General features: G+C 46.3%; 1 protein-coding gene and 1 long non-coding RNA gene across 2 annotated transcripts in view; both read right to left on the reverse strand.

The window, feature by feature from the left end:
- Positions 1-75410: 75410 nt before the first annotated feature.
- LOC105856233 (uncharacterized) lies at positions 75411-78666 on the reverse strand. Its single transcript, XR_012912835.1, has 3 exons — positions 78531-78666; positions 77694-77852; positions 75411-76539 (listed from the first exon to the last, which is right to left on the reverse strand). It is a non-coding gene; the product is annotated as an uncharacterized LOC105856233 (long non-coding RNA).
- A 496743-nt stretch (positions 78667-575409) lies between these two features.
- Positions 575410-576716, reverse strand: part of TSHZ1 (teashirt zinc finger homeobox 1) — a 76175-nt gene continuing 74868 nt past the window's right edge. Inside the window, exon 2 of the mRNA XM_012762281.3 lies at positions 575410-576716. This exon is cut by the window's right edge and continues 3256 nt beyond it. The gene's annotated coding sequence lies outside the window, so the exon portion shown is untranslated.

Here is a 576716-nt window from a genome sequence, read left to right on the forward strand (position 1 = left end):
CGCCTGCATGTGATGTCAGCTGCGGGCCAGCCTGGCTGTCAACGACAGGGGAGAGGGAAACAGCCAGGGGAAAAAACGAGGCATTTTATGATTGCGACCAGCCCGGCTGAAACTGTGCGTCAGGTGTCAAAACCTCTACGGCCTGGCAGATCTCCGTGGACGTCCCTCAGCCACCCCTGACACATCTAAAGGCTCGTGGGATGCCAGCCCGCACCTGTGGCTCTCCCAGCTGACACGCCACCGGAGAGCGGGAACGGGCCTTTCTGAGGCCGAGGCTGCGGCAACACCAGGAAACGGGCTCAACTGCGGACAGCCGGGTCCACCCAGAGTTACTGCTAAAGTCGGGCGCGATTAGGACATGCAGACTCGCACCAACCGACAGGCGAGCAACTGTCCCCGGCTCCCAGCCATTCTCTTGTTCACCTCATTTTTCGGACTCCAGGGAAGACTCTCTAAAGGCGCCTGGGTGGCGTGTCCTGTTCCGCAGGGCGGGAGGTGGCAGGGAGGGACAGGAAGGCATGAGGCACAAAGAGAAGGGCCCACAGTGAAAACAAAACCTGGAGCGAGGGCAGAGGTGCCAGTCTGGAAGGTGACAGTTACCACGACCAGTGAGCTCTGCTTGATTCTCATCATTGTAAAATAGAACAGCCGACAGTTTTTGTGACTGTAGGAGAACCGATGGCTGTCTATGTCCATGTACTTCCTGTTCTTCTAAGTAAAAAATTTTTAAATAAATATGATGCACTTAAAAGAACCAACGTATTTTGGGCTCGTGTTTATGGACGGTAAAGGTTTAAAGACACAGTATTTTTATTGATAAAATAGAGAAAAGTAACTGGAGGGGAAGTTTCCACTCTTTAAATAATTCAGAGCACAAGGGGGAAGAACAGAGAGCCCAGGGCTCCGGGCCCAGAGCAGCAGGGGGCCCAGGCCCCTCCTGGTGGAAGGTGCAATGAGAACATGTAGACGCTGTCCCCACAAGAGATTCCAAACTGCAGGGCCACGAGGGCGGGGGCCACGGCTGTGCTGGCCACTTGGCACCGTGTGGGGAGTGGCAGGAACTCACTTTCCGGCGGTTCCCTGCGGCACCTGCTTCTGCTGCCTGACCATGGTCACCACAGTCGCTTGACAGGAGAAAACACAGCCACTGCCCCTAAGTCCTCCCTACGTGCTTCGGGGAGAGACACACTGAGAGGATGTTCTCTCCTCTCCGAAGCGTACCGCTTTTGGACTTTCATCAGTTATGCTCATTTTTGCCCTTGTGCGGTAGCAAAATTCTGTGGTCCCTTGTTATATTTAAGATAAAAACTTTGTGTGATATATATGTATATACATACCTGCACCTATAATATATGTATGTGCATGCCTATGTCATAATATACATTTATCTAATTCTGAATTAAATTTATTTTGAGCATTTTTAACATTCTAGATTTGTTTTTAAAATACCAATTTGAAAAAAAAGGATGCAATTTAGTAGTCATTGTTTTTTTAAATTATTTTATTTTTTATTTCCCAGGACCTTTGATTTGTAAGATTTTTTATATATACTAAAGTAGATAATGAATTTGTCAAAAGTCTTTCAACATTTTTGCATTTGCTATTGACATTCTATTTTTGTTTACGATGGGGTTTTTTTTGGGGGGAGGGAAGCTAATTAAAAACTTTGCAACCAAATGTTTACACTATTTTATTATTTCCTCCTTTGCTTTTATGATAAAAAGCTCTTTTCTACTCAGAAATATTCGAGCTGTTTTAAATTGTTATATCTTTCTTTTCTGGGTTTACAATGAACTGTAGTCCTTTGGTTTACTATGGTGTATGGTTTGGGAGACGTACAAACTACTTTTATTCTGCTATATAATTAACGAATTATCCCTTCAAAGACGAGAAGTGAGAGCCTTATTTAATGCTACAGGATATGGAGATTACATTCTGTCCCGTCTGACCAGCCTTAGGTCTATTCATTGACTTTTGGCAAAGTTAGCTGTAGGCCTCCCCCATACGCTTGTTTTTCAAACTACTCTATATATTTTTACCAATTTATTATTCTCCAGGTAATTTAGAATTTTGATTGCCATCGCTTTAATTTGAGGAGAAATGGTATCTTATTTTAAACATTCATTCCGTAGAGAAATACGAACTGTGTGTTTTATTTATTCAAGATTTTATTATGTATTTCAGGGTTTTTTAAAACCTTGAAAAATTTTTTTCTAAATTGCGTTTTATTTCTTAGTAGCATATGTTTTGGTTGAAATTGTGGCAGGGATTGTTTTTTCACTTGTATCTTCTGCTAATATATTTGTGGCACAAGGGATTTATTTTTTTATACATTTATTTTATAATTTGTCACCTTACTGAACCCCTTCATTACCCATAAATTCTTTCCCCCCTTTTTATATTTTGTTGATATCCTAGAATCTATTTATTGAATAAATATCTATTAAGTAACTATTTCAATAAATGGATATTTATATTCTCATAATAATCTTATTTGATCAAATCCACTAGTTGTATCTCATTTCTTTTTATTGTGTTAAACCATCAATAAAGTTTCTGTAACACTGTTAAATAAACAGACGTCTAGTCCAGGGACTTATTTTAGATGGACTATCTCCGGTTTTTCCCAGTAGAGTATATAGACCATTTATTTGGTGTAGTTATATTCCTAATATTAAGGAAATATCTTTTCAGTCCTGTTTTAAAAAGAGGATTCTGGGAGAAAAGATGCCTTTCATCGTGACATTATATGATCTTCTGCTCTATTTATGTCTTTGCTTATATGCATGTTGTTCGCCTTCCTTAACTAGAACGTAGGCTCCTTGAATGCAGGGGATCAGTTTGACTCACTCCCGAATCCCCTGTGCCTTGTGAACGACTAAGAAATTAGAAATTCCATCCGCTCCAACGTGCTGGGGAACCTTTACAGAAAGCATGAGAACTTCCTGTTCTCGAAGTAGAAAAAAATCTGTCGTTAGAGACAGCTTCCAAAGTATTTCTTTAATAATCATTTCAATTTTACTATTTGAAGCTTTTCTCTAGATTTGTAAGTCAACTTTGGTAATTTTCTTCTGGAGAACAATTCATTTTATATAAAAAAACTTCATCATTGTTAATGTAAAAATTTCTTAAAAATTATTCTTAATGATTCAAAATATTTATAGTAAGGACTCCTTTCTTAATGCTAATTTCTTATAGTTATGGGTTTAATCTCTTAGTATCTTGATTCTATCTATTAAAACTCAGTCTATGCATTTGGTTATTTTGAGAAATTAATTCTTGAAGGTACTTAAGAAAGTACAAATATTTTTGTCCTAGTTTCTTATTTTCACCTTTTCTTAAAAAAAGGTTTAAAAATTCGTATGCTATCCCCATAAGTTTCCCTTTGATTGTATCTTTGACCAACTGGCATAAACTTTTCATTATCATTAGTTTTAAATGCCACGTGATTATTTGATTTCTTCTTAACCTGGGTTATTTAATTATTTCCTAACCAGATTGTTGAGTTTTATTAAAGCTTTGTTATTTATTTCTAAAATGATTGCCTCATGACCAGAGAATGTTGTATAACCTTGAACATGTGTAAGTCTCTTGAAACCTATTTCAAAAGTGACCTACAGGACTTCTGCTTCCTGTAGAAAGACGTTGTAGAAGTTCTTTTGCCTATTCCTCTCATGAAATACAACGATAAACATTAGATATTATGCACATGAAACAGACAGGAGAAAACTCTGAAAGTTGGAGTAAAGAGGGCAGACGAGTGGGGGTCTCAGTGTCTGAGGCATGACACGTGGGTGCGTTACCCAGGGTTTGTTTTTGCCTCATAGGACCTCATAGGTCCTTGACCCAGAGCTGAGGAAGCCAGCCACCTAGGCACACCCTCGGGCGCATGCAACAGTGAGTCCCAGCCACAGCCTACGCTCTTGATTCAAAGGACCAGGAAAGGGGCAGCCCAGGAAAGCAGGAAACGTTTAGACAGTGTCCGCAAGTCAAGTACCATCCAGAAAAGCTCACTGAACCCCCACTCACACCAGCAAAGCCTGCGTGAGCGCCCAGAGTCCACCCTTGCCCGGGCGTGCTGAGGGGCCTCAACCCCGACTCCCCCAGTATGTTGCCAGAGAAGGCTGGGGAGGGGCCAGGACGCCTGTTTCAGCCCAGATGACAGTTTCTCCCCACCCCCAGCAGACCTCACGGAAGCTCGGGCTTTGCCTCCTCTACTCCCGGGTGGAACAGCCCCAGAGGAGGCTGGGTGGAGAGTCAGGAAGTTCACCAACTCCCAGCGGGAGTGACACCACCCCATTAGGAGTGACAAAACACTCCTTCCCTTCCCAACCAGGGTGGTGTCAGCCCCTGTCAGAGCAATGACAATAAAAGCCAGCTAAAACAGAAGCTTTAAATAAGATCTGGAGTCACATAATACCCCAAGTGCCCAAAGTCTAATAAGAAAAAAAAAACAAAAATCACTCATCGTACCAAGAACCAGGAAAATCCCAATTTGGATGAGAAAAGACAGTCAACAGACACTAACATTCAGGTGACAGAGATATTAAAATTATCTGACAAGAATGTTGCAGCACCCATCACAGAAATTCTTCAATGAGTAATTATTATACAAACACGCTTGTTACAGATGTAAAAATAGATAGTACCATCAAATAAATATAACGTCTTAACAAAAAAAAACACAAAACTGAAGATATAAACAAGAACCACATTGAAATTTTAAAAGGGGAAAATACATTAATTGAAATAAAAGCACAAGGGACTCACTCAATGGCAGGACAGATGAGACAGAGGGAAGAACCAGTGGCTGTGGCAGAGCAATTAGAATTGCCCAATCTGAACAAAAATGAGAAAATAAATTTAAAGGGAAAAAGCAAACAGACCCTAAAGGACCCGTGGGACTAAACAAAAGATCTAACCTCTGTGCGTTAGCATCCGAGAAGGAGAGAAGAGGAAAGGGCTGAAAAGCTGTTCAAAGAAATAGTGGCTAAAAACTTCCCATTTGGTGAAATACATGAACCTACAGATTCAAGAAGCTAAAAAAAACAAACAAACAAACAAAAAAACCCAACCATGTAAACCCAAACAAATCTAAACCAAGACACAAAATAGTCAAAGTTCTGAAAAAAACTAATGACAAAGGAAAGGTCTTGAAATAAAGAAAAGGGAAACTACACCTTATCTTTAGGGGAAAAACAACTCCACTGAGCATGGCTTTCTTGGAAAAAACACGTAGATCAGATGGAGGTGGCACATCTATGCAGTGTTGTAAGGAAAGAACTGTCAACCTAAGACTCCTGTGTTACATAAAAATTTTCACAGAGGACAGAGAAATCAAGAAAACCTCAGAACGAACACATAAAACTAAGAATTTGTTGCCAGCAGACCTACCCTAATATGGCTAAAGGAACATCTCTAAACAGAAAATAAATGATAAAAGAAAGAACAGTTAAACATCTAGAATTTAAAAATCACAACAGAAAGAGCTAAAAATGTGAGTTAAAATACAGTATATTTTGGTTTTCCTCTTGAATTTTCCAGCTTAACGTGTGACAGTTGACGCAAAAAAAATATAACACTGTCTAATGTGATTGTCCAGGTACATAGAGAAAATATTTAATTAACTTCTAAAAATATGTCTAAGTAACCCACAGGAAAGCAGAAACAAGAAAACTGAGTGACTTAAAACAGACAGAATAGACTATAAATAAAAAATAAAATGGCAGACTTAAGCCCTACTGTATTATTATATTAAATATACATGACATAAATTCAAAGGAAAAAAAGATATTGACAGAATGAATAAAAAAAGCATGACCAAACTATATTTTGTGTGCAAGGATCTTACTTCAAATGTAACGGTATGGGTAGGTTGAAAGTAAAAGGATAAAGAAAAGAATACCATGTGAACATGAAAGAGCTAGGAGTGGCTATATGAATGTCTAATAGAGTATATCTCAGAGCAAAGTAAATTACCAGAGCAGGAAGGAGGACATTATGTAATGAGAAGGGGGATCTGTTCTTATCTCAGCCCGTGGTGGCCCGTCGTTCCCTGACTCACAGGCGCATCCCTCCCATCGCTGCCTGCGTGGTCACGAGGCGTCTGTCTCCTCTTGCGCAGTTCCACCCCCCTCTGCTCCTGGTGCAGGGCACTCGCCACCGCACCTGGATTACCCAGGATGCGCCAACCCCATCTCAAGATCCTGGACTTACATCTGCAAAGCCCCCTTTTGCTGCACAAGGACACATGCGCGGGCTCCAGGAGTCAGGGCACAGGTGCAAGGCTGTGTGGCGGAGGAGGGCGTCATGGAGCCCGGCCGGCACACGGCCTTTCCCTCCGGCACTGACCGGGCCGCACTTTGGCCGCTGCATTTCCTGTGCCGGCAGAGCGCTTGACACGCTGGAGGTATTTTATATATACTCCTGGGGCTCTGTAGCGTGATTTAAAAAGTGTTATTTTCTTTTACTCTTTTCTTTAAAATATCTCAAACTAAGGCAACTGGTAACTAGCACAAGCAAAAATCTTAAGAATATTTCAGTCTCTTACTAATCCTGCTCCTTTTGCTGAACTTCGCTGTGGTTCTCGGTTCTTTCTTTCTCAGTTCTTTCCTGAGGCCTCGGCACGTCTTGAAAGCCCCAGGCAAGCTGTCACGTGTGGAAGACAGGAGTCTGTAGTTTTTAATTTACGTATTTATGTATTTATTTACTACTACAGAATGCCAAAGAGCATGGAGTTTATACTTTTAGCACCACGGAGAGTTGCCTCGCTTGAGAGTGAGTGGGCTGGAAAGCCGTGGCCCTCCCTGCCTCGCGCTACCCCGGGCAGGGAGCTGGCGCTCTGAGCCCGCCTGGCCACCTGTCCTCACTCCCGCAGGGCTGCCCGCTGGGGCTCAGCACGCCCCTGCCAGGAGCCGGAGACGCGGGGAGCGAGGAGGGCCCCCTCTCACTTCAGTCCTCGTGTGCGGGTCTGCTCTTTGCTGGTGACCCGGAGCTAGAACGAACTGCATGGAGCAAGGGCAGCGAGCGGGTCCAGCAATGTCTGAGCTGGGCTGCACTGCAAGGTGGTGTGGCGCTGCACGCCAGCGTGAGGCCGCCGCGACCCCGGAGCCGTTGATCCCGTCTCTTTTCCAACACTGGTTGCAGGGAACAGAAACAGCAGATTAGCGGTCACGGGTGTTCATTCCACACACTCACGTGCCTGGGGGAGACGACCGGACCTGTGGCGTGTTGAGGCTGCAGACCTGTGTCTTTAAACAGCCCCACAGAGCATCGGCTTTGAGAACAGCGAGGAAATGCGTCCACGTGCCGTCGGAGAATGCCTTCTCGCCATAGACCATGCAGCTGTCCCAGCTGAGTCTTCAAATCCAAATTAAAGGTGATTTGAGCGCACTTTTAGTTCTCCTCTACTGTATTTTGAATTACAAGGAGCGCTTTGCTTGGCTTATTTTGGTCTTGGAAAGATATTTAAGTCTTACGCCGTCTTTATGAATTGTGAACCAAATATTTAGCGCGGCCTCTTGTCTGACAAGCGTGGCCCGTATCAGAATAACAGAGCTGACACGCCTGCAAGGCCAAGGCTTGCCCGCACGGAGTTCTCTGATGATGACTGCTGAGCACTAAAGGATGTGGAAATAAATATTTCTAGCCTTGGGCCTCGTCTGTGCTGCATCCGTTTCAACGCCACGTGGTGGAGCGGAGAAACCTCAGCTCTTGCAGCACTAGAGTTGTGGCCCAGCCAAATTCTTTAAGAGCAACGCTTCCATAATTTAAAAGAAAGGTAATGCGTTTGCCATTCCACCTCCAGAAAGTTCGCTTTGCAGCCGCCATCACAATCACCACCCTATTGCGAGCGGCGGCATGAATATTACAGCAACGGCCACTTAGGGCCATCTATCTGTGCCACTCTCTCTGCTCAGCGATTGTCATGTATTATCTTATTAAACGGTAATAATAACCCCGTTGACACCTGCAGAGACTCAGAGAGACTAAGCAATTTATGCTCTGCAACACAGCCAGGAAGAGGGGAGCTAGAGTCTGAACCTAAAAACGCCAGATTCCAAAGTCTGGAGATGCACCTGGCCGGGCTGTGAGATCAGGTGTCATGACAGACATTTCCTTTCATGAAATACCTCAAAACAAACTCGTACTATTTATTTGAATAAATACGGGACAGACATCCAAGAGACTTCTTGTGATTGTTTACATTTGAAAAGAGGTGAAAAGGTGAGGGTGGTTTTACCTTCCAGTGTGAGGTTAAGACCTACCCTCTAACCCCTTTCGAAATACGACATCCGCCTAGGTGCACTTGTTTTATTAAAAACTATCACGTTTTCATCATTTTAAAGACGAGCTACATTACATCTGCTTAGCTATCTTTAGTGACCCCTGAACAGCTCTGTTGAGGTGCTAAGTGCGGGGCAAGGTCTGCATTCCTCGGCCACCCCAGCCCCCCGGAGGGAGAGGGGGGCAGGGCGGTTCCACCTCCAGTGCAGGGAAAACGGCTCTTCGGCTCTTGGGAAGGGGGAGTGATTCACGTCACATCACTGCTCAAGGAACCCTGACATGTTTATTCCAATGCCTGTGCTCTCCCCACTCGAATGAGAAAATACTATCTTCAGTTGTAAGAATTGAAAAAAGAGTAGATCATTCTTGACAGGATGCACTTATCTCTGCTGTTTGAAGGACTTTTGTCTACACCATTCCTCTGAGTTTTGAATTTGTTTTAATCCTGCTTTATGATTAAACTTAAAATGTCAGCTAAATAATAAATAATAAAATTATGAACCATCAACTTCGTGTTTTTCTAGAATTAGGAAGCTTTTCAAATCAGGGTAATATTTCCTTTGTTAGAAATCGTAGATAAATTGAACTCGGTGTTAACCAAATCCTGCAGCTCTTCAACCATAGATGGTGTCTTTTATTCTCTTTTGATTCTCAGCGTTTTAAGTGGTTCCAGGATTATCACATATATTCAAATATTTGGTGAATTTGGGGATAATGCTGTCTGGAATGAGACAGCTGGTTATGATATACAATTAATATGAAATGATATTTTAGCATGTTAATACCCAGGAGAAATTTAGGTAACTATTATCATTATATTAACAACACTGTTTGGTTTACAGATTCTTTGTTGTATTAAAAATGTGGACAGAAAAATTGAAGTCATTCTGTTTCGTAAATGGCAAGAGAAATAAAAACAGCGGTGAGCTTATTTAGTTTGAAAATTGTATTGATCCCTATCTGCTCTTGTAATACATTAGTCTGGGCACTCAGCTAACTTGCTCTTTGTCCAATTACAGAGAAAAGAAAGAGAAAGTGTACATTCAGCCTTTCAATATCGAAGTTCTGGTATAAGTTTCAAGCCTACTACTTTACATTTACCATAGAAATTGCATTCCCATGGACAATTTGAAAGCATTTTACAAAAATTAATTACTTCGAAATGCATTGCATTTAAGAATCTATTGCCTTCTCTGACTACTTTAAAGTTCTTTTAAGACATTTTCATTTATTTTCATAGTTATCTCATTTGAAACGATGCAATCTCATATTGCACAGTTGTGAAGCAGAAAACCTGTTAGAAAAATCTCTCTTCATTCAACACTAACTATATAAATTTCTTAATTTTTACCACGAAGACACATATCTTCCAATTGTTTAATTCAAATATTGAAGAAAAATCTCATTCGCTACTATGAAAAAGAACATAAAAAAGATAATATATCTGTGTTTACTCCCTTCTCTTTTGGATTTGCAAGAATCGCTTTTCTCATGCCTCTGAGGTGAGATATTTACTCATGTAGTTTCTCTAGTTCTTTATATTTCTTCGTCTGTTGTTTTATTAGTGTGCATTCAATGAAAAATGGCAAATTTCGCATGGCAGTGAACCGCGAATCCCTGGGGGGCCCGGTGGCACCCACACGGCGTAGAGCCCCGTGGTGGCAGGTTCAGAGGGCGTCAGCAGAGGCCAACCGTGGCTCTACCCCCTGAGGATGTGAGGACCTGCCCGGACAGAGAGGACATCAGCATGCACAGGACACATCTCCCCATCGAGTTTCACGCCACGTGTGAAGAAATGCGTGCTCAGTGGCTGCAAGAGCAGCCGTGTTAGAGCCACGGGCTTGGGAGCATGCGGGAGCCATGGGTTGGAAGGACATCGGCTCCACGCTGGCACTCTCGCCGTTCCGGGTAAACCGTGAACATGACTCCTGTTTTCTACTCGCCACAGACCTTCCGAGAACCAGTGCCGTGATCCTCTATGGCCTTGAGTATTCGAATATAAATGAATTTAAGAGGAAATGTATATAAAAAAAAGCAGCACCTGTAAAAATATGTTTTTTTGATTAGTAATTAAAGCCAGGCTTCTGTAGAAGTTGCCACATTTGATCGATTTGTTTGTTCTGGTGGTGGTTCTCCTTTGCTGCTTTTTGAAGTCTCTTCTGGACTTAGAGATCAGATGTGAGGAGGGTGGAAAGGCATAGTAAATGCCTTCAAGACTCCAGGATCTTGGAATCATTGCTTCCAGGTTTATTAAGAATCTCTTTTTCTTTTCCCATAGAATGATGAATGGACATTTGCCCATGTTAAGAGAGAGAGAGAGAGAGAGAGGAAGGAAGGAAAGAAAAGGAAAAGCAAAGCAAAGCAGGAAGAAAGGAAGAAAAGAAAGAAAAGAAAAAGAAGCTTCCTCCAGCAGTGTTTGTAATAAGGCAGTTGCCGCAGATCTTATGTCTGAAGGACTTGAATGGCATTGCCCGGCGGCCTGCTGAAGAGGAAGCAGTCTTGGATTTCTACTTTTTCCCCAGCGGTTACACTTAAAAGTATGACCTGAGCCAAATGTGTAGATCTGGAATTCACTAAATTACTGCCTCTGACTTCCTTATTTCTCAGTCAGTAATAATTTGGTTATAATTGAGCTTCATAATTGAGCAGCATACAAATATATATTCTGAACAGGCTTCCAACTACCAAAATATGCTTTCACCTGAAAAGCATGTCTAATTATACACACATATTTACTCTAACTTACTTGATTAAGAAAATAAAATAAATAAATCAAACAAGCCTTGCTTGCTTCTAGCGGGAAACACATTTCAAACTCCAGGGAGAGAGGAGAAAAGAACCCAATTGTGATTAATAATACCCATTACTGAGTCACTTCTCTGACCGGCACACATTGCAGAAGGTCTTATTATTCCCCTTCTGTAAGAAATAAGAGAAAAATAAGGGAGTGAAATATGGAAAAAGCAAATAGTTTGGTACATGTCTAAAGTTGGCTAAAACTTTATTATTTAGGTAACTTTCAGGGCTCTCCTCTGGGCTTACAGTACATACCTGGGAGCAGACATACAGTAACTGAATTGTTTCAACTTATCCAAATAGCATTGAAATGGACTTAATTGTTGCACTAGAGGAAAAACCATGTGTCTCCAGAGACTATTAGTGTCATTTAAAAGGCTAAATGTATCATAAAACCTGTCTTTAACAGAATAAAATTGTACAGACCAACACAATTTTCGCTAATGTTTTCCACATTTCTTGAAAAGAAAAAAAAAGAAAGAAAGGAAGAAAGAAAGATGGAGAAAGAAAGAAAGAAAAGAGAAAATACTAGCTATGAAGCGAAAGTCTATTGGACCATTGAATTTTAGGAATATTTTAATGCCGTAGACCACCATATACATTTTTAAAAATTAAAAAAAAAAGACTTTGTAGCAAAATACTTCCAAGGTAGATTTGAATGAAAAATATTCCAACTCTAGAAGATAAATCTAGGCTATTAGGTTTCTTCCTTAGTATGGATTTTTAAATAAAAGTGAAACCTAACTTACACAAGGAAGAAGATTCAAATCTCTTCCATTTGGTGCCTTGAAAGTGGAAGTGAACTTTGTAGCTGGTTTTATTGACTCTTTATTTTCATTTGAGTTTTTGTTCCAGGGAAAAACTTCCCTCTGGTATTTTTCTTACTGTTACATGTGTTGTTCCTGCTCAATGTGTGCTCAGCTTGCTTTTGAGTAAAGTAAATAAAGGCAGAGTTCTTCCAAAACAGAAAAAGGTGGAGAGAAAGGTTTAAGCATTGCTTTTATTCCATCAAAGAGACAAAAGGATATTTCTTTCCTCTAAAGAGGTTCAGAGTATAATGGGGAAAAGTCAAGAACAGAGACAAATGGTGGATCAAACCTCAACAGAAAGAACAAATCTTTCTATTTGTCTGTCGCATCTTTTCACTGGGGTTGTATATCAGCTATCAAGGAAGCGATTCCAAATAACTTCTCCGGACATAATTGTTATAAGTTTAGTTGCTATGGTAACGCATGATGTAATCATCTGTCACCATCACAATCAGCATATTATTTCCTCCCTTCTCTCCGTTATTCCTCTGTGATCCAGAAGGAGAAACAAAACAGAACAAAACTTCGTCTATATTGTTTCATTCCTTTGGAAAGCCTCTGAATCGGGCTGTCATTAGCCATGTGCTGGGGCTTTTCCTGTAACTGAAAAGTTTTAGATTTTCCTGCAACTGCCGCCATCACCACCCGTTCCTCATTAGACGGCGGTGGGTGGAAACAATTGCAGTTTCCTCATTGTTCCCCATGAAACGGACGTGCAGCACACACGTTTGCAGGAGGCAGGGACAACGGGGCAGATGGCTGTGACCGAGGGGTGCCCGCGCTGGCAGAGACAGGCTGTCTGGGGGCACAGCTTGCCGTCTCGCAGGGTAGCCCAGGTCCCTCAAAAATGCAAAAGGCCTTGGCGGTGCTGCCCGTCCTCGGTGCCTGGCCCCCCAAAGCTGCAATTCTAGAAACATCATAAAATCACATCCTGTCAGCAGTGTCAGGAGACACGATAACACATGTTATGGGGTTGACGTGTTTTGAAGAGAGATGCATATTATTCTTTCTGCAAGTGACTAGAGCAGGCGTCCTCAAACTACGGCCCGCGGGCCACATGAGGGTGTTTTCGCCCGTTTGTTTTTTTACTTCAAAATAAGACATGTGCAGTGTGCATAGGAATTTGCTCATAGCTTTTTTTTCAAACTATAGTCTGGCTCGCCAACGGTCTGAGGGACAGTGAACTGGCCCCTGTTTAAAAAGTTTGAGGACCCCTGGGACTAGACCTATGGTACAGGAGTGGACTTCACAATGTGACTTTTCCATGCCCCACCCCGTAACCGTGGCAACCTCACGGTGTGGACACAAAGCCCAGAGTGCGGTTCACGCAGGCAGCCAGGGATGGGGGTTCTCAGGGCACTGGCTTTGGCAGTCGCCTGGACAGAAGACAACACACCTAGACAGCCAGAGGCAGAGAGAGCCGGTTGAGGCTGGAATAATCGGCCTTGATTCCTCATGCAATTCACTCTGCGTCTGCACTCAGCTGTCCCAAACCTAAGACATCTCTGATTCCAAACTGCGCTGTCCTGTCTCTCACCCACCTGGCATTCCCGCCACACGTGTCTGAACAGATCCTGGAGGTCCGGCGCCTCTCAGCTTGACCCCCCCTCTTCCTGAAGCCTATAGTTTCCTTGTTTTTCTTCCAGGCCCTTTTAAAATCCTAATTTATCTTCCCACATGCATCCCAGAAGCCACCTTTGCCATTATGCAATTTTGACCCTTTGCCAGGATTAATATTTCTGTCTTCTGAGCACCGTCTTTGCTTGTACCGCTAAATATTTCTCATCTCGTTTATTATTGAAGAATTATTGGGTCAAGGAGGAAATTCAGAGGGAAATCAAGAGTTTCTTTGAACAAAATGATAACGGAGACACATGTTGCCAATACCTGTGGGATACAGCAAAAGCATATCTGAAAGGGAAACTAATAGCAATAAACACTCACATCCAAAAAACAGAAAGATTAGACACTGACAACCTAATGAATAGACTCAAGGAATTGGAGAAAGAAGAGCAAACCAATTCCTCTTTAATATTTTAGCATGGAAAAATTTTCTCTCTTTTGCGTGTGCGTGTGCTTTCTGGCCCTCCCTCTCTCTTTCCCTCTCTAGACTATGAGCCTCTTGAGGGTGGAAACCGTGCTTTACTCATCTTCCCAGCTCCTAGAGGCTCTCACACAGTGTTTGGGACCTCCTGCTAGAAGCTTTTCATCTATGAAAAATGGACTCCAATTCAAACTCCAGCCCTGTAATGTGTAGGCATATTTACAAGTTACTTATGCTAAAATAAACAGATAGTATGTGATATTACATTCTTTTAATCTTATCTACTCCCATATCCTGTATACCAACCCCTGAACCAGTTCCTCAATTTCATTTCCTATTATCTAGGGAACAGATGTTTTTCAAATTGTAGGATTTAAATATATACTGGCCCTGAATTAAGTCACTTTCTTAGGAAAAGCCCCAGATTCCGCTATTCCCCACACTCTTGTATATTTTCCTTGATATATATCATAGAAAGGATTTCTGAAAGCTTCTGAAAAACACATAATAAATTTGGTGCTTCTCCTTTCTTATGGTTTTGTGTTATATTTAGAAATATGATAGTTCTGTTTCACTTTTATATTCCCATAAGCATGGCATGCAAGTAGTGAGTAAATATTTATTGAATGCAAGACAAAAGAAACAAAGGAAGAAAGAAAGAGGAAAGGAAAGAAGAAAAAAGGTAGGAGGGAGGGAGGGAGGGAGGGGGGAAGAAATAATGCATTATTTCTGTTTCTTTTTTTTTTTTATTGCTAATCAGGTAGAGAGCTCACCCTCTTGGTTTTAAGACCCAGTGGATGGCTTTGTGTTCCAAGTTTCAGTGAAACTATAAGGGTGGTGATGAAGTTACTAAAATGAAAACTCAGAGGATTCACATTTTAAAATGAAACGATTATGATTATGCCCACACACTCCTGTGGGCAGACGTAATAAGTTTCCTTTTCAACTCATTGATTCTCAGGCATTTCAGTGCCAGTTATGCACAAAAGTACATCTGCAATTCGCAGATACCCGTCCTGTGTTTCTTTAGTCATTCTCATTGTGATACTTTCTTCGCAAATGGTGTATGGTGGTGCCCTTCTTTCTAATTGCTTTAAATTAAAAAGCAATTAGATGCCTACTAATTTCAGATGAGATTCTCTGGGTCAGGACTGAGATGGCTGCAGAGTCATTAGGAGGTGAGCACCACACAGCGCCTCCCAGTGTCAGCCGGCCGCGCAGAGCGGGAGGTTCAGGGCGTGATCCTGCAGGTGGCACCTGATGGCGGATGGCGAGCTGATGCAGGGAAAGCGCGTTCATGCCGGACAGCTCCAGATGATGCCATCGCTCTTCTGACCGTGTTGCAGTGAACCAAGGCCTGGCTGGTCTCTGGCAGACACGTCTTCATCACTGTGCTTCCCTGGCGCCCAAGGCCTGGCAAGTAACGAGCTCGGCGTCTGATGAGTTAGCACAATTTTGCTTTCTTTCCTAAAACACTTTAGAGTTCACAAGAGGCTGTCTTAAGTTACTGAGTTCAAGCTTCAAAAATCCTCACTTTGAGGTGTTTACTCTTCTACCCATTTTATAGATGAGGAAGGGACAGAGACGTGATGACTTGCCCAAATTCTTTTGGTCGATCCCAGAGCTAGGACTGCAAAGCAGACTCCGGCATTGTTTTATTCAATACATCTCATAATGCAACACAAATGGAATTATGCCTCAGTAAGGAGAGGTGGTGCATTTTCAAGACCCAATCTCCTCGTTAGTATTCATGATTCTACAATAATTCTGTCCCTGACCCCGGAGCCATGGCTGAAGAAAGACACTGTGGATATTTTTCAGGCAGTGATTGGAGCTGCGTTTTCTCTCTCATCTCCCTGAGATCGTAAGGAATGCGGGGACCATTTCAGCAGCAGCCGGGTTTGTGAGCGTGTGAGTATCTAGCTACTGTGCATCCATTTCAATCACTGGCTTTCTCCCTGAAGAATGTAATTTGCCTGCATCCGTCATCTCTCCAAATTTCTCTTAGTTGGACTGAAACGTGTTACTTTCATTTCCTTCCTACTCGTTTATATGCAAGAGTGTAATTTAGCGAGTTGATGTCATAAGCAGTTGTTTCATTCAAATGGATTTTCAGAGGAAATACCCACAACAAACTGGCATATTGGCATAGATGAGTCACCCGAACCACTTCCTCATTCCAGAAAAATCGTGCAAGCTTGTCAAGGCAAATTTTCCCTCTCATCGCAAAACATGCAGGGAAACAGCCCATGTTGGTTGTTTTTTAACTAGTTGTCTATGAACTGGTGCATTATTCCTGAACCCATTAAAGAACAATTAGATGAAAAATATATATTTTTCAATTTCTCTTACAAAAAAGTGAATGTAAATAGTCAAACAGTCTGCTGATGTTTGAGATCTCCAGCTGCATTAGAATCTTAAGTTTCAATGTTAAAATTATTTAATAATTCTCTTTCAACCTCAGCCAACCTTTCTCATGGCTTTTTAAAAATAAAGCTTATGGGGCCGGGCACGGTGGCTCACGCCTGTGATCCTAGCACTCTGGGAGGCCGAGGCGGGCGGATTGCTCGAGGTCAGGAGTTCAAAACCAGCCTGAGCAAGAGCCAGACCCCGTCTCTACTATAAATAGAAAGAAATTAATTGGCCAACTAATATATATAGAAAAAATTAGCTGGGCATGGTGGCTCATGCCTTAGTCCCAGCTACTGGGGAGGCTGAGGCAGGAGGATTGCTTGAGCCCAGGAGTTTGAGGTTGCTGTGAGCTAGGCTGACGCCACGGCACTCACTCTAGCCTGGGCAACAAAGTGAGACTCTGTCTCTAAATAAATAAATAAATAAAATAAAGCTTATGGTCTCAGTTTGCAAAAGTGCATTTTGAGAAAAAATTATAAGTACACAAAAATCTGAAGATATTAGTAAAAACTTCCATAATTTGAACCATTTGAAAGATTCTGATATTTCCTGTAGTCTTTTCTACGTTTCATTTTATGACTTAATTGAGATTTTCTTCTCAGCTTCACAGTGATGTTTTATCACACGCACATTCCGTTGTTCAATGGCCGAAGAGGTGTGACTAATGCCTGTTGATGGACATTTAGGTGGCTTTTGAATTTTTGTTATGATAAATATAACTGCGGAAATATACCCATCATTTGTATGTTATATAAATATGTTTATAAAATATAAATATTTATACAATTATATTGATATATTTACAAAATGATTTCCCACAAGAAGGCAACATTAAAATTTTATTTATGACATTTATGGATATAAAGAAGTTTTCTGTTATCAAATTTAATAATGTTTTTCTTTATGGTTTCCTTCCATTACTTTTAGGTATAGATATTTATTACCTAATATATAACATTTTTAGCGTATGCTTTGGCTATCCTTCTAAAAGTGAAATCACTGATGCAGAGGACAGGAACACAGTTTCAAAGGTTATAGCAATATATTGTTATTTTGAATGGTTTCACCAGTTCCTACTCCCACCCACGGAATACAAGGTTTCAACTCTCACTGCTCCCACATTAAGTATTATAAATTTAAGTTAGTCATTATTCTATTCTAATTCTAAAATTAACACATCTTCATCACAGAAAGTTTGGAAAATACCCATGAGTATGAAGAAAAAATAGAAATCATCGTCATCACTCGGCCCAAGGATGAATACTGCTAACAGTTTGCTTTATCAGCGTCCTGTCTCCTTCTCCTGGATCTTCCTTTACACACAGATTGTTATTCTGCTTTTATTCACACATCACACTGTGAGCGTTTCCGCAGGTCATCAAACAGCACACACCCGCACCGTCTGTGATGGCCCCTGCGTCATCCAACATGCAGTTAGTGACTCTCCTACTTGGTGCATGGAGGGAGCTTCCGATTTTTCATACTTTTAAAAAAGGATGTTGGATATTGGGATGAATATGCGCAAGAACACACACCTACCAGCACCTCCCGATTTCCTGAGCAGTATTTCTAGTATCGAAATATTGGTATCGAAGGGTATGAATTATATAACTTTATTTCTGTGGTCAAATTACTTATGTGGTTAGAAAGAGTATATCATTCATTTTGCTTTTCAATTTTTAAGTTTTGTTTTGTAGAACACTTAAGCATTTTGGTATAGTCATTAAATGCTTATATGTCAACTTTTGTGAATGATATTTTCAGTCATTGAATAACCTGTGGATTATCTTTCTTTTTTTTTTTTTTTTTTTTTTTTTTTTGAGACAGAGTCTCGCTTTGTTGCCTAGGCTAGAGTGAGTGCCGTGGCGTCAGCCTAGCTCACAGCAACCTCAAACTCCTGGGCTCAAGCGATCCTCCTGCCTCAGCCTCCCAAGTAGCTGGGACTACAGGCATGAGCCACCATGCCCGGCTAATTTTTTGTATATATATTAGTTGGCCAATTAGTTTCTTTCTATTTATAGTAGAGACGGGGGTCTCGCTCTTGCTCAGGCTGGTTTCGAACTCCCGACCTCGAGCAATCCACCCGCCTCGGCCTCCCAGAGAGCTAGGATTACAGGCGTGAGCCACCGTGCCCGGCCTGGATTATCTTTCTTAAACATGACCTTTCAACTCTTTAATTCTTTGTAGATCACTGTCCATCAGTTTGTTAAAAACATTTTCCCACCTGCTATTTTCCCAAAAAGGCAACGTTAAAATTTTATTTATGGAATTTATGAACAAGAAATTTTATATTTTGCATTTTCTAACCAAGGATCATGTAAATATTTTTGTATCTACCGTATTTTCTTCTCTTTTTATGACTTAGTATTCTTTTTTCACTTAATTTTACCTACTTAGAGCATATTGTGGCATATATTGGGAGAGGAAGGATTTCTGTCCTTCCCCCCCAACTTGTAAATCATCTCTCTAACATTCCTTCCTTTCCTCATTGTTTTGCATTTTCACTTTTGTCAAATACAAATTTCTCTCCCATCCCTGGTGCTGATTCTGGGCCCTTCTCTTCTCTTTCACTGATCTGGCTGGTACCACACTCGTTATTTATTTTTTCTAATACTTTCTACTTTCCAGGAATAGTCTACCCACCCAAATGTCCCTGGGGATCTCGTACCACGTGGGAAGGTTTGAACAATTCCACACCTTGGTGTGTTTCTCCACGTGCACCCCAGCTCTTCCTACAGCCTTCCTACAGTCTTTGTCCTTCTGCAGCCTGCACCGGCTTCCAAACTGCCCGGTCCATGGACACGCTGCAGATGCGTCTTAATAGTTAAAAGTAGTTAAACAGATCCACCGACTGGGAGCATTGCACCAACTGCTAGTCTCTACATGTGGGACCAACTGCCGTTCCGGGGAACCACGGATGTGCTTCCGTCACCTCTTCCCAGGCAGGTGGGCAGGTGCCAATTTCTGTCCCCTTGAGGTTGGCCTGGGCTGCTCATGAGCAGAGGACTTGGTCACCTGGGAGGGGTCTCTGCCCCTCTGCCACAGTGTGCAGCAATGTTCTCAACAGGTGCCGCTTGGTCATCTGGTCCTAGCATGGGGGGAGCCCCAGCTGACCCTCAAAAGACACACGATGGGAGGGACACACAAAAACCTCAGCCATTCTAGCTCTCAAGACGGCGTAGCGCCCTCCAAGGCATATGCTAATTGTCACTTTCCTGAATAGGTTTTTGAAAATGATTATTCAATATTTATGAGCCCCTTTATATTTTTTTAAATTATTTTAAGATCGTTTTAAATGTATTTTATGTAAATTGTTTGTATTATTTCAAATTAAATGAGCATTAATTTTTTTTTTCTTTTGACCGCCAGGCACTAGCTTATCCAAAGCCTAAACAACTGTGTAATGGATTCGAGAATCGCTTAAAACAACGCAGGTGCTGCCAGGTTATGGCGAGCTGACGGGGGCTCGCATTTTCCCGTGGGAGATACGCTCCGAACAGGTGATTGAGATTGCGGCGTAAACGATTCCATGGTGTTCTGAAGCACTTTATAAAGTGAATTTCCTAAATTCAATTTATGTGTGGATTACATCATCTATGGAAATACGGTCTATACTTTTGCAATTGCTGTTGCATTGCTAACGTGGGTATCTATACTTCTGAGGCGTAAGTCTCAAGTCTGCATCGCAAAGCAACTAAGATGTGCTAAGTTGATTTTCCTTGTGACGTTTGGTTCCTGATTCCTAAGGATATGATGTATATTTCTTATGCAGTGTTTTTCTTATCTACTGTCGTTGAATAAAGTCCCATGTTGGCATCGGTTTTGGTGATGTGCCTGTGTTATTTCTAGCCACCTAAACCACTTTCAGGTCCTCTGCCTTTTACGATCAAACCAGTTGCTTACCTAGTCTGATTCACTAAAAGGAATGTACCGTCTTATGAGACATAAAATTTGAAAAGTTTTTTCCCTGATTTCTTTCCCTCTTGGCTTTGAAAGACACTATTTAATCTCTAAAGTATTGTTTCCCTTCTATAATTTGTCTATGTTTCAGCCTCAATAATACAATACGTCAAGGAGAACTTGTATGTCCTTTTTTTTTTTATCATTTTATCACTTTATTTTAGCATTTCATCTCTCGTCCTGCCAGCTGGCCCACAGCCTGCCTCTTCCCCGGTCTCGTCTCGTGTGTCTTCTGTGTCATGTCTTTTCGGTCTCCTCCCACCCCCTACGTGGTCTTGCACCTAAACCATAAGGCCGGAAGGCCTTATGGTAATTATATAACAGTGTTTCTTCTAATATCTCTAGGAACACTTTATTATTTTATACGAGGCATATCGGACGCTGTGGATTGGAATGGACTTCAGGCAACTGCTTACTTTCAATATGGGTCTGCATTGGGTTATGTCTGAAGGACAAAACCAAGCGCCTTCCGTTTTCTGATGTAGTAAACGTAACTGAAGTCGAGACTGTTTGCTTGTCTACGAAGGTGACCTTACGAGTCACAGGAGAATCTGTGGGTTTCCTTTTTTTTCCCTGGCAGCAAAATGGAGCAGGTGCGGGCACGCAAGGGTGCGTCGGAAGCGGAACTAAGCGCTTTGTTTGAAAAGCCTGAAGTCAGAGACTGAGAGTCACACGTGAGACGACGTTGATCCTCGGATCTGACGACTGCGGTTTGATGTTAAACAAAAACTACAGGAGCCACAGCACGCAGGAGGCAGCGCAGTGGGCAGGGCGGCCACGAGGGGGCGCTGGCCTGCCCCTGCCTGAGCCGCGGCCCCTCGCTCACAGCCCTGCCCTGACCCTTCCTCAAACCCGGCCTGGGAAGATTCGGTGAGACAGTGCCCGCTCAGCACCTGGCACACGGCGAGTTCCCAAAACATCCCTTTCCTTTCTCCCAAACTCCACAGGGCACACACGAGGGAGTAAACGCTGCAGTCTGATTTCCCTACGGTTTTTAAATGTTTGAAATAGCTGAAATTTACTTCGATGGACAGTGCCTAAATCTTACAGTTTCTGATTATAAAGTTCCCTCTTTAACTGATAGGAACATGCACACAAGCACGCAATCTTCTTGAATTCGCTCTTAACATTTCTTAACATTCAATACAGCAAGGAGTGTTCGAGGCGTGCTTTTAGTGATTTTTTTTTTTTTTTGCATTGTATTAGCTTATGTTCTTGAAGATATCAGTACTGGGTTAGGGCTTAGAGATAGAAGCTCTGGGCACATAGAGAGGTGGTGCAGTCAAAGCCTTGTGGGGGCAATTTCTGTGCATTTTACAAAATGCTACTCAAAGATAAAAACTAGGTTCCCTCCAAAGTCACTAATGGAAGGTCCAACTAATATACAGTCTTTTAGGAAATATTCCAAGAAAATTTTTAAGTTTCATTTTTTTATGCAAATGTAAGATTTAATTTTTAGGCAGGAATATATAAATATTTTTTCCCCACTCTGGTTGCTAAGGGGCTCACAGATGAATACAATGTATAATTAAGTGAGATTTTTTTTTTTTTAGAAATGTACTTTGTAAAATATAAACTGATACACAAATGCTACTACAAGTAATATTTGCTGCAATAATGAACACCACTCTGCCGGTGGTAAGTTTCTCTCTCTCTTCCTATGTTTGCACGCTTTAAATTGTGAGTATTCTTTTCATATGTTTAAAGAGTGCGAGCTCTGACAAATTTTTGAAGTAGAGTATGATTTATCAGCAAATGATATATAAAACAACTTTAGAATATTCAGGAGGTAATAAAAGCAACAGTTAACATATAGTAAGTCTCTAACAAAAAGGGTTTTTTTTTTGTTTTTTTTTTTACTTAGAATTTGACCAATCCAAATGAAATTTTATGGTTTAGAATTGAATTGTCCCTAGGGCCTTCCGGGCTTGAAAAAGCCATTACCACATGCGCTTCCTTCTTCTTTCCAGAGGTCTGCACTAGCTATTCTTTCCCTAAATAAGACGGCAAGTTACTATTGTAGCCATTGCGCAATGGCATCAAAATATCCAGTTACACATTTCCCCTTATGATTTAAATGATGTTACAATGAAAGATTCCTTCCGGAATATTCACTCGGCTCCTAAATCAAAAATTATCATCTTTGCTAGCTTTAATTTTAAGTGAAACATTAATACTACTACTACTTAGTATTTGCATAGCACCTTATACTTTTAAAGTACTGAAGATTATCAATTAGATAATCTCCCCAGCAGCCCTGGGAGGTAGGTCAGCCTTATCCTTTATTTTCACAGACCCCGAGGTTAAGTGGCCTGCCCGGGGACCTAGACATCCAAATTACACTTGAACTTGGAGTTTGATTTCCAGTGGTTGGTGCAGATCAGAGAACTCAGCCACTCAATATTAATAGATTAAAATATAGTAGACACGAGCAAATCAAAATGGATTTTTAACTGCTCAAAGATAAAAGAGTAAACGTTTAAAGGTGGCTCTCTGCTTTAGCCTGTCTGTGAGCTTTTATAAGGAAATCATAGCTCCTTTTGTACAATTATAGTAATTTAAAAACAATTAGATCACAATAGCCAAGATATGGAAAAAAAAATAAATAAAAATAAAAACAATTAGAAAATTAAACAGGATTTCTGGTAAAAAGGTTGATTTGAGGAAGACAGTGGCCTCTTTCCCCTTTGGTAGTGGAGATAACTGAAAATTAGACTCAGTTTCCCAGGAATGTTTCCAGTTGTTTTCAGGGGGACTTTTGACAACCCAGTTCTACCAAGCAGTAAGTCCAAGCAGGGGTGCGGTGGTCAGTCCCCGTGTCTGGGGAGTTGTCATTGATTATTGGCATCCTCGCAGCCCCATGCCCTCCCTGGACACACGTGTTGGGCATGAAAGTTGGTCTCGCGGAGCTGGGCGGCGACCTTGGTCACACAGCTGCGTGCACGGGAGGCGGACTTCTGTGCCTGGCAGAGCCCCGCGGGCTCCCCGTCTCCTGTTGGTCCCTTACCTCGTGCCAGTAGAACCCACGACCCCATTTCTCATTTTCCATCTTTTCAGAAGGTGTCGGTGCAAGTCGTTTCTCAGTCGGCAGCTCTCGGGTATCTGCTCGAGGTCTCCTGGGAGGCTGACGGGTCCCATTCCCCAGCCTAGCGCCGTTCTGCCTGCCAGGTTTGGACAGTGGGAATCGTAAGTTTATCTGTATCTCCTACGAGGCCTGCTCCTCAGATTTCGTGCATGAGAATCTGGCTAAGCGAGAGGAGGAATAACGTTTGTCCTGGCCCGGTCACAGGGTTTGGTACGTGCTCTTGCTACTAACGACTACTGTTGCTCTGTAAAACAGGTTTTCTCCTTGCAAAAACAATGAATGAGAAAGAAAAAAAATGCATCCTTGGCCAGGTGTGGTTGCTCACGCCTGTAATCCTAGCACTCTGGGAGGCCGAGGTGGGAGGATCACTCAAGGTAAGGAGTTCGAGACCAGCCTGAGCAAGAGCGAGCCCCTGTCTTTACTAAAAATAGAAAGAAATTAATTGACCAACAAATATTATATACAGAAAAAATTAGCCAGGCATGGTGGCACATGCCTGTAGTCCCAGCTACTCGGGAGGCTGAGGCAGGAGGATCTGACGCCACGGCACTCTAGCCTGTGCAACAGAGTGAGACTCTGTCTCAAAAAAAAAAAAAAAAAAAAAAAGCATCCTCAAAGTTTTTATCGTGTCCCTAAAGTGATGCATCTGGGAAGCTAACAGGAGAGTGAAGAAATAGAAAATGTCTGAGGTCCGCAGTGTTAGGGTGGGTGAGAAAAGCAAGCGTCCTTTGGGAGGAAGCAGGTCCCTGGACCACATGTGGAGGCTCCACTGGCATGGCTGCACCAGTGCCAGGCGGTCCCGGGCCACACCCTGAGAGTGACCGTCCCCTGAGGGGGAGCGGGCAGCCTCTGCCGCTCGCCCTAGTGCTCGAGAAGGAGCACGCCTCCCAACGGCTGTTACTGGCGTAGATTTACAGTCTCCCTCTGCCTTCCTTTCCGGGCAGGTCATGCTGTTGTGCAGGTCCTGGAGCTCCTTCATGCCACGTGGGCTGCGCTTCTCACTGCAGCCTGAGTGAGACCCCACGCCTTGGAGTGTTCATGGACGATGGCTTAGATGTCTCCACGAGGCAGCAAGCGTTCTATGTGGTTTATGCATATTTCTGCAGCGCCTGCTCTATCCCAGATACTGTTCTAGGGGTTAACACAATATCAAAGAACAAATCAGCCAACAATTTTTGCTTTTAGATAAAGGGTCTTTTGCCAGGCTGGAGTTCAGTGGTGTCATCATAGCTCACTGCAGCCTTGAACACCAGGGCTCAGGTGATCTTCCTGCCTCAGCCTCCAGAGTAGCTGTGACCACAGGAGCGTGACAGCAAGCTCAGCTAATTTAATTTTTTTTTTTTTTTTTTTTTGCAGAGTTAGGTGTCTCACTATGTTTCCCAGGCTGGTCGTGAACTCCTAGCATCAAGTGATCCTCCCTCCTAGGCCTTCCAAGGTGCTGGGATTGCAGGTGTGAACCACCACACCCCGTCCAAGCCACATTTGTGGATCTCAAAGCCTAGTTTTAAGTGTAGTATTTCTATTTTCACATCTAGACAGCACTCGGTGGTGATTTCATTCTATTACATTTGGGAGATGAATCAAAAGGACCCTTTCTGATTCAGCATCTGGAGAGAGTGTTTTGATTTTTAATCTCTGTTACTGTGATTTCATAGAAAAGTTAGAGTAGTAATACAAATACAAACTGAAAGTCTCTTCCTCCGCCTTTTACTATTATGACCTCAGTTCCCCTTTGAAAAATGTTGAACTTTTTCTTTTTAAACAATAAGGTGGTAGCAAAGTCAATAAATAAACAGAGAACGAAACTTTCAGGGATGATGAGCCAGGAAGGTGAAAGTTCTAGGAAAGGAAACCTTTCTGCATGTCCAACTCTCTCTGCTGGGCCAAGGGCAGAGTGGGGTAAGGGGTGGGGACCAGGCAGTCAAGTGGAGAAATTATGAGTCTCATTAATAAACAAAATGCAAAAATTTTCAAATTTGGGAATGTGGGCCCTTCCACCAAAAACTTTTGAGAATCTACGGATATATCAATCAAGTATAAATGATGTGCTACACATTGCAAAGGAAAAGAAACATCTCAGGACCGCTCTCCAACTCCTTGTGCAACAGGGGAGGTGGAGTCTGGAGGCTGAGGAGGGAAGAGCTGCTACTAGCCTGGTGCAATAATAATGTAATGTAGCAAGAGCAATCCTTTATTATTTTTGAAAACTTTGGTTTAAGGTTTAAAATACAGCAATTCAAATTAGTAAGAAAAACCTTCACAAAGATACTTCATTCCAAATTGGAAGAATGCATCATGAACTATGCTTAATTAAGTTATAGCATTTGTCTTTCAATTTTCTCCTATATTGTTTTCAAACTTTTATGCAAAGATGTTGTTGAACTCTGGCTATTAAATTTCCATCTTTGTTAATATCAGTCAGTTGTACCAGCAAAGTAACAGGAAGATGTGTTTTCTTTTTGTTTATTCTTAACCATTTATGGTGGGTAAACATTTGTAAGCAGATCAGAGAATTCTCCTTCTGAGTTTGTAAAGTAGGCTGCTGTAATGTTTTTTCAAGTATAATTTATCTATGTCATTTTTAACCACAAATCACACATCAAGGAAACAACATCATCTGTTTCTTTCAATATATTGACAAACATCTGTTTCTTTCAAAAAGCAGCACTTTCCATCATTCTGTTCATATAAAACTCTATCAGTTATGCATTTCTCTGCAAGTGTCAGAAAAGTTGAGTAACAGTGGTTAAGGCATGAACGTATTGAACAAACCATATAATAAGAGAGTCTCACCGGATACAGTAGCAGCTCTGTGATGCCTTCAAGGACCTACGTTCTTTCTTTCCTTTCTGCTGTCCTCAGCATGCTTATCCCCCCTCAGGCCGACACCTCACGGTTGCAAAATGACTGCTGTTGCTCCAGTCATCCTGCACTCCATCACATGAGCATCCCGGACAAATAGGAATAAGGTGAGGGGGATAAAGAGTTTCCCCTCTCTACTACTTGCCCTTTATTGTGGAAGTTAATCTTTCCCTTTTTAATAGGCTGAGAAAAGTTCACGCGGGAAGTGAGGAGGCAGCTCACCCCGGCTGCTTCTTCGTGCTTAATATGCCTGCCTGTTTACATCCTCGCAAGCCTCACGTTCTTTTTCTTGAAACTTGCCGGCCGCTTGCCCGTTTTGTGAAGGTTAGCTGGCACATTTGAGATAATGTCATGTGGATTCCAGCTGACAAGATGTGCAGCCTCCGCCTGTCGAGGTCCCGGCGTGCCCTGAGGACAGCTTGTGCTCTACCTTGCCGCAGGTCCGGAGCCCGCGGGTGTCACTCCGAGCGCCGAGCGCTGGGGCGGCTGACCTCCCTCCTCACCTGTGGAAAGGGACGCCGGCTGCTCTTCCGGGGACGGCTTTCTCGCAGCCCCCGGGAGCAGACATCCCACTTTGGGGCCCCTTAGGCTAAACAGGTACTTTCATGGTTCCCGAGGGAAAACTTTAGGATACCTCCTTCCCGTGGGCCTCGAGTGGGTTAGCTGCCGGAGCCCCGGGGCCCAGGTTCCGGAACACCGGCCTTACTGTCGATCTGCTGGCTAATGGCATCGGCTCGTTCCTCCCCCAAACCACAAACACAGAAACTGACCCGTTTCCTCTCTCCAAAGCTGTGTGAGAGCTGCCGGGAGAAGCGGGTCCTGCAGAATGTAAAACAATGTTGTCATCCAAACGCACAGACTTCAGGCGCGTCTGAAGGGAAGACGCGCACAACAGGGCTCCTTACCCCGGCTCGAGTGAACCAAGGCAGCGAGATAGAAGATTGAGGCTTTTAGCTCAACTTTCTTTTGGGTTGAAGTCACTTGCATTTATTTATTATTTTATTTTATTTTTTTTTTTTCTGTATGGTAGCTTTTATGTCTTTTTAAATTTTTTTTTAATTTTAGCGTGTTATGGGGGTACAAGTGTTGAGGTTACGTACTGGGTGTATACAAACACAACGAGTGAGATGTGCAGCATTTGGGGGATGGTCACGCTTGAGGCTCTGACTGGGGGGAGGGGGGGTGGGCAATATAAGCCACTTGCATTTAAATGCTAACTGATGTTTTTCCCTTCTCGGGTGCTAGGCCAGCACTGGAGTAGAACTTCAGGAGTTAGCATGCCACACTGGGCTGGGGGTGGAGGTGAGGTGGTTCCGGGATCCTTTCTCAACCTCAAAGGACTTCCACTTTGACCTTCCAGCGTAGCTAGAAGAAGACGTCAGGCCTCCAGGTGAAAGTTAAATTTCTCGTTCCTGGAGGTTAACGACAGTTGGTTTGCTTTGTCGTTCAGCTTTTGAGGAGATTGTGTTCCTTCTCCATGTGAGCACTGTGGGCAGCCTCTTTTTTTTTTTTTTTTTTTTTTTTTTAAGCATTAGACTTAACAAGACTTAAATCTTAGAAAATATGTCAATGCATTTCGGCGCCCGGGCACACAATTAATCTTCATCCATCTCTGGTAATATAAACACACCTGTGGGATGTTTTCCATTGAATACATGGAAAGGGAACTCATAATAAATCTCAGACTGATAGCTTTATCATGACTGGCAGTGCTGCTGGAGGCTCCTTCTTTATGAGTATAATTTGGGAGTGTGTAAAACCGGGAGATTGATTTTGGCAGAACCTTTCCTTTTCTTTAGTGTTTATTCCAAGCTCTGTGACTCTCCCCTCCTTTTTTTTTTTTTTTTTTAATAAAAAATGCCCACAAAATTTGGTTCCTATATTTAATTTATATAACCGAATGTACACAGGCACACACTCACACACATTATTATTTAATGCCTAGGAGACACTACATGCCACATGGGAACGGTGAGTGTGATTTACTTCTGCACCTCCCAGACAGGACTGTCCTCGCTGGAGCTCGCTCCTTAGCAGAGACAAGAGAAGGGCTTGATCTCTTAACTAGAAGGGATGCTCCTAAGAAATCTGTTAAGTGATAGATTTACTGTCACCATTAGAGTTAAATTGGGCTCATCGTTAGTAGAGTGTTGATCAAATATCTCATATCAAATGCTTGTATTCCGTGGAAGAGTATAAACTGTTCTAGAATGTTCTGGAACCTTATGCATCAGAGGTCTAGGGTGTAGGTGGGAAGCCACATGGAGAAGAAGGCTAAGCGGAAGAAGGCCGGCCCCCCACTTTCACTTTTCGATGAGAACGCCTTTGCTTTTATCTGTTTTATACTTTGGGGCTCTGTGCGTGATAGAGTAAATAAAACTTACAGAGACCTGAGAAAATCACTCCACTTTTTCAAAGATCACACTTTATTTTCAGAATTAATTAAGGGTTGCTAAATTCAATGATCATGTCTTCCTGTCTAAGCAGCTCTCTCCTTTCCATTTTAAATTTGGTGATATTTCCCCAATATTAGAGAAATAAAAAGTTTTACTTAAGAGGACTTGGAAAGAGAGAAATTTGAATGATAAAGATTAACTGTTTAAAAACTTTTCAGTTTAATACAATTTTATGTCTTTCAACAAACTTCTAATGTCGTCTGCTTACGTGACCATAGTACACTAATTGAAACAGGGATAGTAAACATGAATAGAATGTTCTTAACTGATCTATATGCCCAGTTCAAACTTTGCTAGATTTCTCACTAATTTCTCTTTCCTGGTCTAAGATCCAATCTGCTTTTCCACTTTGTGTTTACCTGTAGTGTCACCTTGGTTTCCTCCACCCCGTGATGCTTCGTCAATCTCTGCTTTTCATAAAGAACAGTTTTAATGATCAGAGTTTTTTGGCTAATCAGCTGCATGGAAATTCTCTTTGTTACATGCGCTTGTGTGCTGAGTGGTTAAGACTGAGTGTAACCAAATGGTTTGAAAATGGGATTTAGTATTTGTGAGAATTATTCAACAAACACTCTGAAATATGTCAGAGCCACAGACAATGAAAATTTATTACTTACATATATGGGCCAGTTGGTAAATCCTAGATTTTGACAGCTTACAGTCTATATAGGTTGGCTGAATTTCGGGCCAGAGTCTAGTATTCCTCAGGCTTAACATAAATCCACAGAAGGATGTAGCTCTAACCCCGTGAATTTAACTGGATTTGGCCTTGTGTCCAACGGACTTACAAAGGAAACAATGAATCAATCACTTTTGTTTTATTTTAGGGTATGTATTTGTTAGTTTGAGGGAATTGGGGGCTGGTTCTTTGTCTATGTGCAAATAATTTCTAATTGTATTTTTTTGTATCCAAGTAATACTGTCTATATAACAAGTTGAAAATTTTCTTCTAACAGAGTATGAGCTCATTTTTTTTTTAATGTGTAAGTATCAGGAGCACCTGAAAAGAATTGCATTCCAGTTATGGTGGATGTAGGGCTCTTTATATACCTATTAGATCAATTGTCTTCAAAAACATATGCAAATATGTGATGTTTCAGCTTCTAAAAAAGGTATGGTACAATTTCTCACAATTTTTGTGGGTTTTTCCACTTTAATTTCTCCTTGCAGTGTTCTCAAGGTTTTCTTTATAGACTTCATGGCTTCTTTTTTTAGAATACAAACTTAGGACTCTTTATCTTCCTGGTGAATTATTCCTTTTATTATTGTGATGGCTATTTTTCATACTTCAACTTGGCTGGGCCATTGTGCCCAGATGTTTGGTCAGCATTCCATTTATATGAAGACATTCTCAGATGAAATGAACATTAAATCCGTGGACTCTGAGTAAAGCATATTCCTCTCCGTAATGTAGGTGGGTGGGCCTCACCCAATCAGTTGAAGTCCCCAGCAGAACAAAGACTAACCTTCCCTGAGCAAGGAGCAGTTCCGCCTCTGGACTCTGTGATGGGTAATTTTATGCGTCGACCTGCCTGGGCAGCAGGGCACCGATATATTTGGCCAAACATTACTCTGGGAGTTTCTGCCAGGGTGTTTTTGGATGACAGTCACATTTCAGTCAGTAGACTGAGTAAAGTAGATTGCCTGGCATGGCATGGGTGGGCCTCTTCCAAGCAGGTGAAGGCTGTACTAGAACACAAGGCTGAAGTTTCCCTGAATCAGAGAAAACCTTTATGCCTTATGGTCTTAGAACCAGGACTTGAACCATTCCTAATTCCATAGCAGTTCTCAGCCATCAGTCTCGAACTAGGACAGAATCTCAACAGATTTTGGTTTTGCCAACCTTTATAATCATGTGAGCCAATTCCTTACAATAAATCCCTTCATATGCTACACACACACACACACACACACACACACACACACACACACACATCCTATTTATTGGTACTGTCTCTTTGTAGAACCCTGACCAATACAGACTCGAGGTGCAATTCTTCCCTGGGTCTCCAACCTGAAGACTTTGGACTTACCAGCCCCCCACAATCATATAAGCCTATTCCTTAAAACAAATCTCTTTGTATATTTGCATATATGCTGTTGGTTCTCTTTCTCTAGAAAATATTGATTAATATAATCATTATGTTGTACCCTATACATTCCTAATAGTAATTTCTGCCCTCAAGTCATTTTTTCCTAATATCAATGATGCTGCACCAGCTGTGCCTTCGATACTTGTCCCCATCCATTTAATCGATCCTTCTGTGTCATATTTAGTAGTTCTCTTCCAGCTGGATTTTGTCAATTATCCAGTCTGAAAAAAATCCGAGTCTTCTCATATGTGAATTTAATCTGCTTACATTTATTGTTAAACTGGTATATATTTAAACTTCTATCATCATATTTTATTCTTCCTAACAGGTTCTTTCTTGGCTTCCCTGTTCCTCCTTTCCTGTTTACTATAGGATTCATTTTTATTTTTCTCCATGCTGCTTTGGAGGTTGTATTAACAAGAACAGCTAATTTTCAGTGAGAGCTCAATTGTACGCTAAGACTTTATAATTCACATACCTTCGCAGCCATATTTAGTGATGTGAAGTGGTGATACAGAGGTTGTGTAATTAGTAAATTTATTAACCAGAGTCCATACTCTTAACAACCTCATTATATTAATACTAATTCTCAAGTTAAATACTATATTTCTAATTCTTTAGTGATTAGCATCATATTTTTACAAGAATTCTTGACTTAATGAAGCCCCAATTTAATCAAAATCTATGTGTTCTTTCTAAACAGTATAAGAATATTAAAAAGCTTTCTGCCAGGTGCAGAGGCTCACACTGGTAGTCCCAGCTACTTGGGAGGCTGAGGTGGGAAAACAGCTTGAGGCCAGGAGTTGAGATTAGCCTGGGCAGCATAGTGAGACCTCATCTCTAAAAATATTTTTTAAATTAGCCTGAGTGATAGCCTGTACCTGTAGTCCTAGCTACTTGGGAAGGTGGGACAGGAGGGTAGCATGAGCCCAGGAGTTAGAGGCTGCAGTGAGCTATGATTGAACTACTGTATTCCAGTCTTGGCAACAAACTGAGATCCTGTATCCCCCCAAAAATTTTTTTATTGAACTTCTCTTTTGAGTTGATTTTGTGGTATGTGTATGTGTAAGATAGGGATTCAGTTTAATTCTTTGGCATGTGTGTGACCAATTTTCCCAATATAATTTATTGAAGAGATTATTTGTTTCCCATCATGTGTTCTTGGTACTTTTACTAGCATTTTTGCCAAAGATCAGTTGACTGTATATGTGTGGGTTTATTTCTGGGCTTTCTCTCTCTCTTCTGTTCCCTGGTCTATGAGTATATTTTTATGTGATTACTATACTGTTTTGATTACTATAGCCTTGTAATGTAGTTTAACATCAGGAATTGTAATTCCTCCAGCTTTGGTTCTCAGTTTCTTTTATGGTTCCATATGAAGGGTCTAAGAATGTTCCTTGTGTACTCGAGAAAAATGTGTATTGTGCTACTGTTGAATAAAATGTTCTGTACATGTATTAGGTCCATCTGGTCTAAAGTGTGGTTCATGTCCATTGTTTCTATATTGATTTCTGTCTGGATAATCTATCCATTAAAAATGGGATATTTAAGTCTTCTACTATTATTGTATTGCTGTATATGTCTCCTTTCAATTCTATTAATCTTTGGTTTATAAAGTTTAGGTGCTCCAAATACATAACAGACTTAAATGCAAGATTTGAAAATGTAAAACTCCTAGAATATAGAGCACTCATAAATATAGAGACTAAGCTCCATGATATCGGTATCAGTAATTTTTTTTGATATGATATCAGAAGCACAGACAACAAAACAAAAATTAAGCTTTATGATGTTTTTGTAGTTCCTTTGTTGCTTTCTTCCTCTTTTTCTGTTTTCCTTTGTTAATAAATGATTTTCATTGTGCTATGCTTTGAGTCTTTTCTCTTTATGTATTTATTTTTGTGTGTATCTACTATAGGTTTTTGCTTTGTGGTTACCATAAGCCTTGTATAAAACATCTTACAGCTATAAAAGTGCATTTTAAGCTTATATTTAAGCTTAGCTTCAATTACATACATAGTTCTACAATGTTTTCTTGCCCTCCACTACATTTTATGTTGTTGATGTCACAATTTACACATTTTATATTGTATGTGTAGTAACAAAACGTTGTAGTTATAAGTGTTTTTAATTCTTTTGTCTTTTAAGTTCCAGCTAGAGTTAAAAGTAAATTACATGCCATCATTGCAGAATTATTCTGAATTTTACTGTATTTACCTTTACCAGTGAGTTTTATGCTTTCACATATTTTATGTTAGCATCCTTTTACTTCAGCATGAAGAACTCCTTTTAGCATTTCTTGCAAGGCCAGTCTAGTGGTAATGAACTGCCTTAGCTTTTGTTTGTCTGTGGAAGTCCTTTTCTGTTCTTCATTGCTGAGGAACAGCTTAGTTGGATTAAGTATTCTTGGTTGGCAGTAATTTTTTTAAGTACTTTAAATACAGGGGGCTTCAAAAAGTTTGTGGGAAAAATGGAATTAAAAGATAAAAATAAAAAATATAAACTTTATTTCCCAACATAGTTTCCGTCAAGTTCAAGACACTTTTGTAAACAACGATACCAACCATTTATTTAGTCAATCCCTACAGGATGGAGGTCCTGGAAATTCAACCATGTCAATGCAGCCTTTTTTTACATTATTAACTGAGGGAAAATGGGTGCCTTTAAAGATTTTTAAAGGTTCAGGGAAACTGAGTCATAAGGAGCCAAATCAAGATTATAAGTTAGATGTCTAATGATTTCCCATTGAAACTCTCAGAAAATTGCCCTTATTGGTTGAAAAGATGGGCAGGAACATTGTTGTGATGGAGAAGGACTCTTTCGCGAAGCTGTCCTGTGTGTTTTTCTGCTAAAACTTTGGCTGACTTTCTCAAACCATTCTCATAATAAGCAGATGTTATCATTCTCTGGCCTGCCAGAAAGTCAACAAGCAAAATACCTAGAGCATCCCAAAACACTGTTGCCATGCCCTTTGCTCTTGGCCAGTCCACTTTTGCTTTGGCTGGACACGTTCCCCTCTCGGTAGCCACTGCTGTGATTGTGCCTTGTCTTCAGGACCATATTGGCCTTGTTCCATCTCCTGTTACAATTCTTCAAATAAATGCTTCAAGATCTTCATTCCACTTGTTTAAGTTTTCCGTTGAAAGGTCTGGTCTTGTCTGCCTCTGATCTTACCTAATAGTTTTGGCATCCACTGAGTAGAAATCTTGCTCAACTTTCCGGTCTCAGAATTGCGTGAGCTGAACGGATTGAGATGTCTGTGGGGTTGGTGATTGTTTCTGCTGTTAATTGTCAGTCCTCTTCAACTAGTGCACCAAGAAGATAATGTTTTCCTCACAAATTGTGCAAATCATCTGCCGCCGCAGACTTCATCTTCAACATTGCCTCATTCCTTCTTAAAATGAGTGATCCACTTGTAAACTGATGATTTCTTTGGCGCCTTGTCCCGCAAACTTTTCACAGAGCATCAGTGATTTCACCATTGTTCCACCCAAGCTTCACCACAAATTCGATGTCTGGAAATGCATCAAAGGGTGGGATGCAGGAAGATGCTGATCTGGGCTTAAAAAATAGGTGTCATTGGGAGATGTGGCAATGGCCCAGTGGCCGTGCCAGATTATCCCTGGATTCCAATAACCGAGGCTTGTGTGGGCACCCAGTAAAAGCTACTGAATACACAGTGCATGGGGGTGGGCCCCAGCGTGCTCAAAGAACAGATGTTAAAAATGATGTCTTTAAAATGGGATAAGGACTTGGGGGCAAGGAATTGGTAAAGATGAGATTGATTTAATTAGAGGTGACCTCTTGGCAATGAAAGCAAGACATCAGAAATAAATATCAAAGCAGTGGTCAGCGGTCTCGCCCAGGCCAGTGTTCCCCGCGCACAGGGTGGGAGCACGGAGTGCAGGGGCTGCTCCGGGGCAGGTGTGTGGGGCCGTGAGCCAGAGACCAGAGAAAGAGTGCCAGGAGGCAGACCTGAGAGCTGCTGGTGTCACTTCCCTTCTGCTGCATAGCCACCGGGGAGAAGCACGGCAGTACACTTGACCAGACATTTAAAAACGTATCAACTTATTACTAAGAATAAGTAATACTAATAAGCCCATAGATAGCTCTCTGTCTCCAAAGCGCTTCATGCACAAGCATTTTAGCTAATCAGTTAAAATGGCCTCTTCCTGACACGGGTCTCGTCTCTGTGCACGGGGCTCTCCGGCAGGCTGCGGGGTCCGGCCGCGGGCCTCACTCCGGAGTTGGTGCTACCTGGGCCGTCGGGGCAGGCGCGGCCACCTGGCCCCAGGTGTCTTGCTGACCAAGTCCCGTCATGTCCCCTTCCCACGACAAATGTCAGAAAAGCGGCCCGTGTGTTTCTCTCCGCTCTTTTCCTTCATCGCTTCGATGTCTCCTTATGGCTGTGGGGCAGAGAAAGCCGGACTCATGTCCCGCCGGGGCTCCGTTTGTTCTTTCTGCATCACTGTTTCTGATATAAGCAAATAAACCAGCGGCACGGCCCCGACTATTTCTTTGCTAGTCCTTTTATTTGCCGTTGCAGGATTGGCTTCTGCAGGCTACAGTCTCAGTCCAGGCCTTCCCGTGCACGGGGCGAAGGCCAGACGCTGCCCCAGCGCCGTCCCGAGAGGAGCCGCGTTTGCAGGGGCAGCAAAAGGCCTTCGGCTGAGCCTGCTCCGGGACATGGACTGTGAACTGACCCGTGGTGGCCGCAGGCTCGGGGTGAAGGGGGACTCGGGCACGTGCGTGGTGCCCTCGCTGTGTAGATGCAGGGGCACAAACCGCTGCCGCCAGCCCTGCGCCTGTCCCCCCCCCACCCCCCGCGGGCTGCCCGCGCCCATGCACAGCAGGTGCCCAGGAGCACCTGGATTGACTTCCCTACTTGACAACATTCGCATCTATTTTTGCAGTGGCCACGGAGCAGAGTGTTGAAATGGAGACCTAGTAAAGCCTCTCACCGCCCTGCTCCATCCCTCCACAGCTCTGGGAGCCGCTTTCCGCCTTGTCACAGCGGAGCGGGTGCGGTGGCCTCCTGCCCTGGCCCCCAGAGGCCTTCCAGTCCTGGTGGGCGTTGCAGGGCACCTGCCTGGGGCTGCCGGGGAGGATGGGAAGCCCATGCTGCTTAAGGCTGATCACACGCTGAGTGTCCCGGTGACGAAGCTGCGTCCCCACTCTGTCCTCATCGATCTCCCATCAGTCATTAGTAAGTGGCCGTGTTAGACATGGCCCTTGGGCATTTTTCCAATGCACAGCCACTTAGCATTAAAATTGCAGCATCTCTTTGGCGTATCTGCAAGCCTTTACCCAGCCCATTTAAAAGCCTACCTGGGATCGTGGCAGACTGTCCAGGTGGCCGCGGCTTCGGCCTCTCCCTCTGCAAGGTGACAGGGACGATGGAGCCACTTAGCACCAGACTTCTGTCGTAGGTAAGTCTCTCGGAAATGTACTGAATGAAGAGGTTTTGTTGTTGTTGTTTGTTTTTTTTTTTTTTTTTTTGACTATTTAAGAGCAAGTGTCTTTTATTCTTATTCTCCCATCAATATTGCTCTAGTGTAACATAAAAAATCTTATCTTCTAGTTACGATTTAAATTTCAGGAGAAAGTTACCTGGAGAATTAAATATATGTAATCCCCAAACTGTAGAATTAAATGTTTTAGAAATTTGAAATGTGCGAATTAGCGATTTTCCTCCAAGTCCCAGTACTTTCCCCCACGAGGGATGGAGGGTGTCCCCCGAGAGCCCCCTGCCCACCAGAAACAGGCCGGGGGGAAGAGCTGCGGTAAGAGTCTCTCCTAGCTCCCCTAGACATCCCGTGGTCTTTTTTTTTTTTAACTATCTTTTTTGATTTGTGTCTCATAAATACATCAGTTACTGAGACATTGATCATGTCTCTGGAAGAAAATTCACATCTCATAATGGAAACCATCTAGCATAAAACCAAAGGTCAAAATCATTGTGACTGATTGTTTCAGAATAAAGAGCAAGTCCCTAAAAAAGAAATGGAAGTTGACAGGAAGGATAAGGAAACACAAGGTGTCCTGGGGCTTGTTTGCTCATCTCCTGCACTGACGTGGACCTGCAGCCATTCCACACCCCACGGTGGGAGCTATGCTCGCTCATCACTCGTCCCTGGGGTAGCCACCCTCGAACTGAAGAATCTGCAACACATTCCATTTCTTTTCAGTGTTAAGTACTTTATTTTCTTTCTTTCTTTCCCTTCCTTCCTTCCTTCCTTCCTTCCTTCCTTCCTTCCTTCCTTCCTTCCTTCCTTCCTTCCTTCCTTCCTTCCTTCCTTCCTTCCTTCCTCCCTCTTTCTATTTCAAAATATAAATGGGGGTACAAGTGTTTTTGTTGCATGGATACCCCCGAGAATGTTCTAGTCGGGGCTTTTAGTGTGCCCATCTCCCCCATCACCCGCATAGTGCTCATTGTGTCTGGTGGGTGGGTGAGAGGGTTATCCCTTGCCCTCTACCAGCCTCCCCACTTCTTGGTTTCCAATGTTCTTGACGTCTTTTTGTGCCCGTGTATACCCATCATTTAGCTCCCAATTATTAGTGAGACCGTGTGGTGTTTGTTTTTCCATACCTGAGATACTTCACTTAGGATGATGGTCTCCGGTTCCATCCAAGTTGCTGCAAAAGACAATATTTCATCCTTTTTTTATGTCTGAATAGCACTCCATGGTATATATACATTACATTTTCTTTATCCACTTGTGAATTGGTGGGCACCTAGGTTGATTTCACATCGTCACAACTGTGAATTAATTGTGCTGTGATAAGCATTTGGGTGCAGGTGTCTTCTTTATAAAATGATTCCTTTTCCTTTGGGCAGATATCCAGTAGTGGGATTGCTAGATCAAATGGTAAATCTATGTTTATTTCTTTGAGGAGTCTCCATACTATTTTTCAGAGAGGTTGTATTAATTTGCAGTCTACCAACAGTGTGTAGGTGCTCTTTTCTCTCTGCATCCACGCCAGCATCTATTGCAAGAGGAAGAAATAAAAGGCATCCAAATCAGGAGAAAAGAGATAAAATTATCCCTGTTTGCTGGCAATATGATCTTGTATTCAGAAAACCCTAAAGACTCCACCAAAAGATTCCTGGAGTTGATAATAAATAAATTCAGCAAAGTCTCAGGTTACAAAATGAGTGTACACAAACCAGTAGCCTTTCTATACATCAACAGCAGTCAAGATGTGAGTCAAATCAAGGACTTAATACAATTCACAATAGCTGCAAAGAAAATAAAATACCTTGGAATACACTTAACCAAGGAGATGAAAGGTCTCTACAAGGAGAATTACAAAGCACTGATAAAAGGAATTATAGATGACACAAATTGAAAAACATCCCATGCTCTTAGGTTGGCAGAATCAACATTGTTAAATGTCCATATGGCCCCAAGTGATCTACAGATTCAATGCAATCCCCATCAAAATAGCAACATCATATTTCACAGATCTAGAAAAAGTAATTCTAAGTTTCTTTTGGAACCAAAAAAGAGCCTGTATAGCCAAAGCAATCTTAAGAAAAAACAAATCTGAAGGTATCCTGTTACCTGACTTTGAATAATACTACAAGGCTATAGTAACCAAAACGGCATGGCACTGGTCTAAATGTAGAGACAGACCAATGGAACAGAAAAGAGAACCCAGAAATAAAACCATTTACATACAACCAACTGATCTTCGACAAAGCAAACAAGAAATTACACTGGGGAAAGGAAGCCCTATTCAATAAACGGTGCTAGGAAAACTACAGCCACATGCAGAAGAATGAAACAGGACCCCTACCTCTCACCATATACAGAAATTAATTCAAGATGGATAAAAGACTTAAATGTAAGTCATGAGACCATAAAAATTTTAGACGAAAACATCAGAAAAACTCTTTTAGACTTGGCCTAGGCAAAGAATTTATGACTAAGAACCAAAGGGAAATATAGCGATAATGAAAATACATAAATGGGACTTAATTAAATTAAAATTAAAAATCTTCTGCACAGCAAAGGAAATAATCAACAGGGTACATAGACGACTTTGTAAAGTGGATGTTTTTGCCCAGCTGTAATGAGAATGGTGTTCCATAAGAGACATGTTACATTCTATATGGATAAGTTTTCACTTTCATTTTAACATTAATAAACTATGCTAGTTTAGTTTAGGGACTTTTGGATTTAAAATCCTGTGGTTTTTTTTTGGGTAATCCCCTGGCAATCACGTCTATGAAATATTTACAAAGTCTATATCTCGGTGCAGTCAAAACGTGCTGGCATATCACCCTAGACAAAGAGACGGCTGCTAGGTGGGAGCATTAATACAGAGATTTCAGAGGTGGTGCAATTATTAATGACAATGACTCAGGTGTCCGGCCTGGGACTTTTCATCAGAGCAAGTGGGACAAAAGAGTAATTGCTGATGAGGAAGTAAAAGAACAGATAAACTCAAATGCTAGAAGGACCATCCATCCATGTAGATGTTGGAGCCACTCAGAATGGTGAGAGGAGTAGGGGTGTAGACGACGGTCCCCAAATCATCAAAGGACAAAAATATATGGCCAATAAATGTAAATGGCCAAGAAATAATTATAAATGTAAATGGTCATTTTAGTAATCAATAACATGCAAGTCATTAAAAATTGATAATACAGGCCTGGTGTGGTGGCTCACACCTCTAATCCTAGCACTCTGGGAGGCCAAGGCAGGAGGATCACTCAAGGTCAGGAGTTCGAAACCAGCCTGAGCAAGACCCTAGCTATACCAAAAATAGAAAGAAATTAATTGGCCAACTAAAAATATATACAAAAAGTTACCCGGGCATGGTGGTGCATGCCTGTAGTCCCAGCTACTTGGGAGGCTGAGGCAGGAGGATCGCTTGAGCCCAGGAGTTTGAGGTTGCTGTGAGCTAGGCTGACACCACGGCACTCTAGCCTGGGCAACAGAGTGAGACTCTGTCTCAAAAAAAAAAAATTGATAATACAGAATGTTGGTGATTGCTGTGGTTTGAATGTGAGCTCCCAAAATCATGTGTTGGAAACTTACTTCCCAGTGCAACAGGGTTGGGAGATGTCTCCTCACAAGACCTGTTTAGGGCAGGAGGGCTCCACCTTCATGGGAAGATTAATGCAGATTATAAAAGGGCCTGGGGGTGTGAGTTCAATCTCTCCCATGAGAGCCCTCTTGCCCTTCTGCCTTCTGCCTTCTGCACAGCAAGAAAACGCTCACAAGGTGTGGCCCCTTGGCCTTGGATTTCCCAGCCCCCAGAGCCATGAGCCAAATACATTTCCTCTCTTTATGAATCACCCAGGCTCGGGGTCTCTGTTACAGCCACAGGAAATGGTCTAAGACAGTCGCAGTGTGAGAAAATCTGCATCCCCAAGACCTTCTAGTGAGATTTGCAATTTGATGCTATCTTTACTGGAACACAATTTGGAAAAATATTAAAAAATTGGATTTGGGGTATGGTTTGATGCAACTATTCCACCTGTGTGAATAGTACTATTAAAAAATTCATATATTAATATAAAATTATATAACTGAGTATTTACAATGCATTGTTAAGTGAGAGGGACTATTTATTTCTTTTTCCTCATTTTATCCTTTATTTTCACTGTCTTATATTGTAGTCTCTGAGAATTTGAAAAACCATCTGGTTTATGTGATAAAACCAATGATTTCTATTGTATTACTTGAGAAATTTTGGAGGCAGGGATCCCCAAATTATGGTTAGTGGGCCAAATGCTGCTACATGTTTTCTGTTGCTTTCTTTATGCTATAAAAGTGATAGAATCAAGTAGTTGAGACAGAGACCAATGGCTTCCAAAGCTAAATATATTTATTATCTGATGATCTACAGAAAAAAATTTGCAAACACCTGGTCTAGAGGACTATTTTAAAGCAGTATTAGAGAATTTTAAGGAGAGAATTTTCTTATCTTTCCCAAACTGGATTATAGACTGTTATTTTAATAATTTTTATGAGAATGTCCAGTCATCTAATCCACTCTAAATGAAATCACCAAAACGCCTTTATTATACAATTATCTTAATTGTTTTATTTACCTGCTTAACAATTTTCAATGGAAATATTACCTTTACTAAAATCATATGAAACCTGGAATTCAAGGTGTACCCCATCTGATGGTTGGTTCACTTTCCAGCTGTAACCTCCACCACTCCTCCTACCATTCCAGCCAACCTCTTCCACACACAGTTGTCTTAAGACAACCTTCTTGCCTTGCTTAGGTTTGGTCCTTGCAGTTCGTTTAATATTAATATATACCTGCAAATTTGCAGACATTCTTCTTTTCAGAAAGTGGAGCCTCATTGCCCTCTGGACTCAGCAAATCACTTCTAGTAAATAGATCGTGGTGTGAATGATGCTATGGGGCTTTCCAGGGTGTGCCATACAAGGATGATTTCTGCCTGGCTATGTCCCGCTCTGGGGAAGCCAGCCGCCGTGGCCGGAGGACACTCAACAGCACCGAGCAGGAGCTGGACCTGCTGTCAACTGCCAGCACCACCTTTCAAGTGAGCGGCTTAGACGCTGGTTCCTCGCCCCATGCTAGGCAAACAGTCCTGGCTGAAGTCTTGACTGCGCCTCATGGAAGAACCCGGGCCAGAGCCACTGCGTCCCCAAACTCCTGACTTACTGAAATTGTGAAAAATAATTTTAGACCACTGAGTTTGGGGGCTGCGTACGATGCATCAGTTGATAAATCTACCGCAAAACCGCCACCTTCATCTGTGCTACCACTTTCCATCCCGGCTGGCCTTGCTTGGAGTTGAACAGCTTTGGAAAAGCTTGCTCAAGTGAGGACAACAATCTTGTCTGCGGGGTGGACGGAAGAGCTGCACACACGAATTCAAGGACAGTCACAGAGCCTGGGGCATGGAGAGGCTGGGTGACCGTGGGCCAGCACGGATGACAGCATTGCACTGTCACCGGCTGCGGGGCTCCCCCTGCTCTGCAGACGTCTCCTGGCTGTCTCGTGGTGCCTCTCCCCGGCACTGGTGTTTCGCTGGTGGCACACCAGAGTCTCCCTCCTGCCGAGCTGCAGACGTCTAGAGGTCAGGAGCTCTGCGCCATGCATCCCCGTCCCCGGCAGGACCTACTCATATTAGCACACACCACGAGCACTTAAGTCAACAAATGATTACGATTTATGTTGACGATAAGATCTCTGAGGACAGACGGGATATCCTGACCAGCAGGACGCCGGTGGCCGCCCGCTCCGCCTGTCCTGGGCACGCCCAGCTGTTCAGGGCTCCTGAACGTGACTGATGCTCCTTGTGGGTCATGGAGGTTTTCCCCATGACTTAGAGATGCGTGTGATAAGATACACATTGCAGAATTATTTTTGTTCTTTACTGGTTTTTTTTTTTTAGTTTCTGAACAAAAGGATCAGGGTGTCTTCGTTATTTTGCAGAACTGCTCAGGAGTCACCTGAGGAATCGTTTCTGCTTTGGGGTGTGGGTCCGTGTGCATACCTGCATTGCGTCCACATTGCAGTGCAGACTTTCCAGTGTGCTGATCTTGGGAAGGCAAAATCAGCATTCAGGTGGTAACTATTTAGACGTAAAATTGATCGATTTGTCCTAAGCTGCATGAAGATGAACGGGGGTCAACTCACTTTGCCTATTAAGATTTTGAAGCTATCTAGTTGGATTACTTTTCACAGTAAAAGATTGTCTTCCATTGGGGTTTAGGAAAAATTAAAAAACAAGAACAACAACAACAAAAAAAAAAAAAAAAAAGAGGAGGCTGGGTACAGTGGCTCACGCCTGTAATCCTAGCACTCTGGGAGGCCAAGGAGGGCGGATCACTCAAGGTCAGGAGTTCGAAACCAGCCTGAGCAAGAGCAAGACCCTCGTCTCTACTAAAAATAGAAAGAAATTAATTGGCCAACTAAAAATATATAGAAAAAATTATCCAGGCATGGTGGCACATGCCTGTAGACCCAGCTACTTGGGAGGCTGAGGCAGGAGGATGACTTGAGCCCAGGAGTTTGAGGTTGCTGTGAGCTAGGCTGACGCCACCATACTCCAGCCAGGGCAACAGAGTGAGACTCTGTCTCAAATAAATAAATAAATAAATAAATAAGAAGACTAAGTGCTAATGGTAAACCTTAAGAAACACCAACTTAACGCAATTGGGATTAGCCAGCCTTCAGCAAACTGCCCATGTGAATAGCCTGCATACTGCGTGGTTTTAGCAGAGTGGTGTTCCCACTGGTGAAAGAAAAACATGCTTGCTAAACCTGTAGGAGGTGACTCAACAAGACATGCCATGTCAGACAACCTTGTCACACCACAGGGTTTGGGGGGACCCAGGTGACATTTTTTAATGAGAAGCAGGGTGGTCCACTATAGAGAGATTAATTACAATGCCTTAGTAAATCTGCGCAAAGATGTTCTAATAGAGACATTCAGTCTGCCTAGTCACCCACAAGGAGTTCGTAAAGAGGCTTATTCATGAATGCATACGATCTGACAAGGAAAAGGAGAACATTTTAATCTTTCTTCCCCCAGGTAACCCCTGGCCCAAGGCCTAAGTGTGTGGAGATGCTGATCTAGGGAGATGCTGCCCAGGCTAACTCTGGTTACTGAGAAAGGACATGGTCGCCCAAGCCACGTAGACACTTGGCAGGTGCTGGCAGAGCCTGTGGATAACGCCTTGGGGGGATTAATCAGGGTTCGCTGAGACGTGTTCAGTCCCGGGACCGGTGGCAGGACGGGTCAGAGGGCCGGTCCCCGTCTGCAGCGACACACCAGGAATCATAAGTGGGCGTTACAAACGTTGCGTTGTGCCTTGCATTGAAAGGTGGACACACACCCTACTATTTTATTTTGCTTTTCGATTTCAAGTTGTGCATTAAATATGACAAATAAAATATCAATCTCTGCTCCTTCCTCAGGACGGAGGAGCAAAACGTGCCCCGTTGGAAGTGCGGGCCGTGCCCAGTGACCTCCGCCCAAACGCGGCAGGGAGCAGGGGCGGTTCTGCGGTGCAGGAACCTGACCTTCCCCACCTGAGACAGGGGGCAAGGCCAACCGCGTCCTCGGTGAGTCATGGGGAACGTGTCACCCCTGATGTCATGTGGTCAGACGGCACTTTGTGGTCTTCTCAGAAACCCGTACCCCTCGACCAACCGTCAGGAAAATGTCGGGCAAACCCGAGCCGAGGGGCCGTGCTGTGACGTGCCCGCGAGTCGTCCTCGAGACTGCCGAGCTTGTCACAGACGACGGAGGTGGGAGAGCCGCCACAGCCCCGAGGAGCCCCGGGAGACGCGGCAATCCATGTCGCGTGGCGTCCTGCGCGGGGTCCTGGAACAGAAGGTGACGCTGGCCAAGCTAAAGACCTCTGAGAAACTACGGGGCTGTGTGATGAGGGTGTGTCAACACGGGGTCACCAATGGTGACAAATGCCCCACAGTGCGAGTCCCTAACAATAGGGGAAACCGGTGTGGGGACTCTGTGCCTGTCCTCACTGTCTACCTGCAAATCTAAAGCTATTATAAAATGAAAGCTTTATTTTAAGAAAATCAACCTCGGTGCACGTCTCTACTGAAATAGATGGATTCAAATTCTTCATCAAGTCTGAAGCCGCTGGGCGTGGCCTCCCTCCCACCCCGACGCCCGCCGGGCCCCGCGGCAGGGTCCCTGCAGAGCCCCGGCTCTGGACGGCCAGGCAGGTGTGTCAGCACGGGCTCCTCTCTTCTTGGCGGTCTGTGATTGGGGTGTATGTGGACGAGGGTGCTCCTCATTTCTGATTTTCTAACAAATTGACAATTGAAGGAAAAGAAGATAAAACACAAAACCGAAGGCCTCTGCAGGGGTCTCCGTTATCTGTGGTATTTTGGTGTTCCCTGAAGACCTCACGTCATTTTTGGGTGTACGTTTTCCTTCTCTCGATGCTGACATAAGTAGGCAGCGACCCAGACATACAATATAATATGGAAATCTTTCTTTCAAATTGTGGTCAGTGTGCATAGGAAACACAACTAGGGTCCCAAGACGTCTTTCAAGTTATCTGGCCTTTTAGAATTCAGCATTTTACTTTCATTTCTTTTAAAAGTAAGATTACCTCTGGGCGGGGCCCTGCTCCAGCCTCCCGTAAACACCTGGGACCCTCCGTGGCCTTGAGCAAGCCACTGAACCTCTGTGGACCCGGGTCTCACAGACAGCCCCACCAGGAAATCTTATCCCCCTCACCTCGAGTTTCCAGAACGTTGTGAAAATTAACGAAATGACGCCTGTGAAAATCAGAAGTCCTCGGAGACTCATACAATGAGAAGGTGACTTATTCTCCACCATTACGGAGGGAGTTCACACCACAATTCATGCAAACCGAATGCGTAAATATTTGTGTATCCATGCACCCTTGCCTTTATGAGAGTTCATAAAACTCAAAGAGCATTCATTGATTTTTGTCTTATTGTAAAGAAAAAAAAATAAGCAATAAAATGCACTGAGAACATAAAAACGCTCCCCTGACTGATAAAAACATGCTAAACGGGTTCCGGCCGGGCCGCTTCGCGGGAGGTGTGCGTGCTGGCAGTTCCCCGTCTGAGCTGCGGGATCGGCTCGTCTCGGGGAGTTTCCGCGGGAACGTGCGACTGCCCTCGCACAGACTCAGCCTGCGTTCCCGCCTCTGCCGGACTCCCTCCGTCTTCGACTGCTGATGGCCAATTAGCGCAGGTGACTTGGTGCAAGTCGCCAAACCCGCATGAGCTTCAGTTCCCTCCTCTGTGAAGCGGGCCGCTGCAGCCGGAGGTGCAAGCAGGGCGCGGGGTCGCCTTAGCAGCAAGCCTCTTGCCCTGGCTTCTCGTGGGCACTCAGAGATGGTTTGCTCTCTTTTCTCTTTGGTGGTGATTTTAAAATTTCTAGGTTTGTTGTCTGGTATGTTTCACATACATCGTTATATACGATGAGTCTATAAATTAAACTTTGTGTTAATCAATGATGTACAAAAAGGACATTAGATGTGGCTTTAAGAGTAATTTTCTACCTCTGGGAAGAGTGGGAGGGCCCCTCCCATGTGTAGCCCTAGGTACACAGTCAGCATCTCTCAGGGTTCTTCTCGTTCCTGGAATCCTACAGCTGGCAAAACAAAGGAAAAGCAAACGAACAAGCACTCACAAAGCGATAGTAACCGCCACGCCAAGGTGAGACTAGGATGTGACCCACGCAGGTGAGAAGAGAGCTCAGATTTCCTGTCTCACGGCCTTTGCTCTAACATGGTCTTTCATAGAGAGGGCAACGCCAAGGCACGGTAGTACTCTAGAGCTGGATATTTTCCTGATCGAAAGATACAATTTTGTAAACTCTATCATGGAAAAAGTTAGCTTACTTTTAAAAGATTCCCTTGACTAATTGAAATAATTCACACACATATATATATAATTAGTGTCTTTTCAATATGTGTGTATTTTAAAGTTTATTTCATTTTCAAAAATGAGAAAGGCTATTCTTTCTTTTTTATAGTCCTTCCCGAGTCAATATATATACAAAAATAAAAACTTGCCTGCTCAATGAGCTCAAACTTATCTTAAAAGCATGTGTACACTTGGGCTTGCTGTGAATATATCACTGTTGATCCATTTTACAGTGATTTATTTATATTTCCTCCAAGAGACTCAAATATCAAATGTCCAACAAATTACACTGAGATGAAACTAGATATTTCTAATGTATTTTAAATAGTCATTAAATTACCTTCATTGGCTTATCTTTGAAATTTGCTGATCCTGCTTCTGAATGCTAATCACAGTTCTGGCTTTTTATTTATAATGTTTAATCTTATATCTGCACATGAATTATTGCCATGCAGCCCAGTGTAACTTATTCCGAGCTTCGCTGTGGTTTTGTAGCCATGGGAGAAGGAACTGACTTCACAGGTGGCTGGTGCAGCCCCAGCCTCAGAGCACGGGGAAAGTGTATTTGGCAGAGCTGCAGATGCAGCGGGCACTGACCGCGTGGAGTAAGAAGCGCTCTTCCTTCTTGGAAAATAACCGCCCTGAAAATGGGTCAGTGTGGACAGACATGAGCAGATGTGCTTACCGAGCAAACAAGTTAAATTCTAGAGGTGAAGTATAAAATCCCTACCTCACATCCCGTTAGTCTGAAACATACAGAGCCTCCAGACACATCCACACCACCTGTTACAACGAAGAGCTTACGTAGACAGAGTTAAGAATGACAGTGAATAAATGTGAATGCGTTCTGCAGAGCAACCTGCTGACTTCATTCTGCAGAGGTGAAGAGACGGCCTCCTTAGCTTGGTGTAGTCGCTACGCTCATGTGTCTTTTCTGAACAGCCCACCTTGCAGGTGTCTACAAGGAGGCGACTTTTCCTCTCTCTGTTATAAAGATGTGTTTTCTTTAAACAGAAGTGTAGAATCAAGCTTATAGAAATTACAACAGATGGCGCAATAAGAATATTTTATCCTCCCTGTGGGACAATGACTTTTGGACTTTTCAGGCATGGTCTAAGATCACTCTACCTTCTAAAGGCACACGGAAGATCTCAATCGTGCAAGATGCTTATACAGGGGACTCTAGGAATATTACTTTTTATTTTGTTGCAGGCCCCCAAAATTACTTTTATTGATTTGAGGATATACTAGTTTTTATCTAGATCTATATATTATTTATATTTTGGGTGGCATAACCACCAAGAGGGAGAAAGTTTGTAAGCCCTAATTTGTTTATCTCCTTAAACTAAGCTAACATTTTAAAACAGCATCTTCTATTTGTCTTTGTGTGTGTATGTGTATATATATATATTTTTTTTTTTCCTCCCAACCATCTGAAATGGATAGTTTAAAATCATTCAGCTATAATTATAACCCATCCCCACCTACCCCACATGAATACCACCAACAAATTAGTGAGGGGAGAAATACAATAATCGCATATAGTGAGCACTTCATTTTCAAAAGTTTCTATTCCATTTCGACTCACTAAAGTCATGACTAATTTAAAATACCTCACAATCTTTCATGACAAAAATATGGGAATTTCAGTTGGCAATTTTGTTCAAATAACTCATTATAACCTTAAAATCGTGGCTGCCAGCAAAAAAAGAAAGGAAAAAAGTCCCCATTGCCACCTTCACCAAAATAGTTGACGAATGGCTCCTACGAATCATTTTGCTGAAGTTCAGCATTTTAGGGCCCTCACAGCCATTTATTATGGGTGATAGTTTTCATTTTTATATAAGTCAAATTTTCTTCATTTTAAAAAGAAAAACTAAATTCAAGTATCTAAGGCAGCCTGGGACACAAAATAATTAACAACAGTGACCTTTGGAGGTGGCTTTAGGATCTCGATGTCTTTCTTTCGGCATCAGAGCTATATCGCAATGCATTCCAAAAGAGGACGATTCCTCTCGCTGTGTTAAAATGGCCATGGCTAAAATTTTGACGACAACTGAAGCCAAGAGCTTTTATACCACTCTTCCTTGATATTATGTTGGTAAATCATGGTAGATCCTAATATAGCAATTATTTATTCTGAATACCATAGAGGTTCCTGGTTTGCTGGAATTTTTAAATTTACATTTATTTCCTTCTTCTAAAGGCATCCGTCCCTCTAGTAGCCATTTGAGCCGAGGAGAACGGGGGTCTTCTTCACACGCTATCCGTCGCATACGGCGCTGTCTCGTCCTGGTGAGCACCGCGAGAGCCCCCACACCCCTTTATTGGAAGGCATCTCCTCACGCAGTAAATTATATGCCCGCTCTGCAATTTCTCCTTTCTGCTTTCCTCCTGGCCACATCTAGTAACTTTTTGTTCATATCAGTGTACACTTGGTGAGTTCTGCGTTTATAAGAAATCCCCGGATACACAGACAAGAGACCGGGTCCGTGCCGCTCTCTCCTTCTTACCGCGGCTCTGGTCTGGGTCAGAACGAGTAAAAGGCAGGATCAGAATCTTTGTTCCCACTTTGTTGCACGCAGTAAAATTTATTCATTTTGCCATCAGTGTCTAAGATATCCCTCCCCGTTAGTCACATATGCACATGCACAAACACATTCTTATCCGTAAGCAGGCTAAAGTCCACAAGCAATCAGAAAATCAGAAGATTTCTACCTAAGTTAATTAAGTGTCACAGGGTGTTTATTTAGTGTATTGCAGCCCGTTCTCATTAGGGTCTATTTTGGCTGGTGACGTGAAGTTTGCTGAACCTGGCTACATGATAAACTGGGATTCTTTCTACTCCCTTGTCCTCAATGCGATTTGTTTTTCTTTTAAAAGCTCTTTTATAATGTTTCCTTAATGTGGATGGCAAATAAATAGGCATTTAGGTTCAAATGTAAGTGTCAACATGGAATCCAATGATTTGCTGAATGTTGGTTAAAAAAATTAAGCAGTCTATAAACTTCTGACAAAAGGGATGTATAAACTAGCTGCACCAGAACGCCCGGCACACGGTAGAAACTCAACACGAGATTTCGGAATGAAGAAATGCGCACGGCACGGGATCTCCGGCGAGCAGACTGACTCCCATGACAAGCATGCCAAACCTGCAAACGATGAAGTGGACATGATTCTATCTCTAGGCGTCAATTGGAAAAGCCACAGACGGACTCCCGTTTTGCAAATTCCTTCCACGCCTACGTCACTTTCTTGACTTTTCTCAGAAATCTTAGCCTTCTAAAAGAGCATCTGAGTTTTTATTTTGCATCTGTGTTATCCACTTAGCAGCAACACAGCCCAGAACGACTTCCCGGAAGATGGACTCTCGGGCAAACCTCCTGGCGAAGCCCCTCGCCGTAACGGCCCCGTCTGCCTAGCGCGGGAGGTCGCGGCAGAGTTGGTTCGGAATGCGCTGGTAACTATTCCACCCGAAAAGGTGACTTGAGTGAACCGCCAGTACTGAAGAAACACATGGATACTTTTCCTTAAGGAGAGCCGCGGCGGTCTCGCAGAAGGGCTGGGTCGTGCGACTCCCCAGCCCTTTCCCTTGCTGCCTGGCGCGGTGACGCCGTGTGCGGTTCTCAGGAGGGCGGCTCACTCGCGCTGGTCGCACTGCGCCCGGCTGCAGGGAAGGGAACGTCTCTTTCACACGTATCACTCTCCCCACGCTTGACGCGGCGCCGTGCGTCCAGCCTGTGCTCGGCAATGCGCGTGGACTGCACGCGGGGTGACTCACCCAGGCGCGGGCGGCGCGGTCGGGAGAGTGAGCGTGTTTCCCCCGCAGACTCTCGTCCCTGGGGGCCGGGCTCTCTCGCTCCTCGGTTCACGCCTGGGCGCTCGTCTCTTCACAAAGCGCTGTTTTCTCGGCTCCCTCTGAAAGAGCAGGACAAATGTCAAGACGCGGCTGTCTCTGGTCATCACTCAGAGCGCTTGGCACCGTCTTCACAGAAGCTTTCCTGGTGTTCAAGTTTTCTTCCAGAATGTGAGCATCTGTCTCCTGGTCTAAATTTAACTCTTCAGCCATCATTCTCACAGTTAATCATGTATTTGAATCAGCCAAATCTCTGACCTTTTCAACATTTTCTTTGGTCCCTACATGATAGGATGACTGTACATCACCCCGGACATCTCCTACCTGCTCTCAAATCTCCCGTGGCAGCCAGGGTCTCTTGCTCTCGCTCTCGCTTCTTTAACCAGGCCCAAGTTTTCACTTGTGGGTTTGTTTATCCTCCTGAAAATTATATTCTTTGTCTCAGATAATGGCCATGAACTCATGCACCACCTAGAACCCGTACACTGCTCTTCTCCCCACCCACTCGCACAGAGCTGACTTTCCTTTGTTTAAGGAACTGATGCTTCGAGGGAAAAGTTTTCACAACACGTTCCAAAGTCACGTCTCTACAATCTAAACCATGTAGCCATGATAGTGTCACGTCGTAAGTGTGTGCACATAAAAGGAAAGCTTTGTTTTCTTTCTATCTTTCAACAACAAGAAGAAATAGCCTTTCCTGATGGCCTCATCATAAATGTTCTATCCTGTGCTACCTTTCCTGCTTCAGTTTTTCCCTCTCCATAATAAGAACCCACGGCGTTTTCTGCATTGTCGTGGCACCTGAACATTTTTGGAGATTAATCTGGCAAAAATAAGTTAAAGGTTCTATTTGATGAAACATTGCCTCCGAAGCATCTCAAACTTTTCACCCCCAGACGGTGAATCCCGTCTTTATCAGGGAGGTGAAATGATTGCCGAATTAAATACTAGACTGGAAGGAAGTTGACATATTAGTAGATTACTCCTGGAGAATGCAAAATGCAGGGTTTTTTTTTAAAAACCACATTACTCTACGGATAAGTAACAAATTGTGAAATGGTTAGAAGGCAATATTGTGCGCAGTAAGCTACATATTGTTCAGTGATTCACAGAACAGTCGAGTGGCAGGCATCCCTGTGGACCAGCGAGTCCGGTTCTCTCACCTAATGGGGGACAGACATACTGTGTGGTTAAGCCATTTGCCTGAGGTGTAGACAGCCAGGTAGGAGAGCATGCAGACTGAGCTAAAGCCTGCACAGTCCCCTGCATGGATATTTTTGAACTAAGGTTTATCACAGCTATGTCCTGATTGTGTACAGACTCTATCTTTTAGGAGTTTCCAACTTAGTATCATTATATCTAATAATGATAATAAAAAGCCCATACATATTCGTTCCTTGTTAAACTGATACTTCGCGAGCACCTGCTGTATTCAATACTCTACTAGATATTTGGCATTTAAAGAAAAATATGACCCGATATTTATTTTCCTTCATGGAACTTAAACTCTAGGTGGAGAGACTGGCATGTGACAGATGACTAGAATCCATTTCAGTGTGTGGCCGCGATGTGGTAGGCGCATGGGACTAAGGTAGCAGAGGTGTGGGTTTAGAGCATGCAGTCAGGTGATGGTGGGAAACACTCATCAAGCCAGGTGATCCGTGACTTAGTCGACCAAAAGTGGTGCCAGGTGTCTGTGTGTGTTTGTCTTCATGTGGCTATGTCAATTTGTGAATAGACCAAGTATGTTAGTTTATAAATGGGCAAGACACAAAGGCAAGTAGTAGCACTTTGAGAGGATCTCTAAGTAGATTTATCCGTGTATTTGAGTATGACGTGTTGGACAGGTATTGAAAAATGTCAGTCCCGTGAGGCAAATACAGCTTCTTTTTTAAAGTTGCATTGAAGCATTTGTATTTGCTTCTGCATCACAGAGGATAAAAGGAGAATAAAAATAAAAAAGCAAAAGAGCAAGAAAGTAAATATAAGTCTGATTAGATGGATTAGGAAAAACTCAATGAAGAAGATAACAGTTGGGAGACAGGTTAGACATCCCTGGTGGGAAAACAGAGTGAAGATTCGGAGAGGAAGGTGTGGCGTGGGACAGAGAACGATCAACACCCACGTTCAGTTACCCAAACCTCAGAGACACGAGGCTGCGTGGAAAAGCAAGAGTCCTCAACACGGGAAGACAGTCATTAATGAACTGACCACTTATAAATTAGTTGTCCTTGTTTATCTGAAGGTTTATTCATTCTGTCGAATCAATGGTGATTCATTCGATGACTGACAGAGATGCAGATAATATTGTGTCAGGGAAACACAACTGAATTGTAAAGAGAAATTGCAAAAATTGTAAAATATATAGAGCTCCTAGAAATCAATAAAAGTGATATTGGAGAATGTCTTAAATCTTACTCAGGGACAGTGACAAAGAGGAGCTGGCAGCTGCCAGCTAATTGTCAGTTTAACCTGAGAAACCCCACAGGGGTGAAGATCCCAGAGGCTCTTCTGCAGAGAATATGCAGAAATCATGCAATTAACTAGGACAGATTCCCGGAAAATTTACGAAGACCCAACATGTTTGTTTGCAGATGTGACCATGCTTATGATAATATTGCAAAAGCAAACATGAAGAGAAGGACACCGTAGCATCCTGTCGTAAAAATCAGTGTGAAAATTTTTACAAAAGAAAAAAAAATTTACCAAAAGTTTCTATTCTAAGAATTTTTTATTTTCTATTTTTTAAAATTGGCAGATAAAATTGTATGTATTCATCACATACAAGACAATGTTTTGAAGTATGTATACATGGTGGAATAGTTAAATCTAGCTACTTAGCAAATGCATTACCTCACACAGTTATCCTTTTTGTGGTAAGACACTTAATAGCAACTCTTTTTTGCATTCTTCAAGAATACTATGCCAAGTGAAATAAGCCAGGCATAGAAAGATAAGTGGAAATTATTTTTTACGTTTTAACCATAACTGAATTTTGTTACACATAAGACAAAACACATTTATTTCATATTTTGTTTTATTTTCCAAGTTCCAATTAACCCTCCTTTTCAAAAAGCTATGCAATAGGCAATGTTGGTTTCTGTTTGAGAGGGTTGGTCTTGGGTGGACGGTGGCACCTGTTGCACAAGAGCCGCAGGTTCTCGGGGACATCGGGGAGGCCCCTCCAGTGCCAGTGACGTAGCCTCTCTCTGCATTCAAACCCGCGAATGCTGCACACCTGTCACTCGTGCAGGAAAGTCTGAACCCCGCAGTTATCACTGGGGCCCTCCTGGATCTGAGCCCAGCCAGCTCTCAGCCAACCTTTCCCCTCCTGCAGTATCTCGAAGCCAAAGTTCAGCTCCTGACCCCGTAAGGTCACCTGTGCCCTTCCGCACACTCATCATCTATTCATCTACTCGGCAAAGTTATTGAGCACATGATGAGCAGGTGTGCACTGAGGGACTGCCTGTCCCAGGCGCCGAGCTGGGCACTGGGGTAGAGCTGTGGAAAAGCAAGCCGTCGTCCCTGCCCTCCTGGGAATGCCGCGCCAGGGCCCGAGCCCGAAGCCCAGCAAACAGCAAACGCACTGGCGACGCTCACAGGTGTGAGAGCGACCACACCAGGTTCTGGGGCTCTCCAGGAGAGAGAGAGCCCATCCGCGTGAAGGGCGGGAACCCGTTCAGGTGAGGGGGACACCTGGCCTGTGGGCGGCTCTGCAGGAGCCCCAGGTGGAAGGCGCCCAAGACGGAGGGGGGGAGAGACGGGGGCAGCGGGACCCTGCTGGTCTCTGCCCTTCCGTCCAGCTCTTCCTGCAGGTGAACCTCCTTCCTCTCCGGGGTCCTACTGTACTTCCATCTAAACCGCCACATCCCAGGTGAGGACACGGCGTTCCAAGGCGTGCTCCGGAAAACCCCGGCTCCCTGGGATACGGAGCATGCTGCTCTAGGAAACATTTAGCAACGGCCGGTCCCTGCGTCGTGCGAGGGGGTCATTCGGGGGCGATGCGCTTCAAGCCACGGAAGCCTCTGCCGCCTGCTGAAGTGGCCGCGGGTACACTTCCCTGGCTCAGTCTCCAGGTCGGGCTCTGCCAGCTGTTCCTGCACCCCGGCTCCTCCCCCCGCCTTCTCTCCCAGTTGGCATCTCCCGCCCCCCTGCCCCCTGCCACCAAGTCTGAGCGCTGTCCTGGCCCCGCGTTTCCTGTAACCGGCGAGGCGACTGCACCCCAACTCCCTGCTCACGCACAAAAGGAGGCTCTGCCATTTTTAACCTCCCTAACCTCTCTCATGTCTAACCCTTCTTGTAAACGCATCAGCACCTCCCCCGTGGTTTACTGCAACAGGGCCCTACGAGTTTCTCTGCCCCCAGACGTCTCCCTCTGAAAGCCCCCTCCTCAAAGCCACCAGGGGGATGGGGTGCCATGCCGGCCGTACACCTGCACTGCAGAGTCCCCTGACACGACCGCCCGCCGTCCACAGCAGTGGCTATCTTGGGGAACATTTTGCCTCCCAGGGGACATTTGGCAATGCCTGTAGACGTTTTTTGGTTGTCACTACTGGGGAGAGCTGTTGCTACTGGCATCTAGTGAGAAGATTCCAGGGATGCTGCCAAAGCTCCTGCACTGCACAGGAGGGCCCCCAAAACAGAGGATTATCTGTCCCCAAATGTCCATAGTGCCTTGGTTGAGAAACCCTGGGTCACAGGCCCAAGTCCCACCTCCTTGAGTAGTGGGAGAGATGCTCCAGGACGCCACCCTGCCCCCCCCGAGGGGCTGCTGCCCTGTCTCCACGCCACCCTCAGGATATCAGCCTCCAAGCCCTTCCTCTGGGCACCGTCCTGTCCGGTATTCCCTCCCCGGCGTTCCCGTTCGTTCCTTCTCTGCTGTGGCCTGGCGTACTTAGCCTCCGAGAGTAGCTCACCTGTCGTCTCCTCCGGGAAGCCCACCTGGCCTCCCAGGCTGGATGAGGTGGCCTTTCCCGTGCTCACCTGGGCACCTGCACAGAGCTGTCCTCACACTCACCACGTCGAGAGCACCTTTTCCCGTGTTTTCTCCCGACCTCCCCAACTGCACGGCCAACCACGCATGCTCAAGGGCCACGTTTTTGCAGCCATGATTCCACCCCGATGTCTGTGCTCTTGCCTGCTGCGGTGTTGAAATTAAAACCATTATTAATCTGATCCAAACTGAGAAGCCGTTTACAATTTAGAGGACACCCCGGCACCCAGGGGTGGTCGGCGGAGTGCCTCCCCCAGAGGTCAACGGGGTCAAGCCCTGAGGCCTCTGGCCAGGGCCACGTGCCAAAGACAAAGTCTACTCGAACGCCCAGGCTCTGGGCAAATGCTCATCGTGATCAGTTGAGGGGCTGAGAAGGACAATATGCTCAACTCATCCTGGCTGGACTCCCTGCTAGATGCGTGACTTTGGGCCTCAGTTTCCCCATCTGTCAAATGTGGCTAACAATCGGTCCAAGCGTCTGCTGTAGTAAGTTTTAATTAAGATAACATGCGTGAATACGCGAGCAATGTCAGGCACACGAAGACGGGAACATGCTAGCTTACGACTGGTGTTATTTTCCGTGTCACTATCAGACAGAGTGACTGTGACTCAATGATTCAGGCTTTCCCACACGTAAACACTAATTCTATGCCTCCTTTCGCTATTTTTGCGCGAGAAGGGAACGATCCTTTCTTCACCACATAAATAATGTGTGCTGAGGGCTGGGGAAAGCGCCTGCAGCACCCAGCGGACGCCACCGCGGGCAGCCGTGCGCGAGGTCCCGGTGAGGGCGTCTCTGCTGCCCGGCGGGCGGGCGGGCGGAGCGGAGCGGACGACCCGCGCCCGTCAGAGCAGCATGGATTTCAGAGCAGGCTCCTTTCGGGGAGAAAACCGGTGTTGTGACTCGGGGCTCCCCGTAAATGGCTTTTGAATAACACAGACATCATTCTCGATTCTGGCGCTTTGAAACTTTGAGCGTTTGCCCCAAAATACCGCACCCTTCCTTCCTCCTAAAACGAAGGTTAGGGATTGGACTTGAACCCACGCGTGGCTCCAGCTCGTGGCCGGGGATGTTAATCGATCTCGGGGACTCCCGAGGGACTCGAGCTGCTTTCCCAGGTGCTTGCGGACTGGCGGTCACTGCTCTCCCCACGTTCTGCCTCTTCTTGCCATGTCTCCAGGCTCCTCCCCAGTGGCGCCGCCTGCTCGCCACAGACGGCGTCCTCCCCTTCCAGCTTGTTGTTCTTCAGACAGTGGGTGGAGGGAAGCGTTAAAGTTCGTTAGAACTACGTGCAGAACAAGAGCGAATAAGCCCCGAGTGAGTGCCTGCACGGTGACCGGGACAGCGTACGGAACCGACGTGTGGCTCTCGGTATGTCTATTTCAGTCCCTGGGACCATCTTTGTCCACGTATTAATTCAACAACTATCCACTGCATGCATCACATACTGAATAAGCGCATCCCATGGTAAAGCGCTGCTAGCTGCGGCTTCTGGAGGAGCCCCGAGGGCACGAGACCGCCGCCTTCCACTGCTGAGTTCTGGGCAGGAGGCTCCTCCGGGCGCCGGGGTTACACCGGAGTCCTGGCTACACCGAAGTTCGCGGGTGGTCCCAGACGCACTTGAGGAGCAAAGAGAATTCCCTTCAAAGGACCTTAAAAAGACGGTAAGAGAATTTTATTTATGCAAAGAGAGGGACGCATGCCGATATGGACCCAAGTCACGAGTCCCCGTGCCCCTCCAGGCTGTGACAACGGTGTGCACAGGAGCGGAGCTCGGTCCCAGCTTTGGCTGCAGCAGGTGACGTCTCCCCGGGTGAATGTTCACTCAACCCGTGAGGAGAGAGTATCGAGAAGGGTGTCCGGGAACACCTTCCTGTGCATTTCCTGGACTCCGTCGGGGTAGTCTGCAATGCATTAGCAACCCCACCCACACGACGGACACCCGCGGGTGAGAAATGGAGTCGAAGGCCAGCCCCGCAGTGTGGAAGTAGGTGGAAACAAGAGGCATTCTCTCCCTTTGCAAGGTTGAGCCAGCCGGGTCTGCGGCATCTTTCAGGGCGGGGGTCGCCGTGGCGGAGCAGCCCTGTCTGGCGCCTTCGCTAACAGTGGGGTGCACGGTGAGAATGGGGCGCGTGGGCTCTGCAGGCGCACGGACCCGGAGTCGACTCAAGGCAGACCGTTTCTCAGTTCTGTGTGACTTGGAGCAGATTCTTGGCCTCTCTGAGTAGAAACACACACGAAACGCAAGTGCTCAAATCCGTCTTTTAGTTTTATTGACAGATTAAACAGAGGGCAGAGGCAAAGTGCCTGACAGGAGTACATGTTCAATAAATATTAGTAATCGGGATTATAAAATCCTATCGGGTTGACTAAAAAGAAAAACAAAGTGGTCGGTTAAGATTTAGTGCCCAGGAGGCCAGGGAGGAGAGAGCTATGCGGTCTACTTAACGATGGGCTGTTTTAATTTCTCTCTCTCTTCCCGGAACAGCGATGGAAAGAAACATTCATGGGATGTGACATCTATATGTTTGCTCAGTTTGTGCAAAGCAATTAACGTTTTGATCGGGTTAAAACAATCTTAATTAGGCCCGCGAGCTCGTAGGGGATATGCTCGTCCTCAACAGGGCTGTTGAGAAGGCGAAGGCTCGGCGCTGTCTCCGTGGCCAGCTTCCCGGGGCATGCCGGCACTCGAGCCACGCCGGCCGGCCCCTGCGACTTGTCTTTGCTTCCTGGGGTGCAGAGGGGTGGGCGACACACTCAGGATTCAGGGGTAGCGTTTTCCCCGGTTATGTCTTCATGTAAGGAGATGCCTCTGCATCTTACCTTCATGCTCGTGGGGTGCTTTATGGACGGGTTCTCTGCTTTGTGCACAGGAGTGTGGTTAAAAACAACAAAACAAGCTTTTAATTTAGAACTAAAAATTGTTTCTATGTGTGAACATGCAAGTTTGCAGACGAACTCATTTTTCTTCACTTTTTATTTATTTATATTTTTTGTCTGTTTGCTTTGCAACGGGTTCAAGGAATTTGTGCCCAATGAACCACTAACTTTTATACATGTACGCCTCAGAGTGCAGCAGTGTAGGGGATAGGCCTGGTGACTCTGACAAGTGACTTAGTTTCCCAGATATTTTGGTGCTTTATCAATCAGACAGGAAGAATAGCACTTGCCCACCGACCTCATGGAACAGTCGGTGAGAAAGACTTGCTATTGGGAAAGGTACTGAAGAGTTTTGCAAGTTTTAAACCCACTTCAGTTTGGGGTGATCTGTTTGTATTTAACACAGTCTGCAGTAATGTCTCTTTAATAAGTTCTATAGTAACATCCACTTATTTATTATCCCTTGTTTGATAAAAATTGGCCCTGAAACTTAGTAAAATATTAAATCTCAAGTAACACAAAGAGAATAACTTAAAAATTTGTGGGTTGTCCATTTGCTTAACTCTGCAATTAATGAAAGTGAGTGTGAGCGGTAGTTTACCTAAATCAGCGTTCATTGACTTGAGGTCTTAGCACATGAAAGATACTATAAGCATAAAGAAAGCTGACCTTCCTGATGTGAAATGTGAGGCGTTTGAAGGTCAAATGCTGCACTATTTTATTAGCATCCTGAATGGCCTATAGGACCATCTCAAAGATACCTATGAAGCAGACCTCACGCAAACCATCTAAGCCCATGTACTTCAATATCCCTAGATAACAGGAGGCTCAACTGGCTTTCTAAACGCAATCGTATCAGGTCTTTGCAAAACACCCCAAAGTCAGGCTCCACAATGCGCTTGCTTTTGGTGTGCTAGCAGGCATGCAGCCCAGGAGGCAATTACACATACACGCAGCAAATTCATAGTATTTTTAATTTCATATTTTATTGTGATATTATCATCCAAATCCTAAATAATATTCAGCATTTGTGAGGAACGATTTCTTTCTCCGATCCTTTCACAAACATACCTGATGAATACTCGTCGCACCTCTGCGGAAGGGGTGTGTGGGTGGTGTCAGAGCTGAATACAGAGGCCGGCTGATTCTCGTTATTTTGACTTGGCTGAACCGGAGGATTTGGCCCATAAGCATGTTCGAGTTTCTTCCCAAGTCTTCAGTGGCTACAAAAAGAAAAGGTGCACAGATTCCAAGGCACTTTCCTGGCTTTCCAGAGGGCGCACGGGTATTTCCTACCTGTCGCTCCCCCTGCCGCCTCTGGAAGGAACCCTGGAGCTCCTGTCCCGTGGGGTTCCCCAGGCGGTGCAGAGCCACCCCAGGTGGGGGCGAGACCCGGCCGGGAGGTGGGCTTCCCACAGGGGCAGCAGGCGGGCAGGGCTCAGGCCGCCCGGCCAGCGAGGCCGCAGGCTGTTTCAGGGTGAGCCGGGCAGCGTGGGAGGTGACGGGGATGAGGTGAAAGTCCTCGTAATCTGCCCAGGAACTGTGGGGACTTTCCCACAGGGAAGGACATCCCTCGAGACAGTGACTTCCCCAGCCGCACCCCGTTATGAGCCGCAGCGGCAGGAGGGCCCTTCCTCCCGAGGAAATGGCAGTAAGCCCGGACGCGCTGTGTTGGCGGCAGGCCCGCCGCTGCAAGAGCCCTGGGTGACATGGGCGGTGGGCAGCAGTCTGCAATCGCATTCCACCCAGCCTTCTGTCCCGGCTGCTACGCAAACCGTTTCCTCTGTTCAGACAGCCGGGAAACTAAGTCAACAGCATCTGATAACAAGTGAGCCAGTCAGTTTTTTTTTCTTCTTTTGTTGTTGTTTTACTATCAGAAAATAAATTGACGACAATGGTTTCAGACGCCTTTCTCAAGTCTTGGAGTACTGGCTCCCTGGGAAACTGTGCTAAGAGGAAACCCAGACGTGTCCAGGCAAGGTGCCGGGAACCAGGAAGGTTCACAGAGGCACCTTCCAGGTACTTCTCCTTACCTCCATGTTGCAGGTTTTAGACTGCCTCCCTGGGGAAGGGCTTTCTGTGATTTCATGATGCCCCAGTTCATCTAGATCCTTCTAAATCATCTTTAATACAGCCTCAGCCCTGGGGCCTATGCTTATAATTAAACAGATGTTCCTGAAGGAGCCCTTGTTTCCCTGCAAAACTCCAGCCCCGAGACCCAGGCACCTGGGGGCAGTACCGGGGATGCTCAGAGCGCCCAGCTCAGGGTGCAGGGCCGAGTGGAGTCCGGTGCCAGACAGAGCTGGGGTTCCGGGCCTAGTTGCATGTGCCAGGCCAGCTGGGGTGCAGTTGGCTCAGAGTTGGGGGTGCGCTCCAGGGCTCCTGCTGTCCAAGGTGGCTGCCCCCACCCTGAGTGTCCACGGGAGGGCTCCGGTGGGGTACCTGCGCTCACAGCCTTGCCGGCTTCGGACAAGCCCGCTGCGCTGCGTTCACAAACGCGTTTCTTCCCAGGCTCCTGGATCCCTGAGGACGCGGCCCCAGAGGTAACCAGGGAAACCAGTTGCCATAGTAACCTGGTGGCTGGAGCCCAGAACTCTGTGTGTCCCTCCTTCCCTGGGATCCCCTCTTTCCTGTCGCCTTGGTCCCCTCTGCTCCCGAGGAAATCAAGAGGGCAGTCCCCACGGGCGGGCAGGGGTGCGAGGGAGATGCCATGCTCCCAGCTGCCTGGCTGCGGCCGCAGGTGACTGCGCCGCCCTCCGCACTCCCGCCGTGACGCGCAGGGTGGTGGGGTGGCCGGGCTGCCGCTTGCCCGGGTGTGCGGCCAAACTGGCCAGATTTTTTAAATCTCCCACAGCCCGCCCTCCCGTCTGTTGTGGTCTCTAATTTTCTATGTGGGGGGGATGGCAGGGATGATGAGCTCCAGGTAGTAAATACAGAATCTGGATGTCTCTAAACAGAAATTTGGCGAAGCCCCATGGCCTGACCGGCCCTTCCTGGCCTGCCCTGCCAGCCTGGTGGGTAGGATACGGTCCAGAGTTCCTGGGCGGCCCCTCCCGAGCCCGGCGCCCAGGGGCGGTCCAGGCCCCCACTGGGCCCTAGGGGCGCTTTGCTCGCTCTTATCCCTCAGGCAGCAGGAGGATTTTTTTGTGGGATAAAATGCAGGACTCCAAAGAGCCACACCCCAAGAGAGCAGTCGCTGTGGCCTATTGCACGTATAAACAAACGTCTGTTGGTAAGGTTTTCTTCATCCTTCCCTAAGCTCCACGTGGCCAATGCAGGAGTGTTAAATGCGGGAGGCTCCCACCTCTGTGCTACTCAGGAGAGGAGAAATGGACCCCAAATAACCATCGCTCGATCGCCCAGATTCTTCTCTTGTAGGAGACATTTTCCGACCAGTTTCTGGAAACCCTAAACAACTGTAGGCCTGGCCCCTGCCTGTGATGTCTGGACCCTTTGCCTGCAAGTTACTCATCACACTCATGAAAGCAGGCTCTTTCCCCAGTAGAAGCTATTTATGCAAAATTGTTCCTAATCCTGTATTTGCTAAACAAACAAAAAAAAATTGGGCAGTAAAAAAAGTCATGGAGTTCCCTATTTCCTGAACCTGAAAGAAATGAAAACAAAAACAAAAACAAAAACAAAAAGCATCTGATATTGATTTTCCTGAACAATAAGTGACTAAGAAATAATTTAGCACTTTATTTCATTAACTGATACAGGAAATACAAAAGAAATGTAGAATGATCTCCAATGCAGAGGACTTTCCTAGTTTTTTAAGACAAATCCTATGACTCTGAGACAAAGAAAACATGAAAGTGTACGTAAAATGTTCATCTGTGTTTCCACTAGCGAGGAGGAGGGGCCATGCATGTATATCAGCTAAATGGGGATTTGGGATGAAAATAACTCCTCAGGTCATTTCCAATTCTCTGACAGTAGATTGTATGTATGGCTTCGGACATTTCACAAACCATTTGGACAAACGACATCAGGTGCCACAGATAATAAGCCTATTTTCCCCCCATAAATGTTGGTCCTAGAAAAGTGATAGTTTTATCTACAGCAATATTTGGGGAGGGGGGCGCACAGGTGATTAAAGAGAAGCAAAAGCCCAGTCCTAAGGCCATGCGGGTTCCTGGAGAAACTCTGCCGTGTTCCCAGTTCTGAAGCCGTGGGCTGGGGTGGCCTTGGCCGGGCTCTCGTGCAGAATGACAGGCCTGATGGTGGAGCCTGGGCTTGGCTGCCAGAGAAACCCGGATTCACAGCCTGGATCCCTCAGGCACCAGGCGGTTTATACAGCTTCCCTGCTTCCCTGTCTATCCTTTCACCCTTTTATTCGTTCAGTGGTTTGTTCATCCTCTCCGAGGTGCTAGGCTTATGGCAGTGAGCCCAACACATGGACATCCCTGGTCTCAGGGAGTTTACAATCTGCCGTGGGGAGAAAACCCACAGGGAAGCCAAACGTCCACCGCCTCAGGGGTAGTAAGTGCTGTTAGGGAGAAGAAAAACAAGCAGGTTAAGGAGAGAAGGTGGGGGCGGGGGCAAGAGGGGTATTTTTTTTTCACAAAAGGCTTCTGTGCTAAGTGACCTGCATGGAGCAAGGCCCATCTGATCATCATCCCTATGGAATGATGATCGCCATGGTAACTTACAGGGCGGAGGAGCAGAGACACAGAGGAAAGCTATTCTGTGGCTCTGGAGGGACACCAAGGATGCTGGCCACCAGCAGGAGCCGGGAGAGCGGCGTGGACGGATTCACCCTGGGAGCCCACAGGAGGAAAGCGCGCGGCGACTCCCGCACCCCAGAACTGGGAGAGGGCGCGCTCCCGCTGGTGCCGGCGCCCAGCCGGGCTGCCTCGCTGCAGCCGTCCCGGGAAGCGGACGCGGCTCCTGCTCCGCAGACGCAAAGCCTGTGGCTGGTGACGGATAAACAACCACTAGAACTTCAAGATCATGTGCGCTGACAGATACATGTCCGCCCGACCCTGTTTGTGAATTGAGAACTACCTGCTCCATAAACCAAGAGACACAGGAGCCAGAGACACAGAGCTTGTCTTGTAATTTTTTATTTTTTGTTAAGCAATTAGGACTGATGCGTAAGTCAGAGTTCTCTGCAGAAACAGAACCAATAGCGCGCGCGCGCGCACACACACACACACACACACACACACACACACACACACACCTGGATCTATAAAGTGGAGTTGGCTCATGCTGTCACTGAGGCTGAGAAATTCCCCGACCTTGCAGATGGCAAGCTGGAGACCCGGGAGAACAGATGGCGTCAACCAGTCTGAGCCTAGGACCGCCGTCCCAGCCTGGAAGTCTGTCACTCTGCCTCTGGTTCCACGCAGGCCTCCATGGGCTTGGGGGGCGCCACCCTGGGCAGGGCAGTCTGCTTCGCCCAGTCTACAGCCCCAAGGGCGGATCTCTTCCAGAAACACCCCCCACAGAATAACGCCTGACCAAGCATCTGGGTACTGTGACATGTCAAATTCACCATCATCACGCCTGCCTGTGGATAGCCGGTGTCGTTATTTCTCAATGTTCAAGTCTCCCATTTCTCTGTGAGTCAAGACTCTCAAGTTTAGGAGAATTACCTCGCCTGCCTGTATTTTAGAGAAAGGCATTCACTCTTCAACCGGCTGCATCATCTCTGACGCGACCGTGTGCCCCTGGGAGTAGCCTCGAGTTTTCTCTTGGTGTGCAAGCATGATGCTGGTTCTGCGAGACCACGGGTCCCCAAGGCGTGTAGATCATTTGACTTGTTCGGATTTAAATTTTATTTAAATTTTGACTCCAGCCATTATTTCTTGACCAACTTAAGGGTTATGGTCTCTGCCTTTGACCTTAACATCACGACCTGTGACCCAGTCTCCTTAGTGTGAAATTACATCATGTAGGAGATCCCCTTTTGTCCATTATCCGGGGCGTCTTGGTGGCGAAGCTCTCCAGGAGTCACGATACTGTAAATCAGGAAGGGCCGGGGGAGGCGAGGGCAGAGAATAATAGTTCTGAGGCCACTGCGGCAATTTCTTCTGTTCTTAATGCCATGGAAAGAGCACGGTGAAGAATGGGCGTGAGGTGTTTCTTCCTGGCACCTTGTCAAAGGAAAATTATTTTATGCAAATGGAAATATTCTGTTCCGAGAAATAATAGATCTATAGTGATTTCATCCTTGTGTTTAACTGGGACAAGGTTTACCTTTAAAAGATGGGCTGGTCTTACCAGGACCACCTGTTGAGTGAAGAAGGGATACCGAGAAGATATTAATTGTATGACATTAAGCTAATAGCAAGCAACCCACGTACCACACTTGAGGGAGGTCATCGATAAAAATTTGTTAAAGAATAATTGAGTGGGCTAAATTACTTAAATAGGTACTGAAAATGATAAAATAAAGTCAGTGCCGACGGATTTAAAAACATGGCACGATGAAAAGCTGAAATAGTGACCTTTGGCGACCAGCTTGGCTTTCTACCCAAACTGAAAGCTTTTCTACCCAGGAATTATTTTGCTTTTGATCATATGTGAGACTGTTTTAATGGGCTTCTCCCACCGGGTTCTGAAAGAGGTACCAAGAACCAAAGAATAGGAGAAGGAAAATGCAAAAACAATTTTTTTTTGTGCCTTTTTTGTCTTTAGTTTCCCCCAATTTCATGCATAGGTGAAATTATACAAAGTACGTGGCTTTCTGGCAAGATTGGTTTGCTGTCTGCTGGGGCAGTGGGTTCCCAGCCTCCGATTGTCAGCCAGGCCCTGAGCGCTGTTGATGGAATGGCGTCCCCAGTGAGCGGGAGCAAGTGACCCCGTCACACCCTGCAAGTACAGCCTGCCTTGCTTTGACGCACCCCATGGAAAAGGCCTCAGGAGTTCACTGTCACGTAGCAAACGCTTGTTGGGTGATTCTTGTGTGTGAGGCCATACTGTGATAAAGTCACAGGACTTAAGACACAGTCTTTGCGTTTGCTGCTAGCTTGAAGCTCCGCAGGCAAGAGGGACAACAGGTAGGTCCACGATATGGGGAATGCCATCCAGAGGGTGCCACGGAAGCGCTCGGAAAAAGCGAAGGTGTGATGCTTAGATTCTGAAAGGTTTCCACGGAGAAAATTGTCCCAGCTGACTGCAGTGTCTCCTCTTAACAGCTCAGTGTTAATGTCATTCATTCTTGGATACCTGGAACAACGGCCTCAGAAGGCACCTCAAGTATCTTTTAGTCTAAACCCCCAGGAAGCTTGCGGCTGGAGACGCTGCATGGACGGCCACGGCCACACGGCGGGTTTCCGAATGCACTTCTACGCAGACACGCTGCGCTAGCCACTGCTTTTGCTAGTGAATCAGAAAACCAGCAGCATTTAGCTGAATTTGGGATAATGATAACACCACTGTTTTTTTCTGAGTGAAAAACAAAAACTTGAATGAGACTAAGAAATCGCTTAAAAAACCAACCATAATTAATAAAACCATTCCAGATTATACTCTCTTTTCAAACCAGAATTTGAAACTATATGAGGGAGGCCTCCAGACTTTTAAAAATGATATTTATTGTTTGAATACATAGGTCTCAATTAAAATGAAGCAGAGTACCCCAAATTTAATTGCTAATAATTATGCATGATTCAGGGAGACTTAGAAGTGGTAGAATTTCAAAGTAGACAGTCTCATATCGTTTTCTCGGGATGGTTAGGTATCTAACACCCTCCGACACTCCCCAAAAGGCCACGAAAAGTACTGCTCTGATGATAATGGCCCCAAGAGAGGTGTTCTCTAGCCCTATACCAAAAATTATTTTCTTCAATGTCAATGATAATTATATCTTCTTCCAAAAAATTTAACGTAAATATTTTTATTTTAGAAGAATAAAAAATATATAAGTTCAATAAAAAGGAATTAAGTTAAAAATAATCTTTTGTGTTAATAACAAACAGGCAGTGCTCACTAGGTGCCTGTTACTTTGTTAGTTGATTAACCCTCTCTGCTCACTTAATCCTTAGTGTAGTTCTGTGAGTTAGTACGATTCTTATCCTCCTACTTTAGTACTTTAGTACGATTCTTATCCTCCTACAGGGCAAGAAATTGAGGCATAAGTAGGTGCATAACTCCCTGGGGGTCAGGCCCAGTCCACACATAGCAGAGGTGGGACTGACATTCAGGCAGTCCCTATGTTTAACCCCACTGTGCACCGCTAGACAGAACAAACCATTTGTTTTTTCCATTTATGTTAACAAAAGGGAAGGATATTGTACATACAATTTTATTGTGTGCTTTTTTTCGCTGTACACTGTGCAACGTGCATCCTTATTTACTAACAGTCACTCTCACAGGTGTCATTTCAATGGTTGTATCATGTTCCATTTTTAATCGTTGTGCAGATGAGCGCCTCACCCACCCTGGCTGTGGAGCATGAACACAGCAGGGCAGTGCTGTATTTCCTGGGATCCTAATCTTAGCCCCTCCCCACAGCTCGTGCTGTTAGATGGCAATAACATGCCAGGGTGGAATTAGGGAGTGAAGAGTTATATGCCTCAAATTTGGGTGCATGAGCCAAACTGTGCACGTTCCAGCCCTTGGTTAGTCCCGGTGACCTGATTGCTAAATCCACTGGCTTCCTTTGAGGCATCACCCGACAAGGCCCGAAGCCTTGACAGGTAATCTCCCCCTAAACATGCTTCCCCCCTTACGAACTGTGCTGCAACTTTCTGGGCCCCTGTTGTCACTCAGGCTACCACGTTTTGAGTCATCTTTGCCTTATTTCGGTTTTTGCATCTGCCAACTTTTATTGATTCTACTCCAAAATATCTCTGAAACCATCCTCTCTGCTTCCGTCGCCACTGCACTCGTCAGCCACCGCCAGGAGTATCTCCAGAGACGCCCGACCGGTCTCCAGGTCTCCTCCCTCCTGCCGTTCGCTTTCCCTAACACCGGTGGCAAGGACAGCCCTGGATATTTAGTCTCCCCCGACATGCCCTGACCCACCTGGTCTCCAAAGCCAAGGTCAGAAGCTGCCCGGCCCATCAGCTGTTTCCCGTCCCCGAGACTGGCCCGTGCTCCTTCCCACGGGGCTGCCTTCCCTCTCGCTTTTTAGTAAAGCCCCGCCTGTGCTGCTCTCCCTCACTGAATTCTGTGGGCGCAACGTCCAGGACCGCGGCTTGTGTCCGTCTTCCTGTTCCCTACGCCCTGCCGCTCCACCAGGTGCAGTGACTCAACACGCTTTTTGTTTCTTCTTAATTCCAGCAGCTACAGGAGAATTTTGGTCACGTAATTTTTGTAACAGAGCAAGACATTGATGTCTCGGCACACATACGGTGAGAGGAATAAAGGGCCGCGTCCCTAGTGTGTTATCGTGCGGCCCGAGGGTCAGGTGGTGCCGCCTGGGTACTGCCGCGCTCTGGCGAACGCCCAGCACTTCGTAACAGAGAATGGTCATGAACTTGATTCAATTTTGAGATTTTTTTTACATTATAAAAGTGCTAGCACACTCAAGTTTAAACCAGAATTGTGTTAACAATCACAAGGAGTGTGTGTTCACACTGCAGAGTTAGGTCTTCAAAGTGCTGGGCATTTTAATTTGTTGTTGTCATGGCCTCAGACGGGCCTCAGCATTGGGATCTGTAGTCACCACTGCAAGGGCCCTTCCTGAGTGTCTTCTGTTTCCAGCCTCAATCCTTGGTCCCTGGCTAAGCCACGTTCACTGTAGCACTCACCTCCTTCCTCTTCAATCCCGTCGGTGACTGCGACAGCCAGGTCGGGAGACAGTCTTCCCTCCTCCCCTCTGCCGTACCCTGGCACCTTACTCTTAACAGAACAATGACCCTGACCCCAGCAGTGTAGAGTGGGTCAAGTTGTCTACGGGGACTGGCCCGGCCTTTTTTAATCCTTACGGCTTATAATGAAACTTTATCATTTAAACATGCAAAGCCCTGCACGTTTATGTGTGTGTGTGTGTGTGTGTCTATATGCATAAAAGCTACGAGAGGAACTGTCAGAGGAAGTCTCATTCCAAGATCATGGAAGGAGACAGTGTGCCCAGAGCTCCAACAGAGATCCAGTGGGTTACTTGGATTATCTCCAGGGCAGGAACGTTGCCTGGTACATCCTGGAGTCCCAAGAGCCTTAGGATAGCACCTGGCACCTGGGGAAATAAGAGAAGTTTCCACAAGAGCCTGCAGCTCGTGTGCCAGGACTTCCGGGAGACGCCCGGACAGCAGGACGAACGCTGACTGCCACGGTTCCGGTGGGTCCTTGTCTCCGTGGCGACATTTGGCAGCTGCCAAGGCGGGCTCCAGAGCAGCGGTTCTCCCACTCCCACTCCCGCGGCCTCACTTGCACCCTGTGTTTTGCCCTGGACTCTGCTCTGACGCCCTGGCCTAGACGCCCTGCTGTCTGGTCGCTGAAGGCAGACTCTGCCCACAGTCCCCAGCGTGAGTCCCGCCTCCCCCACCTGTGCCCTCAGTGTGCTGCGCTGGCCCGCTCTCCCCCATGGCTGCTGAGCTCCTGCTCCGGACCTGAGGGTGCCCCGCCCCACCCCGAGGCCTCCTGTCCCCTCCCGGCCTGTCCTGCCACCCAGACCCTGACTCTGGTTAGCTGCCACGGGAAACCCCTTGTGAAATATATATAAGTCTTGTTCTGGCCTCTGGCGTGGGCTGCCGGGAACATCTCTTTCCTCCGTGGAACTCCATGGAGGAGACAGCAAGCCCTCACTGCTTCTCCCACTAGCCGGCAGGGGCAGGGAAGGGTAGGCAGGGCCTACGTCCAGGACCGACCCCAGAGAGAACCGGAGAAGCGGAGAGGAGGCCCGGCGAGTGAGTCGGCGAGCTCTCTGTGGACTCCCTCTGCTAGCTTGTTTTATTCATTGTTTTCTATTTCTTTCTCCTGTGTGTTAGGTTATAGCACATTCGTAGATATTCAAAAATGCCTGATGGATTGCAAAATAAACTATCACAGCTGACAAAGCTGAACGAATATCACTTTCAGATACATAGCAGCCCAATTTATACATCAGAGCCTGCTATTATTAAGTCAAACAATGGGGGGAAGAGGTATTTCAAATATGTTAGATCCATCAAAAATAGTAGTAGAAGACTCTGTACCCACGAGGTGCTTGAAATGTTGTTGGGGAGGGAATACACGTTTACAATTAGTGAACCAGGTAGTAACAGCACCTGGTATGGGGATGTGTCCGGGACGATTCTGACAAAATGCCACACGGCAGGTCACTCTTGCCCGGAGCGCGGGTAGCTGAGCCACAGGGCGGGTCTACGGAGTGTGCGCGTGGGGAGGCGCGGCGCTGACCTATCACTGTCTTCCTCGTTTCCCTCCATCACCCAGCGTGACACAGATGGGCTGGGAAAGCCAGGCCTTTGGCCTCCAAATCTGTGACAAACCAAGAACCCAGCATTTAGATGCAGCCTAGGGCACCACCGACCCGAAGAGGCAAAAGTAGACTTTGGGATTGTTTACTTTCAGCCTGGGTGTGAGATTCGGAAGGGAAAAGTTAGAAAAGGAAATGCACACTGGGAATTAACACAGATTGAACGTCTTCCGAGGGGAAAACATGAATCAGTTGTTTCAAAGTCTAGAATTACCGTGCTTTCCCAAAAGTATGACCTACTCATTAAATAAGCCCTAGCAGGATTTCTAAATGTGGGAAGGTCGTCCAGTGGCGATGCCCAAAAGACGGTGTTGGGTGTGGGGACGTCTCCAGCAGAGCTCCCGTCACACCTGAGCAGGTAGCACCACTGCAACATGCTGCCCATGCAAGCCATTCTTTTTGTGTTTACCGTGTTTCCCCGAAAACAAGACAGGGTCTTATGTTTATGTTTCCTCAAGAAGACACCCTAGGGCTTATTTTCAGGGGATGTGTTATTTTCCCCTCAAAGCCTCAGCTTGCAGCACGCACAGGGTGGCCGGGACCCGACAGGGGGAGCCGACCTTGTTGGTGGGGCTGCCCGCAGCCTTCCAGTCACCTCTGGGGTAGTCGCTGTCACGATGGGGCAGGTGAGAAGGGCTGCTCGTCTTCTTTCCCGCTCCGCGACGAGAGGCATGGGTTGTGCAGACGCGCTGTGTAGCCACGCCCGTCACTAGGGCTTATTTTTGGGGTGGGGCTTCTATTGCGCACATGCTTAGAAATCCTGCTAGGGATTTATTTTATGGGTAGGTCTTATTTTCGGCGAAACATAGTAATTCTAGACTTTGAAACAACTGATTCATGTTTTCCCCTTGGAAGACTTTCAATTCATGTTAATTCCCAGTGTCGATTTTCTTTTCTAACTTTTCCCTTCCGAATCTCACACCCAGGCTGTAAGTAAACAATCCCAAAGTCTACTTTCCGTCTTCTGCCGCGGGTGCCCTAGGCTGTTTGCACCTGATGAGCAGTTGGCCAAGGTGTTCCACTACGTTGTATGCGAAGTCGGTTTCTCACCGATAGAGTAGATGTACTGCAACTTCTGGTTGTCGGCGGCTCCTTAGCTTTAAAGTACACACACATGGATACACAAAGGACCACACGCACACGGAGAACTCCCTGCTTCTGCAGACGGTGCCTCTGACGTGGGGGTGGGCTGTGGGGCAGAGGACACAAGCTTCCCTGCCCCTCGGCATTGCCGCCCACTGCAGGTGACACGTGTCTTTGTGGGACATGAAAGACGGGGCTCCAGCCCCGAAGAGTCCGCACCTCCGTCCGACATAAAGGAAATGGCAGCCAACAGTAGCAACCCCACCTGTGCAGATGTGACTGCTACCGAGGGCGGAAAGGCTGCCCTGCTGCGGGGACGTTGGGAGAGATTACAGGACGGGGACCCGTGTGGTGCGTGACAACCTGGGCTGCCGCTCGGAGCCGTGCAGAGGCGGTGCAGAGAGAGGCAAGTCAGCGGGGTGATGAGCTCAAGGGGCAGGCAGACAAGAGAACACAACAGTGTTGGCCGTAGCTTGGCGTGGCAACCAAACAAATTGCCCAGCAGCACATACCTCCTAAGACATTCAACCTTCAAAATGTTATTTCACATTTCCCCAAAAGACTTTGCCAACATGTCTGGCTGCTGGGACCACGGCCCATTTGTTCCAGTTTCACTGTCCTGCCAAGACATGGCCCATGGCCTAGTTTCATTGTCCCGCTAAAACATTATATGACATTGTAAAAGAAACTAGCATCCTGCGTCTGTGGTGCTCTCCTCTTTGTTACCGGGGTCCCCCAAATTTGCATTTAGCCTTTGACCAAACAAAATAAACACCCTGAGCTCCTGGGAGGGCTCACTGCTGAAGATCCCATGTCAGTTAGAGCAGATGATACGCTGCTTGATAAATATCACACAACATTCTGCACCTGTGCAACGGTGCAGTGATCGTTCTTGAGCTTCTGGAGTTACGAGCTAAGGAACGCTGAATGGTCAGCGACCAGGGACTAAGGCAGACAGGCAGCCTGGGCAAAACCCCATCCCAACATGTGACTCCTGTTCAAGTGCCCAGGACGGGAGTCCTGGACGTTGTGTGGGGTTGTGAGGCTTCCCTAGGGCCCTGCCCCACCCCAGACACAGACAGAACTGCTCCCTGCACTTGGAGAGTCTCATAGGATGGTGCCACTTCAATGACACCAAATGCACTGGCCACACTCAGTCAGGAAAGTGTATGAAGCGTTGACAGGATCTATTACATCTTCTTTTAGTAATGAATGCAGCAGAAATTCATTGTAGACAACATGGAAGTTATGGGGGAAAGGCCAGTCGGCATTTAAGTGTAACACACTTCCATACAGGCTTCCGCATTTTTCTGAACTGACATACCATGAGCATTGAAACTCTTTCGCCACTTGATTTTTAACGTGTGCCTTTCATTTATTAAAAGAAAGGGGAATCGACAAACACATAGTTTGTGATTGGAAATAACAGCAGCCCTAACCCGTGGTCTTCAAAGCCCTCTCCCTCTCGGTGCTGGTGACGAGCGGTTTCATGGAGGGGTCTGCGGAAGCCCAGGGCAGGAGGTCTCAGCATTGCCCCCTGCCGGAGGCCGGTCCTGGGTCCCTGGGCATCTGTGCCTTCAGGTCTGGTGGCTGTGGGACTCCCAGGTCCCAGGCAAGAGCTCTGAGGTGCACCTTGACCTTCGGGACAAGAAGGAGCTGGAAGGGAAGGGCAGACGCCCCTGGACTCCCCTCCTCCTCTTCTGCTCCTGCCTCCGCCCTGCGGACAGCCCGAGCCGCTGGGCTGGGGCTACACTGGGAAGCGAGGCCTGGGGGCGGTGGGGGGCAGAAACCTTGGCCTTGGTCTAGCTTCTTGCAGGACTGCGGGAACGGGCTCACGGCGGGGCCGGAGGTCTGTGCAGCCACTTGTGGGAATCTTTCATGAACTTCCTCCGCTTTTTCTTAACAGTTTATTACTGCCTGTCCCTTCTGGGAGTGATGCGTTTTTATTTCTATTGTGTTCTGCGGCTATGGAATTTTTCTCTATTTGAGTTAAAAGCACTTTTGTTGTTGTTGTTTCACTCCTCTACAGTTTGGCTCTGTTTCTGGATATCTTTGGTTTGTGCTGAGCTCCATGTTTGGCAAAGTCCCTAAGGACACAACAGGGCTCCATTTTCTTCACATCTTCACTATTTGGAGGACCCGTGAGCCCTTGTTTACACCTGGTGCTTTAGTTGAGTTTGCTGGTTCCTCTGCGGGAGAATGGCCAACAACCAACAGCGCTCCACTGTCTCGTGGCTCTGAGGTTTTATTCCAGTTCAGTGCTCCTTAGCCGTTCCTTAAACTCATTGAAATGTATTTTTCTGGAGTGTATTTTCCTTTTCTTTACTAATATCTCTCTTTTAAATTCCGAGTCCAATTTCCTCACGACGCCCTCTGACACGATTTGCATACAGGCAACGCAGCCTTCTTCGAAAATCAAATGGACAGAAGATGACGTCCAAAGAATTCTCCACCTTGTGTAATAAGAAACGGTTCCTGAAACCACTCCAAGAACTTGTTTGGCGAACTGTCATTTTCTATTTTGTATTTTGTTTCTGTTAGACTCTAGCCCAGGGGCCACCAAACTTTTTTCTATAAAGGGCAAGATAGTCAATGTTTTAGTCTTTGTGGGCTGCATGGTTTCTGGCACAATGATTCACTTCTGCCATCTTGGTATGAAACAGCCGCAGACAGCATGTAAGTGAACAGGGTGTCTGTGTTCCAATAAAACTTTATTTATACAAACAGGCAGGCGGCCAGATTTGGCCCATAGAACTAGCTTGCTGACCCCTGTTCAAACCAATAGATGTTTATGTGAAGAACCAAAGGAAGCATTTGACTTTTTCCTGGCCTTATTGAGGTTCACAGAATCATAAAACATGAGAAACAATCAAACTCTATTATTGTATGAGTGACCTACCTGAGCATGAGCGAGGCTCAGTGAGGTCCCCGTGGCAGCGTTACGGCAGGACTCCCGTGCAGGTTCCGTCCCTCCCGGCTCGATGCGCTCAGTCACGTGTCCCTGTCTGTGATGATTCTTAGGAGTGGCTAAGAACCATCTGACTTATCATAGCTTCCATTACAACTCCTCCCCTTCCTCTTATCCTTTCTCATTTTTATCTTATCCAATAACGTCTTTCCCTTTTCCGAGTTTTGAAGGAAGTGATAATTTTCTTTGCTTTATAACATTAATAATAACTATTTATGAATTACAATATCTATTATGTTTGCTTTGGGCTTATGGGCCACCTAACCTGTACAACTTGTCTCTAATTCTCAGAATGATTCTACAAAATAGGTGGCATTAGTTTTTTTTTGGTTTTTGTTTTTCCCTAATAGGAATATCGACAGAGAACTACATTTCTACCCTCAAATCACACGGTTTTTTGCATAGCAACTTCTGCATGCTCTTTTCCATGCCCGTTGTTAGAAAATTCTTAACCAAATAGCCTAGTTTTTCAGTCCCATCCGTGACACCATCATAGCTCACTTTTCAGATTAAGTTAGCGCTGAGATCCTGAGCTCAGGGCCTTGGTTCTTGCTCCTTATTTTTCAGGTCTATAAAATCGAGCCGTGGCATGCAGCCCATATACAAGTACTGAAATGATGCTGTTGCCGTGGATATTTATGGAAAATAGATATTAGATGACAAAAGGACACCTAGGCAGCTGCTGTGTGGCGGGCGTTCATGGAGCAGCTGCAAACAGGGTGGAGTGGAAGAAACCCTCCGGGGACCGCTGAGGAACAACTTCCCGGAGCACGTGGCGTGATCGGGCACTGCTGGGACCAGCCGGCACAGAGCAATCAGGACTGGGTGGTGCTTTTAGTGCTGGAGAAGCCAGCAGACATGAATCTAAGAGATAGAAATGTCAGAAGTTACAAGCAGTACAAATAGTGGCGAGAGTTGCAGGCCAAGGAAAAGTCTTCGCCTGAATCAAAATTCCCAGCAACAGACATGCATGCACGGACTAAACTGAACAAGTTAAGCTAACAGAACAGTAACAGCAACAGGAAAATACCTTCAGGTGCATCATCACTGACCAGGAAGGACAATAGCATTACCAACACACTGGAACTATTAAGTGTCATTAGACTCGATCCTTGTCCCCCAAAGACTTACCTTCTAGCTGAGCAGGCAGGGCATGCGTCCAAGCTCCTTAGACCTCTGTGTGCATAGTTCCAAAACGACGCCTCTGCCCTGTGCCTTGGCCTAAGTGTCCATATCTAGTCTCAAGAAAGGGGTTTTCGTATTTGTTGTTTGGGTTTATTTTGTGCGGGAATTGAAGTTTGGGGATCGCTGTGGGTCTTTGCATTCTTTTGTGAGTTAGACCCCTTTCCTCTACTCCAAAGGAAGCGCGTTCTTGGCTTTTTTGAGACTGTCTTTCAGGGGAAACCTCACGCCTCCCTGGTGGAAGTCACGGCAGGTCAGGAAACAGTGCGAGCAAAGAGGAGCGGGAGCGGCGGGTGGGTTTCGGGGAAGCTGAGTCACTGTGCAGCCCGGAACGCAGGGGGTGGCTGATAGCTGCAACGTGGAGGAACGAAAACCAACATATCAGACAAGCAGCGTGCATGCCCGGCCCGAGGCGTGGGCCTGCTCGTGGGGAGGCGTTGACTTGGCGCCTCGGCCCGGCCGGCTGTCCCCGGCGTGGGCTGCCGCTCAAACCAGTTATCGCCTCAGCACATGTGTTGTTAAAATCTCTTTTAGGCTTGGTAAAAACCTCTGCTTCAGTAAACAGTGACATCACTAATTGCTGCATATGACATTATTGGATTGTTTTGACTTCCTGGGGGTGAGGGTAAAGGAAAAAAAAGTTAATTACAATTATTTTTGTCTCTAACTAAGGGGAAGCCGTGTTAACATCTGCGTGCTGCTGGCCAGCAGGTTGGCAATAATCTCCAAGTATTAACCAGAGTAGAATAGAATGACCCAACGTGTGGGTGTCACTGCTTTACCTGAATTTACCCAGCAGCTAACAAAATAGGTCTCTTTCACTAAAGACCAATTTTCACATTAAAAAAAAAATCTTTATTATGGGCCTAGTGCAGTTAAATTGCCGCCACAGTAGGGAATCTATACTTAGAGTGGTGGGATTAAGCGCTGAGAAAATGCCTCAGGTGATGTTCCAGCTGAGCCGAAATCCGGACCCCTGATCCTTCCCTTTCAAGAGAATTCCACCAGGTGGCAGGAAATGTCTCGGAGTGCCAGCGAGCACGCTGTCTCTCTGGGCCGCAGAGAAGTGGGGAGGAAGGAGGATCGCTGAGGATCACAGCACACCTCCCCGGCTCTTTCCAAACCCCCACGTGCGTCCTCAGCCCCCGGTAGCTCTTTCACAGTCCAAACATGCACAGGTAACAATACGCACTTTCCGTACACACATGGAACTTTTTATCCTGTGAATAAATGGATAGGACCAGTCGGGAAAAATAAACGACGGAGGTGGGAAGACGGCAAAGGCCAGGAAGGGCGTTTCGCAAAGTGGCCAATCCACGGCACCTTGAGTTGTCCTTTTTGTAGAGAGACCTTAACGCGAAATGTTCCTGTGAGTTTAAAGGCAGGATGGCTCATATCTGCTGTCGATGCTCCGACAAGTCGAGAGACTCCACGGTGATTCTAAAGGTTTGTAAATTTCAACAAAAGCCCAAAGGGTCGATACTCAAAAACCAGGTTGAGACTTTATAGTGGAATGAAATACACTGAGATGATTTTGCTTGTTCTAATTCTGCTGCCACCCCTTAAACACCAGTCTACTATTGTATTGGCCCAGCATTGGGTGTAAGTATATACTAGAAGGGGGCGTGAGCTCAATAATTGGGCATAAGTTGCTACAGCCAGCAGTCCCGGCGGATTCCCAGCTGGGGGACGGTGGGAGAGTGGTTGGCACAGGGACAGCAGAGACGGCCCCGGGAGGACCCTGGGTATGGTTTTTGAAAAGAAAAAACAAACTTCACAGGTGTTTTTAATGTGTCTTCCAATTAAGAGACGAGGACTTAAGGGTCTAATTTCCTTTTCTCATAAACATGGGTGGGTCCCCAAGAGCTCCATTCTAACAGGCCCTTGCCAAGAACCAAGGAAACAAGCACCCCTGTGTCGATCTTGGGGGAAGCCCAGTGTCTCTCCTAAGGTGCACCTCTTCTGTCCCGAAGAAGGAAGGCGGGTGAACCATAGTAATGACGCTTCACTCTCGGCTGCTCCTGAAGAAATGGAGAAGTGAGGTCTGTGTGCATATACATGTAATATAAAAATTGTTTTCAAACTAGACTTTGAAAAATGCAAATTCTCATATTTCAAGTAGCAAGGAAACAAGAGCAAAGTTCCAAATGCAGAGGAATTAATACTTTGTTCATTTCAACTGCAATGTGGGGTATAGGGAGGGCAGTTAAAAGAATGAGGTCTTAAATTTATTCAGTGTGAAGCCAACAATGTTTGTGATTAAAAATATAACATAATTAGCTTTATGTGTTAGAAGTTTAAATCTGGCAGCTGTCTATAAAATGGATTAGGATGGGAGACACCGAACTGATACCCTCTATCGAGTTCTTGCCCGGACCAGGTTTTGTGACAGGCACCAACTTAACGCTCAGTAGTTTACTTTACTCTTATCACAACCTTGTGAAGTATCATCATTCCCATTTTTAATAGCAACAACAGCAAAAATTCGAGGCTCAGAGCATTTAAGTTGTCTGTCCTATTTTACAATGTAAAGGGGTGGAACAGGAAGTAGAACCCAGTTCTGTCTGACTCCAGGGTCTGTAAGCGTGATGATCGTGTTGAGTCGTCTAGAAATGCGTGCAAGGGGACAGCAGGCACTCGGGAAAGAGGTGAGGAGCTAGAAAACCATTTCTAGAGAGAATATATTTTCCTGGTAAAATGTATTAGAGCTACTTTCTATTATAAATTAAATGGGAGAAATTATGTCTGGAGCAAAAACCAAAGGAACTCCAGATTTACATAGGAACCAACATAACAGTTAATTAGTCTAGCACGCGTCCTGGTATTGGAGAAAGCTACCACACATGTATACTCAAGGACGGTCCATTTCCGGTCCAACAGTTCGGTCTGGTACGTTACCGCCTGTTTTTCTTGAACTCCTGGTTATACAGTTTATGTCTGGAGAAAGTTCCACTACAATAGACTGCCAATTTTATTTAATCCACACTCTAAGAATGCTTGACAAAGGTACTGAAGAAGAAAACCTATCCAATTTACACTTACCTAATACCTCATTTTGAAATTAATGGATACTCAAGTCGTTAATTAGCGAGACACTACATTGTAGCAGAAAGAGACTGAGTGCCGGCAGAGGGTACCAGCCGTGGTCCCTCAGCTGTAGGGAGGGTGATCATACCTACTTCACCGGGCATCTCATAGGGACAAACGTAGAACATCTAGTGGAGACGTGCACGGCATTTGTCATTACTCGGTCGGTGTTAGTTTTCTTCTACCTTCAATTTTTCTCAAGTTGAGCGCACATTTCACATCTGCTCTCCGTGTGTCCTTTTAGTATCTGGAGGTAAAAGCATGACAGATGTGCGACCCCTTTGTTACCTACACCCATCTGCCATTGATTCACTCCTTCCACCGAACACACATGGGCCCGGCATCGGGGATGCGGAGAGAAAAGGCAAGTCCAGGGGCAGAGACGACCTCACGTGTTTGCCATCGTGGCAGGAGAGCAGTGAACTGTGGGGCACACGGGGTGCCTGGCACAGCGCACAGGCACCTGGAAGACTCTCTGTGAAAGAGGATGTCGGATTTGGGTTTCAAAGAACCCGTAGGAATTCTTCGGAAGAAGAGAGGAAAGAGGCAGATATGATGTTCCGAACAGAGAAATGTTAATCTCTAAAAAAGAACGCACTTCCTCGGACAGGAGGGGGTGGGTGACGCCCCAGCACGCCTCTTTTCCCCGTGTTCCCCTGGGAATAGCCGTGGGCCCATCCAGGAACGCTCGCCCGTCTGCGAAGGGTCCGGAAACCAGACTCGGTTGGCCGGTCAGACCGACCGCTGCAGAAGGTAAGCGCCTTCCATTCCACTTCTTTTAACCAGGGCAACAAAACCTGTTTGGACAGACGAGGGCTACAGAATTCTCCTCTTGAACTTCGCTGTGTTCCTTTGGATTCTTCCACTACTGCCCTGACTCCCACTGGGCAGGAGGGGCCTGTAGCAAAATGGACAAAATACCTACCGGGATGGCAATTGGGGTCATGTGACCAGCTCCGGCTTCACCATCCAGCACGCTTGGCTGCGTGTCACCTAGCGCACCTAAGAGAACCTTAGAGCAGGGACGAGAGTCCTTGCGCCCCCTTTAATGTCTCTGAGCGTTAAGTGGAGTGCCGGGGCGTTTGGAACCCTAAGAAAGGGTGTGATGTCACTGGGCATCTCACAGTAAATGTAATCGCCGTGGGACACTGGGGTGGGGTAAGAGAGAGGCTCTGGCATTGAAAGCTCTAGAGTTAAACTAATGCCCTTTTTGTTTCCCTTCCTGATATCACCAGACCATCCCGTAGTTCTTTTATGAGTTACAGATAGTCTGTTTCTTTATGTCACTATTTTTTGTTTAAGTATTTTTGTATTTCAGCATCCACAAATAAATTCCAGGGGCCTTTCCTTGGGTCGCTGGTAAAGTCACTGCCACCGTGTATCTGATATCCCCAAGACAGTAGGCAAAGCCGTGTTCAGGAGCAGTGCTGTACGGCAGCCCTATTTTTATTCTCTACTATGGAGTGAGTTTTTCTGGAGTAGAATTTGTGTCTTAATAATTTTCATAAGCCCTAAAATAGTCCCGTGCACATAGTAGACATTTATAAAATTCTTAAGGTTCTAAAAATGGGATATTCTAAAATTGTGTAGCCTGGCTAGAAAAATCCACGACTGCCTCTATTGCCAATTCCACTCTATCAAGGAAGAATTGGGCAGACTTCTGTCAGTATTTTTATAGGGTTGGTCTATGCAGTCAAAGCTGAGCAGATGATTGAATAAATTATCTGGTAAGTTTGGATCCAGCTAAAGAACATTCAAGTAAACAGAAGGTCCATGTAACTTGTCTTGGGATAGTTGGATTCTTATCACTTTTAGATTAGAAACATGACGTCTTCTTTCTCGAACACGCACACTTGGACACACACGCACACGCAGCTAGAAAGTGTACAGTTGATTAGCTTTCCTTTCCTGTGTCTATTGTCTTCTTGGACCTAATAATTCCCAGGGTAATTCTTCCAGTATACTTTTTAAAAGAGTCCTAAATAGTATTGAAAGTACAACACGCAGACCGAAAAGCATATTTAACACAGCAACTATCAGCTCATGTTGGATGTCTTAAGACTGTGTCTGCCAGGAAACAGGAGGTTGAAGGCTGTTTGTTTACGAAGGATAAGGCACTGTAGCCCCATTGTGGTCTTGAAGGCTGGAAAATGCACCGATGTTTCTAGACGTCTTCAAATGGTTCATTAGGGAGACAATTTTGCCTGGAGTGAGAACAGGAATGGATTGGCCCCTTTGAAAAAGTAGTCTAGACACTGGCACATTCATTTCTAATGACGCTAATGAATCAGCTTATGCAGTTGGTTTATATCAGTAGTAATGTCAGACTGTGTGTGCCGAATACTTGTGATTCCTTTTGCCTGTCTAGTGTCTGAACCCTGTGTCATACGTTTTGATGTTGTGCAAAGACTATCTCCTCTTTAGGAGCAGAAAATTCTAGATGTTGACTTTCCAGCCTCCCTTGCACCTGGGGCTCAGGTGTGTAGCCTAGTCGCCACCGGAGAGACCCGCCCACGCCCGACTCTGACTCCAGCCCTAGCGATGGCAGAGAGGCAGCAGGAGAGGGGTGCAGGGTTGAGCCACCCGCGCAGACCCTGCCGGGCTGCTGGCCGAAGCTCGCAGGTGCAGCGCCTCCAACTGCGACGTCAGAGATGGGTTCTCCTTCACCCCGCCAGGCAGCTCGCTTGGGGAAGCGCTTCTTCAAAGGCAGACTTGAGCCTCCTCTGGTCTTCCCCGATGTTTCCCTGAGTCGCCTAATATCCTTTCAATAAATTTCCTTCTGCTTGTGCCGATCTTCTGCCTGCATCCAAGAATCCCAGCTGACCCCCTGCGCTAGACACTGAAGAAACCGGAGATTAGGAAGGCTGGCCTGGTCCTCACGCTCTGGTAGGTGCAATGGGACAAGTTCACGGACACCTTGGTGGTGAATCTGACTATTCTGTCGGCGAAGCTCACTCATTCCCGGAGAGAAAGTCGCTTGCAGTGGGCCCCTGATGAGGAAGGAAATTCTCCAATTCATCTTTTGGGGGCTTTGCAAGTTTGGCTCATTGCCCAGAAAAGAGACACCCTGCACAAGCCGCACTCTACGAGAGTGAGTGGCCAAGAAGAAAGGTGGAAGGGGGTCTTGCCTTTAGTCCAAACGTATTTGCAGCAGATCAAAGCCTGTGGCTGCCTCCGCACGGGCGTGCGTGGGGTCTACGCAGATGGTGCTCCCGGTGGGATTACGCCTCCCGGGGGACTCGAGAACCATATGGAGGAGAAAGTCCCCTGGCTGGGAGATCTGCTCCAGTATTTCCCGCTGCAAGTAGCGCTCGAGATCAAGCCTGGATTCTCAGAAGTCAGGGGATGGGTAACACTACGGTGCATTTGCCAGAGTTTTGGAGCCACTTATTCTTAGCTTCATGATTACGAAGGGCATGTGGTCGGAGCACACCCTGAGCCACGCCACTAAGGATTGTTCAGGATGTTTCCAAGGGCGCAGGTGTGCAGCTGTGGGGAGACCAGGACTGCCCGCAGCCCCCGCCCCGCCCGGGCTTCTGAGCGCGGCTTCCTCCTGCATCCGGACGTTACACTTCAGGGTGGGGAACACAGTGTCTTGTCTCGCCAGCACCGGGTCTGGCAGGGGCTGACGCCCACAGAAGGCCCCCCAATGCATGCCACCCGTTGTCTTTATAAACCAATGAGGACGAGACCAGAGAACGGAAGTGGGGGCTGAGGGAGAGCCCCCCCCCCTACACCCTGGGGCTGACAGTTTTGAAGCTTTTCCCATCAGTGGCCCAGCCCTCGGGACACAGGCCCAGGACCCATCACGGGAGCCTCTGAACACCCCTCAGACGTGCCTGTGTGTGTCGTAGGAGGGGAGCACTGGGATCCGCCAGGGCGCCTGCTCGGAGGTGCCGTGCCGGGTCTGCGCAGATGTGTGAGCTGGGAATCGGCACGCGGGGACAGGCAGCTGCGCAGGAGTGTGGCAGTGCCGGGCCCCGCCCAGGCGGAGCCACCACGAAAGCTGACGGACGTGCCTTCGTGTGGACGAATGACTTCCCAAGCCTTCCAAGCCGAAGAGGGGACACCTGCCGGCAGGACGCCTGGTGCTCCTTCCTCCCTGCTGCGTGCCCGTCCGGAGGGGAAACGGGCAGCAGAGGTCGGGAGGAGGAGCACGGCCTGCCCCAGGGGTGCACGGAGCGCCGCTTCTCTCCTCATCTGGACCCCCGGGTTCTGGCTGCCAGCCCTCCTGTTTCCACGTGTGTGGAGTTCTTTGGGGTACATCTCTCTGGGGTTGACAAGCCCAGGAACTGTGAGAAGGGAGAGCCCACCGAAGGCACGGCCGGCCCCCGTGAGGAGGAGAAAGGGCCGCCCCTCCCCGAGCCCCGCGTGCACCATTTCTGCCCTCGGCCTAAGAAGCCTGTTTCGCAGATTGCAAGCGCAAACGCAGAAAAATCCAAGTGTGTTTGTGTTCGAGAGAGAAGAGAGTGACAGGAATCACCCAGGTGCACCCTCTTTGCACTTTAGGGAGCCTCGTGAAATGGAAGAAAACGTGCTGGCCCGGGGGGTGAGCCGGGTGTGGGAGGCTCGGGTCTCTCGCTGCTCCCACGCGGCGGGAGCCGTTCTTCTCCCTGCCCACGCGAGGAGGCGCTTGCGGACGGCGCAGCCTGGGCCTTCTGCACCAGGGCTCGCAAGGGTTTAGAGCCCTGGCTTCCGACCGCCAGGCAGAGGGTCCCAGAACACTGGGGGAGCATCTGGGGCCAGCACGTGCTGGCGGCGGGAAGAGGGACGCAGGCGAGAGAGAGAGCGAAGGTAGGATGGAGAGGGTTTGGGGAAGTGCGGGCCTCTGGGTCCTACTCTGTCCAGCAAAGCAGATATTTCTCTCCGCGGCATTTGACATTTGGAATTTCTAGAACGTTGGCAGCAACGGAAGCATTGGGTATTGCCTCGATTCTCCCACAAAACCAGATTTAGGGCTAGAAAAGAGAAGTACGTGTTTACGGCATAAACGTGTTTTAAACACATCGTGGCAGGTATTAGACAAGGTCAGCAATATTAGCGGGCCGTCTTCATGCGGGCTGGACCCAGTCCAGAATCGCAGCTTTAAATGCCAGTTGCAAATATTCTTGCTGAGTCCAGACCAGACAGAGGTGATAGATTCTCACCCAGTTAGAAAGCAATTACCCCCACAGCTTTGGGCCAAAAGATTGGATATTTGAGACTCTGAAATGATCACCCTGCAAAGGATCATAATGTGGGTAATTAAAAATAGATTATTGGATCAAGATTTTCATCACTTTTGAAGACCTCACTTTTCCTTGTCGTATGTAGTTTTCGTGTTTTGTGGGGTTTTTTCCCCTTATTTTTTCCTTTCTCTGAGGGATCATAATTGAACGCATTTTGAAACTATAAATTGTAATTTTGCTGTCAGAGGTAGAACTTTAATCTCAGATGTTTATTAGAAAATTTCTCTGCACTGACTGTGAATTCAGCTAATAAGAATCAAGTGAATGGACTTGTAACAAAATCATGAAATACCTTCCTATGGCTTGGTGACTGCTCTCTGTCAGGGGTTGCTGCAGTCGGCTTTGTTCACAACAAACATCATATTTTAATGTATAGGAATTTAATGATAATTACAATAAACACCAATGCATTAATGCTCATATTGGCTATTCTCCAGAAAAGAGAGATGGTCTAAAATACAGTAGTTTTTATATATATGTAATTGGGACAAAATAAGTGGGAAGTTGAGTCATTTCTCAATGAATTTGATCGATGTAAATAATTTATCTGGATACTTATACTGCTACACCCTACCTGCTCCTTACAATATAGGCCATGTTTTCCTTAAATGGATTTCCTCCCAGCTCTCCAGATCACAGGGGACCCACAGGCCCAGGCTTGGGGAGCAGGCACAGCCCACGCCCCACCTGGCCCAAATCCACCCCAACTTGCTGCGGGTACTTGGATGCCCTCAATCTCTCTGGGCTTCAGTTTCCCTGTTCTGAAAAATTCAGAGATTGGACCAGACAGATTTTACAATTCTTCTGATCTAATTTGCTTCCATTCATTGTTTCCATAAAGAGGAATTTCCTAACATAAAGAATTTCTATTCTTTGCTCTTAAAGGGAAGGTGATATATCTTCAGTCCATGTTGGCTAGAAAATAAACTTTCTTAAAAAGCAAAATGTACACTTACCGTATGTTCCGGCAATCTCCTCCTGGGTATTTACTTAAGAAAAAAGAAAAATTTATGTTCTCACAAAATAATTGCACTCAAACATTTATAGCTGCTTTATTCATAATTGTGCCAAATTAGAAACAACCACAATGCCTTTCAGCCGGCACATGGATGAACAAACCATGCTACAACCACGCAAAGGAATACTACGCAGCCATAAAAAGGAAGACATCACAGCACACACCATGACATGGGTGACTCACACGTGAATTATACGCTAAGTGAGAAAAGACAGACTCAAATGCCCACGTGCTATACGACTGTACTTATACAACATTCTGGAGAAGGCAAAATCATAGGAATAGAAAACAGATCAGTGGTTGCCGGGGCCAGTATAGGAAGAGATCTGACCCCCAGGGGGGAGAGCAGAAATGTTCTATAATGTCTTGATAGTGTTAGTGGTTATCTGACTATAAATTTGTTAAGACTCATGGATTTACACATTTAAAAGAGTGAATTTTACTGTATAAATTATATTTCAATTAAAAAAGAACAGCATCAGTTCTGTTACTGAACTGCCCTTTTTCTTAACCACTTCGGTACCAGCGTTGACTATAGCCGACAGCCACAGAGGAACGCGCACAGCAACTGTAGCCGACAGCGAGATATGACTTTTCTAATTTTTCATTTATCAAAAGAAAATTGTGAACACTAAAAAATAACATAATGAAAACATATATGTATGTGTTAGCTATTCTGATTTACGTTACAAGTAAAGCTGCCTGTGAAGTAAAACAAGCTTTCAGTGCTTTAAAGCGTTCCTCGTCACACAAGAGCAAAACGGATTCGCCGTCAACGCAGCGCACACGCCGCCGTGCGGACTACGAGTGGCAACTGTGGGCCAGGCTTCGCGGCCGGTGAGCGCCACACCGAAGTGGTTAAAGAACCAAACTCTAAAATACATTTTTAAAGATTGTTTTAAGACTAAGAGGAATGTGTAAGCAGTTGGATTTTTTTTTCCTTCCTATTTTGCCCAAAAGGTTGAAAATGGGAGTCCAAGATCCCAGCCAGGGGATCGAAATGTCCCGGAGAGATATCAGTCCCACCCGGTGTAAGTGCTGTCCTCAGATCTGCCTCTGCCTCGAGGTTCCCGAAGGTTCCCCTCTGTTCCCAGGAAGCAGCTCTCATTTGCATTGACTTCCAGCAACTTCCTCCAGGCAAGTCCCCGGAGGCTGTCGCCCGCAGCCATCTGCCTGGGGCGCAGGTATGGCTCAGGGCAGCTCCCTCTCCGGTGTTTCCTGCTTCGAGACATAAGGACCCACAGAACCCGACTTCCGAGGCACGTGTCTTTCAAGCCAGACGTTGTGCAGCTGGAGGGCTTCTGGTGTTCTAAACCCGGGGGTGGTAGGTACCTGTGCTAAAAGAATCTTTTACACACATAAGGAATCCCCATTGGATGCTCTATGCTTTATTCCGGGACATGAGCTCTACTGAAAACATCGGTAAATTCCTACGCTTCTACAAGGTAGGTCTTAGATTAGAGATTATCTAGTTATTAAACCACAGTAAAGCAACATTTTACAATCTATCAAATTGGTGAAAAATATTTTACAGCTGGTAAGTGCGTGGTGTGAGGAAGGTCCTTACAAGCTGTTACCAAATGCACGTAATAACTACACGCACGCACGAGCAGTAGTCATTAGATTTAGAGTTAATCCAAAAACTAGGTGCAGAACGTGCTGCACTGTGCTTTCTAGCAGTAGGGACGCGTTTGTACCTAATCTCTTGTCCTCTGTGTGGATGCATATAGTCACGTGTTGACGACGAGGATGCATTCCGAAAAATGCGTAGTTAGCGGATTTCCACGTTGTGTGACATCCTGGAGTGCAGGTACACAAACCTCCACGGTGTAGTCCCCTGCACACCTGTGCGGCGTGGTGCAGAGCCTATTGGTCCTCGGCTGCGGACCTGCACAGCATGTCACCATGCTACATGCTGTAGGCGACTGCAACACGGTGGTAAGTAATTCGTGTCTCCAGGCATACCTGAGCATAGAAAAGGTACAAGAAAAATAAGCCATGAAAGTTCAAAAAAAAAGTAATAATAAACCCGTCTAGGGCTCTTACATGAATGGAGCTTGCGGGGTGGGACGTTGCTCTGGGTGAGTCCGCGAGCCAGTGGCGGGTGGCCGTGAAGGGCTAGGGCGTTCCTGTACACCACTGCAGGCTTTATAAACACTGGACACTCAGGCTATGCTAAATTGATAAAAACATTTTTTTTCTTCAATAATAAATTAAACTTAGATTACTATAACTTTTTTGCTTTATGAGCTTTCTAAATTTCTTAACTTTTTGACTCCTTTCTGGTAACCAGCTTACAACACTAATAATATATTGTACAGCTGTGCAAAATGACTTTTCCTTATATCCTTATCCCATAAGATGTTTTTTCTTTTAAAATTGTTATTTTTACTTTTTAAACTTTTTTGTTAAAAATTAAGACAGGAACACACACATTAACCTAGGCCTGCACAGGGTCAGGATCACCAATCAGGATCACCAATATTACTGCCTTCACCTCCACGTCTTGTCCCACCGGAAGGTCTGCAGGGGCAATGACATGCGTGGAGCTCTCATCTGCGATGGCAGTGCCTTCTCTGAAACCCCCCCTCCTGAAGGACCTTCCTGAGGCTATTTTATAGAATTTTTTTTAATAATTAGAAGGAGGACACTCTAAAATAATCATAAAAAGTATAATACAGTAAACACGTAAACTGGCAATATAGTTGTGTATTGTCATTATCGAGTGCAGACAGACCTTGCTTTATTGTGCTTCGCGGATACTGAGTTACTCGCATGTTGAAAGTCTGTGGCAACCTGCATCTCATGAGTCCTTTGCCATCATTTTTCCAATAACATGTGCCCGTTTCGTATTTCTGTCACCTTCCGTAAATCTTGCAATATTTCAAACGTTTTCACTATTGCCATACCTGTTATGTGATCTGTGATCAGTGGTCTCCAATGTCACTATTGTCATCGTGTTGGGGTGCCGTGAGCCACGCCCATCAAAGACAGAAAACTTAATCAATGCGTGTGTGTGCTCTGACTGCTCCTCTGGCCGGCCGTTCCCCATCTCTCTCCCTCTCCTTGGGCCTCCCTGTTCCCCGAGACACACAATATTGAAATTAGGCCAATGAATAACCCTACAATGGCTGCTAAGTGTGTTCAGGTAACAGGAAGAGCCGCATGTCTCTCACTCTAAATAAAAAACTAGAAATGATTAATGTAGGTAGTAAGTTAGAAAGGGAGGCCTGTCAAAAGCCAGGAGACTAAAAGCTAAGCCTCTTGCACCCATTAGCCAAGTTGTAAGCACAGAGGAAAAGTTCCTGAAGGAAATAAAAGGTGCTGCTCCAGTGAACACATGCATGATAATAAAGAGAAACAGCCTCGTCGCTGGTGTGGAGAAAGTCTGAGAGGTCTGGATAGAAGATCAAACCGGCCACAACATTCCCTTCACCCAAAGCCTGTTCCAGGGCAAAGCCCTGTCTCTCTTCAATGCTGTGACGGCTGAGAGAGGTGAGGAAGCTGCAGAGAAACTGTCTGAAGCTGGCAGAGGTTGGTTTCTGAGGTTGGAAGAAAAAAGCTGTCTCCATAGCATAAAAGCACAAGGTGCAGCAGCAAGTGCTGAAGTGGCAGCTGCACAAGTTTTATGGACAAGATCTAGCTGACATTGCTGGTGAAGGTGAGTTCACCAAACAGCAGAGTTTCCGTGCAGACAGAACAGTATTCTACTGGGAGAAGATGCCATCTAGGACTGTCATAGCTAGAGAGGAGAAGTCAATGCCCGGCTACAAAGCTCCAAAGGACAGGTTGACTCTCTTGTTAGGGGTTGATGCAGCTGTGAGTTTACATTGCAGCCAGTGTTCATCGACCTTTCTGAAAATCCTAGGGCCTTTCAGAATTATGCTAAATCGACTCTTTCTGTGCTCTGAAAATGGAACATCAAAGCCTGAAGCATGGTTAACTGAATATTTTAAGCCCACTGTTGAGACCTACTGCTCAGAAAAAAAAAGATTCCTTTCAGTATATTTCTGTTCCTTGACAATGTACCTGGTCCCCAAGCACTCCAATGGAGATGTACAAGGAGATTAATGTTGTTTTCATGCCCACTAACACAACATCCATTCTGCAGTCCACAGATCAAGGAGTCATTTTGACTTTCAGGTCTTATTATTTAAGAAGTACATGTCAAAAGACCATACCTGCCATAGATAGTGATTCCTTTGATGGATGTGGGTAAAGAAAATTGGAAACCTTCTGGAAGGGATTCACCCTTCTAGATGCCATTAAAGACACCTGTGATTCTTGGGAGGAGGTCAAAAAATGACTTTAACAGGAGTTTGGAAGGCATTTGATTCCAGCCCTAATGAATGACTTTGAGAGGTTCAAGGCTTCAGTGGTGGAAGTAACTGTAGACGTAGAGGAAATAGCAAGAAAATTAGAATTTGAAATGGACCCTAATTATGTGACTGAATTGCTGCAATCTCAGGATAAAACTTTAACAGATGAGGAGTTGCTTCTTATGGACGAGCAAAGAAAGTGGTTTCCTGAGATGGAATCTACTCCTGGGGAGGATGCTGTGAACATTGTTTAAATGACAACAAAGGATTTAGAATATTACATAAACTTAGTTGGTAAAGCAGAGGCAGGGTTTGAGAAGATTGACTCCAGCTTGGAAAGAAGTTCTACTGTGGGTAAGATGCTATCAACAGCATCATATGCTGCAGAGAAATCTTTCATGAAAGCAAGAGCCAATTGACGTGGCAACTTCACTATTGTGTTATGTTAATAAATTACCACTGTAAGGCTGGTGGTGGGCCCCCCTCCCTTCTTTAGACCAAAAAGAAAAGGCTCACGTGACCAGACCCTCCAAAACAACTGCCAGGCACCGCTAGCCCTTCTAAGGCACCAGTACCCCCATTTCTAAGTAACAGACAAGGCCACAGTGGAAAATCCCCAGCTCTTCCCGCCAAAAGTCCCTAGCCCACCTCAGACAGCATAAAAGCCCTCACCCCTTTCAAATGGGTGTGGCTTCTCTGGCCCTCACTTAGGACCTGTGAACCTCTCCCGGGAGCACTCAATAAAGCCCTGTTGCTTGCCCCTTTCCACTCTGCTTGTCTTTCTTTCTCTGGTGCCAACCATCCAAAACCCTTACAACCACCACCCTGGTCAGTCAGCACCAGCAACAGTGGCAAAACCCTCCACCTGCAAAAAGATTATAATTCGCTGAAGGCTCAGATGACTGTTAGTATTTTTTGAGCAATAAAGTATGTTTCTCTTAAGGTATGCATATTGTTTTGTCAGACACAGTGCTGTTGCATACTTAATAGACTCCAACATAATGGAGACATAACTTTTATAGGCACTGGGAAGCCAAAGAGCTTTTGTGACTGTTTTTATTGCAATATCCACTTTGTTGTGGTGGCTGGAACTGAACCCACAGTATCTCCAGGTTACTCCTGCACTGTGTGCTGTTCGTAATCGTAGGTGCTGTGCTTTAGATGGCTGGCAGTGCAGTTTGTTTGTTTGCCCCAGCATCACCGCAAACAAACACGTGCATACTTTATTTTCAACTCACTGCCTCAGAAGGATGATGCAATCTGCTGTCATACAAGACTCAAACCCAGGCCACTGCCTTAGGTTCACTGAATCACAGGGCTGAAATACTTAAAGATCTGAGAGTCCAAATATTCGCTTCCAGCAAATTGCACAGCGGGTTGCCTAGCTTGGCTAGCCTATGCCTGGACATCTCTAGCAAGAACAGATTGGTAACTTCCAGGGACAAATCACCCCATCTTTCCATAGGTTGGCCTAATACACATTTTGTCCTGAGTGTTCAAAGCACTGATTTCAACACAACTGAGTTAATCTGATGCAAGTTGTTTAATTCAGTGGCAAGATAAAGCATCTACGTGTATTTAACTATCCAATAATTTAAATGAATTTCAAGTGGATTAAAATATAAATCCAAAAATATTCAGATTTTTAGTAATCCATACTAACTTTCTAAAATTGTTTTTAGACAATTTTTTCCGAGATTGTCTACCAATAAAGGGCTAACAAACTAGAAAAGCCCAGAGTAAATCTGGCAGTGCCATAGTGGAAAAAAAAGAGAGCAAGGGGCACACAGAGAAGGGAGTCCAGGGCTTTTCTCCTGTGGCACACCTGCGGCACCCCTGTGGCACCCCTGTGGCACCCCTGTGGCACACCTGTGACACCCATGCCCCATTGACCCAACCTGGCACGGGAGAGCACCCATTTACCACCTAGATACAGACAGGGCTGTCGCCTAAACCAAGCACAGACAAACCACAGCCCTCGGCCACATCCAGCCCCCGCCTGCTTTGGGATGGCTTGCAAGCCCAGAATGGTTTCACAGATAAGCATTTGATATCGATTTGTTGACAGGGAACACTAATGTGGATCCCAATGACATGACTCTTCTGCTGCAAAAGAACAACATTTTTTTTTCATTAGCTGTAGACCTAAAACATTGTACTCAAATATTCTTATCATATTTTGAATTTCATCAAACATTTGTGGAAATCTGTTTTTCTTCATTTGGTATGTAAATGCTAAGATAATGTCTTCCATTTTGCTGTTTGGACTCAAAGGCCTGAAAATATCTACTTCATGCCCCTTCACAGAACGAAGTTTGCGGACCCTGTTCCAAGCAGCCTCTGGTCACTCACCAACGTAAGGAGCAGTGGACCAGACACAGAGGAGATTAGTTAGAAGAAAATGAAACAGAACAAAACGGCCGATGCCTTAATCGCTTTTAACAAAAGCATAAGCGAACGCATTGCTGTGATTGGAATTCATCCAGGGTGTTAAGATCAACTCAAAATGCCATGAGCTCTTTCATGTCCCTGAGAGCCCCGTTCTTTACTTTTATATCCTTTCCAAAAGACAGAGCTCCTCCACGCCAGGTTATTGGCTCGATATGACAAGAGTAAATCTCCGGTGACACTTCCAGCAGCACATAAGAAGATAGTTCTCAGAAATGACCGATAATCGACCCTGGGTGACCTGCCTAAGCATGTGAGGTCTACCAGGCTCTAACATTAAGTACAGAATTATTTCCCAGTAGACACTTTGCATGTAATGCCTTTCAACCACTCAGAAAATGAACAAAATAGAGTCGAGTGGGAGAATAGACTCCTTTTTATGTCCCAGTGATAAATGAAATGGAGTTTTGACCAATGGATGGAAAAATTGCCTCTTATTTCTAAAATCAATGATGAAATAATTAGATTTAGCAAATGGGATCTTTAAAAAAGAAATGGAAAAAAAAAAGGCCCTTTTAAGATCATTGGGGCTATTCCCTATAGTTAATTTAGGAGAATTCCCTGATCTGAATTTTCTAGGGTTTGGTTTGGTTTAATAACAGACGTCAACCCTGTTGTATCAGCATTGCTGCAAAACAAACCACCACAAAACAGCAGCAACAGTGATTCGTCCATTTCTCATGTGTCCTTGGGCTGACCGCATGGTTCTTTATATTTATTTATTTATTTATTTTTGAGACACAGTCTCCCCCTGTTGCCCTGGCTAGAGTGAGTTCCGTGGCCTCAACCTAGCTCACAACAGCTTCCAACTCCTGGGCTCAAGCAGTCCTCCTGCCTCAGCCTCCCGAGTAGCTGGGACCACAGGCCTGGCTAATTTTTTCTATTTTTGGTAGAGGCAGGGTCTACCTCTTGTGCAGGCTGCTCTCGAACTCCTGAGCTCAAACGATCCATCCGCCTCGGCCTACCAGGATGCTAGGATTACAGGTGTGAGCCACCGGGCCCGGCCGATCGACCACAGGGTTCTTGTGACCAGCGTCAGCTGGGGCAGCAGAGCATGGGTGCTCACCTGTCTAGGGCCTCGGGGATGGGGAGCAGGGCTGAGCTGACACGCTGTGGCATCACGCCTTCCATGAGGCGTGGGAGGGGCTTTGCAAGGGCAGAAGCTGCAGGACCTCTCAGAGGCTGATGTCACCCGGTGTCACTTCTGCTACCTTCTCTTGGTCAAAGCTGGTCATGGAGCCAGCCCAGACTCAAGCAGTGGATAAGTAGACCCCACATTATAGTAAGGGGAGTCTCCGATAACTGTGGCCATTTATAATCTATCACACGGTTATTTAGCTGTTACCACCGTGAACCCTGGGATACTCGTTAGGACCCTATGAAGAAGTCTGACAGCCCCTTGAAGGTCGTGCATGATGCTAATACAAGCAACTAAAATGAAAATGTCAGAAATAAAACAGAAGACATTATCTTCTCTTTAACAAAATTATGGAACAGGTACATTTATCATCTATATGCAGTTCTCTCAATTTTCTCAATTTGGCATGGAAAGAGTTTTATACTGCAAGGCCAGAGACTTCCCTTCCCTGATCTGCCCTTTGCTAGCTGTGTGATAAGGGGTCAATCAATTAAGCCCTCCTGCCTCTGTTTACTCCTTTACTCCTCCGCCAGGACGACTGCCTACTCCACACAGTTTCGGGAGGATAAAGTAAGGTAACGTGTGCATAGTGTCCAGCGTGGTGCTTGACACATAACAGGTCCACGATTAATATTAACGACAGTTATTCTGTTACAGCCACTGATTAGTCGGTAAAACTTGGTAAGTCAGAAAGTCGAGGCTCTTAGACGAAATGATCTCAGTCTGCCTGACTCTTCAATCCACTCTCACGACGCCGCTGCTGAGAAGCTGGATAGGCTAGGCCACGGAGGGCAACAGGCAGCCGCAAGAAAAAATCTGAAAAAAAAAAGTTCATATTTTACTCATTAAATATCCACTGGGAGCACCGCAACTTTCCAAGGCAGTCGTGGTCCGTGTAGTGACTCAGGGACCCAGGCTGCTTAGGCATCCTAGCCCCGCTTGGTCACCAGGCCAGGGACAGACAAAGCAGAAAAGCACCAGGTTTTACAAGTAGCCCACCATTTCAGCTCACATGTCATTGCCAGGAACTAATCTCATGGCTCACCTAATGGCAGGATGTTACTATGACTGCAGGATGAAACTATGACTCGGAGAGTCTCCAAGGGAGGAAGCAGTAAGCTGGATGCAGTGAGCACCTGGCACGGTCTCCTTGGCAATAGTCGTTCGGCCTGTGCTCCGCAGTTCTCCAAATTGGCCCATTTCACTGTCTGTAGTTCTGACACTGTGACTCGGGCTTTGAGACCCTGCGCAGGGCGGTCAGTGGAGCCCACCTGGACGCCAACTGCAGGACTGGGAGCTAGCCGATGGCTGTCATTTAAAACTGCTAAATTTGAGGCATTTGTTATATAGCCACAGGAAGGGAATAGAACACATCACCTGGCACGCCCCTGGCGTCGGGTCATGAGGACTACGTTCCCTTTATGGCATCTCACACAAGCTCATCCGGTGGTTGGAGCATAAAGGAGGTGACATTACGGAAAAGCCACCGTGGGCAGCAAGGTGACCTGAGCGAGCCACGCCTCACATCGCTGACTGACCGCGTCCTCTTTCCCTCCACCTTCTTACATTCCGGGATGGCTCTCCTATGGGGCAAGATTGGCGTGGTCCAGTATGCCGTCGGAGGAAAACGCCAGGCATGGATGGATGTGCCGCACGGGGCGGGCCAGGCTGCCGCTCAGGACTGCGAACAGCGTGGTGGCGGGAAGAGCAAACCCAGCCATCAAAACGAGCGCGAACGTGAAGCCTCTTGAAGTGAAACTTAGGCTCTCGAGGTCCCTCTGCGGTTGGGTTTTGCGGCTGCATCAACCGAGCGGCTCCAGCACTGAGCCGCTACAGCTATAGTCCTCCTTAAATAGCAACCTGGAGGCGTCGGAGTCCGCAGCAATGAAGGTGCGGGCTGCCACACGTCTATTCATGCGGCTGGGATATGCATGCAGTGAGTCACTTACAGACGGCCAGTGCATTTGCGAACAAAGGAAGTTCTAATTAAATCTTCACTTTATGCCGTGCTGCAGTTGACGGCCAGTGGAAGCTCCTATTTTTAATCGCGTCTATTTTTACAGGTGTTTGTTGCTTTTACTTGCATTTAACTGAACCCGGGGACTTGACGGCTTGCAACTCAATAAAATAGATGTGGAAACGTGATTTACACCTATTTCTCTCTCTCCCTCCTTAAGTTCTAGGACACTTGAAAATGTGCTTATAAAAATGATCATTTGGCTTGGTATTTTGGTCTGTTCCTACTAAAAAAGTGAATTAATCTTAATAATTGCAAAGAAATCATATATGGAGCAGTCCTCAGCAGGGTAATTACTCAAGTACAGTGGTTTTCATTAAAAAGTTAACATTTATCTTATTACAGTAATTACCTTATTGCAGTAAATTGGTGATATTTTCCTATTCCTTCAATGAGACTGTACCGTAAGATAAGTTCATTGCAGTAAGATGCCTTTGAACTTATATTGGAGGAATCAGATGAATTAATTTTTAAACTTCATTCTTAAAAGGCAAAAACTCACTTTATTTCTTTTTTCTGTATGTAACAACATTAAGTTATAAAATTGTCATTGGATATCATCCATCCATCTTCTAAATGACTGTCCTCTGAGATACGGCCATGCTAGTTGTCTTTGTTCTCAGGTAAAATATTTCCTGTTCTTTGCTTCCTAGTTTAGAAAAGAAAACATCACCTTAAATAAAAATTTTATGCTCATTTGCAAAGGCTCATTGAATTTTAGGGGTATCTCAGAAATTGTCTAATTCAGTATCACTTACTTTCCTGACAAGGTATCTAAAACACGAAGATGTTGCTGCACTTATGCAAGATGACATGGTGAGATAGTGATCGAGCTGAGATTGAAACCATGTCTCCTGGCTCTGTGTGTTCTTTCAGATATATTTCATTGTGTGTGTGTGCATGCGTGTGCGTGTGCGTGCGTGTGCGTGTGTGTGTGTGTGTGTGTGTTTAATGCCTGCATGTTTGCGGCCAAAATGACCACGTGGGGCTTGGAAGGCCTTTGATTTCCGGTCTCAAATAGCTCCTAAGAAACCACAATGCATTTTAACTGGGTCTCCTTGTCTCATACACTATGTGACAAATTTGTTCAAAGGGAGCTGTTTGCTCGATTATTCCAGCTCTTCTGTGTCCGCGATCCTGCGGCCGCAGTAAATTGCTTTAGGTTGCCTGTGACTGTGTTTTGCCACCGAAGGCCTTCATGCGTGTGCCCGCTTCTGTGCGAGTGGTTTAGCTGCAGCCTTTCCGACTTCATCACCGGTGGTCCAGCCCTGTCATTTAACAACAAGCACATGTCCCGGCTGGTGCAGACAAAGACGTTCGCGGAGGTGTTGGTGAAGGCCGGACGCTGTTACCAAATTCCAAAGCACACATGCACGCATGGAAAGCTGAGTGAATACAGCAGAATGCCTTTTAGCAGCTCCATCATAGCATCAGCTCTGGAACTTGCGTCCAGTGATTCATCTTCCGGGAAGGGATAGATCTCGGCTCCTTCGTAAAGCTAGTCGAGCAGGATGAGGCTCGTGCTTTCGCTTGGGTGGGTGAGCTCTGTGCGTATAGCACATGTGCACAGGCAAGTGGGCCATCTGGTCTACCTGCTCACAGCTTCCCGTGGGGATGGAGAAAGCCCTCTTGTGGGCACTTGTTCTCCTCAGGCCCCTTGACTGCTTTGAGAGGATCCTAATTCTCCCCCCAGCGTGGTGGACTAGCACGCCACGTGGCCCTGCCTCACTGAGCCACACAGAGTCATCGCACATCAGGTACTGCCGTGAAGCACAACCTCACACTCGCTGCTGCTGTACGCTTACTCAAAGCCGGGTCTGTGGACCAAAGCCCGAGAGACATGCCGCCCAGACTTTTTGGTACTTTAAAATCTACTTCTGGATGAGCCAAACCAGCAGGGACCTGCATGCCCGGACCTCATTTCCTTCCTGCCCCTGTAGAATTGCGTTAACTGAATTGCACCCTGATGTTTTGCCTTCAGACAGCACTAAGAGATGTTGTAAGAAAGAGCCCCAGGAAGCCACTGTTGGGTGGAACGTTATCGAGGCTCATGTTACACAGCGCCCTCCTTATGCGAACTCAGAAAAAACAATGCTCGTTAGTCGTCGTGGTGGAGATGATTATGCTTCCCACAAGCAAATACGTTTCAATTTTATAGACACAATGCGTCATGTAAATGGCGACCTTCCTGTCTTTGGATCAGCTGTGCAGGCTCACGGTCATGCTTGACATCAGCCCAGAGAGCCGCTGTCCCGGGGCGGGCAGCTGTGCGCCACGCTCACCCTGCTCTGAACTCCACTCCTGACTTTTCCTGCCCTGCAGTTTCCTCACTCACTCTGCTCTGTCACTGCTTTGCGTTGTTTTATATCCTTATAAGTTGGCTTAAATTCCTTCTGAAATAAGGCAAACAACAGAACAAATAAATATACTACAGATAAATTCCCACCAATGTGTTAAATATGTGGGACATGGAAGTTGGGCAGAAGATTACTTAATAAGTCATCTAGACATCTAGAAAAATAGAAGTTGAAATGTGGCCCATTGTCATCCCCAATGACGGCTCATACCTGGATGAGTGTGGCCAACGGTGACACGCGGTGACATGATGCACCACGTTCAATGTTACGGATATCTGCCAGCCTGGGCAGCCCTGAGACTGGATCACACCCTGCATGCCTTCTTTGTGTTTTCGGTGAAACGAACATCTACTAACTCTTCGGGCTCCGAAAACATTTTAGCGTAAGAGGGTCGTGGAGGTCGCCTAGAAGTGGCCAACACTCTGCCTTTCAGCTCAGGGTGAGGGCAGGGTGGGAGGAACCAGGCCCCTTGCCCTTGAGCCAAAGCAGAACTCAAGCCCCGGCCTTCAAGGAGCACCTGGGCAAACGCCGGAACCCAAGTGCCGTCGCCTCCTTCCCACGCGATTGCGTCCAGAACTCGGTGGACGTGGCAGCATTCGGCTGTCCCCAGCCCGGGCACCCTGGTGCCTGAAGCCAGAGCCACCGCCTCATCCCACGCAGGTGAGAGGAGAGGACAGAGGGGGACCGAGGGTTTTGTGGAGCCACAGCGGCAGGAGCCACGGCAGTGATCTTCATCATCGCTGTGTATTTCCGCTGCTATTATTTCGCACGTCAGGTGTCACCTGTCTTGTAAGCACTGCACAAAAAGCACGACTGAGGCACAGGCTCTGCCCAGCTCATTCGCAGTCTAAACTTGAGAGCTACAATCCAAACCGGGTGAGGGATGGAAATGCACCTATATTTGCAAACTGATAATGCTATTTTGCAGGCGAGGTGCGGGCGATGCTCTTTTATATTTTCAATAAAGCTGGGAGGGAAGTCGGAGGCTGTTTTCAGGCCAAGACTGACTTCCATGAGAAGCAGCATTCAAACAGAAATGCGCGACTTGCAGGGAGTGGGGGGCACGGAGGGCAGGGTGCCTTGCGGGAAGCCGGGAAGCCACCTGTGAGAGAAGATGATTCAGACTGTGGCCCTGCTTTCCGCCCCTGCGCTGGCCCATTCCTCCCTTTCCTGTCCCAGCTGAGACACTGCAGTGCGCCTCCGTACCCCAGACAGGGCCGCACCGCGGAAGGAGAAGGCAAGCAGAACCAAGCGCAAGCCCAAGGCTAACCTGCCTTTGCGGGCCTCCGTGCCCCACCGAGTCGGCCAGGGGCCGTGAACCCCGCGGGCAGGTGCACGGACTCGCTGCCTTACTCACAGCTAGAAAAAAGTTGTTGCTGTTTTGTCTCCCCGATGGGGAGGTCCCAAGCTCCAGGAAGGCCGCAGAGCGGACCAGGGGCTGCAGGGCGAGCCGTGGGAGGGTCGGTGGCCGGAGCAGACGCCGCTGAAGGGTTTTCAGCGGAGCGGCCCCCCTGCCCCGCTGCCAGGGAGGGCTGAGGAGCTCGGCGCCCCGAAGGTCCTTCACACGGAGCCTGATTATTAAAGAACAACTCAACACTGCCGTGATGATCAACTTGCTTTCACCTTTGGCATTCGGCCCTCGGAGCAGTTAAGAAGCTAAAATAAAGGTAGAATGAAGTATTCGAAGGTGTTGAGATGCCGCTGATTCACCCGTTTCCTGCCTGTCAGCTCAGCAGACGACTGAACCTCGACCTTACAGCGACCCCCAAAGGCTGGATGCCCCCCTTCCCCCCCGGGGGGCTGGGAGACGCTGGGAGACGCTGGGGCCCCGCAGGGAGGAACACACCGTCCCCCGAGTTCCTCACTCAGTAAACACGGGAAGAGCGAGCCGTGTCAGTCGTAAACTCGCTCACACTCAAGACACACTAATTGTTATGAGCTTCGGAGCGGGAAATGCAGTAAAACGGCCCTGTTTTTAAAGATTGAGGTAGGGCAAGTGACTCTTTGAAAAGCATTTCCAAATAAAACCCGTGACTAAAGCTCAGTGCCGTCAGACACGTCATCGTCTTACTTCTGGTAAGTATGGGGGGAATTTTCCAGGCTGGTAGAAGTTTAACACCACTCTAAAAGATTGATGGATTACTCTCTCACTTGCATTCCTTCCCAAGCAAGGAAAGAACTATTTTAAAAAAAAAAACCACCTGACCTAGAATCTGTTTCTATTAAATGCCAATGCTCCCATGTTACCACCGAGATCTTAATAGACATGACGGGACATTATATCTTGTCACGCAGGCCGCGGAAAACTGTTTTTCTTATTTCTTTTGTGTTAGGAAAGAAACATCTCCGCCGAAAAGCAGCCCTCTCTCTACAGCATCCATTACAAACAGTCCCTCAGACCTTTCAAGATCTTTCTATCTCTTCTGTTTCTTTAACCACTTTGTTCTTTCTGATACGATCTATTTGACTCTCAACATTTCAGTTTACAAAGAAACATGAATCATCAGGGGGACGGAAGAATCAAAATAACTTTTTTCCATTCCTCGCATGCCTCTCGAGATTGCGGGGGGCGGGGGGACCAGCCCTGGGATGCGGCTGGAACATGGGAAAGAAGTTAAGAGGGATGATTTATTTCTCAAGAACTGGGTGATTTATTTGAGCATTTTCTCTTTTCAAATCTGTTTTTTTCATCTACTAAATAACATTGTCTTCAAAACCATTGTGCAAGTGAAAAATACAGCACATTATTATCCTAATATACCTCATCAGTAAAGTAGAAATATATTCCACAACTGGGGAATTTCTGCAATTGGGTAGAATTAACGCTGACTCTCCGAAAACGCGTGATGTTTGCAGATAGTCAAGGCCGTCTTTGGGAAGTGGTGTTCGAAACTTGAATTTCATGTTCTTCCTTCTCTTTCTATGGCATTTTCACCGATGTCTTTATGCCTGCGTCTCTTCTTTTCTTATAAAGATACCACTCATATTGGATGAGGGCACACTCCAACCTAGTAATTTAATAAAACCTCACTGTTTCTTGATTATGTCTGCAAAGAACCTATTCCCAAATAAAGTCGTGTTTGCAGGTGCCAGGTGGGCGTGAACCTGGGGGGCGCTATTCACCCCATGCAGCCGTGTCCAGCTCGTCTTTCCGTCTCTGCCTCCCTGCGGGCACCAACTCCGTCGCTCCCCGGAATTCCCCAGCCCTGTCCTCCCGGGTCTGTGCTGCCCTGACATCAGCCTGTGACACCTGCGGTCCCCAGAAGTCCTTGCACTCAGGGACCTAAGAGTGGCCGGTCCCAGGGGAAGACTGAGGACCTGTGCTAAGACGTCTGTGTGTTCGGAGGGACTGTCCCACATGCACGTGTGCTACCGTGTTTCCCCGAAAATAAGACCGACCCATAAAATAAGCCCTAGCAGGATGTCTAAGCATGTGTGCAATAGAAGCCCTGCCCCAAAAATAAGCCCTAGTGACGGGCGTGGCTGCGCAGCGCGTCTGCACAACCCGTGCGTGTCATCGTGGAGCGGGAAAGAAGACGAGCAGCCCTTCTCACCTGCCCCATGAGAGCTCTAGTGCTCGACAGGAGAGATTGGGGCCGATGGTTCTAAGGGAAATAGAGTCTCAAGAAATTCAGGATGGGATCCGGGGTTTGGGGAGTTATGATGATCTTCCAGAAGAAGACGACTTAACTACGTTTAAATAAATGTAGATTGTTGTACCGTACTTAAAGAAAACAATAGCACATCCCCTGAAAATAAGCCCTAGAGTGTCTTCTTGAGGAAAAATAAATATAAGACCCTGTCTTATTTTCGAGGAAACACGGTACTGGGCCACACTGCTCTCTCGGGTGGGGCTCTCCGAGCCAGGTCTGGGGGGCGGGGAGGGACTTGCGTTGTGACGTAGGAGCTGTCTAAGCCCCTGTAAACCCATGGTGGGTGGATCTTTCCAAATACAAAGGTGTTTTTGTTCTGGAAGGCTATCCAGAACCAAGAGTACGTCTGGTGAAAGGATGAGACAAATTAGGAAGGTGGGGGACAAGGAGAGGAAATTGCTTCCTTTAGGGGAGGATGACACAACCTACTGCAAAATTCTGTTGGCATTTTGCCAAATACCTTGGAATTTAAATTTGCTAAAATATCAGATAATAAGAAACGGGAAAACATTTTGCCAATTATAACCAACTCGGGTTTCCCGGTGGCCACAGCCTGGACGGGTAGTCAGGCATCTCTGTGAGCTGCAGGGACCTCACTCCTCCTCCTCCAGCCGCCCACGACCGGCCGGAAGCCGTCTTCTGGAGTGAGTGGTGCTCCTGGGGCTGGTCTCCCCGGGCCGGGGAGGACAGTCACGGCACCGGCCAGCGCCGTTGCAGCTGCGGTGGCACAGCCGCCGCCACCCTGTGAAGTGCGCACGCATGTCGCGCACCTTTTTCCGATGGGAAGTGGAGGCCGGGGAAGGATAAAGGACTTGCTCAGGGTGCCCCGGTCAGACGCAGAGCCGGACCACGGCACCCGTGTCAGCCGTGTCCCTGCTCACGGCCCCCGCTCCACGCGGCTCCTGGGCTGGAGCTGGGAGCACTTTCTCTCTCCCTGATGGCAGCACTCACGCGCAGAGCCAATCCAGGGGCACAGCGCGCAGACGCGAAGGAGCTCGGAAGAAACCCGATGCAAATCCCAGGAGGGGTGAGCCACGTCTCGCGGCCCATCGAGGCTGGACGGGCAGCCAGGGGTTCCGCCGCCAGGGCAGCACCTCGCCCCACAGCACCAGGGAGGATGACGACGCCCCCGTCCTCTGACAGTGTCTTTGTGTCGGTCCACCCAAGAAGTCTGGGTCCACGGCATTCAAAATAATTTCGTGCCCCAAAACAGGGCAACTTTCAAAACGCCCAGGCATTAACAAACTAAGGGAAAACAGGTTATGGCAAATTTCACCTCTATAGGTTCTAATAATAACTTCGACAGTTTTAGTAATTTATGCTTCCAAAATTAGATTTTTTTTTTTTTGCCTTCTTGGTGAACTGTCATCGTATGACATATTCAGGGAATTAAGATTCATTAAATATGATGTTTAATAGAAGGTTATCATATAGATCATCAATAGATAATGGATGTGAACAAATTAAAATACAATAAATTAAAATCGATGTATTTGATAACACGGAAGTCATCCCAGGATCCTGCAGTAGCTCAAAGATGACAGGGTTACGGCGCAGTGTTTTGAAGCAGTGGCCAGATCTCTCCCCCAGCGTCTCCTCTCTCACGCCGGCGTCTCCACCTGCGAGGCTGTTTCCCGCGTGTGGACTGAGTCGGGGGTGTGGGTGGAGCGCGTCGCCAGTGCTTGAGCTTTCGGGGCAAGGAGTGACAAAGCATGCAGCGTGCACAACAGGCTTGGAGCTCCATGTCCGTGAGAGCAAAACCGGTGGCGTTTGTCCAACGCTGTTGCAGGGGTCGACTGTTAATGCTCACAGTGACCTTCGGGTGTAAATATTATCATTTTCCCAACTAAGTGACAGAGGCAAAGGGGCTTAAGTGCCCTGCCCAAGGCCGCTGGGCTGCGATGCCACCTGGCAGCGTGACCCTCCTCACTGCCAGCTCCACCGGGGCCCCCAGCAGCCCTCTGAACTTCTCACCTTGACCGTCACACAACACGTTGGGTCTGTCCCTCCCCGCCTCCCTCCTCCCTCTCTTCCTCCTCCCTACTCCCTCCATCCTCCCTCCTTCATCTCTCTCTCCCTCCTCACACTCTCCCTCCTCCCTCCCTCTCTCCCTCCTCCCTCCCTCCCTCCCTCCCTCATCTCTCTCTCCCTCCTCCCACTCTCCCTCCTCCCTCCCTCTCTTCCTCCTCCCTCCCTCCATCATCTCTCTCCCTCCTCCCACTCTCCCTCCTCCCTCCTTCTCTCCATCCTCCCTCCCTCTCTCCCTCCTCCCTCCCACTCTCCCTCCTCCCAATCTCCCTCCTCCCTCTCTCCCTCCCTCCCCCCTCTCTCCCTTCTCCCTCCCTCTCTCCCTCCTCCTTCTCTCCTTTGTCCCTCCCTCTCTCCCTCCTCCCTCCCTCTATCCCTTCTACCTCCTCCCTCTCTCTCTCCCTCTCTCTCTCCTCCCTCCTTCTCTCCCTTCTTCCTCCCTCCCTTCTTCTTTGCTCTCTCCCTTCTCCCTCCTTCTCCCCCTCCTCCCTTTCTCCTTCCTCCTTCTCTCACTTCTCCCTCCCTGTCCCCCTCATCCCTCTCTCCCTTCTCCCTCCCTCTTTCTCTCCTCCCTCTCTCCCTCCTCTCCCTCTTCCTCCCTCCAAACTTACTTATCCAACTGTCCATTTGGCATCTCTATTTGGAGTCTGCCGAGACACCTCAAATACAGCATTTCCCAGTGGTGTGCATGACTGCTGCCCACCTTGCTCACATACACACATACAGTAAACACGAGTGCACACATGAGCCACACCCTCCAAACACCTGCCTGCCTCAGTCTCCCTTACCTTGGGGAGTGGCCCATGGTCCACACACACTCACGTTGGACACTCAGTGTTGTCCTCGGTTTCTCCTTCTCTTCAGAGCCCACATCTAACCCCTCGCGGGGCCCTAGGGTTTCTCTCTCCCTTCCTGCATTGCTGCAGCGCCACCTCTCTTGTCCACTCTTGGGCCCTGTAAGCTTCTCTCAAGCAACAGCCAGACGTACCTTTAAAACACGGACGAGAACATGGCGATTTGCTACTGAAGTCCTATGGCGACTTCCAAACTTGGGACACGACTCACAGGCTTGGGACACGACTGGGGCTCTTCCCAGCACCCAGCCTCGCGTCTGTGCCCTCAGGGTCTTCTCCACCAGCTCGTGCCTCTCGTGCTTTCTTTAGGTTCTCCACGTGAGGGAAACCCGTCCCGATGGCATTGAGAAAGCGTCCTTCCTTCTGAGCTAAACTCCACTTCTTCGTTCTACTTTTTCATAGCATGATTACTATTTGAGATTGTTTACGTATGGGTCGGTTACTTGCTTGTGGTTGGACTCCTTGATCCCAGAGGGCTCATCCTCATTCTCTGATGAATCCTGCAGTGTAGTTAGATGCGGAGCTGGTGCTTAATAAACATCTGGCGAATGGACGTTGAGTTGACGCATGAGGGAAACACTCACCTTCCCTTCGTGGATCTCACACGTTAACAGGAAGATGTTACAAAGGCTGAAATGGCCCTGCTTGTGTCATTTGAGGGGATGTGGCCAGGTGAAGCCTGCTGGCCTACTTGTGATGGTGATGTGGGAGAGCAGATCGGGGTCTAGAGTGAGAGGTGCTTTTTAGAAAGGGACAGACGTTAGGGGGTCAGATCTGTTTTCTGGCATTGGGGAAATGTCTAGCCTACAGCCAAACGGGGGTGCAAGAGAGCCAATCCATAGCCAACAGGGGCCCGGCCAGGGCCACAGAGGCAGAGGCCAGGCCAAGCAAGGAGCCAGCTTGGCCTGGCAGGGAGGGCTCCAGCTGGGAGCAGGCATGGTTGCTAGGCAACCATCTCAGGTGTTCGGGTTCTGCAGTTCTGCTATTGCACCTGAAGCCTGGTACCCACCTAGGCGGGCTAAAAACAGAGGTTGAGATCCAGAATTTCAACCTAGAAATGTGGTTCTCTAACTTACTTGGTTATGGATTGGTTAATAATTTTGTCAGTAATTATAATTAGAGGATCCAATGGCTCCCTTTAAATTTATGCATTATTTGCCTCATGGGGGCACACTTTTCACCTGTATCTGATTTCACCATTTCAAACCCACTGACCTGAAAGATTTACCACAGCTTCAAAAGGAGCAGCATGATTCGTTTTGCCTTAAGGATCTATGCAAAAATATTTTTTTTTCCTGCAAAATCAATTTTCAATTTCTTCTTTACAAAACAATTTTGAGTGATTGAGAATTTGGTGATGTATTCTTCCCGGAGAGTCAAACAGTGCAGTTTTGAAGCTTAACAATAAGAAGCTCTTAAAAACGACCACCATATTTCAACTGTGGAATGTCTAATAATCCTGGACTGAAGATGTTTTTCATAATATTTTTATCTTTATCTTGAATGACAGTGATAGCATGTCCAAAGAAAGTGCGAAAGTGGCAGGATGTCAGGGGGAAGTCTTTTTTTGTCAGTGGAAGTGTCTCATGTGCTTGCATTAGACTGTTATGATGTCAATGCAAATGTGAATGCCATTACAATGTCAATGTGAGATTTCTCCCCTTGCTTTTGTCAGTTTCAATTAGATGCTTGATGTTACCATAATGCAGTCTCTTCCCCTCCCCCACATTTAATGTACTTAAATTCTGAAAGTTACCACTTTTAAGAACCGTGCTCTATTTCCTAATGGCACTGCACAATGAACCCGTATTAAAAAGTAATACATTTTCCATATAGAAAGGAATATAAAGTAAGTTCCATAAAAGTACAACACACTTAGATTTTAAAGTATATAACATTAAATATATTAAAAGCACATTGTGTCATACTATATATATTAAAAACCATGAAAAAAGCCGGCTTTGCAATTTATTTTAAGTACATGAGAACTGCATTTAATAAAATGTTTAAAATATAATTTATTACTCTAACAATTTATTAATAATGATAACTAAATGCAATTGAAGAGGTTATTCATGAAAAAATGGTTTGTCAAAAGAAAAGACTTTTCCATTCTAAAGATAAGGGCAATAGTCAGGAAGGCATGCATTTTGCCCTCTTGGTCATTTAACAATTCTGAAAGAAGTAGGCGCATTAAAAACCTTTCCCATAACTGTTATTCTCTAAAACACGGACATGGGTAGACTCTCATGCTGTGCACAAGCTGATCGTTTATCGTATTGGGTTCCCCTTTGCCTACAAAGAGTGGCGCAGATAATGTCACGCAACTGTACTGTGAGCAGTTCCTCCTGATTTAAATGATAGTCAGTTTGTGTTGAAGCCAAGGTATAAATATTTTACATATTGCATAACATAAACATCATTACGCTTCCCCCTCTGGGAGAGTTGGTACGTGCAGAGTATTTGTCAGCGCCTGCAGCTCAAAGCCATGGTAAGATGTCAGGTCTGGAATCTGTCACTTTGAGCTTTGCGTCTCGTGTATTTATTTCACTCAGGCTGGTCTATATACGGTCCCATAAAAAGTGCCTGCCTCACCCCGAAGATGATTTGTGCCAGACAAACGACAGGTCTTCACTCCAAAGGCAGACAGATGCCATACCCGTTAGAAGGGACTGAGAGAGAAGTAAAGTATATATTGACGAACAGGTAATGTCTCTACACTCTTCCTAGAAACTTATGTTTAAAGCTGAAAGAGAGCTCATGATAGGTGTTCCCGCCAATACATTTTAACCCACTAGAGCATTCTAGAGGAGAAAAAAGGTTATCGTGTTAACTACAGATTAAGCTCTTTTCTGTTTACTGCCTTTGTCTGCCGAGCGGGGCTCTCTGTAGCAGCCTGACCATCTCTCCCCGAACGCGTTTTCCAGCATTCAGTGGTCAGACTTGAATCATGGCTCACACCTTAGCAGATGTGCAATGACACATAGACATGAAATTTTAGTAATTTTACATTGTTATTCTCCCACACAACTCTCAGAGATTCCAGGTGTTGAGGGTAGAGTGGGAAGGCTTGGAAGACAGTATAAGGATTGATAAATGAATTAAAATACTTAGGGTTGCCTGATTAGCAATCTGTTTTCTTAAGATTGAAAAAGGTTCTGTCTTCCAAGTATTACAGACAACGCAGCACTTACTAGCAGTTTAGAGGAATCAGGTTTTCTTCCCCCCATATTTTTTAAGAAAGGGCAAGCAACTGCCTGGTCCTCACAACTGATCATTAAATATTTTAAAACTGTTAATTCCGGGGCCTAAAACTTCAAAAGGTGAAGGTTTGCTTCCATAGGTATTTATAAGAGCATCTTGGTCATCTCTACTCCTCTGTTCTTCGTGGTAGAAAAAGGTGCCCCGTCAAGAACTTTGCATCTTAATAATGGACGTGCACTGCTTATCTGGTTAGTTTTAGGGTCAGAGACATAGCTTAGTATAAAAAGAAAATACAAGAAGTAAAACAGAGCTAAGTTTTCATCTATCGGGCTTTGTTCTTCAGATGTCTATCAACCAATGAATAGATAAGTGAAATGTGCTATAGCCATACAGTGGAATATTATTTGGCAATGAAAAGGAATGAAGTACTGATAGTTGCTAGAAGATGGATGAACTCTGAAAACACTGAAAAAGAAGCCAGTCACAAAACCCACATATTGTATGATTCCATTTCTATGAAATGTCCAGAATAGGCAAATCTATAGAAAGAGAAAGTAGATAGTGACTCCCTAGGGCTGGGGGCAGGGGTGGGGTGGGTTGGGGCTGGGAGTGCCATGCTTAGGGGCACAGTGTGATGAACATGTTCTAAAATTGTGGTGGTGGTGCACGTGTATGTGAATACACTAAAAATCCACTGACTTGCACATTTTAAATGAATTGTGTGGTCTGTGGATCATATCTTAACAATTTTTTTTTTTTTAGAGAAACAAACTGAGTTCAGGCAATACACCTATAGCAGTTAGGACCAGTGCAACTCAAACTGGCTTATGTAAGGAGTTTGTGGGTCAAGTCAACTGAAAGCCTAACGGATAGGGCTAGATCCAGGTGTTCCTGGATTCAGAGTCCAAATGGTACCAAGATCCTTTCATTCTTGGGCAGCTTTGCCCTCCCAGAGTGGCTGCACTTGGTCCCTGGAAGGTCTACACTCCATGCGGCAGCTCCACAACTTAACCTCCTTTCAGCTTCAGACCTACCAAGGAAAAGCCAGAACCACTTTTCAGAGAGTCCTGGAGAATGTCACAGGAGTGAGAGTTTGGAAGGAATGGATGGTAGAAGGAAGGAAGGTGGAAGTATGGTGGTAGGTGCTTGGGAAAAATAAAAGATAGATCGCAGATGGATGGATGGATGGATTGATGGAGGCGTATCACAACAAATCTTTGTAAGAAATTTCCAACTAATCAGCTGTTTATTCTCATGCCAACAAAACAGAATTTTAATTATTGTATATTTTTAATATGTGTTCACATCCTATAGAGTAACTTTCCTCTTATTACACCCGTTTTCCAAACTGTTTTTGCTTATCCTTCCACAGTGTAAAAGAGATGCCCACTATTATAAACTCTTTAAATAAGAACTAGTCTGGAAAACAGAATAATCGAGGGCAAAAGAAATTTCTGCAAACCATAGAAAATTCTCATCTTTCTATAGGATGCCTTTATGAGAACACAAACTCAATAAAGCGAGATAGCACTTCTAAGATAAAACAACAAAATCCAATGAAAAAGGAATATTACAAAACTAAAGAAATAAAGTGAGGAACAGAAATGATCTCGCTGCAGAACTAATAAATAGAAGCCCATATCCACAGTTTTCATGCTCTGGGGTTTTAAAATATCACAAAAAGTATCAATTATTTGAAAGGTAAAAAGGAGAAAAATGTAACACCATTTGTTTTTATGCCTATTGGAAAAAGATACTTTGATGACACTTTTCATACCTCCCATTTTGTCTATTCACAAAATTTGTTTCTTCTTGAGTCAAAGCTGGTGAGCAGAAAGCAGTGATTTCTTCAAGACTTTCCAATTTATTTGTCCAGAAGTTTATGTAACATTTTCTTAGATTAATTTTCCTTTGCTTCTATAATTATATCACCTTTTTCGTTTGTAATGTTTACTATGTATCCTTCTCTGCTGTTTTCTTTCATTTTCTCACCTCAATCTCTCTCCTCTCTTTTCACCGTATACATTTGCTAGGTATTTGCCGCGTTTAATTTCTTGGATGTATCAATGCCACTCTTCTCATTGTAAACGTTTATTAGTCATTATCTCCCTGGATCCCCACCACAGCCCTCTCCAGCAGGTAGGACGATTGACAATTGGCATTTTACAGATAAGAAAACTGAGATAACACAGAGACGCGAAGTCGCGGAGCAGGGAGTGGATGCAGGCGCGCGCCCCTCACGTCGGTTTCTGGCGCCCACGTGGCGTTGCCGGTGTCATGTCGCTTCTATTACTTATACATGTGCAATTGCTATGATCTTCACTTGCTTTGTGGAAGGTTGAGTGAATCAAGTTAAAATTTCCTGCGACATTTGGATTTCTGCTATTTGAAAACATCTCGTCCTAAAGCCCTAACGTTGAGTCCAACACAACAAGGGCTAAGGAGTCTCGCCACTCCGAGCCTTCGTGAGGCCGCGCTGGGCAGCCTGCAGCTCCTCCCAAAGTGCAGGGAGGGCCCCAGGCAGGGCGGATGGCAGAGGCCGGGGGCTCCAACGGGACACCCTCATTCTCCCCAGCGAGGATTCCCAGGAAGTCGTGAACCCATCTAACCTGAATGCTTTCCTCTAGCGGCTGGCTTCTAAGAGCGTGTGTTCCAAAAGAGTGAAAGTGGAAGTGTCCAGGTCTCTGAAGGAGCTACAGTCAGCATGGCATCGCTGCATTCTCCGGTCAGAGCAGCTCGCCCGGCGGTCCGGATGCGGAGGCGGGGGATGGACACCGCCTCTCGCTATCGCAGCCGCGAGCGCACAGGGAGGCCTCCAAACAGCTTGGCCAGAAGGCTCAGGCTGACCTCTGCCAGAGGCTGTCGGAAGAAGTGTCCTCCTGTCTTTGTTGTCTAGGGCGTCGTTGTTTTCTGAAGCAAAGCCTACACAGACTTTTTAAAAAAAGATTTAACTCTGGATATAATACACCCTGAGAGATGTATGGATATTATCTGGAATTGACAGTGATGTGATCGAAAAGGGAGAGAAGTTGGAATGAAACTGGCAATGATTTGATAATTTTTAAATTGGGAGATGTGTACATCGGGCTCATTATGCTACTTTTTTTTTTTTCTATTTTTGCCTTTGACAACTTTCCATAGAAAATATAACATAAAAATCACTTTGGTTCTAAATGATTTGGAATCGGTGAAGGTTGCTCATGCACCCTGAGCACCTAGGGTTCCCTTTCTGTGAGGACTGTCCCCGGAGGGCAGAGGGCAGAGGGCAGATGGGGGTTAAAATGCTCTGGATTTATTTAAAGATAAGAAATCCGAGATAACTTTTCGGGTTACAGAAGCATTAAGTTGCAGAGCCAGGCAAGCTGAGTCTCACGTCTGTTCCTGGCAACGCGGCGTCTAGTCCTCCTTGCCAGCGCTATGTGGGCTCTGTTACTCACATGTTTACAATCCCTTCCGTCCTCCTTGCTTTGCGGAATGCTCCCACTGAACCATTTCAGTAGAGCTTTTACTAAGGCGCACCTGTTGTCTCAATCTCGTTCTTTTTTATTTGATTTTTGGTTTGATTGGTTTTTGATTGTTTAATACTTTAAGAGTATTAGAGTATTAATCATTATCACACAAATAGTATATTTCTGAGGGAAAAGGAAGAGGAAGAGGAAGAAGAGGAGGAGGAGGAGGAAGATTCCTGTGTGCTAAAAGGAAAAACCCACATGGAGTGCAATGAGGTTGGTTTATTCTGTTTTGGATGTTCAACGTATGCACTCTCAGCCCCAACGCCGCATTTAGTGAGAGCACACTTTAGAGACCGATGAAATGGCTCAGCGCTCTGTACCAGCCACGTGGAGGAAATGTCTCTGCCAGAGACACATACGGAGATCTCTGGAAGTGCTGTTCTATGAAACGACAATTTAACCTAAGTAAGACACCTCGGTGAGTGGAGGTTCCTCTTCAGCGGCAGAGTTGGGCAACCTAAAGAGGGAAGGTCTAGACCGGGCGTGGTGGCTAACACCTATCATCCCAGCACTCTGAGAGGCCAAGGCAGGTGCATCGCTCAAGGTCAGGAGTTCGGAACCAGCCTGAGCAAGAGCGAGACCCTGGTCTCTACTATAAATAGAAAGAAATTAATTGACCACCTAAAAATACAATATAAAAAATTAGCCGGGCATGGTGGCGCATGCCTGTAGTCCCAGCTACTCAGGAGGCTGAGGCAGGAGGATTGCTTGAGCCCAAGAGTTTGAGGTTGCTGTGAGCTAGGCTGACGCCACGGCACTCTAGCCTGGGCGACAGAGTGAGACTCTGTCTCAAAAAAAAGAAAAAGAGGGAAGGTATAGATCGAGGCTGGTGTGGGCAGAAGCGGTGCTCAGACAGAAGGAAGATATAAGACACATTGGCTTCTTTTGCTGTGACCCCCCTACCCCGGGAGGGGGGCGTCCTGCTTCCTGGAAGAGTCACGTCCTGAGTGATAAGTAATGTGCTCCCACACCGTTCTGCTTAATGTATACACCACTCTTGGCACCACAAAACTCTCAGCAACCTCTGTGTTGTTAGGATTCATTTGATTTTAAGTGATAGTAACTTAATATACTAGTTATGGAACCGCTGGCTGTCATAAAAAGTGGCCGAAATTATAATGTGTTAGAGCTTAAGGACAGTGTAGGGCAGTCGAATGGTGGCTGGGCCGTCCCGCTGGCTGACCCCGCTCTCCCTGGGAGCGGCTGCCTTCCCCTGGTCAGAAGGGGAGGAGACACGTGGGGCAGGATGACGGCTGGAAGAGCCAGGCCTGCGAGTCTTACACCTCACCTGAGTCCACACCCAGGGCCAGCCACACCCAGGCCACCCTGGACCACAGAGAGACCCGTGGATGAGGCTAGTCAGGTTCCCTGAAGATGGAGAAGAGACAGAGTCCAAAATGCAGCTTAAGCTGAAGAAAACAGATGTCATGTATTGACTTATGGACCCTCAAAGTGCCCAGGGAACTGGCCTCAGGGGCCCAAGGATGGTGCCAACACCCGTTCCCTCCTGCGTGCCTGTTTCCCCTCCCGTGTTTCCTCTTCCTTCCCTTCTCCCTCTCCCCTGCAGACCCCTACCTCCTCCCCTCCCTGCCCTCCCTCCTTCTCTCGCTCTTCCCCCTTCCCTTCCCCTCTCTCCCTCCAGCAGCCTCTTCTTCTGTAATTTGAACAGTTTTTCCTCCAGTGGTCCCCGGCTGGCCCGGAGGAGAGCAAGGGCGCCAGTGGGCTCGTTCCCCTGCAGACTTCGGCAAGCGCGGAGCAACTGAGCACTCGGCTGTCCCGCTCACCTGGGGCAGGGTCCCCAAAGCCCAACACGCACGCTCTGTCCATCCCAGGATGGTGATTATGTTTGCGAAGAAGGCCCTATGACGAGACAGACCCACGTCCCTCCTCATTCTCCCACTGTGGCAGGTGCTTTGATTGGCAGCCTCATCATGCCCCACGAGGAGAAGGTGGGGACATCTTCAAGGAAGGGGTTCTCTTATGAGAAGATGGGGGAAGAAGGGCTCTTGCAGGCAGAACAACAGGCAACCACCGCAACAAAGAAAAACAATTGTCAACGGAATTTTACAGGCAGCCAAAAGACTACGCACGGACGAGATGCAGTTGGCTAAACCACTGACCTGAGCCTCAGTTTGAATGAAAGAACCTGAAAACAACAGGCAGACTCCGTGGTGACACAGCTGGTGGAACGGCCTCCGTCACAACCCGGGGTAACGGGGACTTCCGTCACCAGTCTGGCCGGGACTGCGGCACCTGTCCGCGTGCGGTCACCCTCACCTGGTCCACGCTCTGCTCCGAGTGACGGGAGAGGCCCCTGTCTGTCTGAAATTGCTCCCAGTTCATGATTGTGAACTGTAACGTCTTCAACAATTTGCACGGTGATCATTTCTGTTCCCACTTGCTTCTGTGTAGATCTCCAGATCTGGATAAAATCTGGAAGCGGATGTTGCTGCAATACTGAAAATACGTCAGTTAGCACTCAGTGAACGTCTAGCCGGGCCTTCCTTCTGTCTGGCCTTGAAAAGGAGTCACCAAACTCTCTGGACCTTGAACTAGAATACATTCCTCATTATGAAGAAATAATTGGTTACTTCCTGATTGTTTTGTAATTATCCACAGGGGTAACAAAAAGAAAACCTATTTGGGGGCCACTTAAATATGGGTTGCTCATGCTCAAAAGATTTAAGAACGTCTGCATTTTGGATGAACGGACAGGAAAATGTGCTCACCTCGCTGTGGACGTTCCGTTTAACTCCAATACTTTGGGGAAGGGTCTGTTACAGTGGGCCGGATCCTAATTTGGAAGTCAGGAAGTGGGAAATCTCATCCCAGGTTTCCTGTGATCAGCACCGTAAAACATTTCCCCCAAGCACTGGGGAGGTCTAACAACGCTTTCGCTGCAGCCTCTCGTCGATCTGCACAGACTGGTTTCACCTTAGACTTTGAAAAATAACTTCATCAGCCCCCTTCGTAATAAAAGAAGAAAGTTATATAGTCAGTTGCGTTCATCCTCCTACGTAAGATGACTCCTTACATGGAGCACTCAGCAGATGAAAATGAGATTCACAATTTTATAGAGAATATTCTCCGAATTCATATTTTATTTCAAATTTATGATTTGAAAAAATCAGAATTCCTTACTTTTTGAATCCTTTATTTTATTTTATTTTATTGTTTTGAGACAGCGTCTTACTTTGTTGCCCAGGCTAGAGTGAGTGCCGTGGCGTCAGCCTAGCTCACAGCAACCTCAATCTCCTGGGCTCAAGCAATCCCCCTGCCTCAGCCTCCCGAGTAGCTGGGTATACAGGCATGCGCCACCATGCCCGGCTAATTTTTTCTATATATTTTTAGTTGGCCAATTTCTTTCTATTTTTAGTAGAGACGGGGGTCTTGGTCTTGCTCAGGTTGGTTTCGAACTGCTGACCTTGAGTCATCCATCCGCGTCAGCCTCCCAAAGTGCTAGGATTACGGGCGTGAGCCACCTTGCCCGGCCATGAATCCTTTATTTTTAAACTATGTTTTCTTTTTATGCTTTAAAAAGATGTTCCAATATGCCTTATCCATAAAGTTTATATGCCATCGTCAATTTTCAAAGTGATATTCAGATGCCCTATGTCCGTGACAGCAAGAGTTTGTCAGATGGGTCCCTGGTCTACCTGGGCCCCCTGCAAGGTGGTTGGTTCATGGAATGAGTTCGGAAGAGCACATGGCCTGGGGTGGGGGAAAAAGTACATCTCCATTCTGCAGTAGCCTCTCACTAAAAACGAGTATTTTTCTTCCAGCGATGAGCGCAGGCCGCAGCCGCGTAGCAGCGCTGTGACGCTGTCAGTGATAGAAATCACAGGCATTTTCATTCCATTTTGCTGGTGCTGCAGATAACTTGCAATATCAGTTGAGCTCATCACTACTTTGAACTTTTGGTATGGGCATTTGAACTGTACCTGGTTGCACTGATTTAAGACACTAATAAAGAAAAACATGTATTACGATCCCACAAATCCTTTTTGATCCTGTGATACCTGAATGCCGATGTAGCTGGTTTCCTTGATGCCCCTGTGCCGCCCATCGCATGCATGTGTGCACGCCGGCAGGAGGAGACGTCCCCCGGGGCCGACCCACAGGACCTCACGAGCCGCGCAGGCTGGCCTTCGTCTTCTCCCCGCGCCTTCCTCCTGCCTCTTGGTTTCTTCCTGTCCCTCCCGTGCAGGGGCTCACTGCCCTCACACTGTCCCCCACGGGGCTCTGCCTCTCCCAGTGTGCCTCCTGTTTTTATTTAACTTTTCCTCCAAGTCTTTTTCAAGGCCTTACTTCCTCCGAGCTGATGATTCTAGATGTTCGGAGGAAAGAAGCCCATGAAATGGTTGCTAAATCGTAAATGAGAACCTCTACTTTGCTACCAGGATGTTTGCATTTAAGTAAAACCCTCTCCGATAGGTGGACCCACGCTGTGAGCACGCTGGAGGAAGGGGGTTGCCATAAGCCGTCCCACTGCGCCTCACCTGTGGCCGTGGGGGTGACCCATGTGGCCATGTGTCCTCACTGCTGTCCTGTGAGCGCTGGGCACCCCACAGGGCGTGGTGCCTGGAGACAGCTGGCAGGCACACCCCAGGCACTGAGTGTCCCCACAGGTTGGACCAGTGGCAGGGCCAGAAGAACTTGCCTTTCCCAGGAGGGAGCTCAGATGCTCATGCACAGAAGGGAAGGTTTATTTATAAGAAAATCTCAAAATACTTATTACAAATACTTATGTTAGTTTTCCATTGCTGCTGTCAAAGTTCACGACAAGCTCAGCTACTTCAAGCAAGTCCTGCTGTCTCGCTGTGCTGGGGGTCAGGCACTGTCCAGCCTGGGCCCTTTCCGGTGGCAGTTGGGGAGGGTCCATGTCCCAGGTCACTCAGGTTGCTGCTCCCAGCTGTGGAGCTGAGACAGCCCTGTCCTTGTGGCTGTCCTCCCCCCTTGGGGCCTATCCTCCCCCCTTGAGGCCTGTCCTCCCCCCTTGAGGCCTGTCCTCCATCCTTGAGGCCTGTCCTCCATCCTTGAGGCCTGTCCTCCATCCTTGAGGCCTGTCCTCCATCCTTGAGGCCTGTCCTCCCCCCTTGAGGCCTGTCCTCCTCCCTTGAGGCCTGTCCTCCTCCCTTGAGGCCTGTCCTCCATCCTTGAGGCCTATCCTCCCCCCTTGAGGCCTATCCTCCTCCCTTGAGGCCTGTCCTCCTCCCTTGAGGCCTGTCCTCCCCCCTTGAGGCCTGTCCTCCCCCCTTGAGGCCTGTCCTCCATCCTTGAGGCCTGTCCTCCCCCCTTGAGGCCTGTCCTCCATCCTTGAGGCCTGTCCTCCCCCCTTGAGGCCTGTCCTCCCCCCTTGAGGCCTGTCCTCCCCCCTTGAGGCCTGTCCTCCTCCCTTGAGGCCTGTCCTCCATCCTTGAGGCCTGTCCTCCCCCCTTGAGGCCTGTCCTCCATCCTTGAGGCCTGTCCTCCATCCTTGAGGCCTGTCCTCCCCCCTTGAGGCCTGTCCTCCCCCCTTGAGGCCTATCCTCCCCCCTTGAGGCCTGTCCTCCCCCCTTGAGGCCTGTCCTCCCCCCTTGAGGCCTGTCCTCCCCCCTTGAGGCCTGTCCTCCCCCCTTGAGGCCTATCCTCCCCCCTTGAGGCCTGTCCTCCCCCCTTGAGGCCTATCCTCCCCCCTTGAGGCCTGTCCTCCATCCTTGAGGCCTGTCCTCCCCCCTTGAGGCCTGTCCTCCCCCCTTGAGACCTATCCTCCCCCCTTGAGGCCTGTCCTCCATCCTTGAGGCCTGTCCTCCATCCTTGAGGCCTGTCCTCCCCCCTTGAGGCCTGTCCTCCCCCCTTGAGGCCTATCCTCCCCCCTTGAGGCCTGTCCTCCATCCTTGAGGCCTGTCCTCCCCCCTTGAGGCCTGTCCTCCCCCCTTGAGACCTATCCTCCCCCCTTGAGGCCTGTCCTCCCCCCTTGAGGCCTGTCCTCCCCCCTTGAGGCCTGTCCTCCCCCCTTGAGACCTATCCTCCCCCCTTGAGGCCTGTCCTCCATCCTTGAGGCCTGTCCTCCCCCCTTGAGGCCTGTCCTCCCCACTTGAGGCCTGTCCTCCCCCCTTGAGGCCTGTCCTCCATCCTTGAGGCCTGTCCTCCCCCCTTGAGGCCTGTCCTCCCCCCTTGAGGCCTGTCCTCCCCCCTTGAGGCCTGTCCTCCCCACTTGAGGCCTGTCCTCCCCCCTTGAGGCCTGTCCTCCCCACTTGAGGCCTGTCCTCCCCCCTTGAGGCCTGTCCTCCCCCCTTGAGGCCTGTCCTCCCCCCTGGAGGACTGTCCTCCCCCCTTGAGGCCTGTCCTCCCCCCTTGAGGCCTGTCCTCCCCCCTTGAGGCCTGTCCTCCATCCTTGAGGCCTGTCCTCCTCCCTTGAGGCCTGTCCTCCCCCCTGGAGGACTGTCCTCCCCCCTTGAGGCCTGTCCTCCATCCTTGAGGCCTGTCCTCCTCCCTTGAGGCCTGTCCTCCCCCTGGAGGCCTGTCCTCCCCCCTTGAGGCCTGTCCTCCTCCCTTGAGGCCTGTCCTCCCCACTTGAGGCCTGTCCTCCCCCCTGGAGGCCTGTCCTCCCCCCTGGAGGCCTGTCCTCCCCCCTTGAGGCCTGTCCTCCTCCCTTGAGGCCTGTCCTCCCCCCTGGAGGCCTGTCCTCCCCCCTGGAGGCCTGTCCTCCCCCTGGAGGCCTGTCCTCCCCACTTGAGGCCTGTCCTCCCCCATGGAGGCCTGTCCTCCCCCCTGGAGGCCTCCCCCATTTATCTCCTGGCCTCTCCTTCCAGCTAGCACCAACCTGGCAATTCCCTCTCAACCTTCCAATCTGACTTTTCCTTCTGTCCTGTCTCCTCTGCCTCCAGCCAGAGAAAGTTCTTTGCTTTTAAGGTCCATGTGATTAGATTGAGCTATATGGAATAATCTGACATAATCTCCCTATTTTAAGGTCCAGGACCTAAGTCACATCCACAGAGTCCCTTTTGCCATGTAAGGTGACATATATCCACTGGTTCTAGGCATTAGGGTGTGGATGTGTTTTTTTTTGGGGGGGTGTCATTGTGCCTACTCCAGGGTGCTTGAAGCAATACTATTAATGTCTCCCAGCTACATCTACATTTCTTATTTTAGGGAAGAATTTTCATACTAATGAATAGGCTGGATAAACTCTTGTGTAGCTAAATTAGCTTGCTCATGGAAATCCTAGGAAGAGATGAACAAAGAGATGAATTGTTGGTAACACCAGTGGCTAGATGTGTTGGGAGGATGAGATAAACTTCTTTGCTCCCTAGCGACCTTATTATGCCTACAAATGTTCTCAGCACATTCAGGTTGTTTCCTTCTAACTTTCTCCTGCATCTAAACGGACAGGAGATACGGGACTTTGCTCCCGACGGTGATGCACCAGTGTTCTGGGGTCTCCCCAGGAGTCCCACTACCACTTGTCTAGGAAGGTCACGACCAGCACCCCTGACTTTTTCTGCTTACTCTGTTCCCTTCAGCCTGGCCACTCAGCAGCCGGCGACGCACGTGGGCAGACATGGCTGGACCTTGGCATTGGGTGGCCAGGAGGTCAGCTTCCTGGGGATCATTCCAGCGTTCCCTGTGTCCCCCCGCCGTGTAGTGGGAATGTTACCCAGCAAATCCATGACAGGCCATTTCAGGTTGGTTGCCGGGGACTAGACTTTCTGACGGCCATGCCAGTTGGTTGTTCGTGCTAACGCTGTGCATAGTAGGGTGTTTCCCTCAGTCTTGCTTCTTGCTCAGATGATGGCTTTGGGTGCTCTCTAGAGGAGCGTAAGAAGGTTATCTCCAGAAGCCGGGACTCTGAATGTATCAGTACGTTCTTCTGAGATGTGTGTTCAGAAGTTGGCAATTAAGGTTTCTGAGACTATCATAAATAGCAGGTGTCAGGACACACCTGCAAAGAATGTTTGATAGGTTCCTAAATATACATATTTATACCAGCACCAGCCAAGGAAGAATGTGGGGACTGATAGTCTTCTAAATGCCAAGTGTTTTACTCAATCTGCATTTGAAAATGTTCTTATAGCAGTGGACTAAAATATTCTTTTCCAAGGGAAAAATTTTCTACTGGAAAATAAAATAAAAATTGTTAGGCACTATTTAAACATCAGAGAACATGGCTGAAATTTACCCATTGCGTCTAGTAAGTGTGTCATGATGACTTTTGGTTGTTTTGATAGAATTAACTGGCCGTAAGCCAGCACCATAAAAAGAAACAAACAGAAAACTTTGAAATCTTGTGAAGTTAATTTGTTCTACCAATTAAGTAAAAATAGTTGAACCAGCTAAATATATATATATGAGTACATGTTCTCTTCTAGAATTTTCTATTTGTGGATCCAGAACATATCAATTTTATATTAATTGTGGACTGCCTTTTGGACAAGCAACCTGACAACAAATATCTATTGGTTTCTCACTTTGGAAAGTTAGAAATAAATTTAAAAAATAACATTATTTCAAGGGAGAGACACACCAGTTAAAGACTTTGCAGATATTCAAAATGGAATTAAGAATTAAAAGAAGTTTTTCCAGAGCGTAAGAAGGGAATGGAAAATTAGAGACCTAGATATTGAATGAGCTGAACTTCCCAAGTGGTCTTTTACCCTGACCTTCACACCAAACTCCTCTCAAAAGAATGATCCAGCAAATATGGAAATTGCAGCCACACAGGAGGAAAACTCTCTCAACCACATAGGAAAAAAAAACCATATAAAAGAATAGTGCAAACTTAAATGAAAATAAATGCAAGGTAAACTCCATACCGTTGAAAGAAAAATATATTCTCATACCAAGCTTATTTGTCATAATAACACTTGCAGTGTAGTTGGAGGTCTTGCGAATTTACATTGTCACTCCCTGTTTCTAGAGTTTGTAGCTTGGCCATGAACTTGCTGTGCACCAAAACGTGGCAAATACATTTGACAGCAGGTGCGTGTGCGTGTGTGCGTGTGCGTGTGTGTGTGCGGAGCTGTGGGCGATTCAAAGAAGCGGGAGAGGGTGGTGTTCACAGTTGGAGCTGAACGAGCCGACTAACACAATAGGAAGCTGCCCTCCCCGCGGCGGCATCCCCAAGGCTCGGTCCCAGGAGCGGCGCTGCCCTGCACGGCGGCACCCGCGCTCAGGGCGGCCGGCTGTGCATGCAGGTGCGCAGGGCTCGCGGGGCCTGGCTGGCCGGCTGCCCGGCGAACCTTCCCTGGCCTGTGATCTCTGTGCCCGTGCTGCCCTGCTCGCCGTCGTTTCAGCATTTGCACTCTCGCCGTCCCCCCTCTTCTGCCAAGGTCCACCTTCCCAGACGCCGTGGCCGGCCGTGGGGATCTGAGCAGTGTGGGGGGAGGAGCAGCCTCCTGACGACGTCCACACCCACCCCAGCACCTGCGAACACGCGTCCTTCACCACAAAGGCTGCTTTGCAGATGCAGCCGACACGACACGGATATTACTGGAAAGACAGTCACGGAAAGCTCATCCTGGGTGACCCGGGGGCCCCGAAGAATTGCAGGTGCCCTTAAAAGCAGGGAGCTTCTTCTGGCGGGAAGAGGAGGCTGGGAAGAAGCAGGAGTCAGCGGGATGTGAGGCGGGAGAACTCCGTGCGCCGCTGCCGGCTCTGAGAAGTCGGGACTTGCGTGCAGACTGAGGACCGCAGCTCACGAAAGGAGCACGGCCTCTAGGAGGGGCCACCTGTGACGGCAGGGAAGGGGGGCTCCGCCCTACGCAGCAACGTGGGGTCTGAGTCTGAGCAGACGCCCGAGTGAATCGGGAGCAGGAGCCGCCCCAGAAGAGCTTGGAGTGAGCAGCCCAGGCCCGGAGACCCCGAGACGTCAGCCCAGAGAGACCTGCGCCCACATTCTGAGCTAGAGAACTGTGGGATGATGAATGGGCGTTGTTCTAGCAGCTGTATTCATGGCAATTTGTAGAAAACGAATACACTAACATTTCAAAGCTGATGGAAGACTGTTTCCACCAATTTGGGGGCGGCCGGTTTGCTGCACCCTGGTGTCAGGTTCCAGAGTGTGCGTGAAATTAATGCATTGACTTTGTGGGTCACCTGTCCTCTTCTAGCTCCTCGTCCTTCTTTAACCCAGATGTGGGATGCAGGCACTTCTTACTCATTTCTGCCCAGACTCATAAACAAACGGGCAATTGCAGAGAGCAGCTGAAGGGTGGGGAGATGAAGGTGGATGTTGCCTCCAAGCGCCAAGAGGCTCTCCAGAGATCCCTGCCGTCGGGGATCAAAAGCTTTGCCCAGGATCCTCCGACAGGGAGCTAGGGCTAGTCTGTGTGACCGGCAGAGTCCAGCAGACGTAACGGTCTGTGACTCCAAAGCCTGGGTCAAAGGTTTCCGCCTGGCTCCAGCCCTCTGATCGCTTGTGCTGCCGTGGCCGGGCACGCTCAGCTTTCTAGGGAGGGCGGTGAGATGAGCCAACGGCCAAGGGCACGCTGTCCTGGAAGTGCTTTTCCAGCCCCAGTCAGACTTCCGCATGAGTCTGCCATCCCCAGTTAGCTTGACCGCAAGCTCCTGAGAGCCTGGCCAGGACCACCCCACTCGGCCACTTCCGGATCCCGCCCTGCGGAAACTGTGCCAGGTAATGGCCGTGTGCTGTTCTAAGCTGCTGTGTTTGGGGTAATTTGTTACATGACAATAGATGACTAATGCAGTTTAATAGCTTGGAAATCTAAATAGCAATAATAATAATAATAATAATAACCTTGGCATTTGATGTTAGGTAGCCACGTTCCTAAAAGCGTCTCGACCCTCTTGTGAGCTTGCGACCGTGCCTCGTGCCCCTCCCTCCCCTGGCTCTGCCTCCCCGGCCACAGCAGCCCATCCTTCTGGGGCAGAGCAAGCCCACTGCAGCTTCCACCTTCGGACCGCTCTGGGGCTACCTTTGCAGACCCCAAACCCTTGCAGGGGCTCAGCCAGCAGCTAGGGGTTTCCTAAAACGGAAACGGCTCTCCCCAGAAGGCAGCAGTTTTCCCCGACGATGGTCCTACTGTGCGTGCAGCGCAGTCAGAGGCCGCAGTTCCACACCTGCTGCCCCTCCCTGCGCCCCCACCCCCGGCTTGCAGACCGGGAGGGCACCACCCGCGCTCTTTTAGCTTTGCTCTCGCTCAAACTAAACCCCTTTTCTTTAACCTTTTCTCATGGGGCGTATTTTCAAACCCTTTGAAAAGTGCGATTAATTCTCTCAGAGCCTCGCCGATCTTTTTATTGGCGAAATCAGATAGGAGAAAACAAGATTAGGCGTTGTCCTCCCGAAAGCTGCGTGCTAGAACGGACGGTCGCGGGAAGACGCCCCACAGTGATGCCCAAGGTCGGCACCCATGCTACTCACGAGCTTCCGCTGGCTTAGAAAGACTCTCGCTGTTTGCAGAGCCCCATCGACCCTCAAAGGACAGGCGCGTACTGCTGCTGACCACCGCGCTGACCTGAGGGAGAAGATGGGACGTCCCAGCAGTGACGCGTCCTGAGCCGACACTCGCAGTGGCCGCCGTTCACGTGGGTTTATTTCCGCCGCTGTTGGCTTTGGGGCGTGTGTGTTTCTCAGGCTACCCCCTGAGGTGGCATCTGCCCTTAAAACACGTTTTATCAAGGCCCATCATTGAAATTTGCACTGTCTCACACTGTTTCCTACACCTGCTTGAGTTTTAATCCACCGCAAGAAGCATATTCTTTCCGTTCCAGGTGCTATTCAAATCTCCCACCATTCCTTCTCCGTGCACAAACGAGTGATGATTAGAGTTCAGACTCGCAGAACGTTTTCCCGCTGCCTCCTGTTGCCTATGAAAGTGGAGTTTCCTTTTTTGGCCTTTGCACTCTTTCTTTGGTTTTTTTTTTTTTTTACAAATGCACGCTACTTCGAGCCTGTTTTCTTAATGATCTCGCCTCATGTCCACTTCCTGTGGCCTTCTGATTTGCATTTCAGCTCTCTGGACGGCTCTTACCTAATTAAGAACCGTCTAATGGAGCTCGGCGACTTCTACCGTTCAGCAGTCCCAGGGTGGCCAGGTCGTCCACAGGGCCTCGGAGGTGCCAATTATTGTCTGAAAAGGAGCTTTATTAAGTCCTGAAAGTAGCATCTCAGAAATCGAGAAAGCTTCGGCTCGCGTGCTGAACTAGGCTGCGAGGAAAAGCGCCGTGGCTCACCCTCGGACGGACGGCTCGGGCTCCCCGGCCGCTGGGCTGGCCGTCGGGGTTGGGCGCCCCTGCTGCCCTCGGCCGGGAGGAAGACCAGGCGGGACAGGAGAACCACTTGTTGTCACCGTCTCGTAACAGCCCACGGCGGGTCCGTGCGGAGGTGCCACGTCAGGAATAATGAGCCCCTCGGTGCCCAGGAACAAAGTGACAGTGGCTAATGGGGCGGAACAGTGCGTGTGATGAAGCAATGACATTTTTTTGAAGTCAGCAGTCTGAGCTGGAGATCAATAAGTGTTTTCCAGGGTTAATTCACTGGTCACCATTACTGACACGCCATTAGAGCTGGAGATGAGCTCCGGGTCCGGGAGTGGAGCTTAATCCAGATGAGTGTTCCGGACGGACGTCAGGTGTTTATTCTAATAATCCAGAACACCACTTTGGGGGCGCCAGTCCTGACCCGCCCCCGTCAGGGAGCTACACCCTTCAACCCGTCAGCTTCGCCCGGCCTGCGGGCGTCGGAATGAAGCCCCTGCCGGCCTGGATCCGAGACGTCGCCCTCCCTGATTGCGTCTGGAGAGGGAGGCGTCCTCCGCCTGCCCTGATGCGTGTCTCAGGGTCGAGTGACCCTGCTGCAGTTCGCGTGGGGAGACGGTGAGCAAGAGACCCATTTCTGCCCGTAACGCATGTTGTATTTATTATACTGCAGGCTGTGCTGCGGATACCGCAGGTAAAATTCAGAATACCTGGGCTTTCGTCTTGCCTTTTGCATAGACTCACAGTTTGCATCAAGGTGAGTCCTTTCACCCATCCGTGCCTCAGTTTACCTGCCTGTCAAATAGGAACAATAATAATCACTTCGTAGTCACTGTCAGAGCCCATGCAATAATAATATTTATTGAACCCTCATTACTCTCCAGGCCCCGAGATAAATACTTCACTTCCAGGAGGGAGGCGCACAATCAGACAACAATGGGAATACACTCGGTGATTTGGATCTTCCGTTTCCTGCGTGATTCCTTTGCAAGTCCTATATTCTTTGAGTATTTCCTCATAATGCTTATGGTCTTTGAGTCTATTTGTAGCACCTTGAGATAAAAACATCTTTAAGTGCCTTGATTACCAACAATGCTTAAGCAGTCTCAATTATCCTACGTAGGTGACAATCCAACGTTGCAAGAATGCACACAGCTTAAAAGTGTTGAAATTCAGGTCTAAGACTTGCCCCGTGAGACTGCATCCTGTGAACTAACAGGAATGGGACCAGGTTATTTTTGTAAAAGGAAACGTGGGGCTGCCACCTGATTTAAAGGATAGGGGAAACTATCTGAAATTATAAATGGGATTTCTACACTGCTTGAGAGTGAGATATGGAGGTAAAGGTACCAAGAACCGAGGTTAACAACAGATAGATAACCTTGTTTTTTTAGACTAGTTATTCATTAGTTACATCTTGTGAAAATTCAACAGTGGTCTGAATTTTAAGGCCTAAGCGAAGTGGGAGAGGAGAAAAACTCGATCTAAACTAAAGAGAATATGCACAAAACCTCCCACAACTTCAAGAAAGTGCTTACGAATCAACAACAGAGGGGATTTAAAGTGAGATCCATCAATACTCATAACACACTGTCCTAAAAGGTGAATTTAACCTAAAGAGCCTTTTTTTTTTTTAAGTATCAAGACTTTCACTCAAAACTTAAGCTAAAAAAAAATAACAAACAAAAAACCAAGCGGAGCATGCAGGCTTTTAAGATTTAACCACTCTGCGCATAAGGTCGTTTGAAGGAGATAAGGCCGGGGATGAGAATCGCTGATTTGAGGGCTCTGGTATTCCCCGATGCGGGCCTGAGCACCCCGCAGCAATTCTTCTGGGACTGACAATTCTGTAGGTTCTAAGCTCGGACTTGTCTCATTCAGAAGCTCTTCCCCAAAAGTCAACAGTTCAATCGTTTCCATCTCGTTAGAGCTGGAATTCATCAGAGACAAGGGAAGGCCTCTAAGCTTGAACGGGAGCCTTCGGAAGCACCGATCTACAGATGAAATAAGGAAGAACACCCCAACCAGCAGGACGCAGAGCCAGACACCCTTGACAGGCAAAGACAGATTGCGCAAACGCAAGCCAGATTTCAAATAATAATTACGAATCGATGGTGTAGTAGACTGTGGGTTAGACATAAACCGTAACTGAACACTTTAGAAATTTATTTTAGGATGATTAGAAAAATAACAAAATTTTAAAAAATACATAGACAGCAGTATTTTTTTTTTAGTGACACCAAGTGAAAATAGTTTTATGACTTAGGTTTCTATAAAAGAAGGTGTTTAGAATATAAGAAGAGTGGCCAGGGTGCAGGTCGAAGGGATTATTGATTATAGCATTTCAATAGAAACGGAAGAAGGCGTCACACAGAGTCGAGTGTTTGGAGCTATTGGCTACGCTCCTTGCAGAGGGGAATGTCTCCGCGATGATTTGGCCTTTCCGGGCATAAAGGGCAGGGCAGGGTAGACCATCTGGTTTCCTCCTGACCTTTAATGTTTCTGTGTAACTCTGCATTAACAAGGCAACAGCCAGTCTAAGGAGATAATGCCATCTGGTGCCAGGGAGATATGAAGCAGGATAATCTATTAGATGGATAATAAAGGAAAGGCTGTTGGAATTACACCCAACTGCCTGGGAACTATAAAAAACCACATGCGGCAACTGGGTTTGACACTGAACTAATCGTGCCTGGGAAAAACACATCCATGCAATTTGCTAAAACTCTGTTTCTCTAAAAGCAAAACAATCAAAATTTTCCACTGGATCATTTTTATAACAATGAAAAATAAAAATAAGTTCTCGGAGGCTTTCGGGCAGCGCAGTCAGTCACTGCATTACGGCTGTACAGTGAAATATGTTAAGCAATCTGAACGCAATTAAGGAATGAGCTTAGCTTCCATGAAACTATACTGAGTTAACTCGGAATATGCAAATTTCACCAAAAGAAATCCCAGCAGGGCTTTTCCACTTAGGCTAAAACTTGAGATCATTACAGAGAGGGCTTAAAAATCCTCAAGAAGTGTTTTGGGGCAAGGAAGGGAGACAGAGCTAGCTAGGAAGGAGGCGTTGTTTCCATCCGCAGCAAGCTGTCATGTCTCGAAGGCGTTCTGTAAACAAGGATGAAGTATTTAGGAAAACAGATTCACTGGAGCCTTCCCAAGGATTTGGGAGTTTATCTAAGCTGGTAAACAAACAAAGTCCCTGGTTCTGAGGCTGATAAGAAGGCCCTGCACAGACTTGGTATTCTCTCCCCTCACACCCTTGGCCTCCTGCCATTCCTGCCTGAGAAAGAACTGGCTGGGGCAGGTTTTCCAGATCCTTCCAAACGTGCCTAAATTACTGCACTCCCCAAATCACAGTCCTCAGGGGTCTCGCCTTATTTTCCCAGAGTTGGTACCAGGCCACCGGTGCTGACGAGACGAGGAGGTGCCCGGGCAGCCATCGTGCTGCCTGGCAGATGCAGAGGGCACGGCTCGGGCTGCCCGGCGCCCGGAGACCTGTCTCAAGGAAGAGCCCAGCAGCCCAGGGACGCTTGCCCCAGAGGCGCCTGGATTCCGCTTGGAAATAATCTCATCATCTCTCGTTACCACCTGTTAATCGGCGGTTTATCCTGATCCCACGTGTTGAGTCGGGGGTTGGAGGGGTGGAGGGATGGGGCTGAGATCCAGGCCCAGGCCCCCTGAGCAAGGCACAGAGCCCGTCCCCAGCACGGTCATAAATGCCACTCACTCTTTCTGCCGAAAAATGCGTATTGGCATCTGGTGTGCTCTGATGACTGCTCTAAATGCTCCGCTTGTGTCAGTGAAACAGGAACAAGAGTGCGGCGATCTCCGTCTGCCCAAGAGCTGCCCTCCTAGCAATGGGAAACAGCACAGTAGCGACTATATCATATATGTTACGGGTTGAATGCGTCCCCTGGAAGGACATATGCTGACACCCTAACCCCCAGCACCTCCTTATTTGGAGATGGGCTCCCTACAGGGGTGACGCAGTTAGAATGCAATCCTGAGTGCAGACCCTAACGCCAAACGCCTGCCGTCCTGGCAGAAAATGAGTTGGGCGCAGACACAGACAGGCACAGAGGGACACTGCGATGGCCCAGGAAGAATGCCACCTGCAAGCCCAGGACGCCAAGGACTGCCTGTGACCACCAGAAGATGGGGTGCGGAAGGCCTCCCACCCGCTCCTCCCACGTGGCCTCAGATGGAAGCAATTCTGCCCACACCTGGATTTCAGACGTGTCACCTGCAGACATAAACCTCCGTTTATGTCATAAACCTCCGTCTAAGCCATTCGGTTTTTGGTACCAATTTGTCCCGGCAGTCCTAGAAAACTCGAGTGATGTGGTGGGTATGATGAGTTGAATGGTGTCCCCCAAATTCAACCGCTGCGGTCCTACTTTCCCAGTGCCTCTGAGTAAGACCCGATTTGGAAATAGGGTCGTTTCAGACAGAAGGACTTAAGCAAAGGTGAGGCCATGTTGGAGGAGGGTGGGCCGTAATCTAGCACCACGGTGTCCTCGTGAAAGGGGGACATTTGGACGCACACGGGAGGAGTGTGCTGCGTGAAGGTGAAGGCAGGGAGCAGCGTGATGCGGCTACTCGCCAAGGATCGCCGAAAGTTGCAGCCACCGCCGGACGCCGGGAGAGCCCGGGACAAGCGCAGCCTCGCGGCCTCAGGAGGAACCAACGACGGCGACATCTCGATCTCGGATTTCCAGCCTCTACATCTGTGGGATGTCCACTTCTGCCTGTGTTTCTTTGTCACGGCAGAAAATGAGCACAGCGTATTGGAAGGCGATGAACGAAAGCGGAAAAGAAGCACTGGAAACGCTCGGGGGGTTGGAGAGGCTGCAGGCGTCGGGGAGGACGTCACTGGAGTCAGGAAAGATCACGGGCATCCCTGGAAAGACGGGGTTGAGCAAGGGCGTGGAGGCGGGCAGGAGCCCAGGTGGGCGGATGTTTGGGGGAGGCTGTCCCTGGAGAGGGTGTGGCAGGTGCGCAGGGCGGGGCGTGAGTCCAGTGCCATTGAGGTCCTGCAGGGAGGGCCGTTGGGGGCGGGAGGATGGAGGGAGGCAGGAGATGCTGCTAAGAGCTCAGGGCGGAGCCCGCCCCGCACTGCTTTCCACCCTGAGCACATGGGGTGCCGATGCAGGGTTTTGAGCAGAAAAGCACGAAACGGTCTTGGTTATGTGTTAAAAGCATGATTGCATGCTGAGTTGAGAACAGATGATAGGGGAGCAAGGAGAGAAATAAGAAAACTAGATAGTGGGCTATTTCAGACTTGGGCAATTCCCTTGGAGGAGGGAACAAGAGGAAGACTTCGGGACCAGCTGGGAACGTTTGGTCCGAAGGGTTTCCTGGAAGGTGGGGTGGGGCGCGTGTGTCTGAGGGAAAGGGAAAAGCCAAGGGGGCTCCTGTGTTTCCGGCCTGAGCCCCTGGAGAGGCGGAGCTGCCACCCCCTGAGACGAGGAGGACTGCAGGGGAGCAGGCTTCGTGGGGGAAGGTCGGGAGCTCCGTGTGGGGCACGTGGAGTTTGAGAAGTCTACTCAACACCCCAGCGCAGATGCTGACTAAGCAACTGCACAGATGGGTTTGGGGTTTGAGAGCGAGGCTCTGGGTTGGAGCCGTCCTCACTGGCACTGCATGCACAGTCATAAGGCAGGGGACGAGGATGGAGAAGAGAAGTCCCTTCCGTCATTTCTCAAGTTCAAAGTCAAAAGCACCTGCCCTGCGGTGTGTGAGGGAAAGGGCATAGTTCTACTGGCTCGTCTTTTTTTCACAGTGGTGTTTTTCGCAACTACCACGAGAAGACCACGTCCAATCGCTCTTCTCTGCACCTCACACGGGGATTATCACTTAGCAAGGCTGCCAGAATTTGGGCTTCACTCCTTATTCTGGGAAGTTTTCCACTGGGGGGGAGTCATGCAAGCCTTTTCTCAGTGGGCAGAAGTCCACATCCCTCTCTACGGCACCACGTTTGTTTTCTAGACCAGACAGAATTCGGATGGGGTCCCCAAGAAGGAGCCCAGCTGCCAGGTGATGCTTCCGGTCTCCAGGGGCAGCCTGAGAAGGCAGATGAGCTGCCGGGCAGTCTCCAGTCGGATGGGCCCAGCCCAGGCTCCACAGGCGAGGTGGCCGCAGTATCCCAGACCAGCAAGGGCACTTGGCAGCTGGCACTCCTCCCCTTGAGGCAGGGCCGTGGTCTTGCGGTGCAGTCTGGCTGGAGGGGCTCTGGGGACAGCCTACCGGATGGATGCATAGCAATATGTTTCGTGGTCTCCCAAGGGTTGCTGGAATCCTACAGAACCTGTAAGAAAGCACTTTGCATATTTTGTATTTATGGGGAGCCTTTTCTCCCAACAAGCTACGCAGTGCAGGTCTCATTTCATTAATCCTCACAGCAGGGGTGTAGACGCTTGGTAGGAATTGTCAATTTTACCTAGTGTTGAGACAGAGCTGCAGAGAGGTTAAATGACTTGCCTAGGGCTATCTGATGAGACAAGACCAGAGTTAAGATGAGAGCCCTCAAATCGAGACTTCTGGTCCACCATCTTACACCTTCCTTCAGAAATAGCATAATAAAAAGTGCACTAAATTTGAGAGTTTAATTTTCCTTGTGACATTGAGCATGTCACTTAACCTCTCTCTGCCCCAATGTCTGAATCCATAAAATGGGGATAATAATACTTGTCATCTAGCTTGTCACAGAAATATTATGAATATTAATCTCTCAGTGATTAAACCCTTTGGAAATAGCTGCCATATAAATTCAAGGTTTAGGTTAAGATCACAGACAACTACTTATATATCATTCAATGAAATAGAGAAATGCATTCGTTTTATTTTAATGGAGGTAAGACAAATGGAGAAACTAGAGCAAGGTTTTTGAATGTATGCATTTATTTATTGTTATTTATTACCATGGTGCTGATTTTCCAATGATCGTATGTAGGTATTGTGCAGTTGGTTAATTTTTTAATTTCTAATCCTTTTCCAAAACCACCTCCCAAACCCTTGGTTTTCTGTAAATGGTTGGACCTTATTTATTTTTTGGATAAATGCTAGCTTTACTTGTTTTCTGAAATCACATCTGTAATAAAGAGAAACAAAGGAAGGACATGGGAACGGTTTTGCAATTTAGTCCCTCTGTCCGCATTTCTGTTCAAAGTCCAATACCCTGTGTAACTACTAAAATGGTGGCGAAATTTGGATTTATTTCCCACTCTGCAGGTCTGGTCTAGCTCCCCACATTATTTTGAGTAGAGTACTCAAGAGTTAATGGAGTCCATGGTGGAGTGTTTGCTTCTTCTGTTTGAAATCAAACATCTGATCTTTATCTGCGGTGACAGGTTTAATGCCTTTCTTCTCTGACAAATTTTCAGTTGAAGAGGAATGCAAACACTGGTATCGGTACAGTTATGTAAAGGCCCAATCCAAGCCTGCCCGTATTGGCAGCTCCACCCCTAATGAACAGCAGAGCCCAAAGCAGCGCCACTCGCCAGAAGGAAAAAAGAAAGAAAGAAAGAAAAACCCCGAACTCTATATACCTTTTCCAGCACCTCCATGGCTGTGCTTGGATCTGACAGAAGAGATGTAATGAAATTTTTAGCTTGGAAGTGCCAGCGTTAACGTCACCCGTCCCGGAGACGGTGGGTTTAGCAGTCACCCAGCGAGCACATAAACTCAGACTTGTGGGGGGAGGGGGAGAAAGGGCATTTATTGAAACCTTAAAATGTGTACCCCCATAATATGCCGGGGAAAAAAGAGCAGGAGAGAGACTGAGATCAAAGAACCCCCGTGAATAGAGAGGGTTTTCCTGGCCCATGGCGTGGTTCTCCATTTGGAAATGCTAAATTCTGTGTTCTCTGTGGGAACCTAGTACTCTGAAAGCAAATTTGGCTTCCATGTATCCATAGGCCTATCACTAGTGAACTTGAACTTGACTGACTTGGGAGTGCCCTAACCTTCCCCAGGGTGCAGCGTGTGGGCATCCGGAGACCTCGAGAGGCCCCTGGGGAGGTGAGGAAGGGGATGTTGCCACAGAGCTAGAACATGCCTAAGGTAGACCCTGAGCAGAAAAATGTTATATTTCAGGTGTGGAGAGTTTATCACAATATATGGGAATTTTTAAGTCCATTCTCTTTCAGGTGCATTGAAATTCACGTGATACAGAAGGAAATTTTTTTAAAAAAAACCAGACGGTAGAAATTTCTGATGTGACTTGCATATAAAGTTCAGGAGAGAAAGTTTACACGCTAGCCCGGTGCCCTGATGCAGTCTGAGCCAGCGTGCCCATCAGCGCGATGTAAAATTTAAACTAACATTTGGAAAATGACTTTTTGCGATGGTCTAAAATATACTCTGGGCTTTGATGTGCATTTTCTAGGTTGTGTGGCTTTTCCTTTCTAGTTCTCCCGTCTCCCGTCAGTCACTTACATCTTAGATTTTATTTAATGAATCCACAAGTATTTGTCAAATGCTCAGTTTGTGCCGAGTGATCGCTTTGGCTCTGTCAGGAAGACAGGTGAGAAGTGGCCCCCGCCCTGGGAGCAGAGTCTCCAACCGAGTCACAGCGTTTGCCCAGAGGGCTCCTGAGCGGGGACCCTCGGGTTGGGGGCGGAAGCCGCAGACCTGACAGGCGTAAAATTTCACTTCCGGCCGGTGGGCTTCCTTTTCCCTCTATACCTGTGACTTAGGTGACTTACACCTTCTTACCGAGTCTTGGTTGACATAATAAGTAAATTGTGAAGTTATTTTCCTTTGCTTTTTTTTTTTTTAATAATGGCAAGCTGACTCTTCCTCTAGTCCAATCACACCTCACATCAGGGTAGTTGTAAGTCAACCCTCTGACGTTATTCACCGTCACGGAAAACTAGATCGGCGCCGTGCAGCTTGGTCTACCCTCCTGTGACACCCTCTCAAACCTCGGCTCCTCTCGCTGTGTCCTCAGGGCTCAGAGTCGCCTCAGCAGCTCCAGTGTGTACAACCTCTGCGGAGAAGTCCAGTCTGTTGTCCTCGAGGGCTGACGCTCCGGCATCTTTCCGTAGAGCGACCCTGAGTGTGCTCAGCCGCCACCGGCAGCGCTGGGAGGGAAGCTCCCCAGCTATATACTCCCGTTGCTTAAGACGTGATCAGGGACCAGGGGGCTCCCTGGGTTTGGATGGGTCCTCGCTGCACCTCCTGCAGGTATAGTGGCAGGGGAGGAAGAGTCACCCTCCTGAGGACTTCCCATGGGGTTTCCTGGAGCGACCCAATCTCCAGCATGGTGCCTTTCTTTGGGGTGAGAATTGCAAGAACTGGCCCACTTCTTGCTGCTTGTCCACTTGATTCTATGCTTGCAACGTATGCATTTGTTAACAGGGTGTTGATCTTCTAATGATTGTGAGCAGCTAGGAGATGGCTGGATTTTGGAACGTCCAATCTTCTCCCAAAGCTGTCTAGTGTGTCCGCGAACCTGCACGGCCTGCCTTGCCGAAAATATCCTCCAGCTTCCTGCTCCAGGCAGCCTGGCTGCCCCTGGACAGGTCTTGCTACTCGAGGGCGCTATTCTTCCCATCTCTCGTGACCCTCAAATACTGGAGACGGGCAGATGTCTTCTTTGCTCCCTCTTTTACCTTAAGGCCATTTCTCCTGCTTCAAACTCCTCCCTATTGGAGACATCTGTCACCCCCTACCACATGTCTGTGGCCACCCTCCAAACTCCCAGCAACTCCCCTCACTCGCTGGTGGTCTTAGGACTTGGAGCGCTCGCTTTCACCTCACTGTGACAGCTGTCTTAATCAGTGGCAACTTGAGCATGCGTGTCCCCAGAGGTAACTCACCACTGTCACCTTGCGTACCCTGCCCCTTAGCCAAACCACCTTTTCATCCTATTCGTCAGCCACCCGCTCACATGGTCCTATTTTAAGCTGGGTAATTTCTGATAACTTCACTACCTTAGACATCTCGCCTCCAGGGGTCCTATCCTCTGGCCCCTCCTCTCACCTATTCTCCAGCACTGCCCTGACCTCCCCCGAGGCCCCACCCACCCGCGGGCCAGAGTGGCTCTTCTGTCGGCCATTGCTCTCTGTGCTGTCAACGCCGAAGTTCTTCACCTGCCTCATATCATGTGCACCTTGAATCCATCCTTAATCCCTCTGCCCCATTCTTCCTTTGAAACCTAAATCAAAACTCTAAATGCACGGTACCCAACGAAATATTACTGGAGACAGCCATCATTAAGCCACGCAATTGGACTCGTGTTCGACTTACAGCAAATCTCAAATGAGCACTCGGAACCACCGGATGGTCCTAAGATGCTTTCTCGGGGAGTCTGCCTTCTCTTCTCTGCAATGACTGCTTGATGACCTACCCCTTCCTCCAATATACCTTCCACTCCCTGGTCCTCTCTGCCCTTGACGTGGCCTCTCAGAGAGACAGTAGGCTCCTCAGAGAAACGCCTCCTCTTCCCTCCACAAGCCCAAACCCACGCAGGTGCCCACGCTCTGCCCTTTCCCTGCTAAGGGGAAGACGAGCTGTGCCCCCACCTCCCACCTGCGTTCCGGTCGCCACCCATCCTGCCCCCAGACCCTCCCTCCTGCAGCTATTCCTCCTTGCTTCCCGTCACCAGTCTCCCCTACTTTGCAAGATCAATCCTGCTCATGTATCCATCTTAACAAAGGAGAACCTTCCTCTCGACACCATGTTCCTTTCGGCACCATTTCTGTGCCCCGTCCCTGCAGTGTGCCCCGTGGTGTCGCCGACACTCACTGGCTCCCATCCCACAGCTCTCCTCTCTCCTCCTCCTGCACCGTCAGGGCTTCGTCCTCAGTGTTCCAGCGACACAGCTCCGCCCAGTGCGGCATCTTGCTAAGAGCGCGCTGGGCTCGTCTCACGCTTCCGCCGGTTGACCTGCTGCAGCACTTTGCAGGTTGAGCGCCCTGAGGCCCTCCCTTCCCTGGACCTCCTCGAAGGGCACCTAGCTCACTTTCGTGTCCCTGGAGCCTAAGACAGCACTCATGGTCCACAGAGAGCACAGTCTCGGTGCAGCCACCCCAGAGCTGCCTCCCCTCTGTGATGGTCTTAGGAGCTGCCACCTCCCTGCAAAGCGGGGGCATTGGGAAGCTGAAATAAAACGCATCTTTGCAACCTTTCCCAGATTGCCCAGGTATATCAGCAGTGGCAGCAGAGACTAAATCAACTCATCTAATGCTCACTTAAAAATATTCTGCTTCCATCCTTCCACCATACGTGGTGTTTAGGTATGCAGCCATAGATCCAACATTAATGTTGTGATCCAAAAGTACTGGGTTGGGAATGGCAGTTTGTGGTACAATGTCTCCCTCCAGCATTAACTAGTTTTGTGGCATTAGGTAAATTACCAAGTTCTTCTAATGTCAGGTTAGCTATCTACCAGTCAGGAAAGAGCCTGCAAGCACGTATAGATGTGCGTTGCTTCAGAGAAATGCAGCACGAGGCAATTTCGTTGTCGTGTGAACGTCCTAGTGTGCATTTACCCAAACCTGCGTGGCACAGCCTACTTGCACCTAGGCTACAGGTGTGGCCTATTGCACCTGGGCTACCAGTCCGTGCAGGGCGGCTGCCCTGGATACTGTAGGCGATTGTAACACAGCGGGAAGGGTTTGGGTATCTAAATGTATCTAAACGTAGAAAAGGTACAGTGAAAATACGGTGTTATCGTCCTATGGGGCCACCGTCTCATACGCAGTCCATCTTGGACCAAAATACCATTGTGCGGCACGTGGCTGTGTTCTTCTGATAGTGAGAGCACGGCTATTCTTGTATGAGCCATGAATAGTAACATAGACATGCCATTAGCTATTGTCACCTTCGTTAAGCTCTATGTCACGACGGAGATTAGTGCTGGAGTGGTAACATACTTCCTCTTTCTATACGACTTTCTATACTATATAGTGGTGTCCCCTTGACCACTATAGTCTATATTCTCTTCCTCTTTCTATATTCTATTAAATTTACAATGTTTGCGATTTTACCGTGTTTAACTAAACATGTGGTTTGCTTTCCACGGTGCACCGATCTGCTGGCATGTTGTTTTCCGGGGCACCTCAGGCCCTTCCCCCGACTGGCAGGATGGCATGTGCATTAGGGCTCATGTGGCCAAACACTCCCAAATATTTCTGAGAAGAGTGGAGGGGACTAATCCATCGAAGATGCTACCTCTGGCCAAATCCTCGATACTTTGCCATTCTTGCGACTTTAATAACTGCCTCCCTTTGGATTTCCCCCTTGTCTAAGGAAAGAAACATTTTTTTAAGGTAGATATTTTCATTGTGGTAAAATATACATAATACAACATGTGTCATTTCAACCAGTCTTAGGTGCACAATTCAGCGGGTTATAAGCTAGGACATGCGACCACCGTCTCCAGGACTTGTTCGTCCTCCGACACTCCGTGCCTGTTGAGCGACAGCACCTTGCCCTCCCCCCAGGCCCTCCTCCCCCTCCCCCACCCGTCTCGGTGAGTTTCACTGCGCTGACCCCGCACCGAGGTGGGCACATGCCGGATCTGTCTTTCCGTGTCTAGATTGTTTCATTTAGCATCATGTCCTCGAGGTACATCCCTGTCGTGAAAAGGGTTTTGTCAATAGGACGAATAAGAGCAAAAGAAGAAGAAAAAAGTCAAGAGTCGGTGATAATTTAAACCTACTTTTACAAATGTTCATCTTCAAGTAACGTACCCAACGCAAACGCCAGCCCGCGAGACCGCCGAGCGGGAACGCCACTTATTCCCACGACGTCCAGGTGCAGCCCTTCCTCCGGCGAGACGGGCCCCGCACCACGGCGCCGGCTCATTTTCCTTCTAATGTTCTAAGTGAGTTCCTGGTGGCTTCTCACAGCCCTTCCGCTCTTGGCACTTTAAATGTTTTCTACATCAAGCATCTTATTAGAATTTTTGATACGTGTATATGTTTACTCTGTTCTTACAAGCGCTTGGACCCAGGCACAGAAAAGATAAAAAAGAATGTCAAGGGAAGTCCTGGGTTCACAGGGCTCCATGTGGTCTACACCCCAGTTACATTGTTGCCCCTCAAACTAGGGCCACCTAGCAGGAAACTGTACGTCACAGGCAGAAATGGAAATGGTCACACCTGCGGCACCTGTTTCAATCACACTGTCTGTCTGTCTCTCTCCTTCCCATCTCACTGCCTCACGCCTTCTGCTCTGTCCTCCCGGCTGACTTTTCAGCTGTGCCTGCTACGAATTCTTCTGAATGGCAGCATTTCTTCGCACTGTTCCTCCAGAGACTCAATGCATGCTATGTGCTTCCGTCGCCCCGTAAGTAATAAATGTCTTCTTTATTCTCGGGGCTGCTGGTCCAGCTTCTCTGCACTCTACCTACCCCCTGCTTTCCAAAAATTAGAGCATTATGGACAACCAACGGGTTTCCTGTTCCTCCCACAGCATCGGGGAGTGGGCAGCCGCCAAGCCCGGGAACCCCTTCCTTTTCTGGGCAGGGTGAGGCCGACTCAGCCAGAGTTGGGAAGAGTAGGGCGTGCCTGTGTGCTCAGGGGGTTGACATGGGCGGGTGGGGGGGTCCCCGAGAAGGGAGGACTGGCCTAGCAGGACTTACCTTTGATGCCAACTCCAACAAGTCGGGGTATTGCTCCAAAGCCCGCTCCAGTGCAATATTCCTGTGTTCACACTCTTTCTTCAAAAAGAGAGTCCTCCCCCACCTGCAGGTGACTCCTCAGAACCGGACACAGGGACTGCAGAGAGGGGGTTGACGGTCATCTAAAACTTTGCTGTCCACCCGGAGACAGGATCACTGGCTGGCCGGCCACAGGAGTGCCGGACCACATGGATTCCAAACAATTACTTTCCTCAGCTGTTAGATTCTCAAACGTGATCTATAGAGTGATGCTGACAGTAGATTTTCTGCCAGCAATAAAGGTGGCCTGATTCACAGAATAATTACTGTATGCAAATGAACGTGATTTTCCTCTGCCCTTTTATGGATGGCTCTGCTCTGCCATTCATCAGAGCCACAAATTTCACTTGGGAGGAGACGGATTTAAAGAGACAGGCGCCCCTGGAGCTTTGCGGTGAACTTACTAAATCCAGGCTAAGTGTCTTCATAAATAGATGTGCATATGCTGGAGGGGGCTGCCAGACTCTGACCTTTTTCTCTAGGTATTGTTGCTTGGAAAGCTGTCGAGGAAGCGTCTGCCTTCGTGCCCTCCCAGGTCTTCCAGGGGATTAGCGCCCTGCGAGCTCCGCAGACCCCGTGGCAGACCCCGTGGCTTCTCCCTGGCGTTCAGAGGGCCCCTCCGACGTGAGGAAAGGGAAGAGCAGAAAGTGTTCCTTACATCCAGCCGGGTTCCGACGAATGAGAGCAGAGGCAATTTGAAACAAGAAGTGCTTTTTTGCTTGACGCTGAAATGCAATGAAAGGGCACACACAGTGACAGCTGCAAGCGAAAACAAGCTCTTGGAAACCTTGGGTTTCGCACCTTTGGTCTTGGCTTCTCTGGGGCCTAAAGGCATCCCGCCGAGTTGGTTTCCTTTCTTTGCACGGAACTTTGGTGCATGCGTGTGCACGAGGAGGGGGCTCGCTCCGTCCTACCCGGCTGAGGTGAGCCTGGGCCGCCTAGGGAGTGATCGGAGCAGGCCGTCAGCCCCTGATGTCGGGGCCGGAACACGAGGGCGCATCCCCAGGGGATCCGCAGTACACGGTGTGCCACTGCTCAGTACCAGTTTCCCCAGTTGCTCCCAGCACGGGGGGCGTGCACCCTCTTCCTGTGAATGTGGAGGACAGGGGAGCACGGGGGTGACGAACGGGGCAGCCCCATCTGTCGGGGGCTGTCTCGTCACTCACATCGTGACGGCGTATGGATGTCGGTGCCTCCGGCACACACTTGCAGCCTCTGTCGCTCACAGGAGGAAGGGAGACACGTCGAGGTTTGCAGGTGCACACGCAGCACACGCCGCCGCAGGCCAGCTCGGCCTGCCCCGAAACAGACGCCGATTAATATCGAAATTTTCTGAGCGTACGGAGCAGGTGAGCGGGATCCGCACGTCCTCCTGGAGAGGTTGTGAGGTCCCCCCGGCGGCTCTCGTGAGGAGCCGGAGCGTTTCGCAGACAAATCAAGCCCAACCTTATTTTAAGACAAAACTTCACATCAATCCCAGACTATTTCCTTTTCACAGGAAAATCAAATTTTCTTCTTTTCACAAATTGTAAGAATAAATAACACCTTTGATTAGTAATTTATTTTATCTCTTAACCTCTTTCTTTAACACCTAGTGTGATATAACCTGGAAGACAGTGTTCAAAAGGAGATTTGATACTTGAATAAAATAACGTATGATTCTATTTTAACTTTGTTTGCCGCAGTGATTATATTTACTGGGAATTGTTTTAGTGAGTGGATGGGAGAATATCCAACATTCTGTTTGAGAAATACTGTCAAGAAAAACGAGTTTAGTTGAAAAATTCTAAAGAATAAGTTTATATGTTGGTTGTTCCTAGGTTTGCAATGAAAACAGTTGTACTTACTTTTTACTTGGTAATAAGAGTCAAGGAAAGTAAAATCGCCTGCACTTGAATTGCCAGAGCGAAAAGCAAATTGATAGTCTCAACTTTGGTCTAAAAAAAAAAAACAAAAACCAAAAAAAAAAAAAACCTGAGAACACAGACAGCAGGGCTAAAGAACACAAGAAATTAACAAGTGTAAGGGGTGAAAGAAGAGCTGATTTAGAGGCAAAGTGCCCTAAGCAGCCCTGATTCTCAACAAGCCCATTTATTTTATGTGGCACCAGTGTCTGTCACCCTCTGCTGTGGGCTGACTGTGTCCTTTGCAAAAATGATATGTTGAAATCCTGACCCCCAGTGCCTTGGAGTGGGGCATTGTTTGGAGACAGAGTCGGTCAAGTTTAAAGGTCGTGAGGGTGGGCCCTGACCCAGGGTGACCCTGTCCTGTGGAAAGGGGACTGGTGTGCACACGGGAGTGTGCCACGGGAGCAGGGAGGCAGACATCGGGGTGATGCACCCTCAAGCCAAAGAGCGACAGTGCCGCCAGCGGCCCCCAGGAGCTGGGGGAGAGTTTCTCGCTCCCTGCTCGGGGGGGGGGGGGAGCCCGCCCAGCCGACGCCGGGGTCTGAGACCTGCGCCCCCCGGAACCGCGAGACATAAATGCTGTGGGGGCCCCCGCTTTGGCATCCCTGGCAACCTAACACACTCTCATTTCTCTCACCCATCCGTGGGGTTGAAAACAAGAATCCCGGGGGTGGGGCAACCAGGGGCATGGCATCCTCCCGACTGTCCCCAGCAGGCAGGTGCCAGGAGGACGAGAGCCTGCGTCTCTGTCACCGAGAACCTCGCCCGCCCCGCCCAGCAGCCCCGCCCCGTGGTTTCAATGCACACGGCCCATCGATCGTGTTCCCTGGAGTCTCCAGGTGGCAGGAGGCCGGTCCAGGGTGTTGGTCGGTCGGTTGGTTGGTGTGTGAGCCATTTGGAGCATGGCAGAGTGACGGCATTTGACCCTAGAGCTAGAGATGTAAGAGCCCAGGGATGGCGGCTGCCGCGGCTCCCTTCGCGTGAAGAAGCCGGTCTGCAGCGTGAAGGAGTGGCGCTGGCGTGCAGAGCAAGCAGGCCTGGGGGAAGAGGGGAGGGACTGGTGGCACCTGAAGCTGTGGTCTGCGTCCCCCCAGCTCTGCACACACCTGTGCTCACCTGTGCCCGCCCACCCGCCTTCCCCACGCTAGCTCTACTTATATTTCTGTTCTTGCTATAATAGTAAAAAAACTATGCATTAACATAGCACCAGAAAATAAACTTGGCTTATTATTCCTAAATATGAAAAATGTATTGGGGGTTCCTTGAGCAAGTACCTAAGTTGACATCACAGATTTAAAAAGGATTCAGCAACTGTATAGTAACACCTTGTGAATGTAACATTACGCTCCATGGGTGTTTTTATTAGACTGAACTAGGTAGTGCTGGGATTCAAGGTTACTGTCATACAGGTCATGAAGGTATTCGTGATTCTAATGATATAATTTTATTTACTTTTACAAGTTATTTATTTACATCCCATCCTGTGTCATCGTAACAAGTTGTGCTGGCGTGGAACCAGAAGGAATATTGAGTTACAACTTTAAATATTGCCCATCTTAAGCCAGGAACTCACCGAACCGAGACAGACAGTATCTGGGCATTTGTCAGTTCCGATGAGAGACTTATCAATCCACCTCTAGACTCTTCCAGCAGTGTGTGGTCTTTCTCACCACGAGCCTGTACCTGCCCCGATTTGAACTTCCACTGCTGTGCCACTCGTCTTTTAGGCCCACCCATCCACCACGTGCTCATTCACGTGCTCAGTGTTCACGCATCTTACACCGGGTGCCTGCGTGGGTGCTCTGGGGCGGGGCTGTGAGTGCTTAGGTCCCAGGGACACCGCGCCTGCCCCGGGAGCTTTCAGCCTCCACGCAGGTCGAGCGACTCCCTCACTCGGCAGCGGTCCCAGGCTCCCAGCCTGGCAGAAGCAGGTCCAAATGCCTCACTATGGCGTTCAAGGCCCTCCACCAGCTTGTGAGGGCCCGAGACGCCAGCCCAGTTTCCTTTCATTCTACTCTTCAGAGAAATCACGGAGACTACTCCACCAGAACGGGCATTTACCCTGATTCTCCTGACTCTTGAGATTTCCCTTCCGTTTCCCCACCTGTAATGCGTTTCTCAAAGACACTCGCCTTTTCAAACCTCCCCCAAACCCAACCTCCCCATCTCTGTGAAATCTCCCTTAACTGCTTCAGCCTCGTAGTATTCTCTTCCCACTTGAAATTCTATAACAATTTTTTTTTTTTTTTTTTAGAATTTTCTCCTTAACTAGGTTGTGAAATAAGACCACACACTTCAGGGTAGGGAGCTGGATTACATGGGCCAGTAAATATTTGCCGATGAATCGATTGATGCGGTATGTACGGTGTCCTTCTGTGTTTGGAACAACGTTTGATGAGCATAGGGTTTGGTTTTTTTAACAGGAACACTCAAATCTTGCTGGTGTGTTTTGACTTCTTTCACCTCCTCCACCGTCCTGTGAGGGGAACACTAGCCTGGTCTGCACCGATTCTTCAGAGCCTGGGCTAACCAAAGGGCTCCTTAGCTGGAGCCAGAGTCCATCGGAGTCAAAAATTGAGAATCAAGCCAGCACCCAAGGAGATGATCTGAAGTATTCAAATCAATTGCCGAAAATTGGGCAGATACCGGGATCTAGGGCAAAAGACCTTAAGACAGCCACGAATGGCCAAGGAAAACACACAGCTGCCAGCGCCTCCCGCGTGAGTCAGCCCCGGAGCCCGGAACCTCGCTCACAATGCGCGATTAGACGTGGACTCACGGATGGAATTCGCAGGGGAAGAACGACTGTGTAGTTGTGTGTCACCCTCGGAAAGTCAACCGAGTGGCTTAACGATTTACTTGTACTCTCTGGTTCGTTAATTCATCGATAGAGTCGTCCAATATGCACTCCATGCCGGTCACAGTGCTGGGTCCGGAGAGCCTAGGACGGTGGTGATCTGGAGCACACGTGGCTTGTGCTCTTGCCCAAGAGACGGGGTTGAACCCACAACTGCAGCCATCAGGAAGGACTGCAGGGTGCATCTTCCATTTTCCCAAGGCCAATAAAAGGCAGCGGCATCTATGCTGCTGTTAAAGCCAAAAATGTGAGGCTTGCCCTTGAGACCTCTGTGACAGGTGGTCACTATGCTTATCGGCACCTGGTTCCCTCTGTCATTGTCCATAGAGAACAAGGTGCTTGCCCAGCCCTTTGATATCAGGCGTGGCCGAGTGCCCCATTCTTGCCGATGGACCTGAGCAGAGGTGATGGCATCGCTGCAGCCAGGGCCCGATTCCTCATGCTCTCTATGGAGCAACCAGCCACGTTCCGAGTGGCGCAGTCTCCACTGGCCCGGATCTTCGAGGGAGGACAACGTGAACTCCTGCCCCTGGCTGACTTTCCATGAACATGGAGCCAGAAGGGGAAACTGACTTAAGTTGTTTCAAGCCACTAAGAGTTTGGAGTTTTCTGTCACATGGTGTAGCATGCTTGTGCTGAGTGACACGCCCCCCCTCCCCCCAGCAATTCCTGGTGGCTCCACCTCAACACGTGTCCTGGCTCCAGCTGTTTCTCATCATCTCAGCCCCCGGCATGAACCCGCTTCTGTCTGAACTATTGCGATCGACCCCTCACTGGTCTTTTTGCTTTGACTTTTGGCCACTTATGCACATGGATGCCAGACTGATCCTTGCAAAACTCAAACCAAATCAAATCATGTCAGTCTCTATTCTAAGACCGTCCAATGGCTTCCTATCAAACCTGGGAAAAAACTTCAACTCTTGCTCGTGCGTGGTGTGCAAGACCCCACGGTCTCCCTCCTACCTGCCGTCCCAACTCATCCCATGCGCCTTGCCCGTAAGTATCGCACTTCAAAAACACGGGCCTTTCTTTCCTTTCCCAGACTCCCCGACACCCCCTCATCAGGATGTTCCTCACTCACCCTGCGGCTGCGGCTTCTGACGTGTCACCTCCTCGGAGAGACTCTTCCTCACTGGAAAACCAGAGGAGCTTTTATCACAGCACATCGTGTCACCTTTCTGCATAGTTTTCACTGCCACCGGCTGGTGCTCTCCTGACTTATGTGCAGTTTGTTTGCAGTTCATCCCCATGAAAACCTCAGCTCTTTCAAAACGGGGCTTTGCTCTGCTTGTTTCTGACTGCACTTCCCCAGAGCTCCTGAGAAAGTGCTGGGTCAGACTCTGTGGGCGCCGTGGTGGCTGAGCACCTGGGCGCGTGGCGGGTGAGCGAGCGTGCGCGGCAGCCACAGCGGGGACGCGCGGACACGGAAGGGGCCTTCCAGGAAGGGCGCCTGCAGGGCCGCAGGGACCTCCGGGCAGCCCCTGTGGGCACCGATCCCACAACCCATCCGTGGAGGCCTTTCATCCTGCCCCAGAGAACTGTCCACAGAAATCAAAGGCGCGGCGAGTAGGTGAAGTCTTTGCGCCTCCAGAGGGCAGGCGGGCCGCCCCGGCCACGCTCCGCGCCTGAGCGTGACCTTTGCAGATAGCATGATGTAAAGGTGTGGTTAGATTCCACTCTGCTCTGAACGCAGTGGCGCGCGAACAGCACCGGATGCGCCACAGCGAGTCTCCATCGCCCGCCTCCGCCGTGTCCGTGGCTCCGAGGTCAGAACGCCGTAGGCTTGACAGCCGTTTCAGCGTTTGCTTTTTCTTTCGTTTGAACATGCAAGTAAATAGTACCCAGCAGACACGGTGAGATGAAACCAGTGGCTCACCTGTCTTTCTGCTGTGGAGATAATATTTAGATTTGTCTAAACGGGGAGAGCACGATCTTCTGGGCCCTTCCTTTATTTATTTATTTAGAGACAGAGTCTCCCTCTGTTGCCCAGGCTAGAGTGCCGTGGCGTCAGCCTAGCTCACAGCAACCTCAAGCTCCTGGGCTCAAGCAATCCTCCTGCCTCAGCCTCCCGAGTAGCTGGGACTACAGGCATGCACCAGCATGCCCGGCTAATTTTTTTCTATATATTTTTAGTTGGCCAATTTCTTTCTTTCTTTCTTTCTTTCTTTCTTTCTTTCTTTCTTTCTTTCTTTCTTTCTTTCTTTCTTTCTCTCTCTCTCTCTCTTTCTTTCTTTCTTTCCTTTTTTTTCTTTTTTTTGAGACAGAGTCTCGCTTTGTTGCCCAGGCTAGAGTGAGTGCCGTGGCATCAGCCTGGCTCACAGCAACCTCAAACTCCTGGGCTCAAGCGATCCTCCTGCCTCAGCTTCTGGAGTAGCTGGGACTACAGGCAGCCACCATGCCAGGATAATTTTTTCTATATATATTAGTTGGCCAATTAATTTCTTTCTATTTTTAGTAGAGACGGGGTCTGGCTCTTGCTCAGGCTGGTTTCGAACTCCTGACGGTCGTGACATTCACGGCTTAAACGAAGCTCCCTCGCTCTTCAGTTTATTGCATTGGTCACTGCTACTTGGACTGAAACCAGGGACAGATGTATTGAACCCCAAGACTGTTGGCATTAGGGCCCCAGCTAGGTAAACTGAGGCTCAGAAAGGCTCCTCCCCTGAGTGTCGGGAAGCAGGCCGTTGGAGCCAGAGTCTCGGGCTCCAGGACCCAGTCATGGGCAGCTTTCTGGCCAGGCGGTAAGGATTTTTGTTTTGTTCTGTTTTGGGTTTTTTTATTTATTTATTTTTTAATAGCGATTTAAGCTGGAGTGGCTGCTGCTCATGGCTAAGATTTCTGGCAAACGGCCAGCTGTTTTCTTCACAAAGAGGAGCTGGCAAAAGCCGGAAGCCTGCCGGCTTTGCTGCGGCTGCGCCTGTCGCGAACTCCCCCTGCCTGGTCTTTTGTCCCCAGCCATCCTCACGTGCTCACGACACTCTCAGGCTCCTGCCTCTGGCCGGTGAGCACTTCCTCCCGATGACACGAACCAGGCTACGAGAATTCCAGAAAGTAGCAGGACCGGATCCAGGGTAGCTTGGTAGAGCCGTGTGGAATTTCAGTCCTGGAAAAAGAGCCACACGAGAGGCGTGCCCCGCCAGCCTCGAGGACCGGCACGCCCCGAGCTCGGCCGTGACCTCCCCACCCCCGCGCACAGCTGCCTTCCCGGTCACAGATGTGCCGCTTCCAGTCGGAGACTCCCACCGTGCCTTGACACGGTCAAAGGGTTGCAGATAGACAGACACAGACGTGCCGCTGGGGGACAGCTAGAGGAAATGGACTGTCCTTTCAGTCAAAGCCTCCTGCAGTTCCTCCGCATACAGCCTCAGGACACAGGACAGGTAGAGATGGCATTTCTCATAGATGGCCAAAAATAAGGTCCATGCTGAGTGTGAATTTGCCTTCGGAAAAGAAAAGGAAAAGCAGAGCAGCCATCTAATAATACTGAATCTGTATTCGGGGTCTCTCAACCTGGGGTTCCCCACAAGTGCTGCCTGGGGAACGGGAGGGGCCGCGTGGGCAGGAGCAGCCGTGGTGATTCCTGGGGCTGGGGGACAAGGGGCACGTTCGCTAAGAGGAACCCCCACCCCCGCCTGACGCCCACTTTGAGAAACATCACATAACACATGGGGTCCTTTGTGACACAGTCATTTCTATTTTTTGGGGGGGGGGAAATGTGGTGACACATGAGGTTTCCAGTCTAGAGATTTTCTTCTTTTTCTATTCAATATGTTACAAACAAAATGTGTATGTTGAACAAAGGAATTAAGTTAATGTTTGTATAGAAACGTGTTACACTCACCCAGGCATGTTTCAGGCACAATACAAAAGAGACACATTTAGTAAAGGACATTTATTAAAATGACTCCTAAAACTTCCACTGTCTTAAAAACTTTTAGGTTGATTTCAGCTATAGAGTTCTCTAACTGCTCGCTTCGCTTTGGCTGATGCACTCTAAACTTTTAGTCTATTTTTGCCCCTTAGCTTTCTAACACACACACACACACACACACACACACACACACACACACACACACGCAGAGTAACCTCATTTTTAGCTCTTTTTTTTTTGGAGTGGTTGCCCCCAAAGAAATGGTCTCTGCTAGAGCTGGTGCCTGTCACGGCCACCCCTCACATGCCTGGTAATTAAATCCTGACTGATTTATTGACTGACAGCTAACAAATCCCAACCCGGTTTTTATGATATACATACTTCTCTGGGCTGAATTTACTTAAAAACAACCAGCCAAAAAGGGGAGGAAAGACGGGTAGAAGTGTGGGGGTGGGGAGGAAAAGGGCAAGTGATGTGAAAATAAATACGGAAACCAGTATTAACTGGCAGAGGGAGACATTTTGCAAGAGAACGAGGAAGGGGGGAAGGAAGGGAAGGAAGGGAGGGAGGGAGGAAGGAAGGAAGGAAGGAAGGAAGGAAGGAAGGAAGGAAGGAAGGGAGGGAGGGAGGGAGGGAGGGAGGGAGGGAGGGAGGGAGGGAGGGAGGGAGGGAGGGAGGGAGGGAATGGGAGAAAGGAAAGGAAGAGAAAGGAAAGGAAAGGAAAGGAAAGGAAAGGAAAGGAAAGGAAAGGAAAGGAAAGGAAGGAAGGAAGGAAGGAAGGAAGGAAGGAAGGAAGGAAGGAAGGAAGGAAGGAAGGAAGGAAGAAAGGAAGAAAGGAAGAAAGAAAGAAAGAAAGAAAGAAAGAAAGAAAGAAAGAAAGAAAGAAAGAAAGAAAGAAAGAAAGAAAGAAAGAAAGAAAGAAAGAAAGAAAGAAAGAAAAGGGAGGGAGGGAAAGAGAGAAAGGGAAAGAAAGAAATTCAGAGCAACATCTTCAAGCCGGAGTCGGGGCTGAGGGAGTTCTGCGAACGTCCTTCCCTCGGCTTCCAGCCTCACTGGAACCTCCTCCCGCCCAAAAGCGCTCTGAAGGGAAACGCAGACGTGCTCGCAGCTAACACCACGGTCAAGTTCCAATTTCACCTAAGGGAAAGCAGCTTTATTAAAAGTCATGGCTGGAATTGCATGGCAGGTGCCAAGCGGGCCCGCCCTGACAGATGTGCGGCCACCGCCTCCTGGCCAGGGCGTCCCCACGCTCTCCCCGCCATTGTCTCCCTTCCGGCCAGACCCTGGCCTGTGCTGCCCCGAGCCGCCCCGCCTGGCTGATACGTGGCACCCTCGCAATGAGACTTATTAAAAGACAGTCCATTATCTTTATTTAGAGCGTTTCCAAAACAAGCAGAGCGCGCACGGAGATAATTTAAGAATCGGGTGGCGGGTCATCCCCGGCCGGCGGGGCTCACGCTGCAATGCACGAGACCGTAGCCGGCCCGTCCCCCGGCCGGCACGCGCAGGCCTCCCGGTCCACAGTGGGCGTGACTGGAGTGACACTTAACCCTTGACGAATAGCCCTGCCAGTCCAAAGCACTATTTCGCTGTAAACCACGGGCGCTTTCAACATGAGGGATTAACTCTGCTTCCTTTTTTCCCTAAATCTTTCTTCCTTTACTTCTTCTTTTTTTTTTTTTTTCTTATTTCCTCGCATCCCTCCACCGTTTCGTTACAGGTGGGCTTTCCCGTCGCAGCGGCAGATATAAAATACTCCTGATGGGCTGTATTTATGGGGCCTTTTCGTCCTCCTGTTGGATCCGAACACAAAGAAAAATGGTCTCTCTCCACCGAGCGTGGCTGCAACAGCAGGCGAAGCCGCGGCGGCCTCCTCTCCAGCCCCGTCAGGTGGAAAATCATCGCAGATGAAACGGCTCCGGGATGGAGATGGCGAGAGGAGCTTTCCAACCCGAAGGAGGCCGGTGCAGACGGGACACTGAGGCGTGATGGATCTGCCACCAGGACGTGCGGACCTAGCTGGCTTGGCTTTCCCCACTGGGGAAGGGCCAGCTTTGGAGAGCGGACTCGCACTGCCGGTGTCAGACTGGAACTCTGCTTGTCGTCGGGTGAGCCCTGCGGCGCCGTGCCTCCTCGCTGCTTTGCCGCGTGCAGTTAGGTCCAAGCGAAATTTCGGCACCGATGGACGTCGGTTCTGCAACCTCGCCCCAGTGCCCGGTGGACACTGGTTAACCTTCTCCCTCCAAAGGCGCAGCTTGGCAAGCGCACCCAGGCAGCAGCTCGCACTCCGGAAAGGCAGCAGGCGGTCCCGGGACGGCGGGAGGCGTCTCAGGCCAGCTTCGAGGCGCCCTGCAGGCAGCGCGGGGACCTGGCAGCGCGTTCGGGGAAAGGCTCGCAGGGCCTGCCATTCCTCTGTTCCTGGCTCGCTCCACGGCTATTAGTCTCTTGCTCTCATGTGCATCCTAGCAAGCCACACAGCAGAAAAGTCATCATAACAAAATAAAAAATAATGAATTAAAAAAAATCTTCAGCTTACTGCCATAATCTTGCCACGGCAGATGGGCTCCCAGGAAGGACTGTCTCCTGAGGTCAGGCCTGGATACCGGGAGACTGATGGTGGCTGGGCCACACCCCTCCGTGCCTGGATGCAGGTGAGGGGTGCGGGCACCCAACCAAGATGCGACTTGGTAAAAATTATGTGCATTTGCTATTTGTTGCCTTTGAGTGTCTGCTACGGCGCTGCGCTAAGTGCTGGGAACCCGAGACCACAAATACGTGGTCTCCAGCTTCAGAGAGGCCACAGGTATTTTTAAACAAATGATAGGATGTTCTACACTGTTTTTCTTGATAATTATGCATATTTACATACCACCTCTGCAGAACCTATTAACTAATCACGCAATATTTATCCTGTTGTGGAGTGTTACTTTTTATCCTGTATAGATAGCCAGGATGGATGTATTCGGTGCTCTTGGGTTTGGCAATTGTGACGGGATCCCATTATCTCTTCTTTCTTACCTCTTCATTCATCAAGATTTGCTGACAGTTCACAAGAAGTGCAGCCATACCAAAGACCCAATCTGTTTCCTTTTTCCGGATTTGGCATGTATTTTCTTTTCATTATCATTTAGTGACGGAGATCACCAGAGGGGAAGCAACTTGCAGGACTGACCCTCGTCTTTGCAAAGACCGCACCAGCCCACCTTTGCTTTGGGAGGCTGTCTACCCCAAACCAGCGAGCATCACTCTTCCTTGCTCTTCAACCATTTGTAAATATTGAAATCATTTTGGGGTCACTTCCATTTTTTCAGTCACTTATCAGATCTTTCCTTCCCTTTTTCAACAAATATTAATTAAACCCCCGGAGCCTGGTGATGAACAAACACAGACATTTATGCACTTGTGGATCTTAAAATCCTAGGAATCCAGGGCTATTCTTGCACTTGACCATGGCCAAAACCTTCAAAACAGTGCTTTATAAACTAGATTGTATAGATTCCCATTATTACTTATTCACCGTTGCCCCATGAGCCATTAGTAAAGGAGGTTCTGTATTTCATTTTCATGAAAGAAAAAGGTGTTTGCTTATATAATTTGCTATGATTATTTCATTTCCTTGCTCAGAAGCCTTTGTTGCCTAGTAGATAAACCCTAAGTCCTTTCCTTGGCATACGCCTTAACCTAATTATCCAGCCTCTCTCTTCTCCATTGTTGGTGATCCTTTCTGGGTCTGTAAAAATTGTATGTATCTTTTATGACCAGTCTTTACTGCCCTGCCCACCCCCACTCCCGTATATTAATCCCTTGAATCTATTTCTGGCTTAGTGCTTCTCATGTACTACACATCGTTTCTCCCTCACCCCGTCCTACTCCTGACTGGAAGCTCCCATGAGCAGGATTCCTGTCTTCTTCCATATCTTTGCACACATAAAGTATCTCCTGGAACATATCCATGAGGTTCCATGGGTGTTTCCCAAGTACAGGGAAACCTCACCACCACATTGGTTTTCCAGGTGCGATCCCCATAGCTTTGGGATGACCTCATACTGAATCTCTACCTGCTGAACCCTAGAAATTCTTCAGCCGTCATTCTCTGCATGGAAAATCCAGTTCCCACGTGAAGACTATTCCTTTAGTTGGATTCAAGCATTTTCTTTTAAGAACGCTCATACCTTTATTGTGGCATTACCTTCTACTTTGTAATAAAGCCCCTACAACCTATTATCACTACTAGATTTAAAATATCTAGAAGGCAGGTGGTATATACCTTGTATCTGTCATGTAACGTAGCACAAAAGCACACTGGGTATCACGTAGTAGGTGCACAATAAATGCTAATAGAAGGGTTAAATAAAAAAAGGGTTTAGTTTTATCTAAGATCAATTTTAGTACATCCCATTATAGCAAGTAGGTCCCTATATTTCTCATTCGAGGCACTCCCTTTCTTCTCTCAAGGGTGAAGAGACCGACTGATACAGTGAACGTTTGCTTGGACTCAACACATCCTTTGAAGTACATTTCTTGGACTCCCCATTAACTATCTTTAATTACTCACAATATCCTGGGTTCCGTCACATTTGACCACCAGCAATATTAGAGTTAGGAATATTTTGCAAGTGTTCCATAAAATATACAGTTAAAAAAAGAGTGCAGAGGAAAGGCCCACGGAAGAATGGAAGCAGCCAGAACCAGTCAGCACAGCGTGTCGGATTCTGTGGTCAGACTGCAGAGGAGTTGTCAAGCAAGGATGTTTTAAAATCTTACAGGCCACTCTGACATGTAGGAAGTGTGTGCGGATTTATGCCTGGTTGGAGTCACTCAAGCCAATGGTACTATTTGTTAGACAGGCGCTTGGGAGTCGCTAAACCTCGGGACTGGAAGGGAGTGATTAACAATGTTTCCGAACTTTTTCAGGAAGTTATTTTACTCACATTTCAAGAACCAGGGGGCATTCCAGAATCAAAGTTCCCCTTTTCTTGCTTCTGTTAGAGTTATGTTTTGACTGTATTTTAAAATCACCTAAAAATGATTCCAACTGCTAAACATGTCTCATCTCAGACCACTCGTAGAGCCCCACTGGGACAGAATTGCTGAGGGGTTAGGAGCTTGGAACCAGACACACACTTCCATCTCCATCTAACTGTTTTTCCCACTTTCTTTTCTTCTTCTTTGAACTAACAGTTTAGAGGAACGAATCTTCTTATTGTCTTAAAACTGAGACTCTCGACCAGTGGATTTGTCTGGAGCAGGTCTGGAGCAAGACGAGGTAACTGGGTAAAATTCTCTAAAGAGGGAAAGAGGGAGAATGAAAGAAGACAGAAAGTTTTCCTCTACCAGGAGAGACCTGTGTTCACAAACTGGCCATTCCTAAAAGTATGCCATTGTTTACAGTGTGTCGTCTGCCAGCTAAGCGTCGAGGTGAAAGGATGGACGAGGGAGGGGAGGGGTGTGTTCTTAGTGGACAAAACTTAGACCAGTAGAAGAGTAAAGCTGAGTGAAAATGAGATAAGTGGATTTGGTGGTCTTGGGGGCGAGTCTGCCTGGCTTCCTCTGGGCACATCATACCTCTCGCCAGGCCAATCAGCTTGCACTGCGTTGTGAGGAAGCCGGGCCCGATCGTGCAAGTGCAGAGTGTGCATGCACAGGAACTCCTGTGTGGTCCAGGCACCGAGCGTAGCCATTATTCCATGATAACTCATTAGCGCCTGTCGTGCAGAAGTGGTGAAACACCAGGTCTTGCTGCTGAGTCAAGAAAAGTTCCTCCGTTTGCAAAAGTTTCATGATTTCTTGTCAAATTTAATCATCCCACCACTTTAGCACACTTTATTCCTACAGACCCCGGTGACTAGCCCAAACTCAACGAAACGGAGCTTTGTCGCTCCAAACCTTAGTCCCCATGTTTCTGGACCTGTTTGTGAATAAGTGTCTACTGGCATTGCACAGTCAATTTGTAATGTTCCTAACGTTATATTTGCAAACCAATTTGGAAAATAAAATCTATCTCATTCAAAGAAGTTACTTTGAAAGCAGACAGTTTAATTCAGTCCCCCTAAAAGGCCATGATCCTGTGGTTGGTGGTTGGTATGACTTGGCCCTGCCCTATTTGGAATACTCGTCTGTTTCCTTCACTCATCAAAATCCTCCAGCCCCTGGGCTGTGCTCTTGCAAATGGGCATTGACGATGCCCATCTGAGATTTTGGTGTGTAAAGAAAAGTCAGAGGTGAAGCCCATGCAATGGTTTCTTATTTTTCTGCACCAGTATGCTCAGAGTCGGGGAGAAACAAAAACCCCTAGAAATAATTACACTGCTGTCTTCTTTGTGGGAGAGAAAACTAAACTGATATATCGTGTTGTCATTAGGAAAATATTTCCCTTATTTACTATGGAGTTAGGCTAAAAGATCTCAGCAAATCATTGGCCCATGTGTGGTGTGTGTGTGTGTGTGTGTGGACGTGCACATGTGTGTGTATGTGTGTGCACGTGTGGCTGTGCGTACACATGCATGTGGTCTGTGTGCATCTATGCTTGTGGGCTTCTGCACGCATGTTTGAACGAAAGGTTTTCTTCAGAAGACCTGGGGGAAGGAGGAGGAAACGTATTCTCACTTCACTCTGGCACAGAGGCCTCAGAGGAGACCAGGCTCAAGTGACGAGGGACAGTTTACCTGATTCAGATGATGCCGTCTCCCACAACCGCCAGCTCTTCGCCCCCACTTGAAGACAACGCGTTTGCATAAAGGGCCCAGGAGTCCTGTGTTGGGGAAGTGGTTAGAAGGGTTGCAGAGATTTTCACTTCTTTGCAAAAAGTTTCCTTTAGCCTCTGAGGGGAACCACAGGCAGTCTGGCATGGTTTTTCTCATACATTACATTCCCTTAGTTACCTCCAAAACCTGTGTTAGAGGCCATGAGATCCACGACATAAAGAAGTCAGGCCTGGGCAGCCAAAGCGTGGACGAGTGAGACAGCGCTGCACGCAAGTCCCTGCACAGCTCTGGGTGAGTGTGTCCCTGGCGTCTCGCACGGCCTCCATTCTCGTCCATGGCAGCCCACCCCCACCGAGGGCTTCCAGAGGCCACCAGCGGCCCGGGCAGCCGCGATGCTCAGCCCAGCTGCGGGGCCGGCAGGAGCACGCACTGAAGCTCTCCCACGGAGGAGAAAGCTCGGGGGCTGGCGTGAGACGGTACAGTGAGGCATAAAATTGGGCGATAGGGTGACAGCACTCACCAGGCGCCACGTTCCCATCCACCCCTGGGGCCGGGCTGCGCGCTCCCGAAGAACCAGCACTGCGGCGGTTTGTGCGTCACAGTACGGGAAGGCCCGGCCCACGGTGGAAACTCCACTCGGGATCGTTTTCCGAACTGCTAAACTTTGTTGAAATAAGATAATTTAAGTTTAAGCATATTTCCAAGTAGCTAAAAGTCTGGAAAAGAAGACAATGGTTTCCGGGATAAATTGCCATGGACAGTACCGGCTACGATGCCATAGACGTTGTGCTTTCTGTCCTGTTCTCTCTCTTTTCCCCCAGCAGCCCTTAAGAAAAGATTTCTGTTTAGTGATACACACATGCACACACACACGTGCACATGTGCACACGCACGCACAGGCACACACATCCATTATATTTTAGGGGTCTAATTCAGGCCATCTGCTCTTTCATAAAAAGTGATAGCTTTTAGATTCCTTTAATGTTTCTACTTATAAAGGATCATAGGTCTGTATAATAATTAGTCTTTCCCAACTAATTGGTGACAACTTGAATCCCCTTTTATCTGAGCATCAAATGTTTTCAATATTAACTAAGCTCCACAGCCGCTCAGTGTGAGCCGTGCCACTGTCAGAGATAGGAGCGGGTCAGCTGGTCAGCTGCGGCGGAGCCAGCCGGGGCCGGGGCGGGGCCGCGGGGCCTGTCACTGGCGGCCTCCCACGCGCAGGTCCTGGGCGGTCTGGACCCAACGCTACGGGAAGGGGCTGTTTCTCATCTCCGGAATCCTGTTGTGTATAAAAACTGGCTTGACTCTAAAAACAACGTGACTACTCGATTTGATTTTTGAAAGTCACGTCAGTCAAACAGCTCATCTGACATTTCACGAATGCAATCAGTCAAGAGAGGAGAAAGAAGATCACCTCGTATGTGGAGAAATCACTTCTGCAAAGCCACGGTTTTTGAGAGGATGCATACCATGTGCTTAATTTAAATGTTAAATGAACTAAGCATCATTTGGGGGGACTTTATCAATACTATGTCTATGTTTGTAGGAGTGGATATTTTGGTAATAGAATGTACTCATTTGTTTATTATACATGTTCATACATTGTATTATAATGCATATACTTACATTATATAAAATTTAAATAATATAACCATTAAAGTTACATTTGATGATTGTGTAAATTCTATATAATTATTATTTTAATTAATACACTCTATACAATCAATGAAGTTAATCAATGCAAGCATTATATGACAATTATAATATATAATTAATATAATCGTGTAGTTAACATATATAATTTATATATATTATATTTAAATGGAGTCATTATTTACAATAGCAATATCTTTTAAAGTACGTATCCGTACATACTACTTTTTAGTTTCCAAACCCTAGTGGTCCCGACATCAGCCGTGAATGGATTCAAGGAAGCCGGTTGGTTAACACGGACCGGAGCGCTCAGGACTCCTGGGGGTGCGCGCTGAGCGGCGAGCTGGCACCGAACGTGGCGGGGAGTCAACCCCCTCGGCAATTTCACTCTTTCAAGAGAGTTTTCCCTTCCCAGAGGGCCACGTGAGTGGCAGCCGTGGGTGACCACTCCGAGCGGGGTCTCCACAAGCAGCAGCAGCTACTTAAAATGACACCATCCCGGGAGCAGTGCCACCGTCTCTCCGGTGGCCCTCACCTGGCTGCGGGATGCGGGATATGCGATGCGGGATGCGACGGCCGCGCCCTCGGAAAGAGGGGGCCTGCTCTGCGCCCCCCGCCCCGGGGAATCAGCTCTGCTTGCTGGTCGTGGTGGGGTTGGGGGCAAATACACCTGCTGAAATGGGAACTCGTGGCGGGACAACAACCCACCGAGCCATGGTCGCCGGGTATCAGGCGCGCGGCCCTAAGGAAGCCAGAAGAATAGATGAGGAAGAATGGGAGCGTGCAGCCCCTGTGCGGCCAGACGGAGCCAGGCCGACGCAGGGCGTCAGGCAGATGTGGGCGACAAGGGGCGGACACTGCAGGAGAAGGGGCGAGCGAGAATGGGTTGGACGCGGCCTGCCGTCCTGCAGCCTCGCTGGGCGTGCGTGGGGAAGGGCCGCAGCTGGCCTCTGGGGGTGTCCCTGCAGCCGCTTCCGTGCGGGGACCCAGCGCACCGCCCCACGCAGGCGCCTCAGCGTGCGCCCCAACGTCTCACCTTGCCCCCGCTGACCTCGGTGCGGCCCCAGATGCATTGCTTATCCAAGAGACATCTCACACCCAGGGAAGGCAATTCTCTGGGAGTAAGAAGGGGGCCGTGCGACATTATCACTTGTGAGCGAGAAAACAAGTTCCGAACCAGCAAAGGTAGGGGGAGAGGAGGCCGCAGCCCCGGGGGCCCCACCCGTCCCCAGCGTTTCCACGGCCACGTCCTCAAAGAGGCCGGTCGTTTCCTTGGAAAGGAACTCACTGGAAATCACCAGCCACGCCTCGTTCTGCTTTTACAGTGTGAAAGATCATCACCTACGTCTTGGATAGCACCCCCATTTTCCGGCAGCGAGGATGAGCCCTAGGTTAGGTTTCCATTGCAGACTCACACGCCCCGTCCTGACCTCACCTGGGCTGTGGGGCTGCGCGCCCGTAGCGCTAGTCCTGGTCCCTGCGTCTTGGCACGGACGGGACAGCGCACGGGCAGTCAGCGCCCGCCACTCGGGAGTGTGCCATGCAAGTCAGCGGATTGCCCCCTTTTCCCGGAGGCTGAATCCTGGCGGTTTGGCCGCAAAGATCCACCGCAGAGAGCGGCCCAGGGACCCTCGTTCCTCGGGGAGCGTCTGTCAGAGCACGCGCCGCAGGGGGCTGGGCCTGCCCGTGAGTGGATGTTCTTGGAATATTGGGTCTACACTGTCAGGACCCTGGAGTTTCACGGTTCATGCCTGTTTCTGTTTTGGGGTGTGTTTTATTCTACTCTCTGAACAGAGTGCACCACACAAGGGAAGAAATTACAAGAAAAAATTTGGCAATATAAAAAATACGTTTTAAAAGCATGCAAACGTAAAGTTAAAAACATTAACTGCTGAGCATATTGGCCAACACGTCAGAGGTGTGAACACAGAGAAGCCTCTGAGGTGCGTGAGCAGCACGCCACCGCTCGGCAGGGCCAGAGCGTGGGCGGACCGCACGGAAAGAGGCGTCTGACCGCACCTGAGACTGGCCGCTGTTGCCAGCGCCGCGGCCCTGCGCATTTTGAAAAAGTAAGCCTTTGTGTCCATTACATGTTAAGAATCGGATGATTCCCATGACACAGGCCAGACGTCAACCATCCTAGGAATGTGGGACGGTCCCACGTGTGCGGTCACTTGGCCAGACACGCACAAGGGGCTCACGATGTTCCCACGCTCTGAGATTTTTGCTTTGATTTCTTGTTTGTTTGTTTAAAGTGTCTCATGTTCTAATTCATATTTTTAAAAGTTGCATGCAAACTGAAAAAGAGTATAATGTCCTTAAGATATACCAACAAATAGTCTTCTGCTGTCGCTCCCAGCCCATTTCTGTCACTTTTCGATACTGTATATTTTCACTCCTTTACGGTTCCCTCTGCTGTGGGCCACCACACTCCTACATCAGACGGGCGCTCTGCATCGATTTTAGGCTTTTTGTTTTTTTTTTTTAATCACAGTGGGTGGTTTTAGCCTTTAAAAACACTTTCTTCTTCTAGCCCCACACTCCAAAATATAATTTTATCACAATTTTATGGTTAAATGTATTGACAGCCCATTCATTCTTATGACCATGAACGTAGTGCTCATTGCCGAGACGGGTGCTGTTTTTTGACTTCCCATCCTCTACAACGTTTAGTTTCTCCCTGGAGTGAATGATGCCATCTTCTTTCTCATTTTCTTGGTTTGGCATAAATCTCTAAGTGTCCCCAACATTGCTCGCCCCCACCATCCACCCTCCTGCTCCAGCCTTTGCCCCTCCCTCCCCCCCCACCTTGTGACCCCCACCTCCGCTTGCTTGGTGGTACATCTTGCACAGCTGCTTCTCGGGACTTGAGTTTGCAGTTACTCTGCTCGTCCCTCTTCCGTGTCGGTCCTGGTGTTGTCTTCTCGCTTGGTTTCTTCTGAGGACTTTTGTCCATAGCTTCCCGGAAGAGAGTGCACTTTTGGAAGGTCTGTTATGTCTGAAAGTATTGGCAGGGGGTAGACGTCCAAACCCAGAAACGCGACGCCACCTGGGTTCTTAGGATGTGACCTGTCGACGAGACAGAGATGCGTCTGCCTCTCTTCTTTCAAAGCACGTGGGGACTTTTCTTCACGTTCGGTGCTTTATTCCCCGTTGAATTGTGCTGGGTGCACCTCGAGCCTCTTCAATCCGCGTGATCTCGGCCTTCGCCATCAGAATTTTAAAAATTCCATGTACTTTTTAAAAGGTCCTCATGTACTTCTCCTTGACCTAACAGGGTCTTTTACATATTAGGTGGATATTAGCCCTTGTGGAATAATGCTCTATTTTTTTTTTTTTATCATTCCTCCCAGATTGTCCATTTCTTTGTGCTTTTGTTCTACTTTCAGGGAGATTACCTTGATTTATCTTTCAACCTTTCAACCTAATTTTTTATTTCAGTTATTAAATCTTTTTATTTGTAAGAGCTCATGTTCGCTGATTATTCTCTTTTTTAAAGCATCATGCCTATATTTTCATCAATGCAATATCTCTCCTTTGCTCTCTGTGACTATTAATTAAATCTTCTCTAGATTGTCTTCCTCCGATGACTTGCCAGCATTTTGCCTTTTACATCCTTTATCCTGCTTTTTTGTAGGATAGAGGCTTTCTTCAAACGTGCAGCTCATTCCTTAACACTGTGAAATATTTTATTAATCTTAGTTTAAATAAAACCAAAGTAGGGCAGTAAATAGTCCTAGCAGGGTTGTTAAGAGCACAGTGCCTAGAGCAAGACTGTCTGGCTTTAAATTCCACTTACCAGCCTTGGGACCACAGGCATGAGCCTCTGCTGCGTCCCAGTCTCGGGAATAAGGCTAAGGACAGCACCCACAGGGCCGTTGAGCAGCTGATCAGCGAGTCTGTCCAATGCCTGGGACAATTGCCCACACATAGAAGGCCTTCACTAAATCTCAGCTAATATCGCTATTACCCAGTTTGAGTGTCTAGTTCGGATACGCACACATGAAGTGCCACATTGCCAAGCTACAGAATTCAGGAGAATGATGGCAAAAGACCCAGAAACTGTCATATGAAGAATGGATTTAAAAAAAAAAACACATGAATATTTAGCTTGAAAAGGGGAAAATGGATTGGTGAAGAAGGATGATATTAAATTTTGAATAATAAAAATATATCTGCCAATATAGTTCTTCTTTGGCTGTAAACTTTGATGTTTTTATTAAGATCTGTAAGACAGAACTCTTAGCTGTGCAGAAGCAAAAACGATCAGGTGAATAATACAAAGAGAGAAAAATTTAGGAAAGCAAGATTGGCAGCCTGAAGTAGATAAAGTGGATTGTTGATGCCGCGTGCCGGGCACGTGGCACTGCATTCTTCCACAAAGACCACACTCGGCCAGTGTGAGTTTCCAGTTGCAGCTGTAACAAATGAGCCACAAACTTACCGGTTCGCACAGCTCCCATCTCCTCACTTGCGGTTCTGTAGGTCAGAAGTCTCACTAGACTAGAATCAAGGTGCCAGCAGGGCTTTGTGAGTCCTGTGTGCTCTAGGAGAGAACGTTTTCTGGCCGCTTCTGATGTCCAGAGGCCACGTATATCCCTCGGTTCACGGCCCCGTCCTCCCCCTGCAAAGCCAACAGAGCAGCGTCTTTGAGTCTCTCTGCCTGGCCCTGGCTCTCCGGGCTTTCTGTGCAGGGGAGCGTGCTAGGAACCAGAAGGGAGGACTCCCGCCTGCCCCGCGCCGAGCCAGCACGACTGGGAGAGACTTCTGGGATGCTGTAGTAAGTCCACGAGTCCGTGGGTCTCTAAAGGGTCAGGCCCACTGGGCATCCAGGACCAAAACTAGGGGGGGTGGGGGGAAGGAGGATAACAAGAATGAGGAAGAGGAGAAATGCTTCCTCTTAGAGCAGAACGGGCTTTCCTGGCAAGGCTAACAACACACTGCAGACAGCCCCAGATGCCCACCAAAAAGAGGTTAGTGGTAGGAAGAGGGAATTGAGGGCATGGACACCAGGAATTGACCACGGTGTCCCTCGGGAGAAGCGAAAGCAGCCTCTGAAACGTCAGTTCTGGAGTGAGGCCTGGCGTGGATGCTAGAGGCACTCCTTTTATCACGCTATGATCACTGAAAGTGACAAGTGTGCGCTCACACCTGCATTTCCCCACGAACCGCAAGAAGGCCACGAAGACCACGCAAACCTCACGCACTTCACTTTCAGGGAAACGAGGGAAGGACCATGGTCTATAGTTTCCAACACAAGTGAAGAGCCCTCTGAGAGCCGCTGAGCTTGGGCAGAAGAAAGGGGGGAGGAGACGGGTGCAGCGTGGGCAGCAGGCCGGAGCAGGCGGGGCTCGGAAATGCCAGCCGAAGACCATTTCTGGAAGGTGAGGCACTCACCTTGAGGCTACAAAGGAAGATCTCTATGTCTTGTTTGTGACAAAGAGTGTCAGACGCAGGCGGGCAAGGCCGATAGCAGACTCCCCGTTGGACCCAGAGGAGCAGAGAAGGCGAGTCACTCCGGGGACCACAGGGATGGGCTGTTTGTGGGCAGGGTGTGGATCTGCGCTGGGAATCCTGCGTGGCAGCCTTGCGGGGAGCCACTCTGAGCCCGCCCTCTTCCTCTCCGCACATCGTAATCGCCCACAAATACCTGCTTGAGGAAGATCTGATTTCTGTTCGTGATAAGTAATAAAAGTTCGCATAGTGCTGATACAAAACCACTGTAAGAGGAAAAATTGTGGGAAGGGGCAGTGAATAATATTAGATAAATGTCACTAACCAGAAAATAAATATTACAAACCAAAAAAAGATTATCTTTCACATGAGATGAAAATTATATAGAACTGCTTTTCCATGTTTTTAGAAACTCATAACTGTAATTGTCTCTAGAAATGAAGACTGGACAGAAGAAATGGAATAGCCTCTGGGCAGAGGTGTTAGACATAAGTGGGAATAAACGGTGTTAGAAAAAAGTCTTAGAAATAAAGATTGCCTATGTACATAATTTCACTAAGTGCTACGGGTTTAGTACTCACTAATTCAGTGTTCATGGTGACTTTATAGAGCTTAACTGCAAGCAGCGAGCATGCACTGTGTGTGCACGTGTGTGTTTGCCGTGTATCTGAGCCCTATTTTGCCTTCAAGCCACTGTCACCAATATGATAGACGGCCTTGTTTAAGAAGAGAGCCTCAGTGGTTCTCCCAGAGGGTTATCAAGGGCATTTTGAGCAGATAGTAGGACTTTTTGCACTGTCATGCCTTTACAGAGTTTGAATTGAGGTTTGTTTGAGGTTAATTTAAATATATTAATCCCAACCCTCTGTTCACTAATGCTTGTTTATGAGATTTGTATAAACCCTGGAGAGATTTACTCATGACTTAATTTAGTTTGCAACATGTTAATTTCATTCATGTTGTATTTTATCACCATAGCACCTACATGCCATGCAGATAAGAATTTCCAAAATAACCAGTGGCTGACACTATATGCAATGAAATCATTGGTTCACAGAAAGGAAAGATGGGGACCAGAGGCCAAAGGGAATTCTAGGAGGCCTTCCCATGAAAAAGGAGCAGTTCCACAGGTAATTCATGCTTTGTGGCTCTCAAAGTAGGTATCGCTTTAGGAGAATAATACTCGTGCTTTATTTGCCAAAGCATCACAAAGGTGGCTGTAAAAATGGTCAGACAGCTCAGAGGGTCTCTGTTTGCAGGTGGCATTTCTGGAAGTCTCTATCCATCTCCTTTCTTCTGGTTGGGGAAACTCAACTCCATCCTTGGTTTGGTTAAAAAAAAAAAAAAAAAGAGTTTCCTCTTTTTTCATACCCTCTGCCCCCAACCCTTATTTTTATCCTTCCCGATGTATTTATTTTTTGTGTTAGTTCACTCATTAGGTAAACACTTACTCTGAACACCACTAGGGTCAGGTACTGTCCTGAGGACACGGTCATGAATAAGAGAGAAAATCTTTTATTCACATGGACTCTCCACTCTAAAGGGAGAGGACATACAATAAACAGGATTAAATAAATACACAAATATCACATATAAATAGATTTTATAGAGAAAATTAAAAGTGGGTGTTGTGCTAGAGAATGACTGGGAAGCTACTGTAGACTGAGTGACCAGGACAGACCTCTCTGAGAAGGTAGCATTTCCTTTTTATGTTGTATTTTTATTTTATTCAATTGCTTTTTAGCTTTCATTTTTATTTCTTCTTTGAGGCAGGCATTATTTTAAAATGTATTATTAAGTTTAACAATATTTGGGGACTTTCCAGAAATATTTCTGTTATTGATTTCTAATTTCATTTGGTCAGGAACATACTTTGTATAACTTGAATTCTTAAAGATTTATGGAGATTTTAAAAAATGATTTTATGGTCCAAAATGTCTTCTAATTTGATGAAAATTCTGTGTGCAATTAAAAAAATCTGTATTCTGTTATTTGTGGGTGGAGTTTACTATAAATATTAATGAACCAGGTTGGTTGATAGTGTTATTCAAGTTTTTTATATTCTTTCTGATTTTCAGTCTCTTTGTTCTATCCGTTATTGAGAAAAGGATATTGAAATCTCTGGGTATAATTGTGGATTGTGTATTTCTGTTTATATTTCTATTGTTTTATATATTTTGAAACTTTGTTATTAGGCACATAAATACTTATGATAGTTTTGTGTCCTGGATAAATCGAGTCCCTTATTACTAAAAAATAGCCTTCCTTGTGCTGGGTAATAAATATTCTTTGCTCTGATATATACTTTTCTGATAATAAAAAGTCTTCATTTATTTTAAAATTTTTGTTATCATGCTGTATTTTTCTCCATTCTTTTACTTTTAACATATTTGCATCTTTATATTTTAAGTGCATTTCTTGTAAGCAGCATGTAGTTGGATCTTGCTCTTTCATTCAATCTGATCATCTTTGCCTTTTGAATAGATTATTTAGGCCATTTATGTTTAGTTTTTTTATTGAAATTGTTAGCTGTAAGTCAATCATCTTGGAAATTTTTTCGATTTTTTCTGGTTGTTCTTTGTTTCCTTTTTACTATTTTTTTCTTCCTTCTTTTAGATTGAGTATATTTTATGATTCCATTTTAGCTCCTATGTTTTTTGTTTGTCACTCTTTGTTTATCACCATTTACCTTTAAGTGATATATCATTTAATGTATATTATAAGAACATTACATTATCATTTCCAGTGCTCTTCATTCCTTCATGTAGATCTATATTTTTATCTGGTATCATTTTCTTTCTGGATAACCATCTTTCTGGATAACCTTCTTCCACTAACATTTTTTGTACTGTGGATCTTATGGTGATGATCAACTGTTGTACTGATGTTCTACTGCTCTAGACAGCTTTTGTAAGTTTGAAAAAGTCTTTAATTAACCTTATTTTTTGAAAGATATTTTCACTATGGGCTAGAGAAATCTGGGTTCATAGTTTTGTTTTGCTTTTGAGTACTTTAAAGATGGTACAACACTCTTCTCCCTTGCATCATTTATGACCAGAATTCTGTGTTCCTTATCTTTGTTTCTCTATAATTAACAGGTCCATTCCCTCTTGCTGCTGGTAAAATTTTCTATAAAGAACTGGTTTGGGGTAATTTTATTATGATGCAACTTGGTGTAGCTTTCTTTATATTTCTTGTTCTTGGGTTCTTGGAGCTTCTTTCACTGTGGATTTATACTTTTTATCAAAATTGAAAAATTTTCAACCACTAAAGTTGTTCCATAGTTTAAAGTTTCACTTTTTTAAAAAATGTTTTTTCTGTTTATTTTTAATAATTTCTCATTATATCTGAAAGTTTACTTATTTTTTTCCAAAATAGCCAAGCTGCCATTAGTCTCATGTAGACTATTTTTATTTCAGCCATTGCGGTTTTCACTTCTCAAAATGAGGTGAGTCTTTTTTTTATATTATTCATGTCTCTAACTTTTTCAACATATAGAATACAGCTATAAAACTAATGTCTTTGTATATTATTTTTAACACATATAGGTGTAATTATTCTGGGTAAATTTCAATTAAATTTATTTTTTAACTCTTATTATAATTTGTATTTTTCTCCTTATTTCTTTGTATGCCTGCTCATCTTTGATTGTATATCAGTCAGAAAGTGTGAATTTTACCTTGTTGCATGCTGTGTAGTTTTCTATTCCTGAAAATATTTTAAGCTTTTTTCCTGAGATGCGGGTAAGTTACATGGAAATGGTTTCTTTCTTTCAGTTCTTAGTTTTAATATTTGTTAGGTGGAACCAGAGCAATGTTTATGATAGGGCTAATTATTCCCAATTCCTGGGCCAAGACCATTGTGAGTAGCCTCACAATTTAAGACGTTTTCCAGGCTGACTTGGGGGAAAGGCACTATACTCATCCCTGTGTGAGTGATTATATTGCTCTCTTCTTGTATAAATTATATTTTATTGTTCACCCACTTCAAGTGTAGGATTCAGTGATTTTTAGTAAATTCACCAAGTTGTGAAAGCATCACCATAAATCAGTTTTAAATCACTTTCACTATTCCAATAGGATTCTTCATGTCCATGCACTGCCAGTCCTTGTTTCCTGTCTCATTCAACTACTGATATACTTTTTATAGATTGCTGCTAAGATATTCATGTATGAATCTTTGTGTCGATGTATGCTTTCATGTCTCTTGATAAATACCTAGGAGTGGAATTGGTGAGTAATACCACAAATTTATATTTAACTTTTGAAGAAACTGCCAAACAGTTTTCCACCATGACTACAATTCTCACTAGCAAATGTTTGAGGAATTTGTTTCTTCACACCCTTTCCAAAATTTTTTACTTATGTCTTTGTTATCATAGCTATTCTGGTGGGTGTGAAATGGCATTGCATTGTGGTTTTAATTTGCATTTCCCTAAGACAATGTTGCTCATATTTTCATGTACTTATTGTTTATTCATGTATCTTCTTTGGTGAAATGTCTACAGGAATCTTTTGCCCGTTGTCTTTTGATTGAGTTGTTTGTCTTCAGATTATTGACGAGTAAAATGTTTCCTTTATACAGTCTGGATACCAGTCTCGTGTAAGATATATGTTTTGCAAATATTTTTTCCCAGGTCTATTCCTCATCTTCATTTTCTTAATGGTGTCATTTGAAGGAGAAAATTTTTGAATTTTCAATGAGATTTAATTTATCCACCCTGCTAATACTTTTTGATGGTGTCTCTCCCAAGCCCAATTAGTCTCTTTACATGCATGCACTTTGACAAATGCCCAAGGGAGACCCTACGCAGATCTCTCGGGTTCTTTGCACAGCTCTCTTCTCTGGAAATTTGTTTTGCGAATCTGATCGCCTTATTCTCCCCTGATTTCAGCTTGTCTCCTCCAGCGAGGGTATCTGAGGCTCCTCCTGGGCTCCTGCCTCTGTCCCCCAGCCGGGAAACTCTCTCTAGGCAGTAAGCCGGGTCTGTCCCAGAGCCCCATTTATTTGTCTCTTGTGTTCTCTCAAGAATCCGTTCTTTATCGCCTGATGCCATTTCTTTAAAACTGTTTTGTATATATTCTCTGTACTTTAATTCAATTTAATTTTTCATTGTTTCAGGTGAGAAGACAAATCCAGTCTCTGGGAGTCCGTTGTGGCCAGAAGTGGAAGTTGTGTCACAGAGGGGACACTCAGGCTGGGATCTGAGTGGCGGAAGCTGTCAAGGCTGCAGGTAGCGCAGGGAAACGCTGAGATCCAGAGGCAACAAGGAACCCTCCTGGCTTCAGGAAGACCAACCCCGCCAGAGAAAAGTCCTTGGGGAACGGGTGTGCTATGTTTTAGAAACAGACCAAAAGGCCAGCGTGGCTGAATCACAGGTCCGGGTGGAGGATGAGGCAGGAGGAACACGCAGCGCAAGACCACAGACAGTTTGCAACCCGAGCCAAGGCCCCTGGTTTTACCTGAAGTGCCATCAGATGCCACTGGACTCCCGATCCCTCCCAGACTTGATCTCTGCCTCCTGCTTTGGTTTCTGTGGACAACGGGGCTCCCTGGTGACCCTTTGACCTTGCATTCTTCCATGTTGCTCAGCTTTCTTCACTGTCCCTGCTCTGTGTATCTCTCCTGTTGCCTCAGTGACAAAAGGCCATCTCTCTCTCAAGCCGTCAAGACTGCTAAGAAGGCCATGCCATAACCTGAACGTCCCATTATGGCCCACATGCTCAGACGGGCACATGCACAACGATGGCAAGAGGACGCATTTAAGACAAGCAGCAGAGTAAGTGCAGAGATAGTCGAGGAAGTCCCTTTCTCACAACCCTCCTCCAAGGAAGCGCTTCCAAGGAGAAGAGAACCGTGAAACGCCACCAGGCCTCAAGAGCCGCAGCCTGGCCCTTTCTGCACCCTCTCACGGGGTTTCTGCAGCTCCACTAGACTTGCCGGGACATTTGGAAATTCGGATGGAACTGAAATAATTTACAGCTATAGGAATTATTATTGTTGTTATTCTAGCACATTCTCTTTATTACCTCTCCGGGGAAGAAAGCTGTGAGATGCTTGGTATCTGGAGCAGAAAGGAATTTACCCTGGCGAGGTATTTTCTGTGCATTTGTTTTCTCTGGTGTGCAGCGACTCTGACGGCTTCGTCTTCGGCTCCTGATGTCTAACAAGGTCTCCACGCTGTAACGGTAACACGCCCAGTTGGAAAATTTTACTCCTATCGATTTTGCTTCCTTAGGCATATTTTACTAATAAAAATGTCAATACACAAAACACATCTTTTTTCCACCTTTTCTTTTCATTCCAAGCTTGCATCTCATGGTAGTTTACGGCTGTTTCTGCCAAAGATTTGCAACGTGCCGACTTTCACCTCCTGCTTACAGTTTTAATATCCAAAGACACCCATTAGTGTGGGTTCGGCTAATTAATGTGTGGTTCATTGTAAATCAAAGACAGTTAGGATTTCATATTTTCTATACCATGTGTTTTAACGGTGCACAGTTGCCCATCAGGTTAGATAGCGTGGTGTACATACACGTGACAGAACTCAAACAGGCTAGCGTGCGGTCTCTAGCTACTGACGATAGTTTACCCTTTCCTAGAAATACTTCCTACCGCTTAGTGCGCTCGTCCTGCCTCTTGCAGGCTGGATTCCTCACCCGCGGTCCCATGGAGGCACAAGGAGAGAGGTGATTTAAGGGGCATGTGAAGCATTAATATATAGGGTAGGCGGAAGGGAGGGAGGGAAGCTGAAAGGAAGGAAGAGAGGAAGAGAGGAATGAAAGAAGGAAGAAAGGAAAAGAGGAAGGAAGGAAGGGACAAAGGGAGGGAAGGAGGGAAAAAGGGAGGAGGGAAAGAAACAAAAAAAACCAACCAAACAAAAAAACAGTAACAGCGATAAGTCATTTAAACCCTATATAACCTAGTGACTTCAAGACAGTGCGAGAGGAGCCGTAATTCTCCGTTGCTCCGGTCGGCAGAATGCCCTCTTCAGCACCTCGTGGAAAACAGGCTTCCCTAGATCCAATTTACCTGGGGCTTGTCGCTTTCTATCCGTGAGAGTAACTAAGTTTATAAAGATCCCGCGGCCTCCTGGGCCTCCTAATCATGATAACTCGTATCATCACCCTCCCTGCTCCTCCTGGCCCCCGCAGAAGCCCGTTTCTCTCGTGCCCCCCAGGAAAGAGTGACTTTTACGAGGCAATCCGTCGTCATCCTGTCAATTTCCCAGTGGTGGGCGGAGGCCGAGGTGCAGAGCACGCTCCGGGGTCGCTCTGAAGGGTTTCGTCCTGCAGAAGGCGGCTCCCGCGTTCACCTGCAACATGGATCGCACAGCCCGCGGCGGCCTCTGTTCTCAGCTCCGTCCGGGAGCCCCCGCCAGCCACCTGCGCAGTCCCCACGCACCCACTCACTTCCGACTCCTCTCCGGGAATTGTCTTTCTAGACTCGCTTGGGCTTGAAACATTGACTGAGTTGACAATCACGACATCAAAAGGTCAAAACGGTAGATGGGTCTGTGGGTCACTTTGATCGTGGCGCGCCTGCTGGACACTCACTTAAGGTGGAGAGAAACACAGCCTTCGACGTATTTCAAAGTTTCCTCTGATATTTCTAAAAAAAATTCTTGCTTTTCGTGCTTTGTCGACAATACGCACCATAGAGCTTCACTGTTTGTGATATACTTTTTCCCTTCTAATAAAGGTAACATAAAGAAAGACAAGCAGACTTCTTTTGGCCCCATAAAAACTCATGTTCCTGAATTAAGCTTAATTTCCTAGGTGTCAATTTGGGGATTACAGAAGTATTTTAGAATCTCAGAATTGGGGGAGTCCTTAGAGCTCCATCTGGCTTGACCACCCGTATTTCCTCGAGCAGCTCTGGTGTTGATGAACCCACGCCTTTCCTGTTCCATCTCTGTATCGATCTCTTTATTAGAGACTTTCTCGCACACTGAACGGACATAAACCCCCCTATATTCTCCCTATCCTACGCCTGGAATCCGACAATCCCTGTCACTTGGTCCCGGTGTGGTGTCAGCCCTCGTCTACACCCACTTTCCTCCCGCCCTATGCTCCAGGAAGACTTCTTCCCATCAACCTCCTCCAGGGGCGCCCGGGATTCACCTGCTCAGATTTTACTGCAAAGACGTTTCCACCTGCAGCTGCCCAGGGGTGACCTCCCACCACCCAAGATCGCCCGTGTCGCCTTACCTGGCCAAATGTTGCCTTTGCGGACAGGAGGGAGTTGAGGATGTGGAGGTGGGAGATTTCCCTCGACTCTCCTGGTGGATGCCATCTAGTCACAGGGTCATTGTAACGGGAGGCAGGGGGGTCAGAGTCAGAGACAGAGACGGGAGTGAGAGGATGTGGCAGTGGAAGAAGAGGGGGAAGGAGATGTAAAGAGAGAGAGAGAAAGGGAGAGAGAGAGAGAGAGAGAGAGAGAGAGAGATGGAGGTGCTGAGCCACTGGCCTTGAAGACAAAGGACCGACAGGTCCAGGGACACAGGCAGCTTCCAGAAGCAGGAAGGGCCAGGCCGTGTGTCCCCACCAGGCCCTCTGGAGGGACACAGCCCCCCCGACAGCTGTACTCAGGGCTTCCAAACTCTAGAACTATAAGACATTAAATTCATAAGTTGTTTTTTTTTTTTTTTTCAGCCATGAAGTGTATAGTAATTCGTTACAGCAGCAGTAACAAACGGATACATGCCTAAGATGTTTTCTCCTCTCCGTTCAGCCCGGAGGGTCCCTCGGATGGTCCCAGGCCCAGTGTGTGTTGCTTCAGCCTGAGCTGATGGTCTCTGGCTGCCACATGGATAACAGTATCACCTCGATCCATTCTGTTAACGCGACACCTGCACTCTCTTCCTCCCTGTCTTACACTGTGCTGAGCACTCCTGTACGTGACTGGCTTGCTCAACTTTGGTATCGTCTTTACAGCCCGATCGCAGCCCCTTTGAATAAGGAAACTGTGAATTAGTGTTTGTTTCGCAGGTTCCCCTGGCACCAAAGGCAAGTAAATGTAGGGTGTCCATTTCTCTTCTTTCTCCTCCGTTGTCGGAACACGCAGAGTGCATTTCTGCATGCCAGGAGCAGCGACTGTACACCTGAGCCTTTCTCCCCAAGACATCGTAGCCAGTGTGGTCTCTATGACTTGCTGTGTGGTGCAGCCATGACTTCTCTGCCTCCATGTGCCCCAGCAGCCGTCGTCATCGGGATCTTAGCAAGCACTCTTGCACTCGCAGCTCTAACTCTGTTTTTCTTCTTCTCTCTATTTCGGTGACTCCAAGGTCAGTGAATTCTACATTTTCCAAGAAATTTCTTAGCTCTTTATTTTTGAAATAAGAATCTATGATATACGTATGACAAAAACATCTGTCTTCTTTTTAACCAGAGCTGGGTCAAAGCCACAGAAAACTGAAAACATGATCACATCTCGCAGTGCCCTAAAACGAAAAGCACGCTAAAGACAAAGCACGTTTGAACTCTTCACTTCATTTCTATCTGGGTGCCCGTGGGTGCGCTAGGAGTTGGTCGAGCGGTTTTCCCGAGGAAGGCATCGCAGCCAGTGCTATCTGCAGAGGGAGTGCAGCGCCAGAGCCACGGTCAGTTTAAAATAATTCAATTAAGTGCAAGTCACCCTATAAATAAGCATATTGAAATGTTCAATGGAACATTAGAGAGATGATTAATGGAGTGTTTCCATATCAAAATTAACCCAGTTTTTAAATATGTGCATTACCACAGTATGGACATGGTCGTGGTTCATGATGTTCATTTTTATGTTACAAACACATATTAAATATGTATTGTGTTACACAAACTTTCGTGCCCATGCCTGACTTCGCAGTACTGTGATTTATACAGGGCAGGGCACAAGCTCAGGTGCCCTCTTCGTGTTCTGCCGCTGGTTTAAAACTACGTGTCACAATCTCTACCTGGAATATGTTCATTTACCGGGACATAAATTTTCTTTGCTGTTATGGGTTTCACAGGCCCTAGGACCCACGTAGGATTTTCTGCAAGCAAAGTATAGCAACATTTCCTTCTAAGAGATTGTTGGGGCTTTTTTTTTTTTTTTTTTTTTTTTTTTGCCTTAACATTTTTAAGGAAACACACGTAGCCGGTCCTTATGTTTCTGATGGGTGCACACTGCTGTCCTCCGGCAGCCCCGACGTCTCTTTCTCCCTGCGCCCCGGCCAGCACAGGCGCCTCCCAGGCTCCTCGCCAGCCCCCAGTAAGGACGGCGAGTGCCGTGGAGCAGCTGCAAGAGGCTTCACAAACGCTGGTTGACGAGAAGTGACAGCCCTGTAGATCTCTCACTGGCACTGACAGCTGACAGATGGATACCACTCACACACAGAGGAAAAGCCCCCAGGACGACGCGCGGCGTCACTCCCCGCTCGCGGGCCACAGTTGATGGAGTGCCGCGCGGAATAATAAACCCTGTCGGTCGCCCCCCTCGCACCGTGCCCGGCTCTCTTTTTCTCTCTGAAACAGGAACGAACACACACACTGAAGCTCTGTGTGGTAGATTATTTGCCTTCTGTTTCTGTTGTGAGGAAGAAAGGAGGGCGGGGAGACAGGAAGCGGGAGACAGCCGGCGTCCGCGCTACCGGGGTGCAGAGGGCGCGGCCCGCCGAGCCCGCAAAACCTGCCCGGGCTTTGCCCGCAGGATTCCTGCATCGCACCAACCTGGCGGTCGTTGTCCCTTTCGTTGTCTTTATTCCTTTCTGCAAATCCGCCCATCTTTAAGAGCACGGCTGTCTGGCCGGTTGGAAGAGAGTGACATGGACAACTGGACAGGCGGTGTGGATGGGCAGTGGAGGGGTGGGGGGAGAGAGAGGGTTGAGCAGACGGAGACGACCACGGCCCACGGTCACTGGGGACGGACATGGAGATGGCAGGGGAGAAGCAGGGAAGGAGGAGAGCTAAGGCACCCGGAGCTGCAGGCGTGGGGGAAACCCTATGCTTTTCCGCACGGTCTTGAGGTGGGTGACGCCCTCACCTTTGACTGTGGCCCTCCTGTCACCTATGCTGCTCAGTGACACACACCTGGGAGTCTGGCTGTGCTGCAGAGCCCTTTCCCCCGGGGGAAGGCAGCCCCTGCCCACTGCCAGCACCGGGCGGGAAAGGACGCACTCTCCACCAGGGAGGCGTCTGCAAACTGACAGCCTCAAGATAAGAAAAAGGGAGAGCCGCGTCCGTGCGGGGTGGCGGGTGCACCCACCGTCCGCAGATGGGCCCCTAGCATGGAGCAGTGGACAGGGCTGATTTGCATTTAGATTCTCTGGGAAGTTAAATTGAAACATTCCAGGGCTCCCAGTCATCCGGCCCCACGGACAGCAGCGTCATGAATAACCCAGGGCCCTCTCGAGGCTGAAACATCAAGGCCAGGATCCTTCTCCCTACGAGGGGAGGCGCCCTAGGGCACGTGGCCCCTGCCATCCCCTCCCCTGACCCCTGAGCACCCTGTGCAAACTCTCCGCATCTGGGGCTTCTGAGACCGGTCGGCGGAGGCGCTGGAGCCCGCGTCCTCCCAGGCTTCCATGGTTGCCGTGGAAACTGCAGGTTGGGCTCCCACAGGGTTGCCGGTCTCATCTTGGTCCCTGGGGTGAGGACAGAGGGGGTGGCACTTGTGTTCGCTTGTGGGCTCGCTTCTCTGCTCTTGCTGGATAGGGAGGGGAGAGGAGTTGGCGCCTCGAGGCACTGCTGGGCCTCAGCCCGTGGCGGGCACGGAGCAGGCCAGGGCGGCTCGGCAACCCCGTGGAGGGAGAAGATGCCATCCCTCTATACGGCCCAGAGGAAAAGGCGTTCTCCAGAAATGATCTCCCTTCACACAAGGTGAGCCCAGCCTCCCTGCAGGAGTAAGCCGGCGGGGCCGCACACCAGGAGGGGCGGCAGGAATGGGGGAAAAGAATCCTAACCCCGATGCTTAAATAATGCCGTCCTGCTCGCAGAGAGAAGGCTCATCAGACTGCAGGAACGGTCAGGGTGGCTGAGTTTGCAAAGATGAACAAAGGTACAGCCTTTGCAACCTTGAGACTCAGTTCAAAGTGTCCTGTTGGTGTCCAACTGCAGTAACAAGTCTCTGAAGTAATAAGTCTCATTTCACACACTGTACACTGGTAATGCTGTACGTTTTTATAACGCAGAACTGTTTTCCTTTTTACATTAGGGGGTCTGGAGTCACCCCGCAAACCGACGTAGGGTATGATTTCAATATCCGTGCCTGCTGTCAGCTCAGGGCTCCTCACACCCCGCCTGCCCCTCCACACGGCTTCTTGGTTAAGGGCCTGCAAACGCTCTACAAAATCTCAGCTAATGAAGTCTCGCGTCACCCGCAAGTCAAACGGCAGAGATTACTTATGCTCCGAATTATGATCTTCAAAGCAGCAAACACAATGTTAACTTATTCAAAGCACCTAATTTGTCTCTTGCAACTTCATAAAAAATTCCTGGAATGGAAATTTCCCAAGTGGATCTTGGCAAGAGGAAGTTTCCAGCAGGAGTAAGCAAAAAAAAAAAAAAAAGGATCACTTGCACTTCATGATTTCTTTTCCTTTTAATTAAATAAAAGCAACAGGGTGTGCAAAACTGGATTTTTGCCATATTAATCAACCTGAGGAGAGAATGATGGAGTCACAACAATCTAAAATTATGAAGGGTGTATCGTTTAGAAATTAGGACTGTTTCCCCGTATATAATGTTTTCTTTAGACAATAATTCTTTTGAGGCAATGCATGTAATCTGCTCGGCATATAGAATACAGGCTCTAGCTTTGGATGGGTGGGAGCTTGGCCCCAGTCTGGTCCCCTCTGTCAACGCCATCCACTCGGGTGGTATCAACGCTTGTTTGGAGTTTCCTAAATCCAGTGCAGCGGAAGAGTCAACGTCCAACATCGGAGCAGGGGGCACCTGGGGGCTCGCACTGCACCCCGGGGCCTGTCGAGAGGGCCATGGGCGCTCAAGGATTGGACTTTGCACACTGCTGCCAACCTTGCCCTTGGAGGCGGTCACTACTGTTGGCACAGGGACAGGGACAAACCCAGGGTCACAGGGACAAACCCAGGGTCACACCATAGGTTCTGGAGCAGAGTCTGTTTCCAAGCAGCCTGCCCTTCATTTCTAGCCTGGTTAATAAACCCACTTCGGTTCGGCACTCAACAGCCACGAAACCTCGCCCACAGCCGGCACTCACAGTCCGCACGGTAGTTGGTGCTGTGCGTGGACGGCGCGTCCGTCTTGCTGTTGTGTGATGAGGAAAGCTTGAAAGCACTGAAAGCTTGTCTGACTCTACAGGCTGCTTTACTTGTCATGTAAATCAGAATAGTTTATATATATATATGTATATATATATATATTTTCATGATGTTATTTTTAAATGTTCACAATTTTATTTTGATAAATGAAAAATTAGAAAAGTCCTATCATGCTGTCGGCTGAAGTCGCTGTGCGCGTTCCTCTGTGGCTATTAACTATAGCCGACGATGGTACCAAAGTGGTTAATGTGTTTGAAGCAAAATATATTTTCAAACATTTTTGTTTTATTTTTAATTTCTCAGTCTTTCCTCGCTCCCGTGATCACAGGACTACGCGGAGGTGAACCCGGGCTGGCGGCGGAAGGCTGCAGAGGGAGAGTCCCAGGAGGCATGGCGGGCGGGAGGCCGAGCCCGGCCGGGGGAAAAAGGAAACGGGGCAAAACCCCAAGTTTTCCCGTCAGTGAGGACAGAGGACCGAGAAGGAGGGGACAGGCGGAACCTGGGCCGGACGTGCGGTCCCTTCGCTGCCCTCCAGCTGAGGACGAATCAAGGCCACCCACCTCTCCGGCCCTCAGATGGGGACAGTCCCACCCCCGCCTGTCCCTGGTCCTGGGGCAGCAAAGCAGGGTTCCCGCAGGGCGGCCTGGCGGCGCTCGGGTGGGACCAGCTGGAAACGTCTGCCCAGGAGCCAACCAAGCTTGGGAGGAAAACTAGCTCCTCTGGGGATACTTAATTACCAGAATCATCACATGCCTCGCAGGGAGCCCCGGCGCCTTGCCACGCTCCGCGCCAGCTCCGCCGCCTGGGGAGGGCAGAGCCGGTGGGACTTGCCCGGCCCTCAGCGACTTCCCTCCCAACTCACCTTTGATCCCACGAGGACGATAGGCAAAGGGAAGAATCTCGGAACCGTGAACTGCCTACGTGCCCGTCTTGCGGCTGAGAGCAGTGGAGTTGGGAGATGAGGAACCTGATGTCCCGCTCACCGGGGCTCGCCCTGACTTGCCTGCATGGCAGAGCTTGGCGGCCGCCCTGCCTCTGTCTCGGGCAGCCAAGGCCGTTTCCCGGGACCGAGATGACTTTACACCCACGTCACTTCTCGTCCGAGCCTCTTCCAGGGCAGGCCGCGCAGTCAGCCATCGGGTGGGAGGGGACGCGCCTTCCAGGGCACACGCAGGACAGCGCCCACCTGCTCCCGCCCGCAGCCCTGGGTGACACTGGGGGATGACACTGGGCACAGGCGGCCAGAAGAGGCAAGACCCCGAAACAGACGGGACAGCGAGCTGCCTGCCGCCCGGCCCCTGGAGCCACAGCCGACCTTCCCGCCTCCCCGGGGCCCACCCTCACCCCGGGAGTGTGGCGATCCGAGCCACGGGCCTCCCGAGTCCCCACGCTCCCAGGCCGGGCTTCCAGGTGTCTTCCCTTGCTGCTGCGGTTTTAGGCTTTCGATTTTAGCAAGTTAAGAACGAGGTGTGATAGGACGGAGGCATGACATAGGGACATGTCCATGTACGTGGGCACGTGTGATTCACCGCCATGCGGTGCTTTGCATTTCAGACCCTGAGGAATGGAGGACTGAAATACGGTGGGTGCTTCTTTTGCATAGGTTTGCCGTCTCTTGGTTGTGGATTCTTGCATGCGACACATCCTCCTCCAGCAGAAAAGGATTCGAGAAGGAAAGCAGCGCAGGGGTCTCCCGAGTTCTCTGTGCTGACGTCTTCCTCGCGGGTTGCTGTGGACGGCACTTCACCGGCACGCGGGAGACAGCGGGAGACAGCTGTCATTTCTACCCCCCCCCCAACTATTTCTTTAACTCTCCACCGACACGCTGGGCAGCATGAAGACTCTACCAAAGATATGTCAGGAAATTTTCAGGGAATAATTCTGTGCCCTGCATTCCCCGTAAATGAAACTTAGTATCATTCATTCCAGAAGAGAGGTAATCTTGCCATTATTACCCCTCACCTTTGCGGTGAGAATTGAGTGAACTAAAATTAGGTTACATGTGGGCAAGTTCTTTGGAAATGGTAAAGCACTGTGTAAATGTTATTATTACAAATGATATACAAGTAAAATTTTGGAAAAGGATGTTTTTGAAAGGAAGAAACCAATACTTGTCTATTAGTACCCTATAGGTCAAAAGACTGTAGATAATCGCGGATTAATTGTAAACATAAAGAAAGAGACTTAAAACAATATATCAAAGCTATTGCCTCGGGGCAAACCCCGGTGCCGGGAAGCTGAAAGGTTTTCTTTTATCAGAGATGCTTCCCCGGCACCTGAAATTGTTCCTTTCATGTCTGATAGAGGAGAAGGAAGCGCCGCACTCCCTGGAGAGGGCCGACGGTTGCCATGGTCTCCTAACATATTGGCAGCCAGTGTGGCATCCGCCACACCTGTCACTCACGCGGCGCTACCTGCAGATGCGGGGGTGCGCTTGGGTTCCCCGCTGCCCGCCAGCCCCGCACCTGGTGCTCAGCACCCACGGCTCCTCCCCCAGGGCAAGGGAAGGCCGGGGAGGCCACTGGAGGTGAGGCCCGCTGGTGTCAGTGCAGGGCTGGGCTGGGGCAGAGGTCGGGGGGTAGTACCCAGGTGTCCCCAGGGCACGTCAGAGAGCCGGCCTGGGCTGGGGGAGACCGAGATGCTGCCACCCCCCCTCCCCGGGCTCCCGCCTCAGCCAAAGCAACCTGTGTTCTATGGAGTGTATCCCAGCAGGGGAGAAAGAGGAGCGGAGGGCGAGAGAAAGGAAGCCGAGAGCTGTGGGGGACAGATTGTCCTTTACCAGGGGGCTGGTGGATTCAGGCATCCTTCTCTCCCTCTTTCTCTTCTTTCTTCACCGAGATCTTGGAAAGTCTGGTGTCAGCATGCCAGGCTTATAGATGAGAAAGCTAGTCATTTGTCCAGGACGCACAATTAGTCAATAATAGACCTGGTTTAGGAAACCAAGTGTTCTCACCCAAACCCGCAGTCCATTTTCACTGTATCAGATTAATACAGGTCTGGCCTCCCAGCAGACAAAAATAAATAAATAAAAAAGAATTGAAAAGCATCAAAGATTTGCCGTTCACGGCTGGTCGTGGCGAATGGTGATAACTGAAGACTAGATGTTTACCATTTCCTTCCGTCACCCCAGGCAACAGGTCTTTCCTGAGTCCGGAGGAAGAGGCCCCGTTTTGCAAACGCGAGAATCTCAAGCTACCAACTGCGCATTGCTATGAATATTATTTTATCACCGTTGGAGTCTTTCAGCCTGCTTAGGTCACAAAGGCATTATTGGTGCTTTCTCTCCTCCCCCAGGCCACTCCTGCAGAGATCGGGATCCCGGGGCCAAGGGCCGGGGCGGTGAGTGGGGCGCGGCTGGAAGTGCGGACCCAGGGCCACGCCAGGGGCGCCATGGGGGTTTCCTTCCCACTGCCGGGCAGCTGTGGCTGGTGGGTGAACCGGGAGGAGATGGAAGTGGAAGCATCCTGCCAGCGACAGGGGCAGCCTCGGCCAGCCCTGCCTGCCCTCTCGCCTCACATTTGCTCTTCCCACACACCGGACACTCTGCTCGTACCTGCTGGAACTGCGGTGGGTGTAGATTTGAGTACACTGCAAGTAGAAGTGGATCTGCACCCTGCGATCCGAGGGGTTACGCACAAGAATAGAAACACTGAGACAAGAGTCGCCGGTGCCCTAGGCAATCCGGTCCTGTCGTCAGACGTCGAGGCGATTGTCCTTCTGGTAGGATGCTGGGGGTGCGGGCAGCGGTGTGCACTGTGCAGACAACCTGCTCTGGAGGTGCAGATGCTGAGGAGGTTGGAGGGAAGGAGATTACCAGTGGCTGTAAGGTGCGAACTGGGGCCACTGTAGATTTGAGGGCCCCAGTGATAGACAAACACAAAAGATTTGAAGAAGCAAATCATCGAGTTTAAATCCCTGGGCTGATCTCAGGATAATATTCTGGTAAAAGAGGGAAATAGTAGAATGTGTGCAAATCTCTTCATCTTAAATTTGTACATGCATCACTTTACTGGACTGTTTGTCCATTTTTATAAGCTGATTTATGGTAACTGTAATGTGATTCATCATGTCATCTTGTAAATAAATGCGACACTTCATTAAACAAGGTAATCAAATTTAAGCAGTTCCACTTTGGTGTTAACAACTGAGACCTTCGTGTTTCCCTCACTCATCCACCCACTGTAATGAATGCAGATTCTGGGAATAAAGCACCCGGGTGTTTCCTAAGGGGTAGGGGAGGGTGCTCTTGCAAGCAGCCAATAATGACATTAATAACAACAAGCAATTTGCTGTAATGAAGCATTTTAATATCTGGGATTTTTTTTCAAGGGGAGGAGGGGATGTCACTCAGGTTCATTAGACTTGGAATGTTGGAACATCTTGCTGTATCCGTTACCGGGCTAACAGAACACTTTCAAAGAGTGCATTTCAGGAGGAAATTTTCATGCTATTTTCGTATTTGCCATCTGGAATGACATTGCAAGCCGGCAAACACAAGAATAATGTGAGATATTTCCATCGCAGGGAGTTTGTTATGGATTCATCTGGGAGTGTGTGTCTCTGAACATCAGTCAGACAACTGTAATTATTCCAACTTTGACCTTCTTACCAGTTCAGACAACTGCAGTGCTGTTCGTGTTTGTTTCCCTGCGGAGGAGGGCGATGCCTCATGGGTGATCTGCCCTAAAGAGGAGCGTGCACCTCGCAGACTGCAGTGGGGGCAGGGCAGGGGACAGGAAAAGTGCAGGAAAGGACCTCTCAGTAACCGCAGCAGCCTGAGGCCAGGTCTCCCCACGCCCCAAGTCCATGGAAGTCGCCTGAGATCTGCATCTGGGAGCTGCCAGCACACTCCCTGTGGAGGGAGCTGTCCTCTGTTGATGAGCACCTTGTTCTCAATTGACAAATTTCTAGTAGAGTCTCGGAAAAAATTATTCTAAATATATGGAGTGAAACATTCCACAGGTCATCTGCCACAGAAGAGTACCCTCTCCATTCCGCTCACATTTCTGAACCATGAAAATGTTAGCTTTGCAGCAATTTAAATAGTCAGTGATTAGGAATTGGAAAGGGGTTTCCAGGAAATGAAGAGATCTCAATATAATATCCCCTTGAACGGTTCACTGGGAAATTTTTTAAAGGGTAGCACATTTTGAAACTTTTGAGAGTTGATTTTGAAGACAAAAATATAATAATTTAGAAACATTGTCTTCAACATATTAAACATCTGAACAGAAAAAAATGGAGTTCAAATATTCAATTCTAACTTGATGACATTGTGAAATTTCCAGATATATGAAACTTAAAAATGATTTTAAGTGTAGTTATTTTAAAAATATGTGCTCCTCCCTTGTTACAAAGGGTATAGAACACAGGTTCGCTGTTGAGGTCATGCACATTATAAAATACAGTGATGCCATAGGGACTGTGGAAGTGTGTACAGCTACCTGCCCCTACACCAAATGGCACCAGGCAGCCGGTATTTCTTATTTATTGGGTCTGTTTGTAGAGAAATTTCCCCCATCACTTTTACCAGGGTCAAGGTACTTTCTCACATTCTCTCTGACTTAGCTTTTCCTGTTCCAAATACACTGTGATCAGGAAACAAGATAAGGAATACTTAGAGGACAGACTCTTATCATTTTATCCCTCTTTGCATCCCTGACAATTAGCCTAGTGTCTGGGTTGTGAAAGAAAAATCAAAATCAAACTATTTTCTGAATGATGATTGAAAAATAAATAAGGAATTTAATTAGAAGTTAGGTGTTCACATCAGCCTGCTGGTCAGGGTACGTGTAAAACAACGCTCAATAGATCCCTCAAATAGGTTTTCCATGCTTTTAGCTCTTTCTTCTTCTCCCTCAGGGATACCTATAATTCATATGTTAGTTTGCTTTGCATAGTTCCATCTCTCTCTCTGTGATTGATCAGACTTTTTAATTCTCTTCTCTGCCTCTTTGAGCAACTGGGTAAGCTCAAGAGCCTTGTTGTTGAGCTCTGAGATTCTTCTCCTTGGTTTAGTCTATTTTTGAGGCTTTCTGCTGTGTTTTGAAATTGCCTAAATGGCTCTTTAATTTCTTTAAGTTCTATTATTAAAGACATATTCAATAAATGATGCTGGGAAAAATGGATAGCCACATGCAGAAGAATGAAACAGGATCCCTATCTCTCACCACTCACAAAAATTAATTCAAGATAGATAAAAGACTTAAATGTAAAGCATGAAAACATAATAATTCTAAAAGAAAATATAGAAAAACTCTTCTAGACATCAGGTGAGGCAAAGAACTTATGACAAAGACCCCAATGGCAATTACAGCAACAACAAAAATAAATAAATGGGACTTGATTAAATTAAATTATTTCACTTTAGTTTTTTAGTTCACATTTTAAAAAGTTAATGTTTGCATTTCTTAACATTAAGATTTTATTTAAATGACCTATTATTTCATGAGTCTTTTCAACATATTGAATGGTTTGAAATGTCTTTATTCTTATCTCACCCTTGATAAGTAGTTTAATGACTATAGAATCCTGGGTTGGAAGTAAATTTCCAGAAACTTTGAAGATATTTGCTCCCAAGTTGCTATTGAAATGTCCAGTGCTATTCTCATCCCTGGCTCTCTGTATGAATCATGCTTTTTCCTCTTTTGCAATTGTGTAAGATGTTTTCTTTGTCTCCACTTTTTTGAATTTCATAATATTCATGACTATTTTCATTCATTGTGCAAGATACTCGTGGGCTCATTCAATCTGGAAACTCATGACCTTTAATTCAGAGAATTTTTGAAAAATTATTTCTTGGTTTATTTCCTTCCAAATCTTTCTATATTTTTTCCACTGGAAAATTTATTCTAGAAATGAAGAAGATTCATTAGGATGATGGAGCTCCTGCAATTGACTTCTAATTTTCCTATATTCTCTTTATTAATTTTCTCTGTGTATCTGTATGTGTGCATGTGTGCATTTGTTGTGTTCTTCTGAGATTTCAACAATGTTATATTTCAATCCACTCACTCACTAACTGCTTAACTACAGCTACCATATTTTTCAGTTTCAATAGGGCTTTTCTGACATTAGAATATCCTGTTTTTAGTGCAGCCTGCTCTTTCATGAATAGAATAGCTCCTTTTATCTCTTTGAGCCTATCAGTGAATTAAAAAAAAAATTCTAATCTTAATTTCTTTGTCCACCAAGATTCTTTAAATCTTTTGTTCACTTTGCTCTTTGTCTTTCATTTTGAATGCTTCCTTCACATTCTATTAATCCTTGGCTCTTATTTCAGAGTGGAGCCTTATGAGCCTTAGGAAGGGAAAGGTGGGTCTCTGATTTGCATGACCCATCCCATTTCAGTCCAGGGATTTTTTTCAGCTGTATCTTTAATGGTTCTCCTCTTCTATTTGTTTTGTTTTGTTTTCCTTGTCTTCAGAAAACTATAGTTTCAGGCTGGGCTATGACATCTAAGATGTTTCCTCCTCTCTTTTTCTCTTTTCCCTTCTTTTAATCTTCCTAAATATCTTTTCAAATTTATTTTTCATACAACAATTGAATTTTCTGACTAGTATTAATTGTGATGTTTACTTTGTACTGTATAAATTTCATCCTAGAATTGTGCTTTTTAATTGAAAAGATGCCAAGGAGTTTTCTAAAATTTAACTTTTTTCCTAGTAGAAAGGTATTTTAGCATCTGCCCTTTCTCTTTATATTCAGAATATTCCTTTTCTCTTTTCCTGCACATATATTTTTAATTCATCACAAAATTAAAGAATGCTCTATGCAGACCAGCCCTAAGGCTCACTTTTGACCATGTGAGCATGGCCCTGTTCTCAGCCTGCTCAGCGGGTCAATGAGTCCACCTGAGATTCCTATAATTGTGTGCCCATCAACTGTGTTCTTTAATCCAGTTTCATTGACAGAGAGCTAGCAAAAAGTTTTCTAAGATTCTGGCTAAATTGCTTGGCAGTGCTTGTTCTTATGGTATTTTGAGAGAGAAAGACAGAGAGAGAGAGAGAGAGAGAGAGAGTGTGTGTGTGTGTGTGTGTGTGTGTGTGTGTGTGTGTGTGTAGTTTCTTTTGCCATAGGCATTTAGTGGGACTATAGGGGCAGCTGTGTCAGGAAATTTTAACTGATGTCATTTTAAATGAAAACATAAATAGGTCTTTCCCTGTCTGTATGCAAATCCACTTTTCAAATCTCTAAAAATCCATTGCTTTGTAAACTAATCCACACTGCAGCATTTCCCCATTTCTTAAGAAAACTACTTGCAGGTTTTATTTTCCCATCCATTAAGCAAGTCTACATGCAACTTCTGCACTTGGCTTTGTGTTCATTAAGCCCACGACTGGCTCTGTTCCACGTCTCCTGATGATGAGAAATGTGGTCGTAGGCCGAATGAACGTACATGCTGCTATCAAGCATTGCTGTTGGTGGCATTAATATTGCTATTATTTATTATTTACATATTTAACGACCTTACTGATATTATGCACTGTTAGTGCTACTAATTATAACACAATGAACATAATTTATAAACACAGTTTATGGTGATATGTGCAATCAACCACTAGTGACAATACCTGCAGCAGCTGCAGACGGTTCCCCTGTTAGCATAGACGAGTCTATGAGAAAAGGCTATCGGCTCACAGAAAGCCTTTAAAATAAATGTTCTAATGAATTAGAAACAGATTGTGGCTAACATGTGCAATGGATTCTTCAAAATAAATCCAAATGATCATTTTATGGGAATGGCATGCATCCACGCCCTTGAAACTTCACAAAGTGTTCACAAAGATTCTCCCATAACAACATCACAGTGAGATTTACTCTGCAGTGTGTCCACCCAAGAAGTGTGAGGATTCCAGGGTAATGTTATGGCCAAAAAAAACCCCAAGAAGTGCCAGAGGGATGGTGGGTGCAGGGAGGGCCCTTCTGGTCCCTGGTCGCCAAGAAGACTGGTGCTATGTCATGAAATGCTTTTCTTGTATCCAGAGATAAAAAGAAGTGTAGGGTGGATGCAGATCAGAAAATAGATGTAACTGCACAGATCGTATTTCAGGTCATGTATTCAAAGGAGCCAAAAAATACTGGATAAAATAAGCCATGACCTGTTCTCAACCCCTGAGTAGTGGTCACCAGGTATTTGGTGATGCCACAGGCTTGGGCAAGAGAGAAGAACAATTTTATGAATTTCTTCCCCATAGAAGCTCACTGAGATTTGAAATACATCCGTAATTCATGTCAACATGTGTTATTTTTCACATTTTTAATTAAGGACAGAAATGAAATTATTTCACCCACAGTGGATGTCATCTGGAACCATGTTCAATTCAGTCACTTCTTTGACTAGCTGGACCTAATTTAAAGGTAAGCCTTTATCTTTCTCTCACCCATGGCACCTGGGCATCAAGAAGGTGGCTGACAGTATTGGTCCTCACTTCCATTTTTTCGTTCAGTTATTTCCAGGGATCTTTGCTCCAATCCATCACTGGGAGTGCACGCATGGTAGAAGTATTTAACAGGCCTGCATCAGTCTCGATGGGCCTCACCGTCAGGGGCCTGGTTTTCTGTTTTTCAACTGCATCTTTTCTCTCCACGGGCTTTCTGCACACACCTCTTCACCCTTACCCATTTGAGACCTGGACAACAGTAGCTTCTTTTAAAGTTCAAATGTGTATGCTTTGTGTCAACGAGACTTTTGTTCCAGATGGAGGAAAAAAATTCTTAGGTGGAAGAGTGTGAAATATTCCTAAGCACCTAAACACCGGTGAAGGCAGCTGGTATACCTATTAAATTTTATTCCAAGTGCCTTTTGAACCCTTCAGAGGCATATTCATCACACGCCTTTGGGTTACACCCCCAAGCCCCTAACATTCTCTGATACAAACAGGAGAAATAGGATCCCCTCGATACAGACATTCCTACCTGACCCCCTCGCTGGAAAACTTCTGAAGTTGAGGTACATCTTGCAGTCAATACCTATAGTTGATGTAGCTGTGTTTGACTTTGCTCTTCACGTTAATGCTTCTCTTATATCCATAGATAAACCTATATCTGGCCAATACATCATAGAATAAAGCAAATAGAATAATTTACCTACCAGACTTCACTGAAGCTCTTAATATGTAAGAAGGAAAGAGTATTTCGCTTTAATTACTGAAGATTATTCATGAACTAGTCTAAGAAATCTGAACAGATCTTTTAAAGGCAACTTCCAGCTAGAACTTGCTAACGACAATGTGCCTTTCTACAAATATGTGGGCAAATCAGAACGTTCATTTTCTTTGTATTAGTGAGCACTGTTTTCCATTTCTATGGAAAAGTTGCTTAAGGAGAAGCAACAAAAACATTCCTAAGAATATGGTTGAACTGTATAACACTGCTAATATTGGATGATATTTTTACCTACAAAAAAGGCAATTTTATGTGATTCAGTCTAATATCAAATCATTAAATGGTACTTTCTGGACATAATAAATTTTGTCCCGGATACCTAAGCAAATAGCAGTGTGGTGAGTGACCAGCTAAGTGCCTTAAATAGCAGACCCTTTTTGCAGTTGTAGCTTTATGAGTCTCTCAGAGAGGCTATTTGGTTTTCTAAAACACCAATCCCCCGCGCCCTCCCCACGGAAGGGAGTGAGGTCCCTGGCAGCACAAGCCAGGTAAGAGCCAACAAGACGCAGACGGTCCCCGACGCCCTGCTAGGCAGCCGTTGTCCCTGGCACCATTTGTAAGCAGTGACCCCAAAGACATCTGGAAGTTACAACATGGATCAGGATGTACTTTACACATCTTTACTTTAGGTCACTTCCTTTAGCTAAAAGCAGAAATATTAGATGTCTGGTACAGGATCAGGAAATGGAACGAAGCAGATGTGTGCAAGATAGATTGCTTTTTATGTACCCTAGAGAATCGCATTGACAAAGTATTAAAACTAAATTATCTTTAAAATGAGTATGATTAATAACAGCCCACGGAGTGAGCCAGGATTTCTATGGTCTAAAAGAATTACAAAGGGTTTGTTTGCCTTGTGGTCTCTGGATACCCACATGGTGAAATTACCGCCTTCGGGGAACTATCTACAATAGAATTTGGGAGAATCGTAGGTGAATGTGGCTTTTCAGGACCAGTTCCAGCTCTTTCAACCCATATTAGAAGGTGATGGGCCAGCAGAGGTTGCAGATATCATGCAACAGTGTTTCTTGTCCTTCAATGCTAGGAGGGGTGGCGCTGGGTCACGACAACGTTTTTCCCAGACCAAGAGACACGGGTTTCAGGATGGACACATGTGATGCCAATGCATATAGTCCACTTGTTACTAACAGCTCCACCTTTGACATGCTTCCTTTTCTTTACCACACCAATGGCTTCTTAAAACATGAAATTCCACCTAAGTAATGAGTATGTAGCTTTATTCATCTTTTCTCCAAACATCCAGAGTGATTACAAAGAAGAAAATAATTCTTATTGATTTAAACGGCAACAATGTGCAGTAAAATGTGTCTTTATAGATGGAAAGTGAAAAATTTCTTCTGTTTACATAATGCCAAATATGTAAATAATTGAACGTTGCAATTTTTTTTGGTATCATATAGACATAGCCATTATCTGTAACATATTTGTAACTGTGAAAACGACGTTGTTATCCTAAGCACAGTATCTTCATGGTTATTTATTATTTAGATTTATATATATATGTGTATATATATATATATATATATATATAAAACCTCTATTTTTATAGTGTATGTCTCATGTATAAATTTACAATTCATAATCAACTGAATTTTTCATGTTAAACGAATACTTACTAGAAAAATGTATTTTTGATGATGGTGTTAATTATGATAATAACTATGGCAATAATACCCTACATTTGTACAGCACTTTATGCACGTATCTTACTAATTTGCTAATTGAAAAGTTTATAATTTTAAAGCACTTTTTATATTTATTCTTTTTTCCCCTTAGACACAATATAGATAGGACAAATATTATTTGCATTTAATGATTAGTAAATTTAAGGCCTCAAATCAAATACTTGATAGAACTGGTACATAAACACAGATCCTCCGATTTCAAGACAAATGTATGTTTTTGTAACTCCCAGAAGGAAAAAGAGACCAGTTCAGTGTTTTTGGAGGCAAAGTCATCATCTATGTTTCTTGGCTCATGGAATACTGAAGAGGTTAGCAGAGTTGCATGTTCCATTTTGCGCTGGTCTAAGTTGGTGGGGCTGGAGGTTTATTATGGGGTGCATTCGCTGGCTGGCCCCAGTCATGGCAGGGCCCCCTTTTGCCTCTGGGCATTTCATACCCTGAGTGGCCAGAAGCGGAAGGAAAATTTTTATTTTACGGAAGATGTACTGTTGGCTATTTAAAACCCACAAGACTAGACTTTTGATTCACTCAGGAACAGTTTGCTTGGGCTATGAATTAACAAAGGGAAATTGCTCAAACAGGTGACATACACTTGGATAGGAAGTCACAGCAGGACCGGATGGAAGGAGCAGGGCAAGAACCGGCTGCGCAGACATTGGTCGGGGTTGTCAATGCCGGTCTGCACTGTGCTCGAAAGACAAATTCTGGTCTTTTTCATCAACGTGGTCCAGACCACTGTCAGCCTGTGCTCCCTTCCCCACGGACCAAAGCCACCTGAGAGCTTACGAGAAAAATCACGGAAAACAAAAATCCCTGGCCCACCATACTCTGCCAAGGATTCCAGTCCTGGAATCGCACCCGTGTGCTGACATTTGAAACACAATTAAGAAACACACTAAGAAACACAATTTCTAAGAAACACAATTTCTAACTCCCTCTGATTTAAACTGTTTGAACTGTTTGAACAAAACACACCCATGTGCTGACATTTGTAATCTGCAAAGATTTTTGTGTCTAGGCAAGGGGCGATGGTCAAACATTTTCACCAATATTTGATTAAACGAATTCCTTGAGGCTCGTCGAAATGGAGTATGGTTCATATGTGAAACTGGAGAAAAGAAAGAGATAATAAACTTTGAGTAGGAAGACAGGAAGAAGAGGAGAGGTAAACCCCAGAGTAAAAGGAAATGAGTCAAAGATTTTTTTAAAAAACATGCTTGGAAAGAGACAACTCAGGAGAAAAGACACAAAACCAAGGAGTGTCAGGGTTGAGACACAGGGTTGCGGTCTGGATCCAGCCCCACCCAGTGCAGGGACCTCAGTGACTTCCGGGGAAGCACTCGGGTCTCCCCGCTGCACGTGCAGCCTGGCAGAGCCGGCGGTGGAAGGCTGTCCCTGTCCCTAGACGACTCTAACTGGCCAGGAGCGAGACCTGGCGCTGAGCGGAAAACTGCCACCCTCAGACTCCGTGTTCGCGGCTCCTGGGCCTGAAGCAACACCAAGCAACGACTTGGCTTTCCCTGTGGACAAGACCCAGCCGTCTGGACGGATACGTGGTGCTCCCACCCTCTGAGGGAATTCTCCCGTCAGCTCCTTCCGCCCGTCCCTGCGGGAAGTGGTTCCAACTCTTCACCCTCCCAGCCGCGGCCACCCAGGGTGCAGAGATGGACGCCCTGCCCGGGCCGGGCCAGGCCGCCCCCTCCAGACGTGGGTCCCGCCTGCGCGTGAGACTGCCAAAATGGTTTTTGTTCCTGTAGTCATCAGTGTCACTCTGTGAATGTGTCCTAAAGCCGCTCCTGCTTCTCACTGCACGCGTGACAAACTAGGACAAATGAATTGTCATGAAACTGGGACAGACTTTTAGAGGGTTTTTCTTTATAGCTTAGGGATCTAATAGTCACGCCCATTCCCTCAGCGCAGGTGGAGGAGATGGCGGGCGCTTCTCTGTCTCCAAACAGAGGCCTCGAACCGCAGTTCCAACCTTTCTTTCCCCCCAAAAGTCCCCACTCCCTGCCAATCCCTCCCTGTCTCTTCAAGGGAGGCCCTTCCTTGTCTCCACTGGCTAATAATCCTCAAAGCAGGTCACGGTTCTGGGAAGTACCCTGAGAAGCTTGGACTGGGGACCACCTCTGCAACTGGACTGCCTGTCACCCGACTCAGCCTCACCCGGACCCCAAAGCCAGTCTTCTTGCAAACTGGGGCCTTCGGACCCACTACCTCGGGCGGCGCAGGCACCGTCTGCAAACCAGCCGGGCGAAGACAGAGTGGCCACTGATGTTATGTCACTGAACACGGGGAGCCCAGACCTCTGTTTGCTGTCATCCGAATTATTCGATCCACTTATTCCAGCAGGCATCGATCACTGACTAAGCGCCCACCAGGTGCCAAGCATCAGGCGTGCTCCCCCGAAGCCAAGGTGCGCGGCCCCAAGCCCCGACGTCGAGCGCGCTAACTCCACCCCCGAAACACAGCCCGGAGATCGGCGTCCTTCCCTCTGAGCGTTACAGAGGGAATTTCATCAAAATTAATTTTCAAAGGTAAAATTTATTAAAACGTGCCTGTTTAAAGCTGGAGCTTGAATCAAATGATTTCTCTGAAGTGAAATAATTCCAGTACCCTAATTTTTCCCGGCATAATTTTAAAGATTAACGCTCTTCCCCCTCGCCACCCCCAAGGAGAACTGATCGTTTACAAAGATTTATGTCTATCATATTCGGGAGTAGCTCTGAGTCGGGGTGGATATTTTTTACATAAGTGTAATTATATGTAAGTGCTATAATTTAATTACCGTGATTCCATTCCTATTGATTTCAGATACTCGTCTCGGGCCCACAGATATGCTCGCGTGAGGCTGACAGATAGGATCGTCTGTTCGAATGCCTGAGGACTCCGTAAGAGGACGGGAAGGGGCACTTGTTAAAGAACATCAAGGGTTTTGTTCCAGGAGACGTTAAGGTAACTCTTTTAAATTAAGTGCCAGACTTTTGGGTAAAGAAGGCAGAACGAGGCATGGTCACAGAATGTACTCAGCCAACACCTAAGAAAAAGGAGGGCGAAGAGGAGAAATGCTGATATACAAATAAAATATAAGGATGCAAATTAGTGCATAAAATTTAAAACCAGGTCAAATTTGCCAGTAGCAGCCATTCACATAAATAAGACAGTAGTAGATAAGAAATTGAAGATTATGGTCCATCAGGATGAACATTTTAATTCTATCCCTGCCTCCAAAAAAGCAGTGCTCAGAATATGAATTGATTAAATCTCTAGAGTTCTTGTGATATCACATAGTTTGGCGAAGGTAGCCCTGGACAAAAGCAAGAAGAGAAAATCCTTCAAAAGTCGCAGTGTACAACTGCGGGGCATTCCCTCAACCCGGAAGGGCCGGTATAACCGCCGTCTTCCAAGGCGAGTGTGCTCAAGAGCATTGCTCTGGGCGTAGAAGGCACTCCAGGCTGTGCAGATTCGGCTTCTGTACGAGATATTAAGTGGTATTAATTGTTGGGCTGATTATCTGTCTCTCAGTACAAGGATTTAAGTTCCAACCTGCAGGGATCCTGTCTGGTCTCTTCATTGCTATGTTCCCAAGGCCAATATAAAATAAAATAAAGAATATGTTAATGATGATAATTAGTTAATTAATTATTGAAATAAAAGAAAAACATGTTAAAACCTATGAGAAAAACACAGTTGGGGAAATAAGAACATTTTTAAGAAAACAACAAAAACCTTTATGTGCTTCCTATTACAAAAGAATTTAATAAAAATAATTCTTCTTGAATAAAAAAGAATCTCAAAAAATAAGTTGATAAAAGGCAAGACATGAAGAAAGGAAACAAAGTATATCAAATGGTCAATTTAACTGTCTCCAAAACTGAATAGTAAACATGATACAGTATACTTTTATATTAACCATCCACTGAGGACAGAAACATTGTATCCACAGTCAACAGATGTTGAGACTTTCAGCTAAGTGATAGCAATAAATTCTTGGTGCATGTTTTGGAAGGTGTTTTCAAACACTGTTAAAATTTAATTAAACTAGTAAAAATTTCCCTTAAAAATTATGGTTTTATTGTTAGACTACTGTTGGGTTTTTAATATTCATCTTTATTAATTTTATTCTGACTTCACACATGAGGCATTTTGGATCAGAGACAGATTTCTGATTAAATGCTTCACAGTAAACAGCGAGTGTATCTACCCCTCTTTGGCCTCTCGTATAGACTCTAAAGTGATGAGAACCCATGGAATTCTTCCTGCACAAACAGCTGGACACCCACAGGAGCAAGTGACGGTCAGTATTATGCACTGACTTGGCGAGGCTGTAATGTTACTCGGTTACACCCTAACCTAGGTGTTGCTTGGAGGGCATTTGGTAGAGGTGATAATATCTGTAATCAGTTAACTTTAAGTGCAGGACATGCTCCTCTATAACCTGTGTGAGCCCCATCCCATCATTTGAGAGGCCTTAAGAGCCGAACTCAGGTTACCCTGAGAAAGACGGCATTCTGCCCGTGGACTGTGGCACTGTCTCTGCCTGAGAGGTGCCAGCCTGCTGGCTGCTCTAGAGATTCGGGGCTGGCGCAGCCAGCGCCCACAATTGTGCAAGCCAATTCCTGTGCACACACACACTCGCTTTATATATATACATATATAAAAAATATTTTATATAAAAATATTTTTAGGAAAAATTAAATGCATTGTTTCATGAACAATAGAAGGTAGAATTTCACCATATAATTTTATTTCACGATTGTAAAACTCACAAAGGGGATTGTGATCTGCTTGCACTTTTGTATGCACCCACGCGCGCGCACACACACACACTCTCGCACTGGTTCTGTATCTCTTGTAGAATCCTGAAACAAACACAGATTTTGCACATGAAAAGATGCTAAACTTCATGAGTTGTTAGGAAAATTGAAATGAACACAAGATGCATTACATATGTATGAACACGGCTAAAATAGAAACTAGAGACCACGACAAGTGCCGGCCAGGCTGCGTGGCAGCTGGCGTGCTCCCTCGTTGCTGCAGCGAGGTCAGGTGGCCCGGCCACGCTGGGAGACAGCAGGCAGTGATTCCCACGGGGTTAAAACCCATTTACCATGTGACCTTCCAACTCCACTGTCAAGAATCCCAGAGAAAAGAAAACTGACCTTAACACAAAAACCTGTACACAAACAACTGAGGCAGAGTTATCCATATTTGCCTGAACCAAAAATCTGAATATTTCTCAATAGGTGAATGGAGTAAAAAACATCCCGACTATACCCCTGCGATGGAGCACTCCCCAGCAGTAAGGAGGAGCAAGCTGTTGACGCACACGGTAGCTGGGATGGCTCTCAAATGCATTGTGCTAAGTGAGACAAGCCGTCTTGAAAGGTTACCCACTGCGTGATTCCGTTTGTATGGCACTCAGGTAAAGGCAAGAGTGTGAGAAGAGAGAACAAATCAGTGATTGCTGGGAAGTAGGGGCCAGGAGGAAGGTCTCTCTCTCTGCACAGAAATAGTGAGAGAGAATTTGGAGAAGGTGGTATTTGAACTGTTGCTTATCCTGGTTTTAATTGTGATTGCTAGAATCACCCATGTGCTAAAACCTATAGGACTGTACACCAATAACATATTCTTCAATATGTTGCAAGATATCAGAACATGCAGTAGCTAAAACAATCACTTCTAAGTCTAGCTGGCCATACAATAATGTCTTTTATAACTCTTCTTTAATCCCTACCTATTAAATCTTAATATTTTATACAAAAATATTTCTCTATTTCTAAATTGAATAATTTTAAGTGACAAATAAAAATAGTGTATTTTATGGTGTACATGTTTTGATATACGTATACACTGTAGAATGGCTAAATCCCGCTATTTAACATATACATTGCCTCACATAGTATGCATTTTTTATTGTGAGAACAATTAAAATCTACTCTCTTAGCAATTTTCAAATATACAGTATATTATTATTGTTGCGTTAACTGTCATCACCATGATGTACAATATGTCTTGTGATCTACTCCTCCTCCAAAACTGTTTCTTTAGAACTACCCACATGTGTACCCATCTCTTGGATTACCATTCCTCCTGCTTCCTTCCTGGGATCCTTCCTTCTCTTCTTCTAACATTTCTTCATAAATGTTACTTCATCGTGAGTCTGTCAGTGGCAGATTCTCTGCTTTTTTCCATTATATCTTTTTTTCTTAAAATTTAGTTTGGGGTTCCTAATTTTAGTTGGGACAGTTATTTTTATCTCAGGAATTTGAAGACAGTGTTCTAATATTTTCTGACCTCTTTAGTTGTTATTGAAAAAGCTGCTTCCATTTTATTCTTGATCATTTGTAAGTGAGCTCTCTTTTCTGTGGCTGATTTTAGAATTGTTTTTGTCTTTGAGGATTTTCAGTTTTAGTAGTGTATGTTCAGCATAGTTACATGCATATGTGTACACACACACACACACACACACACACACACACACAGCACCGTTTGGTTTACATCATGCTTTTTGTGTGAGTGGATTCCTTTCTTTACCACTTCCGGAAAATACTCATCAATTTTCTTTTCAATAATTCCTCTTCTCCATTCTCTATTCCTTCCCCTGGATTCCGATTCGACCTTATTCCATCTTGCATTTCTCTTAACGCTGTCATATTTCCAATTTACTCTGCATGCTGCATTCTGGAAAACTCTTCGCGTCCAACTTCCAGTTCAGTAATTCTCCACTTCATTCCTGTCTGTTCTCAGTTTTAAACCCTCGACTAGTTTTTAATCTCATTAGTTACATTCTTCATTTCTAAAAAAATCTACTTAGTCCTTTTTCAAGAATTCTAGACCATCGCATATTGTCTCTGATTCCTTTTTTATTTTTTAATTCCTTTATTTCCTGAGTCATTTATATGTTTCTATTTCCCGTTGATTTCTCCACTATCTGAAGTCTTTAGGGGTCTAAATCTGTTAGTTTTTGTTTCTACTAACTCTCACCAATAGTCAGAACTTGCATTTATATTTTATTTGCACATAACTTGTGGCAATCCTGAGGCTTAAATTGGAGTTGCTTTCCTCTGGAAATTTGTATTTGCTTCTCCTGGGAATCAGTAAGCACTACTAACCGAGGATCATGGTAGACCCCCACAAGGTACTGAATTAAGAATGATGTGAGAGTCTAGGTTTACTCCACCCCACCCACCTCTTTGCTGTGGTGACAAAGATAGTTTCCTAGCAACTGATACAGGCGTCTGTCTCTAGGGCAACACTTGATTTCATATTTATCTAATTCTCACTTCTCTGGTTTCTATCACTTTTGGATTTTTGTTTGTTTGTTTGTTTTTCTTTGGAGGTGTCCCTTACTTTCCACTGAGCTCATCTAACCATTAAAAAACCAAGTTTGCTGTAATTTCTTCAGAATCTAGCTATATTGTAACAGAAAGTGATTTCAGATTATTTATTCATGAATAATTACTTCATTATTCATGAAGTCATCAGATTATGTCAGATTATTCATTCAACTCTAAGTGGAAGTACATGTATCATTTTATAAAACAATATAGACATTTATTTTAAAACAAAATATGGTGAACCATTACAAACAAGTAATAAATTTGCTTAATAATTCTACATGACTTTTCCAAAAGAAAAAAATTATATTACTTTTATTCCAATAAATGTATTGTGATGGGTTACATGCATATGTTAGCTTATGTAGATATTAGAAATAGGATGGGAATCCCAAAATGTCATCACTTAAAATAATTTTTCATCATCAACATCATGGTCACATTCTCAATCATCATTATTACTTTCAAAGATTTACTGAGAATCTTTGAAATGAATTTATGCAGAAGTAGATTGCATGATTGTCAGGTTTTAGAAGATTATAATCCACATGGTAAGTAAATACACACAAAAACAGAGAAGGAGGTGGTGGGGAGAGCTTTGAATTGAGAGTCAAGAGACCTGGCTGTCGTTTCAAATACATCGGTAACTGACCACGTGATATAATAAAGTCACTCCACCTCTTTGTGCCTCTGGTTCCCGCATTTGTAAAATAAAGATGTTGATATAAATCATGTTAAGAGGTCTTCCAGCTGTGGCATAGATTTGCCTTTAGTAACACCTTATGTTTACATGGTGCTTTATGGTCTACCATGCACATTTATTCATTTGTGAAATATGTGAGTGTGTATTGTGTTATCAAGTACTTACGATTTGTCATTCCCTTCCCTTGGAGAACAATACGAATGTAAATAGGCAAGTCCTTGGCTTTGAGATGCTAACTACCAGGCAGGGGAGGCAGGTATGTCACCAACTGCAGCAAGGTACAAGCACGCCAGCTGATGGGGTCGAGCAGGGTGCTGTCTGGAAGCGCAGAGAGGAGGGAGGCCCCGGGGAGCCAGGAAAGCTGTTTTGAGGGGATGACCTGTCAGTTGGGTGCAGATGGATCACACACGTCATCTCATTTAGTACAACTCCATGCCTCCCTTCAGAAACAAGAAAACTGGGGCTCAGAAAAGTTAAATGAGATGCCCATGGGCACGCAGACCCTGCGCTGAAGCTAGAAGACCCATGTGCGTGTCTTTTGACTTTGGGACCTCTGATTTTCCTGATTTTTCACAACCGCTAATCTTCTGTCATTCTGTGATTTCATGAATACAACCCACCTAGGCCGAGATAGCATGGCAGTGAAGACTTCACGGGGCCACGAGGGCTCAGGGAAGAAAAGCCAAATGCTTCAAAGGACTTGCCTTGAAGGGCAGGTAAGGCCCAGGTGTGAGGCAGGTCGGATGGCACATAAAGATGTGGAAAGGTGGGTAGAGAATGAGCAACACAACAGGGCCAGGTGAAAGAACAAGCACTTTCAATGTCTTGTTACCGAACGGGGAGGGCCCCGTGGAATCCCATGGAGCAATCCACTTAGAGACACACTTAATACGAATATTCTGGCCAGAATCTCTACAGTGAAAGGTTGGTTAAATAGCCACTTCCAAATTGCTGTTTAGCAGTATAGGTGCGTTCACAGTCTAATGAATTTATTTCCCTTCCTTCCTTCCTTCCTTCCTTCCTTCCTTCCTTCCTTCCTTCCTTCCTTCCTTCCTTCCTTCCTTCCCTCTTTCTTTCCTTTCCTTTCCTTTCCTTTCCTTTCCTTTCCTTTCCTTTCCTTTCCTTTCCTCTTTCCTTTCCTTTCCTTTCCTTTCTTTCCTGAGACAGAGTCTCACTCTGTTGCCCTGGGTAGAGTGCCGTGGTGTCATCATAGCTCACAGCAACCTCCAACTCTTGAGCTCAAGCCATCCTCCCACCTCAGCCTGCCAGAGTGCTGGGATTGCAGGCAGGAGCCACTGCAAGTGCCTGGCCCTGCCTGGATTTTCTATTGCAACAGGCAGAAGCTTTGTAAAGCAAAGGTGTTTTCCTTCTCCCAGCCATGGGCACCATCCCACTGCCGTATTTTCATGTGACTCTTCAAAGCGGGCTTCAGATGCTAGAAATCATTGTTTTATTATTTTTTTAATTGCATCCAGCCCTTCTGAGTATAGCGATGCAGTAAAGCTGAAATACAGAGGGTGCCGTGGATGGGCTTCTGTCACCAATGTGGCGGAAATGGCTGGAAAGAGCAGGTGCGACTGGATCAGGTGCATTTGCATTTTGAGGAGATGAAGTGCAACAAAAGCCAGAAGTGGACACTCATAACGGAACCTGAGGGAATCCCAGAAATGTGGTCCTTTCCTTCTATTAAGAAATCACTTTAGTTCTTGGTTGTTTTTGGAAGATAGGTGTTTTTATTTTTTTTTTTCCTTCTCTCCCTCGATTTGATTTGCTTGTATCTGCTGCGGTGGTTTACCACGTGAAGGATGGATATTTCAAGAAATGACCCACATCGGTATTATATTTATTGCCTCATAATGTGGGTATTGAAGTTCTGATGTTCACACTCTAAAAAGCTCACTGGGAAGACTCTGCCTGTCCTAGAAATACGAGTGGACCAAATGCTCTCCGCAGGAACCTGGCAGGACGAGGCTGCAAGAAACGGGAGGCAACAGATGTCTTCTTATTTTATGAAATTCCTTCTTTATCTCTCCTCGCTCTTAAGTAGTGCTCGGAATGCTTTTATAAAGTGACGGGTTAGTTAAAGTCTTTTTTTAGCCTGGGAGTGCCACTATTTTGGAGGCATTGTGCAGTGTGGCTGGTGTCAGCCGGGGGCCATGATGTTGCCTCCTGAGATGTGGGGACCCTTCAAGCTATTACTCTGATTAGCTGCTCATGGCACCTGCCCGTTACCGTACCCGCCCCTGCAACTCTAAAACCAGTGTGTATTTCCTGTGATGAGGACAGTGTGAGGGTGTGTGCGTGTGGAAACTGCAGTCGCCCATAATGCCATGGAGACCAAGCGAGGACCTGTTGTGACAGTGCTTCGTTAACTAAACGCTGGTTTAGAAAACGCTGTGGGACTGACAGAGTTCAAGGTCGGCTGCTAGAAATGGTGGGCACAGGTAACTCTTCAAGCTGGTTAAGAGTGAGGTTTAAAAATGACGGTAATTTCAAGGCAATTCTGCCTCTCTAAAAAAATGAGGGTAAATGGCAGCTCACATTGTATAGCTTTCAGCAGTAATTATGGTAGTCACTTTTATTTTTTATTTTTTAGTTCTATACCATGCTGAAGGAGAGGAAAAGATAATGGGAACCACAATGAAGTGCCTTTCTCAGCATCGTGACCCAAATAGGAGCCCGAGGCCCCCATGGAAGCGCAGTCCTGAGAAAGTTCAGTGCAGCTATTTTATCTCGTGTTGTTTATTTTCATTACCTTCCCAGAGCAATGTTTAACCTTGGCCTCCTTTTTCCTTCTGTTTTAAAAGAAGTGTTTCTGTCTCCCCAAGAAGAGCGAGGGCTGAAAGTTTCTAGTAGAGAGACAGTTTAAAGATCTCTTGGCTTCAAGCACCAGCTGTATGTGCATTGAATTATGAATTTCAGAATTAACCATCTCCAGAACTGGCTGGTTGACTAAGTAGCCTCTGGACCCTCTGAGCACTCCCTGGAGTCCAAATGCTTCCAGAAATAGGTAGTTGTGTCAGTATCTGGGGCAGGTGCATGCCATTCTTCTGCCATTTTGACAGTCTTGTTTATTTCATATCAGCCAGACACCTGATCTTGACCCTAAGTCGTCCTTGCGATTTGGAAGTCAAAAAAGCTATTTACCTTACAAAGAAGTAAGAAGTTACTGGTTTAAACTGTAACAGCCACCAACAAATTATTTTTAAAGCTATGCAACACATCATGGTTATTCAGATCCTCATTCTAAATAGCTATCAGATTTTCCCCTTAGGAACCATAAAAAAGCAACCTCTGCGTTTGAAGTTTTCTTATATCTCAATTATGGCAATATTCTCATTTCCTTTCCTTTGTAAGGACCTAATGACTAAAAACTGTAAGGAGAAAGCATATGTTTAAAAACAAAGGAAAATAACATTTAAAACTGTGTTTCCTTGTGAAAATACATGAACTTTTTTTTTTCTCTTTGATCCATGGAAAAAGTATTTTAGCAACAATTTCAGCAATGTCCTTGCCTTTCAATCCAGAAAAATAACCCTATAATAAGGATGTTACTTCACAAGATATAAATGCCCAGTATTTCAGTTGCTTTTCCTAAATTACCCTTCTTTTTATTTTTACTAAATGTACTTGGTAAAAATAATTTCAATAATGCATTAGTAATTAAATTAAAAACTAAACATCTCTTCTTGTTTATTTCCTATTCACACTCAAAACATATTATCTTTAGTTATTCTGATGATTAATACCATAATTTAAATTAGATATTGTTATGGACAGAATAAGCATTTGTTTCCCCTCAAAATTCATCTGTTAAAACTCTGCGTCTTAATGTGATGGCATTTGGAGCTGGGGCTATAATCGGTAATGCGAGTAATGAGGTTTAGATGAGGTCAGTTTGGAGTCTTGTGATGGGATCGGGGTCTTTAGACAAAGACAGACTAGAGTGCACCCTGTTATTGCTTTTTGTTCTTCAGTTGATTTAGTATGAATGAAATATCTCACCACCTATTTCTCAGTACACCCACAATAGAAAGCATTTACTGACTTCCTATTACATAAGATGTGGAACTAGCAGTTCTAAATTTCCCCAATCCATTAACCTCCAAAGTTGATTGGCTACCGCATTAAATTTTAATTTAATTATTACAATATTCACATTCCCTCATCTGTCCATGGTTTCTTTTTTTAAAAAATTGACAAAAATGACAAACCTTACACAGTTAGGACTATATAGTTTTATTTATTTCAAAACCAAGTGGTTTGGACTAGTGGAGAAAAATGTGAAGCTATTTTACTACATCTGTGCCTCTTCAAAGATAATGTTTAAAACATCAAAGTCAAATTGATTTCTTACATGTCATCAATTGTTTAAAGGCATGCCATAGATACATCAGTGCTATTCTACAACATGCACATATGTTAATCTATGCTGCTGTTATTGAACTTATTTTACAGATTGAAAAAAAAAAAAAAAGAGGCACAAAAAGAGTAGTAACTTACCAAGATCCCACAATAAGGGGTTAGAGTTGCAATTTGTGCAGAAGCACCTGGCTTCCGAGTCTGTGATTTTAGCATTTACGCAAATGTTGGGGCCACTATTTTCTCCTATGGACTTTCGTAGAGTTTCAAATCGCTTTACATTTTCTCTTGCTAACAGAAGAACTACATGCATTCCCCACTGCCTCGTGAGATTTTCCAGATACCAAATCAGACTATTTAGATTTGTGGAATTTGTTTACACTTTAAAAACATTCCTAACAAAGCCTGGAGACTCCCTTTTCTACTAATATTAGTTTGGACTGAAAGATGACACAAGTATCCAAGGAAGAATATAATTAAGCTCGAAATCACTGAAACACTGAGGCACAGCAGCCCTAGAACGCATTCAGACGAAGGGTTTCTTAAGGCTCCCAAACGCAAGCTGTAAGAGGAAAGCCCGATAGGTGTCTACACATGGAAATGGGCCACTCTCTTCAATGAAGGCCACCTCGCTGATGTCTTTTTCATGCGTCCCTGGAGACCCACACCTGCCGTGCCCCATCCGGCTTAGTGCCCCTGGGCTGTACCCACAAGCTTCATGGGCTTGTTGTGGGCTGTGCCCACAAGCTTCCCAGCCCTCCACCGGCCCACTTGGTTCAGTCCACGGGAAACGGGGGCAGGTGCAGCGCCCAGGTGTCCGCGGGACCCAAGGCAGGACAAGCTGCAGTGAGGGCGTGACACCTCCACCCCTCTCCCTCTCTGACTCAGCACAGCTTGGCTGTCTGTCGAAGGATGGCACAAAAACTGGGCATCGATTGCACTGACACTTCTCCACGCTAAAATCCAAGGATGTCTTCAAGATTATAGCTTCTGAATGTTGCAAGGAGTTTGATTTATCTAAGCACTGTATGTATAAAGCCATAAATTCATTCTCCCAGGAGATATCCAAGTGGATAAGGTCTCCTTCCCATGACCATGCAGCTGGAAACAAATAAAGGTGCCTGTGCCTGCAAGTGCCGCCCGGTGCTGCGGTGGGGAGGGGAGGGACGGTGACAGGCACCGAAACGGAACACGGGAATACGCCGCAGAGTCCTGACTGTGGCTCGTTAGGGATTCCTCTGGTTTGTTACATTCAGCTGTTTTAAGCCAGAAATTATATTTATTATTTATCTCTTCCATTAAAATCTGTGAATGAGCTGATGTTTTGCTAAATGGTGTAGCTCAGTTAATTATTTTAAAATCAGGTGTATTTGGGTTATAATTGACAAAGTTAAATCCTCCCTTGTAGTGCAGTTGTTTTTTTTTAAATGCAAACAACCACGTACCCACCACTACAATTAGATTGCAATATAGGACACTCCTTCACTCCTAAACATTTCCTTGTGCCGCTTTGTAGTGAACCCCTCCCTCACCCCGGCGCAACTCCTGACACATGCTGGTCTGTCCGTAGTCTACCTTTTCCAGAATGTCATGTAGTTGTCCCATCACAGGTAGCCTTTTGCGTGTGGCTTCTTTCACTGAGCAAAAGGCATCTAAGCCTCGTCCGTGTCTTTGTGCCCTTGGGTTCGCCGCTGACGCGTACTGTCCTACTCGGGCGCTGTCCCGCTGGCGGTCCACTCGCCAGCTGAACCGCTCCCATCAGGCTGGTACGGATGACCCTGCTGCACACGTCTATGCGCAGGTATCCGTGTGAACGTGCATTTTCTTTTCTCTGGATAACACCTGGAAGTGGGATTACTGGGTCAAAACAGAAGTGTGGGCTGAACTTTGTGAGAAACGTCAACCGTTTTGCGGGGAGTCTGGACCAACGGCGTTGGCGATGAACAGGAGTCTCAGCTATTCGCGCCCGCCCGGCACTTGGCATCTGCAGCGAGTACGAAGGGGTGTCTCACTGTGGATTCACTGTGCTGTCCCTAGATGCTCATGCGGTTGAACATCATTTCATGAATTTATTTTTCATGTATATATCTTCTTTGATAAAGAGTCCATTTGTATTTTTTATATTTTATTCTTATGGTTTTCCTTATTAAAATTTGACAATTCTTTATATATTCTAGACATAAGCTCTTTATCATACATGCATTTTATAAATATGTTGGTATGTGCCTACAGTTTTCACTTTGCTAGCAGTATCTTCTGCGGAGCAGAAATTTTCAATTCTTTTATATCAAATGTATTAATATTTTTGTGAGTCATGCTTTTTATGGCATATCTAAAAAAGTTTCACCTAAATCAAGCTGGAAAAGATTTTTGCCTACTTTCGTCTAGAAGTTTTCTAGTTTTAGGTTTGGCAGTTATTCTGTGATTTAATTTTAGTTAAATTTGGTTTTGGTGTGAGGAATAGGCCAAGGTTCTTTTTTTGTATGGAGATGTTTAATTGCCATAGCATTATTTATTGAAAAGACTAATTCTTTTTCCATTAAGTTGCTTTGCACTTTCTTCAAAAGTCATTTTATCCTGTATATGTAGACCTATTTCTGCGTTCTATTGTGTTTCATCGATCCATATGTTTATCATTTCCCTAATATCATACTGTCTTTATCACCGTAGCTTTTTATTAAGCCTTAAATTTAGGTAGTTGATCCCTCAAAAGTTGTTTTCTTTTCCAAAATGTTTTTGGTTATTCTAGTTCCTTTGCTTTCCTATGTAAATTTTAAAATCATTTCCAAAAATAATCCTGCTAGTGTTTTCTCTGGGATTGCTTTGAATTCATACATGAATGTAGTGAGAATTAGACACGTTAACAATATCGGCTCTCTCAGTTCATGGACACAATATCTTTCTCCATATCTTTATCTTTGGTGTCTCTCATTAGGTCTTAGCATGCAGGCCCTGCTGATATTTGGTAGATTTATAACTAAGTTATTAGTGTTTTTAGGAGCTGTTACAAAAGGTACTATTTCTTAAATTTTAATTTAATTATAATTTCTAGTTGTTCATTGCTAGGATATAGAAATATAATTTAATTTTGTTTATTGACTTCATAGCTTGTGATCTTGCTAAATTCACTTATGCACTGTAATAGCTTTTTCTAGACTCCCAGCTTTTCTAAGTAGATTATCAGCTATGAATGTAGAAAGTTTTGTTTCTGCCATGCCAATCTATATGCTTTTTATTTATTTTTCTTACCTCATTGCATTGCGTCAGACAGTCCATGTGAGGTTGAAGAGGAGTGGTGAGAGTTAACCTTGCTTTGCCCAGTCTTTGGGGGAAAAGATTTCATCTCTCTCTTTTAAATATTATAGTAGCTGTTGGCTTTTTGTAGATGCCCTTTATCAGGTTGAATAAATTGCCTTTCTTGATAACTGATCGAGTTCATCAAGAATGGATGTTGCAATTTGTCTATGACTGTATTGTTTTTCTTCTCTAGCCTGTTGATATGGTGAATTACATTGATCTTTGAATGTTGAGTCAACTTTACATATCCAGGATAAACCCCAGTTGATCACGATGCATTGTCTTTTCTACTTATTGTTAGATTCCATGTGCTGATTATTGCTCTTGAGGATTTTTCTATTTATGTTTGTGAGGGATACTGGACTCCAGCTTCTTGTGTCTTCCTCTACCTTTGGTGTCAGGCTAATGTTGGTCCCATAAAATGAATTAAGAAGTATCTTCTTTGATTCTAATTTCTGGGAGAGTTTTTGAATTGGAATCATTTGTTCCTGAAGTGATTGGTAGAATTCAGTCATGGAAACATCTGGGTCTGAAGTTTTCCTTATGGGAAGATTCCTGATTATGAATTTAACTCTAGCTATAGGGCTATTCTGTTAATCCATGGCTCCTTGAGTGACCTTTGACAGTTTGTTTCTCTGAAGGAATTCGTCCATTGCACTAAGTTGCTGAATTCATGGGTGTAGAGTTGTTCTTCTCTGTAGTAAAATCCTACTTCTCATTCCTGATATTGGTAATTTGTGTCTTTTCTCCTTTGTTCGTGGTCTGTCTGATGAGAAATTTATAAATATTATAGATTTTTCTCAAAAAAACAACTTTTGGTGATTTTTCTTTATTATTTGTTTTCAATTTCATTTATTTCTGCTCTTCTCCTTTGTGTCCTTCCTTCTCTTCAATTTAGGTGAACTGACTGGCTTCAAAATTTTCTTCTTCATGTTTAATTGTCTGAATTATGAGCATGATGTATGTAGGTGCGGTAGTGTTACTTTTACTTTTTTATTTTCTATTTTTTTACTTATGTATGTATTTATTTATTTATTGTAATTATCCTACTTAGGAATCTCTGGGTTGCTTGGATTTGTCGTTTGATATGTTTTATAAATATTGGAAAATTCTACTCCTAAACCCAAAAGAGTGTGAAGGTCCCCTGATGACTGCAGCCCATGGGGGTTCTCATTCTCACACAATTTTCTCTCAACTTTTGGCAGTTGTTCAAAATTGCTAGCCAACTAAATATTCCTGCGAATTCGTGGCACCCAGCAGCGTCTTTCTGGTCCAGGTAAGCCAACCTGCAGTGCTGTCTATCTGAGGGTGCACTGGTCTCTCCAGATTTGGAAATGATAATCTGCCTTGCAACTCAGTTCTCTAACGGGTCCAAAAAAAGTTGTGAATTTTCAGTTTGCTCAGGTTTTGCTTGCTGTGAAGATGGGAGTGCTGGCTGCCAAGTTTCTTGTATCTTGGAGCCTAAACTAGAAGTCTAATTATAATTTTGGATTTTCTATTGCTTCTTTCAGTTCTCTCAGTTTCTGTTTTTTGCATTTTGAAGCCCTGTTGTTAGATGCATACATGTTCAGGATTGTTATGTCTTTGGGGTAAATTGATCCATTTATCATGCTGTATTGTCCCTCAGTATCCCCAGAAATTTCCCTTCTCTTGTGTTTACTTTGTCTGATATTAATATAGCCACACTTTCATTAGTGTTAATGTGGAAAATATTTTCATATCTTTTTATTTTAACCTGTGTATGTGCTTATATTAATACTTAAGCAACCTTGAAAATGTCTTGCAGATTCTTTGTAGGCAGCATGTAGTTGACAATTTTTGACCCAATCTGAGAATATTTGTCTTTAATTAGTATGTTTAGTATATCTGTATTTCATATAATTGTTAATATGTTTGCATCTACCAACTTTCTCATGTTTTCTACTTGTTCCACCAGTTCTTATATTTCTTTCCCATCTGCTTTTGGCTCAAGATATGTGAGGTTTAAATTTTATCTCCATTATCAACTCATTATTTATACCTCTTAAAAATGCTTTTTCTGGTTGTCCTAGATTTTATAATATATACCTTCAATGTTTTATAATATATCTTCAAATAATAGTAGACTACTCCACATTCACTATAAAAATCTTAAAACGCACTATTTCTAATTTCTTTCTCCAGTCTTATGTGGTATTGTCACACATTCTGCTTTTACATAACACAATACATAGCTACTATCCTTGCTCTAGATGGTTATCATTTATACATTAACAACCAGAAAAATCAACTTTATTTTAATCATATTCTGAATTCTTTTCCAAGATGTTAACAGCTATCCTATTTTTTCTCCCTGAAGATCTGCTGGTATTAAATTCCTTTATCTTATGTATTCCTTTTGGAGTCTTTATTTTGACTTCGTTTTTGATGGATAGTTTGGCTGGGTATGGAATTCCAGGTTAACTGTTTCTTTTCTTTCCTTAGATGGCACACAATTGACTTCTGGCTGGCACGGTCCCCATCCCTCCTTGACCATCAGCGGGTCCTGTGTGCTGACTGAGGGGCAGAGCTCTCTCACTGAGCCCGACCTCCTTCCTCCCGCAGCCAGTCCCAGCCCTGTGCCTCCTGTGGCTCTTTTTGAGAGAGTTTCCTGCCTTCTTTTGAGACTGCTACTGGTACTGATATAGGACCATGGGCCCAGGATGCCTTCCTGCTTCTCCTCTAGAGTAGATTTCTTTTTACTTTCATTCTTCCTGTAGCCATAGTGAGTCTTTATCTGTATCGGCAGACAATAGAGTTTTCCATTATTTCCTATTTAGGAGATTTTTGCCTACCTCAAAGTCATGAAAATATTCTCCTGTTTTCTTCTAGAAGTTGTATTTTTATACTTAAAAGTCAATAAATTACCTTGAGTAACATTTTTGGTGGCTTGCTAACCTTTATTTTAACTAACTTTCTTGAGGAACAGGCAGAATGGTAGGATTACTACAGGTGTCTCCTAAATTGTATAAAACATTGTTTTCAAGAAAAGACATTTGCTACAAGATTAATCATTTATGTTATGACAGAAAAGGTAAGGTTACTGTTTTAGACAATATGAAAATTGTATTGCTTCACTCAATCACTAGCACTTTTTAAGAGTACAAACTTAATTTCTAATTCAATGCACATACAATTACTTTTATAATAGGAACCCAATCTTTAAATTTTCACTTTTTAAAATTATTATAAACTATTGAGGAAAGTAACATGACTAAATTTCTGAATCAATTTAAAAACTAATTGTAAACATCTGGAAGATTTGAAAATACGCTATTTGATGCCAAATATCTAAGTGGCTAAATTCTTGACTTTCCTAGTAGAAATTTAGTGTAGGTCTCTTGGTTGACTATAAAGTAAATGTAATGCAATGGTGCACAGCGGCTAGTAGAAAAAACAAAACCCTATAATTTAGATTGCACACATGGGATAAAGTACAAGGATCAGAGGAAGGAAATTCAGCACGCACCCTTACGCTGGCCTGACCACATCTGGAACGTCGTGCTCGACTCTGGAGCTGTCATTTTAGGGGCAGTGTTACCAGGCACAGGTGAGCGGCTGTGAGGTCGGGGAGCGAACGGAGAGGCCGCATAGGTGGGAGCAGAGCTTGGGGGAGAAGCCTAAGAGGAGGCGGCATAGACGCCTCGCAAGGCCGCCTGGAGCAGAGCTCATGCTGAGTCTCCAGTCGCAGAGCTGTCCCCTTTGGTGCAGGGGGCTGACCAGAGGTTGCCCAGGCAGAGGATGGGGGAGTCCTGCGTGGTGTTTCCCTCCTTTTCCCACAGCAGATGCACAGACTGAAAGAAAATACCCGAAATTCTTTGCTCAGAGGAGAGTCAGAAAGGACGTGAGACACTGCGCAGGGAAAGGAAGGTGGAAAGGGGAACCGCCGCTGCGCATCCAGGCGGGGAGGTGGGGAGTCCCGGGCAGGCGGGCTGCAGGGGGCAAGGCTGATCGCCCCCCCCCATGTGAGGGCCTCGGGGCAGGTGTTGGCCGTGCCACTCGCCACCCACTTGTCTGTCCCTCTCGGGGGGAGGTGGGTGCCGAGAGAGGACTCCCGCTGCCCTGAGCCAGGAGCAGACGAGACCTGCAGGGACAGCAGCTCTGGGTGGGAGGCACTGCAGATGGCCAGACACTGCCTGCAGCTCTTTGGAGGCACACGCTAAAATTCTGGAAACAGGAATAGAAATTGGCCCCGCATTAAACCTGGGTACTCGTTCTTCTCCCTGCGCTCTCGGAAACCTAGGCAGGGCGAGGTGCTGCTGCCCACAAGCCACCCCCGGTGTGGGCGGTGGCATTGCCGGGCAGGGGCTCCGAGTGCCCAGTGTCTCCCCTCCTTTGGCGAACTGCGCTTTGGGCTCTGCCAGACTAAGCAACTCGGGAGTTGCGGATGGAAACATTCCCGAGAGCCGATCTGAATTCCACCCCATCGCAGCAAGCTCCAAGAGGAACAATTTGTTCACCTGAAAAAAAATACCCAAGTGATGTGCTTGGCAATTAATTTTTGAGGATAAAAGTGGGGTGTGTGTTTGTGCATAATGGTTTTACGTAGCCCCTGCATACTTCCAAGGAAAGAAACAGGACAACCGTAGGGTTTTTATTTCCCCCTTTTCCTTCATGAATCAAGTCCCTTCTACGAAACAAATCGTTACACCAACAAGGAGTGACAGTCTGACAGCCTAGTCGGTTATTAACGGGGATGACAGCAAATCAGAAATCATGGCAGTGCATCTATATGAACAGCAATTTGTGCTTAGTTGAATAACCAGGAATCTCAGAAAATCCTGGAGAAGGAGAAAGAACAAAATCAAACAGATACATTTCTATCCATCCCACAATACCCTCAAGTAATTGACAAGCGGAAGGACAGCAGCGTTGCAGCTCTCCTAGTTCTTACTTTCATTTCACTTCTTGACACACCCAGGGGTTTAAAAATCAGACCAATAAAAAGGAAGCTTAAAAATCTCTTTATTCACTTCTTACAAGACTAGCACATGGTATGCTGCCCATCTAATTATTTTTTGCTGTATTTCCAGGGAATTTCTGACTCAAGTGTTATCCAGGGGATGTAATAAACTTCAGAGCAAAGAGATGTACAACTTTTAAAAGTTGAAATGTGGCGCCTAAGCTTAGAAATTCTGTTTTGTACACCTCAAGGGCTTGTTAGGGTTTTCCTTTGCTCTTTTTAAAAATTATTTTCAAAAAATAATGTTCATGTTTCCAGTAGATGGTTGTTACTGTAGATACTTTCTCAAAGCTACCAGAGTTGTTTTTATTTTTATTTTCCTTTTGTTCTCCTGCAGTTGCAATTGTCGACATTCCAGTGATGAGGGAATCACGTAGCCACAGTAACCATGTAATGTCCCTGTTCCAGGCTCCTAGGACTTGGAGCAGAACCGGGGGGACCCGTAGGGCAAGTGCCCACGGAGGGTGCGCGGGGACTGCTTGGGTGGACTCCAGAGCTGGGCTGCTCACACAGCTGGTGAGACTTCTGTTTTCTGCCAATGTTTAATATTTCACAAACACAACAAAACTGCATCTTGAGAGGGAGGCGAGCAGTCAGATCAGCTCAAACGCAGGCTTTCCAGAAGCCTGGTCTCTCCAGCACCCAAAGGTGAACAAGATCTGTGTTACAAGTGAAGTTCTTCTAAAGTGGAAAAAGCCTCCCATTCAACTTCCGACCCCACAGAGTGCTGCGGAGAAGATGTTTCCCCTGCTCAGAAGTTTAGGCCCATCTCCCGCTTACGGTCGTACTCCCAGGTGGATGCCTTACCAAGGCAAAAGGAGGAAAAGCGTGGAGACTCTCCCTGTCCTTCCCAGTCTCCCTGTTCTCCTGTTCACTGTAGCTAACCATGGGTTCCCAGTTAGGACAGAGAAAATTGTCCAGAAAAAAAAAAAAAAGCTCGATAACCTTTAATAATGTTGCTGGGATGCAAACATCTTGCCAAAAGGGAAGTTGAGGATTCAATGAAAATAACCTGTCAGGTGAAGCCCTAGCATCTCACACGCCACAAGGGGTTAAAAAAAAAGCCTCAGGTATCCGTGGGGTCAGTGGATGGTGCTATTTACCCCCGGGACAGCAGACGCCGTGACTTTCCACTTGGGGTACGGCGCAGTCGGCCACTGCTCTGGCGTGGGTGACGAGTGGCCCGTCCTCCCGGGGTGACCGAGCGGCCGCCGGCATTCATCGGGCGCGTGGCGGTCGCTCTTCTCCGCTGATTCACGGGAGAAGAGGCGGGAGACCTCAAAACGTCCTGAAACTTACTTTTATTGACTTTGAAAGAGGAAAAAGGGTGTGGAGCGTACGTAGCTAGATTAGATGCAACGACAGGAGCTCGCGGTTTTCTGGGTCGCTGCGGACGGCAACTGACCGGCAGGCTGGAGGAGAGCGGCGGCGTGCAGACCTCGCACGGCCCGGAGGGAGCGCGGCGACACCGGCGGGGACGCTAACCTGTGGCCAGGCGGGGGGAGGACGCCGGATGCGCGTTGCGGGTAATATACTGGCATGGCATGGAATGAAGGAAAATAACTGAAGCGATTTTAAGGTGAAAATAACAATGAAGATAGGAAGAATTTGAAAAAGGATGACATAAAGTGTAAATTAAATTTTAGCGCAGGGTAGTAGATGATACATTGTAACTCTCACATAAGCCTTATGCCGAAGAGCCCATAATTGGAGGAAGACTATTAAAAAGAAATTGTTTCAGGCCAGGAGTGGTGGCTCATGCCTATAATCCCACCACTTTGGGAGGCCAAGGCAGGAGGCTAGCTTGAGGCCAGGAGTTCAAGATCAGCCTGGGCAACATAGCAAACATTTAAAACTTTAAACATTAGCTGGGTGTCGTGGCACAACCTGTAGTCCCAGCTACTCGGGAGGCTGAGGCAGGAGGACGGCTTGAGCCCAGGAGTTCAAGGCTGCAGTGAGCTATGATCACACCACTGCTCTCCAGTCTGGGCTACAGAGCAATATCTTTTCTTTATTTAAAGAGAAAGAAAGAAGGAAAGAAAGAGAGAAAGAAAGAAAGAAAGAAAGAAAGAAAGAAAGAAAGAAAGAAAGAAAGAAAGAAAGAAAGAAAGAAAGAAAGAAAGAGGGAGGGAGGGAGGGAGGGAGGGAGGGAGGGAGGGAGGGAGGGAAGGAAGGAAGGAAGGAAGGAAGGAAGGAAGGAAGGAAGGAAGGAAGGAAGGAAAGAAGGAAGGAAGGAAGGAAGGAAAGAGGAAGGGAGGGAGAGAAAAGAAATTATTCCAGTAGAAGGGGAGAAGTGCTTGCCCCGCATCAGTGCAGGAACTCATGGATTTCAGATGTGGGGGGCTGATGGCATCCCTAGGTAAGGCTGCTCTGAGACGAAGCTTGTAGCTTCATGGCAGATTCTAGTCCTTCTCCTCCGATTGTGTGACTAGGCAACATACTGAATCTCTGTGCGGGCATCCCAATACCCGACGTACGCAATCTGCAGGAATGTTGTACGAAGGGAGTGATTCCTACGGACGAATCTAACCTGGTACCTGGTAGACACCCAAGTTGGCAAGAGCAAGAATTGGGCTGGGAAGGGCTGCAACCCTCCCTCCTGGAACCACAAAGAGCCTCTGTGCCCACGGTAATTTTTGGAGGTGTTTCTGACCCCAGGCAGCCAAGGCTGTGCCGGACGACTGTGGATTCGGCCTCACGGTTGTGGTCTCGTTGTGCTGCAAGAGGGCGGGCAAAGCAGCTCCCACTCACGGACGGGCGATTCAGGGCGGGAGCTCGGGTCCGCAGAGGTCTGCTCCACTGCGGCTGGCGGGGACCAGCCCGATTCAGGCCTCTCTGAGGAAAGGGGAGCGCAGAGCCTGTGCAGGGAGCAAGACCACAGGAAAACGCGGCTGCTGAGAGAGCAAAGAGCAGGTGCCGAGCGGAAGCCACACATGAGGCGGGAGCCAGGAGGCACGTGGGCGGGAGGGGCGACTGCGCTACCTGAGGGCAAGTGCAGCGCCCAGGGCCACCGATGCTCTCGGGCCACCAGATCTGCTGTCAGTGGCAATGCCCCCTCATTACGGGGCTGCCGACGGGGTTTGAGTTCTTCCTCGACGCTCTGCGTAGCCTCCCCGGCATGGCCAGAGCAGCTCTAGGTGGGCGCCTGCACCTCACTTTCTGGAAGAACTTAAAACACGCAGACCTGCCGTCGTCACTGTGACCTGTAAAGAGAGCAGAGACGTCTGCATCCTGACTTGAAGAATCTCTCCTTAGTAAAGAAAAGTGTTCAGTTTAACAGATAATTACAATGGGGATATGAAAAGGATAAATATCATGAGAAGTGCATAGATACATTGTGATAGACATTAAGAGGAGAGAGACACTTTGTAAGGAAGATTCAGAAAGACTCGATGGGGCAAAAAAAAAAAAGCATTTTGTCTGGACCACAAAAAGATGAGTCAGGTTTGGATAAAGTGAGAAGGACAGGCCGGGAGCGGTGGCTCACACCTGTAATCCTAGCACGCTGGGAGGCCGAGGCGGGCGGATCGCTCGAGATCAAGAGTTGGAAACCAGCCTGAGCAAGAGCGAGGCCCTGTCTCTACTAAAAATAGAAAGAAATTAGCTGGACAACTAAAAGTATATATATATATATACATATATATATGCTATATATATATTAGCCGGGCATGGTGGCGCATGCCTGTAATCCCAGCTACTCGGGAGGCTGAGGCAGGAGGATTGCTTGAGCCCAGGAGTTGGAGGTTGCTGTGAGCTAGGCTGACGACACAGCACTCACTCTAGCCCGGGCAACAAAGCGAGACTCTGTCTCAAAAAAAAAAAAGAAAAAAAAGAAGGCCAGGAAGGGAATAGAAAGAGCAAAGCTAGGGGTGAGCGTGGAGGCAGCTGGGTGTCAGGGCGGAAGCCCAAGCCAGTGAGCACGCAGGAGGGGAGAGGAGGTTTGGGGGGGCAGGGACGGCCAGACTGCGGGGGTAGGAGGCATCTCTGATGCAAGGAGGTGGAGCCGAGGTGGGGGACACATGTGAGGGGTCTCTGCTTTTCTTCCGCCACTGCTTACTTCTGTGCTCTGTGGAGTCTTCCTCCTCCTTCCCCCACGGGCAGTCCCCACTATAGGCAGGCGCCTCCCCTCCCCCAGCCTCCCCAGCGGCGCAGGAGACCCCGGGGGTGACCGCAGGCCACCCCCCCTCATGACATGCTCAGGAAAAAAAAAAACAAAGCCTGAAAGTTAAATCCCTTTTTTCTTTTATGTCACAGTTGAAAAATTAAAATTTCAAAATGAATTGCTCTACCTCCCGGGCAGTGGGCGTCGCCCCAGTCACCCACCTGTGAGTCCCAGGGTGGCTCGTCCCTTAAACGTTTGCTCCAGACACAGTCAGGAGAGCAGAGACGAGGCCTCAGTTCACACTCAGGGGAAACCGTGACTGTCCCCGGACAGGCTGTGGGCACCTGGGTGGAAGGTACGGGGCAGTCACAGAGCCGGATGGGCTCCTTGTGGCCCCGGCTGCCACCTGCTGTGTCCACCGTCTGGTGGGAAGTTACTTTGAATTTGAAATGCCGCAGCAAAGCAGCTCCCCTCTGCTCCTAGAATCCAATGCGGGGACGTCCCAAGGCAGGAGACCCGTACATTTCCTGGCAGTGCGATCACAAACTGGATGGGGACAGGTCGGGTCTGTGGAATCGCCACCCTGCTCCCAGGCTTACGATCTGGGCCACCTGCTTCTCTGGCCTCATTGTCTGACGCTTTCCCACTCTAAACGGGGAAGTCCTCTGTTTTCTATGATGCAAAGCTGTCGAAAATGACCAGAGGGAATTTGGAGGGTGCAAGAGTTTGTCCTTAGCAAGCTGAGGGGTAAAATAGCAATAGCTGTGGTCAGGCGGGGAAATGGCTGGGAAGAAGGTCTTTGGATCCGAGGTGCAAATGTGACTATTCCTGTGGGTCACTGTGGCGGAGTAGGAACTAGCATGGCTAGATTTGGAGTTTAAGAAACCACGAAGCAGAGTTATTGCGAAGGTCCTTGCTGTGACTAAGGAAGGTGGAATCAGCCAGGCACTAAACTCATGGGGGAAGGTCTGGGAGTGTTCTCAGGGCAGCAGATGCCACCAACCCCTGAAGATCCCTGAAGACAAAGGGAGGGTCACACCGAGAGAAATGGACCTCAGAGAGAAATGGGGTCTAGAAGTTTCTCTGTGGGACTCAATTTTTGTCCTCATTACACATGAAGAGAAGTAATAAAGATGACCTCCTTTGGCGACAGAAATAAGATTTTAAGGAAGAAGCAGTGAATCAGTTTAATTATAGCAAGAATGTCAAGGAATTTTCAGAGAAGTTCAGGGAAAAAAAAAGTGTTCCCGAAAGAATGAGGACCATGCGTCCTGGTCAAGAGGGCTGTCTGAAGGCCAAGGGTTACACACTCGTGGTTCCCAAAACTACAGGGATAGAGAAGAGGGTAGTGGCTGCCGGGGTCAGGCGTGGGGGCGGGGGGGCCGCCTGGGGCAGTGAAAGGACAACATGGGGTCCTTGTCCTGAAACTGCTGTGAGTCAGACTGTGTGTTGGTCACACAAACCACACATGGGCTGGAACTGCGCGGAACTAAGTGCGCACACACGTACACAGGCACACAGCAAAACTGGTGAAATCCGAGCCAGGCTGATGGGTTGCACAAACGGCAATTTCCCGGTTGTGATGCTACAGTTTGGTAAGATGTTATCACTGGGTGAAACCAGGGGAAGCATATACAGGATCTCTCTGTATTGTTTGTTAAAATTGCATGTGATTCTACAAATAATTCAAAATAAAAAGTTTCAAAAATTGACTTTTAAAAACACGATTGAATGAAGAAACTGAAAACCGGTTGGCAGTGGAGAAGCTTGAGTGGCGGCTGGGACAGGGCTCGTGAGGGCCTGTGAGGAGGGTGTCACCGGTCACAAAGGGACACAGGGCACAGGTCGGGGACGAGGTTTGCTGTGGGAGTGGAAGCGACTGCACCTGTCCAGAGCCTGGACACAAAGTCACTCTGCTGCCGAGGAAACGCGTCTCACTTGCTGTGCTAACAGTCTACCGCTCTGGAGGAGGAGAAAGAGAAAGCCCGGAAGGATAATGAGGGAAGCTTCTTCTAAGGATTTAATTCAGCCAAAAAATAAATAATTGTTGTGATACCAAAGTGATTGGAACCTCACGAGGACATGATTGTCCAATTTGCAAACTAAAACTAGCGAAGGAAGTGAAGGGAAAAGCACTTCCATATTTATGTCCTAAACTTTAGAAGGATCTGTATCAAAAATCTCCAATGGAACATTTCCCAAGCTCTAAGAAGAGAAATACGTAGAGTTCTAAAGACTTCCAGAATAAACAATTACAAATTATCTAATAAAAAACAGAATAAACAAGGGAGAGCAATTTATATTTATGATAAAAGTAACAATTGCAAATAATAACCAAAACCCACTGAGCGTTGCGTAGGGCACTTTGGTGACTTGTATGCCTCGCTCCCTTCCTCCTCTTTTGTGCTTTGAATAAACTTAGTCTTGTCAACCAAAAATTAAAGCACTGAACCTGGAAATGGCTTTCCTGTCGGCGATCCCGACGGAACCTGGAAATCCCGTATCGCGTGCTAATGGGTCCCTACGTGTCTCCCTCCCGGACGGGAAGTGGCACCTTCTCCAACAAGACGGCCCTGCTGACAGCGGTCACGCGGTGAGGACTGCCTCTCGGCTTGTTTGTAGGAGAATTTATGGTTTCTGTGTTATTAAAAAAAAAAAAAAAAAAAAAAAAAAAGCTATCTTTCTCCTGGCATCATCAAAAATCTTATTTGTAAATATTACTCTGGGCTTTCTGGAAACCAGTAGAATATCCGTTTTCCGTCTTTTCGTTGTCAGTCCCGGGGCTGATTTGCATCTCGAGACGCCAGACTGCGCTGTCGGGGCCCCAGGCGGTGTTCCGTCAGCCGCTCCAGTTGAAGGGAATCTTGTGCCTCTCAGGCATCTTGTGAAACACAACAAACACCTCCTGGTTTCCAGGAAATCGTTTCTTTCTTTCTTTCTTTTTTTTTTTCCCTTTCTTTTTGTCAACATAAATTCTAAACAAAACAGACTGAAATTGAAACAACAGAGGCCCATCTGTCACAGGGAGAAGTCAGTCTGCTTGTCACTGCAGCGACTCCCACCCTGTCGGCCAATCAGAGGAGAGGTGGAGATAATCTCCAGCAATGTCTCCAAACAGTGGCTCCGAGGACCCATCTTTTTAAGATGCTGAAATGTTGCTACGGGCAAAAAGGAAAAAAAATAAAAAATAAAAAGAGGCGACTGGACCTTCAGGTGATAGGAAATTCTCAAAGTTAGGTGGGCATCTTGGTTCTAGGACATCTCCAGCCCCTGGTTGTCACACGCTTGGGAGAGCCTGCAGGGAGGGAGACGCCACGCAGCTCTGGGAGGTCCCCTTCATTCCCTGCAGCCCGGGCTCGTGGAAGAGCAGCTTGGCCAACGCGGTTCTAAATCACTCATGAGCCGTGGCCAGGGCTGGGGGATTATAAAACTGGAAATGAGATGACTCGAAAGGAAGAGCAATATTCGACGTCACTACCTCTTGAAAAGTAGTGTTCGTGGCAAGATTCTCCCCAGAGGTACTCACAAACGCAGTGTTCCTTAGGCAGATAACGGGGTCAGGACAGGAGATTTGGAATGTATTAGGGAGGTGCTTCAGTGGGCTCTAGGTTTTTCTAGTATAATTTAACCAAACTTACTGCAAGCTCCCCAGCCGTCTTTGTCCCGAGTCGTGCACTGCTTGCTCTCAGCCTCTAGGACAGCCACTGCCAACAAAATACTGCATGATTAGCGCTCTGAGCCAGTTTTCACCCTGCAACTGCCTTTGCTGGGTTCCCACGAGACCTCAGCAGGTGCCATCCTGTTCGGCTGGCCGCACAAGCAGGCGATGCACGTCAGAAGGAGAAACTGGCCATGTCTGTGTAAACGCCCCTTTCTCTTATTTCCTCGTCCACCTTCAGTCGCCTGTTTAATGAAACCTGACTTTTGGTCATTTCAGTGTCTATCAGACTTCTCCAAAGAGTGAATTCATAAAAAAGTCAATTTATAATTGATATCAGTCAACTCTTTTGCACATTATCAACCAACCCTAGCAATCAAAGAAAGGAGACCAAAAAAGCAAAGTAAAAGGCAGGTGTCTCCCACAGATTTTATTATCAATGTCCTTCTTCAGAATTGTAGATGACTCTAGAGTGACAGGGGCGGTGGGATTGGTCCCAGGGTGTTTGGAAAACCACAGGAAGTTGCATTTTCTTGGAGGACACTAGTGATTGTCACTGCAGTTGACTGAGTCTGGATAAAGTCTGCTTGCCAGTCATCCTAGAATTTTGGATATTTAAGACGGTATTTTACTGCATATATCCTGTCTTGAAGGACTAATCACAATTTGGGGTTTTGATGTAGAGTAATATATATCACAGTCCTCTTATCAAATGAATATCACAGAATGAAAAGGTGGGATCTAAGGCTAGGAGGGAAAAATTGTTGATTTATAGCAAATGAAGAAAATGGAATTTGATATAGAACTAATTGTTGAAAAATGTCAGGTTACCATAAAGAGTTAAGAATAAGAACAACAACAACAAAAATCCCATGCACCTTGGTGATCTGAACGCCCCAGGCTCTCAAGCACACGGCTGTAGACACTGTGGTCTCCGGCACATGGGAAGTCAGTAGGAAAAGCGGCCTAAGGTTCCACCCTCCAGATTTGCCCTGGGTCTCAGGGAAGGCCTGGGGGGGGGGGCTAAAGCACAGACCAAAAAGGGCTTTTGAGCGTTCTGTGCTGCCCTGTGACTGACGTTCTGCATGGCCAGGACAGAGGGCGTGATTGTCAACTGTGACAAGGAACACAACCCAGGCAGGGCAGGGCAGGTTCGCCCTGAAACGTAAGGTGGAACCCGTGCAAACGTAACCTTACATTCCAGGACATCACGCGGGTGACGGAGTGGCAAACTGGAAGATACGGAGGGTGATGAAAATAAGGTAAACAGAATGACAGCACACGGGAAGGAGAGCACAATCGGACCTCGCAGTCATGAACGGGAGATGATGCACCCAGTGTGGCATTATTTGTAAGAAAAAACAGAATGCGTAAGAGTCATGAGTACTGATGATGAAATATGGCTATGGAAACAAATCCAACAACATTAAAGTGATCTTGAAACAATGTATATCCATATATTAAAAAAAACATGTATTACAGGAAGGTGGATCTAAACAGTAAAGCTGTATCAGCATGAATGGGCAGATTGGTGGGAGGATGATGAGGATGGGCGCAGGAAGGCTGAGCAGGATTATTGAAGTCAGTCTTGAAGGCAAAATCTAGTAAACAAGAGAGTGAGAGAAAACAATGTAGCCTTCATTTAAAAAGTGTGGAAGGCTGCTACAATAGTCCACAAGCAGTAATGTCATGTCATGAAATTATTTTCTTTTATAACAAGGAAAATTAAAATTATCCGAGCATTGAAAAGCTATATTTTAATTTTCTGTAACGTCTTAGTGACTATGGTATGTGCTATCTCCACATTGATTAAGTGACCATTTATAAATACTCCACGACCCTGTTATCTCCACGTGGCCAGATAATTTGCCCACGTTCTCAAGAGCTTGAGAACTATGTGTGTTGGTGCCTTTCTCTGTCCTGAGCCTGTAACATGGTACTTTTCGCATAGTCATTGATTGCTATATATTTGCTAAAGAGATGGGTGGATGGATGGATGGATGGATGGATGGGTGGGTGGATGGATGGGCGGATGGATGGATGGATGGATGGATCGATGGATGGATGGGTGGGTGGATGGATGGGTAGATGGATGGATGGATGGATGGGTGGATGGATGGATGGATGGATGGATGGATGGATGGGTAGATGGATGGATGGATGGATGGATGGATGGATGGATGGATGGATGGGTGGATGGATGGGTGGGTGGATGGGTGGATGGGTGGATGGATGGGTGGATGGATGGATGGATGGATGGGTGGATGGGTGGATGGATGGATGGATGGATGGATGGATGGTTGGATGGGTGGATGGATAGTTGGATGGATGGATGGGTGGATGGATGGATGGATGGGTGGATGGATGGATGGATGGGTAACTATTGCTAGTAGAAGGGAGAGGTTGAAGTCTGGATCAGGCCTGCCTTATTCAGTCTCAGATAGATCAACAAGAGGGAGACATAAAAGATAGACACAAACATATGGACATATTGTAAAGAGGGAATTTAATAAATATAGAGAATATAGAAAAGTATTCAAAAATGACCCGAAAGAGTGGACTTTGGAGACTAGGAAGATGGCATTAACTCTGCCTTCTTACTTGATTTCAGTAATCAAATGGAAAGTTGCTGATAATAAAGACAGAGTCCTGCTTTGTTGAATGCAAGATGACGAGGCGATATTCCCCAGGGCTCATTCTCTTCTATTTGGTTTTTGTTTTTAGCTTTTACTTGCTTCCAGAGACAAAAATTTATTGGTAATGGCAGCAAAACTTTCATTTTATAGATACGTTTTAAACAAATAACAACACTGATTTTCATTCCTATTAAAAATCAAGAGGCAATCTTCAAGTTTGTTTAACAAGAAACAAATGCAATTCTGTTTCGTTTTCAGTAAGTGAAAGCCAATGCAATGTTATTTGCTGATTGCAGAAGGGGAAATGTCTCCTCTTTAGTTTGCCTTTAAAATTCCAGGAAGGCATCCTTACGCTGGAATAGATAATACTTGGTAACCATTTTAGTGTGCATTCTACCAAATGGACCAACCGCAGAAGACTTAAGTGGGGACAAGAACAGGATAACTTGCATCACCCATTTCTTCCCGCTTATGAAACTCAGCCATTCCTATTTGAATCTGCAACACTGATCAGTTCACCCTAACTTTATCCTGAGCGTCCCAACATAGTGGGGTGTCTGTCTCATCTACTGGGAAAATAGAGGTAAGACTTACATGGCAGAAAAAAAAAGAAAATCAGTCACATTTTACAACTTGCATTTGGGATGCGTACAAGCTTGTTGTATCACAACGGATAACAGCCAGAGCATAAAATAGCAATGCTATTTAAATAATAAGATTGATCACGTGTGTGATTCCTTCCTTCCTTCATTCATTCAAAAAAAAAAATACTTACCAAACAGTCACAATGGGCCAAAAACTGTCTATAGTCACTGAACATATAGCAGTGAACAAATCCTCTACCCTTTTGGAGTGTGTAGTTTGATGAGGGAGCAAAATATATACTGTAATCACAGGTAAGTGCCAGGAAAAAAAAATAATAATAAAGCCACTAAGGGTTATGGAGGTAGAATTCTATCTGGTGATCAGGAAAAGTCTCTCTGAGGCCATGATATTTGCTCACAGATCTAAATTAAGCTAAGAGAGTGAGCCGCGGGGAACTCTGTGAGCAGCAGGACCGGGGCCCTGAGGTGGAGCAAGCGTGCCAGGTTCACGGGAGACAGACAGTGCCGCCAGTGTGAGCAAGAGCGAGGCTGCAAGCGTGAGGCTGGCCAGGTAGCCCAGGGTTTGGCCACTTAACCCAACTTTAAAATATTTAAATTTTTTCTTCTGATCAATAGACATCCAGATTGGGGAAACATATAAAAGCACCTGAGTGGTGAAGGACTCTGGTTTCACTTTAGGAAGGACGACTGTGGCTGCTTGTGTCGGATAACTAGACCATAGGAAGGGAGAGGAGTGGGGCACAGAGACACGTGTGAGCCGTGGCCGGGGGGCAACGGAGCCGCGCCATGGAACGAGCGAGCGTGTATTCCAGAAGGCAGACCGACAGGACTCGCCGGCAGATTGCATAGAGCACAGGAGAGAGAAGAATCAAGTCTGACACACAAGATACGGCTTGAGCAACAGGGTGAATGTCCTACAATATGTCTGGAAGAAGGCTGCAGGGGAAGGAACATGTCAGGAGAGAGAATGAGCATTTGCACTTGGTTTGGATGCCGGTTAGACAACCATGTGGGTGTTTGGTGTGGGCGCTTGGATAGAATATTGAAGGAGAAACAGCGACTGAGTTGTCTTTAGATGCTGGAGTTTGCAGAGAGTCCTCTGTGTTTGTTTATCTTCTGCCTAGCCAATAGCCAGATGTCCAATGTGTATCAGTGTAGGCAAATTGCAAACTCAGCCTGTGATTGTATGTGGCCAAAACATGCATGTGAAAAGAGAAGAGCTGTTTCAACCACTTAGAGGTTTTATCTATAGCATGTAGAGGATTTACTCTTTTCATTCCTTCATGTGTAGTATCTCAAAGATTCGGCATAATGTGGTGAAAATAACAAGGGATAGCATAAAATAATTTTTTCTTTCAACCAAAAGACTTGAGAATTAGAGAAAAAAAAATTACTATAAAGAACCTAAATGGTGAAGGGCTGGGATGTGTGGTCCAGGGGAGACAGACAAGTCAATGCATACATGTTCGGTTGACTCGTGGGGTACATAGAAGAAAGTGTGTGAGTCACCATGAGATCACAGACAACATGCCGCACGTGACCTGCCCTGGCCCTGAGCAGCTACGAAGAACACGGGGAGCTTATTTGTTATACCTCCACTAATGCGTGTAGCCTCTCTGTTGAAAGTGAGTTGTTTCCTTCCTAAGTACCATACAGTCGCTGGCATTCCCCACATAAGTTAATCATCCAGAAGTTTAGTTTCCATTGCCAGGCTCATAAAGAGAGTTAAACGCAATGAATGAATGGTCTACAATGGCTTATATGTTGCCTACAATGTGCTACCCTGATGCTGAAGATTTCACTGTATCAAGGAAATGTAAAATTCAAAAGTTGAGATTTGATCTCAAACTGTAAATTTGCTGTATCCTCTGTGTTCTACTAAGGGCTTTTGGATTTGAGTTGTATTGTTGCACAAAGTGGAAAAACATCTATAGTCAGCTAACTGTGCAGTAGAGCAGGAGGTTTCTGACGGGCTGGCTTAGTGGTTAGTGGCGCGCTCCCGGGCTCACTGGTTAGTTGTGTACTCCCGGGAGCCACACAGCTCTGGGGGCTCTGAAGACAGAAGCGAGGAACCAGCAGATCTGTGTGTGTTGTGCTGCGGCTCTAATGTACAGACTGACTTCACTGGAGTAAGCCCTTCATGAGAAAAAAGGTAGAGGTTTGACCCCTAGAAGCGCTAATTTGATACAGAAATATTCATCAGCAAACAGAATATTTTTAACTATAAGCTTTATCAGTTAATGTTACTAATCATCTGAAACTTTGACTTTGGGACAGAAAAGCTAACTTAAATTCTCAGGAGGTTTGAGTAAGCCGAAATACTGTGAAGTCGTTTTCTTGGGAAATCCACCAAAGTTAAATATTGGGTGTCCACTCACCACCACAAATGGCTTTAAGTCATGACCAGCGTTTTGTCCAGGGCAGCAGGAAACCTATTGTCAGCCTCCATAATAACATTTGAACACCAACTGTGGTTGGACTTGCTATGGGGAAGTTTGCATGACCTAGTGAAACCAAGAGCTTTATAATCGAAGGTGTAGACATGATGGTGAAGATGGAGCAGAGGTGTGGTCATAAAGTTATGCAACAGGTTGTTATGGCCCAAGTGTCTGCGGCTGTATTTGGAGTTAGGACCTCCATGCATTAAAGAAGGAACTAAGATTAAACAAGGTCACTGGGCTAGAGTTCTTATAAGAAGAGACGCCAGAGAGCTCTCACCCCCACACACAGCCCGAGGCAAGAACACAGGAGGACACTGTGAGGAGGCTTGGTTTGAAAGCCCTCACCAGGAACCGGCTCTCCTGGACCTTGACCTGGGGCTTTCAGCCTCCAGAATGGAGAGAAGGACCTTTCTATTGTTGGAGCTCCCCAGTCGGCTGGCATTCTATTACGTCGATTTTTGTTACGGCGATGGGAACAGACTCATACACAGTCTGATTGTGTAGGGTAAAGCAGTATTAGAGGTGAAAGCATCAAGTCGTAATTGGAAGCTGAAGTCAGTAGCAGCACATATGATTAAAATTTAAGTGTAATGGAATGTTACATGAGACCTTCTTTGTTATCTTGAAATTGCAGCTGAGGTACAAGGCTACAACAAACGTGCCCATTATCCTCGAATTCTAGAAAGCCATCGACAAGCCCCACTCACATCCGCACAGAATTTAAGAAGAGGAAGAACGAGCCCTGCTCTCACCAACCCCCGCCTCCCCATCTGTCGTGGAGGACCCAGGAAGAGAGTTTATAAGTGGCTACGGGGGCCGCAGCATCTTCAGGGAGAGGTGTCCCCTCCCTTTCAGTGGAGGAGGGAGGTGTTTTCCCTCATGACCCGAAGCTCCTAGGGAGGTCAAAAGAGTTATTCATTGAACTTGAACTTGAGGATGCCTGAAAGGGGAGGAGACAGGGTTCAGTCACCAGACAGGCACTTGTTGAGCACCAGAGCAAGCAGGTCTGATTGGCACTGTCACTGAGAACGAGTAACGGTGGGAATTCCAAGCACGCATATTCAAGCAGACATGGAGGAAGACTTAGGTCTTTGTGAGCGAGCTCCTGACCTCATCCCAGCACCTCACCGTGGGTTTGCCTGGCGTTTACACTGTGACTATGCTGCAGGTGTGCATTTTGGGAGGAAGGCCACAGCTCGCACTCTGGTGGCCTGGCCAGGACATGGGGCTCTTCAGATGACCTGTCTCCTGTTCATGGAGTTGGGTAGTCTTTTACTTTTAAGGAATGGGCTCATTTCTTTTAAATTGAGAATTTATGAGCATTAGTTGTTATAATATTACCTTGCTATTGTATTATTTTTTTTTGGAAGAATTGGCTCTTTGTTCCGTTGAGGTTCTCTAACTGTGTTTTAGTTTTACATTTCATTGAATTCTGCTTTGATCTTTATTATTTCTCTCGTTCTCCCCTGGTCAAATATCTACAGGATATCTGAAAGATGTATGTGTGTATGTACATGCATTTGCGCACGATCCATAACTGTGCTAAGAAACACGCTTGAGACTCTGACTCGAGGGGGGAGGGGAGACATGGGCAATATATGTAACCTTAACACTTGTACCCCCATAATACGTTAAAATAAAAAAAAGAAACTAAGATGTGAAGTCCTCTGAGCATCAGAAGCCCTAAGAGAGAGAGAGCAGTTAGATTTTCCATTGATGAAAGAATATACAATCAAAAATAGCACATGGCCCATCTGTAAGGTAGAAGAGAGCCCCAGGGTGTTCTATGCTTGGGAAGGAGGAGGAGACCAGGGCAGCTACTAAGAGGACTATTTGTCAGGAAACAGGCATTCAGTGTGTCCTATTCTCGTGCCACCCCCTTCCCAGACAGAAGCTGTGCATCCTGGTTCTGACCCGTTGGGGAGGGTGGTGCCCAGGCACAGGCCAGCCCAGATCCAAAAGCTATCTGTGCTGGCAGCTTGTTTGCTCGTCTTCCTCCTCTCCCAGCCCCACACCGGGTAGGACGCAGTAGAAGCTGACTCTGTGATATGCCTTTTTAAAATGCAGCCAGTAAAAACAGTTAAAGAAAACTGAAAAATAAATTAACAACATCAAAAGCAGAGAGAAAACACTTCTCCAGATCACCAGATCCTTGGGAAAAACAAAAACAAAAACATAAAATAGAGATACCAAATTCAACAGTATTAAAGATAAATTTAAGGGAAAAACCTACAATGCTATAAAACATAGAAATTAATGGCAAAAGAATTGCCTCTAACATGTAGTTGCCCAGAAATTGAAGTACCCATTTCGGAGTGATTTTTGGGTTACAGAAATTACAGAAGAGATTTCAAATTAGAAATGAATAACAAGGCAAAAAAAAATTTTTTTATTAAACTTTACCATCTAATTATCAAATTAATCTGGGAAAGTTAAACCCAGGAATATTCAAAACCATTTTAAAAAGAACAACAAAGAAACCGAGAACACAAAGGATATTTTTAAGATGTCATAGTGGTATTTATAGGTATATGCAAATAGATACCCATCAGTGTGGTAATTTTTAAACAGGTCCGGCTAGAAAGAGACTCACCAAGCTGGGGAAGATAATAGGAATAAGTGTGTAAACCACAAGGGGGTTTCAAAGCAGAAGCAGAGAAGCATAAAAAAGCATGACAACCAGAAACTACAAAATGAAATGGTAGAAATACATTCATCATAACAATAAATGTAACTGGTCTAAACTTTCCAATTAAGACAAATATTGTGTGTGAGTATGTTTGTATTTACTAAATATAGACATAAAATATAAGGACACTGAGAAACAGACAGTAAAAGATACAAAAATATCTTAACAAAAATTGAGAGTAGCTTTATTAGAATAGTGGGAAGAAAAAACTCTTCTGGGTAAAATACATCATTAAAGAGAATGACAGTTGCTACTTAATGAAAACTCAATTCAACCAGAAGACGCAAAAAAGTCTAACTGTATGTAAATCTAATGAGAAGCACTGACTCACACAAGGAAAAATTTTCAGATTTTAAAGAAGGTATGTTCAAATCCACAATTACAACAGAAACATTTATTACAACTTTTTCAATTATTGATAACAAAAATCGGCATATATATAGAAGAGTAGGAAAACATAATTAACAAATATGGTATATTGAATATACATACAATCCTTCACTCAACATTTAAAGAATATATAGCCTTCTCAAACATATAAATTGAATCTTTACTAGTCCATAAAGCAAGCTTAACACATTTTATAGAATGAATAGTATAGACCAAGTTCTTTGATTATCAGCAATTAAATTCTAAATTAACATAAAAAATATGTAATTTTTTTTACAAACCTACATCTAGAATCCATTTACAAAAAGATCAAGAATAATCATAGTGATAATTATAAAATATTTATAAACAAAAGATAACAAAAATACTACATGGCAAAAGCTGTGAGAGTCTGCTTAGGGAAATTTATAATTTTAAAATCTTATATTTTAAAAGAGGTGCTACCATATTGATCCAATAAATTCAAAAAGATATTAGAACACTAACAGGATAAATCCAATGAAAGTAATGGATTAAATAATACAAAGCAAAAATCAGTAAAAAAAAAAAAAAAAGAAAGAAAGAAAGAAAAAAGAAAATACACATAATGGAATATATCAACATAGCCAGAACTTGACTTCACTAAAAAACTATAAAATACACAAAATGATCACGAATCTGGCTTAACTTAGACGAAACTACTTGTACCAGTCTCCACGCAGCCTCAGACTGAAGGTGCCCAGGGTTATGCTTGGAGCTGTCCACTCAGGAGAGTGAGGATGAAGACAACTATGAATTACTTTTGTTTTATGTCTGTGAAAGATTGTTGTGCTCTTTATGCAGAAGTTTAATGTCAGTGCATGAAGCCCCTTCTGTTGAGACACTTAGAACCCACATTTTACATTGCAGAATTGGTACAGTACACATGCTCAAAGTATGTTTGGAATGAACAAGTTGCCAAGGAAGAAATCTCCTACTCCTCTCTACCATCTTCAAATTCTTGATCTTCGAACTCAGCGCCACGGCATGGCGTCACCACAGCCCTGCTCAACTGTCCTGAGCCCTTCCCGCCTCTTCCTCCTGTGTCCCCGTCCCCCGGATTCCTGTGTCTTTTGTGCCTTTGCTTTCCTCCCAGCCCCACCATCCTGTTTCTGTCCCGTCCTTTCTCTATTGCCAGATGTCATCGGTGTGAGCAGAGGTCAAGCTTCCCCTTGCACGCAAGCGGCTAGTGGGGACACTGCAGACGGCCCCACAGAATTCGATTGTGGTTTGGTCTGCACAATTCCAAAACCACCAATCAATTCAAGGGAAACTCTTCTTTAATCAGCGCCGTGGGGGGAAGAAGCACTCAAAAAAATATGTCATTTAGGGCAACTCGGCAGGGACCTGGCTGGCTCACTCACTTCCTTCCCGGTGGGCTGCGCTGGGGGTCGGAGGAGGCTGCCTGGTCTGTGTTGACTGAGTGATCAGGACACAGGGGGCCCTACCCTTGGTCACCTGAATGAGCCAACCTGCAATCCACCCTTCCCGCTCTGTGACCTTCGCACTGGGACAAAGGAATCTGTGGATGCCCAAATCCCATCCCCGTGAAATGTGGCCACCGGCATCCATTGATGTGTGTGCTGACGCCCGGAGTCTGCGTGTGAGGGCTGAGCACACGTGTGCAGCTGAGACCGAAGGCCCAGGTGGAAGTGTGGGAGGGGCACAGAGACATCCGGAACGGCCCACACGCTTCAAAGACAGCCACGCAATTTAGGCATCAGGGAAGGCACAAAAAGATGCACAGTGCACCTGCAGGACAGAAATGGAGAGGAGGCAGGTGGCGCCCGCCCGCCCGTGGGAAGCCACGGTGTGATCCCTGGAGCGGGACTGGGCTGAAGGAAACCCACACCTTCCAGGTTCTAGGCTAGAGTGGATCAAAGAGAGGTCGACACATTGGAAAAAACTAAAATAACAAAGTAGAGGATGCCACGTTGTTCTCCAAGCTCCCCCAAGATGGACTCAGTGACGGTTGCTTCTGCCGGACCTCACGTCTCCTCCCTGCCTGTCACTCGTGGGCGGCAAAGAGCCCTGAGATGCTGGGAGCCGGGTGTGGGACGTTCCCGTCACTGCTGCTCCTTAAGAATTCACGATAGGGTGCTGACTAACACTGCGGTGCTCAGAGGGTGGTGGTGTTCACCAGGGATTCGGGGGTTGGGGGGTAGTCCCAAACCTGAGGGATGCGGCGAGCATCGTGGAGGGGAAAGGGCATACCTCTAACCGTTGCTAGGGAGAGGCAAGGATATAAAATGTAACCAAAATGTTAAAAAAAAATCCACAAACAATTATGGGGAGTCGGGCAGGGGGGAGGAGGGGACGGGTATATACACACACAGTGAGTGAGATGCGCACTGTCTGGGGATGGACACGCTTGAAGCTCTGACTCGAGGGGGGAGGGGAGGCCAGGGCAATGTACGTAGTACCCCCATATTATGCTGCCATAAAAAATTAAATAAGTAGATAAATACATAAAAAGAACTCGAGATAGGGAAAACGCCGAGCCGACGACAGCGGACACACTCCCGCCGTCGGGGCGCAGCGGCTTACAGAAGCGGGAGCCGGCCACTTGCCTGTGAGCCTCGCGCACGGGCGCCCTCTCCTCCCCACTCTGGGCCTTTGCTTTTTACGCCTGAAGTTTTGTCTTTACTGACAGTGGCTTTGCATGAGGTGAATCCAGCATCACAGAGGACTAGCCGGCCTGAGGAACCGGGGCCCACAGATGCCGAACGGCTGCCTCCGTGTTTCCGGAAGACGCCAGCCTCGGGGCGGATGGGACCCGGGGCGGTCACGTGTCAGTGTCACTGGTCCTCACCCTGCCTCGGCAGCAGCCCGGGCCGGCCTCAGAGCCCTCCTGGGGCCGGGGCCAGAGCACCTGCCGATCGCACCCTGAGGAGTCCATCCTCTCGCTCCTCGGCTACCCGGCCCCGCGTGGCGGCACAGCCTGTGCTCTCTTACCGCCACGTCCCTGTCCAGGCCTGGCCAAGGCCGATGCCATGATCAGGCAGCGTCGCTGAGGGCAGGACCCCCAGTGGGCGCGTGAAGGAGGCCGACACCCAGAGGTCGAGGCTGTCTCTCTCCCAGCTGTCCCCGTGCTGCTGCCTCTGTCCCCATGGGAGAGCCTGGCTCAGCTGGTTGACAACTCCGTTTGCTCATCCCCGTTTGCTCATCCCCGTTGTCCAAAGACTCAGGCGTTAGTCCCGGGTAGCTGGGCGGGACAGGCACCCTGAGGGAAGGCACCCATGTGTCCAGGGCTCGCCCCTCGCCTCCTCCCTGCCCTGCACAACCCGCCCTCCACCTGCCTCTCAGCCCCAGTGCCCTGGGGAGCCCTCCCTCTGCCCCGAGCAGGCCTCCCTCCCCGGGGGCCGCTTGCTGCATCCCGTGACTCCCCCCGGCAGGCTCCCCCACCCCTCGGCATTCCAGAACCCCAGATGCACCTAAACCCTAACGCTGACCTCTCTCGGGCTTGATCCCAACCCCCTGCAGCGTTATCTCCAAAGCGTTTTCACGTAGCCATGGCGGACTCCAGGCGTGACCCCAGGAGTCTGACTCCTGGTCCCCGACTCTGCTCTCTGTGCCCTTTCCCTCCCGGCACGGGGAGACGGTTGCGAGACGGAATTGCTTGCTTTCTGCATCCGTGGTGATACGCTTTCCCTTTCTTCCAGGCATATTTAACTTATTTCTTTATCTTCCGGATTACAAAAGTTATACAGGACCCGTGTCACTATGAAAGCAATGAAATGACACAGCAGGTCGTTAGCAGTCCCGTGCACCGCTGGCTTTGTGTCTCCAGACCCTCAGCCCCGCCGAGACCAGCACCAAGATCCCGGCGCTGGACCCTGTCCAGACGTGCTCACGAGGGCGCGATCGTTTGCAAAGGTGGAGCAATTGCACGCGGATGTTCCCACTTAACGTCGCACCCCTGCGCAGTATCCCACAGTGTGTCCAAGTCCAACCCCGTACACCTAACCGCCCCCCTTTTATACACGGGAACCCAGTACATTCGGCCGTTCCCCTTTTGGTTCTTATCTTTTCACCACCACAAGCAATGTTGCAGTCAATACTCTTGAGATTATATCCTTATACACTGCTGCTGTTTGTTTCTTCCATAGGACAGATCCCTAAAATGGAGTTGTTGAGTTCAACGGTATTTATATTTGTAATTTTAAGAAATATTTCCAAGTTCATTTCGGACGAGTCTGTGGCGCTCCCTGCTCACACCAGCGATCTTCGAGAATATACCTCCTTCCACGCTTCTCAGCATCAGACATTATCCTTGTCCTGGAAGTTTGTGTCAGTCCGGTTTCACGGCTGCTTTAATTCCCACTTCCCTGACTCCCAGTAAAATTCGACAACTTTCTAAACGTTCATTAGCCCTTCTAATTCCCTGCTCACCCTAACCCTCTGCTCAGATTATTTGTGTTGCTTTAATCAATGTTAGGGGATTTCTGTGTGTGGGGAATGTCTTGTGATTCTCCTTTGATTTCTGTTTATCATTGTTTTGCCACACAAAAATGTTTACTCTTTGTGCAAGTTGAAAATGCCTCGTCTCTTCTTTCCCACACACATTAAGTATTTAATTTACACGCTTTTTCTAACCAACCTAGTTTTGCCAAAGGCCTGCTGATATTTTAAAGGCCATAAAGTTGTCACTCTCTTCTAGAGGCGTCCATATATTCAGACTGCCGAGGAATCGTCCCTCTATTTTAGTTGGGCTTGCTTTTCTTTTTCTCATTTAACAATCTTTATGTATCAAATCTGGCAAGTCTATTAGGTCTGGTATTGGGGGGCGGAAATTCATCTAGAAAGTGAAAATAGACCAGAAAATATCGAGTGTAAATTTCGCACTTTCCTATTGAGTTAAATAATTTTAAGCTCGGGTGTGTTTTGCCTAGTACCTTCCCCTCACTTATGGAATGAAGAGTTGTAGCGCCTGTGAAGCCCCGTCTCTCCCAAACTTGGCAGAAATATATTCTGTTTCTCCTCCCACTGCATAACTCAGAAATATTGGCCCATGAAATAGGAGTAGCAGAAAGAAATTGTGATTGACATACTTAGCAGAAGAATGACAATATGCCGAGGCAGGAAATGAGATGGTGTGATGTATAGTACGAGGAAAATGTTAGATTCTGTTGAGAGTAATGTATATTCAATACAGATAGAGTTAAATAATTTAAATGTGATTTTGGTAGGAATCGTAACAGGAAATTTATAGTGATTGCTAATTATAGAAATAGGATTATTATATTTTCTTCTCCAGTTACTCAGGGATCACATTGAAAGGTAATAGAGATGATAGATAGATAGATAGATAGATAGATAGATAGATAGATAGATAGATAGATAAAATAGAATGATAAAGAAAAGGGAAATATAAAAATAAAACTCTGAAATTCTTGCTATATCCATGATGTAGCAATTTATAAAAAAAAAAAAAACAAACTTTCCTATAGAAACTTGTTAAGATAAAAATGGAGATAATGCAATTTCGTCAAAGAGCCAAGATGCTGAGTTGGGAGTAGGAATTGTGTTTCTCTCTGTTACGACGATTTGCCCAAACTGAGTGAGGAATTGGGGAGACTGAGAACTCCTGGCGGAGGGTCCCCTTCTCTGTCACTTCAAGTGCGGTCCACGCTGGGTCCTCCTCTCCATCTTTATGTTAGCAGCTTATCTCCTAATAGTTTGTTTCTTTAGACATGGATTTTCCTATACTAAAAAATGGAAACTCAACTCCACCTAAGGAATAAATATAAAATGGAAGACTTTGTGACCTGCAATAAATGACACACTATGTCGTCACATGCAAATTAGTGGATACAGTTTGCTGCAACAGCACTGCAGACATTATTAGGTTTACCTTCACGAGGCAGGCAAGAGCCGAATTCCCAGCTTTCTGCCCCAGTGGATCTTTTCCTTCCCATTCTTCTTATGATTATTTATGTTTATTTGTATTGTTTTGCTTAATTACATGCTGTGTTTCATATATCCTGTGTTATTTTTGAAAAATGGCATTTAACGAAGTGAAAGTAAACAGGTAACTGTCACAGGGAGATGACAGTCTGTTAATTTATGTACAGTGTAACCAACCAGATGTTCTAGAAAATGCTCCAGTCAGAAATAAAGCACCCTATAAGACAGTACTGTTTTTAATAAAGAGGTGATGACTGCAGGTGGTGATCATTTCCCACCCCCCACCCCAGGAAGACTCTAGAGCTCACCCTAGATCGAAGAGCCCAGAATCCCTGGCTGACTGGCTGACGCAGCCTGCTGCTAAGAACATGGGGAATGGGCCCAGCCGGCCGGCTCTGCTGCAGCCGTCAGCCAGGTGGCGGATCAGAGAAAGACGTGGTGTTCTACATGTAGCTGCCGCCTATTAAATGCAGCTTTCAGACTCCAAAATCTTACTATTATTATTACCAGAAACTAATATTTATCTAATGCTTACAAGAAAGGATGTCTCATAAGTAAACCGCAAAGTCTAGGGAAGAGGACAGACCTTACCTGTTATTATTGACTTCTTTATCAGCGGTACATCACGTGAAACGCATCATTATGATCTTGTTGAGTTGATGGTCATACAATGTGCCATCCTTGTCAGTCTTCTTCTGGTGAGCTTCCACTCAGGTTCTCCCGGATTAGTTTATGACAAAATCCAGAAACCAACAGATGGGCCTCCGATCTGCGGTTCCAGGTGTGGGACTCAGGTGTGCCAGTCGCCACCACCTCTAAGATGCTTTTGCTCATCTACTGACAGCTATAATAGGTTTCTTTGGGGAAAAAAAGACACTCCTGTAGCAAAAACAACACAAAAAGGAAACTTTCATCTTTAGAAAGATAGCAGTTGTAGAACAGGAGTGGTTGATGTTTTCCCTGTCCCTTCCACTCAGGATGTCTAGACGTCCACTCACAAAGGTTGGCCAGCGCCAGCATTTTACGAGTAAATCGATGCTCCGTGATTAGGTGTAGAGCTCTTCGATGGTTAGCTACATGTTTCCTCGTGGTATTCCAGTCCCCTGCAGTCAAGGTCGTTTGCAGAGGTGCTCAGAAGATGGTCCGTACCTCCTAACAGCAAATGCAACCCTATGCGTAATCTTGAACTTATCTTGACGTCCTTTTCTCTTTCATAAATGTTTCTTTCAAAGCCAAAGATGCCACCCTCCTTATGTGGAGTTTTCTGGACTCCCGTGATTGAGCAATGCCTTCGCCCCGTAGGAGTGTGCTGGGCCTTCCAGCTGGGCCCCGGACTGCGTAACGGGAAGACAGGTGCAGGGACCCGTGTGCAAATGAACACACCAACAGACTGTCTTGTCAGGATCTATCATGCCACGATTATTACCACAAGTCCCACTTTGCTGCCAGGAATTTTTACATCCATGACAGCTACAAGAAGATGAGTGCTTTCCCTCGCTTCCTCCTCGTTTTCTTTTTTCCTACAGGTGCGTGGTTTACCCAGGCCCAGCAGAGTAAAGAGACTGAGCCGCGAGATGCGATGAGGTCCTCAGAAAGCAACGCCGCTCAGTGATGGTGTTTCAGAAGAAAGTTCAGGAAGGAATGTGGTGTGAGTAAAGCACAACGCTGCTTCCTTCTCGCTGGCCGGCGCCGCTGATCTGCTGCGCCGAGCCCTCCTGGATGGAATGGTACCCTGCACCTCACAGGCACGCGGACAATTCTTCTCAGTCCCATGTCCACACCTGGGGTCACTGCCTCGGGTGCAGCCTGTGTAGACCAGCAATCAGGTTTGTTCCAGGCGCTGACCACAGAGAGCAGGAAAGACGCAGCACTCTGCATGCTTCCTCCTGCTCGTCTGCACAGACGTTCTCCTTCCCGCGAGCTCCGCATGTGACCTTATCACCGGCGTCTCAGAAGTTTGATAGCCCAGGGACAGGTGGGATAAAAGCAAAGTAAGCTTCAAACACTAAGCTTACTCACGAATATTTCGTCACATCTGCAAACTTTATTTCAGCTACGCTCCTGTGGAGATTGGCACATCATTCCTTATTTTACCTTGACGTGGTTCTAGGTTCTTCGAGACCAAAGACCCCTGGCTTTACTGCTGCCCTTTCCAGAAGTTTCCCTGACTACAGATGTGAGCTCGTTGTTAACACTGATCCTTGCGTAAGCACCTGTTGCTCTGTTTTACGCTTGTCTATGAGAGAACATTCTGGTTCCCCCAGCTGGTTTTCTGACATGACCGACGGCGAGAAACACGCTTCATGTCATGAACCAGTGCACGTTTATACATGAAATCAAACAAAATTGAAGTTTGCGTGTGCTTTTTATACTTTGGTATTTTCTATTATCTTCTGCTATCTTCCTAAATAGCTTCTAGTATTATGTTTTATTTAAAAAAAAAAAAAAAAAAGCTTGGTCTCAGCCCGCACAACTGGGTTCCCGATCCCCGCGGCGGCAGGAGGCAGGGCCTTCCTCGCAGGGAGGCGGGAGGCTGAGGCATCGCCCGGGGCTGCGCGTTCCCGCAGGTCAGCCCCACGCACGCGGCCCCCCGGGGCTCACCGCGTCGTGTTTTCCGCGTCCCAGCAAAGGCGAGGACTGAGCCAACTAGAGACTGCGGCAAAACGGCCATTGCTCTCAACTGGGAGGACAGTGGGCAGCACTGGAAATAGTCTAGACGGCGGCGAAGACGAAGAAGATGCTTGGGCGCGCACCTCTCACTGGGCGGGGACTACGTCTGCTCTGGGGTACGCGAGGTCTCGGTGGCATTTCTGCACTGTGGCCTGAGCAGGGCGGGTGCAGTCGGGTGAAGGCCACAGAGTGGGACAGTGCAGGTTTGAGTCCCGACACCACCCGCTTCCCGGTGTGCGCCGTCAGCAGGTTTCTCAGCCTCCGAGAGCCCAGGCTGCTCCCTGTCGCGTCTTCTGGAAGTGTCGGGAGGGTTAAGCAGACCCGTGAGCGTGAGGGACTTGCTGCGAAGTCTTGCCCATCGCAGCGACTAAACAGACGCTGGCTATCGTCTTCCTGTATGGAGGGCGTTTCAGTTTCCTGTCGCTGCCGTGACAAGTCGCCACCACCTGTGGCTTAAAACAACACGAGAGTGTCACCCCATGGCTCTGGGAGTCTGAAGTGGTTTTCAAGGCTAAAGGCAGGGCGCGGGCAGGACTGCTTCCTCCCAGGGGCTTCTGGGGAGCGTCTGTCTTGCCGGTTCCAGCTCCCAGGGACTCTGACGTTCCTGGACTCGTGGCCACGCCATGCCAGTCTCCGCCTCCGTGATCACGTCTGCTTCTCTGACTCTCACTCTCCTGCCCCCGCGTAGAAGAATGCCACGACCCCGAGCCACCTGGGCCCTCCAGAGCCATCTTCCCACCTCAAGACCCTTAGCTCGATCACACCTGCAAAGTCCCTCTGCCAGGTAAGGCGACCTGCCACAGGTTCCGAGGTTTAGGGTGTGGACGCCTGTCTAGCCATCCGCTGCTGTGTCTGCCACCAAGGGCAGCTGTTCTCTGAAATTTCCCCGGGTTCCAGGCTCGCTGTGGGAACGCGTGTGAAATGCAAGCCCCGGCGCACGGCCGCCTTCGACACTAGCTGCTGGAAGCGAAGGACCCCATCTTGACGGCCTGTCGCCAGGGCTGCACACAAAGACATTGCCCAGTAAAGGCGGGATGAATGAATTACCTGGGAACATTGCAAAAGGCATCTCACAGCCACCGAACCTGCCCCTAAGCGAGCTCCCTGGGGGTGACAGGACAGGGCAGGTGCGGCAGTGCCGTTGTCAGCGTGGACCGAGGGCCGGGAGTGATTTGGGAGGGTCCGGGCAGGACCTGTGCATTGCCACACCTGCTCAGAGGAGCACCTGGGCCTCGTTCCGTCCTTAGATTCAAACGTAAGTCCCTCTAAAGGAGACACTTGCAGCCCTCACGACCTGAAGGAGGTGGGGAGGAGCAGAGTGGCCAAGTGTTTGTCCAGTGAGGGAGAAGACAGAGACTCACTGTCAGCTCTACTGACACGGAGCAGGACAGCTGAGTGGCGGCACACACCCAGACAAACTCGGCCCTGGCCGCAACAGGCCCTCGATGCAGCCCTGCTCACAGGCCGAGAGCAGGCAGAGGGAGATGTTGGATGACGTCGTAGCTGAGCCGCGGAAGAGGCCTTTCCAGCCACTGGATTCAGGGTTTCCATCTTCCCCACGCAAGGAGATCCTGCAACGTTTTGGGAGCTCCCCAAGAAGGAGGTGCCTCAGGAAATAAGTGGGGGGAGTCCGGGACCGAGAGAGGCTTTGGGGAGGAGTTCGGAGGGAGGCCGAAACCTTGTGTACGTGCTGCAGGGAGGAGGAGCATGGCACAGCAGCGGGCAGGCGAAGCGCCCTGTCACCGAGTCCCCAGAGGGGAGGTCCGCTCGGCAGCGGGCAGGCGAAGCCCCTGTCCCCGTGTCCCCAGAGGGATGTCCACACGGCTGCGGGGTTTGCTGCCAGGGTAGCAGACTGAGCACAGGGAGTACGTGCCCCGTGCAGCCCAGCACCCAGGTCACTGCTGGGAAGCGAGACCCGCAGGAGTGGAAACTGAGTCCCACGGGCCCAGGGATGGCTTGCAGTGGGTACTGGCCACGTGGCCCTCTGCGGGATCCACGGCACACCAGGACCCGGGGGTGTTACTGCCCCCTCCGCAGGTCAGGGTGTCGGCTTCCCCGCGGTCTCGTGGCCGGCAGGTCGCAGCCGCGCACAGCACAGGAGGACGGCAGGGCGGGGAGGCAGGCAGAGCCCTGGCAGCCGGCCCCTCTCCCACTTTGAAAGAGAAACTCGCCCCAGCAGGAGGGAAGAACGTAGGGGGGTGTCACGTGATGAGGCCGGTGCTTCCTGGAAACACAGAGAGGGCAGGTTGGAAACACAGCCCTGAAATTCCCACTGAGTGCCCGGATCATTTGATGGCTTGCAATAGCTTAATTCCTTTAAGCATTTTACTGTGTATGTTTTCAATATTTGGGAATTTAACTTATGGTTCACTTCTTGATATTATCATAACCATCACTGTTTACCACTTAAAATTATTTTTTATTTTTTTGCCTTTTGGATGTTTACCTAGGTTAAAAGAATTCCCCCAAAATTCGCAATTATTTAGCAATATTTTATGGTGGAAAAAAATCCAAATAGCACCATGCTTATTGAAAATGTAGTCATGCAAAATTATATTTGATGTTGTGTTCCTTCTATCAGAGAAAAACTCCAGTTGGTACCTGAGTTTCTTTTGTTCTGTTTAATGAGATATCTTCTTTACCTATTCACATTTTTAGGTATCCGAAATTTCTATGGACTTCCAGACCAGATTCCAAAATAGTTTTGTTATTACTCTGGAAAGACAACCTTAGGGTAGATTACGATCTACCTCTAAAATACTTTATTCCCAAATGTTTGTGAGCACTAAGTATTCTTAGTTTATTAAGTAAAAGGTCAAGTTGAAAATTAGCATTAAAACAGTATGCTGAATGCCTATCAAAATGTGTCAGTTTCACTTATTATGCAAATACATAGAAAACAGAGTCCATGTGAGAACATCTTTGGTCTACGTCAGAACATCATGTCAGCAGGTAAATTAAAGTTTTGTAGAGCACACATAGACATTCATACATGTTTTAAAACTATCAACAATTTTAATTCACAAGCGTAACAATACCTTGGCAAGAATAACGCTTTCTAGAGTTCTACCCTTGCTTTACTTTTTGCTTGATCATGAGTCATTTTGCACACATCCATGACAGGTAATCTTCCCCTCGTCCTTCCTTTGCTTATGCCTGCTGGTAACTTCTGTCTGGAAATAGAAGGTTTGTCTATTACTCAGGAATGATATTGTATCTGAGTCTGATTTGTTTCTTCTTAGATTGTACTACAGACCCTAGGATTGTACTCTTCATACAGTTTTATTGTCGCTTTAATTCTTCCCTCCCTGAATTCGAAAGACAATGGTTTCAACATTCTAACAATTTTCACCATCACCTTATCCCGTCAAAGCATGAACATGAGGATCAGTGATACAAAGGCTTAGACTGGCACAGAGCTTCCCAACTCACCATCTCCAAGAACCGGGCAATTCAGTTACGTTCATTTCCAAAAATAATAACCTTTAAGAGATAACATTTAATATTTTTTTCCTTTATCTTTCTTACCTTAACTTTAACCCTACCCCTACCCCTAACCCTAACTCTAATCCACGTTTCCTTTTGAACTGGGGTGGACATTGTGGGGAGGGGGTGGCAGGAGAAAAGAAACCAAACTTAGGCACCTGAGCCTTGTGCAGCATGAGAGAGAAACTTGGGAATTCATACCCTCTCCTCCGACTTGCGTTTGTTCACATTTAAGGCACAGATTCCCTTTGTAGCTACAAATCAAATTTAAAGACACCATTGTAGGATCTATTTGTCTAATTTATTATGCAGCCCTCAGAAAAACCAATACAATTCTTGAGCCTCCTCTTGGGATTGCGTGCAGGCTAAAGCTCACGTCAGTCAACGCTGTGACTTCCAAACAAGCACAAACCTCCCCTTACTGTTCAGCATACCTTTTTCCTTTCTTCTTCTCCTGTTTAGAATGGGATCTTTTAAGATGACATAAATCTACTTTATAGTGGCGTTTCTTTTGATACTTAATCAACCACCTTCCTGAGGACCCATTGCTTTTGAATTTAACTTTTAGACTTTCCTTTTAGACAAATACTATTATTTACTAAGTGATTGGGAATGCAAATCATGAGAAGGCTCAATACTGTTAGCTCTAGTCCTTTATGAATCAGCACCCCATAAACCACTGTCAATATTTGTATTAAGCACGTATTGACTGAGGTTTTACCATGGCCTGAACACACAGAGGGGATGGCTGTCCAGGGGCTGGAGGCTCTCTCCGAAGGCCCTGCTCGAATAGGCCCTGCCTGTCAGCTCGGGGAGGAATGGGGGCTCTCCCTAAACCCAGCACGAAGACGCCCAAAGGAATATCGAACTATAGTGTGCCTAAGTCACTTCTCGGAGCTAGAGTTTTTACATCATTGGAGGGAGACAAAGTGTCCTAGGAGATACCTGCTAAGAGGTCTGTCGGTGACAGCCAGACATTGGTCCCCTGGTCTGCTCTTGGCAGCTGGTGGAACACGTGCGTGTTCAAATGCTTTTAAGTTATTATCCGGATTTGGTAACGAAAGCCTCACCTTAAGTATTGAATTGCATGTTCGGAAAGCGGAGTTGGAGTTGGAGGAGGCAGGCCGACTTTGGGATGGTCTTTGTCATCTCCCAAACAAGTGACTTATGAGACCAGAGACTCAGCTTGTAAAAACACCCACTGAAAACGGGATCGGCAGGGGCAGAAGGTGCTGCACGTCTCAGGTTGTGAAGCTTTCTTAGCCGAGCATGTGACAGCTGGATGAATGGACACATAAAAGATGTTGCGAGTATCAGTGCTTTCCTTTTTTATTTTAATCTCTCCATTTTCCCAGCAATAGACAATTTTTTTTTCACACAAAATTTTTCAGAAGATTAACATCAGTGCAATAATCCTGTTTTCTGCTGCTTGAGTTCAACTGTACTTAGACCCGCGGATACGTCTGTTGGAAGCCATCTATTCCGACCGTTACATTCTCTTTGTCTAGACGGGTCTGACATACAACTCACATGTTTCTAAATGGAGCTAAAAGTTTTTAAGGCAGATTTGTTATATAAGTAAATGCCAACAATTGATATTCACTTTGGATTTTCTTAAATCTAGCAATCTTTTTCAGCATAAGCACTGACTCTGGGTTCTTTTGGTCTTGATAATCTCACACCTTTGTGCAAGGCACGAGAAACGGCCTTAACATGGGCAAACATGTCTATTGCTAAAGGCGACCGCAACAAAGCCAAATAGTCACGTCCTCCTTCTAAAGGCCCCTTGCAAAGATCCAGCGCCTGTACGGTAAGCAGGAATTCTCATGTGAAGCCAGCCTTGTGTTCTCAGGGACCTGCTGGGACCAGAGGTGTCAAGCTCTGTTCTTGAGGTTTTTTACCCTTGTACAAGAGCCAAAATCGTCGTGTGGCTTTATTTTCAACTACAAAATGACAAGATGGGATGAATTGTCTCCAGATCCCCTTTGGAATCCTACCTCCTATGATTCTCAGGAAAATTATTAGATGTGGGTGAAATATTTCATCCAATATCCTTCATTCCATCGGCCGCCTCCATATGCATGTGTTCGGAGGAACTGGTGAAGAAAAAAATGTTTTATGAAATGAATCTCCAGGTAATGCTGTTTCATAAAGACGGCAGTGAGTGTAGACAAAGTCTCTCTTGCCCTGTTGCTCTGAGTATGTGTGACGTTCTTACGGGCAGCGGGCCTGGCGTTCCCATTGTCCTAAGACACCGAGGCCCAGAAGCATTGGCTTCCTGCTAGTTCCCTCGCTGTTCAACTCAACCCCACGCCCCCTTCCGCACACTGTCTCCCCCGCCCGACCACGCTGCTTTCTTCACCAGCTTTTGTCTCCCCGAAGCTCTCCTTATTCCACGTGCCACTTCTCTGCCGGGCCCCTCTTTGCTCTGTGCCCCCTCGCTCCCCCAGGGTCCCTGCTGTAGCGAAAGCATTTGAAGAGGGGTCATCATGTGTCCTGGGAGCTGTTGCCCAGGACTTCTGTGGTTGGAACTGCCCCTGACAAGGCCCAGAGTCTTGTTTGGCTGTCACCCGTGGGTTCCTAAATACAAAGCCAGGCTTTAGCACAGTAGGGTCCGTTTCCAATAACATCTATCCCATGGCCTTTTAAACATCATTTGCGTTCCGGAACCAGAGAAGAAGCTTCATCACTGACAAAAACAAAATGCTCTTCTTCTCACTATTCGTGTCATTTCTTAGGGATTTCAGCCATAGAGCTGTCTTCTGCACATACAGCGTGTTCTTTGATGTGCCGATCAGTCCAGGATCTACGTAGCTGGACGTGGGTCATGGTAGTTTTGTGTCCACTGTATTCACAACGGCTGACATGGTGTTTGCTTCAACAGCTGACAACGAGCATTTGGTCGCCGTGTGTGGACCGAGGTTTGCACTGTGCAATAGTAGCTGTGCAGACCAACAGCAGCTTGGGACGAGAAATTGAACAGACACACAACGACACGTTTCTGCCAAATATCTCCCATTTAGGTATGAAAAATAATTTGCATGTTTTGCTATTCTTCCAAGTTATGCATTTCTGATCTCCTGATTTTTTATGCTACTTATAATGAAATAGTGTGACAAAAAAAAAAGAAAAAAAAATGAGTGAAACGAACAAATAAAATTAGAACCCACCTCCCCCTTCTCTTTTCTTCAATAATCTTAAAACTTTGGGAAAATCATAGGCAAATAAAAACAAGCTGGGCCACCTCCTAGGAGAAAGAGGGGAACAAAAGCAAAAAACCTTTACTGGAGATAAAACGAGTGGAACAGGAACTCGCAGGGGACCCAGGCAGCTCCACAGTCAGCGTTTGTCCTTGTCATGACACAGCCTCCGAGCTCTTTTCCTTACACTCTTCACAAACATGAGCGGCAGTTTTCTGAGATGCCCATCTTGTTCCAGCGCAAGTGTTAGAGAACCAGAAATGGTAAAAAAAAAAAAAAAAAAAAAAAAAAATAATCATATTAATGAGTGAATGACAAAAGTGGGGCAAGGGGTTCATCCCTGAGCGAGTATCTGAGTTCAACGTCGTCTGTTATTTCGTCAATGTTGTTTTGTTGTTGTTTTTGGTTTTCTTTATAACTTGCCTTTTCACATTTAACAAGTGTTGTCTTTGTATCATGTCTGTAGTCAGGTAAATCACAAAATCGTGAAGTCTTGGATGCAGAGGAGGCCTCCCTGCCTTGCAGGAAAGACCGTTACGATCCCAAAAAGGAGAGGTGAGCTTCCCGGGTCCTGTCTCGGTGGGTGGGGACCGCACTAGGGTGAAGTTCACCTCGCAGCTCCTCAGCCTCCAAGGGGTCTTTTTTTTTTTTTTTTTTTTTTTTTTGAGGCAGAGTCTCACTTTGTTGCCCAGGCTAGAGTGAGTGCTGTGGCGTCAGCCTCGCTCACAGCAACCTCAAACTCCTGGGCTTAAGCCATCCTTCTGCCTCAGCCTCCCGAGTAGCTGGGACTACAGGCATACGCCACCATGCTCGGCTAATTTTTTTCTCTATATATTTTTAGTTGGCCAATTAATTTCTTTCTGTTTTTAGTAGAGACAGGGTCTCGCTCTTGCTCAGGCTGGTTTCGAACTCCTGACCTTGAGTGATCCGCCCTCCTCGGCCTCCCAGAGTGGCAGGATTCCAGGCATGAGCCATCGTGCCCGGCCAAAGGGGTCTTTTAGTCTTTGCTGAAACCTGACATTTCTGTGGCCAGGTGTGTCGGTGGACAGGCCCTTCCCTGTTGTAACACTCGGCTTCTTTGGCGCACCGGGACACCTGGCTTTTGCGACTGGTGTTCTCCTTGCTGCGCCGCGTGCCGTGGGAGCCCAGGTAAAAAGCCCCCACCAGGCAGGGGTTAACAGCCTGGCCGGCAGCCGGAGCAGATGCTCGTTCTGTGTGCGTGGGTTTTATTGAGTTCCCCCCTCCACGCTGGCAAAGGATATGTGGACAATATGGATTCGTTAGATATACAACCGCCGAAATTATTGGAATTATGTATTTTCAAATAATTTATGTAATTGCTGTAATTAATTTTTGGTTTATGTTATGTTTGAAATAAAAAGTAATAAAATAAAATTAAAAAGGCCCCCTTACATACAAAGGACTAAGTGCTTGCAATATTTTAGTTTCTTTTTAATTGCTCCATTTTTTATTTTGACTAGTAAAAGTAAAGAGCACCCAACTGCAAGGGAAAAACCCACCTGATTCCATTTAAACATAGGATTAATCCCTGTGAGCTGACACCCAGATTGAAGTTTGTATTTCAAGTTTTAGTGCAACCGTGCTGTTTGCTGTTCACCTCACCGGAGCTGAAGTCAGCGGCATATAGAATCCCGGGGCTGGGAGGCCGGTTCTCCTTTCACTAGAAAGGTCCACTGTAGGTTAGCTGTATTCTTAGAGAGCCTGTTCCAAATGACTTTTGCATGGAAGACTGTCAAAAGTATTGTTTGATTTCTTGCTTTAGTCCCTAAAAATATCCCAATGCATTTTTTTCCTGCATGTGTGAAAATTCAAATTGATTCTTGGAACGTTCAGTATTTAGTCCAGTGACAATTTTCTTCTTCTTCTTCTTCTTCTTCTTCTTCTTCTTCTTCTTCTTCTTCTTCTTCTTCTTCTTCTTCTTCTTCTTCTTCTTCTTCTTCTTCTTCCTCTTCCTCTTCCTCTTCCTCTTCCTCTTCCTCTTCCTCTTCCTCTTCCTCTTCTTCTTCTTCTTCTTCTTCTTCTTCTTTTTTAAAGTGGAGAAAGTACTGGGAAGTAGTGAACTTGCTTTCATTCGGGAAGCCCAAGGATGGACCAGGTGTCCAAGTGTCACATGCAAAAGAGAAACACATGGTCAGGAAGGAAGGCGAAGTGAGCACACGACCATTCAACGCTAAAAGTTTCACAGAGAGGTTTTAAAGAAAAAAAGAATTTCTTAATGAAAATGCATTTTGCAAATAGAATCAGCCAACGTAATCTGTCATTTCGTATGGTGAGTCCTTTTGCAGTATTCACAGAAGACCGCCAAGGTCCCCTAACATGGATCTCCAAAAACCGGAAAGCTCACTCCAACATCGGCAAATCTTGGTTTGGAGAAAATATTATCGTACTGAGCACAGACTTGTTTATTCGAAGACCTGCCTGTGCCTCTCGCATGTGGCACTGGACCATTTCTTAACATTGGCAGACGGCTGCCATGTGTCCTCTGGTCTCCTCCTAATTCTGGAATCTCTGTCACTCTCGGCCCTCCCAGCCAGAGTCCTGGGGTGTTGGGAAATGGAGAGGAGCTTTGAGGGGGTCTTGGTGATTAGCATTTACCGGGCGGGGGTCGTGGATACTGAACTCCCAGCAAAGAGGACGAGCCCCAGATGATCAAATATGGTCCAACCCCAAAGGCAAGCCAGGCTCCATGTCCCCGAGTGACGTGAATCCTCACCTTTGGGGCATCTTGTCAGACGACACCAGAACGCCAGTTTTGGGGGGCAGTGGCCACTCTGGCTCACCAGGCCACAAGATACAAACTGACAGATCTGGGGAGATAAATTTGGTCCTGTGGATTGAAAGTGTTTCTGTAGCTTGACCACACATGCTGTTGGCAAAGCTGCGGGGAAACAGCTTTGTGACCTGCCAGACTGACCTCTAGCAACCTGGAACCCTACACTGACGGCCGGCCCCGTCCAATACAGAACGGCATTTAAGGACAAGGTGATTCATTGCGTCATTATTTATAAAGGCAAAAGACTGACTCAATCCAAATGAGCGACAATAAGAAAGTAAGAGTTGCATAAATTATGATCCAGCTACGTAATGGTGTATCCAACAGCCATAAAAAATGGGAAATTCTTGAAAAAAGCCACGATACAGAATTTTGTTTCTGTTTATACATGCTGCTTTTGTGTAGGAAAGAACTAGAAATAAGAATATATATGTATCATATTATTTCAAAAAGAAAGAAAAGAAGGATGAAGTAGAGAGTAATTGAAATGATTGCTCACGGAGTGAGCAGAGATAGGTAGAGAGAGTCGGGCTCCAGGGGCACATTCTTCGAGTGTATCTTTTTATGTATTGATTTACAAACCATGCAAATATTTTAAACATTCAAAAAATTAAATCAAGGAGGTTAAAAAAAGTTGCTTCTACTTTTTGGCCTCATGTTTCTACTTCTAATAATTGAGCCTATGAAAATGCCAAAATATAAAAAAAAGTGTGCACAACAGAGCTGTTTGTAGTATTATTTTAATGAAAGCACTAAGCTGGAAATAAATATGGAATAGGACACAAGGGGTTAAATAACAAAGGGCCAGGTCACACATGAAGTATCGATTAACCGTCAGACTCATGTTTGTAAAGAGTGCTTAGCGGCATGGTAAAGTGTCTACATGTGGGGCCGTGGCAGACCGACGGGCTTGAGGACCTCAGCTGGTCACCGTCGCAGGCCACTGGGCCAGGAGTCCACCCGACGGGAACGGCCACTGGCCTTTCCCTCCTCCCACCACCACAGGCATCTGGACCCTGGGACTGGGCCTGCCCCTCTGCGCAGCCCTGCGGGGACCTGCCCTGCTCCGGGTGGCGTGCCTGCTGCTGCTGCAAGCCCACCGGGAGCGGAGGCATCCTCGTGTCTTGAGGGGCCCTCAATGTTCCAGCTGAGAAATGAGAGCTGATGCACTCAAGCCCCAGGGAGTCACAGCTCCCTGGGTGGTGTTTGTGCTTCCTTCTGCTATGTCCCGGATCCTGAAGGTGGCTCCCTGTTGTCCGTGGTTGCCAGCGCTTGCTCTCTTCACGTGCTCTGTGGGAGCAGGCGTTGGTCCCCACTCCGTGCCAGGCGCCGTGCTGGACACTTGGATGCAGAGGTGACTCCACACTGTCCTGCACGCAGCAACCACGCCGGCCATAAGCAAACAAGGAAACACGCCGCTACAACTAACTCTAGAACAGACGACGGTAAAGATACGTGTAAGAGAGTGTTACAGAGGGAAATCACAGTCCCAGGAAAGGCAGGGCGGCAGGACACGGCTCCTAGAAGGTGACATCCTCCCCACGTGAATCAAGAGCACCAGCTGGCCAGGTGCAGAGGAGAGGCTGAGCCCCCAGACATGCCCGTCGTACGTGGGACACCGTGCATTTCAAATGGCTGGAGTCTGAGTTGTGGAGCAGCGCGGGGCAGCCTGAGCCTGCCGAGGCCCGCAGGCACCCCCTGGAGAAACAGCCAGCGGGGAGCGCAGCCCTTCTCTCCAGCCAGAGACAGTCTCTGGAGCTGATGGGGTCCGGTCAGCGACAGCGCTTGAACAGCCAGGGAAATGCGAGCTTCTGCCAGGGCGGGATTTCCAGCGGGGGGGGGGGGGGGCACCTCGCAGCAGGTGGCGCAGAGGCAGGGTCTCGGGTGACGGACCAGCCGGGAATTACCCGGGTACCCATCGTTCTGTAGTGGCCATCTGGACGTCCACACAAACTAGCCGGGGCGGAGACCGCAAAAGGACACAGAGATTGTGGCGAGCAAGGCCGCGCAGCTGGGGCGCACTGGCTTCTCATTGTCTGCGCACGTGCCGGTTCGAAGTGCCCACCGTAAAATCACAAACAGCCCCAGGACCCCAAACCCCAGGGGCGAGGGAGACGGAAGCCAGAGGGAGCGTTGGCAGGTGCGCAGCGGAAAGAGGGTGCGATGTGTTGAGCTGTGCCCCCCAAATGCGTGGACGTCCTAAGCCCCAGCACCTCGGAACGTGACCTTGTCTGGAGACAGGGCTGTCGCCGGCGTGATGATTGAAGGTGAGGCCACACTGGACAGGACGCAAGGGCATTCCCAGAACCCTTATAAGCGGACGACCGTGTCTCAGGGGGACGGGATCCTGTTGACACTTTGACTCCAGACTTCCGGCATCCAGAACAGCGAGGGAACCAATTCCCGTTGTTTTAACCCGCCTAGTTCGTGGTGTTTCGCACCGGCGGCGCCAGAAGGTGATGCAGATGGTGACCGCCATTGTGAACGGCAAGGCCACCACCCGGGAGCGTAGCGCTGGCTACCCGGGAGAGCGGGGCTGAGAGAGGAGTCACCAGGTGAGGCCCGTCCAGGTACAGAAAGCGGCCCGACGGCGTGGCCGGCCCCCAGAGACAGCACGAGGACCGGCAGCAGCTTCGCCAGGCGGAGTGAGGCCGCTTGGGAAAAATGGGGGCTGATGGATTTTTTTTTAAACCCATCTGAAAGGCTAATTAGAAAGTCAATAGTTATCAATCAGGGTGTGTGAGTGGATCGGAAACCTAGCTTCCCACTCCTCCCCGGGAACATAGCTGAATTTATCTGTGATGCAACGGGCCCATTTGACATTTATTTCCCTTCCTTTTAAAATGTAGCATGTATCTGCTCCACACAGCGTCAGGCTTGGCGTTGTTTAGCTCCTGTGTACGCTCCTGTCAAATATGTGAGAGAGAGAAAGAGAAAGAGTCCTTGGCTCAGACTGTAACCAATTTGTGTAACGAAATTTCTTATCTGCCAATGTTTGCCAAAAGAACGTTATAAGCTTGAATCATTTCGTGCAATTTATAAACATATTTAAATAAGAAAAATGTTTTACTTGTGCTCTGCCTTGTGAATGTATTTGTGTCTGAATTTAGAAGGCAGGAAATAACCCGCATTTGGGAATGGTACTCACAAAGCAGGTATAAGCACCCCTCTTTCCAAGATTAACTAAAGAAAATTTTTTTTATTTTTTTATATGCAAGTTTTGATTTTGCGTTACATGCCAAAATACAATAGAAGTAATCTACTAAAATTTTTTAAAGACGAATAGTCACTAGAAATTTTAATCTCTCATATCCATGAAACCCTCGGCCTTCTGAAAGAATTCCAAAGGCTTGGGCCTTGCCACCAATCCCAATTCCACCTGCTAGCCACATCAGCAAGCCTGAGTTTTGTTCGCTGTCTGGTAATCCTTGAAATTCGTGAAAAACTAGTTTCCTCCACCAAATATTCCAATGCCTAATCCTAGCTAGTAAGATTTAAATATATCCTTTCTTTTTAAACTTTCATTATCCAAAACAATCAGGTTCGTAATAGTCTATACATTTGTGTATCCTTTGATCAAATGTTATAGAAATTTTAACAAGTGACTAATGCAAAGTAAAATTGTATCTTATCTTTTCTGTGATTTCCCTCACTCTGATTATCAATCTTATTATGATTACTTTGTGCCATTTAATTGGGCGTGTAGCAGGGGCTCTATTCTGAAAATATATTTGTTGTTGGCTGCTGTTCCATTATCTCACATATATATTCTTCCTGTATTTGAATTACATTTTGTGGGGCTCTTCCCAGAACTAGATAGATTGCTTAGGGTAAGACCAAGAAAGATAGAGTTTTGTGCTGCGGACCTTTGAAATCCAGGAAAGTAACGATGTGTTTCATTCTCAGATATGTTAAAATACAATGACCTAGACTTCTGCAGTACTATCCATGAATTCCACTGTGCGGAACAAAAGTAACTGCAGAGATTACTTTTATATGCTTCTTAAGGGGTTGGGCTTATGGAAAACATAATGTCAACCTGGCAAGTTCAATATTTTTACATCTCTTTCTCATTTTATCCTGGAGTTGTGTGCAGTTAATGACAGTATTGTATATGATCACTTTTCAGTTTTCAAGGTGCGTTAGCAAACGGTAAGTCATTGTTTTCTTGAAACACGTCTGACTCATGAGTTGGGAAGGGCAGTCCCTGTTCTTATTTTCCAGACAACGCTCAGGGTCAAGGCATCCCTGAAACGCAGGTGCCCAGTCAAAGCCCAAGCCTAGAGCCCTGTTCCCACACCTGGGGGAACAGTCAGATCATGTCAGGTGCTTTTCAAAAATAAATACCAACGTCTGGATCACCACTGGCTAATTCAATCAGAACCTCTGGGGATGGGCTCAGGCACATTTTTTAAAGTTCCCCTGGTCGGTCAATATGCATTCAGGGTCGAGAACACTGTTCTGGCAGATGGAAATTCTCTGATTATCTGAAAAAAAAAAAAGTTCTTCTGTTCTTAAAACCCCAGAGGGTTGTCATAAGGATTGAATGAGTTAATACGGGTAAAGTGCTCACAACAGTGTCTGGGACATTCTCCATGCTCCAGGAAGGACATCAACTGTCACCACGACCAGGCCACCATCGCCACCGTGGTCCCCATCATGGCAGTGAAAGATATTCTTAGACACTTCCACTCAAACTATTCTCAATGGTAAGATAGCCAAAATGTGGCTCATGAAACTCCTGTTTGCAGCTATCTTTTATCAATGCAAAAGAAAGCCATGCAGAACGAGGGGAGATATAGACAAGGGAGAGACCAAATAATTAAACCCCAGCTTCTCAGTGGCTCTTTTATTTCTCACTTTGGTCAGATAGTAACCTGTGGCCATGCAAAACAGGACAATAGCTGGATTCTATAAATGGGATTCAAATCAAATCAAATGATTAATAAAAACATTATTTTACCTTGGAAAAGCAAATGAGCTGCGTTTGAGGACCATTCTATGTTTCAGTCATGGGAAATGATTTCACTACATACATACACTTTCTGCGGAGGGCAAAACATCTGATTTGATGAAAATTTTCCCAATCAATTAACACAGCATAATTAGGTAGATTTCATTGACAGATTTGTCACAATAAGGCAAAACCTTCTTATGTACCCAAAGTAATAAAATCTGGGAAGTTAAACAAATGGGTAGCTCTATTTTTGGCAAGTATTCTATGCTTTTTATACTTTATTAAATAAATTGGATGATTATTTCTTAATAACAGAAATCTCATTATATAGCCTCCTGGAAAATTAGCATGGTAGTGAAGAATAAGAAATCTCTTTTCTGCGGAGAGTAAACTGTTGGCGTAATCAGATTTCCTTCCGTATCAGAACCATATGCCTGGGAAATCTGCCGGAGCCGCAGATACCGTTGCTGTGAGTTTAGCAAGAGCGTGGCTGCCGACAGGACGTATTTATCAGCAAAAGATAAAATGTCCAACGGATTATATTGTTTGTCTTAACTTCTCTAATGGAAAACCACTATAAAATCCTAGATCAGCCATGTAGATCTGAGTGGTGAAGGAAAGTTCTGGAAGGCCCGAAATGCCTTCTTCAGTGAGCTCCATCACGCTCCGTTTGTCCCTGAGCGGATCTGAAATCTCTGCCATTCACTACCGCTGCGGGTTACAGTCACCAAAGCCAGAAGAGAAGGTACTAACATGAAAATTAAAGCAAGCAAAACTGCAGCAACCAACATTTCGGTGCAGAAAGGTCATTTTTAACAACAAAAATAGGGAAAATATAAGCCCGGAAACAGTCCTTTAGAGTGATTAAATGCATTCTTGTGAATTCCCATTGCAGTTGGCTTTAGTTTTCTCTTTCTGTGTTGGTTTGGTGAAGGCTTTACCATCGTCACTAAGATTTGGGCCATTCTCGAAGACCATAAAAGTGGGGGTATCGTCCCCCGGAGGCCTGTCATTCAGCTTGTCCTTGCTACTGGGAAGGGGACCCCGCTGGGGATTCCTTCAGGCTGTCCCCACCGGCACGCGGGCATCAACCCACACAGGAGTGGCCGCATCGCCGTGCGAGAAAACGGAGCCTCTCACCTCGAGGGGTCACATGTCGAGCAGCGTGATTTGTACTCAGAAAGACATCGCCGGTGAGTGTTGGTGACATATTTCAGCATGCTGGCCCTGACAGACGACAGGCCACTGGGAGCCCGGGGGCTCAGCAGCCCAGCACGCACCTGCCGAGCTCTGGGAGGGTGGCCTGGGTGAAGGTGGGCATGGAGTACGGTGTCTCCACCGTCCGTCCCCGGGGCTTCCGGAAGAGCCGTCTCTCCCGTGGCTGTTTCATCTTTGGAATGAGACAGGTGGGGCCACAGCCCTTGCTTGACCCCCTGGAGGTTTGCTGGAAACCACTGACAGGAGGCAGGTAGAGTAACAGCAGAGAAGGCACACACACACTCATCTCACATGTTACCCAGGAGTCTTCAGGGCAAAGACCCAACCCCCAGCGGGGTGTGGAAGCCGGTACACCACCTGGAAGTCGTGGGAGGAACACAGGCTCAGAGCAGGTCAAACACAGGTTTGGGCATGGAAGGAGAGAGGAAGAGGCGGGCTAGGAAAGGTGGTCTTGTTACGCACATGAAACCTCACAGGGAGCAGCCCTCTGGGGAAAACAAATGGTAATTTTATTTATTATTTATTATTTATTTATTTATTTCAGACCTTGAAAGGTGTCAGACTCTCAGCGAATCCTTCCTATATTCAGACAAGGAAAGACCAGGCTATACCAATGCAGATTCTCTACAGAGGCAAATCTCCACCATCAAAAGTCAGCTCTACAGGGTTACTTCTGTCTGCTAGTCCTGTGGCAGCCATCAAAAAATATGTAAAAAAAATATATATATATATATATGGAGGTAAAATATTTTTATTTCTTTCAACATCAAAACAATAATGGGCTTGGTGGTGGGACTTCTGGAGTGGGGGGGTGAGGAGCCCATCAGACCCTTTCCTAGCAAAACAAGGATTTAACTGGTAAAAACTATAAAAATCAGTAATGTAAAGTCTCTGGAAATTGTTCTAAGGATGTAAAGCAATTAGAGAAATATTTATTTTAAAGAATCTACTAAATACCAGTTAAGAATGGTGGGAGTATGTGACATTTACAACATAATCCACTCCCTTCCCCCTCCCCCAGGTGGGTGTTACAGAAGCTCTGTGTGGGTGCTCTGCTCCAGGTGGGTGCAGCCAGGAAGATGGGGTCTCCCTGCATGCCCAGCTCCCAGACTAGGGCTATGGCTACACCATGGGAGGGCAAACCACCAGAGATTTTCATCCCCACTTGCCCTGTGTTGCAGACAGGCATAGCCAAAAGGACTAGATCTCCTCTCCCTCACCTGTCCTCTGCTTGTAGGGAGAAAGCTCTACCCTAGATGCAGCAAGCCCAGAATGCTGGCCCTCACTTACTCTACCCCACTTGCTCAAAGTGCAGAAGTCCATCAATAGGCATGAGCAGAGAAACCAGGATCACATCTCCAGGACCCACCCTTAGACCAGGGGTTGTTATTACAGGAGAAGCAGGTTGTTGTCCCTGCCCCCAGCTCCTGAGTGGTGGCTCAGAGATATAGCTGGGGGAAAGAGAGGATGTGAGGACAAATAGTTCCACAGCTCTGCCTGATGCAACTGATTTTATTTGGGACAGAATCTGGAGAAACCTATATAAGTAGAGAAGTATACCATGTTCATGGATTAGAACAAACAATGATGCAAGATGTCCATTCACTTGAAATTCATCTACAAATACAGTACAATTTCAATATTATTCCAAGAAGGCCTTTGAACAAAATGGGCATATATATATAAAACATAAAATTATATATTTTATATATATAATTATATAATTATATATTATATATTATATATTATTAATATTATATTATTATTATATATATTATATATAATATATAATTTATATATATGTATTTACAAATGTATATACACATTTAAATGCAAAAGATCTGGAATAATCAAAATGATGTTGTATAAAGGGCATAAAGTTTGAATATTTACATTAACTGATTTCAAGACTTACTATAATGATAGAGTGAAAAGACATGTGGTGTTGATATAATGAAGGAAAAATAGATCAATGAAACAAAAGAGAGTCCAAAAATAGCCTCATATAGATAGAGTCATTTATTTTTGAGCATGGTAATCAGTCATTTCAATGTGGAAAAGAAAGTCATTTTAACAAATGATACTGGAACAACTGAATATCTATATGAAAAACAGTGAACCCTGATGTCTAGATCCTCTACACAGAAATAATTCTAGATGAATTATTTACAGAAATATAAAAGCTTGAATCAGAAAGTGTCTAAAAGAAAATGTAAGAGACTATCTTTGCAATATTGGAATGTACAAATTTTTTTAGAAATAACATGAAAAACAATAATAAAGAAAAAATGATACATTGGACTTCACTCAAATTAAACATTTGTATTTCTAGGAAAGCACTATTAAAAAAATAAATTGGTAAGCCACAGGTAGGAAAAAATATTGCAGTACATATAGCTGACAAATTACTTGCATCCAAAATATACAAAGAACTCCTACAATTCAATAACAAAATGACAAACGACCCAATAAAACTCAAAGACTTGAACAGACACTTAACAATAGAAAGTATATAAATAGCTAATGCATAAAACATTGCATCATCAGAAATAAAAATACCACAGTGAAATGCCATATTACACTCACCAGCATGGTTATAATAAGAAAGATAAGTAACACCAAGTGCTGATCAGGCTGTGGAACACTACCTTACACAATGCTAGAGAAAGTTTCATTGGTACAATAACTTTGCTTAGCACTTTCATACAAAAGTAAACATAGATCTATACTCTGTTAGTAATTTGATTCCTAAATATTTACCCAAAATAAATGAAAATATATGTCCACAAAAAAGACATGTACAAGAATATCATGGTATTCTTATTCAAAATAACCCCAAACTGGCAGCAACCAAAGAGCTTAACACCTGAAGAAGAATAAATGCACTTTGTTTTGTGAATATAGTGGAATAGCACTCACTAACAAAAAGGAACATACTACTTTTAAGTTTATTTACTTTTAAATTTGTTTTTAACTGACAAGTGAAAACTATATATATTTATGGTATACAATGTAATGTTCTGATGTATACACACATAGGCATACACACATTGTGGAATGGCTAAATATAACTATTCAAAATACATTTCCTATTATACGTATCATTTTTCTATGGTGAGAACATTTAAAATCTACTCTGTTGGCAATTTTCAAATGTATAATATATTGTGACTAACTATAGTCATCATGATGTACATAGGTCTCCTGAATTTATTTATTCCTCTTGTCTAATCAAAATTTTGTGTCCTTTGATCAATATGTCCCCAATGACCCCTCCCCAGCCTCTAGGAACCACCATTTTACTCCGTTTCTATGAGTTCAACATTTTTACCCTCCACATTTATGTATTATTGTGAAATATTTGTCTTTCTGTACCTGGCTTATTTCACTTAACATAATGTAATTCAGGTTTACCCACATCATTTCAAATGACAGGATTTTCTTCTGTTAAGGATGAATAATATTCGATTGTGCACATTTTCTTTACTCATTTATCTGTTGATGGGCACTTTGGTTGATTTTATATGTTCACTATTGTGAATAATGCTGCAATAAACATGGGAGTACAGATATGTAGGATTTCTGGATCAGAGTAGTTCTATTAGTTCTATAGTAGTTCTATTTTTTAATTTTTTAGGAACCTCCATACTATTTTCTATAATGGCTATACTAATTTACATTCTCACCCTGAGTGTACAAGTGTTCCCTTTTCTCTATGTCTTTGCCAATATTTATCTTTTTCCTTTTTGATAATAGCTGTTACAATAGGTGTGAAGAGATACCTCATTGTGGTTTTAATGTGTAGTTCCCTGATGATTAGTGACATTGAACATTTTTTCATATATCTGTTGGCTATTCGTATGTCTTCTTTTGTGAAATGTCTATTCAGGTCCTTTGCTCCTTTGTTAATTGGGTTGTTTTCTTACTATTGAGTTGTTTGAGCTTCATATTTATTTTGGATATTAGCCCCTTGTCAGATGTATGGTTTCAAATATATTCTCCCATTTCGTAGGCTGTCTCTTCACTCCATTGACCATTTCCCTTTGCTGTGCAGAAGTTTTTCAGTTTAATATAATCCCATTTGTTTATTTTTGCTTTTGTTGCCTGTGCTTCTGTGGTCTGACAGAAATATTTTCTTCCAGTAGTTTTAGAGTTTCAGTTATTGTGTTTAAGTATTTAATCCATTTTGAGCTGATTTTTGTATATGGCATGAAATGAGAGTGTAATTTCATTCTTCTGCATGTGGATATACAGTTTTCCTCAGCACCATTTATTGGGTGAGACTGTCCCTTACCCATTGTGTGGAATACACTATTGATGTCTGCAACAACGTGGCTGAACCTCAAAAATGTTACCCTGAGGGAAAGAAATTGTACTAACGAATACATGCTGCTTGTTTTCACATACAAGAAGAACAGGATGCTTACCTAATCTATGGTGACCTACCTGGAAAGGAACACAAAGGAATTTTCTGGAGTGATGAAGATATTATATACCCTGCTTTGGTACTTATACAAGCACATACAATTGTCAAAATCCAATGAGCTAAACACATGAGACCGGAACCTCTTGTTGTATATAAATTATATCTTAACATTTAAAAAATGTTTAAAAAGGGAAAGGGTATACATTGAAATCACCTCACATCTGTCTGGAAAGAGAATTTTCCTTGCTTCTGCCAGGCGTGAGTCCTGTGCCTTTGTATGTCACCCGAACCAAGGTATGGTCCTACCGTGAGCTTTCGTCATGGCAACGGCTCCTCCCTCCCAGCCTCACAGCAGCTGTGTGCATTGAAGAGCCGCGGATGAGGCTCGGGGTCTTACGTAACCACAGTCATTGACATGTTCACTTGGCAAATATTTATTGAAGGTTTATTATGTGCCAATCTGTATGGCTGACCTGGAGGAGCCAGTGATGGACAAGGCAGACAAATGCCTCTGCCCCCACGAAGTTGCACTAAAAGTGATTTCAGTGATGAGCTGGACCAGTTTCCTGATTTCATCGACAGATAGGAAAGGCACAGATGGATTGGATTTTCATTAGATTTGGAGGTTTCAATTAAATTGTTGAATATATATACCTCAGGTCTTGTTCTAAAGAGGCTTTCCATAAAGCCTTCGCATATAAATGCCTACATAGTTCTAACGTATCTTTAAAAATTACTATTGGTAACATGTGCATTTTAACATAAAATAATACCAAACAATAACTTCAAAAATCTTACTTAGAATAGACTTTAAGAGAATACATTTTTAAAACCTTTTCATTTATTTCTCCATTATGCCCATTTCTTCCTGAAAGTATGTTTTTAAAAAAAGGAACAAAAGGGATGTATGATTTCCTTGCCTAGATTGATTAATTAGAAGCTTTGAATTTCTTGCACAAAGTTTCTCTCACCGTATCTTTTCTTTGCCTTTATAAATGATTGTAACTAAAATTAGGGTGCTTTATGCATCAGAAGTACTACTATTTTTTCCCTTCTTTTGTCTTGGTGTGAATAGTAATGATGACCTTGCAAAAACAAGCACTGAGGCAAAGCAAGGAGAGTTTGAGTCTGAGAAGTACTTGTCACATAAAAGTCAGACTTCCTATACTACGTGCATTTGCATTCCCTTGAGTCCTATAGGTCAAATTTGAAATTCCAGATGAAACAAGATTGAGGAAATTGTCCAACTCCTTTGGAAATCTGTCTTTACCACCTGATTCTAGATTGCATTCTATAATTGGGCACTTAAAACACAATTTTTTGTCCATTTTTTAAATAAAATCTCCAAAACATAGACAGACTTTTACAAAAGAAAACAATGAAAGTGATAGTCTCTATCTCAGACTATCCTATTATAATGCATTAACTAAATAACTAAACGCCAACAGTCAACTCAGGTAATATGAAGGCACAGAATCTGAAATGGTCTCAGATGAAAGGGACTGAATTGTTGAAGAAAATAGAAAGTGTTGTTGCAAATACTGATGCCATAATGTGATAAGATGTGACCGTAAGGGTAGAGGTTTTGTGTATCATTGCATGCCCAACACCTAGCAAAGTGTTTGGCTCATAATAGAAGCTCAATAAATGCTGGTTAAGGATATGTCAGACAGATTAAAATTTTCCATAGAAACATCACTTCGGAAGAGAACTAAGAAGCATCAGGTCAACTTGTCGATCATGGGAACATCCTCGTCTAACCTGCTTTCCCTTCTATATGACATTTTTCACAGAATAGCAATGCTTCCCCTCCGTCACATTTTCTTTTAGGGTATGTGCCCCTTGCAACTGATTCTGGTTTGACATCCTTTTAAAATAGTGGACAATTCTGCTTGCACTACCAAGAATGATCTCTGCATCTCTTAAACAGGACTTTACATAATATGATGCAGTAGGTGCCTAAGCTATGCAGAGGACAATGAGATCATTAGTTATCAGGGGCTGGAGAATTTTATTCTATTAATACCATATAAAAACGGAGTTGGTTTTTTTCTCCCGTTTCTCAAAACACGCTATTCCAGAGCACGGTCACCGAGAAGAAGGTGGGTGGTTCTCCTCTGAAACCCTTCCCCCCTTTTCAGCGGTACTACCGCGTTAGTCTGGTGGTACGTGGCTGCTGGGCTACACCACATTTCTGCACTTCCCTTGAAGTTACGGATGGATGGCAGTTATGACCACGTCCTCACCCATGGAATGCGAACACAGGGGTACAAACCATTTCCGTATCGGAATCTGCCTCTCCTCTTCCCGCTTCCCACTGGCTCCAATCTAGTTGTAACGACTGAGCTCCAAAAATGACGATGGCATTGGCGATGACAGGGCAGCAGACAGGAAGGAGCGGGGCTCCCTGGATGACCTCGGAGGGCAGAGTCGCCCAGCTACCCTCAGCTTCACCCCCTGGGAATGTGGTGTGTGGGAGAAATAAACGTCCATACTCCTTAAGTGGCTACACGTGAGGCCAGCGGGGGTCTATTTGTTTGGCTCCTGTTTTCACTGACTAATGAAGACATCTAAACATTTCAGTTGTTTTCTCCCATGCACTGCTACCAAGGACAGCGCTGATTTTTACCAGATTTGTAAAATCAATTATTTTGATGTCTATATAATGAGCACACATCCAGGCCTACTACCGCCTACACCTCAAATTCAGAGGATACAAAAGATCTTTAAAGTGAAGTAAAAGGTCGATGCAATATCACTGGCCCCTTGCGGTAGATACTACTTTGCATGTCAACCCTGAGCAAGGGTGTACATATATATATATACATATATATATACACATATATATACACACACGCAGCATTTGGTCTTCAAGAAACACGAGTGGTAACTGGGTATGGGTTACGTATTCTGGATCTACACTTAAACAGAGCTAATAGAGTACATATTAATGCTATTCTGCAAAACAGTTTCAGTAAAGCAGTGTGGGGAAAAATACCATGTTGGATTGAGGATGAGTGTGACCCAAGTAGGAACAGGCAGTAAGTGTGGACGGGGACTATTTTTATCCAAGGAGTTTAACAGTGCTCTTTCTAGTGAGAGCAGCACAGCTGTCTGATCCACCCCTTTGAAATGTTCCGAAAGCTGCTGGATAAGCCAAGGCCATCGGATCAGGCCCACCATTCATTAAGACAAAGAGAAACAACGTCTAAGTCCTTACACAATTTTGGAGAAAAAAAATGGCCATGAAACTCAAACGTGTTCCTTTTCAGATGTTTAATTTTAAAATTCTGTTTAATTTTTCTGGACGAATTTATCATCTAATTCTTTAGAATATTTCTATACTATAAACACAGACACAGATCACTAAACAATATACATGTTAAAATATTAAATTATATAGTATATAATAGATAGGTACTTGTTAATATACAACTTAACCTGTTATATGCATATAATAAAATATATTAACATATATAATTTAAAAATCGACTTTAGATCAGTTTGACACATTTAGGTTAAAATCGGTGCGTATAGAATGAGACAGCGGCGCCCTTGTCCACTGAAGACACACGATTACTTCAGTGTCGTGATGGACGTTTGGTCGCCACCGGGACACGTGCCAGGGAAGAAGCAGTCTCTACCCTTCTGGAGCTTCCCTGTTAGCACTTTTCAGAATTGCAGGTTCTACTTACACCCCAAAGTTTTCATTTACATTTCACAGAAGGAGATTCGCCCTCGAAATTTATTTTAGATAATCACAAATTCGCATGGCTTGCAGTTTTCTTGATAAAGATCAAAAAGGAGCAAGTGAAGGATGTTGGGAAACTCAGAGTGAAAGTAGAGCAAATTACTTAGAATGGCACAGAAATAATTATCGACAGAACTTCTATGTCATTAGTTCACGAAAACATGAAGGTTGTCATAGCTTTGAAGAAACCCTTGGTATGTTATCCGTGCCTCTGGAGTATGTATTGGGAAATGTAAGAGTCTGTAACACATTAATATATTAGGAAACATCTTTTAAATTACAAAACTGAAGCTGATATTTTCTGAGCAAGACACGTGTGCCCTTTTATCATCAGATTCTCCCCTTAGATTACGAGGACCCCAAATAATTGCAGATTTCACAAATGACAAATGGGTCCAGACTAAAAAATTAAAAAATGAATACTAAAGAGGCTTTAAGATAAAAGCTAAATCCAAATAATAAATAATGCATTGGTTCTGTACATTTATTTATATTTTCTAAGTTTAGTAATACCATGTTTCCCCAAAAATAAGACAGGGTCTTATATTTATTTTATAGAAGACACCCTAGGGCTTATTTTAAGGGGATGTGTCATTTTCTCCTCAAAGCCTCAGCTTTCAGCAGGCGCAGGATGGCCGGAACCCGACAGGGGGAGCCGACCTTGTTGGTGGGGCTGCCCGCACCTTCCCGGTCACCTCTGGGATAGTCGCTGTCACGATGGGGCAGGTGAGAAGGGCTGCTCGTCTCCTTTCCCGCTCCGAGACGACATGCCTGGGTTGTGCAGACGCGCTGCGTAGCCACGCCTGTCACTAGGGCTTATTTTCGGGGCAGGGCTTCTATTGCACACATGCTTAGACATCCTGCTAGGCCTTATTTTATGGGTAGGTCTTATTTTCCAGGAAACACGGTACATGCAAGAATGTATCAGCATGCACAAGGAAAATGGGGTTGCTGTCACACTGCACCCACAGCGTTTGTGCTTCAAGTGTGACACTGTCCCCTGGTGTGGACTCCAAGAGGTAGGCTGTACCTGACTGGGGCTTACCCGCAGATGACAACACTCAGTAAGTCGCACCCATGTATCAGGGCCTCACCTGCTAAACACGGGTGAGCAGGAGGACATGCGTGTCATCTTCTAGTTGCAAAAAGCCAGCAAAAGTCACGGTTGGCTGAGCCAACCACTTGCCCCTGCACCTCTCTGTGCTCAGAGCCACCGACATACTAATACCTCCAGTGTTACAAGCCTAGTATTTAAATCTTATCCCGCCAAACAGCTCACATAGTCAGAACAGAAATTCACACTGTAAGAGTTGCTTCAGTGACTTGTCTGTAATTTTTTTTGACACAAATTGGTTTTTATTTAAGGTAAATTTACAAATTCACAGCAACCAATCCTCCTGCATTAAATCTAGCTGATCAATTTTAATGAAATGCCCTAAGTCATAATAATATGTTGGGGAAAAAAAAACCTCTTTCATATTACAATAACAAGGAAGTATTTATTTGCCCCAGGTTCTAGCCTCCACCTGCTCCTAAATAAAGAAAATGTGGTGCAATCATTGTGACATTTTAAATTTTGCTGATTTCTTTAAAGCCTTGGTTTGTGTGTCACAGTTACACCAGGTCACACCAGGCTTCCCTGTGGGACGTGCTGGACTCGGACCACAGAGCCTCCCAGGTGTCTGACAAAGGAGGGAGAAAAAGACCATGGGAACGAAGGTTGCTACAGCCAGGAGCGTGCAACCTGCAAGCTTATAATTCCTTATTTCTTAAAACTAATAAAAATAATTTCAGAATTTTCCCTTGACCCTGTTTTGCCCATGAGCTACCCATCCACTTTCACCTCCCCTGCCCGCTCCTTGGAAGAGCAGTGTGGACGCGCTGCTTTCACGCCCCAACCGCCCTCCCCCTCCAAGTCTGACCCCCAACAGTCCCGTTTTCCTTCCAATTCCCTGTGGAAGGCTATCGGTGGTCTTCCAGTCACCATTTCAAGTGCTGCCATGTTGCCTTTGATTATCTTCATCCCTCTGACAAATCTGGCCCTGCGACCCACCCTCGACCCCACCTGCGCGGGACGCCCTTACCACTCTCTCCCGCTCAGAGACACCGTGTCACGCAAGCCCATGTCCTCTCTGATGTCCGCTCCCACCGACGCACATGCTCACCCCACAAACGTGGACAAAGGTCCCTGCTGTCCCGCAGAGGGGCACAGGTCTGCTGATGAAGAAGAGCCCTGAACGCCCGGGTTACAGGGAGTCCGTGTGTGGCGCAGAGGACACCGAGGCCTGCGACCCCCAGCGGCGGGCTCAGGCCCTCGTGGGACGAGAGACAAAGAGACGAGCCAGGCGACCAGGGAAACACTCCGACAGGAGATGACCACCAAGGCCCGCCCTAAGCGCTTTCCTCGTGATGTTTAGAGGCGAAGAGGAGCAGATGGAGGGAGAGCCGCCCGGGGGTGGGCTCAGAGAAACTGTTGCTTAACTGGACGCCGGCCGGACACATGGGGCCAGGAGAGCAAGAGGCACCCCCCGGGTCCTGTGTCCTTTCTCGGTCCACTGTCACAGGGTCAGGAACACAGGGGAGCGGGTTCCCGTAGGATCACGGGCCTGGCAGGGGAAGGAAACGGCACTGTGCGAGGCTTGTGGGGCCTCCCTCCCGCCCGGCGCGGCACCTGGCAGGTGACAGCCCTGCCCTGCACCTGTGCTGCAGTCCTGCTCCGAATGGCTGTGGTCACAGAGAAACCAGGGGAAAGAATCCAAGGCAAAAACACGGAGCCTTCCAAAGAGGAGAAAGAGGCCTTTTCTTGGAGGAAACGAGTAGAGGCCAAGACTGGAAACGCCGCTGGGACCAGCTCCCGCCGTGGGTGGCTGAGGCCTTTCCGCGCCAGCGCGCGCTCTGGTCTCCCTTGGTGGCTTCCGTTACACAGCGCTGCGTGCCCCGGCGTCTCCAGTCCGCCACCCTAGCCCTCTTCCCTGGCTCCAACATGTCCCTGGGTAAGATTGGTGACTCTCGCTTGGACGGCCCTAAGGATACAGTTATTATTTTGAATCTTGACAAGATGGGATCAGTCTTTTACGTGGCTGGTAGCATCTGAAAAGCACGTAGGAGTCATTTCAGATCAGGGTGAGCCTAACTGTGCGATCTGGACTCGCGACATATTCTTAATGACTCTCCAAACTGTTGCAATCAGGCAACTAGTTTGCTAACGGTTTTTCCTCTGTTCCCAGTAGCTTCAACACGCCAGACTCACATAAACATTCATCTCCAGACCTTAATAAAAGTTTCAATTGTTATTAAAAGGAAAACTACTGGACCTCGGTAAGGAGGACCACGATCTGCATTTTAATTTTATTTCCGTGTAATCAGTGGCACTGTTGGTTGTGTTCAGTGGTCGCCGAACTCCAGCTTGGGGGTAACAGGTTGTGGGGGCGGCGTGCTTTGGCCTGGGGTTCAGAGGGAGCCCCGTGAGATTTACTTACATCTCGTGTTTACCCTCTGGGTAATGCGCCCTGCTGCTCTGGATTTTAAAACAACAGAGATTGATCTTGAACTCATTTCCATAAATACCCTGGGCACACGGAAGCACTAAATTGCCCGGCCGTTCCTGGGCGAGACGCGCAGCTCAGCCCAAGCAGCCGCCTGCGCTCGCTGCGAAACTTCCCATGAATACTTAAGCCTCAACCAAGGGCAGTTTCGACTTTGGTCAACAGATTTGCGCTGAAATAAACTTCGAGGCTTGACACGAGCTTAATTAAAAAGTGATAAATCTCCCCTGCCGCATCTATCAGCTATTTAAAAAAGAGAAACTTGAGGCTCTCGCTATTAAGTCACAGTAGTTGACGCCTGTACAGTTTCCATGGTCTGTGTTCTGTGTGGGGAACACGGAGCCCATGTAGTTTTCCTGTAAAAAAAAATGTTAAGTTTTTTTTTTAATGTATTCTTTTTCATCGTTCATATTGTTCTTCAATTCCAGGGGAGGTCTTGCTGATGAGTTCATGTTGAGTTTACAAGGTTTTATTAATCGTTGTGCATTCTCTTCCCCACAGTAAATAAACCGATATGACTTGGCGAGCCTACGTTTTAAAATTCTGGGTATGTGATGGTTGTGCCTGCCTCAATGCAAAGATTAGCATGCTGAGAGCCTGTGGTGACTACGGCCGGACGCCGCTAGCCACCTGAAGCGCGTCTTCGCGGGCAGGGAGGAGCTCCCGCAAGGCCCCCCTTGGTTAAACCAGCGCAAATGCAGGGAGGCCAGCCCCCGCCTCCGGGAAGGCTGCAGAACAGAGACTGCGTTCAGCCTGTGGCTTTATGAAACAGTTCATGTCTCCTTCTTTGTGATTTTGGTTTTCATAAGGGTGGAAAGGCTGGCGTGGTGGGAAGAATAGTGCTTACATCCTGAGAGACACTGGCCCTGGCCCTGCTCTTGCACGGGTTGGGTTGGCATGAAATGCCACAGGTAGCCAGAGGTGAGATCTCGCCATTGCTTCTCCACCCACCGCACCTCACCCTCCTGTGGTTCCTCCTTTGAAGGGTGGGTTCCATTCAGCATCTCCTCTTGGGGTCCCCTGTTGGATGTGTCCTCCACAACACAGAGAAAGCCTCCTGTCTTCACCCTGCGGCTCCTAAGTCACCCACATGCAGCCCTTGCATACCACGCTTTCTTGAAGTTTCAAGACAAATTTTCAAAGGAAGGAAGGGGAAAAAGCCTTTATCACACTCAACTGCTTGCTCTTGCGATGGAGACCCATGATATCAAGATCTAATCCTGAAGCTCAAAAATATATATAAACCTATATATTTATATATATAAACCTATATAACCTCAAAGCCTAGAGGCCGAATCTGAGTTCTACTGGATCTTTAGGTGACCCAACTCCATAAAAATAAGACTGTCTCATGCACTAGCTTTAATGAGAGAAAGATCACAATAGATGGAATTACCTTTCGTAAAAGGTAATTATAAAGGGAAATATTGCATATGTTTCAAAATAGTATCCTATTACAAGTAAATTTACACTTAAGAAAGTGAAATGTTGATGAATATAATTTGGATTCAGGCACCATGAATTGCCAAGTAAAACACAAATCGATTTGTAAAAAAATCAAGCATTTTCTCAGTCATTGCCTTCTCCCTTTGCTTTAGCTGAAATCCGTGTGTTTTATAAGTTCAGAAAAGTTCAATTATTCTTATTTCACTTGACATTCCAGGGAAGGAAGGAAAATAAGGATCCTGCAATGCCAGCTCCCACTGTCTCTGAGCACTTCTCTTCCTGGTGCGTTTATAGATACGTAGTTATATTTATCATATATCTGAATGCAAAAACCAAGATACATAGTTTAAGCATTTTTTTCCTCATTTGTCAATTTGCTTATATGGAAAGTCATGAAAGTTTAGTTGTGTTTAATTTTAATTACATTTATTAATAATTAACTTATCAATAAATAAAATAAAATTCTGTGATGTGTGGTTGTTTTCCCTATAGTAGCATGTCATCGTGTTTTAAAATACAGTTCATCCCTATTAACACTCTTTCTTTCTTGCCAGATCACCATCAAAATAATCGTCATGATGTTACTATGCTACAACGTACTTTTTTAATCCCTCTTGTGTATCAACTGAATTTAAAAAAATGAAAAAAGAAGATAAAACCTTATGTAAGACAGTAAGTGATTAAGCTTTTTTAAGATACCATACTTTAGGATTTCTTTAGAAAGAAAACACTATTGGGCGTTGCTATCTTCCTGTGTGATGGGGGGGCTGAGGGGAGGGCAGTTTCAGCGTTCCCAGGCACACCGATGAAACGTGAAACATGGTCTTTCACAGTCAAAGAACAAGACCCCAGAATGCTATAAAGGTATCAGGGCACCCCAATGTTGTGACACACAAAGAAAACAGTTAAGCTGTTGTGCAGATACGTGACCAGGGGGAGAACCCTGAAAAGGGAAGTTTGGTAGAGCTGGATGAATGATTTCCCTCCTCCTCCTTCTCTTTGATACAGTGGCAATCTTTAACCTCAATTTTGGCAGACAGAATTTTGGCAATGGCAGTGTGAAGAGGCTGGCGAGGCATCCTCCACATAAGCAACTGTGAGCACCTAAACCACTATTTCAGGGCTCTGGAGACTGGCCATATTTAAGGAACAAATTGAAAAGTGTTTAATCATGATAAACTGTTAAGACTGGTAAAAACAAAAAATTAGAAATATCTGCTCTTTGCCTGTGACTGCTTCCATCCTTCCACCCGCACTCAGTTGAAGACGCGTTTGCTCCGCTGGAACAGGGCTGGCTGGAAGAACTAGCAACAGCCCTGCACACGGGCCGAGGGGAGGGCGGGGGCAGGCCACTCGGAGTGGAGGCTGAAAACTCAAGGTGGGACTATCAGCAAACATAGCAAGCCGGGCGGGAAATGAACAGGAAACCCCACCGCTTTGCTAGCCCAGGGTTGCAGTTCCAGTTGGGGCAAAGAGCAGACCAACATACATTTAATGGGAAAATCCTAGACATGAGAGGGCCCCAGAGGGACAGAGCTACCGTGCAGGAGTGGGGAACCTGTGGCATTCAAGGCCACATGTGGCCCTCCAGATCCCCAAGTGTGGCCCTCAACCTAATCCGAACTTCACAGAAAACAAGTCTGTTTATTAAAAGGATCTGTTCTGTAAAATTTGGATTCGGTCCAAAGGCTGCACTCAAGGATCCAGAAAGCCACATGTGGTCCCAAGGCTGCGGGTCCCCCACCCCTGCGTGGAGGAAGACATGAGAGTGCTGAGAGGAAAGCAAAAGTGAAGGCACTTGGAGAAGTTGGAGAAGTGGCTAAACTCATGACGTGTGCTCCAGCTCGACAGAGATCAACCAGCAAGAGTGGAAATCACACAGATACAAGGTGCTTGAGTACAACCTCTGTCCCAATCACTGGCTGGCCACCACACTATACAGACACATGGGTGATCCCACAGAAGCCAGGCTGGAAAATGATGACTAAAATAAGTAAAAACTCAAAAGAAACATCGGTGATTACACACCACAAGGGGGGAGAGACTCCATAGTTTGAGACCATATAAATGACTGAAAAAGAAGAAAAATCTGTACGAGCTGCTAAAAGACAAAGATAAAATTCTTGAAAACAGCAGGAAAAAGAAGAAAAAAAAACTTGTTACCTACAGGAGAGCAATAATACAATGAGCAGATAATATATTATCATAAACAGTGAAAGTCAGGAGCCTATGGAATGATATATTCAAAATATAGAAAGAAAGAAAATGTGTGAAATCAGGATTCTATATCCTCCCCTCCCCTCAAAATCAATGAAGATAAAATAGAGGCATTCCCACATAAACAAAAACTGGGAGAATTTATCTCTAGCAGGCTTACCCTTCCAAAAATATTTAAAGAGTCATTCAGGCTGAAAGAGAATGACAGAAAATAACAGCTCAAATCCATAGAAACATGAGGACCACCAGAAATGGTACAGATGCAGGTAAATATAAAAGACAGTATTAATATATTTTTCTCTTTTTAATTTTTTTTAAACATAGATTGTATAAAGCAATACCATAGTATTTCACAGTTGGGATTATAACCTATATAGGTATAATATATATGAAAATAATAACACAAAGGAAGGGGAGGAAATGGAGCTATCTTGGAGGAAAATTGTTCTTTTATCAAAATTAAGTTAGGTAAACTTAAGTCAACTGTGATAAGTTAAGATGTATAATAAAATTTCTAGAGCAATCAGTAATGGAACAACTGAAAAACAACAAAGATATAAATAGTTTAATAATCAACAGAGGAATTAAGTTGCCAGTAAAAAACAATATTTGTTTAACACCAAAAACTGTAGTGTAGAAGGTACAAAGGAACGAAAGGATAGCCACAGAAAACAGCAAAATGATTGATGTGTATTTAAGCATATCAATGATTACACTAAATATAACTGGGATAAGCAACTCATTAAAAAGGCAGAGATTCTCTAACAATAAATTAAAAAGAATATTTCCAACTCTATGCTATTTAAACCCAATTTTTACTTCTTTTTAGAATAAATATGAAAAGAAAATGGAGTGCATTCATAAAAGCTATGGACATGAAGACTTTGTGCTGGAAGGGTAGAAAGCTACTGTAAATCTTTAAAGAACTTCTAACCTAACATCTGCACACGTGAAAGGGAAAGTTACTACCTTGATGAAGACTCACATGATCATATAATTCTTTATGATTGCCACTTTTCAGTCATTCCTACTTCTTTCTTTTGTCTTGAAAGTCAGAGTTCAAGTTCTCAAAACTGTTCAATATGATCAATTTATCTAAAAATGAGTCAGAAACAAACTACCAAGTGTACTTCTTGACATGATTTTTTAATATACTTAACAATATTACCTTTAATCCAGAAATAAAAGGAATATATTATTTTGCCATTTTCATTATGTTTATAAATATGAGCTAAAAACAGCAGAATGAACTTCTGATTATATTAAGTATATACATACAAATCAGCTCAGGTTTAGATGTTGCTCACATGCATACATAAAAAAGAAAACTATGAGCATTTACTACAACTATTTCAATTAATTTCTTCTTTACATTTCCCCAAATTAAGATATAGACTAAACAAATTTGGCAGCTGTTATTACTAATGATTTTAGTATTTCCAAATGTTTTCTTCTATTTAATGTTGAACATGTCCAATTTATTAGTTCTTTTCATAATAATTTTCTTTATGACTCAAAAGAATGACATACAAAGTTTATGATTTGGAGCTCATTTTATACATGAGGAAACTATTATAAGATAAAAAATAATGTGAATGACTGGACAACTTCCATATATGTAAGTACTGACAAGGTTGAAGCAGAATTAAAGGCTGCTCATCTATCCCTTTGAAGTACAACCTCCTAAATATGACAAAATCTGTAATACACAGTCTTCAGTGATCATTGGAGGAATTGGGCAGAACTGAATCAAAAGAATATCCTTATAGAACTTGACTGCTTCAGCTAGTGACTTTTTTATTATAATCTGGAATGACTCATAAGATAATGAAATCCATTGACTTTCTTGACCATTGTTTTTTAATGGGGTGGAATAAAATAGGATGAGATAGGATAGGAGAGGAGAGGAGAGGAGAGGAGAGGAGAGGAGAGGAGAGGAGAGGAGAGGAGAGGAGAGGAGAGGAGAGGAGAGGATGAGGATAGGATAGGGTAGGATAGAACAGAACAGATCAGAGCACATCCTATATGTTAAGATTAAGCATTTCTTCATGAAAGTCTTGTGTGTGTGTCTTTGTGTGTGTGTTTTGTGTGACATTGAACAATACCTTTCTTACTATGAGTTTCAGTAAAAAATGTTTGAAAAATGCCGGTCTACAGTACCATTGCTTCTGGCATTTCACATGTTCCAAATCATCATTAAACACTTTTGATCCCTTTAAGAAATCTAACATGCTGTCAGAAATAAGAGAAGAAAAAAGTCCAGCCACTTCACATATATAATTATATATGTGTATATATATTATAAAATGATTCAGTGGAGTTGTTTTAAGACAGCACAACTACACTGATAAAATATAAAACTAAGTATAGTATAAGATAGACAGTCTTGTTGAAAATTAACACATTATTTGTATTTCTACATTTTTATACTTATCTTGGATAACCAAATAGTTTGATGGATTGGTTTATTTTAATTACACTAATTGCATTTGCCACACCTACGTGACTCAGAATAGAAGTTCCAGAACCCAGGTGGCCAGCAGAAGTGTTTCCACCTGGGCCCGTCTAACCATCACTTCCCACGTATCTGCTGCTGATCAGCTTCTCAGAAGACGCGTGAAGAAAGGCAGCCCTGCCCTCTTTGTTACACACGTGCTCTCCTCTGTGTGCACGCGCGCGTCCGTGTGCCTGTGTGGGTGTGCACAAGCATCTCCGTGAGATATTTTTTAAGGGAGAAAAAATGACAGCCATGCCAAGAGAGGGGTCTCCACCACAGTGGATAAATCAATCTATCAAAAAAAAGAAAAAAAAAAAAAACAATTCTGCCATGAAACTTAATCACTAAAGGTCATGTCGGGGAGTGAGGAACAGATTAAATTAGCATAGTATTAGATATGGAAAATGATTTCTGTCAAAATCATCTTTACCACAATTATAATATGTTAATTACGTATTTCATTAAGGAAGTTGATTATGGTTCACGGATGAAATCACGCCTGCACCGGCACCTGGGAGGAAGCAGCGGAGCCTGAAGTCTTCCTCGCGCTCCTTCCTCTCTCCCGCCCTCCCCGGGCTCTGCCTCCCCTGGCTCTCACCCCCCGCACCCCTCCCCCTCCCCCTCCCTCTCCTCCAGGCTGCCCACGGCTTCGTGCCACCGCCATGGCGATTCTCCAAGCTGGTCACGTGCTGGGCCCTGGCTGTGCCCTTACAGAGACGCCAGTTCTCGGGCAGGTCCCGTGAGCACAGCGCCGTGGAAGGGAGTGAAGTCACCGGCCAGAGCCGGCTGCAAGGCTCCTCGGTTTTGCTCCTAGCACTCCCGTTGGAATATTTGCAGACTATGTGCAGATGAGGATCCGTTTTCGCCCTGTGCCCCTGTCCCCTCCGTCACTGCCCACGGCCTCCGCCTCCTGCCCGCAGCCCAGGCCCGCAGCGGCCGGGGGCCCGCCTGTCCTGCGGGAATCCCGGCTGCGCTGGCTCACGCAGCTGCCTGTGGCGGCCGGTGGGGCTTGTGCGGGCCCTGGCGGGAGGCACGGGCGGCCTCTGACGCTGCCCTGCAGCCGCGTGGACGGCACGCGGCAAGGCTGTCCTGGGGAGAGCCACGGTGAAGGCGGCGAGGAGGACGGGGTCCAAGGCACTAACGTGCTCCGTGACACCTGCCAGCATTCCCTCGGAATCACGCACTCACTCTTTTCATGACGGCCCAGCACTGAGGCGTGGGGAAGCGTGCAAGGGTCTAGAATTCCGGAGTTCCATCACGCTGTGACTCGAGGCACCCTCCCCCACGTATGTTGCACACCCAGGGAGCAGAGATCGAGGGTCCGTTTCAGTGCCCTGCTCAGTGACGTCTTTCTGCACTTGCAGGCACCAAGTGTACTTAATGGGGTGTCAGGGACAAAGCAGAACGATCGCTGCGTGTCACACTCAAAGGCGGGTTTCTGCACAGAGTCCTGGGACAGCCACCGTCAGCCCAGACCAGTAAACGTTGCAGAAGACCCGGGGAGGCGGCCACAGGTAGGGGACTGTATTCCCATAAGAGAAAGGTCCCCGCGAGCCCCCCAGGAATGGAAGCAGCTCCGTCAAACACAATTCCCTCGTCCTAGTAGTTCCCTGCGAGTGAGGACGCACGGATGCCCGTGTGCCCTTGTGCGCCTGGATTTTGCCACACGGAATAATCGCTGTTGGAATTAAGCATAATTGTCAAGAAAGACTTGGTCCTCACAAGAAAGACCGTCTCATACAACTGTCCTTTTGCTTTCCAACAGTAATTACTTTAGTAATTAATCTCTGTCATTTAACTGTATTACATTTTGAAAAGAGAAAATGGAAGAAAGACCAGTTTCAAACTAATTTACATCACAGTTTAAAATCCCAGAATAGGGTGAATCAAATGTCACATTTAGCCCTTTCACGTTTTCTAAAGCAGTCTCATTCTAACACCCAGTCCGATGGGATGAGAAGCAAGATGCTGCAGTCACCTCTTCCTGAAAGCCCAGGCTTCAAAGGCAATATTGCTTCAGAGTCTTCATGGAAATCCTCCTGGCTCGTTCCAAGGTGCTCAGAAATACAATTAATAAGCCCATCGAGGAGAGCAATAGGGAATCGCCGCTGTCGAAAGACCATTTATGCTGCGGGTAATGTCAATTGCCCATAATGCAGCACAAGCATTTGTTAATGACATCATCATACCGTAAGTGAATAAATCTGTTCCAGCAATCTCCTTTAATTCCTTTTCACCTCATTTCATCGTTTCAAATTAACTTGTTTGACCTTGTTTATTGTACACCTCATTATACTTAATTTTCAAAGAAGTGCTTTTAATATGCTGAAATTTTCCTCAATTTCTTATTAGTTTTTTTAATATTAGTAAGAGCCTATATATTACCTTCCTTTTTAATAGCAACCCTTATTAAAAAAATGTTTCTCAGACGACACAAAAGTGTACAATATATTTTTAATCTGATTTATTTCACTCATAATCAAGGTATGCCACTAGCTTGTTTAAACAGAAATTTTCAGGCTTAATAATCCATAATAAACTTTAAGTAAAATCTCCTTTATTAAGTAGAATACAGAAAATGCAAATGTCTATTCCTCTCAACCCAGAGAGCCTAACATCACATATGTGATAGGATTAGAGTAACTGTCCGGGCATTTTCTGTCGGCTAGTCGGGGAGTACTTTTGTTTTGCTGCGGTGAATAAATGGTTATGCATCTACTGGTCTAGTGTGCGATTTGTCTAATAAGCAGATGGCCATGGGACATCTTTTTCTTTTCCACAGAGGTACAATTCAGATGTACATTGCAATCCCAGTATTCAACATTCAACTAACTTGTCTCTTCACCTAAGACAAAACATTATTATTTCAATTGCTATGTAAAGACACAGAGAGAGAGAAAGAAAATAACTAAAATGTGGGGAGTAGGAGGGGTCGGGTGAGAGACTCCCAGTAGGCGCAGGGAGCAGGGGGAGGGGACTGGGAGGGAGGGGCGCTGGGGAGCGGTTAGGGGGGAAGTGTGGGCAGGCAAGAGGGTGAGTTGGTGGCTTCTCCCCATCCGGCAACTGCACGTGGCCTATCCAGAAGGATGTCCCTGTCACCGGACACCCCAGATCTATTTGAACCATCTCACTGTGACCACAGATACATGACCTCAGCAGATAGGGGTGTGTGTGTGTGTGTGTGTGTGTGTGTGTGTGTGTGTGTGTGGTTTGTTTGCCCTGCTGACCGAATTTGATTTATCTTGTGAAAAGAAAGCTCTATGAATGCCTTCAATGTCGACTTCACCCACCCCTCTTTCTGCTTCTGGTTATGCATTTTTAGGCATGGTGAAAAGGAAATGAGGGTTCAGGAAAACAGTTGCTGTGCTTCTGTCTTTAACTCACGGCGTGAACTCACAGCTCTGAAAACCTGGTTTTTCAGGGTTCGTTGGAAAGTCGTCATTGTTTCCTGGCGGAAAACAGAGCAGGCATTTGTATGGCCCTGCCACCTGCCCATCAGGGAAGGCGTATGGCCCCCGTACAGAAACACGTGGGAGGTTGAAGGGGAAGAAGCTCGTGGCCGCCGCGACTTGCTCGGTTGCTCGGAGGCTGTGTCCCAGGCACAGTAAATAAGGAGGCTGGGAGGCTTCAGTTAACAGAAGCGAGAGGGACTCCAGAGCCAGGTTCTCGCCCTCCCCGCTGGCCTCCGGAGCCAGCTTGTTATCCTGCGGGCTGGACAATACACCAGCAGGTCTGTCCCTCCCCCTCTGCTCCCCAAATCAAAGATCAAAGGCTGCATTTGTAAAGCAAATAGTTGGAGAGTTACAGCCGGGTTTGATGAAAACCCACTCCAGGCCTCTTGGGAGATATTACCTTGCTCATTATTCCACTGATTGGCCTTATTTCATCCAAGGATTACTGCACATTCTCCTGACGGCTGATGAGAGACTTCATGAATATACAAAATAATCCGGCGGCACTGGGCCAGCACTGATTATCATCGTGCCACTCCGAGGAGCCGCTTCAAATGAGCTGCTGGAGACGGCGGAACCCTTCCTCCCCGTTCTCCATCTGATTTTACCACAAGGATCCTTATTGCGCTATTTTTCACGTGTCTGTAAGAGAAGGAGAAAGAGAGAGATATTGCATCTAGTTAAAAATGATCAGGGAATTCTGGGTACCAGATGTTTTTTGCTTAATATTGCAAAATGCCTTTTATTAGATTACACTGAGCACTTACTAACTACAGTTAAACTGCTTTGCAGAGAAACCCAATGGGGACAGTGCCCTAAATAGCTTTCCTGGGTTTTTTTACCCACCTTCTTCCTTTTTCTTTTTTTGTGCACATCTCCAGTTGGTTCGTGCTTATTCACGGGCTGTGTGTGTGTGTGTGTGTGTGTGTGTGTGTGTGTGTCAGGCGCTGGATGTGTCAGTGGAGAGGGAGGGACAGTGGGTGTGACATTAGCGAGGGCTATCACACACCGGCCTGAAATAATTTAGTAGCACACTGAAATCCGGTCTCTTTGGCCAAAGAGCTTGGCCAAGGTGTTAATGAAACAGTAATGACGGGGAGCAAAGGTGTTTATTTTCGGACTCAGTCAGGCAGAAACAGCTTTGACACAAAGTGCCTCTGATGGCTCCAATCTCCTCTGACGGGTCCAGACTCGGATGGAAGCTCCCTGTCGGTCCAGAACCTTCCTCCCCTCCAAGTCCCTGGGATCCTGCAGGGAGACCCCACCCTCCCCAGGAAGCGGCGTCTCTGGGAGCCTGGTTTTAAACAGAACCAGGGGACCCTTACATTTCATTCCTAAAAAAACATGTTCAGTCTCATTATGCTAAACAAGAAGGTGGGGCTCAGATTGGCTCTCACTCCCCTCTAAGCCAATCAGAACCCTTGATTTACAGCACTGCTCATCTAATATCTGATAAATGGGGGCCTGCGGTTGTCATTTATAGCTGGACACACTTGTTTTTACTGACAGTGAACTGCTGAACTTCCCTGGGCAATAAATGTCTTATCCTGCATGGTGTAATATGTCACATGAAATACATGGCCGCAGTGAGTGACTCTCGGTCTCTTCCTGCCATGTTGGCTGCAGAACTGCGCGTGCAGATGTGTTTTCTGAGCACAGGGGGAGAAACCTGCGCCACCATCTTTGGCAGCGGCAAGCGTCTCACGCTGCTTCCACCGGGAGGGAGCTACCTCTTGGGGGAGACACCAGGTGTCAACGACAGGTGAGTAACATTCAGTTCTAGGTGAGTATGCAGTTGGCACAAACTTCTTTCAGAAGGTTGATTTATTCTGTGCACGTGGTCCTATCTCTTCCCATGCATTCAACCCTGGAGATACAGCTATTCAGGTGATGTACGTGAAAGCCTTTTGAGATGCAGAAGGCACCCTACACAGGTAGGGTGGCATTGCTCTGATTTTATCTGCATCATCGTCATTATGGGGGACAGCTACCCACTCTCTTCTCATACTGAGAGCAAATCCTGTGCGAGTTTCCAGGGGCATTTGTCTGCTCTTATGACTGTGAGGGGTCCACCAAAATTCTAGAGTCCCAGGCACTGTCTGGTCCAGTCAGAGAACACGCTTGTTCTGTTCTTTCCAGCAGACACGTCTCCACGTTGGTGCTGTCGCGCGGCCGGCTCTGCGGCACGCTGACGGCCGGAGCTGAGCCGCGCCTTCAACCCGGCCGCTCCCCGGAACCTCCCGGCGCCGTAATTGAATGAATCTACATTTCATGACTGAAGTGATAAGGATGAAACATTTTAAAATAACCACAAGGTAGATACACCAAAAAAGCCTGATGAAACATTAAATGAATGTAGTGTAACACATTATCTTTGCTTCTGCACATCCAAAAAGCGCAATGAACTAAAACATTGCATTAGGCCAGGAATAAAGCTAAAAATTAAATTGCCTCAGAAGGATGTAGGGTAGTGGTTTATGCACTAAGAATGCAGTAAATTTGGTCGTTTAATCTCATTCTCCCTACCTCTGATGTGCTCACTTAAAAAGAACACGGTGCTCGTGGGGAAAAGGCTCGAGGAGGGGACACGGCCACCCTCTGCCCTTGTCTCTTTACCTGATGCAGGAAAGCAAGGGCTGAGTCACAGTCATGATGATTTTCTTTTTTTTTGCTGTAAAATTGCTTTGATTTTCCAACATTTAAGTGCAGCGAATGTCAGCAAACATAAAATATGAGCAACCTTGTAAAAGATAGAAAACAGACCAATAAAGAAGACATATTCAAAAATATAATACTGCCCCTTCAAATCAATAAATAAAGACAAGCATTTCATACACTAATGCATTTATCTATGACCATTATAAATTAGTTGCTTGCCAGAAAATACACTTCTTAGCACAAGTGCCATTATTTAAACTTGTCTATTTAATGCACACTTAGTATATTTCCTCGTCCAGGGCTCCTCTGCATAATTAGACAACATCCATTCTTAAAAACCAAAGTAGATGCCAAAAGTGCAATACATAAAGCATGACGTTTTACAAATTTACATCTTCGAAACGTATGTGTGGTTTCAGATAGAAGAAATTACAAAAAGATGGCCGTGTTACGACGGCCTGGGTTTCAGGGCGAGCACCCGCAGGGCGAGCAGGCAGAGACGTGAGCCTCCACGCAGCCGTCCTCGTTCAGCGCCAGTGGGCGAGCGTCCCCTAGGGAGATTCTAGGGGCGGGACAGCCGCAGGGCCGGCCTTCCCCCGCGTGCAGAGTTGTGCCTGGCCATCCTGGCTTGGGCCGCCGGGTCCTTCCCTAGTGGGTGCAGCACCGGTGTGGACTCAAGCAGCATCCAGGCCACCCCTGCCTAGCCCCGCTCCCGCCCGCCGGTCACTCAGGTCCATACTCCGCTTATTTGCAGGGTCTAATAATATATGCTTCTCATAAAGTCCAAGGACTGATTGCTAAATCTACACATGCCAATGCCTCTTTCCTTAAGTTTCCTGATTTTCCTCTACCAACATTTCCATGTGCCTGCTCCACCTCCAGTGCCCACTTTTGCACTTCCCCGCCCCCACCCCGTCCCCTCCCCCACCCTGTCATCAGCAGCGTCTTGTCTAACGACGTGACTCAAGCGATGTTTGACGCACCACAAGCTCGTGGCCCCGGACCGGGCAGTTGTGGACAGTGGGCTGAGGGGCACGTTAGCACATGGTGACTGACGCAGCTCAGACAGCGGGCAGGGTGCCCACATATCAACGCCGGGGTCTTCAAAGCATTCGTGGAAATGCGTATTATGAAAAAACTACACACGAATTTCAAAAAATTTTGGCATCAGAATCAACTCACACTAACTTGTGAGCTAACATTGCCTGAATAGGATCTGGTTTGAGGCACTCAGGATGATAAAACATTAGTTTTGAGAAGAGCCCCTATCAGAGAAACACAAATTCTGCCAAAACTGAAGCAAGAACAGACATCCAATTTATGGTGAAGCGTGGGTGGAAGAATGGTGAAACCACTGATGCCTTGCAAAATATTTATGGGGACCATGCCCCAAAGAAATCAGCAGTTCACAGAGGGATGACTCGTTTTAGGATGCAATGAGACAATGTTGAAGATGAAGCCCTCGGCGGCAGACCTTCCACGTGGATTCTCAGGAAAAGTTTCTCTTGCCCACGCCTTCTTTGAACAGGTATGAGGATTAACGGCAGAACAAATGCCAAGACCACAGACATCTCAAGGGGTTCAGCTGACACAATTCTGAATGGAAAATTAAAGTAGGGCAAATTTTCACTCGAAAGGCACCAAACCTGTTGTGCACAGATCTGCTGCAGGTGGGACCAGAGCTTTCAATGGAATATTTAAACAAGGGGGGATCAAGATTCCAAAGCATTTCTTCAAAGAATTGTGACAGGAGATGAAAGGTGGCTTTGCCAGCACGATCCTGAGGACCGCACAGTCAAGGCAGTGGCCACCAGGAGGTGGACTGCCCTGTCAGAGGGACTGCAGACCAGTCCAAAGCAAAGGTCACGGCACCAGGCTCTTTGGATGATCAAAGCATTTTGCTTGTTGACTTTCTGGAGGGCCAAAGAATTATAACATCTGCCGATGATGAGAAATTTAGGCAGAAGTGGTAGCAGAAAGTGCCCAGCAAGACTTCACCAGAGTCCTCCTCCCCCCATTCCTCTCATCAAACAGGGGCGATTTTCAGAGAGTTTTGATGGGAGATCATCAGGCATCCACCTTACAGTCCTGATTTGGTTCCTCCTGCCTTATTTTTGTTCCCTAATCTTGAAAATCTGTAAAGGGTCTCGTTCTTCTTCAATTAGTAATGCAAAAAGACCACATTGGCCTAGTTGAGTCTCCATGACCCTCAGTTCTTTAGGGATGAACCAAATGTCAGTGCTCCTCATTTACAGACGTGTCTGCACTTTGGCGGAGTTTATGTTGAATAATAAGGTTCATATTTTTTTATTTTTGCCTCTTCGTTTCATTTTTCCATGAACTTTGTGAAGTCCCCTTGTAGAAGCCATGACCGTTGGCAATGCCTAAGACAATCTTTGCAGAGACACTCTTTGTCTGACATGTGATGCACTTCAGTATCAAGGACTCTTTTTCCCAAGGGGGTCCTTTCACCTAACTGGGGACAGTAAAGGAAGGAGGCCCTGCCTGAGAGCTCATAGACACTCATGAGTAGAATAAATATACATTTTGGGCTGTGCAACGCCATGACGCAAAGGTTAATGGATTTGATCACTTTTGTTTTTCAGATATTTCTACAATAGGAGAAATGAATAATGATCCAAGAACTCCCTGTGTCTTCCTTCCCACAGGTGGTATCAGAAGCTCGTGGAGCTAAAGAAGAAAGGAGACATTCCTGAAGCCATATCGTTGAGTCTGCGATGGCGGCAACTTCTCAAGTAAAACAAGTCTGAAAAGGAGAGCGTCCTGATGCACAGTCCGCCGAGCGTCTGGCACGTAGGAAAAGTTGCCACCTCTTGTCCAGCCTCGCCTCCCATCACCTTCCTGGCTAAGGCAGAATCAAATATTGTCCACGTTCATAGCTTTGTCTTTCAAGACTGAGAGGGGAATGTGGTCTTTTGCTTAAGCAAAGTCAATCATTGTGATCTCCTAGTGGCCGTGATTAATTTAGACCCGGGCATATGGTATGGTCCTAGCCATTACAAGTCTGCTGGGGTGGGGGCATATTTGGGGAGATTTGTCTTGCCCCTTAAAAAGAGGCATATTAGAGACCCTCTAGTTGTCCATCTCTGGATGCTTCCGTCTGCACATATTGCCTTGATCTGTGTGTGAGCACCATCCTGGGACCAAGTCTACAACCTTAGGGTGTCAGAGAAGAAAGATGGAAGAACTGGGCCTTCAGTGATGTCCTGAAACCACCCTACAAGGAACTTCTTGTTATGCAAGATAATAAGTATCATTATTGCTTAGAATACTTTGTTGCATCTTTCACTATTTGTAGCCAAAAGCATCCTAAGTGATGCAGGCTTAGAGATGCGACAATGCCCCCATTGGTGGGGTGAGTAAAGAAGACAGGGTGGGGAACGATTTCGAGTTAGAGAGAACAAGGCCATAGAGGCTCCTGAAGCACACAGAGTCGCAGACAGGACAAGGACAGCGAATAGAGTGTGGGGAGACGGCGACGTCTCCAAGCAGTGCCCCGAGCGCATCTCCCTGGTCCGCTGGACAAGAACTCCCTGGAAGTTGCCCCAGAGGTCCTGCAACAAGGAGCACTCAGGGTCCCTGACCTGACCTTGAGGACAGACACGAGCGACTGTGTCACACCAAAAACAAATTACGAATTTTCAATTTGCAAAAGTATTAGTGCAAGTAATTTCCAGATAATGAAAGGAGCTCATCAGAATAAACTGGTAGATTAGAGGTAGAAAAATAGCTCTTTATTTGTAATTGGTTTGGGCAAACTTTGTGAAGGAAGGAAATTTCCCAAAGCTCCCTGGGAAAACAGGCGCTGCTTTCCCTGCGTCCCATCTCTCCACCCGCCGTGGCCTATAACCCCGCGCCGGGCAGGCAGGCGTCTTGTGGTCAGCCTCATGCAGCCCCCAACAGAAAGGCGTGTGCTAGAGGCCACTCTTCCTACGTACCCTGCTTCTCGTTCTGTTTAACTATGATGACCTGAGCAAAGTCCCACAGATTGCTGTTTTTGGTTGTTTCCTCGCCCTGTTCTGACAACAGCTTGCTACTCTAGGACGGGGTGAGCAGTGACTGGTGACTAAAGAATGAGCGTCGGACGCTGCTGCCGCGGCTCTGTGCACCACTCGGGGGTCTATTTCTTGACGTTAAATCTTAAAACGCGCGGTATTTATTGAGAAAGCTACCAGGGCTGCCCAAGAGGCACAGAGAGCGAGAATCCCTCAGGGACAGAGGCGGAGGGTCTGCCTGCAGCCATCCCGGGAGGCGCCGGTGCCGGCGTCGGGAGGGAAGGGGTTCCCGGTGAGGCCCCCGCGGGGGGACGGTGGGCAGCCCAAAATGTGCTGTCCGCCCCAACACGCTGGAACGTAACAGGAGAATCTGGACTTGAGATCCACAGTCACTGGAAGAGAAGAGCTGTCTTACCAATCACTCTGCGCGTGGCCAAACACTCTATCTGTGAAAAGTTCCATCGCTGGCTCATTTGCCCACTCAGAGCCAGGGGACTGGTGCCTTCTCTCCCTTAATGTTATGTAGGAGAACCTAATTCCAGAGTGGCCGAGGTTTCTAGGCATTGGCCAGTGAAATCAACTAAAGGGCATCCTCACTCTCTGCCCTCTTCGCCTGAATGCACTGAGCCCCCGGGAGGTGTGTCTAGGACAGGATGAAACCCCTTATCCGCTTGAGAAATCCAGGACACAACTGCAGTCACAGTGTATATTTCAGTGTTTTGAGCCAATCTTTTTTTTTTTTAAGCATTCAATAATTGATCATTTTATTGTCACTGTTAGAATTTTTTGGTAGTTTTAAAGCAATTATGACAATCATTTGGTAATATTGCTATATTCAGCACCCCATAATGACTTTTTTGTAAGCAATTGTTTCCAATCTCAAAAATGCTCATTTTTACATTATAAAGAAAATATTTTTTATAAAATCAGTTTTACTTAAAGTATTTAATATAGTCATGAAGTACTTAGTTTTTTTTTACTGTTTGCTGTTTCTAGTTCTTTTGTTTTTATTAACAAAAGATAACAGATAAATAACAAAAGTTATTTATTTTATTTTATCATTTTAAGATTGGCTCGATGTTGAGCCAATCTTAAAATCCTATTACTTCCATACATTACACGGCTTTCCATTGACAAAATCCAACATTGCCTCCTAAGACGGTGTTATAGAGCATGATGTATTACTGTCCAGGAATGAGAAAATGTGCCTTCTTACCTCACCTTTGACCCTTTACCATCACCTTTGACCCTTACCATTGCTGTGACCCTCAACAAGTCATTGAACCTCTCAATGTTGCATAAATTCACAACCTCAAATCTGCTAGGCATAGAAGTTACAATTTTTTTTCCTCCTTAAAATCAAGTTGAGTTAACAGGAGAGGACGGCCATGGCAAGAATCCTGCGGCTGGGCTTCTTTCCCCGCCACTGAAGGGCTGTGCGGAAGTCCCCACTGGTGTCGGCCCCGGGTTGCCCAGGAGAAGCGCGGTGCCCCGCTGACACCTGCCTTTGGATCACTATACGCTGTTGCTTCTGGGCACAAAAGGGACACAGGACTTCTTGAGAAGTTTGAGGAACTCAGTGTCCAGAGCCCGGGCACTGCCACGCTTAGTCCTTGCCACCTTCCTGGCGTAATACTGGGGACCAGGAGAGAGGCAAGACACCCTACGGCCACGCCAGGCCGAGCCTCCTCCCGGTGGGGGGAGCACCTGCTCTCCAGCCCCTGCGAGGGGTCATTGCTCTCCTGGCTCTTCAAAGGCAGGAGGCACACGACACGCCGCCGCTGACAATGGCGTCTTCCGTCACCCGCGCCCCGCTCCCGCTAGGAAGAAAACGCAGCCAGGGCAGGGGTTTCCATCTCTGCATAGAAGAGTATCTAACACACAACGGTAGTCAATAAACAGCCATTGAGAAAAGGAATGAACGGAAAGGACTGGCAACGTTGGGGACCAGTGCCTGAAGGGATTCTGGAATGTTTAGGAGGAGGAAGAGGATTGACTCTCCTCCATGTGACCCTGCACTCTGTTCAGACTTCTAAAAAAACGTGTGTGTGTGTGTGTGTGTGTGTGTGTGTGAGTGTATGAATTTGTTAGACTTATTTGATTGCATACCTGTCTCCCTCTAGCAGTGTTTGACACTCACTGACAGTTTGTTACGTGCACAGGGAGTGCAGGGGTATTGGATAGACTTCACAAACTGCCGGGCATTTGGGGGAGCATCTTCATTTAATTGCTCAGCAAATTTGTGGCAGGTATTGTTATCACCGTATTGCAGCAGGAACAGCGGCCCAGGGAAGTGAAACTATTGCTCAGGACACCGGGGACAGGCAGGGGTGGGGACAGAAGTGACATTAATCAGGGTTTCTTCTACTGCTCTACAACCTGTTTCAAAACAAGTGGGAACGGTCACTATTTATTGCTCCTGGCCTAAATGATCCTGTCAAACTTTCCAACTCAGCACGGGGCAAGAAAAGCATGTGAGATACTTAAATAATGAAAAAAATTCAAATTTTCCCCCAATCTTGTTCTGACAACAACTATTAATAAATAAGTAAGCAGGACATGCTCAATGGAATTTAAAACACATTTCTCAAATTTCAACACCAAATCCAAGAGAGTACAGATTATGTATGAACATGAATATTTGTAGCATCTTTTAACTCTCCCATATTTCCAAGTATGATTTTCATTGTTTGTTATATATTAAACTTTTGAATACCCAAGTGGTTTGTAAAAGCTTTTATTAAAAATCCCCAACTTTTAGATGGGTAGCCAAATTGAATGTGAGCCCTGGAATGGCTGTGCTGTAAGATGAGTTATTTTCTTACACAACCTCATTGAATATACGGGGAGTTCTATTTTGTAGAAGGCAATTTTAGCGAAATGCTCAGGAACCAGCATTCTTTAATTATCTTGACATTGTCCTGCCGAAAGGGAGATGATTAGGAAAGCAGGAAGAAGAGAAAGGAGGGAAATGGTTGGAAGGAAGATTGAGTAAGAAAAGAGACGGCTTCTAATTCTTTTTGGAAATAGTCTATGTATGAATAATGAATGAATGAATGACCATGAAAAAGGAAGAGGAACAGAAAAGTGCAACAGGACACGGAGGTGGGAAGGAAACTCGAGGCAAACAGGGGAGGCTACCAGAAAGGAGTTTGCATTTAGCAGTTTCCAGTCGCCAAGCTTGAGAAAACACAAGTGCAATGCACACTCTTGTCATTTCTCCTGCATGGCTGGGGTCGTTTTCTAAAACAACAAACCAAGGAAGAAAAGGAGAGAGGAAGAGAGATTGGGTAGGAAAGAAAGGAAGGACATTAAAGAGAAAATTAGGAAAGGGATAAAGAATGAAGGGAGGCAGGGCTGGGAGGAAGCGAGGAGCTGATCTGGAGGCTGCTACGGCCTCCCGTGCTGCTCACCCCTACGGAAGTATGAGGCATTTTTCATCACAGAAGTGAGTGTTTCAGGAAACCAGTCTACCAGTTCCAATATACTGGCTATTGGGCTGAAATCAGAGAAGCCTTCTGATCACAGAGCCTTTGGTGTGGTGAGAAAAGTATTTTGAGGCTTGAACCTCCATCTTTCTGGACTCCGAGAGCTGAGATGTCTAGACGACCTCCCCCTGATTCTCCTCAGAACTGAATCCTCCTCCCCCTTCAGGTGTCTTAGAGCTTCCTTCACCCCTTGTCTACGCAGCCAGGTGAACCCCCACCTGGTGGAACCTCCCACCCCCTTTCCTGAGGCTTCAGTTGATCATGCCATTTTTCCTGCCCAAGGACTACGATTTCTAAGTATTTTGAGCATGAGTTGTTTCTTTTCCTCTTTCTTTGTGTAGTAGTGTATTTATCTTGTTAGACTGTAAGATTTATGAGACAGAACCTGTTTGTCTCTTTTATTGTCGTTTCCCAAGTGCCCAGTATAAAGCCTGGCACATATTAGCCATTAGGCCATTAGATAATTCATATGAATTCATAGAACAATTCATAGATTGTTCTATGAATTTTGACATTTATCAGGGAGTATTGGTAAGAAGAAAAATTACACATCTAAAATAAATCTTTCCTCTTTTTTGTGTTATTATGATTATTGTTATAGCATCACACATAATAGGAAGAAGAATGGGCCGGAACTTAGCTTTATATTCCTATATCCATCTCAGAAGGCACTTAATATATGCTAGAGAAAAGAAGGGAGAAGAGAAGGAAAGAAAGGACAAAGGAAGCATGAGAGAGGAAGAGAAAAAGGGGAAAAAAGTTTAAGGTAATTGGAAACCATCAAAAATCAAATCAAATTTACAAAATACATATACTCTACAAGATATGCCAGAAGAAAATGGAATAGTATTTTAAAAGTGCTGGTAGAAAAGTCTGCCAACTTGAAATCCCAGACCCATCTAAAATATTACGTATAATTAAGCACAAAACGTTTTCACGCATGCAAAGACTAAGGCATCCTACCCCTCCCAGAACCAATGAAAGAACTACTAAAGGAAGAACTTCAGACAGTATGAAATCGAATTCAAGTGATGAGGAGATATGCACACAGCAAAGGTCCACAGATAAGCAACATGTTGGCAAATCTAAACAAATATTGACAGTAGAAAATGATACATAATCTAGAAGGGTAAAAACAAGATGGAACTCAAAATACTGAAAACAAAAACATGAAAGACAAAAATGGTGGTGGTGAAGGGTTAAAGCTTTCTAAGTTTCCTCATCTTGTTCAGGAGGAGGATACACAAGTAATTAACTTTAAATTCTGATAACTCAATTTCATTTCTGCTGTTTTATATGGCTTAAAATAAATCTGGGGAAAATATGACAAAATTTTAGCATTTGTTAATGCTGATGATATTGCATTGTGGCTGTTTATTGTATCGTCTCTGTATTTTTCTCGTTCTGAATTTTGTATAATTAAAACAAGATCCTTTGCACATTAACTGAAAGGAAAATTAAGTCTTTTAGACAATTATTTCACACCTTCCTCCCTCCGAAAACTTTCAACACCTCCTCGCGCATGCATTCTCTCTCTCTCAGCCAGTGACCTTGTTTCGGCTCTGCCGAGAGAACTGCAGTGTCAGGGGGCCCTAGACAGACCCCCTCGGTGCCCCCTCGCCGCCGGGCACCTGCCGTGCCGCTTGGCAGGCGCAGGCTCCGTGGCCCCGCGCGGATCCGCGCTCTGCCTCTGCACGGGCCGTGTGCTCCCCCGTCTGCTCAGGCCCAGACCCCCATTCTGTGCATCGTTTCCCGAGAACATGACAAGGTGCCATCATTTCTCCCATTAAAAACAAAAGCAAAAATGACTTCCTCTTGTCCACACCTCCCCACCTGCTACTGCTCCACTTCTCTTCTGCCTTTCGCAGCAAAACTCCCTGAAATAATTGTCCGCACTTCCCTCCCCCGACAGCCCTCCCCCAGTCTCTCCAGCACGCGCAGTGGGCCCTCTCTCCCGCCCAGCCATGCCCTGCCCAGCTTCAGGTGACTCCACCTGGTGAAACCCAGCGCTCAGCCCGGTCCTGTCCAGCTTGCCCTCCCGCCCGGGCGAGCTCAGCCCTCCCCTCCCCCGCTCTTCTCTGTCTGCTCGCACAGCCCTGACCGTCTCCGGGCTCGTGGCGCTCAGCACCGCCTTTCGGGGCCGCGCCCAGCGCATCTGCAGCCCAGGCCTCTCTCCGGAGCCCACGGCTCTCGGGCAGCTGCCTTCCTGACACCCATCCACGCTTGGGGGTTGCAGGAGTGTCCTGGGGCTGCCGTAACAAGTGTTCACAGCCTGAGCAGCTTAAAACAACAGAAATTTATTCTCTCATGAAAGAATCTGAAATCAAGGTCCTCCCTCTGAAGGCCTAGGGAAGGACCCTTCCATGCATCCCTCCTGGCTCTGAGTTGCGGGCAGCCCTTGGTGTTCCTTGGCTTGTAGACGAGTCACTGCAACCTCTGCCCCAGCCACCACGGGGCCCTTCCTCCTCCTCCTCCACCTCCTCCTCCTCCTCCTCATCTTCAATTCCTTCCCTTCTTCTTAGAAGGACTCCAGCGATACCGGATGACGGCCCACCCTAACTGAGGGTGGCCTCATCTCAACTTAATCACATCTGCAAAGACGCGGTTTCCAAACAAGGGCACAGCCAGGGCTACTAACTGTTGGCACTTAAACATATCTTCCTGGGGGCACTGCTCGGGCTACAACATAAGTCTACTAGACATTTCCAATTCTGCACGTCCAAACTGAAATTCTGATCTTCCAAATTCAAGCATCTTCCCCCAGAAACCCCTCTTCCCGTTCAATTCCAAGCCTCCTCCCAGTTACCCAGGCCAAAAATGTTACAGTCGGTCTTCGACTCCTTTCTTTTCTCACATCCCACATCCTCTGTCTCTCTCCATATATATTTTAACAGAATTTCTATAACGGATTTCTATAATAGATTATATGGATAATTTACATATTAGGAATAGATGTATTTTATATTATGTATTAATAGTACATGTATTACATGCATGGATTGCATGCACATTACGTATCCCATATGTGTGTGTATGTGTTTATAGGCACACGGACATATCTTGTGTGTTGGACCCCTTTCTCGTCACCACCGTTTCTACTCCCTTGGTTTAAGACTCTATAATTATCACCCAACATTTCATGTGTCCAGTGCTGTGCACTGTGCTGCACGTAGCCAGTCTCCTGATGGTGAGTCCCCCAGATTCTCACCATTATGAAGAGCTCTGGGGTGACCTCCCTCCTGCAAGCGCTTCCGTGCCCTCAGGCAGCCGCTCCCCGAGGCAGGGTCCTGGAAGCGGTGCAGAGCACATGGTGAGGTTTGCTCCACATCGATCCACGTTCTGTCCGATACATTATATGCACTGGTGCCTTTTAAATGCGTAGCAATTTACAGCTAGGAAGAACCTCCTTGGCCTTGCCTTTTGAGGAAAGTAAGCGATTTGCTCCTTAGACGAACTATGGTGCTAGTGTTTATTGTGCACCGCGAGGCACCAGGCAGCGTGGCAGACACAGGTTCCTGCTCTCGCGGAGCTTAAATTTCGGTTGGGAAGACAGACGGCACGTGGTGCCCATCATGAACAGACGCACTGTGCAGCACATTGGAAGGAGACGGTCACCGTGGAAAAGGGGCAGCCGGGCGAGGGAGCCAGAAAGGCAGGGCGCGCAGGTGCCACTCACGGTCAGACCAGGGAGACGATCCCCTGGCTTGGGGAGGGGTCCAGCTCTGCGGCTCTCCCCGGGGGCAGGGCGCTGCAGGCCGAGGGGACTCCAGGCCAGTCCCTGAGGTAGGAGCATCCCTGACACGAGCAAGGGAGAGCCGGGGAGCAGCATGGCGCGGAGCGCAGGGAAGGCAGAGCCGGCCTCCGGGGTCAGCTCCCAGAGCCTTGGTGACCCAGACAAAGGACTTCGGCTCTTCCTCCAGTGACCCTGGAGCCACGGGAGGGGCGGGGCCCAGGGGTCCCGAGATCTGGTCTGGGGTCTACAGCTGTGCAGAGAATCCACTGGCAGCAGGAGGCACCTGCCACCACGGTTCCTACTGACTCCCTACAGGAATGCCAGTGACCCCTGCACCGCTGAGTGTGAGAGACAGTGCTCAGTTCGGCTTTTCTTCTGTCTGAAGCCACCCTCCCTCCAACTCCCGGGGTCGCCCCCCACCCCCGGCTCTCCTCACTGGGTGTGGTCTTCTCCATCTGGCCATGTCTCGGTCCTTGCAGGACATCGCCTCCTGCTCGGCAGTCACACGAGCCGGAGGCTTGGACAGCTGCTAATGATGTTCAGATATCTCACTCGGCGCCAACCGTTCTGTGGAGCTCTGGTCCCCAAACCCACCGCCACAGGGCCCTCCCGTGGATGCCTCAGTGGCAGCTCAGCACACCCTGAGCGCCCCCCGGGCTGCTTCCCCCACCGCTGGTCCTCAGCGTGCTCTGCTCAGACGCAACGCACCTGCCAGTTGTCCGAGTTAGCACACTCAGGACCCCTAACCCTCTCCTCCGATACGCCACCGAGTCTGTCCTTCTTATCTCCCAAATATCCTGACTCTGCCCCTGCTTCTCCTCTCCACCCTCAGCTTCCAAGTCCCGCAACCGTCACCCGCACTGGGGTCTGTCTGCGCCGTGTCCTGCCTCTGTTCTTCCTCCATGCTCGGAGTATCCCGACGGCTTCCAAGTGCTCTCACGGATCCAGATCCCGTGAGGCCCTGGCTTGTGCCGCCTCACTCCCGTTCCCCAGCTTCATTTCCCACCCTCTGCCCTGGCTCTGTCTGCGGCAGCCCCGCCGGCTTCCTCCGTGCTCCGGGAGAGCCCGCGTGCATGAGCGCCTGGTGCAGGTCTCCCCTCCCGAGGGCTGGCGCGTCCCCGTCCACCCCGGCGGCTTCCCTCCATCCTCGGACCCCACGCCCAGGCCAGGCGCTGTTGTTTCACGTTGCCCTGGAACTTCTCCTGTTCCTCATAGCTCTTAATTTACTTTTTAATGTAGCCACATGTGAGTCATTATCTGAGCAGCGGATGGCTCCTGCAGGAGACCGCCACTCCACGGCGGCTGGGACGACGCACCCCCGTGTACCCAGTGCCTCACGGCGCCTATTGATCGCGATAGGTGATCGATGAACATGGGTTCGTTGAGTAAGCAAATTTCTACTTGTAGATACAGAGATGCATAGAGACTTCTTAGATGATACCCACCAAAATGTTAGGAGCGACTGATTAGATTTAGGGTGCTTTTAATCTTATTTTATATTCTATATTGCATTGTTTGAAACGTTTACGGTAAACAGGCTATCGTTTTTATGGCAACGATAAGATGATATTCATGAAATAATAAATCAATTAAATGGCACTTATTCAGGTGGAATAAGGAGAAGTGGATGGAGGAGTCAGGGAGTGGGGCGAGGGGAGAAGAGTATGTACTTCAAATCTAACCCACAAAACGGAACAGAAATTCACTGTTCTCCGTCAGTTCAGCTCTGCACCACTGACCCCATTTTAGAGCTGGACCAAGGAAGAAAGAGAACGGAAGGTGGAAGGAAGTCGCCGAATGACGTGCACCCGGCACCGAGACAGTGCGTGGGTTTGTTCTTGTCTTCACACCCGGTTGTCATTACTGGAAAACTCCCACCAGACTTCTCAATTCCTTCCGTAGCTGTGGACGTGGCTGAAAAACCTAGGAAGGCTTCCACCCCCAGACCTCCTGAGTGTCCTAGTTCCTCAAGCCCACCCTGTCACGCACACACACATGCACACACGCACACACGTGTGCGCTGCCGGAGCTCCAGCCTTCTGCCCGTCAGATGCCCGGGAGAGCTGGGCTGCGACTCTTCCTGTGTGGGCTGGTCCCAGATGTCAGCGCCGCAGGTGTGCGCCCACCTGGGGCTACTGCCAGGGCGCAGGCATCTGTCCTAGCCCTGGCTACGGAGGCCCGCAGAGACGTCTGTGGGGGCTCCTGGAGACATTTTTGTGGTTCTGTGGTTAGAGAGAGATGCCCAGGACACAGCGCCTACTCGTCCCCATTTGCCCAAAGCCGCAAGGGGAGGACGCCTGAGCCATGGCCGCCATTCTGTGCCCACAGCTGACAGACCTAAGCACCAAGCTACCTGGGGAGGATGGCCGAGCAGGTGAGGGGGGAGGAGCCTGTTACTTGACCGCTTTGCTGAGCCGCTGAGCTCCCCCACGCTGCTCATTTACAGATTTTTTTCTCATCCCTATTTTTTAAGTCACTTTGAGTTTTGAGGCCTGTTACCTAAAGTTATGGTTTCCTTTGGGGGACCCTGATGCCCCCAATTGGTCACGCTTGATACCTGTGTGGACACACCCCCTCGTACACAGCCAGGGGCCTGCCCTGCGGGACCAGGGCTTTGCGTCTGACGTTCACGCCAGCCGCCTTGATGCTGAGCAGACAGCCCGCAGCATGGCAGCGGCTCGATGCGTGATTAATGAGCGTGTACAAAGCATGTGTGTGCTGCTGGAGAGGAACGTGCACGGGTAGTGGTGCTGTCCTTGTGCACCAGACAGCCCCTCTAGGGGGAATTCAGGCACAACATTCCTCAGGTGTGCCATCAAAACCCCTGATTTATATCCATTTCACCCATGCCTCCTTCTCTAGTTGCTTAGAGTTGAGAAAACTTCCTGTTTGGCTAAACTACCACATCTGAACATAGACAAAGTGAGAAAAGACCTTCCTTCCCCTAGTCCTGAGCTGAGCAACCGTGATGCAGACATAACGTCTAACTCTGCGCCTTCAAACCTCTGCTCCGAGTCCCACCATCAACGCACGTAGTTAAGGTGGTAAATTCACGGGTTGTGGATTGCGGGTTGTAGGAATTCTTTCTCCCCATAAAATACAGCGTGCAAGGGTTATAAACACACAATACAGATTATCAGACTATAAAAAGGCATAACAATGCAGTATGATTCATTGCTGGCATGGGCACAATATTTTGCTGGAAGATTAAAGACTGTGCGACTTAAATAACTTTTATTGTAATGCTTTCCGCAGATCTCCTAACAGGGAAAACAAACGGATTCTGCCCGGCGATGAGACTGGTGAGTGGTACCCAATAAAACTCCCCGGAAGATTATTCATCTCTCCCGTCTAGCGGAGCTGGTTCCACTTTGGCGAGTGTTTCGCAGCCAGACCAGGCAGTTCCCGGGTTCAGCGATAATATACCCGTCTCCCAGGACGTGCTATCGTGTGGCTAAATATAGCACGTGTCCTCAAAATAACGCGGCTGATGATGAGTAATGGTTTTGCTGGTTCCTCCTCCCAGTCTCTTGCACAGGCTGCCTTGGACTCGGTCCAGGAATTAATTTGTGGTAATCTAGTCCCAAAATAAATAACTTTTGTCTCTCTACACTGCCGGAACAATATGCGGCCCGGACAACAGGCGCTTTGTGCATGGCCGAGGAGCGAGCGGGCTGCAATTCAAATGCGGCGATGGGGGCCGAAGTCATCAATCTGTCTGTCCCGGGCCTCTCAGGCGGGCTGCGCGGGAGCTGGGGCTTGCAGCACTGTCCCCATGGGAGAGGTGAAGCGGTGACGAGTGGAGAGCTCTGCCGTCCTTCCTCCTGGGGCTCCGGCGCAGAGCCCTTGGCAGTGCGCTCCATCAGGGCGGAGGTGCCCGGTCCACGCGGCGCTGCCCGGTCTGCCCAGCCCCCCGGATTGGCTTAGCCACCGAGCAGGCCGGCACCGAGGTCCTGAGATTCCTTGGCAGCCTCCTGCTCTTTGTTCTGCAGACTGTGAAAACAGTGTAAATAGCAGCATCTGCAACTGCTCCTGCTGCTCTGACCGCCAGCCAAATTCTTCTCCCCCTCCCTCCTCTCCCTGTCGAGCCATCCACATGCTGCACACAGGCGCGGACCGCAGAGGGGGCACCGAGAGGAAGCCCGGGCCAGGCCGGGCCGCATCCTGGGGTTTATGCTATTTACAGGGTGACGTGTACGAATGCATTTTTGCCTCCCCCAACAACAACAACAAAATACCCATGCCTCATTCCTTAATAGGTCCGGTCACCGTAGCTGAAGTGGATGCTTTGGAATTTCTTAAAAGAGAATTATTCTTATCCGCCGGCCCTCCGACCGCCCTGAGATTAGCCCCGGCAACGAGCAACTCAAGGGATTCTGCTCCTGAAGGCAGCGGAGGGATGTCGTGTTTTGTCCATCTCTGTAGCCAGATTCAAAGCGCTCGATTTTTCTTGGGTATTATCATTTCCCTTTCTCTTTCATTGATCAGTGAAAAGGCCCATATTTTCGCCATGTCAAAAATACCTACCCTTTTTTCCTCTCTGAGTGGCAGATGTTGCTGGACTGAGAGAGATCCCAAAGTCTTCAAGGGCTTGATCAAAATTCGTGTTGTCTTGAGTTTAGAAATGAGTGGTCAGGATTGGTACTATTGTTTATATGTTTATAACGTCCACATTATCATCCTGAATCTTGCTCCAAGACAACCTTGGCATAAAAATGTAGAATTCCCAACTATATTTATCCTTTTAAAAAAAATTGTGTATCTTTCTAACATATGTCAACCTCAAGGACATAAAACGCTTGTCTCCGAGGAGCAGACTGTAATTGTGTTTAAAAAATACACACCAATAACTCTCGGGTGCATTAGAAAATTCTGCACACCGTGAGGTATGTGTGCACAAAATGGCCATCCTGTTCTGCAGTCCTCAAAGGTTAAAACTGGCATAGATCTGAAATGCTCTAGGACGAAAGCAATCAGGGCTATATTTCCACGCTAATACTAAATGATAGTCTTCACAATTTCAGGAAAGTAAATACGGGCTGTTTTGTAAAGTTCCCTTTCTTTTTTTTTTTTTTTTTTGTTTTAATCTACATAATTTACTACAGTTTTGTCATTCCGAGCAAATATGGGTTTGCATTTTTATGCCCTGGACTCCGTAAGGGTGGAAAATTAGAAATGGTCCAGGAAGTAATTTTTTCATTAGCTACCTAGCAGACAGGAAAACGCCGGAAACAATAAAGTAAGGGGAAATCATGATAGAAATACGGCCTGTGCAGAGAGCCTCAGCCTCCACGGTCAGGCCTCAAAGGCAGGAGCGCGGGTCCCTGGCCCTCCCGGGAGCTTCGCTTGCCCCTGCGTGAGAAACCCCACGGCCAGCCGTCCACGTACCCACAGGTCATGGCCGTGTCACCAGGTCCACCAGCTACAACGTGGCCTCTGACGTGGGGCCCCTCGTGCCACACCAGGAGGAGATCATTCTGCTCTCTTGCTCGGACCCTGAGAATTGCTTTGGGTATTTCCACCTTCCTTATGTGTCACTCCTGCCACGCACGTTGTCCACTTGACATCCCTCGGGGAGGCAAGGTCTACGAAGGGAACTTTTTCATCCCCCAGAGCTTCGCATCTGCACGGAGCACCCTGCACCCTGCACTCAGCCGCCAGTGGCGGGACATCGGCGCTGAGGCGCGCCTGCGTCGGCCGGCGGAGCCCACGGCCTGCTGCGTGTTGCACCCTCCTCGACAGTCAGACGTCCACCGGGCACTAAGAACCGAGCTTTGTGATTGCAGACAGGCTGGTCCCAAATGAAATCATTCCAGGACGGGTACTGCTACTGAGCCTGAAACGTGGCCCGATCCTGGTTTTATCCACTCTAACGCAGAAAGAAAGAGGAAGAGGAGGGGAACTTCGCAGATCAGTCTGTGTGGGAATGTGAAGACGGCTTGCGTGGTTCTCTGCAGGGAGGCACTGGCCTTGTCACCACAGTAGTGACGACCCCATGGCCATCTGGGCACTTGCAGCATGTTCTTCAGCAAATCAGATCAACATGGGCCAGGCCCATTAACTGTCACCCAATCAGGCCCGAACACGGGAAAGTCTGTCAGTCTAACCCCGCCGTGGATAGGCCAGGCTCTGCCCGCAGAAGTGACTCAAACCCGGAACCCAAGAGCGGGGGCGGGGCAGCTTTGGGTGTGTTTGGGAGCAGTGGAGTAATCAGGCCATGCATGGACACTGGTCTCTGTGTGTGTGGACAAGGACATTGCATGCTTTTCATAAGAGTTAGAAATTAAGGGGACAAAGGTTTTGGAGAATTCTCACTCAGACTTCAGACTTCTTCTCAAAGGTGCTTCTTCCTTGAAGCCCTTCCCGACTCTGCTCACACCCTGGCAGCTCTCTCTAGACCTGGACTCTCAAAGCATCTCGTCCCTGCCTCACCTGTACACATGCTACTCACGTGGGCATTTGGAGCCCGAGTTATTGGAGAAATCCTGCCCAGCCTCCTTTTCCTCGGCCCCAGGAGGCTCCTCCTGGGCTGCCCAGAAGGTCTCTGCTGTGACTCTTGGCTGAGAATGGGGTGTGGCCTTCCAGGGCCACCGCCCTGACCCTCCAGCACAAAGGCCGTGTCCAACAGGGTGGGAGTGGTAGGGACTGAGCTGAGTGTGAAACATGCATGAAAGAGACAAGCATATTAAGCATAAAACGACAAATAAGAATTGCAAACTTAACAGCATACATGTAATTAATGATGCTTTTTAAGGATCATATTCCATGCCTAAATATACAATATTTTAATAAAAACAATTTGTCAATTTGGATTTCCACCGCTCCAAAATGCCTCCATTATGGGAATTTTGGCAGCATGCTAGTCTAATTTCCACCACCAAAAGATAAAAGACCCATGGAAAGGTAATGAAAAAAAAGCTAAATGGCTAGAAAGAGCATGGAAAACCGTGACCAATGAGTTGTAAATCAGTCATACCACTTGTTAGTCATGGAAACACAGAACTATGTGACTTCTATAAAATACTCACTTCCTTCACTTAAAAAATATTTTCCAGCACAAGTAACGATATTGTGATTTTTTATTAGGGAAAAATGTCAATGCTCCACTAAAACTCCAAGTCTTGTAAAAAAAAAAAAATAAAATAAAATCTGTTTCAAATTCCATGGGTTTGTGGAAATTATTAAATTTTTCTATTACTGTCAAACAATCAGAGAATTCATTTGATTTAATTTTATTTCCATCCCAGTGTCCTTTCTGGAACCTTCCTTCCACCCTCATTTTAGGCCCTTCCCTCTCTTTGTGGGTCACGTGTCCTATCGGAGGTGGAATCTCTCCCTTCCGTCTCTGACGTCTCACAGCTCCTCAGAGCTCTGGGCACCGGGACGCCCAACCCCTGCCTGCTTGCCTTTCACAAGAATACGAGGCTCAGAACGCCGCGCTTCGCGGTGTGTCCGCCCCTAGTGCAGGGCACAAGGCGGGTGTTACGGGACGGCCACTGAGCGCCCTGCGGTAGCCCGGCTGATGCTCAAGACGTTCTCACACACCCCACAAGAACCCGACACCCCGGCTTTCCCAGCTGCCTTCACCTGCTACTTCCTCATGTGAACACTCCCGCCCCCCACCGCCGCGCACCCCCCAAAGTCCTGCATTGTCTTCAAAGCTGCTTCAGACCCTGTGTCCTGCCCAAGAGATGTCTTCATCCTCACTGTGTTATTCTGCCCTAACAAAGCACCAGGCTCCAGGCAGCCTCAACGACAGACGTGTTGTCTCACGGTGCTGCAGGCGGGAAGTCTGAGATCCAGGCGTGGGCAGGGCTGGTTCCCCCTGCGTCCGCAAGGCAGGGATCTGCCCGGCCCTCTCCCCAGCTTGCAGGGTGGCCGCCTTCCCCCTGCGTCTCGTCCAACCGTCTCCCCTCTGCACGTGTTTGGGTCCAAATCTCCTCTTTCCGTGAGCACACCGGTCATGTCGGATGAGGATCCGTTCTGATGATCCCATTTTAACTTAATGACCTCTTTAAAGGCCTCGTCTCCAAATACAGCCGCACTCCGAGCCACCAGAGACCAGGACTTCAACATGCAAGCGTGGAGGAGGGGCACAGTTCAACCCACAGCACCCCACCCCCGCCCCAAAGTGTGGTTTCTTTCATCTCATCTCGGGAACCCCACGGTTCCGAGTCTGTCTGGATGTAACTCTGTCGGTTGGAGGGGACTTAATTACCCTTTAAAGACCCTCTGTCGCTTCCCTCTGGGAAGCCACGCTTGGGTTTATAGCACTCCATCCTCCATTGTCTTCCAAGTTTTCACTTCTCCTCTGGTTTCAGATTGGATGGCAAGTTCCCCTACCAGGCATAGGACCTGCTTGTCCATTGCAAGCTCCGGGCCTTTCGGTGCATGCATCGCTGTTTCCCTGAGAGCAAGGCTGGGGTGCCTGGTGTCCAGGTGCTCCCGGGAACACAGACCCAGACGCCTGCAATAAAAAAAGTCTGGGGGTGCTGAGACCCTTTTGTGGAGAGATCTGAAATGCAACCGTTTAAACCTTCTTTTTTAAATTTTTTTTTTTCTTACTGAGAAGGATCATACAGAATCAACTCACTAAAAAAGAATTGTCATAAAATCTCACACCATTGACTTGTAAATGGAATCGAATCTGTAGCGTCTACATAATGGTACTATCAGAAAGGGAAGAACTACCGCATTCATATAACAGATGAGATATGAAACGACTGCCGTGGCAGATGAACACCCCAGAGGTATTTTGCTTTATTCTACTCACTGCGTTTATATCTCCAGTTTCTCTAATTTTAGTTATTTTTTTCCTCAGGTCTCAAGACAAGAGCAGAAAGTCTTTTTTTTTTTTCCTTCCTAACAAATCACCTCACACAGAAGTCAATAATATAAATACATAACGTTTCTGGGGTCAGTGCTGGGGCTTTATTAAAACTGATTTTTCAAAGTGTGTCTCCGTCGTTCCTGCGGCTCCGGGGAGACCCGGCGACGGGGCCTCCGTGCGCCCCGCGCCCGTGCGTGGCAGGCTCCCCAGCCGGGACCGGGACGGGTGGGAGCCCAGAGAGGCCACCGGCTCCCTGGCGCGTGCCCAGGGTTGTTCTGGGGCAGCAAATCGGAGGGGCCTTCTGCCCCAGCTCCTTCCAGGAGGGTCCCCCCAACTCCAGAGCTCTTGCTTCCCGGGTGACTGTGAATCCTTAGACACCCTCCCTGGGGTCTCGCACCCCCCCCCTGCAGCGGGAACTCTTGCCCCACGGTGAAAAGTCACCCAGGACGTGCCCACGACGCTGTGCACTCAGCTGCCACAGGCCTGTTCAGACCGGAGACGGTGCGGGGTCGTGCCAGACCCTCGCCCCAGACGCAGGCGGAAGTCGCCCTGGAGCTGGTTTCCCCAGAAACGCACCACCGCAAGGCCTGGGGGACGACGGGTGCCGCGGGCCTGGGTCAAAAGCAGCCAATGTCCCTGCACACACCCCTGCCCCTGCTCGGAAGTCGCCAGCGTCATTGGTCCACAGGCGGGTCCCGGTTACAGCGCGCGCTCTGCACGTAGGGACAGGACCCGCCTGGGAAGGGGCCTCCGGCTGGGGCGCGCAGCCTGCACCGCGGGGGACCGGCCCTCCTGCTCATGGGCGTCTATTCTCCCAGGGCCCGGTGACCCCAGCGTTCCTGCCACCACCGCCGCCCGCAGCGAGAGGAAAGGCAAACGCGGTGGTGGAAAGACACAGGATGCCGCGGACGCGCGGGGCGCACGGGGACCTCCGCCCACGGAAACAGCAAAGACCCAGGCGGAAAATGCAGAAAGGGAGGCGCGTTAAGAGCAGCAAAGAAGGCTCAGCGGCAATGTAAAGGAATAAATAAATACACACAGAGAAAAGACAAAATGCCCCCACGTGTAGCGAGGCGCACACAATGTGCTGGGGGCCCTCCTTGGCCTTCTCAGTCGTGCCCACGCTGGGCACCCTCTCTGTACTTGACGGGGTGTAGGATATTCTGTTTTCTTTTGTAATTTTCCAAGAAGGTTGCAGGAAAAAAAAGAAAAGGCCTGTGTACCTAAAATGAGCTTGTACAATGGGCATTTCTCTCTTTACTTCCAATAACCCTTTTGTCCTAGCATAAAAGCAACATGTGTTCTGTGGGCAAAATTAGAAAAACACAGAAAAATAATAAAGAAGATAAATATTTTCCACAATTTTTCCTCCCAGAAGTAATTACAGCTGCATTCTAGAATATTTATTTCTATGCTTATTATAGTTGATCCAAAAGAAAATCAGAGATACCTATGAATGCAATTTTATTTTGTGAAGTTGGGATCTCACTGTAGGTACTACTGTATGCTGTGTTTTTATGTAATGTTATGTTGTGAGAATTTTAATATGGCACAAGGAGTCTTTGAAAGCATGATTTTTTAACAGGTACTATATACATATATATATATATATGTATATATATATATAAATTTTTATACCGTAATTTTCCCATTTCTCTATTCTGGGATATTCGGATGGTCTGTAGTTTTCTCTCATAAATCGTGCTTCAGTGACCACCCAGTACATAAATCTCGGAACATGTTTCTGGTCATTTCTGCAGGATGCATTCCTAGGCGTGAGATTACTGAGTCAAAGGCTGTAAACCTTCCTGAGGCAAAGTCTCCATGTGGCCTGTTTACCCTCCCTCCAGCTCCCTGATCCCTCACCAACATCCATTACTGGCCTTAAAAACTACGAACAGATATGCCTTTTTGATAGGTGAAAAATACTATATTTTAATTTGATACAAAAGGGGCTAAGTGCTTTTATTATATATTTGTATTCAATTTGGATTTCTTTTGCAAGTTGTGTGTTGCTACCTTTAAAAACAGGGTGTTAATATTTTTTCTTGCAGATTTGGAAGTGTTCTTTGTGTTAATAAGGTTGATAGAGAGATTTTATTGTCATCTAGGCTGCATTTTTTTCTAGTTTCTAAGTTGTCTTATAATTTTGTATGTGACACTTTAATATTATATATTTTATATATGTTATAGTATATATTTTATATATTTATAGTAATATTTCAAATATTGATGATAGAAATTCTTACAGAGTTAAATCTGTTACTCAAATTACTTTTTATTTATTCTATTTCATTCATTCTTTGGAAGTCCTTCACCATCTCCAAGTAATTTTATAGATAATCAACAAAATATTTTTTATTCCAGAGTCATTTTTAATATTTAATCCATTAATCTATTGAAAACTTATTTCAGTGTATATAGCAATGTGAGACTCTAACTTCTGTTTTCTCCAAATAGAGAATTTATTAAATAGTAGCACAATTGATTGAGCAACTCATTATTTCCACATTGTTTATAATACTTCCTTGACCACATTCAAAAATCTTAGCACCTCGGGGTCTTTTTCTGAGCAATATAGTCTATGCTACAAGTATGTTTGTGCATTTTTGTACTATTAACAAACTTTGGTAATTATCTTAGCTTTACAATGTAATTTATAACATATGCTATATATTAATATACACACCATAATACAACTATAATACAATAGCTTTATAGTATTTGATAGGTCATTTCCCATCACAATTCTTTTTTACATTTTGAAAATCACTTTCACAAAATAGTGAAGACATTTTGGAATGGTTTGTCAGTTTCTTCCAGCATTAAAAATAAACGTATCACGTGATCCAGCAATTCCACTCCTAAGAATCTGCCCGAGAGAAATGAAAGTGTATATAGACACAGACTTGTATGCAAATCTTTACAGCAACATGATTCATAACAGCCACAGAAGGGAAACAACCCAAATGCCCATGCAACTAGAATAAATAAACAAATGCAGGATAGTCAAATAATGGAAAATGATTCACCAGTATAAAGGGAGGAAGTTCTGGCACACGCTGCAACACGGATGAACCTGGAAGACATTGCGCTAAGTAAAAAAAGCCAGATATGGAAGGTCACATGTAGTATGATTACGATAATATGAAATATAGTATAGAATAGGGAACTCCACAGAGATAGAAAGTGGATTTGCGGCTTCTAGGGGCTGGGCTGGTATCACGTGGTGGCTGAAAACGTGCATGACATTTCCTTTTGCTGTGATGAAAATATTCTAAAGCTAGATTGTGGTGATTGTTGTACAGTTTTGTGAATTTACTAAAAATCATTGTGTTGTACACTAAGAACAAGAGAATTTTATGGCATGTAAATTATACCTCAGTAAAACTGTGAAAAATCATTTTTGCTGTTCATTCTTTCAGATCATTTTAGGATCATTTATTGAGTTTTCCAAACACTATGATCACTATTCCACTAAAATTTGAGGAAAAAAGGCTCTATTTAGACTGATAATTTGGTATTAAGAAACATAATTTTCATTTCTTAAACTCTCTTTGCAGTTCTAATTAGAGTCATGTTCTTCATTTTTTTCCCCTAACTCTTTTCTTAAGGTGAGACCTACTCATTTTCTTTTGATTAAAATCATAACTTTTTGCCATAAATATTTCAAGTTTATTATTACAGTACATAGAAAAACATTGTTATATTTATTTGACCTTTTATCACTTTGCTTAATTTAAAATGCTTTTAGATTTATTTGGTATTGCAAGTATATAATTGTAGGGACTTCAAAAATTATTAAATCCAAAAAAAAAAATTATTAAATCTAAATCTAGGAATAATTTTTCCTTTCTGCACACTGGCTAGAATCTCCAGCACCAGCTAGAAGAATAACATTGGTGCCAAATAAAATTGTCTTGTTCCTGATTTTTTTTAATTTCAGCATATTACAGAAGTGCAAATGTTTGCGTTCCATATATTGCCTTTGCCCCACCCAAGTCAGAGCTTCAAGTGTGTCCATCCCCAAGACAGTGCACACAACACCCATTAGTTGTGAATATACCCATCCCCTCTCCCTTGCTCCCATCTGCCCGACACCCGATGAGTGTTACTACTATATGTGCACTTAAGTGTTGATCAGTTAGTACTAATTTGATGATGAGTTCATGTGGTGCTTGTTTTTTCATTCTTGTGATACTTCACTTAGTAGAATGGGTTCCAGCTCTATCCAGGATAATACAAGAGGTGCTAGATCCCATTGTTTTTTGTGGCTGAGCAGTGCTCCATGGTATACATATACCACATTTTATTAATCTACTTATGTATTGATGGGCACCTGGGTTGTTTCCACATCTTAGCAACTGTGAATTGTGCTGCTGTAAACATTCTAGTGCAGATGTCTCTTTTATAGAATGTCCTTTTTTCCTTTGAGTAGGTACCCAGTAATGAGATTGCTGGATCAAATGGTAGATCTACTTGTAGTTCTTTGAGGTATCTCCATATTGCTTTCCACAGAAGTTGCACTAGTTTGCAGCCCCACCAGCAGTGTGTGAGTGTTCCCATCTTTCCACATCCACACCAGTGTTTATTGTTTTGGGACTTTTTGACAAAAGCCATTCTCACTGGAGTTAAGTGATATCTCATTGTGGTTTTGATTTGCATTTCCCTGGTGATTAGAGATGTTGAGCACTTTTTCATGTTTGTTGGCTATTAGTCTGTCTTGTTTTGAAAAGTTTCTGTTCATGTTGTTTGCCCACTTTTTAATGGGGTGGTTTGATTTTTTCTTGCTTATCTTCCTTAGTTCTATAGATTCTAGTTATCAGCCCTCCATCAGATGTGTAGCATGCAAATATTTTCTCCCATTCTGTAAATTGTCTGTTTGCTCTCATCATAGTTTCCTTGGCTGTGCAGAAGCTTTTTAGTTTGATCAGGTCCCATTTATTTATTTTTGTTGTTGTTGTGATTGTCTTTGGGTTCTTCTTCATAAATTCTTTGCCTTGACCAATGTCTATATGAGTTTTTCCTACATTTTCTTCTATAAGTGTTATAGTTTTATGCCTTAGGTTTAACTCTGTTATCCACCATTAGTTGATTTTTGTCATCAGTGGGAGGTGTGGCTCCTGTTTCAGTCTTCTATATGTAGCTACCCAATTTTCCCAGCATCATTTATTGAATAAGAATTCTTTTCCCCAGTGTATGTTTTTGTCTGCTTTGTCAAAGATTGGATGGCTACAGGAGGATGGTTTTATAGATAAGTTCTCAGTTCTGTTCCACTGGTCTATGTCTCTGTTCTTATGCCAGTACAATGCTGTTTGGGTTACTATAGGCTTGTAGTATAGCTTGATGGCTGGTAAATTGATGCCTCCCAATTTGTTCTTTTTGCCTAAAATTGCTTCTGCTATACGGGGTCTTAATAGGAGTTTTTCAAGTGTTTCACCAAGTATAATGTTGACTTTGGGTTTGGTTTTGTTTTCTATTTCGAAATCACTATAGTTTCACAGAAAGTTCCAAAAATAGTAGATAGAGGTCTTGTGCATCCTTTGCCCCAATTTGCCCTATTGGTGGCATCTTATGCAGCTATTGTGCAACATGAAAGCCAGGAAAGTGGCACAGGTACAGTGTGCGTATGTGTGTGTGTAACACTATGTCATTTACCATATGAGTAGATTTGTGTAACCACCACAGAAATCAATATACAGAACTGTTCCCTCACCACAAAGAACTTCCTTGGTCTCCACCTTTATTGTGAAACCATGAGCCCCCAATATCCCTAAGCCCTGACATCCACTGATCTGTTCTTCACCTCTGGAACCTTGTCATTTCAAGATTGTTATGTAAATCATATAAAATGGGGCCTTTCAAGATTGGCTTGTTTTACTCAACATAATGCCTTTGAGATCCATCCATGTTGTTGTACATACCAATGATTTGATTTTTCTTATTGCTGTAGTATTCATAGATTTATTATAGTTTGTTATGTCATTCACCTATAGGAAATTTTAGCTATTTTTTTAGTGCAGATAAAGCCACTATGAACTACCATTGCAGAGTTTTGTGTAGATGTAAATTTTCATTTCTCTGGATAAATGCTCAGAAGGATGATTGCTGGGGCATATAATAAGTATATGTTTAGTTTTTTGAGAGACTGCCAAACTGTTTTCCAGAACGGCTGTGCCATTTTATATTACCACAGCAATCAATGGAAAATGCCAGCATTTGAGACTGTTTTTCTGTTTTACTTTAGCTGTTCTAGTAAGTGTGTAGTGATTGCTCATTGTGGCCTGAATTTGGATTTCTCTAGCAGTAGTGATGTCGAAAATACTTTCATGTGCTTATTCGCCATACATACACTCTCTTCAGTATAGTCCATATAATATCCCTTGCTCAGTCTCTAATTGGGTTATTTGATTTCTACCATTGCATTCTGGAGAGTTCTTTATGTATTGTAGATGCAAGTCCTTTTCCAGATACGTGACTTCTGAACACTTCTCCCCATCTTTAGCCTGCCTTCTGGTCCTCTTGACAGGGTCTTTGCAGAGAAACTGTTTTGATGGTGATGATGTCCAATTTCTGGATTGTTTTTTCCTTTTGCGAATTGTGCTTTTGGTGCTGTGTTTAAGGACTCCTTACCAAGTTCTAATCTGGAAGATTTTGAATTATGTTTTTCTAAAAGTTTTATAGTTTTACATTTTACACTGGAATCTATTCTCCATCTGTAGCTAATTTTTGTGTATAGAAGGTGTGAGGTTTAAGCTGAGGTTTATTCTTTGTCTATTAAAATCCAGTTGTTCCAGCAACATTTGTTGCAAATGCTTCCTCCCTTGGATTGCTCTTATACCTTTGTCAAAAATCAATCGGTCATGTGTGGGGGCATTTGTCTTTCTCTTTCATTTCATTGATCTATGTGTCCATCCCTCCACCAGAACTACGTAGTTTAGGTGACTGTAACTGTATAGCAAGCATTGAATTTGGGTAGAGTGACTCTTTCTCATGTATTCTTATTCAACATTGTTTTTGCTCTTCTAGTTACTTTGCTTTTCCATATAAATTTTATAATAATCTTGTCTTTACCTACAAAAAAAATCTTGCTGGAATTTTGATGTGATTTTATTAAGCCTATCGATTAATTTGGGGAGAATTGACATCTTTACTATGTCAAGTATTCTAATCCATGAACACTTGGATTTATTCAAGGGTTGGATATCATTTATCTCTCCCTGTTTATTTAGGCCTTCTTTGATTCCTTTTATTAATGTTTTATCGTTTTTAGCATAGAAGGTATGCTCATTTTTTTAGATTTATGGCTAAATATCTTATTCTTATTAAAAAACTATGAAAGGAATAATATCTTTAATTTTCCTTTCCAAGTATGTATTGCTAGTATACAGAAATCTAAGTGATCTTTGTCTGCTGATCTTATATCCTGGAACTTTGCTTAACTCACTCTTTATGATTTCAATTATTTTAAATTTGCTAGATATTTTTTGTGGCCCAGGATATAATATATCTTGGTATATGTTTTGTAGGCACTTGAAAAGAATATGTATTCTGCTGGTTTGGGGTAGATTATTCTGTGACTATATAGATATTCTGCAAATATAAATTAGTTAATGGTATTATTGAGTTCTTAGATATGCTTGCTGTTTTTCTGTTTGGTTGTTATACTTAGACTGTCTCTATAAATTACACTACTTTGTCTACCTTATATAAGTAAAATCATACAGTATTTGTCTTTTTGTGACTGGCTGATGTCACTTAGTATAATGTCCTCAAGATTCATCCATGTTGTAGCAGGTGTCAGAATTTCCTTCCTTCTGAGGGCTGGATAATATTCCCGTAACTTGACTAGTTATGAGGTTTTGTCTTCTCTGTTTCTTTGTGGGAACTTTAGTAGCATAATGGAAGATGCTGAGTTGGATCTAACCAGGCACTATTTTAACCCAGAAGTCATGGTGATACTTCATTATGCTTCTATGAACTAAGGGTTTTAAAAAAGATAGTCCTCTTACCAAAAGCAATTTCACCAAGCACTAGAATAAATAAAGGAACTGGTGAACTCCATTTTTGATAGAAGGATCATTGATACTATATATAAATCAGATTAGTCACTCTGTTTTGCTAGAAGATAACTTACAGAAAACAGTTTGAAATTCTATTAATATATCACTTACATGGCAGACTAAAATAAACCCATTGATTACCATCTACTGAGTTTTTACATAATTAAAAGATTCTTCAAATAAACATTATTGTCATTATCATTCACTCCTAGATGTAATTATTGGCCTATAGAGTTAAAAATTTGAACAGCTAAACAACTGTGGGGCGTAAAAGAATGAAAGTCTCAAGAGAAGCTCTCCTTTATTACATGTATACATATTAATTACGAGTTGCTAAATAAGCACTTTCTCTCTTGAGCATATTGAACATGAAGACAATAAGAGACAGACCAGGGGGAGAGGAAGAAGCGAGACAAGGAAAGAATAGGAGGGAGGGAAAGAGAGAGCGTCTCCCACAATTCGACCCAGCAATATCGAGTTTCCCACCAAAAGTGAAGTCACCCTCCACTGAGAGAATTCCATCCCGGGAAGTGTGCGCGTAAGGACCGATGGGTGAAGGATGAAGTTTCAGTTTCCAAGCAATGAATGCCCCGGGACTTAGAAGTTTAAGCCACCTCATTAATGTTATGTTAACTTTATTTTTGGCCTAGGAGTGAAATTTTCTTTTTCATTTGTTTCTGATGTTCACTTAATAGAGACTGAAAATGAGAAATTTTCCTGAGGTGAGAAGGACATGTGAGACAGTGTAGACAAAAGGCTATTCCTGCTCAAAAGACCATCCAAGACACAAAGACAGACGCCGGAGGCCATCGCTCAAAATGGAGGAGAGATTTTAAAAGCCCTGATTATCACAGGAACATGCATTTGAAGACCTTCCACGAATATAATTCAATCTGAAAGGCTTTTCCAAGGTTAATGAATATCAGTGAAAGTTATAAATTAGATGTTTTTAAAATGTAAACTTGACCATTTTTAATCAAGCTAAAAGAGCTATTTCAATTTCTTATGAAAATGCATGCTAAGATGATCTTAAGTCCAGGGTAATTTGAACATCTAAATTTGCACAAGACTCTCTCTCCTTCTGCAGTAGTATTTAACATGACCACCCTCCATCAATCCTCCACTAATTCTTCATTCATAATCTCTGCACTCTTATAATGTGACCATACTCACAGAGAGGAGACCTCAGTTCATGCCAAAACTGCCAACCTTAACGCAGTGTTTGGGTTAGGAAATGCGTTGGTCATAGAGCACAGAAAGTAGGTGAAACCAGAAATCTAAATTTTCCTTAAAGTAGAATCATACAGTATTTGTCCTTTTGTGACTGGCTGATGTCACTTAGCATAATGTCCTCAAGATTCATCCATGTTGTAGCAGGTGTCAGAGTTAATTCACCTCAATAAGATGAGTTGGCTTTCTAAAATTCTTACTGACACACCATTTGAGTTCATTTGGGGATAGTTATTTTATTTTGGTTGGATCCCCTACCCAACTCCTTGTTCCAAGCCATGTTCTGAGTAAAGAGAGCCTCAGAGGTAAGGGACATACATATCTTTGTAAGTCAGAAACAAGGGCTTCTCATGAGACCCCAGTCTTGTTGATAGTCCTTGCTTTTTGTAAATTGGATGGTTTCATATAACCTGAAAATAATGATGGAAATCATATTTCAATGCATTTGAAGAACATCTCTGCTCCTAACCTTGTGGAAATTAGTCTCGACAATAGTTGGCCAAGTGCTAGCCTCTTATCTACCACATGGTGCCGTGGTGAGGATGAAATGAGAAAATTCATGAAAACGCCTAGCGGAGACTCTCAGCTGGCATAGAGCAAGTGCTTATGAAATCTTCCTAGTTTGTTTGCTGTTTTATCATTTTTGCCAGGAAAAGGTTTCAGGTCAGTTGAAAAAAATGCTACTGTATGCATGGAAGAGTAGTGTGTATACACATACATACACACACACACACACACACACACATATATATACACACACACACACATACATATATATCATATATGATATGTTAAAACTATGATAAAACTAGCTGCTAAAATATCTGCTATAGATAATACAGCCATGACCGAGGTCAACTTGATCACTATGCATTGACTCTCGGCTACATCGCAGGCATGATGTTAAAGCTATAGTGAGGCGATGGCTGTGCCATTCCATCATGTCACTGCAAAGGCAATGGAGTCCACTAAGGGGGGTGTTTGTCACCCAAAGTTTCCATAACATAAAATCTGCTTCTAAGATGAACCATTCAATGATCACTGCCAATTTTCCTTCTCTCCAGCAAATGTTAAGAAAGTTTAAAAATTAATGGTTAAAACATTTTATTTGCAAAAAAAAACAGTATTCCATTTACAGAAATGCAAAACAACTTTTGAAATCAATGTTTCCCACTCCCTTTTTTTTTCAGCATGCAAACCTATAACACTAAAACATCCTAACTGATTTTATTTCTACAGTTTGTTTAAGTGATTTGATCCCAAGCTGGGACCTCATCTGCCCAACATTTAACTCATGGAAAACTCTACCAGCCTGGTTTTGAACTCACAGAAACAGTAGCTTGTGATGGAAATGCTGGCAGACCCTTAAGTATAGCAATGTGCATGGCACCGATGATAATAAATATGAGGAGCGATTCCCAAACCGAAGACTGGCAAATAGTTACACAGCTGCTACAGGAATAGCAAGATAGAATTTGAAAAAAAAAAAAAAAGGAGAAAAGAAATTAAATGAAATGGATATTAGCTGGAAACATCTGTGTTCACCACAGAGCAAAATGCATATTCAGCAGCCAGTTTATTGGCTCTTTAGAGGATGTGAATGGTGCATTGTAAATAATGACCCGCTGTAATAAATTCCCAGTAAAAAAGAGAGGGGCTCTGTGGGTTCCTCCCACAATTCACATTTCTGGGTTCCTGCTGTGAGTGATGATCCACAGCAGCCACAAATTCCTGTTTTCAAAATGCTATTGTATACTCCAGGGCTTTCATTAAGTTTTACACTAGCTGGGGAAATTTAAAACTTGAGAGAGAGAGAGAGAGAGAGAGAGAGAGAGAGAGAGAAAGAAAGAAAGAAGGAGGAGGAGGAGAAGGAGGAGGAGGAGGAGGAGACGGAGGAGGAGGAGGAGGAGGAGGAGGAGGAGGGCGTCACCCTCCGTGCCGAGCACGGGGTCTCCGGGCGTCCATGGATACGATGGGCAGTTGCGCCTTAAAACCAGCCCTCTGCCTCCCATCCTTCTTCCTCCTGGAAATCCGTAAAGAAAGGAGGGAGGAGGACCAGTGACCTCCTTATGTGACAGGAAAGAAAAAAGACAAGCCGGCGGTCTTTGCAGCTGACTTCTGCAAAGCAGGCGGGAGCAGCGTGGAGGCCGGCCCGCGGCGAGCGCTTCCACCCGCAGCCGGCACCTGCCGCAGCTTTCCGCAGCGAACTGCGCTGCCCGCTTCCTCCAGAGTCCTAGAGCTCGGGTAGCCCACACAGATTCAGCATCGCGCTAATTATAGGCTCGGAATGTATCTGTTGGGTATATGTACCTCGACAAAGGCATCGTGTTTGGTCTTATGGTGATACGTAACTTAACGGGGAAACCGTCCAGTCTGGATGGAAATGGTTGCCTCTCAACCTGCGTATCGTGCGAGGAAATGAACGTCCTTGACCAGGCCGGTGGCTTTCTGTGACTCGATGTGATGTGCACGGGGCTGTTGCTGGCCTGTGGACACCGTGCTGGACGGACTAATCCTCACGCCAGGCCTTGCACCTCCAAGACGTGGTTTTACATTCCGTCTGCGTCTTCCCAGCCCCGTGACTGTTTCACAGCTGCAAAGTGCAGTGGCGAGAGGAGATGGTGGCAGAGTCTCAGAGTTCCCAGAGCTCGCAGTGCTCAGGAAGCACGTCGTCTGGTGGCCACCCGTGTGGCAGGCCGCGAGGGGAGCCGGATGGTCCCACCGGCGACTGTGGGGCCACGCCCGGGGTGGAGCCACCACTGCCTGTGTCCCACCAATGCCCGCTAAAAGCAGGAGGCACCCGACAGTCCCAGACCTGTGTCCTCCCGTGGAACAGTCAACAGAACCATGTGAAAAGGACTAGTCTCAATCAGACAAGTGTTTAGTTTTTTTTTTTTCTCTTCAGCTAAATCATGATAACATCCATTTAACTCATCTTCGCAACTGTTCAATTTAAGTATTATGGTTTTTAGATATCATCAAGAAAAACACAATTGTGCCTTAGCATCTGTTGAGAAAATACAAATAAATATGATGCTAATAAATGGCAACTGACCACTCGGTAGCCATTTGAATAGTCATGCAGTTTAGGAATACATCCTTGTGTAATCTGACATACAAATTGGTCATCTGGATGCGTGTTTATCACCAGCTCCAAATCACACCAACACACCCTTTGTGCATTTCCTTCCTGGAGTCTTGGTTAGATCTCTACTCACTGATATCGGCAGATAGCAAATGTATTCAAGACATTCTCTAACATGAAAAAAACAAAACAACAAAAAAAAACCCCAGTTAATCCAAATTCTTTCCATGTTTTGTCTTCTCTGTCTTTCCAAATAAACTAATCCCTTTCAAACAAGTGCATGGCTAGAACCACTGAAAATTTCCTTTTCAAAAATATTCTGTTGAAGAACCCCTTCTGCAGAGATCCTAGGGTAATTTCCAGTAATTTTATTCTTTTCAAGGATGTCTAGGACATTGCAAGGCAGCATTCAAAGCAAAGAAACAAAGAAGCAGGCATGCTCTGTGTGACACCACGCCATGCCCTACCTTCAGTGGTTTGCAGGGCAGGGGGCTGTCAGGGGCCCCCAGTGCAGCCCGAGTGCCCCGCCCTTTCTGGGCACAGCCAGGTGAGGCCTGCAGCAGGCCTGGGGGCCTCGCTCACCGCCCCGATGACCTCCCCCCCCCCCCCGTGAGCAATGGCTGGAGTAGGGGCCAGGTGAACTCGCCAGGGGTAAGCAGGCAGGTATCCACGGCAAAACTGGGACACGTGTCTTCAAAAACAGAAACATCCCTGTGAGAACGAATTAAAGAATGGAGGAAAAGGCTTCTCATTCTGGAAGAAGAATGGCAGATTCTCAATATCAGTTATTGAAGGACTCACGCAACCCATTCGTTCAAGCCTTTACTGGGCACCTGGCAAATGCACGCCGTGCACCAGGTCTGAGGGAAGGTGACAGGTGGCTGACTAGTGACCACTGCCTTCCAGGAGCACAGCATCTAGGGAAGCCCCTGCGAGCCGGCATTCACTGTAACATGAAGGAACGGCTGAGGATAAAAGATAAAGGATGGGAAGGGGATATTATGTAACTTTTTAAAATGATAAAAGAACTGGATTCAATAAATGTGGAGTGCCCTCTAAATCCAAGGACACTGGAACACACACCTATTTTTTGCAGCTGAAAGAATGGTTGGAGAGATAGAAAGGAGCATTACTTCATATAGGCAGGTAAATTTCGGAGGTAAACTTTGGAGAACAGCACCCCCCAAAAGTGATAAAAGCTGCAAACAACTTCAAGAGTGGTTTAGATTAATTTAGAATAACAGATCCACATTCATTCTCTAAGGAAGTCAAAGACATAATAAGGTTTAATCACGCCCTTTAGTTGAACATGCACAGATAGCATTCCCATGGTTGGATAAACCATGGGTGGTATCCCACAATGTCTTATTCTTGGTTTCTGGAAAGACAGCCGGAAATGCTCAGAAAACAGCTCTAGCCTGTGGATAACAGCTCTCGGGTCCTCGCAGCATGGCCCTGCTGCGTTGGGAGCTACCAGAGCAGACCTGAAAGCAAGTGGGCATCAAATTGGAGGCAAGATGTCCAGTTTTGAATGTTAAAAAAAAAACAACCATATGTTAAATGTTGAACTGGGTCCATGCATATATTGTATACTGCACATACAACACGCATATGTATGTTCATTTAGTTCATCCCAGAAGAAAAATAAGAGCGGAAGTTCATCTTCCAAGTGGATTCATCAGCAAGTCTTAACAAACCAAAATAGAAAATAAGGCCTTTGCAATGAGCCTAGTTGAGTCCTGGCTTTAGTATTGGTGTCTTTTGCTAAGACCACACACATCTACCTGTAAACCATCATTTGTGGTTTACAGGCAAACATTTCAGTGTTCCAGGATGAGTCATAATTATTTTTGCTGATTTCTGACCTGATTGTGGATATAGCAAAAAATACATATTACCCATTCTATTGCTAAAAGTAAAAAGAAAACATGTCACAAACCATTGCAGAATAAGTTCAATTTTACAAAAAGTTTCCAAACTCATTAAAATATGATAGAATCCGCATTTGTTATCAGTGATTTCCTCTGGGTGGTAGAGTTAAAAGTGACACCTGTTTTTACTTTTTCTTAGCTCTCTCTCTCTCTCTTTCTTCTTCTTCTTCTTTTGCTTTTCTTTGTTCTACATGTTTTTTGTTCTACAAAGTTGAAGCTGTAATCTATGTTGAAAGCAATTTTCAAAAAAGGTAAAGTCGTAACTATCATATAGATATAAAATGAACACATATTAAATATTTTACATTTGGCTGGGCGCGGTGGCTCATGCCTGTAGTCCTAGCACTCTGGGAGGCCAAGGCAGGTGGATTGCTTGAGGTCAGGAGTTCGAAAACAGCCTGAGCAAGAGCGAGACCCCGTCTCTACTATAAATAGAAAGAAATTAATTGGCCAACTAATATATATAGAAAAAATTAGCCGGGCATGGTGGCACATGCCTGTAGTCCCAGCTACTTGGGAGGCTGAGGCAGGAGGATTGCTTGAGCCCAGGAGTTTGAGGTTGCTGTGAGCTAGGCTGACGCCACGGCACTCTAGCCTGGGCAACAAAGCGAGACTCTGTCTCAAAAATAAATAAATAAATATTTTACATTTAACTCAATAAGAGAATCAAGATGTCATAGCTAGTTCAAAAGAGATGTCCAAAAAGCACACATTTTTATGATATAATTAAATGCGGAAATAAATGTGGAAAACAACTGCGATTTCCACTGGGAGAAGAGAGAACTCAACTGAATCTACAGACAGAATTGCATGTCTATAGACAAGAATTATTTTATGTTACTATCAGCTACCTACAACTTGCAAAATTATAAAATAATTCCCACAGAATCAAAACACAGTAACTCAGAGAGTTTCGTTTTAGAGGCCTCCGAACATCTCTAGCATCTAGACGATCCGTAGGTTTGCACCAAAACACAAATTTTCCCCTATGCTATTCTAGTTCCCCTCCTTCTCTCTCTCTCCAGAGCTTCAAACCTCCCTGGCCCAAAGCAGGCCCACGTAATAAATATTTACTCAAATTTCAACGAGTCAATGTCTATCCTTTATAATTGAAATAGTCTTATTTGACACGTTCTCCTTTCAGGGAAGTCCTGTTTCTTTTCAGCTGATAAAGTCAGCGGAGTCCTAAATGCCCCTCCCTCCTCCCCGGGCAGTCACAGCACGGCTGTGCAGGTTGTAGGTGGAACAACCATGGGAGGTATCGTATACATTAGGAGCCATGTAAGTATCCCTAACGTTGCTCAGAACACAACGCCCTGGAGGCAGGAAGGAGAGTGCGGGGAACAGAAGGAGCAGACAAGCGCAGAACCAGCCCCGCTCGGGAAACGCGTCCCTCCCGCCCGCTCTGGGCAGGCGGCCGGCTGCTCACCCTCTGCTTCAGCTGCGCACGCGGACCAGACAGGCGCCCAGGTGGAGCTGGGCGGAGAGAAGTTCCCGGCATCAGTAGAAACCTTTTTAGGAAACATTTTTAGGATAGAAAGTTTTGTTTGAGGGGAAAAGACAAAAACAGACGCTTGCATTTTAAAGATCGGTGTCTGCAAACGCCGGAGTGATGGCCTCTACGACTCACTTTCTTTCCTCGTGGGGACAAGCCATTGGTAGGCAGTGATGTCAAAATGTGAGCACCGGTTTGAGCATCCTGCTCTCTGTAGCATGGCCGACTTCCACTACAATGCCTTTAATTAGGATTATGTCTCATGCCCTAGAAACCCCGCATTCCCTATAAACCGCCAACCTCATTCCCCTCCTCCGGGCACCTTTGGGCCCTGTTATTTCCCCTTGGGCTGGGAGGTTCGGGAGCTGCGGGAGCTGTACCCTCTAGCAACTTCCATTACCCTGTCCGTAAACCCTGGCTCTGCTGTGACTCCCCCAGGGCACACGGCAGCTTCCAGGGAGAAACTCCTGGGTGTGCAGATCCACAGTCCTCTAATCAACCAGAGCCTTGGGGCTCAGCACCCAACACCTCCGTCCCCTGCGTCTAGTCCCTGCGCTGTCCTGCGGACGCGTTATTCGTTGACCTTTCTTCACAGAAGCTAGTGGTTGTCTCTTTTTAACCTATGTGCCCACTGTGATATGGTTTGGACTTTTGGCCCCTCCAAATCTCACGGTGGAATCTGCTGCCCAGGGTTGGGTCACGGGGCCAGATCTCTCATGCACAGCTTGGGAACCCCCCACCCCCACCGCCCGCCGTGAGGAGAGAGCTCGCTGCCAGTTCATGCCGGAGCCGGTTGCGTAAAAGAGCCTGGCACCTCCCCTGCCCTCTCCCTCTTGCTCCCGCTCTCACCTGCTCCCCGTCCACCTTCCACCTTGACAGGAAGCTCCCTGAAGCCCTCACCTGAAGCAGGTGCTGATGCCACGCTCCTTGTGCAGTCCGAGAACCACCAGCCAAGCAAACCTCTTTGCTCTATAAATTGCCCAGCCTCGTGTATTTGCCTCATAGCAATGCAAAATGAACTACCACACACTGTAAAGTTAGTATGTCATTAAAATTATTCCTCAAAAAGGGCTTACAGAGGAAACCATGAAGGGAGAAACGCTAGCAGGAGGGATCTCAAAATCATGACAGGTAGATTGTCAAAAGCACCAGCATCTACCCAGAGCAGCTCCGGCTGTGCATATTTGCATACGTGCACCAGGGGAGCCTGTGGACATCACGTGTGTATGCCGTGACGCATGGGAGGACAGTGAGCTAATTACTAACGGAATTGCTTTGGTGTCTTAATGTCCCTCTCTTAAGTATGCCAAGTAGCACTTTACTCTTTAGCTGTCTACGTAAGCCCTGATCAGTGAATATTATATTTATTGTTCGTCGAACCCTCCAATTTTTCATTTTTACAGAACTCTAAACTCAATACTATAATATAAAAATGAGAATCCATAAATTCCAAAAAGACTACAATTTTAATAAAAATAAATGAGTTGTTTAATGCTAAAAAGAAATGTGGTACAATTTACACTAAATGCTATTTTGATAGCCAAAGTAATATGAGTAGAAGATTATGTAAATAGCTTGCAGAAATTTTCAGTGGAAAAAAAAAAAAACTAAAGTGTTTACAATTGTTTTTAAGTTTTTGGAAAGCAAGAGAAGTTATCATATGTAACAATAAAAATAATGTTTTGAGCAATACAGTCAATGCATCTGAGAAGACAGAAACATAAAGAGAGTCATGGATAAATTTAAGTGTATGTTTATGGGGAGAAAAAGTGCTCTTCTTGGGTTCTTTTCAAATAACAGTACAAAAGGTTAAGTGTATATTTTTGGATATACATTTAAAAATAATATTTGCCAAATACTTTAGGGAGATCTTGCAAAAAAAAAAAAGTACGTAGCTTATGTAAGACTTTAGCTTACTGGTTGAAAATTACACTTAGAACAATTTATCAAACAAATTTCCAGGAACATTAAAACACATGCAAGAAAGAAATTAATATCATGCATCTCACCATCAGTTAAGAGCTGCATAGATCAAAGATTCGTTTCGGTGCCATGAAGGTCTGCCTTTGCCTTTCAAACAAGACAAGAGTATGAACCACACGGTAAGATACAAGCAAAACCAGCTGATTTCTAAGGATTCCGTAAGATTATAAATGAAACTTACTATAGTGTGAGAGATCCCCAAACTGGTTGCACAGAGATTTACAGAAGTAAAAGTAAACATGGAAGAGATGGGGTGCTTCTCTTTTTTATTCTTTTCCAAAGACAATATTGTTCTTTAATTCTTCCTAGAGCATAAAAAGCCCATATTTTTTAATGAACAGCAAATTCTAAGTTATATTAATTGCAGTAATTAATACATTTTACTGCTTTCTGCCATGTAATTCTAGAATATGCAATTGAACATTGTTTAGGACATTAAAAAATTTTTAGTGACTAAAAGTGGCATTTACTCTCATTCCACACAATTCCGAATATACATACTTCAAGATGGTCCTGTACGTTCCCCGAAACAAGTGAGAAGATGACACATCAAGATACGCAGGCATGTATTTTATCAGAAAATATTCCAAACCTAAAAGAAAAACAAAAACTACCTGGGGAAAAGGAATACCACTGAGATTTGCATGAAGCACACTGGCTTCTAAACTCACATAGAGCTTAGGGCTTGTGTTTGCTTCTAAATCGGCCTTTTCCCCTCACCCTGCTTTCTGCCATTTGTGGTTAAACATCCTGCTTCTCAATTCAACTACAGTTAACAAATCCTGGGATTGTGATGTAGAAATGAGCCAGGTCATCACGTGCCTTGATGTTACATTTGCAGGTATCCAATGCCTCAACAAAAAGGACTGTGGCCACCTTCACAAATGAGTAAATTGCTTTAACTGACACGAGTGTGTTGCTTCATTCAGTAACACGCTCAAGGGACATGACCACGTGACTGAACACACTGGATAATTCCATCTAAGTGCTAGAAGCATTCTTGGGCATATAAATGTAGACTGGAAAGAAAAAGGAAAAATATATTTACAAAACTGACACTGGGGTGGCAGAGGGCAGGCAAAAAAGACTTCTGAAGTTGATATTGTTGCAAAAAAGAGTAAAATCTGCTATTAGTGATGCAGAAATATTTTGTCCATGAGACACTCTAAATTTTTAGAAATGTATATTTCTCTATAGCTGCAATGGTGACAAACCTCTTGTAAAAGGGTGGTCTCTATTCGTAAGTTCGTGTTTTAGCACAATATGCTGTTGGTCTTATTCAGCAATAGAAAAATATTCTTCTTTGATACAGGTATTGAGGCATATGATAAAAAATAGATGTCTTTCCTGCATTCAGAAAGTTTATCTCGTACAAGGAAAGCTAAGCTAGCAAATAAAATAATTTTTAAAATATTTTATAACATTATAAAGTCAAATCCAATAAAAAAATCACCAAAAAAACATTGAAAAGCATTTTAAAGAAAATGAATCTCATTATGCATCAAATTGGTGGTATTGCCATACAGAAAGGCACCCTTGCAGGTGGCTTCCCACTTGTGGCCATGATAGAGTAACAGACACTGGATTTTCCCTCCCATCTGAAACTTCTGAAAAACTGGGCACAATATAGAAAACAATGGTTCTTAAGGTACTGTACATCATGAGGTAGCAAAGGGCACTGAGAGATGGAAAAAGTGGCCCTCTGGTTGCCCAGCAGCTGCCTTGGGAGGGCTCCAGGCTACAGTGTGTGCAAGGAGGGGGTGCAAGGGTAGAGCCCAGCAGTGCCCCTGACCTGAGGCAATGGGCAGGAGGTGCAAGGAGACTGCATTAGTTTCCTAATGTTGTGGTAACAAATTAACATAAATTCACTGCCTTAAAACAAAACAAATTTAGTATCTGCAATTCTTGGAAGTCAGAAGTCTAAAATGAAACAACAAGGCTGTCTTCCTTCTGGTGGCTCTTGGGAAGCATCTGTTTTTTCCTGTTTTTTCAGATTCTAGAGGCTGCCTGCATTCCTTGTCTCTTGGCCCCTTCCTCCATCTTGTAAGCCAGCAGCCTAGTATCTTCTAATCCCTCCTTCGCTGTCTCAGACCCTCCAGCCTCATGAGACTATATTGGATCCACCTGGAAAATCCAGGATAATCTTCCCTCCTGAAGATCCTTAATTTCTTCAGACCATGGTCGAAACAGGCAAGCAAAAAAATATATCCTTAACTTAATCACATCTACAAAGGCCAGTTTTGCCATTTAAGGTAACGTATTCACAGGCTCTGGGGCTTAGGATGCAGACATCTTTGCACAGAAGGGGAGAGTGTGGCCTTTAGTGACCCTACCACAAAGTCCATGGCAGATAGACTTTGCAGGGATAGGAGCAGAGAGAACAGCGCTGCAGAATGCGAACCCTCCAGATCTAGAGAGGGCCCCTCGAGTCCCCAGCAGAGGCTCTCCCTTAAGCAGTCATCCAAGTGTGGATCAATGCACGGACATATGAAAACTGTCCAGACTGAGGGGTGGGAGTCCGTAGAATGAGAGGGAATAATAACGGGCTCACACGGGGTGGAGAGTGGTCCCCAAGCCCATCAGGTTGAATAGGAATCTCACAATTCATGGACATCAGGGACATTATTCAGAAGGGTTTTAGCTCAGTAGTAGGCAAAACTAGCCCTGGAATAAACACCACTCTAGTACTCCTGATCAAAACTTAAAAGAAAAATCCAAAAAAGATCAAAGTATTTCTCAGTAGCTAACCCAGAACAAAGCTCAAGAATGTATTTAGGAATAAATAAACACCCAGCAGCCCAAAATGGAAACATTGCGAGGAAAAGCATCCAATCAAAATTACCAGCTGTGAAAACAATAAGAAAAATACAACCTATATTAAAAGAAAAGTAATCAATCAAAACTGATCCAGAAATGATTCAGATGTTAGAGTCAGTAGATAAGGATATTTAAAATAATTATCATAATTTTATTTCATGTGTTCAATATGTTTTAGGAAAAAATACACATCTGAAGTTGAAATATGGAAGACATAAAAAAGAACTAAAGTAAACTTTTAGAAATAAAAACATATTATCTGAGGCAATAAATACACTGTATGGGATTAATAGCATGTTAAACATGAAGAAGAAATGATAAACATACTTGGAGACAGAAATAAAACCTATCCAAAATAAAACACACAGAGAAAAAAATGATTAAAACAAGAAAGTTGCTATTAGGCATGGGACAACCTGGAGTGGCCTAAGATATGTGGTATTTCTGTTCCCAAAAAAGGTGGTGAGAAGTAAAGGAAAGCATTTGAAAAAATAATGGATGAACATTTTCCAAATTAGATGCTAATTACAAACTCATAGATCCAAGAAGGTGAACAAGCCCAAGCACAAGAAACATGAAAACAACCACATCAAGGCACATCATAATCAAGTTGTTTAAAACCAGGATAAAGTTTTAAAATTAGGCGGAAAAAAAAATGTCACATTACATTACATAAATAAGAACAAAAATAAAGAGGACAGTAGATTTCTTACTGGGAACAATGAAAGCTAGAAGACAATGGAGTTGCATCTCCAAAATACTGAAAGTTAAACAAGTGTCAACCTGGAATTTGTTACTTAGTGAAAATATATTTAGAAAACATTTTTAGTAATTATATTCTTAGTAGTAGTTTTTGTACTGTTATTCTGAAGCTATTATTTGGGTGTAGACAAATAAAGCAAGTAAGTAATTATATTGGTAAAACTAAGAACCATAATTGTCAACACAGGATAAAAAGATAGAGAGGCCGGCCATGAGGTTGAGCCTTTTGAGCCTGACTTCTTTCGCTTAGCATAATGTTTTCAAGGTTTCATGCTGTAGGAGCCATTCACATGAAATATCCAGAGGCAGCAAATTCAGAGACGAAGGGGATTTTGGTTCTCAGGAGTCTGGAGAGGCAGGAATGGCAAATGACTGCTTCATGGGTGCAGGGCTTCATTTTGGAGAGATGAAAATGTCTGGAACTCCATAGCAGAGATTGTTGCAAAACATTGTGAATGTAGCAGATGTCACTAATAGGAATATTTTGTATGTATATTTTACCACAAGAAAGTTGTAGACAATAGGAAACAGTGAATGTTACAATTCATTTACAAGTGTTTAAAAACTCTGGAGAAGGGAAGTAGGTAGAAAAATGGATGAAATGAGATGTGTCACAAATTGATAATTATTGAAGATGGGTGATAGACACACATGGAGTTTCTTTGCACGATTCTTTTTATTTTGTGTAAGTTTGAATATGTTTATAATTTTAAAAAATAAAATATACAAAAACTTTAAAAATTGATCAATGAATCAATAAATTTCATTGATTCTTGTTGATGGAATAATTAATCAAGGATAGGTCCTTGGAAAAAGATTTCTATTGGCTATAACTTTAATATACTTTTATGTGTGGTTTGACATGCTATTTTTTCCAATGATGTGATATTATTTGACAATGCATCAAAATTAAGTTTAGAAGTACAAGATGGTTGGCATAGTTGCCAAGTGAATATTAGTTTTAGAAATGTTGGTATAAGCACAGATACCGTAAAATTATCCAGGGCTATCTTAGTGTCTCATATGACAAATACACAATAACTATTGCTTACTGAATTAAGGAATGCTCCAATATTTCTGCTTAGTAATATAACTTACAGAATTGTGAATAGTTGAATGTTATTAGTTTTGGCAAATGCGTATTTCCTCATGAGGGAGGAGATAGCAATTGCTTTAAGTGCTTTAAATTAATTAATTGATTTTTTAAAAAACAAAAGCTGTGCTTTTAAAAACAACTGACAGACTAGTCAAGTAAAATAAATTGTTAAACTAATTTCTCGTAGATATCAGAACAATTTGAATGTGTAGAATTAACCAGTTGCCTAGCATCATGTAGATAAAACCTGAGATTTTTATTCATAACTCTAGATATCATCAGTGTTGATTAATTCATCTAATCTTAGGGTGAAAACACATTGTCCATCTTAAAGCAACTTCTCTCCTCATTTAAATATAGATTTCTGTGTTTAGATCAGCAAATCATTCAAAGATTGAGGCTTTTTGCTGTAGTTGCAACTCTGCCCATTACCCCCCAACACACCTCCAGCCAGCTGTTTTGATGAACAACAAAATTTTGTTCCTGATAAACCACATGAGGGTTCAAACCTTGCTAGGTGAGCGAGGAACAGCTGGCTGTGTTCAACACTGGGTACAAGATTGCTCTGTAGCCTCGGCCCCCTCCTACTCCCTAGTTCTACTCACTTGCTACTGTCTCCACAGTAACATCCTAGTAGTTTCTGAAACAGTTTATCTACGTCGGTCTCTTTATTTCGTGAAGCCAAAAATGTTCTCCCTCCCTCTTTTTTTCCCACTGTTTGCACAGCCTACAGGATTATTTGCAGTTCCTTTTTATACTGGGGATCCAAACCACTTGTTTATCTCAAGAAAACAGAAAACTAACTCTTACAAACTGTTGACCAGCCAACGCACATAAGATGTATAACTTGCATTATTGTAATGATATAAAACATTTGGAGGTTAGAAAAGGAAAGCCTTGTGTTCTACCCACACAGTTCTGCGTGGGATAGGACTTGTTGGGAAAAGGGCCACAGCTGTGTACATACCTGAGACATGTGCACAGGATGGGACCTCCCCACTCCCCCGGAACTGCCTAGAATGCACCCTCCCTGATCTTGCGGGCCAAGGCAGAGGTCCACACCGGTACAGACATCACTAGCCATTCATCAAACACCAGCATGCGAAGGGATCGCAGCTGATAAAATCACCAGGCGGCTCATGCTTTGGCACTAAACGGTAGACACACCGCAAAGACTTTACAAGAAGGTTCTTTTCCCTTACACCAAATAAAATGCAGTTAACTCCTTACAGATTAGGAAAAGGAAAATGAAACTAATAAAAGAAAATCCTGTTTGCTGCGATCATATTAGGTAAAAAAAAATAGTGACTATGTTTCCTTTTAGTCTCTATCCAGTAGGGTTGTTTTCATATACACACATATATGAAAACATTGTTGAGTATTAGTAGAGTCCTTTAACATGATTTTGTTATACTAAAACTAAAATCTTTTTTTTTTTCTGTATTTCATTGTGGTGCAATTTCCTGTCTCTTACTTAGAAGATATATAGTTAGAATTTCCTGTAATACTGAATTAGCTCCAGTCAAAATGAACTATTTTACACTGCCATTATTACTCATTTACCAAAAATACTTTGTTCTGGGTTTAATATTTTCTTAATACTTTTAACTTTTCAAAGCACTTTCTCATCAAATGTCTCTTTGAGCCTCACAATGAGCCTCGGAGTTAGGCTAACCAAATATCTTACTAGGATTTTTTTTTTAAGTGGCAGAAGCAAATGTTATTTGTTTATGATGACTATGTTTGCCTTGACACTTTAAAAAAATATTTCATCAAACAATCACATTAAAAAAATCACATGAAAAACTTTTAATATCCTACCTTGACAATAGAAATGTCCACGCAAAGCTATGGCTCCATGAGTTTTATTATGATACGATTATTATAGCAACACAAATTTCTAAAAACCTTGATCCAACTGTAATTTCAAGACAGTTCCATTGCATTAAGAAACAAAACAGCCAACATAACATTGCATTAATTTGGGGGGTTTTGACAGAAAGCCATAAGACAGAGGAATGTGCCAAATCAAGTCAACCTACAATTTGTCTTCTCTTACAGTAGGTCGTATTATTGAAGCTCATGATTCTAAATATAGTGACCAGTAGGCGACGCAGAACGGAGCCTGGAGAATTTGGGCACAAATGGCTAGAATTAATCAGCATGCCATCCGAGAGCCTCACGTCCTGACTCTCTTGCTAGATCCGGTTCTGCACAATGACATGTGGCCCTTTCACGCTACCCTACTATTGACGCCAAGGGGAGTGGTGCTGGCAGGCATTCTGTCCTCTACTTTGGTATTTTTTCCCCAACCCTGTATATTTACGGGGTTTTTAAATACTACCTTTTCCTGTTTACCATATGTCAGATTCTACATGAACTGATAAAAACATGCAAAGGCCTTATCACTCTAATCTCCTAAAATAGACTCGCCTCCCTCCTACCTCCTACACTTCATCAAGCCCCTAACTACTAATTACTAAAATCTAAAATGCTCATCTGACCGAGTTGCATTATGTATCCATTTTTAAAGACCTCAATTCAATTACCCAATGGATGTGGGCACCCAGGAAAAAAAAACCACACACACACACACAACTCCCCTGTCCGTATTTTTCTATTATGCAGCTACTCAGCTCTGGGACAGTTCAGCATGAAGATTTTTGCCCCCTGGAATATAACGTGCTTTCTTCAAAGCAAGCTAGCACCCTCCTTGCGGCTGGAGCGCCGCTGCCTGTGTTGACACTGCGGCGGGCCGCCTTCATCAGAGCCTGCTGTGATGCTCCTAACTCCTCACTCCAGGGAGCGCTTCCCGCTTGATGCTGGTAGCAGATTAAAGCTGTTCTAATTTTCCATCCAAGCCAAATAGATGCATAAGCAAGCTGTTAGATTGTCTCAGGATCAGCACAGCACAGCCTCCTGCCTTTTCAGAGCTGCACTGCAGTTAGCACAGCCGTGAACATTTGCAAGGGAAATCATACAGGGCGGGGGAGGAGGGGGAAAGTGGCAGACAGAGGCTGGAGAATTCCACACCCAAAGCCAAGCCCAGATCCCTGCTGAAGTGGCGGTGAAAAGTCAAATCGGGCACTTTACCAGAATGCAGTGAAAAATGCATGCAATAAACAGCAAAAATACTGTTTGCTGAGGAAGAGAGAACCGTGGAGGATCCTCTCCCTGCATGTATAGTAAAAAATGATTTGTCATGCTCTCTTCTGCACAAATGGACAAAAGAGAAAAGGGGAGTTGTAAGGCAGCTTGGTGGCCACTAGCTAAAAGTGACAGAATGCCTTCGCTCTGTGATCTAGCCGCAGGTCACCACGGATGCCCATGTGGGATTCGAGGCTGGGAGTCCAATTCGGACTTGTCTCCCGATCCCTTACCCAGAGAAAGCGCACGATAGAATTGCCAGGGAAGAGAACGGTCTTCCGTGCGGATGACATACAGTGTCTACTGTATGATGTAAATTTGGGTGTGACACATCACCAGACTTGGAGAAGAAAGTAAGGACCAGCGTGGAACAAAGCAGAAAGCCAAAGGGAGCTTCAATCACCAGACACGTAAGGAACATGCCTGCAACTCGTGGTGCCGAACAAATGGCGTGAAGATGAGGGAGAAATAATTGCATATCTTACTGGAACTAGTTTTTATCGTCATTGTGTTAAAAATTTATAATATAAAAAAAAATTCAAAAAAAAAAATTTATAATAAAAGCCCAGGTGCATGAAGCATTCTGCTGAATGTGGTGTAGGGTGAGATGCACAGACACCTTGTATTCCTTTTACTAGTCTCTATAGGGAGAGATGAAAATAGAATACACAAAAACACGATTCTTGACCAAAAAGGCTATCACAGCATCGATGATGGGGCTTCCGGTGACAAGACCTCCCCCGAGCACAGGCAGCACGAGCTGCCAACAAAGTGGGAGGCCAGGTCTTCGAGAGGAGATCCTACCTACAAAGGCTTTGCACTAAAATAAACAAATGTGAAATGATTCTATCAGTGAAAGAAATAAACACATAATAATATTGGTGGGTAGAATTGCTCCCCTCCAAAAAACGAGATGAAACTCTAACCCGGGCACCTATGAGTGTAGTTCTATGTGGACACAGGGTCTTTGCAAATGCAATCATGGTAAGAGGAGTTCGCACCGGGTCCGGGCAGGCCCTGTGAGACAAAGACGCACAGACAGAGGGAAGGCAGCCACGTGGTGACAGAGACAGAGATTGGCGTGGCGCGGCCACAAGCCAAGGAATGCCAAGGATTGCCGGGAGCCAGCAGGCGCAGGGAAGAGGCCAGCGTTCTTTCTCCTCCAGAGTTACAGGAGTGACCGCAGCCCTGCTGACTCCTTGATTCCAGACGTGCAGCCTCCACAGCGGTGAGAGAGTAAGCTTCTGTTGTTTTCAGCCACCCGGGCTTTGGTCTGTGGTCATGGCAGCCCTAGGAAACAAATTCACTTAGTAAAGTCAGAGCTGCCCTAATTTGATGTTCAGTTCTGCAAATTTAACTCCATGTGTACAAAGAATTTCAACTGCCGTGAGTATCTGGTCTTACAATTTACAGTGTATTCCAGTGCAGTAATGGTATGAGAACATAGTTTTCATGTCATGTTAGCCTTTTACTCTTCTTCTTAAAAGTACCCTTTGCCACCATGCACCCACACCAGAATGGCCAGTGCCACCCAATGTGCCATCGCCAAGCCCATCCTTGCATGGGGTTTGTCCCGGCTTTGCCACCAGCTATCTCCTGGGAGCTACGTGTTTGTTCTCCTCCTTCTCCAACCTGATAGCTTCATTCTTAGAAGTTCTTTTTTCATTTTTGGTGTCACATCTAGCTATCAATGCTAGTAAGGATTTAGTGACATTAAAATCTCTCAAAATTCTGGAAAGATGTAAGTTGGTCTTTTTCTGCAAAGCAGTAAGATAAAGCAGGAGCCTTTAAACATGTTTGCAATCTTGGAGTCCAATAGCCTTACTTCTGAGAATCTACATGAAAGAATCAAATGTTCCTGCAAGGACGTTCACTGCAGAGCTAGATACTCACCTTGTGCATCATTGCACAATATCGCCTCACACTAAGGCAAGACCCAGCGCCTCGCAAAGGCCTGTTACTTAGCGGCCGTCTGGAGGCTTCGCTCATTGGCTCGTGAGCACGCCAATCCATTGCTCATGGTATCTGCATTTGTTCCTCTTCTCTTGCTCCTTCCTCCAGGTCTTTTCCAGGAATCCAGGTGGTCTCTGCACCACTCCCTCGGACACAGAGCTTCCTGTAGGAATCGCTGCCACTTTGGCCAGGTGTTCCAGGTGTTCCAGGTGTTTCCAGGTGTTCCAGGTGTTCTGCTCCAGCTGGGTGTGGCTGTTGGGTGAAGTGACCTGGTCTGCTACACAGTGCTGTGGACACACAATTACTTCTACTTGGAATAACCCAGGCAGTGCCTGGCTCCTGCTCAGGGCGGTCCCCGTTGCACCCAAAGGGGCTTCCTTTCACAGCCCTCCCTCCTGCCACCCTCAGAGCTCCTCCCGTCTGTCACCTGCACCCTATGATCTCTCTCCTCAGTTCTGAGCCCAGGATTTTTAGGGCAGACAGACGACAGCATCGTGTCTTCCAGAACTTTCTGCTTTTGCCCTTGAAAAAGCCCTGGGATAAGAAATTAAACAAGTGTCTCGGCAGGAATAGGAAACAACCAAATACTGGGGAAAAGAAATACAAATAAAAACCTTGGCAAACAATCCTGCCACCTTTTTGCAATTATTAAAAAAAAAGAAGAAAGTTGTGTTTCCTATGAAGAGGAAATAAACTGGGAGTCAGGAATTCAGAGTCAGAGGGCTGGAGAGGAGCGTGGTTGTCTATCCAGCGCCGCTGAAAGTCGCGGCTCACCCCGACCACGAGCTGGCAAGCCCGCGACTGTGTTCCAGTGGAAGTCTATTCTCCTGACGCAGTGTGGCAGCCGCACGCGCCTTTAGGATTAAACTGGCCAGCAATTTATATTTTTTTTAACAGAAGGTGCTGTTTTCTTGGAGCGAATAACAGGAAGATTACTTTGATGATGTTGTATCTCGAGTTCCCATAGCATTTTCTGTTTGTGCGGGGGTGGGTGGGGGTGGGGGTGGGGGACACTTTCCAACGTCCTCGCGCTTGGGCGCTGCGCATCGCCGCACGCGAGCCTCTGGCGCTCACCCGCGTAAAGAACCTGGGGGCTGCAGCCTGCGGCCAGTGTGTTCCTTTACCCCGAGGTCACGGCACTGCACGCGGTCTCACAGACCAAAGACTCGTTTGGGGATTCTCGCGGGCGACAGGAACACCCCACATTGCCAAATCGGGGGTTCGCGAGTCTCTCCAGACGCATGGAGCCGAAAGGAAAGTCAGGAAAAAGAGCTTACCTGTGACTTCTCATCTCTCAGCCCGTACAGAAAGATTGTGTGCAGAAAGGAAAAATATATTTAAAGAAAACTTAGATTGATCAGGAATGAAAAAGGAAAGCGTTGTTTTGAAAATGCTTTAAAATACGCTGAGAACCCATTGGCGTGTCTGCAGGCCCTCTGCTTCCGGGCACCGGGATTGTTGAGAGACACACGCTCGCACTGTCCCTTCCTCAGGAGGCTGGGCACTTCCCCCATCAATCGCACACTGTTGGAGGGATGCTCCCTCCCCGTCCAGCCTTAAGCCAGACGCCATGGCCGAGAGTTCCTCAGCTGTCCTTATTAGTCCCCGAAACCCGGCCTTGGGAGCACTGAGTGGCTGTGGGGCCGCGCAGGCTCCTCCAGCCGGGGAGATTCTATCACCGCTGACCATTGTCTTCTGCTAAAACACAGCAGAAGCTTTTGGCTTGGGTGCAAATTTATTAGGACTGCTCTGAAAAACAACAGCAACAAAAGTTTCAGATTAGTTAAGCCTGTGCTGAATTAAGTCATAATAAAAGAACCATCTCTTATGGATTTAAACTGTGGTTTGGCCAACATTGTAGACACACACACACACACACACACACGAGAGACACAGAGAGAGAGAGAATAAAAAGCCTTTCTTCTAAAAGGAAAGTCATTTTAGAATGTGGTAAGCCTCAGTAATGAGGACAATAAGCTCATTTGTTGCTTTTTTTAATTAAATTTTTATTATACTTCTTATTATATTTTTTTTTATTCTTTTCACCTCAAAGATCAAGATCATTGAGTATCATTTGTTGCTTTCGAAAATAAATTTTAGTGATATTTAAATTTGAAAAAAAATCTTTAGCAATTCACAGTAGTTCCTCTGAATTTTAAGTAAGTCTCCGTGGTACACACGGACCCTCAAGTCACTGGATGAGGGCAGTTCTATGCCCGGAAGTGTAAACCACTGGGGAAATGTTTTCCACGCAAACTGTAAAACTGTATCGATAAATGATTTTAAAAGAGAGTGATCAAATCAACTAAGTGAAGCGCCCGCGGGAGCCCGGGGCACTGACTGGGGGGGCTGGGCGCGGGGTGGGGGTGCGCTGTGGGAGGAAAAGGGAAGACGCGCACTGCCTCACCCGCGGGCGGGGTGGCCTGGACTCTGCGGAAACAATCCCATCACCTCGACAGCGTAACGCTGCAACTTATTTTTCTTTTTAAAAGTTTCTGTTTTCAATTGACAAATGCTAACTGCATCCATTTATGGATACAATGTGATGTTGTGATAAATGTACACATTGTACATTGAGCTAATTGACATGCCCATCGCCTCAACTGCTTTTCCTTGTTTCATTGGTGAGAATATTTAAAATCTACTCTTTCAGCAGTTCGGAAATACATAGCAAATGATCGTTAGCGGCGGTCCCCATGCTGTGCTTAGTGCTTGTTCCTCCTGTCGAAGTGGAACCTTGTCCCTTTGACCAACATCTCAGGATGTCTTTCTCACCCCCGTGAAATGCCCTCCACGGGTTGCACGGTGGGGCGCCTGGGCTGACAGAGTAGCCACCCCCTTGAACATGGAAGAAGGGACGAGCTCCGGAGGGTTCTACACCGCCACTGAATGCTCCCATCCGGAAGTGACACACAGCATTCTGCTCACGATTCGTCACCTAGAACTTACAGCTGACGCCTACCGGATTCACAGAAGATGGGAAGCATTTCATGGCGGTGCTGATGAATATTCATTCAATGCATGTTTCTCACTCTCTGTCTGCTCTTCGGTGTGCCCAGCTCTGGCTGTGCTGACGCCTAGGAGCGCCATCTTCCCTCCCAGCACACTTCAGATCAGGGCCCTATTTGCTGTCAGAGCTGCTTTCTGAAACCATCACTTTTCAGAAGGTCAGCTCCTCTTCCATCACACAGATGTATCCTATAGCCGACGTCCGTCAAGAATACACCTTTCAGACACATTTGGGATGGGGATGGGAAATGATAGGTCCCCTGTTTCAGATGGGAGGGTTTGTCATCTTTATCAAAGAGAGAGTCTTGTCTGCTACTTCAATTATGTTCGTTCCTTATACATTATCTTATCAGAGGCATTGTATGAGAGCTCAAAACCATGAATTTCTGACTGATGTGAATGATTCATCTTATTGTAATTTTCTGTGAATATTATGATAGCCAAGTGGAAAGAGAAATTCATTTGTATGCTGTGAGATCTTTGAAAATCAAACTTTACTTTAAAAATAAATTTTTATTGCCATAAGGCATTTCTTTTGTGTCATTCCTCACCTTGATGAGGAAGTGATGGACCCTTTGTAATGAGTAGTATCTGAGTCATGCTGGAAGATGTCAAAACAAAATGAAGATTTCAAAAAAGACTAGCTTCCCATCATTTTGAAAAAGAAAAAAAAAGACAAATCACATCTCAATTTTAGTAAGCAAATATTTCATTTCCTGTAAGTTATACATAAATCTATAATCATTTGAAGTTTGTTAGAGGGATTGAAGAATCTTCCTGGCGCTCTAAGGGGTGTCTACTATATCTGTGCCTTGTGCTGTACATAGTGATTGAAAACTCAAGAGTTATAAGAAGCCATCTCAGCCCTCCAGGGTCTTCCATTCTGGTTAAGAAGGAAAGACAAACAATGTCATAGGTCGGTTTTACCAGAAGCAGAACTTGAGACAAGGCGTCATGTGCAATGATTTATTTATTAAGAAAGTACTCCCAGCAGAAACTCAGGAAAGAGAGAAGGAAGCAGGACGGGGGACAGGGAATGGCCAAGCAAAGATGTAATTTTGGGCAAAACCCTGCAGCGAGTAGCTTCAGGATAATTCTGAAGTGTAAGTTTAGCTAAGAGTCGGGGAGCTGGGTTTGTGCTGTTGCACTTCTCAGTCATTGGCTAAGGTCTATTTCAAGGGGACAGAAACTCCCAGGTACTTCCAGCTCTGTGTGTGTGACAAAGTGGCTCTGGTAGCCCAGGGGCCATCCTGCAAAGCAGCATTGCAGGTAGTGGTCATTAAAGGTGACAGCTCCCGGGTGCTGGGGCTGGGATTCTAGGGCATCCTGGAGAGGCACTGCCAGTTTTACCTGCAGTTGCCCCCTCACGTCACTCATATCCACTCACACTCACCTTACACGATCATGACATCTTCAAGAGGGCTGTCAGCCGCCATTTCTGGAGGGAATTTCCAAGCAGAAGGTCAGTGGGATGACCCACACAGCTCCCCCTGCCGCATTTGGGCCAGGGCTGTAACTTCCATTCTTCATCTCCGTGCTCTGGGATCTTCTTTTGCTCCCATGAGAATTGTCACTGTGCCTATCCCATGATTTCGTGAGTCTGACAACAGCCAGCTCGTGGTGAACAACTCTGTTTGTGTGGTCATGTAACGCCCACGGTCAGACGCCCCATTTCCATCTGCCAGGACCCAGGACCATGCCAAAAGACGCTCTTTACTTGGTCCTCTGCTGATCCAGAGCTCTGGGGTTGTGTCCTGCAACCCTTATGCTGGGACCAGCCAGAGACCACACATGCCACTTAGATCTACCGGATACCTCTAGTGGCATGGGAGGTGATGTGTCACACAGCCCAAGTGGCAGTGGCAGCCCAAGTGGTGTGCTGCAGCTTGGATGGGCCTGCTACAGAGCTTCTCTTGCTCTGGGCCCACTCAAAATCATCATTCTTGCAAGCCATTTAATAAACGGTCCCATAAAATATTTCCAGGTATAGTACATGCTTGTCTTCAAAACCCTCAGAAGCCTACAAGGCTGGCGGCTTTATTAACAGCAGAAGGTCCAAGGTGCCATAACATGTTTTTTACCTTGCAGTGAATGGCCTGGCCCACCCCAGGTCGCTGGACCCCTAAAACATCAGCAACTTTGTAGAATTTATCTCCTTCCCTCTGAAGCATATCTGGAGCCCCAGCCGCTTTCTGCTCGTGATGCCCTGTAAATGTATCCTCGGTGTAATAGACCAACAGGGTCTTTTGGAATGGCCAGATGGTCCAGCCCCTTCCGACTCTGCTGTGGCAGACGAGGAGAGCTGACCCGGCCCCGAGCAAGGCCACGCGGGCCGCTGCAGGTGTGGTGCAAACCGATTCCCGTCTTCCTTCTCGATGGTGCTGAAAAGATCCTGCCCACGGACCCCACAGCCACCCCACACGCCAGAGCCCATGAGGACGCCACACCTACTGCTGTCTCCGAGGCAGGACTTGCCACGTGGGTATGTTCGTGCCAGTCCGCTTTTATTCCACGGAACCCATTTTTCATACTGGCCAGATTGACAAACTCAGCGTAGATGTAAAGGAAAATCCCACACTGCATCTTTTAAGTCTTTGAGAGTGGCAATAATCTGACATTCTACCCATGCTGAGGTCTCTTTTCTCGTTTACTGTCTTGGCTGGGGCCAAGGAGAGTTGAGGGGCTTCCATTCAACCTTTCTGATCCTCATACCTCTTATTCTTCAGACCGAGGAACCAGTGAGGGGCGGCCGCGTGCTGGAGGCGTCCGCCCTTGCTAAGCACCGGGGAGCCGGGAGTTTGTGGACCCGTTCTTGTGACAGGATGAGTCAAGTTTCCACGTAGCACCCGAACTCTCCAGGAGGTGGGCTGTGATGGCACTCTGGGTCTCCTAAGGTCCCATACCCTGTCTCCCAGGGACCGTGCGATCCCACCATCCCACCAGAGCTGCCAAGGCTCTGTGCATTTTCTTCCCTTGAGACCAGAGATCGCAGCCCGCGGGCTAAAGCAAGGCCTGGCTCTGTCTGCCGGCGACCCCGTCTGGAAGCGGCACCTGCCTCTCAGCCATTTCTCAGCCAGCGCGACCCGCCTCTGGGCGGCGTCCACCCCGGGAAGCTGGGGGCCACCACACCCCCGACGCAGGATGGAGTGCTAGGATCGAGCGGTTTGGATAATTGGAGACGTGAGCTGCGATGGCCACTTGAGCGAAAGCCCTCCCCGTCCTTCCCTCCACCTACAAACGCGGGGGAGGGCCGGTGTCCACATCACTAGCTGCCCGCAAAACCCTGCCGGGAATAATTAAGGCCTGATCCAGGCAGAGAGCTGTTCTTTCACCAGTAAGAAAAAAAAGAAAGGAAGGAAAAAGGAAAAGCCCTTACTGGAACTAAGAAAGATCTTTTTTTCCCCTGTTTTATTTTTAACCTGATGTGTTGCATAGTTCTGAATGTCACCAGATTGTGATTAGTGTCACTTTTCCTCATGTTCCATATGTGATCTGACACAGCACCTGACTGATGAAACGCGCTGAACAATATGTCAACATAAAGAAGCTCGCTGGGTCACAAATATGCTCCGAGAACATTAAATTGCAAGGCAATGTATACCGAACGTGTTTTCCATAGGAATAAAATCGAGTTGCATAGTTAACATATTACATTTAGGTATACTACCTTGGAGACCAAAAGAACCAAAATACATTGCTGAATGACCTATAAAATGCACATTATCAACACGTATTGATGGCGCAGACAGCCGGGCGCATACAAACCGGCACCGAGAAGTGCAGAGGGAAGACGCCTCCTCCGAACGGCAGACAATGGTGGAAACGGGCCAAGCCATGTCAGTAAAGAGCACCGGACACAGATCACCCCATTATTTGGCCTGAACATTAAGTAATATTATTTTCCAACACTCTTGGCCTCGTCCCACCCACACCTCAGACAGGGAGCTAGAGCAGACTTGGCTCCTGGGCAGAGACCTCTGGGCTCTAGTCTGGGCCCCCCCTGACCTGGCCTCAGCCCCAGTCGGCCGCCCCCTGGGCTGTCCCCTCTCAGTGCAGGGGGACGGCTATCTGCTGACGAGGACCGGGAGGTGGGCCCGGCAGAGAGGCTGCAACCTGTCCTGGCCACCCTCGATGGGGTCTGCGTGCTGACAATGAGACCCCTCCCGTCGGCCCCTTCCTGTGCCTTCTCGGAATCGCAGCCTGGAGTTTCACCTGGCTTCGACCCCCACTCTACAGAGGACAAAGGCTGTGCTGGCGCTAACGGGTTCAGCGCACCTTCTCTCCACCCCGCGTGCCCTGGGCTGGCACCCACGCTCCGCTCCTGCCCTCTCCACTGCAGACCTCGCACATGCCCCGGTCCTAGTCCCATCCGCCCGCCCCGCTGCACCTCGCAAGTCTCCCAGGGCTGAGGGTCGAACGGGGCTCTCTCCCCTTCCTGCGTTTCTCCCTCTGCACCACCACCACCGCCCCCCCCCCCCCCCCCCGCCACTTGCTGACACAGCTGTTTGCAAATGGCTGCTGAAGCCCCAGCGCTCACACCCACGGCCCGGCCCACTGTGGTTCACTGCCGTCCAGTGACCCCGGACTCACCTCCTCCCGTGGCCTCCGCGGCGACCACACATCTCCTCCGGCTCCTCACTGCCCGTTTCTCACCTTCTTCTCTGCACGCCGCCGCCTCCCGCCTGGTGAATAGGTATTTCGCAGCAACCAGCCCTTAGCCTCTTCCCTCTCTGATCCTCGTCTACTTCCTTCCGTGGCGTCAGATTGCCCCTTAACATGCACCGAACGCTGATACCGCGAGTCTAGAACTCCTGCCAACGTCTGCCCCACACTTCTGACCCGCTACTGAACCCTCCTGTCCCAGCCTTCCTTTCACCCAGACCTCTGAATCCGCACACCTGCCCGTCCACTAAGGAGCAGCACACCCTCCCCCGAACCTCCCTGAAGCCCCACCGAGAAGGAGGCTTCCCCCTGCTCAGTTTGCGTGGCACTTCATCAGATTCCTCTCAGCCTTTGCCAAGTCTCCATTCATTCATCCATCCATTCATTCATTCAACCACCTCTCAGGCAAGGCCCTGCCCCAGAGCTACCGAACACTGCAAGTGACCACTGCGCTGGACTCCAGGAGCGCAAGGTCTGGCTGAAGACAACATCCACGCAAACAGGTAAGTGCAATGGAGACTGCTGGTGTGATGACTAGGCTGAGTGACAAACGCTATGGAATTATGCATGGGAGTGGCCCGACCTAACGTAGGAGGGCTCAAGGAGAATACCACAAAAAGCAACTTGTAAGATGAGAACCCAAAACCTCGTTGGAATTATCCAGGAGGTAACTATGTGTATCGAGGTCTAGGTAGGACAGAAAGACAGGGAGAGAGAGAGAGAGAGAGAGAGAGAGAGAGAGAGACAGAGACAGAGACAGAGACAGAGACAGAGACTGATGGCAGGTGTTCACGTGGGGGGACCCCGAAGAGTGAAGACTCCACAGGCAAGCTCAGAGGTCACCTCACCTGGGGAAGGCCACGATGGAACATCTCCCTTAGAAAGGTCACCCTGGATAAGCAGCTGGAAGTGGTCGAGACGGGAGGCAGGAAGCCTGGTTAGACTCTGAGAGTCGCCCAGATGCATGATGGTAGTAGCGTCTCCCCGATCTAAGAACGCGGTGATGGAAGTGAAAAGAAGCAGAGAGATTAAGAAGGCAAACACAGCCTGGCTTAGTGTCCACTAGATTACGAGGGCTGAGATAAAGGTCACAGCCAGGGGGGACACCCACGGTCCTGCCTGGAAAGGATCTTTGATGGCACTGACCGGGACAGTCCAGCAAGGAGAGAGATGGTGACAGACACTTCCCAGCGTTTTAGCAGTTTGTGCAGATGCACCTGCCCTGTGAGTCAGCAGCGTGAGGGTAGGGCTCTCCCCTCGCAGTCCGGGAGCCCCTCGGCTCCCACGGTGGCCCTCACAGCACAGAACACATCAGGTGGCCACACTCCCAGCAAAGGCAAACGCTACAGGACGATCTTCCTTAGTTCTCCCACTTCGATGGCTTTTTCAACTTTTGCATCGTAAAAATCACAGAGCGATTTATTGGGAATAACTGAACCCCCTTGGTAGAATTAGAACCACCTATATTTTTATACTCAAGACTTTGTTATATCTAAACTGAGAACCCTCCAGTGGGATTCTAATACCACCCTCCCCGTGAAGCCAGATGTCCGAGACCGTGGTGACTTTTCTCATTCTGATCAGAATCAGCGAACCGTCCCACATAGCCCATACCGTTAGTGCGCCACCAGTCCCGCCAGTCCCATCGTGGGCTGGGATTGCGCTTCCTCCTTCTTGTCCTGTGCAGACTCCTGCCGGCCTTTGCACCTGCAGACGTCCCAGGTTCCCTGCAAGGACCACGTTGGCCGAGCTACTCTCCCACCCTCCAGTGGCTTGGTCTGGCAGCTCTTCCCCTCAGTACCCAGCTCTGCCTTCTACGCCCTGATTTCCTTCCATTCCCTCCCAGAATCCGTGGATGGCGGCATTGGGAGTAACATTTCAAACCCCTTTCAAAGGAAAGAATAAACCCTGCTTATGCTCTGATTTGGACAAAATCATGACAATTCTTACGTGACACCCTTGGACAATGTCCTGGCACTAAGAATTAAAGATACTACTGTTTAATATTAACTAATGGCCAATAAGATATAGGATACATTTGCAGGTATTAGAAATAGAATGAATATGTGTCAAACGAATGAATGAACAAATCTAAGCTATTCCATGTGGCTCTAAGCAAAGCTAAACTGCTTCTAAACTCATCCAAAATTTTATATATATATATATATAGAGAGAGAGAGAGAGAGAGAGAGAGTAGGATTTTGGAAAAGTCTTAAGGATAATCAGATGGTTCAATTTGAGTCAGATCAAATTAGGGGAAAAATTAACTATTATGAAATAATTGTCATGTGGCAGATACTTCACATCTGTTATTCTGTTGACTCATAATAGCAACCCCAGGAATGAGTATCCCCAGGTTACAAGCGCCGAAGGATTGACTCACAAGCCGGTGGGTGGGAGTCGGGCTCTGCGTGTCCCTGGTCTGAGTCCGTGCTCGTGAGCTCTCCTCTCCAGCGTGTTGCCAGAGCCCCTGGTGAATGACAATCCCTTAAAGACAGGCTTCTGGAAACCAGTCTTTTCCAGGTAGAACCATCAATCTGTATTTTTCCAAAATGAAAAAAAAAAAAAACCACACACACACAGTTATTTGCTCAGGAGAGCCATTACACACTTTTCTGAGGCTGCTTCTAATTTGAGCTTAGCCCACCACTCCTCCCGTGTGCTCCCCTGTCTCCAGCAAGCTTTGAGATGCTTCCTCCTGGGAGGAGACTCGGAGCGGCGACTCACACAGTGACCACGTCGTCCATCCTAAGTGCCTCTCACTCCACAGCCAGCCTTGTGCGGGATGGAATTGCCGGGCAGTTACTGTGCGACTACTGGGACATCGTGTTGGCTGTTTGCAGTGAGTCCATCAATAGCTTATGTCACCAATATAGCTACCCTTTGTCCCTATAATTAAGATACTATTGACTTCTATACACTTGTTTAAACAAAAGAAAATTTTAACAACTATATCTTACAATGGGCTTTTATTTGACTGGAGAGTCCCAAAATTGGTAACATCAGATACCTGCAGTTTTTATAAATGATCTTCCATCCCCAGAAGGAGATGCTAGAATTTGTGTCAAATCATCATAATGGATACTTTGTTGTTCCAACCAGCACGAAAACAGATGTATTTACAGTTCCGGCAGCTGCAGACCCACTCTTAGAGAGCCAGATTCACACTTCCGGTTGTATCTGTCCTTCCTCCGTGAAATCTCAGCGCCCGCTCCTGAAACAGAAGTGAGAAAATAAGAGAAGGAAAACTGGATCCAAATGGCCAAGAAACTGGATAATACATTTTTAATCTGGGCATAAAATTATAAACCATGGAGAGAACTGGTCTGGCAATTCAGGAGCATGAAGAAGTCCGGTTTTCTGGTGTAAAACCCCTTCATGTCATGTTGGAGATCATGGCAATTAATGATTCGATACCCTCTTGCACTCACCGAGGAAAGACACCACTCCCAGCTAAGTTGCGTGAGACATACTGTGCGTGTGACTGGGGACATAGACAACAAAGTGTCACCCCCATAGCCCTGTGGAACTGCCTTTTTTAATGCAATGGCACACACACTTATCTCACGCATTTTAACAGGGTGGAAAATATTTTCTACTTTGTAAGTGTCCCTTTACATTACAGTAATTGAATTTCTAGCTTGGGCATATGATTGTCTAGGATACATATCATGCTACCAGCCCACCTTTTGACCAGGTGGAACGGGAACAGAATTAAAGCATGCAACTTTCCAGCTGTTCCCTTTTCCAGCCACCAGGATGCAACGTGGTGGTAAGAAATGTTCCGGGCCACTCTTGGGGCAGTGGAGCAGCCAGACAGAGGCTGCCCCTGATAATTTGACTCTTAAAGCTTCCACAAGAAACGTTACGTGAGAGCAATACGTTTCTGTTTCGTGTGCCACTGTGTTCTTTTGCCTGTCTGCCCCGTACAACTCACCTGCTAACCAGTAAAAACACATACCGGGAGTAGAATTCTGAATTAAAAACGGCAATGGAATGAGAAAGGCAGCTGCCGTTTCACGTTCTCCCTGTATGCGATAACACTTCCGGGCATCCCAAGAAAAACAGGGTAAACACTCTACAGAAGCAATTTTCCAGCCTTTGAGAATCCGCTTCCGTGAGCATGCTTTGCCTGGCTAAGGCAAAGAGTAGCTAAACGTTTGGAAGTCTGCAAACATCTGCGCCCTGGCCCCCAGTCGCTGACTAATGTAGATCCATCTCCATTTCTTCGTGCTGATAAACTCTTCTGTTGTGTTGGTGAGCTGGTGCACTGGGCCCCCTCCAGTTATCCAGGAGCTTCGCTAAGTACAAAGACTGAAAATATTTTCCACCGCGTTAAAATGCTCGAGAGATGGGATGTGTCACTTCATTAAAAACGCTCACTTGGCCATTAATGTTCCCGACAATGTTTTCCGAACCGAAATTCTGGGTGCATGGTCTATGCCGATTTTACGGAGATGGAGGCAGAGGTCTCCGTGACCTTCGGTGAGACCAGCACAATTCTCGGACCGTGTCTTTGCGAGTGACGCTGCCGTGGGTGGGACGTCGTGGTCCAGGAGCTCGCCTCTGTTCGAAGGCTCGACCGCACCCAGGTGGGCCGGCTCTTAGAACGTGACCTTCACAAGCCCGCGGAAGTGGTGCAGTCTCGGAAAACGGAGCCGCCACGTGGCCCCCACGGTTCAGACGCTCTGAAACTCCTGCTGAAATAACCTAGCGTTAGCCGGCGGGACTTTGTAAAGGGGGCGACAACGACAACAAAGATAGCACTTCAGGAAGTGAGGGCCAAAGAGCTTCCCAGCTGGCCAGGGCCTGCTTAAGTCCATCACTCGACATCTTTTCTGCCTGACTTTTCAGTGGAGAGGCAGAGTCCACACGAGCGGGGAATAAAATGAGACAACCAAATTTATTTTTACTTATGGACTTGAGCCAGAGTCTAAATGACTCTGGCAATGGGACTTACTTCCCCTGGGAGCCTATTCTCCAGTCTAATAGATCTCGCTGCGAGGAAATTTCTCTTATAATTCAGCATAAATTGTCCCTTGTTGAATTCCATCCCATTATTCCTAGTTAGATGTCCTTGGACTACCTTAAGCCACGAATCCCCTCTCATAGGTCTGCCCACGGCCCGGCAGGAGCGGTAGATGAAGAGGAGAAGAGGAAATAGGAAGGATGATTAGGAAGAATGGAGTCGGAGCTACGAGTCCTGCCCCGGCTTGCGTCTAATTAATGAACATTCAGCCACAAACTGTTACATATGGACACAGACAGCAAATTTATTAACAATGGGATTGGGCAATCTCAGGAAAATGTTTAATTTTCTGCTAACCTCGACACCTACCTCTCTGTGATTCCCCTGTAAGTGAGAGGGTCAGAATCATAAAGACTAAAGACGCAGGAAAGAGAAAGAAAAAGTTAAAGATTAAAGACACTCGCCGCGAGCTTTAGAGTCAGAGGTTTGGTTCTGTTTGTGGTTATTGATTTCTTCTCTTTATCCTACCGAGTAGCCGGTCTTGTTGAAAATGGACACCAGTCATTGAGGTTTTCTAAACATCTGGGCACTACATTTATAATCTCACCAAATGCTCACAACATAGCGCCTGTGACGTAGTTTACCTGGAACCCATGAGCAGGAGTTTCCTCTCTGCCCCGCCCTTCACTCACACACACACACACACACACACACACACACACACGCACACTCACATATGCACACATGTGTGCACATGTTCACGGTAGAAGTGGCCACATTACAACAAGGCGGGACACCAGCTACCGTTGATCAGTGTGAGAACCTGACCCAGCCTGGGCCAGCCAGTCCCTCTCGGAAATGCGCGTGGCTTGGCCCTGCGAGGGTCAGTCCAGTCTCTCTTTGGACGCATGGACTGAAATGCCCAAAGCCGGGGGCAGCTGGCCGTCCTGTCTTCCGCAAGGTGGACCAGAGGAGAGCAGAAGTCCCTCCGTAAGGACGGGGTGCCAGAGGATGTGGGAAAGGCACAGGGCTGCAGGCAGAGCTGCGGCCTCAGCGAGGCCCCGGGCCCTGGCGCCACGAGCTCCTAAGGCTCCGCGGCATCCTATGTGTGGGTTTCACGGGCAAGGGCGGAATCCTTGTGATGAATCCCACGTCACCTGCGGTAGTGTTCTCACAACACGAAGACACCAGTCCCGTTTGCAGTGTGCTCGGCCAGCCGATAGGGGAGCAGAGGTCTGAACTCCAGTCTCGCTGGCTCAGAGCTGAGCCGCTCACTGTCCTGGCACACGCGCAGCCTCCTCGACGCACCGCGCACGTCCAGACGCGCCACGGGGGGGTCGTCGGGGGAGGGAGGTGCCGGCCGCATCAAACTCTTCGAACAGGTTGAAAACTCTCCTGTGGTGTGGATGTGACACAGCTGACCCCGGGCAGCTCCCGGACCGCTCTGCCCCCAAACTCCACTGGTGAAATGAGCAGTGCCAGTCCCCCTCGGCCGGCGCTGAGGCTTTGAGTCACCAGTGGCGGGATTCGCATCGGTGCTCCCAGGGAGGCTCTCGGACTGCTCGTGTGCAAACCGTTCCTGTTCTTGGCTGTGCTGAGACAGGATTTGTGCTTCATCACACAGCACACACCCAGTGAGCAGCCACGCCAAGCAGCACCCACACCACACAAGGAACTCCAAAATAGGATCCCCACAGCTACGGTGACAAAAGCGGAAATGCACAGCAATGATTGTGCCATGTCTGCCGTTGCAGAAAAGGACAGAGGAGAAGGACACCATCAGGTCATCTCTACCCAATGGTCTTATTTCCACCCCCAAAAATCCACCCCCCAGTCCCTTTGCAAGATTCTTCGCAAGCTGCATTTACAATCTACACAGCGCTTAAGAAAACAGACTTCTCTGTAGTCTCACTTTATAACCAGATGAGACGTTTAGAAAAGACGTTTTATCCAAAGCTGTCTTGAAAGGGAACCAGCTCCTTCCCACTGGCAAGTAAATTTTCTGGCTTTAAGCCAATTTGCCGTGCTGTTTTGTACGCATCACGTCTCAGTTCCCCCCTTCCTGCCTCGAGATAGGCCCTATGGTATTCCTTCAGGGCCCGAGTCTATTAAACAGCCAAAACTAAATATGCAAATGATCTCCCGACTACACGCATGAAGCCTGCAAACATTATTCTTAGGAAAGTGCTGATTATGGGAAATTATGAATTAACATGTCAGGCACTGAGGTTTGAAATCTTATAACTGTGTTTACTGTGTAAGAGCCCCCAAATGACTTGAAAAATAGAAGGTGAAAAAACAGCAAAAATCAGTGATTTAATGATTGCTAAGGTTGCCAACACCAAATTTCTGCCTTACCGACTCTGCCAACTCTACCAGTCTTTGCACACACGTGCACACGCGTGCACACACCTGCACACACGTGTGCATGCAGGCAGAGAATAGCAAGAGAATAGACACAAGAAACAGAAACAATTAAAGTGCTAGCTGTTTCTCCCTCTGATCTAGGCTTCCTGGCTGATCTCACCACAAACTTGCTGTTAAGATTTCTTTTTTAGTCTTTCCGCAAGAATCATTGGGGCTCCTACATGAGCCAGGCACGAGGAGGCACTTAGGGATGTGACAGCAGGGAAGACAGATGTGGCCATCCCCTCCCAGACCACGGCAGCTCTGCACGTGGCCCCGGCCAGCGGCAGCCACCGCACCCACAAGCTTGTTAGAAATGCATGCTCTGTTTGTGTTCCTTGCCCGCTTTTTGAAAGGGCTGTTTCATTTTTTTCTTGATGATTTTCCTGAGTTCTAGGTCTATACACACATAATGAGTGCAGTGTGCACCGTCTGGGGGATGTGCACGCTTGAAGCTCGGACTCAGGTGGGGCAAGGGCAATATATGTAACCTAAACGACATTTGTACCCCCATAATATGCGGGGGGGGAGGGGCTGGGGCAGGTGTCGGCGGGAGATCATCGGCCGAGTAAGTGTATCAGCTGAACTCGGGGCAGAGTTTGTTTACAGAGCAGGGGACGTGCCCAGACAGGAGTCCACTGATCCAAGGGTGGGGACGCAGAAGAGGGACAGCAGCTTCCAGTCTCTGTCAAAGGATCACTGAGTGAATGAATGAACGCTTGCGGAGTACTTGCCGTGCGTATTTCACACCCAGGACATCAGTCCAGGCGAGTCTGGACTTTGCCCTGGGGCGAGAGGGACAGTGGTGTGTCCGAGCCAGGCTAGCTCAGCAGCAGCGCGCTGTAAGAACTGAAGGCCAAGCAAGAGTCTGGAGCCAGAAGCCCCCAGAGGCTCCCGGTAACTGTCATGGTAACAGTCACAGGAATAACGACTAGTGAGGACCTCCTTCCGAGCACCCACAGGGGGTGTATGCGTGGGATAGATTATCTCTCTTAATCCACCCAGCCGCACTCTGACACAGACGAGCAAACTGAGTCTGGAGACTAAGAGACTCACCTGTTCTGGAGTCGGGAACCGCTAGAGCTCGAATTGACTTGACAGAGGAGCCACACGCCCGGACCCTGGGCACAGCCACCGCTGGTCAGGTGGCCCTGCCCGGGCTGCGGCAGTCCCTCCCTCTGTCACTCCTCGGGCTTCCCGGCAGCCTGTCCTCGCCCTCATCGTCACCGGAACATCATTGCTTGTGTTTCCCTGTTGGGTGTCTTCTCTTCCTCCTTAATCTCCCCCTTTAATTTCCCCCATTTTGTCAAACCGTCAGGTAGTCCAGGCCCACCTTCTGTTGAAACTGAAAGTCAATTAAGAAAAGTGACAATCAAAAAAAAAAAAAATTGTAGGGATTATATTATATACCCTCCAGATAAGTGCATGAGTTTTCCCAGTATCTGAGAACCATTCTAGAAGGAAAACACAAACCAGTCTTTTATTTACCAATTGACCTTACATGGGGAGGTCGATCTTAGGAGAAGAGTGCTTTCTTGTATTAGATTACCGGCTGCAGGGAGTATTTATATTTGCAGCACAGAGTGTGTTCCCTCTGCAGGGGGTTGAAGGGACAGTCCCATGAGCTCAGCCCCTCTGTTCTCCCTACACTAAATGTCATGGGGTTCACCCAGACTCCTCATGGGGCTGCCCCCCACACCAGATATTGACAGCAGAGAGTAGAAGATCCCGAATATTTAATGAGCGTAGTTAACCAATGCCCTGTCCACACGCAAAGTCGTGCAGAGTTCGCTGGAGCAGGGAAAACTGTGCGGATGGCCGGATCCCCGCCCAGCCCCCAAACCCCCACCCTAGTGAATCCAAGTCAGCATTAGAAAGCACCCGCCTGTGGGAGACCCCGCTGGACCACGTCCATACAGACTCGCTGCCACCACCCCGTTCTCCCACCAAATACGTCGATAAACCACTAGGATCTGAAACCACAGAGACGGGAGAGAAAATCACGGTCGAGAACAAACTCACTGCTGTGCTATTCTGATTATTTACTTCTGCTGTTGATTTTAGTCGTTTCTGAGGTGTGCTAATTGGAGAAACTGCCACAAAAATGGGGGGTCCGGGGCGATGTGTGTTTCATCAGGATGGGTGTTATTCTGAGCTTTCAGAAAATCTACGTCTGTCACGCCGGTGAGAGTCTAGAAAAGCTGAGCATATAAAGAAAGCCTTTTGTGTGTGTGTGTGTGTGTGTGTGTGTGTGTGTGTGTGTGTGTGTGATTCCTAACACCTGTGTGCGTAATTCCAAATCAAACATATTCACATTATTAACTTTTTAAAGTTTATTAGTCTCAGTGCTAATGAACTCATTCATCCCTGGCAAATGCACATGGCCTCCTAATGAACGTGGGCAGCCAGATCGGCGGTGCCGTGAGCGTGGCCAACGGTAGGTGCCAAACTCCACTTGGCTGTAACGACTGGAGAGACAAGATCACTTCCAAAGACACTTGGACGCGGCGTCCTGTAATGGGGATATCACCAGGGTGGATGTCTGCAAGCCAGCATTCCACGCCCGGCTCTACCGCTCAGCAGCGGAGTGACCTTGAGCAAGTCTCCTAACATTTCTAGGACTCCGTTCCGCCTCTTCTGCAAGAAGAGGAGGCCGGTCCAGCCCGTTCCTAATGTTCTTTCCGGATCCACAGCTCAATACCCTCCCCCGCCGCCCCCTGCCAAGCACACCCGGTCTCCAACTTTCAAAGGCGTGATCAGGTGCCTGCCTGTGTTCTCTGCCATGCACAAAACCTTATATTCAGACACACGCCTAGTTAGACAACGGCGCGTTCTCTACGGTTCAGATTAAAACTTGGCTCCTTACGAGATATCGTGCCACAGGTTATGGGTTTTAATTTCTGACCTGTTCGAGCATTGCACAAGTTCAGAGTTGTAATGAGTTTCCTAACCTGCGTTGGTGTGTGTCAGCCTGCATGACAGTGTGTTGGGTGTGCTACCGGAGATTTAAAATGGAACGCAAAAAAGAAAAAGAAAAGAAAAAAAAAAAGACAGAAAAACATGTAAGCAAGCCTCCTTTTCTCTCAATTATCAGTTTTGAAAAGTAGCCTGAGCAAGGATACGCCTCTGTTTGGAGGTTCCTGAACTCCCAGCGTTCATCCTCCGGGGTAAAACTCCTGTCTTCATGCAGAGATGGGCTTTTCCCTACTCTACCTAAGATCTTTAAAATCGTGCACAACAGCCAGGAAGGCGGGATGCCTCTCCCCCAGTGCTGCATGAAAGAGCCTGCTTTATCACCGAGCAAAAGCAAAAATAATAATTGTGAAAAGCTTTTGCTTCTGGACCGCATAAATTATCTCCAATTTTCCTCATTATTTTCTTCTTCGGGGTATAAAGAGATTGCCTGTGGCAAAATATGTATCAGTACAAAACAAATAGAAAACAGTTTAAACCACTGAAGTATTTACCTTTTTTTATTTAAAAAAAAAAGACATTTTAATCCTATTAACGGTAAATTATATTACCTATTGTGAAAGCAGACATGAAAGAAATATTTGAAGCATGCAGTTAATTATGATACCAAGTGACACATAATATTTATGCTCCTCTTGTATAGCCCGAGCAATCTTCCTTTCACTGACTGGGAGGCACACACTGATTGAAGTCTTGAAACCAACACTGGGACGAAAACCACGGGCGCATCTGCTGCCAGTGCTCTGCTCCGCGGACAATTAATACGACAAGGAGTAGCCACTGTTTATTCTTTCTTAGTCCTAATTTCTCACGGGGAGAAAAATCCTCTACCCCAATCCTTTTATTTTAATTCCCCATTTCAGCGTATTTATTAAACGCCCACGTGGGCACAGCAGAGCAGGGGGTCTGCAAACGGATCTCAGTATGGAGCAGCTGTGTCTCCGCCAGGGTGGTGGGCTCTTTGCAAGCCCAACGGCAGGGACACTCCGTGAAAGCAGCCGCCCTCCTCAAGCGTTGTGACTAAACCCATCCAAACAGGTGTTGAGACATGACTTCGCACTTCTACACCATTAGAAGAAAGTATACAGTATGGATGAAAATCAGTAGGTCGTATTCCTGTTTGGTGACCACATAGTGACACGGCTGCTGGGTGGTGGCAGAGAAGCAGGTGACGTGGTTCCCTGATGCCTGGAGTTGCCATCGATGTGGGACAGTCCCAGGGTGGAGCTGCTGGGCGGTCACTCCGGCAGGCCAGGGTGCGATGGCCACTCACCCAGGGAGGCCGCCCCTGGACAGGGTCCCAAGCAGCAAAACTCAGCCCCTTCTTTCACACGAAGGCTCTAGCTGAAGTCATCACAGCTGTCTCTACAGAGTCGCTTAACAACAGTAGTGGACGTTCACCCGACTCGTGTCCGAGTTCCGCTGTGCGGACCGCGTTCCCTGGCAGCGTTTTCCTGGTTAAGTCACCTATCCCATTTTTTCCTCTATGAGTCATCTCACTTCGGTGCCATCATCACGTGCAGCCCCACATGGACTGAGTAGGAATCCCGCTGCTGTGGAAATACAAAGTGGTCCCTGAGACACCCCCACTGTTAGGTGGCATCAAATATGATCCTGAGAATAAGAGTTTTGGGCCGGGCGTGGTGGCTCACACCTGTAATCCTAGCACTCTGGAAGGATGAGGCGGGCGGATTGCTCGAGGTCGGGAGTTCGAAACCAGCCTGAGCGAGACCCCATCTCTGCTAAAAATAGAAAGAAATTAATTGACCAACTAGAAATATATATACAAAAAATTAGTCGGGCATGGTGGTGCATGCCTGTAGTCCCAGCTACAGCACGGGAGTTTGAGGTTGCTGTGAGCTAGGCTGATGCCACAGCACTCTAGCCTGGGCAACAAAGTGAGACTCTGTCTCAAAAAAAGAGAGAAAAGAATAAGAGTTTTTATATTTACCTGTATTTTTCCTGTAGATATCCATTGTATTAAGACTGATTTTGTAAGTCACAACACAAATAATATTGCAAATATTTGTGATTTGAAATAGCAAGAGCCAGTGGTCTTATTGAACACCTACTGTGTAGTAAGTGCTTTATAGATGTTCTCCTTTATCCTCACACAATAAATTTGCAAAGCCAGCCCTAATACTCCCTTTGGCCAAGGCAGAAACTGAGGCAAAGTCACTTGCTGAAAACCAAGAGCCAATAAGTAAAAGAAGCTTAATTCAAATGCAAGAAGTGTTGAGTCCTTACCACCATCTATTTCTCATTTATATTTAAATAGTTTGGTACTATGAAAATATTGCACAAATATTAACAACTGAGTAAAAGCATTTAAATTTGATTTCAATATCCATTATGAGTTAAAGAAATTATTCTACCAGACCTCATTTAGCTACAAAATATTCAGAACATTTAATCCAATTTTCAAATTATAGTCAGATACATTTTTTTTTACTGAGGCATAATTTACATTTTCTGAAATGCACAGATCTTACTTAAGTATATAGTCTGATAGGTTTTGACAAATGCACATCTAAGTAACCCATGGATCTACCAAGAAATGAGACATTTCCATCACACCAGAACATTCTTTTATTCCCATTCCTGGTCAGTCCCTGCCTACCCACACAGGCAGGGACTGACCAGTCGCTGTGCCGACTTCTAGCAGAACATCTTGCCTACTCTCAGCTTCCTGTTGGAATTATACAGTATTGTGTTCGTTTCTATTGCTGCCATAACAAATTACCACAAAATGAGCCAGCTTGACTTGCCTACATTTGTAGGTGTGTATTTGGTTCTGTACAATTTTATCACATGCATAGGTTTCCACCGCACAGTCAAGACGCTGAGCATTCTGTTCTGACAAGGAGCCCTCCTGTTTCTCCCCCACTCAACCTAGAAACAACTAACCTGTTATCTATTTCCGAAGTTTTGTCATTTGAAAATGTTCTATAGGTGAATTGGCTTTCTTTATGCAGTGTAATTAGCTGGAAATCTACCCAATTTCTTGGGTATATCAATAGTTTATTCCTTTTACTGAGTAGTAGTATTCCATGGTATGTACGTGCCACAGTTTATTTAACTATATACCTGTTGAAGGATGTCTGGGCTGTTTCCAGTTTGGGACTAGTTAAGAAACAAAAAGGATTATTAACATCCATGTACATGTTTTTCCGTGAATATGTTTTTATTTCTCTGGGATAACTGCCCAACAGAGCCATTGCTGAGTCATGTAGTAACTGCATACTTAACTTTATTTTTAAAAAAACCTGCAAAACTCTTTTAGAGAGTGGCTGAACCATTTTGTTATATATTCCCACCATCAATGTATGAGCGAATCCTACCAGCAGTCGATACTGCCATTATTATTTTGTGTTAGCCTTTCCAATAGGCGTGTAGTAATAGCTCATTGTAATAATAGCTCATTGTAGTAATAGCTACAATAGCTACATAAACCTGCACTTACCTGATGGCTAGTAATGTTGAACACCTTTTCAAATGTGTATTTTCCATTTCTGTCCTCTTCAGTGAAATGTCTGTTCATGTCTTTTGTCCATTTTCTAATTGGTTTATTTACTTTTTTACTGTTGAGTCCTGAGTGTTCTTTATATATTGTAGGTACTAGTCCTTTGTTAGGTATATTATTCGCAAATAATTTCTACCAATCTACTGTTTGTTTTTTTAATCTTCTTCACATGAGCTTTTGAAGAGCAAAAGTTTTTAATTTTGATGAGGTCCAATTTTTCTTTCATGAATCAGGATTTAGTGCCAAGTCTAAGAACTCCATCTATTCTTACTTTCCAAAGATTTTCTCCAGTGTTTGTTCTAAAAGCTAGATAATTTTATGTATTCCATTTCACTCCATAATTTTGTGTCAATTTTGCAAAAGGTGTGGGACTGACTCTCTCTCCTCCTCCCCACCCATTTCCAATTGTTCCAGCACCATTTGTCAAAAATTCCATCCTTCCTCCATTAAATTCCCTTTTCATCTTTTTTCAAAAATAAGCATGTGTGAGAAGTTCCAATTCTGGGTTTTCTATTCTATCCCATGGATCTACATGTCTATGCTTCCACCAATGGCAGGCTGTCTAGATTATGTAGCTATATAGCAAGACTTGATATTACATAGAGTTGTTCCTCCTACTTTATTCTTTTTTGTCAATATTATTTTATCTATTATTGGATCTGTGTCTTTACACATAAATTTTAAAGCAAATTTATCTTATTTACAAAAAATTCCTTGCTGAGATTTTGATAGGAGTCGTAGTAAAGCTTTAGATCACTATGGGAGGAATTGACGTCATTATTATGTTGAGCCCCCTAACCCATCAACATGGTTTGTTTCTCCATTTGTTTAGATCTTCTTTTCTTTCATCAGCAGTTTTCAACTTAGAGCATGTAGATTCTGTACATATTTTGTTAAAAGGATACTCTAGCATTTCATTTTCTTTGGGGGAAATTATATTAATAAATGGTATTGTGTTGTTAATTTAGGTTTCTGCTTGTTTATTGCTGGTATATAGAAACATGAGTTGAACTTATACCCTGCAAACTTGCTGAGCTCACTTATTCACTATAGAAGCTTTAAGGGTGTGTGTATGTGTAAATTCTTTGAGATTTTCTACATAGACAATGATGCGATCTGTAAGTAGAGACATTTTAATCTTTTCCTTATCAATCTGTGTGCCTTTTATTTATTTTCCCTTGTGTTTTTACAGTAGGTAGAATTGCGAGTATTATGTTGAATGAGAGTGGTGAGAACAAACATTCTTGCTTTTTTTTCTGATCTGAGGGAGAAAGCATTGGGTCACTGTTAACTATGATGCTACCTGTAGGTTTTTAATAGATGTTTGTGTCAAATTGAGGTAATCTCATTCTATTCCTAACTTGCTGAGAGTATTTTTAAACTCATGAAGCTGTTAGATTTTTTTGTCAAATTAATAGTTTTTCTGCATCAATTGACATGAGCATATTATATTTTTTCTTTATTTTCACAATAGAGTGCAATACTTTGATTGATTTTCAAATGCTGAACATGCCTTGAATAACACTCTGCATTCATTCTGCCAATCTCTATATTTTGATTAGTATGTTAGGTCTGTATATGTTAAGATAATTATTGGTATGCTTAAGTTGAAGTCTGCCATTTTTTAATTTGTCTTCTGTTTGTTTTCTCTAGTTCTTGTTCCTCTGTTTCTCTTTTCCTGACTTTCTATGAGTTACTTAAATACTTTTTAGAAACTTAATTTGATGTATTTACCATATTTTAAAATGTATCTCTTTGTATAGTTTGTACCATGGTAGCTCTGCATATTAAAACATTGAGAGGTCCCATATGTGACTTAGCATAGGCTAGTGGTGTCAACATCTTATCACTTTAAGTGTGGAAATCTTACCTTCATACAAATCCCTTTCACCTTCCATTTAAAACATCATTGTCTTTAGTATCAGATGGTGTTAAAATATCTGTTTCAATCATGAAATATGACTGTAAAACTTTTGAAGAAAAGCATAGTCTATTGTATGTATCCATGTTTCTGTTCTTTCATTGTTCCTTCCTCATTTTACATGGTCCAAGGTCCTTTCTTTCATTATTTTTTTAAATTTTTTGAAGAACTTCTTTTGAGTCAATCTTTAAGTGTATACATGCTGTCAAAAAATAATAAATAACAAATTCTTTTAGTTTTACTTTATTTTATTTGTCCTCTGAGAATATTCCACACTTCTTTCAGCAGTTGAAAAATTTTATTTCACTTCTTTCTGGCATCCATGATTTTAGGTGAGTATTGGCAGAGTGCTCAGAGGATTTTTTGATCAGTATTGGGAAAAACAGACTATATGCTGTTTTATGCCTAAAAAAGCAAAAGAGGCAGGGATTAGACTGTTTCCAAGAGCCTTTACTACATGAGAACAGAGTTTAAGAATGTTTATAGAGTTGCAAAAATATCCAGCACCAAATACAGTAAAATTCACAATATACTGTATCTAATTAAAAAAAATGGTGAACCATGCAAAACAGAAGGATAATATGACCAATATTAAAATGAAATTTCACTCAATGAAAACTGACTCAGAAACAACACAAATGAATGAAAGGTAAACAAGGACATTAAAACAGTTAGTAAAACTACATTCCATATGTTTAAGAAGCTAGAAATAGGTTGAGCAGATTAAGTAGAGACATTGAGAATATAATAAAAGCCCAAAGAAACCTTGTAAAGATAAGTACCACAGCATCTAAGATTAAAAATTCCTGGGTTGGGATTAACATAAGATTATACATTTCAGAAGAAAAGAATAGTAAACTTCAAGGGATAGTAATATAAACAATCTAAAATGAAACACATAAAGGCAATAGAATTTTTACAAAATGAAAAGAGAATTGGGAAGCTCTGGTCAACTTCAATGTACAGAGGGGAAAAAGGTGAGTGACAGCAGACTTCTTGTCAAAAACAATGCAAGCCAGAAGACGGTGGAGGAGCATCTTTAAGTACAGAAAGTAAAGGAAAAATAAAGGAGGGGGGAAAGGAATGTAAAGAAAGAAACTGTCAACCCAGAGTCTGTACTAGTTAAAGTGGCTTTCAAAAATGTTGGTAAAACAAATACTCTCTCAGACATATCTAAGCTGAAAGAATTCATCAGCAGCTCAACTACACTACAAGTAATGTTAAAGTAAGTCCTTCAGGGAGAAGGAAAATGATCCCAGATGGCAATATCGATATATACTAAGGTTGCTCAACTATAGAACTACTTATATTTTGCTGAGATAATTCTTTGTTGTTGGGAGGGATTTCTGTGCACCGTGGGATGTTTTGTAAAATCACTGGCCTTCACCAATTTGATATCAGTAACATTCACCCCTCTCTAATTGTGATCACCAAAGTCTCCACACAAATTGCTTCCGGTGAGAACCACTAGTCAACACAAAAAATGAAAATCACTGGAAATGGTAACTATATGGATAAATATGAAAGGCATTTTTCTTATTAAGTCTCTTTAGAAGATAATTGACTATATATAACATACCAAATAATGTATTAGGGATTTATAACAGGTAGAAATAAAATATATGGCAACTTTAACACAGGTTAGGAGGGAAGAAGTAAAATTATATTTTATAAGTTTTTTATACTATGTATGAAGTTATAAAATATCAATTGAAGGTAGACTGTTATAAGTTAAAATTGGATATCCTACAGCAACCATTAAAACATAACAAAGATTTATAACTAACACACCAACAAAAGCAATAAAATGAAATAATAAAAACGCTAAAATAGTCCAAAAGAAGGCAGAAAAAGACAAAAAGGAAACAAAAAATGGATGGCACAATAGAAAATAAGTCACAAAATGGTAGATGGAAACTCAACTATATTAATAATTATATTAAAATATTAATTATGTAAATGCTCTAATTAAATACAGATTGTCATATTGGATTCTTTTAAAAACCACAACCAGCTATATTCTACCAACAAGAAATCCAGTTTAAATAAAAAGATACAAATTAGGTAAAAGTGTAAAAAATAGAGAACAATAAACAATAAAAATAATTATTTTTTAAAAGATGAGTGGCTATGTTAATATCAGACAACATCCATTTCAGAACAAAGATTTTTCAGGAATACTTATTTTATAATAATAAAGGAAGCAATTTTTCAAAAAGATATAAGAATCCTAAATGTTTATACATCTAATAACAGAATTTCAAATACATGAAGCAAACACCGATAGAATTGCAAGAAGAGACAGACAAATCCACAATTATAACTAGAGATTTCAATACCCTCTCTCATTAACTGATAGAACAAGTAGACAAAAAAATCAGTAAGTATATAATAGACTTGGCCAACTCTATGAACTAAATTGACTTACTTGGCATTAGCAAGAGTAAAACACACCATCTTTCTTAGTGCACACAAATGTTTACTAAGAAAGATCAAATTCTGATGCATAAAACAAAGTAGGAATAAAAAAGAACTTCTTTGAACTGATAAAGCACATCTATGTAAAGAGTACAGCTAACTTTAGACCAATGACAAAAGACTGAATGTTTCCCCTTTAAGATCAGCGAGAAGGCGAGGATGTTCACTCACTGCTTCTACTCAACATCGCAATGGACGTTCTAGCCATAAAGCAAGAGAAAGAAATAGAAGGCATCCAGATTGGAAAGGGAGAATTAAGACGGACTTTATCTGCAGATGACATGATAGTATATATAGAAAATCCTATAGAATCTTTTAAAAGTTAAATTTTAAAAACTAGTAGAACTAAGAAGTTGGTTTAGCTAGATTGCAGGATAAAAAATAAATATACAAAAATCAATCGTATTTCTATATACTAGCAACACATATTGGGAATTAAAATCTAAGAAATAACACCGTTTACAATAACACCAGAATGTGAAATACCCTGTAGTTAGGGATGAATCCGACAAAAGATGAGCAAGTCGGGAACACTGAATTCTGTATGACACTGTTTAGAAAAACTAAAGAAGAATCAATGGAAGAAGAGAGACACCATTCCACTGAAAATGCCAGCAATGTTTTGTAGGAATTGACAAGTGTTTTCCAAATTTCAAAGTTGGAAACCTTACACTACCTGATTTCAAGACTTATTGTAAAGCTATAGTAATCAAAACAGTGTGGTATTGGCATAAAGATTGACGAACAGGTCAACAGAACAAAATGGAGTTCATGAATAGATACATGCATCTATAGTGAACCGATTTCTGACCAAGTAACAAGAGAATTCAGTGGAAAAAAGATGTTCTTGTTGACAAATGGTGCTGGAAAATTGAAAAGCCACATAGAAAAAGGAAGAACTTTTTATATACCTTAGAGTAGATACAAAACTTAAACTCAAAATAGACCACAGATCTAGACATGAAACCTAAAATTATAAAATTCCCAAAAGAAAACCTAGGGAAATATCCTCAACCCCTTGGGCTAGTTTTCTTAATTATAATGCCAAAAGCACAACTCATAAAAGAAAAAAAATTAGTAAACTGGACTAGAATTAAGAACTTTTGGTCTTTGAAATACATTATTTAGGGAATTAAAAGACAAACCCCAGACAAGGGTAAAATAATTTTAAATTACATTAGCTGATAAAGTGTTCATATTTTTATTAATTATATATCAGAATATACTAAAAACATAAAACCTCAAAATTCAATAATAAGAAAACAAACTTTTCAGTTTAATATGATGACAAAAGATTCAAACAGACCCTTTGCCAGAAATATACACAGACAGAAAATATGCACCTGAAGAGATGTTTATCACTATTGGTCATTAGGAAAATGCAATTAATTACCACAACAACATACTGAAACACATGCTTATTAGGATGCCTAAATCTGATCCCACTAAGTGTTACCAAGGATGTGGAGCAACTCAAAGGTCTAAGACACGCCTGCTGGGAATCCAAAAGGTTGCAACATCTTTAGAAATCAGTTCATCACATTCTTAAAAGTTAAACATTCATTTCCCCTGTGACTCAATAATCCCACTCCTAGGTTTTTGCCCAAGAAAAATGAAAACGTACATCCTATATGTAGACATTCACAGCAGCTTTATTCCTAGTTGCCAAAAACTGGAAACAATTGAGATATCCATCAGCAGGTGGGTGGAGAAGAATTCCTGGTAAGACAAATACTACTCGGTAACAAAAAGGAACAAATCAACATACACAGCTCTATAGCTGAGCCTCAAAGGCCTTATGGGAAGTGGAGAAGGCCAGACACAAAAGGCTACGTGTTTTGTGATTTTACTTGTACACATTCTGGGAAAGGTAAAACTAGAGGGACGAAAATCAGACCAGTGGATGCCAGGATTTTGGGGTGGGGGAAGAAGGCTTTGGAATTCTGCACATTCATCAAAAGCCATCAAAGTGTACACCTAAGAAAGTAGTTACTGTGTCACATATCAATAAACTTGACTTTTTTAATGAAAAGAAAAACCGGAAGATTGAGTCTTTCTATCCACCCCCATCCTGCGTTCGGCACACAGAGGTTGCTCCATAAATGTTTACGACATGAACGCTGAGTGAGTGATGGGTAACAAATATATCCTAACCTCCCTCTCTCACCGTCTCCATCCGTGAAACCCGAGATCATGATGCTCATGCTCGCGAACCTGGATCGAGAACTAAAGATGCTGCGGGGCTGTGCAAGGCCACGGGGACATCAAGGTGTCGCCGCCAAGCTTACACGTGTCTGCTCTACTCACTCACTTTCTCTTCTTTTGTTGTCACCCTTTCCCCACATATCCATCTTCCCATTTTCCTTCCATGCTTTCTTTATTTTTCTCTGTCTATTCACTCATTTTGTTCTCTTGCATCCCCCCCACATTCTTTCCTTGCTTTTTGGCCATCTCTCCCGTGTTTATCCTTCATGACTTGCCCCATATCACGCACTTCCCTTCCTAAGCACTCACCCTGGGCTGGCAGGGGTTCTTCTGGGAACCAGGATGGATCAGCAGACAAAGAAACCAAAACCTGCCTCGGCAGAGCTTATGTTCTTTAAATAATTATTGGGATCCAGAACATTAGGAATGTATTTTATTCAGGGTTTGCACTTTTTTGGCCAAAGCACAGAATAGGGACACCAAAGAAGATAATTAACAAAACCCTTAAATGCATCCTTAAAATGCCAAAATTGTTGCAAGAACATATCTTTGATGTTCACTTTGTTCGCTGAGTGCAGTGGTTCTCAGACCCACCACAGGGGAAAAACTCTCCATAGCTAGCATAGCATGGCAGGCGGGGGCCAACTTCCAGAGCCAGCTCCGAAGGCGAGCACAGGCTTTGGAGCCAGAAACCTGGGATTTGACTCTCAACCTGGAGGAGCTACTCGAGATTCCTTGGCCTTGGTTTCCTCATCCATAAAAATTACTGCACCAACACTGCCTGCCTCATGGGCTTCCGGGAGGAGCAAGTGGATGACAGGTGCACAGTGGGTGACCAAGGCCAGGGCCAGCTGTCCCCAAGGCCCTCCATGTGCAAGGTTGTCCTGATGTCACAGGGCAGAGAATTCCTCCAGAACATGGGTTTGAAGAATCATTCAAAACTGTGATTGCAATGACAGGTCACAGAGCAAGTATGTATTTGTAAAACAGTAATATAAGAGTGTGAATGTATACACAGACACACACGCACACACACAAATACATGCACACACATATAGCATATGAAGGGCTGTCCAGAAAGTATCCAGCCACATAATATGGAAAGAATATGACAAATGGCTGGATACTTTCTGGACAGCTCTCATACATGGTACATATAATGGTGTATGTGCATATACCGTGTATATCACAATAATATAAAGTTATCAAATTAACCATGATGCTAAGCTCAAGCTAGAGAATTTTTTAAAAGATACTAATGCAATATTCAAAACCTGATCGTAATTCCTGATATCCAGTTAATGAGAGAACAGCTAGACACAGGATTGCCTCAACCCCCACGGTTCAGAGTGTGTGTGGCCCTAAGGACTCTCCCCACACGCTGGAGGGGCCTTTCGCCACCTCCCCCAGCCTCCTCCAAGAGCAGGCTGCTTCCCTGGGTTGGGAAGATGTGTAATCCGCCTCCGTATTGCTCAGAATGTGAGTTACTTGAACTCTCTTTCCTCCTTACCAATAATCTTGTTTATTATTTGTGTTTCTCAGCTTGGCAGGAACAGTCTGTTTCTTTTCTATCTCCTGCTTGTATTGTTTTGTCACATTTGGGTTCAGCAATAAGATTCCTGTGTTTGGATCTCCCAGTACTGCACAGGAGTGTCCAAATCCCAGAACATTTTCCACACACGCACGCACACACACACACACACACACACTCATCCACACACACATTAATTTCAATCATTACCTTCCTGAGAGCAGAGACCATGTTCTTCTGCCTGGGCCATATGCAATACCTGCATTTTTGAATGATGAATACAATTCCATAGACCTATTTCTTAGCCGAAGCCTAAAATCAAGGCACAATTATCCCAAAGTGTATCATACCATGCACTACAGGCTGAACATGTGAACCCGTTTGTTCCACTATCTATTCTAAATAGCCCTGATCCACCAACTGGATGGCAAAAGATGTTTTTAAACTTGATTGACATCATTTGTTCTTTTATGGATATTCAAGTTATAGAATGCAACGCACCTAGAAAAGCGTAGATGATCACAAATTGCTACCAAACGGTACGGAGTGAAATGACTCGTTATCGAAATGCCAGTGGGTTTTCCCGTCAAAAGAAGGACACCATCACTTCAGCACCATTCTGTTCCCTTTATGCACAAGAAACCATTGCTCTGTCCGACCTGAGCAACGTGTGCATAGGGAACGTGGACTGGAGTTCTGTTCACAGCCCGTCACTGACTTTGTGAATGGCTTCCTCACTCCTTAGTGCACGCCCTGCAGCCGGCAGTCGTGGAGGCTGACACCGGGTGTAGCTCGGTGTTTGTGCGACATGGAAACTAATGGATGTGTCCCTGGGAGAGTAGAAGCTGGCCGAGGCAGGCGGCTCCCGATTTCCATATGGAAATCCACTCTTTAATGTAGGTGTCCTTAATGGCTGCTTAATTAGCAAACTCAGGCGGTCACATTGGAGGCAGGTCCCTGAGTGAGAGCCCCATCCTGGCAGTGGGGCTGCATCTGGCGCACGCTATTGTCTGCACCGCACCCCGCCTGCTCCACAGCTTTGAGTTGCTGGGCTCGGCCAGGGTTTCCGTGTGTGTGTGTGTGTGTGTGTGTGTGTGTGCGCGCGCCCGCGCGCGCGTGCGCATACTCACCATGCCTGTCGTTACTGAGTCTATTACTTTCTCTGCTTTGTTTGGTTTCCCGAGACACCCCCGGGCATCCAAGCCCAAGCCTTCCCCAGTTCTTCTGCAGGCTGTCCTTCCCACGGTTCATCTATCATTTCTGCCGGCTTCCACGCCGGCTCTGCCACAGCCCGGTGCGTGGGCAAGGTGTTGGGTAGGAGGCACAGCTGCTCTGCTCTCCGCAGGGACTCGCGCCTCTCCTGCTCTCGGTTGTCACCGGCTTAAAAGGCCAGAGCACTGGCATGTCAGGGTCAGCTCATATCTGCTTGCTGTCGTCATGGCCTCCAGCCAGATACAAATCCTTGTGTGTTTCCAGGGAGGTTCCAAGGATTTCCAGGATTTGGCTCTTCCAAGACCTTACAAAATTCTTTCACCTTCCCCTTATGTCGTAGAATTGAAAAGAGAGAGAGAGAGAGAGAGAGAGAGAGAGAGAGAAGACTCCAATTCAACAATAAAGAGAATGTAACTCACACCCAGAACTTTAAATGCTCCAGATCTGGCATCATTTACTAATTAATTATGAGACTGCAAGGCAAACATTCGCTCTGCCGGAGTTATGGCAATGTTGACGGCTACCTTCCTCCCAGCCTGGTAGACCAGTCACCATGCAATTAACACATATTCCTGCCTAATGGGCTTGCCTTGCTAAAGGCACATTAGGGCCATTTTTGAAATAGGACACTGACACCCCCAGACCTGACTTGATGTTTGATCTCTGTTCCATCTGAAAGAATATTCTCCCATACGGCCCAGCCTCCTAGAAGTTCAGTGTTAGGTTTTCCTGGGCCTGGCTTGGGTGTTGACAATCTGACATGTTTCAAGAGGACTTAAAAACGTTTTTGCCCGAAATACATGGAGGAAGCGTGTTCCGTGTCTTTCCTCCACTTCCAGTCACATCTGTTGCTTCATTCATTCCCTTAATTTGATCACGTTGCTGTTGCCCTTTTCTTGGGTACGCTGGCGAATGCTGAGTGACAACGTCGGCATGCTGGCCGCAGTGTCCAAATTTCCCAGCCCTTAGGAGGATCGTCCTGGGCAGACTCACTGTTCCTCCACCCCCACCCCCGGCCTGGGGCGTATGGACCTTGCATTTCAACGGCTCATTCAAGCAGATGGAATTCCCAGGTTCAGACGGGAAGTGCCTACTGCAGAGTCGCCAGGGGCAAGACAGACAGATGGACCTGAGCCACAGCCTTTTCCTCTTTGTGCCCAGGAGGAAGGACAAACTACTGGATGTGATAGGAATTCTTAAAGTGTCGGTCTCGAGATGGTGATGGAGTGTCGCAAGCATTCAGAGCCTTATCTCTCGGGGATGGCAGGTGGCTGTAGCAAGCCTGTGTTGTTTGCAGAGGTCTCCCCGCTACTTTGTACCTGTGACGTCTGTGCTCTCATTTGTCCCCATCCTACAGCTAAGGAAACTGAGGCACAGGAGGTTCACCATCCCAGGAGTCTGGTGCAAAAGTCCGAGTTTTTCACGGCCTCGCCAGCAGAGCAAACACCCAGCAGGGCTTGTGCCAGATACAGACAAGTCGTGCTCCCTTCCAAAGCTTGAAAATCTGACAAAGTTCTGTTACAGTGTTTCTCTAACCATCTTGAGGAAGCTGTAAGTTGAAAACTGGTGGCAAACTCACTGTGGACTGAGCTATGGCTTGCTTTGGGGATAGCTGGGCGATGGTAACATTTTCATGTTTTATGATTATTTTTTTTAACCCATTTATATGGGCTGGGTGACCAGAGGGTCAACCCAATGTCTTTGAAGATGCAATTTATTGATAGTTTTGATCAAATTTGGAATGAATGCTAAATTAATAGTAAATTCAGAGCTGAAAAAATTAATATTGAGGTCTATCAGGAAGCTTTCAATAATTAAAGATTATAAATAGCTTCTATCTAAATTTGTGCCCACAGTAACACCTGCTATATTGAAGCCAATACAGTTAACCTTTCTCATGGGTCATTGCGAGCAACAGTCAATAAAAATGTATTCTGCAGAACGCTTAATACAATGTCATCCTTTTGCACAGCATCTCCAAATTTTTAAGCTGTTAATGATGTTCCAGAAATTAACCTCCTATCAGTTCAAACTAGCACTTTTGTCTCAGAAAAGACATAAAGAATGTGTTGCTTACAAGCAGTTTAAAAAAATCAAAACCACTGCAAGCTCAGGAAGTATCTCTATAGGGAGTCCTTTCGAACGGTAACGTAAGTCCCCATGCAAATCCACTCCGTAAGCCACGGCACAGATGCCAAAAAAACCAGGCCCAATAAATGTGGAGTATGTAGACATAAAACAGCAATGATGCCACGCTGGAGGATTTATAAGTTCCTCCCGCTCTCTCTGAGAATATGGACAATTCAAAAGCCTTTAAACAATTCTATCTTCTTACAGGGTCATGGGACATCACAAAAGCAAATATTTTTTATATGTGTTGGGAATGAGTAAAAATAAAAAAAAAAATGTATCTCTTTCAAAAGAGCAGCCACAGTCTGTGTTATCTGTAGCAAGCTGGTATTCAAGGACTGAGTTTTCAAGAGGAAAGTAGATACCGGGGTTGCCATCTGGCGGGTTCCCCAGCGCCGTCACCCCGGGACCCCGTGGGAGCATTGGTCACACTACGTTGCTCCGCACGTTGGGGTGTCGTCTCTGGACCTTGCCATTGAGCTCAGACTTGAGCTCAGAGATCCGGCACTTGGTGAGCCGTGGGGCCCCCACCTCTCCAGGCTGTGTGTGCAAAGTTCTGAGTCATCCACCTATGGCATCCTTCCCCTGCACCCACATCCCCCCCTCTCTCCCACCCCACCCCCAGTAAGCACTGCTTCCCTGGACTGCGCCCAGCAATGTGGCCGTCCCTGGCACCTCTGTCCAGGGGGGTCCCACCCGGCAGGCACACTGACCGCCCTCAGACGCCTCCTTCTGCGGGGGCATTTCTTGCGGTCTTGTCCCAGGGGAGGGGCTGAGAGAAATGCTGGCCCCTCCCAACCATCTACTGAAACTGACGCATCTGATGCCTGGCATCCGCCAGGCTGCCGTTCAAGCCAGAGGGGATTTGGACAAAGACAAGGCAAGCATTGTAAAACTGACTTTGTGATCTAGTTTACTGAGCTTGACTTGAACTCCTAGGTACAGTTAGAGCGAAAAACCTTGTTTCCTGCAAAAACAACCTCACATCGATGGGAAAATGCACTATGTAAGGAACAAGTGAATATTTTCCCTTGATTTGTGCCTGAAACATAAGAGCAGGGGGGGCAAAATCCCAGCTGTCTACTGCATTGTGCGAACATATACATGCATTTAAATTACTTATATCATTACTTACAGATGTAATTGTGAAATATGTTCTTTTTGCATTCAAAATTAGGGAATGAACAGATGGTGAACGCTCAGTTTAAAGCAATATGTCCATTAAAATAACCCGTACTGTTGGTGTTTAGTGTGACAATAGCAATGAGTTCATTATAGCAGGGTTCTGCGGCAAGCGCTCACGCGGGGAGGAACGGGGCTCAGGAAACACTCGCTCACCCAGGTGAGGCACATTCCGGGGCGGGGCCATGTCTCTGCCACCCCCCTCCCACCCCCCCACCCCCGGCCACCAGAGGCAGGTTTCCAGAGTCGAACTGCTGTTGCTTTGCTTAGTATTTTGCTTCCAAATAGGAAAGTCAATAAACAGCTGACATTTACCAATGCTTCGCTTCTGGGTTATTTCTTTCCTGCTCTCCAGATGTGCTGAAATGTGTGGCTCCAGATGCATCACCTCCAACGGGATGGCGCCGCTCCGGCAGGAGGGGCGTTCCCGCCTCGTGAGCCCGGGTCAGGCGAGCGGGCTGCAGGATGGCTATTTTCTCTTCTCGGGCCTCAGCAAGGACCAGCAGGATGCAGGGCATCCACGGGTCGTCCAGGGGAGTCGCCTAACTCAGCTGCCACCAAATCGAGCCCAGTCATCTGGGGTTGCTGCCCCTCCCACGCCACTCATAGCGGGAATATTCGTTCAAGGAAAGGAAGGCAAACGCCAGGGTCCCCATCAGGGTTTCCACTTTGCAACCGTGCCCATAGCTGGTATTCTCCAGAAAACCACTCAAAAATAAGACAGAAAAATATCAAGTTTTCTCTGGGAGCCCCACAGGAGGAAAGAGAGTGGGAGAGTCTTCCGGTGCCGTCTGGGATAAATCCTTGGGCGGCTGGTTCAACTGCTCCACCCACAGCGGACGGGGAGGGAAGGCAGCCGAGGCACCTCCTTCCCATGGCAGGTGGGACCGAGAAAGTTTCCCGAGTGTGGACGGGCCGCATAAGCCCCTCTCGGGCAGCACTCGGGGGACGGGGAGGGATAGCCCACTCCCGGAGGTGGGGCCCGGGTGTTGCTTTCTGGAAAGCTCCATCGGCAAGTCCATCACATGGGCAGGGGGAGAGGCCAGTTTGAGTCCAGCAAAGGCTCACACCTTGATGGAGATGGCAACCTCCCTGCTCACCGCACGGGGGCTCCTCCCCAGCCGGTCTGCCTGCCTGCCCACCTGCTCACCTGCCCACCTGCCCCCCTGCCTACCAACCCACCTGCCCCCCTGCCTACCAGCCCACCTGCCCCCCTGCCTACCAACCCACCTGCCCCCCTGACCACCTGCCCCCCTGCCTACCAGCCCACCTGCCCACCTGCCCCCCTGCCTACCAGCCCACCTGCCCACCTATCCACCTGCCCACCTGCCCACCTGCCCCCCTGCCTACCAGCCCACCTGCCTACCTGCCCACCTGCCCCACTGCCTACCAGCCCACCTGCCCCCCTGCCTACCAACCCACCTGCCCCCCTGACCACCTGCCCCCCTGCCTACCAGCCCACCTGCCCACCTGCCCCCCTGCCTACCAGCCCACCTGCCCACCTATCCACCTGCCTACCTGCCCACCTGCCCACCTGCCCCCCTGCCTACCAGCCCACCTGCCTACCTGCCCACCTGCCCCACTGCCTACCAGCCCACCTGCCCACCTGCCCCACTGCCTACCAGCCCACCTGGCCACCAGCCCACCTGCCCGCCTGCCTACCAGCCCACCTGCCCCCTGCCCCCCTGCCTACCAGCCCACCTGCCCACCTGCCCCACTGCCTACCAGCCCACCTGCCCACCAGCCCACCTGCCCGCCTGCCTACCAGCCCACCTGCCCACCTGCCCCCCTGCCTACCAGCCCACCTGCCCACCTGCCCCCCTGCCTACCAGCCCACCTGCCCACCTGCCCCCCTGCCTACCAGCCCACCTGCCCACCTGCCCCCCTGCCTACCAGCCCACCTGCCCACCTGCCCCACTGCCTACCAGCCCACCTGCCCACCAGCCCACCTGCCCGCCTGCCTACCAGCCCACCTGCCCACATATCCACCTGCCTACCAGCCCACCTGCCCACCGCCTATGAACTTGCCATGCAGCTCCATATCCTCGTTTCTGCCAATTCTCTCTAGAGCTTCCCCCTCTGTCACCCTAGCGAGCCACTGCTCTTCCTTCAAGGCTGTGTCCTCTTCGTACCTTTCTAGACGTTACCACCGCCACAGTGACTGTACTGTTAGTCATCGTTCCCCACCTGCGTGGCAGTAAAGCCGTATCCACGTTCACTGTGCCCAGCAAGCGCTGTGGCTCTTGCACAAAGTAAACAGCATCGCCTGGGCAGTGCCCGCGCTCTCGTGCACCCGTGTGTCCCCGAGAGTCCCAGGCGCAGGCACCGGCGGCCGTGGGGCCGATGCGGCAGGGCCCAGGCCCCCTGCTCGCCAGAGCCTCTCTCGTGCTGGCCGTGCACTGAGCCCCCCGACAGGACCCCGAGTCCCTGGAGGGTGGCACCGACCTTCCTCATCCTCAGCGGCCGGGGCCTCCCCGGCTCGGGGCCTGACACATAGTAGGTGCCCGGGAAGCGTTTGGTGAATCAAATAAAAAGCAAGGCGGGCACAGATGGCCCGGTGTGAGGGGCCGGAGGCAAAGGGGAAATAAAGAAGCCGGTAACACCTGCCAGGACAAATCAGTGACGGGAGCTCAGCGGGGGCCGGGGGACGGAAGCAAGAGACGGCGTCAGAAGGACGGGAGGAAACAGGAGCTGTGCCCCGGAAAAGGACCACGAGGGAGCAGGGAGGCTGCGGCTGAACCGGGGACACGGCGGTGCGAAAACAGAGTCCGTCCAGGGGAACCCGCCCGGCTCAGAACGCAGTGGCTTTGCCTGAGTCCACAGAGGAGCAGAGCTAGGGACAGGAGTCGCTAGAAAGGCAAAAGCAAGACCCTCGGTGGCTGATCAGTGTGTCCTGAAATGCACTGTCGAAGCCCGTCCCTCAGAAACGCAGAATGCAGCTGTGTTCGGAGGCGGGGGCTCTAAAGAGGCCACGAAGGTAACACGGGGTCATTAGGGTGGTCCCTGTCCCAGTGTTCCGGCGTCCTTGTGAGAGGAGGAGATTGGACGCAAAAACACAGAGGGATGAGTAGCAAGGACACAGGGAGAGGACGGCCACCCGCTAGCTGAGGACAGAGGCCTGGGAGAGGTCAGCCCCACTGACACCTACGCCTTCGACCTGCGGCCTCCGAGCCACCAGACAGCACACGGCCGCGTTTGGGCGGCGGTCCGGGCAGCCCTGTTGCGGCAGCCCCGCGGCGGGCAGCGTGCTGGGAGCGCAGGGGAAGCCGGCGGCCGCTGACCTGGCCGCTTGCCGGCAGAGAGCGCGGGTGCCCGTCGATGGGAGGGGAGAGGCGGGCAGACGGGGGAGGAACCCCAAGCCCGCAGGGGCTGAGGAGGGTCGGACGCTCTCCCCGGAGTGGCCCGTCCACGCAGAGGCCAGCCTGCCGCTCCCGGTCGTCACTGACAACACGCAGGAGCCCCCTCCAAGGGGCCGCCCTCCAGCTCCCAGCCTGTGCAGCAGGGACACGAATGAAGACACGAAGCCACAGACGGGGACAGCAGATAGACGGGGACCCAGGCAGAGGGGAAGGACCGTCCGACCACCTGGGTGCCGGGGAGGCACGGCGTCTGCCTGACTGTATTTTGAGGGACAGGCGGGAGTCCCGGAAGGGGTGAGACGGGAATCCCAGGCGGAGGGAGCAGAGCGGGGGTTTCCAGAGAGGGAGCGAGCCGGCGCCCCTAGACCATGCGGAGGACCTGGTGCCGCCTGGCCGTGGAGGGAGGGGTCACCCAGCAGGCTCCATGCCGCATGCCAGGCGGGGTTGACCAGCACAAGGACGCTGCCCTCGCCGGCTCGCGTCCCCGCAGGGTGCCCGCTGTCCCTGCTGTGGGCAGACTCGGGGCCCGCCCTGCCGCAGACCTGCCCCGTCACGCACCAATCTGCACTGCCCCCGTCCCGTGCGACGGGCACATGTGTTTTTCTCCACGCCGACACCCTTCTCCGCACTGCTGGGCGAGCTTCTATTCACCTGTCTGAGGCCAGGTCTGGCTCAGACGTCGCTGAAACCCTCCGCGGCGCAAGTTCTTCCACTCTGCGCCCCCGCTGGAAAGCCTTTGCCGAGGTGGTCTGTGCTCGCCTGCGTGCGCGGCCAGCCCTCCCCGCCCTCCTGCTCCGTCGGGGACCCTGTTCCAACAGGTGCTCATAGAGGAACCTCGGAAGTGCTCAGAGGAACAAGAATGCAGCGGGCACGTGATGAGCTCAGGACAAAGGGGGTTCCTGTAGGCGGCAGGTGGGTGGCATCTCTGCATAAACTGGGGCTAGATGAAGCATGGTCTGGAGACCACGCGGCCAGGCATGGTGTCTCCCTCCTGTCCCCAGAGCTGCAGGAGGAAGGATGCAGCGGGCGCGGCTGTGGGGAGGTGGGCCCTGCGAGAGGAGAGGGACAGGATGGACGGGTTTTCTGCGCGAGGAGGGAAGGTTGAGAGACACACGTGGGAGAGGGCGCCTTTTCCATCCACGCCACGGGAAGAGCCGCATGCCACTTTTCAGGAGCCAGAAACATTGGCCGTGGCATTTGGAAGATGAGCACGTTCCAGCTAAAAGAGGAAGAAATAAAATCGAGGAACACGGTAAGAGGAATGTCGGAAAGCGGGAAACCTCTCTGCAGCTCAGGCGTCAGCATTACTGGGATTTTTCACAAAGGGAGGAAAGAAACTGCCTAGAACGGGGAAATACAAAGGCCTCGGCATGAGGAGGCCCGTGTGGGGTATTTTATGCAAAATTCACACATAGCAGCCTGCGAGCAAAAAGGAATCACAATGGCATGCACATTGTCTAGATAATTTTATGGAAAATCTCAAAAAAAAAAATAAGATAGTGGATATGAAAACACCATGTAAGCAGCATTGAAATGTAAAACTTACATGCCTAGATCATGCCTAAATCTGCACACGCAGCCTCTTCCTGGTATGCGCTCCCCCTGTGCCGCAAGCTCCGCAGGATGAGAAGGGATTTCTTGGTGCCAGCGCTGCAGCGCCCGGCACTGCACCAGGCATCCGTTAGCAACAGGGACTGAACTGAGGCACCAACTCGATGCCTTCCACGTCCAAACATCGTTTCGCAGGGTTGACCTGGAAGGAGCATGGGATCATCTTCACAAATCAGGTGCATTTGGACAGATGAAAAGGACTGAAATGAGCCGATGATGGTCAAGCTGCAAACAGTAGAGAAGATTCCTTGGTGAGGAGAAGGCAGCTTCCTGGGGAGGAAGGAAAGGTGGCTGCGGAAGGTGGTAGCAGAAGAATATTCCCGTCTCGGTGCGGCCACTTACCTGTGACCTGGGGTGCGCCTCTTAAGCTCTGTTGTCAAATAGCGATACTTTACATAAACACGTGTCATTCTTGCTGGCTGTAAAAGTAACACGGGCTTATTGTTCTAACAAAAGGACAGAAAATTGTAAACAATAAAGTAAAAATGTAACCTGTAACTTCATCTACCACATATACATAATTACTCTGAACATTTTGGTGCATTTCCTTCCAGTTCTTGCATGCACTGATTTTTGGGTTCTTTTATGAAATTGGGTTAATACCACACATAGAGTTTTTATTCTACCTTTGAAACTTAGCATTTTATTTTGAGCATCACCCAACATTACCAAAACATTATTTGTAAACACACCCTTCGCGTTGTGTAATAACAGTCCATCTAACAGCTATGTTCATAAATCAGTTGGCAAATATTTAATAAACACCTGCTAGGTGCCAGGTGCCCAGCTTGGCCCTAGGGCTGCAGCGGGGACCATGGGAGGAAGCAGAGGGCTAGAGACAGAAGAAAATGTGGGGCTATAAATACAGGTCCATGTGTACTCAGCTGTGTAGACATTCCTGTGTTGTCAGCCACGCAGTGTATCTGGAATTTCTGACGCTATAGCTGGTGCCTCTGGGCCCCAGAGCAGAAGCACAACCTGAATCCGTGGAGGCCTGCCCCCTGTTGCAGAGGTGGGGTGAGGGGCACAGGCAGAGGTCTTCCCTGCGGCATTTCTGGGAACCTGGGGTGAGCTTGGCGGGGACCTCTCCTCACGGTCGACCCTGTGGGAGGAAGGCCGTGGTCAGCACAGAAAGCTATTTCCAGAGGGCCTCCAGAAGACACAGCACGCGGGCGCATCCCGGGGGACGCTGGGGACCCAGCGTGGCCTCCTAGACGGAAGCCACCGTGCCCCTCGGGGTCAAAGCCAGCCGCCCGCGTGAGAACCGGTGTGCCCGGCATGGACAGCAGCGTCCGTCCTCGGCCGCGGTGGCGTCAGGGCGGCCAGGCCCCTCGAGCGGCTTGCAGCACAGGAGAGAGCCACGGCATTGTGGTCTCCATGGTAACTGCAATTGTGGCTCTTATTTGGATCTGGGCAGGTTTTCTGAATCTCCAAGAAATTATTGCTGGCGGAAGGTGCTCTTCGCAGGGCTGGGGGTCGCGCGTGGGCAGATGGGGCAGAGTTGCCCCTGTCTGGGTGGCTGCAGAGACAGAGCTGGGACGGTGGGATACCTTAGGGTCTGGATTCCTGGATCCGCAGGTATGAACCGTTTCAGGCTGTGGGACACACTGCACTGCCAACCTGGTTTCCAGGAGCGTGGCACCAATTTACACCCCACCATCCAAGTGTGAACGTGCCCACCTCCCACCCCCACGGCCCTGAAAATCTTGAGGACTTTCGGTGCTTTATCTTTGAGCAGCCAGGCAGGGTCACCTGAGCCACCGGAGACAGAGGCCACCGTGCCCCTTGGGGTCGGAGCCCGCAGCTCGGATGGGAGGCCTGAGCTCAGCCGGACAGTGGCACCCTCGCCGTGGCCCGTGGCCAGGGCACTATTCTAGTGTTTCGTCTTTGCCTGTTTGGTGCTGTTTAAATGGCGTGTTGTTTCAATTTCCATTTTTGTATACTAGAAGGATGGATTTTTCGCATATTGGTCAATTTCCATTTTCTTCCTCAGTAAAATATCTTTCTATGTTTGGTTTTTTTAAAAAAAAAAAATTGGAATGGTAGTGTTTTTCAAGTGGCTTGCTATCTATAGATTCAGGACAGTAACTTTTCAGTTTCACGTTCCTTGCAGGGCCTTTACTCATTTGTCCTTTGCCGTTCAGTCTGGTTCATTTTCGACACACAAAACAACCTTGGTGCAGCCAAGTTTATCAGTCACTCTCTCTGTGTCCTTTCATTGTGCGACAGGAAGGCCTTTCGTATCCTGGAACCACCTAAATGGCACATTTCTTCTTATACTTTCATGCTTTCCTTTCTTACTTTCATCCTTCCATTGGTCAGGAGTTTGCTGGAGCAGGGCTCATGGGAGGAGAGGATGCGTCCTTTGTTTCCCCGCGTCGCTGATTTTCCGACAGGACGTGGTGGACGGCGCCCTTTCCTCTTCCCTTACGACGCACCCTTCGTCGTATTTTAGATCTTCCTTTAACCTGTTTCATGTAATCGCCCCTAGATCTTTGAAAGTAGATTTTATAATTTCCCCTTGACAGTTGGGGAAATTTAAAGTAAGAAAAATAGGAAAACACGCCACAGTTGCTGATAAGCTTTAGCGGACCACACGGGGCAGGACTTTGACGATTATGTGATATTTAAACTGAAATGCTCAGATTATTCCTCCGAAAGTGGTTAAGAATCAGTGAAAAATGCTTCGTCCAAGAGAAATGGAGAAAGAAGAGGGAGAAAATTCGAGAGACGTGGTGTTTCAGATTTGCTTCTGCCCGGGGCTCGCGTGGTCCGCGTCAGGCTCCAGAGCGCTGGCAGCCCACACTTCGACTTCAAAACCACCCCACGAACCGCACCAGGACCACCCACTGTCTCCAGCATCACCCTGGTCCCTCCTCTTCTTTTCCTTTTTTTTTCCCCTCTTTGAGACAGGGTCTCACTCTGTTGCTCAGGCTGGAGTTCAGTGGTGTCATCACAGCTCACTGCAGCCTCAAACTCCTGAGCTCAAGAGATCCTCCTGCCTCAGCCTCCCAAGTAGGTGGGACTACAGGCATGTGCCACCACCATGTCCAGCTAATTTTTTTACTTTTCATATAGGCGGGGTCTCACTACATTGCCCAAGGCTGGTTCTTTTCTATTTGAATATGGGTTTGAAGTCTCCATGGGGCCAGAATTATGAATTAATTAGTATGAATCCAAACAGCTTCTGTTGGCCCCCAACACAGCGTGGATTGATTGTTTATCGACTATGGAAGATAGTTGAGATCACAGTGATCTCAAGAGCAGCTGCTAACACCACAGCTGGTAAAATTGTGAGCTCCTGTTGTCACCTGAGGTTTAAATTGAGGTGTCTAGCTTAGGGACAGTACTCTGGGCACCCTGAATATTATACAAACTGGTACCTGAACAGTTTCTACAGTTTCACAATTTGAATAATTTTTATTTTTCAAAGAAAAACACAGTTTTCATCTAGGTGAAAGAAAATATAGCTAATGTTGGAATAGTGTCAAAAACTGAATTTCCACACAGCTAAATTAGGTGATTCTGCATTATCAGCCTGTTTATCAAAGGAAACAAGAGTTAAATCTTTATCAGAAACGTAGGCACTCACACAAGAAGTTAATGGCTCAACGTGGAATTTATTTTATCAGTATTCCTTTCAAGATGTCTAGTGCTACATGGCTATAATAGTATGAATAGAAAAGCACACCTATGTAGATTTTCTTCTACAGGAATGTTTTGTTCTCCAAATTGTAAAAGAAATCCTTTTCCTTCAGAATTTGCATGTTCGCATGTCCTTATCCAGGTTGTGCTATCATTCATTCATTCTGCAAACGCCAGCAGGGGCAGCTCCGGCTCATTGTTCTGCCGAATGCACTTGTCACATGAGCCTAAAGGGTTTTTTTTTTTTTTCCTTTAAGGGGGAGCTATTTTATTCCCAAGTAACCAAATACACTTTAAGTCTAACAGAAATAACTGGTGCATTTTCTCTCAAACCTTAAAATGCTTTCAATTAAAAAACATTTCCAGAGAGAGAGGGAAATTGCCAATGCTGAGATTTATGCGGTAATTGTATTCATTTTGAAATGTGATAGATATCAGGTATTGTGGCAGATTGTGAGATAATATTCATCGCTCTTGTAAAACATATATTCCCATGAGGTGCACGGGAAGTATTCGATGTTTTGGCCAGAATAAACCCTCCTCTATTTCCAGGAGACTTCCGATCAGGGCTTTGAAGCAGACCTTGAAAATAAGTGTATGCATCCTGGCCCTGCCTTTGGGAAGCACTAACGTGAATCTGGGGGCACCGAGTCACAGCCTCCCGTCCCATGACAGGGGCCAATACACATATCCACACCATTGGGCCACTAGGTGGAATGTCGGACAATTCAGAGCTAGATGTTCAATTCCATCCCTCAAAACAAAGAATTTTCAGAAGTGCCCTTGCTCGGCCTGCCGAAATATCTAAATCTGATTTCCGATACGGGGCTTGTCGTGCCACCAAAAAAATTCATTACTTTTTTTTTTAAGAACATAGAAAAATCTCAGAGTTTATTACCAAGTGGCAATAATTTTGGCGTGAACAGTGATTTTTTTAAGTGAGCACACAGGGAAATCAGACTGTTCCCACATTTCCAGGGAGAATTCCAGATGCGCTTTGTGGCCGGGCACGTCGCAGAATGAACGCCCTCAGTGTCCGGCTCACCTGGGTCCCGCAAGGATCAGAGGTGCGAGCCGGGATCGGAGCGGCCCCCTGCCCTGTCCGAGGGAGGGAACAGCCTGCCTCCTGCCGCCCTCTTGCTTCCACCCACAGCCTGCAGAACGTCCTTTGTCTGGGGCTGTCAAAGCCAGATCTGAACCCACACCCACGGCGGGGTAATTCTGAGAAAGTGAAGCACCTTCGGCGTGTTACGGCCCCGAGGTGGGCCGGGTGTGCCCCATGCGCGAATGGGCAGGAAGGTCTGTGGTCAGTGGTACCACCCCAGTAGCGCTTCTCCTCATTCTAGTGGGAAAGAGCAAGGCAGGCAGGTGCGGGGCTCAGAACACACGTCCTGACTGCCCACGCTGCAAGCCGGTGTGGCCCTCTGCTTGCAGAGCTTGGGCCAATTCAGGAAGTATGTCTAGAACAGTGCACGAAGGTCGTGACTTTTGCTCAACCTGCCAACAGAGAGCATACACTTAAACAGGGAGACACAGCCTTGGTCCTAGGGTGGGGCCGGAAGGTCTCCGTCTTCAAAAATGGATTGAGATCAAGTGTTGCTACCCTATTATGACTATAATGATGGGCATGTCGCCTACGTTTCCTGATAAAGAATTTATCCTCTGCTGGGAAAACATATACTTAAATCTTCTTTTCTGGGTCATCTGGTCTTATTTCTTTTCACACGCCCTTTAAAACATATTTTTTCATCATCCTGAGCAATTTTGCAATGAGAACTCTGATACTCAACCCATCAGGTGTAAGGATCTTGCAGCATGCTGCTGACTAACTTCCAAACGACGGTTAAATCAACGTGCACGGCACAGAACAGTGTGTGAGCGCAGCCACGTCCTTGCTAAATGACAACCAATTCACCAAGCGAAAACTTTTGCATTTAATTTGAAGCCAAATGTGTTATTGTGTTTTTATTTGCCATTGGTCCTTCTTCCTTTCTTAAATCAGTCTGCCTACTTTTCACTTACAGTGGTTGTCTCTTCCTTGGTTGCTCGTTTAAAAAAAAAAAAAAAAAAACTCTTATGTATTAATAGTGCTAATTCCTTCCTAGCTTATGGGTTAGGAAGACCTTGCCCAGTTTGTCATTTGCTTTCCCATTTTTTCACTTACGGGAGTGATTGTTACCTGGCCCAGACGTGCTCGCTCCCTCCCCTCCCACGTGCAGTGGGTTCTGCTTCTTAATGTCTTTCAGACCAAACCTCCCCCGCCCCCTGCACTACCTTAATTCAGACCTGTTTTTATCTTGTACCAGACCTTCTATCAGACTTTTCACCAGATTGGTTTAGCAGTTAAGAGTTCAAGGTTTATAGTGAATAGACTTCCTTTGCACCTCAGCTACACTGTCTACAGAACAGAAATGATCCGAGCACTTTACTTTGCATGTGTGTTTGGGGACTAAATAAGTTGAAGTAGGTAAAGCTCTCGGTGCCTATGGCTCTGGGCGTGTCATAGGTGTTGGAAGGATGTCAGCGATTACAATTATTTATCACACTGTTCCTGGCTTCCCGCACCATGAGGCTGATGGCCATGATGCCACTGTGATTCTCCTTCTGAAATGCAAATCAGATTATGGTGTGTCTCTCTGAACATGTCAGTGGTATCTCTTACTAAGGATAAAAGTCTACACACTTTGATATAAGACCAGACTGCCCATGATGTACCCCTGCCACACCTCTAGCCCACGTCTCAGCCTTGCTGGGTGCAATAGTCAGCTATCGACTCAGGAGTGCCGCATAACAACCATCCCCTGTCTGTGGGGCAGCAGCTTCAGTCTGGTCAGTTTCCAGTGGGCTAGGACAGCTTGGCTAGTACCTGTCTCTAAGCTAATTCGCTCCACTTGTGTTGGTTCTGGGGCCCAGGCTGATCAGCTCCAAAGCCAAGCCAAACTGCATGGGCACATTCAAGGGCTTTACTTATCTGGCATCTGCTAATATTCTACTGGCCAAGGCAGGTCACGCGGCCAAACTCCCCATCCATGAATCAGGGAAGCACGCCCTGCCCACAGGGCGAGGAAGGCGGGGAGCTCACCAAATGAGAATCCGGACTATCACACGGAATTACGTGCATCCTCACGCATGTGTTCAACTTCACACTCCTGTGTGTTTGCCACGCCATGCTTTCTCCAAACCGCCTCACCTCCCGCTTGACAAAGGGACACCTCCTTATAAGGCTCAGCTTAGCTGTCACCCCCACACCCCCAGGCCTTTCTACCTGCCCAGAGAGAACTGGGCTCAGTCTCCTCCGGGCACTCACTGGGAGCCACGCCAGCGGGGTTTGCTGCCCGTCCGTCTGCTCCTCCTCTGTGCCCGGCACTGGGCGCTGAGAAATTGTTGCTGCTGTTGAATGATTGAATATCGAGAGCTGCTCTAACAAGCCTCTATGTAGTTAAGCCAGTGCAATGTTCACTCTTCCCAAATAATTCCTTTTTTTAAAACAATCTGAAAATAAAGAACCCCATTAGGAATTCCAAGCCAGATATTCTTTGGACAGAGAAGTCTGAGCACAGCCGGACTGCTTACACAGAAGGAGCCTGGGACTGACTCTTCCAGGCCTCAGTTTACACAAGAAGAGGTTTTGTAATTCACTAGTTCAAACCTGGTACAGAAGGTGAATCTTACTGGTGCTCATGGGGCCTCCAGCTCCTAATGACCCTTGCACCCCGGCAGGGCCCGGGTGACGGCCACTCTTCTCTGCTTGCTCTGGGGGCCGTGCAGCCACTGCACTCTGCGAATCCACAGCTGCAGCTCAGAGCCGCTCCCCGAGCACGGGGCTGCCCGGCCTCCCCCCGCACAGCACTCGGAATCCCGGAGAGCCCTGGCCAGTCCACGCGCACGCTGTCCCGCAGAAACGCGCCCTGGCATGGACTCAAAGCAGGGGGCCTTCTCAGTAGAAATATTTTTGAGGCCAAAATAAATAAAAAAGAAAAAGTGGAAAAGAGTCCAACAGGCAATTATTTGTAATAGGAAAAGCTATTGATTTCCCTTTTTTGATACATAGTCTAAATTATCCCGCAAGAAAAGTAGTAATGCATCTTTAAACAGATTTATTGGTTCTAGGAGGGAAAAAATGTATTATTTAACTTCGATGCTATTGGATTTTTCTTGTATGTGAGATGCAGAGGCAGGACAGATGAACAGATGAACAGGACGGGGCGGGAACTCCTTCACAGGTCACTGTTGTTTGGGATCCCAAGGTAAGATGCCCTGGCCTTTCTTGCAAAGAAATAAGTTAGTAAATAAAAGATTATTTTTCTAAGCTAAATACATTCCATCACACATTGACAATGAGTACAGTTTTCACAAGATTTATAGGTCCTAAGTCCCCGGGGGTGGCATGAGCAAACCACATTGGTCCCCCAGTGTTACTGGGAGGCTCAGGTTCTTTTTGGTAAAGGACTTTTGCCCTCGGCAGAATCCCATGAATTCTCCGCCCTGCGGCTACAGTGCCCTTCTCCGAGCCGGATTCCACACGGGTCTCCGGCTCCTTGGCTCCCGAGAGCAGCGTGCACAGTCGCCTGGCACGCAGGCGCCCCCCCCCCCCCCCAGCCCGCGTGACCCTGCCCTGAGCGGGGACTCCTGGGCAGAGCCACACGCCGCCCTCCCCAACTCCTGCTCGAGAGAGACCTCGGCTCTCTGGGTACCACACACCGGGGATCCCCAGAGACCTGGGACCTGGTCCCCAAACTCTCCGTCTGCCTGTCCCGTGACCTTGCACATCACCTCATCCAGGTGGCACCATCTGTCAGTCAGAGGCAATCCCGGGTGACCTTGCTGGACTGTCACAAAGAAAAACTACTTGGAATGATCGGAAAGCATCTATCAACTACAAAGTGCTCTGAAAGCCATGGACACAAATTTCAAATCGCCGCTGTCAGCTGAGCCCTGTGTTGGTTACATCGATTCTTTGCCGTTCGGCAGTTTGGGAGGTTTCGGCGTGGGTTGTCAGTAACCAGGCTCTCTCAGTTGCCCAGGGATGGAGGACTGTGTTCTGCAGGAGTCAGTGACCCCTGGGCTCCGCCCCAGTGGCAGCACAGGCGGCGCGGGCCTGCCTCCCCTCTCCCCGCCAGGGCCCCGCTGTGCCCTCCCATGCAGCCTCGGAGTCCCGTGCCCGAGCTGGCCGCCGGCTGCGGATGCAGGCTGGGAAGGGCACGCTAGCGCCGTGCGCCCGTTCCGTGTGGCAGTTCTCTCGGCCCTCGGGATGGACTTCGGTGTTCTGGCTCCTGACACTGAAAATGGCAGGCCAAGTCTGAGCTTGCTCTGGCCGAGCTTGGCAACCATGAGGGAGGAGCCCACAGAGCCATCTCACTGTGTCTAGGTGCTGCGCTCGGTTTCAGCAACTTTGGACTAGAAAATCTCCAACCTGGGAAAGCAAGAAGATGAGAGCAAGAGTTGTCCTGGTCGCCCGACAGCACAAGGGGCGTAATGGCATTTTCATCCGTTGTCGGGTACTGTTACCTAGGACACTCTCACCCCAGCACCCTTTCCCACAGGTGCGTGGACACACCCAGACTTTGTCCCTTTCATCAATGGAGCTCAACAGCCGCCTACCTGGGGACCAGCGCCAGGTCACGTTCCAGGTGCCCATGCGTGCGTTTGCGGAGACTGGCTACTTGGTCGGGGACCTTACTCACCAGGTGACAAGAGGGAACCTTCTCTACAGGGACCACAGTGGAAAATCAAGTCGATGGAAGCCCGGGCAGAGTTAAGAAGAGCTGGCTGCATGCAAGAGGGCTACCTGCACGGATAGCCGCACACCTCTGCTTGGTCCGAACAAGGGATGCTTGCCTTCAGAGCGGCCACCGGGCTCGTGATGAAACCTCCCGCGAAGAATAGAGCACAGGAAGATCCAGACTCTCGCCGTGTGACAAACGATGTCATGAATGAGGACCCTCCTTTAAAACTGCAGCTAATTCAGGTGGCAGGATGAAGTGCGCCATGTCATAATTAATCCCTCATGGATTGCAAGCAATGTAATGTCAAAATAATCAACAGGAGCTTTTTTTCACCCTTTTGTGAGTACATAATAAATACTGTCATTTAGCTGCAGCAAACATCGGATTTCTTTCCTGGTCTTTGAATAACACTATTCTCGAGGTAAATACCAGACCTCCCTCTCCATCTCCCCCTCCCCAAGCCCTACCAACCACACAACTCTGTGCTCATGAGGAAAATAAATCACGGATGTCAAAAGAAAAGTAGCGTGCGAATTTCTAGTTGGAATCTTACCCCATGATTCTTCTAAGCTGGAGTCCAAACACCAGGCAGGAGCGGGCGGAAGAGGGCAGAAGGAAGAAACCCCAACAAAAAGCGTGTGGCCACAGTGTCCTTTATTTTTTCCTCATGCATCACCGGCAGTGACATGACAGTTACTACGTTGCAAAGCTAAGTCCTCGCTATTAAATGGCCAACGAATTCTTCAGGTGAAGCCCGGTTCCTTTCTTGGACACACGACGTCGGAAGACGAACGTCTGCCTCGGTGGCACTGCCATGGGCCCAGGGTCTGTGGCTTCCTCAGGCCCCGCCCCCTCCCCAGAGGTCTAGACCACAGCGTTGGCTGCACCCGCCGCTCCCAGGGACCAGCGTTCCTTTCACTCCAGATAGAAGCTGTCCTGTGAAGTTCATACAGCGATCAGAAGGAGAGCCCGGGAGCGAGCTCAGCGTGGATAATTAATCTCCAGTTGCTTTCGTTGAGAGACGACTGAGCTAAAACCTAGGCTTTGAGGTGACGCTGCACAACAGGTAGAAAGACCAAAGCATTACTATTCTGCTGCAACCGATCTTGTGTGGAAATGATTTTTAAATATTAAAGTGGGAGACAAGATCCCAAGAAGAGCTCTTTCTTGGTGATTAGTTTTTAATGATCACACACCCAAGTTTCCTATGAAATCACATTACGCTTTGCCCTTTGGTACTTATCCAGCCCTGGTTACAATGAAACAGGGGTCCCTCCTTTAGAAAGATAGTCATGCATGCGTTGTGGATATGCGAGAAGCTTACAGCTACATCGGTTTCACAGTTACCACAGTTTTCTTTACCCTCTTATTGTTTTTTATCTAACTTAAATAGAGCATCTACTTTGCCAGATGCATTAGATGGAGGATCCTGCAATGTGGGGGTAAATAAAACACACAGTTCAAGCCCGCTCACAAACTGTGCAAACACACGGGTGCACACACACACACACACACACACACACACTCGAGTCAGTAATTACAATAACAGGAAATGACCCTCTGAATGTCAGTCCCCGAGAGATGGAGACTGCTCCTCATGTCCCTTCGAATTCAGGTCCCGGTGTAGTACTTTGCACAGCGTGGGTGCTCAGGCCTGTCCTGGGAGGATAACATTCGCCCGAAGGGAAGCGGTGTTAGGCGCAGGTCAGGGAGGTCGTGAGCCGCCCGCGTAGCACACGAGGGGTGCTGGGTGTTTAGGAAGGTGCACAGTAGTCTCTTTTGCCGGGATCCTACCACGGGTCTGAGGGCAAAGGCACATGAACTCAGAGCGGCAGCACATTCGCTCTTACCCACCATCGATGGCTCTTTTGCATAATCTACAGCCAGGTACCCCAATACGCCTCGAGCGACGGCACACAGGCACAGGACGCTCTGCGGTGGGGGCTCCAGAACAGCAGACAGGACCCCAGGGACCTGGGGACGCCCCCCCCCCCCGCGAGACTCTGGCAGCCCACAGGCAGAGGGGAAATAAAGACAAACCCTGCAGGCCGACGACTTTCCGAGGCTGGCTCTGCTCGCCGTGTGTCTTTATTACCAGGAAGAATACCTCTGTCCACACAAGTCTCTGGTTCCCTATAAAGTGGCTTCAGCTGTTCAGGGGCGAAAACACAGCGCAGAAAAGCTTTGCAGAAGCAGCATTTAAAACCACCAAATCAATCTCCCCTGTTGTAGACTTTTCTTTTAAAATAAACTTATCTCTGAAAACTGCCTCTTGAAGCTTTAGCTTTAACAGTAGAGTTTCACTGTTTTATGAGCTAGTGGTAAAATCCTAAAGCCAGCTGCTCCTCCAGGAGACACTAGCACACCGTTTACAGAAGGACTGCCGGGAAAATAATATGTGGCAATGAAGTCACTATAAATTCACAGGCACTCACATGCACACACAATCCATCGTATGTGTAACCCCCCCCAAAAAAAAAAACTTCTTTGCACCGTGTTCTCTTTGAGAGTGTATATAACAGCAAAAACACAACCCTCCCTGCCTCCCTGCTCACTGTTCTCGGCAAATCCACTCCAGGCAGAAGTCATCAAAAAGCCAAGGTGGCAGGTCCCGAATGTTTCACTCTGGCACTCCCGGGCCGTTTGCAAGTGCACGGTAGACACGAGAGTATCTCACCAGCTCAATTGCTTAACGACGTAACAGGACAGCATCCGTGAAACCGATTAGCATAAATCAGCACAATACCCACTTTGCAGCATTAGCATCGAAAACTTTCATCTTGAAATAGTAGGAGCAAAAAGACAATACTCGACGAATTGTAATGATTTTGCTGGAAAGCTACCAGGTGACAGCAGAAGGTGTACGTCAGGCTGGGACCAGGCACCAACATGCATCCGTCAAAATAATGATCGTGAGCAGCTTTATGCTCCTTCTACGAGCTCCACACAGATACACGCGTGGCGTCCTAAAAATGGCTCACAAAAACGGAGCTAGAAGCATCTTCACAATCCAAAACAGTCTGATGAGTGCCTAATGCAACGTATGAGTTTCCTGATTTACCAAAGGTTGCTCTAAAAGGCGCAAATATAATCCCTGAAGTTAAATTCGAACCACGGATAATGACACGTTGAAGGGTCATCATCTAAAATAAAGAAGGAAGCAGAATTGCCTCACCGAGTGGCATTTCCAACAGTTGATAGACGAGTCCCACTTTTCAGGGTGATAAAAAAAAGGTCATGTGCTCTTCCAACAGCAGTAAACACATGTTCTTCCTTTCCCTCTCTTTGCTCAAACCTTCTTGCATCTTAAAAAATTCACCCAAATATTCCCTTTGAAATGATTCTTTGTTTTCGTCAATTGAGAAAGCCAAAGGGCTTGAAAAAATTTGCCAGAGAAGTTTCCTTTATCAGGCCAGAAAATGGGACTGAACTTTGGAGCAGAGTCATCGGAACATTCTTGAGATTGTTGGAGACCGAGCTACCTACTCTTTTTTGTTCATCTAAATTGACACATTGTAATTGTACATATTTATGTGGTACAATTTGGTGTTTCTATACATATGTATGTTGTACAATGATCCAATCAGGTGGTTAGTGTATCCATCACCTCATGCATGTATCATTTCTTTGCCATGAGAACATTCAAACACTTCTCTTCTAGCTATTTTGTAATATACAAAACCCAACTGTTAACCATCATCACTCTACTGTGCAATAAAACACCAGAACTTACTCTCTCTGCCTAGTTGTAGTTTTATACCTATTGATTAGTCTTTCCCATCTTCCCCTCCAGTCTCTGGTAACCACTATTCTACTGTATGTTTCTGTGATGTCAGCTTTTTTTTTTTTTAATTCCTCGTATGAGTGAGATCATGCAGTATTTATCTTCCTGTATACGGTTTATTTCACTTAACATGATATAAAATGGAAAAGACCTAAGTCGACATTTCTCAAGAGAAGACATACAAATAGCCAACAGGCATATGAAAAATTCTCGACATCACTAATTATCAGGAAAATGCAAATCAAAACCACAATAAGATATCACCTCACTCCAGTTAGGAAGCCTGCCCTCATAGAGACAAAAGAAAACAGGTGTTGGAGAAAAGATAACCCTTACACGCTGCCGGTGGGGAGGTAAACTAGCACAGCCATTATGGAAACAGTGTGGAGTTTCCTCCAAAAACTAAAAATAGAACTACCGTGTGATCCAGCAATCCCACTGCTGGGTATATATCCAAAGAAAATGAAACCTGTATGTTGAAGAGGTGTCTACATGCTCACGTTTATTGCAACGCTATTCAAAATAGCCAAGATGTGGATGGAATCCACCTAAATGCCCAACAGTGGATAAATGGATAAGGAAAATGTGGAGCACAAGGAGATACCAGTCAGTGTTAAAAAAAAGTAAATCTTGTCATTTACAACAGCATGGGGGAACCAGAGGACACGAATCTACACCCTTAATATAGCTACAGAATGCCAGGATTTAGCTCTTGAAAACAAACCTTATTGGAAGGTGGGGTACAGTGTGGCTTTTGGGGTTCAGGAGACAGCCACAGGTTCCCATGCAGTTCCTTTGCTGACCCACACGTGCTGGGAACGTGGGCACAGATGGTAAAGGCAAGGGCTCACTGGCAGAGCCATGGTTAGGATGCTTTTACCCCCTGTCTCCCCAGCACCCCCACTTCTCTCTGCCGCTAGAGTGCTGGAAAGGGAAAGTCGGTGTTGGCACGTCTCCTTTGCGCACCTCTGCAATAATAAAAGGACTGCTGTATGTTGAGTTCTTTTGCATCCAGGGCATAGTATTTTCTCTCTGTATACATATATATACACCCACATATATATAACACGTATTTAAAATAACCCTTAACATAGATATCAATATGTTATAGATGAGAAACAAAACTGTGGCTTACAGAATTGGAGGAGCTATGCCCTGTGCCCAGAGCGCAGATGCTAGCATTCAGACCCAAGGACAAGAACAACCAACACAATCAGACCACAATTAAACATCGTTTACCTTTTTCCCACTGCTCTTACATTCTTAGCTTCTTAGAGAGCCACCTTTTGAGCAACAGAAAAAATAAATCTGCGCCCAGTGACTTATTCTTCCTTCACTTTGCAGGAAATTACTAACCAATTATTTTGGTACTGCATTGATTAAATTTAGCAAATAGAAAGAAAAATACACAAATAGTTTACATATTTTAATTGGATTTCCATTTTTTATTTGATTTAGGCTTAAGTCTAAACTATCTCAGAGAATAAAAACCTGGCCATTCTAAAAGACAATTGGCCATGAAAAACAAAAAAATCTTAGTTCGGTTTCGTGCTCTTGCATACATGATGGGGTAGGGAGAGGACTGCTGCGAACGTTCAGTCATCTTGTCTAACTTCAGTGGACCCTTGCAGCTTTGGACTTCTGATCCTTGGATTCGGTGCATCCTCTTTCAAGTCATCCATCAGTAAGAGTTCTGGGTGGTCTTGCAATGCAGTAGATATCTTTTCTCTGTACTTAAGTAATCTTTAAATTGCCTAACATAAACTCTCCAGCAACAAGGTGTTTACATTTCCTGCTCTGAACTGTTCATCTTCCTGGCTAGGTCTCTGCTCTCCCAGCAGATCTAGCCAGATCACCTCTGTGAGTCACACAGGTGGCTGCAGCACACATACGGAGACTGGGATTTATCATCAAGGCTTAAAATAATCCAGTGGATGGGACAGGTTCTGACTTGAGGTTGGCATGCAGACATACGGGCATGATTTTCTTTTACCAATTATGGGTAGAAGCAGATCAATTATAATCCAAGGGTGAGAGATAAAATCAATTGTTATAGGTGATTAGGGTAATCATTTCAATCATCCAAAAAGTTCGTTGTGCCCATGTTAGGATTTGGAGAAGTTGGTGATGACAGGATTGATAATTTATGGGTTATTGGCTATTATGCAAGGATAATGAAAATAAATGCATTGATTTGAGACTATGTATGCCAGCTTTGTGCATATAAATAGACTTTAAAAATCTTATTGTGTTTTATGGCTTCACATAAATAACAAAACCACCTCATGGCTTGGAAACAGAGCATGTGCATCTTAAACACTCCAAAACGATGGCTCAGTTTCTCCACTAAACGCTCCCCGTGAATGAATGTCCATCTCTGTGTGAATGTATCCTGTTTGGAAGACACAGAAGGAAGTGGAAACATGATCCTCAAATGTTGGCACGCCCATGAATAGCCCTGGAATCCTGCTAAAAGGCGTGTTCTGGTTCTGTAGAGCTGGCACGGGCCTGACAGTCTCTGCAGCTAACCAGCTCCTGGGTGATGTGGATGTGGCTGGTTCAAGGACCACGGCAGCAGAGCAGTGGCCTCCTCAATGTTCCCAAAGGTCTCATCTGTAACGAAGTCCTGATATAATGACTCGGAAGAAAAGAGTTACTGTAACTATCAGAAAGAATATAATATCCAGAGACATCTGCAGAATATATGTATTAAATATGAAATGTCCGATTTTTCAAATCAGAAGTGTAGTTTATTATATCTGAAATAAGAAGCAGCACAATGAATCAAAGCGTGCGCCTACACCATTGACACATTTCTGCCCTCCTAACGGTAGCTTGTTGATGCCAGCAGGCAAGAAGCCTGGAGAGGGAGTGGCAATGAAATCGCAAAAGGCGTTTTCCACAGTTTCTTGAGAAGGGAATATTTTTCCTTGAAAGAAGTGGTCCAAAGGCTGGAAGAAGTGGGAGCCATTCGGTGCAAGGTCTGGTGAGTACGGTGGATGACAGAGAGTGTCATCCACCTTGGTAGTTTGAGCAGCGTTGTTTGTGCGGCATATGGTCCAGTGTTGCCTTGCGAGAGGATTGGGCTGTCTCTGTTGACGATCTTGGCTGCATAATCGCAAGCATCCTGGTCATTGGATCCAGCTGGTTGCAGTAGACATCGCTGTAATAGACTGACCAGGTCCCGTGAAGCTGGAGTGGATAAGCAGTGGATAAGCAGTGGATAAGCAGCTCTGGACCACCAGACAGACACCATTAGCTTTTTTTTTTTGATAGCTTTGGACTATGTTTTGGCCCTTCATCTTTATCCGACCATTGTGCCAGATGCTTGCAATTGTCAAAAAGAATCCATTTTTCATCACACATAACAATATGGTGTAAAAATTGTTCACCCTTATGTCGTGATAGCAAAGAGAGGAAAACTTAAAGATGATTTATCTTTTGACCTCATTTAATTCATGAGGAACCCATCTGTCCAGCTTCTTTACCTCGCCCATTTGTTTCAGATGGTCCAATGCTATTGGAATAGTAACGTCAAACCCTGCTGCTAATTCACGTGTAGGCCGACAGGGATTTGCTTCCACTACAGCTTTAAGCATTATCCACCTTGGTCTCCCGTCACCCACGTGGCTCATTTTCAGTATTAAAATCACCGGAATAGAACTTCTCAAAGCATCTGCACGCTGTGCATTCCTTAGCCACATCCTTCCCAAACACTTTGTTGACGTCTTGAGCTGTCTGTGCAGCATTGGTTCCACAATGGGACCCATATCCAAAAATAACACGAAATTTTGATTTATCCACGATTTCACAAAAATTGCTCTAAAAACAAATTTGAAAGATAACCACAAGCCAAATCATGCATCTGAAAGACTGAGGATACACCTTCCCAATAAACATAAAACATGAAGTGTCGAAGTGAAACTTCAGAGATAGCAACTGCCAAAGTTAATACTTAAGGGAATCGGACATTTCATACTTAATAATCTAATATTTTTTTTTTTTTAAAAAGCATGGCTTAGATAAAGCATTTTACACAGCTTTTGCAATTGCACAGTTTGGTGATGTTTGTTTAATTCTGGGACTTCCATGGTGTGACGTTTCTTATTCATCCCTTCTCCTCCCTAAGAATTAACACTGTATTAGTGTTAATTAAGAAAGAAGCTTGTGAGCAAAGCCATTTTTACCCTCCTAGCAAAACTGACATACAGTGTATGTCAATGAAAACCAAGGAGAATCTTTTACATGTCATTCAGAAAGGTTTTCATCCTGCTTCCTCCTCCATCTTCTTCTCCTCTCCTCCTCCTACTCCATCTCCTCCTTCCACTCCTCCTCTGGAAGGAAGTATTTTGGATTTAAAACCTCCTGACAGCATGGTACCTCTCTAGCGGTACCATGTGAGAATGGCCAGCTATGATTCGCAGGTGGCCGGGCTGCGTTGCGCGCTTGGGCAGCTCTGCAGCTCCCAGCCCGGGACGTTGAGTGCAAGGGCAGCCCCACTGGAGCCCTGGACCCTCCTGTGAAGATGGCCAGCAACACCATCAACTCATGCAGCTCCCAACAGACACATCTGAAACCTGCACACTGGCCAGAACTGTAATCCATCCATTAGAAGTCACGTGTGAAAATAAAGACATGTGACATTTATGAAATGTTATGCAAGCATCTTCTCATTTAATTTTAACTCTTTATTCCACTTTGTTTCAAAATGACTTGCACTGAGTTTTTCATAAAGAAATGTAAATGTTGGCATTTTTTTTTCTATTCTCTTGACTAGAAAGCGACTTAGCACTAAGGCTACATTTTTAGGAATCAGTTACCCAGAGGCAGGCAAATAATTGGGTTAAACATATGTTCACTAGTCTTATTAATTCAAACCTTCAGAAAAATATTTTATGAAATTCTGCAACAGCAAAGGCTCAACTGTGACACTGCACGCCTTTTTTCCTGAACGGCTACAACCGTATGTAGAAAGGCATTTCCAAAGGAAGAGCCTGCCCCCCAAAATGGCAGATTTATATTCTATTTTAAAGTAGTAACAGATCCATAAATCTTAAACTTCCAAATCACATTAGTTCAACTTAGCAATACCACATTTTACCCACAAAACACACACTCACAAATGAATTTTAAATAAAATATAATTTAATATTGAACTTATGTGAATGGATATTGATGCAAAATGTGGTTAAGTGTTTGAAAGATCTGGAAAAGTAAATGAGATCACGTTGTACTCTCCCAATCTGAGTTTAACAACATTTATTTACAGTCCTAAATTTTTTCCTAGCTCATGGGGAAGGCTTCATTTCTTTAATATTCTCAAGTATATTTATTTCATAAAGCTTTTATTTCCAGAAGTCTTCTCTTTTCATCTTAAAATGCATGAGTGCCAGGAAGTTCCAATTTTATCTCCGTATTGACTTTTATGTTGATGAATGTGCTTTTCTTCCTTTTTTCCTTTATTTGTATAGAAGTCACATGATATTGTTTTCTTTTATTTTTGATTGAAATGTTAGATTTGATTTTCCAGGAATAAAGTAGCTTACACTAACCAAAGTAAGGAGAAATCTCTGAATCTGGAGCGCAGCCGGACAGACCACCAGGCTAGGCAGGCGGGCTCTGAATCAGCGGCACCAGCATGAATCAGTCACGCCACTCGAGTCCACATTTGCAATGGTCTTCATGTTTTGAGAGAATCTACAACTATTCAAGCTTTCCTTATGGATTAGGTGGGGAAAGGAGACATGAGTGAAGTATTTATGGATTATTAGTTTCTTTTTATAACCTATTAATTTAGACAACTTGTAACATAAACAATCCTAGCTGCGTTATCTAAACTTGGCAAATTGCTTAGTGCATTCGGACACTGAGGTGGGGGGACTGATGGCTTTCACAGTTCCTTTAACCCCAAGACGCCCTGGTTTGATTAGAAAGATGCTCTCAGTGGGTACCAAAGGGCCCACTAACAGTCTGAATGAGTCAAATGCAATGTCCAAAATGGCGCCCATTCCCAGGGAGCCCTTTATGCTTGGAGAAACCAGAAAATTACAGGACTTTTTAATCTTTTTTTATTAAAGTCATATCACAAAACTAACCCTATAGTCACTTTCCTTCTTATTAAAAATTAGGCATGTGTTCATTTTTCTAAGTTTTGATTCTCAAAAACGATCTCGTTATCCTTGGCCCAAGCACCATGTAGTCAAGGCTGCTGTGCACCGAAGCGCACCCCTGAATCAGTTATGGGCTCTTTCTCCGTGGAGATGGAGAAACCCCAGCCCAGCATGCGAGAATATGACCCAGATGCTTTTTGGAAATAGCTTCTAAATCTATTTCTCTAACCCAGGTTGTATTTGCTATTTGGTATCTATTATATAGAGAATGTTCTTAGCAGTATAGAACAAAGGCTTCATGCAATGGTGTGTGACCATTTTCTAGGGTTTCCTAACCAATTGAGTCTACACTGTGCTGTTTTCGTTCTATCGCTGATATGGAAAAAAAAGAAATGTGTGGTTTTTAATTATATACATGTGATATTCAGCAGGTACAGGAAGTGATATTTTAAGCTCCCTCAGCTTTGTTTCAAGGTTTGAGTGTACTAATTCCTATGCAAATCACCCTGTGGCAGAGTTCACTGTCACACTGACGCTGGAAAGGGAAACTTCCATGTATTAGTTGAAAGAGAGGAGAAATTCTGGGAGAATGTATGCGGATCAGGGGACCAAACCAAGACAAGTCCTTCCAGCACCTCCAGGCTTTCAATGTTAACTTGAGTGAGACGGACTCTCTTCGTGTGGGTGGCTGTGACTAATGTCAGATAAGCAAGTCACAGCATGGGCTGGATTCTCAGACTCCTGGAATAGGGCTGATGGGGACCCATGTCACTCGGAGGCTAAGCCACCCAGGGGCTGCTTCCCACCGGCAGGTCATCCCATGGAGCAGAGTTGGATTGTTTTTATTTCTACCACATTTTTGGGAAGCAAAACAGATACTTTTATGGAGAGACTTAGGTAAGTATTTTATTAGGAAAAATCATATATCCACACACAATCAGAGCTACCATGTTTCCCCGAAAATAAGACCTACCCATAAAATAAGCCTTAGCAGGATTTCTAAGCATTTGTGCAATAGAAGCCCTGCCCCGAAAATAAGCCCTAGTGACGGGCGTGGCTGCGCAGCGCATCTGCACAACCCGTGCATTTCGTCGTGGAGTAGGAAAGAAGACGAGCAGCCCTTCTCATCTGCCCCATGGGAGCTCTACTGCTCGACATGAGAGATTGGGGCCAACAGTTCTAAAGGAAATAGAGTTGCAAGAAATTCAGGATGGAATTCAGGGTTTGGAGAGTGATGATGATGTTCCAGAAGAAGACGACTTCACTATATTTGAATAAATGCAGATTGTTGTATCGAACTTACAAAAAAATAACACATCCCCTGAAAATAAGCCCTAGGGTGTCTTCTTGAGGAAACATAAATACAAGACCCTGTCTTATTTTTGGGGAAACATAGTATGGTGCATGGAGGGCCTGAGGGTGCCCTGAGGTTTAGAGAAGTTGCTTGTTCATCTCTTTACTGATCTGAACCCACACTCGAGGACTCAGTCCAGAATCCATGATGAATCAAATTCTTGAGCCTTGGGATTCCATCCAGGGTTAGAGTTTGAGCAGAGACTTTAGAAGTGTCGGAGCAGACACACATTGAAATGGCACAGCAGGTGGGAGGTGGGAGGTGGGAGGGGCGGCCAGGAAGGAAGAGCAGGAGGGGGAGGCGCAGCCCTTCCACGCCAGCCTTCTGCTCCGGGAAACCTTTTCTCCAGGTTCCCTCCTGCAGCCGTGGTCACAAGGAACTGACGTCTTCTGGTAGACCACTGTGCTGCGTCTCAGACTGCAGATCATCTGGAAAATTACAGCTTTCCCGGTGCTTGGCACCGCTTCTTGAACGTGACTCCTCAGCTATCTAATCAATTAATTCCTCGTTAGTGCTTGTTCCGTGTGTACTCGCCATCGAGTTGGGATTACCTGACGTAACTGACCAACGCTTGCGTGCACGTGTAGGAGTGACACTCACCGGGTGCTGGGCAGGAGCGGGGGCTGGGGTGGGGGAGGGGATGGGTCTACTCACACCTAACAGGTGCGGTGCGCACCGTCTGGGGGATGGACATGCTGGAAGCTCTGAGTTGGGTGGGGCAAAGACAACATTTGTAACCTAAACATTTGTTCCCCTATAATATGCTGAAATAATAAAAAAAAAAAGAATCACCCTTAGTGGCATCAACATTTTCTTAAAACATTTTAAGTTTCCAGGAAACTATTTACCAGAAATTTTTACTGCATCACCAAAGCTAAGAAGATTGACACTCCCTGGGCTTCTCCAATGACTGAAAATATCTGGAGACCAACTTGTGATCAGTTCTGTCTTTCTTCTCTTCAGAGATCCTCCAGGACAATATAAAGGGCTCACTTGTGTGAGCCACGGTCCTTTTAATGTGTCGTTGCACAAATGAAGCTGCTATAAACTCAGCCATTAGGCACTGGAGGAGTGTCCCATGATTTAGTGCAACGGGGGTGTACATGATACTGTTCTAAAAAACAGTAATTATGCTCATAAAAATAAAATGATTCACTTTCTTGTGAAAGTTCATGTGGCCTCTCTTTATTTGGCTGCAACAGCTGAAAAAAATGCCTTTTTTTAATTTCATTTTTTCCAAATATAATCTGTGACTTTTACACATTGCCAGAATAAGAAGTGGCTTTTCATAAGCAAAAATAAAAAAAATCTTTTTTAAGTCCTTGGTGTTTCCAGGAAACAGCTTGCAAACAGGGATGTCATTGATATCTGAGACATCTATTTCCGACTTCTTAATTTTACTCTGAAAAATATATTGGAGAAACCACATTTTCCATTTTTAGAGAGTTGCTGGCATTTGGTAACATTTCCTCCAACCAGAGGGTAATTTTTCTGTGTGTTTTTCCAGCACCTTCTTTCCCTGCCTCCGGATCCAATGCCTGCAGGGTCAATACCTGGAAAAGTCAGCGAGAAAGGCAATGCCACAGGGCAATCGGCTGAGAAGAGAGCCCTGCGTTTGAGCAAGACAAAAGGCTCTGCCTGCCCACCAGGGACCTGCTTCAACTTGATGTGGAGAGACCTACAAGTGCTGGTCATGAGGTCACCTCAAGGTCCCGGTATGTAAGAAGAAAATGGTTCTAGAAGAAAGAATAAGGTCACAATTCCTCCACTGTCATTGATTGATCTTAAGGGTTCAGATCTAGAGAGAGAGAAAGAGATGAGAGATTTTAAAAACATTAATATTTACCATTCACATAGTATATTCACACCTTTGGTAGAATATTTTATAAAAAATGCCTAAATATTAATCTAATAAGAATCCACCTATTCAAATAAATTCTACCATAGAAAGACTAGAGGGGGAAAAATCTGTGCAAGTCTAATAAAGTCTAATAAATTAATCAAATGTAACATTGATACAATAGAACAGAACACCGTGAAAATACCTGTTTACTTGCTTACCAGCCCATTGGCTAAGCATTTATATTTTAAAAATCATTATTACACTTTAATACAAAATAATAAAATATATTGAAGAAGAAAACTCTAAATGTTATGTATATAAAAAATAATAAGCTAGAAATATATGGCCCTTAAACATTAACTTTTGATTTCAAAATAATTAAGATTAAATTGTTTTTTAAAAATCAATGTACTAAAGTTTTCTACTGATTTTCCGTGATAACTCCCCAGTATCATGCAGAATTTACTAATTAGTTGTGGAGCAATAAGTCTGTGTATTTTCTTCTAAGAATATGAAGCTGCTCAATTTAAACTGTGAACCATGACATGAGTACAATGTAACAATATCATAAATATGACATAACAATATTATAAACCTGAAGTTACAGTATTATAAATACAATATAATAATATTATAAACGCCATGACAATGTCTACTGCTCAGATGGGATCTCCTTTCCCTTTCAATAGAAGCTGGAGACTTTGGGTGTTGTTTTACTCAGAAGTGACAGTCTTGTAACTTAGGAAAGTATGAATTCTCAGCAGTTCTTCCATGCTAGCTCCAGGTGTGAATGAGCCCTCATTTACATCCAAGCAGGGAGCAAAGAGCAGGTGGAGCCTACACCGGAAGGCTGAGTTGCACGGTTTGTGCTCAGTGTTCATTTTAATGCTTCCTGGGATTTGCAACATACATGAAATACATACACATATCCAAGGTCAGAAATTTTAATTTATTTTCTAAATATTTTCAAGATAATCCAAATCCTAATAGAATTTCTCATTATAATGGACACATTGTTTATTATGGTTTAGTCTCAGAGGAATTGAAATAGGTCACTTGCCACAAACAAACTGTAGATTGGCATCAAATGCCAGATGAGACCCATGGAATTATTTTTTGCTGCATCTAGTCTGGTACCTTCTACAACTTTGAGCATGCCGAACTCGATGACCCAGATGAACTAGGGCACTCTGGCTGCTGAAGCCTTGGCTTGAGCTTAGAGGGGGTGTATTGTGAGTAGATAAGGTTCTGGAATGTTCTTATTCAAGAGCCCTTTTTCTGGAATGTCTTTCCCTAAGGAGCTGAGAGTGAGCATCTTTTCTGGCCTTTGGAACACAGCCCTCCAGCTCTCTGTTACTCAGGCCTGCCTGGCTGAATTAAGCATGGGCGAGCTCAGAAGAGTTAACTGTTCATTTTGGAGGGAATTTCTCCCACTGTCATTTATCAACTCCTTGCTTTGTCCAGGTGACGCCTGTGCATTCACATGGCATCAGCACATTCTCATGGATCTGAAAAAGAAGTCAGTTTGCAGGGATAAATAGATAACTCTTTACTCTGAACCCAGGGAGCCGATGTGCTTGTATCTCTGTGTGCCCAGGTGAAGGGAAAATGCATGTACCTCTGGTGGAAGTGTGACAGTCACACAATGCCACCCTGAACTTTCCCACCATGATTTGCTACCTGTCCCCCAAATCCTAGAAACCTGGGCTCTGGCCAGAAGTAAATGAGCAGAACAAATGAAAGAAAGAAAGAATGTCTTTGCAGTATTTATGGTCCATGATCTAAGTAGAAGCAGGAAATACCAGAAATGTCCAAGAGAGGGGCTGTTTCCAGGAGATTTTGCAGTCTAATTTTGCATAACCACATTTGCTTCTCCAAGAGACTTAGACAGTTTGAATTAAGCATTTGAACTTCCGGGTGCTCATTTGAACTGAAGCCAAACTCTGAACTTTTCAGGTTTCCCTGTCATTAATCAAAATTTCGAAGATCAATGGCATGTAATGAATCAAGCATAATAGCCACCATCAGTTGGGGTAGTGAGGTGCCGCGCCAGGGGAGCACCGGAACGCTGCATTGGGTAAAAATCGGGCTGGCTTTGAACACCGAGTGAGTGGACACTGTGATCTGGTACAAGGAGGGCTGACACAGTGCCGGAGAGGCGCCCTGATGTGGAGGTGGGAGGAGAGGTGAGTCATCCCTGCCACATCTGGGCACAGTGAATGCAGATCTGGAGTCACCTGGAAGAGGTGGCATTGGAAGGCCCGAAATTCTGCGTGTTGCCCTGACATCTGAGCCCCACAGGGCCCCAGGAGCAAAACCGCGAGCTCCGTCACTCTGGCCAGATGTGCACCCCCCCACCCACGGTGGGAAAGCCTCCCCAGGCAGCCAGCCAGCCCACCAGCGCCGCCCCGGCCAGTCCTCAACCAACACTTCCTGCCGGAGCACAGCATGACTCACACAGCCAGTCACATCTTCCCATGGAGCCACCTCACCCTTGGTTATCTAGAGCCTGCCCCCCACGGCCCCTGCCGGTTCTGTGGGAGTGTCTGCCGTGACTGCAGTCCCCACTCGGCCCTGCATGGTGCACGATGCCCTCTTCTGGGGCTGTGAGTATGCTTAATTAATAAGCTTCTGCCTGATTTCCCCTCCATGAGGTCTTGGGTGTCATATATTCAGTCTGGTACTGTGTAGGTTGGGAGACCCTCCCCTCCCCAGTGGGGTGAATAAGAGGCAATCAGACAAGGTGGGGGTATCCATAGAGGATAATTTTGAAATTTGAGGGCATTTGTAGAAAGGCTTCAGAAATAAGAGCTAGAGGAAATTCTTTACTAGGGAGTATTTAAAAGGAGTCAAATCCGTTCCTGTGTGAGGTGTGTGTATGTCAGTGTGTGTCCTGCACATGCAAGGGAAACCGTGTCAGGGAATAGACTCTGAGCCTGGCATGTGTCTACCGTGTACCTGCATCCCACAAAGTTGTTCCCTGGAACACCAGATCCACCAGGTTATTAATAGATGCGTTGAAAAAAATATGGTCTCTGGCCAAGGAGGTTTGCGAAATAGTGGCTTTAACAAACACAGACAGGTTTATTACTAATGTGCATTTTAAACCATCAGATTTATTTGTAGGACTAATATTCCAGAACAACAAATGCCCATCCATATAATGACCATTGTGCTTAAAAAAATAAGTAATCAACATATTCTTGATTCTGTCCCTGTTTCCCTATTTTCCCCCATAAATAAATACTAATTTATTTAGTAAATAAAGAAAAAATGGTACAGAAAAAAAAAAAGAAAGTGAAAAACTAAGTCATCAGAATGTGACTTGAACAAATTATTGTTCATTACATTTGCTGCCGCACACCACCATTAGCTACAAGGAATTCCAAAAATAATGAATTCTTCTTCCTCTCTCTTGTCATATTTTTCCCATTAATACCCATGTGAACACCTTGAGACTCATGTTCAGCTCTGAAAAATTAAAAAAAAAAAACCTGAGCAAGAACTTAAATAGTAGTGTCTAATGAAAGCACAATTGCATTTCATCTAGAGGCAGACACAAAATACATGCTAATTAATATTTTAATATTTGATTTGGAAATATCAGTCTATTGTTATTCAGAATATATGATTCATCATATTGCTTTTGAATACAGAATGCACATTTTAAATGTTCATGACTCTAAAGGTTTCCAGGATAATATTGTGGAGCATTTCCCCACCAAAATAATATTGAAGTCATAGATCGATTAGAGAGAGAAAGGAAGAAAGAGCATGTGGATAATGACAAACAATGTAGCAATGAATTATAGCTACTTAAGGTGTGGAAGGTAAGTTTGATGTGCTAGACCACAATGAGATCTACTAATTGTCAAGACAAAGACTGTCAAACACCATTTATTTTAAAGAAAGCTAAGAATCATGTTATACAAGAATGCTTACATTTACTTTTACATGAACTTGTGCGTCTTTTTAATGATTAAATTCCAAATTGACTGCTTCGCCTGTTTGTATCCTTACTACTACTGATTAGCAGAGAAAATAATGTCTACACCAGCACTACACAATTTATAGCAGCATTATTATGGCAAATATAATTCAGTCATTCAGAAGTTATTAAGCAAATAGTATTAAACATGCATTGTACTGGATACCAGGGACAAATGCATGATTAGGACGAGGTCCTTGTCCTCAGAGAATTTACAGTCTATTCATAAAAGAAAGATCCATTGAGTTTTAAGCACATCCCATTTGAGTTTTAAGCACATCCCATGTTGATTCGAAAGAAAATTTCTTCCTTAAAAAGTTTAAGCAGCATTTACTACTGAAATTATTTTGGCCCATTGTTCAAGTGTTTTGTTTTAATCAATTGGTTTATGCAAAACCGTTTCCAACAGACCCAAGAAACAAAATGTCAAATGCAAGAGGCTACAATGCTATGTTCTTAGGCTCTTTGGGTTGTTCCCTGGGTCACAGTCACAATAATGAAGTCACCAGCAATTAAAACACTCTTTTCTCATAGCCCAAGTTGGGATTTCATAAACAATATGTTACTAGAAAGAAATGACTGCATTTCTAAACCCAGATATTTTGCAAATCAATAGGAAATGCATGATTTTATTCAAAAAATTTTCTTCAGACAGCAGGCTAATCACAAAAGAGAAAAGTTAGATGTCTCGCACCTTCAAGGAAAATAAGTTCCAGTTGGATTTTACAATACTCATGCAAAAATGGAAACATAAATATAGTAACAGATTATGGGGTAAATAATTGTGAAAGTTTGGGGTGAGGACAAAGCTTCTTTAAACGTGACATCAAAGCCAGAAGCCATAAAGGCAGAGATTGGTAGGCTGGGCATCCCTTCTAAAGGCAGGGAGTACGATTGGCACAAGACTTCTCACACAGAAAGTGAAAGTTTCCACTGCTAGCTAACAAATTGCCACAAATTGAATGCCTTAAAAACAATACAAATTCATTATCTCACAGTGTCCGTGGGTCATAAATACAACACATTGCATTTGGGTCCTCTGCCCAGAATCTCCGCGGATGGAAACGCAGGTGGTGATGGCTGCGTCCTCATCTCAAAGCTGCACTAGGGAAAGATCCACCTCCAACTTCCCTCTGATGGTTCCCTGAACTTATTTCCCTGTGGTGTGTGACTGCGGTCCCCAGGGTCTTACTCACTGTCGTCCCGGAACCGCTCACCCCCTAGGAGGCTCTCTTGGGTCCTTGCCACGTGGCCCTCTCTGTAGGAAACTCTGAAGTGGCTATTTGCTTCTTCAAGGCCAGCAGGAGAAACCCCACCACTCAGAATCTCTCTTTTCAGAGAAGCTCCAAACCCTCCTTCAAAGGATTTGCCTGACTATAGCAAGCCAATCCAGAAATAAGTCCACTGATTAGGAACCTCAAATACATCTGCAAAAGCCCTTCACTTTGCCATGAAACATAAACTACTGATGGGAGTCACACCCCATGACAGGGGCAAGTTCCACCCACACTCGGGGAGAGGACCACATGGGTGTGTGCACCCCAGGAGGAGGTATTGGGGGCACCTCAGCATTCCCCCCGCCAGCTGGAGGAACATCAATGAGGACTTCTAAATAGATGAACGGCAAGGCAATCCATCAAAAGAAATTAAAACATGAGTTTCAAACTCACTCAGAAAAACATTTTGTAGCAATCAAAATTTTATTTTGGTTCATATTATGCCATCATTTTTAAACGGGCACAGTGTATGAAAAGACAATTGATAAATGATTTAAAACGTTTAAAATGAGGTCCGTTTCATGAATAAAGCAATAAATCCATATAATAACCAGATACTATTGGTGGAACAGTCCGGTGAAAACACTTCCTGGGAGGACAGGCGCTGTGGCCGGGCAGGGTGCAGCGTCTCCCTCACGCACTGGAAGGAAATGAATTGACATAACCTTTCTGGAGAGCATTTTAGCAATATGAATCAAACCCCTTTACAAGGCCCATCCCTTTGGCCCAGCAATCCCATTTTTAGTAATTGATCCTGAGGGGGAGAAATGAACAAGAATGCGAAGATGGATGTGCCCATCCAGGTCAACACAGCAGAGTGAGCGCGCAGATTTTTGTCCCTCTCACGCAGTCTCCCATCATATCAGGATGTCATGGCAAGACAGAGGACAGAAGGTGTCTCTGCAAAGCCAGACATTCTGATGCATTTACTGGAGACTGCATCCAACCTACACACAGACATTTTGCCACGAAACTAACAACACAAAAGCGGGGTGCGCACCAAGGAAGCGGCAGCCCGTATGACACCGGGGGAAAGTGTCTAGAAAGGACAGGAGCTCTCTGGCCGGGCTCACCCCAAACACAGAAGCCGCTGCGGAGAGAGCCCAGGAGATCATCAGGGAACACGGAGCGCTCAGACACCCCTGTCGCCAGTCCCTGTGAGTGTCCTAACATTCGTGTATATCGGTCCCCTCGTGCCCCACGAGAGCACAAGCTCCACGACGACGCCCGCTGTTAAAATATCAGCAGGGAAACCCAACCGTGACACACACGGACCACCCAGCCCCTCAAGGTCCATCACCGTGCGAGGGGCAGGTCCTGCAGGGGTGTCAGTGGTCCTGAGCAGAGCAACGCCATGCTGGCTCCTGCTTGCACGCGGACCCCCGAGAGCACAGCGGCACCGCCAGCCCCTGTCGGCGCTCTGCCTCTGTGGCTGTCTCCCAGTGACTTCCCTCTCCCCGTGAAAGGCTCCGATCCCTAATTCTCTGGATTTCAACCCACAGATAATCCGGCATCCTCATGACCACGTGCCGGAGCCTCTGCCCATCTGCAGTGCAGCAGTGCCGGGAAGCGGGACCCGGACAGACCTGCATCTTCTACTTGACGCCGTCAATAGCAGCAGGACTCTGCTCAAGCCATCACCGTACTTATCTTCCATTTATTCATTAGTAAAATCTGGTCAGTATGCTTTTAAAAAAGAAACAAAAAAGATTGTAAGAATTACATGACACACCACAGGGAAAGGAATGTCTGGCTCACATAGTAAATTTTTTAAATCTAGTATCCCTTATTGTTCTTGCTGTGATTGTTGTTATTAGTATTTTAACCTGGTTTTGCACATTGACTAATTGTAAACCAAATGCTCCTTAACATGATCTAACTTGGCCTCTTTATCTATTCTGTATATATGCCATGTCAGAAGAGAGGGAGTTTAGGATCTCAGGTCTGGAAAGCTGTCCAGGCTAGTGGGCACTTTTGCTATTCTTTTTAGCTGCTTAGGGGTTTTTATCACTGCAGAGCATGAAGCCTGCAAATGTCCAGCAATGTGTTCATGGGACCACTGTTCAATAATGGCAGGAACAGAAATAAATACTGGTATCATGATTTCTACATTGCTATTCAACATAAATGTTGTCAACAACCCTTACTCAAACTCTGTCACAGCGTCCTTATTGGTGTCAATTTCTGATAGTTTAGTCCACCATTGAATAGCTAACAAGGGTTTAAATATCCCCAGACAAAAAAAAAAAAAAAAAAAAAAAAACCTCACCAAAAAATGCGAGTTCATTCAAATGGCTAAAATATATTGTCATTAATTCTGATAGGAATAATTTCCAGTGGGCTGAATCCAGGGAAATGGTTGATTAAGTAGGAGAGATAACAGGAAAAAATGTGTCTTAAGTTGATGTATTATGAGAAAGGACATTGAAGAGAAATATAGGATGAATAGGTTTATTGCTGTAAGGACAGACCTTTCATCTTAATTCTTTGTGCAAGCTCTCCCTGTCCAAGGTTATGGGAGAGATGGACTCCCTGCAGGAGTGGAATCTACTTCCAGCTTCGTCAGAATCCTGAGGGGAGACGACATAGTAATTGCTAGCATCTATTGGGCTCCCCAATGTGTCACCACACTCCTAAGCACTTTACATACAGAATCACTTTTTTTTTTCAACTATCATCTTTTTGTTTAATTCCTTTAAATAGACTTTATTTATTATAGTAGTTTTAGGTCCGCTGCAAAATTGAACAGACTGTACAGAGATTTCCCACATACCCCTCCCCCTGCATATACACAGTCATCCCTACTGTCGACACCCCCTACTAGAAAGACAAACTTATTACCATCAGTGAGCCTATGTAGACATGTCATTGCCATCCAAACTCCAGAGTTTACCCCAGGGTTCGCTACTGGCGTTTCAGATTTTATGAGTTAGGACAAATATTTAACATGTATTCACCATTGTGGTGTTACACCGAGTAGTTCCAATAACCTAACATCCTCCCTCCTCTACAACCTCTGGTAACCAATGATCCCTTTACTGTTCCCATAGTTTTGCCTTTTCTAGAACGTCATATAGTTGGAATAAGATAATATGCAGCCTTTCCAGATTGGCTCTTTTCACTTAGCAATATGCATGGAAGGTTCCTTCATGTCTTTTCATGGGCTTGATAGCTCACTTCTTTTTCATGCTGAATAATAGTCCAGTGTCTGGATGTACCAATACATTCACCTGCTGAAGGACATCTTGGTTGCTTCCAAGTTTTGGAAATTATGAAAAAATTGCCATAAACATTTGTGTACAGGTTTTTGTGTAGAGACATGTTTTTAACTCCTTTGGGTAAACACCAAGGAGGGTAATTGCTAGGTCATATGCCAAGAGCATGTTTAGCTTTGTAAGAAACTGTCAGACCTCAAATATTTACCATTGCTTTGTGTCGAGACACTTAAAATTCCCTTTTTTAGCTATTTTGAAATATGAAATGCATTATTACTAACTATAGTCAGAATGTTGTGACACAATCAGACCTTCTTGTTGTTGACTTGAAACTTTGTCCTCTTTGTCCAACATCTCCCCTCCCTCCCCAGCCTCTGATAACTACCATGCTAATCTTTATGAGTTTGACTTTTTTAGATTCCCCATATAAGCGACATCATATAGTACTTGTCTCTCTGTGCCTGGCTTATTTCACTTAACACAGTGTTTTCCAGGTCCACCCATGTTGATGCAAATGGTAGGGTTTTGTTAGCTGAATGGTATTTTTTTTTTAGCTGAATGGTATTCCATTGTGTGCATGTACCCCGTTTTCTTTATACTTTTATCCACTGATGGGCACTTCAGTTGTTTTCCATATTTTAGCTCATGTGAATGATGCTTCAGTTAACATGGGAGTTCAAACATCTCTTTGACATACTTGTTTCAATTCCTTTGTATATATACCCAGTAGTGGGAGTGCTGGATCATATGGTAGTTCTATTTTTGATTTTTTGAGTGATCTCCATACTGTTTTCCAAAATGGCTCTATTCATTTAGATTCCCACCAACAGTGCGCAAGAGCTCCATTTTCACCACATCCTCACCAACTTGCTATCTTTCTTTTTTTATTTTGATACTAGTCAGTCCAACAGGTGTGAAGATATATCTCATTGTATTTTTAATCTGAATTTCTCTAATAATTATAGATGTTGAGCATTTTTTATATACCTGTTGGCCTATATGTCTTTTTTTGAATAATGTCTATTCAGGTCCTTTGCCCATTTTTTAATAGGATTATTTGTTTTCTTGTCACTGGGTAGTTTGAGTTCCTTGTATACGTGGATATTAGTCCCTTCCACAATGTATGATTTGCAAATATTTCCTCCCAATCTATGGTTTGTCTCTTCACTTTGTTGTTTTCTTTGCTGTTCAGGAGATGTTTAGTTTGATGCAATCCCATTTGTCTATTTTTACTTACATTTGCTGTGTATAATATCCAAGAAACCATTACCCAGATCAATGTCATGGAAATTTCCCCTGTGCTTTCTTCTAGTAGTTTTATAGAGTCAGGTCTTATGTTTAAGTCTTTAATCCATTTTCAGTTGATTATTATATAAGGGTCCCTTCTCATTCTTTGCATTTATTTTAGGAGTCTTTTTTGGTGGAGTCTTTGGGATTTTCTAGATATAAGATCATATTGTCAGTGAACAGGCATAGTTTGACCTCTTCTTTCCAAATTTGGATGCTCTTTATTTTTTTATCTTCCCTGATTGCTCTGGCTAGGACTTCCAGTTCTTCCAAGACTTCCAACATATTTTTGTGTTGAGCAGAAGTAGTGCCCTTATCTTATTCCAGTTCTTAGGAGGAATGTTTTCAACTTTTCTCCATCCAGTATAATCTTGTATGTGGGTTTGTCATATATGGCTTTTATAATTCTGAAGTATGTTTCTTCTATGCCTAGTTTGTTGTGGGTTTTTATCATGAAAGGGGGCTGGATTTTGTAGGATACTTTTTCTGCATCTATTGAGATGATAATATGGTCTTTGTTTTTGCTTGTGTTTATGTGGTGAATCATGTTTATTGATTCACATTTGTTAAGCCATCCTTGAATCCCTGGGATGAAATGCACTTGATCATGGTAAATTATCTTTTTGATGTGCTGTTGAATTCAGTTTGCTAGTATTTTGTCAAGGATTTTTGCATCTATGTTCATAAGGGATATTGGTCTGTAGATTTCTTTTTTGTTGTTGTTGTGTCCTTTCCTGGTTTTGGTGTCAAAGTGATATTGGTTTCATAGAATGAGTTAGGAAGAATTCTCTCCTTCTCGATGTGATGAAATAATTTCTGTAGGATATGTACCAGTTCTCCTTTGTAGTTCTGGTCAAATTTGGCTGTGAATACATCTGGTCTGGGGATATTTTTTTTGGGGGGGGGCAGATTTTTTTTTACTACTTCAATCTTGCTGCTCATTATTGGTTTGTTCAGGACTTCTATTTCTTTCTGATTCCAGCTAAAGAGGTTGTGTGTTTCTAGGAATTTATCCATACATTTTCTTGTTTGTATGTGTAGAGATTTTAATAATATCCAAAGATGATATTTTGTATTTCTGTTGTATCAGTTGTAATTTCTCCTTTTTAATTTCTGATTGAGTCCTTTCTCCTATATTTCTGGTTAATCTGGCTAGTGGCCTATCGATGTTTATCTTTTCAAAAAACCAACTTTTTGTTTTATTGATCCTTTGTATTTTTTTGAATTTTTCCATTTCATTTAGTTCTGCTCTGACCTTTGTTATTTCTTTTCTTCTGCTGGCATTGGGTTTGGTTTGCTCTTATTTTTCAAGTTCCTTGAGGTGTGACATTAGGTTGTTAATTTGTGATCTTTCTGTCTTTTGATGGAGGCATTTAAGGCTACAAACTTTCCCCTTAGGACTGCTTTTGTGGTATCCCATGATTTTGAAAGCTTATATCTCCTTTGCCAGTCAATTCAAGAACTCATTTGATTTCCATTTCAATTTTGTCATTGACCCAAGGATTGTTTGGCCACAGGTTGTTTAATTTCCATGACTTTGTGTAGATTTGAGTGCTTCTCTTGGAATTGATTTCTAGTTTTATTCCATAGTGGTATTAGATGGTACTGGTATAATTTCAATTTTTTGAATTTGCTAAGACATATTTTGTGGCCTAAGATATGGTCAGTCTTGAAAAATGTCCCAACTACAAATAAGAAAAATGTATATTCCATAGTTTTGGGGTAGAATGTTCTGTAAATATGTATTAGGTCCATTTGTTCTAGAGTCCCATTTAAGTCCAGTCTTTATTGATTTACTACTTCAATGATCTGTCCAATTCTATTAGTGGAGTGTTGAAGTCTCCAGCAATTATGATGCTATTGTTTATTTCCTTGCTTAGTTCTAGTAGAATTTGCCTTATGAATCTGGGAGCTCCTGTGTTAGGTGCATATATATTTAGAATTTTTATATATTCTTGTTGAATCTCTCCCATTTTTGTCTTTTTTTTTTAACTATTGTTGATTTAAAGTCTATTTTATCTGATATGAGAATGGCTATACCTACTTGCTTTTGTTTCCATTTGCTTGGAATATTTTTTCCATTCTTTTACCTTGCTGGAGTATGTGTGAATCCTTGTAAGTTAGATATGTTTCTTGGAGACATATCTAACTTATAGTTAGATATGTCTAACTATAAGTTAACATATAGTTGGGGCGTGTTTTTTCATCCATTCAGCCAGTTTGTGACTTTTAAATGGGGCATTCAGCTCATTCACATTCAGTGTTAGTATTGATATGTAGGATATTGCTCGTTCATGATGTTGAATGATACCTTATTGTTTGGTTTTCCCTCTTGTTCTATTGTTTTATCAGATCTGTGAGCTTTGACTGTCAGCATTTTTACACTGGTAGGTATCTGTTGTGCTGTTACATGTACAATGCAGTTCTGAGTATTTCCTGTAGGGCAGATCTAGTAGTGACAAACTCCTGGTGTTTGCTTGTCTGGAAAAGTGTTTATTTCTCCATAATTTGTGAAACTTAGCTTTGCAGGATAAAAAATTCTTGACTGGCAGTTGTTCTGTTTAAGAAGACTAAAAATGGAGCCCCTTCTGGCCTATAAGGTTTCTGCTGAGAAGTCCACTGTTATCCTGATGAATTTTCCTTTGTAGGTCAGTCATTGCTCTTGTCATGGAGCGTGTAGAATTTTCTCCTTCATATTAACTTTGACCAGATTGATGACTATGTGTCTTAGAGATGTCCTATTTGCTATGAATCTTCCTGGTGTTTGATGACCATCTTGTATGTGGATGTCTGAGTCTCTGGTTATATCAGGGATGTTTTCCTCAATAATTCTCTTGAATAAGTTTTCCAAATATTTTGCTTTTTCTTCTTCTCCCTCCAGGATATCTATAATTTGTAAATTGGTTTACTTCACAGAGTTCCATACTTCTCCAAGTGATTATTCATTCTTCTTTATCATTTTTTTACATTTTTACCTGACTGGGTTATTTTGAAAGCCTTGTCTTCAAGATCTGAAATTCTTTCTTTCGCTTGGTTTAGCCTGTTGTTGAAACTTTTTGCTGTATTTTTAAATTCCATAAATAGCTATTTCATTTCTTTAAGCTCTCTTATATATTCTCTTATGTTGTCTATCTCTTTAGTGGGTTTTTCATTTTTTTCATTTATGTCCCAAAACAATTTTTTGGCTTCTTTGTATTGGTTTTCAACTTTCTTTTCAATCCCATTCATCTTATTTGTCATCCATATTCTGAATTCCATCTCTGACATTTCAACAATTTCCTTTAGGTTGGCATCTATTGCTGGAGATCTATTGTGATCCTTTGGGGGAGTTGAAACAGCTTGTTTTTTCCTGCTGCCAGAGTTCTTATTCTGGTGCCTTCTCATCTGAAATCTCTTCTCTCAGCTCAAGAGAAATAAACTTGCAGTGTACCTGTTCTCCTCTGGTGGGAGCTCTCCTACTTAGTGGATGGCGCAATGAAGTCCTATTTTGAAGGATTGACCAGGCCAGAGGTGAGTGCGTGCACCGTGAGTGTTTAACACTACTGCTCTAACGCTAGCAACAGGGATTGCCAGCCCCAGTCAGCTGGAGTTGGAGTGACAACTTCCAAGCTCGTCACAGGTCAGACCAGAGGCCAGAAGTTCCAGAATCACTTTCTATTCTCACAATCATCCATGAAGGAAGCATTATCATCCTCATAAGATAAATGAGGAAATTGAGGCTCAGAAGGTCAAATTATTTCACAAGGTTACACAAGGTGGTAAGAGATATTCTAACCCTGATGTCTGTCATGTACCAGACAGCTTCCCGCAGCATAAGTGTCGTGGGTAGAGCTAGCAGGAGAGGGAGGTGGGAGATCTGCATAAGGCTCTGAGAGGTATACCAGAGCCCGAAAGAAAACACACCAATAAAGGGGACACATTTTTTGTACGAACTGGCAAGCTGACTCTAAAATTCCTATAGAAATGCAAAGGACCATGAAGCGCTAAACCAATGCTGAAAAAGAACAAAGTTGGAGGACTCACACTTTCTAATTTCAAAACCTATTGCAAAGCTACGATAATCAAGACGTTGTGGTATTGGCACAAAGATAGACATATAGATCAGTGAAATAGAATTGAAAATCCAGAAATAAAAACCTTACACTTACAGTCAATTAATTTTCCACAAAGTTGCCAACAGGGGGGATAAACAGTCTCTTGAACAAATGGTGCTAAGACAACCGACTATCAACATGTGAAAGGATTAATTTGGACACCTACCTCATAACATATACAGAATAAACTCAAAATGGATCATAGACCTAACTGTAAAAAATAAACCAATAAAACTCTAGTAAGAAGACATAGGATCAAATCTCTGTGACCTGTTGGAACTTTGGATTAGGCAGTAATTACTTAAATATGACACCAATCATGCAAACAATAAAAGACAAAATTGATGAATTGAACTTCATCAAGATTAAAAACATTTATGAGTCAAACAACACCATCAAGTAATTGAAAAATGAGCCTATAGTATTGGAGAAAATATTTCTGAATCATATATCCAAGAAAGGACTTGTATCCAAAGTATATAAAAATGAACTCTTACAACACAATAATGATTAAAAGAATAACCCACTTATAAAATGGGCAAATGATTTGAACAGACATTTCTCCAAAGAAGATACGGAAATGGCAAAAAAGCACACAAAAATATTCGATGTCATTACTCATGGGGGAAATGCAAATCGAGGCCATAATAAGATACCACTACATATCCATTAGAATGGCCATAATCAAAAAGACAGCCAATAACAAATGTAAGTAACGAGGTGGAGAAATTGGAACCCACCTTGCTGATGGGAATGTAAAATTGTGCAGACACTTTGGAAAACATGTTGGCAGTTCCTCAAAATGTTAAATATAGAGATGCCATATGCCTCAGAAGTTTCACTCCTAGGTAACTACCCAAGGAAAATGAGAACATATGTCCATACAAAGACTCATGCAGGAATATCTATAGCAGCTATTATTCATGATAATCAAAAAGTAGAAATGACCTAAATGTCCTTCAACTGGTGAAAGGATAATGAAAGATGGTATGCCCATACAGTGGAATACTCTTTGACAACACACAAAATGATAAACTGTTTATACACGCTAAAATCAGGACAAACCTCCAACATTATGCTATGAAAAAAGCCAGTCACAGAAGATCAAGCATCGTGATTCCATTTATATGAAATGTCCATGGAGACAAAAGTAGAGTAGTGGCTTTCTGAGGCTGAGGTTGAAGATTGGGAGGTGGGGACAGGAGCGACTCCTAATGGGTGTGGAGTTCCTTTTGGAGGTGATGAGAAATATTCCAAAATTAGATCGTGATGTTTGTTACACAATTCTCTAAATAAACTAAAAGCATTGAACTGTACACTTCAAATGGAAGAATTTTATGGTATGTAAATTATGTCTCAATAAAGCTGTTTGGAAAAAAGTGTGCAGATACAAAAAGGAGGTTGCTAAAAATGGTCCTTCTTCCCATAGAGGAGGCATTTTTTTTTTCTCAAGAATACTACATTATATGCTTCCCCAGATGCAGGGTTGGGTTTCTCTAAATTGGGGGTTCTTACAATCAAGCATATTTCTCTACAGCCTCTGCCACTTTCTGTAGATTCCATATAATACTCCCAAATAATAAAGAGCATTTGTATCTGTATTATTTGAAGAAGATGGGTAGAACTTCCTCATAACTCATTTAAAAATACGAAATTTTAAATGTTTCTACAGACACCCCAATGACACAATAGGATTTCAATAGTTAACTCATTTGCTCTGTCCCTTCAGGACAGTAACTTTAGTTATAGAAATGTCCTCTGCTGCGTTTTTGCCCCACAAATGTGCCTTCAACATGGCTTGCTAAATGTATGTTAAATAAATCTTTTTCGCTATGTTGAAAGTTTAAGCGATTTAATAAAAATAGAATCCAACATTTTACAACTTGAACAAGCTTTCAAGCGCCGCGTTGCTAAACTCCATTCTTCCCCTGACAGAGTCATCTGACAGTTCAGCGTGAGACGGGCTCGCCTCCGACATCACTCCGGAGGAACCGCGTGGGAGGTGCGCCCGGCCCTGTAACCCGGCAAGGCCAGGAAAGCTTAATTAATTTTCAGAAAACAAACCGACTTGCACGGTCTAATTAGCCCACGTTTCTTAAAACAAACCCAAAACAAAGCTAGGTGATACGGCTTTATGCAAACAAACAAGAAAACCCAATCGCCCCCCACGTTTAGACGCCACCGTTATTACAGTTGTTCGACCTTTTTTAACTCTCCATTGCTTGGAATAATAATAACCTGTTAGAACTTTGAAACGAAAATCTTTCCACTTGACAAACGCTGATGTTTTTCAGTATTTCAAAAGCCAGTGTCAAACAGGCTTCCTTTTGATTTTCGTCTGGGTCTGTGCGTGAGCATACTGCAGGGAGAGCAGGAGGGTAGGCCCCGGATTACCCCTCCTCCGCGAGTCCCCGGCCTCAATCAGTAGAGGGAGCTCTCCTATTATTTAAGTGACCACAAACAGGGCACAGAGCATTTGTATTGACTCTCCTGGGGACAATGGTGAGAATCTTGCAAAATGGATGTGATAGGCTGGGGGACAGGAAGACAATGATCCGCTCAGGGTTGGAGATGTCCCTCACTCGGCATCGAGAACGTACTTCCTACGACAGCCTTGCGAATGCACGAGGGTGCAGAAGTTGCAGGCCTGTAGAAATTATGCCACCCCAAGGAGGAGGCAGGGACCTATCAATGACAGTAAAATAAAACTTACTCTGGTCTGAACGTTAATGGCCGCCGGGGGCTTCATCGGCTCCTTGGTGTGACGGAATGTTTGGAAAGGTTAGGAAAAAAGACAAAATTCACACTGATAGATTTTTAGACCCTGATAAAGGTGGCTTTCAGCTATGAATTATAATGCAGGAGGCATGAAAGGAAAAGAGTTTCAAAAAATACCAGACGCTTGAAAACATTTTGAGATTTTTGTAGTTAGGTTACATAAAATGTCATGGTAAGGAGATGAATGGTGTCTTTGGCAAGCTCTTCACGGAATTCACTAAAATAACACTCTCACAATTAGACAGAGGTTTGCATGATTCTTAATTGGGGCTTTTGCACTGAAGTAACAATGTCCTTACATATGTACACAGCACATATCACAATACGGTAAAGGGAAGGCCCCACCATCCGGGGGCCGTTACCAAGAGGCAGAGACAGCAGGAACTGCGTATCTCTGTGAACGCATCACCCAGCCTTGTGTTGCAAAGTGTGGCAGAAACCCTTGACAACCCCAAGTTTGTTCCTGCTCTTTCTTAATAATAAAGCCACCAACTCTTTCTAGCTGTGCACATGGCTTCTCAGAGGAAAAACTACAATTCCCAGGCTTCCTTGCAGCTAGTGGAAGCTGGTGTGCAAGAGGGACTGGAACAGGCTCTCACCTTCCCCCTGCCCCTTCCCGCTGGTGGCAAGGTAGACCTGACACTGAGTTGACCCAGGCCACGTGGAGAGGACAGCAGACCAAGAAACCAAAGCCACAAAGTAGAAGGAGCCTGAGCCACTCACAACTTTGCGTAGTGGAACCACCAGACCAGCGCAGGTCTTGCTGGGAGAAAGGGGTGTGTCTGTAAGCTGGTGATGCCACTGTCACTTTGTGTTTCACCTGCATCCTGTATTAACGATATTATAAAATACCTAAAATAATGCCTAAACCCCTATTGCTTCCCACTGTGGAATTATCTAAAAGTTTAGAAAGTGAATCCAGCATTGGATTGTTCTAGTATCAAAAACTTTTAATGAGACTTATTGACTAGGGACTCGGCGTTTACATTAGGGGGAGGGAAGGAGAGCGAGAGAGAGGGAGAGAGAGAATATTCCACCCATGAGCAGGAGGTAGCAAGGGAAGAAGGAGGAATAAGAAGAGGAAGAAGAGAAAGAAAAAAAAAAAAAAAGATCTGTCTCAATTCTTGGCCGGGATATTCCCAGCTCCATCTGTGGCATGGCATAGTTAGCAGTGCCTATTTCCACGCTCAAAAGTGCCCCGATTTGAACACTAAATTTTATGGTCACTCTCTCCCTTGGTGTCTTTGCAATAAGCCCAATTTCCCTCAGATAGCTTGAGCTTGACTTTTTTCCTTGACACCCAAAAGTGCCTGGCCCACTGTGGGATGTGACCGAGCTGGGAAGAGAGGCCAGGGCCTTGGCTGACATGAGGAATGGCAGTAGAGGCACCAAAACTAAAAAAATACAAAATGCAAATAGTCTTAGAAAAAGTCCACTGCAAGTGAAATAATAAAAACGTATTTGGCTTTATCAAACCAAAATTAGGAGAGAAATTGTGGTGGAAATGACTTCTGTGAGCTGGAAGAAGAGAAAAAATCATAGAGCAGGAAGCAGCTCACAGAAGTTGGATGAGTCCAGCCCAGGGAGGGGGACGCAAGTGGACGTTTGGGGGACACGAATCAGTCGGAGCGATCTTTCGCATAAATGCTTTGCTGCTACATTGTCCGTTCCTTAACATAACCGCTAAAAATGACCATGTGACAGATACGCGGGAAGCCACATCATTCCTGCCCATGACCCTGCAGCAATGTACCCAAATCGCTCAACCTAACATATTAATGGGATGGTGGAGCCACACTGGAAGAACATGAAGTGGGTAAGAGGTGGTCTTCCTTCTGGAGCCATTTATCAATGGGGTTTTTTGTTTTCTTAAAGAAAAGAGGTAAATCCTGGGCTACTGGTACATCTCTTTATTTCTTATAAGTTCACAAAATGGCATGTTCCCATGAAAATTATTTGCCCTATGGCTTCATGATTAGCCTGTGCCATCAGACCCCCAAATACATTCAGGTTAACCAACACAGGCCTTTCTTCTCTCCAAACAAGATGAACAAACAGTGCACACAGCCACTCCCAATGTGTGCTTGTGGTTAAGGAGGGGCCAGGAGGGGAAAAGGGTGAGAAGTGAGAAGGTGTTCCACAAACATAATGTACTCATGCACAAGTTGTGTCAAAAGAGACACATTTTAAGAGACACAATAAATCACTTACTAAAGATCCTTCACCCTCAGGCATCCAGATAGTTTTAAGCCACTACTTTAGGTAGCTATGATTTCCCCTAAAACTCAGGAAAATCAATGTGTTTATATAGCTGGGTGGTATCTTCACAAATTTGATGGATAATATCAAATTTATAAATTGTAAAGGAATAATTCACAGAAAACAAAATTCATTCGTGTGCTAGGTGGCCAGGGTTTGTTTCCTCTCTTTTTGTTTGTTTTTGTCTTTTGGTTTTTTTGGTAATTACGTTTTGCTTGTTTAACCTATATTCGGAAATGCCAGGAGGCTAGACAAGATAGGGGCAGAGACTAGGGAAAGGGAAGATGTCTATTCCAAATTATTTGTCCAAGCTAGGAACGGTTCCAAGGGAACATAACAAAGTGATTTTCTAATAAGAAACATTTTCCTCTACACAGACTGGGCTCCAAAGATGAGATCAACTCACCGGGCCATGGTTGTGAATACACAACCATAGTCTTCATCATGATTTAAAGCAGTAACCAGAAAGGGCAGTGTATTTGCTGGCCAAGACAGAAATGATTCGTTATCATGTAGCTCATGATGTCAGGAAAACATAAACTGATAATAGTTGGAAGCCTATAGAACAGAGGCTACAATATTAAGGCAAGTCAAAATGTTAAGGAATGTTAATTTTTGCAATTGGTAAAGGACTCCAAGTGTTAAGGACCTCAATTCCAGGAAGAAATGTGCATTCAAGGAGAACTTGGATAGTGGCATGTCACTCCCCAGCCCAATGTTCCTACGTGTCAAGTCTTCCAAAAGCCACCCACTCTGTTCTATAAACAGACGAATGCCGGCAGAAGAAAGCTTCACTCACTTTGAAGATCTGAAAGGCATACAAAATGTAGGGAAACAAATCGTGACCAATAAAAGCTGAACAGGATCTGGAAGGCTGTTACAAAGCTGGCTGACTTTCATGACTGGAGAGTAGTATCAGGAAGGTGACTAAGCAAGTTTCTTAAAATAAAAAGCTGAGTCATCGGATCAAAACCCTATTGGCTCATTTTGAGGCATTATAAATATTTGGAAAATAAGACTGAAGCCTTATCATCATGATAAAGTAGGCTTAGGACGAGATCACAGAGTTGGTTACCAATTTAATCAGTTCTTCTCACCAGTTTTTCTTTATGTTTTTTTTTTTTAAGTGATCAATAAAGACAGTAGGGAATTATCCGGGAGTGATAAACACAGAGGTATGTGGCAGGAGAATAAGAGGGCACCTAATTTTTTTGCCTTGGACATGTACAGTAGGACATCATCATAGGTATCAATTTCTTATAACATGTTCACATGGTTATATTTATTTCAAAGGCATTAGGACTCCATCCCGGGATTTAACAGCAGAGGGATGCGTGTTAGGGAATGGCACGCTGAGCTGCGGGCAACCGCTTCCTGGTCTGACAGCCGAGCCAGTCCTGAACGGAGGGATCGTTTCGGTGTTGAGCGCAGTGTTTGCCTGACACAAAAGTTCTCCCCAAATCTGTGGGACTACTGTTGTTGTCACTGCTGCTGTTGTTATTGTGGTGGTCCTTACACATCTTTTAAAAGGGTTCTGTCTGTTCTAGGGTAAGGAGAAGCTTCTATATTGATCATGTCATTCATCAAACATAATGTAAATGATTATCATTGATACTTAAATATAAGTAAATCTCATCTGATTCACTCATTTTCTTGACTTGCCCTATGACTAAACACATTTATCAACAATTCTCAGGAAAACATGTGGTGAGTTTTTGTAACTTCTTGATAGGGCCACCTTCTTGTTTGGTTCCACTCTTTCCTGATGCAATCCTAGGTCCTCCAATGGGATTTCCGATCGGATCAGCCGCCCAGGCCAGCATTTCCTAACACTAAGGAAGCACTTTGGGCAAATTATTTTTTGTTGTAAAGATAGACATAATGCTGTTTGAATGTTTGTGATTGAAGGTGTTTTGTCGTTTGCATTAGTAAAATACAACTAAAGGACCAACCTCAGAATTTGCCCCTCAGAGCGAGATGCGGCGAGCTTATCTTTGGTCCTCTGAGGAAGAAGAAGGGGCTGACTCCTCCCACCGAGCAGGTGTCGTTCTTCTCCTACGACCTCGCTATATTTTCTTTCTTTTATTTTTTCCTTCAAATTTCTCACAAGACCTTTTCTCATTAAAGACTAAGCCAGGAAAAAGTCTTAACAGTTAATTTTTACACTTAGGCAAATTCATCTTAATTGCTTATAGGGTTTTAAAAGTTTAATCTTTTAAGTGTAATAAAATTGAACAGACTTGTTTCAGGATTTCTCAAAAGTGAAATTTTGAAAGAAGATGGAAAATATGGAAAATGTCCTGTCTTTAGTTTATTTTCTTTCTCTTTTTTCTTCTTTGTTTTTAGAAAACTATGAGAGATAAATAAAGTTTCAAAATTCTATACTGCCAGAAGCATCTATAAAACTGAAAAGGAAGAAAAATATGTACCCTGAATATTAAATTCTACATGCGTGTTGAATACATTTGTCTGTTAGGCAGCTAGGACTCTCGGTCTTCTAGAGAATTCTAGAACTGTCAGAAATGGTTACAATGAAAAACTTTTTTTTTTTTCTGGGAAGCAGAAATATGCTAATGCCAAATCAATTGCATTCTTTTCAATTCCATTCACGCAGGGAAGGAAATCCCTATCTGAAATTCAGACGCACTTTTATCACATCTCATTCTTAATTATCTAGACAAATATGGCAAGTTCTAGTTCACTTTTGCTGAAGATCTCTAACTTTAGACTAACTTTCAAAAGCAGCTAACCTTAACAAGGACGTGGCAGCTGTTGGACAACTCACAGGCGCATTCCACTGTAATTAGAGCCAAGGAACACTGGAGAGCCATATCCAATTGAATCTGAAAGGGCATGTTAGTCGGCCAGAACATCCTCACTCAAAATAGAATATAGCAACAACAAAAAGGGTTCCATAAATTCGAAGATTTTTATTTTTTTAAGACGTGCCTACCTAAACAATTACCTTCACTAGAGAGAAAAATTGCCCATTAACTTTGAATGACATCTTCTAATGATTTGACCAGGGTTTCATGTAGACTGAACAGTCTCTACTGTTTGAAACCACCAGGCATCTCAGCTCCCCTTTAGGGGAAGATGCGAAAGCAGCTCATACAAGACCACGTCCAGCTCGGCCACTGCAGTTCCAAGAGACCCTGCGGGAAGGGGCCGGGTCCAACATGTCTGTAAGTGGAGACCCAGGGTCAGAGAGAGAGCTTTGGGCAAGGTCGGTCCTCCCATGTGAGTGTTCTGAGAGCCTGCCACGAGGAGAGACACCGTGCAGATGGAAGAAACACCGGCCAGCACACAGGGTGCAGAGTCAGAATTTGGGGAGATGGGGACAGGTTAAATTGTGTGTGAAATTTGGGGGCAGCATGATGCAAAGCAGTCAGAGGGACCTCGAGGAGAGGCATGCCGTCTTCCTCGTGGTGCAGGCCAAAGGGGCACTGGGGGCCGGGTGGCATGGAGCGTCATGGTGGGTGTTGCCCCCTCATGCCACCAGCATGGGGCCTGGCACCTCGAAATCACACCCACCAACATAATTGTGTTTTCCACCTTCGCAGTTTACATAGAGCTCCCATACATGATTCCACAGCCCGTGTTTGGGTTGTTTTATTGAGAGGTGGATCGTGTCACCATTTTAAAATATGTTTCCTGGTTCGACTGTGCGCTACACAGACACGAGTGCTTTGCTGCCCCGGCACGCGACCCAGCCAGCTGGGAAGGACGGCCAGAGCTTGGGGCGCCCCTGGTCCCAGCACCCCAGAGTCTGACAGTGGGGCTTTTGCTCCTGCAGTGGGACGCAGGCCTGGTCACTCAGCCTCTGTGGACCCACTGTCCTCAACAGTAAAGTAAGGACATTGAATTGTGTCCCTTTGGCTTCTGACAAGGTGACAGTCACCCGTTATCCCTGGGGGGTTAATGTGGGGAACCCCAGGGAGGCAGGGGCTCTCCATCATCCTCGCTTGAGTCACTGGCTCACCACATGTTCACAAGGTCCCCGACTCTGCACCCCAGGGGCGCTCTCCGCCAAAAGGAGGGCGGTTGCTGACAGACACGGCTCTCGTCCTGTGAAGTGTTTGGGACAGAGACAGAGAGAGGAAAACTCACAAATGAATGCAGAAAGGGCTAAACCAGGCACCAGGCGCCTGCAAAGACCTCCCCTTAGGATGCTCAACTGTCTCGTGTCTGTGGCCAGCCGGATAATTCCGGACGCCGGACCCCGCAGCGGCTGCTTGGCCCCCGCTCCCCAGTCTCCTCTCTCCTTGGCCGCGGGCTGCCGCCTGCCCGGGGCGCTGGGCGGCCCGTCCCCACGTAAACGCCCCACCTCACGCTTTACCACGCGGAAGACACTCAGAGGCAAATGGGAGTTTTACGGATATAACGTTAATAAAAATTGATTTTTGAAAATGAAGCTGCTTCTTTACCCCACCTGCAGGGTAGACAGATAAGCCACTTGCGTGATAAGTGCCTGCTTTTCCCACTCGTAATTGGCCAAGTATTCCTTTATTCAGCTCTTGTTTCTCTGCAGCTAAAATAATAGTAAATAGGTCAATCAGCAGGTTGCAGATGGGACTTGGGAACTTGCGCTCAAGTTGCGGGGTCGCCCTCCTGCCTCCACGCTCCGAGGAGGGCAGCCCCAAACCGCCGGGCGGGATGGATGGCGCTGGTCCTCGTGACCTACCGCACTCACATGATTTAAGCCACGGTTTGGGATGTTGTTGATGATTTATTGTACGAAAAATGTAAATGATCTGGATGGCAGATGTTTTATATTTTCTGACCATTCATTTTCAGTGGGAATGTAATTAAAATTTATGAAGTGTATCTGCTGAATTGCATTGGCAACTGACGGTCTCCTCCGAGGCTGTCTATCTGCAGATGATGAGTAATTGTGGACAAAGACACGCAGTGACAAGGGCAGGATGGGATGTTGCTGCCGGAGGGAAGCGACCTGCCCCAGGGACGGAATTCCTCTGCCTTAAACGGCAACCCCGGGCCCCACCCAGCCCTGCCGCTGAGAAAGGCGGGACAGCGTCTGCCCTTCCTCTTGCAGAGTTTAAACCCGCGCAGGCCCCTGAGGCCTCTCATTTTGCCTGAGGACTTTCTATTGAAAAGCGTGTCACAGGTCCATGCAGAGATGCAGGGACGGGACGTGACCCTCCAGAGACACCCACAGAGCTAACTTTGGCAAGTCCCGGACCTCTTCAGGGGAGCTGTAATCGCTTGTCTTTGCAGGTGACCTTTCCAGGTGTCAAAGTGGCCATGAGAGGATGGAGTTGAAAGAGCGCCTAGCGTCCTGTGTATGTGCCTCCACTGTACACAGCGTGGTGACACGATCATCGGTTTACGTGTCCATCTCTTTACTGAAGGCCAGCTTGAAGCCAAGCACGTGTCCTCCATTCCCTGCGGCCCCCACCCTGCGGGCAGCCGTGCCCACCTCGTGCGCCGTTCTTGCACTGGGCTGGTCCGCGTTGAGGAAGCTACATCTGAGAGGGAGAGAGAAACGCCAAAAAGCCAGACAATCCTGCATGGCGGTAGCATTAGCGTGGATCTTCAGTAGCTTATAGACTCTTGTCAGGCCTTTTCTTTCATTAGGACGTCAAACTTCTATTACCAGTAGCATCGCCGTCATGCCAAGTCCTGTATCAGTCCCGTGAACTCCCACGCTCTCAACCCGAGCAGGCCACAGGGTCACAGGACCAAGCTAAGGAAGTGACCAAGATGCGTGAGCCCCTCCATCGCGCGGGTGTGGACACTGCGTGCCGACACGGAGACTATTCGTTTTGCTCCTGCTGCTTTTGCACTCGCGTTTTCACTTTAAATTCCGCGGGTGGATTTGTGTGTGGCTCCACGGGAGTGTGACCTTCTGGTGCTCACACTAGTACTAGTTCCGGCTGACGCCGGGGCTCAGATGAAGATTGACGAGCGTTGTGGCCCGCAGAAGAGTCTGCAGCGGGCGGGTTCTTTCACCACCCCACCTTGCGCCGACGCCCCGTTGCTCTGTCTCCCGCCCGTGCATGTCTCCAGCTCCCCGCGCGCTGTCCGATCGAACGCGCCACGCCTTTTGCCGCGTGTCTGCGCGTCATACGGTGATTAGGAGGGCCTCTTTGGTAGCTAGTGCGTTTCACTGAAACAAAAGGACGGTAAAAATACTGAGATAGTTTGTTTTTATTTCATCAGACCCAGATGACCATTGCGTGGCTGAGACGGCTGGGCACCGGGCGGTCCACAGAAAGCATTCGCTCCCAGGTCATGGGAAGACAGAGTGCCTGGACCAAAAGGCATCTCAACATTGTTTAGTGCAAGCCTTTTATTTTACAAAAGGAGGAAAGAATGGTTCAGAGAGCTGAGGAGCGGCAGATCTGGGACTACGATTCGAAACACTGCTCGTCTTTTGGTGCACAGTGTGATGTTGTTTGGAGACGCCAGCTATTTCCTTTCCTGCATTCTCCCGGCTCTTCAGCACTGCAGTGAAGCAGCAACTGGGCCTTGTGCACACTCGGCTCTCACTAGTTGCAGCTGTGAGCATGGGAACCTGAACACAGCATTTACCGAGCCGCGCGCCACGCCCTGTGTGTTGGCAGCAACTGCACCCATTCTACAGATAGGCAAGCTGACCATTGCTATTTCTATCCTTAATTTCTTCATCTTCTCTGGCCCTACAATTCCCTTCAATAAAACTAACTATCCTGACAATCTACAATCAGTACCAACATTTGGTACGAGGCTGTTCATTGCAATGTATTAAATATCAGAAGTAGAAAGACGGTTAAAAAATTATGGTAGAACCATGTGATAGAACATCTGCTGAACATAATAAAGTCATGTTTTCAAACTTTGACAGTAAAATTCTACTTCTGGCTATTATTTCAAAAATAATCAGGAGTACCCATAAATATTTAACTAAAAGTTATTATGAAATCACAGAAGATTAACAACAACATAGAGATATCTGATAGGGGTTCATTTGGTCAATAAGCCACGGTACATCTATGTAGTGGAACACTATATAACTAATAAAAATTATCACATAGAATATTATTCACAATATTTATATAATATACTATTTATTATAAAATTAAATAATTATGTTATGAAGCAATATATAGAGAGAGGAATTACACTATTTTCATTCAAATGGTGCATAAACAGAAATAAAGAAACTAAAAAGGTAGCAGTAGCCCATCTCTAAATGAGGGGATTATTACTGATTTTTATTAGGTAATTAGACATGAAATGTCCAATTTCAAATCAAAAGTGTAGTTTATTATATCTCAAATAAGAAGCAATACAGTTAAATTATGTTCCTCATTGAAAATCAAGCAAGTGAGAGGAGGGAGGAGGGAGGAGAGGATGGGCAATGGGTACCTAATGGGTACAAGGCACACTACCTGGGGGATGGGAACACTTTGACTTGAATGGTACAAAAGCAATTTATGTAACCAAATCGCTTGTACCCACATAGTATTTCAAAATTTAACAACAGTATGTGCCTAAACTATTGACACAGTTTTGCCATCATAACGGTGGCTTGTTTACACCAGCAGAGAAGAAGCCTGAAGAGCAACTGGTGATGAAATCGCTATAGGTGTTTCTCACAGCTTGTTGAGAATTGAATATTTTTTCCTTGCAAGAAGTGGCCCAAAGCCTGGAAGAAGTGGTAGTCAGTTGGTGCAAGGTCTGGTGAATACGGTGAATAACAGAGAGTTTCCAAGTCCAGCCTCTGTAGTTTGAGCAACGTTGTTTGTGCAACATGATCGAGCGTTGTCTTGCAAGAGGATTGGCCTGTCTCTAGCGACCAATCTCGGCTGCTTCATCGCAGGCATCCTCATCATTTCGTCCAACTGGTTGCAGTAGACATCTGCTGTCCTCGACTGACCAGGTCTCATGAAGCTATAATGGATAACACAGCGCTGGACCACCAAACAGACACCATTAGCTTTTTTGATGAATATTCAGTTTTGTACTGTGTTTTGGTACTTTGTCTTCACCCAACCATTGTGCCTAACACTTGCAATTGTCAAAAAGCATCCATTTTTCATCACATATGACAACACGGTGTACAAATGGTTCGCCTTTATGTCATGATGGCAAAGAAAGGCAAACTTTGGAACGATTTTTCTTCTGATGCTTATTTAATTCATGCGGAGCCCATCTATCCAGCTTCTTTACTTTGCCAATTTGTTTCAAATGGTCCAATATTGTTGGAATAGTAACGTCAAACCTTGATGCTAACCCATGCTTAAGTTGAGATGGATTCGCTTCCACTACTGCTTTCAGCTCATCATTATCCACCTTGGTCTCAGGTTGCCCACGTGGCTCCTTTTCAAGACTGAAATTACCAGAACAGAACTTCTCAAACCATCTAGGTACTACACGTTCATGACCCACATTCGTTCCAGACACTTCATTAATATTTCAGGCTGTCTGCCCTGCATTGGTTCTACAACGGAACTCGTATTGGAAAGTAACATGAATTTTTGACTTATCCATGGTTTCACAAAAATTGCTCTAAAAATTTTTGAAATTTAATCACAAGCCAAATCATGCATTTCAAAGAATGAGGGTGTTTCTTCACAATGAAAATAAAATAAGAAGTTTCAAAGTGAAATGGCAGAGATATCAACTCTCAAACTTAGTACGTAAGGAAATTGAACATTTCATACTTAATTATTCTCTTAGCTTTGTTTTCTGTATTTTTATTTTTCTTATAAACGACATATATACCTATGTACTAGAGAAAAATAAAAGTAATAAAATCTCCTTTTTTGAAAATTAGAAGAAATTGGAATACAACTCTGTTTAAAGTATTATCCAAATTTTGCTCTTCAACATTTGGACTATTAATGCACATGCTTCCAAATATTTCAACAATATGTACATATGTGTGTGTGTATATATATGATTATTCTTATGGTTTGGGATTTGGGGTGATTTTTATTGTATTCTTTACACCTCTATATTTTCTAAATTTTCTACTGAAAACATGTACTTAATAATCAGCAAAAACAATAAATAACAATTGTAGGATACATATGGATAGAATTTGAGCTTTTTTATTTTAGTTGAAAGACTAAAATAGAAAGTAGAATATTGAGTGAAAATTTGGAAAAAATTGAATGCTTCTCTTTCTTTTCTTTCAACTTTATTTTTAAGCTGCTTCCCTTCTGCCATAATGTTTACCAAACCCAGCGCTAAGATTTTCATTGACAACCACAGGCATGCTGGAGCTCACTTTCCTGTAGAACTGTCATAATAAAAAGACATTAACATTTTAGTATTTGGGCAAAATGTTTGACACTCAAACATTTGTATTTTTCCTTCAGTTTTCAAAACAACTTTAAATCTCTCTTTTCAAAACAGTGTTAAATGATGTCACTCATTAGCTAGCAGGTGGCTGGCAGTGGAGAATCGTATTAAATGCGCTCGCTTCCAATGCCGCGGGCAGCGCAGACCAGGTGAGAGCGTGATGTCCCTGCTCAGCTCAGGACCCACTAAGCCGGCAGCAAGCAAGTTGGGCAGCAGCCGGCGCGGGCTTCCAAGCCCCGATGAGGAGTGTGGTGGATGACGTCCAACCTCACTTTCTGGGTGGGGATAGATCTGGGGGGATCAGGCCGCTGGCAACAAGGGAATCCGTGCAGGGGACAAGCGCCATGCGTCCCACAGACGAGACCACTCTCAGTCCGGCCGTCACTTTTAGGGCGGCTGAAAAGGAGATGAAGTGTCAGGGAAATAACGGGGAAGGGGGGGCTGAGCAGAGTGAGAGGAGAGAAAAGGAATGTGGCGCCAGGAACCAGCTTCACTCACGCTGGTTATGAGTAGCAGCTCGACAACCAAAGCAGCAGCCGAGGTGGCAACGGTGACAAAGGGCCACAGAAAGAGCGGGATAGTCTTGAGTCCTTCCTGAACCGGCCAAGCAAGGCTGGATGTGGCTAGAGGCTGGGGGAGGCTCCGAGTTTGGAAACCGGCCCTCCAGCTGGAGAAAAGGTCTGTGCCTCTGTAGGCGCACGGCCCCTGAGTCCGAACGGCTGGCGCGGGATGGGCGCCCCTTCTCCTCGAAGGTGCCATTTGCACAGGAGCTCTCGGAACGCCAGCGTGGCTCTGGGGACTCATGCAAGACACTTAGTGCCTAACTGGGCCTTGTTGGTACTGAGAACCAGGTTTCCAGCTGGCTGCTCCTTTCCTTCCTGCCGCCGCCCCCAAGCTGACCCGTGGGACGTCGTAGGTGGGATGACCAAAGCCAGCCGTTGAGCTGGCCCAGCAACTGGACTGATATTTTTTTGATCCCGTGCTGGTCGGGTGTGGACAGCCAGATATCATGGTGCGAAATTCGAGAGATAACGAACAACGTCATGCCACGAAAGCTCGCTGGGAAGCGGGGCGATGAGAGTGCCCATTTCATAAGACTGTCGCGCAGATCAAGCGCAAGGATATGGATGCCACTTGGAGAACCATGGCCGGCACCTTGCAGACGCTCACAGGTAAGTGAAGTGTTGTCAGCACACGTGCTGCACTTTCACTTAGCGTTTTACAGATTTCAAAACATTTTCATGGAGCATTTCCCAAGCATTTGCTGTTCCCTGTAGCCGAGAGAGGCCACGAGCGCTGTGATTACAGTTATGCCCGTTTTCCAGATGTGGATCTGGTGGCAGTTTGTCGTTTTGCCCCAAGGAGAGTGTTGGGTCGTAATGAACCTGGATTCCAAGGCCCAGGGACTCTACTGTCCAGTGCTCTGTTGAGGACCAGAGGCTGCCTTTCCATATCACCTGCTCCTATGCTATGATTGCGTTGTGTGTAGTGAGGGGTTTCCCCCCCATTTTAAAACCTAATGATTTATAAACGCAATGAATGATGCCATCAGAGCCTTCCCAGGTAGGGTTCTTTCATTCAATAGTGATATCCCAGGCAAGAGCAAGGAGAAAACCCATGAGTGCCTTGCCCTGAAATGATCTCTCAACCATGAAAGTCATCCGTCTGCAAACCCTTTTGCAAGTGCCCACCTGTCCTCTCCGACGCGTCTTCCTTCCTGATTGTGGCCCCAACCCAACCCAGGACTCAAGAGTCTTTCTGGAAACCCAGCGGATGCAGACATGATACTGTTGACAGAGAGAGTGAGGGTGCCCTCTGTGGAACGTTTGCTGTGTTTTAGGCAGTGGGATAAGATCCGTAATGGTTTTTCTTAATTTAGTCCTCACAGTAACCTATTGACAGGGGAGAGTCAACAAGCTGACACAGGCAGCATTCAGACTAAAGTGTGTCTGGCTATAGACCCAAGGCGTCAGCCCCCGGTCGGGGCACAAGAGCCTGCACAGCCCTCTGCTTCCCTCCCCTGGGGGCTGCACTGGACAGGTTGCCTTTCACCTGCTGGGTTGCATCTCGTGCCTCGCTCTCTCACCCATCATCGCGACGGATTTCCCACTGGGAACCTAGGCTCTCTTTCTGGTCGAGAGTTAATGAGTTGAAATGAGACAGAGATGCAGGAAGTTCGGTAGCAGAAAGGGAGACGTCGGCAGGGGTCTCCGGGAAGACCGCGCACCTTTCTCCTCAGGGCCCAAGTGTTGCCACCAGACCCCGTGACCTCTCACTTCTCCAAATGTCCGCTCAGCACACACCACTTGACACATATGTGCTGGTCACTGCCAGGGAGACGGAGACGGTGACCCCCACAGAGCCCGGTGTCAAACGGGAAGCAGGATGTTCAGTCAGGAACCGCAGTCACGAGTGGAGAGAAGTAACATTGCAATGTACAAGACACACACGTGTCTGGGAGCCTCTGGCCTTAAGCATCCTTGCGCGTTCTCTCTTGTCTTTTGAACTGCCTGCTTGGTGAGTGTTGTTCTCGGTGGACCCACCGTCCCTCGGGCTCTCTTTGCACGCCCCACGCCCAGTGCAAAGGTCCGCCTTGTGTGCAGGTGCTCACAGCACCTGTGAGCTGAACAGCCTCGAGTGTCACAGAGCTGCTGCTGCGACACAAGCCACCCGAGGCTCAGAGGCTCACCTCTGACAATTTTCAGCTGTAGTTTCTCATGAGAGTCAGCCGTGCCGTCCGGGTGACCCAGGCTTGGCTCACTCGGGCATCTCCCGTCAGCCGAGGGCTCTGCTGGGGACAGCTGGCGGAGCCTGGCTGGGCTGGGGCGGCCGCTCTGTGCCCCCGTGGCAGCCCCCGTGGCAGGCCATCCTGCTCTCAGGCGTGGCAGGCATCCACGAGGGAAAGTGGAAACGCGGACCCCATTTGTATCTGGCCGGCCACTGTCCCGTTTGGCAGAGCAAGTTCCTCCACCGAGCCCGGCCGCGGGAAGGCCCAGGCAGAGGGCAGGAGGGTACAGAGGGCTCTTAGGCGCCGGCTCTGCTGGCCCCTGCCACTGGGCGGGCGGCGTTCCTTTCCAGCCAGCCCAGATCCCATCTCGCGCCGAGACAAGCCGACTGCTCTCCACGCGGCGTGGATCCAGGCCGGGGCCCACCCGGCAGAGTTCCTCCAGGCACCGCGCAGACAGAAGGTGGGCCTTGGAAGGGGGTCCCAGGTGAGGGTGACGAGACGGCCGGAAAGCGGGAAGCACAGATCCCGTCGGAACTTCATCTTCTCCGGAGAACGTCAGATTTCGAGTGGAGAGGGGAAGAAAGGGGGAGCCCCCGTGCAACACTCTAAAGTCAGCGATTGTTCTTTCCCGACTAATTAAGCTGAACCGAGTGGTGGGCCTGTCAGCTGGGAGCCTGCGCCGGAGAAGAAAGCCGCGCTCTCCAGGTGGGTTTCCCGGCTCCGCGGCTCCCGCCACGTGTACGCTTGGCATCCGTGACAGCGCCGTCAAAAATAATAGCTGGAAACTCACTGTCTGTCACGATGAAATAATTATGTGTGGGGCTCTCCTCGCGCTCAAGATGGATTGTATGTTTCATTGAGGAAAATGTATGTGGCTTTTAAAAAGAACGTAATGCATTGAGGGCGCTGCTCGGATTAATAGCCAAATAAAGAATTTTTTTAAAAAAAGTTCTCTACGTGTGTGCGTGTGTGTGTGTGTGCACGCGCGTGTGTGTGTGCACGCGCATGTGTGCGCCCGGGAGCCTGTCACTCACAAAGAGACGGGAGATGTCAGTCCTAAGCTGGTTAATTACAAAACGCATTAATGTTTTATTATAGCCTTATCAGTAATTAATCACCCACTTTGATGTAAAGTTCAGGCCCAGAAAAGTATCATGAAATCGTCCTTCATGTACGAATGAGGTTTCTTAGGGGTGAACAAAGACCACGACAAAGATAGAAGTGTGTCCCCCTTGGAAACAGGAGAGGGATTGGCCTTGTGTGTGTGTGTGTGTTACCCTCAGGGCGCTTGAGGCCAAAACCAAAGAGAGGGAGAGAGAGAGTGAGGGAGAAGCAGAGAAGGAAGAGAGAGAGACCAAAACAGAGACAGAGACAGAGAGAATTTCCCACGGGGGTCGGGAGCTTTCCCCAGTGGTGTTCTTCAGGTGCAGAGTTTGAATAAAAATGCAAAACAGGATGCTCCCATTCAGTAAATATTATCATTTTTATTCACTCATTAATTAAGTTCTTAATTGCTGCTGTCAAAAGACTCTTGAGTTTGTGACTGGGGCTTCCGCGCTGTTTTGATAGCAGCTGGAGGAGAGGAAGGCGCTGCTCACGTGGCTTCCCGGGAAGGAGGGAGCGGGCGGGGGTCAGGTGAGGCCACAACATGTATGCTTTTGGGGGGGGACAAGCGCTTCTGGGGGCCTTGGGCAGCCGCACGAGTCCTGCAGGACTATGTCATGCCTGCGATGCATGCCCAACGCCGGCATATTACCATTTCGCTCATTACTCCGTGAAAATCATTTCTATGCAAAATATTTCCCTTCTTTTAATCTAACTTCCCAAGAGGGACAGGGATGGAAATGGACTCCAGTGCCGTCAGTGCGCACGATCCTGCAGCCCTCTGCACCTGCTTTGGAAGAAGTCTGGGCTGTTGGCGAGCACAGCGTGCCCACTGTCCCCCATCGTCCATTCCCAGCACCGCCAGGGCCTCCCCCCAGCACGATTCTCTGGTGTCCCGCACACGGGCGATCACACGTCCCGCAGAGCCTAAGTCAGACTGCCGCTCAGCAAACACATGCCAGAAATAGCCTACAAAGTGTCTTGGTGCTGACATTTGATTAATATTCCCTGGCCTTTCCATGTTCAAATATGCTTTATTTGAAATATGTGAATAACCTTTGAGCACACCCTTCCTAATTTGTCACCCGGTGCACACCCAGAGATAACAGACAGGCGCATCCAGCAGCCACAGCACCTCCTGCCCGGGAGGAGGTGGCTGCCACCCTTTCTACGGCAAGTGCACTGCGCTGCCCACCAGGGATCCCGCCCCACCTACTGAAGCAGGAGAAACAGCGAAGGACAGCGACAGCAAAGGCACGCTGGCATCACCCCCATGGCACGAGCAATGGTGGCCCTGCGAGGTAAACCTGGGTGTGTGTCCCTTCCAGCTTCTCAGGCAGCGGGGGCGCTGCCTCAGTCAACTCCGCTCCTCCGTCTGAGCCGGGCTGAGTGCTTCTTTGGCCTTTCACAGCGTAGCTACTCCACCGTCCAGTGCAGCCAAGCGCACGTGTTTGTGCCCATGTGGGTTGTTTATGCATTGTCTGTGTGTGTGTGTGTATCTTGCGTGCCGTACGGCATGTGTGTATTGTTGCATATGTGTGCACATGTAGACTGTGCCTGTGCACTGATGTGTGTGCATGCTTGTGTGTGTACATGTGTATGTTTGTGCACTGTGCATCGTGTGCATTGCACGCATGCATGCATCATTGCATAAGTGTGCATGTGTACATCGTGCATGTGCATTGATGTGTGTACATGCATGAGTGTGTGCGTGTGTCCATCCCTCCCATATGTCCTCAACTGCATGCTTCCTGGGCACCAGGCAGCAGCTCATCTGAGATGAGCCGCCATGTGGAGAGCCCCACATGAGGCTGGACACCCAGGCCCTGCCATGAGCATGGTGACAGGCTGGGAGGACAGGCCAGTCAGCTGATGAGTTAGGTGAGTCTTTACTCGCCTATTACAATGCAAATAGGTATCTGGAGTGCTGGTGTCAAATCCTCATGGCTTTCGTGGTGGAATAATAAAACCCTCATTTTCAGAAAGCTGGGCTGCTGTGGGCTCTGCCTGCAGCCCTGGGCGATTACTCACTCTCCTCTGCCAGGAGGAGTATCTCAGGAAGAAAAGAAAAGAAAAAAAGAAATGAAGGAAGGAAAGAAGGAAAGGATGGAGGGAGGGAGTGAAGGAAGACCAGTTGGTTAAGAAGTATCTCAGTTCACAGCAGCATTCTAACCCCCTTCAATTTTCTGAGAAATTCATTTGCATTTCAGACAGGTGACTCGCTTCTGTTTTCTACTGCCTCCATGAAGGCAGGTGGGGAATAGTTGTTATAGTTTTCCAACAGTTACCTTAAAATCTAATCATTTTATTTGACTGTCAAATCCAACTCTGTGAAATAGATTTAAGTGATGTGTTGACTTGCACCTGGGAGTACTGATTAGATAGGACCCTAACCATGGGGACTATCAAATCCCTATAAAGTGACTGTTAGGGTCTGAACGTGTCCTCCAAAGCTCATATATGTGGCGTCCTAACCCTGAATGGGATGGCATTAGGCGGTTGGTGCTTTGGAGAGTGACTAAGTCATGAAAGTGGAGGCTTCTTTTTTTTTTTTTTTTTTTTTTTTTTTTTTTTTTTTTTTTTTGAGACAGAGTCTCGCTTTGTTGTCCAGGCTAGAGTGAGTGCCGTGGCGTCAGCCTAGCTCACAGCAACCTCAAACTCCTGGGCTCGAGTGATCCTTCTGCCTCAGCCTCCCGGGTAGCTGGGACTACAGGCATGCGCCACCATGCCCGGCTAATTTTATATATATATATCAGTTGGCCAATTAATTTCTTTCTGTTTATAGTAGAGACGGGGTCTCGCTCTTGCTCAGGCTGGTTTTGAACTCCTGACCTTGAGCAATCCGCCCGCCTCGGCCTCCCAAGAGCTAGGATTACAGGCGTGAGCCACAGCGCCCGGCCAGTGGAGGCTTCTTGACTGGGACTAGTGTCCTTAGAGGAAGACACCAGAGAGCTCCCTCACCCCTTCGGCTACGTGAGGACACAGTGAGAAGGCGCCTTCTATGAACTAGAAAGCAAGCCCTCCCCAGGCATTGAATCTGCAGGTGCCTTGATCTTGGACTTTGCAGCCTCCAGGACTGTCAGCAATAAATTTCTCTTGCTTGAAAGCCTCCTAGTTTATGGTGGTTTTTTGTTGTTGTTGTTTTTTTGGTTTTTTTTGTTGTTGTTGTTGTTTTTTAACAGCAGTCTGAATGGACTAAGACAATGACCATTATGAAACTCAAGCCCTTAAACTGGTAGACAGGAATGTCAAAGTTCACATAGATCAGGAAACCCAAGAGTTCAAATAACAAAACGCTTGGAGCAGAGGCAGGGAGGGAGGGAAAGGCAGACCACTAGAGCAACCACTCTCACATGGAAATGCAGCAAACACGGTAGATGAGAAGGAGTCTGCATGGCTATACTACCAATCACATAAAGGATTTAAATAACTCCAAGCTCCTGAAAATAGTGCATGAACACAAATGCTGGTCTAAAACAGGAATATTACAAGCCTATAACAAGCACACTGCTAATATATAAAATCTTTTCCAGGAAAAGGAAAAAGAACACCAGGGGGAAATATGGTTTTGCACTGTACTATTCCTGCCATGCTGCAAACACTCATGTAGATAGCCTCTTCTTGAGTATAAAAGATGAGACAAATCCATGCAATGCAGATAATGATCTAGGTTCTCAAAAATCTAAAACCCAAGCTTTCCGCATCAACAGTCATATTTTCTTAAACAATCAAGAACTGTTTGACTTGCAGCTTACATTAGCTTTCTATTGCCACTGGAGCAAATTACCACAAACCTAAGAGGCTGGAAACAACACACGTTTACCATCCTCCCATTCTGTGGGAGAGGAACCTGGCGAAGGTCTCACTGGGCTAAGGGCAAGGTGTAGGCAGGTAAGGAAGGTGCTTTCCTTTCTGGGTGCTGGAGAGGAAAATCCATTACCTCCCTTTTCCAGCTCCCAGAGGCCACCCACAATGCTTGGCTCAAAGCCCCTTTCTATGTTCAAGTCTGTCTTCTGACTTAAGTACCCTCTCAGTTTCTTTAAGTACCCTCTTCTGCTTTTAAGAATTCCCATGATTATATTGGGCCCCCCTGGATAACCTCCCTATTTTTTTCATATTTCTTATTGAGGATTGGCTTACACGGATATGCACAGATTTGCAAGGATTTTTAACATGCAGTTCACCTGTTTTAACATGTTTTAACATGCATACACCTGTGAAATGCACACTTCTATCCAGATACACAAATATCCCTCATGCTCCTTCCCAGGAAATTCGTATACTAGAATCACGTACAGTTATGGTTTCTGTCACTTTAGATGAGTTTTGCTTGTTGTAGAACCTCAGATAAAAGGAGTCATATTGTATGTGCCGTTTTGCGTCTAGATGTTTTCCTTTAGTGTAATGGTTTTGAGATCCATCTTCCTGCGTAGTATATCAGGAGTTCGTGTCTTTATTCCATTTTTATGGGTATAAGAAATTCGATGACCCTTTCTCCTCTTTCTGGATACCTGGGGCTTGATGCTATTTCTGACTATTGTGAATAAAGCTAACGCGGCTGCCGTGAACATTCTTGGATAGGCATTTTGTGGACATATATTTTTATTTCTCTTGGATAAATACCTATAAGTGGAATTACTGGGTCACAAGTACAAAGATAAAAGTATGGTTAATTTGCTAAGGAACTGTAAGCAGTTTTCTGAAGCACAAGTGCGGTTTTACACACCTACAAGTAATATACGAGAGTTCCAGTTGCTCCAGGTTTCCACCAACATTTGGCATGGTCAGTCTTTGACTTTAGCCTATATGATGATTTCTTTACCTTTTAATAAGTTCTTCTACATCTAAAAACAACAAGTAAAATCCTAAAGTAGTATCTTGTTTAGGTTTTCATCTTAAAGCACAAATAGTTTTAGCTTAAGAAAGACTTAGATCTGAAAAGACCGAAAATTCAATCTATTCTAGGAAAATTGTGTAATTGAAATAAATTTATATATTTAAAAATGTTATATGGATAGCTACCAATGACGCAAAACAAATGATTACTTTTTTTCAAAACAGCAATAACCTAATTAGTGATGTTTATAATTGTGTTTCCATGTATTTGAGCTAGTATATAACACATGAATAGAAAAATACGAAGCCATGTTTCAAGTCCTGAGAAAAACAAATACCAAATATACCATGACTTTTATTCATGCTAAAGACTAATTCCATCCCCAATGTATAATACCTACATTCACAATGGTTATAACAGAGCAAATAGAGTATAAGATAACTTAAAATATTATCATAACCTGATACCTTGAGAATGCTGAAATATGCTCACATTAATGGAAACTAAACTAAGAAACGGCTCTAGAACCCCACGCTGTTGGTGATTTAAGGCAGCCTGTCTGCAATTAATAGATATCAACGTGTCTATCAATAATGCTCCACAGGTAGCTTTGACCTGATGGCTGTATTGTTATCCAGAACTCTCACTCCCCAGAAGCTGTAAGCAACTGGACACAGCCCGCCCAGGGCACCCCGGCACCTGCTAGGGAGGGCAGCCCCTAGGGCTCTACCCCAGAAACTGAGCCCAGCAGCTCAGTGGCTCCCCGGAAACACTCCTGGCAGTGCCCTGTGCCCACAGGACTCTGAGGGCAGCCGGCGGGCGCCCACACAGATGGCCCTGCAGACTCCTTCACCCGGGGACCCACGGCCACAGGGCAGCAGCATCTCCCCGCTAAACTCTTCCTTCTCTCTCTGCAACTGAGGAGGAGCTTCAACTACCTGCCTCTAGTGTTTTACAGCCATGGAAAGTGACACAAAACAAAGTGTTCAAGTAGTTCCTTTAATGGAGTTTACAGAACCCTACAGTGGCGCCAAAGAAGCACCTTGGGGGTGAGGGGTGAGATGGAATCTCTGATAACTTCCATCTGTTACTTCCTGGTTTTACACATGGCTGGGTTGGGGCCGTGGCAGCCTCGGCAGCACTGGGCTTTCTGCTTGCTGGGGACGGGGGGATGCAGGAGCAGAGAGGGGAGGGCAGGGGAGGAAGGGGAGGGGAGGGGAGGGCAGGAGTAGAGAGAGCAGGAGAGGGGAGGGAGGGCAGGAGTAGAGAGAGCAGGAGAGGGGAGGGAGGGCAGGAGTAGAGAGAGCAGGAGAGGGGAGGGAGGGCAGGAGTAGAGAGAGCAGGAGAGGGGAGGGAGGTCTGCTGCAAGGCTGGCCGAGCCCATTCTTCACCCTGGAGGGGCAGGAGAGAGGCAGGCTGTACTCTAGGAATATGTCCGCCTTGTGTTGAGTTATTAAGTATGAAATGTCCGATTTCCTTAAGTATTAACACTAAGTTTCACAGTTGATATTGTGGACATTTCACTCGGCTACTTCTTGTTTTGTGTCTCTGTCGAAGGTACAAGCTCAGTCTTTCAAATGCATCGTTTGGCTTGTGATTATCTTTCACATTTTTGGTAGAGCAATTTTTGTGCAACTACGGGTAAGTCAGACATGTGTGTTACTTTCAAATATGAGTTCCATCGTGGGACCAATGCAGCGCAGACAACTCGAAATACCAACACAGTGTTTGGGAAGGATGCGGCTAAGAAACGCACAGTACGTGGATGGTTTGAGAAGCTCCATTCTGGTGATTTTCATCTTGAAAATGAGCCACATGGGCGACCCCAGAGCAAGGTGGATAATGATGAGCTGGAAGCTGTGGTGGAAGCGAGTCCATCCCAACCCGCGTGTGAATTAGCAGCAGGGTTTGACGTTACTATTCCACAATAGTGGAGCATTTTAAACAAATCGACAAGGTGAAGAAGTTGGATAGATGAAAGAAGTTGGTAGATTTAATTCCACATGAATTAAATGAGCATTAGAAGAGAAATTGTCGTGAAGCTCACTTCTCCTTGCTGTCACGACATAAAGGTGAACCATCTCACCAGGATACTGTCACGTGTGATGAAAAATGGATTCCTTTTGACAATCACAGGCATTTGGCCCAAGGGTGGGATAAAGATAAAGTGCTGAAACACAGCCCAAAACCAAATATTCACTAAAAAATGCTAACGGTGTCTGTCTGGTGGCCCAGCGCTGGTATTGTCCACTACAGCTTCATGAGGCCTGGTCAGCCCCTTACAGCGGATGTCTACCGCAACCGGTGGACCAAACGACGAGGATGCTTAGGATTAAGCAACCGAGATTCGTCAGCAGAGACAGGCCAATCCTCTTGTATGATAACGCTCCACCACAGGTGGCACAAACGATGCTGCTCAAACTACACCCGCTGAACTTGGACACTCTCTGTCATCCGCCGTACTCACCAGACCTGGCACCAACTGACTGCCACTTCTTCCAGGTCTTGGGCCACTTCTTGCAAGGAAAAATATCCGCTTTCTCAACAAGCTGTGCAAAACGCCTGTAGCGATTTCATCACCGCTGGCTCTCCGGGCTTCCTTGCTGCCGGCACAAACAAGCTACCCTTAACACGGGAAAGCCGTGTCCATAGTTTGGGCGCATACTTCCATTAATTACTTGTGCTGCTTCTTGTTTGACACATTAAATAAACTACCCTTTTGATTCGAAATCGGACATTTCCTATTTAATGGCCTCATCTCGCCAATATTCCTGTGGAAGAAAGTCAAGTCGTGCAGCCTCTTGGAGCATGCTCCTCCCAGCGGGGGCGCCTGGGCCCCAGGCTGGCTCCCCGGCGCGCTGAGCACCGCCCTGTGCTGCGCTCTGCTCTTCCGCGGAGAGACAGGGGGTGCGGGTGGGGCGGGCCTTCCCCCGGACGCGCAGCCGCAGGTGGCCCGCGTCCCCGCCCGGTGTCCGCGCTGGGGCGCACGGTGGAGGCACCGGGGCCAGCCTGGGAGTGGCTGCCCGGCGGAGGCAGGTCCGCGCTCTGGGGTCCGGGTTGAGCGCGAGGTCAGGGGTGAGGCGGAGGTCACCGGGCGGCCTGGCGGCGCGGGCGGGCGGTCGGTGCGCGCCGCGGAGGCCGGTGATGGATGGCGCGGCCGGGCGCCGCCCAGCTGGGCAGCGCAGATGTGGGCAGCGCCGTGGCCGCATTCCTCGGGCGCCCCCAGGGGCCTGGGAACACCGGCCCTGGCTTATTTATTGATTGGCCGAGGCGGAGGAAACATGACTCTGTAACGCGTCGCCGGCCGGGAAAGGCTGGTTTGCCTTTGTGGGGGCGTCACAGGCCGCGTCCCGCCCCCACCGCGCGGTGTTGCTAAGTGAACGGCAATGACCGAGCTAGAAATTTCACAGGGAGAGGCTAATGTCAGGCTGACTCTAAAAGTCCTTTTATGTGCAACTTCTGTCTGATCACTTGAGGGGAGAAAAAAAAAAAAGACCTGTGACTAAGAAGGTTCGAGTCGTCCAGGGCGCAGGGTGGAGGGCCGGGATCGCCTCTGCTCCGCATGACTTCTGAAAGGAGGACTTGAAACTTTTTCCACTGGCTTGTCACACGTGTTTTAGGCTCTTGAAATGAAAAGACTGACTGTAGGGTTTTCCTTCCCTCACCTCTGCCCACTCCCCACCCCGCGCCCTAGATCAAAGTGAGCAGGCAGGTAACTCACAAGGGACTCAGGCCAGAGAGTGCTTTTTGGTTGTTGTTTGGGTTGTTTCTTGTTTTTTGTTTGTTTGTTTTTTGTTTTCCCTAGGATGGAAATGTGACTCTGGATAAGGCCCACCAAGGTGGGTTTGGTTTTACGCAGTGCTGATGGTGCCTGTTATTTTAGGGCAAGCCTCCCTGTTTCCAAGTCTGCAGTGTCCTCAGACACAACCTCATAATGCAGTCAGCTTTGCAGATCGATACTCAGTGCACGGAAATGGAGACAAGTAAAGCAATACTGCCTAACAGCCACCCAGGAGGGGGAAACATCAGCTAGCAGACACTCTGTCCAATGCATTAGTCTCCGAGCCTGAAGTTAGTAATGAGGGCATCCAGCGCTCAGCCTCCCCTGGTCCCCGGCAGGCAGCTGTTTGGAGTCCCCCTCCCTCTCCTCGCCCTCCACCAGGGGACAGCTGCACATGCCCTTCTTCCAGAGGAGTCCTGGAGTATGAAAAAGGGAACTGAAAAGTATGGGACATGAAATCACAAAGGATGAAGTTTTCCCCTGGCAAAGACACAAGCAAGGCGCTTGCTTTGCACAGCTTCCACGATGTGCCTTACAGGGGGGAGAATGCGTAGTGTATTTTTAAACTCCAAAGTCCTTGGGAGTTTTTCCAAAAGTTTGAATGCTTTTCAAGTAACCCTACTTCTAAATGATTATTCTGTGGGGTATTTTTTAAAACAAGGCAATTTAAACACTTAAATAGTTGCAACATCTGATTTTTAAATGCTAAAAATATACTCTGCAAAAGGAAAGAGTTTAATGTTTATTGAAAGTTTAGATATGAAAGTAATTTGGGGATTGAGGTCGGAGAACTGTAGGATCATTTACACCTCTCTTTTTCTGATTCTCTGCTTCTGTCATGTTCTCCATGCTGAAAACATACTTTCTTGAGTTCTTATACCCACCAAGGAAATTGAGTTTCAATTCATTTGTTCATTCAACAAGCTTCTTTGAACAAGTGTTACGTGCTAAAAAGTTGAGATATAGTATAAAGGTTAATAAGTACAAGAAATTAATGGAAAGCAAAACAAAAGGTCTTTGGAAGGACTAATAAAATAGACAATAACTAAACAGAGACACAAGACTGAAATATTGCATTATCAACAACAAATGGGAAAGGAGGGCAATAAACAGACATGAAAATTTTATAATCATAAAATAATACATGGATAACATCATGCCAATCGTTTGAACATACATAGCAAATGAAATAGGTTATTTTTAGGGAAACATTACTAAAATTATCTTCAAAAAGGACAAGGGGTAAAAAAACTCTATCATACCAATAATTTTAAAAGAAATTTTAAAAGCTTATCAAATATCTATCACAAAGAGTGTTTAGGCCCAGATTATTTATCAACTTTTAAGAAACACATAAATCCTTGCCATTTAAACTATCTTATAGTATAGAAAAATATGGAGAACTTTCCAAAGAAGTGTATGAAGCTAACATACATTTTTAGTTTTCCTAAACAAAGCCAGATTTATCTGTGAAAGCAAAGCCAGACAAATATAGGAAAACTAAAAACTATAATTTCACCTCACTAATTAATATAACAAAAAAATTTTAAGTATTAATATATTGAATCTGACAAAGTAAAAAAGGGTAACACTATGAAGAAGTGGGTTTATTCCACACTATAGTTTACATCTAGGAAATCTGCTGATGTGATTTATTATATTAATTGTTAAAAAGAGAAATTTCACATAAGCATTCCATCAGATGCAAAAAAAAAAAAAAAACTAAATAGAATTTAACAGCTGTTCCTGTTTTTTAATAATATGTAGTAAATTAGGAGAGTAAGAAATTTCCTGAACTGTCTGGGGAACATCTTCCAAAACACACAGCAAATATTTTATGTGAAATAGTGAAATGCAGAGGCAGCCCAGTGAGGTCAAGAATAGGGTAGGAATGACTAAATTCACCTGTTTTGTTTTTTCTTCCCCCAATATCACTTTGGAATTCCAAATCAGTTAAATAAGATAACAAATGTGCAGAATACAATTATTGGAAAGGGATATATAAAATTATCATTAATTGAAATGATTTTTACTATATATGAAAAATAGAATCCAGTTGAGATGTTTCAGTAAAATAGTATTAGGTTGTTGCAAAAGTACTTGGGGTTTTGGACTACGAATTTTAAATCCTTATAACTAGGCTCAAACACATCTTTATTAATCAAAATAGGAACCATTACAAGCATCACATTTTTGGCAACAAGAAATAAGTTTGTTTATTCTTGTAGTGCAAAACTCTGTCCTTCAGGATGCAACAGACTCTCGGAAAGCATTTTCTGCATCCTGCTGGTTGTGGAAGTGTTTTCCCTGCAAAGAGTTGTCCAGATGCTTGAAGAAGTAGTAGTCAGTTGGCAGGAAGTCAGGTGAATACGGCAATGAGGCGAAACTTCAAAGCACAATTTGTTCAACTTTTGAAGGGTTGGTTGAGCAACGTGCGGTGGGGCGTTGTCGTAGAAAAGAATTGGGCCCTTTCTGTTGACCAATTCCAGCTCCCAGCATTGCAGTTTTTGATGCATCTCATGGATTTGCTGAGCAGACTTCTCAGATATAATGGTATCTCTGGGACTCAGAAAGCTGTGGTGGATCAGACCGGTGTCAGCAGACCACCAAACAGTGACCATGACCTCTTATTGGTGAGAGTTTGGCTTTGGGAAGTGCTTTGGAGCTTCTTCTCGGTCCAACCATTCGCTGAGCTAGTCGTCACTGATTGTCATATAAAATCCACTCTTTGTCACACATCACAGCCTGATTGAGAAATAGTTTGCTGTTGTATACAATAAGGAAAAAATGACACTTCAAAATGACTTTTTTTAAAAATTTTTGGTCAGCTCATGAGGCACCCACTTACCGAGCTTTTTCACCTTTCCAATTTGCTTCCAATGCTGAATGACCATAGAATGGTAAACATTCAGTTCCTGGGCAACTTCTCATGTAGTTGTAAGAGGATCAGCTTGGACGACTGCTCTCAATCGGTCCTTGTCAGCTTCCGATGGCCAGCCACTGTGCTCCTCATCTTCAAGGCTCTCGCCTTTGCAAAACTTCTTGAACCACCACTGCGCTATGTAGTTCCTTAGCAGCTCCTTGCCACATGCGTTGTTGATGTTATGAGCTGTCCCTGCTGCTTTACGATCCGTTTTGAACGCAAATAAGAAAATTGCTCAAATTTGCTTTTTGTCTAACATCATTTTCATAGTCTAAAATAAGTTTAAAATAAATAGCAATATGTCATTAGCAAAAAAAAGAAACATAAAATGAGAAATGCACATTAAAATGATGTATAACATAACCACATTTATTTAAGAATGTATTCCAATATCAAAATGGCAAATTTCAACAGTGCTAAAACTGCGATTACTTTTGCACCAACCTTAATATATTACCAGGTGTCCCTTTTATGCCAGGACAACAAATCAGAGAATGAAGCAGAAGTGAAAGTCCTACTTAGAAAGTCAATGGGGGCATCCAACTGGGAAAGGATAGACTTTTCAACAAATGCTGCTGGGACATACGTTGTATATCCACATGGAAAAGATTGATTTACACAGACCCTTGCCTTACACCAAACACAAAAATAAATTCAAAATGGATCCTTACCCTAAATGTAAGAGATAAAGCTATAAAACATTTTAAAGAAACACAGAAGTAAATGTGACCTTAGGTTAGGTAAAGATTTCTTAGAAAAATAACAAAAGTACAAGTGATAGAAGAAAAAGTTGGTACATTAAACTTAATCCAAATTAAAACCTTATCACTTCCAAATATCCCGTTAGTAAGTAAAAAGGCAAGCCACAGACTGGAAGGAAATATTTGAAAATTATATACCCTATAAAAAGACTTATATCCATAATTATATAAGAAACTTTTACAACTTAATACTAAGAACGTAAGTGGCCCAATGAAAAATTGGTAAAAGATTCAAATAGAAATTTCCCCAAAGGAGATATACAAAATGGCCAATAAACACATGAAGTAAGGTAAACATAAATGGTTAGGTAATTTAGGTAAACGTAGGTAAACATAAATTAAAACTACATTGAGGTACCACTTCATGCCCACTAGGATTGCTATAATTGAAAAGTCATACAGTATCAAGTTTTGATGGAGAATACGGGGAGATTCACATTTTTATACATTGCTGGTGGGAATGTAAAATGGTGCAGCCACTTTGGAAAACAGTTTAGCATTTTCTGGAAAAATTAAACATAAATTTGTCTTATAACCCGGCAATTCTATTTCTAAGTATCTAATCAAGGAAAATAAAATCATACGTTCACATAAATACTTGTATATTAATGTTCATAGGAGAATTATTTATAATGAAAAGTAGAAGTAATCCAGAAATGGAAGTGGGTGAATGCATAAACAAAATATTGTATATCCATACAATAAACACTATTTGCTAATAAAAAGAAACAGAGTACTAATACATGCCACAAATTGGATGAACCTCAAAAACGTTAGTGAAAGAACCCAGGCACAAAAGATCACATATTATATGATTGCATTTATACAAAAAGTCTAGAAAGGGCAAATCTATGAAGACAGTAAGTAAATTAGTGGTTGTTTGAGGCTGGAGTAGAAATGAAGATTAACTGTAAAAGGACATAAAAATGTATTGGAATGAAGAAAATGTTCTAAAACTGGATCATAGTAGTGGTTGCACCATTTGGTAAACATACTAAAAATTATTGAATTGTATACTTAAAACAAGTGAAATTTACGCTATGTAAATTATACCTCAATAAAGTTGTTAAATAAAATGGCAGTGAGACTCTACTTTCAACAGAAATTGAGTATGCATGTCTTGTGGAAGACCAACAGTCCCAATGGGAGCAAACAGGAAACCTGGATTAATTTTCTTTTTTTAATGCTTGTAGGACTTGCCAATGCTACTAGGACTTGAATGTCCAAACCCCTAAGGTGAAGAGGAACTAAGTGAAAGAAGTGAACACTTTCAATGCATTTGACAATTCTTGATGTCTGGCAAGAGGCTGAGAATCCAAGCAGAAGGCTGCAGCTAAGATTCAGAAAATGTGGTCTTCTCACAATACTAAAGAGAGAAAAAATAGATGTTGGAACTTCTAAGACAAGTGGAACTTAAGAGTTAAAGGTATTGAGAGAATGAAGGCACACAGAAAAATGTCTAACATCTGGAGGATTTTTCCTCAAGGCATTTGCTGAACTCTTTCTTTTAAATGTATTAATTTTTAATTTTGAAAAAACTCACAAAAAATTGCAAAACTAGTGTAGATGATTCATACCTTGCATTCAGCTTCTCCTAGCAGTGTCTCTGGCTTCTACCCACTAGATGTTTGCAACACCCTTGGCCCAGGCATGAAAGTCTGAATGTCTACAGACATTGCCAAATGTCATCTGGAAGGAAAAATTACCATTGGTTGAGAACCACTGCTCTAACATTAACAGTTATATAAGCATAGGCCAATTGTTAAAACCAGGAAATTAGCATTGGTTATGATTTGATCAACTAAAATACTGACCTATAAAAATTTCTCCTAATGTCTTTTTTCTGTTCCTGGATAGAATCCAGAAACCCACATTATATTCCATCGTGTGGCCCCTTGCACAGCTTCACTCTGTGATGATTCCTCAGTCTCCCCTTGTCTTTCATGGCCTTGGTTTATTTGATGAGACCTAGTTAGTTAATTTGAGGGATGCCTCTTAATTCTGTTTGTCTGATGTTTGCTCATGATTAGATTACAGTTATGCATTTTTGGCAAGAATATGACAGAAGTGATATGTTCTTTTCAGTACATGATACCAGGGGATATATGGTGTCAATACTTCTTATTACCAGTAGTGTTAATTTGATCACTTGATTGAGGTGTTGTCTACTGCATTTCTCTGCCATAAAATTATGACTTATCCCTTTGTACTTGATAAATATCTTGGGAAAGAGCCTCTGAGTATATGCAAATATTCTGTTTCTCTTCCAATTTTTGCCCAAGTGTTCCGTATCCATCAATGAATCTTCCCGGAATTGATTATTACTGTGAGGTTTGCCAGAGGGTAACTTTGTATTTCCCTCATTTCTTCAACATTAATTCATTTTAAGTCTTCTAGAAGGAAGAGTTGTCACTTCTCTCCCATTTATTAATTTATTCATTTTTATATCAGGATAAACTCATTAATATTTATTTTATTTTAATCTAATACATTAATTTTATTAATATTTTGTTGCTCAAATTATTCCAGTGTTAGTCATTGAGGGCTTTTTCAGATTAGTCCTGTTCCTTTTTGACACGTTCTCACCATTTTTCAAGCTCTTCCTTATTTTCTAGGTCTATAAGATATTCCAGGCTGATGTGGTATTGTCCCTGTTCCACCTCTGGAATCAATCACTTTTCCAAGAAGCCATGGTACCTTTTGGTGGAGATGTAATTTAGAAAACAAGATCTGTATGCTCAATGCTACTGAGTTGCAATTTCCCCTAGGCCCTTTCAGCAGACGGAGATAGGAAGTATATGTACATATACTAACACATGTATACATACACATCTACATTTATTTTTATATCTATCTACCTGTATAAATATTTTAAACTACAAATTCTTATAGATTACTCCAATTATGATTTAAAAACTATAATTTTATTTTAGTCTTCCCCATTTTCTTATTTGTAACTTTTTTTCTCACTGTGAGAAACCTGGTTCCCATCATCTACAAAAATCTATACTTATTTGTTCCAACCTAGTGTGCACATAGAGTAATTACAGAATTTTAAACCAATACCTTTGTGAAAAACAGATTTACTAACTATGATATTTTTGTTAATCTCTTTTTATCTTCAGCCTTACATTATAAAGTAAAAATACCATTTCCAAAATTGCTTATGTTAGTTCTTTTCTTCCCCATCACTTTCAGTGTGTTTTACTTACTCGTTTGTAGTATAGTTGCGTTCATTTCTCACTCTTTGTATTCCACTTGGGGTTTCCCCCAGATCCTGATGAATTTTGTTTGTTTGTTTACTTATTTATTGGCACAGCGTATAAAACATTACCATGATTCTAAGAGTCAAAACTATGCAAAAAGGTATATTTAGAGAGAAGCAACTTCCTCCGCATCTCTATTCATTTGCTGAATCCTTAAGCTGCACAAGGCAAGGATCCGAGAAGCTAAGCAGAAAGCTGCTGAATAGCAAAGGAGGATTTGGTGTGGTTTCAAGATTCAGAAAAGATAACAATGGAAATGCAGAGCCTGCTAAGCAGGAAGGCCCTGAGTAAAAGTCTCAAGCTTTCCACTGCTACCCCCAGAGGGATTTCAGCCTCCAGTTAGTTCACTTCCTAACTGGATTAGGATGAACTTCCTCAACTCTCTACTCACTGAAAGACCTGGTGAACTCTCTCTGCAAGGAGATGGTGCTATTCACAACCCCAACAATTTTTATATACAATGTCTAGCATTCAATAGAAATCTAGTAGACATACTAAGAAACAGGACCAAGAGAAAAAATAGACCCATTACAAAAATTTTTTTAAATTTTGTATTAATTTCCTCAATAGAAGCAGATTTATTGTTAAACTAATGATACAAGTTTCACTTGCACAGACTCTTTCCAAAGCTCTGGGAGGATCCCCAAATATGTGTTCATAGGGCCACATTTGCAAAATTTGAAACAACCACCAAAAAAAGGTTTAAGTACATCCAGCTAAGATTCTTTTCTTTCCATTCCTACTTTCTCTCTGACTTGTCCATTCAAGCTACGATAACAAAATACCATAGATTGGATGAATTACAAACAATAGACATTTATTTCTTACAGTTCTGGAGACTGGGAAGCCCAAGGTCAAAGCTCCATCAGATTTGGTATCTGGTGAGGACCTGCTTCTTCATAGACAGCCAATTTTTTACCATACATGGAAGAAAGGATGAAGGATCTCTCTGGTGTCTCTTTCACAAGGGCACCTGTGATGATTAACTTTAAGTGTCAACTTTACTGGATTAAGGGATACCCAGATAGCTGGTAAAGCATTATTTATGAGTATATCTGTGGAGGCAAATTCTCTCTCTCTCTCTTCTGGAGCTGAAATGCCCTTCTTTTCCCGCCCTTGACCATCAGCACCCCAGGTTCTCCAGCCTTTGGACTCTGGGACCTGCACCAGCGTCCACTCCCTCCCCAAACTGGTTTTCAAACCACTGGCTTTGGACTGAGAGTTTCACTCTCTGCTCCCCTGGTTTTCAGGGTTTTGGACTTGGACTGAGCCATGCTATAGGTTTCCTTGGTTCTACAGCTTGCAGACAGCCTATCATGGAACTTCTCAGACTTCATAATTGCATGAGCCAATTCCCCTAATAAATCACCTCTCAAATGTCGGTATAGACATATATCTTGTTGTTTCTGTTTCTCTGAGGAACTCTAATACAAGCACTAATCCTCCACCCTCATGATCTAATCACCTCCCAAAAGCTCCACTTCATAAAACATCACCCTGAGGGGTTAGGATTCCAACAAATGAATTAGGGTTGGGGTGGCAGAACATAAACATTAAGTCCTTTTAACTCTCTGGCACATTCTCCTCCTATAGGATGGCAAGCTTATCAGGTGATGGAGTGGCCACAGACATTTTAGGGAACTGACCAAAGGGAATTTGAATAGACGATATGTTTAGTTAAGATCGATGTGGTATATGTACGTAATCCACAGTCACTTCCAAGTGTAGTTCAGTTATTGCTAACCAGCTAACTATTCCAATGTCAAAATGGCTTCTAAGAATACACTTACTTCCCATTGCTGATACGGGTCCAACAACCACAATTTTGACATTTGGATAGTAGAGAAAGGTGCATTTACTGTGAAATTGATGAAGCTTAAGTTTTGAGGCCCTCATTGTCAGGAGACCCTTTCTAGGCCCCTCCCCTAATTTTGTGGCTACAAATGTATATTCTTTGCTTAAAAATGAGACTCAAAATTATATAGTCTTCAAGCTCCATGCATTTCCTAAATTTGTAATATTTTGTGATTTCTATTCTTATTCTAAATAAAAATTCACTTTGGTGCTTAATTAAGCTTTCATAATTTTGTGTTCCTTTTCTTCAAGTTGTCCTCAAAGCTGTTATTAAGCTGAAATATAAGGTTGAAGAATTTTTAATGATGTTGTATTACATAGACTTTCCAGAAAATATTTCCTTAAGGAAACATCTTAAAATAGGGTTCTAAAGTTTTTAGTTCTTTTGTGAGAAACCTTATTCTCTTTTCTGCTTTATTCAGTCCTTGGAATGGTGAATGAGAAAAAGCTGGGAATAACTTTTATAATGTAGGTGTAATTTCTTTCTGGTCCATAAGTCACCATATAACTTTAAGATATCACTCTACTTTAAAACTTTCCTTATCATATTCAATTTCATTATAGAAATAATGCATAGCTATGGCCAAAATACCATATAGTACAGATGGGTATAAAATGCTGACTTGTCCATTGTAGAGATTACCAAATTACTCTATAAGGGAACACGAGGAAGTTAGTGTATTCACCTTCCAGCCACCTCTTTTCTCCCCTCCACTTCCAGTTCCTGGAATAACTTTTCCGAACATGGTAAATTTTCAGACTTTTACATGAGGAACGTTGTTTATTATTCACATACAAAATTACTACTTTTACTTGTATGGATTTTCAAGTTCAAATTTTCCTCCCTCAGAATGTTGACAATATTGTCTTCACCACTTAGTATCCAGCTATGCTAAATGGAGTTTCATGTCAATATGATTTTTTTAAGAAACTTATTTCAATTCATTATTTTTCACTCTTTGCCTTTGGAAGCTTTCTCAAAGTAAAACAACTAAAACAAATGATTAACCTCAGTAACTAAACTACGTAACACGTGAGTGATCTGGCAATTCTTTTTATGTTCTAGTTAGCCAGAACACGTAAACCAAAAAGCATGTTAAAAAAATTTTTAGCAAGTTTATTACTTTGTCTATCAAAGTATAGTAGAAATCCTATTATCAGATACAGTCAGGTTAACAGAGAAAGTTGGGTAAAGAGAAAAATCATCATGTAATTTACACTCTTTAAAATTTTATCCAAACCTTACAAACTTGCATTCTATCACCAATGAGGACCAAAGCTTTTTTTTTTTTTTGAGGCTGGATCTATTAGTGATTTTTTTTGCATAAACCACAGCCCTAGTTCATCCTCTGTGTTTTCTTCTATACATTGCTTTAAAGTGGAAAGAGAATGAAAGAACTTGTGAATCTATTTAAGTATAGAATCCTAGACTTTTAAGGCTTTTTCCTCCAAACATTAATAGATTTCTTGTCCATACTTCAATCATTAAGCAATTTATCAACTTGACTCAATTGAGTTATTTCAAAGAATTCAACTAACTTTTCATGAAGACAATAACTTTATTTGATTTATATGATATTTTATTCAATAGCCTAATTATAATAACAAGAAAAATGTCATAAACTGATTTAAATATACTTGGGCAATTCATAGCTTCTTCTCCACAAACTACAACAATCTGTTTTTTTGACATGGATTTTTGAAGTGGGAACATTTTCCTAATTTTTCAAAATCACTTCTCAGGCTTTGTATAACACAGCCAGGCATTCAAATCTTTAAGAGTGCTAGTTCACAAATGGTTAACAACGGATTGATTTCATACAGCTCTCGTTTGTGCCGAAGCAGATATTATATTGCTGATGCAAATACCAAACTCTGTATAATGTGCCAGTAATTAAACTGCTGCACTTGAACACTGCCCATAAATATATTTAATATCAAGTTGTGATCACTGTTTACAAATTCAAGCTTTCTGAAGGTTTTACATATGGTGATAGGAACATTAAAGATACAATGACATTGTTTATAAAATTGTCCTTTATTTTCTATTCTCTACATATTCTATCTTGGGTATTCATGATTGATTTTTATTAAACTTATTATTATTGGAATAACCATCCAGGTTGCAGCCCTGTGTTCCATATCAGCAGAACATGTTCATTTATTCTACCACTTCACTCACTCATTAACTCATAATCCAAGCAGGTCCCATGTATTTTCCGTGTGTCTAGCAATGCTCTTAGGGTTATCGCCAAAATAATTCAAAGACTAGAGGACTTCTCCATGCATTCTCTTCGTCCCTCTCTCTGTCCTTGTGTACCTCAGCATCTTTCGGGGAGGAAACTTATTTGAAAAAGGCAACTGGGTTTATATTGGGGTCACATGAAAGAAGGAACCTTCCAGTTGCCTCCTAATAAGAAGAAAGTCCAGAAGTCACAAGGAAAGGACAGGGTTACCACAGGAGGGCAGGGAGGCTGCTCTGAAAAGGAGAAAGACACCTGGAAATCTGAGGCCAGAACATTCCAGAGAGAGACAATGGGAAGCACAAACCCACCAATAGGAACTGGCTTGGCAAGCTTGGAAGCCAGAAGAAGGCCAGGGTGGCTGAGGATTGGGGAAAGAGCCGGTCCGGCAGCGTGGGGAGTGGGGGTTATAGACCAAGATGGCACCCGGGAAAGCCACAAGCAAACACTGGGTACACACCCTTTAACAAACACCTATACTTTGCAATATTTCAACATTGCCACTAAAATTGTGGACATTTACAAAGATAAAGAAACCAAGGTGGCTCACGCCTGTAATCCTAGCTCTTGGGAGGCCGAGGCGGGCGGATTGCTCAAGGTCAGGAGTTCAAAACCAGCCTGAGCAAGAGCGAGACCCCGTCTCTACTATAAATAGAAAGAAATTAATTGGCCAACTAATATATATATACAAAAAAAAAAAAAAATTAGCCGGGCATGGTGGCGCATGCCTGTAGTCCCAGCTACCTGGGAGGCTGAGGCAGTAGGATCACTCGAGCCCAGGAGTTTGAGGTTGCTGTGAGCTAGGCTGACGCCACGGCACTCACTCTAGCCTGGACAACAAAGCGAGACTCTGTCTCAAAAAAAAAAAAAAAAAAAAAAAAAAAAAAAAAAAAAAAAAAAGAAACCAAGGTATCTTCCTTTCATAATACATAGACTATCTATAAAATTATGAGACATTTTTACCAAAAGACATTTTTGTCAATAGGGAATACCCATAGACATATCTAGCCCTTTGTCCCTTCTTCCACCTCTTTTTTTTTTTCCTATGGCATTTGGGAAGATTTGTTATTTTTCATAATATATGGTTAGGTTTGAAATATTTTTCTTTAATTTCCATATTCCAAAAATTCACAATACTATTTATGTGGTCATATCACTGCGAATATGACTCCATGTCACATAAATAGTCGTGTAACTTTTTATGTTGTCTCCGGCTTATGTCGGGGAGTTTTCAGAAACCCTATATTATGGTCTTGTTCTAGGCTTGCTTCTTTTCTGGGGCTGGGGCTGTAATATATGGATTGAAGCCTGCTACTTTGATGCTCCTGTCAGCCCGGAACTTGCCTTCCAGTTTGTATCAAACCATGGTATACGATAAATCAGCCCATGTGTCTGCACAGCTATATATTCTTTCTGTGGCTTTAAATATTTTTATAATCACGGGTACAATATAGGACTCAGGGGACTCTTTAAAGCCAGCGTTTCGAAACAGCTGAATAGAGATTCAGAAAACCTGTGTGCTCTCGGGCTGAATTGCAGGAAAACTTCTCTGAACCTTTGATGTGCGCAGGGGTTTGGTTTTTCTGGGAAGCACATTTAATTCTACAATTATTAATTTCTACAGTAAGGGCCATTCCTGCAACTCACTGGCTCGTAGCACATGGCACGTAGCATGACTTGCCTTCTCCCCACACCTCTGACATCACAAGCGGGCGCAGGCGACCAGAAACCACCCCTTGACATTAGATGAGCTCACACCTCGGTCAGCCCAAGCAGTCGCACGACGACACTTCTCCCTAATAAACCCTGTCCTGAAATTGGAGATGGGAAGAGAAGATCCACTCCGAAACCAGCTCCCTTGATTCCAGTGGAAGGGCTAGTCCCCGTCAATTATGACTGATACCTAATTAAAGCAAACTAACCTTGGGAGAGTAGGAACCCGTTAGAAACAGGCCCCACAGGTGATGTGCTCGTCTCTGGGTCTTCAAGTGGCCAAGTGACAGAGGAAGGCTGGCACTGGGAGGCCAGGCCCAGGAGCAAGCTGGTGGAACGATTTTGGTGGTGGGCTAGTCCAACATTGCAGGTGACATCTTTAATAAGTTATTTGTTATCCATCAGTGTTGAACTAGGACCGCCGTCCTCTCTGGCCTCCTGTCCCCGTCACCCTGCACCTCGAGCACTTAGACACGCGCCAACTCTCCGCCTGGGCTGGGAAGAGTCCCGTATGAAACTCCCTCAACCAATGCCTGCCCAGTGTTATGTGAAAACAAGTATTTTGTGATATTTGGCATTCTGGGGGAGCGGGACGTTGCAATGCCGCAGTTTTCCCAGTGGGAAATCACTCTGTTGAAGTGCATAAAATAACAAGTGAATAGCGAAGTCACATATAGCAAATGTAATTGCACTGATATTTAAATCCAGCATGTGCATCGGTAGACCTTTATGATTTACGAAGCTTTTCCTGTGTGGTTTTCAAGGAAGATCATTTTTCCATTTGCGGTATAATAATACGGTTCTACTTCCAACAACTTCCCCTGGGGTTGTTCTTGGTCACTTTGTCACAGGGTGAGGCTGTGTCTGCAGGGGCCACCCTGTCAGCAGGGCATTGGTTACCAAATTGCAAAAGCAGATAGCCTGGCGCAAGGGAGCGCGGGGACGCTCCAGGCAAATGCGGTGCTGTAGACAAAAGCCTCAATTCTGGAGGCCTCTGCAACTTCTCAGAGCCTTTCAACGACATGTAAGTCATCTACAGTGCTCCTTGCTTTCAGAATGCTGTTTCCGAAGGTGCACATGAGCCTCTAGGTGCTGTCACGTGTCTCAAAGGGGCTTTGACAAATGTGCTGTGTGCTGGGGCGGCCCCAGGCTGAGCCTGAGAGATGCGCCCATCGGCTCCCGGCGGAGGGGAGAAAACCTTCTTCCCGTTTCAGTTCTGTCTCTGCAGCCACTGCAACCTCCCTCCTACCCTCGCCCGCTTGCACTTTTCCCAGGAAGCCACATCCATGCACAATTCTAACTGGCTGTCACTGCACTGCCCACCACAGTGGTGTTCCCAGCTGACCTCCGCCGGCAGCTGCAGCGTCTCCGGCTGCCTCTCCCCAAACGGCCACGCCGAGAGGAAGGTCTCCGGGGCTGACGGAAATGGCTGGCCACTCCCGGTGTTCTGTAGCTCCAGGAGCGTAGGTTCTGCTTTGTTTTATTTTGGTTTTTTTTTTTCTATCAGCAATTAAAACTACAAATTTATTTAATATACAGAACAGAGTTTATGAATAAACACACACACACATACACACACACACACCCCACTGCATGACTGCTTCTAAATGCTGGACCCGTCCTCAAGCGCTGTCACCTACCCTTCACACACTGAAACCCCCCCATCCTCCACCCTCCCTGCCACTCCCCCAGGCTGTCCTGTCCCACGCCAGCCTTTTGTTCCGATGGCAAATCAGACGTCCCAGAGCTTCTCCCAGCCAGACCTGGTATGGAGTAGACCAATTTTCTATGTGGCCAGCCTCTTTAGTTGGACTTTTGGCAGATTAAAAACAAAAGATATGGCCAATAATACTCGTAAAATACTGTGCTTGTTTGATGTTCTCCCTTAGGTTCACGGCAGACACACAACTGCCCGGCCATATATCACTCAGAAATGTTTTACTGATCTTCTGGAAATATGTCATCATTTAGGAGTATTATATATCTTTCTAAAATCACTCAAGATTTATGGTGGTGGCTTGAATTTCTTTAGAGCTAGCTGCTTTACACTTCTGAACACCAAAGGATGAGGAAAGATTGTATTTTAAGGAATTTGGAGCAATGGTTATGAAGAAGCCAGAGACCAGAACACGTCCTGAGATTAGACATGAAATGAATGAAAACAGAGGGTCTCCGGAGCTGATAGGAGCTTCCAAGATTCCAGAGGTCCCCACCCTACAGCCTCCTGCCCTGGACCAAATGCTCCCCCTGTGTAATGAACCCCAGAATTTTAGTTCTCACCCAATCAGCTTTCTCTCTCATTGGTTCATCCTACCCTGGGATTCCTTCCCTAAAGGATCACTGGGGAATGGTGATTTCAAACTAACTCTCTTGCCAAGGATGTTTTTGAATTACTAAAGAGGCACAGAACTGCAGAGGGATTTGCCTTTTAGATGGATAGATCTTCAGGATAAAGGGAAGGAATGTTTTGGTGATGACTCAAATGCCCTCCCATCTCTCTCTAAGGCTTTCACCTGCCCATAAGTCTCCTCTATTTAGAAATGAAAAGGTGTGTGTCTTTCTTGACTCCAACGTTTTTAGAGGGCATCCTTGGGACAGGAGAGGTCTTGAAAAGTCGTCTCCAGGTGGCCACAAATAGGATGGAGTCCTCCCAGCCAAAGGCAGTGACCCCGTCTGCCGCAGCTAGCACCACGACCACTGCTAAGGAGCAGGCATCACAGCCACCACGGGCATGACCAGCACCCAGTCTCCAACTCTCTCCTCCCTCCAGCTCGCGTGGCTCTAAGCCATCTCCTTCCTGCGCTCCCATCCTTAACTAAAATTTACGTGCCTGCCGATGACTCCCAAATTTACATCTTCAACCTGAACCCCTGCCCTGAACTCCAGACTTAAAAATCCAGTTATCACCTTGATGTGGCGGTAACTGGATGGCTATTGAACACATGGCTGTTGAACACGCATCTCAGACCCCACATCCCCGCTGGACTCCCAACCTTCCCTCCTCGCAGCCTGCCCAGCGAGTGGCAGCTCCGTCCCAGTCCCTGAGGCCACCCTCCTCGTGGTCTCTCACCCTGGGCTCCTCTCTCGCTCTCAGCGTGCGCTGGCTCAGTCGCACAGCGGCTCTTGCTTGCTCTTCTTTCCAAAACCCCCAGAGCCCAGCCACTTCTCGTGGCTCCCGTCACTCCCACCCTGGCCCAAGCCAGCGACACGGTGGCCCAGACCCCCACAGTGCCCTCCGGCGCCCTCCCGGCGCTCTCCATGCCTCCTCCGCGAACCTCCTTCTTTCACCATCCAAAGTCAGATCATGCGGTTCCTCTGCTCGGAAACCTCCAGTGACTTCCCACCTCCTGCAGAGGAAAAGCCGGGTGCCTTCTGTGACCTCCAGAGCCTGGAAGGTCGCCTCTCTGCTCACTCGCTCCCTCCACGATCTCATGTCCCCTGCTCCCCAGATGGCCTCCTCCTCCCTGTCCTCAGTCACTTTGGGCAGCTTTGGCTTGGGAACCTCGGCTCCAGCACATGGACCCTTTCTATTTGCCTTCACATTTTAACTTAAATGTCACTGTCCCCGACCACTCCAAAATCTACATACTTCCTTGCCAATGCTTTGCGTACTCCTTTCTTGCCTCGTTTTGTCCCTTGAGTACTTACTGCTGTCTAACATGTTCCTTACTTAACTTTTTAGTTTACTGTTTGTCTGTCTCATTAAATGTAAGTTCCACAAAGACGAAAATATGTTGCTGTTTTCTCCTATGCTGAACCCCTAGTGCCTAGAGGCACACCGTAAAGTGTGTGCTGGGTGCAGGCATCCTGTCTCGTGCCATCGATGGTCTGACCGAGGGCAGAGGGGCATCTCTCGAGGGATGGGAGAGGCTCATGTGCTCGCAAGAATCACCAGTGAAGGCGGCCGGAATACCTGTTAGTACTCACCATTGGTGCTTCTTGTGGCAGCTACCAGAGGTGCCTGTTGCTTAGTAGCAGAGAGACTCCACGCACTTCAAATAAACCGAGGCCCTTAGCCAGAGGCCGTGGGCAGCAGTGGGGTCACCCGCCAGGTGCATGAAGAAGAAGGAAGACGGAAGGTGGGCAAGCCAGGGAGAAAGAACTCCGCACTCACAATATGACCATCTGGATCTGGCCTCTTCATCTCTAGCATGTCAATATTTTTATTTTGGAAGGTTTAGAGCAAATCATGCTTTGTTTTGAGGTGCTTCACATTCATCAATTCACAAAGTTTTAGAATATTCCAGTTAATGGGATGGAAGACTAAGAGAGGACCTGGAAGACAAAGGGATGCAGTCCCCTCGCACCTGTAACTGTTGTTCAACCTTTGTCTTTCTTTTCCTTAACCTTTGAAAGAGCACAAGTCACTTACTTTGTAGACACCCCTCAACTGAGGGTTGTTGGGGTTTCCTCATTGTTAGATTCTGGCCATACATTTTTGGCAGGAATATCACAAAAATGTTTTGTCCCCTTTGCATCATATGAGGGGTCACATGACGTCACTGTCCCAGCGTCAGTCATGGTAGCTTTGGCCACTTGTTTAAAATGAAATCCAACAGGTTTCTGAACTGTAAAGCTCTGCTCTTCCATTTGAGATTCGTGAGTAATTTGTGGGGAGATGTTTTGAGACTGAATAAATGCTGGCTACCTCATTTAACTTTCACCCACCAGTTTTAGCATCTATTCTTGATTTTCTAATGCCATCACTACTTTCATCCACTTGGCAAATACTTTTCCTTCATTATTGCACTTTTCCATTCTAGGATTTTCATTTATTTTTATAGCTTCTATTTCTTTGCTGAGATTCCTGGTCTGCTCACTGATTATAATCATATTTTCCTTTAAGTCCTTGAACATAGTTGTGTTATTCTGAAGTCCTTCACTTCTAAACCCAACATCTGAATCATATCAGTGTCAGTTTCTTTTGACACTCAGTCAAATTTTCTGGTTTCTGTTTATGTGCAGGAATTTTTTATTAGACCGCACATTGTATGTGCTCATTCTCGAGACCCTGGATTCCATTATATTCTTCTAAACCACGTTGATTTTTGCTCTAACAATCTGTCAACTTGACTGAATTCAAACTCTGTCTTCCTTGAAGTGAGCAAGAGTAGATGCTACTGAGTCTCCCGTCTTGCAGCTGTTGCTTTTTTCTGAGAAACACAGGATCCCCCCAAGCATGTGCAGTTCGCTGGTTAGCCAAGATTAGGAAGAAATTAATGCACTTATTTCGGGGGTACCCCTTATGTACCCTTGATTTCTGGAATTCTCCCTTCACTTTCCAGCTGCTGCCAACCCCAAACTATGCCTGGGGACTTCTCAGGCTACTAAGGGTGAAAACTTCTCCTTGGGTTCTACTCATGCTGCCTGGTGCAGAGCTTGGGGGACCGGAAAGCAAAAAGAAGAATAAATGCAAAGAGTACCCAGTTGATTCCTCTAATTCAAGGGTTGCCTCTCCTCCCATGTCTGCCTGCCTTTCATCATTCTCCAGTGCCTTCAAAGAACTGGTTTTTATATTTTGCCCAGACTTTATCACTGTTACCTGTGGGAGGGTTATTCTGGTGCAAGCTTCTCCACCATTATCAAAATCAGAGCTTCTCTGATCACCTTTTTAAATCTAGACATCCTCGTGGTTTCTTGGAGTTTCAGGCTTCCTTTCAGGTCTTCACACAACACCGTAAGCTTTCCACCCACCTTACTAGTCTTTCTATGATACAGAATCTAGCCTCGACTCTCCTACTGTTCTTACCACCTCCCTGAGTGCAGCATCTCTGCATAAATTCTGAAAGGACATTTCTGGTGGTTCAAGTTGAAGTCATCTTCTTTAGCAAATCGGGAATCTAACAGGTGTTGCAAATCACATAATTGGAGCCGCGCGAACTTGGGTGCTGGAGAAAATGAATATCTCGGAAGGAGATCTCTCCCATCATGTAACATGTGCCTATCCACTTACGTATAGATAATTTAGGAAACCAGAGTCTATATAGCTGCAAGTTTGTGTGCCTACGGAGAGTGTTCCTTGAACTCTGTGCCCATACCTTAAATATACGCAAGACACCCCACTCTGTAAAAGGCACACAAAATTCTAAATAACAGCCCACACATGCACTGCTCTCTTTTCACACTCCCCTCAAAGCGCAGTTCACCTCCCCAACCTTCCTTCAGACAATGAGCACGTGTGTTTAAGTGTCCCCTGCCTGTGTGTGCACCGCTGTGCAGTGCTGTCATTTGTCCTGAGTAACATGCTTCCTGCAGCCTCTTCCGTCCCCGTTGCACGCAGACCTGGGGTGCTGAGAGAACCCGCAACCTCCCCCCAACAAAGCCAGCAACTGTCGAGTGAGCAATTCTCCAAATCTTGGCAGGAAAGGAGTTGATTTCTGAGGATAGAATTCTCAGGTACTTCCCAAATCTGAAAAGAAGGCATAGGAAAAGTCTCAGGACTGAAGACAGACTGGATGAAACTCCAAAGTTTTTACTAGAAGGAAATTAGAACTGCTCCAACAAAGAAACTGAAGTTCCATGAGCACTGTTGCCACCCTTCAATTTATTGTCATACTCTACTTGTAACTCTAACCTAACAATGTGTCATCTTTACTTTTCATGTTATTTATTTACAAGTGCATTTTCAGTATCAACCCCTTCATTCATTAATCCTAATGTGGCCTTTTCCAATGTCTACTTACCATTTTAAATACTTACTATAATTTACAGGGCTTTCTTGAACACATCCAAGGTATATTATATGGGGCTAGCTTAATGGAAAGTCTTGTATACCAAAGCAGGAAAAAAAAAACATTTAATTTATGATGGCTTTGAATTTTGATCGTAATTTACTCATGGAGACCTATTCATACAAAGCAGTACCAATACCATTTTTCAGAAGCAATCAAAAAATAAAACAATAAATGCTGATCTTATTAGTCTTCTCTGAGAGCTCAAACATATTCCATTCTGGGATTATGCAGATTACACTTAACTGCAGAATACTTAAGTTATTATAATTTCTCTTGAGCTAATTCCATTAACTTATATTTTGGAAGCATTTTAGCCACCAGAAATTCTCAGATTTTTATGTTTCTCTTCTCTCCTTAAAGAAACTGTCAAAAGCTTACCCCAGTTCAAGATCTGAAAACACCAAAAGAGACTTAAGTGGCATTAAAAAATATATATCACTGAAAAAATTATACCCAGAAAAGAATCATGTTTTGCAGATCTTTCGAGTGACCTCCTAATTCTAATCCACAGATTGGAGTCTGATCTAAATTAGGAGAAAAACTCTTAAGAATTTGTGCACAGTAAATAATACGTATAAAACGCCCTTCATGGAAGCCAGGCAGGCTCCGGGAAGACTTCTGCTCTGTCTCCCAACGGGATGGAGTGCATCATGTTTTAGGGCTCACCCTAGCGTAGGAAGTTCATACATGAAGGGAAGGACACATACATGAAGAAGACAAAGTCCTTGACCCAATGGGCTTAGAGTTGAAAAGAAGAGGAGGCATCTGAGAAAACAAATGAGTCCAGGGCAGGAGGAGACCATGGCGAACGCCTCTGGACCCACCGCTCCGCAATGGGGCTGTGGAAGCCCAGGGGACCGAGAGTCTCTGCGGACCATGAAAGGCTTTGCCTGGGAGGCTGCGCGAGAACTGGGATTCCGGTAGGAGGGTTGGGTGTTCCCGTCAGAGGGACTCACATAGGCCAAGGACGCAATAGGGGACAGATTGGCGGACCGCGGAAGGCTGTGTGAAGGTGAGCGGGCTTTGGCAGGGCTACAAGTAGATTGGGCCAGGACTATAGGGCGTGGCCAGCACTTTCAAATGTTAGCTGTCTTGGCGACCAGTGAGCACCATCGAGGGCCTGCAGGCTGCGGGGCACGAGTGACATGATTCGGGAATGGCACCAGGGGATGCTGTGGGCATGGCTGGCTTGGGGGGAGACCACTGAGTGGCCGCCATAGTCAGCATTCCTCCAAGGGGTATGAGGGTCTGAGTTAGGGCAAAACACGGGATTTTAAGATGGGCACGGCGAGGGTGCAAAGAGCCTAGTGAAGCCCGAACTAACAGGGCGGGAAAGAGGAGGGCAGGTGAGTTAAGGACAAGGCGGCTGACAAGCGGGCGCAGCACCTTGCAGACGCAGGAGGCCACAGAAAGGTGGCGCGGAGGGTGGACGTGAAAAGGGGCGTGCAGCAGGGTCGGCGCAAAAGCACCCCGGGGCCTGCAGGGGACCATCCTTATTTGAAGGGAGGGACAAAAAACATGAAGGGAAAGTGGCAGAGGTCACCGGAGAGCCAAGGACAGTCCCAGGGGACCCCTAGGTCCGGGTGTTCAAGAGCGAAAGAAGAGAATGCAAAGCCAAAATAGCCAACGGGGGTCCCCAAACGCTGTCGCGGTGCAGGGGAGGCAGCCGGCGAGGGGACTGGGGACTGCGCGGGCACCGGGGGAGCAGGCAGTTAATCTCGGAGAACCGAGTCTGGGCGAAGCCTGAGGCAAGGCGCAGCCAGAGTCCAGAGAGAAACAGCAGAGCGGGGACACACGTCAGGAGCAACCCTAACGGAGACGTCTGAAAAGCCGGACTGCGGGGCCACAGCCAGGGAAAGCCCCACCAGGCCCTGCCCAGCCAGTGGGGTCCCCGGGGCAGCCGCCGTGAGCCCCAGCCCAGGGCTTGAAAGGACCCTCCGGCTGGCGAGGCGCAGCCCCTGCGAGTGTAGCAGTGAGCTCTCAGGGCACGGGCTCCCTTTCTGGGGTCCCGTGGTCTGCATCTGAGGGCAGGGGTCTGCAGGGGTCGGCAGGGGTCGGCAGGGGTCTTGAACTCTCCAGTCCAGACTCGGTGCGTGCCAAGGACACCCTCCACAGCTCCAGAGTCGATAAAATGTCCATGTGCTTGTAACATCTCCTTTGCTATGACACATTTAAGAAAACTTTTCTTCCCCAGCAAAGAAATAGAGGTTCACTCTCTATTTTTAAGGGGTGAAAAATGAGAGGAGGACGCTGAATGCAAAATCCTTCCATCTGGCGGGACCCCCAAATCCAGCAGCGAGAGGCCCCAGGAACGCGGGGTACCAGAAAAGCCTGGAGCTCCTTCCCAGGACGGGCCTGTGCGCAGAGGAGCCGTGGGCCCAGGGCCTCACCTGACCGCGGCTCCTGCCAGAGGCCGCGTCTCCTTAATCATCCTGCTCCTCGGCCCATAAATTGTGGGGTCGTCCATCCTCGAGCCTCCTAATAGGCGTGGGAGGAGCCCGGCTGACACAGAGGGTGGTAGCACGGCATAATAAAAATCGCCAAATGGCGTTTTTAAACACCTGCATATGGTTATGGTGCTGTGCTAAGTACAACAGCGCGCTGAGGAGTGACCTTTCTAATTTTCCCTTCCCTGTGCGGGTGACGGTGCTTCTCATCCGTTATCCGTGTCCTTGTCTAACCAGAAATGCTTCAGTCAGGAACCAGGGAACGTGCGGGCTTAGGGGAGACAGGACATCTAAACCTGGACTGAAGGAAGGGGGGAGGGGGGAGGGGGCAGGAGAGGTGGGGGGAGGGGGCAGTGGAGGTGGGGGGAGGGGGAGGGGAAGTGGGGGGAGGGAGTAGGGGAGGTGGAGGGAGGTGGGGGAAGCAGTAGGGGAGGTGGAGGGAGGTGGGGGAGGGAGTAGGGTAGGTGGGGAGAGGTGGGGGAGGGGCCGGGGTGGGGGAGAGGCAGGGTAGGTGGGGGAAAGGGGCAGGGGAGGTGGGGGGAGGGGGCAGGGGAGGTGGGGAAAGGGGCAGGGAAGATGAGGGAGGGGCAGGGGAGGGGGCAGGGGAGGTGGGGGGAGAGGCAGGGGAGGTGGGGAAAGGGGCAGGGGAGGTGGGGAGAGGCGAGGGAAGGGGGGAAGGGAGGTGGGGAGAGGAGTCAGGGGAGGGGGGAGGCGAGGTGGGGGAGAGGCAGGGTAGGTGAGGGAAAGGGGCAGGGGAGGTGGGGGGAGGGGCCAGGGAAGGGGGGAGGGGAGGTGGGGGAGAGGCAAGGTAGGTGGGGGAAAGGGGCAGGGGAGGTGGGGGAGGGGCAGGAGGTGGGGGAGAGGTGGAGGAGGGGGAGGGGAGGGGGCTGCAGGCAGGAGGGAGAAAGGGGGCCGGGTGCTGGGAGAGGGGCGACCACACTGAAGACGTGCAGGACTTCATTTCGCTTTGCATCCTCTGCTCCGTCCTCTTGCCTTCGCGGTGGCCGTTGCCTTGCGCCTGCTCCTGGCGGGAGGAGAGGCTGGCTCAACACACTGTGCAGCTTACGCTTTCAGAAAGAATTTTCACCAGATGCGCGAAATGTGGCAAGGCAAATATTTCGGCAGTCTCCTTGACGGTTTGGAATTACGCATCTCACGTCCACAGAACTGCAGATTATCTTCACCTACGTCTTCCGCTCCCGCTGAGTCATGAAGCCATTTGGAATTAAAGACCCAGTTTTCCTTCCTTCATCTGCAGAGAGCCATGTCCACAGAGCCGCTGGGAACAGCAGCCTCTTCCCGGTGGACGGTGCTCGGCATCGAGGGCACAAGTTCCCTTCTCACCTTGCTCTGGCCTCCTGGTCCCCCTGCCCGGCTCGTAGGAAAGAGAACGGAGGCACGCAGAGGTGAGGTCCATTGCCCAAGACCACGTGGCAGGCGACTGGCGCAGCCAGGACCTAAGCCACGTTTGCTCACTGCCTCTTGTCCTCACCTGCTCTCTCCCAGAACTGCAGGAGCACAGAAAGGCGCAGAGGAGCCACGCCCAGGCTCAGCCATGACTCCGCACAAACTCTGAGCCTTCAGGAAAGTAGAAAATGGCATCCATCTATTTTTGCTCTTGTCCATGACTTTTAAGCTGCACTCATTTCATCCATAAAAAAGGAATTGCCATGTTTATGGGTTGCAGTGACCTGACTTGCATATGAGCATCGTGAGAAAGAACGACGGGCATTGCTTCTCTCTCTAAGGCCACTCGGCAGAGAGCAGCTGGGCCCTCCTTGGCACCAGTCTCGACCGTTGCAGACAGGGGCCATCTCTCCCCCACCCACGCTCCACCATCTTTCAGCAGCTGGAAGTTAGGGGGCCTTTGCAAAATTGAGGGTCCACTTTTAGGCCTTGGTGTAGTGGTCCTTTTTCCTTTCTTCACATCCTCAGCTCTGAGAATTCTAGACGTTGCCCTGCGTGTGCTTCACAGCTAACGGCTGCCGCGACTTGCTCTCTGCTGGGAAACGGCCCTGCTCCCTTCCGTCCCTGCACGGGGGGCTCAGCACTCCTCCTCGGTGTCTGCACCTCTGCGTGTCCCTTCCCTTTCCCCGCCCATGGCCTCGGTGGGACCTGTCCCCCACAGCCTGTGTGGGCTGCGGCGCAGGACTGTGCATGTCTGTCTTCGCCGGGCGCCTTGCAGAAAGCCGCGTGTGCCTCAGTGATGCCGCAGCGAGGACTTGGTGATCGCGTGCGCGGTGCGCACCGTTTCCCGCCCACCGCCGCCAGGCACAGAAAGCCGGAGACGCGTGACAGTTTCCACGGGGCTGTGCAACAGCTCCCGGGGCCCACGGCCTGTGTCTCGTGGTCTTGGCACGAGGGCTTCTTCCCACGGCGGACCTAAAGCAACTTCGCCCATCCGGCCTCCCGTCCTGCCGGTCGGTGGCTCTCTTCCAGCGGAAGCCCTCTCGCTCTAGCGACTAAACAGACGACCCAGAAGGCCGGCGCGTGGAATGCAGTGAAAGAAACGCCGGGCTCCTGCGGGCGTCCGTCACGCTAAAGGAATGTCACGGAAAAGTCTGATGGGGAAACGAGTGTCTGTGTTTTGCCTACAGTCCCAAAAGAATCCTGGAGTCTTTTGTTTCCATTGAAGGTGGATAGTCGTATTTATTTCGATTCAGGGCGAGAGGGTTTGCTTTTAAATTTCACACAAGCATCTTGGGCCCAGACCCGGGCTTGTGCCGCGGAGCCGCGGCCAGGCCCAGGTGATACTTTACAAAGGCAGAAGGGTCTGCAGCGGCGCTGCTCACTCGGCAGCTCCAACGCGAGCAGAGACGGGGCGGGGCAGCCCCTTCTCCCTGTCTTGTACTCCATAGCTTTCTCTTCCTTCCTTCCTTTTTCTTCACTTCTTATTTTACATTTTACAGGTAAGGGCCTTAAAGGTCTTCAGTCCTAACCAAATGTAACTGATGCTCATAGAGGCTTTTAAAAGCTACTTCTGTGCCTTTTGTATGGAACAGCTGTCGGTGGATTTGAAGTCCCCTTAACACTGTGTAAATTTCATCAAGTCGCCATCCATCTGAGTGGGCAGCAGCTTAGCTGGCTGTGATGGTCTGTGGCTTGACCTTGGCCACTGTCCCTGGGGTCATCTCCAGGCCTGTGTGAAGGCCAGGAAGAGGCCGGTGACTCAGGGATGCTCCGCAGGAAATCACTGGAGGTGACGGCAGCCCAACACGGCGAACACCTCGGGGACACTAGCGCGTGCCGGGTGGACACCAGGCCCGGGAGCGCAGGGACGAACGGGCAGAGGCCCCAGCCCACGGAGCTCACGCACGCGCAGCCCTCCCGGCTCCCTCCATCGGCTGCTCTCAGTCTCTTCCGTCTCTCCCAGGTTGGAGGTTCACTTGCCTCTGAAGAGATTTCAGCAGCCCGGGAACTTACGGTATTATTTGAATAATGAAAAGGAAAAGAGTTCGTCCGCTGGGCCCTGCCTCTGCTATTCTCATCAGCGGCGTGCTGCCCGGGTGCTAGGCACATTCACGCAGCTTCATCTGTCTTTCGGTAAGAAAGCCGGTTGATAAACTTATTCGCACTCAGGTGGGCTGTTAAACCGCAAGCTGCTGACAAGAGAAACAACACTTAATAATAAATCGCACGATGGTAAGTGCGCAGTAGCCGGTAGGAAAATCTTTTCGGATGTGGGTAATTCGCATGACTTCATGGATCAGAACAGAGATCCCAGTTACTCATGGGGCCACAATGCCAGTGCGGAAGTGAGACCACAAGGAGTCCTTCCTTGTCACTGTCTGGGCAGTAGTAGACCGGGACTCTGTTTCTCCTTTTGGCCGGTGTTCGAGGACCATGCATCCGATCAGAGCTCCAGGTTCATCCCGCCGCAGCCCGTATCTGTGTCTCAGTCCTTTTCGTGGCCGAACAACGTTCCACTACATGGATTTACCACATTTTGTTTATCTTTTCATTAGCTGACGACACTTGCGTCTTTTCTACCTTTTGAGTATTGTGAGCAGCGCTGCGATGAGCATACAGGTTCTTGTGGGGAGGCACGCCTGCACTGCGCCGGGCCATATCCCCAGGAGTGGAGCTGCTGGGTCACGCGGTCCCTCTGTTTAGCAATCTGAGGCACCGCCAGGCTGTTCTTTAACGTGACTGCACCGGTTCAGTCTCCTCTGACGAGAAAAGATGGAGGCTAAACGTCCAGTCGATGCAAAGCCCTGCCAGGGGTGTTCGCATGGTGACGTGGAGGAAACAGCCTTCACGGGGTCTATTGGGCCAAAGTCTCGCCTGCCTGACACCCCCACCCTCCCACCCCGAGCCCCTCTGGCTCCAGAGGAAGGGTCTCAGCCCCTGCCACTCCCGCGCACCTATGATCCTGGCCTTTCCTGACCAGTGGCCCCGAGGGTGGCGGTTTGGCAGGACTGCGGGGCCCACCGAGGAGCCCAGCCCCCTCTGTCTGCCCCCAGCTGCAAGACCCCCGCTGCAGTCTTTGCGTCTCAACCCCAGTCGCTGTCAAAGAGGTTCTCAAGTGTAGTCTGGGGACTGTCAGGGATCCCCGCCATGCTTTCAGGGGTCCACAAGGTCCAAGTTACTTGCTTGATAAGACCGAGACACTAGTATTGTGTGCAGAGAGGTCGTCCAGAGCACACACGACATTAGACATTTCAGAGGACGAAGTGCAGAAGCAGGTAAGGAAGCCCAGTTGCCTTCTATTAAGGCCGGCATTAAAGAGGTTTGTCAAAATGTGAAGCAGTGACACTCTTCTCACAGTTTTATTTTCTTCTGGACATGGAGCTTGGCTGGATAAGGCTCCTCCTGGGGGCCTGCAGCGTTGCCCATGCTGTCCGTGGGAAACTGGGCATCTAGCCCCAGGTTCTTGGGGCACCTTACGCCTGACTCGATATCCCTGCCATGACCTCCCCCCGCCTGGGGGCCCCACACGAAAGACAGAAAAAAGCGGGTTGGGGTGTTTGACTTCTCACCTTCCTGGACCACAGAGACCTGCACAGTCACTGCCTCAGTCCCCTCTGCTCCTGCCTGTGGCCACCGCGGCAGCCCTGCCAAGCAGACCCGGATCTCACCGCCGGAGCCACAGGAAAACCAGCAGCTCGGAATCATAAGGGGTAAAAGAATTGGCTTAGCATCCCCCAAATACTGTGAACTCAATTTTGTCCAGTGCTTCTCAAACTAATGAAACTCCTTTTCTGAAAAATAGCACATTTGATACATCTTGGGGTTCCAGGCTTTACGCAGAATGCCTTCGGAAGCACTGCCACCAGGAATCACACTTGCTCTTTAGCGGCTACGAACTTCACCTATTTCTGGAAGTTCCTCATGGGACTGAATCTTGTTTTGTGTTGTTGTGTTCTATTATTTAAGTCAGTCACATTTGCAGAGAAATTGCTTCATGGTCAACCCAAACAGAGCAGAAGAGTCTGAAGAAATTCGGATTCTGCGGGAAGGCCCACTTGCGCCAACGCGCTGCACGCGCTATGAAGTCCTGCGTACGGGGAAAAGCCTGTCCCTGCTCTTAGCATCCCCTTCAGAGTGGCTCACTGGGCTTCTTCCAGTTTTCCTGCAGAAGTGCTTCTCTCTCACAGCCAGTTGTGGAGGTACTTGTGGAAAAGTCATCTTAAGGCTCCAGATAGGAGCCAAGTTTCCTACAACGAGGGCGTCCTGAAATTAGGGCCCAGGGAGGCTCCCAGTATTTCTACCTGCTCCCTCATCGCCAATTTGGTTTTCTTTTTATAGTTCCTGGATAACAACCCCAACCACTCCCTTGCTTCGATACCCAGCAAGTGTAGAAGTAAAAGAAGGAACGACCTAGCCCAGCACTCGGGGGACGTTCTGATCACTTGCTGCTCAGCCCAGCGAGACGCCCGCCCCGGGTTTCCCCTGTGCAGGTGCTTCCCAGTAACCCCTCGGAACATCCCAACGTGACTCAATGGAACAGCACAGACCTGACTTGAGTGTGTTTTATTCTAATCTAATTATTTAGAAATTCTTACTCATCTGTGAATGACTGACAGAGCAGCTCTCTAATTACCAGAGTTGTATATTGAAGATAATTTAGAATTAAAAAAGAGAGAGATTTCGGGAGGAAATGGCAGACTAGAAGCAGCCTGCAGGCACGATGCTCCCAAAGATAGAAGTGAAAAATGCAGTCAGCTGCCTACGTACGGATCAGTCTTCTCTGAAGCTGCGTTGTGAAATCAGAGAGAAGCAACATAGGACACTCAGTGTGTGGGGGCAGGGGGGAGGTGACGGGGCAACATAAATAACAAGACTAAAGAGCACGGAGGGAAAAATAGGAGGGTAGAGCACTGGGGCTCCACGGGCACTGCCGGTGCCGCGTGGGTTGTGGGAAGACTCCCTCCACGTTCAGAGTCTTGCGCCAGACAACAGGCGTGGTGCGGATCCGGCAGCTGCTGGAGCCACCCTGAGCTCTCAGGTGGGTACTGAGCTGGGAAGAGAGTGGACTAACGGGAGGCTTCCCTGAGCTGTGCCAGGTCACTGCGAGCCGCGCTCTCCCCTGCAGTGCAGTGGGATCTGAGCGCAGGAACTGACTGGGGCACGGAGGGCTCCAACCTGAGAGGCTCTGGGCGGCTGCTTTGGAGGGTCGTGGGGAGGGTAGGTAGAATTCTGTGGTTCCTGGGCCACTGGAAGCAACCCCTGCCTGCATGACATGGCATCTGCACAGTCCCCAAGGCCGCACGACAGCCCACGACTTGCTTGGCCCTGAGTCTGCCCTCTAGCCTCCAGTTGCCTCCTACCTGCTCAGCCCTGATCCCACCCTCCGGGTCAGATGCGCCCCTCCCAGCCCTGCTCAGAAGCTCTGCCACGGGCTCCTCCCTAGTCCCGGCTCTCAGGCTTTTACACCAGAGCCCAAGGCTCTGCCTCTGTGTCTCCAGAGCTCCTGCCAGGCCCGAGACACCACCTCGAGATTCCAGCGCTGTGTCTGGACCCACCCCAGAGCCTCCACCACCGCCACATGGCCAGAGGAACTGTGCCAAAGCCCAGTGCCCCACTAGGGACTCCCCAGCCTTTAGCCGCCAACATAGCAAGGCCTGGTTTCAGCAAACACCCACAGCCCGAGAATGCATGACAACTGCCTAGATAGCCTCACCCAGCTGCTGCTGTTACCCCTCGGGGAGACCCGGGGAGAGCAATGCCCACAGTATCAGCTTCAGTGAAGAGGGTGTCACCAGCTCCCAACTCAAACATCCAACTATCTGGCGAACAACTCAAGCCCAACACAAACAGCATTCAGCACAGGCTTGAGCCGAGGCAATCACAGACCAGCAGAACAAATCAGAACAGCTGCATTGCAGGCTTCTAGGGCACACCCCCCTTCTCTGCCGCTTCAACATTCCAGAGGAAGGGGGGAAAAGTGCCATCTAGGGACCTCCCCCTTCTTCTAATCAAGCAGGAGAGTTCCCGGCAAGGAACAGGTGCCCTGCAAACCTATTAGCCCTGAGTTGAGAAAAGAGGTTTCAGATGAGAAGAAACCAGCAAAAGAACCCAGGCAACATGAAAAAATCAAAACAAATTGATGCCTCAAGGGATCACAATGGAGCTACAGCAGTGAACTCCAACTACAAGGAAATTGTCAAAATGACAGAAATGGAATTCAGAATATGGCTGGCAAATAAGATAAATGGAATTGAAGAGAAAGTTGAAAACCAACAAGAAGCCAACAAAATATTTCAGAAAATTAATGAAAAAGTAAGTAAAGAACTAGACAAAAGAAGGAAGGATATAATAGAAATTAAAGAAATGAAAGAGTCATTTAGGGAATTTCAAAACACAGCAGAAAGTTTCAGCAACAGATTAAACCAAGGAGAAGAAAGAATCTCAGGGCTTGAAGGCAAAGCTCAGGAGCTAACCCAGTCATTTAAAGAGGCAGAAAAGAGAACAAAAAAGGCAGAGCAATCACTTAGAAAGACATGGGACAATGTAAAGCAAGCTACCATACAAATTATAGGTATCCCTCAGGGAGAAGAAGATAGAGATAAAATCATGGAAAATCTATTAGAGGGAATTATTGAGGAAAATTTCCCTGGTGTCACCACAGATCCAGATCCAGACATCCAGTTACAAAATGGCCCTTGAACTCTGGGAGGATTCATAGCAAATAGGACATCTCCAAGACACATAGTAATCAACCTGGCCAAAGTCAAAATGAAGAAGAAAATTCTACAAGCAGCTAGATGTAAGCAACAACAGACCTACAAAGGAAAACCCATCAGGCTAACAGCAGAGTTCTCAGAGGAAAACTTACAAGACAGAAGGGAGTGGGCCCCCATCTTTCATCTTCTTAAACAAAACAACTGCCAGCCTAGACTTTTGTATCCTGAAAAACTAAGTTTTACAACTGATGAACAAATTAAGTCTTTTCCAGACAAGAAAACATTGAGGGAATTTTTTATGACCAGATCTGCCCTGCAGGAAATACTACATTATATTAATACACATTTCAGCACAGTAGATATCCACCAGTGTAAAATCACCCAAAATAGCCAAAACTCACAACTCCTATAAAACAATAGCATAATAAGAAAAACAATGCAGCAAGGTACCTACCCATTATCGTGATCAGAATATCATCACACATATCAATTCTATCTCTTAAATTAATGGCTTGAATGTGCCACTCAGAAGATACAGGCTGGCTGAATGGATAAAAAACACAACCTAATTATCTATCTGCTGCCTCCAGGAGAAACATCTAAACCACAAGGATGCAAACAGGTTCAAAGTGAAAGGATGGTAAAAAATATTCCATGCAAATAAAAATCAAAAGGAGTAAGTGTAGCCATTCTCATATCAGACAAAATTGAATTTAAATCAACAATGGTAAAGAAAGACAAAGATTGTCATTATATAATGGCAAAGGGAGGAATTCCACAAAAAGACATAATCCTAAATATATATTCACCTAACACAGGAACTCCCAGATACATAAAACAAATTCTACCAGAGCTAAGCAAGGAAATAAATAATAGCATCGTAATTACTGAGGACTTTAACACTTCACTATCAGAGCTGGAGCGATCATCAAAGGAGAAAATAAATAAAGAAACATTGGATACTAATGGGACCCTAGAAAAATGGACCTAACAGATATTTACAGAACATTCTACCCTAAAACTACTGAATATCTATTCAGCTGATAGGCACAAGGAACATTGTCCAAGACTGATCATATCTTCAGCCACAAAACATATCTCAACAAATTTTAAAAAATCAAAATTATACCATATATCTTCTCAGATCATAGTGTATTAAAACTAGAAATCAATTCTAAGAGTAGCACTCAATTTCACACAAAGTCATGGAAATTAAACAACCTGCTACTGAACTATTATTGGGTCACTAGTGAAATTAAGATGAAAATCAAAAGATTCCTTGAACTGATTGCCAAAGGAAAGATAAGCTATTAAAATCCTTTGGATGCAGCAAAAGCATACCTAAAGGGAAAATTCGTAACCTTAAATGGCCATATCCAAATGTTAGATTACAGATTAATAACTTAATATCACATCTCAAGGAACTAGAAAAGGAAAATCAAATCAAACCCAAAACCAGACAAGGAAAACTAATAACAAAGGTCAGAGTAGAACTAAATGAAATGGAAAATAAAACAAAACAAAACAAAAATACAAAAGGTCAGTGAAACGAAAAGTTGGTTCTGTGAAAAGATAGACAACATTGATAGATATCTTGCTAGATTAACCAAGAATAAGAGAGAAAGGACCCAAATAAGCTTAGTTAAAAAACAAAAAGGGGCCGGGCGCGGTGGCTCAAGCCTGTAATCCTAGCACTCTGGGAGGCCGAGGCGGGCGGATTGCTCGAGGTCAGGAGTTCGAAACCAGCCTGAGCAAGAGTGAGACCCCGTCTCTACTATAAATAGAAAGAAATTAATTGGCCAACTAATATATATATATAAAATTAGCCGGGCGTGGTGGCGCATGCCTGTAGTCCCAGCTACTCGGGAGGCTGAGGCAGAAGGATTGCTTGAGCCCAGGAGTTTGAGGTTGCTGTGAGCTAGGCTGACGCCACGGCACTCACTCTAGCCTGTGCAACAAAGCGAGACTCTGTCTCAAAAAAAAAAAAAAAAAAAAAAAAAGGAAATATCACAACTGATAGCACAGAAATGAAAATCATAATCCATAAATACCACAAAAATCTCTATGTACATAAACTAGAAAATATAGAGAAAATGGACAAGTTCCTGGAAACACACAACCTTCCAAGACTCATTCAGGAAGAAATACAACTTCTGAACCGACCAATAATGAGCAGTGAGATTGAAGCAGTAATAAAAAGTCTTCCAACAAAAAAAAAGCCCCAGACCATGCCAAATTCTTCCAGGTCTATGAAGAATAACTGGTACCCATACTACAGAAATTATTCCATAACATTAAGAAGGAAGGAATTCTCCCCAATTCATTCCATGAAGCCAGTATCACCTTGACATCAAAGCCAGGTAAGGTCACAACAAAAAAAGAAAACTATATACCAATATCCCTTATGAATATATATGCAAAAATCCTCAATAAAAAAACTAGCAAACCAAATTTAACAACACATCAAAAAATAATCCACATGACCAAGTGGGCTTCATCCACATAAATCAATAAATGTGACTCACCACATAAACAGAAGCAAAAACAAAGGCCACATGATCATCTCAATACATGCAGAAAAAGCATTCTACAAAATCCAGCACCCTTTCATGATAAAAAAAAAAGCCCTCAAGAAACCAGGCATATAAGAAATATATCTCAAAATTATAAAAGACATACATGACAAACCCACAGCCAACATCATATTGAGTTGGGAAAAATTGAAAGCATTTCCACTAAGAACTGGAACAAGAAAAGGATGTCCACTGTCACCACTTCTATTCAAACATAGTGCTGGAAGTCTTAGACAGAACAATCAGGAAAGAGTAAAAAATAAAGGGTATCCAAATCAGGAAAGAGGAGGTCAAACTATTGCTTTTGCTAATGATATAATCTTGTATCTAGAAAATCCCAAAGACTCCACTAACAGTCTCCTGGAATTGATAAATAAATTCAGCAAAGCCTCAGGATATAAAATCAAGGTACACAAACCAGTAGCATTTCTATATACCAATGACAGTCAAGCTGAGAGTCAAATCAAAGACTCAATACCATTCACAATGGCTACAAATGAAATAAAATATCTAGGAATATACTTAACCAAGGAGATGAAAGATCTCTACAAGGAGAACTATAAAACACTGAGTAAAGAAATTGTGTAAAACACAAACAAATGGAGAAATGTATCATGCTCCTGGATTGATAGATTCAACATTTCTAAAATGTCCATACCACCCAAAGTGATTTACAGGTTCGATGCAATCCTCATAAAAAAAACCAAAAGCATATTTCAAAGATCTAGAAAAAATAATTGTACTCTTTGTTTGGAAGCAGAAAAGAGTCCAAATAGCCAAAGCAATCCTAAGCAAAAAGAACAAAGTCATTATCAGACTTCAAACTATACTACAAGGCAATAGTAACCAAAACAGCATTGAATTTGCATAAAAAAGAAACATAGTCCAATAGAACAGAATAGAGAACCCAGATAAAAAACCATCTGCCTACAGCCAACCGATCTTTGACAAAGCAGACAACAATATACACTGAGGAAAAGAAGCCCTATTCACTAAATGGTGTTAGGAAAATTGGATAGCCACATGCAGAAGAATGAAACAGGACTCCTATCTCTTACTACTCACAAAAATGCATTCAAGATGGGTAAAAGACTTAAATGTAAGACGTGAAACCGTAAGAATTCTAGAATAAAGTGTAGGAAAAACTCTTCTAGACATTGGTCTAAGCAAGGAATTTATGACTAAAGAGTCCGATGGCAATTACAACAGCAACAAAAATCAATAAATGGGCCTTGATTAAATTAAAAGGCTTATGCACAGCTAAAGAAATAATCAACAGAGCAAACATACAACCTGAGGAATGGGAGAAAATATTTGCAATCTACACTTCCGATAAGTGACTAATAACTAGAGTCTACAAAGAAATCAAAGAAATCGAAAGAAAAAAACTAACAACCCCCTTAAAAAGTGGGCAAAAGATAAGAACAGAAGTTTTACAAAAAAGATAGACAAATGGCCAACAAACATATGAAAAAATGTTCAACATCTCTTATCATCAGGGAAATGCAAATTAAAACCAAAATGAGATCTCACCTTACTCCTATTATTATAGAATGGCTCTTATTAAAAAGTCCAAAAACAATAGATACTAGTGTAGATGCAGAGAAACTTATACACTGCAGAGAAACTTATACACAACTTATACATTGTTGGTGGGACTGCAAATTAGTATAACCTCTATGGAAACAGTATGGAGATTTCTCAAAGATATCAAGGTAGACCTACCATTCCATCCAGCAACCCTACTACTGAATATTTCCCAAAGGAAAAGAAGTCATTTTATCAAAAAACACATGAATGTTTATTGCAGCACAATTCACAATTGCAAAGATGTGGAATCAACCCAAGTGCTCATCAGTTCATGAGTGGATTAATAAAATGTGGTACATGGATACCATGGAGTACTACTCAGCCATGAAAAGGATGAATTAATGCCCTTTGAAGCAATTTGGAAGGAACTAGTGACCATTATTCTAAGTGAAGTAAGTATCTCAAGAATGGAAAAACAAACACCACACATACTCTCTAATATATTGGAGCTAACTGATGAGCACACAAGTACACAGAGGAAAGTAAACGTCATGGGAAATCAAGCTGGGGGAGGAGGGGTGGAGGCAGGGAAGGGCAAAGAAGACCACCTAATTGGTACAATAAACACTGTCTGGGTGATGGACACACTTATATCCCTGACTCAAACCATGTATGGAAAACATCTATACCCCCTTAATATTTTGAAATAAATTAAAGAGGGTAGGGGGAGAAAGAGAGAGACCCTGATTTGGCAGTTAAGATGCAATGACATATATGGCAACAAAATTTAAATCTTCCAATTCCATCTTTTTATAACTGGAGTCAAGACTTCAGTGGCATGGAGAAATCCCACCTTTCTCCTTTAGCCTGGGTACTTGCCTGTCTCAAGGCTAGAGGCCTATTAGCGGGTAGACTATTCGAATGCAAATGTGATGCAACCCAAGTAGCTCCACCTTTGGAACGGAAGGATGGCTAAGTACGTAGTGTATCTCAATGTAATTCTCCAACAGCAAGGCTGATGCAGTTTCCCTCATAATTAGTCAAGTCTCGGCACTAATAATTACCACTTTTAGCTTATGGGAAGCTCCATCCTAAATTATTCAATGGTGCCTAGCCCTGTTTTACCATGTAGATGGATGCTGGGGAGTGGGGGGGGGCAGGTGAGAGAAGCTCTCTAACTAAATCAATTGACACATAGGCTTCAATCTAGTTAATAGCAGGTAATATTGAGTTTTCTCTTTTCTGTGGTGGCTGCATGCCCTCTAATAACATGCAAAAGGTAATGTCCCTTTCTATGTACACAATTTGCTACCAGGGAGAGCCATCAGTCACAGGAAGAATAAAGCCCCACGTTAACTTTTTTTTTTTTCATTTCTCAGTTGCTTTTTAAGAAAATTACTTTCTTTCATTTGTCCACTTCTTAGACATGTATCTATACATTCTTTAGCCAGAGGATTGTTTGGTTATACTTGTTTTGGGGATCACATATTTAATTTTCTGTTTATTTTTCTCTTTCTGAGAAAGAATAAGAACATTGAATGAAACTTAACTCCAGGGCTCCTGTCATTCCGATTGCCATTTCCTTGACTAGATTAATCTTCATTGATAGAATTTTTTATGGTCTTTCAGCCAATTATCAGTCAAGATGCTTTCTTAAGAGACTGTAAAATTCAGGATAAAAGTCACAAAACTTATTACATGTGAGTTGTAACCTCTGCTAAACCAATGATATATGGTATGATTTGAGAAAAATTTTTTAACACATTGTCAAATATATTTTTGAAAACTAAAAATTTCGGTCGGTGATTTATACACTGAAATCACACTGGAACACTAAAACCTTACTGGTCACAGATCTCTTTGATAACTCGCTTTATTTTGACTTACTGTATTTTAAATCCATAAGAAACCTGAGAAACAATCCAACTTGATATCCTCAATTTAATAGGAGGCTCTATTTCTTAGAATTCTCTGTGAATCTGCTTGTAATTTACACTGATACTTAAAACTCTACATGATAGATCTCAAGAGTTGTTTTAGATGCATTACCTTCTCTCCAACTAATTTTATAACTCAATAAAAAACATGATTCTATTTTCACTTTTTTCTGAAAAATGACCTTGAATATATAAACTTATTATTTATTTCAAACAAAATTAATTGTTTAATAAAGAGTTACTTATAACACGAAAGCTTGAAAAAACCATAGTAAACAGTAACTGTAATTATCTCCTTTTTCAGTTTTGAAGATGAACACCATATTCGTATTCCCTCACGTTGTTGATTCGTTTCCATGTAGTTTTTGTTGCTGAGGAATCACAGCAGGACATGAGGGGGGTCTCTGGCGGGTAGAAAACGAGAAGCATAGCATATTTTGAAAGGAGGTAAAGGATAACCTTAGCAGTTTCAAAGAAAATCCTAGAACATTCATCAAGCAATCAATTTGCAGCCACCTAGGAGAGCACAGATCCTGGGCGGGTGGCTGTCAGATCGCTTTGCGAAAAGGAAACTGGGCCAGAGGAAGTTAATATCCATCATGATGGAGCACGGGCCACACGGATGGACAGAGTGGCCCACGTGTCTGCAGTGACGTTCCTCTACCTGACTTCTCCTTGAGGCAGGACAAGCACTTCATCAGCTAGAGCCTGCAGAGCTCTAATCGCCTCTTAGAGCCAGTGACATGGGACCTTCTAATATGTAAACCATTTCATAATGAATCCCTTCTGGCCTTTTAGCAAATAAGTCTCTTGGGAAGAAGGCCAAGAGACCTCAGGCCTTCTCCGAGTTTATTTCTAGAGTGATTACAGTAGTGCTTAATTAAGGTTTCTGTTATCAGATAGGTGTGCAATTGGCTGGAAATGTTTTCAGAGGCTTATATTCAAACTGGAAGGCATGTTAATGTTATTTTTTATTCCGTAGGTAAAAAAATAAAAAATAAAATTTTAAAAACTCCTCCTTTCTTCCACTGTAGGCTTTTTGTGATTTTCAAAGTACCCAGCCTCAAGTCAAAAAAAATCACCCAATCACATGGACAGCTAAGTTTCAGCTACCCCGGGCAAGGAGAGGAAAGTCCGTCCACATTCCCCTGCTCTGGAGATGTTTAGAGTCTTCACAGCAAAGCCGAAACAAACATAAAAGTGAAAAATATAAAAGCCTTATTACCCAACACCCTAGGAGTAAGACTTAAACTCTATTTGGAAATTGGATTTCTTCCATATCCGATCAATATTTAATAAAGAGAGAAAAGGCGCTCATTACAAAGCCCATCTTGTTTCTCCACACGTCGTCCACGTGAGGTTCCAGAATTTCAGGGCTGTGAGTTCTTAACTGGAGCATCAGCCATGGCTTTGCAGCCGGTGAGCACGCCTCGCTTCACGAGAACCCACCGAGGCCCACATTTCTCCGGGTGTCAGGGATTTTAGTGAAGGCCGGGTCCGGAAGCCCCTTGGGGAAATACGGCAAAGCCAAAGCTCACCCCGAAGAGCAGCTGGGCTTGGCGAGAGCTGAGCGACTGTGCAAGCGCATCCTTGGGTTTTATTTCCAGTTTGAGTATTGCCGACTAGTCCGTCCCAGCCGCCGACTCACGGCGGGGAGTTTGTTCTGCGTCATCCCTCTTCTCTCTTCCTTGGCAGCACCTCTCGAGTTGAAGGGATTAGAAGGTTGTCCCCAGCCAAGCCAATATCCTGTGAGTTATAAGTGACATTTCTTCCTCACATGCAGATTTCCTGCACCGAAGTGAATTATTTACGTGGTGGAGCTCACGGGTTCCAGCGATCAGCTGCCTGAGATTCACACCTACTCTGCCCTGCTCTCCTGCCGGGAGCGTGTGCAGCTTCCCGCTGCCCGCGAAGGCCGGGCCATTTCACAGCAAGGGCTCCTCCTGGCGCAGGTGCCTCCTGGCCTGAGCGGGTGACTGACAGGCCACCTGCAGCAGAAGGGAGCGTGGAAAACTGAGCCCCTGGCGGGACCCAGGGCTGCTCCCTGCCCCCAGAGGACGTTATCTGCCTGCGAATGCAAATGAGGAGAATTTAATTCTGGGTAGACCTCTCTGGCCCGTTCGAAGTAGTTTTGTAACCTTGAGTTTTAGTTAATTAGTTTAATAATTCCTCCCGAATGTGTGAAAATCCATTTTTTCCTAACAAAAGCACTGTGTCCTATAGTACGCTTTATCCTTTGGGAAATAGAAAAGTTGAACACAGAAACTCTGATGGTGAAAAGCCTCCCAATTTATATAACGAGGATGATGGAAATATAAGTAAGAGTCCAAAACCAGACAAATGTACCAGTGAAACAAAAAGGATAGCACAGAAACCAATTTAAGTATATATGGGTCTGTAATCTATGATGAAGGTGGCATTTTAAATTAGTGAGAAAAGGACAGGCTACTTTTTTAGTATGTAGAATGAAAACAATTGACTATCCATTCGGAAAACTAAAATAAAGATTCCTACTTATAATACCACAAGCAAAAATAAATTCCTGTTAAATCAAAGACCTAAATATACAAACTAAAAACCAATAGAGTATTGGAAGAGAATATTGGGGAACATTTTTGTGATCTTTCAGTGAGAGTAAACAAAATGAAACAAGAGATAAAATGACATATTTGGTTATAAAATATTATAAACTTTTTCCTAATAAAAATCAGACTAAACAAAATTAAAAGACACGTGACAAGTGGAAAGAGAAGACACATTTAGTACTGACTGTTAATATCTCATATTCGAAGAATCCATCTCATCAGAAGAAAACAGGAAACAGTTCCCTAAAGGGTTGAAGAAGATGTATGAGCATGAAGTACAAACGGTAAATAGTCTGTGAAAAGATGCTCAACCACACTGTTGATTAAAAGAAGATGGAAGTAGATAAGAATTAAATATTTTTTTTCCAAATCTGACTGCTAACATGTAATATATTGCTAGCGTTAATTGCTGTTGAAAGTGTGAAAAAAATAGGCGGCCTCATAACTGTTGGCAGGAACTGGTACATGGTACAGAATTTGGGGGGCAGTTTGGTACTATCTAATAAAGTCTATTTGCATTCCCTTTGACCATGTAATCTCCCTGTTATGAATCTATCAAAACATAAAATAAAAACATTACAAAGATATATATATACAGGGATGTTGACCGAGTGCTGTTTGTCATGGGAAACAGTGCCTATAGCCTAAGTATCTATCAGGGAGAGAATGCTTTAATAAATTATGATAGATTCATGAAATGGAAGGTCATACTCTCATTGCAGTCTGTAAACAACCAAATCTCCATCAATAGGGGAAGAGTTAAATAAATCGTAGTGTCGCCACTAAATTGAATATTATGTATCTGTTAAAAAGAATGAGATGGAGCTACACCTAGAGGAACAGGTGTCTGTGCCGCATCGAGTGAACGCAGCAAGCTGTAGACAACGATAGATGACATAAGTGAATACGTAGATGATTGACAGATGATTAGACAGATCCTAGTTAACGTCTGTATGGAGTCTGTGCGGGTGCTAGTGGGAGAAAGGAACATCAGAAAATATCTGCAGCCCGTTGTTAGTGGTGGGGACTCCTGGGAGTGAGGACTTCACCTGTGTGTGCACTCAGGAGCTTTGTTTTCATCTCGAGTGCTCGTTCTCCCTGGTGGTGGACACACACATGCACGCCCCAGTCCAGTCGGGCCACTTCTTTCCCCAGGACCACATGACCTTACATTGAACCAGAGTGTTGGGGGGACCCCACCTGACACCAACAGCGACGTCCCCACCTCATCTGGGCAGGGATCCATTCACTGGGTCAGAATCCCTTTGGCCCCATCTGCGCCTGAGTTCTCACCACCTCCACACCAAGAACACAGAGAACCATCTGCCACTCAGGCCGGCTGTCACGCGCCCGCTGCCCTCAGGCCACCCCCTCCCCCGCTCTCTCTCTGGGCTCGTGAGGCTCGCATGGAGCCTGGCGTGGGAGAAGAGCCTCCGCACGCTCAGCTTCCCCACGCCTTTCTGGGCTCTTTTGCCAGCTGTGTATCAGGGCATCTGTGGTGCAGGAGGAGGATTGGAACACGGCAGCTCTTCTCTCGGGGACCCCCGCTATCTGTGCGCTCCCCTTTCCCCGTGCGCTCCGCCAGTTCCAAAAGACACAGAGGACCTTCGTCCAGATGGGTGCGTGGCTCTTACGCACCGGCCGTGCTAACAAAGACATTTCATAGCCTGAGCAATCTGCGCTCTCTCAGTTCTAGGCTTTCGGAATCCAAAAAGCAAGATTAACTTTCGCCCCCCCCCCACACCACCCCTTTTCTGCAGGCGTCACCCATCCCTGAGCCATGAATGCAAAATACCAAAGCCACTGATGTGGCAAAGGTCGAAGGGCGTGGAGGTTGGCTTAAGATTTTAAAGAACCAGGCCACGTTTGCATACACCAAATGCCCACCGTCTCCTGGTCTTCTGATCCCAGCTCTTTGAAAACAGAAACGAAACAACAGTAAGAAACACCCTCCAGTCAAAAATATCTGGACTTCACAGTGGTAGGACGTGGAGCAGGGCCGGGCTCAGCGTGGAGAGGGAAGTGAGCGAAGGGCTGGTGCCCGCAGCTCACCGGCAACCAGCAGGTCCCAGCGTGCATCTCAGAACCGGGACAGAAGGAAACCAGGAGGCGGAGAGGATGCAGGAGGCACCCCAGGATGAGACCGTGCTGGGGTCAAGTATCAGGATTCCAGTAAGAGCAGAGGCAAAGGGACATTCTGGGTAGAACGAGACTGGAGCGAAAAAGGAGAAAGAGAACCTGATGCTGATTGGAGCGCGGGCGTCCCCGGGAGGGCGTGAAACACGGTAAGTCAAGCATTTGCCTGGTGTTGAGGGTCATGAACCTGGGCTTAGTGGGTTCGCCAGACCCAGCACCCAGAGCATGGCTTTGGGGTCCCCCGTGCACCTCGGCACTGTTGTTAGGAAACCGACTTTATTGTGGTTCGAGGCACATGGAGGCCAAGACTTTTCGCTGACATGCTATGTCACAGCCACATGGGAGACTATGTGTCAGGGTGCTCGGTGACGTGTCCAAACCCTCACACCTTCTCAGGAGACTGTCACCACACTAAGACTGTCCCCAGTTGTCAGCAGCATCCAGTGTCGGACTAGCACTCTTTCCACAAACCAGGACCATCCTGCCAGAAAAGGCAGGAGGCAGCAAGTGTTCTTAGCACGGTGGTGCTGGGATTCCTTCTTTCTAAACCCAATTAAGGGCAATACATAGAAACCTTGTTCTATGTATATTTTATATGGCAATTTGTTACCTCATGTAAGGGTTTGCTTTGAATTCCCTGGCATTTTTCTTCCTTCTGCTCTCCTTCCTTCCTTCCTTCCTTTCTTGTCTTTTTTTTTTTTTAACAAAGCTGCCTACACTCAACTATTGCAGAAACTAAGAAGGAGGTTGAGAATCCTTCTAGAAAATGTTTGTTCTCAGATGTCCTTGTCCTCTCGTGGAGAATTTGGGCTTCACCTGTTGGAGGCCAAGGGTCAGAACCGTGTTGACCTGGAACCTCATGAAGTCTTAGAGGACATTTAGAAGTTTGGATATTCTGCTATCCAAGTTCTATGCCAAGAACTAGTCACTCAGCACACAGCAGCAGAACAAGTGTAATGATTTGATTTCTTATGGCCACTGTCACCTTCATCTATTCATTTGCTGGTGATTTATGAATATCCGTACTACCTGTCTCAGTCTGCAGGAGACCTTGTATTGCTGAATGCATTCTACTGAGCAGAGAGAAATGAATGGAGCAGATGGGATTATGACTTATTTTCTAATGTGGAATTTATAAAAAGATCTTTTGTCAGACATTGCACGGTAGTTTGTGGGATGAAATTAATCCTATGAATAAAATTGCTAACCTCATCTAAAATAGGTGCTTTATTTAAAGAAGGATCGATGAGGCTTGCTAAATATTATTTTTAGTGTTGATAAAAGCTTTCCGTAATCTCAGGCTGCAAACATGGGATAAATTGCCAGTCCTGGGTGTTCCGCCAACAGGCTGGAGCTAGCTAATGACGTCACCCCGACGTCAGGGAGGTAGAGCCAGCCCTCAGCTGTCTCCAGGCCTTCGGTCCCCCTACCTCGACCTCTGAGTAGGAAAAATGTTTGCTTTTAATGCATGTGAATCTACCTTTGGACACAACTCACTGCTTTATCTCCCAAGGATCATAATGTGTGACTTAGACAGCAAGATGTTTAGCTGTGTTCACTACGGAACAAAAATCATCCCTGAGGCTATAAGGCCAAACCCCTGGGTTCTTTGTTCTTTGCCCAGTGGTTTCCTGACTTCTGGTTTTCAGGGGAACATTCACTGGTCTGCTGTTTTGGTGCTGATACTTTGTCACAAGGTTCACAAATGTGGTTGATTTCACAGTTCACATACATTCTTCCTGTCTGTCGTCCTTCATACAAGGCTGGCACGGGCCTCTAGAAGCCAGTCCATTGTACATTACTCTTTACGGCCTTGGTTTTCTCCTTCTCAGAGTACGACTCCACAACTCCTGGCTGCTCTAAACTCAGAAATGCTGATATTGTCAAACAGTGCTAACTCCTGTGAGTATAATCCTCAACTTCAAAAAGTTCAAAAATCTGCAAAAAAAAAAAAAAAAAAAAAACTTTTAAAATGTGTTCATTAGATAAAAATAAACAGCAAATTTTCTTGTAACATTTTTATTATATCCATCAAAAAGAAAAAGAAAGTGCCTTTTTTCCTCTTGTCTCCTGCAGCTTTCTAAATTTGAAGTCCTCCAGGAACAAAATAGAAGTACAATAAATAACACCATATTTCTCTCTTGTGGCTTTCCTATTACGGATTTCCCCTTCTCAAGATGAAAAGAATTTTAGGGGAAATTAGATTATATAGAGCTCAGCAGATTATTGCTCACTCTTTATACAGAGCTCCACAGAGAGAGAGAAGAGTCTGTAACTTCAGCAATGAGAGCCTCTGCTTCACTCGTAAGAGTTACTCTTCCCTTTTTCTGCTCAGGAATATTCTGGAGGAGAGTTAGAGCTGCCACCCAGCCCTGCAAAATCTGCCCTGCAAGTCAAAACAGATCCAACGGTGCAAAGAACTTCTTCATTAGGACATCAAGCCTGTAGTCATATTTTTCAATCGCTGCCATAACTTTTCCCTTGCAAGTGCTTTCACTTATTTCGGGACCACCTAAGGCTCTGTGCAGTACACAGCAACACAGTTTGAGACGTTTCTGTGATGTTCTGTACATCATATAGTTGCTAACAACCTGTCAAAGTCAACCTGACACCAAACTGAGAAGCTGATGGTTTGGGTAACGTATTAGAGGAGATGAAAAAAAAAAGATAGTCCTCATTACTGTAATAAAGCCAGAAGAGACACACTGAGAATCAATTACTGATTGTGACCTAATGAACTAACCCTCAGTCAAGTGGAGAACTGCACCGAGCCTCCTACATTATCAAATGATTTAGGATGGAGCACTGTCTGAAGACGGTCAACAAGTCGAGGCAGATCCGTTTTCTCAGATTGTGGCTGACTTAATTACCTTGTTCCTGAGTGCAGAGATCAAATTGAGCAACTTAAGGTGCTAAAGCTCTGCGCCAGCTGGAAATGAAAAGGAAATAATTAACACCAACAAGAGCTACGTCTGAGGTTGTGGCACCTCCTGACAGAAGCAAGGAGACTCAAAGTTAAGGCAGGTGCAAAGTCCTTGACGAGGAGAGCCCTGCCCTGCCCGCCCAGCTGGCTTTGTCCAGGCTGCCTGTGGCAGCTGCACATTGAAAGGGTCCAGTCAGGGGAGCCAGGGATTCAGAACTCACAGTGCAGCCGGTGACCGAAGGGCAAATGCACCTGAGGACCTGTGTGCAGATGGCCGGGCTCCCTGGTACAAGTCGACGGATGACAGAGGACAACTCCTGTTCCACAGCCCACATTTGTGTGGCCCAGGGAAAAATATAGCAAAGACTATAATTAAAAACCAGCACACACACAAAGTTCTTCTCACTGATGGAATAGGTTGTCTTTGTCTTTCACATCCTGGAGTCCAGACCCCACTGTCCTGCGTCACACGGGGAGCCTGCTGGGTAAACAGTGGATAGTATTCACAAGGGAACCGGTTTACAGAAGGGCACCTGTTATCTTTTCTTGAATTAAATTCTTTGGAGCTATTTTCCATCTTTTGTCACTGTACACCTGGAGAGGTGACAAGGACACTAACCCAAAACATGGCAGGTTCTGTCATTGCCAGGCTATCGAGGAAGGAGCCTGGATATGCTGGCCCCTAATGTCACCTAAGTTCCCAGGAGCAGCGGCACCAGAGATGACAATCCAGGCTTCAGGTTCACATTCCTCAATCTTCCTGTGCAGATTCCCACCCAGAGGATGTTCCTAGGCCATGTCACTTTGTCACCTGCGCTACTCCATGGCACTTTGCAGTGGCGAGACTTGGCCCTGCTAACACAATGCTCTGTGAAGCCAGCTCATGAGCTGCTCACAAAGGGGTGAGTGGCATTAACCCCTGCACATCACCGATGAATCAGCCCCATCAGCACCACAGTTGGCATCATGACCGTGATGACACACTTCATGAAAGGCTTTAGAAATGGTGGCTCATCACTAGAAGGTGTGGCACACAAATGTGTCACAGTTGGAAGAGTGTTTGGACAACTAGACATTTGAGAAATGGTCTTTGTGGGCCACGTACTCCCCACAGGAAGTCATCAAATCTTGGGTAGGCAAGGACACCCCCAACTGCAGCCCCACACCATAAATCAGGGGCAAGGATTCACAACTCCCTGCCCAACTATACATAAGTCCCCCAAAGCAGTGCTTCTCAAACTTAAATATGCCTAAAAATGACCAAATTAACATTCTGATTCATAAATCTGAGTGGTGCCAGAGATTGTGCAATTCTAACAAGTCCCTGCTAATGCCATTGGCCTTGCCAGTCTTTTAACTATCATAGGAGTAGCAAGGCCTTAAAGCTTCTGTTCCTTCCCCCAGGGTCCTGATCCAGTAGGGCAGATGTACTAAACTCTGTAAGTACAATTGTTAGTCCTATGGGCAACTTACCACTCCAAAGGAGGTAGATGGAGACTAAGTCTCTAGAAAGTCTCTTGTTTTTAATTTGTATTCACACTTCCAGGACCAATAGACTTGGAAGTAGCTGAGTTATCATGGCAAAAGCACTGAGAACATCTTCAGACCTGGGTTTGAATCCCACCTCTGCTTTGTGCTAGCTGGGTAGACAAGTCAACTCTCATCACTGAGTTGGTTTCCTCATCTTTGTAATAAGGGTTACAATTGCTACCTCACAGGGTCATGAGAAATAAATGAGATCATATTTTAAAGTTAAAAAAAAAAGTCTCTAGAAAGGATCTGGAGCACCAGGCCCCATAGCCTGCCCAGTCTTCAAGGCCCACTTTTGGGAACAAAAGCCTTCAGGGTTCTCACACAAGCAGGCCAACAGATGGTGAGGAGTAGAGCAGAATTTTCCAGGGATAGAGAGCAAGTTCTGGTCAGGCCCAGGCAAGCACTATATGGTCAAAGGCAACCCATCCAGGCCTATGTACCCTTCCCCAACCATGTGACTCCCTCAGAGTTGGTTGAGCCTGGCCAGACAGCAAGGTACAGGAAGGGGGGCGAGTAATTTTCAAATCAGTGAATTGCTCACAGACCATGAGGCAACTGCATGTCCAAATACCTTACCATACACGGACGGAAGCATTCACTAGGCTCCTTCCAGAGCTGAGGGCTGCAAAAACAATTACACACATCCAGAAACTCTATAAAGAGAGAGAAGGGATTTGGGTCTGCATCTCCCTCATTCCCTCACTAGTCTTGGTTGAATGAGAGCACCATGTCTGGTACTGCTTCTACTGACACCAGGAACATCATTCAAAGCTGTTCTTAACATGCCACCCTGCCCTCTTGAAGGCTGGGTAATTCATTGGATTTAATATTGTCCTAAGTCTCACTCCAGGGAATACTGCAAGAATGTTTAAAAAAAACCCACACACACAAACAAAAAAATGCGGCCATTTAAAACAATCTGTAGGTTCCATTCTATAAGACAGGTTCTTTATTGACCTATCATGGTAGCAGCCAAATAGTTCAATTACTGAATGGTCACAGGGTGCTCTGTGGTAAGGGCCACACTGTAGATTGTTTACCCTTACTTTACCCTTACATTTGGGCTTTACCAAGATTAGGGTTGAAATTCTGGATGTGAAAGGCAAGGCCCACAATGGGAGAGCATCCTGCTGGGCTCTCCCTCTTAGTTTATGCTGGGCCTATAAATACTCCTCCCCTTGGCAGCTCTTGAGTCCCTCTACTCTGAGGCTGGTTTATAGCAGGGAAGGGGTTGCTCTGGGGTATTCTTTGCTCCTGTAACAGCTATATAATAGCCCACGCAGACGTTTCCTGGTGTTGAAAATCTCTGCAATTTTCCTCCTCATGCGTTTTTAACTCTAGAATGGCTAGCACTGGAGGCATGTGCCCGCTCCCCCAGGGCCAACTACTCACATGAAAAGAAGTTTCCTTCCGTCTGGTTTTGGGTCTACTGTTTCCTGGAAATCGGCGAGTTTATTTCTTCATAGATCTGGTGCTCCTACCCACTGGCTCCCTGAATCAAACCCCCAGAGGTTTCCCCTCCAGCACTGCCTTCCCACAACACGTGATAAACTTCTGTCTTCTGAAACAACATAATCATCCATTTAAATTCCTTCCTGATCAACCTAAACTTTGACAAGTATTCTCAGCTTCTGTCTCCTTTGGGTATAAAAAGGATGAGAGCGCCTTGTGCTCAGAACAAACAATACTTCCACCTAATGATGCCACATTGACTCCTGGAGCCTGACTTCCAGAGGTCAAGACCTGGAGGCCAACTTCCACATGCCAACTTCCAGAGGCCAACTTCCAAAGGCCTACTTCCGGAAGCCGGCATCTGATACTAACTTCTAGGGATCTACTTCCGGAGGCCGACTTCTGGAGATCCAGTCCTGGAGGCAGACTTCAGGAGGCCTACTTCCAAAGGCCAACTTCTGGGAGCCGGCTTCCAATACTAACTCCCAGGGATCTACTTCCAGAGCCTGACTTCCAAAGGCCGGATTCCAAAACTAACTTCCAGGCTTTACTTCCGGAGACCAACTTCCGGAGACCAACATCCGGAGGCCGACTTTTGATACAAAGTTCTAGGGAACCTACTTCCGGAAACTGACATCCGGAGGCCCAGTCCTGGAAGAAGACATCCGGAGGCGGGCTCCCGAAGCTAACTTCCAGGCTCCACTTCCGGTGACCAACTTCCGGAGACCGACTTCCGGACCACTTTGGTCAGGCGGCAGCTTTGAGGCTGAACCAGGGGCGGCAGCCACAGGAGTGGCATTTGGGCCCGTGGTGGTCGCAGCCGGACAGCACGGCCCCGCCACGCGCTGGACACCGGCCCTGCCCGCGGTGCGGGGATTGTTCACGGACAGCAAACACGAGACGTGGGAAGCCCCCGTCCGCCCCAACACACAGGGCGGAGTCGGGAATGGAGGCCGGCGGCGCCGGAGCGTGTTCACTGGCGTGCCTGGACGCTCCCAGGTCGCAGGCACCTGCGGCTGCGGCAGCTCCGCGTTCCTACCAGCTCGCTTCAGAGAAACCGAGTGGTTCGGAAAGGTTCTCTTAAGGTATGTCTGCTTCTAAACAAATGCCACTTAAAAAAAAATTACGTTTACGGTTATTCTTGTATCTGTCACGGTAGTGCACGTAAATGTATAATAATCATAAAATATTTGCACAAGAGTAAAAGGCACAAAGAAACCAGAAATCCCTTAGGATCCCACCCTGGAGATAAATACCGGTAGCATTCTGTGGGGTCGCTTTTCAGACGTCCCAAATACCATCTCAGAATCAGCACAAGTCATGATATGAGATCTATTGAAAGTTGTCAGGCATGGACTTCAGATAATACTTGGGAACATTCTGCCTTTTCTGCTCGGGGCCTGGGTGCATTACCTACTTCTACATTTCCTACCTATCCATGCCTCGTTGGAGGAAACCATGGTGTGCCCACAAGGTCATTCTGGATATATATTTAAAATTCCTTTGGTATTTTTGTTGTTGTTGTTGTTGTTGTTTTAGACAGAGTCTCGCTTTCTAACCCCAGCTCTAGGACAGTGGTGTCATTGTAACTCACTGCAACCTCAAGTAATTCCTGGGATCAAGTAATCCTCTTGTGTCAGCCTGCCAAGTAGCTGGGACTACTGACACATGCCACCATGCCTTGCTAATTTTTAGTAGATACTCTTGAGCTCAAGCAATCATCTCGCCTTGGCCTCCTAGAGTGCTAGGATTGCAGGTGTGAGCCACTATGCCCAGATCCTAAAACTCCTCAGGAACAGCCAAAACACAAAAGTACAAATCAGCTGTCCAGTGTTCAAAAAACTCAACCATACGGGGGCCAGGCTGGCCTTTCCACTGGGTGTATGAGCAGACGGGCTCAATGCTGTGCAGATTTGGAGAAGGTCTGGAGTACCCTGACACGAGAGAGACTTGTCATCTGAAAATCACTAGGGGGCCATGGTGGCCTTCCCTAAAGCCCTCAGAGGCCTTCCTTCCTCCACAGACAGCTGGGCAACTCCAAAATATGCTTTGTTCTGGGCACAAGACCTAGTCTGGATTTTTAGTGCCATCCAGTATTTTAATTGCAACAGTACAATATTTCCTGTAATTGATAGTGGTAAATTAAAATGCATATGTAATCCCTAGAACAACCCTTAAAAAATAATGCAAGATATATAGCTAAAATGCCCATAGGAGTATAATGCAATACTAAAAATATTTGATTAACCCAACAATAGACAAGAAAGGAAGAACAGAGGCTCCAGAAGAGGCAGGCGATAGAAATGAAGACCATACAAAATGGTAGACCTGTGTCAACTGTATGAAGGGGTGGTGGTGGCTTCCTACTGCTGCTACTTCTGAATTGCTTCACTGTTCCCTATTTGTCTTCTTAGTTCTTTACTCACCTTGTAATCAAGTCCTTGCATGAAATCTCCTGTGTTTTAAATATTAGAGTGGTTTTGTTTTTTCTGATTTGATCCTGAGAGATATATACCCCATGCTAAGGGATTATTTAACTGAATGATGATCTGATTGTGAAAAGGAATATAATTCAGTCAGTAAAACTGATGTAGGGAAATAGAAAATGATTGGGGAAAGCATTCTGGGGACAATATAGCTAACAAAACAGTATGCTCATTTGATAGTAACTTCTAGGATGTACCCACATGTTGATTGTGGGTGTGAAGGTTACAAAAATTTCCGTTCTCATCTTTGGAGTTTTCTCTACTTTCAACATTTCCCCTTTACCTTTATGTTTCAGAAGTTTGGCTATGATGTGCCCAAACAAATTCTGAACAAATGCCACTTGTTAAAAAAATTACATTTATAGTTTTTATCTGTTTTCCTTGATTTTCTCCTGCTTTATAATCACTGAGTTTCTTGGATTTATAAATTGATGTTTTACATAAAATTTAAGTTAAAAGGAAGCCCAGACTCTTTAGAAAGCCATGAAAAATGCTTTAAACTCCATCTGAATCTGTGGCTTTGCTTCCGACCATCCTATCTCATGTCTCCTGTATTCTGCTCTCCAAGTATGATGCCTAATTTCATGCCTCTCTGCTTCTGCTTCTGCTATAATTTCTACTGGGAATGGCCTTTCTCTCAACCCAGTGTTAACTTACCAATATCCTTCTCATACACCAAACATCGGTTTGAAGTTCTCCTTTTCTGCAATACTTTCCCATAAAACCTCTGGCAGTGTGATATCTTCTTCTCTCCTCCCCCAACACTTTGATTTTTGTCTTTATTTACCACATGAAACACATCATTGTAATTATTTTTTGCATCTGTTCTTCCATCTGACATTTATCAATGACAAGAATTCTCTCCTGCTCTCTTTGTAGTCTTTCTACCTAGCACAATGCCAGTCACATCATAGGTGTTCAGTGAATGTTTATAGACCGAATGAATAAATGAATGAGTTGAATTTATTTAAGACAATAAGCTAGTGTTTCTAGGGCCCTTGGTAAAGAGATCCTCGAAGTTTAACTTGATGATGAATACCACTGTTTAGATTTTGATCGAGGACATACAGGTTCCTGAGAAATCTTCAGGGAAAAGCTCTCAAGTTTCTGAATGGAGGCCAACAGTGAGTTTTAAATCTGTGATAAGTGTATAAAAGTAGAAGCAGTCTTTTTTATTATATATTACCTCCCCAGTCATTAGGAAATCATTTTATATTCATTGTGATAACACCAGTCATTAATGTACTCATTTGGCATTCATATGACTCTCTTATGCACTTCCATAGGAATTCTGTTGTAATTAACTATTAGTTAATGTTAATAGTAATGGATGTTTAAAATAATGTGCTACCAAATAGGGTCACTGACAGCAATGGGATCAATGTATTCATGCGTGAGGGATGGGAGAGCAATCCCCTATAGTGTGAAAAATTCTTGAGATGATACAGTGGAGTTTGAGATACTGTATAAACTCAACAGCCTTTTTTAGCCCAAGATGGGAACCCAGGAATTTTGACCATCTTTTTTTGAGAATACTTGATTTAAATTTAAAAGAAAACTTCTGAAACTGAATTTAAAAGACAACCTGGCCTTTGATTCAGCATTTTTCTTTCAATTTATATGCAGATTAACTATGTCCTAAATTATCTGTCTGTTATTTGCCTCATTTACAAGTATTTTTCTGTTATATAACAAATCTGGTTTTCCTAAATGATTGTTCCAGAAAAAGGATTGGGAGCAATGTCAAAATGAAATGTATATTCATCCTCAAATCAAAGAAGTGACAGACCTGTTAAGAACAGTAGTTTGTTAAAGGTGAGTTACTGAGCTGTACCTTCAAATAAGGTCATTTGAAATGCAAAATGAAAATCACAGTCTGAGCTTCATGGATTTATTAGGCTTAGGTGCACTTAATGAATTGCTGATGGGGGTGGAGCCTGTTTCCTCCAGAACATGTGTGGCTTCCTTTCCTGATGTGGCCCTTGCCATTATAAATACCGGTGATGACAGGATTTGACTTAGCAGGTATCAAGTTTCAATCATCCATCTCATCCCTCCAGGTTTGGTGCCCAAGGTCCTTGAACATAATGTGCCCCTTTCATGAACAGAGACCCCCCAGGAAGAAGAAGAAATGCCCAGTAGAAGGAAATCTGGAATCATGTAGCTGTTTGAGTGCTGGGGCTCTGCAGGAGTTTCAGCCACAGAGGTCTTGGTGATTTTTCAGAGCATCTGTGACTGTGCACCCTGTGAGCCGTCACTGGCCTTGTACTCATGGAAAGAAGTTAGGCTAAGACCAGTATGACCACTTTGTCCCTAAAACATGACTCCCGTCTGCATGAGGATGCCTTGTAAGTCTACAGGCAACGAGATGAGTTCCTTAAATGACTACTTCACCTTACTCTACAGTCGGATGTGAAGTTCAAATATTTACAGTAGAGGCAACACATTGACCCTCATCTCATACAATTGGGAAACCCATTGATTTCTGGGCCTGAGAAATAGTTGTGTTTGGTTTGGAAGAGGAGGTGGAGAAAGGTTTGAGCACTAAACGGGAAAGTGAGAGAATAGCCCCAGAGGAGCAAGAGCAAAAGAGCCAAGAGTGACACAGTAAGAACCACCTTGACCTGTCAAGTGCTGCTTCATGCAGCTGGGATCTCAGCACTGCCCCTCTTCCTAGGTGACAGCTGTCAGGACAGCCTTGGGGGCTGGAGGGTGCCTGGGGTGGCTCCATGACCAGGAGTTGCTGCCAGAGGAGGGGAGCAGCAGCCATGGCACTCGGGTTACCTAGGCAGGATGCACAGGTGTGGCACCACATTTCTAGGAAAACGAATGTGGCCTGTGTCTGACAAGGGCAGGTGGGCACTTAGTGCAACAGAACTGAGTTGGAGGCGTCTGGGCTGTCAGTGCCTGTGCAGCAGTCCCAGCACACATTGTCACCACTGGCTTGACTCCCCTCTCCCTCTCTGCCTAAGAGGTAAATCTGTGTTTCTGCTCTTTAAAAGTCCCCCTTCATGGAATCTATTGCATTTTGGTCACCACCAATCCACATTAGCACTTAAAATCCTAGAATGTCAAAGCTGGACAGGCCTCAGGATGGTCTCGTCTAGCTGTTGGATATTCCTGATGCAGAAGCTGAGGTGCAGAGTGGGACATGAACACCGTTGGTACCGTGGTCATCTGCGTGTACCCCAGTGTGGCTCTGTGGGTGTCATTGTACTGGGTTCTCTCACCGCAGCCAGGTTGCCTATTCTTCAAGAATGGGGCATCGTCCAAATGGTGAAGTGAGAAGACTATCGCCTGCCATGTTAGTCCAGGTGTTAAGAGTAAGAGACAAGGCGGTGACAAACTGTGGAAAGCACATCGGAGCTGAAGCATGCAGCTGGGCAGGACCCATGCGGCCCTCTCAGCCCTCCCAGCATACCGCCACGCCCTCACAGGCATTACGAGGTGCCACGTGTGGGCCACGCTGTGCCCTGGCCTTGAGCCTCGGCTCTTCACTGCCCGCTTCCTCCGTAGTCCAGCCATGGCTCGGCAGCAGGAACAGAATTCTACCAGTGTTTGTCCCTTTAAATTCCATGCAGCAAGAAACTCCACACACGATCCACCTTAATCATTAAAGGGCTTCATCTTGCCTCTACCCTACCATGTCTATAAAAACCATAAAGTAGAAATCTTTAATTACTCGGAAAGGTCAGGCTTCAAACTGTATATTTAATCTGGATTTAAAGGAGTATGCTCTGTGAAGAGTTATGCCGCGGTGTCTAAACACCTGCTGCTTCCATTTTTCAAGACACACAGGCGCTCACAGGCACAGACGCACAAATAAACCAGCTCAGCTTAGCACCGGCCGCCTTTCCATTCAGAACCTTCTTTTAGCATTGAACTATTCCAGCACCTGTCAGAAGACAGGTGACTCTTCATAGATAGCAATAGCAGTAGCATCAATAGAGGCTGTTTTCACTTACATTGATCACGAACGTGGAAAGTGGGGGATACTGAGGCTAAAATTTCCGAGAACACCTACCTCCCTGACTTTCTTGTTTTCTTCTCCTCCTTCTCCCTTTTGCCCTCCCTTTGCTTTCAGATGAAATTCTGTTAGGCAGGCTCAAGAGGTGTAGGAAGACAGTGGCCAGGAGCAGCTGATGCTACCGGGGAGAATGTCAGGCGGGCGGAGAAGGAGCAGGCACAGTCTGCTGGCCCCGTGCAGGAGAATGAGTGCGTGAGTTAACATGTCATCGCATATCAGTATGATAGGAGCCAGTGTCCTGACCCCTGGGGAAGGAAGGTGCAGATATGGAAAGGGACAAAGCTATAACGAACCCGTGGTGTCAGATTCAAATTAGAGTTATTGGTGCACACTCAGGGTCTTAGATAGATTAGGCAGGCAGGTGGATGGATGGACAGGTAGATATAGAAAGAGATACAAATATGGGTTTGTACACACCTGCATTATGCATATGCACATATATATTCATACTAACATGCATTTTCTAGCATTGAGGGCCTGGGAGCAGCATTAGTACAGTAGCAGTGAGTACACCTACCAGTTAGTTCTTAGTTTTTAAATATGACTCTCCGCTAAAACGACAAAGATTCCTTGAAGAAACAGCTGGTATGAAAATTGAGTAGGGAAAGTGCAAGATGCGCTTAGAATCTATTCTTGTGGCAGAAGGAAAGGAATTGCCCAAAGAATAAGGACATGTCAAAAGGACATAGCAATAATCTTCAGGGCTTTACTACTGGCCAAAGCTGGGACAATTTTAGAGTCAAAACAAATAATGGTAGTAAAGGGACTATAACCCATTGGACGAAGTAGTAATTATTGTGTCCATATGGGTATAAATAAATGGGGGAAAGATAAATCTCTTCATAGTAGTAAAAAGCCAACTAATAATGCAGTAACATTGCTGTAATTTAAAAATCACGGTTTGGCAACTATCACGATGGTAATTAATTCAGGTAAGAACGATCAATGGATGCTGAAACCAGAATGAAAGCGGCCGGAGAAAGGCTTTTTCACGCTCTCAGAGCATCTCCCCACAAAACACCTGGTACTCACAACAAAGGGGATAACGTGAGTTTTCGGTGGAGGAACTTGGCAGGGTGACTGCACCCGCAGTGGACAGACCTGCGTCCTGTCCCCCGAGAGGATGCAGTGGGAAGGACACAGCACGCGACTTCTGCTGCTCCAGCCACAGGTGCGCAGCCTGGGCCCACCCATGGGCCAACACCAGACAAGTCCAAACTGAGGGACAGTCTACAGAAATAACTGGCCTGTCATCCTCAAAACTGCCAAAGTTATGGAAGTTGAGGAAACTGTTGCAGATTACAGGATACCGGAGAGATGAGATGGCTGGGTGCAACCTGTGATCCTGGACTGGGTGCATGGGGCACCAAGGGGACAGTTGGTAAGCGCGCAAGGGGTCTCTGAGCAGTGGGTACAGGGACATTCTTTGTACTATTCCTGCAACTTCTCTGCGAGTTGAGTTGTTTTAAGTAAGGCACGACTCCTGCAACACAGGCTGAAGAATCTGCGAAGAGAATAAATACTGCAGCAAGCATTGTCCCAGTGTTTGTCCCCACCTCAGTGAGCTTGGTTCTGCTGTGATGATTTCACAGAAGTGTTTTTCTGTGAAAGGAGACACAGCGAGGGATACTCAGAACTGATAGAATAATATCTAGGTTGACAGCTCTTCCTACTTACTAACAAAAAGCGGAAGCAGTTTAGCAATGTGAGCCTGGCGATGAGCTTGTAATTTTTGCTTTGCTGCTGGCTTCCCACTTGCCACTGGACAAAAGGGAAGGTCCTCTCTCCTCCTCAACAAACATCGATGGCTCCCATTTGCCAATGGAATAGAGTCCAAACTGTCTAGCCCAGGATTTGGGCCTCTCATTAACATGGCCCGGGACCTTCCATTATAGATTAAACTCCCACTGCCCATCCAGTCGCAATTGCCACCACGCCATGCAGTATATCCTTCAAAAATCCTCAGCACTTGATGCCTTCCTCATGAAATTTTCTCCAAGCTTGTCATTATTATTATTATTATTATTATTATTGGATTATCATTCCGTCTGTTCACTCCCAGCACACTGCCTGCACAGAACTTACATGGTACTGTTCTTTCATACGGTAAGTTGCTTACTTGTTTGTTCCACTGCCTAGATTCTGCACCCTGAAGGACTTGTTATTTATTAAGTGATTCCATAGGCCATGGTCACTTTGTATAGAAACTATTAGATATGAAAATATATATTCAGTGGGAATTTATTGAGCATCTGCTATATCCTGAGAAGCACCCAGTACAGTTCTCAGGATTTAATAAAGTCCTACCAAATACATATGTTTCCATTTCTAAGAGCTTCTGTGTAAAAGGATCGTGGTCGAACACTTGAGAAATTGCTGGCCTCTGAAACAGGGAGATTTCTTAATGCACAAGCACAAACACACATTGAGAGTTACACAAACTACATAGAGGAACTTTTCACTTGAGTAAACCAATAGACGGTCAAATGATTAGTAGCACTCATCACTTGTTTTAGTGTTTACAGGGCACAAAATATTAAAAAGTCTAAAACAATAGATGCTGGCGTGGATGCAGAGAGAAAGGAACATTATACACTGTCGGTAGTACTGCAAACTAGCACAACCTCTAGGAAAACAGTATGGAGATTCCTCAAAAAACTAAAAGTAGACCTACCATTAGATCCAGCAATCCCACTACTGGGTATTTCCCAAAGGAAAAGAAGTCATTTTTTCAAAAAGATACACGTACCCGAATGTGTATGGCAGCACAATTCACAATTGCAAAGATGTGGAATCAACCCAAATGCCCATCAATTCATGAGTGGATTAACAAAATGTGGTATATGTATACCATGGAGTACTACTAAGCCATGAAGAAGGATGACTTAATGCCTTTTGCAATAATATGGATGGAATTGGAGACCATTATCCTAAGTGAAATATCTCAAGAATGGAAAAAACAGACACCACATGTGCTCACTATTAAGGTGGAACTAACCGATGAGCAAACATCTGCATAGAGAGAATTAAAACTCAGTGGAAACCAAATGGGGGGGAGGGGGGAGGAGGGGATGGGTGAAAACTTACCCAACAGTACAATGAACACTGTGACGGCACACTTATAATCCTGACTCAAGCATTACAAAAGCAATCCATGTAACCGAAAACATTTGTACTCTTGTAATACTTTGAAATAAAAAATAAAAATACACTAGGTACAAAAAAGAAAAAAAAGTTCATTTCCATACACTCTAATGTGGTTACTTCTTTGTGCTTCCCAGACTTAGTATTAGTAACAAGGAAAGGGAGATAAGAAAGGTGAACTTGGCTTTCTATCCACCATGAATCACTGACCTGGCCTCACTAACACACCTTCATTGGTTTGAATTCCATTTCAATGCCAATGCTTAACGTACAATGAGGAGCCTCAGAATAACTGAGTTGACATGTGTTTGTAAGTATTGGTAGCTGATAGAGGGATGAAGTTATCTAAATAAAGTATTTGAGTTTTTCCTCCTTTTTTTTTTGAAAATAAATACAGTATTTGAAAATGTCAATACAGTACCATGAGATATTTCAGTTAAAGCAAGCTTGGAAATGCAGAACCTACTCACCCAAGGAGAAAGACATTCTTTTTTCTGTGCGAGTAGAATACATTCCTGTTCTCCTCCGTTTTACAACTTGTCTGAGGATAGGAGAGAATCTCAACAGTCGGTAAACGGCTTGTCCTCAGGGCTCCTGCCTGGGAAGTGGTACTGAGGCGACTTTGTCCAGTCTGGAAGGGTTTGCCCCTTCAGGAACTACACGTCACTAACTGGGACACAAAACATGCAAGTCTGATAGTAAACCTCACTCTCTAGTAACTGGTATCTTTGAAAAATATTTTTTAAATAATTTGTTTAGGGATGGGATAGAAGTTATATCAGCATTATCTGTACAAATAGTATAAAGAGTAGTTATGTTAAAAAGGAGGTTCACTAATCAGGATTTGTTTAAAAAACTATTTTCAGGCATTCAGAAACACCGAGTCTCCAGACAGCATATTCTGAAACTGGATGTTAGGGAAAGCAAGGAGGTGAGTTCTTGGCAGAGAGGCTCGTGGAGGCGTGCAGGTGAAAGTGACAAACTTGCATTTCCTCTGAGACCTCCCTACCCGGGTGGTCCGAAGACCAGCAAGAGTGGCATTGCCTGGGAGTTGGTTGAAACTCACAGTCCCAGACCCACTAATCATGTCAGGGATGGGCACGTGAAAGCTTGTGAGGCACTGCTCCATGCTGAATGACAGAGGTTCGGCTCCACTCATTGTTAAGTAATAGTAAGAAAAGTCTGTGGTCCATCCATGATGTTGGCCGTTCTCCCCAGGATCACTGCACACAGTTCAGAAGGGCAGGAGATCTCCTCCAGCCCCATCACAGATTCTCTTGCACTAATTAAAGATTCATTAAACTCGTAGGATGTTCTAACTGCTTCCACAAATGGATGTTGAGAGGCTGCTTAGATACTTGAGCAGGGAAAACAGCCCCAGCTTGCTCTGCTCCTCTCCTGTAGAAGGCCCCGTCTTCAGCAGAGCCCAGCGAACGCTGACGTGGAAAGAGAAGGAAGTTGTCCAAGTTGGCCCCGGCAAGCAGTGGTGGCAACTCACTGCCACACCCCAGTTCGGTTTCATTCAGCAGTTGACGTACTCAAGGAATTTCGACATGGAGCCACTGATGACCACACTGGTCACACTGCAGCCCTTATCTAAAAGTCGAATCTTTCTGTTTGAAACACTGCTAGCTTTACTCACAACTCATTCTGAAAATTAATCTTCAGCATGATTTCTCAAGTAGCGTCTTCATATTTTTATTCAGGAAAGGGGAGAAAATTTATCTCTCCTTCCTAAAAATTTAACACACACAAATAACACAAAGAGTCCCTGTCTCCATCGTAGCTATCTAATTATAACCGGAGTATTTTTCTTTTATTAAATTCATGGTATGCTTCTTCTGAAATAATGAGCTTTTCAATACAGAAGCCCAAAAATGGTGGCTGGTAAATTAATCCCCTGGTTGCGAATGCCCAAACAGAACAACAGAAGTAAGAGGAAAAAGAGGTTAGCAGGATGCCAGTCTTGGAGATGCAGAGAGGCCTCTGTTGTCCATTGCTGAAAATCACAGGGGCAAACTGGAAAGCCACTAACGACATTTCTGTTTGTTATCACGGGTAAACAGGACATTTCTGTGATTGGATCTATCAGACGTGAGCAATCAAACTCTGAGTTGCGTTGTGTTATGAGTTAACACTGGGCTCTAGGCTTGGTAGCACCAGCGTCCAAACCATTCCTGGCCCAGGTATTTTCAGAAGAAAGAGAAGTCCCTTGTGTTATCTGGACAGGACACTTGCTAGTCACAACCTGGAGGCATGACCATGTGCCACCAACAGCTTTAGATGTTCTGGAAGATTCCAGAGATAACAGTTTACGAACATCATGGACATAGGGAAGGACTTTCTGTTTTGTATCAGGATCTGCATTTACAACCCTGGAGAAGACTCAAACTGTATCTCATGAGCCTAAATCCCCAACTCTAGCCAGGGCTGGTTTTTTTCCTATTTGACTGCTGTGCTTTTTGAATGTATTCATTTTATCCTATTTTATTTGATTAAATTGTCTCCCTTCTGACTTGCTTTGGGGGTGGTTGCTCCCTCATAGCCTCTGTTGATTGCAAAGCTATCGAACACCAGGCGAAGACCAACCCCAGATGCTCTGCCTTCTAGTCCCGTTTCTGGACCTTTCCGTCAAGCATCGGCTACGTTTTGCAAGCAAACGCAGGCTGGTGGACCGTGGATAAGATATCGTCTTCCTTCCAGGTTTGACTGCATTTGCTATGTGAGACTCAAATTCTGGAAGCTGTCACCTCCCGACTGACTTCTTGGTTTTTTTTATTTTCCAATTTAATGTGCACACATATGTCTCAGGGTTGCATGCAGGAATTGGCAAACAGCGGCAGCCTTCCAGCAGGTCGCGGTCATAATGGGGACACAGAATGATCGGCAGTGACCTTGGTGCCCTGCCCCGTTTGATAGCCATGGCCGAGTGCAGGTGGGGGCCGCAGCTGGCACGTGGCCACCCCGGAGCCCAGGCACGCACAGCGCTCACTCGAGTGGGCTGAGGTAGGCAGGGAAGGCCCAGCAGGGACCAGCTGGAGGACGGACAAACAAGGAGAGTGCAGGTGTCCCCCCTGGGAAGGGTGCACACCTTCACCTGCCACCCTGGGTGAGGTGCCGCAGGACCACAGCAGCTGCCCAGGGCAGCAGAGGCAAAGGCAGCGCACCTGTCTGTGACACGCCTCCTCCGCGTCAGTGTGCGTGCGGTCGCTGATGAAATAGCACAGGGAGAACACCCCGCCTGGGATGCGGGGAGTCTCGCTCTCGGTGCTCAGTTGGGGATATTAGAAGCCAGTGACCGACACAAGGCCCTCCCCAGAGATTTCTTACCTGTCTCATGTGGTCAGACCCTCAGGTCCTCCCAAGCTCTCTGTCTGACCGTAGTTTCTTCTAACCCCATTGTTTCCTCGTGGTGGTTTTGAAAGTCGGGCCTGGTTTTCGGTTGGCCTCCTGATGGCTCAGCTTGTATTTCATTGTTCTTTCTCTCTGTAGAGAGAAGATCAAGGCCAAGCTGGGCTGGGCCAGTCACCAGGAAGGCCCACGGTTGAGAAATGGCCATGTTTTTAGGGTTTTGACATCTCATTGCTTCTTCTGTGCCTTTGGCTGCCTCGGTGGTCCCCTCAGCCCCAGCAGCACAGCCCCGGGTCGGGGGGCACTGGCAGCCGGGTCCCCCACCCCCCCAACATTTGTCAGGCCGGATTCCGGAAGGCTCGGTATGACAGTTCCAGGGTTTCTGTGAGCACGCTTCTGCAGAGACAAGAACGAGCGACACACTAAGTGACGATCAGCCGGACAGAAGTGAATCTATCAGTGCTGGCCAAAAGACGGCAGGCGCGTGGGGCAGGCGGGGAGGCGGGGGAGGGGAAGGCGCCGCAAGGAGCCCGGTGCTGGGCTGAGCCGCGGCGATCCGCGTGGCCCTCTGCGTGGCCCTCCTGGTCAAGGCGACTTGCAGGCCGTGTTTCTGCGAGCGGGGTGGGTCCACCCTGGAAACACCCCCCTGAATGATAGGAGACTTTTCCCTTTCAGGAATGGGAATATTCCTAGGACGCCCCGCACCCTGTCTGGGAGATGCGAAGCCACGGTACGGGCAGGACAACAGAGAGCCCGAACTCACACTCACGGCGTGAAGGGACGCTGGGGTGCCGCTGTGGACCTTCCACCGCCAGAAACAAAACCAGCAAGAAGCTGATGTGGCCCGTTTGTGTAAAAGGCAAAAAAAAAAAATGTTTGCTGAAGCCAAACACCAGGCAACAGGGGTGTGAGAGGTGGTTTCCTAGTGGCAGAAAATAGGCCTCCCTGACAAACCGTGCACTGATTGATTTAAACTTTCCTCCCTCTTTGTGGCAAGAGGGAAGGTCTGTGAGATTTCCAGTCAAAATGGCTCATGAATGGGTAATCACAACAGCCCTCGCAGGCTTTTGATCTCCTGACAGGTCTGTGGCGTGCGTGCATTTTGCGTGATTGACGGCTGTTGACTGACAACGGGTTTTATGGGATAATAAGCAGCGTCCCAGACGGCACACGGCTGAGCACACGCGTGACACACCCTGCCCGGGAGGCGCACACGAGCAATGACTGGGGGGCCCGGCGTCCGGAACTGGCCCGGACAGCGCCCTGACCCGGACCGCACAGAGAGCAGGGCGATGCCATGGGCCCCAGCTGCAAAGGCCGTTTTCCCTGCTGCTGCCTCCGGTGGCAGCCATCCCCTGCACAGCCCACGCCCAGCCCCCGGGCAGGAACACCGTGGGCCTTGTCTGTGGTCTTCTTGCCGCCGGCGCTGAGGACTCTTGGCACGGTAACTATAGTGACGTCCAGGAAATCCTGCCCGAAATTCAAATCTCACTAAATTATGTGCTGGGGAAAACACTCAGCTCCGTCAGTAACCTGGAGGAAAAATAAGGCCCTGCGTGCCTCCGAGACCCGGGGTTCGCCGCGGGATAAAGCTGGCCCTATGCGCCCCTCGGAAAGCAGGAGTGGCGGGAAGCCCGGCGTCACCGATGCAGAGGTCACTTGTAAGTCACACTTGATTCACCCGACACACAGTGTTGTTTTTGTCACGTTTCGGAGCCCCGCTGAGCGCAGCCAGGTCAGGGGCTGGCGGAGGGGGCTGAGCCCGCCCGGGTCTGGAGCGGGTACCCGGAGGGCAGCGCCGGCCGCAGGGGCGTAAGGACATTCTGCTCGGGGACCTCGCTGAAGGAAGGGGTGATTCTCGGATCCAGAGCCGGCCAGGAGGGCCGCATCCCAGAGCAGCGCCCGGAGACGCGGGCGAGCACCCCGCGGGGGAAGCCACGGACGCCACCACGGCAGTGGCCGTGACGGCTCTCCCCGCGCCGGGGTGCTCGGGGTGGATGCAGAGTGCTTTGGACGCGCTCCCACTGCGGCCCAGGCAGCCGCCACCACTCTTGCTGTGCTGTCGTGATTGTTGCCTTGTTATGGAGACGCGGAACAGCAGCTTAGAGCTCGGAAGCCACTTACCTGGCACTCAGAGCCGGTTCTGCTTGGGTCCTAGACGGAAGCCGGTGGCCCTGCCGCAGGACGGCTCTCGCAAGGCAAGGCCAGCGAGGCGGCCTCAGGCACCGAGGCGGGCGGAGACTGCCTCTAGGACCGGGCCAGGAGCCCAGGCAGGGCCGGCCCGTGTTGCAGATGGCCCCGGCCAGGGACCAAAGAGCCCCACAGCCTAGAAAGCCAGACAGGGCCTCCCACCTCCAGCGGGAACTAGCGGGTTGGTTTTTGATAACTTTACTAGTCCGTATCGTTAATGCCAGTATTTCCTTCTATAAAAATAGTAAAAATATATGCAAAGATGGTCTCTAGAACGTTTGCCATCTTTAACCACTGGTTACTTACAGACCGTTTAGCGTCTGTAGATGGACTTTGAGACCGTTTAGCATCTCAGTTCTCTGAAGGAAGAGCATTGCTACCTTCTCCACCAGATGCAGGGAGGTGGCGGGAGACTGAGCGTGGAGGAAAGACACCTAAAGGGGCAATGGCCCTGTAATCGCTGCAGGAAATGTCCAAAGCAGGGGCTGAGGGCAGGAGCCCCAGGGTGAGGCTGCTGCACCGGAGCTTGCCCGAGGCTCCGGGTCCCTTTCTGTGGGGGAGGGGGAGCACCCCCCAGCGTGGCTGTGGAAAGCAGGACGTAGTGCTAACGTGCTGGCGTGTGCAGTCGCTGCCAGTTCTTCTCACCCTCGTTCAGCACTTGGTCTAATTTAGTTTCCTCTGCAGTATGGAGAGTCCCTCCCTCCCTGGATTTAGAGAACCTCCTCGTAAATTCAGCGTTTGTACCTGCCTCCTCCTTTCATTTCACTTGGGAAGCTTGTCCTTCCTCGCCCTCCACATTCTTGGGAAGGCAGGACCCAGACGTGGGGCAGGTGCCCAGCTATGAGGACACAATGTTCCGAGAAGCCTTTGTGGTCCCTGAGAATCTCTAGCAGAAGTCTACGAAAGGGTCATGTGAGTCCTCACCCAGTTTCAAAGGAAGACCCACTTAGTCCGTCCTGCGTTCTTGTGAGCACATGTGTGTGTGTTAGGGGAACAGTGGGAAGGAAGAGGTGACGTATTTTTTTATTTCAGAGTATTATAGGGTACAAACGGTTTGGTTACGTAAATTGCTTTTGCACTGTTTGAGTCAAAGTTGTAGGTGTGCCCATCCCCCAGACAGTGTTCAGTTCAGTTATTTACTCATCCCCTCCCCCTCTACCTGCTGGATTTCAGATGAGTTTTATTTCCGTACATGCACGTAAGTGTTGTTCGATCAGTTTCAATTTGATGGTGAGTACATGTGGTGTTTGTTTGTACATTCTGGTGATACTTCACTTAGAAGAATGGGCTCCAGTTCCAGCCAGGGAAATACAAGAGGTGCTAGATCACCGTTGTTTCTTATAGCTGAGTAGCACTCCACGGTGTACATATACCACATTTTATTAATCCACTCATGTCTTGATGGAAACTTGGGTTGTTTCCACATCTTTGCAATTGTGAATTCTGCTGCTGTAAACATTTGGGTGCAGGTGTCTTTTTTATAAAGTCTCTTTTTTCCTTTGAGTAAATAGTAGTGGGATTGCTGGATCAAATGGTAGGTCTACTTTGAGTTCGTTGAGACATCTCCATCCTACTTTCCACAGCTTGTACTAGTTTGCAGTTCCACCAACAGTGTAAGAGTGCTCCTATCTCTCTACATCCATGCCAGCATTTGTTATTTGGGGATTTTTTTTTTTTTTGATAAAAGCCATACTCACTGGAGTTAGGTGATATCTCATTGTGTTTTGATTTGCATTTCTCTGATGACAAGAGATGTTGAGCATTTTTTCATATGTTTCTTGGCCACGAGTCTGTCTTGTTTTGGAAAGTTTCTGTTCATGCCTTTTGCCCACTTTTTACTACTGTTTTTTTGTTTTTTGTTTTTTTCTTTTCTTGTTGATTTGCCTGAGTTCTGTGTAGATTCTGGTTATCAGGCATGGGCCAGGCAGGGGGAGGGGAGGAAAAGAGTCCAAGCAGAAGAAAGCTGGCGCTCCGGTCCTCTCTGTCTCTCTCTCCTGAAGGCAGCCCGCCCCAAATGCCCAGACTCTGGGGTCACACAGATCCCCCGGGACCCACCGGCCCCCTGTGGCTCCCACAGGCTGGGCCGGAGTTGGGAAATGCTTGTGTGGGAACCAGTGAGATGAAAACTGAGGGTCTGAGGCCTCCTGGGGAGGACAAAGGTGCATGGTGGGTGGAGAAGCAATATGGCGCCCGCCGTCTTGGCCGGGGTCACAGTGATGGGACGTGGCTCTGAGCTGCCTGGTGTTCGTCCTCACAGAGCTCCCAGTTCACTGGCGGCAGCAGCTTTGGGGCTCGTGAGGGTCGAAGAGCTCTCCAGCAGCTCGGGAGCCCACTGCCTGCCGGAGATGCGGGGAGGGAGAAATAAGCCGCGCCACCCACCCTTCTCGCTGGACCGCAAGCCCCCTGGGCTTGATCTCCGCCGGTATCCTGCTCCTTCCTGTTCTGCTCCTCATTCTGGGGGCTTTCTCCCCACGCTCAAGGACTCAGGAACCTGCTTGAACCGTCAGCGTGGCTGCCCCGGGAACAGGGTCTTAAAAGCTGGGAAGATACTTGCCTAGTCGGGGCAGCAGCCATCGTAATCAGAGCCAGGACTTTTGCACGTGAAGTATAGATGTCTTTAAAATCGGGGTTGTTTCCTGAAGGTCTGTGTCAATGCCACTCTGCTGAAAGGCTCCTTGTGACACCTGGAACCACGGGGACAGAATCAATAGCTCCTCCCAGCATGCCGAGAGAGCCCTGAAACTCAAAGCCCCTCTGGAGATGCTGTGGCCACCACACGTGGGGGCACAGCACAGACGGGCGCCGGCAGCATCCGGGCCGTGTGCAAGAGCAGCGGGTTGCGGGCACAGAGCTGCCAGGAGGGAAGCACCCGACATGCCGGAGTGCCAAGGAGGCGGAAGGAGCAGCTGCCGCAGCGGGGAGTCCTGAACAGTTCGCTCCTCCAAAAGCGGAATGTGAGTCACATAAGTTAAGTTCAGAGCTGAGGGCATAAGCCCTGCAGCCAGACCCCAGGGCGCCAGTCTCTACTCTGCTGTTTACTGACCCTGTGCAAATTAGTTAAGATGCCCTGCCTCTTAGACCCTCAGTTTCATCTTCTGTAAAATGGGAGTAGTAATATTCCCTGCCTCCCTAAGACAACACACTGGGCAACTCCGGCACCTGTTTCCAGATGCAGAGGGCATGCGGACGGCCCCCAGCACCCGGCACACGCAGATCTGCTTGGACTAATCGTCCTCCTGGTAATAGGAATGTTTTTGCAGCAGCACTTCTTACAGAGTAATCTGTGGTGGTCTGTGAGAGGTAGCTCCCTTTTCCACATCCTAAAGCAGTATCTGACACGTGATGGACACACAGTAAGTAGTTGCTGAATGGATGCATTTCCCAATAGTCTGGGGGCGGGGAACACTACATGCTACATAACCCTGGCAAAGATTCATTCATTCATTCGGCGTGTATTTGTTGAGTATCTACTATATCCTGAGCACTGTTCTAAGCAAGGATCCCTGCTTTCAAGATTACATTCAGGGGAAGGGAAACAGACAGTTAAAATGTGGCAAATACGGGTATTAAACAGCATCCCGGAAGGTGATAAATACAAGGACAAGAGCAAAGGAGCGGGGCCGTGCGGTGGGCCGTGCCAGGAAGAGCAGAGGCAGCTGTTGCAATGTTGAGAAGTGCCAGGAGCCTGTCTCGGTGGGGAAGCGGCCTTCGCCCAGCACGGGCAGGGGAGGCAGCCAGCCACACAGACGCCGGAGGGGAGGGCCACCAAGGCAGGGCAGGTAGACCCGGAGCCATGGGCGGTGGCTTACCTGGGACCCTGGACCAGGGTGTGCAGGGGGAAGGGAGCTGGAGGGGAGGCCAGTGGGCGATGAGGCCAGGCCATGGGTAACCAAGGACCCCGGCTCCCCTTCCCGGGGAGCTGGGAGACAGAGAGTTTGCAGCACAGCAGGGCTGTGAGTTGGCTGTAGGGGCAGAGTGGGTGCTGGGGGGGGCCAGAGGAGGTGTCCGTGACAATGTAGGGGTGGAAGGAAGTGGGCTCAGGCTGGGGGGCAGCCGTGACAGGGAGAATCGGGCAAAGGCTCTGAGAAGTTCCTCAGTAAGGAATCCCGCTCAATTTTAATTACCTTCTGCACTTTTCACACTTAATGGAGCACAAATCCTTGTGTTCTGCATAGCATGTCCTGATGTCCTGTGGCTCTCGTGTTCCACAGAACACAGTTTGAGAAACGCTGCTCTAGAGGGTTGAGCCTGCAGGAGAGCACGGGCCTTACACGCGTGGGGAACAACACGTATAAAAGGACCAAGGTAGGGTGGGCAACAAAGACAACCATGGAACCCAAAAGGCAGTGACATAGAGTAAGATATTCAGAACCAGCTCCAGCACCCAAGGGAGGAAGCGCTGGGATGGGCAAATTAATCCAGGCTCTGAGGCGTAAGGGATTTTTCCAGCTTGGCAAGGAACACCAGTGGATGGAGAAGGCAGGATCCCGCAGAGTGTCCTTCTGAAAGAGGTGTTTTGAGGATTAATAAGATAGCAAGGCTGTTGTGTGCTGAACTGTATTTCATCAATATTTATTCCAGCATTATTAGCTGTAAGAACAATAACAGAAAAAAAGTGCCATGTAAATATGAAGTCTTATTATAGCTAGCAAATTGGATTCATAAGCTGATTAATTTGAAATCTGTTTGGATATCCTTTGGATTAAATTGCCAAGTTTCTGGGTGTTCAGTTTGAACTGGTGACTTTCAAAATTGATGCTGAGGGCAAGAGACAGTGCTAATTAGTGCGTGAGCTTTTCACATCTGAAAATCTGGGAATGAGTCCTTCTTGGGTCAAAAGTGAAAATGAGCTTGGTTCTCTCACTCTGATCCCTGTTGACATTGTCGTCATCACAAAACTATCATATTATTTGGCATTGCCACCAGGCCGTGTCAAGAGACCCTCCAACCCAGCGCTGCAGGGCTTGGTGGCAGATCCAGGCCACGCTGTAGCAGGGAAGGGAATTCACAGGAAGCAGGCTGCACGCCACACAAACAGCACAAGCCCATGGCTTTAGCCCTCTGATTTCATGTGCAGTAAATTCATACGGGCCAATTTTAAAAGGGGGAAAAAAAAAGGGAATTAATGATGCATATCCAATCTAAAAGATAGTGTTATCTACTTGGTTTCACTACTTGTGTTTCATTTCATTGAGGGTGCCCTATAATCCTGAGTCACCTAAGCATATAAAACGGTGCGATACCGCAGACCCTGAGCCTTTGCACGGTGAAGTGCCCCACAGCCCGGCCCGCCCCCGCAGGCTGGCCCACCTGCTCGTGCGAAATCGGGTGTGAGCGAGGGACCTGGCAGCTCCCCCAGCCCCCGCAGTCCTGTGGGGTTCCTGCCAGCAGAATTCTGGTGGCAAGAGGGGCTTAGGACTGGACTGGGACAGGTCATAAGGTATTGCTACCAGTTCTCACATTCATTCATTCATTCATTCATTCACTCTTTGGTTCACACATGTTGAGTTTACCTGGGAAAACAGCAAAGCTCCAGCACGTTAAGCAGAGGTTTTTTTTTTTGGGGGGGGGGGGGCGGAATCAATGCAAACAGACGGAGCTCCCAAGAGCTCCCCAAAGACGGCAAGGTGTGAGCAAGACAGGCTGCGGCAGCATGTTCCACCAAAATGGGAGACATGGCACCGCTGTGGCTGGACAGGCACACAGAGAAACGAGGGTGTCCCAGTCTGACCCCAGAGAGCCACTGGGACTTCTTGACAATCTGCAGGTACCCAGTGGCCATGGCACAAGCCATTACCAGGCTGAGCCCTTGGCTTGTGGCGACGAAAAGTGCAGCACAGTTGAGCGGTGAGCGTTCAGACCTGGGTGGAGCTGAAACGCAGAACCAGAGAAATGTTAGAATTCGCCCCTTTACACTTTCTGACTTCACAGAAAATCACCAGCTATCAGGGAGACAAGAGAAGTAAGACGAAAAACTCACAGTCTCCAGTACGTCTACGGCACTGCACGCAGAGTCGGTAAGAGCAGGAGGCCGTGTCTAGAGCCCGCACGACGGTACAAACTCCACATTTAACCACGCACGGAGGGTTCCCTTTAGTTTCGCCTACTCAAGGAATATTTGTGGGGTGCCTATGCCCAGTTTCTCCCCGAGGTGCAGCGTGAACACCTGCCACCGAGTGTGGGGAGGCCTCGGGACCCCGCCGCAGTGCTCCGAGCCCCCTGGCAATCCAGAGCATCGCGGAAGTTGCCCCGTGGTTCTTCGCTGGTCGCCGCCGCACGAGCTTGGGGTCCTTGAACTCCACCACCGCCTCCCAGGGCCAGTGGTCCGTCGGAAGCCTCTCGGTGTCCCCTCCCACGCCACCCTCTGGGCATCGACATCCCTGAGCATCATCCCTGGGGCTTCTGGGACACCTGCTGCCTTCGTCAGTGCCACCCCCCCCTCCTCGGAAGGTCACTGCAGGAAGGAGGGCTGTAGGAAGCGCCCTGCACAAAAGGCGCTGCAGGGCCACCACCCTGTCCCTCGTATCTTTAATTGGCACGTTGGAACGAGCACCCGTCGAGCCGCTACAGGAAGAGTGAGCTGTTGACGGCGGGAGGGCAGGTCGCTGTCTGGCCTGCCAGCGCGTGTGGCCGCAGCTCACGTCCGCGGAGTAATAATTCCATTTTATGTCCTTCGCGTTTAATAGCAAATTTGCCATTTAATCTTTAAGACAGAAGTTACTTATTCTCAGTCTACCGCTCCTCACTCTGCTACAGTCTCATGGCACTCGATGCCGGCCGGTGGCACGAACCCGCCACACGCGCCAGTCAGGCCCATCTTTCCATTAGCGCGTCCGTCCCAAGCTGGCCCGTCCGTCCCGAGCTGGCCGCCTTCACAGACGGCTGGGCGGCAGTCAACCCCAGTTTGTTTCCATCAGAGCCGCCCCTGCTACTTCTCATTTAGAAACTGCTTCTCCAGGAGCACATTGGCGGGGGGCACGTAGAGCAACGGTGATGATGACAATGGGGTTTTTTCTTTTTTTCTTTTTTTTTTTTGTCCTTAAAAAAAAGTATGGCTGAAATCCAAAGAAAAGAAACATTCCACACATTTGCATATCGGTCCATGGACCTTAAAAATGATTTAAGCCTATCCTCATTATTGATGTGTGTAATGTCTGCTTTTGAGTTAAGAAGGAAACTATAAATTCCATTTTCATCATGAAACTGGGACTAAATACCCTACCGGGACCCAGGGGCCCAGAAACCATTGGCACTATCCAAAATAAATACAGGAAGCTATGCAAAATCTAGATTTTAGACATTCATTTGCTTAATATCAGCTCCGGCTGGGGTTCTTGGTAAAGCAATAATCAAGTCTTCCGACATCATCCATTCCCGGAGCGTGCCCCGCCCTCGGCCGCCGACGCTCTCTTCTTCCCTGGCCCCTTGTGAGCAGCCGGGCCCTGCCTGTCACCCGCGGCGCCAAGGCCAAGCACGGACTCCGGAGGCTGGTTCACCCACGCCAGGGAACGCTGACTTTAATAACAGGAGGCTGGAAAGGGACTTCCTTAGCTTGCTCATCCTCCTTGTATCTCACGTGAGTAGAGGCACCGAGTCCCCAGACACACTCAGGAATCGCATTTGTCACCCATCGAAGGGGACGGCCTGACATTCCATCCCCGGTGGGCAAATGCCATTGTTTAGTGGAGGAGGTTTTGAAAATGTATCATTGCAATCACAAAGTGCGGGCCTCTGAAATTTGACATTGGGATCTCGGTTTATTTATTATTTATGTAGCTGGAATTGGTAATGTTCTCTAATTCCATTCTTCAAAAAAGTTTTTTAAAAAAAGGCATAAGTCGCTTTGAATGCGTAGTAATTGCCTGATCCTTTCGAAAAGATACCCAGGAGTACAGCATGCAGCGACCACTTCCTCCTTCCCGGCAGGCACGCGGGCGTGTTTCAGCAGTGTTGTCCGCGCTCAAAGCGTGACTGGCACTCCTCTGCCCCATCAGCTTCAACTCACGGCGATGTCCTGCTACAGCACCACTAGCGAGACCTCGGAACGGGCCTCTCCTCTCTTCTCCCTCCCCTGCGCCATTGTGTCCCTACCCACCTGTCGTGGTATGTTGGCCCAGCCCATAGACCATGACCCACCGCAGGGCACCAACTCTCTTCCTCCCCTCACCTTCCCCTTTCTTCTCTTCTTTCTCCGCCTCCTCCTTCCATTGGGTCTGGCATGGCGTCCTAGCACCGTGCTTTGTTCCTCAGTTAATCCATTAAATGAATATGCACTGAGAATCTGCCGCGTTCAGGGCACAGCACTAAGCACAAGGATGCAGTGATGAGTGGAGCAGAAGAAGCACCCCCTTCCCTAATTGAATTTATTAAATAGTCAAGGAGAGAAACAGGTGAAGAATCACTGGAATGCCTCGGAAGTGTGTGGCTTCTGCCCACTCCGACGCAGTGAATGAACGTGGACTAAAGATTTCTTAACAGTTCATTGAGTATCACCTGTGTAGTCGGGATTATACTGGACATGGGTGCTTAGCTCCGGCAAAGCCTGTGTCTGACAGCACATCACTGCTGTAAGCCCCACAGGATGTAGACATGGCAACTTGCTACATGCCAGGCAGTTTCCAAGACAGCAACATCTCATTACAGGGAAAAAAAAAATCTGGACGGTTTTCTGGTTATTCTCTGCTTTGACATTTCTCCTGGATTGGAAGTCTTTAAGGAAGAATTTTGGAAGAAGGTACTATCCCACATGCAAATGAAACAGGACCCTCTCCTATCCTGGACTGTGTTCAGGTCTAAAATTGGACATGATCTCTCACCAGCTCAGACTTTGTGTCTTTTCTGGGACACTCCTAAACAGCACACCCACAAACGGATGTGAAAAGAATCACACGGCCATCAGGACTCATCAGGAGTCATTTACTAACCAGAAACTTAAAAATTAACCATCTTTTTTTTTACTAACCTGAGTTAGGAAGCATCTGTGTGTGTGTGTGTGTGTGTGCGCAAGTGATTCTTTTTCATATATGTAAATGTAGCCTCAGCAAGTGTATGAAGAAGAAACAAGATCGTGCAGTCATATTAAAGCACTTTTACATTTGTATTTAACTTTTTACAAATAAAATTTTGAACGAGACAAACTGAAAGTCCTTTAAATGGAGTTTTGAAATTGAGCAGTTGTTATGCCTCCCAGGAGACAGGAGGGCGAGAGTGGGGGTCCAGGGGGCAGAATCTGGGGACGAAGTCTAATTCTGGCCCTGACACTCACTTGCAGTTTGACCTTGAGTAAATCATCTGCTCACCATGTGCCTCACTTTCATTCAATCTGTAAGTCTGAGCTTAGCAATGACCTTAGTTACCCCATGGGTCTGCTGTGAAAAGAAATGCGATAACACTTCTGAACTTGTGGGGAAACCTAGAGAGAATGCAGAAAGGAGTGACAAAAATGATTAAGAAGAAGCTGGATTTCTTGAACAAAGGTTAAAAGATACTTGAGATAATTTAGACTAAAAAATAGGACACCAAGAAGTGACTTAATTATTGTCTTCAATTTATGGTATTTTCATGTTGATTTTCATCCCCCCCCCCCTTTGCATGCTTTGCTGCTGTCTCACACACTCTCCCAGCCCTGACAAACGAGAATAAACCTTGTCCTTACCTCCCCCTCGGCCCCTCCCCACCCAACCAAACTATTAGCTGCATGACTTTGTTGGACCCTAGACGAGGTTGCCTACTTGTACGTGGCCTCCTCTCCCACCTCTTGTCTGTCTGCTGACATTTGATCTGAAAATCGCCAACCTTATATCCAATTCTCTGGCTCCTGGGCCACCTAGAATTGCTAAAATAAAATACAGAATTATACGAACTCGTCATATGACAGAATTCATGTGAACCTAAACACGATCTCCATACATTCCTCTCTGCCCACTCCGGTCTTAGCTTCTTCTCACTGCTGTCACCGAGAGGGGCCTGGGGGAGTGACCGAGATGTTCGCATAGTGCCACGAGACTAGCTCGCTACAAAACAGAGTAACTACGAAAGGTACTGGATCCAGAGCCTTTGCCAAAACCTTAGAATTTAGATCCAACTCCTTGAGCACTGCAAAAATCACTAGAAGCCTGCCACCAAAAAAAGAAATGGGAGAAAATGTAGAAGCTCTAGTAGCAAATGTTAGAACTCAGTTTAGCATCCAACTGTTTAAGGAATGTAATAATGAAGAAATTGATCTACTCTCAGCTAACAAAAAATATTCTCCTTCCTATCACTCAGCACCCATCCGATCCACTGGAACAGTAAATGGGCAGATCGACAAAGAGGAAGACGTGACCACTTCCCACTTCCCATAACGAAAACCGGCACTCACACCGGAGAAGTTCTACCTCTTTATTATCTCTGCGGGTGACAGGCAAGCAAAGCAAGCCATTGTTCCCAGTCATTGTCACTCAATCACTCATCGATGATTATTATAAGCCCAGGGAAAGCTGCCTGGCACCTGAACTAACATCAAAACTTGTCCCTCTGCTACTGCTCATCAGTGAGGGGAAGAATAGAACATGGCAGTGTTAGCAGGAAGGAATTAGTGAGTGGAACCTTTGATCGCAAATCATAAACCCAAGTTCTTCGAACCTGTACCTTTGCACATAGTAAACTAATGCTTCCCAAGCTTCAGTGTGCTCAGGAATGACATCCAGTTGTTGAACTGTGTATCCCTGGTGTTCCCAGCCTTTACCTCCAGGCCTACTGTATCTGGTGTCGGGATTTTTCATCCATAAGCAGATGATTGCATATGGCTGAACAGTGCTTTAGCGAATGCTCATTCTGCTATGGGGTCTTCTCCTTCTGAAATGTCTGTGGGTTCATATGGGCACAAGAAGACCATGCTGAGGACAGACACTGGCTCTGTGATACGAGCCCCAGAACCCCATTTTTAAAGAAATATGCAGCAGCAACTGTGTTTCATTGACTCAGAAAGTCGCCTCTAGTCTCCATCTCTTTCACTTGTCCTTCTCATGGATGTTTCTAGAGGGATGGTCTGTATCACTGTTGCAATGCTTCAATGCCCCACGAGTTATTCTTCCGTAAGTCCAGATGGACAGAGCACTTTGAGATCACAGAACAAAACCTGATCTCGGATGACTGTTGCCTTGCCTCGTCCGTAAGATCAGCGAGAGTTAATTTGCACAGCGTCATGAAGAAACACGACCCGCAAGAATCCCACCCCACAGCAAGTCTGAAGTTGAACCGTAACTCACCTGGGTGGGGGCATTTGCAAAGGACACGTGGAAGCCACTCTTTCAAGATGCTTCTCACAGGAACGGGTTAATCCCGGAAGCTTTTCTGTTCTTGCTGCAGTCTCTGGGCTGTCAAGGGGGTGGGTAAACACGGTGCTATTTTCTGGTTTTGTTTCACCGTGTGTCAGGAGAGTGGGCCAATTTCGTACCATTTGCGGCTTTCGTGACTGTCTCAAGGTTGTCACAAGAATTGATAAATTTCAGACTGTTTTTCTTGTCCTCATTACAATCTTAAAGTTGTCATGAGAATAAATTGATTTTGTGCCTTTTTTTTTTTGTCCTCATTACAGTCTTTGTCATGAGAATGGCTTCGTTTGGAGCCATTGTTGATCCCGCAGCCATTGTCGTCGTGAGAGAAGAGACTCCTCGATGGACGGAGAGAGACGCGGTCTCAGAGGCTGATCTTCAGAGCAGCAGGTCCTCCTGCAGAGATCCAGTGGGGACAGGGGCGGGGGCGAAACGCACCCCTTCCTGCGAGGAATTTTCCATTGTGTTTTCTTGTGACCCCATTGGGATCACAGAAAACAGATGGCAAGCCAAGCTCCTGTCTTCAGTTATTGTCATTTGCGTCACTTCCTCCTCTGGGAAGAGAACGTTCTACGTTGGCTCTGGAGGGCTCTGAGAGGGAGTGATCCAGAAGCCACAACTTAACCGAGGACAGCAATGTCAGTGAGACCTGGAAGGCGGAGGCTCAGAGAGAGGAGCTTTGACAGGAAACACATAAAACCAGTGCAAGCATCAGCTTCCTGGTTGTGGGAAGTGAGGAGACAACGGTTTTCCCAACGCTCAACTCTCCAAAATGCGGTAACTACCCGAGAACAGGTCTCCTCTCCTTTAGTGGAAAAAAATTCAAACTAGGTGTGAGCAAGCAGGGCAATCTCCCTTAAAAACTAGGTGGGGGCCCAGTGTCAGAATGTAAGCGGAGACCTCTTCAATAAAGTCGCAGGTTCAACGTTAGCCGAGCATCGTTGTCGGAAGCTGTTGGGAGCCTGCTGTCTTGGACACACGTCTGCAGTTAGCATCAAAGAAAAAGCTCCACGCGGTCCGTGAGTGCAGAGGCACAGATAAGCAAACGGGAGTGAGTTTGTCTCTGGACGAGGCTGTCTTGTCCAGGGACGGATCGCATCACTGGTTTTTGTTCATCTCTTTGATCAAATTCAAATCAAGCAATCAACTTTATCTGCTTTCTTTTTTACATAAAATACATTATTTGGTTGACTGAGTTAATTACAGAGCACAAGCTGGAGAGACAGGAGGAGGATTGTCTAAAGGAAATTCGGACTGGGGAAGATGATGTGTTAAATAAACACATGTCTGAGGACCTGCGGGCTTCCTGGAAGGAAGAAGGATCCATAAGGCTGACCTGTTCCTATAGAGTCGGTAACATTGTGTGTTACCTCGGTAACATGGTGACTTAGAGTGGCAACAACCCAAATGACCATCAACTAGTAATGGGTAAATAAAATGTGGCAGATCCACACAGTGGAACACCATTCAGCTATGAAAAAGAATGCAGTGCCGGTACAAGCTGCAACGTGGATGAACCGAAAAAACAGTACACTAAATGCCAGACGCAGAAGACCACATGTTGTGTGACTCTGCTCATATGAAATGTCCACAACAGGCAAATCTATTAAGACAGAAAGTAGAGTAGTAGTTGCCTGGGCTGGGGAGTGACTGCCAGTGGTTATGGAGTTTCATTATGGGGCCAATGGAAATGCTTTAAAGTTAGATTATGGTGATGGTTGCATGATTATGTAAACTTAACTATAATTCATTGAATTGTACAGTTAAAGCAGGTAACTGATAGAATATAAATTATGTATCAATAAAGCTATTTTAAAAAAATAGAGATTTTGAAATATTCTCCCCAGTAGACTGTAGACATGGCAAAAGCAAAGTGGGTTTTATTTAGGGAGGGTGGAGGAAAGATCCACAGAAGTCGATGGGTGAGCTTTGTTTTTTAAATAAAGAAGGATAACAATCTTATAAACATTTGCATGTGAAGACATCAGAATTAGGAAGTTGGGTGCTCAGTGAAATTGAGGAGGATTTTATTGATTAATTAATGGGCAGTAGATGAACAGGAAGAGATATGAGAAAGAAGCGTGATTGATAGAACTGTGAGCAGGAAGGAAATATCAAGACTGCTACAGTTCAATCCATCGGCATTTTCTAGTAATTGAAAGAGGAACATTTTATTCTACCTCCTGGTAAAGTACACTCATCCTGTTTAAGTTGACCTTGACACGCTGAGGTTGGGCACCCCAGACTTGGTGGGAATGCTCTGGGGATTCCTCCATTCCTGTGACTTTGGGTGCTGAAGGTTAATTAAATGACGAGAACGGCGCATCACTGCTTCCTGCCACCCGTGAGAGGGGCGCATGAGTGGCGGGCAAGCAGGCCCCTGGCAGAAGTCCCCAGCAAGAAGAGGGAGCCCAAGTTAGGCTCTGGGGACTTGGAAGAAGCGAAAGAGAAAGGTAATTGGCAAAGAGGAAAAGAGAAGGGATGAAAGAGATCTCTGGGAAAGCTTGGGCCACTGCTGCTGTCAAATCACGAGGAGCATTCTGACCAGGTACTTGCATTTGCGTGATGTTTTTTTAAATTTTATTTCATTTTATTTATTTCAGGATATTATGGGGGTACAAACATTTGGGTCACATTTTATGACTCTGCCTCACCCGTTTCCATGATGTTTGCGTGTTGCTGGGTTCATGCCTCTGTGCCCAGCTTAATAAGGAACGGTGACCATTACAGGCCAAGCATGATCGGATTTCTGGAGTGTTCTTACGGGCAAAGAGCTGTCAGGTGGGAGTGTACACTTCTACGTGGGCAGGAACAGTTGAGTGACGGTCAGTGAAAGGCTAGCTGGAAAAGGCCACCTGTCAGGTAAGAAGTCTGACCCAGAGCCACGCCCCCCACCCAACTCGCGCTCAGCCGGTCTGAGGGGGTGGACCATCACTGCCCCTTGCTCCTCCGCCTGTCCCGGGGCAGCTGGCCCCAGCACCGAGTCAGAAGGCCCAGAGCACTGCACCCTGATGACACAATGGATTCAACTCTCTGAGCGGAGAGACCTCAGGGTGCCTTATGGCTTCTCATTAATTTTTCTGTGCAGTTGTACACTTTTATGCATCTCATTTAACAAATTGTTCAGCTCTTTATGCTATCAAAGGGGTCATGTGTGGTCTGAAGGGTTCTAAGATACACTCCCTCCTTCACAGTTCTCCTGCTAATTGTAGAGACGTTATGAAGAGTGTGAAACGCCAGCGCGTCTCCCCCTTGATAAGGAGGCCCCTGCTCCCTGCCTTTGTGCCCCGCGGAGGGCTGTCCGCTTCCCGGGAAGCCCGGGGCTCCCACCCTCTCTCCCCGCCCGGCCTGCGTGCGGGCCACGCAAGTCGGCCTGCAGCCCAGGAGGAGATGCACTTATATCAATGATAGATAAATCCCGGCTAGAAATACAGGTCCCTGACAACCTAATCACTGAAACCCTGTCAAGTAACCCCTAATTTTGAAGCGAGTGGTTAATTCCCAGCAAATTGATTTATGCACTGTTTGAGGTTTGGCGAGTTGTGTTGTTCATCTGTTATTACCAGGAACTCGGCTCTGCCTATTCATTTAGATCATTGACACAACCCAGTGCATCTCCCAGGAAAATCTCCTTTGTCAGCACATCTAGAATTTGCTAATTAAATCAACGATGACATTATTCACTTTCCCAAGAAAAAGAAAAAAAAAAACAATCCCTCCCCCCACCTACCAGGCTTTATTTCTTTCTCCCATTCTCTTCCTCTTCTCTCTCTCCCATTCTCTTCTCTCCAGGTCTGAGTTTTGTAAGCAGCAAGAATCTCAAAAGTTTAACTGGCCTTTACTGGGCTTTGTTTTGTCTGCCAACAGCAGCGAACTGTCAGCAGCGTGCTTCTGTTCAATTAGGAGTAAACACACACACATCTGTGCACAACAAGCACACACACCTGTGCACAAGCACACCCAAGTGCACGCACACCCAGCACAGGCACACGCTCAGGACATGGCGGCACAGTTGCCTCTAGGAAACAATGTGACAATCCTTAGCATCTTTGAGTCTTGCTTTTTCACTGCACACGAGAAGTGTGGATTTCATTAAATCGGAAGAGTTGGCCCGCGCTACACTCATTGCCTGCGTTATCCCAGCCGAAGAGAACTCCGAATGCAAGGAAGGCTGGGCTGTCCCCGAGGCTCTGTGATTACAGGGCCGTGATGTCGCTGCTTCTCTTTGGGCTCCAAGTTGTAAGAAATCACAGAAGGGCTAGAATGAGCTATTTTGCACATTTTGTAAGTTTTAGGACATGATCATTTTAAATTGGAATTTTTTTTTTTCTTCAATTCATAGAAATTAAAAGGTAAAACAAGGGAAAGGAGATCTGGACACTGTTTTGTTGTCTTAATGTTGATCTAGAAAATTCTCCCCTCCTACACACAGGAAGTAAAATGAGAGCTAAAACGAGAAGCAGAATAATTAATTCTCAGAATGGTATTATTTATGTAGTCTGTTGCTTTTTTATTTCAATAGATTTAGGGGGTACAAGTGGAGTTTTGTTATATGGATATATTGTATGGTGGTGAAGCATGGGCCGTCAGTGTATCCATCACCCGAATAATGTACCTTGTTACCAATAGGTAATTTTTTGTCCCTCCCCCTTATGAGTCTCCACTGTCCATTGTACCACTCTATCCATGTGACCATGGATAGCAATAGCTTAGCTGCCACTTACAAGTGAGAACATGAGGTATTTGGTTTTCTGTCACTTGAGTTCCTTCACTTAGGATAATGGCCTCCACTTCCATCCAAGTTGCTGCAAAAGATGTTATTTCATTCTTTCCCATTGCTGAGTAGTACTCTATGGCATATATATACACCACATCTTCTTCACCCACTCATCAGTTGATGGTCTCTTAGTCTGATTCCATATCTTTGCAATTGTAATTTGTTCTGCAGTGAACATAGAGGTGCAGGCATCTTTAATATGATGATTTCTCTTCCTCTTGGTAGACACCCAGTAGTGGGACTGCTGGATTGAATGGTAGGTCTATGTTTAGTTCTTTGAGATATCTTCATGCTGTTTTCCTTAGATATCGTATTGATTTACATTCCACCAACAGTGTAATAAACCTTCCCTTTTCACTGCATCCATGCCAACATCTATTTTTTTTTTTTTTAATAATGGTCATTCTGACTGGGGTTATGTGGTATCTCACTGTGGTTTTCATTTGCATTTCCCTGATGATTACTGATGTTGAACAATTTTTCATGTGTTCATTAGACATTTGTATGTCTTCTATTGAAAAATGTCTGTTCATGTCATTTTCTCACTTTTTAATGGGGTTATTTGTTTACTCTTTCTTGCTGATTTGAGTTCCTTATAGATTCTGGATATTAGTACTTTGTCAGTGCATAGTTTGAAAATATTTTCTCCCACTCTGTAGGTTGTCTATTAACTCTCTTAATTATTTCTTTTGCTATGCAGAAGCTTTTTAGATTGATTGTCTCATTTATTTATTTTTGTTTTTGTTGCATTTGCTTTTGAGGTCTTAGTCATAAATTCTTTGCCTAGGTTAATGCCCAGAAGAATTTCTCCTAGGTTTTCTTCTAGAACATTTATGGTTTCAGGTCTAACATTTAATTATTTAATCCACCTTGAATTAATTTTTGTATATGGTGAGAGAAACGGATCCAGTTTCATTCTTCTGTATATGACTATCCAGTTTTCCCAGCATCATATATTAAATAAAGTGTCCTTTCCCCAGTGTATATTTTTGTCTGCTTCGTTGAAGATCAGTGGCTTTATTTCTGGGTTCTCTATCCTATCTCATTGACCTGTGCGTCTATTTTTATTCCAGTGCAATGCTGTTTTGGTTACTATAGCCTTCAGTATAATTTGAAGTCAGATAATGTGATGCTTCCACATTAGTTCTTTTTGCTTAGGATTGCTTTGGCTGTCTGGGCTCTTTTTTTGTTTCATATGAATTTTTAGGATTTTTTTTTATTTCTATGAAAAATGACATTGGTATTTTGATAGGAATTGCATTGAATCTGTAGATAGCTTTGGGCCATATGGGCATTTTAACAACATTGATTCTTTCTATCATGAGCATGGGATTTTTTTCCATTTGTTTGTGTCATCTATACTTCTCTTTCACCAGTGTTTTTTAGTTCTTCCTTGGTTAAGTATGTTCCTAGGTATTTAAATTTTTGCAGCTGTTATAAATGGGATTGAGTTCTTGCTTTGATTCTCAGCTTGGTCGTTATTGGTGTATAGAAATGCTACTGGTTTGCATACTTTGATTTTGTAAACTGAGACTTAACTAAATTCCTTTATCAAATCTAGTAGTCTTTTAGAAGAGGAATCTTTAGGGTTTTCTAGCTATAAGATTATTTATGTAGTCTGTTTTTTAACAATAGCCTTAGAGTTTTTAATTCTTAACAAGACGTAGGGTTTTTTTATATATGTTTTTAATTGACCAAGAAGACCGTAATCAATCAGTATGAGATGCCAAGGGCATGACAGTATGGTGTTTGAAAAGTCAGTGTGGTTTATGGGTGCAATTCCTAGACACCCAAATGACCAGGATGCTGCTAGTGGTACTGGGGTGGAGAAGTGTTTCTGTTGGAATACATCTTCTCCACAGGGTTATCTGGAAACAGACAGACACAGTCTTATTAAATGTATTCCTCTGGGTCATAGTTTTAGCTTATAATGAAATGTTACCTGAAAGAGGTAATGTATGTAAGTGAGGCCTTAAGACAAGATAACAGACCATGTATCAGGCACCACCCCGCTAGGTCTTACATGCAGAGACCTGGCCAGGTAAGTAGAGTTCTTAAGAGCCAAATAGGGAACCTTGAGGCAGCCCCCAAATTTGCAAGAACAGAAAGCTACTATGCTTGGACACTAGAGGGACCCCAGGGCTGGACCGCCCACAGAGAAAACCTAGCTCTCCAGGCAGAGAGGGGAACACCACCCAAGCTTCTTTCTTCCTCCTGCCCTCATCTCTCACCCATGCCCCCTACTGTCCAGACCTAGCCCATGGCCGTTGACCCTGAACCCAGGAACAGCAGCAGCACAGGGGGCAGGGCAAAACGAGAGAACGGAGACCCAGCTCTAACAAACAATTATTAATCGTTCAATACAAACGGAAAACTCTGCTAGGCGCTACAACAAATGCGAATGAACCAACCATGAATGTGTGTTTGAGAGGAAAGAACGTGAGCCTAGGAAAGTCCATACAGACAAATTATTCCACCTCTCAGACCCTTCGTTTTCTTATATGTAAATGAGATAACAAAGTCCACCTTACCAGGAACGTAAGTTGAAACCACTAATCACTGGTAGGTTTCCTTTTGTTTTCTTCCTTCCCAAGTAATTAACAATCTAGAATAATATACTAGCTGTTCTGAAAGGAGAAAATGTAGCACACTTTTTTCTCTTCCCATCTTGTGGCTGTCCCGCCCACCCAGAGGAGCTCCATGTGCCCGTCATATCTATATAAATTAAGTTCATTAATCTCACATCCATGTTTTCTTTTTCCCCATTGTCTCCCTCCAGGACACCTACTCTACTCCAATTGCAAACACATCTACTTACAGATCCCTTCTCTCTGCCATCTTACCCTGCAAGCCAAGGCCACTGTGCTTCCTGATCTTGTAAATAAAGTTTTATTGGCACACAGCCACACTCTTTCATTTATATATTGCCTATGGCTTCTTTCCTGCTATAATGGCAAAGGTGAGTCATTGTGACCAGGACTATATGGCCCCCAAAGCCTAAAATATACAGCCTGGCTCTTTACAGAACAAGCTTGATAATCCCTGCTTCAAATGATGGCTTTAACGCATCTCCTCCCATGAGAATAAATCAGTTTCTGCCCTTCTTGATCCACATATGAAATTCCATCACCACAGTGACCCCCCCCCCCAAGCCTGACCCGGGCAAAGCTAATGCCTTCTCCACACCTGTCATTCACTGGGACAGGGGCTTCATGTCCCAGGCTATGGGAGCCCTTTCTCAGCACCCACGACTGCCCTGCTGGGCCTAGAAGGAAGTGCTCATTCAGGAAGAGGTCAGAGGCTAAGTGGGAGACAATCCCCCAGAAAACCGACCTCTAGCTTGGTAACAGAGACAGAGGAGATGCACGTGCCCAGGCAGGATGAGGTACAGGGACATTTTCCTGGAACCCATTAACAGGTTCCAAGACTGGGAACACAGAGGAAAGTAGACAAGGAGTAGAATCCAAATGTAGAACACAGAGAGACTTGCACAGAGAGAATCTGGACTGAATCTGGACATTCATGGAAAACGGGAGTTCAGCAGCCAGAAGACACCATGAGGTGCACACAGGTGCAATCGTGAGCTGTGATTATTCTCAAAATCTTACGGTACAGACACACATTTTTCGGTAAAATATGTTTCTTCTCCCTATGCTTTGTCTATAAAAATCAGGAAAAGAAAGCTTTGGACTGTGATGATTAATTTTATGTGTCAATTTGACGGGGCTAAGATATGCCCCAATAGCTGGTATAACATTACTCCTGGGTGTCTCTGTGAGGGCATTTGGGGAAGAAATTAGTATTCGAGTCGGTAGACTGAGTAAGGATCACCCTCCCCAGTGTGAGAGGACACCATCCAATCTACTGGGGCCTGCACGGAACAAAAAGGTGGAGGGACAGCAAATACGTTCTCTGCTTGAGCTGGAACGTGCATTTTCTCCTGCCGCAGACACTGGCACTCCTGGTTCTCTGGCCCAGGCTGGGACTGGATTATATCACCACTTTCCTGGGCCTTCAGCTTGCAGATGGCAGATCCTGGGACTTCCCAGCCTCCATAATCACCCGAGCCAGTTCCTGGTTGGGGTGTGTGTGTGTGTGTGTGTGTTCATCCTATTGGTTCTGTTTCTCTAACACATGGACTATGTGTGCATGATCCTCCTTTTCTCAGAAGTTGGCTTTAGACACAGGTTATGTCTATATGAAGCCAAACAAGAGGATGGCATGGGAGGGGACTCTGTCCATTGGTAGGTGGCTTGGTCTCCATGGGTGACACCAATCAGCACATGCTGGCGGCTGGGCTGACAGGGCAGGGTGGGCTGGGTGCACCAGGGCTTGGTGGTGGTGGCAGCAGCAGCCCTACCTGGCCTTTGCCCAACCAGGGTGGGCCAGCGGTCTAGGCTCCCTCATTTCACGGAGCATAGCTTCACTGGAAATATGCACACCAAGTGCCAAACCACATTCTTGTGTATAAGAAAGGTGACTGCGTGCTTTGACTTCAGTCTTCACTTCTGAACCTAAAGGAGAGTTTTCCTCAATGCATTGCTTACTAATCAACTTTTCTTTCAGCTTGTCATTTTGTTTAATGTTGCAAAACACGGCAATTTTTTAAAGCAGGATCTGATTTTGCAAAGAGATGTCTAAACTTAAGTGAAATAATGGATGTAACAAAACACCACCAAATATGACAGCTTTGTTCTGCCAATGTAATTTGCTGATTCTGGAAACCAAATGCAGAACAGTCTGTGCCATTCTCAGAAAAGAGCCGTGCGTGACAGACACGGACCCGGGTAAACGCCGGCGTGCGCTACGTTAAATAGCAGACTCCTGCATTCGGTTTTGCTTTTTATTCGCTTGTCACAGCGAGCTCTTTAATACTCTGCGGTTCCTTCCAGCCTGGAGCCCAGGAGGACCGTCTCCCTTTAGAGAGGAAGATGGCACGATTTAATGATGCTCCCCAGTTCTTTTATTTGTGATATTCTTTGTGATGATATTTCAGGAAATTGAGTGTGGCCCAAAGCTAATTTTCAGGGAGATGCCACGTCAGCATTCAGAAGACAGAGGACACCGTTTGCCTCCAGAGCCGGGCACATCTAGGACGCCGTCTGCTCTCCCGGCCTCGGCGAGCGCAGCAGCTCGGGGAGGGGAGCTGGGGCCCGGTGGCCGCTGACAGAGGCTAGAAAACCCAGGAAAGAGGCTCCTCGACAATAAGAAAAATAACCATCTGACACCTAGCTTTTTGTCGTAAGAGCCGTAGGACACAGCCCCTCTAGAAATAAAATGAAAAGACAGGTGTAGATTTGAAATCAATCACGGGGTCTGCAAACCACGGCCCATGGGCCGGCGCGGCCCACCTGCTGTTTTTGCAAAGCACGTTACAGGGGCACGTGCGTTGGTGGCCCGTCTCAGCCACAGCGTTGGGACTGCAGGGTCACTGCAAAGACTCCCTCGAGTGTTTACTGTGTGGCCTTTTGAAAAAAATATTCGCCAAGCCCTGACAGAGGATAACACATGGATAAACGTTTACGTAGGTGACAGGCTGTGACCTTTGGCGGTGTCTTACAGTGGGAGGCTGGTCCCTTCCCCACCTGACTGGTGTCCCTCCCGAGCTGAGCCCAGGGCGTGTCCCCTCCCCACTCCGGAGGGGAAGGGACGTGGTCTCGGGCTGGGTCGGCAGCTTGCAAACTGCCCCCCTTTCCGTTCTACGCCCCTTTGCAGCGTGTGTGACTTCGAGACCCCTCTCCAGTGGCGAAGTCTTCCCCGGCCCTTGTACCTGGCTGGTCAGCGCCCTGCTGCCGGCGAGTGGAACGGAGCGGGGGCGGCAGGCCTGCACCCCTCGTCACTTTGTCAGTCTGCCAGGGGACAAGAGATGCATGGGTGAGACCAGAGGAGCTGCCCACGTGAGCCCAGCCCCCACCGCTGGCCCGTGGAGTCCTGAGCTAAACGGTTTGTTGTTGTTTGGAGTCACTGGTTCAGGAACGGCTTGTTACGCGGCACAGCTAACTGGTAGCAGGGAACCTCGCCGAGTCGCCCTCCTCAGCAGGCCGACTTCCCATGGAATAGCCGTCCTGGTGGGGTGGGGTGGCGCGACGGGATCCCTCACTTCAGAATATTCCAATGGGGAAAGTTAGGGAGCAAGTTGTTTTAAATTATGTAATAATAAGCTGGCATGCAAATCATCTCTCGAAGGGGAGGAATAAACAAAAGCAAGCCCTACTAAGCAGCAGCAGCAGTTTCCTACTTCAGAATAAACTTAGGGCTCTCTACCGATTGTGCAATCTGACCACATTCTAGAAGGGCCCTTCTAGCAGAACATGGGTGCTGGGAAGCCTTGGGCCGTGGGGAACTTTAATAATTCATCGAAATAGGAGAGACGTCACCTACGGCCACGCACAGCAACGGCGGTGGGGTAGGGAGGGCTGCAGTAGACGAACGGCGGGGAGTGACACACCGTGCTTTGGAAACGCTGCCTGCAGGTGCCGGACGCGTGTGTAAGTCACGTGGTCTGGCAGAGCGCTGGTCACCTCGTGTCGCGCCCGGCAACCCTCCCTGCGTCCCTGCCCCTCACCAGGCGCCGTGCCGTGAGCAACTGCTCTCTCGGACCCTCAGCGCCGTCCCAGCCCAGCGCCGCGCTCCTTCCTCGGTTTCCCCTTGAGGCTTCCCTGGGCGGGAGCTGGGTCGCCTGCAAGGTCACCGACTCCAGTGCTTTGTTTCTGGGGAATCTAGTTTATCCCGCAGCCTTGACTCCACCAACACGGATCGCAGGCCGGACTCCGTGGCGGGCACCAGGGCTGGGAAGAGGAGCGAGACGGAGTCCCCGTCCCTGAAAGTGCAGCCGCCCTAACGCCACGAGTGGACGCAGAGGAGACCGCTGGCCGGGAGGCCACGCCCGGCAGGACGAGCGGCGCAGAGGCTGCGCCCCGGCGGGGAGACGTCCTTCGCAGGAGACCAGGGGCGGGAGAGGTTCGGACGGCAGCACGCGGAGGCCGACTCAAAGATCCACAAGCAATGCTCAGAGGGAGCTCGGGAATTGAACCGCTGGCGTCCTGAGTGCTCACACTCGCCTGCACACACGCACACACACGCAGGGGCCGCCTGCTACCCGGCCTTTATGGAGTGCCTGCGGCACACACAGCGAGCGCAGGAAAGCCGGCTTTCTGGCGCCCTTGTCAGGCGCTGTGCCTACGCCACAACCCCCAACCCTTGCAGCAGCGGCCTGGGTCGTCGGCATCCTTAATGCCACCAGCCCCGTTTCACAGATGAGAAGACTGAGGCTCAGAGAGATCAAGGACCCTGCTTGTCGAAGGTCACTTACGAGGTCAATAGCAGAACTCAGGACTTGCCAGACTCCCGTCTAGCTCCCAACCACCACGCTAGGGTAGCTGCGATAGCTGTCACGTCAAATGGGGAAGGGAAAAGCACTGAGCATCTCACCTTGGGAGCTGTGAGCAAGCCACATTCAGGACCCGAGCAGACGCGAGTGGCTGCATCACGGCGCAGGTCTCTGAGTCAAAGGGTGCTGAGCGTGTCATGGGACCGGCTCGGACGGGCGTGCCGGGGGTCAGAAATCTCACCTAGACGTGGGGCTGCAGGTGAGGAAGAGAAGGCGCGGGAAGAGCCGGGCTGAGGCCGGCCCCATGCTGAGGGGTGCCTGCGAAGGCAGCGAGACCCGAGCCGAGGCAGGGAGAGAGGGCTGGGCGCAGCGGGTCAGAGCGGCAAGGTCAGACGAGGGCTGGGGGCGGCAGGAGGAACGCGGAGCTATCCTGGGCTCCCGAGCAGGGGAGTAGCTTGATGAAAATAGCTTCCTTGGAAGATGATCCTGCCGGCTATGTATAGGACGGACCGGAGCGGGAAGAAGCGGGAAGCAGCGAGCGCGCTTGACGGCTGCCGAGGCTGCCCGGGCACGGCGTGCCGAGTGGGAGTGAGAACGTAGGAGCGGGGACGGGGAAGGACAAACCAGGGGGCCAGGTGGGAGGAGGCTCCGAGCAGCTGCGGCTTCCCGGGGCCTCGGGATGGCGGCGTTCTAAGGGCGCCGCAGAAATGAGCCGCTTGATTCCGCAGGAAGACACTGGCCGAAGACACGTCGCTTTATCAGCCTTCAGACTAAGCTTGACCTCCTTTGGAAGAACAGCCTTGCTCGTGTGGAGCTCAGTCAGGGGCTCTGCTCCTGGCCACGCGTCCGCCCAGACGGGCGTGTGCCGTGTAGACGTGTGGTGGCTACAGTTCCACTGTGGTTTTGCCTGTGGCTGCAAACACCACTTCGACTGCTACTTGCTCCAGCAGCCCGTGTTTTGGCATCTCCCGGGATGGACCATGAGGAACGGGAGTCATGTTTAGTGAGTGGTCAAATGACATGAGTGACACTGGTTTGCCAGACAAGTCATTCTATGGAGCGCTGGTGCCCGGCACCCCTAGCCAACACGATCAGGACTCGGTGAGAGTTCACCACACACACACACACACACACACACACACACACACACACACACACAGGGTGAAGTTTCATTTGCAACTTCCAGGGAAACTGTTGGGTGCCATTAGATTGACTGGCGGGGACCCAGAAATGTTGGTCCCCACATAGGTGGGCTGGTTCTGCCTGAGCCGTCAGCAAGACCTGTTCATCCCAGGGTGGGGGCAGGGAGCGGGGACAGAAGGGAACAGCAGGACCACACTCCCACTGCCAGGACAGAGAGAGTCTCCGCACATCTCCCCAGCCACAGGCTTCCTCAGTCCTCCTGGATCCACGCGGTTTATTTTCTACGAAGCAAAGTCACCTCTGGTGTGACTCAGCACGGGGCCCCAGCCTGAGTGGCCGCAGCAAACAGCAGGAGAAAGATGCTCCGATCCCGCGCGGCTCCTCACCACATTTACACACAGGAATTAAGGAGCCACACCTGCACCGGCTTTTTGTCGTAAAGCGTCCCGGGCAACAATGCTCGTGGCCGTCTCTGCGCAGAAGGACTCCTCTGTCAACGGGGAGAATGTCTCTCTGCCACGCCCAGTGTTTTCTTTTGAAGTTGGAACTGTGCGCACACACAGGGAAGAGCTGTCATCCTATAGGAAGCTCCTTCTTGGCTGCCAACATCTCTCCAAAATCTCTTGCAGATTTGTCTCAAGGAAGACAGAGGTCACACTGTGCACCATAGAGCCACCAGGTAAGACCAGCAGACACCCTTCCGGGAAACCCAAAGAGATCAGTAAGTGCCTGAGCTCGCTGTTGTCACTCGGGCGGCGTTGGGCTGGGGGTAAGGGTGCCTCCCCCCGCAGTCTGGACGAGCGTCACCTGGCCAGTGACCAGTGTCCGGCAGGTCTCCCTGCATGGCACTGATTCCTGGAGCTGCGGGTGGTCACATGAAGACCTGGAGGGACCCGATTGCTGTTTGCAAGTGTCCAAAGCGAGGCCAAGGGGCAGAGGAAGTGATCCTACCCCGCTGAGCCTCTGGGGGCAGAACCGTGATGTTAGGAATCAGATTTTGGTAAAGGAAGAAAGAATTTCCCGGTAATCAGACTGCCTAAAAGAGGGATGAGCTGCCTCGTAGGACAGTGAGTTCCCTGTTACCAGAGGTATTTAAGCAACAGTTAAGGGGAATAACATTTAAAGAAGGGCTGCTGCAGGCACAGAGTCGTGGACTCATGCTGCAGCCCCTCCCATCAGAGGATACTATTCTCTCCTCAAAGTCCTACAAAACCGTGACTAATTTCCTAGGGCTGCAGAAACAAAGTGCCGCAAACCGGGTGGCTCACACAACAGAGATGTGTGTCTCACAGTTCCGGAGACCAGAAGTCTGAGGTCCAGGTGCCCGCAGGGTTGCCGGCGATCTTTGCCGCTCTTTGGCTTGTAGCAGTGTCACCCTGCTCTCAGCCTTCGTCTGCATGTGGCGTCCTCTCTGCACCTGTCTCCGGCCCCTCCTTCCGTAAGGACACCAGGTGTAGTGGATGAGGGCCCACCCTAATGACCTCATTTTACCTTGATTGCTCCTGTGAGAAAACAAGGTCCTATTCTGAGGTGGAGAGGAGAGAACATCAACATCTGAATTTGGGGGAGACACAATTCAACCCATAACAAGCACCGTTGAGGGAAGGTCTAACTCATGACGTATTGTCGACCTACAGAGTGTACGTCTGTTTCGACAACCCAGGGAAGCCAAAGCTGGTAAAACCCGAGGTGGTAGCTGGCACCAGGTTAAACTTGTTCATAGGAATGGCACTACCTACGAAACGAGAAAGGACTTCGCTTCTAAGCACATCCCCCAAGTTCCAAGAATTAAAGATTTTCCTGCAGCTCATTGCGTGCGACATGCATGACAGCTCATAAACACGTAGTCACCATGATTGCTTCATAAAAACTTCACAGCAGCTCCCTGAAAATCACGCTGGGCTCTGCGTGCCCGGTTCTCCGTGCAGCCCACCGCTCACGCGGGCAGCCCGCCGGGCTCCACCACGTCTCCGCGTCGGCGTTTGCCATCCCTCACGTGGTCCTCTGCCAGGCTTCTTCATGTCTTCATGTGACGCTCTCAATCTAAGCTCAACAAAACTAGCTCATCCAGGGCCTCAATACTTGGTATTATGGGTTACTTCATGTCCACCAAAAATATATGTCCACCTTCAAAACATCAAAACCTGCGGATGTGACCTTACCTGGATATAGGGTCTTTCCGGTTGTCACCAAATTAAAGTGAGGTCCTACCGCAGTAGGGTGGGCTCCAATTCAACATGACTAGTGTCCTTATAAAAAGAGGAGACAGGACACAGGGGTGTTCAGGAGAAGGCCATGTGACAACAGAGGCAGAGATTGGATTGCTGTGTCCACAGGGCAAGGAAACTAAGGACTGCCGGCAACGCCAGAAACTGGGAGAGAATCCTCTAGAACCTTCAGAGAGAACGTGGCCCTGCCAACACCTGGAGTTTGGACTTCCAGCCTTCAGACTGTGAGAAAATAAATTTCTACTGTTTAAACCCACCCAGTTTGTGGCACTTTGTTACAGCTGCCCTAGGAAAATAAGACACTTAGAATGAGGACACAGTGTAATTTTATTATGATAATAATAGAACAATATTAATAATGATAAAATGGTAACTTAATGCTTCCTCTGTATCCTGGATTTCCGTTAATCCTTACAACAACCCTGGGAAGTAAGTGCGTCTTCATGTGGCATCCTCATTTTATAAAAGAGAGAACAAAGGGGCAGGCAGGTTAAAATATTTAGGTTATTAAGCATGAAACGTCTGATTTCCTTAAGTAGTAAGTTTGACAGTTGATATCTCTGACATTCCAGTCTGACGCTTCTCGTTTTATTTTTATTGTGATGGTATATCCTCAGTCTTTCAAACACACACTTTGGCTTGTGATTATCTTTCAAAAAATGTTTAGAGCAGTTTTTGCAAAACCATAGATAAGTCAAAATTTCGAGTTATCTTTGAATATGAGTTCTGGTCGTGGAACCAATGCAAAGCAGACAGCTCGAAATATCAACCAAGTGTTCGGGAAGGATGTGACTAATGAAGACACGGTGTGTCGGTGGTTTGAGACTGGTTGATTTCAGTCTTGAAAATGAGCCACGTGGGCGACCCAAGACCAAGGTGGATAATGATGAGCTGGAAGCCGTGGTGGAAGCGAATCCATCTCAACCTATGTGTGGATTAGCAGCAGGGTTTGATGTTACTATTCCGACAATATTGGACCATTTGAAAGAAATGGGCAAGGTAAAGACGCTGGGTAACTGGGTTCCACATGAATTAAACGAGCACCAGAAGAGAAACCCTCTCGAAGCTTGCCTTTCTTTGCTGTCACGACATAAAGGTGAACCATTTCTACACGCCGTGTTGTTACCTGTGATGAGAAATGGATTCTTTCTGACAATCACAAGCACTTGGCACAATGGTTGGGCAAAGATGAAGTACAAAAACACAGTCCAAAACCAAATATTTGTCAAAAAAAAAGCTAATGGTGTGTGTTTGGTGGTGCAGCGCTGGCATTATCCACTACAGCTTCATGAAACCTGGTCAATCGATGACAGCGGATGTCTACTGCAACCAGCTGGATGAAACGATGAGGATGCTCACAGTTAAGCAGCCGAGATCATTCGACAGAGACAGGCCAATCCTCTTGGAAGACAGTGCTCAATGACATGTCACACAAACAGCGCTGCTCACACTGCAGAGGCCGGACTTGGACACTGTCGTGCACCGTGCTCACCAGACCTTGCACCAGCTGACTCCCACTTCTTCCAGGCTTTGGACCACTTCTTGCAAGGAAAAATATTCAATTCTCAACAAGCTGTGGGAAACGCCTTTCATGATGTCATAGCCCTCACTCTGCAGGCTTCTTCACTGCTGGCATAAACAAGCCACTGTTCCGATGGCAAAACTGTGTGGATAGTTTGGGCACATGCTTTGATTCATTGTGCTGCTTCTTGTTTCAGATATAGTAAACTACACTTTTGATTTGAAATCAGACATTTCACATTTAATGACCCTTAATAACTTGGTCAAGCCAGGTGCTGTGGTGTGTACCTGTAGTCCCAGCTACTCAGGAGGCTGAGATGGGTGGATTGCTTACACCCAGGAGCTCTAGGGCAGCCTGTGCAACATAGCGGTACTCCATCTATATGTTAAAAAATGGAAATTAAAAAAAAACCTTGGTGAAGTTCACACCAGTAGACAGGGAGAGAATCTTGAATTAATTAAAGGTCTGTCGGACCCAAGAGCCCATGCCATGTGCCAGAATATTGACCTCGGCACAAAATATGCGTACATTTTGCAAACAACAAAGATTTATTCCAAAGTTATAGACAGAGATTGCATGGACCCTTTGCCAAAATTCTCACCATTTTGGAATGATTTGCAAAATTATCATTTGGAATTTGTCTTTGATTTTACCCAGAAATATTGATACACATGCTGTTATGACAAGGCAAAACAGCCATCATGCATAGTTTTTCATGAATCCAGAAATTAAATTTAACTGCATTTGCTGTAATTCATCCAAACTTTAAAATAAATATGAAAAGCATTGCTTTTTTCTAACACTAGTCATCTCAATATAAGTGCAATTTAGATATTTAAGTATGCCCTACTATATCTATATCCATACCTTGTACCTTTATAGAAACAGTGTTTCTAGAGTATGTACTTCAATAATAAAAAAAAAATTCAGGTTTAAAAATACCATATTAATAAACATTTATCAATTCCTATCAAGCAGAAAAGGAAAACATTGTCTTCTGTTATCTTACACTGGCCAGAATATATAAATTCATGTGACAAACAGCTTCATTTTTCTTTCTTCTTATTCTTTTTTTTTTTTTTTTTTTTGCATACACATAGGCATTTGGGGAGGGTTCTGCCTTGTATTAATCGGAGTGTCTCACCCTCGGCACTGTTGACGTTTAGTCCTGAATCGTCGTTGTTTGTTACTCGGGCTGTGCTGTGGGTTGCAGGGAGTGGAGCAGCACCCTGTCCCCTCCCCCTGGATGCCAGTAGCAGCCCTGCCCCTGCCCCTGCCCCCAAAGGCATCTCCAGACATGGCCATGTCCCTTTGGGAGGAAGGGGCAACCTGCCCCAGGTCGAGAACCACGGCAGTAGAAACAGGCACGTTTCCAATTTCTTTCTGGCGTTTCGTTGAAAGACTGAATATTGAGCTTGGAATCAGGCCATATTCAAATAATAACTCAGTAAAGAAATTGGGAGAATGAACAAATGGTAAATTGTCCAGCAAATTCGACATTTCTCCCTGCCAGGATCAGTATCCCAGGCTAGCAGTGGGATGAGAGCAGCGGGCTCCATCCTCCCGCCTGGGTGCCAGCCCTGCGTTTCCTTCCCGGCAGGCGCGGCATCTCCCTGGGGACTGCCCTTCCCTCGGCCCCCTGGGCGGCCATGGCCCCAGATCAACCTGCGTGGAGTGACGAGAAACGGTGTCCTCTCTGAATAGCTGTTGGGACAACCAGAATAACCGAACCAACGGTGGCAAAACCATTGCTATTGCAGTCCTGGGACAACCCAAGGAAACCCCCATGGAAGTCATTTTTCTTTGGTTTTTTTGTTGTTGTTGTTGTTGTTGTTGTTGTTGTTTTTGAGACAGAGTCTCGCTTTGTTGCCCAGGCTGGAGTGAGTGCCGTGGCGTCAGCCTAGCTCACAGCAACCTCAAACTCCTGGGCTCAAGCGATCCTTCTGCCTCAGCCTCCCGAGTAGCTGGGACTACAGGCATGTGCCACCATGCTCGGCTAATTTTTTCTATATATATTAGTTGGCCAATTAATTTCTTTCTATTTATAGTAGAGACGGGGTCTCACTCTTGCTCAGGCTGGTTTCGAACTCCTGACCTACGAGCAATCCTCCTGCCTCGGCCTCCCAGAGTGCTAGGATTACAGGCGTGAGCCACTGCGCCCAGCCAGAGGTCATTTTTAAGCACATCTTGCAGCCCTGCCTCGGCGCTCGCTGTCTGGTTTTCCGAGACGAACGGGCGCAGCAGGCCTCGCCACCAACAAGTCCCGGCCGTGTGGAAACACCACCATGCACGTGATAGTGCGACGGTGCTGCAGTCATCAGGGAGAGCTGTGGCGGCCGTGTGGCCCGTGTCCCCTGGCGGCACACCTTGCCTGGCACACAGTAGGTGCTCTCTCCGTGTGTATTTGTGGAGGAAATGACTGAGTTAATCTTGGAAGGTGCAGATAAGAGGACAGCATTCAGAATGACAGTGGTGGCGGGGCTGCACTGTTGTGGCCTGACCCGACTGCACGCGGTGGCTGCGGTCAGTGCAGGTGGCTCACGGCATGTCCGCAATACCGAGAACATGCCCAGGAGAGGGCAGGAGAGAGGGCTGGGGGATGCAGGGCCAAACCCAGTGGGCAGCACCCGAAAGGCACTCACAGGAGAGGACTTGGGGGTCATGGACGGATGTTTGCAAATATTTCAAGACCTACCAAATGTCCAAGGAGTAGGCCTGGTCTGGAGTCCCAAGGGGCAGAAGGACGACACATGCTAAGTGTGCCAGGCCCTTCTCGGGCACCCAAAACAGCCTCGCCTTGCCTGATGCCTGCATGCGGCCCTTCCAAAGGCGCGGGCGTTAGTCTCCGCGGCGGCGGCGACGGCAGGGACTTCCCGTTCAGTGAGTGAGCCTCCCCGTGTTCAGATAAATAAATGTTGAAGTTATCACATGCTGCTTATTGAACACACAAGTTGCCAAATGAGGCTGGCTACTCACTGATTTTGTTAAGCTGTGAGCACTTGAATTCAATACAGAACATATTGCCTCTTGAAACACAGCACAGAAAGCCATTTCCATCAAACTGGCGCTGTTCTGAATCCGCCGTTCGGAAGTTGCCTTTCAGACGATGCGTTGGCCCACGGGCACCTGTGCGTTTTCTCATCTCAGTTTGTGACCACCGTTCGCCCTCCACGACCTGTCCTATGTTTGGTATTTGATGTCCGATTTCAAATACTGGGAGACATCTTTACAACGGCAGTGTTTTCTAAAAATGCAAGTCTGTTACAGCTGCAGTCTTTTGGGTTCTTGATTTCTCCTGCAAATCCCAGAGAACTAATTAAGCCAGAGCCCCTTCCACTGAAAACCTTGCCCTGTCACTGGCTCGGCCACCAGGGGAGCTCAGTGGCAGCGGTGACACTGTCTGAGCTGGGGGGAGGCAGAGCTGAAGGCCAATTAGTTTGCAGTGGGGTCTGGGAAGAAGCAAGCTGAGCACAACACGGGCACGCTGAGGCCGTTCCTAATTTGCTTGAATCTTCCAAGGAAGCCCGGGAATGCCTGTGGGTTCCTGGGCCCTGCCGGCTGCGGACCGGGGCTGCGTTCCGCCCTGAGCCCGTCTGTGCTACCCGGCTTCATGTCAAAGGTGCCGCGTGACTTCCCACGGCCGCGGTACCTGCACGCCCTGGATCCGCTGGGCACTGGTGTCTTGTTTGAAGGATGCCTGCAATGATTGCTGTTCAAGTAGCAAATGCCCTTTTAAAGGGCAAAGCAAATTCCCTCTTAGATCGACCGGGGGTGAAACATGACATGGAAAATTCCAGCATAGGTTAAAAGGAAGCTATTCCCCACTAAGTTCCATGTAGCCGGTTGAATTCATGCCCCCGGGGGAAAGTGGAAGAAATCAGAAAACACAGCTCATTATTATTTGTGTAGATTATGCAAACTTTGCCTTTTAAAAAAAATATGACTGAGTTACAGAGGATCAGGGAAAGAATTTGGACTGTATTTAAGTGAGAAGGATTAGCCGGCAGGATGTTGATTTATAAACGGCAACAACCAATCCCTTATATTTGCCACTGCGGCCCTGTCTCCGGCACAGCAATTCCCAGTGTTCCTCCTGAAAGCCCTCGGTAGTCGGTTAGCCCCGAGGTATAATGTTTGATAATATAACTACTCCTTCTGTCACTGCGTTTTGTACAAACGCATTATATGTGGCCCAGAATGGTAAAGATTTATGTATGGGTATGGAAAATAAAAATCAGCATTGATTAAAAGCCCCAGATAGACCATCCAATACCGCCCAAAGAACATCCGTTATTTTGCATTTTGACGTGGCGATTGATAACTCATAAATGCAAGCAGGAATGACAAATGCGGATGGAAACTGGCTTTGACAAAAACGATAACAGTATCAGTCTCGAGGGGCGATGGAGGTATAAGCAGGAACTGTTTAAAATATTTAATCATTTTATGAAGGCTGCAAGATGCCGTTTGACCCTGAAGGAGTGTGAATGTCACATGGATCAGAAATTGCCAAGTCTTTGAAGTGAAATAAAAAAATGGTGTTATTATAGATCCTTCTTGACATCCTATCATTTTTGTATAGGATTAAAAATATGTATACAAAGCACCAGATAAAGGGCTCCAGCAAAGGGTGCCTTGGTTGAAGGGAAAGAAAGTAAAGGCAGACTGGTTGTGAATTTTTACTTGAAAATCCCAAAGCGTTTGTTTCATTTTCTTCCAAATGGCAAGAATAGAGCCGGGAGCTCCTAGGAAAAAAGATGCCTTCGGTTTTTAAATACAGGGCAAATTACCCTTCACTTTTGTGACCTTGGGTCCAACTGCTGGAATTTCTCATCTCCTTTTTTCCCGTGAATTCCGCCCACTCAGGTGCTGTGTCTGTAGTATGTTTACATGTGGACAGCGTGCGGACGTACACGCCTGCCAACAACATGGGATGTATTTATGCCCCAGTGCGTGGGGTTCCCTTGCTCCGCAGGGAGCTGGTCACCTTGGTTCTTAACGGGCCGCTCGGAATCCCGGTTCTGCGGCAGCCCAGCCTCTGCGTTTGCACAGGTAGCAAAGCGGCTCGTGAACTCTCCAGAATATTCCCCCATGAGTGAGGGTTAGCTCATGTTCCACTCTGGAATAGCAAATGAAACATCACGCTATATATTTTCTTATCCTGTTTCTCTTCCTGCTTTTCCCTACCTTGAGTTCTCCCCGGTCCCCATCTCATTTCGTCTGTGGGATGTGATAGAACTGATTTCTTCCAGAAGGACTTCTTTTCCTCTTCCCTAGGCCTGGGCGGCAACTTGCGGGAGCTGGTGTTTTGCTGTTCTGTGGCAGTCCCACGCGTTTTGAGCCGTTCTGCAGGCGTCCCGTGCCTGGAAGTCATCAGCCTCGGCTGGTGGGTCCGCTTTCTGGAATGGGAGCAGCCCCTGCACAGACAGTGCGGCAGAGAGGGGACTGGGAAGTTTCCCATCGGATTCAGGTGTTAACTGCCTCTTACGTTAGCAGTGTTCCTGCCAACCCGGGTTCGGGGTGTGGGGATGGGAGCGTGGAGATATCGCCACCTGAGCAAGGCGTGTGACAGCCATCGCACCACACACTCACACGTCCACACTCGCAAAATCACGTCACGCAGACACGCACACTACTCACACGCTCACACACACAAACACAGACTCGCAAACTCGCCCACGCACGCTCGCACGCACGCACTCCTGCCCGTGTTCCCCAGCGCTCGGGAGTGCTTCTCCCCCAGGGTCATTGTGTCCACCTGCGTGCTCACCCCTTTACTCTGCTCACACCTGGCGAGACCGGAGCACAGAGGCTGACCACTGGAGTGTCCCTGTTCCTGCAGATGCCACATTAAAGCCACAGCACGGAGGTCCCCCCACGCCGTGTGGACGCTGGCGGCAGCGGTGCAGCAATGAGACGCAGGCACACCATGCGCAAGTGGTCTTGCTGCAGTGGACGCAGGCTCATCTCCGTGCCTCTGTCCCCGGAGGTCTGAGCTGCTGTCCTCTTGGAGGACAGCGTCGCAGGCACCCAAGGACCTGCCCCCTAGCCAGGACACCGCTGTGGCCTTGGAGAAACACAGGATCTCACTCAGATAGCACCACCCCAGCCTCGGAGGACAGACAGGAATCCTGCAGGGACATGAGCACTGTCCTCCCGTTAAGGGGAACTGCCCCCATCACCCACGTGCCTGGCGGGGGCTCCCGGACTCACTCCACCTGCATCACCCGGCCTCGCCCAGAAGCCGGGAGAAAGGCCTAGACAAAAGGAAGCAACCTCCCCAACACCTCGACCTCGGACTTCTAACCCCTGGAACTGCGAGACGATGAGTTTCGGTTGTTCTTGGCAACCCAGCGCGTGGTCTTTGCTAACAGCAGCCCCAGGAAGCCATGAAGGCCTGTGAAGCCGGGCCGACGGGGAGACTGCCCCGCGCCGTTCTGGGGGGCCTGACGCAGCCGCGTGCATCCTTAGCGGAACGAGGCGGGCGGGAGGGGAGGGCCGCAGAGGAGGGGAGGGAGGCAGAGGCTCGGATTAGGGGAGAGGCTCTGCCCCAGGCTGGGAAGGTGGAGGGAGCGACCTGACAGGGATTCCCTCCCGGACCGCCTGGAGGGAGGGTTGCCTGCCAACACCTGGATTTTGACTCACTGGTGCCCATTGCGGGCTTGGAGCCTCTAGAATAGGACATAACAAATCCCCATTGTTTCCAGCCACCACGTCCGTGATAATTCGTTATGGCAGCCACCGCGGACCGAGTGTTTTCCCACGTAAAGGCACTAACTAAACTCAGCGTCCTGTGTTGTGTCACCTCCAGCCCTTCCTTGGTCCCTGGGAGTAAATCACATTAGCCCTGTCTTAAGGAGGAGCAGGCTAAGGAAGGCGACAGGACATTTCCCGCCCCAGGCCGCAGCCTGAGAGGGCTGGAGCTTGGGTCTGGCTGGGGCTGGACGAGCTCCGTCTCCCAGCCCTGCTCTCCGCCGGGACGCACGCCGGCCGCGCCCTATTCTCCCTCCACACGCATCTACCCCGCCCGAGGCCGCCGGACTCCACGCCGCTCGCCAGCTCAGCCCCCAGCGCCTCCTGAGCCGACACAGGCCCCCGCCCGGCCTCCATGCACCCCGGAGCCACCCCGGCCTCCCACCCCACGGCACCCAGCTCCCTCGGGGCCGGGCTGCAGCCACGCAGCCTGCTTCTAAGCCCGCCGCCGCCTCAGCGCCTGTGTATCCCGACCTAGAGCACCTCCCCTCCTCCCTCTACTTGTCAAACTCTGGCTCTAGGAAGTGTCACCAGGGACCCGAGTCCGTGACAATATCCCCGCACTCAGAATCCCCGTCCTACCCGACTCGGTTTGGTATTCAGCTGTTCTTTATCGGCTGCGTATGTGCTAGTTTCATCGTCCCCAGCTGCGCTGTGCATTTCCTGAGGATACTAAAGGAAACTTAGAGCAGGTCTCTGCCCTCTGAAGACGTATAGTGTGGCTGCAGAGACAAAACTTCTGGACATCAGAACAGTCAGCATCGAAGTGCGTGCTCCCGTGAGGCGGCTGCAAGTGAACCCCACCGAGGACCCAGGACTAGGAGTCAGAGGAACTCGGTGCCAACCCTGGTTCCGTGCCCTCGGGGAAGCCCCTCCGCCTCACCGGGTCCCTTTTCCGTTGTCTATCAAACTAGAGCCTGGGTGTCCTCTGATGTCTCTCTGGTCTCTAACGCCGCCCCGTGATCCAGGGCTGGCATCGGGACGTGCCCCCCTCCCGAGACGCCTTTGCTCCTCACCCGAAAATCCTGCCAGAGACCGAGTGTGTCGCATTTCCGTGGGAGTGTCGTGCTGCAGCTTATTAATCATCCTGAAAACTTGGGTCTTGTATCGTTTAGATGCAGGGGAGCCCTGCCTGCCACCACAGCCTTTGCTGGCACTGACGACTTGCAAGCCGTCCCTGACGTCTGCTGCCGCGGCGGGATGCGGCCGAGCGGGGCCCTCTTACCCGGGAGCTGGAAAGCGGAACGCCGGTGCTCGCTGTGGCCAGACTGTGAGTGGAGCGCGGGCAGCAGGGCACGTTCTAGTCCCAGAGAAAAGCCCTCGGAGCCTGGCTCGGTCCTAGCAACCACCTGCCCACGAGCTCCGGACTTCACAGTTAGCGTCCAGAGAACGTCACACGCAGAGGCGTATCACTCCACTAACACCAAGCAAAGGTCGTGGGTGCTGCGTTCGTGGAGCAGTCTGCCAATCGGCGTGGTCACGACAACAGCAGACAAGCTGGTGGAGACGGCTGTGGCTCACAGAGATACGGGGCGGCGCACTTGATGGAAAAGTGTGTTGTTTCCAAGGGAAGACAGCCCGCCAGTGGTGACAGCCCCACGTCTACACTCAGACCTTCCCCCGAAGGCCGCTGAACGCCCACCCCGCTGGGGCCACGCACAGCAGCGGAGCAGAGCAGACATGGGAATTGCTCCCATTCTCCCTCCAGGTCAAGTTCACCAGTGCTCTTGTCTCCACGGAGACAGGCTTGCAGGGCCGACCCCTGACCGCCCACCCCGTCCAGACAGACACCCAGGGGGGTTGAACAAAAGTGATGAGTAGACCGGTCCCCAAACCCTAGAGATTCCTTCCCCAATGGGCAGATGCAGACTCCTTTCTGGGGTCAAGGGTGCATACTCCAAATTATTTGCTTATGAATCTCTACTAGAAAAAAAAATTGTCGTCAAAAGTGTGTGCACACAGTATTAAAAGTGTATGCACAAATGCCCAGTGCGTATTGTACAGAATAGTCCCCGTATATTATGATTGTATGAATATTCCTCAAATATTATAACAGAAATTTGTGATTTATTTGTAAATTATAAACATGAACCACTCTACTCTTATTATATCTATTAAAATCTATACCAAACAGTAATTAACCCTTTGCACTTGGATGTCTAGTGTGACTCGACATGGTTAGCAAAAATTATAGAGATTAAAATTACTCTTTGAATGTATCAATAATTTGAAATATAAAAAAAATCCAAATAAATAGGTTTGTATGAAAAGAAACTCCAGTTTTTTATTCTACTGTCGCACTTTGTAAAATCTGGGGTATTTAAAAAATTAAATCCCGAGTAGAATAAAGGAATCGAGAAAAAAGCAAGCGAGTGCAAAGGGTTAAGATTATGCGAATAATTTTTTAATTGTTTTATTGACTGATGTCTCAAATTTTTAATTAATTGATTTGGTTTTTGTTAGTGTTTTGACATTAGGCCATGTGACTGAATATGATTCATTGTCTTTGAAATTCTTGCTTCAAACCAGTGTTTTTCAAAGTGTGACCCCCTCATTGTAGCTTAGGGCGCCTAAACCCGAAACCCATGCAGCCGATCTATGAGATCAGAACTATTTTCACCCTAATGTGGGTGTCATTTGCCTTTTTCACCACGCTGGGGCCTGCCCTAGCAGTGCAAAGCTGCCAGTGAGCCAAGCCGTGGACACCTCGGGGCAGCCGCACTGCTGATGGGCATGATTTGCACTGCCCTGCCCGAGTCACCAAAAATAACCAACTTCGGTCCCTCGATCAATTTCACTTCCTTGAGGAAGCTGTGAGAGTTATTATTTTATTAAATCCTGGTCTTCCATACGTGTCCTTCTAACATCCTCGGCGATGAAACAGGAGCGTGTGCCACACACCCAAGGCAGGTGGCCGTCTCCGGGAAGAGCATCCGTGAGCCTGTGGGATGTGGGAGCTGAACCAGCCACTTTTTCCCTGGAACGCCATTTCCCCCCAAAAAGAATGACTGGCGGACAAACCGTGGCTATTCACGTTTGAGTACTTGCAGATTTTTTCTCAAGACGAGCGAAGTGAGCCTGTATCGACAGGGAAAGCTGACAGTGTTTGCTGCCAAGGATAAAATTCAATTTTTTGATTGAAAATTATAATTTTGAAAAACATTGTCTACCACCATGAGCTTGACAGTTTTCCAAAACTTAAAGACTTTTTGTATGAGATTGGGTGAGATTAATGAATGTGATATTTTGATAGCGTATAATGAAATGTTTAAACATTTGGAAGTTCCCCATAGCTCAGTTGGCCAATATTTTTGAAACAACGCAAAATGTTACAAAATAATACATGGATGAAAAATTTGTTCCACATAGGAGAGAACAATGGATTTAAGTGTTAGAGAGTATGAAAGCTCATTGATATGATTTCACATTCCATTAATATATTACTACTGAGAAACAACCACTCGTTGAGTTTTGGTATAATATCAAAGAAGGTGGTCTGCAATTATCTGAAAGGCTATGAAAACATTTCTCTCTTTTCCAGATACATAGTTAAAGCTAAAAAAGGCCAGATTTTCTTTATATATTTCAATGAAAACAGTGTATTACAATCAATTAAATGCAGAAGCAGATATAAGAATTCAGATATGTATTAAGCCACATATGAGGAGACTTGCAAAAAGTATCAACAGTGACACTCTTCTCACTCTTCTCACTTTGCTTTGGAAAATATAGCTTTTTATTAAAATATGTTATTTACATTAACAAAATAAAGGGCACTATGAATTTATAAAGAAATATTTCAAATTTTCTCAGCTTGAAATTCTCATACGATATAAACAGATCTACCCCATATTGGTGAAAGCTCTTTAAGGTTGTCACTAAATTTTAAGAGCACAAAGGGGCCCTGGGACCAAAAGGTTTGAGACTTGCTGGTTTAAGCTGCTGCGATGCAGTTTAAACAATGGTTCAGAATTCAGTTTATGCCTGTATTTGGTTGAATTTGTCATCACTGTTGAAAGCAATACCTCACAGACATACGATATACAGAATTAATACTTAGGACAGGACAGGCTTCATCCCTGAGGGTGGTGGGTATGAATGCGTATTTCAAGCCATGCTCCTGATCATTTTAAATCTGCAGTCACCTTTTTGTCAGACTAGACCCTTACTGTGGCAGAGGAAATGCTCCTAGGAAGAGTAGAGTGCCAAAGTCAGCTCTTCCTGGTCACTGGTTTGTCCCGGCGTTACGGCCACTACCTTTAATCTGCGATTTCTGCAAGAATTTATTAAGCCACTTGTCTGTTTCGTGAGGGTCAGTTTGATTAAGACTAGAAAATACAATTCGTAAAGCCCCTGACGGGGCATGCTTGGAATGTCCCCACCCACGTGCCCTCTGCTTAGCAGAGTCCCACCTTGCCCTCCACCCACCTCACGGACTACATCAGTCTGCACAGGCCACCTCAACAAAGTACCGTAGACCGCGTAGTTTCTACAACAGCCGTTTACTCTTCACAGTTCTGGGGGCTGGGAAGTCCAAGACCAAGGCGCAGGCAGATTCAGTGTCTGGAGAGGGCTCCCTTCCTGGTTTGCAGACAGCCCCCTTGCCACTGTGTCCTCACTTGGTGGAAAGAGAGTGAGAGCTCTGGTCTCTTCTAACAAGAGAACCGATCCGGTCATGGAGGCCCTAACCTCATGACGTCATCTGAACCCAATCACCACCCACACGACCCACTTCCAAAGACCAACATGTTGGGGCTTAGGGCCATAATGTGAATTTTGGGGAAACACAAACATTCAGTCCATAACAGGAACCATGGGAGACATGTGATCACATCAAAAGAATAAGACATCAGCGTCAACCTAGATGCTTATAAAATTTACTTTCTTCTAAAAAAAAAAAAAAAAAAAAAAAAGATGGACACACACAATCTTCTCCCACTCCAGGAAATCACTGGCCATGCTGAGGCTCACTGTTCCACCAGTCAGCTGGGCGACACTCTTCACGTGACCTTGCTCACCGTGGCACCGCCGCAGGGGAGGAGCTGAGCGCAGTTTCTTTTTCTCATCTACAGAACGTCCAGGACTGGGAGGGCTTCATCTTAGAGCTGTGGCTTAGGACGATAGTAGCACCCCCAAGGAGCTGCCTCCGTGTCCTTTGGTAACCCGTTTTTATGATGAACACCTGCACTTATGAATTTTTTTCACACTAATAGTTACTCAAATATTTTGTGGTTCAATTGAATCCTGTTTCTTCTAATTAGTTGCTCAGGAAAGATGAGGAAGCCGCCTCCCCCTGCCACGGGAGTTAAAACAATGGCAACCACGACCAGCAGACATTTCGAAAGGGTCGAACGGGCTCTGTCCACTCCTGTGCTTTTTGTGGGGCCCGGGAGCTATGAAACGGTTCTATCTGATCGCGGAGGGGCGTCCACACACGGGACTCCCTCTGAGCCATCGCGCACGCTGCATGTCACGCTGCCCACTGAGAGCCTTCGCTTCTAAACGCCATTAGGAGGGGGGCCTCGTCCGCCCCTTCCAAAGCTCCCCACAGCTTCCCTGAACTCTGCTCTTTCCGGAAGGGCGTCGCATTACTGGACGGTCATCCATTTCCCCAGGCAGCAATTTAGAGACCTGGTGTGATGGCCAGTCCTGCGATTTGACGCTTTCCTACCATTTGTGACTTGGGAGCGTGACAAAGTAAGGAGCGTTTGGAAGTGCAGCGCTGAATATTCCAGAAGATTAAGGAGTTCAAACGTGGCCAGAGTCTGCAGTCTTAAATCATTCAAGTTTCAAGCGTTCCTTTTTCTTTCCGGGAGGAGGGTGGGCCGCGGGACTGGAGAGCAAACACCAGGGATGGATGATCTCAATGTGTTTATCCTGACTCTTTGTCTATCAAACCGTGCAATTAACAACGGCACAAATGGAGTCGAAACAAAGCGTGACTCCATTTCAGAACATTTACCGGCAGGACCTTCTGATGGAGCTTTCTAGATCCTTCTGAAGACTAAGTGGTGGTCACTTAGTTGTGGTGAGGTGACAAGGGGTGGACTTTTGTCTCCTCTGCCCCGCCATCTACCCCCACTGCCTTCCCTCCCCCGCCAGCCCGTTCCTCTCCATATCCTTGCAAGGAAGCCAGAGACAATGTGTAATTATACCAGAGAAAATCTGTCAGAGGATAGCTGAAGTTGCTTAAATTGTGCTGATTTACAAAGATAAGAGATTTTTTTCTCCCCCACTAAAAATATACCTTTTTGCGTATGTAATGGCAAACAACCTCCCGCAAAGTCAAGTCCTTTTCTGAAAGTCATTGCTAGTTTTATAATTTCTGAGTCATTAGATAACAGATAGAACTCCACACTTAGTGGTTTCAAATGTTTATGGTCTGCAATTCATTCTTAATGAGCTCTCTCCATGTCTTTATTCTTCCTCACACCCTCCTGCTGGGAAGTGTCTTACTCTGCCTTGCCTTTTGTTAATGATTCCACAATCATTTCAGAGCCATTTCTCCTGCCTTATGTAGTTCTGACACCGCCGAAGAGCCCAGCTCACTGCCTCACAGTTGGAAATGTAACCTTTAATGTATTAATTTTTCTTGCTCAAAACAATTTAACCTCTGTCTTGGTTTTGTGATTGCTAAGTGTTCCAATTAAATGCCTCTTTCATTTTTCGTCCTGGAGGGCTTGATCTTGCCCGAATTAGGCTGCAGGTGCCCTACCTGGCCGGGGTGAGCGCGCTGGCTCGCTCACGTGCCCCGCCGTCAATCCATTATCTCTCCCCGTGAGCGCCTGTCACATTTGCAAAACACCTCCTTCCCCAAAAAGATTAATTAAAATAGGTTCGAGGAGAAGCAGCATTGTCTGCAGCAGAGGAACAAATCGTTTTAGCCCAAAAGATAGAGGCGTCCAGGAGAAGAGTCCTCTCCCCACCCCCACCCCCCGCCCCCCCAGCCTGTTTGGCCAGTAGAACCCGGCGGCCGCAGGGCTGCGGGGACGCGGGGCAGCCGCGTGAGGACGCCTCGTCGGCCCGCGGAAGACGGGAATTAATCAAGGTAACAAAAGGTCTCCGGACACTTGGCTTTTGATATTTACCACCCACCTCCGTGCGAAAAAGCAGGCCCAGCAACATGGAAGGTTCGCTGAGGGACTCCTGATCGTGGACGTGAGGGCCAGGCCTTGACAGTCAGGACAGACGCATAAAAACCACTGGCATCAGCGTCACCGAGGGACAGCCGGACAGAGTGCCCACAGCTCTGCTGCTGCCACGTGAGTGCCACCTGGGCCGGCGCCCGGGAGCAAGGCACCCTGCCGCGAAGGGCCTTCCCCTCCATTGCCCTTCGTCTTGGTGCCGAGGAGTCTGCCCTTGAAGTCTTCTCCTTTATTTGTTCTTGCAAAGCTTACACGGTGTGGCATTTAGAGCTGGGGCCGGGGACCTTGTTGGCCCTCCAGCCCAGCCTGAGCGTGCGCTGCAGGAACAGCTCAGGTTCAAATCCACAAAGACCGTTTGCAACTAAACGTTCTATGGTCCAATCGGAGCGGCGTCTCCCAGGCAGTCCCTGCTCAGAGACGAGGAGCTCCTCGGGCCCCTGGCCGGGACACGCGTGTCTCAGACTTGCACTCGGAGGGGCCGTTCACGGGCCCGTCGACCCCACCCGTCGCCATGCCTGTGGTCAACAGGAGGGGCACTCACTGTGGGTGGTGGGAGGGAGACAGTCGGGCAGACTGGGCTGTCTCCTTCCTTTGGTGGTAACACGTGGGTGGTTTTGGCAAAAACAGAAACGCCGTGTGTGGGGCATCGTCATGGCCACAGCTACACTAACTCATCGTTTTTAAAAATTGACACAAATTGTGTCTGCACAGTCCAGATCTTCCCCGTCTGTTTCAACATTCACACTCTTTCACGAGGAGCCCCGCAGCGAGTCACCGCCCGGAAGGAGTCGGGTGTCCTGCTCCTCTTGGAGCGGAGCACAGCTCGCCACCGCCGCCGGAATTCTGAAACGTGCCTGCCAAAAGCTCCCATGACGTCCCGTACTTATTTATTGAGAACCCCATCAGCCTCTGTCTGGGTTCAACCTAGTGGAAATCTTCGGAAAGGAATCCACCACCTGGTGGAAGATTGTTCGCCAAAAGAATAATAACCATGTTTTTGAAGCGCAACTAAAATGCGTGAAAATATTGCATTTGAAATAATCAGCATTGGAGCATTTTAATGGCTTCAAAGTTTTCATAAGTCCAGACTTTCTTTTAAACAGGATAAGTGAACTATGAATTATTCTTGCAAAAAAAAGTGATCTAGACCCAATTGCTGGCTTTCAGGAAATGCAAGATAAAAGAACTTGTTAAACAACACTCTGGGATGCAATCAGGCGAAGTAAAGAATGTGGGAGATGCTACGGACACATGACCCATCCCTTCCAGAAATAGAGGGTGGAGAAATGGAGAGCAGGCCGATAGATTAAGACCCTTGAGAGTCATGTCAGCCCAGTACAATGTACGGACCTTGCTTAGACTCGGAGTTGAAAAAAGACAACAGGAGATACACCTCAAGCCATCATAGAGAACACCGGCTGGATATTCCGTGATTATGAGGCACTGCTGTTACGCTTGGGGTGTGGTAATGGCATCGTGCTTATGTTTCTGGTTTTCTCAAGAGCCCTTTTTAGAAAACAAAGCATTGAAGTCTCTACGAACACAGTGCTGCAGTCTCTGGGATTCGTCTCTAAATAACCTCCTGCAGGAGGGAGAAGCTGGAGCTGGGTGACAGGTGAATGGGATTCGCCTGCCGCTCTCTCTCCCTTGCCTGCCTAGATGTTCTAGCAAGGGCGTCTTCGGGGCGGGAGCGGGTCCCTCTGTGGCCGCCAAAGCCCTCCGGTTGCCGTTGCGGGGAGGACTCATGGCCGCCGTTGTTACGGTTTTCCCTTTGCAGACGGGGAACCCTGGGCACCGTCCGTCCGGGCGGCCTCAGACGGAGGTGAGTCACCACACCCGGCTCTCGATGTCCGAGGAGGCCTGGAGACAGATCCCGCCGCCTCCGCCCCGAGTCTCTCCCGCAGCCGTGTGTGCTGGGGCGGGAGGGTCCTGCTCCTATAAAAGGAAACCGCTGCGGCATGCTGGGCTCCTTCCCCGTCGAGTCCAACATATTGCAGCACATTTTCTGCTTGATTAAAAAGAAAAAATTTTAAAAACCTTGCTTTCCGTATCACAAACCCCTATACGCGTATTGCAGAAAATTAATGAAAACAAACATGACAAAAGAGGACAAAATAAAAGTAACCATAATTTCACCCTGTATATTTTTTTTCAAAAAATGAGAACTATTCACAGATTTCCCCACTAAATAACTCTCAGAAGGTTAAAAAAAAAAATTCCTCCGTGCTTCCCAGAATTGGGTTAAAACGATTTTGAGAATCTTAGCACCTCTCCTACTTGCAAAGACATTTAAAAGGGAACTGGGACCATTTTGTTTTATTTATCTTTTTTTGTAGAGTTCTCTTATTTTAAAAGCAAATGAAAGTATCTTTAGAGTAGCATGAGAATCGCGAATGCCGGGACGGAGCAGATGCCACTTCTCAGAACTTCCGTGATGGACGCGCCGGCGGGGCCTGCCGCCCCAGGGCCCGGGTGGACGGCTGGGAATGGAACCAAATCCTGATTGGTTGTTTGCTACCCGGGCCTGGGACTCTGCCTCACCTGTCCCCGCCTGTCTCTCCAGCGCCCTTTGGCTGGACGTGTCGCAAGAACTGACCGCAGCAGCCACTGTGATGTCACGGGCACTGCATAAGTGTGTGCCGGATTGCAAATCTCTGCAACATCACCTGGCTAAGAGCTGCCCTCCGAAAACCGTAAGCAATCTTTCTAGTAATCCCCGTCGATGCGTCCTGTGCCGTCGTTCCGGAAGCCAGGACAATGGGAATTTTCCCCAATACCATGGAACGGTTGGACTTGGTTCTGATTTTCTCACGTGGGTAATATTTTTGCCCCTTGTTATTGCGCACTTGGTGATATAAGAAGTGTATCTGTTTGGTAAGCGGCGTATCTTTTCCCTTCTTTCACTGGAGCCCTCCTCTTAGTCCCGGAATCTCAAATATTTTTTACCGTGGGGAAGGGATGGAGACTCCCGACCTTGAACCGAACGAAAGAGGAAGCCTCCCTTCCTTCCCAGGCCTGAGTCTGCCAGGTGCCGCCCGTGGGCTCCGCGCGGCCAGAGCCTACACTGACCGCGTGTCCGCCGGGGCATCCTGCCTTCTGTTCGCCAGCTCTTCGCTTTCACTGGTTTTTAAGTCTTTTCTCAAGCAGGTTCAACGCTGGAGACAGTCACCCTGCTAGAAAACCTTCCTGGCAATAACCGCCCGATGCTTGACAGCAGGAGACGGAGCTGTGGCCGCCAAGAGTCGGGGGCTCCACGCGGAGGAGGCGAGCGTCCCGGGACTCGCGGACGCGGTGGTCCCTCCATTCGACCTGAGCAGACGCCGCGCTGTCCACGTCTGGTCATCAGCGGACACCTTGCATTTTGGACTTTTGCCATCAGGGGTGCTGGTGTCATTTTCACCGGCCTAAGGAAGCTGCAGCGCTGCCCGAGCCTGGGAGGAGCCCCGCCCTGCACACGCATGTCGTGGGTCGTCCGGCCGCGGCCCTGCCCCCGCGCCGTGGGGCACGGAGACGAACCTCAGCAACCTGGGCGGCTGTGCTGGGAGGCTGTGCCCCTGCAGAGACATGACTGAAATGCATGTTCAGACCCAAAGGTAGAGACTGGAGTGAACTGGGAATAAGAACAAAAGGTCTGCGGGTTCCTATACTGAGAGCTCAGAAACGCCCGGCCGCAGTCTGCACCTCCCTCACCCCAAGCTTTTGTAAAAGAAACAAACGTGGTCCCCGACCGGATCCCAAGCAACCGGACGGGAAACACCACCTTGGCACGCATTTCCGAGCACGAAGGTGGGAGGACGAGGGACCCCTGGGAGGAGGGGTGGGCGGGCGGGGCCTCAGCAGCAGCCCAGCCCGGGCCGTCGTCACCTCCGACCCTGGGTCCAGCCACCTGAAGGGCAAAGTCAGGAAGGAGGAATCAGAGCCCCAGCCTCTGCCCAGGACATCTCATCCCCGACTCACTTCCGCGTCTTCCTGATGGGAGTGGCGGTTCCACGCTCTCTGGGGCTGTTTATTTGTGGCAATGCGGAATGAAACTGTATAGGGCGTTGTTTTCTCCTCTAACCCGGATCCTGCGGACACAGCCACGTCCCTGCGTCATTCCCCGGGGAAATCTCTGCCCTGGAGTATACGCACCCATCACCTTTCTGCTCGACTGAAACTCAAAAGGGGGGATGTCAAAGAAGATACGTTAAAAAAGGGAGAAAAGGAAACTATTCATGTTGCTCTGTCACTATTATTTTAAAAGTTCATGATGGGCCAGACGTGGGGGCTCATGCCTGTAATCCTAGCACTCTGGGAGGCCGAGGCAGGCGGATTGCTCGAAGTCAGGAGTTCGAAACCAGCCTGAGCAAGAGCGAGACCCCGTCTCTAATAAAAATAGAAAGAAATTAATTGGCCAACTAATATATATAGAAAAAATTAGCCGTGCATGGTGGCGCATGCCTGTAGTCCCAGCTACTCGGGAGGCTGAGGCAGCAGGATCGCTTGAGCCCAGGAGATTGAGATTGCTGTGAGCTAGGCTGACGCCATGGCACTCACTCTAGTCTGGGCAACAAAGCAAGACTCTGTCTCAAAACAAAAAAAATAGATAAATAAATAAATAAAAGTTCATGATGCATAACCTTTAAAATTGTTTATTTTATGTTCGTATGTAATATTTATTTTATCTGTATTCACATAAATGCTATTTACAGAGCTATGATTCAAAAACATTATATTTATTTACATTTTTATCCTTATGAAACTCTCATTACTAGCCATGGTCCTCCTATATACACTATTGAAACATCGCCCCTTGTGAACGATAGTTTTGCCCACAAGAAATTCACACAGGCCTCTTGCCTAGTGCAAGGTGTCACCAGAAAGGCCACCCAACTCCACCATGGAAATAGAGCCCCTGGACACCTGCTGGGACCATTTCAGCCCAGTGGCTGCCCCTAACCAGTTCTGGGAGGCAGCTGCAGGATGTGCCTCCCCCAGCCCCATGCCATGAAATGTCATGCAGAAGGCAAAGGGACACCCGAGGTTATGTCACCATTCAGCAGTGCTTTGAGGTGGATGTCTGTCCTTGGGATCTTGAATGAACCAAAACAAATTTGAGGTCAACTCGGGGGCATCCCGGGGACAGCAGCACAGTGGCTGCTGGGCCCATGCATACCACGCATGCGCCTCCCAGTCGTGCACGGCTGCTGCGCTTAGCAGCTTGTGCGGAGGCAAGAGAACTGGGAAAAAGTTAGGGCCCAGATAATAGAGAATAATTAGAAATTCTTGCCTCATGTAGCCACAGTTTTAGCATCTAATAATTATTGTTGCAAATGCAAATACTAGTCCCTGGGACTCCTTATGCATTTGAATTAATCTCTTAAAAACAATTGCCAGCTCCAGATGAAAAACAATTTCTCAACAGCTGGAGAACATTTGCAGAAGGCAACTTTTAAAGAACAGAGCAAGCGGGAGAGACAGAGATAGACACAAAAGTAATCATCAGCTCCCCTTGTCTGGAGAAGTCTGAAATCTTCAGATGGTGTGTTATTAATTACTGCACCTACAGCCATGCTCACCGCCAAGCTGCAGTTTAACTAGCGAGTTAAGTCGGGATAGCATTTTGTGTTGTCAGCACAGTTAATCAAAAATTACCCTACCTTTTTCTTTATTCAAGAGAAGGGAGCTCTTTTTTTTTTTCTTTTTTAATATTAGATCTTCTTACTGAGTTTTAAGGATGAAAAACTGGGGGGTAGAATATCAAGGAGGTGCCGTGGGGATACAACTATACCTTGAGTATAATATTTAGCATGGGCAAGGAGGGAAGACCTTTCCTCATGGTACTAAATTGAGACATTTCTTAGGCACCTTCATCGCGGGAAGGACGTGGGCAAAGGTCAAGGGAAGGGGAAGAGAGAAGGCAGCGGCACTGAGTCTTTGGCTTGTGTCATTAGTGAGAAAGTGTTTATGTTTTGTGGTCCAAAGACCCACACAAATTCTAACCAAGTCCTGACTTTTTAAATTAAATATCTATAGCATATGTCTTAATGTGTCTTATTTTGCCACAACCATGTAGATTCAAGTTCAATATAAGATATGGATTGGTAACAAGATAACAACAATGACAGTAATAATGATGATGGTGGTGGTAATAATAGCTAGCGCTTTGCAGCACATACCCTGTGACAGAAATTGTTTTAGATGCTTCATTTAATCCTCATCAATCTTAAGATTAATGAATTAGGTGAATACTAATACTAATATTACACCCATATTTCAGATAAGAAAACTGAGACACAGAGTCTGCATAGCCTGCTCAAGGTCACTGGGCTAGTATATGGTGGAGTTTTCCAACCCGGACTTCTGGCTTGAGTAATTGCACTCTGCAATCGGTGACAACGCCCTGCCAACATCGAATGGCCCTTGAGTGTGCTTTGCTCCTTGGTCGAAATCGTAGGCACTGAGCGGAATGCACCCATCCCAACGAGACAGTCCACAGGGAAGCAGAAATGCCAGAAGCACAGGGCAGTTGGCGGGTTGTCACACTTACCTGTGACAAGCTAAGTGAACCCACAGATGGTGTCACTCAGCTTTAACTAAATTTACCTACACGAAAGGGGAAAGTGGCTTAAGAAAAGATTTGCACAAAAAATATGGGACTTGAACGTGGTACTAATAATGCAAAGAGTAGCAACAACAAAACAATAATGACCCTTCTCTAGTTAGCCAAACCGTAAAGCAAAAATAAAGAAAAATTAACCCTGCCCGCATCGATGGACCCCACCTTGAGTTCACATGACACATTAGGGTATTAGTTAGTGATAGTAGGAAGCCATTAGCATTAACTAAGCATCCAGGACATGAAGGCAGAGTCCTATGAATGGAAAGCAAAAATATTTTTGTGCAATTAATAAATAGCTTAGAAACATTTCATGTCACCCACATATGCTCAGTTCTTACATATTTTATACTGCATTTAAAAACATTAACATGTATACTTATTTTATCAAATAGTAAATATGCACACAGAGATAGAAGTGCTCAAATATCTTTTCCTGATGGGATTATGCAATCAAAAAAAGTTTGGATCCCAACACAGTGCTGGAGTTTAGTCCACCTCATGGGGTTACTCTCCAGTAACCATGGTAACCCTAATCCGTGGCCAAGTGTCTGGCGAAAGCTTAGCAACCCAACAGAGAGGAGAAGGTGTGTGGAGCAGGGAAGCTCCCTCTCCAGCCCGAGTGCGCCCCCACGGCCCGTCGCGCCGTGCGCTGTGCGGGGCGGGGCCCTGCCGGCGACGGCCATCACGCCATGGCAACGGAGTGCTGCGTGCCTGGAGAAATGTGAGTGATCGCCACTGCCGGTTGATCCTATTAACAACGTACTGGAAGCTAAACAAGTTCCCAATACGTCGCCTGGGGTCACAGAACATTCAACATGTAACATTCAAAACCAGATTTACAAAGCAAGTCGTCATACTTTCAAAACTATCCAGAGAAAGCTGTGTGCTCTTTTATGAAGAAATAAAATCCGGGAAATGTAAAAGAAGTGCACATAGGAGCCTGATGATGTTCGGATACTGAAAGGCATATATTCGGGTAATATTCTATGTAGAGAAAATACGGCAAGAGGATCCAAGAAGAAACTTGCAACACGCACACGCACACAAGTAGTCACCCAAGTGGATTTTCCTTTCTAAACTGCATGATTTTGCTTGGTTGATATTTCCCTTTCGCTTTATTCATAAAGAGACGTGTAAAGTAGCAGAATTTCCAAGTTGTCACTACCAAGGACTTGAATAATACTTCGTGTCCCTCAAAAATTTGGTCGGGTAGGTGTTTCATACTAAGGATTTAAAGCTATTTCACTGGCTTTGCATTTTGTATTTTATAAATCATTAACACGAGCAAAGTAAGAACCAAAACAGAAATACCCATTTCGTAAGTGTGAAGACAGTTAACCTTTAAACAGATGGGTAATCCCAGACAGCTCTGTAAAATTAATAGAGCTTAAACCTAAGGTCTCAGAGCTGCAGAATACATCTTTGGAGACCATGTTTTTGAGATCATCATAAATCAACTTTTTTCTCACCGGTCCCTCATGCCTACCCAGGCTCCCGGAGCTGCCGGGTTATGAATATGTATAGCATGACACGTCAGCAGACCGGGGGCTCCGGTATCCAAGGTTCCCATCCTGCGTTTCCTCTGCTGCCCTCCCTGGTCACCTGCTGGAAAGCGTCCCCACGCAGATTACAGCGACGGGGTGGTGGCCCCAGGGGACGTCACCCCATTCCTGCTCTGAGCCTGCAGACCTTCAGGATGGCTCCTTCGGGGAAGCATTTCCAGGTTTTGTTTGTAAACCTTCACTTATTAAACCAGTGGTGTTGCGGGGGATTGTTTTGTTGTCAAAGCACCGGGCTTTTCTATGGCCACATCAGTTCAGATCTCGAGACGGGCAGGGCTCCGCGCAGGGGTAACTTGGAGGGAGAGGCTGTCATCTCCTGGGAGATCGCTGCTCAGCGCTCACAAAAGGGCGCAGTTGGGCCTACTTGCAGGAAATTGCACACAAACTAACAGGAAGAAAACAACTGGCCAATGTTGGCAGCGTTATCATTTTCAGCTATTTTAAGGAGGTGTCTTGGAGGCATTTTTAATAGTTGGATTAAATTCTAAATGTGGCCACAAACCCTACGAGAACGTGGATTTAAACAGAATGAAGGCCCAGAGCGTGATATTGCTGAGCAGCCACCTCAGCGGTGCCAGTCCTGGGAGAGTGTGGCATCGGCGACTGGGAGGGCGTTCCCCGGGGAGCAAACAGGGCAGTGGAGCAGGTCGTCTCTCCCCGACCTCACAAGGGCCGCCGATCATTAGGAAGCCACGGGACAGGCACACGGTCCTCTGCGTTCTCGCGACTGGCGGCCAGTTTGGGTGCGCACGTGCAGAGGAATTCGCATCCTTGCCCCCTACACGTTCTGGGGGAGAACATGAGCTAGGGAAACACGGTCTCAGCGTCGAGAGTTAAATCTGGAGGTAAATAATCCCGCCAAGGTCAAAAAAAAAAAACAACAACAGCGCTTTGTTCTCTCAACACAATCCCCACCCAAGAATATTTTCTTGCATCCCCCGAAGCGAAGAAGCTCTGAAGAAGTCCGCAAGGGACATATTTGCAGCTACTACTCACTATCGCAAAAGTCAGTTTGGCCGAGTTGCTACGACCGTCGAGACGCTCAGAGAGCCCGAAGAGTGGGGTTCAGATCTGGGCGGGATGCAGACAGCAGAGGCGGAGGGCCCGGGGCCGAATGAGCCGGGTGGCGCAGGGCACAGGACCCCTGCGTTGACGGGGACGTGCGGTTGACGGGGACGTGCGGTTGACGGGGACGTGCGGCATGGAACAGGCGGGCTGAGGCGGCAGCGCTCAAGCTCGGCGGCACATTAGCATAAACGCCATAAAACGTGGGCCCCGTATCTTCTCTGTTATTTTTATAGATATATAATTATTGAAGGGAGGCTGTGACCGTTTTTATGGACTTGAGAGTGTCTCTGCCTCTCACTCTCCTGCTCTGCTGGAAATTTCCCGTCTTGGCGCAGCACCGTCTGGACGGAAAGAAAGCAAAGGCTGTCGTTTGGTGAGGTCGGCGGGCTGGGGGTGGGGGGCCGGGCCGGGGGGAGGCTGTGCGGCGCGATCCACGCAGGACCTCCTGGACGGGGAGGGGGGGACGGAGTCCTCGGGGCCGCGGCCGTTGCAGGCCCTGCTTCCAGAACGCTCGCGTTACAGCCCCACGAGTTCTGCGTCATAAAAACCATGAAGAGTAACGTCCCATGTCCGGAAACAGAAATGATTCGGACGAGGATTTATGTACTCGATGTAATTAATCTGTATGCTTGGGACACCCCACCATAGACCTGTCTTCTTTGGCTAATTATTACAGCCCAATCCAAAGGCTCTGCTCAATTCCAGTCCCGGGTGAACAGTCCTTCCCCCAACCCCTGGAATTGTTTTATTTAAAGATTTAGAAAATTCACCTGACAAAGAGGTTGTAGCAGCGTTGACCGTCATAATGTGTTTTTCCTCCTCCTTTTTTGTTTTCTCCCTTCTTTTTTTTTTTTTAATTTTTTTTTTTTAGGTTTGTTTAGGGAAATGGGTAATTTAAACCTGCAGCCCTACGCCACGTGGTAGATGCAGACGAGAAGTGCAGAGAGCTCAGGGACGCTGACACCAGCCCGGACAGTGCAGGCAACGCTTCCGGGGGAAGTGACTTCCGAATAAGGGTCTCAGGTCTAAGTGGGAGTCAGCCAGGGAAGAGAAGGGAGTACAAAGGGATACGGGATTTCTTGCCCCCCACGCTCCATGAGAAAACAGACTGAAAAGAAGTTTCCTGCAGGCTGGACATGGTACGTGAGATGCCAAGTTATAAAAGCCTAAAGAAATGATTCTCAAATTTGGGTTCTATCAGAACCTGGTTAGAGTGGGAGCTTGTAGTAACTCAGATTGAGAAAGAATTCTCCACACAAAGATTACCTTCAAAGAAAGGATGCTCGTCTTACTTCCCGGAGGGAGGGAAGTCTCAGCACAGAGAGAGGAAGTGACGGTGCCGGAGTGTTTTCTCCGTTCTTAAAGAGCTAGCAGGCAACTCGACTTTCTGTAGTCCAAAGATTCAACAGGGCCTCAATTAATTGCCTTTCCATCCAAGAGGACTTCCCCGCCACGTGGGGGGTGACTCGACTAGATTCAACTAGGGGAATCTGCCCAGCCAAGAGCATCGTATCCAACAAGGGCTTTCGGCCTTATGTGCTTCCCAAACCTTTTGTATTTTTACTATTAATATCACCTACCTGGGCCCAAAGGTACAAAATGTGTACATTTGTGTCTTCACTGCTCACGGAAGCCACGTTGGCTTGTGCCATCCCAGACCCCATCACCACCGAGGGTCCCGGGGCCGCGTGAGTCTTCCAGCCGCGTGTCAGAGTGTCAATGACAAAAGGCTGCGCTCCTGGGAGCCTGGTGCCCGTGACACGGTTTACAAATTAGCAGCAGATGAGGACTCATGGGAATGGTGGGGACAAACGGAGGATCCAGACTCTTTGGGAATTTTGTGCACTCACAAAAGTATCTAGAGACGCTGCTGAACACCCTCCCCCAGGCCGGTTCGCCCGGCTTTCTGCAGGAGGCCCCCGGCAGAGGTGGCACGTGGGCTGTCCTGGTGCCCCAGCTCGAGCGTCTCAGAGGCACAGGGATGTCTGGTGGTCACAGCGCAGCTGTGTGGCATTTCTTCCCCTCCTGCGAGGCCGTTCTGCGCAGCAGCACCACGTGCTCACTCCGGCTGTGCCCCCAGACGCACGCCGTGGGGGGCAGGGCTACCGCAAGTTCCCGACATCCAAGAACTCGTGAGAAACTGTGGGTTCCGCGGCTTTATGGCCCTGGTAAAGCGAATGATCAACAAAACAGTCTTGGAACTGAAGCGGGAATGCCGCCGTTTGCAATTCCGTCCCAGGCCCTCCGCACTGGCTGGGTTCCCCTACTGCCCCGTTTCTGCAGGCCCGGGCCCTGTCCGCAGCCTGGCACCGGGTGACCCGGCTCCTACCGCACTCGTCACCTGGTCTCCCCAGCAGCGGGCTGGGCTGCGGGTGGTTTCCATGTCAGATGTTGCAGGGGACGGCACCAAGGCCAGCCACGCATCGGGCATTCCCGTGCCCCTTGGCCCTCACCCTTGTTCCTTGCTAGCAGAAGGATCTTGTTTACTCTCCTCCAAGGGGTCCACCCTTTGTGGGCGTGAGTCGTGTTTCCACTCCCACAGGGGACTTTAGTTGTCCAAGCTGAGTGACTGGCTCAGGCATGGGCCAGCCACGTAAGACGTGGAGAAGAAAGGAGAATTCAGGACGAGTTTCCTCCATCTCAAAGAGGACAGGAGACCTTCGCCGGGATGCGCGATGACCGGATGTCTGGCCGGCAAGATTCAGGACGAAAAGAATCTGCATCCAACCTGGGGCCAGGCTGCAGCCAGACCCTCCGCGACTCGCGGCAGAGCCCCGAGTGACGCAGACGGGGCGGTCTCAGCCCTCCCGCTCCTCCTCTCCCTGCACCTGCGACCCCCGGGGAGGTGCAGAGCCCCTCTTCCCTGCAGGCCGACGTCCCGACGCCTATCCATGCCGCAGGCAACCCCCGCGCCACCCCAGTGAGCGACTGGGGCAAAGGGAAACAGTTCTTAAGGCAACTGAGCGGCGACATCGTGTTCAATTCTGCTACCTCAAAAGGAATATGCAGCAATAAAGTTCTAAATTCCGTCACCAAGTCACTGAATAATACGGGTACTGTTAAACAAAATTGTATTGTATGCGTGTTTGTCCCATAAAATAAATATATATTTTATCTAATCCAAATTGCGTCCAGCTGTTATAATTTGTGAGAGGTGTTGAAGTGCTTTTCTCGATGTTGTTGTTAATACGCCTTCCTAGATAATGAACTCGGCCTGGAGCACAGGAATTAGAGATGGAGAGGAGCTCCCGGGGCAGCTGGGGCGCCTGACTGCCAGACTTGGGATCCGCAAGCTCTCCCCCGGGTGACACGTCCACGGAGGCAGGACGACAGGGGCAGGAGGAGGGGAGCAGATTTTAATTGGCCATTTCTATTTTGATGGCTCCAAGTTTCGGGGTGCATTCCTAAGGAAATCTTTATTTTGCAACCCTTCCTCACAAAATGAAGATTTTTCTACTGTTATTATCAGATAAAATCTTCTTTTTTATTTGGGGGTGAAGGATAGCAATAATACAATTTCAATGCTTGTCTATGTAAGGTAATTCACTACAAATTATAGTGAAATAACCAAAAGGCAGCCCTCCACCCCAAAACCATACCCCTGCTTCAAAATCCATACTCTGGGAGGATAGAGCCTTTCATTTCATTCTGTAATTACAGAAATTTTTAACGTTAAATATATTAATTAATTAATATTTACAATATGTAATACAAAGTCTTAAATAGATATAAATAGTAGGCAAAGCATACTTCCTTAGGTCTTGGGAAAGGAGGATTAGCCAAGAGACACATAAAACAGCAGCAAAGTTGGAGCACACTGCGCCCACTTCACGGCTCGGATGTAGCAAGGGAGCCCGAGTGTGCAAACTCGTGTCTCACCAACGCCACCTCCACGTTAGTTCCATGACCAGCCTGGTGCCTTTAGCGTGAGACGCTCCCTGCTGTTGGTGCCTTGAATGTAGAGCACGACAGGATGCAGGGTCACAGGCAGAGGTGCACACCAGAATGCATGCACACACACACACACACACACATGCACGCAAACATGAGTTTGTGTATACACATGCACACATATGAGTACATAACACACACACACACGAGGACACCCGCAAGTGCACACCCAAGTTCACAACACACACAATACACAGCACACACATGCACAACACGCTCACACATGCACACGTGTGTGCACACACACACAGCCAACATTCATGGAGCAGGGCTCCCGCTCCCATCTTGCCCTTCTTCTCCTGGGAGTCAAACATTTCCAGAGATCTTGGAGGTGTCCCAGGGCAGAGAGTCACCCTGAGGTGCAGAGGACAGGGACATGCGGAATGCAGCCGCAGGTCCCCAGCCTCAGGGGAAGCGGGTGGGAGCAGGAGAACTTCCAAGAGGAGTCGGTGTCTGTCTGTCACCTGAGCCCGGCCCAACACCCATGTTCTGAGTGTGACTCTGGGAGCTGGCATGGAGCTGGCATGGAGCTGGCATGGAGCTGGCATGGAGCTGGCATGGAGCTGGCATGGAGCTGCATGGAGCTGGCATGGAGCTGCATGGAGCTGCATGGAGCTGGCATGGAGCTGCATGGAGCTGGCATGGAGCTGCATGGAGCTGCATGGAGCTGGCATGGAGCTGGCATGGAGCTGGCATGGAGCTGGCATGGAGCTGCATGGAGCTGGCATGGAGCTGCATGGAGCTGCATGGAGCTGGCATGGAGCCAGCTGTGAGCAGACCTTTCTAGGGGGCAGCAGGGCGCTAGTCCAGAGGAAGGCCATGTGAGCAACGTGCTCCCTGGAGATGCTGACCCAGAACTGTCACCCTGAGCAGGTGGGGTGCTTGGGACTGCAGCCTCCTTGGGACGTCAGAGGAGGGGTGGCCCTCCGTGAGCTCTTCAGCTCCTGTGGCCTAAGACTTTGCAACTGTGGCATCCGGTGTGCCCACAGTGGGGTTTTGGCACCTCCTGTGGATCAGGACAGAGACGTCACCTCAGCAAGAGGGAGTAAGAGAGAAAACGACGTGTGATGTGGTCATCAAGGGGTTCTTCTAGAATCTGCTACAACGTAGGTCTTAAACATTTTGGTCTCAGCACCCTTCTACATCTTACTATTGAGAACCCCCAAATAACTTTGGTTTGTGTGGGTATAGCTGCTGATACTTATCATATTAAAAATTAAAACTGAGAAATCTATCTACTAATTTATATAAAAATAACAATAGAAAACTCATTACATATCACCATGACTTTTTAGGAAAAATAACTATTTTTTTTTTCCAAAATGAAAAATAGCAATGAGAAGAGTGGCATTGTTTCACATTTTTGCAAATCTTTTTGCAGTCTGGCTTAACAAAGGATTCTCATCTCTCCTGCATGGGACCTGCTGCCGTCTCGGCCTCACGCGTAACCGCCACAGCGCACTTGTGAGAGAAAGAAGAGAACATCTCGATATCATTATTAAAACAATTTTTTATCTCACAGATCCCCTAAAAATCCCTGGGAGGCCCCCAGAGGTCTCTGGGCCATTTCGAGAGCAGCTGGTCTCTCCTGCCTAGCAGCCTGGGGCTGCTGTTGCTCTGTTAAACAATCTGCGTCGAGACCAGGGAAACACGAGTGGCATTTACACGCGCTGTGTTCTGGTCTGCGAGCTGGGTTCGGGTCAGTTAATGAAGCGTCATCCAGGAGGCTGTGACGCGGAGATCCTGCCGTCCTGATCTCAAACGCCCTCCCCACAGTCCTGGCGAGAGCTGGCCGCTCCCTCCCTTGGGCTGGGATGGTGTCCCCGTGGCACCCTCTTGCAGAGCTTTGTGGGGAGGGAGCTCATGGGCACTGGCCACTTACTACTAATGGCTTCGTGTATGTCCGTTAATCCCTTAAACAGCTCTGCAAGGTCCAGCCTAATCGAAAGAAACTGAGACGAGAGTCAGAAAGGCGAGGCAGGCAGGAGTGGTCCGGCCGGTGTGTTCTTGCAGGTTGCAAGGATTCCGCGTTCTCCCCAGTATCCGACAGTGCCAGCGTCTGCCAGAATCTCCCTGCGCCGGGACTCAGCGGGGCGCAGTGCTCACCCTGTGCCCTGAGCGAGCTCAAGTTCAGATGAAGGTCATGGGCACACAGGGGAGAGCACTGGCTAAAGGACAAGGTCGCTAGAATGTGGGTGCCAGGCAGGGGCCAGCCAGGGCACTGCCACAGTCTTCAAAGAGCGCTGGGAGGTGGACGCCACCGCCACCCAGCCAAGGCCAACAGCCAGGAGGAAGAGGAGCAGCCCTGCTCCGGCCGGCTGGCCCCACGTCCCGAGCCCTCACACAGGCCCACGCCAGGAGCCACGCCGTGGCGGCCGAGCAGCTCCCCAGGCATCTGTTACCACGTTTTGTCCCCAGCAAGAACTCGGTGCCTTTCCCAAGGATGCGAAGCTTGATAGAAATAAACGCCCAGGCCGCCTTTCCTTGGGGACAGGGAGAACACCGAGCCTCTCCTATGCCAAGGGACCTCCAGGAACTGTTCCACCTACGAGGAGCCCTGAGCATGTGCCAGCCGTGGGAGAGAAGTGTGCCCCGATGTGCGAGTAGAGAAGCACCCCTGGGGTCCCCTGCTGCCTCCCTTCAGGTCTCATCTAGGGCAGATGGTCAGGGTGAGGAGGGGTCCTACACACGCGGCCACACCGTTGCCATGGTGAGGAGTGGTATGCCATGGCACCCCCAGGTGGAAGCCAACGCCAGGGCCGGCCTGACCCCTGGAGGGAGCCGTGACACGCCAGCCCCACGGAGCAGGAGGGCCCGGCTCACCGCAGACGCGGCCAGCTTCCCGTCCAGCCTCTGCAGCGTCTTGGTGTCAACCTCTCAGCACCGGAAGCTCATCCACCAGGAAACGGGAAAGATAAAGCTACTCCCCAGTTGTTGGGAAGAACCAAAGAAATAAAGTTCGTGAAGCACCGCTGAAATGTCGGTATTTTAACCGGTTGCTGGATTCCGCTGACGGCTCGTTCTGTTGGTGCTCTCGGGGCACCCCGCCGGGACGGCCCTGCAGGCTGTGTGGGGGTGCAGAGCACAGGGACGGCACACGGACACGTTCCCGGCCACCTGTGAGCCTCCTCGGAGCCTGGGCTTAGCACACAGTTGTGCATCATCAAAACTGCAGCATGCCTGTAACATGCACTCGATTCAGAAACACGCATGTGCTGCTCTCTGGCCTGCACATGCATGGGCACGCACACGAAGTTCTAAACTAAAGCAAGCCTCTATGGCCCAGTGCCTTCCGATATTAAGAAAACTATATGGCTTCCTTCAGATTTTCTTTCTTTCTTCTTCTTCCTTTTTTTTTTTTTTTTTACGTCAGAAGAGTAGTGTTTGTCAGATGCTAGGTGGAGAATAATGACACCGTATAAAAGAAATAGCCCTGGTGACCTGTTCCTTCCTCAAGATGTGGATGGGTGCTTTTGAATTACAGAAAAACCTCCGCTTTTTAACTACTGAGTAAAAAGGGAAAAAATAACAACAGCCGAGTGCTTTAACATTTTACACGTGCTCCCTGAGTCCGTGGGGCAGAGCGCTGTGAATGAGCACGGGATTCGGCGTAAATCTTTCCTTGTTCTGTGTTGCAGAAGGTCTGCAATAGAAAACGCATTCTAACAATAAATGCTGGTCACCTGAGGTCTATAGCTTGTTTTGCAGCTAAGAAAATAAAGCCTCTGCTCACCCTTGGCCAACAGAGTTACACTTTATGCTGTTATTAATGCATCGCGAGGCTTTTTTCATATCAATTTGAAATTATACATCTGGGAAATCCCAGCGCAGCGGCAGCCGCTGCTTTGTTTCTCTGTGTGGCCCTCTGCAATTACCAGAACGTGCAACTATAATTTAGCGCAGGTAAAATTCAATCAGTCACCCCAAGCACAAAGAAATCCCCGTCTCCCAGGAAAAGGGAAAAGGAGGAGGAGGAAGGAAGGGAGGGAGAGAGGGGGAAAGAAGAGGAGAAGAAGGTAAAGAAGGGGAAGGAAGAAAAGGAGAACGAAAGAAAAAACTGCAGAGGGTTTCCCTGCAAACGGCACGGGGATCCACAGGAGTTTCTAAAACAAATCCATTAGAGTTTTAAATTCAAGCGCGATGGGAAATGTCTCTGGACAGGGCAGTGGCTGCACGCTGGAATCGAAGCAAAACAGATTTTCATCTGTTTTACAGCCTTGTTGGATTCTTTATAAACTGTAATGTTCATTGCATTAAAAACAGAAAGATTAAAGGGAAAGAAAGAAGAGATTCACAGGGAGATGAATAGTCCCGACCCCCAAATCGCTGTCCGATGTGGAAAAACACGTATGGGGAGAACTCAGCACACGCTCTGCCTAGCTGGAGAGTGGAGCCCCACCTTCGAAGAGCCCAGGTTCCAACAAGAAAGGCTCATCGCGGCTCACACTTCTTTCTTCTTTCTTTCTTTTATTTCACAACTTTTACCTGTTGTATGGGAAAGACTATATGTATGTGAGTGTGAACGGAATAGTATTTCTAGACTCTTGTATTCCATAATTGTTTCATAGAAGTCATTCAGCAGAGAGCAGGTAATTTGGCGGTAATTCAGTTGGAAGCCAGGCGTTTTCCTCTGCACCGATAGGTTGGTACCCACGCTGTACACCTTCTCAAGGCAATCTGATTTATTGCCATACTTTACCCCTATGTGTGTTTGCTTCCAGTCAAATGACAATGTAAGTTCACACTGCGATCTCTTCCTCCTGCTCTAAAACCAGCAGTATAGACAAAGTGTCTTTAAGCTTTTAATTTTGAGATTCCCACGCAATTGTAAGAAATGGTCCAGAGAGATCCCATGCACCCTCTACCCGGATCCTCCACGGCAACCTCTCCCAAGACCACAGACCAATTCCACCGCCAGGGCACTGCCACAGGGCCGGCCAAGGCACGGGAACAGTTCCAATCCCACGGGGCTCCCTCCTGATGCCCCTGTGTTGTTCCTCCTGCCCCCACCCCACCATTAACCCCTCCAGACCACTAATCTGTTCTCCAGTTCTCTAATTGTGTCACTTCAACAACGTTGTGTAAGTGAAATCATAGAGCATGCAACCTTTGGATTGGCTTTTGCATATAGCATCAATCCCTACAGATCCATCCAGGTTCGTTCCTTTTTACTGCTGAGTGGTGTCCCACGGCACGGCGTGTTGTCCCATGGCACGGCGTGCCATCGCTTGCTTGGCCACCACTGCTGAAGGATGTCTCAGTTGTTTCTAGTTTGGGGCTGTTACAGTAAAACTGCTATGAACATTCATATACAGGTTTGTATGTGAGCCTAAGTCTTTATTTCTCTGAAATAAATGCCTGGGAGTGAGATTATTGTTTCATTTAGTAGCTGCATGGACAGTTGTTTTTTTTTTTTTTTTTAAAGAAACTGTCAAACTGTTTTTCCGAGTGGTTGTACCATTTTACACGTCTACCAGCAAAGTCTGAGTGACCCAGTGTCTCCTCATCCTCGCCAGCATTTGGTGTTGTCATTAATTTGCATTCCCCTGACGGGCAATGGTGTTGGACATACTTTCAGGTGTTCGTTTGCCATCTGCATGTCCTCCTGGATGAAACGTCTCTGTATGTCTTTTGTTCATTTTCTTATTGGATTGCTTTTTACTTCTACTGTTGGGTTTTTGGAAGCTCTTTATGTATTCTAGATACTAGTCCTTTCCAGATATGTGCTTTGCAACTATATTCTTAACTTCTGTAAACTCTTGACGTGATCTATCGTAGAGTAAAAGTTTTCATTTTTATGAAGTCCACTTCATCTAATTCTCCTTTTATGGGTCATACTTTTGTTCTAGAATCTAAGAACGCTTTAGATGGCCCTAAGTTGCAAAGACTTTCTCATATGTTTTCTCTAAAACCTTTAGTTTTACATTTAAATCCTTGATCTGTTTTATATAGGTTATGAGGTTGAGGTTGAGGTTTATTTTTTGACCTATGGATGTCCAATGGCTCAAGCACTATCTGTTTAAAATGCTCTCTTTCCTCGCCTGAATTGTGTTTGCACCTTTTAAAAAAAATCAGTTGTGTGCATTTGTGTGGGGTCTATTTCTGGGTTATCTGTTCTGTTCCGTTGACCTGCATGTCTATCCCTCAACCAATGCCCGCAGTCTCGATTACTGTAGTTATAATACATCTTGAAATTGGGTAGACTGATTCTTCCCATCTTATTCTTCTTTTTAAACATTATTTTAGCTATTCCACTTCCTTTGTGTTTCAATATCAATTTTATAATAATCTTCTATATATCTACAAAAAAATTTGCTGGGATTTTGAAAGGAATTGTGGTAAACATTTAAATTTATTTGGGGAGAAATTCATATGTTGCTGAATTTTAATTGCTAATATTTTGTTAAGGATTCTTGCATCTATTTTCATGAGGGGTACTGGTCTGTAGTTATCTTTTTTGTACTGTCTAGTTTGGGCACCAAAGTAATACAAGCTTCATGAAATATTAGAAAGTGTTCCTTCTGCTTCTGTTTTCTAGATAGAAAGTGTAAAAATAGCATCAATTCTTCTTTAAACATTTGGTGAAAATCCTCAGTGAAAACATCTGGGCCTAGAGATGTAATTTATGGGAATTTTTAAACTGAATTAAGTTTACTTAATAGATATAGAACTATTCACTTTATTCATTTCATATTGGATATGTTGTGGCAGTCTGTGTTTTTCAAGGAATTTGTTCATTTCACCTAAGTTGCCAAATTTATGGGTATAGAGTTGTATGTAGAATCCCCTTATCGTTTCCATGCCTGTTGTGTTTGTAGGACCCTGTGTTCATTCCCAGTATCAGCAATTATTTTCTCTTTCTTTCCTTTGTCAGTTTACTGGAGGTTTGTTAATTTGATTGATCTCTTCACAAAACAGGTTTTGTTTCATTGATTTTTCACTGTTGTTTTTGTTTTCAATTTCATTGATTTCTGCTAATTATTATTTCTTTTCTTCTGCTTGCTTTGAATTTATTTTACTTTTTTTCTAAGTTCTTGGGATGGGAGCTTATATTTACGATTTGATACTTGTCTGCCTTTCTAACGCATACATGTGGTGTTCCCCATTTCCCTCTCAGCATGCTTTAGCTGTGTCCCTCAAATTTTGGTATGATATGTTTTCATTTTCATTCAGTTCAGTGTATCTTGAATTTTCTTGAGATTTTCTGTCCACTTACAAGTGTGTTGTTTAGTTTCCAAGTGTTTGAGCATTTTCCTCTGGCCTTTCTGTTATTGATTTCTGGTTTGATTCTATTGTGGTCAGAAAACACACGCTATTATTTCAGTTCTTCTAAATGTGTTGAGGTTTGTTTTATGGTGCGGTTATGGTTTATTTTGATATATGTACAATGGGAACTTGAAAAGAATGTGCTTTCTGCTGTTGCTGGGGGGAGGCTTCTATAAATATTGATTAGATTTTGTTGTTGTTTGATGGCATTCGCTGAGTTTTTCTATATGCTTTCCTATTTGCTGTCTAATTTTTCTATAAATTGTTGAGATAGTGATATTGAAGTCTCCAACAATAATTATGGATTTGTCTATTTCTCCTTCCAGTTCTATATGTTTTTGCTTCACATGTTTTGCAGCTCAGTGGTTTGGCATATGCACATTTTATTTATTTATTTATTATTTATTTATTTATTTATTTCTCCCATGAGAAGTGTACCCACACATGTTTAGAAAAGCTAAGGGCTCTTGGTGGATTGGCCCCTTTATTGTTATATAATGTCCCTCTCTCTCTCATGATTTTCTTTGCTCTGAAGTCTACTTTATCTAATAGTCATATAGCCACTACTGCTTTCCTTTGATTAATGATATATATTTTTCCATCTTTTTAAATATGCTATCCTTTTAACTGTACTATGCTTGAAATAAGTTTCTTGTGGACCACTTATAGTTATGTCATGTTTTTTAATTCACTCTGCCAATCTCTGTCTTTTAATTACTAATTTAGACAATTTACATTTAGTGTAATCATTGATATGTTAGGTCTCATGTCTTTATTTTTCCTGTTTGTTCTCTCTGTTTTTTTGTTTCTCTCTTTTCTTTTGCATGCCTTCCTGTGGGTTGCTTAAACACTTTTTAGAATTTGATTTCATTTTATCTATAATGCTTTTTAGTGTATCAGTGTCTATTGTTGTCATCATTTTACCAGTTCAAATAAAGTATAAAAACCTTCTTTCTTTTTATATCATTTATGTTCTTCTGCTTATAATTATCTTAAGTATTTCCTCTCCATATATTTAGAATCCTATGAGACAGTGTTTTAATTTTTGCTTCAACTGTTAAACATGATTTAGAAAAGTCAAGAAGAAAATCTATAGCATGTACCCAGATTTTTGCTTACCTTGTTCTTCCTTTCTGATACTTCAATATTCCTTCTTTTATTATTTCCGTTCTGTTTAGAGTACTACCATTAGCCATTCTTTTAGAGTAGGTTTGCTGGAGATAAACTATCTTAGTTTTCTCTCATCTGAGACTGTCATGATTTCTTCTTTATTTCTGAAGGATATTTTCACTGGATGTAAGATTCTCCGTTGACAGTTCCTTTCTTTCAGCACTTGAAAAACATTCCGTGGGTTCTCATAAAAAAATCAAGTCATAAAAATTGGTGTTTTCCTCTGGGTAAGGTGCTTCTTCTTTATTGCTGCTTTCAAGATTATTTCTTTGTCTTTAGTTTTCAGAAATTTGATGATGCTATGTCTTGGTGTAGATTTATTTGGGTTTATTCTGTTTGGGGTTCACTCAGCTTCTTGAATCCGTAGGTTACGTCTTTTATGTCTTTTATGTCATGTTTTGCTGAAGAAGAGCAGTTATTCTAAAAGTTTTCTGTTTTGTTAGGCTGCTTCTCTCCTGTGCTGTGACTAGAGGGTTTTTGTCTGTGCCAGTGGGCATTTCTTGGTTGGCAGCTTCTTCAGTTCCACGTCTGGGATATTAGAGGCAAAAAGAAAACCCAGAGCATGCACCCCTGTGTCATTCCTCTCGTCCCAACATCCCTAGGCATCTATCTTCTTCTCCCCATTATTCAAAGTCTTCTTGTATTTGTTTTCTACATAATGACTAGCATTTTTAGTTGTACTTAGTGGGAGGAAAAGTGTGTCTACGCTGCCTTGAAGTGAAAGCAACCAACAAAACATATCTAAATATATTTTTGGAAAGTATAGCCAAGTTCAAATGTAAAGGGAGCATCTATGTGGATATGCCCCCTCCCCCAAAGCAAAGGAAGGAAAAAATCCAAACAGAAATGAGTGGACCTGGAGCAGGTTTTCCCTCCACAGACATTCAGAGGACACTGAGATCCCGGCTCCTATGCAATAGTGACAGGCCTGGGAGCACCCAAATGTGGGAGAGAATGGAGGCCACACTGAATTCAGGGGCTGAGATTGGGCTCTGCCAACCACAAACTGGTGCTGTTGAAAAGCTAATTATGTCCATACTATCATATCTGCAAGGGTGGGAAGAAATGGAGAAAGTACCTGCACAGAGCTGGGCCAAGTCACTTTCTGGCGCAGTGGCTAGATCTGCAACACCTCCAGTATAAGCAAGGAATAGGCCCCACCAGGAGAAGACCTGGATCAGGACTGCAGGGACAGAGGAAGTGAATTCAGAGAAATCAGGGAGAAAATTTCTCACGAGGCGCCTACAAATAAAATTTCAAAACACACATGACCTAAGGAATGTATAAAATAAAGCTGGCAATCAAGGGATAAGGTCACCCCCAATGCAATGGAAAAAATAAATCTCAAAATGACTTTAAAATACATATGCATAATATTTGGAGAGTTAAAGGAAGTCATAAGATCCAAGAAAAGAGCATGTTAGTTACCCACTGCCACAATAATGCTACATAACAATAACAAAAACAGGTAAAACCTCAAAGGCATAAAAAAGAAGCACTCCTTGCTGACGTGGCTGGATGGCTCTGCTGGTCTTAGCCGGGCCAGCTCACACATCTGCACATCGTGAAGCTGAAGTTAAGAACTGGACCAATGTCACTCCCACTGCGTTCCTTCAGCAAAGCAAGTCACAGCGTCAACCCAAAATGAAGGAATAGGGCAATAGACGCCACCTCTTTAGAGAGAAGAACTGCAGGTCTGGCCCAGGGGGAGGCTTCAGGGAAGGGTGAAGAATTTGGGCTGTTCATGCACCCACTTTGCCATGATGAGCCAGAAATTGGGAAGCGAAAATAGGCAAGTATAAATCATGCACACATCAATACAAAAAGGACAGATGAGAAAGCCAGGAAATGGAAAAATAGTCACTAAAATAAAAACTCAATAGGCAAAGTAAACTCTAGATTGATATAGGTGAAGAGGGTATTAGTGAGTTAGAAGATGATAGCGAAGAATTTATCAAAATGCAGCAGAGAAAAACAAAGCAATAAATATAAAAGGCAAAAAGAGACACAAAAAATAGACTAAGAGGTTCAAACACTACAAAAGGAAAGAACAGACACAATGGCAGAAGAACCGTTACTCAAGGGGATAATAGCCAAGAATTTTTCAGAATTGAAGGCTGACCATCCTCAGGAAGAAAGCTAACACTGGCTGCTGGAAATGACAAATAAAAATGAATCCACACCTAGGCACACAGTAGTGTAAGTAAAGAATACCAAGGCTAAAGAGAAGAAAACTCAGATTACAGATTATATGCAATTACAATGCTAGCACATTTCAAATCAGATACGGCAGATGCCAGTGCACGATGAAGTATCATCCGAATACTGAAGGAAATACACTCACACCCTACAACTCTGTATCCAAACCATCACTCAGCAGTAAAGGTGGAATAAAGACATCCCCAGGCTTATAAAAACTAAGAATTTACTAACCCCAGAATGCTCCCTGGAGAGGGAAAGAAAACTGCCAAAAACCTGTGCTTCAGCAAGAAGTAAACACAAAAGAAAGGAGGCAAGCATAAGAATATACTAGTAACCTAAGAAATTTGCAAAAATAAATAAATAAAGTTGATAAATCGAACTACTGACCAATTTCTTTTTGTTAATTTTTAAAAAGAAGAAACACACCTGTAGTCCCAGCTACCCAGGAAGCTGAGGCGGGAGGATCGCTTGAGCCCAAGAGTTCGAGACCAGTCTGGGTGATGCAGGTAGACCCCACCTCAAGAAAAAGGGTGAGGGGCGGGGGGAGAAGAAGAAGAAGAAACTAGTAAGACTAAATTTTGCGAATTTTAAAAATGACGAAGCAGAAGTTCTCAATCAGTGCTGTTCCCAAGCTGACCAGGAAATTCTTAAAAAGTAATACAGCTGACCCTTCACGGTGGAGACAGTGAGCAGCCCCACCCCAGACCCGGCCACGAAGGGGGAGGCTGAGGCAGGAGGGTTCACAGCAAAGTCAGAGTGCCCTAAGATCCGTGTCTTTCTCCGAAGGAAGTTAGAGATAAAGAATAAATTTAGATTTAATTAGAAATTTGTCCATCTGCTTAGAGGTATTAGACAAGTGTTTGCCAGGTTTTCGAAGCCATTTAGGGCTGTTGGAACAATTAGCATCACTAACAAAATAAACTCGTGCCCAATGGAAGATAGTATATTTTGCCATTAAAAGTCATCAAAGTAACTTTCTCAAATCCTGAATGTCTTGCAATTACCTTCTAATGTATTTTGCATATTTTTAGACAGAAATAACCTCCCATTTACAAAGCGAATAGCTCTGGCAAGAGTCTGCTGATGTTTCTGGCGTGTTTGAACAGTGATCAGAATCCAGGGAAGGCCGATGAAGCCAGCGTGCGTCCCGGGGGGGGGGGGTCTCTTCTCCCCAACCGAAATGTCCCTTTGCCACAGCCAGACTTGTCTGGGAGGCAGTGTGGCCACCAAGGTATGCTGAACAATTGGCTGAACTTTCAATCTGACATTTCGCACCATATAATCGTTCCTAACAATCTTTTTGTCTGTTGTTTTGTTAAGTTAGGGGGAGAAGTAGATTCTTATATACCCCATTACCTTATTACTTTAATAACAAGTGCAAGTTTTAGAGGTGAGGACTCAGGATGAGTGGTGCGGGTGGCTGCACAGTCACAGCTGGTTGTTATTGTTATTTTACAACACTTTTCCTGATATTTCCAAGTAATGCTTACTCACTATAGACAATTTGGGGAAAAAAATGTTTATTCACATCTTTGTTTTGATTGACAAATAAAAATTGTACATGTTTCTGGTGTATATCATTTTTTAAAAGTTAAGCAAAACTCCCTTATAATACCACCAGGTGTCTGGACTATCTCCTTCCAGGCCGTTCCCACGTAGAAATGTGACCACGGCAGGCGCCGTGCCAAGTGGTTTGGGCACACGGTGATCCTCCCAAATACTTTGCTCTTGCGGAAGTGAAGACACAGTGGTGGCAGTGCCTTGTCACAGTCCCGCAGCCCAAAGGAGGCGGCCTCAGGACTGCCTCGAAAGCCGTAGTCTCCCCGACGAACACTGTCGTTCTCTCTGCTGCCCGGAAAGGTACTTATTACCATGATGCCCATTTTGCAGATGATTCACTGAGGCTCGGGAATGCTGAGCAGATTGCCACCGACAGGGACCTGCCTACGTGGGAGGTGACACCAAAAGGCTCTTTTCGCCTTTCACCACAGTGTCAGGAACAGAGTCAGGAACAGAGCTGTGGAGCACACGGTAAAGAGGGAAGGGGACTTCCAGGGCAGACGGCAGGAGGCTGCTGTCCCTCCCCAGGCCCTCGGCCGGCACAGGCACAGGAGAGAAACCGAAAGAGATGGTAAGGGAGGAAGATGAGAGCAGGGCTGAAGGCCAGAGGGAGGCTGGAGGGACATGCAGATTCTTCCAGGCTTGGTTGTCTCTGTCGCTGTTTCCTCCTACCTAGCTTGGCAGCAACTTGCTGTGCTAATAATGTTTCAAAGTAGAAATGTAGGTTTAGTGGAAAGAATCCGCACTTTCTACAGGTATATGGAATGGGCTTGCAAAACATTTAATTAAATCTCACTGTTGCAATAAAACAGCAGAAACCAGTGTGGGCCTGTCCGGGAACGCCCTCAGCCTCTGCTCGCACGCGGGGACAGAGCCCTGGGCATCCTCGGACCCCGCCAGTACCCAGCCGCTCCCTCCCAGCCTCCCGGTCACACACTGTCCCCAGAACGGCCCCAAATCCAGCCCTGGGGGCTCCGGCCCCACCTGCGGCTCTGAGGCTCGGCCTCGCCCCCAGGTGCCAGCAAGCCCCATCCCTCACCTCCCTGAGCCGCGCACCTCCATGCACCTCCATCCCCTTCTACCTGTCCCTAGTGCGCTGTCTCCGGAAACATCTCTGGCCCAGCCCTATTGGGTCTCCCGCTCCGCCTTCCTTGCTCCTCTTGTCCCTCGATTTCGACAGTGTGAAGCTTCACACCGGCACCCTCAGATGGCAGCACCGAGACCTCTGTGGTGTCACCTCCCGCGTCAGCCTCGATCTATTGCAGCCCTCGCTCTATTGCAGCCCTCGCTCTATTGCAGCCCTCGATCTCTTGGAGACCCCGCGTCAGCCCAGCCCTCGGGCCCCTGCCCTGCGGAGGCCACCCTCCACCACACCCTGCCTGTGCTCGGTCCCCCATCTCGGCCCCCGAGACAGCCCCACCGTCCCCGTGGCCTGGCTCGCCCTCCCTCTGGAACGCGCTCCCCTGGTGGTCAGGGGCTGCGTGCTTTCCTCTCTTCCTGGCCTTTAGGCTGAGCCACCTGCTCAGCAAGGTCCTCCTTGCCCTGAGACGCTGCACTCAACCGCCACCGTCTTCCTGCTGTGCTCGTCTCCTTAGCATGCATATCGGTGCCTTCTGTACTTTTTTCTTTTCCTAGAGACAGGGTCGCTCTGTCACCCAGCCTGGAGTGCAGTCACCTCCTCACAGCTCGTTGTAGCCTCGAACTCCTGGGCTCAAGGGATCCTCCTGCCTCAGCCTCCCAAAGTGCTGGGATCAGCGCTGAGCACCGCACTAGCACTTCTGGATCTTTAATTCGTGTCTCTCCCCAGTGGACCGTACACTCCGCCAGGACCAGGACTGGGGCAGATTTGTTCCCTGGCGCAAGCCCACGCCGTAGAAAAGCCCGGGTCCACAGCAGACAGTGCACAGCGAGCGCAGTGGGCTCGGCTGATCTGAGGGAATCTCCATCATCGCAGAGCTGGGTCCATTTCCAGCAGGTGCAAGTGGCCGAGGACTGGCGGGGACTCTGGGCCCAGGGGAGGGAGGCGGTTCCAGGACTCCCCTGGCCCTGGCTGAGCACCATTTATAGAGCACACAAACACGGCCTTTTCCTTTTACACTTTGGGAATGCACCTGAATAAACTTGTTTGTGGTCGTGGACGTAATGTAAATGTCAACAACCCGCAGAATCGCAGCTGCCAGGGCGACGCAGGAGCCGGGGGAAAGGTGGGAGTGTTAATGTCTCCCTCTTACAAATCAGGAAGGCAGGTTGACGCAGCAAGAAATAGAGGTTTAAGAGTGTTTTTTATTTAAAGTCACAAAGGCAACCATAAGAAAGAGTAAAAATTGTAATAGAAATGACCAAGCGCGTTCGGTTCTCTTTCCCTCGCCACGGCGGGCACAGGTGGGCGCGAGCCAGGGCAGCAGGGTGAAGGGTGCACAGTGGCCGTGGGGGACCCAGGAAACCACGTCTTATCTTGTGAGCAGCAGCCTGGGGTGGGGGTGACGCAGGGCAGGAGGGGTCTTCACTTCACGGCCCTCCTGGAACCTGCCCTCCAACCCTCCGCTCTGCCCTGGTCTGTTCCGTCAAGGCTGGCTCTCTGCCCAGCGCAGGGGCAGCGGGCGGGGGGAAGGGCAGGCCGTGCCCGTCCAAGGACGTGACCCAGGGACGTGGCTGTGACCCCCACGGCCGGCTCCTAATTACAGGGCCACGTCGAGGGACACCTGCCGCTCGCTGGGGGAAGGAGAGGATGGATATTGGAGGGTCCTCAGCACGCGCTGACACGTCAGTTCATAGCTGTTGTACAACGTTACAAAGCAAAACCTAAACATAAAAGCATAGTATTGAGATTCATCTTGGCTTGTCAGTCAGGACAGGCTAAGTTTGGTTGTGTTAATAAGTAATCAAAAAACAACCTCGGTGGCTTAAAAAAAAAAGGTTTTTTCCTCATTCTCGCTGCATGTCCAACTCTGGGCTCTACTCAACGTTGTCCTAATTTTGGGGGTGAAAAGCTGGTTTTTGCAGCGAGAGAAAGGAATCGTGATGAAACACTGGCAGGGGTCGAATTGTGTCCTTCAAAAGATATGTTGAAGTCCTAACCCCCGGCTCATCAGACTGTGACTTGTTTGGAAACAGAGCTATTGAAGAGACACGATTAATTAAGGTGAAGTCCTTCTGGACGCGGCGGGTCCCCCGTCTGACCTGGCTGGTGTTCTGCTAAGTGGAGAAGACACGAGACCCCCACACCTGGGGAGACACTATGAGACAGGGGTGGAGCGATGTGTCCACAAACCCAAGGGGCCACGCATGGTCGGAAGCCGCCGGGAGCTGGGGAGGCGGGAAGGGCCCTCCCCCGGAGCTTCAGAGAGAGTGTGGCCCTGCCCACCCTTGCCTTCAGGGTTGCGCCCCCCAGAACTGTGGAACGGTAAGTTTCTGTTGTGTGCGGCCACCCAGTCTGTGGCACTTTGTCACAGCAACCACAGGACGCTGATGAAATGTGGACTAGCTCTTAAAGGCTCTGCCTGGCGGTGACTCACAATAACTCCCTCTCACATCCTGTTGGCCTAAGCAGGCCACAGTCGTGCCTAATTCAGGAGGCCGGGGAAATGCTCCTCACGAGGCCCCAAGATGCGCACAGGATGTTCTGGAAGGCCAAGGCCGTGGCTCCAACCCATCCTCACAAGTCTGCTAGACGCAGCCGGTGCCCGAACTCCGGCTTAGAGGGTGAGTAGGAACGAACTAAGCGGAGTGGTGGGAGAGAAATCCAGACACAGGGGAAAGAATAAACCAAGAACGCTGGCAGTAAACTGAATAATGGTAGCAGCTATCATAAGAACGGAGGCAATTATTCGGACGGTCAGTAGAAAACACGTGGAGCAAACCAACGTCCCGCCACACAGGCACACACGTGCACACGGGCTGCGCGCACACGAGCCCCTGTCCCCAGAATGGGGGTGTGCCCTCCTTGAAGTCACTTCTAGAGGCTGCTGGCCTGGAGCAGGGCTGTGTGCAGCCACCCTGGTGAGTCTCGGCTTCCCCAGTGCCCAGGAAGTGGCCTGGGCCGTTGCTGGCAGGACGGTGACCCCGGCTATGGTCGCCCTTCGGTTGCATTCAAACCAGTGGGGGAGTCAGGGAGAGGCCGGGAAGGGAAGTGACCGAGTAGATTGGATGTCAGCCGTTTCCCTTCTCCACCCCAACATCTCAGCTCAATCATCGCTGCCTCGGGGAGACCTCCCAGAGTGCTCTGCGCCGGTTCCCACGGCGGCCGTGCAGCCCGTCTCCCTGGCAACATCCGTCTGTCACAGAACGACCCGTCTAGCCATGTGATTATTTGATTATAAATGGCTGGATGGAAGGATGGATGGATGGATGCATTTATAATGCAGTAGTCCAAAACCCAACTTAAAAATTAGTTGCTGCAGCAGGATTCAGGGAGCGTCAACACAGCGGTGGATCATGGAAGGGTTCTGATGCAGCACCCACAGAGAACCACCTGCAACGCCTCGCACCCAGGTGGACTTGAGAAAAGAAGCCCCCGAAAGACCCCATTCTGGTTTGAGAATACCACATGGAAGAACACAGGTTGTTCTAGAACCGATGTGTGGGGCTTGCCCCATTTGGACTTATTTGCAGAGAGTCTGCGGGGACTGGGACTCACATCGCCCCGAAGACCTGCTGTCTTCACGCCAAGCCAGCGAGTCTCCACCTCGCAAGGGGCCTCACAGCCAAATCAGCCTCCGTTCCAACAACGGGAGACAGGAGCGTTTTGTTTGAATGTAAGCCAAATAATGAGAAATTCTCTCACTCCCTTCATAGGGACGAGAGGGTAGTCAGAGGGCACCCGGGGTGTAACTGCAGCGGAGTCACAGGCCCAAGGCGACACCCCGTGCCCCTCAGCCACAGACCCCAGAGGAAGCGAAACCCGGCCATGTCAGCTGCCATCGCCAGAATTGTCACTTCCCTGTAATTGGGCTCTCGTCCCGCGATTGGAGATTTCTTCTGAGACCTCCAATTCCATTAAGTTTTAAAGCCAGGCACAGAGCTAGACCATGAACATAAAACGTCACATTAATATGAAATTTTTTGCAGTCAAAACAGAAGGATCGCTGCAAAGCCACCATCCACACAGGTGCTGGTGGTACCAGCTGGCATGTGCCACCTGATCTACTCCGGAGTTCCTGCGGTATTCCTGTGAGGACGTACCTGGAGCCAAAGCCAGGTAGAGGTGACGAACGCCCCGGCACAGCTGAGGGTCCCACTCCAGAGACCCCGGCACATGTGTCTGGGGCTGAGGCCACCACTCTGTCACTTCTGTGCCTCCCGGTTCTGGTTTCAACCCAATGACCCCACATCTCTGTGGGGTTTTGAGATGGGCCATGAGATTGCGTGTCCGTTTGCATGGGTCCCAAGGCCTTCCCTAGAGAGGCCTCTTGGATGGGCCAGGGCAGCCCATGAGCTCACATTGGCCAAGTTCTGCCCCATCTTTAATATAAATCTGTCAGCAGCTCCTGAGACACTGGGACACTGTACCCAATTCAGGAACCTACTCCAGGAGAGTCCCCTTTGCAGGGAAGAGAGAGTCGAACTCACTTAATGTGTAATTCCTTCCTAAGGCACGTCCAGTGGCTCACGGGCCCCTAGGAAGTGGTCACGTTCTCAGTCTCAGCAAAGACACGTGGGAGCAGGTGAACTCAGATAATCAGCCTGTTGGGTGACACTTTCTTCCAGAAGTTTGAGACATGAACCTGGAATGTAAAGCGTAACAACCAAAAATGCCAAGGCATTTGAACAAAGGAGACCACATGCTCAGAAGTCAAGCACCCGGCCTGGGGCATGCACCAGAAGAGTTCTGACTTGCCCTGTCTTTGCTATGGGACTGCAGAGAGGTCACCTCCCCAGCTCAGCTTACCGAGGGCCTGTGCCATCTCTCATCTGCCACGGGGCTGTGCACAGAGCTTAGCTTGCAGGGCTGTGAGGGACTTAAAGGGGGCCTTTCAATGGCCAAGCACAGCGGCCAGCCTACAGCCTTTGGCAGACGTGGGTGAGATGTTATTTACCCATCAGGAAAACCGGGCCAGCAGAGCCCAGCCACCTGCCATGCATCTTCTCAGCTGCGCCCAGGAACACCACCAGGTGAGCAGGTGGGGGGCATTTCTGACCTGCAGGGGAATAGGGATGTTGACAAGGATTGCTAAGAGTCTATTTTAGGCTATGCAAGAAATGGCTATAACAGCGCTGCCTCCTCAGGTTAACTGAGTAGCTGGGAGATGCAAGTTGGAAGAAGATTTATTTTCCACCATAAACCCTATCGAATCATTTTTTTTCCTACTAATGTTAATAAAAAATATTTCAGACACAGATTTTAAAAAACTAAGTCTGTTTGAGGGCATGCCAGAGACTGACAAAATAGTACGGTATTGTGCACTTCAAAGTTTAAGAGGGTGGATCTCAGTATTCTTACCACAAAGTTAAGTGTTCTTACCACAAAGAGAGAGAGAGAGAGAAATTCTGGGGCATGTGGCTACAACTCGTACCTTGACTGGTGATGGTATCATGGGTGCTCGAATGTGTCCAAACGCATCAAATACACGTTAAATATGGACAGGTATTTTTGGTAATTCAAAACCTCCACAAAGCTGTTTAAAAATAGATTAAAAAATAAAGCCCTGCCTGCAGGAGTTTATAAACTGGTTGGACGTGACTGGCACCTCCCTAGCCCTGTCTGGGGGCCTCCCTCTTGCCTCCCTAGGTAGATTCGGAAAGCTGGAGAGGGCGGAGGGGCAGGAAGGGCCCTGTCCCCACTGGACATAGGGAAGGCCCCGTGCCTAAAACTGAGGAGAAACAGCCTATTGCTTCCCTCTTAACTCTTATTTGTTTGTTTTATTTGAAGAACTCGAAGAACCAGACCTTCTGATCCTAGGCCACATAGCAGGGTGGGAAGAAATGTCATCGTCGGAGAGTGGACATCTGCCACCATGCAGGGACAGCTCCAGAGCGCCGCCCTCGGCGGGTCTGGGGAGCCCGTGGCTGTCTGACCCCCACCCCGTTTCCACTTCCTCACGTCTATGACAGATACAACAACAGCATCATTTCTGACCGAGTGATTTGCGTAAGGTCAAACTGAATCAGTTACTACCCTTCCTTTCTTCCTTTTCTAAAGTAGAATTTGCAAATCAAACTACACTAACCAAATAGTGCAAAATGCCTTAAACTGGAATTAAGCCAGATTTGGCTTGAAATCCTGAAGTTAATCAAAACCACCAACGCCCCAAATCCCTCTCCCTGCACTGACCGGGGGAGAATGGTGCAGGACTTGTCCCGCTCAAGAAGGGGACTCCAAGCCCAGAGCACCTGGGCCGTCACTCACCACCTTGGAGACTTGCCCACAGAGCGAGGAAAAATGGACAAGGATTCCAGCTGCACGTGAGAATTTATGTCACCAAGAAACTGGTTGTAGCGTAGGTTCTGCGGCCAACATCAACTCAGCTTTGATAGGGAGCTCTCAGCACATGGTAAAAGCATCCACATGGGTGACAGTGGCCATTCCTTCATCACGCACACACGTACAGAGGGCCCCGCACAAGCCAGACGTACATGCGCGGATGCCCACGGCCCCTGCCTGCACGGATGCACAGACTGTGGTCAACACACTTATAATTAACAACAGCCTCCGTTGATTAACAATTATCTGTTGAATATTGATCGCAAAGCAAAGTCTTCAAAGCCAGAGTGAGGCGCTGTGTTTGGGTGAACTCCGTTTAGGGAGGAAGCGCCCTGAATCTCGGCATAGTCGTATTGCCCTATTTTGTGCTACAAAGCAGAGTGCCGCAGGCTGGATAACTTATAGTTAACAGAAATTTGTTTCTCCCTGTCCTGGAGACTGGGGACTCCAAGATCAAGGGGCCAGCAGGTTCAGTGTCAGGTGGGGGCTGCTCTCTGTTTCCCGGAAGGCGCCTTGATGCCGTGTCCTTCAGAGGGGGGGAGCGTGTGTCCTCCCGGGGCAGAAGAGCAGGGTAGGGCACGCCACCCCCCAGCCTTTCCACGGTGACATTGATCCACCTGTGGGATGGGGCCCTCGGCACGACACCCCTCCCCAAAGGCCCTACCTCCCGACCTGGGGACTGCATTTGCAACACCTGAACTTTGGGGGACACATCCAGACCGTAGCAGTAGGTAACGTGGGTCCCCGTGAATGCGATGCCGTGGTGGGCTGCAAAACACCGTGGAGCTGCCGCCTATTTGCTGATACTTTCATTTCTTAAGGTATTTTTAAAATATTTTTTTACTTTGTTTTAATGGATGCGTAATAATGGTACATAGATTTATAGGTTTGATGTAGTGTCTCAATGCATGTATATAATGTGTAAAAGTCGGGATGTTTAGCATATCCTTCACCTCATATGTTTATCGTCCCTTTGTGGTGTGAACATTGAAAATCCTCACTTCTAGATCCTTTGAAATATATCCTATAATACAATATTGTAGGCGTAGTCACGCCATGGTGCAGTGGAACACGGAGTTTATTCTTCCTACTACCTGTAACTTTGTGCCTGTTGACCAACCTCTGCCTGTCCCCTCCCCGCCCCCCCCACCCTGGTGACCCCCATTCTCCTCTCTGCTCACCTCCATGCTGGCCGGCTGCCGTAGAGTCCGCGCAGGCGTGACAGCACGTGCTGCTTGCTGTTTCCCCAGCGTAGCGCCCTCCAGCTGCACCTGTGCTGCTGCCACCCCCAGGACGCTGCTTGCATCCTTTTATGGCTGAATAATGTTCCATTTTATATATATATATTAGAAATTAAATGGTATAACTCTGCATTTATATAAACTAAAGAAAGGGAAGAAATCCCTAAGACCAACACTCCACATAGAAATTGGCCAGTATGTGCATTCATGTGTGCATGTGTGTGTGCATGTGTACATGTATGCATGTGTGCATGTGTGTGCATATGTGTATGTGTGCGCATATGTCCATGTGTGTGCATGTGTACATGTATGCATGTGTGTATGTGTGCGCATATGTCCATATGTGTGTGTGCATGTGTATGTGTGTGCATGCAGGCATGTGTGCATGTGTGTGCATGTGTATGTTTGTGCACGCCTGTGTGTTGGAGTTGGGTATGAGGAAAAAAGACTGTTTATCTGTAGCGAAAAACTTTATTTTCAAACACTATCCTGTAAATACTGCACCAACTATAGAAATAGAGGAGTAGAATTCATGTTCTATATTAGCTTGAAATTTTCTAATCAAAACACCCAAGAAGAAATGATAGCATCAGGGGCAGATTTCCCAACAAAAAATGCAGCTGTCCCACGGCTTTTGCAGGAAGGTAGGGAGCTGTGGGGTCGCCTGTACCCCATCAGCAAGGTGTACACTGTATTTGGGTTCCAGGAAGAAAAACCAAAGGGTTAGGCAGGCGTGTCCTGGTGGGTGGGCAGGTTTAGGAAAACATGTAGCTGCTTCTCGGTGCCTTATTGCCCACAAAAGAACGTTTCACACGGTCAACAGCTCAAATTTATGTGGACCCTAAGGGGTAAATTTCCAGTGCCGTGAATGGAGACTCACTTACACGATTCTCATTACTGTTAATAGAAATTGTGTTAACGTCTCACTCAGTGCCCCTTGTTGAGAATAAATCGTGTGTGTGTGTATGTGTGTGTGTGTGTAAATCCTAAATATCTCCAACTCCCCCATTCCTGGAAAAAATTATTCTAGTAGTCTTTCTATATTTCTTTTCCCAGTGATACTTTTTAGATCAATTCTCTTAAAGAAAAGGTGGAAAAGTACTGAAAATTCAAGCTGGGCTGCTTACACTTAATGATGTAAGTCTTATACAGCAGCAGTAAAGTGGAGGGGAGGCACTATGTTAGCCTTCTCCATGTGTGCGTGTGAGCTTCTCTGATACCAGCTGACAGTGTGTTTACTTTCTAAATCTTGGGGGAACTTGTAGCAGAAGAATTTTATGGAAACTTTATAATGACAAATGCTTTAGTAGTATTACTAAGATTGCATAGTTAAGGCAGAAGGAAATACAAATTACCAGCAAAGTAAATAAAACATTTCTTATTAGTGTTTTGAGGGTATTAACTCTGATGGAACTTAACAGTATATGAAATCAGTGAAAGTGAGAAATCAGCTTGGTTGGAGAACGTATGACCAGGGCCCGACCACTGTACCAACAAAGCACGAATGACTGCTCTGATGACACATGTCAAGATCAAGAAATATTTCACTGTCTCCAAAATTAGCATCAACATAACGATTCAGCACAAAGCTTACTTATACATAAAGGCTTCTAGGAGAGAGAACGACAGAGAAGTGAACGTCATGCACAAGTAAACCATAAGTGGGAAAACCCTTGGCCATGTGCCCTGGTTAGGGTCAGGGTTAGGATTACAGTCATGATTAGATGTAGGAAAACAACCCTATGAGTTTGCCAGGAAAAGGTCTATGATCCTTAAATGGTTGGCTGGGAAAAAAAATCAAGAGAACTAGAGAATTGGGCAAAGGGACTGGAAAGCAGACGTTGGCCACCGAAGAGAAAATATAGAATTCTCCTTACACTGCACGGCTGCATTGAAGATGGCTTCTTCCAGGTGCCTGCGTGAGCTCTGGGAAGGGAGGGGGCACCCCGAGTCTGAGCAGCCAGAGGCAGGGCTGGCAGAAAGAGGGCGCCACCTCGGGCACACCTGCACACCTGCCCAGGTTCTCGGCTGCTCGACGAACTCGGCTGGAGAAGCAGCAGCAGCTCCTGGTAAAGACGGCGGCTGAGCCCACACTCACCTCTGCTCCCTACTGAAACCACTCCCGTGCAGGGGGAGGGCAGTGAAATAACAAGGGGGGTCCGTAGCCCACCAGGACAACGAGAAGGGAGAGAGGTCGGCAGCAGAACGTGGGAAGCTGTGGCACAGAAGGAACAATGATAATGGACTGAGTAGTCCCAAGAACACTGGCGTGAGCCAGTGGCGGGAACAGCCTGGAACTGGCGGAGTTGCAGCCCAGAGAACCCCCCACCAATCGCCCAGGACACCCCAGAGGTGGATGTGAAAGCAGATCTGAAATAAGGACAATTATTTGAAAGTCTGTTGAAGAAGCAATCACAGATTTTTATGCAAAGGGGAGAAGACAGACTATATATTTGCTTTTGTATGCATAAAAAGGACTTATTCAGACTCTGAATCCAACTACCCAGTCACACGAACTACAAGGGACAAAGTAACCCATCAGAGGACAGACACCACGGGGATGTAATTACAAAATCCAGACTGCAGGAAACTCTAAGGACAAAACTACCCAGTTTCTCGTTGAACACCTTGCAAAGAAAACAAAAAGGTGCAGAGGAGAGGGCAATGTATGGATTAAAAGATATATAAGGGACATATCAATCAATTGCCATGTATGGATTTTATTTCAATCCAGATTCCAGAATCAATCAGACCAATAGTAAAAGTCATTTGTGAAGCAATAAAGGGAACTGGACCTCTGGGGTTGGAGGTGGAGGGCAGCTTCTCACAGCGGCCAGGTTGGGCCAGGGCGGCCAGGGCAGGTAGGGCAGCCGGTGGGGCAGGTGTCCCGGGAAAGACACTGCAGAGGGATCTGTACCAAACCCTTTTGGCTCGGATCAAGAATATAGAAATTTAGACCAAATTATGTGTGTATATATACCATATATAATGAAAAATGAAAAATTATACAAGAAAAGAAGGGTAATTCTAGTACACCATATGGCTCAGCTGTAAATAATATTGTCCAAATCATAGGAGTGTAAAAATGGACTATTGATCAAACCATGCACCTCCCTTGGGAGAATGGTGGCAAGGAACACACAGATGTGGTGGGGAGGGAAGAGAGGCATGAGTAAGGTAGCAATGCTTCCATTTATAGCAGGAAGCCATTAAATAACATCTAGAACTTAAAATAAAATCATTGTCATTGAGATGAGGAAACTGGAGGAATGATCGACAGACAGTTGTTTCCTACATAATAAGCCTTATTAAAAAAACATTCGTTTTTTAAAAATTATGTGTATGTGTGTGTGTATCTTTAAAAAATTAAAACATTAAGGAGAGAGCTAGGTATCCAAGTTGACTTAGAACAATGACATGCTCTTCCACACCTCAGCCCTGCAGCCTGAGCTTCTCAGTGCCTAGATTGCAGTATAAGCAATTCATGCTTGGTTTTCTTTAGATGGTACTTGTTTCATAACAAAATTTCATAATATAACTTATAGTAAGAGTGCTTGTCCTAGATTTCAGGTAATCTCAGGATTTCTAGAAAATGGAAAGTGCCATCTGCAATATTCCATTAAATCATCTGGGAAAATTGATGTTTGCGCTGATTCTGGAGTTGTGCTAGTACTTTTTCTTGAATGTTCATGACACTTTTCTCTCAAAGTATTCAAAGCATTTTACAGATTCTGTTTCATTAGTCGTCACAACATCCTGAATAGACTGCTATCCAGCCTCACAACGGGGGGCAGGGGAGCACAGAAAACTTAAATCCCTTGACCTAAGGTTGACAGGAGACTCAACTTTTTACATAGTCATGAGTTTTCAGAGCGGGGAACGCTTTCTGGGTTCAGGCATCGCTGTGCAGGTCCGTTGTCTGAGGGACATCCATCTCAGAGGACGCTCTAACGGGATTTCCAGCACCAGCAGGTTGGAGTTAAACAGTCTACTAAGGCAGCATTTTTGGTGCAGAACAAAACATTTGCATGTAAAGGTGGTTCGGAAGACCCTGAGAGAGGGAAGAAAGGGAGATTGGGTTTGGAAGGAAAAAAAAAATAACAGGAATGTTCCTCTTGTCCTCCCAAAATCCTCATCCTGTATTTTTTCCTTGTTGACAAAAAAATGGAAGAAAATCTGTGCTGTGACGTATACAGCAGAGGCATATTTAAGGGGCGGCGGGTGGCGGGTGTGCAACCTCCATCTCGCCCGTCTCAGGCAGGCTACTGGGGTGAGACCCTCCCGCGCTCAAGAGTCCAGACTCCCGGCGGGCTCAATCTTCTCCAAGCAGCTTCCCCACCGGTTTGGAAGCACGGCTGGTCTGCTGTGGGGAAGGGCACGTCTGAACCCTAACCCTCAGACGCTCTGCACCCCGCGCCTCCACGAGATTGCGTCTCCCTCGCTGTGCGCCCCTTTCTCGCTAAGTGCACAAACGATCCTAATGCAATTGGATGCCATATGTTCTTTGCAGTCGGTGGTGGGAATTCCTGAAAGAGCAAAATTAAAAAGGGAAGAAAAAAAAAAATAAACCCTTTCGGTCGTGCAGCAGAACGCCACAGCTGGGGCTGCAAGCCGAGACAACAGCTGGAACGTTGCACACCAGGCCCGGCCGGGCCGTGGTTGGGAGCCTTTCCCGGAAGGCGGGGCCCGACCGGCCAGTCCTGCTCTGCGGAGGACACAGCCCGCGCCAGCGCAGCGCCAGCAAGGCCTCCGCGCCCGTTTTGTTGTTTTGCACCCTCCATCTCTCAGCGACTCCGGGACGTTAACCTTCCCCACCTGGCCCAGGTGTGTCTGCGGGGACCCTGACCACGCCGGGTAGGGCTTACTGACGGGCTTTCAGGACTGGCTCGGCCACGCCACCAGATCAGCTAGCACTGGGGGTGTACACTCAGCAGGCAGGGCTGAGCTGCATCCGGCTGTGCTTTCAGCTGGGGAAAACACCGCTCATCCCTCTCTGCCGCCTCCCTGCCTCCCGGTCTCCTACCTGATCCCGAGCCCTGCCGGGCGGGGTCTTTGTCGCCAGCCGCGGTGCACCGTCAGCCTGCCTCCCAGCACGCCAAATGGGTGCCGTTTTCAATGGCAAAATCCGATGGAAACAGATTCAGTCCAAGGGTCAATTATGGGCTTATTTTCATATTTATGGGCTGCATACTTTCCCCCAAAAGACGCTAATGACAGCCTAAAGCGCAGGCTAATCAAAACACCAGCCACGGAACAGAAAGAAGCTGAAGGAAGCTTCTGCAACGAGATCCTCCCCACGCCCCTCCCGGCACAGAAAGGAAACATCCTCCTCCCAGTTCCCCACCTCAGTCTCCCCCCAACACACACACACACACACACACACACACACACACAAACACAAACACTTTTTTAAAATATCTTGACAAAAACCAGTGTCTTTGGGAGGCTGAGGCAGGAGGATTGCTTGAGGTCAGGAGTTTGAGACCAGCCTGACAAGAGTGAGACCCTGTCTCGACTGAAAATAGAAAAAAATCAGCCGGGCGTGGTGACATGTGCCTGTAGTCCCAGCTACTCGGGAGGCTGAGGCAGGAGGATCACCTGAGCCCAGGAGTCGGAGGCTGCTGTGAGCTGTGATGACGACACAGCACTCACTCTAGCCCGGGCAACAGAGTGAGACTCTGTCTCAAAAAAAAACAAAAACCAACCAGTGTCTTGGCCAACAGAAGCCCATTGTTGCCAGCTCTCCATGGGTGGAAACAACAACACTGAGCCCCTGGGTGCGGGCTGTGAGGGGCGCGTCTCGGAGGGGACAGCAGTCGGCATGGCCCTGCACGCAGTGCTGCACGGCATCTCACACGGGCGGCCCACCCGCCTCGGCCACCCTGCGCAGGCGGCGCCGGGCGGGTGTGGGAAGCAGGGCTGAGCGGCGGCGGCAGGCTCTGATCGTCCCTGCGCCCAACCACGTGTGTCCTGCAGCTTCGTCATGTGGTTCACCAAATTTGCCGTTATGAACCAGCGTCAGATGCAACGACGCCACACTTACTCAGCTCAAATGCAGTTACGTTGCAATTAAAAATGCTCCGTGAACCAGCAGCGATCCCCAGAGAAGGCACCTGTGCGCCTTTTTAAAGGTGTTTCCAAGCCATGTGCTAGAAGAGCTGCAGAGCATTTGGGGCCCAAATGCAAGCTGATTGACTGCTGCCTCTCCAAAGCTTGTCCTGGAAACGTGTCGCCCTCCCCTTGGCCTCAGATCACCGTGGCCAACAGGACCTTCCCGCCCTGACGGCCAGTCCTAGCCGTGGGACGTGCTGCAGCTCAGTGACTTCTCTCTTGACGCTGATCTTCAGCCTTCAGTGCAGCCTGTGGTGGCCTCCCCTCTGGCTTCCTGGCCTGACCCACGTCTCTGCTCACAGGGACAACCCAACTTTCAGATAGGGTCCTTCCTGCCACAGATCGTCCGCGGCGCCAGCACAGAACGTCAGCGTCGCTCTTGCAAACAATCACAGCCCCCGTTTGTCGAGCACAGCTGCCAATGAAGCAAGCTGCCGTGCTGGGGAGGGACTGGGGGTGGCCTCTTGTCGCTGAGAACGTCAGTCCAGCAACACAAGCAACCGAACTGGAGCCCCCGAGCCCCAGGAAGGGGCTCAGCAAGGCCAGCGCCCTGGCCCCAGGCCGGGGAGCCCCAGCACACAGGACCCGCCTTCCCACCTGCAGAACCTCGGAGTTTATAGCCACAAAGTAAGGGGTAATTCGTTACGCAGCGATAGAAAATAAATACATCGGGTCATCAAGAAAAACAAAGCAATGACAGAGAAAAGGGGGCTCCATTCCTTTGTGAGCAAGGAATGCGTTGAAGCTTGAAATCACGCCCAGCTCCTGATGGCAAGAGCGGTGGTCCCCACGCGGAGGCGGCTCACCCGGCCCCCCGCCCTGGGTGTGGGGACCGTCATCCAGAGTGCAAAGTTCACTCCATAAAATATTGATATTAAGGCTCATGTCACAGGCTCAGTCTGCATTCATTTTAACTAAGGAATCACAGCCAAACCATGCGATGATCGCCTCTCTTCCCCCGTTTCCTAGACCTCGAAACGCCCATGTGCCCCAGCCCGAGTACCTCCCCCAGCCCCAGCACTCTGCTCTGCCCAGTCCGTTTTTATCCTTTCTAAATCATAGCCTAAGCTTGGAGAGCTTTACTCGTCCTGTTTCCTAACGCTGAGCTGAATACCAAACACCTAACAGCAAATGCGGGCTGGAGGCGTGCGTGCGTGGTGGAGGGGGTGGGCTTTTAGGAGGGAAGACGTGCCTGTGCCTCTCCACACCTGGAAACTGAGCGCCGACAGCGAGTCTGCTAGAAGGCACGTGAGGGCAGAGAATGTGTGCATTGTCGTTGCTGTAAGGGACACTGGGCACCTGGACTGTCACCTGCCACGTGGGGGACACTCGGCGAGCTTTGGCACACCAACGGGCCTTGTGCCCTGAGGCTGGTGGAGCTGAAAGAGATGGACTAAATCGGGACAGGAGCCCAGAAGCCAAGGTGGATGAGCCTCGACTCGAGCAGCTGCAGACACCGGGATGGGGACAGCCGGTGAGGTCTGCGGGGTGGCCTGAAGCAGACGTGTGGCCTGCAAGAAGACACCAAGTGGAAAAACTACGGGACGCGCGTTTCTGAATGTAAACTGGACATCACCAGAATACCAAGACTGAAACAACAGAAACCGTCCCAGAATGTGACCTGATGTTTCCTTGGTCGTCTAAGGCACGTGGCCCCTGACGGGAGACTGCTCGGCCACCTGCAGGCCGCACCTTCTGAACTCAAGGGGGAGCCATGGGCTTTCTCTCCCCCGCCCTCATTCCAACCCAAGGAGAGCAGGTTGGATCTGGGATACAGTGACTGGGTCTCCGTGGGACAAATGCTGAATGGAGGAGGGAGACCCCAGCCCCCGGGTCTCTGGGGAATCCGTATTCTCTGGAAGGCTTCACACCCCATCCCCCCCCAGACCCCCAGAACCCAAGCAAGACTCCCACGGGGCTCTTGGTCAAGGGTTAGAGGTTTCCACCTTCTTCTGTTGAGGCCAAAGGAGGGCGCATGGCCCCGGGGCCCTCCAAGCTGGCCAGCCCGGTGAGGGCCACGGCTAGAGCGCTGGAGCCATCAACGCTGGAGCCATCAACGCTGCCCCGGGCAAGCGACCTCTCTGCGCATCTCTGGAAACCTGTGCAGCGGTAGGTTGGAGGACGTCTCGCCTCTGGATTCCAGCAAGGTGTCTCTCTGTTCCTGCCTTGGCAGGCAACCTCCTCTTCCACGACTGGCTTTCCCCTTGCCGAGACCCTTTCTCCTTCTCCCAGACTTTACTAATGCTCACAGTTTAGCTGCCGCAGCAATCAGACTTTAACGGAGCTAAAATTCGGTGGTGGTAATGGAGAAGGACACCCCAATACAGTCCGCCCCCACACACACACACACGGCAGCTGATGTTTTATTCTTACAAGTGAGGAATCAAATGTATGATTAATCTCATGGATCTACCAGTGCGTCTGCCTGCTTACCAACTTAACACAGGCATTTGAAAATGTCTTTGATGACATTTTTGTGAACAAGAAATGAGGAAGGGAGAGCTGTCTGCTAAGGCACATTCGTAACTGACGGAGCAAGCCTAATGACAGTGATGACAACTACAGCTTATTGGGCCTGCTCACATGTCGAGCACACAGTGAGGCCCATTCCATAGGTCTTTACGATTTTGATGCACACAGCAACTGAGGCCCGAGAAACGGCCCGGGCCTGCGCCTCCGAATCCTGTGCTCTCTCCACGGCAGCACGGTGCCTGGGAAGTCCCGACTCACGGCGGATCATCCCCTGGGGGGTGGCAAGCTAGTGCCCGGCACAAGCTCAGCATGTCCTGTTCCACACTTCTGTGCAAAACTTGGGTGAAGATGTTGGTGCCGTGCTAACCACGGCAATGCATGGTACCAAGCTGGGACCAAGCTCCAGCATTCGCTAACAGAACAAAACAAATCTAAACGTAGAGCTGAGAACTTAAGTCCCAAACTCAACGGCACAAGTGTGCAATGCTTCCGCTGTGGCTCCACGCCGGCACACACGCAAAGAACCTGAGCGTTTGCGATTGAGAACACGGCGTGTGTCAACAGTGCAATATGGCTGCCCACAAGCTGACTCGAAGGCAAGGATGGTCGGTTGCCTCTTGCCTTCTCTTTCTTGCCTGTTGGAATCATCTGGAAGTCAAGACTGGCTCTGAGTGGGAGGGGGGCCGGACCCCTCTTGCTCACTGCAATTCGAAATGTTGCTGCTGTTCCAAAACCCATGGTTCAACAGAAACGAGCACGGGCAGAGGGCTCGCCGTCACATCCCGGAATGCCTGCAACAGCAGCGCTTTAGGGAGCAAGACAGGGTTTCGCTCTTAGGCAGTGCAGCCATCAAATATCAAGCTCGAAACTGCATTTGTGTGATAAGGCTTGAGAGAAGGTGGAATGGCACGGTGTGAAATGATCTGATAGCACGAAAAATTGTTGTTAGGAGGTGTTGGCACTTGAAAAACAACACATCTTATTCCTGGTGGCTTCAGCCTGAGCTCTCTCCAAGAATATTCTGCCATGGTCCTGTTTGGAAATCTTCAGTATTAGAGCTGCTAGTAAGTGCCACCTGCACCCTCACACCTTGCCTCTTCCCTGCAGACAGGTGCGGAATGCGGGTAGGTGGCTTGAGTCGACACAGAAATTATTTTGCTTGTATGTTTTCTTTTCTTTTTTTTTTTAAGTTCCATTTTACTTTTAGTCGACAAATAATTGTATGTATTTATGGGGCACACTGTGACGACCCGTTACACGTACGCATTGTGGAATGACCGAATCAGGCTAATGAACGTGTCCATCACCTACTTTCTAAAATGCGGCACCTAGACGCAATGGAATACTATTCAGTCTTCACGAAGCAGGAACTCTGTCACTTGCAGTCACATGGATGAACGTAGAGGACATCGTGCTGGGTGAAATAGGCAGGCGCCGCAGACAGACAGGGTGTGGCCTCACTCGTGTGTGGGATCCGGGAGGGGAATGCACAGGCGTAGACGGACAATGGTGCCGCCAGAGGCCGGGCAGGAGGCTGGGACAGGCTGGAGGGGGATGGGGAGATGTCGCTGTCTGTGTTTTACTGTATTTTCTATTCTAATATCAGAATAAAGTCTTGTGATTGTGTGTGCGCACAACACACACACAACAGAACTCAGAGCTCCTGCTTCAGTCGTCCCGATGAGTGAAGATTTTAACAAGCAAATTCCGTTTGGATAAAGTTTACCCAAAACACATCACAACTGAGGCAGCTCAAGGTTGAATGCCCAGGGAATCATTTCCGGCTTCTCTTCTAGAAGATTCTGTGGGGATTCTCTCGTCGTTGTAATTGTTTTAAAGCTCGAGGGCTGGGAAGAGTCACGTTCTTCCCGGGCAGACTGGCTGTGACGCGTGTTTGTGTGCCCCCCATCGTCACTTTCAGCTTCCGGCGATGGCTGGTGGATCTTTCCTCATGGAATCAATTCCTCCCCTCGTCCTGTCTACACCGCTCAGCTCCGGACCCTTCCAGCTCTGTCCCACCCAGGCCGACTAAAGCTATGAAATGGCCTTTCTCTGCTATCTGCTGTACAAATACGAGCTTTGTAAGAGTAGATGGCAGCCTGGTCTAGGAATAGGTTGCGGCGCTCCGGGAGCTGGGCGTTCTCAGCACGCTCGCCGGGAGAGTGCGGACGTGTGCTTGTGCGCAGGTGTGTGTGTGTGTGTGTGTGTGTGTGTGTGTGTGTGTGTGTGTGCACGCTCAAAGGGGGGTGGGGGTGGGAGGGAGAAATACAGAGCACCAGGAATTATCTATGCATAAAGAAATTAAAAGAGAATATTTTCCAGAGCAATTGAAGCCCATCTCCTGAACAATGACGACAGCTCCTCATTTTCGACAACAATAGAGGGCACGTAGGAGTCAGCTCATTAGAATATCTGTGGCTCTTTTCTGTTCTCTCTGCATTAAGCCCCCATAATGTCAGTTGTCACTTATTAATGACAATTAACTAGTAATCAGCAGTGAGACTCTTCGAGGTGGTCTTTGCCTGACAGGTGAAGAAAGAGAACATTGCGCAGTGCCACGCAGTGACATGGAGCCTTCAAAGGGAGCACGGCATTTCCATAAATTATTTCAGAAAGAAATTTTCTTTTATACGTTCTCTCCAAAGCTTAAGGATCTTTAACCCTAGAAAGGCCACACTCCAATTTTCTTTTTGCAATTTTTTCCCCCTCACCAAATGAAACCTCCAAGCCATCCACGATTGTTGTGACTGGGCCCCCACCCACCTGTCACCTTTACCCCTGCTCCTGTCCCACCTCCAGCTGCTTTGTCTTAGTTATGTCCACTCAGTGCATGACCCTGGTTGGGTCCATCTGAGATGCATGGCCCTGGTTAGGTCCACCCAAGATGCATGGCCTCGGTTAGGTCCATCCAAGATGCATGGCCCTCGTTAGGTCCACCCAAGATGCATGGCCCTGGTTAGGTCCATCCAAGATGCATGGCCTCGGTTAGGTCCATCCAAGATGCATGGCCTCGGTTAGGTCCATACACAATGTACATGGCTACACTTGTTGCATTCTGCCAGCTGTTTCATTGGACCAGTGGTCTAATCCTCTCAGTCACTCTCTCTTCCCTTAAGGTGGAGCTATCTATTCTCCAGGTGTCAGAATGGTCTTGACCTTCAAGGATCACAGTGGAAACCGCTAACCCAGTCCCACACGAAACGATTCTCCAGCTTGTCTAATCTACACAGGGCCTGCCCCTCCCCTGAGTGTCTGCTTTCCTACTGTTACTCTTTATCCTGAGACACAGAGGGAGTCTTCCTGCCCCGCCCAAGGGTGCGACCCCGTGGACCGAGCCCACGGCGCAGGCTCCACTCACTTCCGTGGCTCCCTCCGCCTGGTTTCTCTGGGATGCCGAAGCACTTGATCGGCCGGAAGGATTCTAGGGAATGGGGATTTTCGAGGACACACGTGGGAGGTGAGAGAGGAGGCTAAATATTATGGCTATATATATGGAGAAACGTGTTTATTTTGTCTTTGAGGACGTCGGGCTTGTGAAAGGCCAGATTTGCCGTCGGGTGACGGCGCCGTGCAGTGCGGAGAGCGAGGTGGGCCAGGGCGCTGCCCACCGGAAGTGCATGGAGCGAGGGCTCGCCAGCCCCACCTACAGAGGAGGTCATTGCCTCGAACCATGTCAGAACCGTGCCACGAGATGGTTCTCCTAGCGGGAAACCACTGGCGAGAGGAATGGCACCCAAACCAGGACTCGAAGCATCAGCCTTTCTATTCCTGAGATGCGATTCCTCTCTTGAAAAGGGGAGCCCTGGTTGTGTGCAACGAGGAATTCAAACCTCCGAGTGTCTCCAGAAACGGGGGGATGCTTTGATTGAAACTGAAATGTTAAGGAAAATGAGAGGTCATCTGGAGAAGGTGACTTCGTGACTCCTTTTTCATAAGTCTGTTGTCTTCTGCTGAGAAGTTCCAGAGACAGGAATTTGCTGCACTTCTCTGCAGCTTTCCTTTGTTTGGCTAGGAGGATTTTGTGACATTACAATACTTCCATGACAACACATGCGATGTGACATATTGTTAGGTTTCAACTATCTAACCAGAACTTAAAGACAAATATTTAGATTATATTTAAGAAAAAAATCACCATGTTTTTAAAATTGCCATTTTAAATGCCCTCTGATTTAAAAAATATTTTTCGTAGAAATCAGAAATTGGAACAAAGTCCTTTCCATCAGATTTCTGCTTGCACGTTATTTCAGATGTTAATGCCATTGGTTTTTACTAATTGATGAAAGGAATGATGGAAAATGGAATTTGTCCCAATCAGTATGTCTAGAGTCCAGTTTTGAGATGTGGTCATGTATGACGCTGTTCAACAATGCACAGACCCATGATTCTGTTCAATAAGGCTAATATTTGAGCTCACTGTCCTGGAATTTTGCATGTCCAAGTTAATGATTTGTGAATTTCATGGCTCTAGAACAATAAGAACAGCAATATCCAAGAGGAAAATATTAATAAATTGCTTTGAAAGTAGAAATTGGATTTTGCTAATTTATAAATAGATGTATTACAAATGAAATGTAAGTGCTTAGGGCACGCCCATCTCTTTAGTTAACAAGTCAAAACATAACTAAATATTTACTTTCCATCATTTTAATGACCTTAAAGAGTTGAAGGTTGAAATTGGGAGATATCATGATTAATTGAGCAATCATTAATCAATATAATTGGGCATAGTGGCAGGAAATATGTATCAGAAAATGGCTTAGAAACATGATTCAATATATAATTTTAAACTATGCAGGTCATAAAGGATTCAAAAATTCCCATCTTTCTTAGTTTTACTATTATATAGCAGTTACTACACACCCACATATTTTGTTGTTCTTCAAAGAGAAATGGAAATTCTTAGTTTCGGTTAGAGAAAGCTGGAAATATTACTCTGAAAACATGCATAAATTCATAAAACTGTATTGAAAGAGGAAAAATTTACTGAAAGGAGAAAATGGTTTAATCTTGGGACTGATCAATGCCTTGTACCAACAGCCCTGAGGAAACCCAGTTGCGTAAGAGTTGACTGGAAGAGTTTGACTAATGGTTCCAGTTTTGCAGCATGGGATTTTCCTTCATATTTACATATTTTAGAAACTGGAGTTCCCAATGTAACCGTCTCCAGTTCCTTGCCACTAGTGTAGTTTTTGATCAAACAAGCTTTCAGGGGAAAATATCCCTGGAATTTCAGTTTTGTTTAGAATGCTTCAGTCTAAAAGACCTCCTTTTAAATTCATCTGTAAGCACTGCATTCCCTGCAACCAGAAAACTACGTTTTTAGTTTCTATTTGTGTGCCATATTGCAAATATTTTAACAAAATGTGATCAAATATGTGGGCCCACTGTTTCTACTGTCTGTTCAAAGTAAAATACACTGTCACATGTCATCAGACCACCTTTTCTCCAGTCAGATCAAATTGTAAATATTTTGGGGTGATGTAAGAAAAATGACCGGACTAGTTGTGGGTCAACTTCTAAATGGCTGTTGGTGAAAACACTTGCTGCTCTTTATGAAAGAGAAGGACTCTCACATACTCTTCAGGCCTCCTAATCTTACTCCAGGGAACACGTGTCCTCCTCATCCTCACCCTTTGCCGTTGACTTCTGCACGTGTCTATTGGAGATCCAGGTCCGAGACATTGAGGTCCCGGGTAGCAGTAGCTTTGAACTTTAGCTCAACTGCGGGGGATGTTTCTGACGCAGGTTTTTGGAGTGGTCCCCGCCCCTCGTGTTCCAGGTCTCATCCAGGTGTGTTTATGCTAATATTAGAGGAAGTCCACTCTAGGTGCTCAATCTCATCTTACTAGGGTGGTGACCGCTTTGAGATTATCTTTGTTTCACTAATCAATACTGGTTGTAAAATTAGTACTAGAACTCATGCAATTTGAAACTTCTCTCCCTATTAGCAAGCTGGGGGACTTGAAGACGGTACAAAAGTGCATTATTGACGTAATGTCAATAATGGGAGTATTTTTCTGAGATGCAGCACCATGGACACAAATGGTAGGGCAGCTTGTCAGGTTCCAGTCCTATGTCCACAGGGTTAAGTCCTTTGTCTTCTCATTTTTGTGTTGTCTGTAAAATACGTATCTTGGACACCTGAGTTTAAATGAAATCATAATTCATGTAAACTACAAAAATCATACGTGTTTTAAATGATCCTTTCTTTAAATAGCAAACAAGGAAAATAAAGATTAAAGATATTATAAATTAGGCTCACGCCTATAATCCTAGCACTTTGGGAAGCCGAGGCAGGAGGATTATTTGAGCCCAGGAGTTTGAGACCAGCCTGGGCAACATAGCGAAACCCCATCTCTACAAAAAAATAAGAAGAAGAAGAAGAAAGTTTGCTGGGTGTGGTAGTGCACCTGTTATCCCAGCCACTTGGGAGGCTGAGGTAGGAGGATCGCTTAAGCCCAGGAGTTCGAGGCCGCAGTGAGCTATGATGCTGCCACTGCACTCCAGCCTGGTGACAGATGGAGACCCTGCCTCTTAAAAATGAAAAAATATATATATTATCAATTAAAACATCAAGATTACATTGGCCAATTAGTGAAAATAGCCAAAAACTTAAAAACCAAAACAAAATCATTAAACCCTGTACTCACAAAGCAAAGGTATATAGAAATGTCATTCTCATGAAAATGAGTGTAAACTAGTAGGAGCTTTCTTGTGGGCAATTTGGTCACATGTATCAAATCATACTAACATACAGAAATTTCTAGGTATTTGTTTCAAGAAAATAGAAAATATTCACAAAAATATTGGGTGGAATTGTTTTTGTACTCATATTTATAACAGTGAAAATTTGAAAAAACCTAAATGCTGCTTTTTAAAATTTTGATAGAGAATTGATTAAACAAATTATAGTCCATTCCAATAAGATTAAAAATCGTTGATATTTTTTGAAATGAGAATATACGCATTATCTAATGTCAGGTAAAGAAAGCAAGATACTAAAGTATGTGAAACATGATTGCTATTTTGTAGCAACAGGGAAAAATAAACGTTAGGATTAAAATATTAACAGTGATTTTTCTCTAGATGAAAACAATAGTTAATTTTTATTTCCTTCTTTATGTTTTTTTGTTTTGTTTTCCAAGATTCCTGCAATGATTATGCATCACTTTTATTGTAAGAATAAAAGTTACATAAACAGTACACATTCTCTCCAAGAGAGATTTTATCTTTTGGTATCTTTTAAGTTTACAATTCAGTAATTGGCTTCCAGTGGTGTCCACCATCTTCAGAGAAATTAGAATGAAGCCAATAAGAAGAAATTTCACCTTGGAAAATAGCAGAAACCTTTATTGGTATGTATGGGTTTCTGAAAATTTGGAAGTAGTTTTAGACAGGCTTTAGACTAAGGTTTACAACTTTTTAATGACTATCAACTGTGGAAATGTAGAAACAGAAATCTTAAAAGTTTTTAATAACTTTTTATGTACACTGCCTAAAAGTTTGTTTTGCTTCTGTAAACTCCTGTCCATCCTTCTTTCAGAGGCTGTACCTTTCTTCAAATATTGACTATCAAGCAACATCCTCCCTCAACCCATATGCTAAGAAATATTCCAAGCTTTTTAAAATTCTACATTTGAAAAAAAAAAAAAAAAAAAAAAAAACTTGGCTCAGGCCGGGCGAGGTGGCTCATGTCTGTAATACTACCACTCTGGGAGGCCGAGGTGGGCGGATTGCTTGGGGTCAGGAGTTCTAGACCAGCCTGAGCAAGAGTGAGACCCCGTCTCCACTATAAATAGAAAGAAATTAATTGGCCAACTAATATATATACAAAAAATTAGCCGGGCATGGTGGCACATGCCTGTAGTCCCAGCTACTCGGGAGGCTGAGGCAGAAGGATTGCTTGAGACCAGGAGTTTGAGGTTGCTGTGAGCTAGGCTGACTCCACTCACTCTAGCCTGGGCAACAAAGCGAGATTCTGCTCAGTCTCAGGGAAAAAAAAGAAAAAAGAAAAAAAAATACTTGATTAGTTATTAAAGCTAAGTCTCAAGCTGCAAATATGAATGCAAAATAGGGTTATTGTTTAATGTGCATAATGGGAGCCTAACCAAGCCAAACTACTGGACTAAGAAGCCACTTGCCTTCTACCCAGACTCCCGCAGGCTGGGACAGGTGGCCGGCTCTGTCCGGGTACTCAGGGCCGTTTGTCCACACACTACACAAGATGAAGCTCCATCCCCTGGGGCCAGGGAAGACTTGGGGGACAGAGAGGCCCTAATGCCACACCTGGAGTCACTTGCTGGGGCACACAAAAGCAGAGGACGTGAAGGACATGGCCACTCAAACACGGATGAAGGAAGCAGAGACTTGTGTGAAGCACAAGTGTGCTTCAAATGTGGGTTATTCCATCTACTCGAAGCCTTACAAACTGAGTTTCCGTGTTACTAGGTAAACCTGCATGCAATTAAAATTGCCACAAACTCATAACAAATACCACTCCAACTTGTTTTTAAGATCCAGCAGAGGACAGATGCGTTGTATTTCGTCTTCCCATGAGGTGGGGGGCGACGGGAGGCACCAGCCGCTCAGTGGGGCCACAGCTCGGTCCTAATGCCTGGGCTCCAGCTCCCCACCATCCACGGGGACTCCCTGGCTGCTTCGTGGGGTGAAATCAGAAACCCTCTCCCGGGGCAGATCGCAGGCCTGCGAAGGGAGTGATGAAGAGCACAGAACCCTTCGGCAAATGCTTTTTGGGCTCAAAGCCCAAATTCTGTCCTTCTGGAACCATGTGGCCTTGGGCACATTCCTTGACCCTGCCAGCTGCAAACTGGGACGGGAGTGAGAAAGCCCAGGGCATAGGAATGAGCTTGCATGTGTATAGCACTTGGAATAGTCCCAGGCACTTAGGAAGCACTTGACAAATATTAACCAGGGTCAGCACGCTCATTGTCTTCCTCATCAGTACTGCTAAGATAGCCTAGTCTTCTATCCCTTGGCTGGGAAACTAGGGTTGATGATAGCCTAGCGATATGGCTGGTGAATCAGAGAGAAAAAGAAAATTAGAAAGGGAAACCCAAATTCCGTGTCTGTCCCTTGATGATCAGAACTCAGGCCCCAGGCAGCTTTTAAACCACATCATAGCTACAGGTGAGGACAGCCCCAGCAAGCCCTCCAAGCGAGAGCAAGCTCCCACTTCCCACTTCCGTTCAACTCTTTTGCTATCAGGGTGCAATCACAGACTTGCGGGTCTGTGGTAAGATAAACACAACTTCAAGGGATTATCATGCCAAGACCCCAGGCCACTGCCCTAAGCCTAATTGTTATTCTTCTGTCACCCCTTGAGCCCAAAGTACATAATCACCCGGTAATTGAACTGAAATGTCTAAGTGGCTGAAGCTACTAAAGGACAGCAGCTATTTACCAATGGAAAAAGTCAGAAAAATTTCGCAAACCTCCCCGGCTCTCTGCTGCATTAGCACAAAAGGCTGTGTAAATACGACCCACCTGGCCCCGCTCCTCCTCCTCGAATCATTAATGGAAACAGAACAATCCTCGCTGTCACGGGCCAATGCGAGGGAAATAATTAAAATATCACAATTGCTTAGCTGCTTCTGAACAGAGCAGTATGAGCTCTAACCTTTCTCAGGATATAATTTTATGAAAATTCAAGCAAAAGGTAGAAAAGTAGATTTTCCTGCTCACGTCAGTAAGAGCTTCTGGGTGGCGGGGGGGGGGGGGTGTTGGGGAGTGAGGCCCGAGGGCCTCGATGTCACTGTTGCCCCAATATTTACCCAACAGTGGTCCTGCGGTCGGGTCCCCAGGGGTGGGGGGTTGAGTGCTTACGTGACAAACGTCCTGGCGTTCTCAGTAGAGCCCTCAGTGCTCTAGAATAACCTGTAGAAAAAAACTCATCTCAAACACTGGATAAAGGAGAACAACCAGGTTTCTTGTGTTGTTGTTGTTTTGTTTTGGGGTTTTTTTCTCAAAAATTTTAAATTTTTAAAGGCTTGGATACCAGGTTTTCCTCTTTGGAGCAACACAGAACTAATTCCAAGGTCTCCGGGGGCTCTGCTACTGGAGCAGGACCAGCCCTTCCACCCACGTCACGGCCCCAGACACACACACAGGTGTGTCGCAGGCATTTTTAAGGTGTGCAAAGGATTCTCTGAAGGAAGCATCTTAGCCCATCCTTGTACGACAGCCATCACTCAATGGCTAAACTTGACAATCCTTGGCACCTAGTGGAGTTAAAAATTTTAATTATCATTTTTAAAAATGCAACACTTATCATCTGAATGAAGCATGTCAGCACACAAATCATAAAATCATGATTCTGAATAGAATTTTTGTTGGTTGATTGCATAAGCAATACCTCTTGTTGCTGAAATAACATCTCAAAGGCAAAATAATGACGACATGACAATCCGTGTAAATCAAGAACTGCATGTGGGTTTATTTTACATTTGAGAAAACAGTGGATTTAATTGTGTGAACCAAAATGTACTGTACAATATTAATGATAGAACATCAAAAGGTATAATGAATAGTGCATTGCTTGCTTTGTTTTTATTATTTATTTCTGTCTGATAGTTCCTCTGAGTACATGCATCTGGAGAGATGCAGGTGCCAGTAAAATTTCTCTATTTAAATCAAGCTGCAGGAACTAAATTTTATTCAAAAATTGTGGTTTTACATTATATACACAGAAATTTAATATAAAATGACAATATAAAAAGTTAAAAGAGAAAGCATACAGCCAGAAGGTACAAAGAAAGTTGAATAGATTAAAATGGTACGATATGTAACATACAGGAGTTTTTAAGCTGATGCTGGCAATTTACAAGGAAAGGACTCCAACGTTTGCCCCATTTTTTTTTTTTCATTTACCAATGCAGCACGCTATAGAAAGGTCAGCTTGTACCAAAGCTTACATTTGTAAATAACTATAAACCGCAGTATCTTACAGGAAAAAAAGAAATAGCATTTTTACACATTTTTAAATAATAGCTTGCATACTTTTTTTTTTTTTTGCCAAAAGTGGCATTTTTCAGCATCCAGAGGGTTTGGGCATAGTGGCGAATGGGGTATCTGTTGTTGCTGTTGTTTATGTTTTTTTGTTTTGTTTTTGTTTGAAACATGTGAAGTGGTGGCTTCCTAACCCCGTGAGTCCTAGACAGCTTTCTATCTTCCAACAGCTGCATGCACGTCCCCTCACACACCAGTTCTGCATATAAAAGCTCATTTTTTAATTATTAAATAAGTTTTGTGTCTGACACAGCTTTTGATCTGAATGAAATGCCTTTAAGCCTTTTTTTTTCTTTTCTCTCTCTTTTTTTTTTTCTTTTTTTACTCTCGAGTGAAAGGCACAGAAATGCGATTACAGTCCTCAAAGGGTTAAATTTGACACTACCAGGTTCTATGACCTTTATTGTCATGGCAACTTCGTAATTTTAGGATGTCTTTTTATCATGGTTATTTGTGTCTTTCTTTACTGCTAAATAGCGTCTCTGAGCAGTGTGCCCCACTATTTCCTACAGAAGATAGCTTAACACCAAGAACAGATGTTGAAAATAAAGGTCAGACTTTGACTCACGGAAAAAAAAGAAAAATAACATGCACAGATCAGACAAAGAGCATATAAATATAACTACAAAATATGTGTAAGAAAACCAAGGTCCAGATAGGCAGTTCAGCAACAAAGGAAAGACTGACTTTAGAGGCTCAGGCCAGGCCT

The sequence above is a fragment of the Microcebus murinus genome, chromosome 17, assembly GCF_040939455.1.
Source record: "Microcebus murinus isolate Inina chromosome 17, M.murinus_Inina_mat1.0, whole genome shotgun sequence".
Classification (NCBI taxonomy): domain Eukaryota; kingdom Metazoa; phylum Chordata; class Mammalia; order Primates; family Cheirogaleidae; genus Microcebus; species Microcebus murinus.